General features: G+C 41.1%; 3 protein-coding genes and 1 long non-coding RNA gene across 10 annotated transcripts; 2 read left to right on the forward strand and 2 right to left on the reverse strand.

Moving 5' to 3' along the window:
* Positions 1–14,585: 14,585 nt before the first annotated feature.
* On the forward strand, positions 14,586–65,885 carry UBQLN1 (ubiquilin 1). Of its 2 annotated transcripts, XM_079927642.1 has the most exons (11): positions 14,586–15,050; positions 43,144–43,295; positions 44,391–44,506; positions 48,666–48,928; positions 49,401–49,559; positions 49,732–49,966; positions 55,737–55,879; positions 58,809–58,892; positions 60,095–60,210; positions 60,466–60,634; positions 61,990–65,884. In XM_079927642.1, exons 1-11 carry the CDS (start codon positions 14,862–14,864, stop codon positions 62,140–62,142), a joined length of 1,779 nt encoding a protein of 592 aa, XP_079783768.1. In that variant the 5' UTR covers positions 14,586–14,861; the 3' UTR covers positions 62,143–65,884. The 2 variants fall into 2 exon arrangements, with proteins under 2 accessions (XP_079783768.1, XP_079783769.1); XM_079927643.1 differs by lacking the exon at positions 58,809–58,892 and having other exon boundaries at positions 61,990–65,885.
* A 17,351-nt stretch (positions 65,886–83,236) lies between these two features.
* IDNK (IDNK gluconokinase) lies at positions 83,237–103,605 on the reverse strand. Of its 4 annotated transcripts, none has more exons than XM_079927650.1 (5): positions 103,541–103,605; positions 98,814–98,844; positions 98,302–98,384; positions 86,052–86,095; positions 83,237–84,158 (listed from the first exon to the last, which is right to left on the reverse strand). In XM_079927650.1, exons 3-5 carry the CDS (start codon positions 98,335–98,337, stop codon positions 83,813–83,815), a joined length of 426 nt encoding a protein of 141 aa, XP_079783776.1. In that variant the 5' UTR covers positions 98,338–98,384; positions 98,814–98,844; positions 103,541–103,605; the 3' UTR covers positions 83,237–83,812. The 4 variants fall into 4 exon arrangements, with proteins under 4 accessions (XP_079783776.1, XP_079783773.1, XP_079783775.1 ...); XM_079927647.1 differs by having other exon boundaries at positions 98,302–98,388; positions 103,541–103,603; XM_079927649.1 differs by lacking the exon at positions 98,302–98,384 and having other exon boundaries at positions 103,541–103,576.
* Positions 103,606–160,280: 56,675 nt separating this feature from the next.
* Positions 160,281–473,516, forward strand: FRMD3 (FERM domain containing 3). Of its 2 annotated transcripts, XM_079927578.1 has the most exons (15): positions 160,281–160,680; positions 160,939–161,172; positions 316,402–316,506; positions 342,342–342,384; positions 363,176–363,254; positions 368,365–368,462; positions 380,538–380,661; positions 395,813–395,900; positions 397,444–397,532; positions 400,558–400,621; positions 401,446–401,534; positions 410,507–410,581; positions 410,897–410,965; positions 417,008–417,132; positions 469,357–473,516. In XM_079927578.1, exons 2-15 carry the CDS (start codon positions 161,026–161,028, stop codon positions 469,953–469,955), a joined length of 1,794 nt encoding a protein of 597 aa, XP_079783704.1. In that variant the 5' UTR covers positions 160,281–160,680; positions 160,939–161,025; the 3' UTR covers positions 469,956–473,516. The 2 variants fall into 2 exon arrangements, with proteins under 2 accessions (XP_079783704.1, XP_079783705.1); XM_079927579.1 differs by lacking the exons at positions 160,281–160,680; positions 160,939–161,172; positions 316,402–316,506; ... (9 more) ...; positions 410,897–410,965; positions 417,008–417,132 and adding an exon at positions 440,116–440,368.
* On the reverse strand, positions 447,036–476,913 carry LOC307189480. Of its 2 annotated transcripts, XR_013829195.1 has the most exons (5): positions 476,732–476,913; positions 474,080–474,172; positions 468,602–468,644; positions 468,159–468,275; positions 447,036–448,961 (listed from the first exon to the last, which is right to left on the reverse strand). It is a non-coding gene; the product is annotated as an uncharacterized lncRNA (long non-coding RNA). The 2 variants fall into 2 exon arrangements; XR_013829196.1 differs by lacking the exon at positions 447,036–448,961 and having other exon boundaries at positions 467,883–468,275.
* Between the last annotated feature and the right edge of the window lie 39,077 nt (positions 476,914–515,990).

Consider the following 515,990-nt stretch of genomic DNA (forward strand, 5'->3'; position numbering starts at 1 on the left):
GTCTGTTTTCCAGAACAATAAACATAAATATAAACAAATATATATATATTATATATATATATATAAAATCAGCTCATGCAGTTACAGAGGCTGAGAAGTTCCACAATCCGCCATCTGCAAGCTGGGAACCCAGGAAAGCCATTGGTGTAGTTCTGAGAACTAGAGTGCCAATGGTGTAAGTCCTAGTCGAGAACAGTCTTCCTGACTGTTTGAGCTGGTGTCTCAATTTGAAGTCAGGCAGGGGAGAGAATTCAATCTTCTTCTGCCCTTCCATTCTATTCAGACCCTCAAAGGATTGGATGATGCCCATCCACATTGGGGAAGGCCATCTGCTTTATTTATTTTTAAAAATGTATTTATTTAATTTTTAAAATTTTTGGCTGCGTTGGTCTTCATTGCTGCGCGCGCGGGCTTTCTCTAGTTGCGGTGAGCGGGGGCTACTCTTCATTGCGGTGCATGGGCCTCTCATTGCGGTGGCTTCTCTTGTTGCGGAGCACGGGCTCTACGTGCACGGGCTTCAGTAGTTGCAGCATGTGGGCTCAGTAGTTGTGGCTCGCGGGCTCTAGAGTGCAGGCTCAGCAGCTGTGGCACATGGGCTCAGTTGCTCCACGGCATGTGGGATCTTCCCGGACTAGGGATCGAACCCGTGTCCCCTGCATTGGCAGGCGGATTCTTAACCACTGAGCCATCAGGGAAGTCCCCATCTGAGGACTTGAGTCTACTGATTCAAATGCTAATCTCATCCAGAAACGTCCTCATAGATACACCCAGAAATAATGTTTAATCTGGGCACCATATGTCCCAGTCAAGTTGACACAGAAATTTAACCATCACATCCTACAATTAGCATTTTTGTAAGCCTCGGTACTTAAGTGGTTTTATTTTTCTGCAACTGTAAATTCCCCCAACTTGGGGAATAGGTACTTAGAAAGAAACAGATGAAAAATGTTGCCATCTCCTAATTGAATTCATGTCAATTTATGAGAATCTTATTCTTTTAAGCAGCATGGACCAAATCTGGCCTGCTGCTCATTTTTCTACCTATTTTTCTACAGCCTGAGAGTTAATAACTCTTTACACATTTTTAATGGTTAAAAATCAAAAGGGGAATAATATTTAATGACCCATAAAATTACATAAAGTTAAAATTTCAGTGTCTGTAAATGAAGTTGTAACGATTGATTATTGTCTATGGCTGCTTAGTGCTACAACAGCAGTGTAGCTGCAACAGAGATTCCATGGCATGCAAAGTTTATCATCTTTACTACCTGGCCCTTTATAGAAAAAGTTTTTTGACATCTGTCTGATAGTCTTTTCTCAGATATGTCTCTAAGGATGGAGAGGGCTAGAATAAATATAGTCTCAAGAACTTTCCAACGCTAGAGAGTTTCAGGCAAATATAAATTGTTATGAGACTATGTTGGAAGACAATTCTCCATTGGTCTGTTGCATTTCTGCATGTCTGGTGAGAAGAGGCACTGACCCCTTTTATCTTTTCAATGATGCTTATACAGTGAACAGCAGCCTTGGAAGATTTGATCCTTCTGGATCAAAGGGCAGGTGTACTTACAGCCTTGGACCATAGTGTTCCCCTCCAGGGCAAAGACCAGCCCAGTTTACTGCCTATTACAAAAGATTTGGGTTCTCTAAGCTCAGAGAACCCTGTCATGTAACACAACCCAGAGCAAGTACAGATGACACTGGTCCTCTTTGCCTTGCTGTGTGGGGACTGGGCCCTGGGGAAATGGTGCATGACAATGCTGCTCCTCTGCCTACTGCTGTTGCTGCAAGTAATAAAGTCCTTTGCCTATGACATAGGAGCCTTGTGTCTTCTGTCCACATCCACAAAACTGTGGCAGACTAATCCATTAGCTTGCAAGTAGGGCAAGTAGAGGCTGATACTAGATCAGCCTCAGGTTTACCCCACCGTAACAAATAGTACTAAGTTTTGCCCTCTTTTAGACAACAGTGACGGAGACATGCACTACATTGAACATAAGAGGGAAATTTGCAACTGCTATCGCAGAAACCAGGCAAATTTTTAGAACTCTGGCTGGTTGGCTAGGGAGTGGGCATACAATGCTTGTTAAGAATGGCAACAGTTAAATCGTTCTTCAGCTCATCCCTTCCTTGAAGTCTATCATGCTAATCTTAGATCTATCCAGAGATGACAGTAGAGGTTTTTTTTGTTTTTGTTTTTTTTTTAACAGCACATCCAAACTGCTAAAAGAAGCTTTGGCCCTCTCAGAGAGATTTTCCTCAGGCAGACTAATTCCTGTGGGAAACCATAAATGAGGCATTTAGATTAAGCTCTTACTGCCCCAGATTGGTTTACAATGCTGATGAAGTAACCAAATGAAGATTGAGACACAGACCCAAAGAAATATAGATAACTTCTTACAATCAGCCATGATATCATGGAAAACTCCCCCTAGCACTTACATTTAATTTAAGATACCTTATTTTGATAATGGGGCAACAGATGGCTCAGATTAAGGTGGACTCCTCCAAGAAGGTTGTCAGCTGAAGGACACAAACTCTTGCCATAGCTGGAAACCGTGGCTGCAGCTGCCACAGAGCCTAAGGCTGAAATAATGTGGGCAAATAATGACTTTGGGTGGACTGAAACATTGGAATTTTGTTTGGTTAAGCTGAGGTCAGCCACTGCACTGCTTAAAACAAAGTCAATGCACCTTGTTTTCCACACACGGTCACTCTCTCCTTCCATGCCTCTTACTCCCTCCCTTCTCCTCTACCCCAGTCTCAGCTACTTTAAGGGAAAGATGATTAGGGAAGGGGCCAAGGTTTCTATGTCAACATGGGGCACTGGAGGTCTATGCACCTGGCAAGTATGCTGGGAAACTTCGAGGAGGGGAAGAAGTCAAACTTGTATGGCTCTGCTGGATACAGGCGCCCAAGTCACCATTCTACCAGACCCACAGGGGAACTGGCTCCTGGATTCAGCTTAATGGGGTTCAGGCAGGGTTCACCTGGGGAAGGAGAGCTGACATGACCTTGTGGGTGGGGCCCTCCAAGCCAATTCAACTACCGTTGCTGTTACTTTTACATCTAAATGTACAGTAGGAATCAACGCGTTACATACTTGTGTTTCCTCATACCATAAATGCCAGAGGAGATTCTCCTGATTGGGAAGAGCTGCACGTAGAGAAATGTTAGTACTTTTTTTTTTTTATGGTACGCGGGCCTCTCACTGTTGTGGCCTCTCCCGTTGCGGAGCACAGGCTCCAGACGCGCAGGCTCAGCGGCCATGGCTCATGGTCGCAGCCGCTCCGCGGCATGTGGGATCTTCCCAGACCGGGGCACAAACCTGTGTCCCCTGCATCGGCAGGCGGACTCTCAACCACTGCGCCACCAGGGAAGCCCCAGTACGTTTTTTTTAAAGTAAGAAAACAATTTTATTTACAATAGCGTCAAAAAGCATAAAATACTTAGGAATAAATTTAATCAAGGAGGCGAAAGACATACACTGAAAACTACACAATGTTGTTGAAGGAAATTAAAGAAGACACAAACGGGAAGACATCTTGTGTTCACAAATTGAAGACTCAATGTTGTCAAGATGTCAACACCACCGAAAGCAATCCACAGATTCAACGCAACCCCCACCAAAAGGCCAGGGACACTTTTTGCAGAAATAGAAAAATTTATCCCACAATGTATTATGGAATTTCAAAGAATCCCGAATAGCCAAAACAATCCCGAAAAAGAAAAGCAAAGTTGGAGGTCTCGCACTTCCTGAGAAATGTTAGTACTTTTGAGGCTCCACGATTTCAGCTGCAAGTCTACAGGACTGATGATTTTGCCCACTGGAGCCTCTGACAATGGCAACCTCCATTTGTAGGTGCTCCTTGGGTCAACTTGGACTGAAAGACACCAAGGTGAGAAGGGATCAGTAAGTCTCGCTTGTCAATGGAAATATGTTCAAGAATACCACTGTTCTGGCCCCAGTGGCATCTTGGTTTTATATGAAAAAGTGGTAGCTATCCCCCAGGAGAAAAGTTATCCTTCACCTTCTCCTCCCTCTGGCTTTTCTGCTTGAAGCAAAGCCACCGGCTCAATGGGATCCTCAATTCACAGTTTCCCCTAAATGCCTGGGTCTGATTCACTGATGGTTTGGCTACACCGAGACCTGATAGGAGTTCTTGGACCTGTTGCAGCCATTCAATCTCAGTGTTAACATGTAGAACCTAAAGTGGACAAGGTCACTATACTCAGTGGGCAGAATTCAAGGCCACTCTCTTATCTCTTACCAACAGTCCTCTTGATGAACCTTTTTATATTTGTATTGACTCTTAGGCTGTTGCCAATGGCCTAGCTCTTTGGTCTGTACTTTGAAAACTACAGACTGGCAGATTAAAAACACTCATCTTCTGTGGAGATGTGAACTGTGGAAACAAACCACACCTGCTGACCCAACCACTTGGATCTCTCATATAGATATCTATGGTGGAGCCACTCTGATGAGGCTAACTGGAGTCAAGCTGCTGACAGAGCTTTGCACTGCCTTTATTGCCACTACTGCTGCCTGTGTCCGTCATTGTACTGGACATGATCCACACTGATCAGAGTAGAAGAGTCTGTTTCTGATGCAAAGGCTACCACTGCATGTCAGACCTGGACTGCTGACAAAAGGTGACGCATTTGTCTCACAGAGAATAAGGCCACGTTGCATGAGTGTGGCCCCCACCCACTCCTGGCATTTTGAATACATTGGACGTTAGACCCTTGTCTCAGGGCTACTGGTGGTACCTCACTGCTCTTGACCTTTTTCAGCTTGGATGTTATTGGTCTAGTCCAATCAACTGACTATAACCACACCATTGTGGCCCTTGAAACTAATGTGTCATGTTTTTGGCTTTCTGGACCATTTACAGTCTGATAATCGTATACTTTTTATTGCAAAAGCCACTCAACAATGGGCTACTGGCCAAGGTACTTAGAGGACTTTCCATGCTCTCTATTATCCACAGACATCTGGTATAGTTGAGTGTTGGAACAGTCACCTCAAAAATCGACTCAAAAAGATCTCTTACTCTATATCCCTCATCCCCTCCTAGTTCACATGCTTCAGTACTAGGTATTTTGGTCACTGAATGGGGCTGTCTCCAGATAGGGATCATCTCCTCTTGCCCACTTCCTAGGTAATGATAAGGACAAAAGGGGTGGGGTAGGGGTGTATAAACCTACTTTGAAAATCCAGAATTCTGCCCTGGGCATGACACTTCTTTCTTTCCCCTACTGACAACTGCAGGCTGGCCTGGTTGGTACACCCTCTTGGTAGCAGCCCAGCCAAATGGAGCCTATGGGATTTAAACATAAATCTGTTTCAGCTACTTGAATTTTATTGTGGGATGGATATAGTCCTAGCTTATAAGGATAATGACTACATAGTTGAATACCTTGCTCCTTGAGTCCCCCTAACGTGTTCCATAAGGGCCAAAATGGGAGACATAATGGGTCCCTATATGTTTTATAAAAATGTTTTTATGCCTTTTGCACCTACCCTTCTGGATAAAAGGTCTGGGTGTGAGTAGGGGGTGACTGGGAGAAGGTGAAGTTATAGTTACTGGAATGGGACACACTGAATTTTGATGGGGGAGGTAAACAATCCCAGCACTAGGAGAAGGAACATCTTGGACCTTGGGAGGCACAGGAAAAGGAGAGACATCAGTGATCTTCCGTCTTTCAGAGCTATCCCTGGGTCTTTCCTCATGAAGAAAAACACTTAGGTGAGGCTCTCCTAAACTAGAAAACACTAAATTTAACTCACTGCTGGGTCTGCCATAGCTCACAGGATAGCTCTGACCACAATTGCCATTCTCCTCAACCTTAGTAAGAAGCCAATTGAAAATGACAGGGAATGGCCTGGCCCTTGCACCTCCCATGCAAAACATGTGTCAGTACCTCTGGATATCTTTCCCACTCCCATTCCTGTAGCCTTCACTAGTCACTCTGTGGGGTGGATGAATGCCACCTGGTGGGCAGCAAGAATAAACAGCACAGTTTGGACTGCCTGCCTATAGGCAGTCCCTCCATAAACAAGAACTAGACTCAATTATTCAAACTGAACTAGGAACCCTAAGGCCTACCAACTAGTTGCTGACCACATTTGGGGGTTCCAATAATTATAAGCATTTTCTTTCCAGGGACACCATGTGCACCCCCAGGACTGTACGTCTTATGTGGAAGTTAGGCATTAACTTTCCTCCTCTTAAAAACACAGTGGCTTGTGCTTTAGGGAAGGTCATATGAGACCTTTAAGAAACACCGGCAGTAGATCACAGAGCCCTCAGATTACTGGGAGGACTATCTGAAACGAAGCTGCTCTTGATAACTTGGGGGAGTTTCTCAGAGGGATTACTTACTTACTTGCTATCTATATGCAACCAGTGGGCAGTTATTCCTACAATGAGAACCACTGAATTAGAAGAGGTAGGACAAAATTTGTCCTGACTTCAGCTGAAAATGGATGACATCACATTGGCCCTAGAAGGCATTCAAGCCAGCCTCAGTTCACTGCTCAGAGCTGTTAGGATTGATATAATTGCCCTAGATTTCTTCCTTACAGGCCATGGCAAAATACATGCAATTGCTAAGACATCCTGCTGTAACTAGATTAATGCTTTGGGCCAAGGGGAAAAGTCAATACAGAAACAATACCTAGGAAGAAGCCAAAGTAGATTCTGATGGTTTATGGGATTTGTTCAGCTGATTGGGTCTGAAGCCCTGGGAGCACAGTAATTAATACTGCAGGTTGGCCTCATCCTGCTATTTGGAGTCTATTGGTGGTACCCTTATTAAATGTTATATGAAACAAATTTAATGGATTTGGTCCCAGCCTCTGATGGTCAGATTAATCAGAATGACAAACAGAGTGGCATACTGATGGGAAAGTTTGCCAGAAGCCAAGAAACTGTAGAAACAAGGAGTGGATATTACTGAGAGAAAATTTTTTATGGGTCTCTCATAATTCTGCACATCTTATAAATACAGGCACTGACTGCCTCTAATGGGCAGAATAATGGCTCCCCAAAGATGTCCATATCCTAATCCCCAGAAACTATGAATCTGTCACCTTACATGCCAAAGGGACTCTGCAGATGTTATTAAGGATCCTAAAATGGAGAGATTATCCTGGATTATCTAGGAGGGCCCAACATCATCTCTATGAGGTCTTTATAAGGGAAAGAGGGAGGCAGGAAAGTCAGAGGAAATCGACAATGAAGCAGATGTTCAAGTGATCTGGCCACATGCCAAGGAATGAGGACAGTCTTTAGAAGCTGGAAAAAGGAAGGAATGGATTCTCCCCTAGAGTCTCCAGAAAGAACACAGCCTTTCAATTTTAGCCCTTTAAGATCCATTTTGGATTTCTGACCTCCAGAGTTGTAAGAAAAATATGTGCTGATTTAAGCGACTAAATTTATGGTTGTTATAGCAGCAATAGGAAATTAACACACTGTCTTTGTTCTGGACCATTTTTTCAAGGATATTTGTACAGTGGTTTTTGAAAACCTAATATCTCCCTCCAGAGCAAAGGGCTGGAGGCTTACTGCACATTTAAAAGACATGGGCTCAGGACTTCCCTGGTGGCGCAGTGGTTAAGAATCCACCTGCCAATGCAGGGGACAAGGGTTTGAGCCCTGGTCCGGGAAGATCCCACACACTGCGGAGCAACTAAGCCCATGCACCACAACTACTAAGCCTGCGCACCACAACTACTGAAGCCGGTGCGCCTAAAGCCCGCGCTCTGCAACAAGAGAAGCCACCACAATGAGAAGCCCGCACACCGCAACGAAGAGTAGCCCCCACTCGCCGCAACTGGAGAAAGCCTGTGCGCAGCAAATAAGACCTAACGCAGCCAAAAATAAATAAATGAAATGAATTTATTAAAAATAAATAAGTAAAAGACATGGGCTCCCCACGCTCTTATAATTCAACCCATTGCATGTACAGGTGTCACCTGGCCCCCTCTGCATCATTCTGCAGAAGTCAGGGATTGGGGAACCAGTGCAAGAAGATGCTGATTCACTGCCCACTGCTACCGCTGTAACGAAGTCCTTTGTTTCTAACATAAGAGTCATGTGCCTTCTGCCAGTATTCCATGAAACTGTTAGCTTATAAGTAGGAAAAAAATCTCAAACCCTTCACAATCCTTGTTAGATTATAGAACAACTCAGATAAGCTATGATGTTGTCTTCACCTTTCAACTCATTTGAGAACCAAGATTTTAAGAATTATTTGGATGAAATGAAAGGATTGGATGACTAAATTTTTTTAACACTTTTCATCTTCAAGTTGCCTTTTTTTTTTTTTGACTGCGCTGTGCAGCTTGTGGGATCTTAGTTCCCCAACCAGGGATTGAACCCAGGCCCTCAGCATTGACAGAGTGGAGTCCTAACCACCAGACTGCCAGGGAATTCCCTTTAAGTTGCCTTCTTGAGTGCTACAAAACTCCCCAGCATCTGGAAGCATTCTTTTTTTTCCCAGAAGCATTATTATTCTCTGAAATTCCTAGATGATTTGCTTCATAGAGTTTGTACCCTTTAACTTACTTCTCTCTGCCTTCAGAGAACACCTAAAATTTCTCCATGGCTCATTTGGTTAGTTTATACAACAAGGTGGCAGACTCTTCATATAAGGTAACCTCCTAAGGTCAGGAAACACATTCCAAACACATGTGTTTGAATAAATTTGTCCTCTGAAATCATAAGGCTTGGAGTTTTACGCAGAATAAAACCAAGCTTGAGTCTAATTACAAAAATATTTATCCCTGTATTTGTATGTTTCCAGGAGAACCAGTCTTACCACTTCTGTAAGATATTCAAGGCTTGCCCTAGGAACTGTGTCTCAGGTTATCAGTAGTATCCTATTTATAAGAGAGGTCAAAAGAGAATAGTCTATGAATATTTTGAGGCATTTTCAGAAGGCCTGAATAAATTCAGACTCCTAATAAGGGATCAGTAGGTGAAATGTAATAACACCAAAAGCAAGTTTATAACAGAATCCTGGCAATACTTATCAATATTGGAGAAAATCCAAAGTAAGGTTTATCACAAGTAATATAATCAATAAAGAGACTGTAGTGAAATATGATTTTTTGATATTTGATAACATTTGCTATTCTACTTTGTGACAGAGGACTAGGAAAAAATGTAGATAGTAGGGATGATCCCACCAGCTCTCTGTACAGCTTGGTTCCCAAGGGACATTTGGCAATGTCTAGAAACAGTTTTGATTGTCATAATAGTGGTGGGGTGGTAGTACTACTGGCATCTACTGAGTAAAGGTCAGGGATGCTGCTAAACATCTTACAATGCACAGGACCACACCCCACCACCTGCAAACAAAGAATGATCTGGTCTCAAATTTCAGTAGTGTCAAGGTTGAGAAACCCTGCCGTGTAGGAACAATAAAAAACAGTGAGACCAGTGATGGAATAGTTCTGTATCCTGGCACCTAGTTATGGTTACATGCATCTATACATAGGATAAAATTGCATAGAACCACATACACACATGCAGAAATCAATGAAGATTTAAAAATATGGTGAAAACTGAATATGGTCTGTAGTCTAGTTTACATATCAATTCCCTAGTTTGATATTATGCAGCAAAAATTTAAGATGTCACCATTGGGGGAAGCTGGGTGAAGGGTACAAGAGACTCTTTGTAGTACTATTTTTGCTACTTCCATCTGAGTTTATAATTATTTCAAAATAAAAGTTAAAAAGAAATGGTGAGGGGGCTTCCCTGGTGGTGCAGTGGTTGAGAATCTGCCTGCCAAGGCAGGGGACACGGGTTCGAGCCCTGGTCTGGGAAGATCCCACATGCCATGGAGCAACTGGGCCCGTGAGCCACAACTACTGAGCCTGCGCGTCTGGAGCCTGTACTCTGCAACAAGAGAGGCCACGATAGTGAGAGGCCCATGCACCGCGATGAAGAGTGGCCCCTGCTCGCCGCAACTAGAGAAAGCCCTCGCACAGAAACGAAGACCCAACACAGCCAACAATAAATAAATAAATAAATAAACAAATAAAAAGAAATGGTGAGTGACTTCCCTGGTGGTCCAGTGGGTAAGACTCCATGCTCCCAATGCAGGGGGCCCAGGTTTGATCCCTGGTCAGGGAACTAGATCCTGTATGCTGCAACTAAGAGTCCTCATGCTGCAACTAAGAGTCCGCATGCCACAACTAAGAAGCCCGCATGCTGGGACTATGAGCCTGCATGCCACAACTAAAAAAAAAAGATCCGCATGCTGTAATGAAGATTCCACGTGCTGCAACCAAGACCCAGCACAGCCAAAATAAATAAATTAATTAATAAATTAAAAAACAAAAAAGAAATGGTGAGACTGGAGCAAAATAAGAACCACAGGTGTGTTCTTCAGAGAGGTTTCTCTTCCCTTGTGCCTCTGCTGGCCCCCTCGTTGCTTCTGTGTGTTATGCAGTGGCTGGCACAGCTGTGAGATCCTACTTAGCTTGTATTCAAAGCTTGTGGTGGCTGTAGATGTATTTGTACATTCTACCCAGTGGTCTAAAGTTTTAGTTGACAAATTAATAAACAACCATCCTCACTACCTCTTCCGCAGTCCTAAGGCTCAGAAACTTATTGAACATTTTACCCTACTCCCTTTGATTTGGAAGTAGCCCTAGAGATATTTGTGGACTGTCCCTAGGCTGTGGACCACAGTTTAAGATCAGTGTCCTAGCAAAGTTTCTATTTCTCACCACTGCATCTTTCTCATGAAGTTGCCCCTTTCAACATACTTAACCAAATCATATCCATTCCTCAAGGTCTGGCTCAAATCATTTCCTTTAAAATCCTTCTCTGACTCTCTTTCCTTCCCTGGCACCAAGCAGGGAGTGAATAATGTTTCTTTCATCTGAAACTATTGCAAAGCAAATAAGGCTCAGGTTATGTATGGTATGTATTATCTATCTATCATCTACCTATCACTGCACTATAAACCTTGGAGGAGACAAAGGAGTATAAAATATGATTTACTGATCTAAATGAATTTCTTCTCTAGTGGTAAAAATGACAGTTCAACAATTCATGTTAGCAGTAAATGCTTTCTTGCCAAGAAATTAGCTTAGGCGTTGTGTGGTACTAATGATGATTAAGACTTGATCCCTGTATTCAAGGACCTTGTCTAATAAAAGAAATATGCACATAATTTAAGTATAACACAAGGCGGAATGTGATAAGTGACAGCAGAAAGGTAATAGTCATATGGGAATATATTTAGAGAATATGTCTGATCAAAAAATGTAATCAGGGAAAAATTGTTAGGGAATATCACATTTCAGGTAAGTCTTGAAGGATGGGTAAAACAAGTCAAAATGGGAGGGAAGAATTTCTACTTGCAGTGAAAATGTTGTGTTGAAACCTACAGGCAGGAAAGCACGAGGCAAGCTTGGAATGCTTAGTGGACTCACTTGGTTGAGGGTAAGATATGAATGAGGAGCAAGGTTTTTTGGTCACAGAGGGCCCTGGACGCTATGCCACAAGTTTAGATATTATTCTGAAAGTTTGGTGAGAGTTAATGACAATTTTCTGGGTGTCACAATGGAAGCTTAGTTCTGGAAGGATAACATATGGCACCAATAGAAAATAGTTTTGAGGATGGTGACTTTAGACTGAGGCAAAGGAATCTGTAGGAGGTTATTGTTGCAATCTAGGCCAGAAATAATGAGGGTGTGAACTAGACTGGTAGCAGGAGAAACAGTTTTAGATAATAGAAGGTATGTTACAAGTGATGAATTGTCAGGTGAAGTGTACAAATGATTATGATGGTCAGAGGAAAAAATTATTCTGCTTGGGTGTTTTCTAAGAGAGAAAGCAGCAATAATGGACACAAACTCAGGGGGTGTAGTGACTTGAAGGAATGATCATAGGTGAGAAAACTACAATGTACATGTGCTTCTAGAGATGAGAGTAAATATGTTTGACTGCAGCAGATTGTATCTATAAAGTAATGGGAGTGAAGCTTGAAAGACCAGGAGTTAGTTGTAGAAGGCCTTGCATCCAGTTAAGAAGCTTGGGCTTCAGTTTTGAGACAATGGGAGTTTAGAATGGATCTCGAGTAGGGGAGTAACATGATGAAGGCGTGTTATTTACACCACTTATTTGACATATGTACCATCTTGTGTTATTATGTAAGTTTAATCCTGGACACAGGATTAAAGTTTGCTCAATAAATTCTTGTTGATTGACTGAATCGATTGACTCATTTTGTCAAGGAAGAATTCTTCTACCATGTGAATAATAATCTCATTAATATACTTTAATTTTGAATATTGAGACTTATAAAAAGGGATCTATCCAGTTAGATCTGGCTCATATTGGCTTGTGAAAACTGAATGATAAATTTCAGGAATTTTGTGAGCAAGAACCACAAGTTGGTAGCTTGAGATTGGCCATTTTGCAAGTATTTACATCAAGGAGATTGGGAAATGCTAAAAAATCAAAGCTTGTTTTCTGGAGAGTTGGTTATTAAACATATATCACCACGGCACTGCTTATCTCCACCTCCCTTCATTCTTCTAACCCCCCCTCAAGGTTTTTGAGGGCGGAGACTGAATCTTATTTGTCTCTGTATCCTCAACACAGTATTTGGACATTAACGTGCTCAATTAATGTTTATAGAATGAATGAAATATGCTCTTGTAATTTTTTTCCAGACTATTTAATAAACAAAAATCATTCAAAAGAAATTCAAATAGAAATCTAGACCTTGTGGGCCAAATCAGATCCTATGCCTGTTTTTGTAAGTAGCTTTACTCGGACACGGCCAGGCTTAGTCATGTATGTATTGTCTATGGTTGCTTTGTGCTACAAGGGCAGAGCTGAGTATCTGAGACAGGAAATGTATGGCCCACAAAGCCCAACATATCTACTATCTAGTCCTCTCTGAAAGTTTGCTGATCCCTGATCTAGACCCACACATCCAACAGTTTCTTAAAAGGTAGGATTGTTCCTAAAAAGGGCCATAATGAATTACTATACTGTATATTCTTATAGATAAATTATATTACTTCATAAATTGTGCATAGACATCAGAATTTTGTAGAAATTAATGTAGACACAGATAATTATAGAGCAATTTCATAAGCGTAGGGTTAGATATAAATGGTTTTCCAGTGGTGGAACTTTCTACCTTGAGAAGTAATGATTACCTCACATGTAAACATAAGCAAACAGTCATCCTTTAGCAGAAAGCCTTGTGTAATTTGTTCATGTTATTGAACAATGCTGCCAGAAACATAGCTGATATGAAATGATGTCTATATTGCAATTTAGACTTTAAGAACTTCTCTTAGACCCAGATTCCAAAATGGCTCTGCTAAAAAGTGGTCTTCATGCAAGAGTACTTATAGCCAGAACACAGTTGTATGGTTTAAGAACAGAAATACACAGTGTATCTTTGCATACACGGTGTGGTGTCAAGAGTTTACATTTGCAATACTGGTTAATAAAGTTCAGGTCCAGTGTTGTACATTCCTTGCAAGTCATTTTTAAAGGCAAATGACGAGGTCATTTAAAATTTAGAATTCTCTACGGGAAAATTAACTTCCTGTTTCTTATTTGTACCCACACTACATCGATAATTTTTGAACAACTACCTTTAATGCCACCTAAAGTCTGAAATGGAGCAGTAACTTAATTTGATAGAATATAAAATGAACACCTCAGCTACATTAAACTGCCCCAGTTGGGTGGACACTCCTTGGGTACCCTGTTTCTGCCCCAAACATCCTGGGGAACCGCATTCACAGAGAATTCAGGGGTGGGCTAGCAGGGCTGTCAGCGCGGGAGCGAAGGCCATTGTCAACACAGGTGGCCTGATCACCTGACCAAACCGGGCTGACCCGAGGGTGGGAAGCTCTGGTCGTGGAGCAATGACTCCGCGGAACTGCGCAGGGTAGCTACAGGCGCGTACACCATTTTCCCTTCGTTATGATGAGGATTTTTTTTTCCTCCAGTAACCTTTCACCTCCGGCGCACCGGACTGTAAGAGCAAGCGTTTTAAATTTTTCAAGTATGCAAAACTTAAGCACATTTAAAAATGAACCACATAAAAAAAAAATGAACCACAAAAAACCCTCGCAGGCATGTTTCAGACCCTCCTCCCAGTGGGGGTATGCGAAGCCAGCACAGGCGCGGAGTGGGTGCGCACCGTAACCGCGGGGTGTGAGATGACCGGGTGGAAGAAACTACCTAGCCCGCCAGCGCGCAGGCGTATTTCCGACCTCAGCGCCCAGTGGTCGAGCCCCCTTTCCAGTAATTTCGCTAGCCGTGACGTCATCCCTATGCGCCCTTACGGTGCCTCCCAGAAGCCGCAAATTCATTTTTTGGTAAAGGGGTAAAAAGGAATGAACTGACCTCTTCCGCCCCACTTTGTTTTTAGTCCTTCTCTCTGAACGCGCCTACGCTTTGCAATGGAACGGGAGAGGGAAAAAAAACCGGCCACAGCTCCAAGCGGCAGCAGGCAGGCATGACTCGGCGACGTCGCCAGCCACGTTACCCGGCGTGCCCCGCGCGGCGCCGGCGGAGGGACGTGGGGGGAGGGGCGGGGAGGAGGAAGCGGCGGCGGCTGCGGATGTCGCTGCGACCGAGTGGCGTCTGAGCACACGGCGGCTGCTGAGCGCCCGACCCGGGCCTGCGCCGGAGCCCACGCCAAGCTCCGCGGCTCCTCGCCCGCTACGGCGGCCTTGCGCCCGTTGTCACTGAGGCGACGTGCCCCACATTCTCCGCTGCTCGGGCTGGCCGGCTCTGGCGTCCCCTGGCTCCCCCTCGCTCGCCCGCTCCCTTCTGCGCGCCTGAGTCACCGCCGCCGCCATGGCCGAGAATGGTGAAAGCGGCGGCCCTCCGAGCTCCCAGGACAGCGCCGCCGCTGCCGAAGGTGCCGGCGCCCCCGCCGCCGCCGCTGCTGCTGCCTCCACGGAACCCAAGATCATGAAAGTCACCGTGAAGACCCCGAAGGAGAAGGAGGAGTTCGCAGTGCCCGAGAATAGCTCCGTCCAGCAGGTGAGGGCCGCCCGAGGCTCGGGGCGGGGTGGGGATGGCGGCAGGACCTCCTCCCGCGGCGGGAGAAGCTTTTGCAAGGGCCTGGGAGGAGGGGGTCGTCCCCGGAGCTGCCCTCGGCTTTTCTCCCGGGCCTCCTTCCAAGTTAGATCACACCCAGGTTCGTGGGTTTGCACCTGGGGACGCCGCAGAGGTTTGTGGCGGGGCCGCGCGGCCTGTTTGCGGGACGTGCCGACGCCGCTTTCCACAGCGCCTTCCTCCTGCTCGGGCGGCCGCAGACCCCCAGCCGCCTCCCCCAGCTCCCCGCCCCCAGCCGCCTCCCTCCGGCTCCTCACAAAGGAAAGGGACCCGCCGCCTGGCTCCAGGCGGGGTGGAGGCTGGGCGAGGGTTTGCCTTAGCCTAGTCCGCGGTTTTGTCTCATGAAGGAAAAAAAAGAGGGGGTGCTCATTGTTTTACCTGCTTGCGGGTTAAGGTGGATTTTGGGGGGTGAGGATCACGTGTACCTTTAGTTCTGCTGAAATCTTTCCCACCTTCCAGTCTTTAAAGAAAAAATTAACTATAATGTAGAAATTGCTTTCAGCCGCATCTGAATAGTACAAGGCTTAAGGAGAAAGGTGGATGACTTTCAGTTACGACTTGCTGGATTTCTTTTTAAAGTATATTTGTTATCCCTTAGATGCTAATCGTTGGGGAGGATTTTGTTTCATTTTAGAGGGATAGCTATGTTCTTCAGATACTAGCGCTTGCAATCTGATAAAAGAGAACGAAATTGGAGTTACTGGAGAAAAATAAAAAATAACTCACGGCTTAAAATCTGTTCAGGAATACAAATTTTGTAGTTAATAATCTTGAGGAATTTAACAAATCGTTTTAGTTTGTTGTTGAATATACGTCCCAGGATATTGCCCTAATTATTGAATTGATTTCAGGCAATGTGAACAGTTTATGAAGAAGCAAAAATTCCTGAAATGTACCTACAGATTTCCCTAGGAGTAATAAATGATTGGGGTATTTTTTTATGTAATTCTGAAAGGTGGTGTGTAGTGAGAAACTTTGACTACCTATTGAATCACTTCTTTTGGTCTCTCAATTCTCCTATAAAAATTTTCCTTAACATTTTAATATTTTGCGGCCTACAGGAAAATTGAAATGTGCAGTGAACACCCATGTGTCCCTCACCTAAATTAGAGTTTTGCTTTATTTGCTGTATGGCACAATTAATCATTTATCAGTCAATTTTATTTTTTGGGTGCATTTCAAAGTAAGTTGCAAGTATTAGTACATGTTACCCTTAAAAAGCACTTAAGCAATGTGCATATCATTAACCTGAGTTCAATTTTTAACTTAAAATTTTTTTTTTACGTAAGTTTGACTTGCAGTGAATTGCGCACGGTTGCCATTCCACGAGTTTACACAAATACATACACCTGTTTAATCCGAAGCCTAATGGAGTTGTAGAACTTCGTAATTAACTAGAAAGTTCCCTCTTGCCCTTTTCCAGTCAGTTCAGTCACGCCCCTCTGTCAACCAGTGTTTTGATATTTTTCCTCCATGGACTTGTTTTGCTTATTCTAGAATTTCACATAAGTGGGATTATATGGTATGTACTCTTGGGAAAGGCTTTTTCATTCAGCTTAGTGTTTTTAAGTCTCGTGTATCCTCAGTAGTTCTTTCCTTTTCATTGCTGTGTTGTCTTCCGTTGTATGAATATACCACCACTAACTGGGCTCTTTCCAGTTAGTTGCTATGAGCACTCTTATACAAATCTGTATTGTTGGACAAATGCGTTTATCTCTCCTGTTAGAAGTGCTTAAAAGTGGAATGACTGGGTCATAGCGTAGCTGTAGGTTTAGTTTCATAAGGAACTATGTTTTTTAAAAGTGCTTGTACCATTTTACAGTCACACTGACAGTACATGGGAATTCCCGTTGCTCCACATTCCTACTAACATTTGATAGTATCAGTCTTTTTTTAGTGGGTGTGTAGCCATATTAACTTTTGAAGCCCATAGTTCTATCTAGGATTCCTGGTTCAGGTCTTCACCATCCTGGCTGCTTTCAGTATTTTACTGTAAAAGATTAGAAATAAAGTCAATATTTTGTAAATAGAAGAATTCATTTAGTTCAGTTTATTATGCTTTTTATCTGTGAGGATTTTTTAACTTTTTGTGATGGTGAAACTAGAATTTCAAATTCTGTGGAAGTTTTAGTTTTACTCCTCTGTAACCAAAGTAAAATTTTAATAGATAAAACTAAAGTCTCTCTGTAGCAACTTTTTGTCATGGCAGTTGAATTTTTGTTTTGATGAATACTTTCTGTTGAAGCAGAAAACGTGATAAAAATTGAAGCTCATCACTGCGTCAAGAACCAGAAGACAAATTGAACTACTATGGGCTCTGTTAGGGGAAGTACATACAGAAAAATGTACAAGAATAAGAAAAGTAGTTTTCACATCGTTTGTAAAATTCTACCTGAAGCACACAAAAAAAGCATCTGTCATTTTATAATTTTAAATTTTTCTAAGGGTTTCACAGATTTAAACTATTTGCTACAGATTAAAATTTGTCATTAAAATAAACTTAATGACATTGAGATTTCACTAAAAATGTTTAGTAAAAAATTGGGAAGTATTTGGTTCGGAAAATTCTTATCTAATCTTAGAGGTAAAGAGGGTAAGCAAAAGACCTACAAAAGGATAATATTGAAAGCTTAGGCTTTCTATCAGGCAAATCCCATTTTCTGCAATTTAAAATTTCTTTCACTGTTTCTATATAATGTAAATTCTCAATACATTATGCTGAAGTAGTATTTATATGAACATGTTCTAATAATTGATGAAACTATATTAAATCTCTTAGGTATAAAAAAGTTGTAAGGTGGTTATTAATTTTCTTGTTTTTCCCTCAATTTCTGTTTGTGTATAACAGGCAGAAACAAGATACTTTAATACAGTTTGTATTTAACACTTTTAACTTGTTCAATTGATAATAAAGGTTATACTTTTTTAAAATTAAAGTGAAATTTATTTTTCATTGCGTACTCAGAATCAGTTGAGTAATGTTTAAATTTTTAACTAAAGGTGGTTAGAATATAAACTTCACTATGTTCCAAGATGATTTCATTAATAAGGGTTTTCATAATATAAGTAGATAGATTTTTAAAAATGTGTAATGGCAAAAAGTCCCTGTGTATGAGATTATGTTTTCTATTAATCATTATTTTCTATTGGAAACAGTTTGAGGATTTCTAAGTGTTAAACAAGATGAAGTCCAGAGGAATGTTGTCTGTGTGTGAGTGGTTAAAATTAGTGCAGAGAATGGGAAGGGCAGTTTTGTATACTAGCTCCTAACTAGCTTGTTCTGGGATTTTTGTGGCTCTCTAGATTATAGTGTAAGATTTTGAAATGCAGTCACCTGAAGTATTCAGGCAGTGTATATTGTAGTTTTAGAAAATACCTTTGTCACTTGAATCTTTTAGAAAAATACTAACATACTTAGACATAACGTAAATATTATGTATTGAATAGAAATGAACCTTTCCTTGATAAGAGAAATTATATTGCGTCAGTGTCATCATCACAAACATCATTTAAAATTATACTTTATAGGGTAGATCTAGAACTCTTGTCCACAGTGGTGCCACCAGCCACATCTGACTGTTGAACACTTAAAATGTGGCTAGGGCTTCTCTGGTGGCGCAGTGGTTGGGAGTCCGCCTGCCGACTCGGGACGCGGGTTCACATCCCGCTCTGGGGGGATCCCGCGGGCCGCGGAGCGGCTGGGCCGGTGAGCCATGGCTGCTGGGCCTGCGCGTCCGGAGCCTGTGCTCCGCAACGTGAGAGACCGCAGGGGTGAGAGGCCCACGTACCACCAAAAAAAAAAAAAAAAAAAATGTGGCTAGATGTGATTTGAAATGTGCTGTAGGGGTAAAATACACACCAGATTTTGAAAACTTTTGGCTTGTTTCTTTGCATAATGTTTTCAATATTTATCCATGTTGTAGCATGTATCAGTACTTCGTTTTTATTGCTGAATAATATTCCCATGTATGGATATATATGTTACATTTTATTTTTCAATTAGTTGAGGGACATTTGGGTTGTTTCTACTTCTTGACCATTATGAATAACGCCTATGTGAATACTTATACAAGTTTTTTGTGGCCATATGTTTTCATATTTCTTGAGCATATGCCTGTGAGTTGAATTACTGGGTCATGTGATAGCTCTGTGTTTACCTTTTTGAGGGACTGCCAAACTATTTTCCAAAGTGGCTGTACCAATTTTTATTCCCACCAGAAGTGCATGAGGATTCCAATCACTTTCCATTGTGTATAACACTTGTTATTGGTCTGTCTTTGATCGTAGTCTTCCTAATTGCTGTGAAGTACCTTACTGTGATTGCTTGGCTTCCTGTTGCTCAAGCAGCAGTTCTTAATATGGTCTGGGGGGTCACCAGGGCCCTTCTCGGAGGATCATAAGATCAAAATTAGTTTCATGATAGTTCTGAGAGGTTATTTGTGTTTTTCACTCTAATTTTATCACAAGCAGCGTACTTTTTCAGAATCTTTTAGATGTGAAAATCCAATTGTCTTCTATTATGAGACTAAAGTGATGTGCAAAAATTTAAAACAGTGCTATTCTTCAAACTAGGAAAATAGCTATTTTTCATAAAAAAGGTATTTAATGTAATGAGTTTGTTATCTTGAATGAATTTCTAAAAGATTTCTCAGTTTTAATTTCTAGTATATCAATAGATGTAACCTACATAAACAAAAACTCTGGGGTTTCAAATTTGTAAGAGTTGTGTCCTGAGGCCAAAAATTGCTGCAATGGAGTATTTAATAGATTACGTAGATACTTACAAGATTGAGGATTGGGCTTCCCTAATGGCGCAGTGGTTGTTGGGAGTCCACCTGCCAATGTAGGGGATGCGGGTTCGAGCCCTGGTCTGGGAAGGTCCCACATGCCATGGAGCAACTAAGCCCGTGAGCCACAACTGCTGAGACTGGCGTGCCACAACTACTGAAGCCCGCGCGCCTGGAGCTGTGCTCCATAACAAGAGGAGCCAACTCAATGAGAAGCCCATGCACCGCAACGAAGAGTAGCCCCTGCTCGCTGCAACTAGAGAAAGCCCGCGCGCAGCAGTGAAGACCAAGGCGCCACAAATAAATACATAAATTAATTAAAAAAAAGATTGAGGATTGACTTCAATAAATTACTGTTATTTCTTGCCTAGAAACTGTGGTAGCCTACTGGTCAGTCTCCCCCATTAATTCCTAGAGCAATCTCTGAAAAATAGTAATCAGATCATTTTATTCTCTACATAAAACTAACAGCTCCCCATTGATCTTGGACTTATGTAATGTGGCCATGAGGCCCTGTGAGATAAGATTCTATCCTGTGTCTCCATTCTGACACCATCTTTCCTCCTTGGCTCTTGCTTTATTGACTTCTTAGTTCCTTGACCTGTTAATCACATTTTTTTTCCTGCCTCAGGAGTTTTGTGCAGTTTGTTTTTGCTACCTGGAACGCCTCCTACTCTTTGCCCGTTCTCAGTGCAAAGGTCACTTTCTCAAAGAAGTATCCCTGATTTTCCAGAGTTGGTTGGGATTCCCCATTGTACTTTCTCACAGCACCCTGTTTTTGGTCGTAATTTATTACAATTTAAAGTCTATATGTGATTATTTGATTAATGCTTTTTTTTTTGCTAGAGAGGATCTGTGATTGTTCACTATTGTGTTACCAGAGCTTAGCACATAGTATGTGTTCAGTAAATATTTGTTTACAAATGAATCTGTCATATGCATGATAATGTGTAATTAAATAATTACTACCAGTTGTTCAGTCATTACTGAATGCAGTACAGTTGTCCCTCGCTACCTGCCAGGGATTGGTTCCAGGACCCACTGTGGATACCAAAACCCACAAATGCTCAAGTTCCACAGTCGCCCTCTGCATTTGTGGATTTGGATGGCTGAGTGTGTACATAATCTCATTGGTTTCTAGCCCTCCTCTCACGGCTTCGTTTTAAACTGCTCTCCCCTTAGCTCACCACTCTTGACTGCCGCAGGGTGTTCACTCTCGCTTCTGGTTACTGGAACAATTCTTCTAGAATAGCCTTTCTTTTTTTTTCTTTTTTTCTTTTTTTTTTTTTGCGGTACGCGGGCCTCTCACTGTTGTGGCCTCTCCTGTTGCGGAGCACAGTCTCCGGACGTGCAGGCTCAGCAGCCATGGCTCACGGGCCCAGCCGCTCCGCGGCATGTGGGATCCTCCCGCACCGGGGCACGAACCCATGTCCCCTGCATCGGCAGGCGGACTCTCAACCACTGTGCCACCAGGGAAGCCCTAAAATAGCCTTTCTTAACAGAGGATCTTCATCTGAACCACAGAGCACAGCAGGGATTTGAATGACTGTCACTTTTTCCAGCTAATATACTTTTAAGTGCATAGGAGAGAAGTTAATTCTTTTTTTTTTGCGGTATGCAGGCCTTTCACTGTTGTGGCCTCTCCGGTTGCGGAGCACAGGCTATGGACGTGCAGGCTCAGTGGCCATGGCTCACGGGCCCAGCCTCTCCGCAGCATGTGGGATCTTCCCGGACGGGACACGAACTCGTGTCCCCTGCATCGGCAGGCAGACTCTCATCCACTGCGCCACCAGGGAAGCCCGAGAAGTTAATTCTTTACATAAAGTAGGGTGTGCTGCTAAATGTTTTATCAACTAGTTCTTTGGGAAAAAACAGCACTGATTTACTGTAGTGTTTGCTGATTTCCATTTGTAAATACCTCTCACCATGGAAGATTTTAGGCTACTGATTCTAAACTGGCTTACACAATTCCTGAAAATTCAGCAGTCTAGCTGGTAGGAGCCATTGCTTACAGTGGGTGTCTTAAGGCAGGTGTCAGCAAACTAGAGTGGGCCAAATCCACCATGCCCATGCACGTCTCTATTACCTTTGCTTTCAGGACAGACCATGTGGCCCACAGAGCTGAAAGCATTACTATCTGTCGCTTTACAGAAAGTTTGCTGACCCCTGCCTTTAGGGCATTAGGGCTTACTGGATCTCGATTTTGTCACACTTCCTCAAAACCCTTCTCATTGGAAAATTGGCCATGACTTAAGTTTAACAGTGTGACCAGTAGAGATAATGCAAGCTACATATGTAATTTAAGTTCTCTCAGCCACTTCAAAAATAAAATTAATTTTTATTAGAATATTTAGAACATAAAATTTACAATCTTAACCATTTTTGAGTGTACAGTTCAGTGACATTAAATACATTCATATTCTTGTGCAACCATCACCACCATCCATCTCCAGAACTCTGTTCACCTTGAAAAACTGAAACCCTGTACCTGTTAAACAATAGTTCCCCATTATCTCCTCCTGCCAGCCTCTGGCAACAACCATTCTACTTTTGGTCTCTATGAATTTGACTACTATAGGTTTCTCATAAGAGTGGAATCATAGTATTTGTCCTTTTGTGACTGACTTTCACTTAGCGTAGTGTCCTCAAGTTTCACCCATGTTGTAGCATGTGACAGAATATCCTTCCTCTTTAAGGTTGAATGATGCTCCATTGTATGTGTATACCATTGTATGTATATACCCACTTTGTGTATCCATTCAGCTGTCAGTGTCACTGGGTTGTTTCTATCATTTGGGTATAGTAATGTTAAATGTTTTATTTAACCTAGTATATCTTAAGTATCATTTCAACATGTAATTGATATTTTAAAAATTGAGATATTTTACTTTTTTTTTCATACTAGGCATTCAAGATCTGGTGTGTATTTTACACACACAGCACATCTCAATTTGGACTAGCCACATTTCAAATGCTCAATAACCACATTTGGTTAGAGACTTCCGAATTAGATAGCATAGCTAATAAAGTCTTCATGCTTCATTCCCTACTTACCTCTCCCCCTTTATTCACTGCATTTCAGCCATTTTTAAGTCTTTCCCTCCAACTATCACTAGCTCTTTCCCTTTCTGAGCTTTTGCCAATGCTGCTAATGACAGTAACATAACAGTACTTATTCCAGGCTTATCAAGGCGTACTGCATTATTGTTATTTTTTTTAAGTTTCACTTTATGATGAAAGTACTATTGTTTCCTCTTTTTTAAAGTGAAGAAACCGGAACTCAGATTAGTAATGTGATTAAATTTATACGCCTGTTAAATAGTGCAGCCTAGATTGAAATCCAGTGACTAACTTTGGAGCCCACACCTAACCACTGCTCCAAGCTGCCTTGACTTTCCTCTGGTTGGCTTTTCAGCCTTTGGGTTTATTTAAATGTCAGTTCATTAAAGGTTGATTGGACTCACCAATCTAAATTAGATCAATGACTATAATCTCTTGATACCATTTTGTGATTATATGGACTTTTTCCTCTCCACCCCATACTGTCAGAATTTACAAAGGTAGGGGTGTTTTGCTTACCTCTTAATCCCATTGTACCTACCTAGTATTGCACTTGGCACACATTGAGTAATGCAAATATTTATTGAGTGAATGAACAAATAGTGTTTTAAAGATTTATTTGCAGTATTTTGTACTTAGTTGGGACTATTTTAACAATGTGATTTACTTAGAAAAATGCGACGTTTATTCGTGGTTTAATCAAATGTCTAAAGGCATTATTTTAGTTGTTTTTGTATCTGAGCAGCTTAAAAAGAAAATCCCATTAAAATTAGGATTGGGAATTTATTAAGAGACTAAAGTTGCTATCTTCAAATCTGTTTGATGCAAATATTACTGAGTTAACATACCGAACAAATTCCATTTATTATAAGCATAAATAAAATGTATATATATGCGCCTCTATTTTGCAAATACTTTCATTATAAGAAGATATGAACTCTGGTTTGTTCCAGGTAAGTTCATGCCATTCTGAGTTAGTTTGATGTTCTGTAGATATGACAACACAGACTGCTTGGTTTATTGATTAAGCAGCTTCTATACAGATTTCTAGACTAGTAAAATGTTTTTGATAAATTTTGTATAGCCTTTAAAGCTCTCTCCAGTTTTTATAAAGGATATGGCTTTATTTTTTTTTAAATACAGACTGCAAAGAAAATGAAATACATTATGCATGCTGTTACTTTAGGAAGTTCAAATGATGTAGAAAAGTATGAAATAAGGGGACCCGTTCAAAAAAAGTTACTCTAAATGTGTATCTATCTATCTGATTCGGTCCGGAGAAGTGTTTCTCTATTTACCCATATATAATTTTCTGTTTATTCCTGTTCAGCAGATGGATTATTACCCACACTTTTTCCTTACTCTTTTTATTTGTATCTTTGCAGTCTTTCCATATTGGCATGTGTAGAGCTAACTCATTCCACTATTTATGATTATTTGTGTTTTTATATTAATATTTTGAGAAGTGGGGAAAGGGTGTTGTCATTATTAACATTGAAATGTGGTCTGCATTTTGGAGAGAGCATGAACCTTGGAATTTGAGAGATCTGACTTTGGGCAAGGCGCTTGACACCTCTGAGCCTCACATTGTTTTTTTTTTTCTTAACATCTTTATTGGGATATAATTGCTTTACAATGGTGTGTTAGTTTCTGCTTTATAACAAAGTGAATCAGTTATACATATATTCCCATATCTCTTCCCTCTTGCGTCTCCCTCCCTATCCCACCCCTCCAGGCGGTCACAAAGCACTGAGCTGATATCCCTGTGCTATGTGGCTGCTTCCCACTAGCTATCTACCTTACGTTTCCTAGTGTATATATATCCATGCCTCTCTCTCGCTTTGTCACAGCTCACCCTTCCCCCTCCCCATATCTTCAAGTCCATTCTGCAGTAGGTCTGTGTCTTTATTCCTGTCTTACCCCTAGGTTCTTCATGACATTTTTTTTTCTTAAATTCCATATATATGTGTTAGCATACGGTATTTGTCTTTCTTTCTGACTTACTTCACTCTGTATGACAGACTCTAGGTCTATCCACCTCATTACAAATAGCTCAATTTCGTTTCTTTTTATGGCTGAGTAATATTCCATTGTATATATGTGCCACATCTTCTTTATCCATTCATCCCATGGTGGGCAGTTAGGTTGTCTCCATCTCCGGGCTATCGTAAATAGAGCTGCAATGAACATTTTGGTACATGACTCTTTTTGAATTATGGTTTTCTCAGGGTATATGCCCAGTAGTGGGATTGCTGAGTTATATGGTAGTTCTATTTGTAGTTTTTAAAGAAAACTCCATACTGTTCTCCATAGTGGCTGTACCAATTCACATTCCCACCAGCAGTGCAAGAGTGTTCCCTTTTCTCCACACCTTCTCCAGCATTTATTGTTTCTAGATTTTTTGATGATGGCCATTCTGACCAGTGTGAGATGATATCTCATTGTAGTTTTGATTTGCATTTCTCTAATCATTAGTGATGTTGAGCATTCTTTCATGTGTTTGTTGGCAATCTCTATATCTTCTTTGGAGAAATGACTACTTAGGTCTTCTGCCCATTTTTGGATTGGGTTGTTTGTTTTTTTGTTATTCAGCTGCATGAGCTGCTTGTAAATTTTGCAGATTAATCCTTTGTCAGTTGCTTCATTTGCAAATATTTTCTCCCATTCTGAGTGTTGTCTTTTGGTCTTGTTTATGGTTTCCTTTGCTGTGCAAAAGCTTTTAAGTTTCATTAGGTCCCATTTGTTTATTTTTATTTCCATTTCTCTAGGAGGTGGGTCAAAAAGGATCTTGCTGTGATTTATGTCATAGAGTGTTCTGCCTATGTTTTCCTCTAAGAGTTTGATAGTTTCTGGCCTTACATTTAGGTCTTTAATCCATTTTGAGTTTATTTTTGTGTATGGTGTTAGGGAGTGATCTAATCTCATACTTTTACATGTACCTGTCCAATTTTCCCAGCACCACTTATCGAAGAGGCTGTCCTTTCTCCACTGTACATTCCTGCCTCCTTTATCAAAGATAAGGTGACCATATGTGCGTGGGTTTATCTCTGGGCTTTCTATCCTGTTCCATTGATCTATCTTTCTGTTTTTCTGCCAGTACCATACTACCTTGATTACTGTAGCTTTGTAGTATAGTCTGAAGTCAGGGAGCCTGATTCCTCCGGCTCCGTTTCTCGTTCTCAAGATTGCTTTGGCTATTTGGGGTCTTTTGTGTTTCCATACAAATGGTGAAATTTTTTGTTCTAGTTGTGTGAAAAATGCCAGTGGTAGTTTGATAGGGATTGCATTGAATCTATAGATTGCTTTGGGTAGTAGAGTCATTTTCACAATGTTGATTCTTCCAATCCAAGAACATGGTATATCTCTCCATCTATTTGTATCATCTTTAGTTTCTTTCATCAGTGTCTTATAATTTTCTGCATACAGGTCTTTTGTCTCCTTAGGTAGGTTTATTCCTAGATATTTTATTCTTTTTGTTGCAGTGGTAAATGGGAATGTTTTCTTGATTTCACTTTCAGATTTTTCATCATCAGTGTATAGGAATGCAAGAGACTTCTGTGCATTAATTTTGTATCCTGCTACTTTACCAAATTCATTGATAAGCTTTAGTAGTTTTCTGGTAGCATCTTTAGGATTCTCTATGTATAGTATCATGTCATCTGCAAACAGTGACAGCTTTACTTCTCTTCCGATTTCGATTCCTTTTATTTCCTTTTCTTCTCTGATTGCTGTGGCTAAAACTTCCAAAATTATATTGAATAAGACTGGTGAGAGTGGGCATCCTTGTCTTGTTCCTGATCTTAGTGGAAATGCTTTCAGTTTTTCACCATTGAGGACGATGTTGGCTGTGGGTTTGTCATATATGGCCTTTATTATGTTGAGGAAAGTTCCCTCTATGCCTACTTTCTGCAGGGTTTTTATCATAAATGGTTGTTGAATTTTGTCAAAAGCTTTCTCTGCATCTATTGAGATGATCATATGGTTTTTCTCCTTCAATTTGTTAATATGGTGTATCACGTTGATTGATTTGTGTATACTGAAGAATCCTTGCATTCCTGGAATAAACCCTACTTGATCATGGTGTATGATTCTTTTAATGTGCTCTTGGATTCTGTTTGCTAGTATCTTGTTGAGGATTTTTGCATCTGTGTTCATCAGTGATATTGGCCTGTATTTTTCTTTCTTTGTGACATCCTTGTCTGGTTTTGGTATCAAGGTGATGGTGGCCTCGTAGAGTGAATTTGGGAGTGTTCCTCCCTCTGCTCTATTTTGGAAGAGTTTGAGAAGGATAGGTGTTAGCTCTTCTCTAAATGTTTGATAGAATTTGCCTGTGAAGCCATCTGGTCCTGGGCTTTTGTTTGTTGGAAGATTTTTAATCACAGTTTCAATTTCAGTGCTTGTGATTGGTCTGTTCATATTTTCAATTTCTTCCTGGTTCAGTCTTGGCAGGTTGTGCATTTCTAAGAATTTGTCCATTTCTTCCAGGTTGTCCATTTTGTTGGCATAGAGTTGCTTGTAGTAATCTCTCATGATGTTTTGTATTTCTGCAGTGTCAGTTGTTACTTCTCCTTTTTCATTTCTAATTCTATTGATTTGAGTCTTCTCCCTTTTTTTCTTGATGAGTCTGGCTGATGGTTTATCTATTTTGTTTATCTTCTTAAAGAACCAGCTTTTAGTTTTATTGATCTTTGCCCTTGTTTCCTTCATTTCTTTTCCATTTATTTCTGATCTGATTTTTATGATAACTTTCCTTCTGCTAACTTTGTTCTTCTTTCTCTAATTGCTTTAGGTGCAAGGTTAGGTTGTTTATTTGAGATGTTTCCTGTTTCTTAAGGTGGGCTTGTATTGCTATAAACTACTCTCTTAGAACTGCTTTTGCTGCATCCCATAGGTTTTGGGTCGTCGTGTCTCCATTGTCATTTGTTTCTAGGTATTTTTTGATTTCCTCTTTGATTTCTTCAGTGATCACTTCGTTATTAAGTAGTGTATTGTTTAGCCTCCATGTGTTTGTATTTTTTATAGATCTTTTCCTGTAATTGATATCTAGTCTCATGGCGTTGTGGTTGGAAAAGATACTTGATACAATTTCAATTTTCTTAAATTTACCAAGGCTTGATTTGTGACCCAAGATATGATCTATCCTGGAAAATGTTCCATGAGCACTTGAGACACATGTGTATTCTGTTGTTTTTGGATAGAGTGTCCTATAAATATCAATTATGTCCATCTTGTTTAATGTATCATTTAAAGCTTGTGTTTCCTTATTTATTTTCATTTTGGATGATCTGTCCATTGGTGAAAGTGGGGTGTTAAAGTCCCCTACTATGAATGTGTTACTGTCGATTTCCCCTTTTATGGCTGTTAGAATTTGCCTTATGTATTGAGGTGCTCCTATATTGGGTGCATAAATATTTACAATTGTTATATCTCCTTGGATCGATCCCTTGATCATTATGTAGTGTCTTTCTTTGTCTCTTCTAATAGTCTTTATTTTAAAGTCTATTTTGTCTGATATGAGAATTGCTACTCCAGCTTTCTTTTGGTTTCCATTTGCATGGAATATCTTTTTCCATCCCCTACTTTCAGTCTGTATGTGTCTCTAGGTCTGAAGTGGATCTCTTGTAGACAGCATATATTTGGGTCTTGTTTTTGTATCCATTCAGCCAATCTGTGTCTTTTGGTGGGAGCATTTAGTCCATTTACATTTAAGGTAATTATTGATATGTATGTTCCTATTCCCATTTTCTAAATTGTTTTGGGTTCGTTATTATAGGTCTTTTCCTTCTCTTGTGTTTCCTGCCTGGAGAAGTTCCTTTAGCATTTGTTGTAAAGCTGTATTGGTGGTGCTGAACTCTCTCAGCTTTTGCTTGTCTGTAAAGGTTTTAATTTCTCCATCAAATCTGAATGAGATCCTTGCTAGGTAGAGTAATCTTGGTTGCAGGTTTTTCTCCTTCATCACTTTCAGTATGTCCTGCCACTTCCTTCTGGCTTGCAGAGTTTCTGCTGAAAGATCAGCTGTTAACCTTATGGGGATTCCCTTGTGTGTTATTTGTTGTTTTTCCCTTGCTGCTTTTAATATGCTTTCTTTGTATTTAATTTTTGACAGTTTGATTAATATGTGTCTTGGCGTATTTCTCCTTGGATTTATCCTGTATGGGACTCCCTGTGCTTCCTGGACTTGATTAACTGTTTCCTTTCCCACATTAGGGAAGTTTTCAGCTATAGTCTCTTCAAATATTTTCTTAGTCCCTTTTTCTCTTCTTCTTTTGGAAACCCTATAATTCGAATGTTGGTGCGTTTAATGGTGTCCCAGAGGTCTCTGAGACTGTCCTCAGTTCTTTTCATACTTTTTGCTTCATTCTGCTCTGCAGTAGTTATTTCCACTATTTTATCTTCCAGGTCACTTATCCGTTCTTCTGCCTCAGTTATTCTGCTATTGATCCCATCTAGAGTATTTTTCATTTCATTTATTGTGTTGTTCATCATTGTTTGTTTCATCTTTAGTTCTTCTAGGTCCTTGTTAAATGTTTCTTGTATTTTGTCTATTCTATTTCCAAGATTTTGGATCATCTTTACTATCATTATTCTGAATTCTTTTCCAGGTAGACTGCCTATTTCCTCTTCATTTGTTAGGTCTGGTGCGTTTTTATCTTTCTCCTTCATCTGCTGTGTGTTTTTCTGTCTTCTCATTTTGCTTATCTTACTGTGTTTGGGGTCTCCTTTTTGTAGGCTGCAGGTTCGTAGTTCCCGTTGTTTTTAATGTCTGTCCCCAGTGACTATGGTTGGTTCAGTGGGTTGTGTAGGCTTCCTGGTGGAGGGGACTAGTGCACAGGCCACATTTTTAACATGTGATGTAATATCTGCTTCACTAGATTGTTTGGAGGATTTCGTGAGATAATATGTAAAAGTACCTGGCTCAGAGTTTATATACTTTACTTTTATTGGTTTCTTTCCTCCTGTACGCTTTTGTTTGCCAGTGAATTGAGTCTTAATTTTTTTGTAGTAGAAGGAAGAATGCGAGCTTGTGTAAGTGAAGCATTTAGTTTGTGGATGTTAGATTTAGGTCATAGAAACTCCTAGAAATTACATTTTTATTGATAATTCACTATAACATTTTTGACTGAGTGTTCAGTTTTATATTTATAAGAGGTGCCCTTTTCTCATATAGCTGCTTATGTCTCTAGTTTATCTTATACCCAACATCTTCGTGTAAGGTTTATGCAATGGTTTTTTTTTTTAATATATATTTTTAAAATTTATTTTTGGCTGCGTTGGGTCTTTGTTGCCGTGTGCGGGCCTTTCTTTAGTTGTGGTGAGCTGGGGCTACTCTTCATTGGGGTGCGTGGGCTTCTCATTGCGGTGGCTTCTCTTGTTGCGGAGCATGGGCTCTAGGCTTGTGGGCTTCAGTAGTTGTGGCTCATGGGCTCTAGAGCACAGGCTCAGTAGTTGTGGCACACAGGCTTCGTTGCTCCGTGGCATGTAGGGTCTTCGCTGACCAGGGCTCGAACCCGTGTCCCCTGCATTGGCAGGCAGATTCTTAACCACTGCGCCACCAGGGAAGCCCCTATGCAATGTTTTTTTTTTTTTTTTTTTTTTTTTTTTTGCGTTACGTGGGCCTCTCACTGTTGCGGCCTCCCCCGCTGCGGAGCACAGGCTCCGGACGCGCAGGCCCAGCAGCCATGGCTCACGGGCCCAGCCGCTCCGCGGCATGTGGGATCCTCCCGGACCGGGGCACGAACCCGCGTCCCCCGCATCGGCAGGCGGACTCTCAACCACTGCGCCACCAGGGAAGCCCTATGCAATGTTTTTTAATGAGGGTACTTTAAGGTTACTCAGACTCAGGCATTTGTTGCAATAAGTTTTATGTTTCTGCAGACGAATAGTGTTTGTGGACTGCCTCTGTCTAAAGCTGCTTTGAGAAGTTTTAAGATTGCTAATTGTTTTTTTTCCTAAGTCAATATTACTTAGTTTCTGATTTTTTGTTGTAGTATTCAATAAAAGTGTAGTAGGTAAAACAGACATAGAAGTAAAGTTCAAATGTTAGAGATCAAATTTTGGAAAATTTGAAGCCACTGTAAGCTATTTCCTCTGCCTTTTTTTAGAGTGCAGAATAGAAGTTTAAGGATATATGAAGTATGTGCAGGATTTTTGGCTCTTCTACAAACACATAACATTGTTTAAGTTGATCATATTTGGATTAAAATTTTATAAAATACAGCTTATTTGGAAAAGTATAGCATATCTCTTTGATATGGTACAGTTAAAAACTAAGATTTATTCATTTTTGTTTCTAGTGGAGTGGCAGGCAGCTGAGCGTCATAATCCTTGGGTTTTGTAAGTTTGTTCCAAGCTTTGGATAACTTACTCAGAGTAAATGAATATTACATTAGTCTGTTTGGGAGTAGTTCTAATACCTAAATTGTTTGACATCGGTTGTTTGAAATGTAAAACTTATTTGTATAACAATTAGATTATAATAAGTAGTCAGATTATACAGTTTCCCTTTGTATGGTACTAGAAGTATAGCTGTACCCTATCTGTCATAATGCTCTCCAACTTTCACCATGAAGTGCTATAAACTCATACTTTTGAATTGCCTTAGGTGCCCCTCAGAACCAAGAGTTCCATGAGGCTAGAGGATCCTAGTATCAGTGATGCTAATTTTCAACAATGCTGTGATTCTGTAGGAGGAAATTATTTCTTATGGGTCTTGTTAAGGACTTTGGTTTCTTGAGATTTTGTTGTGAGGATTGAATGAGATGATGTGGGGGTGTGGTTCCAGGCACAGTGTAGCTGCTAAGTTAGCAATGAATGTAAATGCTTTTTGAACTGTGTGCCTTAGGATTTTACTCTTTCGCATCTAGGATACCATAGAGAAGCCCCTAGTCTGTCCAGAAAGCCCACCTATCCTTCCTAACACTGACAACTCATGGCCAGTAGGATTCCAGCCCTTAAATATTACTAAGGGCTCAACTAAACTATTCACAACTGTTCTATAAGCATTTGATGCTAGATAATGATGTTCATGGATGACCGTCTCTTACTCTTGGGTGATCATCCCTGCTGTGATTTACACCTTATAGCCACTCTGGTCTGCTACCTAAAACTAAGGTATCTTTCCCCCCCACCAAGACAAATTTTATTTATTTATTTTTAAATTTTTATTGGAGTATAGTTGATTTCCAATGTTGTGTTTCAGGTGTACAGCAAAGTGAATCAGTTATACATATACGTATATCCACTCTTTTTTTACATTCTTTTCCCATATAGGTCATTACAGAGTATTGAGTAGAGTTACCTGTGCTATACAGTAGGTTCTTATTGGCTATCTATTTCATTTATAGTAGTGTGTATATGTCAATCTCAATGTCTCAATTTATCCCTCCCCCTTTACCCCCTGGAAACCATAAGTTTGTTTTCTACATCTGTGATTCTTAAAACTAGGGTATCTTCATTCCAATTTGCTTCTGATGACCTACCCAAGACAAGGTATATGATAGCTTTCTGGCTAGTTGAGTCACTTGAAATTGGATGCTCAGGAAAGTTGGTCATTTACGTTTCGACTTTCTGCTGTTTCTTATGTGTAGGGCATTCACAATCAACTTTTAAACCTATTTTAAGTATAGTACAGAAGAATGCACACATAAATGTACAGCTTCATTTATTAGCACAAAAGTTAGAAGCAGAATATTATCAACTTCCCAGATGTCACTTGTGATCCCTTACAATCACCACCTCCTCTTAACTACAACTTTTCTCACTTTTGACACTATGGTTTTTGCCCCTTTCCTCTCTTTTAACTTATGTTAATGATAACTTATGTTAATGAAATAACGTAGTTTATTGTCATTTGTGATTGGCTGCTTTTGCTCTACATTGATCCATGGTGACATATGGTTGTAGTTCATGTGTTGTCATCATGTGTAACAGTCTATTGAATATATCACAATTTGTTCTACAGTTGAAGGTTTGGGTTGTTTTAAGTTTTGGGGTAATAAAGTTTGAACTTCCTTGAACTTGTCTTTTGGTGTACCTGTGAACACATAATTCGTTAGATAAAATCCCAGAAGTGGAATCGTTGAGTCATACAATAAGCATAAATTCAGCTTCTACTGTGAAATGTTTTTCTGAAATATGTGAATTTATACTTCTGTTTGCAATATATGTGGATTCCAGTTGCTCCAAATCCTCTGCAACAGTCTGTAACAGTCTTTTTAAATAGTACAACCACTTTATTTATTTATTTAGGCTGCATCAGGTCTTCGTTGCAGCACATGGGATCTTTTGTTGCGGCACCTGGGCTTCTCTAGTTGTGGCCAACGGGCTCCAGAGCGTGTGGGCTCTGTAGTTATGGCATGCGGGCTTAGTTGCCCTGCGGCATGTGGGATCTTAGTTCCCCCACCAGGGATCGAACCCTCATCCCCTGCATTGGAAAGTGGATTTTTAACCACTGGACCACCAGGGAAGTCCCTGTAACAGTCTTTATACTGGACTGTTCGGTGGGTGTGTCACTGGTTTTAAAGTTACCTGATGTTGTTAATTAGGATGAGTCCCCTTTGTTTGTATTATTGGCCATTTAGATTTCATTTTTGTGAAGTTCCTATTTCAGTCTATTGACTAGTTTTCAGTTGGGTTGTGTCTTGCTGATTTTCATGCTTTATGTATAAAATCTGGATTCAAGCTCTCTGTTGGTTTTTGGTATTGTAGATATTTTTTCTCTGTTGCTTATCTTTTTACTCTATTAATGATAGTTTAATTTATTGTGCCTTTTTTATGGCTAAATCTTTTTGTGTCCTGTTTAGGAAATCTTTTCCAATTGAACTAATATTTTATTGATTCATCTTTTTGGTACTGTTTAATTGCAAGGTACTGTTTAATTTGCATGTAGTTAAAGTACATACTCCATATGATTTAAAATTTTTGAAATATGTCGACTTACTTTATGGCCCAGTATATAAGTTTGTAAATGTATTTAAAAAGAACACTTATTCTGTAGTTGTTGGGTACAGTGTTCTATACAGGCCAGTTGGGTCATCAGTTAATTTTGTTGTTCAAAGCTTTTATATCTTTTTTTTTTTTTGCCCTATTTTATTCTATCAGTTACTGAGGTAAATATGCTAAAATATCTTACTGTACTTTTGGATTAGTCTGTTTTTCTCTGTAGTTCAATTTGATTTTTGCTTTATGTATTTTGAAGCTATATTATGTACATATACACTTAAAGTTTTATCTTCTTGTGAGTTGAACACTTTATAATGTTGAAATGTCCTAGTTGCTTTTGTATTAAAGTTTGCTTTTTCCAGGGAACTATATTCAATATCGTGTGATAAACCATAATGGAAAAGAATATGAAAAAGAATGTATATATATGTATAACTGAGTCACTTTGTTGTACAGCAGTAATTAACACAACACTGTAAATAAACTACACTTCAGTGTAAGAAAAAAGTTTGCTTTGTCAATTAGAGTAGCCTCATTAACTTTATTTGGTTAATTTTTACATGGACTATCTTTATTCATTCTTCTTATTTTCAGTATTTCTTTTCCTTAGTAGTTTATGTGTGTATCTTTTTTAAGCAGCATGAAGTTGGGTTTTTAAATCCAGTTCGGCAATTTTATCTTTTTAACACATAGTCTCTTATGTAATCACTGATACATTTGGTTTACGTTTACCATTATACTATTTGATTTCTGTTTTTCCTGTCTCCTATGTTGCTTTTTTCTCTTTGTTTTGTATTGTTCTGTATTATTCCAATTGTTCCCCCCCTTTTTCCCAGTTGCCCCTTTTATTAGGTTGGTAGATGCATGCTGCTTAAACTATTCTTCTAGTAGTTATCCTAGAGATTACTATATGCATCTTAGAAAATGTCTAAATCAGTAAGTACTTGTACTTTCCAGTTAATTCAAGAACCTTAGAACAGTTGAACACTGTTCACCTGCCTGTGGACTACACTTGATCTTCCTTCCTTCCTTCTTTCCTCTCTTCTTTTCTTCCTTCCAACACAAGACATTGTTACTAATGCTTTATAAAGTTGGTTTTTATTTCAATTTATTCTTTCTATTTTTTTTATTCCTTCATCTAGGAGAGGATCGTTTTCTTCTGTCTGAGGAACATTTCCTGTAGTCTGTATATGCTGGGTAACAAATGCTCTGTTTTTGTGCGTCTGAAAATGTCTATTTTGATTTCATTTTGAGGGATTTTGCACTGGGTATAAAATTTTAGTTTGGCAGTTAATCTTCCCTCTTTATAATTTTTTTCTTAATTGTTTTTTCCTTGTGTGTGTGTGGTACTCGGGCCTCTCATTGTTGTGGCCTCTCCCGTTGTGGAGCACAGGCTCTGGACGCGCAGGCTCAGCGGCCATGGCTCACGGGCCCAGCCGCTCCGCGGCATGTGGGATCTTCCCGGACCGGGGCACGAACCCGTGTCCCCTGCATCGGCAGGCGGACTCTCAACCACTGCGCCACCAGGGAAGCCCTTTTCTTAATTTTTAAATCATGGATAATTTCAAATATACAGAAGTAGAGATAATCGTAAGTTAGCTCCATCATGAATCCTTCACCCAGCTTTGACAATTAATTTTGGAGCCAGTCTTGTTTCAGGTGTACTTTCCCTTAAGGCCCCTCTACATACCGCATTATTTTGATGCATCTTTCATGCCTTATATCACTTCATCCTTTAATATTTCAGCATGTATCTCTAAAAGCTAAGGATCTCTTTAAAAAATGCAATATATTATCCTGCTTTACCAATTAATAATGTCTTAATTTCACCAGTCCAGAATTTCCCCATTGTTTCAAAATGATTTTTTAAGTGTAATGTTGGCATGGATTTATTATTATGTAGTTTTAACTTTTAAAAAATACTTTACTTTTTTGAGCAGTTTTAGATTTACAGCCAATTGAGCAGAAAGTACAGAGTTCCCATACTCCCTGCTCCCCCTACTTTAACCTCCCCCACCATCGACATCCTGCTCCAGAGTGGTACATTTGTTACAATTAATGGACCTCTATTGACACATCATTATCACTCAAAGTTCATAGTTTAAGATTCACTCTTGGTGTTTTGACAAATGTATAGTGTATGTGCTCTACCTTTAACCTAACTCCTGGCAACCACTGATCCATTTACTGTCTCTATAGTTTTGTTCTTTCCAGAATGTCGTCTAGTTGGAATTATACAGTACGTAACCTTTTAGATTGGCTTATTTGACTTAGTAGTATGCATTTAAGGTTCCTCTATGGTTCTTTTCATGGTTTGACAGCTCATTTCTTTTTATTGCTGAATAATATCCCATTGTCTGGATGTACCAAGGTTTATTTATCCATTCACCTGTAGAAGAATTTCTTGGTTGCTTCCAAGTTTTAACATTAATGAATAAAGCTGCTATATACATCTGTGTGCAGGTTTTGTCTGGACATAAGTTCTCAATTCCTTTGGGTAAATACCAAGGAGAGGGTGATTGCTGGATCGAATGGTAAGAGTATGTTTAGTTTTGTAAGAAATTGCTAAACTGTCTTCCAGAGTGACTATACCATTTTGTATTCCTATCAGCAGTGAATGAGAGTTCCTGTTGTTCTATATCATTGCAGCATTTGGTAGTGTTACCTGTTTTGGTTTGGCCATCCTAGTAGTTGTATAGCGCAGTCTCCTTATTTTAATTGGCAATTCCCCTAATGGCCTATGATGCAGAGCATCTTTACAGATATGCTTATTTGCCATCTGTATATCTTCTTTGATGAGATGTCTGTTAAAATTTTTTGCCCATTTTTTAATTCAGTTGTTCAGTTTCTTGTTGAGTTTTAAGAGTTCTTTGTATACTTTGGGTAACAGTCTTTTATCAGATGTGTCATTTCCAAATATTTTCTCCCAGTCTGGCTTGTCTTCTCATTCTCTCGCAAAAGACTTTTTTTCAAGTGGGATCCAAATAAAGCTCACACATTGCAAGGGACTGATAAGTTTCCTATTTTTCCTTTTCTGGCAAGTATGCTTTTATTTCTTTTTCCTGCCTTGTTGCATTGGCTGATATTTTTAATATGCTGTTGAATAGAGTGAATAAAAAGCAGACATCCTTGTTTTGTTACTGATCTTAGAGGGAAAGCATTCAGCTGTTCACCATTACTACACCAAATTGTAGATATTTTGTAGATGCGCTTTATCAGATCTGGGTAGTTACCTTTTATTCCTGATTCCCTGGGACTTTTGTCATGAATGAATAGTTTCAAATGCTTTTTTACTATCGATTGATAAGACGGTGTGGATTTTCTTTTGTCAGTGTGGTGAATTATTGATTTTTCAAATGTTGACTTACTTAGCGGCACATTTCTAGGATAAACCTAACTTGGTAATGAAGAATTACTCTTGTTCTATATTGCTGGATTTGTTTGCTAGTATTTTACAGAGGATTTCTTCATCTGTGTTCATGAAGGATATTGGTCCCTAGTTTTCTTTTCTGGTTTTGGTATCAGGGTAATATTGGCCTCACAAAGTAAATTGAGCAGTGTTTCCTCTTCTGTTTTCAGAAGAGAGTGAATGAGTTCTGGCAGCTTGAATCTTTCAAGAAATTGGTCCATTTCATCCAAGTTGTCAAATACTTGCATGTAGTTTTCCTTATTCTGTTAATAAAATCTGTGAGGTCTGTAGTCATTTCCTTCTGTTGTTCCTGATATTGCTAGTCTATGTCTTCTCTGTTTTTTTCTTGGCCATTCTATCTAGAGGTTAATCAATTTTACTAATATTTTAAAAGATTTTTCTCTTATTTTTCTGTTTTTATTTTGATTTCTGCTCTTATTTTTATTTTTTGTTGGGTTTCATTTGCTTTGTGTCCAGTTTCTAAAGGTTGAAACTTAGATTACTGATTTGTGATCGTTCTTAAATTTAAGCCTTTAATACTATAAATTTTCCTAGGCATTGCTTTAGCTGCATCTCAGAAATTTTGACATATTGTAACTTCATTTTTGTTCAGTTGAAAATACTTTCTAATTGCTCCTCAAGACTTTCTTTTTGACCCATGAATTATTTAGAAGTATTTTGTTTAATTTGGGAGTTTTCCAGATATCTTTCTGTTATTGATTTCTAGTGTAATTCCATTATTGTCAAGGAATATACTTACATGGCTCAATTATTTAAAATTTCCAAGGTTTGTTTTTATGGCCCAGTTTATGGTCTTACCTTGGTTGAGTGTCCCTTGTGTACTTAAAAGTATCATTTCATCTATAGGTTCCCCTCTGCTTTTTCCCCATAGCAATTTATTTGTTAAGGACACCTTTTTTGTTGGCTTTAGTAGCTGCATCCTTTTAATGTCTCTTAACGTATTCCTTTGTTGCCTACAAATCTGGGGGAAATTTATTAGACCTAGAGCAGGCAGTGGTTCTTAGTAGTGTCCATCAGAATCACCTGGGAAGCTTGTTAAGCCATAGATTACTGGGCCCTATCCTCAGAGTTTCTGATTTGGTTGGGGCCTGGGAATTTGCATTTCTACCAAGTTAACCTGAGAATGGTGAATGTTGCTCACCTGGGGACAACACTTTGAGAAGTACAGCAGTTTCTCAATCTTGTTATTGATTACATTTTGAGTTGGAAAATTCTTTGTTGTTGGGGCTGTCCTGTGCATTGTAGGATGTTCAGCATCTTCAGTCTCTACCCACCAGTGGTACTTAAGCCCTGTTGTGACAACCAGAAATGTCGTTAGACATTGCCAAATGCTTCCCAGGGCAGATAGAGACCTCCATTCACTTTAGGAACCGCTGCTTTAGGGTGACTAACTGGGGAAAACTCTTAGATCTTTATCTCTAAGTTCTTTTATTTTAGCCTGTTTAGATTCTCCTTGGAGACACTATATATTACAGTCTTTCTGCTTGGATGTTGAAGGTCCAGATGCCAGCATTCTGTTTGATAGGTGTGAGGTGAAGGGGGAAAGGCTCAGTATCTGGTATGTCTCTGTTTACTTAATCTTCTGTTTTTAGTGTTTTATGTCTGTTCTTAATGTGTCTGGTGTGTTCTTTAGTTCAGAGACCCTCGTTCCCCTTCCAGAGAGAAAAAAAAAATCTAGTCTTTTGTTGGGTTTGGGGAGGGACAGTTGCTTACTTAGCGTGCAATGAAGATGTGTCTGCTTCTTAGACTTTCAAATCCCGTTATTTTAGCCCTTAGGCACCTCTCACCTTATACCTTATCCTCAGCCTCTGGTGGTACCATGTCGAGTCTTCCAGGAATTCCGTAGATTGTGGGGATTGAATTAGCTTTTAGCTTGGCTTTCTGTATTGCCAGTTCAGGATTCAGTTCTCTTGGGTCCACTGGGTCCAAAGTCTGGGTTGAAAACTTTGTTCCAGTTAAGACCAAAAGGTCTCAATTTGTTCTGTTGTATGAGTTTCTGCTTTAAAAATTTCTTTGTGCAGATCGTATGTCTGATAAGACTTGTACGTAGAATATATAAGGAATTTTTACAACTCAATAATAGGAAGGCAAATAACCCAATTAAAAAATGACAAAGGATGTTAATAAAGTTCTCCAAAGAAGATATATAAATAAGCACATGAAAAGATGCTCAACATTGTTAGCCATCAGGGGAATGCAAATCAAAACTACTGCACATCTACTAGGATGGCTATTAAAAATACCAGTCAGGTAATAAATATTGGTGAAGGCATGGAGAGATTAGAACCCTTATACATTGCTGGTAGGATTGTACAATGGTATAGCCATTAGCCACTTTGGATAACACTTTGGTGGTTCCTCAAATGATTAAATCAAGAGTTACCATATGACCCAGTAATTTAATTCCACATCTAGGTATATACCCAAGAGAAATGAAAACATATGTCCACAGAAAAACTTGTACATGAATGTTTATAGCAACATTATTCATAGTAGCCCAAAGGTGGAAACAGCCCCCATGCCCATCAGTTGATGAATGAATAAACAAAATGTTGTATATTCATACAACAGAATGTTGTTTGGCCATAAAAAGGGATGAAGTATTGATATATACCATGACATGGACGTACCTTGCAAACATTGCATATTATATGATTTCACTTATTGTGAAATGTCCAGAATAGGCAAATCTATTTGACAGAAAGTAGATCAGTGAGCGGTTTCTTTTTTTGTTAAATTGGTATCTGTGGAGTCACTTTTTTTTTTTTTTTTTTTTTTGGCCGTGCCACGCGGCTTGCAGAATCTTAGTTCCCCAACCAGGGATTGAACCTGGGGCCCTGGCAGTGAAAGTGCCTAGCCCTAACCACTGGACCACCAGGGAACTCCCTGATTAGTGGTTTCTTATGGTTTGGAGTGATGGGAGAATAGGGAGATGATAGCTAAAGGGTACTGGTTTCTTTTTGAGAAGATGAAAATTTCAAAATTGACTGTGGTGATGGTTGCACGTATCTGTGAATATACTAAAAACCATTGTACACCTTAAATGGGTGAATTGTATATGTGAGTTAGTTATATCTCTATAAAGCATGAAGAAATCTTTCATTGTTGTTTCAGTGGGCATTTGAAAGGATGTAAGAGATGTGTGTCATCAATCTGGCATCTTACCTTCAAGTCCCAAAATGTGCTAAAATGCTATATAATTGTATGTTAAACAATTAAATTATATATTTTGGAATGACATGAGGTGTATCAAGGATTCTGAAAAGGATTTCTTAGTTTAAGGTTAAGAAACACAAACTTAGATTAACCTCATTTTACATATGAAAATGTTTTGATGTTCTTGAAGTCAGACCTAGATTTCAAGCTTAACCTAGCAGTTTATTAGCTGTGTCACTGTGAGGGGAGGGGGACATATTGAACCTCTCTGTTTCTATATCTGAAATAGGATTAAAAGTCATCTTCTTCAGGGCTTCCCTGATGGCGCAGTGGTTGAGAGTCCGCCTGCCGATGCAGGGGACGCGGGTTCGTGCCCCGGTCCGGGAGGATCCCACATGCCGTGGAGCGGCTGCGCCCGTGAGCCATGGCCGCTGAGCCTGCGCGTCCGGAGCCTGTGCTCCGCAACGGGAGAGGCCACAACAGTGAGAGGCCTACATACCGCAAAAAAAAAAAAAAAAAAAAAAATCATCTTCTTCAGTTACTGAGGATTAAAAGAGCTGGCATTGTAGTAGCTACTATTTATTGACCACCATGTATGTGACTGATGCTTGAATTTTACCTACATTCTCATTCAATCCTTATAAAAACATGTGTTCTGCTCATTACCTTATGACTATTTCTAATAGCTGCCAAAGGGAGAATGAGATGTTTAATAATAGGAGAATGGTTAAATCATGGTTTGACTTACTTCTTTATATAGAATATTGTGCTAATGGTACTTTAAAAATATTTTTCTTGTTGGAAGTTGCTTACCTTAGGTAAAAGGGTTATATTTATTTCCTTTCTTTTTAAATTAGTTTTTATTGGAGTATGGTTGCTTTATAATGTGTTAGCCTCCACTGCACAACAAATTAATCAGCTATACACATAAAGATATCCCCTCCCTTTTGGACTTCCCTCCCATTTAGGTTACCACAGTGCATTAGGTAGAGTTCCCTGTGCTGTACAGTATGTTCTTATCAATTGTCTATTTTATACATAGTATCAATAATGTATATGTGTCAATCCGTCTCCCAGTTCCTCCCACCCCACCCCTTTCCCCCATACATTTGTTCTCTATGTCTGTGTCTCTATTTCTGCTTTGCAAATAAGATCATCTGTACCATTTTTCTAGATTCCATGTATATGTGTCATTATATTTGCTTTTCTTTTTCTGACTTACTTCACTCTATATGATGCTTTTTAGGTCTGTCCATGTCTCTATAAATGACCCAATTTCATTCCTCTTTATAGTTGAGTAATATTTTGTTGTATATATGTACCAGATCTTCTTTATCCATTCCTCTGTTGATGGACATTTAGGTTGCTTCCATGTCCTGGCTGTTGTAAATAGTGCTGCTGTGAACATTGGGATGCATGTGTTTTTTTTGAATTATGGTTTTCGATCGTATATTTTCAACTGAAGGAAAGTCATATGGAAAAGGTCCAGAATATTTACTGCAGTATAATTTCTCATTATCTGTATGATTTTTTAAAAAACCAGTTGGTTACATTGAATGTTGTAACTTGATTATGGAAAATTTCATTTATACACAAAGGTAGAATGTGATGAACTTTTGTGTACCTCTCATTTTCAACCGTGATTGACATATGGCCTGTCTTGCTTTATATTTGTATTCCTCTTCATCTCCCCTCCTGCCCCTGCAAGAAAATGTTAGATATCATTTACTGTGTCTTTCCACTTACTGTGACAACCAAAAATATCCCCTTTTATTTCCAAAACATTGTCTTGGCGATAATGCTATCATCTATTGAGAGCCACTTCTGTAGGGCATTGGGGTAAGATGTGATTCTTTGAATTTCTTTACCACCCTGAGGTTTCCTGACTTTGACAGTGGAGTAAAAAAAACCTAAGTATACAGGTGATTTTGATGAAGGTTTGAGAAACTGATCTAGTGTAGAATAAGTAAGCCTTTCTTATAGTATGACACTCTTTTCTATTCTCTGTTTTTGCATTTTATTCTTGTCCCTGGGAAGCCTTTCTTCAGGTTTTCCTGGCTACTTTCTAATTAGTTTTCAGTGGAAAACTTTCTCTAACTACCCTTTGTGCTTCCTCTGTACTTTGTGGTTTACTGACTGCTCGCCTTCAGGGAAAGATTTTTGCTTTCTATCTTTGCATCTGCATGATACTGCTTGTTAATAAATGTTCAATGAAAGAGGTGGGGCATAAAGTCAGTATAATTGGCTTTCTTTATATTGAACTAGAAAGGAGCAGGATTTGAGATGGAAATCTGAGGAAAAGATTATTGTAAACTTGGTAAGAGCTATGTGTGGCTTGAACTACGTTTAGCACCATTGATACTAAAAGAATAAGGCTATGACAAAGAAGTGAATTATTGGATCTTAGCAGAAGATTGAATATAGGATATGTACACCTGTAATAAAATGTTTGCATTAGAGATGAGTGAGGTGGTAACACTCATTTCCCACTAAGATCAAGATACGGACACAGAAAGACTATGTCTTTATATTTGAATTGTTGCAGTATCTGTAGTGGGGGCTTCTTTTGAGGTACTTTTCTAGAAACTAGACTAGATGATGTTACGCAAACATCCGTAATACATATTTATTTTATCTTATTTAGTTCAAGGAAGAAATCTCTAAACGTTTTAAATCCCATACCGACCAACTTGTGTTGATATTTGCTGGAAAAATTTTAAAAGATCAAGATACTTTGAGTCAGCATGGAATTCACGATGGACTTACTGTTCACCTTGTCATCAAAACGCAAAACAGGTATGTTTTTAGAAGACAGTCAACTTTAAACCATGAATAAATGTTTACATTTCTCTCTTAAAAATAACCAGTCTTGGCTTTAAATGGCTTTCTGTCATTAATATGTAAATGGATTAAAATTCATTTATTTGCTGCTCACGTAGATAGCAAATGTTTTAATGATTCAGTAATGCTAATGCTTACACATCTGATATTTTAGAAGGTTTATCATTATTGAGTTATTATTTGAATTACAAAACAAGCAAATTAATGTTTTTAGCTATGTTTTTTGTTTAGAGAGATTTTTGGACAGAGATCAGGGGTGACTCATCTTCTTGGCAAACCACAAATTAGTAACCATGTTTCATTAAATCTAAGGCACCATTCAGTTTTTAAGAGATACCTTTATTTGTGTACCACTAAGTAAAAATATCTCCAATCAAATTGGTATATTTTCTTTTCACTTAAAATTATTTTATACTTAGTGAAAGAGCTCCTAGAGCTCCCTTAGACTTATTTAGATATGGTATTTTATCATCATTCAGATGAAATGAGATTCAGAACTCTTAACTGGTGTCACATGGAATGGGTTTCCAATAAACTCTCCTTATTTTTTACTTAAGGATATTAAGTAATAATCAGTTATTACTTGTATTGATTTCTCAGCCTTCTTTTGGTGAAGTCTCTCTTTATTTTTTACTTTTAACTTTTTTAGTTTCTGAGTAAAAGTGCCCCCCCCAACCCTCAAGAACTTAGAAAGGAGTAGATAAAAAGTAGCTTATATAGTCAAGCTTTGTGATTGTGACCAGTCATTGATTCTCTTCTGTGAGGTGACCTGTCTCCCTCTCTTACATAATCAGTATGATTGAAAGTAATAAAATATTTATGACAGTATACTTCAGGAAGGGCAGTTGAAATATAGTTTGGATTTTGTGGGGTTTCACTATGTTTCTTTATATTTGTGTTCCTAGTGCTTAGTTATTTCAGGGTATTTACTCTATGATAATTTGAGTTGTTCTGAAAACTTAAACTTTATTTCTGCATATTGGAGTTCCAGAGGTTCTTTTGAAATAATTAGCTCCGGTGTTTATACCATGATATAATTATTTTTCCTAGGCCTCAGGATCATTCAGCTCAGCAAACAAACACCAGTGGAAGCAATGCTACTGCATCATCAGCTCCTAATAGTAACTCCACATCTGGTTCTGCCACTAGCAACCCTTTTGGTTTAGGTAAGTATCTTTAGTCATTTTTTTTAAAGGATTTTTTAAAAACTTCCTTCCCCCCAGGGTAGTTTTAAATAAAATGATAGAATTAAACATTAAGTCACTTTAACAATGAAAACAAAAACTTGTATAGCTTATTTCTGTAGTTGCAGGTATTAAGGGAGTAGTAGTTGGAAATACAGATGTACTTGTTTAGCTTACATTTACATATAATAAGTGGTCAGTAAGTGACACATTTCTTTTCAATAATGAAAGAAATGTACTGTATGTATACCTGATCCGACCACCACATAATTGACTCTGGAGAGGATTAGCTAGTTGTTGATCATAAGCTAACCCCCTGAATACAATTTTCTTGTTTGTAAAATGAAGGGATCAGATTGCATTAGTGATTTCCTAACTGTTCTAAATGCGCACAAAAAGGCCTGGGCCTGGGAGCAAGCCCAGTGGTTAAGAATCTTCTGCATCAGCTAAAACTATCAATAGTTTTCTTATATCAGTTTTTACACTGAGGTTCTTTGGGAGGTTTTTTTTGGGAAAAGAGTAGTCTGAAGCTAACAAAAGTTGAACTAGGTAGATAAATGGCTTAATGCTCCTTTCAGTTCCGAAGTTGTATGACAAGTATAGTACCTTGAAATGACATTTAAAAAAATATGTACAGTTTTCACATATCGAGGATCAAACCTTCCACCTCTTCCAGAAAAAGTTTTTTAGTAATGGCATGGATTCACATTTGCCTTTTTTTAAATGCTTGATGCTCTTATTTTTTAAAATGATCTTGGGTTAAATGTGTCTCTTTTGGTTGAAGCAGATGAGTTTTAGATGGCAAAATTATTAACATGAACAATCTAGAGAGATTAGGATGAAATTATTTAGTGTTCGGACTCATGAAAGGTGTTTTTGAGGTAAATCTCTCAGTTAATTTGTCTGAGGCCATACATCTCCCTAGTCCCTCCATTTATCATCTCATTCCCACCCCCTCCTATCTTAGTTACTTTTCTCCATCAGTTATTCCATTTACCCTACATATTCAGCTCTTCTTTTGCTGTCTCTTTTCGTTAAGGTCTATTCCACGTTTAAAAGCCACAGAATCCCACTACCACCTTTCCTTTGCTTCCTTTGGAAAAGGAAGCTATCTTTGGAAAAGGCATTTTCTGTTTTCTGTCTATATTTCTCTTTCACTAAGTTTGCTGTGCTCCATTTCTTGTCCCCATCACTTTACTGAAAATTCCCTAGATAAAGTCACCATTGACCTCTTAGCTTGCCAAATTTAGTGGACACTTTTTTAGATTTTTAGATACTTAGATTAAAAGAAAGTGATTTAAAATCTAATTCACTCTCTTCCAATGCATACCAGTCTTTCCTTGAAATTTTTTTTTTCTTTAATTCCTGATATTCTTTTTCCCTGGTTAATTTTCTGACCACTTTTTTTCTCTCTCATTTGTGGGTCTCTTCTTCCTATTCCTTATATTAGTATTGTTCCCCAGAGTTCTGCCTTTTCTTCTCTTCTTTTACTCTATTTTCCCCAAGTGACATTATCCTAACTATAACTTGTTGACTCTCAGATCTTTACCTCAGCCCACATCACTTCTGAACTCCTTGCCTTGTATTCAGCTCTCTTTGATATTGCCTGATGTTCTCTGAGTCTGTTAGCCTGTATGTGCCTCCTTAGAAAGCAAAGAAGAACAAAACAAATAGAAAAATTCATCATCTTGTCTCAAACTACTACCTCTCCCCAACCAAATCTCTTAGTCCATAAAATCTTCTCTATCCCACCCCATGCAATTATTCTATTCTGTTGTTACTTCCTTTATGTAGCTCCTCAACTTTTAAAAATGTTTGCTCTGTGTCATTTCCACACTGTTATTAGAATATCTTAAGTGACTGTCTTGCTTTTAAAATCTTTCAAGACTTTGTGATGTAGTCCCCGTCTACCTCTCCATCCCCATTTCTTACCGTATCTCAACAGTTATACTAGTTAGGATAGGCAATCCTGTGGTAATAGATAACCCCAAACTCAGTGGCTTATTACCACAAGCTTAATTTCTTGCTCTAAAGCTTTTCTTCATTCTTCATTTTTAAAAAAAATTTATTTAATTGAAGTAGAGTTGATTTACAGTGCTGTGCCAATCTCTGCTGTACAGCAAAGTGACTCAGTTATACACAGAGACATTGTTTTTTTATATTCTTTTCCATTATGGTTTATCACAGGATATTCAGTATGGTTCCCTGTGCTATACTGTAGGACCTTGTTGTTTATTCATGCTAAATATAATAGTTTGCTTGTGCTTCATGTTCTTCACTGGTCAGTGAGGCCTCCATCTACATAGTTCTCAGGGACTCAAGCTAATGGAATTCTGCCATCTTACAGCTGCACCATTTGGAATGTGGCAGAATAGACAGCTAAAGTGTCCCAAGCTGGACCTTGTATTCTGTACTTGGGCCAGAAGTGACACACATCATTTCTTGCAATCCTTTGGCCATAACTAGTCACATGGGCCTGTCCAACTGCAAAAGAAATAGAATGCTGCACGTGAGATGTTTGGTGAGCACTGCTGTCTGCCCTTTTGGTCATACTGAATTGTTTGTGGTTTCAAGAATACAGCAATTCTCACATTTATATCTGTGTTTTTGTATATAATGTTTGTTGTGCCTAGTATTAAATCTTCCAGCACTCCCTACTTCTTGCAACTTACTCATTTTCCAAGTTCATTAAATGTCATCTTGTGGGAAAGCAGCCATTTCACTTAGGTACTATATTACCGTGATATCCTGTGAATGTCTCTTTTGAAGTACTTATTCTGCATTTGTTTTCTTTGTCAGTCTTTCCCACCAGATTGAGTTCTGAGGGTATACTTGTGTCTTTCTTGTCACCTTATTCCCAACATGTAGCACAGTGCTCAGTAAGTGAGGAATGAATGCATTTGGCTGGTTATATAATTTTACAAAGTTTTACAATAAGCACTTAATCATCCTCTTGGATCTATTAGGTTTCTCCATGATTTAATTCCTCCAGAGAGACATCTATTTTCATGCATTGGCAGCAGCTCTGTTCCAACCAGTCATAGGTGAATTCTACTTGCTAAACTTAAAGTAGTCTTCTGGAAAGAGATTATTAGAAGTATAATCTACTGTATATTTTTCATTTCTTCCTTTGCGGACATATTCCGGGGTGTCTTTCTGACACCGGCCAGTTCTCCAACGCTGCCTGGGTGGGTATCCAGTAGTTCAATTCGGACACTACCTACTTGGAGTTAGTGTCAGATCCCACAAGTTAAAGGACTTAGTCCCCCATGACTGCTCCTACTTCAGATACCAGTCCAGGTCTCAGGCTACCAGTACTTCTGACTGGCAGGCTGTAAATCAGGTGTTCCCACAACCCCCTTATCAGGTTTGGTAATTTGCTAGAATGGCTCACAGAACTCAGGAAAACACTTTACTTAAATGTACCAGTTTATTATAAAGGATACATCTCAGAAATAGCTAAGTGGAAGAGAAGCATAGGGCAAGGCATGGGGGGTGGGGGAAGAGTGCGGAGCTTCTATGCCCTCTCTGGGCATGTCCTCTTAATAGCACCTAGATGTGTTCACCAACCCAGAAGCTTCTGAACCTCATTGCACAAGAGTTTCACAGAACTCCATCTCTATATCCTCTTCTAGTCCTGGATGGGGCTGAAAGTTCCAACTCTCAAATCACTTGGTCTTTGTGGTGACCACCCCATCCTGAGGCTGTCTAGGGGCTCCACCCTAAGAAACATCATTAGCATAAATGAAGTATGATCCAAAGGGGCTTGTTACAAATAACAAAAGACATTCCCTTCAGTCAGGAAATTCTGAGGGTTTTAGGAGGTCTGTGCCTAGAACCAGGGACAAAGACCAAATATATTTTTGTATTATACTACACATAGGATATATATATTTATTTGGTTTTATTACTTATACTTAAATATCAAAGTGAATGCATTTTTTACAAGTCTGAATTATAGAAATTAAACATGTACTTATGAAAGTAATAGGAATTCTATTTTTGCTTTAAACTGAATGGTTTTCTGTTAATAGGCTGTTGATTCAGTTAATATTTTTGCATCGTCATATTTTAGCCTAGTCGTATTAATGATAAAACTTCTGAATTTCATTTATGTGTGTTTTTCTCTTTGTCTTCTTAGGTGGGCTTGGAGGACTTGCAGGTCTGAGTAGCTTGGGTTTGAATACTACCAACTTCTCTGAACTACAGAGCCAGATGCAGCGGCAACTTATGTCCAATCCTGAAATGATGGTCCAGATCATGGAGAATCCCTTTGTCCAGAGCATGCTTTCAAATCCTGACCTGATGAGGCAGTTAATTATGGCCAATCCACAAATGCAGCAGTTGATACAGAGAAATCCAGAAATTAGTCATATGCTGAATAATCCAGATATTATGAGACAGGTATGTGGAAAGTTTCATTTAGCTAAGAAATTATATACTTCCTTCTTCTATTTAATTTTCTGTATTTAAAGAGCTTGCCATATTTATAAGTAAAAAAAAAAATTCCTAATCCTTGTTCAGGAAAACTCAACAAAGCTGTAATTCGAACTATTTGAACTTTGAATTTTATGCTGTATTTTAAAGATTTTTGTAAATAGTTATTTTGCAGATTTAAGAAATAAAAAGAGTCCAATTCAAGAGATGGACAGTCATGCATAACAAAGTGCTTCTCTTTTGATGTTATTTGAATGTTAGCTTGCTTTTTGAGGTGATTTCCAACAGGAATTATTCAGAATAATTTTCTGATTTAAATATTGAAGATTGCTAATTCATAGAATTGGAAAACTTATGAAATTAACTGTGGCAGTTAATAGCTAAAATAGTTCATGTGTATTTCAGCGCCTTTTCCCCCCCCCGGAAATCTTTTTCTTAGACATTGGAACTTGCTAGGAATCCAGCAATGATGCAGGAAATGATGAGAAACCAGGACCGAGCTTTGAGCAACCTTGAAAGCATCCCGGGGGGATATAATGCTTTACGGCGCATGTACACAGATATTCAGGAACCAATGCTGAGTGCTGCACAAGAACAGGTAATAACACAGGCTCTGAGGCTCAGGCCAAGGCTCCTGTTTTAACATAAATATGTGTGTGGTTGAGTGTTGCCTTTATATGCAGAAATGTAATTTTCATTAACAAAGAGTTCCATATCTGTTATTTAAAACAAAAGCTTATTCTTTATAATTTTTGTGTCTTTTATTACAGTTTGGTGGCAATCCGTTTGCTTCCTTAGTGAGCAATACATCCTCAGGTGAAGGTAGTCAACCTTCCCGTACAGAAAATAGAGATCCATTACCCAATCCATGGGCTCCACAGGCTTCCCAGAGTTCATCAGCTTCCAGTGGCACCACCAGTGCCGTGGGGGGCACTAGTAGTGGTGCTGCCAGTGGCACTGCCGGGCAGAGTTCTACTGTGCCAAATTTGGGGCCTGGAGTAGGAGGTATGCTCATAACAACTGATACTTTTTCCCTTTGTTCTCACTTATTTGGACAATGAAAACATTTCTTATACTGTTATCCTTAGTGCTTTTGTGTGTGTATGAGGAACAACTTTTGTGAACTATCTTTTCATGTTGCAAGGTGCTGTTTTTGTTTTTTAAGGATGCCTTAAATACATAAGAATTAGTATTAATCACTTGTGTGCATTTTAGTGCAAGAGGTTACTTGAAGGTTTCCAGAGGCAGTTTTGTGGTTTTCTCTTCTTATAAGATGGTTTGGGAGAAGTGGGTTGTCTTCTCCTTTCAACAGCATAGGAAATATGAAGTGTAGGGGTAACACAGTTACCTGTGTACTTAATCACTGGGACACATTTTCCTTGGCTTTAGTCCAGTTTTGTGTTCTTTTATAGAAGACAGTGGGTATCCACTCCTGACACCAGGACTAAACTAGCTGCATCAGAGTACCTGCCAGATTTGTTTAAAAATCAGATTTCGAAGTCTTAACCTCAGACCTTAAGGATCAGAATCTGCCACAGTGGAGTTTAAGATCTGTGGTTGTGTAAAGTTACTAGAGATTCTGATGTGTGAGCAGGTTAGGAATTTACTTTTGGTCACTTTTCTGTAGACCAGACTCAGTAAGTGGATATCCTTTTCAACTATTCAGATGTTTAACATGCTAAGAATTAGGTCCAAAATCAGTAGCCAGAATGATGATTTTAGTCCTAAAAGTTAGCATTTAAATGAGAAGAAATGAAAGCACGGAGCCATGTCCCTAAGGTGAGAGTGATTAGGTATGTTTAAAAAGATACCTATGTTGGGCTTCCCTGGTGGCGCAGTGGTTGAGAATCTGCCTGCTAATGCAGGGGACACGGGTTCGATCCCTGGTCTGGGAAGATCCCACATGCCGCGGAGCAACTGGGCCCGTGAGCCACAACTACTGAGCCTGCGCGTCTGGAGCCTGTGCTCCACAACAAGAGAGGCCATGACAGTGAGAGGCCTGCGCACCGCGATGAAGAGTGGCCCCCGCTTGCCACAACTAGAGAAAGCCCTCGCACAGAAACGAAGACCCAACACAGCCAAAAATAAATAAATAAATTAAAGTATCCTTAATTAAAAAAAAAAAAAATTTAAAAAAAAAAAAGATACCTATGTTTTGGCAGAGGAAATAGAAAAATGAGATGCTGGATGAGGAATTTTTAAAAATTCACTACTGAGAGGAAATAATCAGAATGGTCACCGTAGTATATATTCCTTTATAGAATACAGTGGATATCATCAGGTTTTTGGATAAAATACTAAATGTTTTTATAAAAATTTAATACCATTTTTAAAAATTAAGGTATGATTTGACATATAACGTATTAGCTTCAGGTGTCAGGTGTAAAATGTAATGATACAATATTTGTATAGATTACAAAATGATCACTGCGATAAGTCTAAACATCCAGATAATACCATGTTTAAAACAAGGAAAAGAATTATCCTGTTCTGATTTTACTTAATGCTTATTTGATTCTTACTGACAGACTTTTGAGAGAGATGCTTTATTCACATTTTAGAGGTCTAAGAGCAGAGACAGCAAAGGTTTAATTGGGTTTCCCCACTGATAGGCGAATTGTTTTTTTACTGTAGCGTGGTGTCTGTAGTAACAACTTTGTCTTACAAACAAAAAATGGTTTTGCAACTTCTTACTCAGATTTTTTATTTAATGGCTTAATACAGTAAGATTTCATGTTAATATTTCCATCAAAGGAAAATAAGAAACAACAAAAACGAATGTACCCTGATGGCTTAACATTCTTATTATATTTTTTTACTATTATAATGTTTACTCAACTCTTCAGAGTTAGTTAGGTATGCATATATATTCATAAGTACACCTCATATACCTGAAAGGTGAAATTCGTGACTCTTCTTTTGCCCTGTAAGTGCTCACTCTGGAAGGTGAGGAAATCTTAGAGCAGGGGTCAGCAAATTTTTTCTGCAAAGGGATATAATACTTTAGGCTTTGCAGGCCAAGAGGCAAAATCAAGAATATCACATTATGAAGGGAATTCCCCAGTGGTCCAATGGTTAGGACTCCATGTTTTTTTTTGTGTGTGTGTGGTACGCAGGCCTCTCACTGTTGTGGCCTCTCGCGTTGCGGAGCACAGGCTCCGGACGCGCAGGCCCAGCGGCCATGGCTCACGGGCCCAGCCGCTCCGCGGCATGTGGGATCTTCCTGCACCGGGGCACGAACCTGTGTCCCCTGCATTGGAAGGCGGACTCTCAACCACTGCACCACCAGGGAAGCCCAGGACTCCATGTTTTCACTGCCTAGAGCGTGGGTTTGATCCCTGGTCAGGGAACGAGGATCCCACAAGCCATGCGGCGTGGCCAAAAAAAAAAAAAAGTATTACATTACGAGAGAAAACAAAGTTCCACAAGTTCTTTTATTGATGGAATTAAAAATGTAATAATAATTGGGTATAACATTTTCTTACACATATCAACTAATGATAAGAATGGAATTCTTTTTAGGGATAACATTTTGCTTAATTGATGTTCACAGTGTTTCCTTTTGTCAGTTGCAAATCATTTGCAAATGTTCATCTGGTAATACTGATAGGTAATGAGATTTTACTTATTTCATTCAAATGTGTGTTCATTCCCAAAATATATTATTATAGTAGCATATTCATCAGTTGGAAAGCATTTATAGGATTCTGTTAGATTCTTTTTGGCTTTTAGCATGTCATGACAGATTAATCACTTCCAATTGAAGATTAGGTGGTAGTGCCTCAATTATACAATTAAATGAATTTTAAAATGTGGATATTTCTTTGCACTTGCACTGAGGTCCAAAAAATGCTGTTGGAACAATACTGTGAGCTCAGAACTATCTTTACTGCACATTTGTGGGAATGGAGAACTTGCTGCTTGTTTTAACTTGACAGCACGAGAATGTATAAAGCAGCCTGACATTGCCTGTGATTCAAACAATTTCATTTGTTGTCAGAATGACTTAACCACAGTATGAGTTTGGCGTATAAATGCTGTTTTGCCTTGTAATTTTGGGAATTCATTGAGAAACATTACCAAGTCTTTAGCAAAAGGGAATTTCCAAAGTCATTTATTTATTGTTTGATAATGGTGGTCGAGTGGTTCAGAAGAATTTCAGTCTTAGCTCTGAGCTAAAAAAATTGCAGTAAAACTTTACCTCTTTAAACACAAACAAACAAAACCAGAAAACTTGACCTCTGTTAAGCCGTCAAACTGCTGTGTGTTTGGGCAAGTCAGCATATTTCTGACAAAAGTTCATGATACTGACTAGTTCACCGGAGTGAAGTGAAGTTCATCATTGATACTCTTACCAGTTGAATAACGTGAAAGTTCAAAATATGTTCCAGAGTACCTGCTGATGAATAAGACAGTGATTAACTATAGTCTTCAAATACCTTATAAGCATTTAAATACTTATAAGCATTAAAAATACTTTATAAGCATTATATCTTTGTCCAAGTAATTCTTTTAATACTCCACATGTGTTTTTATCATCATCAGATGTAGCACATCTTAGCAGATTCTACCTCAGGTTGTACCAAATGAGTGTTCTCTCAACTCTGAAAATAGTTTTGCCTGTTAGTCCATGCAGACTGTTTATAAAAACTAATTTTTCAGTTACTTCAAACTTGACATTGACTCCTCAAATACAGGAATTGAGCAGTATCAGTAACATTTGTCAAGAAGCAAGGAATACTACTCAAAATAATTTTCATTTTAAAAAAATAACATAGTTTCATATTCTGTATAATTTTTAAAAATATATTTAGTTATTTGGCTGCGCCAGGTCTTAGTTGTGGCACGTGGGATCTTCATTGCCACTTGTGGGATCTTTGTTGCAGCATGCGGGATCTAGTTCCCTGAGCAGGGATCGAACCCAGGCCCCCTGCATTGGGAGCACAGAGTCTTAACCACTGGACCACCAGGGAAGTCCCTGCATTGTTTTTTAATTGATTATTGATGTAGAGCCCAATGTCCTTTAACTCTTGAGAAACTGTTTTCCTTGAAATGCTAATGGTCTTAAGTTTATTTTCTCTGGACACATTTATTTGGCTGCGCAGTCAAGATTTAAATAATCATGCTAATTAATCACCACTAGTGTACTGCTTTCCTTGCTTGGCTAACAAAAGAACCATTTGGGAACCTAACTTTGGTTGCAGCCTTATTTTCATTTCTTATTTTTGTGAAGCAGTTTGGCTATGATGAGATAATTGTATTTTAGATTTTGTATTTTTCTGACTTTACTGTGAGTTGGGAATACTGTGATAAGTGTTGTAGCAGTGTTGAAGTGTATTGTATTCTTTTAGTGTCATTGCATAGTAAATACGGTTTTGCCATCTCATTTGATAAAGTAATCCATATTCTTCTGTGCCTTAAAAGCAGGGCATTCATAATCCAATTCTCCCCTTTTTCTTCTTGTTCTGACATAATTGGTATGCAGTGGTAATGAAAAAAGAAATAACAGCATGCTACAGTGATTCGTATGGCATGAGGTATAACTGACTCACTGATTTGTGGTATGCTGAACAGCAGTATAGAGCAGTATGATAGTGCCACGTGGAGCCTCTGTCGAAATGACTCTGCTTTTGTAGTGCAGAGCTATAGATAATAAATGAGGGAGCATGACTATGTTCCAATAAAATGTTACTTATGGATCTTGAAGTTTGAATTTCATACAGTTTTCAGATTTTATTATTATTTTCAACCATTTAAAAATGTAAAAACCATTTTTAGCTCATGGGCTGTACAAAAACAGGTCATGGGCCATATTTGCCCTGCAGGCTGTGTTTATCAGCTATCTTTGAATATCCTTGGACTCTAGGATGTGGGGGGAAGAAACCTAAATTGAAATAACATGAGAGAATAGGAAAAGCAAAAATTATTACAGAAAAAGAGCAGAATTATAATAAACTAGAAAGGTAAGCTGGAAGAGTCACATGTTTTGAGCCCATTAAACTACACTGGGTGGAATAAGAACAGAAGGGAAATGAAAAAGCTAATCAGTTGTAAGTTTACTTGAGTTTGAGTATATCTAGCCAGCGGGTGAAAATCTGGATATATGTGGAACAAATTAATTAGTTTTCAAAGAATGTTGAATTCACGTAAATTTAGCTATAGCTCTCTACAAAAAAGAATAATAGTAACAAGCATCTACACATTAATTTAATTGTAAAAACCACTCTATCAGGTAGATACTGTTTACCCCATTTTACAGATGGGGAAACTGAAGTAAGAAGAAGCTCCCTTAATTTGGGGTTGAATTCATTGAGTGCCAGGAGTTAGTGAAAATGGGGTGGAGGCCTGGGCGAGAAGGCTTCCTTCTTAAGTGGGAACATATATTGAGTGCTGAATATGATTCTAATTAAGCGATCCTGGAGGAAAAGTTGGCTCAGACTTCTTCACTTAATGAGGTTTTTTCAGTAGTAATTTTTACCATATCAAATTTTTGCCTTAAATTGATTTTTTAGAACCTAGCCTTTCCATAAGATGTGATTTTCCTATAAATGCAACCAGAATGTTTAAAGTCCATAAACCCTCCTTTATTGGTATATGTTGGGCGTGTAGTTTTGGAGATCTTAGTTTTAAAATTCTTTCTTAGTTCAATTGATAAGTAATATGTGTATTTATCTGCAGTTGCTAAAATTATGCACAGTATATGTGTTTTAAAACTTTCTTTTGTGTATCTTTTCCTTGATAAAATGTCTTTTTTTTTTTTTAAACAAACTTTCAGCTAGTATGTTCAACACACCAGGAATGCAGAGCTTGTTGCAACAAATAACTGAAAACCCACAACTTATGCAAAACATGTTGTCTGCCCCCTACATGAGAAGCATGATGCAGTCACTAAGCCAGAACCCTGACCTTGCTGCACAGGTGAGTTTATAATTGTATTATAAAGGACTGAGCACTGTGTATTGAAGTGGCCTAATCAAATAATTGTGATTTTGGCACATTTGTGTGTGCTGCCTTAACACACTAGAAAAGTAGGCAAACTGCATCTCGAATTTTTTGGACAGTTTGTTTCTTTACAGTAAATTAATACTTCACAATATAATTAAAACAGCTTCATTTCTGCTGTTCACTCCCTTCAGAAAGAAGTGCAGGTTTAGTTTGTATCTACATATGTTGATATAGGAGATGAATACAAAAGTTTTGAATTGGTCTCCCTTTTGAAGCCTATTCTTTAGTGTAAGGTAAATCTTGAAGGTGATTTAGAAGTGTTAATACATTTGATACTTTTATTTATTAGATCACACAGATTCTGAATAATAGTCATGTTCAAAATGGCAGTTATAAAATAGCCTGAAATTGTTTACTATTGGTGAAGAGAGATTTGTGGGAACAGTATTCTCATTCTTTCCGTTACAGATCTCCACCCAAAGTTAGTATACTGGTCCTTTATTAAATAATTCATTTTCTAACTTGTTTCTGAACAGACTATAACTAAAAAAATGAGTGGATCTCAACCCTAGCTTGACATTTAGAATGACCTTGGGAACTTTAAAATTAAAATTCTTAGCCCTGTCCTGAGAGATTTTCGTATAACTGTATTGAATTTTTTTTTCCCCCAAGTTCCCTAGGTGATTCTGATATACCCATAGAGTTAAGAACCATTGGGCTTGAAAAACCTTGGAGAATGTGAACTAAACCTTGATCATCTGTGATTTGTATTTGCTATTTATTAAGAATGGCTTCCCTTCTGTGGAATGTTGGGAATTTGAAATAGTTTCCTTTATAGTCGCTTTCCATTTCCAGAATTTTAAAAGCTTTTAAAGTTAATCACTTTCTTCATTATGTCAAATGAAACAGTTTTTATACTTCTAAAATTTGGAACCATGTTGATTCAGGTATATAGCAGATACCTTTGAGTTGCAATCCTCAGCAACAGCTTCTGTCCTCTTAAAATTTGTAAAATAGGAAGTAAAGATTTTTTAGATAAATTTTTTGTATACTTTAAATTTTGTATATTGTAGGTACGTTTTATGAAATACTGTTTTATTCATAAGAAAATTATTAGACTGAGTTATTACTATTAAATGCTTGAACTTACTGTGATAGTACTTTTGTTTAAAATAAATGGAAAATATGTATGCAGAGTGATCCTATTTGTATGATTTTAAATGTATATTTACCTAATTAATAATAAGCATTAAATGTGCATCTTGCTTTAAAATTTTGACTTTAACAAGCACATTCCCGGCCATTTAAACTAACAATTTTACATTTATAAAGTGACTTGAGCACTTTTGTATGCTGCTTTTTTACTCTAAAACAAAATGTTGACAAAAGAAAGCTAGATATGAATCGTCCTTTATTATAGACAGTTGTTAGAAATGCTTACAATGTACTTTGGTTACCAGCAGATTAAAGTTTGTAGTTTCTCTATTCTGATTTTGATTTTTAGATATTCAAAAAAGTCTGATTGTAAAAACTGTTGTTATATACAGTCAGGTACGTTAGGAGAAATATCCTAATCAAATGAGATACAATTTTCTGAGAAGGAATGAATCAGTTTAAGATGACACACTTGTTCAAATAACATGAATCCTGAAAGATAAATGTGATAACTTTATTGATATATGTTCATAATAAAAAATATTTGACTGGAGCCGTTAAAGAAGCAGGTTTGTTGGTCTCAAGTAGGTTTTACTTTATTTACTGTGAACTTATTGGTCACTTTGAAATAAATGCTGTATATCCATAAAACATTGTCTGACTTCTTCCTACTTTATTTTGTTGAAATTAATCTACTTTGCAACAATTGATAAACTAAAGGAGGGAAGGAAGAATTCTCTCTACTTCTAGTAGTTAACACATAATTTCTCTCAAATATAGTTAATTACTTGAGGGCAAGGATCATCCCCCACCCCCCCCAGACTTTGGATGTGGACTGGTAAATAGGCTATCAGTAAATCATTGTTAGTTGACTTTTCACTCCATCTGGGGAAACTGATATAAAAATTTGTCTTTTTTGAAGCTATGAGAATTTACTAGTTTCTGGTTATGCTGATCGTGTATTGTAATCTTATTTTCAGGTATACAACATCATGTTAATATTGACCCTGACTTTTTAACTCTTAACACCCATTTGAAGGTTAGGAGGCATGCCATTTTTCTCATCTGTGGTGGTAGTGAGGTGAAATCCAGAGGCTAATCTTCGTGTTCTCAAATGGATTTACATCTTTTAAGGTCTTTTTAAAGCATTTTAATACTTTATCCCCAGAGATCTATCGGTGCTAGTCCTAGGCTTATATTTACCTAGCAGCTCCATTTCTCTGGCAAGTTGGTTGCTGTTCTGCGGTGTTATTTTTCTGGACCTAATATTATCTGTTTTGCAGTAGGCAGGTAGATACAGCAGTTCCAGATGTGGATTTTCTCTGTGCTTGCCACTTGTGTGTTGAGGTGTCTGTGCAAGCCATGTATAGTTTCATGTATTGATGCTTATGTTTATTCTGTCAGTGTAGCAGAAAATATATCTTCATGAATGCCAGTTACTCCCATTTTTCTTTCAAGGGCAAATACCTTTACTCAAGGAAAAGTCAAAGAAATGGTTGCTTTTATTTTTTAGGATATTGCATGTCATTATCATAATCACCATTCCCATTGAGAGAGAAGATGCCTCGTTTTTGTTTTGTTTTGGCAATCCCTTTTGTGGACAGTATCTTCCCTTTTTTATTCATATTCTACCTTCCTCCCTGTTAAGTGCCAGATTAGGCACTTGGGGGAAGATAGACTATTAAGCAAGGTACATTACTTGTTTCAGATATTTCCAGTTAAAATTGTTTGAACACTTGCCCCATAGATGATGCTGAATAATCCCCTATTTGCTGGAAATCCTCAGCTTCAAGAACAAATGAGACAACAGCTCCCAACTTTCCTCCAACAAGTGAGTAAGAAAAGATGCTAGCTATCTTCGGTAATGATTTGCTTGAAAAAGTTTGGTGATAAACATTTTCCTTGCTTTTCTCTGGCTGATAGCAAAATGTAGAATACAGTCTGCTGTCAATTTGCAGAGAATTCAGCTTGATCTTAATTGAGCCCCATTTCACTGCTGAACTTTTGCTTATATTTTTTAAATATAAATTCTGAGGAAAGGACCATTTGGTTTTTGCTTTTGAGGATTTAGGATTTTGAATGCTTCGTTAATACCATAAACCATTTCCTTTCACTTTACTAACTTTGAAGTGCTTCATTGTCATGTTACACTTTATGGTTTAACTAATCTCTAGTAACAGGAAAGAGCTACCCTATCCTATTTTACATGTTTGATTTCTTTGTAATGTTTCAGGTACTCCAAATTAATAGAATGCCTGTTTTCCAAGGGGTAGATCTCATTCCTCAAACTCGAATTAGCAAGATTAAAATTGTCGGTGTTGTCATATAAAGAAGGTTTTATTATTAGAAAAGTACTTGAGATGGCCATGGTAATTTTATTATTTAAAAAGAAGAGAAGTCAGTCTTGGCATTTTGAAACTGGTAGTTCTAGGGAGGGATTTTAAATATTATGCAAATGATCCTCAGGCCTGTAAACCATAATCCAAGGTTAGTGTCCTTGATCTATTGTAATGATGGAAGCCTATCTTTTTTGGTTAGTCATGTGGTGTATATTTGGAAGTAGGGAAGCTGAACCGGACACATGTATTATCTTCACCTTTGGAACTATTGTTTTAGAGTGTATCTGGTAAAATTGTTACATCAGCAACGGATAACACTTGGTCAGGAGGAATATGTGGCTTTCACCATTATTACCATGTTATATAAACTGTGCTTTTGGAGGTTGTCTCTCAGAAATAATACTTTTATCTGTTGGAAAATGGGGAACAGCTGCGGCTTCCAGAGGAGCTCCTGATTGTCTTTCATTATGAAAAATGGCTTTCATGATGGACTTGGGAGGAGGTCAAGTAACGATTTGCACACTAGATTGCTGTCAAAGAGGAGGTGCTTGTGTTTATTTTGGTAAAGAAATAATGGATTCACAGTGTCTAGGAGTAAGGTATTAGATTTTCTCAAGAAGCGTAGCAAAGAAAACATTTAAATTTTACCTTCACTGACTTTACCTTGTAACCACTGGTTTTCTTTCTTCCTTAGATGCAGAATCCTGATACGTTATCAGCAATGTCAAACCCTAGAGCAATGCAGGCCTTGTTACAGATTCAGCAGGGTTTACAGACCTTAGCGACTGAAGCCCCTGGCCTCATCCCCGGGTAGGTTTGGGGAAGATTATGAAAGTGCACAATGTTTTTTTTTCCTCTGAGAATTTCAGACTTAATGCCATCGTGCCTTTTTTTGGTTGAGATTGTTTTATTTAAGACAGAGTTTTCAAAGTTAAAAATGGTTATTTTAAGAAGATAACTTGGCTAATACTGTGTTGAAATGTAACTGATTTACCATCAGCTGGCCTGGTCTGGCCTCTTGTTTTGCAGGAGTTTAGGTTTACTAACAATTTACGCTTTTTCTAGGTTTACTCCTGGCCTGGGGGCATTAGGAAGCACTGGAGGCTCTTCAGGAACCAGTGGCTCTAATTCTGCATCTGGTGAAAACCCAAGTCCCACAGCAGGAACCACCGAATCTGGACACCAGCAGTTTATCCAACAAATGCTACAGGCTCTTGCTGGAGTGAATCCTCAGGTAATGATTCTTTTCTGCTCTTCTTAATGTTAGAAATTTAGAAATTTCAAGAAAAGAAGGTGGCCATCTTTTTGGTTTAGCCTGTAATGAAAAGTGCATTCTTAATTGATTCTAAAAAACAGGCATTACAAAAATGGTTAACTTTGGTACTATATTGGACACTAAAGGAAACGTTACAGTTGAAGGGAAGAAATGCTTTGCCTTAATTTTTGAAAGTTGCCTTTAAAAATGCATTCTTTTTTGCAGTCCCTGTTTGAAAATTATTTGAAATAGGTTATATTTTATAAGTTTGTCAGGGAGGAATAGAAACTTGGTTATTCTCAGTATCTCCTGAATTCTATCTAATCTTTGTACTTTGATGTAAAAGAATTCCTAACTACCTCACCCCACCCACTACTGCCTCCTGTGGTAACTTTTGCTACATATATACACCTCACAGATATGGCTAAAAAATGTGAATGCCTAATATTCTTGCATCTGGAATCATTTATTTACTAAGAATATGCCATTATGATTCCCAGTTCAAACCTATTACAGTAGATTGTCCTTAAACTTCTTTGTGGTGAAAATACAGCATAGTTTTTTTATTTTAAGCCTTATTAAATACAATAAAAACAGGTCAGAGTTTTATCTTATAAAGAATTTGTATTCCCGATACCTAGCATAACTTCTGGCTCAGTAAATATTCTTGGAATTAATAAGAAAAAACGATTTCATGTATTAGGCCAAATTGTTATCTAAGTTGAACAATCTACAGGCCTCGCCATTATCAGGTTGCCCAGAATTGAGTGATCATTTATGTATTTTTGTCTTATATCATTTCTGAAAAGGAGGTGGAGCTGAACAGTCAGAAGTGTAGTCTGTGCATGTGAAACTGGGACTCTTTTCTCAAGACTTGATTGGCTGATACAGAAATGAATTCTACATTCTAAGCCTCCTTAGAACTTTAGAATTTTATACATGAGGACACTGGCTTTTATAATTACCCAATTGGTCAGTAGCTACAAAATAAATAATCTAATTCTAAACTATTTGCATACATACTTTTTAAAGTTTGCCTATATGTTCATGAGCTTCTTAAGTAATGGTTGAGGTCTATTAAGCTTTTTTTTTTTTTTAAAGCAGAGTTATATGATCTTTGACATCATTGTTTAGGTATAAATTAGATTGTTTAAAATAAAGTGCTAATTGAACTTTTAAATATGTTGAATATGTTTCTAGAGAGGCCAGTTCTTTTATAGCTCAGTAGTCTAGCATATGTTATTTTAAAAAGCAATTAAAATTTTTAAGATTATTTAGGTGTGACATGGACTGATTTTCCTTAGAGTTTTTGTTTGTTTGTTTTTCTTTAACAGCTACAGAATCCAGAAGTCAGATTTCAGCAGCAACTAGAACAGCTCAGTGCAATGGGATTTTTGAACCGTGAAGCAAACTTGCAAGCGCTAATAGCCACAGGAGGTGATATCAATGCGGCTATTGAAAGGTTACTGGGCTCTCAACCATCATAGCAGCATTTCTGTATCTTGAAAAAAATGTAATTTATTTTTGATAACGGCTCTTAAATCTTTAAAAAATACCCGCTTTATTTCATTTTGACTCCTGGAATTCTGTGCTGTTATAAACAAACGCAATATGATGCATTTTAAGGTGGAGTGCAGTAAGATGTGTGGGTTTCTCTGTGTTTTTGTTTGTTTTTTGTTTTTTCCTGGAACAGTGGGAATCAATGCTTTTTCATTTAAGGCTACTGCATGCATCAACCACTTCTGCATTTATTGTAATTTTTAAAAAACATATCACCTTTTATAGTTGGGTGAACAGATTTTTGTCCTGCATCTGTCCAGTTTATTTGCTTTTTAAACATTAGCCTATGGTAGTAATTTATGTAGAATAAAAGCATTAAAAAGAAGCAAATCATTTGCGCTTTGTAATTTGTGGTACAATATTGCTTATTGTGACTTTGGCATGTAGTTTTGCAAAAATGCTGTAAGATTTATACTACTGACAGTTTTTGCTTTATTTGTATACAGAATGTGTATGCACATTTGGGACTGCATTTCTAGAAACATATTGCAATAGATCATCTGAGCAAAAACATCTGTAACCAAAAAAGTGAAGATAAGGAAATACTTTAAAGCTGAGTATTTCCTAATTGTGTAGAATCTTACAGCATCTTTGATACACATCTCAGCAAAAGTACCGGTTAGTCAGGTTTGTTGAAAATATAGTAGAAAAGCTGATTCTGGTTATCTCTTTAAGGACATTTAATTGTACAGACAAGATGATGTAACATTGTCTCAACATTCACAGATTGACTGTAAATTACCTTAATCTTTGTGCATACTGAAGGAGCACTGTAGTATAACCCAAAAGTGCATTTGCCTAGGACTTTTCAGCTTCGCCCATAGGTAGTTTAACAGGCATTACAATTTGTAATTGAAATGTTGCTTTCACTGAAAGTGTCTTGATGTTTCAGTTATTTTTAATTGCCATATAAAAATAGAACTGTCTTCTGGGTTTATCATTTTTCTTATGCACAGGCAATACATGAATTTAAAATGATTTGTGAGCCACTTGTTTCTGAAGTGTTTTGGTAGTTCTATTAAGAAATAGTTAAATATTGTGCTTTTCAGAGCCTGAGAGAGGGGAATTTTGGGGGTGGGGTGGGGATCTATCCTGGATTGGGCCAGCCTGAATAATACTGGCAACCAAGATTCTGTTAGGATTTCTGTGCATATAGTGTAGTAAAGAAGTATCTTTCAGGGGTGAAAACAAAGAGCCGTTTTAACAATGTTGAGTACATTTGGCTGTTCCACAGCTTTTTTCTTCCCTCCCCAAAGAAATTCTGTTTGCCTAACTCTCAAACTATTGGGGTGGTACATTCCTTTAGGACCAATTAAAACATAACTTTGGGGTCAGTAATGTATTTGGCTGACCCTGGTTCAGTATTCTCTTAGGTCATTATATTCTCTCATGTACAGTTAAAGGATGTTAAAGTAACCTAAAGTGAATTCAGACCAGTAAAATCAAGGGGAAATACAAGTTGAATTCCATTACTTCTGTAAGTTTGCTTGCTATTAAAAAAGGTAAAGAGGCAGGTTGCCCACCATTTCATGCACTGTTCTGACACTTTCCCCTGGAAAAAAACATGTACAAAGGTCAAGATGGAGGCATGGCTAAGAGGAAGTTGTTAAGGATGATATTCATGTGTCTGCTCTCTCTGCCTTATGCCTCAGTATGGTTTAAAAACTTTTGTACTGGTGAATATGGTGGTATACAGTGTGGGATAGTGTCATAACCAATTTGACAATTTATTAATCACAAAATAACAATAAATCTCTAGCTTTTACACTTGTTTGTCTTGCCTTTTTTGTAGAAAGAAAAAGGTGTCTTCAGTTTACTTTCTCTAACCATGTCTTTTAAAGACTATTGGAGTTGGTTTACCTGATTTTATTACACTTGAGATTATTTTTCATTAACTTCTTGTTTCCTCAATCAAAATATGTGCATATATACTATGTTGTGTGTTAAAAAGAGAGCCAGCTGGGAAGTCAGGTGGCCTGGGCTTTGCTTGCTCTTTTTGGTACTTGACTAGTTATTTTTGAGTCAGGACATCATGATTTCTTCACTGAAAGTGGTGGTAAGGCCTGTGCGGCACACCCAACTGGGTGATCTCTTAAGTACCTTTTAGTTGTTGCTCTGGTGTGATTTTTGTTGTTGTTTGTTTGTTTCTAATATGTTTATCTTAGTTCAGGAGTTCAAAATACTTAAAATTCTCAAAAGCATTAAAAAAACTCTTGAAATAATACAGACTTAAATTGTTCTTATATTGGGTTATTACAAAGTGAATAAAGAATAGAGTGGTGAAAATAACATTTCAGGATTTTATTTCCCAAGTGGAATATTTGTGATCCTAAACAAAGTGCAGCAAATCAGATAAATGACAGCTGGCCTCTGTGTATTCAGAATTGGAGTTTCAGACTTGGCTTAAATATAGTAATGAAAGGAGTTTTTTGTTTGGGGAGACATTATTACTATGTTAATTTAATAGGCAAGTTACAACAAATTAGGGCAGATAAGAATGTCACTAACATTAGTGATAAAAGTGAAGCTAGGGCGCATGTCTGTGTCCTTGTGCAAAACAAAAAAAGGTTATGTTGTTAAGGCAGGGAAATATTGCATACTCTATTAACATTAAACACGTTAAGTCAATAAGAAGTCCTGCATTAAAGAAACCTGTTTAATACAGCTTTGTCCTATCCTCTGCTGTCCTTTTTACTTAACTATTTTTTAAGGTAATGCTATATCCAGTGAACACACTTGGGGAAAACTATACTTAGTAAATGCACATGGTATTCTCTTCTCTGGAATTTCATCTGTCTTCTTTGGCTTATATAAAGCCTACCGTGCCCTCTGGGATCAGTTTTGTAGTCTTCCTAAACTTTGCTAACCAGTTGATATACTCTGAACTGTCAACTGCTGCATTCTGTCCCTCTCATTCATTTACAGTTTGGGGGATTTTTGTTTGGTTTTCTGCTCTGAAATTTTCTTGGCAGTTACTTAGGTAACAAGTGTTTCTCTTCAACTTCTTTATATCTTTCCTCTCATCAACCATAGGCAACCATTGACTCAAAGTAAATATTGAACATCTGTTGAGTAACAGGTTCTTTTCTAGTTGCTCAAAGTGTATAGCAGTAAATAAAGTCTGTCCATATGGGGTTTAGATAGTAGAATGTAGCGAGACAGTAAACAAAACACATATATGGCCCTGTTAGGTGGTGGCAAGTGCTTTGGTGAAAAATTAAGCAGAGTGTTAGTTCAGGACGAAGGGATTTTATTTGTTGTATAGGGTAGTCAGAGAAGGCCTCATTGAGAAGGTGACATTAAAGTAGAGACTTGAGGAATATGTGGGAGGGTGAACAGCTTTTCAGGAAGAGGGGCAACTAATGAGAATACCCTGTAATGTGAATGTTCTGAGTGTGTTTGTAGCATACAGGGAGTTTGGTGTGACTGGCAAGTGAGCTAGGGAGAAAGTGGTGAAGGGACTGTGGCGAGATGGGGACAGGTAAGTGGTGCAGGTGTTTGATGTGGAGGGCTTAATACTGCAATTTTTGTGTCCCATCCCCAGAGTTTCTGATTTACTAGTCTTAGGGTTGGAGGAGAATTTGCATTTCTAACAAGTTCCCAGGTGAAAACCATTGGACTAGGGGAACCAGGGTGGAAGCTGAGAGACTGTTAAGAGGTAGTATCTCAGAGATAATACCAACTTGGGCTGGATTGGTAGCAATGGAGGTAGTAAGAAGTAGTAGTCAGATTTGGGGTATGTTTTGAAGGCAGAGCCAGTAGGTTTTACTGATGGATAAAAGTGTGAGGTTAAGAACAAGAGAGATGTCAAGCAAGGTGAGTAAGGTACATATGGGGAGGAGTGTAATCTAGTTTTGATGTGTTAAGTGAGATGTACTTGATTAGATATATAACTGGAGATAATGAGAAGGCAGTTGGAGGAGAGGTTCAGGCTATAGACAGGTTATACAGCTGCCAGTGTGTATATAGATAGTATTTAAAGCCAAGGAACTAGATCAGTGGTTCTCAACCAGAAGGGACTTTGCCCCCCAGGGGGGCTTTTGGCAATGTCTGGAGACACCTTTTTGACATCATGATTGAGGCTGCTGTTGGCTCTAGTGAGTAGAGGTCAAGGATGCCACTGAACATTCTCTGGTGCACAGAGCAGCCTTCCACAACAAACATAAATATCTGGTCCAAAAATGTTAATAGTGCGAAGGCTGAGAAATCCTGACTAGATGAATTTCAGAGATTGTTTATAAACATACTTCGGGAAGATTTGAGTCCTGTTTACTCCCAGTTCAGAGAGATGATAGGAAACCAGAAAAAGACATGAACAGGCGGGTAGGCTGAAAGCAAGTGGAGAAACTTTTTCACGAGGAGAAGGATGGTAAATGAAGTGTGTTAAATGCTGTTGCTTCAGGTACTCATCATGCATTGAATATTAACCTATGGATTTAGTAAAGGGAAGGACCTTTATGACTATGACAGGGGTTTTAAGGGTCATTAGCGTAAAATTCTGGTTAGAGTGAACCTAGAAAGTATCAGGAGACACAGAATTTTGAAGTAAAGAGAATCAGAGAAATGGGGGCAGTAGCTGTGGTGAGGCGAGTGGTGGTGGTATAGAGGAAGTTTGCCCTTTGTGTTCTTTTAAGATGGGAAGTACTGCTGCGTGCGCGCGTGTGTGTGCGCGCGTGCGCGCGCTTGTTTTTGGAGGACAGTATGGAATAATGGTTTTCTACCAAAAACTACAAACAGAAAGGAGTTACCACCACCTTTGATCCCCAGAATAGGTTTGATAGATAGATCCAGATAAGCAGGCAGACACATTTGTTACATGGGCTAAAGTGTGAGGGAGAGGGTTTCTTTGTCTTTCAAGCCATCATCTTCCTCAGCTAGGTAGCCAGCTGCCTTTCCTTGTCAGTAGGAGTGGTACCTTCCAGGCCCATCTGAACTTTTTGTGGTCAAGGAAATGGAGGAAAAGCAGCCCTCTCCCAACATCTTTGCTTTGGTGAGACTGAATAGAAATAAGGTTGAGGTTTTTTCCAGAGCTGAGATGGTGATGAAGCACATTCTCAGTTTGTAATTCCAGTTTATACATGTTACCATTTGTGCCTCAGACTCCTTAATTATAATGTAACCTGTCCCAGATTCACAACCCAGTCTCTTGCTTACCACTCTATGCTTAGAACAGAACTAGGCACATATAGGAGCTCCCAGTATAGTTTCCCTCAAAAGACCGAAGCTGAATGTGGGGTCTGATTCTTTAGTGGGATGTATAGTAGTTGCTGTATATTCAAGCTAGATGTTTTTAAAGCTATTCATAGACCCATTCTCCACTCCTTACACTTTCTAGAGAGGGAAGGAAATTTCCACTGTGTTGTGGTTATCTAATGCTTCATAACAAACTACCCCACAGCTTAGGGGCTTAGAACAAAAATCAGTCACTAATTCTATCATGAATGAGCAGTTTGGCAAGGATTGGTGAATACTGCTGGAGCAACTTGACTGGGTCTGGAGAATTTATTTTCAAGAAGGCTTATTCACATAGCTGTTTAATTACTACTTTCATCTGGGAGTACAGTTGGGGTGTCAGTTCCTCTCCACCTGGGCCTTTCTACAAGGGCTGCTTCTGCTTCCTCACAACATGGTGGATAGGTTTCAAGAGCAAGTATTTCAAGAAAAATGAAAGTTGTCAGTTTTTTAAGGTCTGGCCCAATGTCATTTCTCCTGTCTTCTACTGGCCAAGCAGTCTTAACTTGCCCAGGTTTAAGGTTCATAGGCCCAACTGCTTGATGGGTAGAATGTCACAGAATTTGTGATCATCTTAATCTAACATACACTGTGATCCCAGAAGGGGAAGACTGTTGGAGGAACACATTTTTGTTCTTCAGTATTCACTCTTTTCCAAGGGAGAAGTAGTGACTTAACTGCTTATTGAATACTGTAGAAGAAACGAGGTACACTTGACCAAGCCCCTGTTCTTCGGGAAAGTCTGTCCAAAGGAAGCATGCATTCTAGTCGGCTGTCTTAGCACATATGATAATAAGGTTAGTGAGAAAGTTCTTCTTGTGGGGGAAGACCTGTGGTTTTCATTTTTGCTAAAAAATACAACAAAATTGACTATTATAACCATTTAAAAATGTATAGTTCAGTGGTATTTAAATACATTCACAGTGTTGTGTAACTGTCACAATCATCCAGAACTTCTTCATCACCCCAAGAGGAAACCCTATAGCCATTAAGCAGTCACTCACCATTCCCCCCTTACCCCAGCCCCGGGCAACCACTAGTCTGCTTTCTGTTGTCTGTGCGTTTACCTGTTTTGGATGTTTCATATAAATGTAATTATATAATACAGGCATACTTATATAATACTGGAGATAGTGTGGGTTCAGTTCCAGACCACTTTAGTAAAGCTAATATCACGATAAAGCGAGTCACACAGTGTTTGGTTTTCTGGTGCATATAAAAGTCATGCTTACACTATACTGTAGTCTATTAGTGTGCACTAGTATTATGTCTAAAAAACAATGTATATACCTTAATTAAAATATTGCTAAAAATGCTAATCATCATCTGCACCTTCAGTGAGTCGTAATCTTTTTTTATGGTGGAGGGTCTTGTCTCGATGTTTGTGGCTGTTGACTGAATAGGGTGGTGGCTGCTGAAGGTTGTGGGGTGGCTGTGGAAGTTTCTTAAAATAAGACAACAATAAAGTTTGCCCCATTGATTGACTCTTCCTTTCACAAGTGCTTTTTTGGTAGCATGCAGTGCTGTTTGATAGCATTTTACCCACAGTCGAACTTCTTTCAAAATTGGAATCAGTCCTCTCAAACCCTGCCACTGCTTTATGTTAGTTAATATGTGATATTCTAAACCCTTTATTGTCATTTCAACAATCTTCACAGCTTCTTTACCAAGACTATATAGATTTCATCTCAAGAAATCACTTTCTTTGCTTATCCATAAAAAGCAACTACTTATTCGTTAAAGTTTTATTAGGAGTTTGTAGCCATTCAGTCACATCTTCAGACTCCACTTCTAATTCTAGTACTCTTGCTATTTCCACCACATCTGTAGTTATAAGAGTAACATCAAAGACCACTGATCACAGATCACCATACAAATATAGTAATACTGAAAAAATTTGAAATATTTCAAGAATTAACCAAAATGTGACACAGAGATATGAAGTGAACAAATGCTTTTGGAAAAATGGCCCTGGAAGACTTGCTCAACACAGGGTTGCCACCAAGTCTTCATTTTGTAAAAGTATTTTCGAAGTGCAGTAAAGCACGATAAAACGAGGTGTCCCTCTATGTGGCCTTTTGTGTCAGGCTTCTTACCATGTTTTCAGGGTTCATTTAATGTTGTGGCATGTATCAACACTTCGTTCCCTTTCATGGCTGAATAATATTCCATTGTATGGACATACCACATTTTATTCACTTACGTGTTGATAGACACTTAACATCATTTAGATATTATGAATAATGCTATAATATTAGTATTTGAGTCTGTTTTTAATTCATTTGGATATATACCTAGAGTGGAATTGTTGGGTCATATGGTAATTATAAATATTTTTAACTTTTTGATGAACTGCCTGTTTTCCACAACAGCTGAACCATTTTACATTCCCATCAGCAAGGTACGGGTTCCAATTTTTTCTGTCTCCTTGGTAGCACTTCTCATTTTCTGCTTTTCTTGGTTTTAAACTTCAGCCATTCTACTAAGTGTTGGATGGTTATCCAATTGTGGTTTTGATTTGCATTTCCTTAATAACTTGATGATGAGCATCTTTTTTTGTGCCTTATTGGCTGTTTGTATGTCTTCTTTGGAGAAAAGTCTTTTCAAGTCCTTTGCCTTCTGAAAATATTGTTGAGTAGTAGGAGTTCTTTATATATGCTAGATATTAAACCCTTTCAGTTGCAGGTTGTTTTTTCACTTTCTTGATAACGTTCTTTGCACAAAAGTTTTACATTTTGATGAAGTCAAATTTGTCTGTTTTTTTCTTTTGTTGCTTGTGGTTTTGGTGCCATATTTAAGAATTCATTGCCAATACCAAGGTCATAAAGATTTTTCCCCTGTTTTCTTCCAAGAATTTTATGGATTTAGCTCTTATGTACAGGTCATTGATCCATTTGAATTGGTCCTGTGGTTCTGGATTTGCAAAGAGAATATAGGAGTGTTTCTTTAACGCATTTTCATCCCGATCTTTCAAGTAAAAAAGATGAATAATGCCTCAAAGAGAACATGATGGCTAGATGTTAAAATGTAGTCGGCTGTAGACCATACTCTTGGCCAGTCTTGGTTTTCCCAAAACAGTCTTAGAAGTTCTTCATTTCCTCTTCTCATCCCTATTTCCACTATCACCCAGTATGACCTCCATCTTGTAGTCTCTTGATCGAAGTGTGATATGTGTCATATTCAGGCACTAAACTTAGTCTCATGTACAAACTGTGAACACTGATCGCAGTCTTAATGTGGCACTGTTGTAGGTCCCAGCATCAGATGTAAAGCAGGCAGTGGGTGCAAACCAGCCTAGCAATGGCATGTGGGTGAAATCTATACAGAAAGTATGTGTTCATTAAGGATTTCTTTTCAAGTGAGAAAGACGCGAAACATTGATTTAGACGGTGAGGCGTGTGGATGGAGATAGCTTAGTGGACATCCTCAAGAAATTGAGATAGTTGAGGGATGCAGAAGATGTTAATCTGCAAAGAGGAGGTGGTAGTTCTCAACCTTGGCTTCACATCAGAGTCAACTAAAAAGATTAAGAAATAAGCCCACCTCAGACTAAGTGGAATTGTTATATCTGTAAGGCTTAGGAATTTTTAAAAGCTTCTGAAGTGATTGTAAGGCCAGGGTTGGAACCACTGATTTAAAGGAAATAAGAATTTATTAGGTGGGGGGTGGGGGTGTGATGAATTGGGCGATTGGGATTGACATGTATACACTGATGTGTATAGAACTGATGACTAGTAAGAACCTGCTGTATAAAAAAATAAAATTCAAAAAAAAATTTTAAAAACTACCATATGCTCCAGCCAAAAAAGAAAAAAAAAAGGAATTTATTATTTAAAGCAATGCTTCTCACCTTCATTGTGCATAGAGATCACCTGGGATCTTATTACATTGCATATTCTGATTGAAAAACTAACTCTGAATGTATCTAAGACATAAAAGTTAGCTAAAACTGTAAAACTCTTAGAAGCTAGAAGAAAACATAGTGTGAATCTTTGTGACCTTGGTCTAGGCAGTGGTTTCTTAGATATGACACCAAAAGTACAAGCAGCCAATGATAAATAAGTTGGACTTCATCGGACTTAAAAATTTTTGTGCTTAAAAGTTGATCAAGGGCTTCCCTGGTGGCGCAGTGGTTGAGAGTCCGCCTGCCGATGCAGGGGACGCGGGTTCATACCCCGGTCCGGGAAGATCCCACATGCCGCGGAGCGGCTGGGCCCGTGAGCCATGGCCGCTGAGCCTGCGCGTCCGGAGCCTGTGCTCCGCAACGGGAGAGGCCACAACAGTTAGAGGCCCGCGTACCGCAAAAAAAAAAAAAAAGTTGATCGAGTCAGCTCTCTACCCACATGCTGTTATCTATCACGTCCCCATACTTTTCTCACACCCTTCATCTCCTCTGACCCACACAACCAAACCTCAGCCTCCACTCAGACCCTTCTCTGTTCCCACGCCGGTCTCCTGAGGATGCTGAAGGAAGTTTCCCAGCCTTGCTGTGTGGGGCCCCATCCTGCCTGTGGTCCCCAACCTCGCTGGGCCCCCACAGGGCGTTGGTGATCATCCTTCTCAACATGTCCCACTCCTTCCCACACAAACACTCCTTCAAACCTTGCCCATTCCCTTCAGATTCCTTTCTCACCAGCCTCTTCTCCATTCTCAGTAGATCTTCACTGGAAAAATCGAAGGCAGGCAGTAAAGTAAGCCTTCCCCAACTTCCCCCACGCCACAGACAATCTACATTCAGCCTTCAGTCATCCTCCATTGACAGTGGAAAAGACCTTTCCATCCATCCCTCCTGTACCTCCTCTTTCCCCTCTTGAAACAAATCCACGCACCAACTTTCTTGTGCCTTCAGGCTCTCTCCTCCCAGGCTCCCTGGGAGATCACACACTTCTTAAAATCTTCAGTGCTTAACTCCTTCCTTTCACTGTAAGGTTCCCAGAAAGAGCATCTCTATTCCCCACTTTACCTTCCTGACGTGCCAATCAATTCCTGACCACTGCTCCTGTCCCTCAACTGAAACGGCTCTTTCCAAGGTTGCCTGGCTTTACAGCGATGGCAATATTCTCACCTTAATGTCTTAGTATCATTATTTTATTTATAACATTGTTTACAAACTTGGCATGGGATGAGGCAGACTAAGAGCCAGTAGAGAGAAAGGGATAAAGAGTATAGGGGAAAAAGAAAGGTATCTGGGCATGCCTAGGCACACAGTAGGGGATTAATACTTGGCAGCTGTGTAAGTGTGAGGGGCACCTAGAAGCTTTTTATAAGGTGAAACTCAAACACTTCTCATTGGAGTTGCCTAAAATGCACATTTGATCACATCGCTTCCCTAAGGACAATCTTTCACTCACTTCCTCTACAGGATGAAATCCAGACTTCTTGACTTGATATCCAAGTACTTCGTTAATCCCTCCCCAGCTCCCTCACTTCCCAGAAGCCCCCGCATACACGCTGTGTCGCGGGCTCATCAAACTACTTACAGGCCACTTCTTGGACACATTACGACTCTTTGTTTCCACTTGACTCTTTTGTGTCTGGCAAACTCTGACTCATTCTTTAAGAATCAGCTTCAGGGTCAGCGTCTCTGGGCAAGTTCTGTCTCTCGGGTCCCACTGCATGTTCTGTCCCTTGAGTCAGCACCTACATCCTATATAGCAACCCTGTGCCACCTCCCCCAAGAGACTTGAGAGCCAGGGATGAGCACTGTCCACACTTGGAGCTCCATTGCCTGCCACATGGTTGCTGTCCAGTGCAGGCAGACCTCGTTTTATTGTGCTTCACTTTATTGCTTTTCTTTTTTTTTTAAAACAAATTGAAGGTTTGTGGCAACCCTGCATCAAGTCCATCAAGGTTGTTATTCCAACAGCGTTTGCTCCCTTCCTGTCTCTGTGTCACATTTTGCTAATCCTCACAATATCTCAAACTTATTTATTATTATTATATGTGTCCTGGTGATCAGTGATCTGTGATGTTACTACTGCAAAAAGATTACAACTCGCTGAGGGCTCAGATGATGGTTAGCATTTTTAGCAATAAAGTTTTTTTTTTTTTTTGCGGTATGCGGGCCTCTCACTGTTGTGGCCTCTCCCGTTGCAGAGCACAGGCTCCGGACGTGCAGGCTCAGCGGCCATGGCTCACGGGCCCAGCCGCTCCGTGGCATGCGGGATCTTCCCAGACCGAGGCACGAACCCGTGTCCCCTGCATTGGCAGACGGACTCTCAACCACTGTACCACCAGGGAAGCCGTAAAGTTTGTTTTTTAGTTAAGGTTAGAAAAAGTTGATCAAGTGAAAAAGACAACCCATGGAATGGGTGAAAATATTTGCAGATCGTATATTTGATAAGAATCTGGTATCCAGGTTATAGAAAGAACTCTTAAAACTCAACGATAAAAAAGACAATCCAATTAAAAAATGGACAAAGGATTAGAATAGACATTTCTGCAAAGAAGCAAATGGCCAATAAGCACATGAAAAGATTAGTGACATGCAAATCAAAACTTTAATGAGATGCCACTTCATATCCCATTAGGATGGCTATAATCACGAAGACAGAATAACATGTGTTGACTAGGATTGCTGGTGAGAATGTAAAATGGTGCAGCTACTACTTGGAAAAGAGTTCCGCTTCTTAAAAGGTTAAACCATGGAGTTAGCATTTGACCCAAATATCTATGAACTGATGAATGGATAAATAAAATGTGGTATATGCATACAATGAGAATACTATTTAGCAATAGAAAGGAATGAAATATTGATACATGCTAAATCAGGAACAGACATTTTTAGAGGCCCTGAGTGTTCCTTGGACAAATGTGTTTGCTAGGTGGGATGAGAGAACTTCTCAAGGTCTTCCAGCTTTGCATACCCTAACCACTAGAGCCCTAGTTACGGAAGGGGAAGGTATGTGTTCTGGGAGATTAATCCACTAGCTCCCTGTCATTCAACCCTCTGACCTCAGGGTATAACCGACTACCACAATCTTGCCCTTACTGAAGGTGGAAAACCTACCAAATTCTCATTTCCTGAGAAGGGAAATTCAAGTTAAACCCTCTGAGCTCTTTGCTTATTGTAAAGATAAATGTTATAAGTTATATGTCCTCAACTATTTCAGATCATCGCATAAAAAACCTTAATGACAAGGATCTCTGATGATGAAGGAAAAGCAGTGCCTGTCATCCAGGAGCTGGCCTAGTACTAAAAGGTAGGCCTCTCCTGCTAAAAATAGACAATTTCACAGAACACCTACAATACTGCTCCGTGACCGTGGTCAAGACAAAAGACCATTCTGTAATTCTGCCTGAACGAAGAGAAAAACATGAACATTGTCTAAACCACAAAAATGACCAAATATTGGGAATTCCTTGGCGGTCCAGTGGTTAGCACTCCACGCTTTTCACTGCCAAAGGCCTGGTTCATTCCCTGGCCGGGGAACTAAGATCCCACAAGCCGCATGGCATGGCCCAGAAAAAAAAAAGACTAAATATTCTGTCTCCCTGTCCTGGCTAATGTACTTCTTTAAGAATGATAGTTTTAGCCTCACTTCATGCCTCTCACATTACTGAGATAGCCAATCATCCTGCACTTCCTCACAGCATCCATTTAGAGAGAGCCCTGCTTCTTTGAACCCTCCCCCAAATCACCTAACTTGTCCAAATCGTAAGTCCTTTGTAGCGTCCTACAGAGATTTCCCCTCACGATTCTAAAGGTGTGTGTTCTCCCTTATGCAGTGAGCACTGAACCCAACTTGTTTAATGCAGGTGTGTTCCTCATCGTCTGGCAATGAGTAGTGGCTGCCCTTTTTAGATAAAGCATGGATTTTCCATTTTCCATGGTTTTGGCCTCAGCACTTTGCATGTGTTATATCACATGTGTTATATCAGTTCTACAACATTATGAGGCAGGTGGTGACCCCATTTTATAGGAGAGGGAAATGTTTAACCTGAACTTCCTCCAGTGGTGGGGAATGGAGAGAGGCAAAGTGGAGGGAGTGCTGCCAGAGGGGGTGGTAAGTGATATTTGCAGGACTGAGGAACTCTTTGGTTGGCTTCTGTTTTTGAACCACTGCAAACGTTTTCCCGCCTGCCCCTTCTTCCCAGGTCATAGTGGCTGGGCAGGGGTGTGGTCAGGGCTGGGTGAGCAGCATTCCACTGCCCCTGACGCAGGAACTGACCCTCAGTGACAGAGGGATTCTCAGGGGTGGGAGAGCAGTTTGTGCTCGCTATGTCCCCCATGGCCACCAGAGGGCAGTACTGATCCACACCTTGGCCTCCCTGCGGCCATTCTTGGGAAGATTAGAGCCCTGATTCTCAGCCCCACCAGACTCCTTTTCTTGTTTGTTTTTTAAATAAATATTTTCTAATGCTCCCTTTACCATCATGAAGTGAAATTAACTCCGAATAAAACTTGCCTAAGCAAATAATATGATACTTTAACTCTGAAAGGAGGAAAAAAAAGGAAAGTAACGTAATAAACTGATGGGTTTCAATATGTGATGCTTGGACATGGCTACACTAGAAGAGCACAATAGAGTTAGTTTGATGCTTTGCCATCGGATCACTGAGAATGAAAAATTACAAATGCAGGTGGATGTAGGTTGCTGTATTTGACAAGTTCACTGTGATTTTCTGAAATGGTAAACAATTCTTGGTAAAGTTAAAAATAACATAGAATCCAATTGTCCCTTTGTTGCATTCTTGGAAATTCCAGTGTATATTAAAACTGCAAAAAAAACCCCACAAAGCTTTTATTTATGTATAAAATAAGAGTTAGATTCAATGTCCTATAATTATAAACACTCTTTTTCATTTGGTCCTACATGGAAGTCCAGCAGGATATTTGAAAATTAATTCTTGTGAAGAACTGCCTTCACTGAGAACTCTAGCTGGTACCAGAGGATATGAGATGCCCTCTCTTTCCACCCCAATTTAGGCCCCCTGAGAGCCAGAGCTTTGTGTTGCGGGTCCTCAAACCCTCCAGAGTGCCCATCACAGTACCCAGTACTTACTGAGTACACTGAAATGATTGAGTCCTTTCTGTACACCTGGGGGACTCTCGTCCAGCCAGAGTATATTGCCTGGACAACTTAAGGGCCTAGATCCTGAATATGAATGTTGATGTAAACCCAAGCCAGGCAGGAGGTGCCCCAAATAGTCTGGCAGCGACAAAAATCCAGGGCTCCACATTTTTTTTTTAATTGGGTATAGTTGCTTTACAATGCTGTGTTTCTGCTGTACAGTGAACTGAATCAGCTATATGTGTACATATATCCCCTCTTTTTTTGGATTTCCTTCCCATTTAGGTCACCACAGAGCATTAAGTAGAGTTCCCTATGATATACGACAGGTTCTCATTAGTTATCTATTTTATACATATTAGCATATATATGTCAATCCCAATCTCCCAATTCATCCCACCCCCCCCTTCCTCCCATTGGTGTCCATACGTTTGTTCTCTATGCCTGTGTCTCTATTTCTGCCTTGCAAACCGGTTTATCGGTACCGTTTTTCTAGATTTCACATATATGCATTAATATACAATATCTGTTTTTCTCTTTCTGACTTACTTCACTCTGTATGACAGTCTCTAGGTCCATCCACCTCTCTACAAATGACCCAATTTCGTTCCTTTTTATGGCTGAGTAATATTCCATTGTACATATGTACCACATCTTCTTTACCCATTCATCTGTTGATGGACATTTAGGTTGCTTCCATGACCTGGCTATTGTAAATAGTGCTGCAATGAACATTGGGGTGCATGTGTCTTTTTGAATTATAGTTTTCTCAGGTATATGCCCAGTAGTGGGATTACTGGGTCATATGGTAATTACACTTTTAGTTTTTTAAGGAACCTCCATACTGTTCTCAGTAGTGGCTGTATCAGTTTACATTCCCACCAACAGTGCAAGAGGGTTCCCTTTTCTTCACACCCACTCCTGCATTTATTGTTTGTAGATTTTTTGAAGATGGCCATTGTGACCAGTGTGAGGTGATACCTCACTGTAGTTTTGATTTGCATTTCTCTAATAATTAGTGATGTTGAGCAGCTTTTCATGTGTTTGTTGGCCATCTGTATGTCTTCTTTGGAGAAATGTCTATTTAGGTCTTTGGCCCATTTTTTGACTGGGTTGTTTGTTTTTTTGATACTGAGCTCCGTGAGCTGTTTGTATATTTTGGAGATTAATCCCTTGTCCACTGCTTTGTTTGCAAATATTTTCTCCCATCCTGAGGGTTGACTTTTTGTCTTGTTTATGGTTTCCTTTGCTGTGCAAAAGCTTTTAAGTTTCATTAGGTCCCATGTGTTTATTTTTATTTTCATTACTCTAGAAGGTGGGTCAAGATCTTGCTGTGATTTACGTCAGAGTGTTTTTCCTGTGTTTTCCTCTAAGAGTTTTATAGTGTCCAGTCTTACATTTATGTCTTTAATCCATTTTGAGTTTATTTTTGTGTATGGTGTTAGGGAGTGTTCTAATCTCATTCTTTTACATGTAGCTGTCCAGTTTTCCCAGCACCACTTATTGAAGAGGCTGTCTTTTCTCCATTGTATAGTCTTGCCTCCTTTATCAAAGATAAGGTGACCATAGATGTGTGGGTTTAACTCTGGGCCTTCTATCCTGTACCATTGATCTGTATTTCTGTTTTTGTGCCAGTACCATACTGTCTTGATTACTGTAGCTTTGTAGTATAGTGTGAAGTCAGGGAGCCTGACTTCTTCCAGCTCCATTTTTCATTTTCAAGATTGCTTTGGCTATTTGAGGTCTTTTGTGTCTCCGTACAAATTTTAAGATTTTTTTGTTCTAGTTCTGTGAAAAATGCCAATGGTAATTTGATAGGGATTGCATTGAATCTGTAGATTGCTTTAGGTAGTATAGTCATTTTCACAATATTGATTCTTCCAATCCAAGAACATGGTATATCTCTTCATCTTTTTGTGTCATCTTTGATTTCTTTTATCGGTGTCTTGTAGATTTCTGAGTACAGGTCTTTTACCTCCTTAGGTAGGTTTATTCCTAGGTATTTTATTCTTTTTGTTGCAAAGGTGAATGGGATTGTTTCCTTAATTTCTCTTTCAGTTTTTTCATTGTTAGTGTATAGGAATGCAAGAGATTTCTGTGCATTAACTTTGTACCTTGAAACTTTATCAAATTCATTGATTTAGCTCTAGTAGTTTTCTGGTGGCATCCTTAGGATTTTTTATGTATGGTATGATGTCTACAGTGACAGTTTTACTTCTTTTCCAATGTGTATTCTTTTTATTTCTTTTTCTTCTCTGATTGCCGTGGCTAGGACTTCCAAAACTATGTTGAATAATAGTGGTGAGAGTGGACATCCTTGTCTTCTTCCTGATCTTAGAGGAAGTGCTTTCAGTTTTTCAACATTGAGAATGATGTTTGCTGTAGGTTTGTCGTGTATGGCCTTTATTATGTTGAGTTAGGTTCCTCTGTGCCCATTTTCTGGAGAGCTTTTCTCATAAATGGGTGTTGAATTTTCTCAAAAGCTTTTTCTGCATCTATTGAGATGATCATATGGTTTTTTATTCTTTAATTTGTTAACATGGTGTATGACACCGATTGATTTGTGTATATTAAAGAATCCTTGCATCCCTGGGATAAATCCCACTTGATAGTGCTGTATCATCCTTCTAATGCGTTTTTGGATTCTGTTTGCTAGTATTTTGTTGAGGATTTTTGCGTGTATGTTCATCAGTGATATTGGTCTGTAGTTTTGTTTTTTTGTGATATCTTTGTCTGGTTTTGGTATCAGGGTGATGGTGGCCTTGTGGAATGAGCTTGGTAGTGTTCCTTCCTCTGCAATTTTTTGGAAGAGTTTGAGAAGGATGGGTGTTAGCTCTTCTCTAATGTTTGATAGAATTTGCCTGTGAAGCCATCTGGTCCTGGACTTTTGTTTGTTGGAAGATTTTAAATTACAGTTTCAGTTTCATTACATGTGATTGGTAATTATATTTTCTATTTCTTCCTGGTTCAGTCTTGGAAGGTTATACGTTTCTAACAGTTTGTCCATTTCTTCCAGGTTGTCCAATTTATTGGCATATAGTTGCTTGTAGTAGTCTCTTATGATCCTTTGTATTTCTGCAGTGTCCACTGTAACTTCTCCTTTTTCATTTCTAATTTTGTTGATTTGAGTCCTCTCCCTCTTTTTCTTGATGAGTCTGGCTAAAGGTTTATCAATTTTGTTTAGCTTTTAGTTTTATTGATCTTTGCTATTGTTTTCTTTGTTTTTATTTCATTTATTTCTGCTCTGATATTTATGATTTCTTTCCTTCTGCTAACTTTGGGTTTTTGTTCTTCTTTCTCTAGTTCCTTTAGGTGTAAGGTTAGATTGTTTATTTGAGATTTTTCTTGTTTCTTGAGGTAGGCTTGTATAGCTATAAACTTCCCTCTTAGAACTGCTTTTGCTGCATCCCATAGGTTTTGGATTGTTGTGTTTTCATTGTCATTTGTCTCTAGTTATTTTTTGATTTCCTCTTTGATTTCTTCAGTGATCTCTTGGTTACCTAATAGTGTATTGTTTATCCTCCATGTGTTTGTATTTTTTAGTTTTTTCCCCTGTAATTGATTTCTAATCTCATAGCATTGTGGTCGGAAAAGATGCTTGAAATGATTTCAGTTTTCTTAAATTTATTGAGGCTTGATTTGTGACCTAAGATGTGATCTATCCTGGAGAATGTCCCATGTGCCCTTGAGAAGAAAGTGTATTCTGCCACTTTTGGGTGGAATGTCCTATAAGTATCAATTAAATCTATCTGGTCTACTGTGTCATTTCAAGCTGTGTTTCCTTATTAACTTTATGTCTGGATGATCTGTCCATTGGTGTAAATGAGGTGTTAAAGTCCCCCACTATTACTGTGTTACTGTCGATTTCCCCTTTTATGGCTGTTAGCATTTGCCTTATGTATTGAGGTGCTCCTATGTTGGGTGCATATTTATAATTGTTATATCTTCTTTGATTGATCCCTTGATCATTATGTAGTGTCCTTCCTTGTCTCTCTCTTTTTTTTTAAAGACTGGGAGCATTTTATTTTTATTATTTCCTTATTTATGGCTGAGTTGGGTCTTTGTTGCTGTGCATGGGCTTTTCTCTAGTTGCGGCGAGTGGGGGCTACTCTTCGTTGCGGTGTGCGGGCTTCTCATTGCGGTGGCTTCTCTTGTTGCAGAGCACAGGCTCTAGGCCCACAGGCTTCAGTAGTTGTGGCACGTGGGCTCAGTAGTTGTGGCTCGCGGGCTCTAGAGTGCAGGCTCAGTAGTCGTGGCACACGAGCTTAGTTGCTCCGCGGCATATGGAATCCTCCTGGACCAGGGCTTGAACCTGTGTTGCCTGCATTGGAAGGCAGATTCTTAACCAGTGCGCCACCAGGGGAGTCCCCTTCTTTGTCTCTTGTAACATTCTTTATTTTAAAGTCTATTTTATCTGATAGGAGTAGTGCTACTCCAGCTTTCTTTTGATTTCCATTTTCATGGAATATCTTTTTCCATCCCCTCACTTTCAGTCTGTATGTGTCCCTAAGTCTGAAGTGGGTCTCTTGTAGACAGCATATATATGGGTCTTGTTTTTATATCCATTCAGCCAGTCTGTGTCTTTTGGTTGGAGCATTTAAATTTAAGGTAATTATTGATATGTATGTACCTATTACCATTTTCTTAATTGTTTTGGGTTTGTTTTTGTAGGTCCTTTTCTTCTCTTGTGTTTCCCAGTTACAGAGCTTCCTTTAGCGTTTGTTGTACAGCTGGTTTTGTGGTGCTGAATTCTCTTAGCTTTTGCTTGTCTGTAAAGCTTTTGATTTCTCCGTCAAATCTGAATGAGATCCTTGCTGGGTAGAGTAATCTTGGTTGTAGGTTTCTCCCTTTCATCAATTTAAATATATCCTTCCACTGCCTTCTGGCCTGCAGAGTTTCTGTTGAATAATCAGCTCATAACCTTATGGGGATTCCCTTGTATGTTATTTGTTGCTGCTTTTAATATTTTTTCTTTGAATTTAATTTCTGTTAGTATGATTAATATGTGTCTCAGTGTGTTTCTCCTGTATGGGACTCTCTGTGCTTCCTGGACTTAATTGACTATTTCCTGTCCCATGTTAGGGAAGTTTTTGACTATAATCTCTTCAAATATTTTCTCAGACCCTTTCTCTTCTTCTTCTGGGACCCCTATAATTCTAATGTTGGTGCATTTAGTGTTGTCCCAGAGCTCTCTGAGACTGTCCTCAATTCTTTTCATTCTTTTTTCTTAATTCTGCTCTGTGGCAGTTATTTCCACCATTCTGTCTATCTTGCAGCTCACTTATCTGTTCTTCTGCCTCAGTTTTTCTGCTATTGATTCCTTCTAGAGTATTTTTAATTTGTTATTGTGTTGTTCATTACTGTTTGTTCTTTAGTCCTTCTAGGTCCTTGTTAAACGTGTTGTTTTTGTATTTTCTTCATTCTATTTCCAAGATTTTGGGTCATCTTTACTATCATTAGTCTGAATTCTTTTTCAGTTAGATTGCCTATTTCCTCTTCATTTATTTGGTCTTGTGGGTTTTTACCTTGCTCCTTCGTCTGCAACATATTTCTCTGTCTTCTCATTTTGTTTAACTTACTTTTGGGGGGGTCTCCTTTCTGCAGGCTGCAGGGTCATAGTTCCTCTTGCTTCTGGTAAGTCCACTCACAGTGGGTGAGTATGGTCCAGTGGCTTGTGTAGGCTTCCTTGTGGAGGGGACTTGTGCTTGCATTCCGGTGGGTGGAGTTGGATCTTGTCCCTCTGATGGGCAAGCCCTCATCAGTTGGTGTGTTTTGGGGTGTCTGTGAACTTAGTGTGATTTTAGGCAGCCTCTCTGCTAATGGGTGGGGTTGTGTTCCTGTCTTGCTAGTTGTTTAGTGTGAGGCGTTCAGCACTGGAGCTTGCTGGCCGTTCAGTGGAGCTAGGTCTTGGTGTTGAGATGGAGACCTCTGGGAGGGCTCTCCCCAGTGGATATTCCCTGGGGCCGGGAGTTCTCTGGTGGTCCAGTGTCCTGCTCTCGGCTCTTCCCACCTCAGAAGCTCAGGCTCGACCCCTGGCCACAGAACCAAGACCCCTGTTACATGGAGACTTTCTTGCCTTTCTGGAAGTCTGAGGTCTTCTGCCAGTGTTCAGTAGGTGTTCTGTAGGTGTTCTGTAGGAGTTGTTCCACGTGTAGATGTATTTTTGATATATCTGTGAGGAGAAGGTGAGCTCCACGTCTTACTCTTCCATCACCTTCCTCATTCTCTCCACATTTTCTTAGGCAAGATCTGTCCACCCAGAAGGGCCCTTTCTTTCCATTGGCACCCCACGCACATATTGTATTTTTGGTTCCTGAGACAAGGAAATGTATATCATTGTGAAAGAAAACAGGTAATTGGTTCCAAAACTCACTTTTTGGCCAGAACCAACCAGTGGCCCTGCAAAGTGGCTGGGTCTTGTGGCCCTAGTTAGGATAGAGGGATAAGGAAGCTTCTTCCTGGAGCCCCATCACAGGGAAGGGCTCAAAGCCAACCCATGCTGGCCAGATTGCAGCTTTCCCTGCTGGTACCTGGTAAGGTGCATGCCAGCCATGCACCAGTGCCCCTAAGCTCCCCACAGCCTCACCCAACCCTGCTGCCACTGGCATAAAGCTGCCCATTGGAAAGTTTGGTTTCAGTTTTCAGCCATAGCAGCTCCTCTGGTGTTCCTTCCTAGCCTGCCTAGTGTCCATCATTGACAGCTTTTACGGCAGGAAGGTGGGCAGGTTGATAAGAGCCTCGTTCACAGGGGTCTCTAAAATGAGGTGGGGGCAGACTGAATCAGTGAGTCACGCATTTCATTCACTCAAGTTCCACCTTCGCAAATTTTTTTTTTACCTGTGAACTGCGTGTGCTTTTTATTTACCTAGAAATGACTCAGAGAGAGAAATTAGAGGTGTGTGGTGTAACATGACTTGCTGGTGAGTGGTCAATTCTGTCCGCTTTTCTGCTCCTGAGACCGATCTCCAGAGGGTGCCAAGGATAGCCAGGTTTCATTTATTTGTCCAAGTACAGGCATGATCAAAAGTGTTCTAAATAAGTCATGGTTTACAGCATAGATTATAGAATTTCCTCTGATTATTTGATTGGGTCACACGAATTTAAAGTTCAATTGAAACTTCACTTTCAAAGTTTCCTCTCCTTTTCTCTGAATATGCCAGAGCATGATGACAAGAGTATCACAGATTCCTAAAAATCCACCCAAACAAGCATATCTCAATACATTATGGTTTATTCACCTTAAGAAGAATCTAGAATACAGTATCAACAAGGATACTGGAACATGGTTTGGGATGGGAGACAGAGTTATGCCCAGTTGTGTTCTGGACCACTGATATAGATGATTCTCACTTCATTTTAGAGTTTCTATAATTGTAGCAATTATCTCTGAAAGATTTTTGTCCACACTGATTTGAATGAAATTTTCTGGAGCTGATGGGGGCTCCAAAGTATCAAACTGGGACTGCAATAACTCAGGGGACATAAAATGCCCTTTTCTTTTGAGTAAGCGTCCAGAGATGACCTCGAACGACCCAGTCAGATGGACCACAAGGAGCTTCACTTCAGCCACCTTTTCTTCCTTTCCTGACTCATCACACTTCAGAGGTGCACCATCTTTTCCTTGTATTAAGATGTCTCTGTATACTTTCTTCAGAGCTGAACAGGCAAGAATTACATGCTGTCCAGAGGCTACATCTCTGTTAAAAAAATAAAGTGTGTGGGGGGAAGATGAGCGCTAGAGTGAAGACATTTAAAATAATTGGTGTCAAGTTTAGGTTGAGGACTAGAGTCCCACTTCTCTGACAGTGGAAGGTGTTACAAATGGTGGCCAAGTATCAGGCAGTCCTGGCTTTGAGGTAAAGATCTTCCACTAGTGAGGCATCTTGGGTAACATATTTACCTCCCCGAGCATCAGTTCATCATCTGCTAAATGCAACTACTCAGAGTACCTGCCCATAGAACTGTAATGAGTAAGTTTATCAAGGTGCCCAGCACACAGGAAATGCTTGGTAAGTATTGGCTCTGCCCCTTGGATGTAGGATGTGACTGAGCCACCACTTGTAGACATGGGTGGCTGCCGGCAGGTACCTGTGCCCCGCACACAGCACAGCTCAGGCTCTCCTCTCAGGTATTCAGGGATTTGAATTTCACAACTGGCTTCTCTCCATTCCTACTCTACAGTATGCTGGGAGTCTGGGGAAGTTACCAGTGCAGAGCTAGAGAGAGCAGGAGAAAAGGGAGCATCAGCCCCTGTGTGGTCAAGGTGAGAAGGATGTGAGAAGTTTCCAGGGCAGTGCTAAGGAAAAAAAAAAAAAAAACTGAGCCAGAAATAGAGGTAGAGTGACAAGGCACCAATAAGGGAAAACCAGTGTTGTTCAAGACCATACATGAGGGTGAGCCCCCTTTCCACTAAACCTACATGTACCAGCCAGAAGAGGCAGTCATCTTGGGGCCAGGAAGGAACTGTATAAAGAGGTGAAGGGTCAAAGCTGGCTTGGGTACTTAGAAATTTCAGTTCAGAACTGAGAATTCTGAAGGGGCCTGCCTTGATTCATGGCCACTGTAGACTGGAGACCCAGTGGATGGAGTGTGTCATCAGCAACAAACCTATGTACCTGAGCCTTCTGGCTCTTCCCAAGGGCCATGAGTGAGAGCTTGTTTATTCTGAGCCTGGAAGTCTGATCTCTATTCTCCTGAGGATCTTCACTTCTGCTTCCATCACAGGTCAGTATGTTAGATCTCTGACAAGTCTGTTTATCTTAGAGACCCAAGTGGGCAGGAGTTCTCAACTCCAAACCTTAAACCCCTAAGCCCATGCAAAGACAGGGCTGCCAGCCATGTCTGTGCAGTCTAAAAAAAGTAAACTGATTTTTAATCATACGTATACTCTAATTTCATATGGCCCACATGATTTTAGATTTATAAAACATGACTTCATCTGAGACAGCAAGATTTAGAACCTATTCCCTGCCACTTCTTTATCTTCCATGTCCCAACCAGGATTCCCAGGGGTCTGGCCCACAGATGGGTTGGGGAGGACCTCGTTTGCTCAGAGGCATGCTACAGAGCTGAACAATTTGAGACTTCAATCCTGGTGGCCAGTTATCTGTTGACTTATGAATGACCCCAGATCTTCCTGGTTGTCAGAGTTTGAAGTAGGAGGCAATATAAGTGGTGGCTAAGGTATAGCTATACGTCATTATTATTTTTTTAGCACTTACTATATATATTAGGTACTGTTCTAAGTGCTACCCATGCTTCATCTCACTAATTCCTCACAACAGTCTGTGAGTAGGAACTATATTTATCCCCATTTTCAGATGAAGAAATAGGTTTATGGAAGCCAAGTGGCTGACCAAGATTCCCAGCTAGTAATTGTGGAGTTGTTTAGAAGGCTAACTCCAGAACCCAACTAAACTACACATCTGTGGCTGATTAAAATCATTGTTGGTTACTTGATAGAGGTGCATTTCATTTCTGGGATGCCATATCAGCAGTCAGTTGTGATTTCAAGAGTGTATTTTTTCCCCTGTACTTTGTGATGGGTTTTCTTTACTCACTGGCTTACCTGGCGCCTGATTTTCTCTTACCTTTGTAAAATGTCATGCAAGTTGCAGAGCCATGGAATCCTGTCCTGAAATGAAGGCAGACACAAAGTGGCTTTTCCAGGTTTTGTTCGTTTTTACAGAAAGTTAATCATTTTCATCAATGTTAAGGTCCAGAGAGATCTTAGTGGTTTTGAGGAGTAGGCCATGCACAAGGCTGAGGGGTCAAGTCACTAGGCAGTTCAGCACAGAAGCATTTTCCTGGTCCAGGTGTCAGAGGCTCTTTTCATAATAATAAAAATTGCCCTAAAATACCAGTATGTAACTTCCACCATCTTTTTTTTTTTTTCTTTTTTTTTGTGGTACGCAGGCCTCTCACTGTTGTGGCCTCTCCCGTTGCGGAGCACAGGCTCTGGACGTGCAGGCTCAGCGGCCATGGCTCACGGGCCCAGCTGCTCCGCGGCATGTGGGATCTTCCCGGACCGGGGCACGAACCTGCGTCCCCTGCATCAGCAGGTGGACTCTCAACCACTGCGCCACCAGGGAAGCCCAACTTCCACCATCTTAATCTTCCCATTGTAAGTATATTTTCTCTGGTTCTGATATGTATATAAATCTTTATTATACTGCATGATTCTTTAGGTGCCTCTGATCTCAAATGCAGAGCGGTATTCACAGAAACCCTATGTCAGCTGCTCTCTGGTCCTATTCTTCAAATCCTCCAAAAGCAAAGCTCTACTCAGATATAAGCAGTGTGAGAATTTTGTATTTCTCCAGAGAAGGCAGAGGAAGTTTACATAGGGCACCCTACAGTGTTTCACAAAGGAATCCTCCTAGGGTAAATACTGATTGGTCATAATGCATTTAAAGAAAAACATAATTTTTTATTATGGAAATTTTAAACACATTCAATGATTTTCAACTCACAGTCTGATTTTATATATGTCCCAGCCATATCCTTACCTGTGCCCTCATCCTTTATCATTTTGATGCATATTCAAGAAACATGATGTGTCTTTAGAAGTCCTTGCTCTTAAACATTTGATTACTACCATTTTATTTAGGATTTTTGCATTTATATAATTGAGATTGACCTGCATTTGTTTTCTTGTATAGTCCATGTTAAATTTTGGTATCAAGGTTATACTAGCCTCATAAAATAAGTAGGGCAGCTTTCCCTCTTTTTCCGTTCTTTGAAACAGCTTGTATACAATATATTATTGTTATGAACTGAATGTTTTTATTTCCCCAAAATTCATACCCCCTAATGTAATGATATTTGGAGGTAATTAGGTTTAGATGAGATCATGAGGGTGGGGTCCTCATGATGGGATTAGTGTCCTTTTGAGAAGAGACCAGTGAGCTAGTGTGTACTTTTTCTCTCCTTCCACTGCCCTCCCCCTCAATCACCCAGTGAGGATACAGTAAGAAGGCAGCTGTCTAGAAGCCAGGAAGAGAAACTCCAGGCTCAGAATAAACAAGAACCTGACCATGCTGGCATCTTGCTCTTGGACCTTCACCCTCCAGAACTGTGAGAATAAGTGTCTATTGTTTAAGCCACTCCGTCTATGATGTTTTGTTACAGCAGCCTGAGCTAAAACTCATCTTAAAAACTCTGTGCCTGGGGCTTTTTTTGAGGAAAGATCTCTGATTACAGGTTCAATTTCTTGAATGAGCATTGTGTTATATTCAGATTTTTCTATTCTTGATTCAGTTTTGGTAACTGAAATACTTTAGAATCAGCAAGGTCACGTTTTCATTGGCGGGGGTGGGGGGGAGTAGACTGTGTCCCTGAGCACTGTCTCTGCCATCAGATCACTGTTATCCAAGCCTGTTTTCCCACAGTAATTTATATTTTACTATGAAAGTGTCCAATTTTATCTAAGTCTTAAAATTCACTGGTATCAGATTTTTCATGGCCTCTTTTCATTCCTAGTCTTAATTGTGCTTTTTTCCGCCCTTGATCAATCTTGCCAGAGATTTGTCTGTTTTTATCTTTTCAAACAATTAGTTTCACTCATCACCTATATGGCTTCTTTGTTTTATATTCCATTAATTTCAGCACTTATTTCTATATTTTTCTACATTCTTCCTTTTTATTATTTTTTTTCTACTTAAACCCTTAGATCACCATTTTCATTTTTGTTATTTTTCCAAAAGTGCATTCAGAGGCTGTAAATTTCCTTCTAAGTACTCTTTCAGCTATATCCCATAAGTTTTAGTTGATAGCACTTTTGTCATACATTTCCAAATATCTTATAATTTCCACTATGATTTTTAACTTATGAATTTATATGAATGTCAATTTTTATTTTTCAATTTTACTTATTTCTACAGTTTCCAACCATTTTATGATTTGTGAGAATTTTTATTATTGATTTCTAATTCTTGTGCATTATGATAAAAAATGTGATTGATTGGTATGATATTGACTCTTTAGAATTTGTGGCAAATTGTGCCATAGAGCACTAGTACTATGTGGTCTAGTATATGGTCAATATTTATAAATGTTCCATATGTACTTGAAAAGAATGTTTATTTTTTATTCATGCTTTTCAATATATTTGTTGTTTAAATCTTCTATATCTTTACTAATTCTTCTTGTCTGTTTTGTGTATCTTTTGTCTGTTTTGATGTTTTCAAGAGAGTTGTTTTAAATTCTCCCATAGATTAAGAATTGACAGTTTTCCCTTCTGTCTTTGTGTGTCTGAAAATGTCTTCTGCTCTTACTCTTTCTCATTTTAAATAAGATTTCAGTTGGTAAAGAATTCTTGGTTGACAGTTATTTTCCCTCAGCAGTTTAAATACTTACTCCCGTCTTAAGGGCTCTATTGTTGTTGAGAAGTATCTCTTGTTATATTGGGCAATCATTCAGAACATATATTTTCTCTTTGGTAGCTATAGGTAGAAAATAAACCTCTTTGTCCTTGATGTTTTGCAGTTTTACTATTTATCCTGTTCAGGACTCATTTTATATATTCAGTCTAAGGAAACTGTTAATATTATCTCTTTGAAAATTGCCTTTCCCCCACTTATTCTATTCTCCTTGGATTCCTTTTAGTTGTATGTGAAACATTTTATTATACCAGTCTCTTAATTTTTCTCGAATATTTTTCTAGTTATCTAGCTCTCTTATTCACTCTGGGTAATATCCTCTAGTCTGCCTTCTAATTCACTAGTTCTCTCTTCAGCTGTGTCTAGTTTATTGTTTAATCCATCTATTGATAATGAAACATTATCAATAAATTTTCTGTTTCTTTCATTTGATTCTTTTAAAAAAATTAAAGTATAGTTGGTTTGCAATATTATATTATTTCATTTGATTCTATTTCTTGGAGTATGACTTATTCCATTTGTGCTTTTTTGCTGATTCCCTCTCACAGTGGTTCATTTACCTGTATCGTTTGTACTTTTTGACTGCAGGTGCATCTTCAGATTTTTTTTCCCTTATAGGAGTGCTGAGTTTTGGAAACATTTCCATAGGTAGTTTTGCTAATTCCAGACTAGTATTACATTAATTTTTCAACTTGGTCTATGTCACATGAAGTGAATTGGGCGTAGGAAAGTCTCTAGTTTTCCACCTGTGGTCCAGGGGAGACAGCCAGATTCTTTGCTGCTTCTTGAATCTAGTGAGTGGAGATATTCGTAATCCTCACTCAAATAAAGTCTTCCTTTAAATACTTTATGCAAGTCCTCGCACTTAGTTTCAGGTCCAGCTCCATGCATCATATAGGCCTCATCTCCCATCTCTACAGGGGCATCAGAATCTCAGTTCCCAGCCTCCTGGCTTACATGCATTTCCAAAACTTGGGGGAAGAGGTTACTTAGGTTTAATTAAATCTTGCCACTTTGATTCTGGCACCTGAGAATTTCTCATTTTGCTTCTGACCTTGGTTAAGCCCTTGGCTATGCCCCCCCAACCCACAATCTTTTCCACCAGGAGCCTTTCAAGTTCTCCAGCTCTGGGTGAGCTCCTTTAGTTCCTGAATATCTCCTCTGGGCTCAGGCTTTCCCATTTCTTATTCAGAGTAACTAAATACTCAGTAAGTGAAATGTTCATTCCACCAAGGCCTTCACTCTGTACTCAGCAAACTAAAGACCGTTACTAGGACCCACCCTTTTCAGGAAGCAGAAGATTTTACACACACACACACACACACACACACTCTCACACAAAAAACACACACATATATTTAATTTTTTCATGTTAAATAAAATTTTTGAAAAGCATGTGTGCTAATATTGGGTTGAGGTTCCTGGAAGTTTTACTAGTGATAGAATTTTTTAAGACTTTACCTCTACGGGGACTTCCCTGATGGCGCAGTGGTTAAGAACCCACCTGCCAATGCAGGGGACACAGGTTCGATCCCTGGTCCGGGAAGATTCCACATGCCGCAGAGCAACTAAGCCTGCGCGCCACAACTACTGAGCCTGCTCTCTAGAGCCTGTGAGCCACAACTACTGAGCCCACGTGCCACAACTACTGAAGCCTGCGTGCCTGGAGCCCGTGCTCGCAATAAAGAGTAGCCCCCGCTTGCTGCAACTAGAGAAAGCCCGTGCGCAGCAATGAAGACCCAACACAGCCAAAAATAATAATAAAAAAAAAAGACTTAACCTCTATGTACACACTAGTCGACCAGAGACCACTTAGAAGTACAAATGCAACAGTTACAAAATCCACACAAGACACAGATCAAATGACAACTATCACCTAACTTACACAAATAATAAAACAACAGCTATTAATACATAATTCACAGAAATTATTACTCAAGTTACAACAGCTACTACAATGTGCACACATTGTAGCTCAAATGTATTTAATGAATGAAACATTTGTTTATGTTAGCACTTGTCTGACTGTAGTCAGTAGAACCATTGTGGTTATTTCTAAACAAAGTAACAAGATCATGAGGCTTACCAGCTCCAGATTTGCAGACCACAAAGAACTCTGTGCTTTATGAGGAGACCTATGTGCTCTTGGAAAAGAGTGTATATGTTTAAGGTTTATTATTGGCAAGGTTTTCTAAGACATCATACTCAAAAACTAAATGTTCTGGAGAAGTCTATGAGGAGAAAAAAAGTTGTAGGAGCTATACTTATGGAACTTGAAATTGCCACTGTAACACATATTTTCTGGGCTATGGCAGGGGTCCAGGAAGAAGAGTGTCAAGGATTATAGGTAGCGGGGATAATTAGATGGACTTACTGAGCTGTGCAGTATTTTATGATGGAAAATTGCCCATGGGAAAAGCTGCCAATTCAAGCACAGATTTGGGTTTCCCCTTTCCTTCATCCATTTACAAGCGTTTGTTGTGTGCTTAGGGAGATCCAGACACTGCTCTGGGTGCTTTCTTTCAGTACTCTAGACATGATCACCCTAAGTTTAACTTCGAAGATTCCATTTGCACTCAACTTTCTAAATTCCTTTCTTTCCTGTACTCTCACTGTGAATAGCTAAGCTTTTCTATTATATTCATGAACTAACAGGAATGAAAAAGAGAACACTGTTAGTTATACAATGACCTTAAAAAAATTTTTTTTAAACCTCTTTGGCTATATTTTCCAAAACAGCTCCTCTAATAGAAGGCTGTAGCAGAGCAGGGTGACTGGGCCTTAAAGACTCATGAGTCAGCAGGATGAGCAGTTTCCTACCTAGGATCCAGTCCTACAAAGATACAGTGCCTTTCAGGCCTGCAGGAAGGGCAGCACAGGCCACTTACTTGGTAAAGTGGTATACTAATCATTAAGGGGACTAACTTCATTGTGTGTTTTACATGTAAATGGGGGCATCCCATTTCAAGCTGTAGAAATGATGTCAACTTTTAAAAAGTTAAGGAGTCTGCTTATAGCATATGGGGCCCACAGTGAGGTAACTTCCTAAGCACTTGGAAAAGAAGGAAAGAAGCTTGTTCTTTAAAGCTTTAATTTAAAGAGCAACACTTAATAGAAAGGAACGGAGATGTATAAACTCATCTGAAGGAGTAAAAAGGACCCTCAGGCTAGCAGGACATCACTATGATCCAACTACATATTTTTACACACATAAAGGAAGCACGTCTGTCCCAGCAAGGCTTGGTGGGTGTGAAAGCCCAGGGCAGGAGCACTACGGAATTAAACAGCAGAGTACTGACCAGAGGACATGTCTGGCCATTGGACTGAGTTCTGGCCACAGGACTTTGAATATCATATTCTCATTAGCAAACATCTTCCTGTAAGGGGATGGCTGGTCTCACACCACTAGAAACTTCAGCCCTAACTCTCCTACTCTTTTGATTGCATGTTCACTGAGAAACCTGATTGTATGTTGGCTTCTGAAATCAGATCCATGTGAAGTGTTACAGGCCATGTGGCACTTAAATTTCTCCCTGTAAATTAATCAACTGGCATTCTGTTTTGTTTTGTTTTTTGTGGTACGCGGGCTTCTCACTGCTGTGGCCTCTCCCGTTGCGAAGCACGGGCTCCAGATGCGCAGGCTCAGCGGCCATGGCTCACAGGCCTAGCTGCTCCGCGGCATGTGGGATCCTCCCGGACCGGGGCATGAACCCACGTCCCCTGCATCGGCAGGCGGACTCTCAACCACTGTGCCACCGGGGAAGCCCCGGCATTCTGGTTTTATGTAGAAATCTTGTGAACCTGACTAGTGGGGTTCTCATATGAGACATGAATGCATGTTCAATGTGTTGACGGTGTCAGGCATTGAGCTGACAAGACAGAGCCTGACTACCCTTGTCCTATCTGGGTAGGCAGACAGCCTTTTCCACAATACATCCCTTGTCACTGTACAAGTCTCTAGGTGAAACAAAATCCTGAGACTATTGCCGTGGGCTGCTAACCCCCATTCAGCAAGAATGTTTGGTTTAGAAGAGGTAGTTGGAAGGTTCAGAGGGCCAAATGCTAATTCACATATTCAGTATTCACATGCCTACTTAGAGTTCAAGGAGCAATTATAATGATGCATTAGGACTGATTCACAGATGCAAACACAACAAACAAATGAGTTGTTCTTCTGCATGAGTAAAATGTTCCTAGTGGGTTTGGATGAACCAAGGAGAGGGGATAATTTGTTTAATTTCTAGTACTTTAGATATCTCTTCTTTCTTCACATTAGCAGAGGAGCAAACTTGTGTTCTGTTGTTTTACTTAGATTGCACATTTCCTCCAGTCCATCGGCACAAATATCTCTTTGTACAGAGATCAATCTCTATTATTTTATGGCTTAGGAAACAAATATGTTATGGTGTTAAGTTGGGTATTGACTTTATTATTCATTACATTTTCTGCATGCCTGAAACGTTTCACAATAAAGACGGAACAAATTAAAAATAACGGAAAACATGTTTGGGTAATAAGCTTCCTATCCTATGTATAGGAAAATGGAACTTTACTTTGAATCCATACTTTTTTATTGTTTTTAATAGTGCCTCAATATGTGCCTTCGTCAAGAATTAAGCATGTTGCATCACTTAGTCATAATAAAATTCCTCAGAAGCTCAACCATGAAAACTAATATTAATACATGGAAACATTAAACTATTTAAACAAAAATGGATGCTTTCAGACATTTGCCCAATCAGAATGTATGTTGGACCAGTTTATTCACTGCACTGGTAAGGTCTGGGTCCACCAGCCATAAAAACAATGAGAGAAGGTTGGAGATAAAACAGAAGCACTTTCAACTTTATTTTACAGAAGTTTCCAAGTATTGAGTCATAATTACACAATTGGGATCCTTCCTCGGAGGATCACATGGGGCCACAAGCAGAGAGTTTTCCCAAAGCAGCTCCAAAGGCTACCTAGACTCCATGTGGAAACCAGAATTCTCAGACCTGCTGTGTAAAGCCAGTTGTCACCTGCCTCAAATACCCTTCAAGGCCTAGGCCCCTACAATGGATGTGCTCACCGGGGGCTGTGCCTCTCTCCTGCTCTCACCCTCACCCTTGCTTTCACCCTTTCTTGCTCCACTTAATCAACCCTGATTCACTTCTTGTAGATTATTTTTGTGTGTGTGTAGTATCAGGGCCTTTAACACAGTAGAAAAAGTAGAGTCTTAGAGGTTGGAGAGATCCCCCTCACTCTGTGCCTTTGCTCAAGTTACTTCTCTGTGCCTCCCTTTGTTCATCTGCAAAATGGGGGAATCATATATAATACATTGAGCTGCTTTGGGACTTAAACAGGAAAAGGAGTAGACTCCATTTTAAACATTACTTTTTGGCTGATTTAATAGCTGCAATAAACAGCATTCATTTCCGACTCTGAATTTTGAAAAGACCTTTAATAAATAAATTTAGTATGCAGTGGGCTCTAACTCCACAAACAATGAATACTTAATATGTGCAAAGCACCATATCGAGCACTGGGGATGTAAATATGAACAGTGCAGTCCCTGTCCTCGAGGGGGTCACAGCCTGAGGATGGGTATTTATCAATTAAACTACCCACAGGACAGTAATGAGGGCTCCAAGAAATATAAGAAGGGCTATGATAAGACAAGGGGAGAGAGCAATTTTGATCAGGCCCTAGGAAGACTAAATCTTAAAGGGTAAAGAGGATTTTAATGGAAGCAGGGCCTGTCAAGCAGAGGAAAGGGCAAGACTTGGCATATTAAAGATGGTTTACCAAGACTCTTGTCTAAATGGATGAGGCAGGAGCTCAGCACTGGTGAACAGGAGGTGTGGGAGTTGATAGGTGAGGAAGGTCAGCAGAAACTGTCAGGACTAGAGAATCAAGACCCTGAGTGACCTGCTAAGGAGTCTGGACTTTATTGTTAGGGTCTTAGGGAGGACTTGGACACATGAGCTCCAAATTTTGTGTTCATGTTTGTGAAAAAAGGGAATGATTGAGATCTCCTTTTCACAGATGCAGAAACTGGGGCAAAACAGAGGATATATTAAAGCAAATTCACTGAACTCTGTGTGTAAGTAGTTACTACGGACAATATGGTAACTAAGGCAAGTCAAACACAAAAAGTCTTAGGGGAAAGAGAGGAGGAAACAACATAACCCAAATGAACATCCCTGCTTGCTGGATCTGATGTTCTAGGTCCCTTCATTCCTGATAGTCCTTACATGCAGGGATGGGCGGGGGGCAGTGTACCCTGAATCCCCAGCCCAGTGCTTAAGCACTTGGCCTATCTAGAGAAACAGTGTCTTCTGGAAGGGGATGATGGTTAAAGGGCAGGGCAGGAGCTCAGAGGAACAGATGGAAGATGAGTGTGTCCAGCATTGCTGGGGAGGTGGAGAGAGGGCAAGGAAAGTAGGAGGGGAGGACAATGGGCGATGGACTGGTTTTATCTGGTGCAAAAGTGAACTTAAGCCCATAGAGGAAAGAATGCATGTAAAAATAATATATACCCCAAAAAGGATAGGGGGAAAAACTCAAATTCAATTAGTAGGTATTTTTAGAAGATGAAACCAAGGGTGATGAAAATTCTGTGAAAGGATTTTTCGGCACTGGTTGAATTTTCTATACAGGATAATATTATATTTATAATCAGGGAAAAATTTTCAAAAAACCTCTTTTAAATAGACTTTGAGGTTGAAGTCTGCTCAGGTGTCACCATACGCTACCAGGACAGCATGAACCTGGCACATATGGGAGACTCACTGACTGGCAGCTTGGAAATTCTTTATTATCATCATCATCACGCTAATAATGTATTGCATCCTGGGTGGCGTATCTTTCTATACCAGCGCTGTCCAATAGAGCTTTTTGCCCTGAGGGAAATGTCCTCTATCTGTGCCACCTGGATTAGCAGCCACCAGCCACATGTGGCTGTTGAACACTTGAAATGTGGCAATGCAACCCAGGAACTGGAGTTTACATTTAATTTAATTGAAATAGACTTAAGGAGCCCTTGGTATATTCAACTCAGGTTCTTTCTTTTCACATCTCAGCCTTCTGAGCACAATACCCTCCCCAAACCCTCCTGAGACTCTTCCGCAAGGCCAACCGCTATGTCTGCCTCTAACACTCTAACTGATGTTCAGTACAGTATCTTTGGGGTGGGGGGCTGGTTGCCAGAGCAACCAGGAGGTCCTTGGTGCCAGCTCAGCTGTGACCCACACCTTCACTCTTAGACTCGCTGGGCTCTCATCAAAAATGTAAGCCATCTGCCATCTTACCTCTTTCTCTCTGCTTCTCTCTAAGGTCAGGCTAACTTGTACAGCTGCCTCTGAATATATTTAGTAACTTGTGTTTCTTCCAGTAACTGATAACCTTTTCTTCGGTACAATAATTCCTCTTCTGAATTCTCCTCCCCAGCCCCCCATCCATACTGCCCACTTAACAAGCCTCACGTGTGAACAAGAGGAAGGCTGCTTAAATGCCATTTTAAAATCTGTCCATTTGGGTTGCTTTACTGTGTTCCTTATTTTAATTTTCACTTGTACCTGCCAAGGAGAAAAATAAAATAACCCTAGCACAGTCACATTTTACACACTCCACAGAAATGGTTTCTGTTACATGTATGTATATATAGATAAGATATTAGCAACAACAATAAGAAGTGATATTTACTGAATGCTTCAGGCACTTCTCTGTGCACATTTTTCATATTATCTCATTTAATCCTCGCAAGAACTCAATGAAATAGGTCCTGTCACCATCCCTACTTCACAGGAGGAAAATGAGGCACAGAGAGACTAAGCCATCTGCCAAGTCACACAAGCTCAGTGGTGAGGCCAGGTTATCTATATTATGTTTATTATCTCTCATATAATATCATTATTTTGTTTACATTATTACTCTGTATCCCTTTTTTGCTTCTCTCCTCCTGCCTTCTAAAGTCAGATGCTGTAAACTTGATTTTGATGGTTTAACGTTTGAACTATTACAAATGGAGGTGCACTCCCTGGGACAAAGAGAAACCCTCAGAGTGCTCTAGAATTAGACCTAACATGGGTTAATGACTCCAGTCCTTCACGGCAGGACAAAGAGAAGAAAGTGGGGCCCAACTGGGGTGAGCCAAGGTCATGAAAGTGAAAACACCAGTGTTGCTCTTTGGCCAGTTCCATACCATACCTGCCCTTTGGACACCCTTGGCACGTGGGCCCAGCTAGAGCCCCTGCTCTCAGCTGCTCTGTGGACTCAGCCCTACGCCCTGCCCTCAGTCTCTCCTGGGTTACAGCTAATCACGCCAGTGAATCCAGTTTGTGACTCTGGTTTGAGAGAGACCCTCTAGGAAAGGGCCTCATGACAGTGTATAAAGAAATGAGGTGCTAGTCATTCATTCTTACACTCATTCATTCATTCACTCACAAATCTGCCACAAATATTTTCTGACATGTACTGTGTGTCAGGCTCTGGGGATATATAATGGTTAACAGAAATGGCCATAGTGCCTGCCCTTTTGGAGGTAAAATCTAGTTGTAGAGATAAATAGTAATCAAATTCTCACACCACCAAATGCCATGTTGCAACTGGGACAAGGACGATAAGGGATACGGTGCCGTGAGAGTTTATTATAGGAGGTTTTACGTAGAAGTCAGGGAGAGCTTCCCTGAAGAAGGAGCACAGGAGCTGAGATGTGAAGCATGAGCCGGGTAACTGAGAAGAGGGCAGGGAAGTGCATTATTCCTCACAGTGGGAACAACAGAGACAAAGGCCCTGCGGGAGGAGCATGGTGGTAGAGCAACTGAAAGAGGCAAGGGTGGTTCCAGTGGATACAAGGAGGGGACGCGTGGCTCCAGAGGGCCAGATCTGAGTGTGTGAAACCCACCGGAGCAATTTTGTTTTTCTCCTTGGTGATCATAAATAGTGATGAATGAAAAAAAGAGCTGCAGCAGCCCAGGGAGCAGGATTCGTGACGCGACATCAGAGCCCTCCCCACTCCTACACCTGGGTGGGCGGGCGGGGGGGTGGTTTCCTCAGGCTGCTGGTGGGGAAGCAGCCAGGGCTTTGCTAGGCAAAGATGCCAGGGCCTGGCGAGGTGGTAGGCTGATAAGTCCTGGGAAGAAAAGATGAACTTCCCCACATATGAGGCAGAGGGGAGCCTCTGCCCTCTCAGGGATTACATTCTGCAGATTAAAATCCCTCAACAAAGTGTTCCGGCAGATCCCGCCGAGCTGGGGCAGAGGGTGGCATCACTGCTGATGCCAGTTTAGAGTTTAGATGGGAATTCAGGGCCAAACCTAACATATGTGGTGGACCCGCTGTGCACCTGGCTTTTGGAGCACTGTACGTGAGTGCATGACTCAGGAACTCTACTACAACAAGCACTGCAGGAACCTTAACCTGTGTCACCCTGCATCACAGGACATCTGTGCTGGAAGTAAAAACAGACAGCAAACCTTACCTGGTCATTCAGAGGTATACCTTTTCCCATCTTCATCCGATTTTCCTCTGGGTGATAGTCATCTGCATCATAGAATTTCCACCCTAGCTTTAAGAACAAAGTGAAAGAGGGTATGTGGCAGGTAGTGTGGCCCACATTACAGCCACCGTGGGGTTACTAAAACTAACGGGCAGGTACAGAAACAACCCTGCCACCCTCTTCTCCACCAGCAGCCCGAGGAAACCAGCCCCCACCCCCGCCGCCCACCCAGGTGCAGGAGTGGGGAGGGCTCTGATGTCGCGTCATGAATCCCGCTCCCTGGGCCGCTGCAGCTCTTTTTTTCATTCGTCATTATTTATGATCACCAAGGAGAAAAACAAAATTGCTCCGGTGGGTTTCACAAGCTGCATGGAGGTGTCTGTGGTGAGTTTACAAACCACTCAGGCCAGAAGAAAAGGCAGGGAGGGGAAAGGGAGAGAAGCAAAGAGACAACATGATGGGACTAGCAACTGGGAGGCATTAGAACAGGTTACCTGGGATGACAGCAGGGTGCCGACGGTGGATCTGTGGAGAGGACATAGATGTTACATGACTGCCTTTCCCAGCCTGCGCTGTGCCTCTTCCATCCGAGGAGCCCTGGGAAGCAGAGGGCTGCCCTACCGGTATTAATCGCCGACAACTTATGATACTGAAACTGAGATAGATGCTCCTGACCCTGGAGCCTAGAGCATGGCTTTAGTTTTCTCCAGGAATTTAAATGAAATAATTATCCGGTCATCACCAATTTTTCTCCCAAAAGCAATACATAAGATCTCATTAAACTCCTGAAGTTTTTTCCTTAAGTTTTTGGTCCCTGTTTTGTAGATAATTATTTTTTTGAGAAAAAATATTAAATTATTAAAGTGATAAATTCTACTGAGGATATTGGAGGGAGAAGTCTGACAGGGAATTTAACCTCTAAGCACCCACACAAGATTCAAGGAGCTCATAAAAGCATTAAAATATTGGGGCTTAAAAGGGGCACACTCTTCAAATAAAGGACATGGAGAATTACCAGCACTCATTATTAAGTCTGGGAGTTGAATGCTCTCTGTGCAATGCATCTGAGAATGATCTACCTGTTCGGACCCTAACAGGCTGCATGGTCAGTGAAGAGGGCTTGGGTCCTAGAAACTGAGGTGTGGCCACGGTCTCCATTCTGCCACTAAATGACTGTGTCCTCCTGTGTAAGTCACCTTGTCCTCTAAATCTGTTTTCTCACCTGTAAAACAAGGGAACTGAGCTACATTTATCCATTCACCTACTCATTTCACTCAGCCAATATCTACTGAGCACCTACTAGCTCCTAGGACATAATGCTCAGCCCACTGAGACTGGCCATCTTGAGGCTTACAGGCTAGCGCCGTAGGGTAGGGGTGGAGGCCTTCAGGCAATTAATTAGAAACGAAGCCCCTTCATGCTATCAGTTTCTGAAGTGTTACCCAAAATGCCAATCATTGAAGTATGAACTTCAGAAGTTTTTACTGTATCCTCCTACCATTTCACCATGCCCTCTTGCCTAAGTTTTACACACACTTTTACAATTATCTACTTGTTATTTTTGTTTAATTGGTTCACTTTTTTTTGTTGTTTTTTTGCGGTACGCGGGCCTCTCACTGTTGTGGCCTCTCCCGTTGCGGAGCACAGGCTCCCGACGCGCAGGCTCAGCGGCCATGGCTCACGGGCCCAGCCGTTCCGCGGCATGTGGGGTCTTCCCAGACCGAGGAACGAACCCGTGTCCCCTGCATCGGCAGGCAGACTCTCAACCACTACGCCACCAGGGAAGCCCCTAATTGGTTCACTCTTTAAAATTAAACAAATGTGTTAAACAAGGAAACTTTTTCCTTCCCTTATACAGGAAGCCACCCTCACTTGCCTTAAACAGGAGGCAACCAAAAAGATGTATACAGTGAAAACAAAACGTTGTGATGAAATTCTAGCTGGATACTATTCCTTACCAAGGGTCCTCTCTCTTTTGTTAAGAAGGTATCAGGGAAGTTTTAAAAAGACACACTTGTACCAAACTGAGACCTGCTCCCAAAAGTAACCAAAGGATTGAGAGAACTGGAACCTCTCCCATTATGTTCACTCCTTTGGAGGCTGCATAGGGTGACATGTTGTAGCCTACTGGTGACTAAACCGTCCCAGCCGAACTCCAGGGCTGGTGAAATCAGCGCTCTGTACGACGGAAATCACACTTAAGACCAAGTTAGATTAGCCAGGAATGAACATGTCAGCCACCAGTCATAATTTAAAAGAAAAGCTAACTAGATTGGGGTGTAGACGGGCAGGAAGGAGATAGAAGAAAATGGAAAAACCACTCTACCACTCTAACCAAACTTCCTAACCAGAGGACAGCTGGACTGTTTGAATATGGACCAGGGACCCCCAGCAGAAATATGGCAAAGTGCTCGGCTCATAGGAGACTGGTCAGGGCCGAACATTACAAACCAGTTTGGGGCCCAAATGTCTTCTGGTGGGATGGTCTAAATCAGGATCGAGGAGACTTAAAAAGACAGTAGGCAGTAGGCTGGGGCACAGAATAATGAGAAAGGTATTCAAGAGGCCTGAGCTTGTTGCGACAGCAGGAAAAAGAAGGAAACATGGAAAGAAGCTGAGGGTGGCTTCACTAAGATTGTTAAAATATAAAGAAAGCTAACACTGCCACCCACTCAAATGGCTCCATTCATTCATTCATCAAGTCAATACATATTTATTAAGCACCTACTATGTGCCAGGCATTGTTCTAGACACATATGTCAATAAACAAAAAGGAAAAAGATCCCTTACATTCAGGTAGGGGAAGGAAAGGCAATAAACATAATAAACTTATTATTTGACATTACTTTAACAGTGTTTTGAATGGGATCTTTCTGGTTTGAGACTATTGTTTTCTTAAGGTATTACCCCACTGCTCCAAATGTTATGGAGTATATTTAAAAATCCTGCAGGGCCCTAAGAGGGGCTCACAAAAGTCACCAAAGAGCTCACTGTTGCTACATCCAATGATCAATATAATCAATTCTCAGGCATTTTATCACTCAGTCCATCGACAACAGTTGACATTGACCTAAACATTAGAGGGCCCAGGGCTCAGTCCTTGGCCAGCTTATCCACACTCACTCCCTTGGTGTTCTGAATATGTATGTCTTTAAACATATCCACACACCGATGAGTCCTACATTTTCACCTAAAGTCCCTCTCTCCTGAACTCGACTTGGATATCTGATTGCCCACTTGACAGATCCACTTGGATGACCGATAGGCATGTCCAGCTCACCACATCCCACACTGAGCTCCTGAAATTTTCTGAATCAGGAGCTGCCCATGCGGTCCAGTGTATTTTAAAGACTCTTTCTTTCTCCAGGTAGGTAGGTTTAGTTTCCAAAAATTATTGTGGCATTTTTAGCCTCAAAGACAGGGAATCTTGCAGTATATACAGTAATGTCAAATAATAAGTTTATTATTAACTCCAAACCTGCTCTACCTATTGCTTCCCCATCAGTCAACAGAAACTCTTTTCTTCCAGTTACCCAGGCCAAAAATCTTGAAATCATTCATGACTCTTCTCTCCTTCATATCCCACATCCAGTCCATCAACACATCTTTTTGGCTCTACTTTCAAAATATTCCAGCATATGACCACTTCTCTTCACCTGTATTGTTTTTCTGACCTCATCTCCCAATCACTCTGCCACAATGGCCTCCCTGCTAGTCCACAAGAAAGTCAAGCCTCAGGGCCTTTGCACTTGCCATTCCCTCTGCCCATATGCCCTTTCCTGGCTATCCATGGGCTTATTTTCTCTCTTCTTGTAGGTCTTTCTCCAACACCACTTCCTCAGAGGAGCCCTCCCTCATTATCCTGCCTGGCTCTTTGTTCCACTTACCTTCCTTTATTTTCCCCTAGAGCACCTACTGCTGCCTGGTGCACTGCACAAGTATTTATTCCCTTACTGCCTCCCTCCCTTACTAGGATGTAAACTCTTTGAGGGCAGGGATGTATCTGTCTTGCTCACTACATGTCAGTGACGTTGAGGAAGGATTGAGCTCAATAAACATTTACTGAATGCATGAATATCATAACCATATGACATATGGTACAGTCTCCCCTCATCTGATCCAAGGCTTGGGTCGGGGGGCAGCACATGAACTGCCCAAGCTCACAATCAGACAGCAGTAGAACCAAGACCTAGGGCTCTGGACTTTCACTACATCACACCAGAGCAGCAGTTTTTCATTCTCTGAGTTCTTCAGTCATACACAGTGAGGGACTTTCTGGCTCTGTGTTTTATTTTAAATTTCAGTGCAAGATTCCCTGTCTTTGAGGCTAAAAATGCCACAATAATTTTTGGCAGCTAAACCTACCTACCTGGAGAAAGAAAGAGTCTTTAAAATACACTGGACCGCATGGGCAGTTCCTGATTCAGATCATTCTAGAAGGGACTGGATAAGCCTTTGGAGGTTGTGATATTTTAGTTGTCTTTTGCTGCCTCTGGTGGAATGCTGCCGTAGCTGCCTTTTCTGATAATAAAGGGCATTGTCAGACTTTGGTCTAAACAGGAAGCCAAAGGCTTCCTCAGCCCCCAAGTTGGCCAGACTGGGCTGGGCAGAGGTTTTGTGGTATGCAGTGCGCCTCCCTGCTTACAAACCTTCTTAACACCGAATCCTTACAGTTGAAGGGGGAACACAGTAAATAGGAAGGTTAAATTCACGTTCCAAAATCTAATCAGAAAAGTCCAGGGCCCGGCAGGAGGGAGCTGGCGCGGTGTCCAGCTTGACAAAAGTCTGTAGGAGCCTGGGACGAGGCTTGGCCCTGCTCTGTGGGCCTTGCTCCCTTGCACGCTGGGCCCACACGAGGCCCCCAAACATGGGCACCTGTGATGGCCCGGGCCGCTCCAGGTGGCGCGGGGAAGTCGTTACTCTATTCGCGCCTCTGCAGGCGCCTCTTCACAAGGCGCTTTCGCTAAAGCCTCTGCCTAAATTTACAGACGGAGAGCCCGAGTCTGGGGTATGGCCCCGGGCCGGGTGCCCCCGAGGCGAGCAGGTTGGCAAGTGGGGAGAGGGAGCAGGTGCCCTGGGCCTCAGTTCCCTCACCAGCAAAGGGAAAGGACGCTCCCGTCGCCGCGGGCCCGGAACGCCGGCGGATCTGGCCTCCGCCGCCCCGCGCCGCCCCCCCACTGCGCCCCCAGCGCCCCCAGCGCCCCGGCCCTCCCGGACCTACTTCCCCGAGCCGCTCACGCCCATCACCAGCAGCGCATTGGGCGCCGCCATCGCCCGGAGTCCCGTCGCCTTCTGGGGCCGGTCTGCTCCGCCTTCCCAGCCACGGGGGGCGGAGCCGCCCGCGACCCAGCCCAGCCCAGGCGGACCCCACCCCAAAGCCCCCACCAAGACCCCGCCCCAACAGTGCCCCACCCCTCATCCGGTCCCCAGCTACCCGCCACCCACGCCGACACACCTTCCCCTCCCTCTCGCGCCCCTTCCCCGACGAGACCCGTCCCACGCCAAGACTCCGCCCCCATGCGCTCCGCCCCAGCCGCCCCGCCCCCACAGCGCCGGGCGAGACCCGCGCGCCCGGCGAGACGCGCGCACCCGGCGGCCCACCGCTTCCCTTTCCCCCCAATTCCACCCAGTTCTCGCTGCGCCCTCCGCGCCCGTTTCCCTCGTGGGGTAAGTGGAGCCTCCCGCAGGCAGGAGGGAGCCGGTCCCGAGTCCCTGCACCTGCGGTCCTCCTCTCGTAGCCCCTCTCCGCTGCAGGGGAGCCTCGCCCTTGCAGGCCGGACCCTCGGGCTCCTCCTTCACTAATGGAAAGAGCATTTATTTGTTTTTTAAATGTTGTAAAAAGAAAAAGCAGAAAATTAATTCACACTTTGCCGCACCTGCAGGCAACAAGCGTCCGTTCCCAAAATGATCTGCCATCCCGCATAGATAAATGGGTATGAATATTTTATGAAGTTGGGATCATGCTGTACACGGTGTTTTGTAACCTGGCATTTTGTCACAATAATACAATACAAGGCAGATTTCTTTTGGTGTCAAATATAGACAGGTCCATAGTGGCACATGTCATGGCTCTGCTATTTAATCTGATTCCTGTTCTCAGGTAAATTACTTGAGGGGAAGAAGCACCCTTTGAAGGGCCATTTTGCTTTAAAACAATGTTAATTATGTACCATTTAAAATACTTGATTAAAAGTACTTCCAATGACATTCTGCCCAACCTCCTTCGTTATCCAAGATCATATTACTCTGTGTTCTTGAAAACAATAAAGCTGACATAAAAGCATTTATCTAAAGAATATTTCAATTACTCCTGTACCGACTTTTTTTTTCCCGGTACGCGAGCCTCTCACTGTTGTGGCCTCTCCTGTTGCGGAGCACAGGCCCTGGACGCGCAGGCTCAGCGGCCATGGCTCACCGGCCTAGTTGCTCCGCGGCATGTGGGATCTTCCCGGACCGGGGCACGAACCCGTGTCCCCTGCATCAGCAGGTGGACTCTCAACCACTGCGCCACTAGGGAAGCCCAACTGTTTTTCTTATGTAGCTCAAGTGGGTGAAATTTCAGTGTTCCTGGATAGAGGTTATACAGATGAAGGAACAGACCTGGAGAGAGAGGTGACGCATAAGGTCTTACAGTTCAGTTGTGCTTGATGAACATTTCTTGAACATCTACCATCCGCAGGACTTCAAAGGTGAATACTGTTACCCTCCAGGTGCTTGCAGGCAGGTAGGGGGATAGATATATAAGCCTTGCTGTAACCTGTGCTCTGCTTTACCAGTTCGGGTAAAAAAAAATTTTAAAAACCTAGAGTTCACATTTCTTTCAAAATTCAAATGCAGAATGGTTAGCAGAAATTCTGTTTCTTCTCCCCAGATGTCCCTCCCAAGATATGTCCAAGGATGTCATATTTTCTGTACTAGTCATAGTGGTGGCAAGAAACAGAACACTCAAGTTAGGTTATTTGAAAAGGGTTCAGTAAAGGGGCTATTTACAGAGATGCAGGTGGGGTCAGTTAAAGCAACACAGGGTCCTAGTCTTAGTAAGTGAGGGGAGGTGTGAGGGGCAGTGGAAGGGAGCCTTCATTGGGCTAGGGTGGGAGGGGAGAGAGAGCATGTGAGCACTGTTTGGATAGAGATGTCTGATAGGAAATGTGGCCTTAGCAAGAGAGATAGATAAGACACCCCTTATTGACCCAACAGGGAGGGAATCAGGAGCATAAATGACCTCCCCTCCCCTTCTCTTGCCCTTTGATCTCCTGCTAGTGATCAAACCCCACTGGCCAGTCCCAACTGGAAGACAGAGAGCTAGAGAGTCTGTTGAGTCCGCCAGTGCATGCCAATCTCCTGGACACAGAGGAGGGAAGAGAAGGTTGGAGGGTGTATCTGATGGGTCAAAGGAAAGCTATCCAGCACTTTTTTTCTCAAGAGTCAGTGAACAAATCCTCCTGTGCTTGCTTCCAGGACAGCAGAACTCAGAAGTGACCCTAAGAGCTGAGTTTCACATTTTTGACTACTGAGAGTGCCACCTGCTGGCCCTGGTTGTCTCAGGGCTTCTCAGCTGTTGGGCAATCTGATATTAGGTCCTATCTGTCTACTGCAGGAACTGCTGTACTAACTGAGGCACATGGTACCCTGGAAGCCTGAAGAGACCCTCAGCGAGGTACTGCTTTCTGCGTGTGTTACTATAGTGACCTGAGTCCAGATCACCCCCAGACCACGGACATCCTGCACTGTAAGTCTTATCTGGTAATAGTGGCTGTAGAAAGCCTCCTGTATGCAGCTGCTCCTTCTACAGGGGTTACATGAGGTGCAGGGGGGAGCACCTTAATGCACACAAGCACTTCCCTAGGAAGCAAAGCATCTACCAGGATGGCTGGGCAGGGCAGATATTCCCATAACAGTGGTCTCACATCTGACAAGTCTCATTAAGAAGAGGTTACATCAGCACCTCTTCCCTTCCAGATGGGTCCTTGATCTTGGTTTAATTTTGAGAATTCAAATAGATGCATGGAAGAGCTCCACAGACCAAATCCCAGGTCTTAATCAAGCCCCAAAGTAGCCTATTTTACATTCTCCTGGAAGTAATGGTTGTGAACTTGCTTCACATCTTCATAACTAAAAAGGGTCACTCAAAGGGCCCAGAACAAAGTTTGTACAAAGGTAAAATGATTTTTGCTACCTCAGTAGATGCAGAAAAAGCATTTGACAAAATTCAACATCTCTTCATGATAAAATACTCAACAAACTAGGAATACAAAATCCTCAACCTGATAAAGAGCATCTGTGGACCCCACGGCAAATGTTCTACTTAATGGTGAAAGACTGAACGTTTCCCCTATGATCAGGAACAAGCAAGCATGTCTGTTCTCATCACTTCCATTCAGCATTCTACTGGAGATTCTAGCCAGGGCAATTAGACAAGAAAAAGAAATAAAGGCATCCAGATTAGAAAGGAATAAGTAAAACTATACTTCCAGATTATATGATGTTGTATACAGAAAATTCTGAGACATCTATGATGACCCTATTAGAGCTGATAAATGAGTCCAGAAAGGTTTCAGGCTACATGATCAACACACAAAAAGCAATTGTATTTCTATACGCCAGCAGTGAACAATCTGAAAGGGAAATTAAGAAGAAAAATCCCATTTACAGCAGCATCGAAAAGAACAAAATAATTAGGAAAAAATTAATAAAAGAAATACAAAACTTATACTCTGAAGATGTATATATGGGATATTAGGAATAAGAATACTCATTCTTTGCTGGGAGAAATGTAAACTGGTGTCACCTTTCTTGAAAGGCAGTTTGGCATGATAGAATAAAACTGAATAGGCATATACCCTACAGTTCTGCAATTTTATTCCTAGGTTAACACTGGACATATGTACATAAATGTACAGGAAGTTGTGTTCATAATAGCTCCAAACTGGAAACATCCTGAATATCCATCAGCGATGAGATGGCTTAATAAATCATTGCATATTCAAACGATGAAACACGGTATAGCCAATAGTATGAATGAATTACAGCTATTGATACAAAGGCATATCAAAACCATAATGCTGATTAGAAGAATTAAATCTATGTAATTCCCATTTCTTGTTTAAAAACAAGAAAATTAAGCAATATGTTTATAGTCTAAGGATATATACATGTATAATAAAACTATGCAGAAAAGCAAGAGAATGATTAACCAAAAATTCAAGATGATGTGTGTCGGAAGAGGCACAAAACGTCTTCTGGTAAACTGGCAATATTCTATTTTTAACCTATATATTGGACAGTGTGATGGTTAATTTTACGTGTCAACTTGACTGGGCTAAGAGGTGCCCAGGTAGCTTGTAAAACATTATGGGTGTTTCTGTGGGGTGTTTCTAGAAGAGGTTAGCATTTTAATTGATAGACTGAGTAAAACATATGGCCCTCACAAATGCGGGTGGGCATCATCCAGTACACTGAGGGCCTGAATATAACAAAATGGCAGAGGAAGGGTGAATTTGCTGTCTCTGTTGAGCTGGGACATCTGTCTTCTTTTACGCTTGGACATTGGGCTCTTGGTTCTCAGGTCTTTGGGCTTGGACTAGAACTATGCCACTGGCTTTCCTGGGCCTCCAGCTTGCCGAAAGTAGATCATGGTAGCAGACCACAGACTCCTCATAATAAATCTTCTATATATCTATATATTTCCTATTGGTTCTGTTTTTCTGGAGAACCCTGACTAATACAGATGCACAAGTGTTTATTGTATTATTTTACCTTAAACTGTACATATGCATTTTACATACTTCTATATGTATGATATATCATGCACACACACAGTTGGGATCTTTCCTACCTAATTTACAAGTCCCAGCAGCAGTGAGGGACTCAGGAAAGTGAGCTGGTGAAGCAGGAATGAGTAATGCCTGATATGCTAAGAATCTAAATTGACCTTGACTTTCATCTCCTCCAGCTTGGTTTACTTCTTAACTGGTTGCTAGTGTTTCTGCTGACGTTGCACCTGATGGTAACTATCACTGACACCAGTGATGTTGTAGAATACTCCTTTATTGGCGTTAGGTTGTGAATACTCCTTTTAGTTAAATTAAATCCACTTAAAACAGAACAAAAATACACTTTTGCCTACTTTTTATCATGTCTCTATCTCTTCTATCTTCTCTATCAGTGGCCAGTTGATTCAGACAACACTTTGATGACATACATTACCTATTTTCTTTCCCTCCCTCCCTTCCTTCCTTCCATCTTTCCTCCTTCCTTCCTCCCTCCCTCCCTCCCTTTCTTTCTTTCATTTAAACACACTCCAGATACATTTTCTCTTACCTTTTAATCAATACAGTAATGACGATAGTTTTTACAAGTATAAATTCTCCAGGCAACTAAGTTTCTCCTCCAAATTCTCTTTGAATGGTAGATACTATTATGCTGCGTAACTCTGGTAAAGATAGCTTCTTCTTTTCTTTATCGTCTTGAAGAAAAGTTCGTTGAGTTTTCTTGGGTTAATTCAAAGTATGCCAGTCTTTCAAAACTTTTGCTCCTGTGGTATACATTTTCTAAGTTTTCTTTACAGCATTCTTTTAAATGAATGAAAATTGCTGAGTTGCTCGTTATTTGTCTCCTCTCTCTTACTCTTTCTTGGTTCTTCTCTGCAATAAATTCTTAGTTACCCTGAAGGGGCAGGGAAATATGGGTTTCAGCTTAATCAAACTTCCTTGCTGACGGAGGGTCATGATTAGTGTCACCAGGAAATTTGAATATAACTAAGCCTTCAACGGTATCAGGAGACCTTCTGCAATTGCAGCTTCTTATTGACGATTCAGAAAACATGTCAGGATATTTCAGTGCTCTGGGTCATCATTATGAATATCAATGATCATCCCATAGGGTATTATTTTATTGCTGCATTACAAATTACCCCAAAACTTAGCAGCTCTAAAACAAGTATTTATCATCTTACAGTTTCTGAAGACCAGGTTATTTGCAGGATTCAGGTCATCACCTGATGTTGACTGGAGACCACAGTTCTTTGCTGTGTCTGCCTCTCTGAAGGCTGCCTGAGGGTCTTCATAACATGGTAGCTGGTTTCCTTCAGAATGAGTGATGAGAGAGAGGGAGAGACAGCAAGAGACAGAGAGAAATGAAAGCCACAACCTTTTATAACCTAGTTGTGGAAGTGACACACGATCACTTCTGGAACAATGTGGGAGGAGACTACACAGGTGTGAACATCAGGAGGTTGGGATTTTTGGAGGCCTTCTTCGAGGCTGGCTACTACAGACAGAATCTATAATGGAATAATTTTGCTCTTTTTATTAATTTATTTTTTTGTTTTTATTTATTTAGCTGCGTCTCGCAGCTTGTGGGATCTTAGTTCCCTGACCAGAGATTGAACCTGGGCCCACGGCAGTGAAAGCCCCGTGTCTTAACCACTGGACTGCCAGGGAATTCCCTAATTTTGCTCCTTTAAAAAAAAAAAATTCAATCCTGGTAAAACACGTATGTAAAATTTATCATCTTAACCGTTTTGAAGTGTGCAGTTCAGCAGTGTTAAATATATTCACATTGTTGTGCAACAGATCTCCAGAACTTTTTCGTCTTGCAGAAGGGAGTGATTTTTTAGAGCTGTATTTCTTATTGATCGAATGCTAGTGGATGGCATTACACTGTTTTTGGTGCTCTGTTTTGGTTTAGCTACTTATTCTTTCTACCTGTCTGAGGTATATGTTGACTTATTAGCCCTGTTCTTCCCATGCTATACCCACACCCGTTGCCTTTGCCATGTGACTTGGCAACTCCTCCCCCTAGAGCTGAGTGTCATTTTCTGCTTCTTGACTCTGAGCTTGGCCATCTGATTGAGTGGCTGATGGAATGTGGACAGAAGGGACAATGTGCATATTTTGAGCCTAGGCCTTAAGAAGCATCATCGTTTTCTGTTTGTCCTCGTGTGCTTCTGTCATCACCTTGAGCAGAGTTTGACCGCAGTAGCTGTTGTTCTCTGAATCAGAGCTCCAGCCTTGACACACATAGAACTGGCCTGAGCCCAACCCACTCTGAAGAGCCACACCTGGCTGGACCTGCTGCTTAGAGCCAAGCCGCCCAGCTGAGCTTAGTCTGGACCAGCGAAGTGCCGATCAACCTGCAAACGCATGGGAGGGCTTAGCTAAGATCGGCAGGGCCACCTCCAGCCACGTGAGAAATAAATGCTGAATGTTGTATGCTGCTGATGTTTTGTGGTTGTTTGTTACAAAACATTATCGTAACATTAGATAATGAATATTCTGCCCTTTTCCACTCTGGCCTCTGTGCCAGTGAGTTCCCAAATACACTACACGCACACACACTCACATAGATCACATTGATATTCCCTCTGCGCTGTCATGGCCACCTGTCTGCTGTTTGCATTGACTTCCTCAGGGTCCAGAAGTAGTCTATTCCCTGAGAATGGGCAGGAAAAGAATAAGAGTTTCTCCTGATTACAGATGTGGAAAGCACCTCAAGAGGGTTTCTACGCCGCACAGGGTTTCTGGAAAGCAGCTGATTTTGCCATGAATGTTTACCTTCCCTTGGGGGAGTAGAATCACATCTGGGGGGTACTCTGGGGCAGAGGTTTTGGTGTGGCCCTGTTCCGTGCAAGATGGGGTGTACTGATTAACTATGGGGTGGCTTGTGATTGATCATGATGGATTCAATATGGATGGATTTATCATGGATTGTAATAATTTTTGCTTTATGTGTTGATTATTATTTCATTTCTTTCATTTCAAGGGATCATTCATAACCATTTCCATAGCCTTTGTCTATCCTCCTGCACCCCTTCCCCACTCCTCCTCAAGCACTGGTGTCTTGAGAAGGTGTGTCTGTAAACATATTTCACCTTTTATAGGTCTCGTGTTCATAGCACCTAGCACACTGTTGAGTTCAGAGTGGGTGCTCAAATGTCAATGACCTTACACAGTGCTTTTCATGGGAGGTGCTCAATACATATTTGTATAACTAAACGTATTGACTAAATAGAATAAAAAAATGGAATCACTTCTCTTGGCCTCAATTTTTCTCATCTGTTAAATCAAGGGGAGTAGAGTGGTAAAGTAGGTGATTCCTAAGACCCCTCTTGAGGCTCAGCCAGTATTACACTTGTATGACACAGCCAGCTATTGGCCTGACCCCTGAAATCTGACCACCTGAGGAGTGGGAGAGGAAGAGGCTCACAGTGGTCAGATGCAGGGCACAGCACTTTTATACACTGTCTCGTTTACTTTTCATAATGACCTTGTGAGATTGTGATTTCTCAGATGAGAAAATGACACAGCAAGGTTAAAGAACTAGTTAATAAATGGTGAAGCAGGAACTTGAAAAAATGTTTACCTGAGTCCAAAATCCAAAATCCTTTCAGTTGTAACCATAACATCACGTGATCCAACATGATTTATATTAGCACCTTGGTTTGGATAGTGTCCTATTACACATTTGAGATGGAAAATTCTAAGCCAACTTGTTTTTACAGTATATACCTTATTATTTTTCAAGAATATGGTTAAATGAATTCAAAGTGAGAAATATTTATACAAGTGCAAGATTATAATGTTAATAAACATTTTACATTGAACACAGAGAGCCAAAGTTAGAGGTAATGACTGTGCATAGCTCTTCAGGAGAGGTGTGTTTCTGCAGTCTGCCATTCATTACTTACATGGCATTGTATTTCAATAAGTCACGCATACAGAATGGCCTCAGTCCGAATTCTTGCTCATGTTGGTGATTTCTCAGGGGGATCTCAAGAATAACTGGCTGTTAGCCAGGATCTGGGATTTGGTTAAGAAATCAGGACTCCAACAAGCAACAAAATCAAAAATCAACAAGTGAGACTGCCTCAAACTAAAATGCTTCTGCACGGCAAAAGAAACAATCAACAAAATGAAATGACAGCCTATGGAGTGGGAGAAAATATTTGCAAACCATATACTGGATAAGGGGCTAATACCCAAAATATATGAAGAACACATACAACTCAAAAACAAAAAACGAAACGCAACAATCTGATTAAAAAATGGGCAGAAGAGTTTGGCACGTGGCAAGAGCTCCGTAATTGTTGGAGATCATGGTCATTATTACCAACTCCACCTATGACAGCCTGACCCTTGTTTGTAAATGTTGGGGCTCCCCAGCACTCTGTGTTGGGTCATGTTCTTTTCTCTTTCCACCAGTCCTCCAGTGCCATGCTTTTGTATACAGACAGAGACGCAGCTCCCCGGTGTCCTCACCTTGCCTATCTCCACGTCAGCCCTCTGGTCCAAGCTGCCTAGTCTCTCCCCAGTTTGCTGCAATTGTCTCCTATGGCTCATCCAGCTTCCACTCCTGAGGCACCCTGCACCTCCCCACCCTCAAATCCATTGGATACCTGGTAGCCAGAGGGTCTTTCTGAATTAGACCATCCCTTTTGGGATGGTCTTTTGGGAAGGGCTCATGGCCCTTCATTGGGGGAATCATCACACTTAGAATGAAATCCAAGCTCCTTCCGAACTCTCTGGCCTCATCCTGGGCTACGCTCCTTTTTTGTCACCATGTACTGGCCTTAGTTATACCCCTGTATCTGGTCAAGTGCATCCGCCCCTGGGCCTTTGCACTTGCTGCTCCTTCTGACTGGAACATTCCCATTGCACCCCTCCCTCCAACTTCTCTTAACTCCCACGTACTCCTCAGATCCCAGCTCACATGGGCTTCCTTCACTTCCACTTCACAGTGGAAGATTTCTCTGACTGCCTCTGGCTTCATCTCTCTCAATTGTAGAATCCACTCTCTTCCATCATAGCACTCATCACAATTTATGCTTAGACATTTATTTTGTCTTTCTTTTATTGGAGTATAATTGCTTTACAATGTTGTGTTAGTTTCTGCTGTACAATGTAGTGAATCAGCTCTATGTATAACTATATCCCCTCCCTCTTGGACCTCTCTCCCACCCCGCCCCCCATCCCATCCATCTAGGTTGTCACAGAGCACCAAGCTGAGCTTCCTGTGCTTTGTAGATTGTTCTCATTAGCTATCTATTTTATGCATGGTAGTGTACATATGTCTATCCTAATCCCCCAATTTGTCCCACCCTCTCCTTCCCCCACACCATCCACATGTCCATTCTGTACATCTATGTCTCTATTCCTGCCCTGCAAATAGGTTCATCTGTACCATTTTTCTACATTTCACATATATGCATTAATATACGATATTTGTTTTTCTCTTTCTGATTTACTTCACTTTGTATGACAGTCTCTATGTCCAACCGCATCTCTACAAATGATCCAAATTCTAACTTTTTATGGCTGAGTATTATTCCATTGTATATATGTACCACATCTTCTTTATCCACTCATCTGTCTTGGACATTTAGGTTGCTTCTATGTCCTGGCTATTGTAAATAGTGCTGCAATGAACATTGGGGTACATGTGTCCTTTGGAATTATGGTTTTCTCAGGGTATATGCCCAGTAGTGGGATTGCTGGGTCATATGGTAGTTCTAGTTTTAGTTTCTTAAGGAACCTCCATACTGTTCTCCATAGTGGCTGTATCAATTTACATTCCCACCAACAGTGCAAAAGGGTTCCCTTTTCTCCACGCCCTCTCCAGCATTTACTGTTTGTAGATTTTTTGATGATGTCCATTCTGAACAGTGTGAGGTGATAACCTCATGGTAGTTTTGATTTGCATTTCTCTAATAATTAGTGATGTTGAACATCTTTTCATGTGCCCCTTTGCCATCTGTATGTCTTCTTTGGTGAAATGTCTATTTAGGTCTCCTGCCCACTTTTTAATTGGATTGTTTGTTTTTTTGATATTGAGCTCCATGAGTTTTTATATTTTGGAGATTAATCCTTTGTCCATTGCTTTGTTTGCAAATATTTTCTCCCATTCTGAGGGTTGTCCTTTCATCTTATTTATAGTTTCCTTTGTTGTGCAAAAGCTTTTAAGTTTCATTAGGTCCCATTTGTTTATTTTTGTTTTTATTTTCATTACTCTAGGACGTGGGTCAAAAAAGATGTTGTTGTGATTTATGTCAAAGAGTGTTCTGCATATGTTTTCCTCTAAGAGTTTTACAGTGTCTATCTTACATTTAGGTCTTTAATCCATTTTGAGTTTATTTTTATTTTATTTTACTTTATTTGTTTTGTGGTACGCGGGCCTCTCACTGCTGTGTCCTCTCCCGTTGTGGAGCACAGGCTCCGGACGCGCAGGCTCAGCGGCCATGGCTTATGGGCCCAGCCGCTCCGCAGCATGTGGGATCTTCCCAGACTGGGGCACGAACCTGTGTCCCCTGCATCGGCAGGCGGACTCTCAACCACTGCGCCACAAGGGAAGCCCCATTTTGAGTTTATTTTTGTGTATGGTGTTAGTGTTCTAATTTCATTCTTTTACATGTAGCTGTCTAGTTTTCCCAGCACCACTTATTGAAGAGGCTGTCTTTTCTCCATTGTATATTCTTGCTTCCTTTGTCATAAATTAGGTGACCATATGTGCGTAGGTTTATCTCTGGGCTTTCTGTCCTGTACTGTTGATCTATATTTCTTTTTTGGTGCCAGTACCATACTGTCTTGATTACTGTAGCTTTGTAGTATAGTTTGAAGTTGGGGAGCCTCATTCCTCCAGCTCTGTTTTTCTTTCTCAAGATTGCTTTGGCTATTTGAGGTCTTTTGTGTTTCTATACAATTTGTAAAATTTTTTGTTTTAATTCTGTGAAGAATGCCGTTGGTAATTTAATAGATTGCATTGAATCTGTTGATTGCTTTGGGTAATATAGTCATTTTCACAATATTGATTCTTCCAGTCCAAGAACATGGTGTATTTCTCCATCTGTTTATGTCATCTTTGATTTCTTTCATCAGTGTTTTATAGTTTTCTGAATACAGGTCTTTTGCATCCTTAGGTAGGTTTATTCCTAGGTTTTTTGTTCTTTTTGTTGCAGTGGTGAATGGGATTGTTTCCTTAATTTCTCTTTCTGATTTTTCATTGTTAGAGTACAGGAATGCAAGAGATTTCTGTGCATTAATTTTGAATCCCGCAACCTTACCAAATTCATTGATTAGTCCTAGTAGTTTTCTGGAGGCATCTTTAGGATTTTCTATGTATAGTATCATGTCATCTGCAAACAGTGACAGCTTTACTTCTTTTCCAATTTGTATTGCTTTTATTTCTTTTTCTTTTCCAATTATCATGGCAAAGACTTCCAAAACTATGTTTAATAATAGTGGTGAGAGTGGACATCCTTGTCTTGTTCCTGATCTTAGAGGGAATGCTTTCAGTTTTTCACCATTGAGAATGATGTTTGCTGTGGGTTTGTCCTGTATGGCCTTTATTATGTTGAGATAGGTTCCCTCTGTGCCCACTTTCTGGAGAGTTTTTATCACAAATGGGTGTTGAATTTTGTCAAAAGCTTTTTCTGCATCAATTGGGATGATCATATGGTCTTTATTCCTGAATTTATTAATATGGTGTATCACAATGATTGATTTGTGTATATTGAAGAATTCTTGCATTCCTCGGATAAATCCCACTTGATCATGGCATATAATCCTTTTAATGTGTTGTTGGATTCTGTTTGCTAGTATTTTGTTGAGAATTTTTGCGTCTATGTTCATAAGTGATATTTGTCTGTAGTTTTCCTTTTTTGTGATATCCTTGTCTGGTTTTGGTATCAGGGTGAAAGTGGCCTTGTAGAACGAATTTCGGAACGTTCCTCCCTCTGCAATTTTTTGGGAGAGTTCGAGAAGGATAGGTGTGAGCTCTTCTCTAAATGTTTGATATTATTCACCTGTGAAGCCATCTAGTCCTGGACTTCTAATTGTTGGAAGATTTATAATTACAGTTTCAATTTCATTATTTGTGATAGGTCTGTTTATATTTTCTAATTCTTCCTGTTTCAGTCTTGGAAGGTTATACCTTTCCAAGAATTGGTCCATTTCTTTGAGGTTGTCCATTTTTTTGGCATATAGTTGTTTGTAGTAGTCTCTTATAATCTTTTGTATTTCTGCAGTGTCAATTCTGATTTCTCCTTTTTCATTTCTAATTTTATTGATTTGCGTCCTCTCTCTTTTTTTCTTGAGTCTGGCTAAAGGTTTATCAATTTTGTTTATCTTTTCAAGGAACCAACTTTTAGTTTTATTGATCTTTGCTATTGTTTTCTTCGTTTCTATTTCATTTATTTCTGCTCTGATCTTTATGATTTCTTTCCTTCTACTGACTGGGTTTTCTTTCTTCTTCTTTCTCTAGTTGCTTTAGATGTAAGGTTAAATAGTTTATTTGAGATTTTTCTTGTTTCTTGAGGTGAGTTTGAATTGCTATAAACTTCCCTCTTAGAACTGCTTTTGCTGTGTCCCATATGTTTTGGCTCATCGTGTTTTCGTTGTCATTTGTTTCTATGTATTACTAAATTTCCTCTTTGATTTCTTCAGTGATCTCTTGGTTATTTAGTAGTGCACTGTGTAGCCTCCATGTATTTGTGTTTTTTACAGTTTTTTTTCCTGTAATTGATTTTTAATCTCATAGCATTGTGGTCAGAGAAGATACCTGATACAATTTCAGTGTTCTTAAATTTTCCGAGGCTTGATGTGTGACCCAAGATGTTATCTATCCTGGAGAATGTTCCGCGTGCACTTGAGAAGAAAGTGTATTCTGCCACTTTCGGGTAGAATGTCCTATAAACATCAATTAAATCTGTTTGGTCTATTGTGTCATTTAAAGCTTGTATTTCTTTCTTTCTTTTCTGTTTGGATGATCTGTCCATTGGTGTAAGTGGGTGTTAAAGTCCCCCACTATTATTGTGTTACTGTCAGTTTCCCCTTTTACGGCTGTTAGCATTTTCCTTATGTATTGAGGTGCCCTATGTTGAGTGCATAAATGTTTATAATTGTTATATCTTCTTCTTGGATTGATCCCTTGACCATTATGTAGTGTCCTTCCTTGTCTCTTGTAACGGTCTTTATTTTAAAGTCTATTTTATCTGATACGAGTATTGCTACTCCAGCTTTCTTTTGATTTCCATTTTCATGGAATATCTTTTTCCATGCCTTCACTTTCAGTCTGTAGGTGTCCCTAGGTCTGAAGTGGGTCTCTTGCAGACAGCATATATATGGGTGTTGGTTTTGTATCCATTCAGCCAGCCTGTGTCTTTTGGTTGGAGCATTTAATACATTTACATTTAAGGTAGTTATTGATATGTATGTTCCTATTACCATTTTCTTAATTGTTTTGGGTTTGTTTGTGTGGGTCTTTTTCTTCTTTTGTGTTTCCTGACTGGAGAAGTTCCTTTAGCATTTGTTGTAAAGCTGATTTGGTGGTGCTGAATTCTCTTAGATTTTGCTTGTCTGTAAAGCTTTTGATTTCTCCATGGAATCTGAATGAGATCCTTGCTGGGTAGAGTAATCTTGTTTGTAGGTTTTTCTCTTTCAGCCCTTTAAGTATATACTGCCACTCCCTTCTGGCCTGCAGAGTCTCTGCTGAAAAATCAGCTGATAACCTTATGGGGATTCCCTTGTATGTTATTTTTTGCTTTTCCCTTGCTGCTTTTAGTATTTTTTCTTTGAATTTAATTTTCGTTAGTTTGATTAATATGTGTCTGGTGTGTTTCTCCTAGGGTTAATCCTGTATGGGACTCCCTGCACTTCCTGGACTTTGGTGGCTGTTTCCTTTCCCATGTTAGGGGAGTTTGCGACTATAGTCTCTTCGAATATTTTCTCAGACCCTTTCTTTTTCTGTACTTCCAGGACCCCTATAATTCGAATGTTGGTGCACTTGGTGTTGTCCCAGAAGTCTCTGAGATTGTCTTCAATTCTTTTCATTCTTTTTTTTTATTCTGCTCCTTGGCAGTTATTTCCACCATTCTGTCTTCCAGCTCACTTATTCGTTCTTCTGCCTCTGTTATTCTGTTGTTTATTCCTTCTAGTGCATTTTTCATTTCAGTTATTGTGTTGTTCATCTCTGTTTGTTGTTTAGTTCTTCTAGATCCTTGTTAAACATTTCTTGTCTTGTCTTGATCTGTGCCTCCATTCTATTTCCGAGATTATGGATCATCTTTACTATCATTACTCTGAATTCTTTTTCAGGTAGATTGCCTATATCTTCTTCATTTATTTGGTCTTGTAGGTTTTTACCTTGCTCCTTCATCTGTGACATGTTTTTTTGTCATCTCCTTTTTTTTTTTTTTTTTTTTTTTGATGCATGGGATTTTGTTCCTGTCTTACTGGTTGTTTGGCCTGAGGCTTCCAGCACTGGAGTTTGTAGGCTGTTGGGTAGAGCCAGGTCTTGGTGCCGAGATGAGGACCTCTGGGAGACCTCACTCTGATGAATATTCCCTGGAGTGTGAGGTTCTCTTTTAGTCCAGTGGTTTGGACTCAGAGCTCCATCACAGGAGCTCAGGCCTGATCCCTGCTCATGAACCAAGATCCCACAAGCTGAGCGGGGCATCAAGAAAAAAAAAAAGAAAGGAAAAAAAGGAGCAGAACAATAACAGAGCAAAAAGTAAAATAAAATTAGAAAACTAACAGATATGTTAAAAAATATATAGATGAAACAACAACTGGAAGTTAAAACAGAACCACAATAGCGAAAAAGAGGAAAACAAAAAGCAAGAAAAGGGCAGGGCTTAGGCAGGGGTGGGGTTTAGGCAGGGGTGGGGCCTATGCATAGGATCCACAGGTGTGGAAAAGGCCCTGGGCGGTTGGGGGGCAGGGCTTAGGCCCAGAGGCAGCTGGAGGGGCCCAGGAGTGCCTCTGGCCTCAGAGGGTGTAGGACCAATTCTGAGACCCCAGCAGGTCCCTGGGCCCGAGTGGGTGGGGGAAATGCTAGGTGTGGTTCCCCATCCTCCATTCCTGGAGGGCCTCTCCCGGTTGGCCCCTCCTCTTCCTCCGGCCCTCCCTTCTACGCCCCTAGGACCAATGCGGCCAGAGGGGCCCTTGGAGGGCAGAGGACCTAGCCTGATAGCCCAGCCAGCTTCCCGGGGCCCAAGTGAGTGGGGGAAACACCTGCTGCGCTTCCTTTGATCCTCTGGTTCTGGAAGGTACCCCCCCCATGCCCCGTCTGCCTCTCCTCTTCCCCCTTCCTCCTTCCCTCCTACGCCCCTGGGACCAATGCAGCTGGAGGGGGCCTCGGAGGGCAGAGGACCTGGCCCGGGAGCCCAGCAGGCTTCCTGGGGCCCGACTGGGCAGGGGAAATGCTAGCTGCACTCCCTGCTGATTGTCCAAGCCCCCTAGGGTCCCTCCAGTTGTGGGAACTCCTCCCCTCTCCCAGCCACCCCTCAGGGGTGCTATTACCGTCTGGCCTCCACTTCTCCTCCCTCACACCCCGCCATGTCCTACCCGGTCACTTGGGGTCTCCTCCTGTCTCCTTGGGCATTGAGGTCTCCCGCCAGCATTTGGTATGTGCCCTAGTTGTGGAGAGATACAAACTCCGTGTCCTCCCACTCTGCTGTCTTAACTCTGCCTGACATTTATTTTGTCTTTGTTTAACATCTGTCCCCTTCTTGATTGTCAGCTCCATGAAAGTCCTTATCATAACCATTTTCCTTACAATTGTATTCCCATCATTAGCACAGTACCTGGCACATGGTGGGTACTGTGCAAATGCAGTTGGATAAGTGAATGGCTTACCACCACAGTCGATTGACTGCCTGACAGAGGAGGATTGCTTTTTCCCCTCTGGGTTCTAATAAGAAACTACAAGCAGCCTGAAGTTACCTCTGAAAATGAGTCGCTATTCACTTCACCCAGAAAACCCCACAAAATCATGCAAATCAAGAGGTTCACTTTGAGAACACTCATGAAACTGCCCAGGCTATTAAGGGTATGCATATCTGAAAATCCACGAAGTACCTGAAGGGTGTCACTTTACAGAGCAATGTGTGCCATTCCGTTGTTTCAGTGGTGGACTTGGTAGGTGTGCCCGGGCCAAAAGTGGGGCTGGATGCAGGTGGCCCAAAAAGAGGGCTGAATTTGTATTGCACATGCTCAAGAATGCAGAGAGTAATGCTGAACTTAGGGGCTTAGATGTAGACTGTCTGGTCATTGAGCACATCCAGGTGAACAAAGCCCCGAAGATGCAACCCCTACATGAGTTCTTCCTGCCACACTGAGATGATCCTTGCTGAAGAAGAGCAGATTGTTCTTAAACTAGAAGAGGAGGTTGCACAGAAGAAAAAGATATCCCAGGAGAAACTGAAGAAACAAAAACGTATGGCCCAGGAATACATGCCGCAAAAAATAAATGCAAATCGAAGTTAAAAAAAAAAAAAAGAGGGGCTTCCCTGGTGGCGCAGTGGTTAAGAATCCACCTGCCAATGCAGGGGACATGGGTTCAAGCCCTGGTCTGGGAAGATCCCACATGCCGCGGAGCAACTAAGCCCGTGGGCCACAGCTACTGAGCCTGCACTCTAGAACCTGTGAGCCACAACTACTGAAGCCCGCACACCTAGAGCCCGTGCTCCACAGCAAGAGAAGCCACCACAATGAGAAGCCTGCGCACCACAACGAATAGTAGCCCCTGCTTGCCACAACTAGAGAAAGCCCACGCACAGCAACGAAGACCCAATGCAGCCAAAAGTAAATAAATAAAATAAATTAACTAAAACAAAAAAAAATTGCTAAAAAAAAAAAAACTACAGAGAGAGGATTCTGGGAGCATAGAGAGGTCTGAGAGGGCACGCTGAGGAGAAGAAGCCATAGTATAGTCAGGGAGAGTATTCTTTGACTGGGGGGGGTCCAGGTTAAGCTCAAATTAAATTCAGAGTCTGGCTGTGTCTGTTGAAGTGCTGAGTGGCTGGTGAGCCCTTTCTCAAGGCCACCTTTGCCTGAGTTGATATGAATGTGAAGGAAGAGGCTCTCAGGTAATGGACAAAGAAGGTGGAAGGCTCTCGTGGGCCACGTGAGACTGGGCATTGGGGGAGGACACTCAGCCCACTGATGCTTGAATCTCAGTGTGGCTCTGGGACAGTGAGGGCAGCATGAAGGCTGGCACTCTGGGTCATCTGGAAACAGCTCCCAGGCAAGAAAGCCCCTGCTCACACTGGCGCTGGCATCAGAAAGGATGTCCAAGAGGAAGAAGCTAAGAGAAGCCCGAGAGCAGCGTCCCGTTATATTGTTAGCACCCTCCTGGCTTTCCATAGTGACCATCTTAAGCTTCCTCATCTCTTCCCAAATCTTAGATTACCCTCCACCCACAGCCTCCTTCACTCTGTAGATGACTTACTTCAGTTTCTCAGTGGCGGAGATAAAAGAAACCTCAGTTTCCTTCCGCCATTCTTTTAACATGGTGGTTCTGAAAGTTTTGGTCTTAGGATTCTTTTTCACTCTTAAAAATTTTTGAGGACTCCAAAGTGTTTTTGTATGTAGGGATTATGTCTATTTACAGTTACTGTATTAGAAATTATAATTGGGACACTTGAAAATATTTATTGTTTAAAAATAAAAATAATAAACCCATTATATGCTAACATAACTTATTTTATGAAAAGTATGTTTTCTAAAACAAAAAAATTATTAATGAGAAGAGTGGCATTGTTTTACATTTTTGCAAACCTATTTCATGTCTGGCTCGATAGAAGACTGGAGGATTTTTTTGTTTTTGGCCACCAGGCATGTGGGATCCTAGTTCCCCAGCCAGGGATCAAATCCACGCTCCCTGCAGTGGAAGCACGGAGTCTTAACCACTGGACCACCAGGGGAGTCCCAACTGGAGGATTCTTATGCCTGCTTCTGTGTCCAATTAATATGTTGTTTTCGTTTGAAGAAATTCTGGGGACTTCCCTGGTGGCGCAGTGGGTAAGAATCTGTCTGCCAATTCAGGGGACACGGGTTCGATCCCTTGTCCAGGAAGATCCCACATGCCGCGGAGCAACTAAGCCCGTGAGCCACGACTATTGAGCCTGCGCTCTGGAGCCCGCGAGCCACAACTACTGAAGCCCGTGTGCCTAGAGCCCCTGCTCTGCAACAAGAGAAGCAGCTGCAGTGAGAAACCCGTGCAGTGCAAGGGAGAGTAGCCCCCTGCTCGCCACAACTAGAGAAAGCCAGCACGCAGCAACGAAGATCCAATGCAGCCAAAAAATAAAAATAAAATTAAACCTTTAAAAAAAAACAAAAGAGAAATTCTGGCCTCACATGGACATGTGTTGGAAATGGTGGGTGGGGCATTTTAAAAGTCTTTTAAGAAACTTACCCATATTCTTCTTTGATATTATATCAAAACTTGGTAAGTGGTAGTTTCTTAAAGTCTAGTTGCAACGTGGAATCTGAATCCATATGAATGAACTTTTTGTTCTCTTTTACATTAAAATCCCTTGATCAGTCTTGAACTTTGAATGGACCTTTTCCCCATGCAGTGATTTTGTAACATCGTGCACTGGTCACTTGGAAAATAGATTCACAGGGGCAAATCACCCATATGTTGACACACTTCATTATACAATATATTTAAAAAATCATCTTTGTAATATCACCATCGATCTCATCAGAAAAGACTTTAAGTCTTGGGAAACCGTCAAGCTCCCAGGGGATCCCAGGGTTCTGTGGACCTCACTTTAAGAACTACTGTTTTAAGAGTTGTTTGTTAACTGCTGACTGAGGTGACTGAGGCAATTAGCTTCTGTTCTGATTAACTTTTTCTAACCAAGGTGAGTTAAAGCATATAAGGTTTGTAATTTCGTTTCCACATTTACTTTTTTAAAGGTCCGTCTTCACGCTACTCTTGTCTCCATGACTGTGGGAGCCATGTCTGTATCCTTAGCATCTTGTGCTGTGCCTGGTGTATAGCAGGTGCTCAAAATACACCTGCTGAAGGAAGGACTGGGAGGGAAGAAGGGAGGAATGAAGAAAGGAAGGGGGGATGGGAGAGAGGGAAGAAGAAACTTACCTCTGATACTTCATTGGCAGGGACTGGCTTGGATTTCAAGTAAAGCATGACTCCTAGTGGAGCCGGTTTGTTGGATAAGCTGGACTGAGAAAGTCACAAGCAGAAAGCACCATTCTCACCTTGACCTCCCTCAGGTGCATTCTGTCAGCTTGTTTTTCTCTGCCCCTGTATGAAATTCTGAGCATATCCCATAGTATTTCTGTTCCTCATTGGAATCAACATTTCTTGAGTCAGAAGTACATAATATTTTTAAAAATATTTATTTATTTAGCTGCGCCAGGTCTTAGTTGCGGCACTAAGTTGTGGGATCTTTTAGCTGAGGCATATGGGCTCCTTTAGTTGCGGCATGCGGAATCTTTTTCCCTGACCAGGGATGGAGCGTGGGCCCCCTGCATTGGGAGTGCAGAGTCTTAACCACTGGACCACCAGGGAAGTCCCTGAAGTACAGAATATTAATGATCATTTATGGGTGGAAAAAATTAGATGAAAGTTGAAGATTTTCCCAAGGTCACAGAGCAAGTATAATTACCGTCTAAATTTAACTCAGCTCTTATACTTGAGTGTGGGGTGATGTATCAGGTGGAGTGAACAGATTTTCACTCTTTAAATTCACAGAACAATCACTTTATTTTGTACATTCTTACTTGGTTTTGTTTCTTGGTTTATCTCTGGCTTTTATCATATGACATTAAAACCAGATATCTGAACCAAACTTACCATGTTTTAACCTCATACAAAACTTCAACACAGCATGGAACGGGAACCACCCATGAGTGTGGCCTTCAGGTTGGAGTGAAAAAACAGTAAAGCAACCAAGACTGAATAAAAGTGAATGAACCATGAATCATCTGAAAAGACTGCTTGGCCTCAGATGAACTAGAAAAGTGTTGACTCACTAACCTATATTCTTCTCTGCTTCTACCGTTAGCCTGCTTTAGTCACACAGTATGTTAAATAACTTGGATCTTCAATATAAAGCACTTCACTGAAAAATTTTTGCTTCTTTAGTTGTGTGTGGGAGATACATTGTCATAAGCATGTAAGAACAAGGGGGTAGATGTTGAGAGAGAGGCAGAAGGAAAAAAAAAATTCCTGTCTCATAATCACGTGGTTCTGATTATGTATTCAAGGAAAGCAGTTGAAAGTTTTGGCAGTCTTACTCAGGAAAAAGGAAACCTAAGAAAAATGATCATACAAGTGAAAGGCTTCTTTGTTCAGATGCTGAATGTTTACTGACATCCAAGCCAGGTGATTGAATTTCTTCTTACCCTCACTGGTTGGATGGAAATAGCTCCCCTCTCTCCTGAATGGCAGGAATGGAATGTGACAGATTCCAAATGAAACCACCAGCTTCCTTCAGTTTGAGATTGGGAAGCATACTGAGCAAAACTGGGAAAGGATATAAGCTTATCTTTTTTGCCTTTACTTTTAAAAAATGTGGCAAATTGCACATAACATTAAATTTACCATCTTAATCCTTTCTCCGTTAAGTACACACTGTTGTATATACTCACACAACAATGTAAGTGTACCTAATACTCAAGAACTTTTCGTCTTGCAAAACTGAAATTCTGTACCCATTAAAGAACAACTCCCCACTCCCCCGGTAGCCATCATTCTACTTTCTGTCGTACCTCATATAAGTGAAATCATACAGTATTCGACTTTTGTGACAAGTTTATTTCACTTAGCATAATGTCTTCAAGGTTCATCCATGTTGTAGCGTGTGTTAGAACTTACTTTTTAGGACTGCATAACATTCTAATGTATGTATGTACCACATTTTGTTTATCCATTTGTTGATGGACATTTGGGTTGCTTCTACCTCTTGTCTATTGTGAATAGCGCTGCTATGAACATGGGTCTGCAAATATCTCTTCAAAACCCAACTTTCAGTTCTTTTGGATATATACCCCAAAGTGAAATGACTGGATCATATGGTAGTTCTATTTTTAACTTTTTGAGGAACCTCCATAATGTTTTCCATAGCAGTTGCACCATCTTACAATCTCACCAACAGTGTACAAGTGTTCCCTTCTCTCATCCTTGCCAACACTTGTTTTTTCCTCCCTCCTTCTTTCTCCATTCCTTCCTTCCTCCCTCCCTCCCTCCCTCCCTTCCTTCCTTCCTTCCTGCTATCGTAATCAGTCTGAGGCAAAATCTCATTGTGGTTTTCATCTGCATTGCTTGAGTGGTTAGTGATTTTAATCATATTTTTGTATGCCTGTTGACCATTGTCTTTGGAGTAACGTCTATTCAGCCTTTTTTGCAATCTTTCTCCATCTTAGTGGACTTGTCCATCTCCTTTCTTATTTATTTATTCCCCACCTGTATCCTAAAGGAGGAGTTGTGGCAGCTTCCAAAGATATGTTTAAGAACACAAAATGAAATAGTTGAGAAAGTGGAGTAAAAGGAAGCAGAACAAAGAAAAGAAGGTGAAGCTAGGAGTAGCTAAGTGCACAGGTGCATTTCAAAGCCCTCTCTAGTTGCCGTAGCTGCAAGCTCCTTAGCAGCCAGGACAGGGTGGGGAAAATAATCATTCATCATAAGGTAAACCCAAACCAGCTTCTCAAAAAGCACAGCCCTTCCTGTCGCTGTGGCGTGAGAGAGGTTTTCCTTACATAGGGGACACTGAGAGACATTGAGGACAACACACCCTCTATTCCTTCATTACAGACAATTTAATAGCAGTTTTCACACATCTCTTTCTTAAACACCCCTCCACATCAGGCAGTGGCAGGAGAAGACTGATATCTCAGCCCATTCAGTCAGGCAGAGAGAGAGAGAGAGAGAGAGAGAATTCAACCTTCCTTTGCCTTTTTATTCTATTTGGACCCTCAACAGGTTGGACGATGCCCACTCACGTTGGGGAGGGCCGTCTGCTATACTGAGTCCACTGATTCACAACCTAAGCTCTTCTGAAAACACCCCTCACAGACACACCCAGAAATAATGTTTATGCAGGCATCTGGGCATCCTGTGAGCCAGTTAAGTTGACACATAAAATTGACATCACACCTCTGTCAGCCAAGTCCTTCTCCAGTCCAATGCCGGAATTCTCCATCACTGATCCTTCTACTCCCAGGCTCTTCCCAAACAACCTAAGTAACTTCTCGTTACCCACAGCAGAAGTTTCGAGCCTATTCATGTCAAGGTACATAGAGAAAATTAAACATTTTTATTGTACCCAGGTATGAACTGGAGGGGTTTGGGGGTGTATGCATGGTGCTTGGTGAGAAAACGTTACTTTTTCTTTACATAATTATAACAAGAAAAAATGCTAGATATTTGGGAAGATATGAAATAATTTATCTGCATTAAACGCCCAAATAATGCCTCTTCAATTTATTTTATTTATTGAGGTATAACATATATATAGTAAAGTATACACATAAATGTGATAAATTTTTACACATACATACATACATATAATCACCTCCTAGGTAGAGGTATGGAACATTCTAGCACCACAGGTGGCTCCTTTCTGCTCTGCTTCCAGCTCGTAACCTTCCAGGGTTAAATGCCATTCTGACCTGTATTATACATCAGTTTTATCCACTTTTGAACTTCATGTACCCAGAATCCTAGAATATATAGTCTGTAACTGATTTCTTTATTCAACATCACATCTATGTGATTGGTGAATGAACTGTATTGGCCATCCATTTCTTTTCATTGCTGTGCCGTATTTGCTGATTAACATAACACAATTTATCCATTCTGCTATTAATAACCATATAGGCTCTTTCCAGTTTTTTGGCTACTATAAATAAAGCTCTGTGAATATTCTTGCACATGTCTTTTGGTGGATATAAGAGCTCATTTCTTTCTTTTCTTAAAATTATTTTTTAAGTTATTTTTTTAAGATTTTTTTTTCTTGATGTGGACCAGTTTTAAAGTCTTTATTGAATTTGTTACAATACTGCTTCTGTTTTGTGTTTTGGTTTTTTGGCCCTGAGGCGTGTGGAACCACCAGGGAAGTCCCATAAGAGCTCATTTCTTTGAACATACCCAGGAGGGAATTGGATTGTTTAAACCTTCTACATTATTACTACCTTTTTGTTTGTTTGCTTGTTCTATCAGTTACTAAGAGAGATTGTTAAAATAATTTGTGAATTTGTTTACCTCTCCCAGTAGTCTGTTAGTTTTTGCTTTATATAATTTGAAGCTATGGTATTAACTGCATACACATTTAAGATTAAAAATATCTTCCTATTGAAATTATTCTTTTATTATGAAAGTTCCCTCTTTATCTCTTTTGCCATTTGGGATACTCACTATCCCTTTCTTCAGGAACCAGCATCAAATATCTAGTTGCCCTGATTATGTTGTACACTCACAAACTTAAAAAATCTTTTTAGATAACTAATGTGTCAAATTTCTGTACCATTTGGGATTATATTTGTCTGCATGTATCAGAAAAGCCAAAAATAACAGTGGATTAAATAAATTGGAAATTTATTTTTCTCTCATATAAAAGAAATCTGGAAGTGGCAGTTCAAGACTGGATGGCAGTTTCACAAAATCGTAGAGGACTCAGGCTCTTGTCTATCTATGTTAGCACAGGCTTCCAGGCTCAGGGTCACCTCATGGTTCAAGATGGCTGCTCAGAGCTCCAGCCATCATGTCTACATTCCAGGCAGCAGAGAGGAGGAAGAAGAAAGAATAGGGTAAACTCACTTCTGCTTACATCCCATTGTTTTCTGCTTACATCCCATTGTTATCTGCTTACATCCCATTTTGTTGTCCCAAAATTTAGACATATAGCCACACCCAACTTCAAAGGATCCTGGGAACTGTAATCTTTATTTATGGATATAACAGTTTGTTACTGTGCTATCTTTAGTATTTCTTTAAAGAAACCGAGGGTAGTCATCAGTTAGATTCATTAAACTATAGCTTGCTTAATAAATAATGAACTATAATCTGCCTTCACTGACCAAGCTCCCTTTAATGTTTTTACAAAAACTTGCATGTCCTACAAGCATCACGTGGCCTAATCAATAAGGTGTTTACCCAAGTTGTTATTCAGTAACTTGGAGTCAGCTGTGTCCAATTTGAGTTTGAGCTGGTTAAGACTGGTTAAGACTGATTGGGAACGCTGACCCACCAACCAAGCATACACGAGTGTCCTTTTGACGTCGGAGGGCCCAAAACTCCACCCTCCCAAGGTGCTAAGGCATGGTTTTCTGAGTACATGTCCCATGAAGAAGCTTGTAGCTTAGTTGCACCTGTGCAGAATGATAATTATCTCACCTTTTTCTTATTTCCAATCACCTTCCTCCATGCTCCTGACGACCCAGCTTTATCCCGTGAATATCCTGAGCTCCTCGCCTTCGGGGAAGTGGGTTTGAGATTTGTTCTCCTGTCTCCTCGCTTGGCTGCCTTGGAATAAACATTTTCTCTGCTGCAGACCTCCACATCTCATTATCTGGCTTGCTGTAAGTTGGGCGAACACCTGGTTCGGTAACACCCCCTCTCTTGTTGGGTTCTTTTGGCTCTCAGGCCTTCCCTCCTGGGCTCTTATGTTCCTGTATTAAAGGAACCACCTTGCTCCTCCTGGTTGGGAGAGGTCTCCAGTTCGTATAGAATGAGTCTGACTGTTGGCTGCCCTGTGGGTTTCTGACTCACATCCCTTCTTCACCGGCCCGTGACAGTGCTGTCCGTGCTCCAAATGAAAAGTAGGCATTTCCAGGAGTTTTAATGTGGTTCTAGTTTAAGAAACCTCAGACGTAAACACAAGGTGAATCGAAATGCTTTATTCTTGTTCCCAGGAAGCCCTTGTCTTTCAGTGTCTTACTATGAAGTTTTCATTTATTTAATTTAATTCAATAATAGAAGTTTCGGGCTTCCCTGGTGGCACAGTGGTTGGGAGTCCGCCTGCTGATGCAGGGGACACGGGTTCGTGCCCCGGTCCGGGAAGATCCCACATGCCGCAGAGCGGCTGGGCCCGTGAGCCATGGCCGCTGGGCCTGCGCGTCCGGAGCCTGTGCTCCGCAACGGGAGAGGCCACAACAGAGAGAGGCCCGCGTACCGCAAAAAAAAAAAAAAAAAAAAAAAATAGAAGTTTCAATATAATCATAACAGGTAACACTTACTACATGCCAGGGATCTTACTTGTACTACTATTGCCCTGTTTCACAGACCAGACAACTGGAAAGGTTAAGTAATTTCCTGAGGTCACATAGGCAATAAACAGCAGAGTGCTGAGCTTGTGTCCTGGGAGAACCACTGGCCCTCCCTTCTATTGCCTTTTGAGGGAAATTGGAAGAGTTATGGCACAATTTTGAAAGCAAAGTGAAACTCGCTTGAAATCTCCCAAGACACTGGTTTCAAGAAACATAGCTTTCTAGCCTCCTTCCTAGTGTTCACTCTTTCATCCCCATGAGGGTTATGGTTAGGAATAACAGTGCAAGGGGTACTTCAGTCATTATCTCATCTCTCACCTTCCCTCAACTGCCTCCCGTGTGCTCTCAGCTGATCTCATCGCCACTGAGGTGTCAGCTGACGATCTCAGAGGCTGTCATGCACAAGCAGCAGGGATCTGGTGGTAGAACTTCAGGCGTGGATGAGCCCTGTGTAGGTAGGATATGTTTCTTCAGAAAGGCAAGTTCCTTCTTAAATCATCTCCGATCCAGCTTTCCCTCTCCATTTGCCCTTCTCTGTCCATGTTTTTCTCTGGTTAGAAAATATCTGTGTTTTCCATTTTGGTATATAATAATGTGAGAAGCTTCAAAGGCCCTGTGATACAAGTTGTGGAATACACGGGCAAACAGCAGTCTCAATACATCCTTTCTCCCCAGGGTTTCAAGGAGGAAGCTCATTTCCTCCTATGAAGGGTCCCATGCCTCCCACAGCCGGCTCCTCTGTTCAGGTGGCCTCCAGCAATGGATCCCTTAAGGGGAAAGCAGATGCCCTAAGGCAGAGAGTCTGACTTTACTGCATCAGATTCCCCTGGAGGGCTTGTTAAAATGCAGATCTCTGGGCCCCACCCCCAAACTTTCTGATTCAGCTGGTGTGGGGTCTGAGAATTTGCATTCGTAACAACCTTCCAGGTGATGCTGCTGGTCCAGGGGCCAGCTGTCTCTGTTGTCTCCAGCCAGGGAGACCGAGGGATACTCCAAGCATTGCCTGACTGTGGACGTTCTGTGTCAGCTTTATTCCTCCTTCTGTCAGAGGAGAAGGGAGGAAAAGGTCCAGGATGAGAATTTTCAAGTGTGTTTTTCAATGCCTTGCTACTTGCTTAAGTTACTGGGATTGGATGCTTAACCTAGCTGGCCCCAAACTTTCCTTCTTCTTGTTTATTTGTTAATAGTACCATGGTCTGGAGAAATAAAAGTGTTGGATCTCATATTTTATACAACAATGTCAGGTTAGTAATTTACCGGGATCCTGGGACGGTCTTCCAGAAGCTCAGGAAGAATAGCAAATCTTTGCTTTTTTTTTTTTTTTTTTTTTGCTGTACGCGGGCCTCTCACTGCCGTGGCCTCTCCCGTTGCGGAGCACAGGCTCCGGACGCGCAGGCTCAGTGGCCATGGCTCACGGGCTCTGCCGCTCCGCGGCATGTGGGATCTTCCCGGACTGGGGTACAAACTCATGTCCCCCGCATCGGCAGGCGGACTCCCAACCACTGCGCCACCAGGGAAGCCCAAATCTTTGCTATTTTTGAGGTTAAAAAAAAATTACCCAAAGTGGAATATGTTTGTTGTAAAAAAATTTAAGTGCCATGGACTTTTGTAGAGCATAAAATGATAGTCTCTAGAAGTCCCTCTCTTCTCTCCCAAGGCATTTGATGCTAAAGGTCTGTGCTTCCTTTCGGACCTATCTTTAAGCACATATTAAGGGCTGATACCTGGCTGGTTCCCAAATATAGGGCTGTGCCAGTTACTAAAATATTGAAATGCCTCTGTGAGCACTAGTACACAGCCTCTGCCTGAGCCCCCGAGAGCCCTGCCTTCCAGGTTTCACACTGCAGGGAACTTGTTTAAATTGGAGTTGGTTGGTTGTAGTTTGTTTTATTGAAGTATAACTGACTTACAGTGTTTTATTAGTCTCAGATATACAACATAATTATTCAGTATTTTTATATATTACAAAATGGTCACCGTAATCATTCTAGTTACCATCTATCCCTATACAAAGTAATTACAATATTATTGACTATATTCTGTGCTGTACATTACATCCCCAAGACATTTATTTCATAACTGAAAGTTTGTACCTCTTGAACCCCTTCGCCTATTTCCCCCATCCTCCCTCTCTCTGGCAACCACCAGTTTGTTCTCTGTATCTATTGTTTCTGTTATGTTTGTTCATTTGTCTCATTTTTCAGATTCCACATAAAAGTTAAATCATATATCTGTTTTTCTCTGTCTTATTTCACTTAGCACAGAGCCCTCAAAGTCCATTCATGTTGTCCCAAAAGGCTGAATAATATTGCATTGTATATATACTCCACATCTTCTTTATCCATTCATCTATTCATGGACATTTAGGTTGCTTCCATATCTTGGCTATTGTAAAAAATGCTGCAATAAGCATTGGGGTGCATATGTCTTTTTGAATTAATGTCTTCATTTTCTTTGGATAAATACCCAGAAGTGGAATTGCTGGATCATATGGTAGTTGTATTTTTAATTTTTTGAGTAACCTCCATACTATTTTCCATAGTGGTTGCACAAATTTACATTCCCACCAACAGTGAAATTGGAGTTCTTTGTGAACTCAAGTCAAAGGAAATCTGGAAGAGTGGCTGGAAGCCCACAGCATGTTCAGTGGATTTGGTAACACAATTTAAGTTATTCTTTGAGAAAAATGATAAAAATATACTTTCCCTCTGGCCAAAATATAATAGAAATATGTCCAGTACTGTGGGAAAATTGGGGAAAAGAAAAAGAAGATTTTGTATTTTAAAATTGCTGCTAGTATTGGGACTTCTCTGGCGGTCCAGTGGTTAAGACTTCACTTTCCAATGCAGGGGGTTCAGGTTTGATCCCTGGTCAGGGAGCTAAGATCCCACATGCCTCTGGGCCAAAAAACCAAAACATAAAACAGAAGCAATATTTTAACAAGTTTAATAAAGACTTTAAAAATGGTCCACATCAAAAAAAGAATCTTAAATAAATAAATAGGTAAATAAAATTGCTGCTAGTATTGCTAGAAAGAACCTGTACTACTACTCCCTCTGGTGGCAGGGCTGGAACCCAGCTGGTTTTAAACACAAGTTTAAGGGAAACAGGTGTGAGTAGGGTGATGTATGGTTAAGTTCTTAACGTTGAAGTTTTCCAAAGTGAAATTTAGCCTTTTTTTTTTTTGAGAAGAATAATCTGAATAAAGTAAATTTTTACAAGGACAAGTTCATGTGCAGAAAAGGCAGTAAAAATAGATTAGTTTCACTAAAATGAATTCTCAAAAATAGAGGTGATTTGAAAGTCACAGAATTATTTCAGATGAAAAATAATTACTGTTGGTTCTGGAAATAAGTCATGGCCAGTGAGGGATCTAAGTATCACCTGAAAAGGACTTTATGTTTCCTGGAATAATTTCAATTTTCAAAACACATTGCTTTCTTATGAGTGAGATATATTCCACGTTCAAAACTTTTGTGGGCAAAATGTCCATAGGCTTATCTACCTCAATTGCAATTTCTCCTTACTATTAGAGATTGATTTCTGGGTCTCTGAGAAATTTCCTCAGCTCCTTCACTAATTGTACCTGACCTCAACTCTAGGTCACAAAAGCAACTTAAGTTTGAGAACTGACTCACTGATACTATAAGTTAATGTTTGGAACCTTTCCAAACACTACCAGTTCCAGGGAATTAAAATTAAAATGTAGCATCTCACCAATATTTCATTCTTCTGCTTAATTCACATTAAGCTTATAATCAAGTTTATAAGCTGTCACTGTGGAGAGCTTTGTACCTCATCCGAGATTGTAATTAGAGCACACTGTCATATGTGGAAGTTGGTGATTTTGGGGGTGTTCCAGTGTAAGGGGAGGTAGCATATTTTCCTACCCTAAAATTTTAAAATGAAAAGGCCACTCTTTATTAAAATATCCACAAGTGCTAAGTTCCCTAATAAAGCAAGTTTAAGAGAAAATAAACTCTGTGATACCACTTTAACTGAATTTAACATTGGAAGTTTTCTTTTTTAAAAATTTTTTATTGAAGTATAGTTGATTTACAATGTTGTGTTAATTTCAGGTGTACAGCAAAGGGATTCAGCTATATATATATTGAGTTATATATACCTATTCTTTTTCAGATTCTTTTCCATTATAGGTTATTACAAGATATTGAGTATAGTTCCCTGTGCTGTGTAGTAGGTACTTGTTATTTTATATATCGTAGTGTATATATGTTAATCCAAACTCCTAATTCATCCTTCTCCTCTCCTTTCCCCTTTGGTAACCGTAAGTTGGTTTTCTATGTCTGTGAGTCTTTTTCTGTTTTGTAAATAAGTTCATTTGTATCATTTTAGAAGTTTTCTTAAAGATCCATTGGCTATCTTTTCACTGAACCTGGAATGCTTCCAGTCTCAACATTTTCTGATCTGGGTCTTATCTCAATACTTGATTGAAGATGGTTACTAGATTTATTGTGGTGATCATTTCATATTGTATGCAAATATCCAATCACTATGTAGTATACACAAAACTAACATAATATTGTATATCAACTATATTTCAATAAAAAGACTTGATTTAGATAATTCTTTTTATTTTTATAATGGCTTTACTGAGATATGATTCACATACCATACAATTAAAAGTGTACAATTCAGTGGTTTTTAGTATACTTGCAGAGTTGTGTGACCATCATCAAAGTCAAGTTTAGAACATTTTTTATCACCCCCAAATGAAACCCTGGACCCATTAGCAGTTCTCCCTGTTTTTTCTCAAATCCCTGCCCCTTAACCCATTCTGGACATTATGTATAAAATATTCATAAATTATGTGGTATTTTGTCATTGTTTTCACTTAGCATGATATTTTCGAGATTCATGTTACATGTTATAACATGTTTCAGGACTTTGTTAGTTTTGATTGCCAAATAATATTCCATTGTATGACTATACCATATTTTATTTACCCACAAATCAGTTGATGCATGTTTGGGTTGTTCCCACTTTTCAGGAAGCATTTTGAATAATGCTTCTATGAACATTTTTGTGCAAGTTTTTGTGTGGACATTTGTCTTATTTATTTATTTAATTTATTTACTTTTGCCTGCGTTGGGTCTTCGTTGCTGAGCGTGGGCTTCCTCTAGTTGCGGTGAGCAGGGGCCACTCTTTGTTGCGGTGTGTGGGCTCCTCATTGCGGTGGCTTCTCTTGTTGTGGAGCACAGGCTCTAGGCGCGCGGGCTTCAGTAGTTGCGGCTCATGGGCTCAGTAGTTGTGGCTCGCGGGCTCTAGAGTGCAGGCTCAGTAGTTGCGGTGCACGGGCTTAGTTGCTCTGTGGCATGTGGGATCTTCCCGGACCAGGGCTCAAACCCATGTCCCCTGCATTGGCAGGTGGATTCTTAACCACTGTGCCACCAGGGAAGCCCTGGACATTAGTCTTTATTTCTGTTGGAATTGCTGAATCATTTGGTAACTCTATTTTATATATATATATATTAAAAAATTTTTATTTATTTTATTTTTGGCTGTGTTGGGTCTTTGCTGCTGCGTGTGGCCTCTCTCTAGTTGTGGCGAGCAGGGGCTACTCTTCATTGTGGTGTGTGGGCTTCTCATTGCGGTGGCTTCTCTTGTTGCAGAGCATGGGCTCTAGGCGCCCAGACTTCAGTAGTTGTGGCATGTGGACTCAGTAGTTGTGGCTTGCGGGCTCTAAAGCGCAGGGTCAGTTGTGGCACATGGGCTTAGTTACTCCGCGACATGTGGGATCTTCCCGGACCAGGGCTCGGACCTGTGTCCCCTGCATTGGCAGGCAGATTCTTAACCACTGTGCCACCGGGGAAGCCCTATTTTGTATTTTTAATCTTTTGATTAATCTGTGTTTAATTATTTGATAACTCTGTGTTTAATCTGCCGAACTGCTTCCCAAAGTAGCCGTGTCATTTTACATTCCCATCAAGAGTGTATGAGGGTTCCAATTACTTTACATCCTATCAATACTTGGTATTATCTGTCTGTTTGATTATAAGCATCCTAGTGGGTGTGAAATGGTATACAGTTGTGATTTTGATTTACATTTCCCTAGTGATTAGTGATGTTGGGCATTTTTTCATGTGCTTATTGGCCAGTTGTATATCTTTGGAGATCTATGCAGATGTTTGCCCTATTTAAAATTGGGTTATTTGTCTTCTTATTATTGAATTGTAAGAGTCCTTTCTACATTCTGGATACAATTTCCTTATCAGATATATACTTTGCAAATATCTTCTCTCATTCTATGGGTTTTTTCACTTTTATGATATATTGAAGTACATATTTTAAATTTTGATAATATCTAATTTATCTATTTTTTCCATTGCTGCTTGTGCTTTTGGTGTTATACCTAAGAAGTCTTTGCCTAACCCAAGGTCACAAAGATTTTCACCTATGTTTTCTTCTAAAAGTTTTAATAACTTTTGCATTTAGGTCTACGGTCCATTTGGAGTTTTTGTGTGTGGTTGAAGAATGGGTCCAATTTCTTTTGTTTTTTTTCTTATGGAGGTATCCCATTGTCCCAGCACCATCTGTTGAAAAGACTATTCTTTCCCCCATTTAATTGCATTGACATCTGTGTTGAAAATCAATTGACCATAAATGTGAAGATTAATGTATGGATTCTAATTCTATTCCATTGACCTATGTCATCCTTTTGTCACTACCACACTGTCTTCATTACTGTTGCTTTGTTGTAAGTTTTGAAATTAGAAAGTGTGAGCTTCTTTTTTTTAAAAGATGGTTTTGGTTATTCTGGGTCCTTTATATTCTCATACAAATTTTTGAATAAGCTTGTCAATTTCTGCAAAAAAATAGTCATTTAGGATTTTGATGGAGATTGCACTAAATTTGTATATCAGTTTAAGGAATATTGCCATCTTAACAACATTCTTCCTATCCATCAACATGGGATGGGATTCTTTCTATTCATTTAAATTGTTGACTTTTTTGAACAATAATTTGTACTTTTCAGTTGTACTCCTCTAAAAATTTTATTTCTAAGTATTTTATTTTTTTGGTACTATGGTAAATGGAATTATTTTCTTAAAATTTCAGATTGTTCATTGCTAGTGTATAGAAATGCTATTGATTTTTGTATATTGCTCTTGTGTCCTGCACCCTTGCTGAAAGTGTTAATTAGGTCTAATAGCTTTTTTGTGGATTCACCAGGATTTTTTTGTATGTACAATAATGTCAGAATAGAGATAGTTTTATTTTTTCCTTTCCAATCTAGATGTCTTTTATTTTTCTTGCCTAATTGCCTTGGCTATAATCTTCTGCACAATGTTGAGGTGATAAGAATGAACATCCTTGTCTTGTTCTTGATCTTAGGGAGAGAGCGTTCAGTCTTCTAACATTAAGAATGATATTAGCTGTAGGTTTTTTTGGTAGGTACCTTTTTTCAGGTAGAGGAAGATCCCTTTTATTCTTTGTCATTTTATTATGACAAAGTGTTAGGCTTTGTCAAACTTTTCTGCAACGCTATTTTCAAACAAAGCTTTTTCTTTTCTTTTTTTTTTTAAAGAACTTTTGAAGACTTAACAATTTGGCAAGATGGGTACACAACTTGATAAGGTCCATCAAATGCAAGACTGTCTTTTTTTTAAATTAATTAATTTATTGATTGATTTTTGGCTGTGTTGGGTCTTCGTTGCTGTGTGTGGGCTTTCTCTAGTTGTGGTGAGTGGGGGCTACTGGTTGTTGTGGTGTGCGGGCCTCTCATTGTGGTGGCTTCTCTTGTTGCAGAGCACGGGCTCTAGGCGGGTGGGCTTCGGTAGCTGAGTCACGAGGGCACAGTAGTTGTGGTTTGCTGGCTCTAGAGCACAGGCTCAGTATTTGCGGCGCTTGGGCTTAGTTGATCTGTGGCATGTGGGATCTTCCTGGACCAGGGCTCAAACCTGTGTCCCCTGCATTGGCAGGTGGATTCTTAACCACTGCGCCACCAGGGAAGTGCTCAAACAAAACTTCTCCTGCATCTATTGAGATTATCATGTCCCTTATTCTATTGATATGATGCATTGCATTGATTTATTTATGACTGTTAGGTCAATCTTGCATTCCTATGATAAATCCTACTTGGTCATGGTGATTAATTCTTTTTATATATTGCTGGATTTGGATTGCTAGTATTTTGTTCAGGATTTTTAAATCTATATTCATAAGAGATATTGATCTGGAATTTTCTTTTCTTAAAAACCTTTGTCTGGCTTTGGAACCAGGTCACACAGAATGAGATGGAAATTGCTCCTTTCTTTCTCTTCTAGTTTTTGGATGAGTTTGTGAAGAATTTGCACTTTCTTCCTTAAACACTTGGAAGAATTCATGAGTGAAGCCATTTGGGCCCAGGCATTTCTTTGTGGGAGGTTTTAAATTTACTAATTCAGTCTCTTGTTATAGGTTTATTCAGATTTTCTATTTCTTCTTGAGTCAGTTTTGATAGTTTGTGTCTTTCTGGGACTTTATTCAATCTGAGTTATCAAAATTTGTTGGTATACAATTTTATGTGATTGTTGACCAAGTGTATCCCCCCTCTTTTGGGGAATTGTCCACCCCTTTTCTCTGTGGTTACTGTGGCAGTGTTCCCTAGCAACATTTATAAGATATGAGCCAGGCTGCGTAGATACTGTTGACTGGTCCATCTGACCAACGAGGGGTTGAGAAGGAGCTATTTTCCCTTCAGTCACATAGAGCAGTAACATGTAAGGTCAGAAGCTATTGACAGCCACATTTACCATCCCGTTGCCTGAAAAACAGAAAACCATTCTGCAGTGAGAGGCATCAGCACAGCTGACTTGAGTGAATGTGGGAGGCAGAGGTTTGGTTAGGATTAAATCCTGGTTTTAGTTCATGTTATTGAAAGTGGGTTGCACCCCTGCCAGTCATCCCTCACTCTCACAGCCTTTTGTTTATTAAATCCTTTGAGAAGACATCTTTCACATGCAACTAATAGAGTCTTGACTAGTAGAGAACCCAGTCCTGGGGAGTGGGCATTGTAACTGGAGGCAGGTGAGGCTGCATTCTGTGTTCTCAAGGTGGTGTCACAGTCAGTGGTAAGTCTCAGTCTCAGGAGTTGGGCTGAAAGTAGTCAGAGAATGATAGAAAAAGGATGTACATCATCCAGAATAATCCTTCCTGTTAGTAGCTAGTGAACTGAGGCAATTTAAGTTCATAAAATCACTTGTTTGGTTGAAAGATAATAGCTGCATTCTCTGTTATACCCCAATTTAAAAACTAAGATTGAGGTTCTCATTAGGAGGGTGGAGAATCTGGCAGTTAGGAAAGAGAAGTCTTGGAGGACCTACATCCCTGCAAAGCACCTTCCTCTAGGTCTTTCATTGAACCAAAGGATGTGGCTTTCAGGACTAAGGATAGAGCCTGAGTTACAGGGGCAATATTTCAATGTAATTTTAGAGGAAAGCCACCTTGCTGTCATATCCTACATTCCAGTTTTGCATGTGTGGCCCAAGACCGAGGTCCTTAAATGGATACAAAGGTGATGGGCAGAATCCTCAGTGTTTTTGCTAAGGAACAGCAGGTGCATGAACATAGCTCTGTTCCTGGAGTACTACTTAGCAGAGTTAGGGATGTAAAGGTAATAAAAAGATTTGTTCCAAGGAGGACTATTGTCAAATGAAGTTCCTTAAATGGAACTTATTAGTGATCCATGAAATACACCAGTAATTTCATGTACCTTGTTGTGTCTAACAAAAGGGTAAGATATATATTTTGGGGCAGTGACCATCTAGAGATCTGTTTTTTGTAGTTATTTTCCCTGCACCATTGTATATTGGGTAAGGGTTGGTTACATTTATCATTTTCCCACCAGTTGCAAAATCAGGAAGAAGCATATCTGGTCCAGATTGGGATTGTGCTAAAGAAATAATAGATGTTACCTAAAGATCCTGAATGAAGAACAGTGACTCTATGAACTCTCCTCTCAGTACAGTAGCTGGGTGTGACTTTGCCCCTCGGGAGATAATAGTTGTAGTATGTTAGGTAAGGTCATTTTTGGAATTTTATGTGCAGTATAAGAGTATATGAGGTAGGTAGAAAAGGGAAGGATGTAACTGATATCTACTGGGATGATAGCCCTGCTAATTTTGAGAATGGTCTCTCCCTTTCATCCACATGCTTACAGTGGTGGGACTCCATGTAAGCAGCCATGTTTTGAAAATATAACACAACCCTTTGGCCACTTTTGATTTATTCAGAGGTGTCCATCTGGCCCCAGCTTGGCCAGTATCTCTTGAGGAATGAAGGCAAAGCAGAACAGAGATGACAGACAGAGAGACTAGTTGAGTTGAGTTCAGGTCCCAGCTTCCAGCTTGCTCCTGGGGTCCTACTGTCTACTGCCCTTAGGTTCTGTGATCCAGTCCTTAAATCATATCACCCCCTTTTTGCTTTAGTCAATTTAATAGGTTTCTACTACTTACAACTAAGAGAATATTAACTAATGTAGTCTTTTAAAGAGACTAACATCCTATTTGCCACATTTACGGTAATGGTTTTAATATAATGATTTATTATACAAAGAGAAACAACAATATCATTCTTAGCCTATATGCTTCCTAAGTATAAAAATATAATTCCTCCTTCCCCTCTTCCTTTTTTCTTCCGTGCTTCTCCTTTTTTTGTACTCTTGGAGCCCAGCACAGTGCCCGACATCGATAGATGCTCAATTAATGTTTAATGACCTGAATTGAACATAAAATAACAGGAAAGTAAGAAAGAAATTCCCCCCAAATCCTGCCACTAAGTGAATCAAACCATTTTACTTCTCTCTGGACCCAGAGTTGTCCACATTCTTTCATCATTTTTATTTAAGTGTAATTCCAGATCAGACCCAGTTTTGTATTCTACATTTTTTTCCAATAATGATATATTATAAACATGATGTTCACAGCCTTCAAAATTGCTATTATTATTGCTTCAATAATGGGAAAGATAAATTTAGAAAGTATTTATACTGAATATTTCATAAGGCAAAACAGAAATTGAAAGTGCTTTCATCACAGCCAACAAGGCAAATCTGCTTCTCCCCTTCTGTACTGTCTTTCCTTGCAAAATCACATATTGCTCAAATCCAAGTCTTCTCTTATACCACACCGGCTCCTGCACTTCTGAATGTGGCTGGAGAAAATAAAACACAACCACACTGGACAGGTCTCACTGTCAATTTCTGATCACTTAACCCCAGCAGGACCCTTGATGCTGCACAGCAACCATTGCATATTTTTCGAATCTATTCGAAGTCCCATTCTCCTAGATTATTTCATTCTTTCACTTCCAACCTCTAACATCGTCTCCCCCAGCCTCTATGTGAGCTGATGACCTTGCATTCTCTTTCACTGAGCTATGAGAGGCAATCAGCAGAGAACTTACAAGACCTTACTACTGCCTCTCCTAGCTAACTCCATTTGTTCCAATATGCTCTGCTTCTCCTCCTGTTACTATGAATGAACTGAACAGTTTCCTCTTTAAGGCCAGCTCTTTCTTGGCATTGATTCTATCCTCTCTTACCAGCTCAGGGATTTTGCTTCAGCAATTCCCTACCATCGTTAACACCCCTGTCTCTTGCATCACTATTATTTTCTTCTTCACTGAACTCTTCTCATTAGATTACAAGTGTATCATTACTTCTTTCCTTAAAACACACACGCACACACATGCACACACCCAAAAAACTTCTCATGACGCACTTCACTATCTATGTACTGCTCCATTTCTTTTTTTTTTTTTTTTTTTTTTTTTTTTTTTTGCGGCACGCAGGCCTCTCACTTCTGTGGCCTCTCCCGTTGCGGAGAACAGGCTCCGGACGTGCAGGATCAGCGGCCATGGCTCACGGGCCCAGCCGCTCCGCGGCATGCGGGATCCTCCCGGACCGGGGCACGAACCCGTGTCCCCTGCATCGGCAGGCGAACTCCCAACCGCTGCGCCACCAGGGAAGCCCTCCATTTCTTTTTTAAATTGAAGTATAGTTGATTTACAATACTATATTAGTTTCTATTGCTCCATTTCTTACCTTTCTTTCAAGCAGAACTCCTTGAGTCCAGTGGTTCTCAGAGTGCACTTTGAGATGCAGCATAAGCATTGGCACCACCCAGGAGCTTGTTAGAAATGAAAATTCCTGGGACCCCCTTCAGATCTAATGAATAAAAAATTCTGGGGGTTTTTACCCAGCAATCTTCACTTTAATAAGCCCTCCAGATGATTCTGATACAGGCTAAAAGTTGAGAACTACTGTTTAGCATATAGTTGCTGACTCCAATTTCTCTCTTCTCATTGTCTCTTGAATGCATTCCAGACAAGCTTTAGATCCCTGCATTCTACAGAAACTGCTCTGTTGAAGTCAAAAATAACTTCCATTGGTGGGAGCTACATTTCCAATTGTCAGAGAGGAAAGCTATAGAGAAGCAAGATAGGAAAACTAGGATGAGCCCAGTGGTACTGAAGCAGAGTCAGAGACAGCAGTATGAACTCATGCTTAGCTTAATATATGTATATGTATATTATATGTATGGAAATAATTCTAGATAAGTGTGTATATATGCATGAGCATACATGTATGTGTTACCTAGCCCAGTCTGCTGAGGGGACCTAGAAGCAATGACACCCCAGTAGCAATGAGCACATTCAAGGCCTAAATATTGGTTTCTAATACCGTTCTCTAATAAAAGGAACCAGGGCCCCTTGAAGAAATGGCTGACTTTAGGGCTGGGGTGGGGGAAAATATAAGATGAGGTAGAGCATCTTATAAAACCAGAAAGTAGCAAAGCGCTACAAACAAATGTTTCTTAGTTCAGGACACTATAGGTCCTAGCTTTCTTTTTATCTCACTGGCTAATTGTTCTTAGTCTCTTTTGCTGATTCCTTCTCATCTCTCTGACCTCTAAACATTGGTGTGTCCCAGGGCTCAGTCCTTGGACGTTTTCTCTTTCCATCTACAAATTATTCCCTGGTGATCTCATCCAGTTTTGTGACTTTAAATACTATCTGCAGACCCCAAATTTCTATCTTAGCTAGACACCTCCCCTGATCCTAGACTTTTATATACAACTGTCTACTTGAAATCTCAATTCAGATGTCAACAAGCAGATAAAATTCAACTTGACCAAAACTGACCTCTCGATATCTCCCTTACAAACCCGCTCTTCCTACAGTCTTTTCCATTTTCGTGACTGGCGGTTTCATCCTTTTGGTTGCTCAAGTCAAAAACTTTGGGGGTATCTTTGACTTTTCTTCTCTTACCTCACATTTAGTCCATTAGAAAAATTCAGTCCTAATGTCAAAATACATCCAGAATCCAATCCCTGCTCACCACCTCCATTGCTATCATCCAGGTCCAAATCATCATTATTTCTTGTCTAGATTATGGAACCAGATTCCTAATTGGTCTCCCTGCTTCTTCCCTTGAATTTCTCATGTTCTTAACACGTTCGCAGTTAGTTTGTAAGTCAGATCATGTCACTTTTCTGCTCAGAATCCTTTGTTGACTTCTCAGCTCTCTCAGAGTAAGAGTCAAAATCCTTGAAATTACCTAGAAGTCCCTTCATAATCTACTTAGCCCACAATGCCTCCTGACTTGGGATCCTATTATTCTTCTGCTCTCACTCCAGCTCAGCTACACAGACCTTAATCCAGGCACACAAGTGCCTCAGGATCTTTGTACTCACTGCACTTTTGGCCAGGAATGCTGAGTTTGTGGTAATGTGTTTTGCAACAATAGGAAACTGACGTAGATTGAATGACATGAAATTTCCAGTCATCAACCATGTTGACCTCCAAAATAACAATTTCATATAGTTCCCCTAATAAATTGCAGCATCTCGACACCCCTATTTCCTTTCTCTGCTTATTTTCCTTCAAAGTATGTACGACCATCTATCTTACTATTTTCCTATTTATTTCTTATTATTTCTCACTATAAGGTAAGCAGACATCTTACTTGTTCATGTTGTGTTCTCAGTGTCCAGACATCTTGTTCATGTTGTGTTCTCAGTGTCCAGAGGAGTGCATAGCCAATAGTAGCTATTGGGTTGGCCAAAAAGTTCGTTTGGGTTTTTTGTACCAGATGTAAAACCCGAACGAACTTTTTGGCCAACACAATATTTAGTAAATGTTTGTCTAGTGTTGCATGAGTGAAAGGAGGTTGGTGGAGGAGATGGGAATTAGCACAAACCACTTTTCTGGACAAAAACTCAAGATGAAAAATCTGGTGGGAAATTGAATGAAACCCAGGAGCTCTGTACCTACTCTTAAACTTTGGAATTTACAGAAACCAGAAAATTCTAGAGAATTTTAGCTTGTGTGTTGAAATGTTTTCAATTTGACATAAAAGAACCGAAATGAAAAACTTGGATGGAAAATATTTAAGTGATTTAACCTGACATGATCAGGTCAGAAAATCTGGGAGCTAAATTTAGAAAATTGGGAATGGAAACAGCAACAATCAAATAGCCGCTTTCCTTACTCCTTTGATTTGAGGCTACTTGCAGGAGAGGAAGGAAACGCTGCAGAATTCCAAGGACGGGCTGGGCACCGGACAGCACGTCCACATTTCCATGGGCAGCATGCTCTCACCTCAGCCCCCAGGACAGGTGGATGCCTGTGGATGGGCCGAAGCTCTTTAGATTGATTTGGGGGAGAGTCTATTTATCCCAAAAGACCACCTGTAAGAGAGAGATCTCTAGTGTTATTGAAGTTTCCCAGCCCATCTAAGATAAACATGCTTGTTAAAAAGATGGCATGAGTCTTTTAGAAATGGTGTTAAATCTCTACTTGCTTTATTCGGTACAGTCCGTATCTGAACACCGATATCTCCTCGATCTACCTTCCGAGAGTCTCTGGAACCTTCAGGCTAGAATGTTTGTGACCAAATCCTCCCTTTTCTTAGACTATTATCTTTGCAAGAAAAAGAGTTTATGGACAACTTCAAGGAAACAAAACTGGTTCTATAATCCTACCCCTGACTGTATTGGCTGTTTATATTTTCCAATACTGTGTCAAATGTCATTCATATTTATATGTGTTTTAAGCATAGTTATAATTATAGTATAGATACTATTTTGATTTTTTTCATGTAGCATAGTTTAAAATGTACTTGGGCATGTTTCTACATAATCCTCATAATTGTAATGTCAGAAGCTGTACTAGATTTCCCAGAATTAATACATGGCTATTTCCATACTTTTGGATAATTGGACTATTTATTATAAATAGTGCTTTAACATACCACTTCAGAGCCTCTGTTCCTCTCACAGATGGGGTATGCAGAGCTGGCTCTGTGTGTCAGCTGAATAACCGGTGGCTTATTTGATGTGAAATGAGACCAGTCCCCCCCAATTTTTCTGTTAGCCTGCTGTATTACCTAAAATCCCCATCATTAGCGGAAGTCAGGTCAAGGCTCAAACTTCAGTTAAGTGCATGTTAATTTTACTTGGAGGGATGACACGTGTCATTGTCGCCCATCACATCCCTATCATTCACTAATGTACTGGATTGACCTGCCATTCACCAGCCAGATGTGAAAGGAAAGGGACCGGGGACAGCTGGGGTTTGGCCGGGGGCATGGGCAGTATCTGTGCAGGAAGTCATGTGTCTCAGGCTCAGGAGCCCTGAGGCTGGTGAGGAGCCTCCAGGAGGAAAAAGAGGGGTCCTGATCTGGGGGTGGACAGCCCCACGTTGGAATCAGCTTCCTTATACTTCACCTCTGGGTAACATCTTCCTCCAGCTCTCGGTCTTCCTCATGGTTCTGTTGTGAAACTACAGCATGTGCTTTCAGTAATCCAAAGTGACCGCGACATCAGTAGACGATCTCTAACCTCGGGCACTTTCGTATCCGCTCACGATGACCTGGTACAGCGGGGCCCAGTGAATCCTTGAAGGATCGGAAGCGCTGCCACCGTGATGGGCGGTGGTCTGTACCCTTTGCTTCCATTTCAGAAATGGCGTCAGCTGCCTCTGGAATATTTCAGCAGAATAACAGAGAAAGGAAGGCAACTGGAACAATTGTGTGCATGATAAAATCTCCTCCTTTTTCCTGGGAAATGGCCTCTCTGGATGAACGAATTCATGCAGTGTTTACGTGGGGAAAATTAAGTTAAATATCTCTGGCATCAACAACCTGACTGCTAGCCAGCTCCAGCTGGGCAAAAGCCTTAAGTAGAAGGTGTTTCCAACGTCTGCCTCTGCTTTCTGAGGTGATTATTTTCCAACTTTGCTCAGTGCCCCCAAGTTGGCTGGCCTGCTCCACCTTATGGCCTCTTGATGTTAAAAAGCCGATAATCAGCTCTGCTGTTATTCTGGGTTCCCCCTTTGACAAGCTAAGTGGAGTTTCTTTAAGAAATATATGTATTTTTTGCCAGCAATCAGAGATATCGGTGACTGAAGTGATGGCTCTTGAGCACGAAGAAAGCGTGTATTTCTCTCTCTACAAACGGTCCCATATCTGCCAACTCAACACAGACCAGCCCACAGGAAGCTTTGGATAATTGAGGCAGATCAGAGATGTGCTTTCCCTGAACTATCAGTTTTCTGCCGTGCTTTAGTCAGGGAAACCAGCCCTTGTTTTCACCTACAGCTCTCAGCTGGGCTTTCATATTGAGTTGTCAGGTTTTAGACAATCTGATTGTAATGGGAGACCTCATAGTCATGCAAATGTGCAAATAGGAAAGGATGAGACTACTGGCCCTGACCACGGTTACTTTCCCCAGACAGTCTAGAGCTCGGCACTTAATAGGGATTTAGAAAAGTCCTCCTTCCTTCTTTCCCTTTCTTCTTGCTTATATGGTGTAGAAGAGGAGAGGAATATTTAGGCAGTAAGTGGACATAGTTTTATACAGCACTGGGGATGATTTAAAAGAAATTAGATGAATGGCCAATGTTCTCGGTAGGTCAGTCAATGAACCTTGGATCATGGTCTCCACTGTTGATGTGACTGCTGTACTCAGACTGACTCAGACAGAGTCTCAGCCTCGAGTCCCCTGAAGGCGTAGATGGGACTGAGACCTGAGCATTTCTTTCTCACTGGCAACAGCCTTTAAATATCGTGACAGTGAATTTAATACTGTTAAAGACTAAGGAAGGGCCCACGGTGATGAAGTTTCATCAGAGGTGGGCATGCTGAGTTGGCACCGCAAAGTAGGGATACCATCAGGGGACTGATTTTAAATAAACATGTCAGAACGTATATAGCAAACGTTACTGTTTGAATATTCTTTCCAGTGAAAATGCTTGGTAGACCCTCACACACTTTGTGGCAGGATAAGGTTTGAGAGGTTGACCAGTCTCCCCAGCTCCATGCCCCATCATTTGTCGTTTTTCCCTCTTCGGCAGAAAGCAGAGAAAAGAAGGCTTCTTCCTGGCTTTGCGTTTTGAAAGCCCATGCCCTCTGTGACCCACAGAGGACTGGGGCATAGCTAACGTGTTGGGAAGCCGAGGAGAGGCCCCCGCCTAGACTAGCTGGAGAGAGAGCAGACAGTCACTGGAGCCAGAGGGAGGCCGTTTCCCTCGGGGCCCACCGGGAGCGGCACTGTGGCCTTGGTTTGAGCACCCAGGAGCCAGCTGGGGTCCCAGTCAGTGCTCACACTTGAGTGAACATCATTCAGCATCTGAGCCAGGGGCTGGGATAACCCAGCATTTTGTCAGGGATCTGTGAAACCTTCACCTCCGTGACCACCAGCACCTCACTCAGAGGCTGTGCAGCAGGATTGTCACCTTGTAAGGACAGCCTGCCTGACCCTGCACTCTCTCAGGACACCTGTAGGACCCAAGAGAAGTGCGTGGCATCCTAGACACCCAGCAGGTGAGGGTGGGGTGACAGGACAGTTCCCCAAACTCTCCTGGGAAGTGGAAAGGTCGGGGAAGGGGGGAAACAACTCGGCAAGGCCCTGAGCTGGGACAATGGCTAACACAGCCTTGTTACACCATAAAAGGCCCTAGTTGGGTGCTAGAGGACCTGGCTTTTAATCACAGCTCTGCTTGATGTCACCATGTAATCTTGGGTGCAATACTGCATTTCTTTGAGTCTCAGTTTCCACATTGTATGTGTGCATTTCTTCATTCACCCTCTCATTTGAAACTTTTTTTAATTTAACAATTATTTACTTACTGTTCACCTCTCACTTGTTCAACAAACATTTATTGAGCACCATTCTTAGGTGAAACTCTGCTGGGCACTGGGATGACTCTGTCCTCAAGGAACTTACATCCCAGAGCTCCAAAATGAGGGGTATAAGTGGTTGGTCTCTAAGCTTCTGCCAATTTGACATTCTATAATTCTATTATTATTGCAAGTTTTACATTGATATCTTGCCTCCCTCCTTCCCCTCCCCCAAAGGGTAAAATCTTTCTTTCACAGAGCCTGTGGTTCAATGGCAGCAAATTCTTGCCCTGAGGGATTAGTTTCAGTATTTGGAAATGGCTAAAGGTCATGTGGACCCAGGTGCGGTGGCAAAGGCAGCTAAGGCCTAGAAAAGAATCAAGTTCCAGGTGTCCTGGCAGTGGAGTCTTAGGATCCTGTATTTATTTCTGCTTGGAGTCACCTTGAGCACGGCCTTGAATGCCCTGTGGTGGTCTGCCTGGGGATGTGGTTTTTGTTAAGCTTTCAAATCATTTCCCCAGAGAGAAACTTGCTGACACTGGAGTGAGTGCCTCCCAGCTGCTTGTGGGCAGCCTCTGTCAGTGAGGTCACTGTGGTGGCCTGCTTTGTCATCAGCTTCTCGTGTCTCTGCTTTTGCCACAGATAGTGCTATTTCATCCTCCCTCTCCCCCAGCTTCCTTCAAAGATTGACAACACATTCAAGTAGTAAAGGATGACACATCTCAGAACCTACTCATCATAGATGCCAATTATGTGCCCGCTCTCATCTCAGTTTATAGATACTCTTTTATCTTCTGGGCAAAGAAGCCCGTTGAATTGAAGAAGCCTTTGTCATCTCGTCAGTACTTCCTAAATATCTAGTCAGATTGTCCCGTGCATGTTCACTTGCATATCTCACACCTTCTCTAGACCAGGAGCTCTTGATTCCATCCACACCTTTATTCCTTTATTCTCCAAGTAGATAATAGTTACCTGGTACCAGGCATTGTGCTAGGCTGGGATGATGCATAAGACCTGAGTCTTGTCTGATGAAGCTCATAATACTGGAGATGGGATGGACACATACATAATTAATTGTGATACAGCATAGTAAATACAGATAGAGAAGTATAACAGAGACAGTGGAAGCAGAGAGGAAAAGAGGGCAGCCTGAGCTCTCCTTTGTGGTAGGCTGTGTTCTTCTTTGCATAAATATACAGCTATATGTAAAAGAATGAAATTAGAACACTCCCTAACACCATACACAAAAATAGACTTAAAATGGATTAGAGACCTAAATGTAAGACTGGACACTGTAAAACTCTTAGAGGAAAACATAGGAAGAATGCTCTTTGGCATAAATCACAGAAAGATCTTTTTTGATCCACCTCCTAGAGTAAAGGAAATAAAAATAAACAAATGGGACCTAATGAAACTTAAAAGCTTTTGCAAAACAAAGGAAACCATAAACAAGATGAAAAGACAACCCTTAGAATGGGAGAAAATATTTGCAAATGAAGCAACTGACAGAGGATTAATCTCCAAAATATATAAACAGCTCATGCAGCTCAATATTAAAAAAGAAACAACCCAATCAAAAATGGGCAGAAGACCTAAATAGACATTTCTCCAAAGAAGATATACAGATGGCCAAGAAGCAGATGAAAAGCTGCTCAACATCACTAATTATTAGAGTAATGCAAATCAAAACTACAATGAAGTATCACCTCACACCAGTTAGAATGGGCATCATCAGAAAATCTATAAACAACAAATGCTGGAGAGGGTGTGGAGAAAAGAGAACCCTCTTGCACTGTTGGTGGGAATGTAAATTGATACAGCCACTATGGAGAACAGTTTGGAGGTTCCTTAAAAAACTAAAAATAGAATTACCATATGACCCAGCAATCCCACTACTGGGCCTATAGCCAGAGAAAACCATAATTCAAAAAGACACATGCACCCTGGTGTTCATTGCAGCACTATTTACAATAGCCAGGTCATGGAAGCAACCTAAATGCCCATAGACAGATGAATGGATAAAGAAGATGTGGTACATATATACAATGGAATATTACTCAGCCATAAAAATAACAAAATTGTTCATTTGTAGAGACGTGGATGGATCTAGAGACTGTCATACAGAGTGAAGTAAGTCAGAAAGAGAAAAACAAATATCGTATATTTACGCATATATGTGGAACCTAGAAAAATGGTACAGATGAACCAGTTTGCAGGGCAGAAATGGAGTCACAGATGTAGAGAACAAATGTATGGACACCAAAGGGGGAAAGTGGCAGGGGTGGGGTTGTGGTGTGATGAACTGGGAGTTTGGGATTGACATATATACACTAATGTGTATAAACTGGATAACTCATAAAAACCTGCTGCATAAAAAAAATAAAATTCAAAAAAATTTTTAATTGAAAAATTTTTCATAAGTAAACATGTATAAAATATAAATATTTAATTATAAAACACTCAATGAAACTAGAGGCCTTTGTGGCTTCAGAAAATCTTTGGATCAATATTTCTAGGTCATCTTCATTCTTTAGAATGTTTTAAAACAAATTGTGGTAGGGGGGATTCTTGGAAGATGGTGGAGGATGAAGTACCAGGAATCTGTCTACACTCCTAGGCAATAATTGCATTGGCAGAAGCTGTATGATGTAACTGTTTTGGAACTCAGAAAACTATTGAAGGCTTGCAACTTCCAGGGGAAGCTTGGACAGTAAATTGTAAATTGTGGTTAATTTCAGTCAATTACTTCTCTTAGCCTGGTAACAGCTACCTATCCCTATCCTCTAGCCCCGAGGCAGAAGCCCTGAACCCATTCCTGGAGCAGCCTACACACAGCTTGCAGGAGCTAGGATGGGCAATAAGGACCCTGTCTTCCAGATATCACGGATCTGTGCTCTTGATTGCTGATTGATGCTTCTGATCACAGAAATACAGACCAAAGAGGAGGGTGAACATTGTTGTTGTACCTCCCTTCATTCTTTCAAGTCCCCATCCAGCTGAAATGACTTCCAGATTTAAAGGACTGACACCTGTTCTCCCCTCTCTTCATTAAAGCTAGGACATTCAAAAACAATTGCAGTGCACATATACGGAAAACTAGAAAGTGAACGTGCATGTCCAGGGAAAGCCGCAGCCTCAGAAAAGACCTGAGGAGACCTCAGGCTCATCCCTTGAACAGAGACAGCCTACAACAATAAAGCAAACAAACAAAAGAAACAATAAACAAAACAATAACGAAACCCAGCATTCCTGGGCAGAAGGAGAATCTGTTTTCAGAGTTACCACATTATTAGACTTAAATATCCAGTTTTCAACAAAAAAATTACAAGGCATAAAAAGGAACAGGAAAGTATGGTCTATTAAAAGGGAAAACAACAAAACAAAACAGAAATTGTCCCTGAAAAAGACATGATGGCAGATCTACTATGCAAGGGCTTTAAAACAGCTATCTTAAAGATGCCCAAAGAACTAAAGGAAGATGTGGAGAAAGTAAAGAAAACCATGCATAAACAAAAGAGAAATATCAAAAGAGAGGAAACCTTAGGGGAAAAAAAAAACACAAGAAGTAATTCTGGAACTGAAAAGTATAATAACTGAAATGAAAAAGTCACTAGAGGGATTCAAAGGCATATTTGAGCAGGCAGAAGAAAGAATCAGTAAACTTAAAGATAGGACAAGAGAAAATTTTCTAGGCTGAGCACAAGAAAGAAAAAGACTGAAGAAAAGCAAACAGAGCCTAAGGGACTGGTAGGACATCATCAAGCAGACCAACATATACATTTTGGGAGTCCCAGAAGGGGAAGAGAGAGAGTAGGGGGCAGAGAGAATGAAGAAGCAATGGCTGAAAAATTCTCAAATTTTTTTTTTTCTTTGTGGTACGCGGGCCTCTCACCGATGTGGCCTCTCCCATTGCGGAGCACAGGCTCCGGATGCGCAGGCTCAGCAGCCATGGCCCACGGGCCCAGCCGCTCCATGGCATGTGGGATCCTCCTGGACCGGGGCACAAACCCACGTCCCCTGCATCGGCAGGCGGACTCTCAACCACTGCGCCACTAGGGAAGCCCAAATTCTCAAATTTGATGAAAGATATGAATACAAACATCCAAGAAGTGTAAGTAAGATGAACTCAAAGAGATCCATACATTAAAACAAATTAGTCTAAAATCTAGTATCATTGTAACTTTAGTTCGTAACTACAAATTTAGTTTTCTACATAATTTAAGAGACTAATGCATTGAAAAGAATTATTAGTTTATGGTTTGGGGCACACAATGCACTAAGATATACTGTGATGTCAATAATTAAAAGGGGTGGTGATAGAGCTGTGAAGGAGGAGATTTTTGTATACTATTGAAGTTAAACTGGTATAACTTCAAATTAGAGTTTTATAACTTTAGGGTGTTAAATGTAATCCCCATGGTAACAATAAAGGAAATAGCTATAGAATCTACACAAAAGGAAATGAGAGAGGAATTTTTAAAATTCACAAAATTGTGAAAATTAACACAGTCTTAACTAGAGGATCAAAGAAAAAATAAGAGAAATTAGAAAATACTTAGAGTTGAATGAAAATGAAAACACAACATATCAAAATTTATGGGACACAGTGAAGCAGTGGTAAGGGGTAAATTTACAGTTATAAATGCTTATAGTAAAAAATGAGAAAGAGCCCAAATCAACAAACTAGTTTTATGACTTAAAGGACAAGAAAAAGAAGAATAAGCTAAGCCCAAAGCTAGAACAAGGAGGAAAATAATAAAGGTTAGAGCAAAGATAAATGAAATAAAAGATAGAAAAATAATAGAGAAAATCAATGAAACTGAAACTTGATTCTTTGCAAAGATCAACAAAATTGACAAACCTTTAGTGAGATAGACTAAGAAAAAAGAGAAGACTCAAATTACTAAAATCAAAAATGAAAGTTAGGACATTATTACTGATTCTAAAAATAAGGATTATGAGAGAGTACTATGGACAATTGTATGCCAAAAAATTGGATAATCTAGATAAAATGGACAAGTTTCTAGAAATGCAAAATCTACCAAGGCTAGATCACAAAAAATTAGAAAATCTGAATAGACCATAAATAGTAGGGAGATTGAATCAGTTATCAAAATCTCCTGACAAAAAGCCTGGGTCTAATGGCTTCTCTGGTGAATTCTACCAAACATTTAAAGAACTAATACCAGTCTTTCTCAAACTTTTCCAAAAGTTGAAGAGGAGGGAACACTTCCTAACTCATTTTATGAGGGCAGCATTATCCTGATACTCAAACCAAAGTCACTACATGAAAAGAAAACTACAAAGCAATATGCCTTATGAACATTGGCAAAAATCCTCAATAAAATATTAACAAACAGAACTCAGCAGCATATTTAAAGGATTATATACCATGACCAAGTGGGATTTATTCCTGGAATGCAGGGATGATTCCACATATGAAAAGTGATCAAACTAATACACCAAATTAACAAAATAAAAGAAAAAACCCACAGGATTATCTCAATGGATGCAGAAAGAGCATTTGACAAAGTTCAACAAACTTTCATGGTAAAAACACTCAACAAACTAGGAATAGAAGGAAATTACCTCAACATAATAAAAGCCATATATGAAAACACCCAGCAAACATCATACTCAATGGTGAAAGACTAAAAACATTTCCTCTAAGATCAGGGGCAAGGCAAGCACGCCAACTCTTGCCACTTCTATTCAACATTGTACTGGAAGTCCTAGCCAGGGCAGTTAAGCAAGAAAAAGAAGTAAATGCATCCAAATTGGAAAGGAAGAAGTAAATTTACCTCTGTTTGTAGATAATATGATCTTATGAGTAGGAAACCCTAAAGATTCCACAAAATCCTGTTAGAAGTAATAAGTGAGTTCAGTAAAGTAGCAGGATACAAGGTTAACATGCAAAAATTAGTTATATTTCTATACACAATGAACAATATGAAATGGAAATTACAAAAACAATTACATTTACAATAGCATGAAAAAGAATAAAATACTTAGGAATTAACCAAGGAGGCAAAGGAGTTGTACAATGAAAACTGCAGAACATGCTGAAATAAAGAAGACATAAATAAATGGAAACACATCCCATGTTCATGTACTAGAAGATTTACTATTCTTAAGATAGCATAATGTCACCCAAAGTGACCTATAGATTCAATGCAGTTCCTATCTGAATTCTAATGATGGTTTCTGTAGAAATAGAAAAACCCATCCTAAGATCCATACAGACTCTCAAGGGACCCTGAATAGCCAAAGCAAACTTGAAAAAGAAGAACAAAACTGGAGAATCCGCACTTGCTGATTTCAAAACTTACTATAAAGCTACAATAATCAAAACAGTGTATTACTGGCGTAATAGATATAAAGACCAACAGAATAGAATAGAGAGCCTAGAAATAAACTCTTGCATATGTGGTCAAATGATTTTTGACAAGGATGCCAAGACCATAGTGTGGGAAAGGACAGTATTTTCAACACATGATGCTGGGAAAACTGGGTATGCAGAATTAAGTTGGACCCTTACCTAACACCATATACAAAAATTAACTCAGAATGAATGAAGGATCTAAATATAAGAATTAAAGCAATAAAACTAGTAGAAGAAAACATAGGATGAATGTTTTATGACATTGGATTTGGCAATGATTTCTTGGATATGATATCAAAACCACAGGTAACAAAGGAAAAAATAGACAAATTGGACTTCATAAAATTTTTAAAACATTGTGCAACAAAAGACATTTTTAACAGAATAAGAAGGCAATGTACAGAATGGGAGAAAATATTTGCAAATCATGTATCTGATAAGGGATTAATATCCAGAATATATAGAGAAATACTAAACAACACAAAAACAACCCAGTTCAAAAATGGGCACAGGACTTGAATAGACATTTCTCCAAAGAAGATATATACATGTCCAGTAATCACAAGAAAAGATGCTCAACATCACTAATCTTTAGGTGAATGTAAATCAAAACTATGATGCTCACACCCATTAGGATGACTACTATCAAAAAACCCCAGAAAACAACAAGTGTTGGAGAGAATGTGGTGAAATTGGAACCCTTGTGCATTGGGGGTGGGAATGTAAAATGGTACAGCTGCTGTGAGAAACAGTATGGTGATTCCTCAAAAAATTAAAATTAGAGCTAGCATATGATTCAGCAATTCCACTTCTGGATATATACCCAGAAGAATTGAAAACAGGGTCTCAAAGAGGTATTTATATACCTATGTTCATAGCAGTACTATTCACAACGGCTAAAACATGGAAGCAGGTCAAATGTCTATCAATGGATGAATGGACAAGCAAAATGTGGTATACATACAATGGAATGATATTCAGCCTTAAAAAGGAACAAAATTCTGTAATATGCTACAACATGGATGAATCTTGAGGACATTATGCTGAGTGAAATAAGCCAGTCACAAAAGACAAATACTGTATTTTTCCACTTACATGAGTACATTGAGTAGTCAAAATCATAGAGTGGTGGTTGCTGGCGGTTGGGGGGAAAAGGAATAGGGAGTACTGTTTAATTGTATAGAGTTTCAAGATGAAAAATGTTCTGGAGATGGATGGTGGTGATGTTTGCACAACATTATGAAAGTATTTAGTACCACTGAACTGTACCCTTAAGATGGTAAATTTTATGTTATCTGTATTTTACTACAAAAAATTTAATAACATCAAAAATTCAAAGAAATGAAGTATGCAGTAAATAAAATGAAAAATTGACTTTAATTTTCACTTAAATAACAAAAATTCTGAAAAAAGTACTCAAAATATAAATATTAATACCCTCATATAGCATAAAGCATATTGAAAAATCAATCTCCTGAAATTGCAAAGATACATTTAATGAATAGAATTCATTACATTATGTTTCTTCTTATGTTTTTAGAAATACAAAGAAATTCCAGCAATACCTGAATTTGACTAATTGCAAATTTCAAAAGCAAATAAAAAATGAAAAGCAAGAAGCAACAATGGAAAGAATTAATGAAAATCAATCAGTCATTTCATAGCAAATAATACCAACAATGAGAAACCAAATATATTTTTACGTTAACTGAAAAATTGTGAAAATTAATTTAACAAGAACACTAAATATTTTACATTCATCTGAAAGGCAAATCATCTCACTGACTAAAACCAAATTAACCATCAGATGAATTGTGATGGTCTAATAGGCATGTGCTAGGCAATGTTGCTACTGCTTGGTGCTCTCTGGCGGCAAGTCAATAATGCATGGAGTTATATGCCGCCAAATAACATTTACTAAATGCAAGAATTTAATAGAAGGAGCCATATAAATGGTGTTCAAAATATTTTCAATGATCATTTTTTGTTGTTGTTGGCTTAAACAATAGAGATTAATTTTCTCACAGTTCTGGAGGCTCGGAAGTCCAAGATTAGGTGGTGGCCAATTGGGTTCCCGATGAGCGCTCTCTTCCTGGCTTGCAGGTGGCTGCCTTCTCCCCGTGTCCTCACATGGTGGAGATTCATCTTTTTTTCTTTTTTTTTTCTTTTTTTTGCGGTTTGCGGGCCTCTCTCTGTTGTGGCCTCTCCCGTTGTGGAGCACAGGCTCCGGATGCGCAGGCTCAGTGGCCATGGCTCACGGGCCCAGCTGCTCCGCGGCATGTGGGATCTTCCCGGACCGGGGCACGAACCCGTGTCCCCTGCATCGGCAGGAGGACTCTCAACCACTGCGCCACCAGGGAAGCCCTGATCTGTTTTTAACTACACTTAATTTCTTTTTTTTAAGATTGTTTTGGAAGTGGACCATTTTTAAAGTCTTTATTGAATTTGTTATAATATTACTTCTGTTTTTTTAAAAAATGTTTTTGTTTTATTGGCCGCAAGGCATGTGGGATCTTAGCTCCCCGACCAGGGATCGAACCCACACCCCCTGCATTGGAAGGCGAAGTCTTAACCACTGGACTGCCGGTAAAGTCCCTAAATACCCTTAATTTTTTAAGAGCACTTTCACGTTTACAGAAAAATTGTGCAGAAAGTACAAAGAGTTCCTGTATGTCCTACCTCCCCACCTCCCGCCCCTGCTTTCCCCTATTATTATCATCTTGGCCTTTCCCAGAATGTCACATAGTTGGAATCATACAGTATGTAGCCTTTCAGGCTGGCTTCTTTCACTTAGCAATATGTATTTGAGGTTCCTCCATGTCTTTCTGTGGCTTGATAGCTCATTTTTAAAAATTTGTTTTTATTGCTAAATAGTATTCCATTGTATGAATGTACTACAGCTTATCCATTCACCTATTGAAGGACATCTTGGACGTTTCCAATTTTTGGCAATTATCAATAAAGCTTCTATAAACATTTGTGTGCAGGTTTTTTTTGTGGACATAGTTTTTGTCTCATTTGGGTTGATACCTAGGAGCACAATTGCTGGATTGTATGGTAAGCCTATGTTTAGCTTTGCAAGAAACTACCAAATTGTATTCCAAAGTGGCTGTACCATTTTACATTCCCACCAGCAATGAATGGGAGTTCCTGCTGCTCTGTATCCTTGTCAGCATTTGATGTTTTGGATTTTAGCTATCTAATAGGTATGAAGTAGTATCTCAATATAGTTAATGCTGCAATTATCTAATGAAGTATGATGTTGAGAATCTTTTCATATGTCTATTTACCTTCTGTATATCTTCTTTAGTGAAGTGTCTGTTAAGATCTTATGCCTATTTTAAAATTGGATTATTTGTTATTTTGAGCTTTAAGAGTTGTACATTTTGGATACAAGTCCTTGGTCTGATATGTGTTCTGCAAATATTTTCTTTCAGTTTGTAGTTTATCTTATTCTCTTAAGTGTCTTTTGCAGAGCAGAAGTTTTTAATTTTAATCAAGTCCAACTTATCATGCTTTTGGTGTTGTAACTAAAAGTCATCACCGAACTCAAAGTTAGCTGGATTTTCTCCTACATTATCTTCTAGAAGTTTTATAGTTTTACATTTTACATTTAGCTGTATCACCCATTTTGAGTTAATTTTTATGAGTAGTATCTAGATTATTTTTTTGCATATGGATATCAGGTTGTTCCAGCACATGAAAAGGATAGTAAAAAAAAAAAAAAAACAACAAAAACAACTATTATTTTTCCATTGGATTGACTTTGCTTTTTTGGCAGAGATTAGTTTACTCTATTTGTGTATGTCTATTTCTGGGCTCTCTATTCTGTTCTATTAATTTATTTGTCTGTTCTTTTACCAGTACCACACTGTTCTGATCACTGTAGCTTTATACTGTTTTAAAGTCAGGTGGTGTCAGTCTCCATCTTTGTTTATCTTCAGTATTGTGTTGGCTATTTTGGGTTTTGTGCCTTGCCAAATAAACTTTAGCATAAATTTGTCAGTATCTACAAAATAACTTTCTGGGATTTGATTTGAATCGCATTGCATAGATCAGGTTGAGAAGAACTGACATCTTAACAATGTTGAGTCTTTCTACTCACAGACATGGAATATCTCTCCATTTATTTAATTCTTTGATTTCTTTCATCAAAGTTTTTATATAGAATGTGTATATATTTTGTTAGATTTATACCTAAGTATTTCTTTTTCAATCATCAATTTTAATGGCTGTAAAAATGCTTAAAAATCTTTTTTAAGACCCAATGCACAATATTTACAACCATTAAGCTTTTGGGGCCAGGCCACCTGTTTTCCATTTGTGGCTCATCAAAGTGCTATGACCCATGGGTTGGGAATTTTTCGGTAAGGAGCAGCAGCTTCTGCCGCTGAGCATGAGACATCTCTCCCACTGCTACTTCTTTATTAGGAACTGGACCTTGCCAGTTCTTCTCTGCTGTGGCCAATGTTCTCACTCCTCAGGTGGATCCATTTTTCATTTACTCAAATGCCTCTGGTTGTCTGTAGGGACAGGTTCAGATTTGGAAATTTTTGGAGGGGAGTTTTAGTCAGGCTTTTGTTTATCAGACCTAGAAAATTTGTCTGTTCTACAGATCAAATAGGACCTTAGTTGGATGTCTAGTGATCAGCAAATTCCTGTGGGTCACATCACTCTGAAGTCATTTGGGTCCCACTGCTCATGACTGTCTCTGTGCCCTCCTGGGCACCGAAAGTTAAGTACCACTATTTGTCCTCTGCTAATCCAGGCTCCGATCATCTCCATTTAAATCAGGGAGCTCCTTTTAACTGCAGAGATTTTCAAAGCACCCCTGGTCACAGAGAACAAACACTGTGGTACTTTTCAATGATGGCCATGCTTCCTTCAGCAATGATTCTCCCAAAGTTGTGGTGGAGGCCCCCTCAGGACCCATGATTACGAGAGAAGTGAACTGGCTACATATGAGCATCCACTTCAGTATTTCCTTCTCCTTGATTCTTTGGATTTTTTTCCTATACAAATATTGGGGGATTTCTTCCTTCTCATTTTCATTTAGCTCAGTCCAAAAGTCAGTCAATTTATTTAGATGGTACATTGAAACCAGAGTCACTGAAAAGTGCACTCAAATCAACAACTTTAGGTTTATTTACACACATACTTTTCAAGTTAAATTAGCAAAACCTTGTAATTCTTTCTCTTCCTGGGGTTGACTTTGTAACTGGCTTTCCATGGGTGCCTGGATCTGATTCAAGTATTAAGAGTGAGAGTAGTCAGAGGTGGTGGGCAAGAGGTGGCAAGGAGATTGTCTTCCCTTTCCAGGGTAACTGCCTCAGGTGAGGTCGGAATAGGGTCTTCAAACAATGCAGGAACAGCCTTTTTAGATAAGGGAAGAGGCTTTGCTTCTGCTGTCAAGAGGGACTTGGGGGCTTGAGTTACTAGGAATTAACCAAATCCTCCTTTATGGCCCCATTTCTATTCCCAGATTCCCAGTCTTTCCTGATGATAATTATCTCTCACACATGAAATCCGGTGAGGCTGATAATTCAATTGACTTTGTAATTTGGCAACTTGTAGAAAAAATTTTGAGTTTGCTTTTTAGCCTTGTGGTTCAATTAATAAAAAATTCTTTTAGCTCTGTCATAGAAAGAATACAGCTTTTTAAAAAAGTTGTGAGCTGAGAATTTAGGACTCAGTGTGTCATTGCTTTTCTTTAAGTGGCCCAGTTTTAAGCTCACCTCTTGAGTTCATTCTTTGAATTCCTCTTGCTCTTCATTTTATTTCGTGACTATGGCCACTCGGTTTCCCAAAGCCTTGTCTTCAATGGGTACTTCACTCCAGGTGACTGTATGTGGTAATTTCCCCAGCTGTTTTTCATGTATTCCAAGGGCTTCCCAAGCCCACATTATACTTGTTGAATCTCAGCCTTCCAAACCAGACCAGACAGCCAATCTCAGATTCTTCTCATTTCCTCAAAATGCTGTTGCTTGCAATCCCACTTTGGGTGACCTCTGTTCTGTCCTTTTCCCTAGTGTCCTTATTCCACTTCCCTGAAATTTGAGATAACAATTTTGGGGTATTGAGCTTGACTCTCTTGGAGCTGAAAGCTTGCTACAGTAAGAAGAGACAAGTATGTAGCCTTAAAAGAAAAGCTTGGATTGTCTTGCGTGGTGACTTTTCTTTGATCTCTAGGCTATCTTAGATCTGCTCTTTGGGTTGGGAGAGATGATTCAATCCCAGTTGTAGTTTTCATACTGGAGTGAAGTCCCTTAAGGGTCCCCCTTAGGGCAGGATAAGGACCCTCTTGCTCGGGTCTAAGGTCCTGCTACCAGAGATCGAAGTGAAATGTTGGGAGACAAAAAAGAGAAATTGCTTAAGGAAGGTTCTGAATTTCTTAGAGAAGGAGGTTGACTCTCAGTTAATATTAAATAAAATAAAGGCTTACAAAAATCCCCATGAGTACCAGGGATTGTGACTGTTAGCCTTATTGCCGTTGTAGCCGGGCAAGGGCCTCATGTCACTCCCGGGGTTCGCTCTTGGTCCAGTAATCCTCTCCCGCAGGGGAATCCTCCTTGCGGGTGTAGGTCAGGATCGCCTTCCACCCCCCGCCCGCCGCCAGGTCCCTGGGGCCAAGCAGAGCAGGGCGCTGTCGGGCGCCTGGGGGAGCCGGGGCAGGGACGTGCGCGACCAGGAGCCAGAGTGATCGCGGCCGGAGAGGGAGGAGGCTGCCGGGCCCAGCCTGACGCAGAGGCGGCGGCGGCGGCGGAGCAGGCCACTGCCGGGGCGCCCCGGCCACCAGCATTAGCCCTCTCTCCGCCTTCTCCTGCCGCGGCTCCTCGCGAGTGGGAGTGAGTACGTCGCGCGCCAGCCGGGGGTCGCGGGCTCGGGGCATCCTCTGCAAGCGAGCCCGGGCGGAGGGAGGCGCAGGAGCGCGCGCGAGGGGCGGAGGCGGGGAAAGGAGCGGGCGAGGCGGAGGCGAGGGAGCGGAGGGAGGGGAGCGAGGAGAGGGAGGGGCCCGCCTGCCGCGCCCCGGCCGCTCGGCGTGTGTGGCCGCAGGCGCCCGTCGCCGCTGCTGTCCCGGGGCTGAGCCGCGCCCGGGTTTCCAGGACGGTGCGTGAGCGAGTGTGTGTGTCCGCGCGGGCGAGCGCCGCGCCGGCCCGGAGCCTCTCGCTCGCTTACACGGGCCGCGGTGCATGTTCGCCTCCTGCCACTGTGTGCCGAGAGGCAGGAGGACCATGAAAATGATCCACTTTCGGAGCTCCAGCATCAAATCGCTCAGCCAGGAGATGAAATGCACCATTCGGCTGCTGGACGACTCGGAGATCTCCTGCCACATCCAGGTGCTGGGGCGAGGGAGTGGACTACACGCCGGGAGCAGGACTGGGGGGCCTCTGCGGGTGGGCGTGCGCCGGCAGGGGCGAGGAACCCAGTCGGGGGCCTGCTAGAAAGCCACATTCCTCTTCCTCCGCCCCCTGAGACTGGGAGCCCTACCCAGGGATGGGGGCACTGTGCCCCGCAGGCACCAGGCGCGCGCTTTGCGTTCCCGGGGCCCCTTCCTCTGGCTTACACGCTGCGCTCAAGTCTCGTTGCGCCTAGGCTGGGGGCGCAGGGCAGCTGCCTCCTGGGGGACTCTAACCCCTCTGTTCCCTACCCCGTCGGGATATATGAGTTCTGAGAGCCGAGAGGGGTACCTGCATGTCGCCCACTTTTTCCTTCCTCCCTTCCTCCACGTGGAGAAGGCATACACCAGCCTGGGTTCACTCATTTCTTTCTCCGGCGCCCGGGCTCCGAAGGTGCCCTCAGTCCCAGGGACCTGCTCCGTCTCCCTGCCTCCCCTCTACCGGTGGGCTTTACTTCTCAGCGTGGAGCGGCAGCGAAGTTTCCCGGGATTGAAGAGAGGCCAGGCAGCCCCGGGCTCCAGCCTTAAGGGATGGGGCGCGCGCTGCGCGGACTGGAGCTACCTCGAAAGGAATCGTGTGAAATCTGAGTGTTTCAGAGAAAAGAAAAGGGCTGTGAGGCCGGCAGGGAGGGAACCCTGCAGGACCTGGGTTCCGGGAAAAAGCGCCCTTTGGGATATTGGTGGACATTTGCTCTCGTCCAAGTTGGAGAAGGCCACAGTTGTTTGGGCGAAGGCAGCTTTGCTGGCAACCCCGTCCTCGGGTAGTAAGTGCCTTTGGGCTTGCAGCAGATCTAGTGTGAGCTGCAGCGGGGTGTGTGTGTGTGTGTGTTCTTTCAGTGCATGTATACGTAGGCAGGTATGTGTCCTGTCGCAAGACCCACTTGGGACATACAACCTGGAAAGGTCATGTCAGGGTTCAGTACTATTGGCTTCTGACTTTTAAATCTATTTACTTATTTATCTCTCTGATTTCCTCTTCTCACATAGCTGAGTCTTGAAGCTCCAGGACAGAGTGAGCTGTTTTAAAAATACTGGGCACCCTACCCCCGTTCTGGTGAGAGATGAATGGAAGCAACGTCTCCCAGGGGCAAGAATCTGCCTCTGGGCTGTGTTAACCAAGAATGAATGAATGAATGAATGAATGAATGAATGGTCTTCCCCCCCACCGTTTTTTCATTTCTTGTGGGAGTTTGCGACATAGGGACAGTGACAACTAATTTGTGAGCTGACAACTGGATAAGTTTCAAGGGAGGAATGTGGTGCCCTATGACCTCCCAGGAAAGTAGGCTCCCACTGACTTTCCTGGAGGATCTTGAATTTCATTCTGGGCTAAGCATTGCTGCTAAACTTAATAATAAAAGGATTAGCAAGATAGGCAGTTTTTCTGTTGCCACAGGGTTGCACAGAAACATTTGGCATGTAGTGTCTTGTGATTCAGAGAGAGTAGTTTGTGCATTTTACTTTAAGTCCTAAAGTGGGTATACAAGAACTTTAACCCATATTGCATATGTAGATAATGAAGGAACCAGTGGCAGAGAGTGGAGCTGTTGAGTTCTCCTGGGCTCTCTCAGCCCTTTCTCTGCCCTGTCCTTTCCCACTTGGAGTTGACACCACTGTTTTTTTTTCCCTTTGGGGGAGGAAGTCTTCCTTAGAATAGATAAATAGTCCCCAAAGGACATGTATGCATTGCCTGGTGTTCTGGAAAACAATAAATTGTAGCCAGTCTAATAGCAATTTGGAACGTTAGAGTTTGTATGGCCCAACTGATGCCAAAGAGGTTAAAATGCTATGTTCCAAAATGTTGATTTTGGCATTGCTTAAGAAAATCAAGTGTTTTATTTGGAGGCATATCTGCCCCCAAATGGTGATTATCATTTAACCAATTAAAATGAATTAAAAGATTTTATTTTGATAATTTTGGACCTTATACCTTCCTAGAATATTTCAACCTGGGAATTGATGTTACACTTCTGAGCATAAGGTCACAAAAAACTTTCCGTTTGTTTAGGGTGAGGACAAATGCTTTTTTTTTTTTTTAATAAAAGAAGCTTTTGGAGTCACCAGTACATGCCCTGGGGAATCCACCTGTCTTTCCTTTCTTGCTTGCCTTTTTCCTCCATCTTAGGGAATCACAAAGTTCAGAGAGTGTAAATTGTTACACAGATCTTCCCTCTATAACCCACACACAATGTGAGTTATGGATTTTTTTTTTTTTGCAAAACAATAGCTTTTAAATATTCTTTTCCAAACTATATAATTTGGGTGGTTATTGACAAAAAAAAAAAAAACCCTTTCAAACAAACAATGTAATGGCTCAGTGTCAGCAGCCTGATAGCCAGTTCCAGTAGGAGATGCCAAGAGTCACTTGCTGTGGCTCTTCATAGGATCTAGGGTGCTGTCCCATTATGTCATTTGCATGTGAATGTTTAGGTAGAGTGCAAGAGGAATTCCAACCAGATAGGGAGCAAAAGGAGAGTCTAGGGCTTCAGACAGAGGCCTGGGGAGGGGAAGGAGTGGCTAAATGTTCCCTATTGGGCTTTTCCAACTGAGCCAACCCTTGAAGTCTGGAGACTGTGGAAGGACATGGCTTAGCTCTCACCTCTTTCGTTCAGTCTTGCTGCTTCCAGTAGAGCGGAGTCCTAGACATCTTCCCCATTCCATCCACGTTTTCAGATGCTGGCAGGGTATTCACAACTCCTTCTAATGAGCTTGCCATTTTTAATACTGACTCTTATTGAGTAAAATATAGACTTTTTACATTATTTCTTTGTTAGCAAATCCTGGTAAACATGGTTGCTATTATTGGAATTGCCTAGAAATTTGTACTTGTATTTGAATAGAAATCCTGGCACTGTGCCTAGTACACAGTAGGCACTTAATAATTATTTATAGATGTAGATTGAATAATTTCTGTCTGGGCTGTTAAATTCATGAGGTTAGGAACTTCTGTTGTGGTAGTTGTTCAAGGAGTCCTCAGTACCTAGAGCAGAACCTGGCGTATAGTTGTGTTCAGTAAACACTTGTTGAACGAATGAATGCTACCGGCCCAGTATTTAATGTAGCTCATTACCTGTCAGCATGAGGGTAGCATGACAGCATTGGACTGGGAATCAGGAGATACATGATTTAGTTATGTTACCAACCAGTCGTGTGACACTGAGTGAGTCATTTGACATTTGGAATCAATGTTTCTTATTTTGTAAAGTAAGGGAGTTGGGTTAGAATGGATGGCTCCAGTTTAAAAAGTCTGTAGTTTAACTATTACCTAGACCGATTACCTTTGAGTAAAACATTGCTGTTGACAGAGTGGTTGTATACACATCATCTCATGTGATTTTCATTCCTATCCTGTTATCTCCATTTTATTGATATTATTGTGTTCTTGAGTGTTATCTCAATTTTATACGTGTAGAAAATGAGGTTCAGAGAGATTAGGCAACTTGAGTCACCTGGCAAGTAAGTAGATTGGAAGCCATGTCATTTGACTCAGAATCCAGAGCCCTTTCTTCTCTGCAGCTGCCTCCTGAGACTTGAGAATTAGGATGCTTTAGGCTGCAAATAAGACAATAGCCAAGTTAAAGTGGCTTAAATAATAAGGACGCTTATTATCTTACCTAATGAGAAGTCCAGAGGTAGGGTAGCTTCAGAGTTGTTCAGCAGCTGTGCGTGGACCTAGGTACTTTCCATCTTTCCACTCTGCCACCTCAACACGTCACCTTTGTCATTTATAGTCCTGATTATAAGGTGGCTGTAGTAGTTTTGAATGTCAGTCAAGTACTAACACATCCACCGTATAAGAGGTGGTGTTTCTTCCTGCATTTCTTTTTATCATGGGGAACACCATTCCTGGAGGCCCCCATCAGTCTTCCCTTCAGATCCCATTGGCCAGGATTAGATCCTATACCCAGGACTTAGCTGCAAAAGAGTCTAGAAACGTGTACGTTCGGTATCTGCACCCTTCACTCCCTATAACGGGAGGTGGGCTTTGACATCACGGAAGCAATGGAGAGGTGTGTGTACGTGTGCATGTGCCTGTGTGTGTGTAGTAGGGGGCTGGGGAACTGCTGTTGGCTAAGCAAGCAGTAGTGTCTTTCAGAATAGGTCAAACTGAGTTACAATTATTGTTACAATAAAACTGTCAGGAAAGTTTAATAAGATGTTAAGTAAGCCCAGGCTTATTTTAGGCAATCTTTGTATGACCAAATTCCACAACAAGAAAAATTATTGGATAGTCCTTTGTAGTTGGTGTTGTTAAATAAGTTCAGTCCTTACTGAGCTGGTGGGTCTGGGCAGCTACAAGCCATCTTGTATAGAGCAGGCACCTCTGCTTTTGTTGAAGTGGCAGTATGGAGAAGTGGTTGAGAGCTTATGTTCCCGAGTGCTACTTGCCTGGGTTTGAACCCTGGCTCTACCATTAACTAGCCAGGTGATTTGGGCAAGTCACTTTACCTCTTTAGGTCTCAGTTTCCTCATCTGTAAAGTGGGGATAATAATGGCACAACCTCATGGGCTTGTTGTAACGATTAAATGTGGGATATATGCCGAGCGCTTGGTACCTAGTCCATTGTAAGAGCTGAAAAAATAGTGATGGTTGTCTTACTATTATGTGAAGGTATATTGGATTTAATCCTAAGTAGTGGAAAGGCTTTGGCTTGGAATCTAATGTCTTTAAGACCAAACTCCATTACTTTTTGATTGTGCAAAGACCTTAAGCGAGTCACTGGGCCTCCTGTTTTTTAATCTGTGAAATGGGCATAATAATTCCTCAATTGCCAGTCTCCATTGGGTTGTTGAAGTGATGTCTGTAAAAGCATGTTGCAAATGTTAAAACATCACCCAAATGTAGAATACTATTCTAATTAATCAGTTGAAATAAAAGAGAGAGTAGTTTACTGCATCCTGATTTTCTTATCTTCTGGAACAGGAATTGGATGGTCACATGCAAACATACATATGTGCTAAATATCAGGCCCCGTGATGATCCTGCTGGTGAAATTCAAGCTAGGTGCAGCTGACAGCCACACCTTTTCTGCTAGTAAGGACAATCCCACACTTTTCTCTATCAAACTCATTGAGAATGCCATTCAGAGTACAGTGAAGTTCAGACACAAAAGGAATAGGAGAGACAGTTTGTTAAATACCGTGGTCTAGCTCTGACGTGTTTAGGCCTAGATTACATGGGCCAGCTCTTTGTATTAAGTATATTCTGACAAAAAAAGTAATGTTATTTCAATGGTCTGCTAAGATCTTATCTCGTGATGTCCTCAAAGCAAAGGCAAAGTGTATTGACTGTGGGGAGAATGCGGTACTGTTAGCTCCACATCATTTGGACAGTATATCAGCTGGGTGCTTTTAACTAACAAATTCTGATTCAAACTGGCTTTAGCACTAAGGATGTTTACTGGATCACATATCCAGAAGTGCTGATTTAAGTAAGGACCTAATTCAAGGACTATCCTGCCTTTTTGTGAGGCTTTATCCTCAGACTGATAGTGAAATGGTTATAGTAATTCCAGTTCTCACATTTTCATTGGACACCCTCCAGAAGAAGAGAAAAACCACTTCCCACGCAGCATTCCAAGCAAAAGTCCTGCAATCATTCTGATCAGACCTCCTGGGTCACATGCCCACCCTGAACAGTGAGTGTAGTCAATAGAAGGGAATGTGCTGATTAGCTTAAGGTGACCAGAACCTGAACCTGGGAATCAGAGTGGAATCAGCTTCCTTCCTGGTGGTGGTCTGCATGGGGGAGAGGTCAATGCCTAGAAATCAGGGCTCTCCTCCGAAGGAGGAGGGGGTAGGGGGGAGGGCTGCTAGAAGTTAACCATACTAGATTCTTTGTCTGTGTGGGTCAGTGATTCTCAAAGTGTGTTCTGGGGACCCCCGGGAGTCCCTGAGATCCTTGCAGGGGGTCTATGAGGTTCAGACTATTTTCAAAATAATAATAAGATGTTGTTTGCCTCTTCTGGGTAAAAGAGTTTTATCAAGGTATAATTTACATACCATAAAATTCACCCATGTAAAGTGTACATTTTTAAGATCTTCACAGAGTTGTGCAACCATTACCACAAGCAATTTTGGAACATTTTCATCATCCCCAAAAGAAACCCTGTGCCCTTTAGTAGTCACACTCCCCTTTCTCCCTAAACCTCCTAGCCCTAGGCAATCACTAATCTAATTTCTGTCTCCAGAGATTTGTCTCTTGTGGCCATTTGATAAAAATGAAATCATACAATGATCTTTTGTGTCTGGCTTCTTTCAGTTAGCATAATGTTTGCAAGGTTCATCCATGTTGTAGCATGTATCAGTATTTCTTCACTTTTAATTGCTGAATAATATTCTATTGTATGGATAGATCACAGTTTATCAATTTATCTGTTGATGAAAATTTGGGTTGTTTCCACTTCTTGGCTATTATGAAGAATGTTGCAGTGCATATTCCTATAAAATTTGCCATTTCTTTTCGGTATACACCTGGGAGTGAAATTACTATGTCATATGTTTAGTAACTCTGTTTAATAGTTTGAATTGAACAGTTTGCCAAACTGTTCTCCCAAGCAGCTGCACCATTTTACATTTCCACCAGCAATGTATAAGGGTTTCAATTTCTCCACAGTCTTGCCAACACTTGTTATTATCTATTAGATTATAGCTATCTTAGTGGATGTGAAGTGATATCTTATTGTGGTTTTGATTTGCATTTCCTTGATGCTAATGACTTGAGCATCATTTCATGTGCTAATTGGCCATTTGTATATCTTCTTTGGAGAACTGTCTGTTTGGATCCTTTGCCCATTTAAAAGTTGAATTGTCTTTTTATTATTGAGTTCTAATAATTCTTTATATATTCTGGATACAGACCCCTTATTTAATAAATGATTTAAAGATTTTTTTTCCCCATTCTTAGGGCTGTCTTTTTACTCTGATGGTGTCAACATTTTAAAAATTTTGATGAAATCCATTTTATCTATTTTTTCTTTTGTTGTTTCTGATTTTCGTGTCATAGCTAACTAACTGTTGCCTAAACCAAGGTCATGAGATTTATACCTGTGTTTTCTTTGAACAGTTTTATAGTTTTAGCTCTTATATTTAGGTCTTTGATTCATTATTTTATTGATATGTGATCACATACCATAAAATTTCACCATTTTAAAGTGTAAAATTCAGTAGATGTAGTATATTCACAAAGTTGTACAACTAATTCCAGAACATTTTCATCATCCCCCAAATGAAACTGTACCCACTAATTGTCCCCATCTGGGACTTCCCTGGTGGTCCAGTGGCTAAGACTGTGTACTCCCAATGCAGGGGCCCCAGGTTCCTTCCCTGGTCAGGGAACTAGATCCCACATGTGCAACTAAGAGTTCGCATGCCGCAACTAAAAAAAAAAAAGATCCCACATGCTGCAACTAAAGATCCTGCATGCTGCTACTGAAGATGCTGCATTTTGCAATGAAGATCCTGCCTGCTGCAACTAAGACCCAGCGCAGCCAAATAAGTAAATAAATATTAAAAAAAATAGTCCCCATCTGATCCATTTTGAATTAATTTTTGTATATGGTGTGAGGTAGGGGTTGAACCTGGCTCTTTTGCCTGTGGATATCCAGTTGTCCCAGCACCATTTGTTGAAAAAACTATTTTTGTATTTGTCACCCTTGTTGAGATGTTGATTTGCCTTTTCCACTCTCATTCTCTCATAAGTATACAAAAGAGTTTTCCAGAGGCTGCATGATATGTGATATTGCAACACATTGACTATGGAAGCAGATGTGAGAATCCAGCTGTCTTCTGTTGAGCCAGACAGTAAAGATATTTACAAAAATGTAAAAAGCACTACTTTTCTCACTAAATTAGTCTTTATTTTGTAAGATAAAGTTATTTTTCATAAAAGTATGCTATTTATGTTAATGTGCAATGGGTTTATTATTTATTTTAATGAATCAGTGATTGATTTTTTTTTTTTTTTTTTTTGCGGTACGTGGGCCTCTCACTGTTGTGGCCTCTCCTGTTGCGGAGCACAGGTTCCAGACGCGCAGGCTCAGCGGCCATGGCTCACGGGCCCAGCCTTTCCGCGGCATGTGGGATCTCCCGGGACCGGGGCGTGAACCCGGGTCCCCTGCATCAGCAGGCGGACTCTCAACCACTGCACCACCAGGGAAGCCCAATGATTGGATATTTTAAAAAATTGTCAGCAAATATTGAGATATACAACCCAAATAAACAAAAGTTCTATAGATCATCAATAATGTAAGGGAGTTTTCAGGCCAAAAAGCTCAAGAGTTGCTGGTTTTGGTGGCTATCAATTTACTGAACTTCCTGAAAAAAATTTTAAAAACCCTAAGTAAAACAAAATAGAACTCCCATGCATCTTGGGCCTCTAAGATTGCAAGTTACAAGTACTTGAAATGATGTCAATTAAATAAAAAACCCAGTTATACATGGAAAATGTGTATATGTATATTTGGAATTCTTAGTATGAATGATATACCTGTGTGTGCGCATGTGTGTGTGTATGTGTGCATTGCAATATTAAGAGTAGAAGATCAAGGGCAGGCTCTGCTGTCGTAAGCATTTCCCAATTGCACTTGCTCTCCAGCTGAATCTCGATTTTTTTCAACTCTAATAATTAGATAAAGCCTTGTCTTATTTTAAGACCCCTCTTTTGATTATGGAAAATGTACAGCAACAGTGCATTAACATGTAAACTGCTTGAATCAGGCCCATCAGTCACTGAATTCTTAAGTCGTTACTTCTTTTTCTGAGTACGCATTTTGGGAACTGTTAAAAATGTGGGATAGGGAGGGTGGAAGGGAGCCGCAAGAGGGAGGAGATATGGGGATGTATGTTTATGTATAGCTGATTCACTTTGTTATAAAGCAGAAACTAACACACCATTGTAAAGCAATTATACTGCAATGAAGATGTTAAAAAACAAAACATGGCAGGAAGAGAAATATCAGAATTTGTCCCTCGGAGAATCTAGTATGAGATTCACATGCGTGAGTGATAGGCATTTAATAGCTAGCAGGGTTCTCTCTCAGTTCCCAGTTTGTGTGGGGAAGGATTCAAGTTGCCCCTCCTATGAAATAGCGGAGAGCCAAATGTGGAGTCCGGAGATGGGGAAAAATGAGATTATGATCAGGAGCCATTAGGGCAGGCTTTACAACTGAGGTTTGAACTTAATTCAGGCTAAAAAGAGTTGGCGTTCAACTCTCGGGAGGGATGTTTAAATGCTTTTCAGTCTCTGACATTCATGTGGATCTTCTGTTCTGTTGTTAAAATGCACCTTCTGATTCAGGAGGTCCTGAGGAGTGCCCTGAAATTCTGCATTTCTAATAGGCTTCCAAATGATGCTGATGCTGCTGTTCTGTGAACCCTACTTGGAATAGTAAAGCGTTAGTGAAATTTGTTTTATAATAACATTCTTTTTTTTTGCGGTACGCGGGCCTCTCACTCTTGTGGCCTCTTCCGTTGCGGAGCACAGGCTCCGGACGCGCAGGCTCAGCGGCCATGGCTCACGGGCCCAGCCGCTCCGCGGCATGTGGGATCTTCCCGGACCGGGGCACGAACCTGCGTCCCCTGCATCGGCAGGCGGACTCTCAACCACTGCGCCACAAGGGAAGCCCTATAATAACATTCTTAATTTCCTTGAGTGTGGGGCTTTTTGGCCCTTGTCTCCCTTGATAATACCTCACCTGGCACATTTCCGTCAGTAGAGGTTCAGTGAATGAGTGAGTGAATGAATAAAGAAATCCATCCAGGTGTATCTATCACTGATAGACTAAAGTGCTGATTAGATATTGATGCTGCGGATGAAACGATTTCTTTTGACTCCCCACCCCAGCCAAATCAAGAGATTGTTTTTCAAACAGGATTTCCTGTGTTGGCCAATCTGATGAAGCGTTGGACTTCCGTGAGAGCGCATGGGGGCCCAGGATTAATGAGAGAATTCTTGTCCCTCTGGGCCACACTTCCCACTCTTGCTTTCCTGTATCCTGGACTCTGGTGGCATTGTGGAGGAACTCTGGCAACTTCTTGGCACAAACAAATCATTGTGTATAAGCCATCAGTGCCTGGAAATTCCCAGAGGCTTAGGGGACCCAGCTGTTCTCGCTTTCAGAAGTGACCTCGGGGGACAGTGACCCCAGAGGACAGTGAAAAATACATTTGAGGTGTAACATAAGCTCTGGAGCTGTTTGTCTGGTGACTTTCCCTGAAGGTGCATGAGGGAAGTGAGAGGATCACTTTGGAAAAACATGAAGTTAATTTTACAGGGAAAGAACATTTGTATAGATCAAGCAATCGTGTTTTTCAAAAAGTGAATTAGTTAAGTTTTTTGAAATAACATCAATGTTATTCAGTAAACATTTGAAAAATATCTTCTACATGCCAAGCACAGAGCTGGGAACTAGAGATAAAAAGAAAATAAAATCAGACATCAAGAGGCTGATAGTCATTTGGAGGCAGAGAAGCAAGATAATGATTCAAGGACAAAATGACAGATATATGTGGGTGGAGGACCAAGAGGAGGCGTCTGTATGAGACTGAGACATCAATCAGTACCTCTGGTGTAGATGAATCTTGATTAATAATTAAAGGACAAGTGGAAATCAATTCTTTGAAGAAGGGAAAAAGGCGTTCCAAACACGATGAGCCCTTGCTTGGTGTAAAGCCATGGCCATGAAACAGCATGATTGGACATAGAAATGAGGAAGAGAGAATCTGGGATTAGTCCCAGGTGGTTGGTTTCAGTGACAGGGATCATGGTGATACCAATCCAGTACTGGCCACACATTTTGGGGACCCACTGGAAAATGAAAATATGGGACTCCTTGTTAAAAATTATTAAGAATTTCAAGATCACAAGAACAGACCATTAAACCAGGTGTGGGATCCTTCTTAGCATGGATCCCACACCCGTGAAACTGACCCTGAGAAGACAGAATAAAGGAGAAGCAGGTTAGGGGAGAAGATGTTGAGTCTGGGCATGTTGACTTCGTGGTGCCTGTAGGGAATCTGAGTGGAGAATTACTGGTAGCCAGTTGGAAATAAGGAATGAAAGTCAGCAGAGAGGTCTGGCATGGAGACACAGATAAGAGAGTCTTTAGTATTCATGCAAGTGGTGGTAGAAACCATGTGGTATGAATGAAACTATTATAATGGGTCTTCCATTTTTGTCTTTCTGCTTGGGGCATCCTTGTAGATCAAACCAATGGAGTTTGAGCTCTGGAATTCTTTCCAAGAGCACTTGATCATTTTCCGTTAGTCTGGCAATTCCCACCTGAACGAGAGCTTCTCCATTTTCTTCTGCAAGAAAAAAAGGCAGCCAACTCAGAGTCCTCAGTGGAAAAGCACTTTCCTTCTCTTAATTCTCATTTTCTAGCTTGGAAAAACAAATGAAAAAAAGTCCTCTCCCAGTTATAAGGCTCTGAGTTACAAAGCATAGGATTTTCACTCTAGGGAAGTTGCCCTTTGAGACAGTGTCATGAACATTAAATAGATAATACATTTTAAAATCCTATCAACGTGGTGTAAAATGGAAGTCAACATGTCATATGAGGAGCAACTTTGCAAGTTATGCTGCAATAATTTATCTTTTTAAAATATTTATTTATGTCTCAGATATCTCCAATGGCAAATTTTGTTTTCTATTTAGTTTCCAGGAGATTATTGTGAATGTTGATTAAAATAAATTCAAGTTCTGTAAAATCCCTCAAAGAAATAATTTTTGTTTTGTTTTGTTTTGTTTTTGTTTTTGTTTTTGCGGTATGCGGGCCTCTCACTGTTGTGGCCTCTCCCGTTGCGGAGCACAGGCTCCAGACGCGCAGGCTCAGCGGCCATGGCTCACGGGCCTAGCCGCTCTGTGACATGTGGGATCTTCCCGGACTGGGGCACGAACCCATGCCCCCTGCATCGGCAGGCGGACTCTCAACCACCGCGCCACCAGGGAAGCCCGAAATAATTTAATATTAGTAACATAATGACCTGGATCTTAGATGTACAACAGAGCTTTGTCTGAATATATCTATTATTATGCTAAGGTTTGAAATATGATTATTCTGTAGCAGGGGAAGCAATTAGCATATTAACAGATTACAGTTTGGTTTATTACCTCTCACCTCAGAAGCATAATTTGTTGCTTTAAGGCAACATTAAACATCACCAATTGATGGTGAATGTTAGTCTGGAAAGGATTGACTGAATCAGGGTCTTAATATGCAAACTGTGAAAATTCAAGTGCAATATCATTTACTAATGGATTGGTAATAAAATTAAGCAATCTTAAAATAAATCAGTAACTAATTAGCTTTATTAATAGAAGAGAGGGCAAAAGCCTACTCAGTAAGTTGGCTAATAATTCTTCCTTTATGTTACTAACCAATGTTATTTTTTTGGGCTGGTCTGTACACATATGACTGCCCATTGTTCTGAAAATAATGCTAGTCTCTGTGATCTTCATCCATATGTAGGTGTCATCTACAGTTTTATGATGGTGGGAATTTATTGGTTCTTGTTTAGCAGCATCCTTTCTTTCTACTCATATGCCTCTTGATATCTTGAATATCCTTGAATAGTATGCTCATAAATTGTATTAGCTAGTTGATTAAATTGAGATCAGAGGTGTGATTTGCCTGAAGTTGCCTATTTAGCAAAATTAGGGTGGGGTATGGTGTCTTGGGTTATCGATTTGCTCCTACTAAATACTAAATACTACCCTTCTTTTGTTTTTGAATCTCTCTTGGCAGTCTAAATGATGTAATTCTTTTCCACTGACAACTGTTAATAGCACAAGGAAAAAAACTCACACTGACCACATTTCTGGGTAAAGAAAGCATGTTGATGTCTTAGAACTGTCATCTAAGGACCCAGTTTTAGTTCTTCTCTACTTTCTTTAGTCAATATATGGCTCAATGTACTTCCAAATGAAAATTGACATCAATTGATCAGGTAATTATGAATTGGCATCTAACATTGCTAGATAATTGAAAGATATCTTCCCTTTCCCTTTACATGTTTGGCATGGTACCAAGCAATACGTTGCTTGTATTTTGAAATTTCAAAGTAATTTTCAAAAAATTACAAAGGAGAAAAAGAGGAAGGATGATGTCATAGAATTGTCTATCTATCCTCTGTGGTAATTTACCTTGTAGTTTTGAGATTGACTCAGGAAGTCAAATTCTTAGCAATCCCAGGCCATGGTATTTAGAAGACTGCTAGAAAAATATGAAAGTAAAGTTTTTTGGTTAGGCACTAGTTACATCCTGGTCAGGCTCTCTTTGTTTTGAAGGCTTAGGTAGAAGAGTAATAAAATCTCTGAAGTCAGGGGTGGAAAAAACACTTCATACCACCTGGAGCCTTGTCAAGGGTAACTTCACCTCTTGTGTTCCCAAACCTCAAGGGAGATGTATTTCTGCTGAAGGATCATGGCGGTGGGGGGCAGGGCACCTTGAATGACACATTTTGTCTCCACATTTGGAGACATAGTTTCTCCACCAGGTGTAGATGGCATCTTCTTGGTTCAGTGCTGATTAAAAGAAAAAAAGGAGGAAGAGTTGTACAGTAATTCAAGGGCAGCCGTGAAGTCTGAGTTTGCAGCGCCAGCAGCAGTGTGGTAATTTGAGAATAGCAAATTAGAAGAACAAAGCAGATTTTAATCATATGCCACAGAGAGGAAGGTGGTTTAGGTTTATCTCCAAATTGTCCCTCCATTAGAGAAAGGGAGGTTTTTAATGCTATAATCCAGTATTTATTGCTAAAGATTTCTTTGTTTCTTTCCCCCAGACTTTCTTTACTACACTCACTGGGTGGGAAATGCCAGTCTTTTTTTCCATCCATGTACTTAGCAGTTGTTAAGTATGAAACATGTTCTTGATGTTATTGGAAATGGAGAGGGGGCACAGACTTTGAGATTTGAGATCCTTTAGGAGATTTTTTTCTGAAGGCAAAATTGTCCCCTCCCATCCTTTCCGTCCACCCATCCACTGACCGATCCATCCATTCATCTGTCAACCCAGCCACCCGCTCCTCCACTCATCCATCCAACAGACATTTGCTGATCATCTCTCTTAAGGACCAGTCTGGGTACCAGAGATAAAAAGATAAGTAAGAATATGGTCCTTTCCAGTCTGGTAGAAAAGACAGACACATAGACAGATTCAAGGTGATACTATTACGTTTGAAGAACACTAAGGTATTATTGGAGCACATAGAGAAACCGAGGTATCAACTGGGGAAAGGTGTAACCCTCCTTTAATCTCTAATCACTCTCTTCCAAAGCCACTACTCCTCCAAAGGATATGCTTTGAAATGGATCACTGATATTTTCTTCCTCCCATTTAAATGTGAATAAGAGCATCTTTAAGAACTTTGCTCTTTGTCTTGCAAATATCTCAGCAAACATTGTACCTTGCTATAAAATGTGATTTCAAGAGAAGTCACACACCCCATTCCCTGCTTTCTACCAGCTTTTCACCCTCAAAGTGTCTCCTATATAGAAATTCTTGAGCAGTCACTGGGGATCCTAATCCTGCCTGGGAAGGACAGCGAAGAGGTTTTTTTGGAGGAGATGATGTCTTAGAATCCAAGACTTAGATGAGTTTTAAAGAAAAAGTAGGCATTGTTTGGCTACTAAATTGGGGGTCTGTGTTGAAAAGGGGTACAGTTAGGAAAAGAAGGGCCTCTGGCAGAAGGCTGTGCATAGGCAAAGACATGGTGTTTGTGAGGAACTAAGAGAAATGCATTGATTTTATATGTTAACAGAGTGGTCCATAACATGCAGTGGGGAGTTGGCAATTATCTGCTCAGACTATGCAGACAGTGGAGTGGGCAGCTGGAGTCTAGAAAACAGTACTGGCTACTGTTTCCTAGGGAATAATTAGGACAACCCCACTGAGGCAAGGTTTGTGTGGTTCAATGACCATCGCCATTGTTTGGCAGGGCCAGCTTGGCTACACTTCCAGAGTGAAAGGTAAGACGTGTCGCGTGTTTTATCTCAGGCACCGCCCTGAGGAACACTGGAGTTTTCAGGTTCTTAGTTGAGGTTTTAAACTTTTATGTGCTGTTGGGGTGGCGATGGTTCCATGACCTGTGACCTTCAGTGAGCCCAGTGATGAAGCGAATCTTTCTTAATTACAGATCAGGAAATTGACAGACTTTTCCAAAACAACTCATCCCCTTAACCTGTTAGGGTGGTCCTCAGCCCAGCCAGAGAGGGCCTGATGGAAGTAATTTGGGGGTTTCTGGAAATAAGTGTTGAACAGAAGTGAGAGGAATTGAAAAAGGCCTCCTTCTGCACTTTAGATCAGCACTGTCCAGTAGAACCTTTGTGATGATGAAACTGTTCTTTATCTGTGCTGTCCAATTTGGTAGCCACTGGCCTCACATGGTGATTGAGCACATAAAATGTGACTGGTGTCACTGAGGAACTGAATTGTCAGTGTTATTTAATTTAGTTCATTAAAATTTAAATAGTTACATATGCTAGAGGCTGTCATACTGAACAGTGCAGTGTTAGCCTCTTAATGGTGGTTAACTCTTGAAGGAGAGAGGAATTGAGAGTCAGGGTGTGGGGTAGCACCAGAAAACTTTCCTGCTTTCCTCTGCATACTGCTATACCATTTGCACTTTTGGTAAGCATTTGTTACTTTTGCTTTTTTTTTTTTTTGTGGTACGCGGGCCTCTCACTGTTGTGGCCTCTCCCGTTGCGGAGCACAGGCTCCGGACACGCAGGCCCAGCAGCCATGGCTCATGGGCACAGCCGCTCCACGGCATGTGGGATCTTCCCGGACCGGGGCACGAACCCGTGTCCCCTGCATCGGCAGGCGGACTCTCAACCACTGCGCCACCAGGGAATCCCCTACTTCTGCATTTGTAAAAGCTGTGTGGCAATCTGGAAAAGGCAAAACTTTGGTGACAGTAAAAAGATGAGTGGTTGCTTGGGGTAGGAGAAAGAGGGATGAATAGACAGAGAGCATGGAGTATTTTTAGAGCAGTGAAACTATTCTATATGATGCTATAATGGTGGATACATGTTACTGTAAATTTGTCCAAGCCCACGGAATGTATAAAATCAAGAGTGAACCCTAATGTAAACCTGGACTTCGGATTTTAATGATGTATCAATGTAGGTTCATCCATTGTAGGACATGTACCATTCTGGTGGGGGATGCTGATATTGGGGGAGGCTCTGCATATGTGGGGATGGGGGGTATATGGGAAATCTCTGTACCTGCTGTTGAATTTTGCTATGAACCTAAAACTGCTCTAAAAATAAAGTCTATTTAAAAAGAAAAAAAAAAGACATTTTGGAGAAGAAATATGTGCCTTTATTCTCAGAGAGGACTTAGAAAGTTGGAAAAGGTTTTAGATTTTTAGTCTAATGCCTGCATCTTTCTCAGGGAGCATCTAAGTCCAGAGAAGAGAAGGGACTCACTTAACCTGGTGAGTGACAGAGGACTAGGACCCAGGCATCCAGATTTCCACTTTCATAGCTCTTTCAATTTCATGATAAGGCATTGTTTATGTGAGTTTGGTTAATGTTGCTATGGTTTTCCTGTGTACCTAGAAATCAGTGACATGCCATGATTTAAGTTCAAATTCAACTGCTCATTGCTGGTATATAGGAAAGAGATTGATTTTTTAAAAATATTAACCTTGTATCCTACAACCTTGCTTTAATGACTTATTAGTGCAGGAATTTTTTTGTTGATTCTTTCAGATTTTCTACATAGACAATCATGTCATCTGTGAATAAAGACAGTTTTATTACTTCCTTCCCAATCTGTGTACCTTTTATTCTTTTTCTTGCCTTGTTGCATTAGCAAGGACTTCTAGTATGATGGTGAAAAGGAGTGGTGAGAGGGGCATCCTTGCCTTGTAACTGATCTTAGTGGGGAAAGCTTTGAGTTTCTCAACATTGAGGAAGATGTGAACGGAAGGTTTTTTGTAGACTTTTTTTTTAATCAAGTTGAGAAATCTCCCCTCTATTCCTACTTTACTGAGAGTTTTTATGATGAATGGGTCCTGAATTGTCAAATGCTTTTTCTGCATTTATTGATATGATCACGTGATTTTTCTTTTTAAAAAAATATTTATTTATTTATTTTATTTTTTGCTGCATCGTGTCTTAGTTGCAGCGTGCAGGATGTTCGTTGTGGCATGTAGGATCCTCCGCTGTGGCACAACAGCTTCTCTCTAGTTGTGGGGTGCGGGCTCCAGAGCGCATGGGCTCTGTAGCTGCGGCATGCAGGCTCTCTAGTCATGGCCCACATACTCAGTAGCTGCGGCGGGCGGGCTTAGTTGCCGCATGGCATGTGGGATCTTAGTTCTCTGACCAGGGATCGAACCTGCATCCCCTACATTGGAAGGCGGATTCTTAATCACTGGACCACCAGGGAAGTCCCTTGATTTTTCTTTTTTAGTTTGTTGTTTTGATGGATTACATTAATTGACTTTTTTTATTGTTAAATTTTTTTAACATCTTTATTGCAGTATACTTGCTTTACAATGGTGTGTTAGTTTCTGCTTTATAGCAAAGTGAATCAGTTATACATATACATATGTTCCCACATCTCTTCCCTCTTGCGTCTCCCTCCCTCTCACCCTCTCTATCCCACCCCTCTAGGTGGTCACAAAGCACAGAGTTGATCTCCCTGTGCTATGCGGCTGCTTCCCACTAGCTACCTATTTTACGTTTGGTAGTGTATATATGTCCATGCCACTCTCTCACTTTGTCACAGCTTACCCTTCGCCCTCCCCATATCCTCAAGTCCATTCTCTAGTAGGTTTGTGTCTTTATTCCCGTCTTACCCCTAGGTTCTTCATGACCTTTTTTTTTCTTTCTTAGATTCTATATATATGTGTTAGCATATGGTATTTGTTTTTCTCTTTCTGACTTACTTCACTCTGTATGACAGACTCTAGGTCCATCCACCTCACTACAAATAACTCAATTTCGTTTCCTTTTATGGCTGAGTAATATTCCATTGTATATATGTGCCACATCTTCTTTATCCATTCATCTGTCGATGGACACTTAGGTTGCTTTCATGTCCTGGCTATTGTAAATAGAGCTGCAATGAACATTTTGGTACATGATGCTTTATGAATTATGGTTTTCTCAGGGTATATGCCCAGTAATGGGATTGCTGGGTTGTATGGTAGTTCTATTTTTAGTTTTTTAAGGAATCTCCAAACTGTTCTCCACAGTGGCTGTATCAATTTACATTCCACCAACAGTGCAAGAGGGTTCCCTTTTCTCCACACCCTCTCCAGCATTTATTGTTTCTAGATTTGTTGATGATGGCCATTCTGACCGGTGTGAGATGATATCTCATTATAGTTTTGATTTGCATTTCTCTAATGATTAATGATGTTGAGCATTCTTTCATGTGTTTGGTGGCAATCTGTATATCTTCTTTGGAGAAATGTCTATTTAGGTCTTCTGCCCATTTTTGGATTGGGTTGTTTGTTTTTTTGATATTGAGCTACATAAGCTGCTTGTAAATTTTGGAGATTAATCCTTTGTCAGTTGCTTCATTTGCAAATATTTTCTCCCATTCTAAGGGTTGCCTTTTGGTCTTGTTTATGGTTTCCTTTGCTGTGCAAAAGCTTTGAAGTTTCATTAGGTCCCATTTGTTTATTTTTCTTTTATTTCCATTTCTCTAGGAGGTGGGTCAAAAAGGATCTTGCTGTGATTTATGTCATAGAGTGTTCTCCCTATGTTTTCCTCTAAGAGTTTGATAGTGTCTGGCCTTATATTTAGGTCTTTAATCCATTTTGAGTTTATTTTTGTGTATGGTGTTAGGAAGTGTTCTAATTTCATACTTTTACATGTACCTGTCCAGTTTTCCCAGCACCACTTATTGAAGAGGCTGTCTTTTTCCATTGTATCTTCTTGCCTCCTTTATCAAAGATAAGGTGACCAAATGTGCGTGGGTTTATCTCTGGGCTTTCTATCCTATTCCATTGATCTATATTTCTGTTTTTGTGCCAGTACCATACTGTCTTGATTACTGTAGCTTTGTAGTATAGTTTGAAGTCAGGGAGCCTGATTCCTCCAGCTCCGTTTATCTTTCTCAAGATTGCTTTGGCTATTCGGGTCTTTTGTGTTTCCATACAAATTGTGAAATTTTTTGTTCTAGTTCTGTAAAAAATGCCAGTGGTAGTTTGTTAGGGATTGCATTGAATCTGTAGATTGCTTTGGGTAGTATAGTCATTTTCACAATGTTGATTCTTCGAATCCAAGAACATGGTATATCTCTCCATCTATGTGTATCATCTTTAATTTCTTTCATCAGTGTCTTATAATTTTCTGCATACAGGTCTTTTGTCTCCTTAGGTAGGTTTATTCCTAGGTATTTTATTCTTTTTGTTGCAGTGGTAAATGGGAGTGTTCTCTTAATTTCTCTCTCATATTTTTCATCAGTGTATAGGAATGCTAGAGATTTCTGTGCATTAATTTTGTATCCTGCTACTTTACCAAATTCATTGATTAGCTCTAGTAGTTTTCTGGTAGCATCTTTAGGATTCTCTATGTATAGTGTCAGGGCATCTGCTAACAGTGACAGCTTTACTTCTTCTTTTCCGATTTGGATTCCTTTTATTTCCTTTTCTTCTCTGATTGCTGTGGCTAAAACTTCCAAAGTGATGTTGGATAATAGTGGTGAGAGTGGGCAACCTTGTCGTGTTCCTGATGTTAGTGGAAATGGTTTCAGTTTTTCCCCATTGAGGATGATGTTGTCTGTGGGTTTGTCATATATGGCCTTTATTATGTTGAGTTAAGTTCCCTCTATGCCTACTTTCTGCAGGGTTTTTAACATATATCGGTGTTGAATTTTGTCAAAAGATTTCTCTGCATCGATTGAGATGATCATGCGGTTTTTCTCCTTCAGTTTGTTAATATGGTGTATCACATTGATTGATTTGTGTATGTTGAAGAATCCTTGCATTCCTGGGATAAACCCCACTTGATCATGGTGTATGATCCTTTTAATGTGCTGTTGGATTCTGTTTGCTAGTATTTTGTTGAGGATTTTTGTATCTATGTTCATCATTGATGTTGGCCTGTAGTTTTCTTTCTTTGTGACATCTTTGTCTGGTTTTGGTATCAGGGTGATGGTGGCTTCATAGAATGAATTTGGGAGTGTTCCCCCCTCTGCTATATTTTGGAAGAGTTTGAGAAGGATAGGTGTTAGCTCTTCTGTAAATGTTTGGTAGAATTCGCCTGTGAATCATCTGGTCCTGGGCTTTTCTTTGCTGGAAGATTTTTTTTTTTTTTTTTTTTTTGTGGTACGCGGGCCTCTCACTGTTGTGGCCTCTCCCGCTGCGGAGCACAGGCTCCGGACGCGCAGGCTCAGTGGCCATGGCTCACGGGCCCAGCTGCTCTGTGGCATGTGGGATCTTCCCGGACTGGGGCATGAACCCGCGTCCCCTGCATCGGCAGGCGGACTCTCAACCACCGCGCCACCAAGGAAGCCCTGCTGGAAGATTTTTAATCACAGTTTCAATTTCAGTGCTTGTGATTGGTCTGTTCATATTTTCTGTTTCTTCCTGGTTCAGTCTCGGAAGGTTATGCATTTCTAAGAATTTGTCAGTTTCTTCCACGTTGTCCATTTTATCGGCATAGAGTTGCTTGTAGTAATATCTCATAATCCTTTGTATTTCTGCAGTGTCAGTTGTTACTTCTCCTTTTTCATTTCTAATTCTACTGATTTGAGTCTTCTCCCTTTTTTTCTTGATGAGTCTGGCTAATGGTTAATCAATTTTGTTTATCTTCTCAAAGAACCAGCTTTTAGTTTTATTGATCTTTGCTATAGTTTCCTTCATCTCTTTTTCATTTATTTCTGATCTGATCTTTATGATTTCTTTCCTTCTGCTAACTTTGAGGTTTTTTTGTTCTTCTTTCTCTAATTGCTTTAGGTGTAAAGTTAGGTTGTTTACTTGAGATGTTTCTTGTTTCTTAAGGTAGGATTGTATTGCTATAACTTCCCTCTTAGAACTGCTTTTGCTGCATCCCATAGGTTTTGCATTGTCGTGTTTTCATTGTCATTTGTTTCTAGGTATTTTTTAAATTTCTCTTTGATTTCTTTAGTGATCTCTTGGTTATTAAGTAGTGTATTGTTTAGCCTCCATGTGTTTGTTTTTTTTACAGATGTTTTTCCTGTAATTGATACCTAGTCTCATAGCGTTGTGGTCTGAAAAGATCCTTGATACAATTTCAATTTTTTAAAATTTACCAAGGCTTGATTTGTGACCCAAGACATGATCTATCCTGGACAGTGTTTCATGAGCACTTGAGAAGAATGTGTATTCTTTTGTTTTTGGATGGAATGTCCTATAAATATCAATTAAGTCCATTTTCTTTAATGTATCATTTAAAGCTCGTGTTTCCTTATTTATTTTAATTTTGGTTGATCTGTTCATTGGTGAAAGTGGGGTGTTAAAGTCCCCTACTATGATTGTGTTACTGTCGATTTCCCGTTTTATGGCTGTTAGTATTTGCCTTATGTATTGAGGTGCTTCTGTGTTGGGTGCATAGATATTTACAATTGTTATATCTTCTTGGATTGACCCCTTGATCATTATGTAGTGTCCTTCTTTTTCTCTTGTAATAGTCATTATTTTAAAGTCTATTTTGTCTGATATGAGAATTGCTATTCCAGCTTTCTTTTGATTTCCATTTGCATGGAATATCTTTTTTCATCCCCTCATTTTCAGTCTGTATGTGTCCCTAGGTCTGAAGTGGGTCTCTTGTAGACAGCATATGTATGGGTCTTGTTTTTGTATCCATTCAGCCAGTCTATATCTTTCGGTTGGAGCATTTAATCCATTTACATTTAAAGTAATTATCAATATGTATGTTCCTATTACCATTTTCTTAATTGTTTGGGGTTTGTTATTATAGATCTTTTCCTTCTCTTGTGTTTTCTGCCTAGAGAAGTTCCTTTAGCATTTGTTGTAAAGCTGGTTTGGTGGTGCTGAATTTTCTTAGCTTTTGCTTGTCTGTAAAGGTTTTAATTTCTCCATCAAATCTGAGTGGAATTCTTGCTTGGTACAGTAATCTTGGTTGTAGGCTTTTCTCCTTCATCACTTTAAATATGTCCTGCCACTCCCTTTTCGCTTGCAGAGTTTCTGCTGAAAGATCAGTTATTAACCTTATGGGGATTCCTTTGTGTGTTATTTGTTGTTTTTCCCTTGCTGCTTTTAATATGTTTTCTTTGTATTTAATTTTTGATAGTTTGATTAATATGTGTCTTGGCGTGTTTCTCCTTGGATTTATCTTGTATGGGACTCTGTGCTTTCTGGACTTGATTATCTCTTTCCTTTCCCATATTAGGGAAGTTTTCAACTATAATCTCTTCAAATATTTTCTCAGTCCCTTTCTTTTTCTCTTCTTCTTCTGTGACCCCTATAATTCGAATGTTGGTGCGTTTAATGTTGTCCCAGAGGTCTCTGAGACTGTCCTCAGTTCTTTTCATTCTTTTTTCTTTATTCTGCTCTGCTGTAGTTATTTCCACTACTTTATCTTCCAGGTCACTTATCTATTCTTCTGCCTCAGTTATTCTGCTCTTGATCCCTTCTAGAAAATTTTTAATTTCATTTATTGTGTTGTTCATCATTGTTTGATTGCTTTTTAGTTCTTCTAGGTCCTTGTTAAATGTTTCTTGCATTTTGTCTATTCTATTTCCAAGAGTTTGGATCATCTTTACTATCATTATTCTGAATTCTTTTTCAGGGCGATTGCCTAATTCCTCTTCATTTGTTATGTCTGGTGGGTTTTTATCTTGCTCCTTCATCTGCTGTGTGTTTTTCTGTCTTCTCATTTTGCTTAACTTACTGTGTTTGGGGTCTCCTTTTCACAGGCTTTGGGTTCATAGTTCCCGTTGTTTTTGGTGTCTGTCCCCAGTGGCTAAGGTTGGTTCAGTGCGTTGTGTAGGCTTCCTGGTGGAGGGGACTAGTGCCTGTGTTCTGGTGGATGAGGCTGGATCTTGTCTTTGTGGTGGGCAGGTCCACGTCTGGTGGTGTGTTTTGGGGTGTCTGTGGCCTTATTATGATTTTAGGCAGGCTCTCTGCTAATGGATGGGGTTGTGTTCCTGTTTGCTAGTTGTTTGGCATATGGTGTCCAGCACTGTAGCTTGCTGGTCCTTGAGTGAAGCTGGGTCTTGGCGTTGACATGGAGATCTCTGGGAGATTTTCACCGTTTGATACTAGGTGGAGCTGGGATGTCTCTTGTGGACCAGTGTCCTGAACTCTCCCACCTCAGAGGCACAGCCCTGATGCCTGGCTGGAGCACCAAGAGCCTTTCATCTACACAGAAAAAGAGAAAAAGTGGAAAAATATATATATCTTTGCTCCCAAAGTCCACCTCCTCAGTTGGGGATGATTCGTTGTCTTTTCAGGTATTCCACAGATGCAGGGTATATCAAGTTGATTGTGGAGATTTAATCCGCTGCACCTGAGGCTGCTGGGAGAGATTTCCCTTTCTCTTCTTTGTTCTCACAGCTCCCAGGGCTCAGCTTTGGATTTGGCCCCGCCTCTGCGTGTAGGTCGCCGGAGGGCGTCTGTTCTTCGCTCAGACAGGACGGGGTTAAAGGAGCCGCTGATTCGGGGGCTCTGGCTCACTCAGGCCGGGGGGAGGGAGGGGTGCGGATGTGGGGCGAGCCTGTGGCGGCAGAGGCCGGCGTGATGTTGCACCAGCCTGAGGCGCGCCGTGTGTTCTCCCGGGTAAGTTGCCCCTGGATCACGGGACCCTGGCAGTGGCGGGCTGCACAGGCTCCCGGGAGGGGAAGTGGGGTTAGTGACCTGTGCTTGCACGCAGGCTTCTTGGTGGCGGCAGCAGCAGCCTTAGCGTCTCATGCCCGTCTCTGGAGTCCGCACTTTTAGCCGCGGCTCGCGCCCGTCTCTGGAGCTCCTTTAAGCAGCGCTCTTAATCCCCTCTCCTCGCGCACCAGGAAACAAAGAGGCAAGAAACAGTCTCTTGCCTGTTCGGCAGTTCCAGACTTTTTCCCCGACTCCCTCCCGGCTAGCCATGGTGCACTAACCCCCTTCAGGCTGTGTTCACGCTACCAACCCCAGTCCTGTCCCTGCGCTCCTACCGAAGCCCAAGCCTCAGCTCCCAGCCCCGCCCGCCCAGGCGAGTGAGCAGAGAAGCCTCTCGGCCTGGTGAGTGCTGGTCGGCCCTGATCCTCTGTGCGGGAATCTCTCCGCTTTGCCCTCCGCACCCCTGTTGCTGTGCTCTCCTCCGCGGCCCCGAAGCTTCCCCCCTCCGCCACCCGCAGTCTCCGCCCGCGAAGGGGCTTCCTAGTGTATGGAAACTTTTCCTCCTTCACAGCTCCCTCCCACTGGTGCAGGTCCCGTCCCTATTCTTTTGTCTCTGTTTTTTTCTTTTTTCTTTTGCCCTACCCAGGTACATGGGGAGTTTCTTGCCTTTTGGGAGGTTTGAGGTCTTCTGCCGGCGTTCACTAGGTGTTCTGTAGGAGCTGTTCCACACGTAGATGTATTTCTGATGTATTTGTGGGGAGGAAGATGATCTCTGTATCTTACCCTTCCGCCATCTTGAAGCTCCTCCAATTGATTTTTTTTAAAATTAGTTAATTAATTAATTTATTTTTGCTGTGTTGGGTCTTTGTTTCTGTGTGAGGGCTTTCTCCAGTTGTGGCAAGCGGGGGCCACTCTTCATCGGGGTGTGCGGGCCTCTCACTATTGCGGCCTCTCTTGTTGCGGAGCACAGGCTCCAGACGCGCAGGCTCAGTAATTGTGGCTCACGGGCCCAGTTGCTTCGCGGCAAGTGGGGTCCTCCCAGATCAGGGCTCGAACCTGCGTCCGCTGCATTGACATTCTCAACCACTGCGCCACCAGGGAAGCCCCCCTCCAATTGATTTTTGATTGTTGATCCTGTCTTGCATATCTGGGATGAATCCCACTTGATTGGATCATCTAATGATTTAGACAAAGGAAATTAATTCCTAAAACTTGTTCTTTTTGATAAATAAACAGCACCTCTTAAATCAGTTATTTTCCCTCCATCATTTATTTTGGAGATAATATCTTTTCTCTTTATTAACTACTATAGAGCACATAGTAAAAGTTCAAATAATACAAAAAATTTTTAAATGAAAAGTAAATGCTCCTCCAACACCAGACCCTAGATGCACTCCTCAGAGGCCACCACTCTCCACAGATTTTTTTTGGTGCATCCTTCCAGAATTTCCTTCCAGAATTTCCTGCTTCCTTTCAGAAAAAAATAATGACCTCCTTTTATTATGGACTAATAACAACCCTACTGAGGTGTAGTTTTTGTGGGCCAAGTGACCTGGAGCGTTGTTTTATAGGGCTAGTTTGGCTGACACTTCTATAACTAGAGTTCAGGTGCCCTGGGTTTTTGTCTCAGGCTCTGAATGCCTCCAGAAATGTTGGGGTCCACTTGATGTTTCTCTCGGCTCCTTTATTCTCGTTGGTGGGCTTGTCTTTGTGCTGGATGACTGATAGTCACATCCTATTTTTGGGGGAGTGTCCTCACTGCTTCTTTCATTATGTCATTTTATATTCCCCCTGTAGCGTGACTGGAATAAATGAAGAATGCTTCCATGCTCTTCCCCTTCTCTGCTCACCTCTGTGTCTTGCAGACTTAGGATGTCTTCAAAGAGGACCTTTCCTCCCAAAGACCCTGTTTAAAATTCCACTCCCTCAGTGATATGTGAAGAACAGACAGAAATACTGAAAGACGTTTGATGTGTGAGATTTCTTCCAGGGAATAGTGACTTACTTAGATCCCAGAGGACCCCAGTCAGTGAGGGGCAAGAAGAAAGGGGGCCTGACCTCAGGGCAAAGGAGAGCAGAAAGGGAAGCCACGGGCATTTGCTCAGGTAGTGTGTGAGTGTGCCTTGCAGTGAGGGTTTGAGGTGCCTCTATGACCATGGTAGTCCCTGTGCACATTTTTGCAGGAGGGCTTAGAAAGATTTTCCAATCACAGTTGATCAACCAGTAAGCATTTATTAAACCAACAAAATTTTAATGCCATCGCATACACTATCTGAGTCTTCTCGCTAAAGTGACACTCCAAGTCACATTGCTCCTTGTCACTTTTTTCATAGCACTTATGGCTATTTATTAACTTCTTCAGTCCTTTGGGTGCCTGCTTGCTGTCTGTCTTCCCCACTAGGCTGGCAGCTCCGTGAGGGCAGGAATGCTGCTGCATCCCAGTGTCTGGTGCCTGGGACACTGTAAGTGCTTAATACAAATATCGATTAGCTGAAATAATACATAATGAATATACACTTTACCAAATAGTAATGACAGTAGTGAGTGATCACCAACATTTCTGGAGCACTTACTATGTGCCAGCTCCTGTGCTAGCCACCTTTCATCTCATTTAATCCTCAGAAGCAGCTCTATGAAGTGAGAATTAATATCCCTATTTTATAGGTTAGGAAAATGGGCCAAGAAATGTATCCTGTCCCAGGACATACAGCCAGTAAGCAGTGGGCTGAGATGTGAACCTTGGTCTGTCCAAGAGCACAAAGTTCAAGGTATGCGGTATAATCCCTAGGGATGTTAACCGTGAGTAGTGACTGCAGAAACGGGCCCAAAGGAGCAGGTTGCCACCTTCCAGGTGAGTGTCGGGTGGCTGGTGGCAGGCCAGGCATCTGCTCTTCAGGAATTGAAATGGAGACACCCAGGCAGTTGTCAACACCGTGCTGCGGGGTGGGTTTATCCCTGATGTGAGTTCCTGGTAGATATTTTGAGCAGTCATGAATTATTTAGGTACCGAGACAGAAACACTTCCTGGCATTGAATCCTAACTGAAAATTGTGCATGAAATTAAAGTCAAGAGGTTCAGCAGTTATTTATGTTTTCTGTTAATGAATGAGGAAAAAAACACCCTTTCAGCCATCAGCTTTATGTTTCACCTTCTTGTTTCTCTTCCCTGGATCTCCAAGTGGCTCCTCAGTGCTTTGTGAGTCTTTATTTTTATTTTTTTATATATCATATCTTGCAAAATACCTGAGAGCCGTTTTCACCGTTCTGAGTGCCCGGAGAGTGCTCAGTTTGATCCATTCTCCCACAAGGAGAGCTTCAGCAGAGAGAAATGAGGCCTAATGAGCCCCCTCATCATGGCAGACTCCCTCCTTCTCTGGGCCCTCTCCGAGCATCGCTGCTTTCCCTCCGTCTGGGCTGTTGTGCTAATTGGGGATCAACTGAGCTATTATTGTGAATTTATACAACACATTATGTGTTGTAAAATGCCTCATATTCAGTTTATCAGTCATTTCTTAAGTAAGTCACTAACTAGGGAAGGAGGAGAATTCAGAAGGGTCTAGGCCCAACTCGCAGGCTTATCCTAGTGGGTTAACCTGGTGAGGGCAAAACTTGTAAGAGGGACCAGGTGCATGTTCTTAATGAGGGTCGGTGCTGGTCAGTCCCTGAGAGGGATACCCCCATATTTCCATGTCTTTTTCTTTTGGCTGCACTGCATGGCTTCAGGGATCTTAGTTCCCCGACGAGGGAATGGACCTGGGCCCCAGCAGTGAAAGCACCAAGTCCTAACCACTGGACCGCCAGGGACTTAACCCCATGTCTTTTTTTTTTTTTTTTTTTTTTGCGATACGCGGGCCTCTCACTGTTGTGGCCTCTCCCGTTGCGGAGCACAGGCTCCGGATGCGCAGGCTCAGCGGCCATGGCTCACGGGCCCAGCCACTCCACGGCATGTGGGATCTTCCCGGACCGGGGCACGAACCCGTGTCCCCTGCATCGGCAGGCGGACTCTCAACAACTGCGCCACCAGGGAAGCCTCCATGTCTTTTTTTTTTAAGTTTTATTGAGATATAATACACATACCATACAGTTCACCCATTTAAAGTGTATAATTCAGTGGGTTTTAGTATATTCACAGGGTTGTACAACCATCACCACAGTCAACTTTAGAGCATTCCATCACTCCCCAAAGAAACACCAGACTGCTTAGTCATCACTCCACCCAACCCCTGCATTTCCCCCAGCAGCCACTAATCTACTTTCTGTCTGTATAGATTTGCCTATTCTGGACATTTCATATACATGGAATCATAAGATATGTGGTCTTTGTGACTGATGTCTTTCAATTAACATAATGCTTTCTGGGTTCATTCATGTTGTATCAGTACTTCATTCATACTTGTATCAGGATGTATCAGTAACTTTATTTCTTTTCATTGCCAAATACTATTCCATTGTATGGATATACCACAGTTTGTTTATCCGTTCATTTTGTGATGGACATTTGAGTTGTGTCTACTTTTTGGCTATTATGGATAATGCTGCTATGAACATTTATGTACAGGTTTTTGTGCGGACATACATTTTTATTTACCTAGGAGTAGAATTGCTGGTGCATGTGGTAATTCTATGTTTAAGCTTTGAGGAACTGGCAGACTGTTATCCACAGTGGCTCAACTATTTTACCTTCCTGCCAGCAGTATATGAGGGTTCCATTTTCTCCACATTCTCACGAGTAACATTGTTATTATTTGACTTTTTGACTACAGCCCTCTTAGTAGGTATGAAGTAAAGTGGATTTGCACTGTGGCTTGGGTTTGTATTTCCCTGGTGGCTTCCACTGTATCTTGACAATAAAATTTTTTTATACATATCTATTTATTTTTGGTGAGAACCCAAGTTCTACTCTTGGCAAATTTCAATTATATAATACAGTGTAATTGACTATAATCACTATGTTTTACATTACATTCTCAGACCTTATTCATCTTATTTACCAGTCTTATAGCTGAAAGTATGTACCCTTTATCAACATCTCCCTATTTTCCCCAGCCCCTGGCAACTACTTTTTTACTCTCTATTTCTTTGAATTTGACTTTTTTTTCCCCCTGATTCCACATATAAGTGATACCATGCAGTTTTTGTCTTTCCCTGTCTGGCTTATTTCGCTTAGCAAAGTGTTCTCAAATTTTATTCATGTTGTTGCAAATGGCAGGCTTTCATTCTTTCTCATGGCTGAATAATATTCCATTGTTATGTATATAAATGTATCCTTTGATGAACACTTAGGTTGTTTCCATATCTTGGCTATTGTGAATAATGCTGCAGTAAACATGGGAGTGCAGTTATCTCTTCATTATCCTGCTTTCATGTCCTTTGGATATATACCCAGAAGTGGGATTGCTGGGTCATATGGTGGTTGTATTTAAAAACTTTTTTTTATCGAAGTACAGTTGATTTACAATATTGTGTTAGTTTCAGATGTACAGCAAAGTGATTCAGTTACACATAGTTTTTTCAGATTATTTTCCATTATAGGTTATTATGAGATATTGAATATAGTTCCCTGTGCTATACAGTAAATCCTTGTTGCTTATCTATTTTATGTATAGTAATGTGTATCTGTTAACCCATATTCCTAATTTCCCCTCCCCACTTCCTTTTCCCTTTGGTCACCGTAAATTTGTTTTCTATGTCTGTGAGTCTGTTTCCGTTTTGTATATAGATTCATTTGTATTATTTTTTAGATTCCACATAAAAGTGATATCACATAGTATTTGTCTTTCTCTGTCTGACTTACTTCACTTAGTGTGATAATCTCTAGGTCCATCCATGTTGCTGCGAATGGCAATATTTCATTCTTTTTTATGGCTGAGTAATATTCCGCCTTCTTAAACCAATCATCTGTTGATGGGAATTTTGGTTGTTTCCATGTCTTGACAATAAAGTTTTTACTTGGGCGGCTGGATGTTCTGCTGGGGGTTAATATTGGAACAGATGAGGAGAGTGACTGTCTCTGGAACCCTCCTCTCCTCAGGCAACCTCACGTCCATGGGGCATCCCTCACCCTTGAGCCTTTTCTGTCTGTGGGACTGGGGGAGGGGGTAGACCAAGTCTGAACCACTGCCCAGGCCTTCGCTCTGTTAGCCACCTTCAGAGTTGGCCTTCTGGTTTACTGGCCATTCTTAATTATCCCATGACCCACAAAAAACATGAAGATTTAAAACAATTTGCTTTTAAAATTCAGTTACAGATGTTGTCCTGTCATAACTGCAAGCTGAGTTTTGAAAGTTTCTAAGGTCACAGGTGTTTTGATGAAGACACTATATGTCAAGCCCGCAGCACAGAAGAAAGTCTGTGTTTTCCAGCTTTCCTGTGTCCTCAAAAATGAATGGATAAGCAGAGCCCAAATCCTCGGAAATATGTTTATTTTGAAAAATTAAATTCCTTATCTTGAGAGAGTTGTAGATTTATATGCAGTTGTAAGAAGTACTACCAAGAGATCCCATCCTTGGACCGTTTACCTGTGGGAGAAAATAAAGATTTACTGAGGGACTGGAAAATAACTCTGGAAGCATGCCAGGAATTCCAACTATTTCTGCTGCCATCAGCTCCCTGCTTTCCCCAGGATGAGGACCTTATGACCCAACAATCAAATAAGCTGCTCCCCAGGAGTGGTTACTTATTGACAGCAGCTATTCAGCGTTGCGATTGATTTTGGCTTAAGGTGGACAAACCTAATAACAGTACCCCCCTTCTCTTCCTTCTCATTCTTGTTCTTAAGGGTCAGTTGCTAATATTGAATCTTTCCTGCCATGGCTGCTGCTGCTGCCCCCCATCCTTTGAACTTTTAAAAGACATTAAGCCTGCCACGGCTCTCATTTTAACTTAGACCTACCCACAGTGGGAGAAAATCCTCTAAATGAGGCAACGAATGTAAATAAGCTAATGATTATAAAATTGGTCAGTGTAGTACCTGGCATATCATTTGAGTTTGGTTCTTTCACTGATTCCACACATATTTATAGAACTATAACTCTGTGTTAGGCATTGTTTAAGATGCTAGGGGTACAATCAGAGAAAAAAAACACGTAGAAATTTCTGCCCTCATCTAGCTTACATTCTCCTGAGGGGAGAAAAACAGATTACAACAGAAAACAAAATCAAAAAGTAAAATAATGGATAAAAAGTAGGGAGTGAGGGCAAAGTGGGGAGGGGGAGGGAGTGGGGATGGATTCCATTAAAAAAAAACCTTTTAATATTGTGCTGTACATTACGTCCCCAAGACTTATTTATCTTATAACTGGAAGTTTGTACCTTTTGATCCCCCTACACCCATTTCACACCCCAGCCCCTCCCACCTCACTCCTGGCAACCACTGATCTGTTCTCTCTATCTGTGAGTTCAGTTTTTTGCTTTTTTTAGATAACTCATATAAGTGAAGTCATACAGTATTCATCTTTTTCTGTCTGACTTATTTCACTCAATAAAACCCTCCAAGTCCATCCATGTTGTTGCAAATGGCAACATTTCATTCTTTTTTATGGGTGAGTAGTATTCCATTGTGTGTGTGTGTATGTGTGTGTATCACATCTTCTCTATCCATTTATCTGTTGATGGACACTTAAGTTGCTTCCCTATCTTGGCAATTGTAAATAACGCTAAATAATGCTGCTATGAACATCAGGGTGTGTGTATCTTTTCAAATTAGGTTTTTTTTTTTTTTTTGGATATATACCCAGGAGTGGGATTGCTGGGTCATACAGTAGTTCTATTTTTAGTTTTTGGAGAAACCTCCATACTGTTTTCCACTATAGCTGCACCAGTTTACATTCTCACCAACAGTGTACAAGAGTTCCCTTTTTGCTACATCTTTGCCGACGTTTGTTATTTGTATTCTTTTGATGATAGCCATTCTGACAGGTGTGAGGTGATATCTTATTGTGGTTTTGATTTTGCATTTGCTTTATGATTAGTGATGTTGTGCATCTTTTCATGTGCCTGTTGGCCATCTGCATTTCCTCTTTGGAAAAACGTCTATTCAGTTTTTCTGCCAATTTTTTAATCGGGTTGTTTGTTTTTTTGATGTTGAGTTATTTGATGTTGAGCTATTTATATATGTTGGGTATTAACCCCTTATCAGTCATATCATTTGCAAATATTTTCTCCCATTCAGTAGGTTGTCTTTTCCTTTTGTCAATGGTTTCCTTTGCTGTGCAAAAGCAGCCCTATACATTGCGTAAAGGAATGAGCATGACTGTGTCTTATAAAAGTTCATTTACATAAATAGGCAGAAGAGCAGGTTTGGCCATGGACTGCAGTTTGTCAATCCCTGCACTAGAATAAAAAATGTGAGGGAGGTGAGAAATCAGGCCCTGTGGATGGGTATCTTCGGGGAGAGCACTCCGAGCAGAAGCAACAACCAGTGCAGAGGCCCTGAGGCAGGTTTGTGGCCGGCCTGAGAGAAGAACAGTAAAGGCCGAGTGAACAAGTGGAAAACTAGTAGGAGACAAGGTGGGAGAGGTGGAGGGGCCGTTCCTATGGGGGTTTGTAAGCCAAGGTAAACTCAATGCATGTTTACTAAGGATATTCCAAAGAATAATCAATGAACTGCTTTTTTAACCGTTGAAGTGTGGCATGCATATAGAAAGGTATTCAAGCAAGCAGCATGACACTTTTGTAAAGTGAACACTGGGTGACAGCACCCAGATCCAGAAACACAACTGGACGGGCACTTCAGAAGCCCTCCCCATGCCTCCTCTCGGGCACTGCTCCTGGCGGGTGACCCCCAGCCTGGCTTCTAACACCACAGGTTAGTTGTGCCCATTGTTGAACTTCATATAACTTTTCATAAGAGGCACGTGTGGTATGCTCTCTCTTGCCTGCCTGCATCTGACTCCTTGGGCTTAAGGTTCTGTTTCTGAAATTCATCCTTGTTGCTGCTTTTGGTTATAATTTAATTCTCACTAAGGTATGGGAGTCAGTTCTATGAAGATATTATTTAGTTGTTTTTTCCACTGTTGATGGACATTTACATTGTTTCCAGTTTGGGCCGTTACAAGCTGCTTTGTTAGCTTTAACTTAAAAAAAAAAACAAAACTCAAGCACACAGAGTCAGCCACTTAAAAAAAAAAACAAACTCAAGCACACAGAGTCAGCCAAATATTTAGGGGCTTTTGGAAAACAGTTGCAAGTGTTTGAGAACAAGACAGGCCTGGACCATTCACAGACTGTCAGGGATGAGATTGTTTTCCTGCTGCAGCTCAGGAGGTCCAAGGCGGCCAGCACTGCAGCTGCCACAGGCCTAGCTGTGTGGCCCGCGATCATGGAGTTGGTGTGGTTTGCTCAAGTGGCCAAGCCACCTTCCCCTGTGACACTCCTCTAGCAGACATCTGTCTGAGTGTTCCAGAAAGAGGCTCTTGTGGTGGGGCCTCTGGGGCTCCCACGAGCACTTCTGCAACCATGGTCTGTGGGATCACAGAGGACGTGTGTTCCCTAAATCTGTAAACCTGCGATGAAGAAACACGAAACTTTTTGGGCCATGACACTTTCTTCCCACGTCCTTGGAAAGAACGTAAAACTTTAGGCAACTCAAGGTCAAATCTGCCTGGAGAAGGGAAGTCTGTGTCTGTGAGTATTCTTCATGAAGTGCTCAGGCAGCACCATGAGCAGATCATTTTCCCGTGCTTTGGAAACTGACCTTTCTCAGCGCGTGGGTCTTGTGCTGAACACACAGGCCAGATGCGCTTTGCAGTTGCAGTCATGAGGTGGAAATCTGATCACTCTTAGGAGGACCTTGGTGGCTCTCCCATTCCTCCCGGCTCTCTCGGGCCACGTGTCCTGTTGCCCCTCTGCTCAGCCAGCACACCCCCTCCCATCTACATCATCCTCTTAACGATGCAGCATGGCCCCGGCTGCCCATCTGGTGGCCTCAGCCCTTGGCTCATCTTAGAACACTCCCAGGTTACCACGGGGGCTCACACAGCCTCCGTGTCCTTCTTGAGCACTTTCTGATTCGACTGGAGGGGGAAGTTCCTCCTTGTGGACTCATTCTAAATTGAGGAGCCCAAGAAGACACACCAGTAGGTAAACTGAGGAAATAGGTAGGCTGGAAAAAGCAAGAGAGAAGGCAGCCTCCCAAGTTAGCAGTTCTGAGCTTTCTCACCTGTTCATAGATGTAGGCTCTATTTTACAGGATTTCCCAGTAGCATGGCTATTTCTAGACTCTTCCATCGCTTCTACAAGAATCATTGTAAAATACCCCTTTCATGGTGCATTATTGTATGGGAGGGGTGCTCTCTTTCTGTGTAGAAGAAATTCTCATGATAGGAATAGACACCAGGCACAGAGCAGATGTGTGGAAATTGTTTGCTGAAAGAATGAATAAGGAAAGTATGTCTTTGAACTTTCTATAGCAACTCTGACATCCCACTGTATGGGGTCTCCTGAACCCAACATTGTTTGTTGTCTGACTCTAGCTGACCTAATCTGACAACGCAGCATCGCCTAGAAGACTTCCTGTCGCTCATTCATTCATTCATTCACTCATCAGATATTTACTGTGCAAGGTCCTGAGAGAGGATCTGGAGATGTAGCAGTGAACAAGACAGTACAAGTTCGTGGAGCTTCTATTCTAGTGGGAAGAATCTGGCAATAAGCAAACAGTAATACAAATAAAAATTAGGAAAGGTGGTGATGAATTCTATGTAGAAAAGTTCAGTTGGGTCAGGGAGGTGAGAGAGTGAGGTGGAATAGGGATGAGGCAGTGTTCTTTCTAGGGTGGCTGGGAAGGTCTCTCTGATAAGGTGGTGTTTGAGCAGAGGCCTAGAGGAAGTGAAGGGGAACCAAGTGGGTATCTGGGACAAGAACATTCCAGGAAAAGAGAAGAGGTTCAAAGGCCTCAAAGCAGAAGGGAGCAGTATCTGAGAGGGGTTGGAGGAGCGAGGGGAGAGGGCTGGGAGAGAAGCCCAGACAGGTGGAGGCAGATCCATCCGGTGGGTCTTCCAGGTCCCTGGAAGCACTTAGAAGCCACTGGAAGGTTTTACTAGAGGGCAGCATGGTCAGACCTGTGTGTTTTAAGAGGATCACTCAGTTGCTGTGTGAGAATCGGCTCAAGGGGGACAGGAGCAAAAGCAGGGAGACCCATTGGAAGGCTGATACACTCTTCCTGGTGAGAGATGTACCCTTGTGTGGTGAGAATTTTTAGAACGCCCAAGGCTGCCAGACGGTCCAGTGGTCCAGAGCAGGGTGTTCTACTTTTGTGTGAATTTCAAGCTCAGGATATAAACACCTGCCTGGACTTGGAGAGGCAGCTGGTGAGGGCTTCCCTGGGCCCCTGCCCCACACTCCTCTTCCTCTCCAAGGGCCCTCACCACGGAGCGCCGTGGGGCACAGACCCAGTGAAGCCAGGCAGCATCTGGGTGTTAGCAGCACTTGGTGCTCACCCGAAATGACAGCAGGACGCAGACCCCATTGTCACCAGCTTCAGGGCAGCCCCCTCCTCCTCTGAGGAGGAGAGTTTCACCTAGCTTTCATCACACAGGGCCTCCGCAAGCTGTAGTTCCCCTTCCCCTTCTTGCTGGAGTGAATTGGGCCTTTTCCTCCCTCCCTCCCTCCCTCCCTCCCTCCCTCCCTTCCCCCTTCTCTCTCTCTTTCTTTCTTTCCCTCTCTCTTTCCTCCCTCCCCACTCCCACCCTTCCCTCCTTCCTTCCTTCCTTCCTTCCCTCCCTCCGTTCCCTTTTTTCCTTTTAATTGAGATTTAATTTACATATAGCATTGAGTAAGTTTAAAGTGTACAACATGTTGATTTGACACATTTATACATTGTGATTTGATTACCATTCTAGCTTTAGTTAACACCTCTAGCATGTCACATAATTATCATTTCCTTTTTGTGAGAACATTTAAGATCTAGTCTCTTAGCAATTTTGAAATATTATAATATAGTATTGTTGACTGTAATCACTGTGCTGTGCATTAGATCTCTAGAACTTATTCGTCATCTAGTTGCAAGTACTCTAAACAACATCTCCCCGATTCCCCCACACCCCACTCCCTGGTAACTACCACTCTACTCTCTGTTTCTATAATTTCAGCTTTTTTTGATTCCACATATAAGTGCTATCATGCAGTATTTATCTTCCTCTATCTGGCTTATCTCACTTAGTATAATGTCCTTGAGGTCCATCCATGTTGTTGCAGATGGCAGGATTTCCTTCTTTTTCATGGCTGAATACTATTCCATTGTATATTTATACCACACCTTTATCAATTCATTTACTGACAGACACTTAGGTTGTTTCCATATCTTGGCTATTGTGAATAATGCTGCAATGAACATGGGAGTGCAGACATCTTTTCAATATCCTGTTTTCATTTCCTTTGAATATATACTTAGAACTGTGATTACTGGATTATATGGTAGTTCTATTTTTAATTTTCTGAGGAGCCTCCCTACTGCTTTCCATAGTGGCTGCACCAATTTACATTCCCACCACCAGTACACAAGGTTTCCCTTTCTGCCACATGCTTGCAGCACCTCTTATCTCTTGTCTTCTTGATGATTGCCATTCTCACAGGTGTGAGGTGGAGTTGGGCCTTTTCTGTCCATGATTTCAACCATGTCTTCTGGGGTGCGGCTTTCCTTACATGTCTCTGGATCTGGACTCACCCGGTTCACTTAGGTGGTGGAGGTGTGGCCCTTGAGTGTTGGCCATTCCAACCCGTATGTCCGGTTTACACCTCTTTGTCTTCACCATTTGGATTCTGCCTTGGTTATCTACTGCTACATAACAGATGACCACACACCGAGAGCCTTAAGACAACACTCATTTACTAGCTCTGTAGGCCAGGAGTGTGGTGGACTCAGCTGGGCTCTATGCTCAGGGAATCACAAAGCCACCGTCAAGGTTCAGCTGGGTTGGGCTTTTATTTGGAGGCTCAGGGAAAAATCTGTTTCCAAGGTCATTCAGGTTGGTGGTAGAAGCCAGTTCTTTGTGGTTGTACAACTTAAGACCCCACTTTCTTGGCTGTCGGCCAAGAGCTACTCTCAGCTTCTAGAGGTCACCCACATTCCTTGTCATGCGACCCCCTCTGTCTTCAAGCCACAATGGTGCATTGAATCCTTCTCATGCTTTGACTCTCTCTGACTTCCCTTCTGCCACCAGTTGGAGCAAGCGCCCTGTTTTTAGGGATCATGTGATTATATTTGGCCTATCTGGATGATCCAAGGTAATCTCCCTACCTGAAGTCAGCTGTGCCGTGTAGCACAGCGTAAGCATGGGGGCGCTGTCTCATCATAGTGATTGGTTCTGGGGATTAGGGCAGGACATCATTGGGGCCATTTTAGAAATTCTGCCCACCCTGACAGATTCTTTTGCATCCAGTATCAATGGTATTTGCAGACTTGCCTTTGCCCTCATGACTGGTGTCCCTTGGTGGTTACTACAGTGTGCTTTTACTTCCAGGACCCGAGTTCCTTCTTTTTCAGAGAGGCAGTTGGCATTTTGAAGCCACTTCGTGCTCTGGAACCCAGCATAGCGACCAAAAATCGGTGTTTAGTGTTTCTGTCTGATGCTGAATGGCAGGGAACCAAGAAATGGTGGCCTATTATATCATTATATGATCACTAAAGCTTCTCGTTAAAGCTAAAATTATAAGGGCTGAGATGTTCAAGGCCCTGTGTGTTTGAAGTCTCATGGACCATAAAATGGGAAGTAATCTAATGTCCTAGTGCATCTGCTTTTTCCTGTCACAGCCAACTTCCAGGAAACGTACCAGAGGAGTCTTCCCACCTCTGCTGGAACCTCCCATGATCAGGAGCTCATTACCTTATGATGCAGTCTATGCCATTCTTGAACAGGTCTATTTATTAAAAAAACCTTCCTTCTATGGGCCCACACTGGCTTCCTTCTGACTCACCCAGTGTACCCATTTATAGCCTATAGCCACACCAAATGCCTCTTTTCTCTTATGAAATATGCTTATGCAGAGGCTTAGAGGCAGGCATCAAGCCTTGGGGCATCTCTTCTCCAGCTAGACTCCAACTTTTCAGGCAACCTGGCACGTTGCCTTCTCTTCTGGTGCTGGGTACACCTGGGTCAAGGGCAAGGAACTTTTTCTGTTGTGCTCATCACTATATCCCCAGCGCCTAGCACAATGCCTTGTACATAGTAGGTACCAGTAAATATTTATTGATGGGCCGCAATCTCCTTTGGAACTTAGGTGTTTGCATGTTCTCCCTGATTGACATTGCCCAGTCTTGTGAGCCATCCCAGGTCTCTACCTAGAAACAGTTAATGTTCTCTGTCTTAAATCCTTTCCAGAACTAGGCATATAAACAGATAAATAAAACAAGTTAATGATTCAGGTGCTTGAGAGAGTTGCTTCCATAAGTAACAAATTTTGGTGCTTGACTTAAATTGTACCTCAGAGTTGCAGCAGGCAGGAGGAGGTAACTTCATTACAGAGGAAAAAAGGATCATATTAAACTTGGAATTGGTTTGCCTTCTCCTCTCAAGTGCATGGAGTCACTTAATTAGATGCATCTCTCAACGTGAGCACTTGCTGCGGAGATGGGAATGAAGCCCCACTGACAATAAGAAGAAATTCCTTTCCAGAACAAATAGAAGATGTGGTTGCCTTGCTGCTTATTAAATAGTGGTCGCCTTGGTACCTAGAGGCAGCAAATATGGGTATTCATGGTGGGTATTTGCTGCAATATTCTAATATTACTGCTCAGTTTAAAATGCTTAGTTTTGTATAACGTAATTATTGACACATTTGCATCGTTTTTCTACAGGAAAAAGTGTAGGTAATTATATCGGTAAGAAATTGGAAGTTAGAGCCGCTGGCTTGGTAGCTCAGGTCTCTAACCTGAATGCATTACAATGCTCCTGTGAAAGAATTCCACACATAAAAATTTCAGGATGTTGTTCTGCTCTCTGAAAAATTGATGTGGTACCTTATAGGTAAAATAAGGGTCTTGCCTCGTCTTTACAACATTTATCGCTCCTCCTTCCAGCAGGTATTTACTGATTCCTGTGATACATAAAGAAGTGCAGATTTTAAGTAGAACTTTCAAAGGAAAATCTCTAGTTGTATCATTTAAGGTAGCTAGAAAAGCAATTATAGAAAACAGTTGTTTATTGTCTTTTAATACTGTTTGATAAACATCAGAATAAACTAGTTTGTTTTTGACAACTTTGATCTGGACATAGTGTATTTTACACATATTAGGCAAATCAATTAGAAAATGGAGCTCACTATTCTAGGTAGGAAATTTCAGTTGTTTAATTCTTTATTTGTTATCTCTTTCAATGGTGCGTCTAATAATTAACTGACATGATTATAAAGCTTTGAATTGTAAGTTATACAGTACTAGAAAGAAGCTAACCCCTGTTCTCCATTCTTCTCCTCTCTTCCAAACTCAAATTTTGCTGTCTCTAGATTTTTGCATGTTGTTAGAGTCCAAAGAATACATTAATTCTGCAATCTTTTTAGCTGAATTTCATTGACTAGTTAATTGACTCATTCAGCAAACATGCATTGGGCCTGCGTTGGGTTTAGATCACAGCACTAGGGTTAGAGAGTAGAAAAACTCTATAAGAGATAAAGGAGACTTACCTTAAAAGTTTTTTTCTAAGTTAACAACACATCCATCACCTCACATAATTACTTTTTTTGTGTGTGTGGTGAGAGATTCAAGATCTATTCTCTTAGCGGCTTTCAAATATATAATACACTATGGTTAACTATAGTCACCATGCTGTACCTCAGATCCTCGGAACTTATTCATCTTGTAACTGGGAGTGTGTACCCTTTGGCCAACATCATCCCATTTTCCCCACCTCTCAGCCCCTGGCAACCACCACTCTACTCTCTGTTTCTATGAGTTTGGCTTTTTTAGATTCTCAGAAGTGAGATCATATAGTATTTGTCTTTCTCTGACTGCTTAATTCACGTAGCACGTTGCCCTCAAGATTCATCTATGTTGCAAATGACAGGATTTCCTTCTTTTTTACAGATGAATAATATTGCCATTATATATAAAAACCTACCACATCTTTATCCATTCATTTGTCAATGGACACTTAGGTTGTTGCCATGTCTTGGCTATTGTGAATAGTGCTGCTGTGAACATGGGGGTGCAGATATCTCTTCGAGATACTGGTTTCATTTAGAGGAGGCTTACCCCTAATGAGTCTATAGACTAGTAGTTCTCAAAGTGCGGTCACACACCAGTATTGACATTGTGTATGTGTGTGTGCACACACATGCATGTACTGTATACATGCTGATAGCCCTGGAATATGCTACAGTAGGAAATGGACATTCATGATTTAAATAAAATTAATGCACTTTATTTTGTAGAGCAGTATTACGTATACAGAAAAATTGTGCGGAATATACAGAATTCCCATCTACCCCTTTTTCTCCATCTCCCCCACTCTCACTTATTATTAACATTTTGCATTAGTGTAGTACGTTTGTTACAATTGATGAACCAATATTGATACATTACTATTAACTAAAATCCATAGTTAACATCAGGGTCACTCTTTGTGTTGTGTAGTTTGTTGGGTTTTGACAAATGCATAATGTTATATATCCACCATTACAGTATCATTTAGAATAGTTTCACTGCCCTAAAAATGATTGCATTTCCCTGATGATGAGCGATTTCTACCTATTCATCCATCCCTTCCTTTCCCCAAACCTTAGCTACCACTGATCTTTCTACTGTTGTTTCTATAGTTTTGCCTTTTCCAGATTGTACTGTAGTTGGAATAAGACATTTTATAGCCTGTTTAGACTGGCTTCTTTCACTTAGCAATATGCATTTAAGGTTCCTCTATGACTTTTTGTGACTTGATAGCCCATTGAATAATAAATATTCCATTGTCTAGATGTGCTACGCTTTGTTTATCTATTGAAGGACATCTTGGTTGCTCCCAAGTTTGGGCAATTATGAATAAAACTTCCGTAAACATTCATGTGCAGGTTTATATGTGAATATAAGTTTTAAACTTCCTTGAGTAACTACTAAGGAGCACAGTTGCTGGATCATATTGTGAGACTATGTTTAAGTTTGTAGATTCTGCCAAACTTTCTTCCATAGTGACTGTAACATTTTACATTTCCACCAACAATAAAAGAGAATTCCTGTTGCTCCACATCCCCACCAACATTTGGTGCTGTCAGCATTTTGGATTTTAGCTATCTAATAGGTGTGCAGCAGTATCTCACTGTAGAATATTTATTTATTTATTTTAATTGACGTAAAGTTGATGTACAATATTATATGTTATAGGTGTACAATATAGTGAATCATAATTTTTAAAGTTTAGATTCTATTTATAGTTATTATAAAATATTGGCTATATTCCCTTGTACAATATGTCCTTGTAACTTATTTTATACCTAGTAGCTTGTACCTTTTAATTCCCTACTGCTATATTGCCCCTCCCCCTTCCCTTTCTCTGATGATAACCACTCGTTTGCTCTCTATATCTGTGAGTCTGCTTCTTTTTTGTTATATTCACTAATTTGTTGTATTTTTTAGAGTCCACATATGAGTGATCTCATACAGTATTTGTCTTTCCCTGTTTGACTTATTTCACTTAGCATAATACCCTCCCAAGTCCATCCATGTTGTTGGAAATGGCAAAATTTCATTCTTTGTTATGGCTCAGTAGTATTCCATAGTGTGTGTGTGTGTGTGTGTGTGTGTGTGTGTGTGTGTGTGTAATATATACATACATACATACCACATCTTCTTTATCCATTCATCTGTTGATGAACACTTAGCTTGCTTCCATATCTTGGCAATTGTAAATAGTGCTTCTATGAACACTGGGGTCATGTATCTTTTCAAATTAGTGTCTTTGGTTTTTTTTTTTTTTTTTGCCGTACGCGGGCCTCTCACTGTTGTGGCCTCTCCTGTTGCGGAGCACAGGCTCCGGACGCGCAGGCTCAGCGGCCACGGCTCGCGGGCCCAGCCGCTCCGCGGCATGTGGGATCTTCCCGGACCGGGGCACGAACCCACATCCCCTGCATCGGCAGGCGGACTCTCAACAACTGCGCCACCAGGGAAGCCCTCTTTGGTTTTTTTTGAACATGTACCCAAGAGTGGTGTTGCTGGATCATATGGTAGTTCTGTTTTTAGTTTCTTGAGAAACCTCCATACTGTTTTCCACAGTGGCTGCACCAATTTACATTCCCACCAACAGTGTATGAGGATTCCCTTTTCTCCACATACTCGCCAACGTTTGTGTTCTTTTCGATGGTAGCCATTCTGACAGGTGTGAGGTGATATCTCATTTGTAGTTTTGATTTGCATTTCCCTGATGATTAGCGATGTTGAGCATCTTTTCATGTGCCTGTTGGCCATCTGCGTTTAGGATAATTTTCTTTTTAAGAAAGCAGCCTAGGCACCTGGGCCTCATAAATGCACTGCACAGATAGGCAGGAGTGGAAAGCTGTAACATAACTAATGCATTCTGTGTCCTGCATGTTTCAAAAATTATTTTCTTCACCATCATTTGTATTCGTTAATATAGCTAGTTTCAGTCAAGTGTCAGAAATGGTAAGAGCTCTCTGAGGCCCTCTCATCCGCTCCTCTATTATACTGAAGTTTTTTCCCTGCAGCATATCCTTCATAGTTCTTCAGTTTTAAAGAACCGGTCCTGTTGGGCTTTTCATCTTATTGTCAGTGCAGTGAGTTTGCAGTCGGTTTGCCTGCAGGGGAAAAACATCTTGCTGTAGGTATCTTCTGGTATCATTTTGGACAGTACCTCACACAGAGTTTTGGTTTACATAGATGGTCCCCTGGTATTTTCTAGGTTGAATTTGCTTTGGTGCCCGATGGAGGTCAGTGTCAGTAATAGTCCTGATCGTCAGCTTCACCAACTCTGCCTGTTTCAGGATTTTTGCATTTTGGTGGTAAAAGCCAAAGACCCAGAAAATCGACAGGATATTGCCACGTTAGAGGTAACATACACTTTGCACATCATGCCTCATCTCAAAACTCTTTTTGAAAGTTAATATGGCAGATCTTATGGTAAAGCCCTTTTTTAAAAATCTCAGAGCTATTTCTCCGAAGTTTTGCTTTTCTCAATTTTATCCCATTAATAATAATTATAATATTAGTTGGGAGAGGGGGTTGGGAGTCTTGTCTTGGAGCTGTTTTTGCATAGAAAGTATATTTCTTTTGCTCATATATACATATATATGTGTGTTTTGCTCATATAAAAATACATGTGTGTATATACATATTATATATTATACATTATACATTATATACTATTTATATATTTTTGGCTAGGGTATTCTAGGCCAGTGTTGTCCAATAAAACTTCCTTGAAAATGGAAATCTTCTGCAATGTCTACTACAGTAGTCACTAGCCACATGTGTCTTTTGAACATTTGAAATGCAGCTAGTGCAGCTGAGGAACTGTATTTTTCATTTTTAATTAATTTAAAGTAAATTGTATGACCCCATGTGGTTAGTGGATGAGAAATATAGGGGAGCACATAGACTGCTTGTTGAGTGCTAGCTCTTTCCTTTGGCAAATTCACAGATATTTTATGGGAGGTGGAACTAAACTAAATCTAGAAACCTTTTGACCTATTAACTTCAACTATGGAATTTGAGATGTTTACTTAAAAATGTTTCTTGATGTGATTCTCTGTGTCCAGTGTGACCCCAGATAGTTCTAAAGAAGTTTGTAAATAACACACAGGAGGTTTCAGGAACATGAAGGTTCAGTCTTGCCGTTGGCATGCTCTGTGAGCCAGGACAAAGAGCTGAACAGTTCTGAGCTTCAGTTTCCCACGTATAACGAGAACCATGGAAAGTACACTGTCAAGCTATCTAGCTTCAGTGGTAGATGGGACCTGAGCAGAGCCATGGAATGAATTCCCTCTGCTCTGGAGAATTCTGATTTGGAAACCAGAGAAGTCAGGTGACTGGGAAGTGTACTAGTCAGGACTGGCTGGGTTATGTTGTGGCAACAACAGGTCCACCTGGAAATCTCAGGGACTTAACATCACAAAGGCTCAGTTCTAGCTACATTCTAGCTACATCCAAATCTAATGTCATTGGGCAAGCGTTCAGGGTGTTGTCTTCCATGCAGTCACTCCGCGATCTTGGCTGTTGCCATCTTGTTCCTTCATCATTGAAGCCACCAAGTTCCATGCAGGAGGGAAAAAGAAAGAGTGTGAAGGGTTGTACACAAGCTCTTAAATGTTTAGACTCAGAAAGGACACAGTCCCTTTTGCTCACACTCCAGGGGACAGTACTTGACCTTGGCCTTGACCGTGCAAGGGGGCTGGGGAACGTGGAGGAGTCCATAGATATTTGGTAAGTAGTAAATGTCTTTTTCATACCAAATCCTTTGCATTTAAAAAATTTGAACACTTTAGAATGATTTTGGAATTTTCAACTATTTCTGTTAAGTCACTTAGATATAATTTGGAAGGTTGTGCAAAATATTTTAGCTCTAGGCTTTAGTCCCAGTTTGGAATTTAATTGGATACTCTATTTCTCAGTAAATTTGACTTCTATTTCATGTTTAACGTTTGCTGTTACAATGCTAATTCACCTTGAGGTCCTTTGGGCACAGGGGCTCATGGATTAAAAAAAGTTATTGATAATAATTTCATTATCCAATTGAGCAGATTTAGTTCATATCTTTTGGGATGTGGACTAAAATACAAATGGAAAGAGTATCATACATAATTTCCTCAAGCTTGTACTGAACTTGGGCATTACTATATTTTAGAAGCATGCTGTGATTTGTTTTGTTTATTTTTAGTTTTGCAAAACCCAGTGTACTACAGATCCTGGTGAAATTCATTCTTCATTCATAACAGCCAGCTTTAAAGTGGCAAACATGGAGAAATCACTCCATTTTTTCCTAAATCTCCTCTTTCCTCAACTATCATTTTTCTGCCAGCAAATGGAACTTATACAGATGTGCTTTCTGTCATTATACCCGAAATTTTCCCACTCATAGAAATTTCCAGGGCATTTGCCAAAAATGCAGATTCCCTGTTTTCAGTGGATCTGAGATGTGGTCTAAGAATGTGTATTTTAACAAGTGCTTCTTTTAAAAAAATATTTATTTATTGAAGTAAGGTTGATTTACAATGTTGTGTTAGTTTCAGGTGTACAGCATAGTGATTCCATTTTTTTTGCAGATGATATTCCATTATAGGTTTTTACAGGATATTGGGTATAATTCCCTGCGCTATATAGTAAATCCTTGTTGCTTATCTATTTTATGCATAGTCATTTGTACCTGTTAATCCCATATTCCTAATTTGTCCCTCCCCGCTGCCTCTCCCCTTTGGTAACCATAAATTTGTTTTCTATGTCTGTGAGTCTCTTTCTGTTTTGTATATACATTCATTTGTATTATTTTTTAGATTCCGCATGTAAGTGGTAACATGTAGTTTTTTTCTTTGGCATGTTTCACTAAGCATAATATTCTCTAGGTGTTGCTGCAAGTGGCATTATTTTTTTCCTTTTTATGGCTGAGTAATATTCCATTATATATATATGTATAATATCTATAATGGAATATATCTATATAATGGAATATATATATATATATATGATGTGATATATGTATATATCACATCTTCTTAAGCCAATTGTCTTGATGGGCACTTGGGTTACCTCCATGTCTTAGCTATCGTAAATAGCGCTGCTATGAACATTGGGGTGCATGTGTCCTTTCAGATTAGAGTTTTCATTTTTTTTCCAGCTATATACCCAAGAGTGGAATTGCTGGATCATATGGTAGCTCTATTTCTAGTTTTTTAAAAAACTGCTCTTTGCATAGTACAACCATAGTTTTCAAAAAACTACTGTTTTACATTCCCACTAACAGTGCAGGAGGGTTCCTTTCTCCATATTCTCACTAGCATTTGTTATTTGTAGATTTTTTCATGATGGGCATTCTGACCGGTGTGAGGTGATACTTCATTGTAGTTTTGATTTGCATTTCTCTAATAATCAGCGATTAACAAGTACTTCTTGATGATTCTAGTGTTGGGATAGTCTGGGAACTCTGCTTTATCTTATTTTAAGGTAACCAAGTTGGTCTAGGATTGGGAGGTTGGATTCTTGTCAGGCTGAGAATAGGATTCTTGTTACATAAGTAAGGTTAATGACAAAACACTAGCTAGTGTCCTTGACAAAGTACAGTTGATAAATTGGGTTGTATTTCATCAACTTCTCAAACTTCAGTCATTGCTCTGCCATTTTCACAGTTTTTGTGTGGTCTCATAATGTGTACAGTTATTTGTTTAATAGTTTTCTTTCCATTACATAAACCAACTTATTTAAATGGGACACTTTATACTGTGAAATCATGATTTTACCGTTAAAAGTTTTTGTGTACCACTTACAATTATTTCATGTACTCAATGTGAAGCCTGCACCATATTTGGGGAACACAGTGTAAATTAATTCATTGTTCTGTGTAAGAAGGTCTCTGCTTTTCAAGTACCAGTTTATGGATTTGTTGGCTGAATTATGCCCTGTAATCTTGAGATATGCAAACATGCTTGTCAGGATTCAAGCATTTACATTTCATTCATAGCCATCAGTAGCCTTTATCAAAGCAGAACATTTTTGGTTACACTAATAAATACTCAGAGCTCATAATAAATGATCATCACAAATGTCATTTGTGAACGTAACCATTTGTTTGACCCTGCCTTTAGTTAAAGACTATGCTCATCTCTATGTTTATTTATGGTGATCACAAAAAATAATACTGTTTTCAAATAGCCTTTTAAAAAAAGTAAATACTAAGTCCATTCACCATGATTTTTGTTTTAAAAAAAAAGTGCTCACTGTACATATCACTAAGTACCTGTACATATTGTTCAGACATGGAATGTTTTCCATGTTCTGCAGAAGGTTCTGTAAGGTAAATTTAAATGTGTACAGTGTTGATATTTTTGGCAATATCTAACAATTCTATCTTAACTGAGAGCTACATCCTTTCTATTTTCTTGTGTTTACCATCAGTCTAACACCCTCTCTTGACCCCATGTTCTTCTCAGTTCCCACCTTTAAAGGAAATTTCGTTCCCACTCCAGGCAGGCTTTTCTCCTCTTATCATGGGCACCAATGGCTTCTGCTTTATTTAGTTCAGTGGCTGGTTCTCAGATCTCATCTTATTTGACCTATGGGCTGATGTTGACACAGATGGCCGCTCTCTCTTCCTGGAGACTTGTTGTTATTTGGTTCCCAGGACCCCTTCCCTCCACCTTGATTTCCTTGTGCCTCTGGGTCTCTACTCCTCAGTCCCCTAGGCTGAGTCCTCCTCATCTTTCCTTCCCTTTACATTGGACTCAGATAAAGACAGTGAGACAAAGACAAAGATGCATGCAGAGAAATGTTTCGCAGGATAATTTATTTAAGTAAACAATGGGAAACAATAGGAGGATGGTTAAGTAAATCATGAAATGTCCATGTAATGGAATATTGTCCAGTGTTAAAGCATTTTTTTCAAAGAATAATGAATGATATTGGAAATATCAGTGATCTTTTAAATAAAAGTAGGATATTCAACTGTTTATAGAATTACGCAATTTTATAAAAAATGACATACATATACAAGCACACTCATATGTATCACATACATGCAGAGACAAAAGGCAGGTATAAATATATCACAATTTTGACAGATGTTAGGTATTTGAAAAATTCCGAAAAGAACACCTGTTATTATTATAAAGAAAATAATTTTTGAAAAAGAAAGCAAAACTTGTAAAGATTGGAGAAAGATCTGCTTCCATGGAACTGTATGGCAAAGGGGCCAGTGGAGAAACATGCCAGATTTTCCTGAACCATGTCTTTTGATGTTGCCTTTTTATTTTAAACTGGCATGAAGTCCAAGGATATCACGCACAGTTGCGTTCTGATGTTAGAAGAAAAATACATGTGGAAAAACTTGATGTGATTTTCTGAATATCCATTACTTAAAAATATTTTGCTCCTGGAGGAGCCAGGACAGAAGGGAGGACAGCTGTGGAAGGAACCCTTCTATGCTGTACTGCTGGAGTCACCAGCTTTGACCTGAGCTTGAGGTTGAACTGTTTAATTGACTAGGACTGAGTCTTAAATACCCATACACACCTGTTCTAATATCGTTGAGTGACTGGAAAGTTATGGAATGTAGATATCTTTCAGTAGGAAAGCAGAGTTTGATGTAGCACATTTGGGGCCAGTTTTTGGGGAAAATACTAAGGCAAACCCCATGCCATGTGTACAGCCCAATGAGACGAGATTTCTTAATGGATGGGTTTGCATGTGCTTTATTATCATCTCCTCTGTGAAGTGCATCTGTATTAACCAGGACTCATGGTGTGGTTGCCAACTTTTTGTTGCTCTCTCTCAGTGTGTCAGTTTTCGGTTCCACTGGAAAGATGTTTCAATCAAATCATCTTCCATTTAGGACATTAATTCATCGAGGGCTGGATTGTCCTGCAGTGACCTAGGACAATGACAGAAGTCTTGACTTACTTTTAGTATATATGGGACTTCTCCCCTTGGGCCCAGGGTGTGATGCATATATATTTTAAAATTAAAAATTAAATTATGTATTTCACAAATACATACAAGAGTAGATAATAACAGACACCATCAACTGCAATCCAGTTTCAGAAGCAGCACGTTAACAAATATATTTAAAAAGTATTAACAAATACTCGAGCCCCGTTCCATGGACGCCTGTCCCTGTCCCTTTTCTCCCCTCTCTAGCATCCCCTGCCATCCTGAATTTGGTGTTACAGGTGCATGTTTATTTGCTTTGGGGAGGATAACTTTTCCAGGCAACTATATCCAGTTAAGTAGACGAGAGCTCAAAATACCACTTCCCAACTGAGTGTAATGTAATCGCTCTTCTACCAGTGGTCGGGGTCAGCCTCCAAGGTGGTTTTCTTGGCTGACCTTCTCTTTTCCATTGTGTTGGCACCGCTAGGATTTGTGTGGAAGGACAAGGGTTGACTATAGCTTTTGGAGTTGTCAATGCAGCAGAATCTTCCAGACAGGTGACCCCTGACGACTCATCACAGACTGGGAGTGCTGGTTGGTGCCTTCCAGTGTATGGCATCTCTCTCCAAGATGGGTTGGGGGGTGTCACTGGACAAGGCTCCTCAGTATGCGTGTCCCCCCGGGGCCCTGGCAGAGAACATTAAGGGTCCAAAGAGTCAGGAAATCCAGCAAGCACCATCTTTATTGTCTCCAATCACATTTATGATCTTTTCTTGATCAGGGTTCAATTTGTTGTCAAAACCCTCCCCTCTTACCCCTGGTAGAACCGTGGACTAATCACTAAGTTTTCTTTTATCTCAAGTTCCTGTACTCAAATGTTGTAATTGAGGTAGCTAAGAGGATGCAAATTAAGTGCAGTAGTACTTCCTGAAATAGTCTAGGTATTCCACTAAAAAAGGGATTTCATGGGAGATGCAGGTTTAAGTAAATTCCTTAAAAAATGGCCAAGCTTCACAGAAGCTTCAGTATGCTAATGTTTATTGGGATTCTCCAAGAGTGAAATATATAGGTAGTGATTATCAAAGTCATTTGACATGGAATTTTAAAAATGAAGCATCTCATGAAACGGTAGGCTTGGGACAGACTTTGGAACCTGCTGGAATATAATATTTACTTTCCATGCATTTTTTCACTTCGTTATGCTTGCTTTCTAAATGGCTGCCCCTGGCAACAACAGGAACTCTGTGTGTGGGTTGGGGCGGGCGGGGGGAGGGGGGCGAGGAGGTGTGTTAGCAAACTGGATCTTTCCCAAACTGGTTAATTGGTTTATCAGTCTGCAAATTATAGAAAGCTCATTAAAGGCATTTTTTTTGAAGGATTTTGGTTTTCTAGCATCCAAGTCTCCTACATTCTCCAAATCTCTTTTGTGCCAAATAGATGAGAAGTTAATTCCATTATGGAGTGCCGAGCTGCAAAAGGAAGTTCGAAAAATGCCCATTTATTTTTCCATTGCAGCCTTTCCCAGGAGAGTCTGTCTTCGGACCCATTCTGCCGCTAATGGTCTAGTGTTTTTGACAGATTTGCAGTTGTTTTTGCTTCTGGGATGAGCAGATTGCAGGGAAGTTCCTGTAATGACTGTGGGGAAAGACACAATTAGCTGATAAAAAGCCACGTGATAGAAAATAAAAAGGGGTTGAGTGTTAGTGTGTTTTAGAGTGAGGTGATTGAAGGGAAGAAGAGCAGGAAACACAAATCATATTTATTGGGATTGGAACAGAGTTTGGCTGCCCTCTTGTCTGAAATTTCAGTGGCCTGGCCCTGGGGGTGTCTAACCTGGGGAGGCTGAATGTACGTCATGAGCCTCCTTGTTTCTCTTGTGTTGATTGGACCTGATTGTTACATTTACTGAGATTTTGACTAGCAAATTACCCAGAAGCATTAATTTTTATTTATTTATTTTGCGGTACGTGGGCCTCTCACTGTTGTGGACTCTCCCGTTGCGGAGCACAGGCTCCGGACGCGCAGGCTCAGCAGCCATGGCTCACGGGCCCAGCCGCTCCGCGGCATGTGGGATCTTCCCGGACCGGGGCACGAACCCGTGTCCCCTGCATCGGCAGGTGGACTCTCAACCACTGCGCCACCAGGGAAGCCCAGCATTAAGTTTTAAATTTTAATGGCATGATTATTTTATCATGCTGTTATTTTTAATAGTATTACTTAATTTTTTCTACAGCTACTGGAGCTTGAATTGAAAATAATTTTAAAAGTGGTAAGTTCAGTACGGTTGTATGTAAGACCAATTAAAAAATTGTACATTGAATGACTAAACTTGCATTTGAAGGTGGCGAAGTCAGTGGAGCTGTGTGAAATTATGTCTGAGATAAAGGGAAATGGCATCTTTGATTATAGTGGGCACCAGACAGTCCAGGTGGTTCTGCTGAATTTCACGATGAGCTTATATTAATTTATTATTCTAAATGCCCAGCTCTCAAATGGCTCTAAAATATGGTGCCAAGTCCCCATGGTACAGCAGTTGGAACACTTTTCTTTCTTTCCACCTCTGCTTACCTCATATGGGATCCTGCAGACTTCTGCCATGGGTCACAGCAGGACCACTTGAGAGGATTGTTGAGATGGCCGGAGACCTGAGCAGAATATCCTCCTTTCCTCTGTCATTGATGAACCACACACAGATGCGCGCGCGCGCACACACACACACACACACACAAACACACATATGTCTGTGTGACTTATATGGGAGACTTCTGATGGTTTCACAATCTATTCACTCTCTGTCGCCCATTTTCCTGTGGTGTTTTCTTCATGATGCCGCACAGACAATGTCTAAAGTAATTTCCTGTTCCTTTGCTTTAATTAGTCAAACATTTAATGGGGGTGATGCTGATAGTCCAGTATTAGGATTGGTGAGTGGGAAAGAGATTTTTCAATGAGTGAGACATGGTGCCTACCCTTAAAAACCTAACCATCGAGTGGGTGGACCTGTGTTATTAGCCAGAGAGGTCTTCGTGGAGAAAGTGATTTATGAGTGTTACATGAAGTGGGGAGAATGATTCAAATATCAGAAGAGTGGAAGTATTGTGAACAACTTTTTTCACACAGGGGTTCCCTTTTCTAAATTGTAGATATTCTACTATGGCTTCATCGGCCATTTATCTTTTGTAATCCCTTGTGTACCAATCCATAGTTTTAAGCAGTGGGATATTGCTTTTCACTGTTGATCAATTTCTACGTGGGTTGCAGTGGTATCCAGGACTAAATTTGCATTGAAAGGTGGCTAAGTCAATGGAGCTGTGTGAAATTAACGTTAGCTCAGGACTAAATGCAGAATGAGGTGTGTCAGAGGGCTCCAAACAAAATATTTTTATTTCTGTACTTCCTTTTTGTGCATTGGTGTGTTCCTCTGCAGCTGAGTTGAAGGGGAGCATATTACTGAGATGTTTGTGCATCCTTCATGCCAGTTATTTCCTTGTATGTAAGTTATGTAACTGTAATAGAATTCTAGGAAAAAACCTCAGGGGTTAAGTGTGCTTCTTTCAAAAAGAGGTAAGAGCAGTATATATTTTGATATAGTCAGATGTGAGACTACTAATGCTAATAGGAAGACTTGTAAGAGTTAATAGCTTGGGCTCTTTCTATTCTGGCTATAACCAAATATTGGTGAAAATTCAGCCTCTGTTCTTAATGGGAACTTGAATGAAAATTTATTTGGACCTAGCCTTACACTGCTGTGATGGGTGGTTAACCCGTGGTAAGCTTCTGGTGAAGACGTTTTGGTGAAATTTTAAAAGTCATTTCTGGAGGGCTAGATCCTTGAGTTTACCCTTTCCCCCCAAACTTCAACTCTATTCATGTCCCAAAGCCCCTGGTATGTTGTCAGCCCTGGGAAGTCTCTTCACGCTATCCTGACACGTTGAATCATTCCCTCCTTTGTGCTAGCTCACAGTTTCGCTGTTGTTCCTTCTACAGAATAATCTGTGGTTAAATCTCTCTCTCCCCAACTCGACTCATCAAGGGTTCTCCCAGTACATCTGCATTCCCAAGTCTGCAGGCCAGGACTGTCACGTAGGGAGTGCTTAGTAAATATTTGTTGCATTCAATTCATTTGTTGAGAGCCTACCTCTGCTGTGATGTTGGAAGTTCACCAACTCCAGCAGCGTCCTGGAAATCTGTTATTACATCCCACCTATGTCTTCAGAAGCCTTTCAGCAGATTTCTGAGATGAGGAAAAGATGGTTCGTATTAAAATTCAATTTCCTACAAGTAGAGAGAAATACACAGATGGTCTTTATCTCTCTCTTATTCTATTGAGATAGGCTTTGAGATAGGCTTTGGGGTGGAGAGGGGAGGGAGGTGGTGAAGTCTTGGCTTTTAGGAACAAGAGAAAAATTAGAAGTGCTTTTAACAAAACCTGCTTGATTCATTTTGGAAGGTGGCTTTTTAGTGACCTTTCATAATCCACTGCTAATGGGATTTTCCCCACTGGCATAAATTTTGCTTCCTGGTGATGATAACTTGGGTGACACCATTAATATTCTCTTCCTTGCTCTGCTGAAAACAGCAGCATGTCAAATGAGATGAATGGCAGGGGTTATATGGGAAGTAATGCTGTTTGCTGTGCAAGCATTGCTAACCAAATGCTTAGACAAAACATGCTTACAGTGGCTCTTGGGAGAATATTCATAATCAGTCTATGGCATCATGTTGATTCAACATGACATTGTTAATGCAAGAGTTTACTTCAAATTCAGGCATAGTGCTGAATATTCAGTGATTGCTATCAAAGGACTTAGTGGTGTGTGTGTGTGCGCGCGCGTGTGTGTATTGAAACACTAACTAATGTTCCTTTGAACAAAGGCACAGAATAAGCCCCATTATGTTACAGGTTTTAATGACTTAGACATAGATTCATGGGCCAGTGGCAGCAGGTAGGCTCACCTGGAAGAATCTATAAGCTGAGAAGATGAGCTGGGGAAGGGTTTCGCCACTGGAGTGTCAAACACCCTTGAACTGCCATAGTTGAGAAAGTACCTCTCTTTTCTCTGCTGCCTGCTGGCCACCAAATGTGGCTTCCCAGGGACTGTGGAGGCCCTGATGGCCAAGGCCTCAGGCTGTTGTGAAGTGTACAGCCTAGAAGAGTTGCTTGATGGTGGCCAGCCTTGGTGAGCTCTCAGCATTCTGAGTATGCAGATTATGCTTCTGTAGCTCCGTTGGTCTCAGCTTTCACAGTTGTGCCTTTGGGTGGAACTTAGTGAATGTATATTATTCACCGTTGATCAACAGAGATGTGTGCTCGTACAAGCGGGGAGTATGAGCAATCCTTTGCTGTAGGATTATACATTAGTAATGTATATTCACATACACATTATATATTATGTTATATACAATATTATATATTATACACATTATACATTATATGGTATGTACATTAATATATTAGAATCTGGAAAAAGAGTTTTTTTTCCCTGAAAATATTTTGAAGGGGTTTAAGAGTCATTGGCTTGTAAGGGAACTTGTATTCTCTTGGTTAAATCCACCTAATTTTTATAGATAAGCAGTCTTGTGTGTGTGTGTGTGTGTGTGTGTGTGTGTGTGTGTGTGTGACATGATACATTAGTGCCTGAGTAGAGAGCTGGAATTCAGGGCTTATAACACCTGGCCTAACACTCTTTGTACTACTCTGCACTAACTTGTCCTTTCTTTGCTCTTCCCTTGTTGACTTGAGTCATGTCTGGGTAATGGGAATCCCAAAATCACACTCTTAGTGATTCAAGGTAGTATTTCCCATCTGTCCCTGAAATGGGAGATAGTGCAGGTTGCACCACACCCCAAAGGGTTTGACAGGAAAGCCAGCTTTAGTTGTGAGACATGATTCATCTCTCTTTCAGAATTTAATGATCTTAAGAACTTTACTTCTAAATTATTTTTCTCGGTTTTAATGAAATTGCTTAATGTAATTAAGTGCTGTGCAGCAGTAAAGAACGATGCACTGTTTACAGATCTCCCATATCCTAAAGGTCAAAAAGGAACTGGAAAATTAGTCATGTGCCTTTTAAATTATTTATGAATTACCCTGTGGTCTAAAGAGATGGATGTTAGTGTTAAAGGGAAACCAGCTGATTTTCCACATCAGATTACAGAAGAGCATTTTAATATCAGAAATAGAAACTATAAGTACATGTAATTCTACACACCAGGGAGCAAACAGCATAACTCAGGTTTGTTGTTTATGGACAGTCTTTCCTGGCCCCCTGTGTAGAATTCTGATTTAGGTTCATGTGTCTGATGTCAACTCAATGAGGATTTGTTAGTGAATGCCCAGACGGAGCTAGTCGTTGATATTTGTTTCTCTGCCTAAAGCCTAGGGACAGAATTACAGCAGTCCTCCAGTACACAAGGAAGCTAAAGCATTGACGTATGTTTATTTAGTATCCATAGCAGTGGACTTTATTTTATGTTTTTTGGGGGGATTATCAGACTGTGTCTCTAAACATATATATTGTTTCTTTTTACAACTGCTTTGATTTTACTAGGGTGCAAATAATATTTCCCAAGCCCAAGTAATTTCCCTTCCAGTAGATTTGAGACTTTTGCTTGACTAACCATTGATATTTTATACCCCTTTGAAAATTAGCAACATATTTGTAAAATACCCATGTCTACACATAGATTGACTCCCTTTTCCTTTGCCATATGCCTCCATGATCGATTGAGGGAATTTTATGACTTAGAGAAATTCCAATACATGTGTTATCTTCTATATTGGCAAGGAATATTATTTGGAAACATGCTCACTTTCATAAGATCCCTTTCCATGGCTAGTGTGGAAACAGAAGAGCACTTGATCTAAACCCTTTAAAGAGATTTATAAAAGATTGTGGGGGAAGGTTTTGTACTAATTATTATTTATTTGTTTTAAAATTTATTTATTTTTAAAATTAATTTATTTTTGGCTGCACCGGGTCTTCGTTGCTGCGCGCCGGCTTCGTCTAGTTGCGGCGAGCGGGGGCTACTCTTCATTGCGGTGCACGGGCTTCTCATTGCGGTGTCTTCTCTTGTTGTGGAGCACGGGCTCTAGGCACGTGGGCTTCAGTAGTTGTGGCATGCAGGCTCAGTAGTTGTGGCTCATGGGCTCTAGAGCGCAGGCTCAGTAGTTCTGGCGCACGGGCTTAGTTGCTCTGCAGCATGTGGGATGTGGGATCTTCCCAGACCAGGGCTCGAACCTGTGTCCCCTGCATTGGCAGGCGGATTCTCAACCACTGGCACCACCAGGGAAGCCCATGTACTAATTATTAAGAAGGCCTTTAACCATACTTTCTTAAGGAATAAGCACTCATCCTTAAGCTCCAAAATTTCATCAGAAGTGTTCTCTTTCAGCAAGGAGAATAAATTCTCTCTAGTGAGTCTGAAGGCCTACGATGTACCTTTAGAATCAGAGGCTTTTTCTGAAACACATTTCCCATGACCCATAGGGGTGTGTGCAGGCTCAGTACATGCACTTGGAATCCTCGCACCCAACAAAATTTTAAATTCACATCCTGTCGTTTTATACTGTGCCACGGTTTACGTTTCTATCAGACAAGGTTTTAGTTGCAGACGTTAGAATCCACAGTAGCTCACTTAAACACAAAAGGATTTATGAAGTGGTGTAGGTAGCTCACAGACCCACTGGCAGGATGGAAAACAGATTCAAACAGATTCGGGGCTGAGCTCCCAGGAATGATTCCAAAACCACACTGTCGAAGCAGACTGTCAAAGGTGCTGCTGCCTCTGCTATGACCAGGGGGCTGCCTGCCATGCCAGTATGTCCCTGCAACAGTCCCTTGCCCTCCTCTGCCGTCTCCTAAACTTTTACAAACACAGCTCATGGCACTCTCGGGAGGGCATGGGCCCAGTGTTCATGGTTGGAGTTTTTGACTTGAATTGGTTTGCTGGTGGCATCTGTGCTCCTTCCTGCCTGTGGGTTTGCACAAGCCTTTCTGCCTAATTGCGGTACCTCTCTTTCTTCCCTTCTGATTGAATTTCCATCATCCTTCCTTTGGCTTGTAGCCCAAGATGTCTTACTTCCAGGAGTCCGTCCTTAATAGCTGCTGGCTTTAGGAACTTTCCTATTTCATAATGCCCTACAGTATTTTTTAATAAAATAGAAATTGTATATATTTAATGCGTAAAAATGATGTTTTGATATATACGTTGTGAAATGATTACTACAGTTAAGCTAATGAACATATCCATCACCTCACATAGTTATCATTTTTGTTGTTGTTGTGAGAACACTTAAGATCTACTCTGTCAGCAAATTTTAGTATAAAATACCGTATTATCAACTGTAGATACCATGCTGTACGTTAGATCTCTAGAACTTATTCATCCTACATAACTGAAACTTCGTACCCATTGACCAAAATCTCCCCATTTCCCCCGCCTTCCTGTCCCTGGTAACCACCACTGTACTCTCTGTATCTATTATTTTGACTTTTTAAAGATTCTGTATATAAGTGAGATAGTGCAGTATTTTCCTTTCTGTGTCTGGTTTATTTCACTTAGCATAATATTCTCCATGTTCATCTATAGAGGACAGGATTTCCTTCTTTTTTAAGGCTGAATAATATTTTTAAGGCTGAATAATATTCACTGTATATATGTATATGTACCACAAATTCTTTGTCCATCTGTTGATGGACACTTAGGCTCTTTCCATATCTTGGTTATTGTGAACAGTGCTGCAGTGAACATGGGAGTGCAGATATCTCTTCCAGATACTGATTTCATTTCCTTCAGATAGATGCCCAGAAGTGGGATTTCTGGATCATATGGTGGCTCTATTTTTAGTATTTTGAGGAACCTTCATACTGTTTTTCACAGTGGCTGCACCAATTTACGTTCTCATCAACAGTGCACCAGGGTTCCCTTTCCTCCACATCCTTGCACCTGATATCTTTTTGATAATAGCCATCCTAACAGAGTACTTATTGTAGGTACCATTCTCGTTATAATATTAAAAAGTTTACATGTCCTATTTTTCTGAGTAGCTTGTAACCCCACATTTTATACCTGTTTTCATCCCCTACACCTAGTAGAACCTACTGTAAATGACCTATATGTATTTGTTGTTGGTAATAAAGAACTATAATCACTGAAAGCATGGAGTCCGATTTTTCATGAAATGTTCCATCCACCCTCTCTGAGGCTTTCTAAATAGTAAATGCTTAATGGATACTGTTGGCCACCCTATAGACAGATTGTAGTATGCATTGATGTCTTTAAAAAAGAAAACTCTTTTTCCATTGTTATTTTGTGAGTTATACATAGTAACTCACAAAAAGCTTTATAATTTTTGTTGAAATCATCTGGTGGGGAATCCAGCAAATAAATATTCTTTGAAGTTTTCAAACAGGTGGGTGCTACTTCCAAAAATGTACTCGGTAGGAACTCCCTGTAAATGAACCTTCCGCACGCCCAAGTCTTGTCACCAATGGCTGTGCCGTCCTGTAGACAGCGAAGAGCCTCAAAAGAAGAGGGGCTGGCAAAGTGCAAGTGGTGTGCTGTCTTCACTTCTGTTTGCTTTCTTTGTGTGTCTGATTTGTTAGGCTTCCCTCCTTCATCGTCCTCATGAACTTACTTTATAAAAAAACCAACCAAAACACATAATAGCATTTCCCAAGTGTGATCTGGAGGCAGGATGTTGGTTCTCTGCAAAAAGGGTTCTGTGGTCAAATACCATTGGGAACCACTACAGTACCCCTCTTGGTGATCACAGTGTGCATGAGCATGTAAAGCGCTATGGGAAGAAGAAATGGGTTTGATTTTATTGAGCTTTCAGAGTTTCCCCTTCTTATTAGACTGAAGACTCCTCTTTTCTAGATTACTTTGGAAAGTCTCATAGAATTACTCTTAAACTGAATACCCTGGAAATTTGGGGCAAACCAAAGTTTTATACATGGAATTTGGGTTTAAATAAATGATGGTACTTACCTTGTAAAAAAGTTAGTATTGGACTCCTTGCTGATGTGATTAGTCCCCCCTTCCATGTTTCCTTAGTGTAAATTTATATATATTGATTTTCCTTTAATGATGTTATTGTAGTATTTGGTTTGTTTGTATACGGATAGTCTTCTAAACAATGATCATTTTAAAAAGCTGGAAGCAGAATTTCTCTTAGGAAGAGAACTATCCTTTTTTTTTTTATCAATACAGCTAGAAAAGTCATTTTTCCCCTTTGGTTTTTATTTTTCTTTAAAACACCTCTAGATGACATTTTTCCTGACTGTAGCCGGGAGAACATGATCTTGACTGAGGTTTAGTTGTATCTTGGAAGGGAGGGTTAAGGCTGATATTTTTTAAGGTCTGGGATTTCCTTGCCAATAGTTTAAGGCATATGTTTCAATGTGGGATTGAATTGGGGTTATTGGTCAGAGTTCTCAATATAATAGTTACAGACTGGAAGACACAGGGAGGAAGGGAGTGATTCTTGGTGAATAAACAGTTGTTTGATATGCAAAACAAAACAAAACAAAAAAAAACACCTCTAGGACACAGAATTGGATCAGTCATAATCCCTAGTTCATGTTATACTCACACTATTGGAAAATGGAAGGGATCCCTCTTACTTGTTAGTTTGTTTATAATAATGTAATCAGTATCCATAAACCTGGGACCTTAGCAGTAAATAACATCTAACATATGCATCCTCCCCAATCCCATCTGTCTGCTTCCTTCTACTTGGGGTAGAATTAGAAGGAAGAAAGGACAGGAAACAGGAAAGGTTTGTTAAGAATTACATGCTTAAAAATAATTATTTGCTATATCAGGGAAATGTCTCCTAAGGGCTCTTCCAACTTGGAGATTTTGCTACTCCTTTTCCTTGTCAAGGAGAAATATAGAAGCAAATACATACTTTAGTTTGTTCGTTCTTTCGTTCAATGATCATTTACTGATTAGGCCATGTTCTAGGGACTCACAGTATGTAGGCACAGTCTCTGTATTATAGGTATTCATCTTCTAGTGCAAAGAAAATAATTACAATAAAATGTGTATTATACTGAAGAGGTCTTGGAAAATTCAGATGAGGAGGTGCCTTACCCTGCTTAAAGGCAGTTGGGGAGGCTTCGTACAGGTTGTGATATTTGAGCCAATTTTCTTTGTTTTTTTGGGTTTGTTTTGGCCACACCGTGAGGCTTGTGGGATCTTAGTTCCCCGACCAGGGATTGAACCCGGGCCCTCAGCAATGAAAGTGCGGAGTCCTAGCCACTGGGCCACCAGGGAATTCCCTGTTTGAGTCAAGTTTTGAAGGATAATTGACCAAACAGATGAGGCAGAGTGGCAGTGGGGGATTTCTTAAAGCCTGGCAAATAAATGTTCATGACAGCTCATTGAGTGAAGGTGAATGGGTCTGAGGCTCAGCCTCTCCTGTTAAGGTAGAGGCTCATAATTTTGGGGGTTCCCTTTTTTTTTTTTTTTACGCGGGCCTCTCACTGCCGTGGCCTCGCCCATTGCGGAGCACAGGCTCTGGACGCGCAGGCTCAGCGGCCATGGCTCACGGGCCCAGCTGCTCCGCGGCATGTGGGATCTTCCCGGACCGGGGCACGAACCCGCGTCCCCTGCATGAGCAGGCGGACTGTCAACCACTGCGCCACCAGGGAAGCCCCGGGGGTCCTCTTTTATTATGGTAAAATAGAAATTTAACATTTTAACTACTTTTTATTGTAGGAAAATATGTGCAACATACAATTTGTTATTTTTACCGTAATAACCAGAACTTTTTCATCATCCCAAACTGAAACTTCATACCCACTAAACAATAACTCCCCATTCCCCCCTATTCCTAGCCCCTGGGAACCCCTATTCTTTCTAGCTGTATGAATTTGACTACTCTAGGTACCTCATGTAAGTGGAATCATATAATATTTGTCCTTTTGTGTCTAACTTATTTAGCATAGTGTCTTCAGGGTTAATTCATGTTGTAGCAGGTATTAGAATTTCCTTTTTTAAGGCTGAATAATATTCCATTGTATAAATATACTGCATTTTGTTTATTCATTCATCCATTGGTGGATATTTGGGTTGTTACTACCATTAGGCTATTATGAATAATGCTCCTATAAACATGGGTATACAAATATCTGTTTGAGTCTTTGCTTTTAGGTCTTTTGGGTATATACCCAGAAGTGGAATTGCTGGATCGTATAGTAATTCTATGTTTAATTTTTTGAGGAACCACCAAACTGTTTTCCACAGCAGCCACACCATTTACATCCCTTCAACAATGACAAGAGTTCCAATTTCTCCACATTCTCACCAACACTTGCTGTTTCTGTTTCTTTTTTTCCCCCCCAATCAATAGCCATTCCAATGGATGTGAAGTGGTATTTAATTGTGGTTTTGATTTGTGTTTTCCAATGATTAATGATTTTGAGGCTCATTTCATGTTCTCAGGACTCTCTTGAAGATCTGATGAAAATTATAGACTTTCTGCCTAGAAAAGTGAACGTATTTTCACCATACACATTTACGTAACAACCAAGGGGGAAACATCACAGACTCCCTGAAGCCCATATGGAGAGCCACAGGGCCAGATGTAGAACCTCCCAAGGGGACTGATATTATGGTTAGGTAGCTCTCTCTAAGCCATTGCCATAAAGAGAATGGACTGCATAGTTTCACCTTTCGTTAAGTGTGAGAAATCAACAGTTCTAATATAAGTCTTTGGACACAGGAGCTTTCATTTTCCAGAACATAGTTTTGGGGATGAGAAAGAGGAGAAAAGAGGGATGCCAGTCCTGGGAAAATAAGTAGCACTGTTGTTCGGGCAAAGAAAATTGGTCTAAGCCTTAGAGCAGGGCAAATAGTATTTTAGGATGAGCTCATGGGGGGAGGTGAGAGTCTGATGGCTCTTCTCACACCGGCAGCTCAAGTTTCAGTGGGAAGGGACAAGCAATGTGTAGATTCTTTTAAGGAAAGATCCAGACAAGGCTCAAGGCCTGGAATGTCTAAAGTGAGTTGGGGAGGGGTGGACAACTGTAAGTCCAGGTGGGTAGCACCAAGGAAGCCTGAAAGCAGAGGTGGGGATGGTGAGGGGACTGAAGTTTCAGGGTCAGGAAGTAAATAACTGAGTCATGGATGGTATCTGCAAGTACCAGGGTGGGACAGAATACTTTTGCTCTGTGGGCTTAATCAAATGATGCTGGTGGATGAGAAAAAACCCTTTTCTTCATCAGTAATAGATCCTTGACATGGGAAGGTCTTGGTAACTGGCTGGGAGAAGTACAGTCGTTGAGGAGCTGGGCAACAAAGTCTTTGTGTTCTGGGAAGGGGAGCAGGATATGATCAGGTTCTTGAGTGAGCCCAGCAATCAGCTGGCCCAAGGGTTAGTTGGTCATCCGCTGCCCTTAGGGCTCGACGTAACCCATGACTGGAGAGAGGCTTGATCACAGTCTGGGACACTCCTGGTTCAGAGGCTTAAGCTGGAGGAGTTGGAATTATCCAGGGAAGTGTTTCTCAACCTTGGCTGGGCATTAGAGTCACCTGGGAAGCTTTACAAATCCTTGTGACCCAGCATGCTCCAGACTCATTAAATCACAATTTCTAGGAAGGGGAGATGAGATCCAGGTATTCGAATGTTCTAAAACCACCCAGTGACACTAATGTGAAGCCAAAGTGAGAACCTCTGATTTAGGGGCAAGCAGTCAGATAGTCATTACACAACCTAGTTGTCTTTGAAGAAAATTAGTTCTCAAATAATTTTGGTTGAAACCATGTTACTGAGTTCAAAACCATTTCCTTCATCTCCCTCCACTCATTCAGGGGGAGGTTCTCTTGGCCTAGTTATCAAAAGTGCCTACAAAGAGCTTTTCCAATTTTGTGTGCATACAGATTACCTGTGGGTTGTGATACAGTAGGTCTGGGGTGGAGCCCGAAAATTTGCATTTCTCACAAGCACTCAGGGGATGGTGATGCTGTTGGATCACAGTTTGAGTAGCCGGTTTCTAGCTCATAACCAATGAGCTGATTTTACTCATTCTTTTATTCATCACCTTTGTTGGATGGTGCTTACTACCTGCAAGACACTTTGCTAGGTACTGGGAATGTGGTGGTGAACAAGAAAGAGACAGCTCTTGCCCTCAAGGATCATAAAATCTAGGGAAAAGGCAATACATTCATCATTCCACCAAAAATTACTTAAATACAATTATGATTAGGGCAACAAAGGAAAAGTACAGGCTTCTATGAAACCATGTGATAGGGAGCCTTGATCTAGTTAGTGGACAAGATTGTGACTCATGAGACCCAGGAGACCCATGTTGTGTACCGATGCGCTCTCTGATTGTGGGAACCCGAGGACTTCTTCCTGCAGTTTCCAAAAGCGCTGGCTATATTTAGTATATTGACCCTCTTTTCCTGCTGTACATTTTCCCATGGTGGCCTCAGCCAGTCTCTTGACTTTCCTTATTCACACTCTCTCCACTACCGCCTCTCTTCTGAGCTCCAGGTTCAGGTTTCTAACTATGGAGGAACATTTCCAACTAGGAGACACCTTAGCCCCTAAAACCCACATATTCAGGGGACAAACTCCTTATTCTCTTCACCACACCAGCTCTGACTTTGTCACCACCATGTTTTTAGCCAGTCAGGCAAAAAAACAGCATTTTCTTTTAACCAATGTGGACTTCATTATTATTGACTCAAGGAAGCAGCACGTATTTTTCTCATAGGATCTGAAATAGGTGCATGTCATGTTCATTTGATTCATATGGACTTAAGTTGAATAAACTGCCCACTCAGTGAAAACTGTTTAAGTAAATGAGACTTGGGGGAGGAGGGAAGGGAACGGACGTTCGTTCAGTCTATGTATTTTTGCTATGTATTTTATGTACCTTAACTCATTTGATTCTCCTGATACCTTTCTAGGCAGGTATTGTTACCTTTTGTAGATAAGGAAACTGAGGCTCGTAGTATGTCCAGGTAGTAGATGACAGCAGCATGTGAACTTAGTTTTTTCCAACTTCAAAGACCATCATGTTCTTTTACTAGGCATCACGCTTCGTACACTGTAAAATGTTCTCTAAACTTTTATTATTATGAATATATATTTGAAACAAAAGTTCTTTCAAGTATTATGAATGCTTTTTCCTGAAATTTGTAAAATGCAAATCATTGTCTCACGAAATCAGACTTAGTTCTCGAAAATAACTGTGTCTAGCCTATAGCATGTCAATAAATATCTGTCCTCTTTCATGGATTCAAATATTCTCTATTTTGGTTTTCTTTGGATTTTTCTTTTTCCTTTCCGTGCTCCCCTCTGGATATTTTCTACTGAAACATCATCTTCCAGAACGCTAATTCTCTTTTCAGCTGGGTCTATTCTGCTGTAAATCCATCTACAGCATTCTTAATTTCTTCAGTTACATTGTATTTTGCAGTTCTAGAATTTCCATCTGATTTTTAAAATATATGGATTCCAATTCTTTGGTGAGATGTTCATCTTGTCACCTATTTTTTAAACATGTTCCTCAGTTATTTTAAAGTCTGTGTCTAATAACCCCAATATCTGGGTCACCTGTGAGACTATTACTATTGTCTGTTTTTATTTTCCTCTTGGTCCTGTCTGTCGGTATGCCTGGATCTGGGGCATTATAAATGAGAAACCCTGGAGGCTTTTGATGATGTATTCTTCCACAGAGGATTCTTTTCTTTAGTTTCTTAAGGGCAGGCAAAGTTTTAGAGTAGGAGCAGATCATTTTAATTCAATCTTAGAAGATGTAGCCCTTCAGGGGTCCCAACTGAAAACTTGGAGTGTATACCAGGGCTCCTCTGCTTTGATGGGTTCTGAACTCCAATTATATCTCCTTATTAGTGGTGAGAGCTCTGCTTAGTTTACCATCCCTCTAGCAGGTGTTTTCCCCTCTGCTTCTGTCTTCTCTGCCTGTGAAATTTACAAATTGGCAAATCCCTAAGTGATGGTAGTGGGGAAACATTTGGGGCAACTTCAGGCTTCCTTACTCTGGGAACTTGGCCTTTCAGGTTTTGGTTGTCTTGGTAACTCTTAGATGCCTTCAAAGAGATTTTTGTTTTTAAAATTTATGCAGGCTTTCTATTTGCTTGTCTATCAGTTTTTTTAAAAGCTTTGAAAGTTAAGTAAGTCTGGTTTTTGATTCATCAGATTGCCCCAGAAGCAGGTGCCATTGAGATGTGCAGGTGAGAGATCTCTGCTTGAGCTGTGGTCTAGTCTGCTACATGTCTGTCCCACGAGAACCTTTGACTTTTCTCTCGTCATAAATTTTGCTTTGCATTCTGAGGAGGTAACTTGAAAATGAGTGAATTGAATATTATGTACTTTATCAGATGTAGAATGGTAGCTTTATTTAGCAGGGAACAGGCTTAAATAAATGATAGAGAAAAGGGTACCTCGGGAGACAGATTTCTACTTTGATCTCCCAGGCAGTAACAAGGGTCAATAATTCTTCCACAGAGGAAGGGAAAACCATGGTTATTTCTAGTGGTCTGATGCTGATATTTTTAGTGTACTTTGTCTTATTGAAGGTTTGCAATTTTGAATGGTATAGTTTCAAATTTTGAATTGTTTTCAGTGCTATTTCTCTTTGTGTCTGTGTATTGATAATGTGTGTGCATGTATACACACAGGCAGTACACAGCCTTGTTTTTGTATCCCCTGCTCTCACAAAGGCATTGAATGCAAAAGCATAAGTTCTTCTCAATCTCAACATCTAGGAAAGGGAAGAAAATTTAAACCAAGAGGTCGGCAGGAGCGTATGGCTGTAAGATTTCATCGCCTTGCGGTCTTACCTGGTACAGATACATCTGCCCCCGTTTCTTTATTTTTCTGCTTCCTCCTCTGCCAGCAGTGACCCTGGAGCCTGAAGGAGGCCAAGCTGCATTCCTTGTGATGATTTTGAGGGAGGAGCCCCAGCTTTTTGGAGAGAGGAAGTTGGCATGAATGCTTTCCTTCAGAGGGTGACTTTTCCCACTTGAGTTTACGACTGGCCTTTTCCTTTCCTTTCTACCTACTCCTGTTTTTATTATTGTTAGTGGGATTACAAAGAAAGTGGGTGACGTGCTTTCTGCCCTTAAGTAACTTGGAGTTTAGTTGTGTGGAAAGTCAAAGATGTGAAAAATTAAATATCAATAGAAAAAATTAAATAGCAACAGAAGTTAATAAAAGATGAGAGTACAGGTCCTGCTGTGGAAATCTGCTGAGAGGGAGGACTGCACTGGAGTCACATGGAAGATTTTGTGGACTTGAGGATTGGGAGTTCCTGTGGATTTAGAGCTGGCAAGGCATGAGGTGGCTATCTCTATCAGGGAGACTAGAGTGTAGAAAGGCTTGGGGTCAGGAAGGAGCAAGGCGGGCTTAGGGCGCCAGAGAGTGTCCTATAAGAATGTGGGGGGCTTCCCTGGTGGCGCAGTGGTTGAGAGCCCGCCTGCCGATGCAGGGGACACGGGTTCGTGCCCCGGTCCAGGAAGATCCCACATGCCGCAGAGCGGCTGGGCCCGTGAGCCATGGCCGCTGAGCCTGTGCGTCCAGAGCCTGTGCTCCGCAACGGGAGAGGCCACAACAGTGAGAGGCCCGCGTACTGCAAAAAAAATAAAATAAAATAAAGAATGTGGGGAAGACATGGGTGGAAGGCTGATGTCCTGTGGTGGAGAGCCTCAAATGCCAGTTGCTGGGTTGGGTTTGGACATCCCACAAGCAGAGAGGGGACCTCAAAGGTCTCTGAATGGGGGGTACAGTGATGCTTGTTTTAGGAAGGTTGAGTTAACAGGATGCAGAATGAGTCAGGAGGGGCAATACCGTAGGCATGAAGAGTAGGAGCTTTTGCGATGATCCCAGTGAGTGTGAGGGTTGGTGACATGAAAAGAGAAATGAAGAGGCAGATTGGAGAGTGCTTTTAAAAGAACACTGGTGAAGGACTGGCTATGAGTAAAGGCTGTTGGCACTTTATGCAAATGTAAATTATGTGCATTTGAAGTAGTACAACAAAAAATATTAACAAAGATGATTTTATGGGAAAAATTTTGAAATAACTCTAAACCCTTCTTTCTCACCTGTGGCAGTCACCTCTCATGGCCCAGGCTTCCACACTTTACAAAATGGATCCATTCACACAAAAAGCAATTTTTCAGTAAGTAGAATCTGATTTTTCTGATAATTTGCAATATAAATTTAGAGATATGTTCTCATGAAAAAAAAAAGCCCCTAATGGGTACTGTGTTGGGCCTCTAATGAGGAAGAGCACGGATGGGCCCGGCCTCCCAGGGGTGGATGCTGGGAGTGGATGTTGGTGGATGCTGGTCGCCTCATGTGGGCTGGCGTGGTGTTCCTCGGGCTGGTGTTCTTTTTTGGTAGCATTGTCCTCATTCGTGACTCTAGAACGTCTCCTCCGTCGTGATGGTGCCTGGGTAAATGCCAATCAGGAAATGTCATATCCCACAGGGTGGCTGAGCGAGCCACTCTCTCACATGCATTACTGATGTGATTTGCTCTGGATGAGCATTTCCTGAACTGCGGGCCACGAGACACTCTTCTTTGGTCAGAAAAGGAGTTCTTTGCAGAATTAAGTTTGCGAAAGGCTGCCTATTTTAAGTCCCACCTTGAGTCTTCTCTGAAGTTGGCAGTGCACATTAGTATAGCAATGGCTCTGAGAAGTTGGGCAAGCCCAGAAACTAGCTGAACATTGTTTAACCCAGTGTTGGTATACTTATTTGCCCATGGAACAGTACTGGTGCATTACACGTATTAACATCTGGGTGTCGAAATCCAGTTCTTCCAGGTGGCCTCCCTGAGAGCAGCAGAGTCCCCTCAATGAATGAGCACATGAATGTTTGTAAGGCCCCTGCTCTGTGCTGTCACGGTGCACGGGAATTTACCTGTATTCTTGCATTCAAACCTCAGAACACCCCTCCGAAGTGCATCTAAGGAAACTGAAGCTCAGGTGAGTTGGGACACCTGTCTAAAGTGACATGGTTAGGAAGTGACAGGTCCAGATCAACCCAAGTCCCGAGTGGGACACCTTTGCTAGCAATCTGGAGAGTTGTGAGTTCTCTCAATAAAACAGCAGCTATTTCATCACAGAGGTTTCATGCTTCACCACTTAAACAAGTACAAATATCTCTGTTGGTAAATAGACATCCCACGTATTATCAGAGGTGGTCTATTTCGTCGTGGTCAGAAAAGAAGTTTTGAGCCAGGTGAATCTGTAACGGCTCCTTTTCAGCCCTTTCCTGTGGGAGAGGACCTGAGTACAAGTGCCCACTCACTGACTCCCCTCTTCCTTTGCACTGAGCAGTGTGGACTCTTGAGGACCCGTCCATTCAGCCCTCACTGTCCTGCCTCTCATCCTCTGGGAGCTGGTGCCCCACCTATCCTCACTGATCCACCATTGTGTCCTCAGGCCCTTCCCTGTGAGTGATGGTTCAGAACGGTGAGAGGAAGACAGTCACCTCCCGACCGTCATAGCATAAGGCCAGACATTGACGTAAGACAATGGAACAGGGATGTGCAGATTATAACCTGTTTTTCCAGTTGCTTGAGGGGTTGCAGGATTCTCTGATGGGCCTAGGAATTTCTGGCTTGCTCAGAATGTTTCAGTTTCTTTTTCCTGCTTCTTCTTTTCAGTAGTGGTCTCTGCTTGGCTAGGAGGGCAGGCGGCCAGAGCAGCTCCCTGTCGAGTCTGTGCTGTGTGTAACTTACAGAGCGATTGCTTGCTTGTTCACCTTTTCTTCTCAATTTCCTCTCACCTGTCAAGAAGTGGAAGGACGTCACCTTGCTCCCCTAAAACTGGAGCTTTATAGAATAGAGTTAGGTGTGAGCAGTTTTCCTCTAGCAGTTAAGCAGCGCCATTAAATTGCTCTTTAAGCTGTTCACTTCTATGTTCTGTTAGTAACAATTAATTAGTTTTAAAGACTTAACAGCTAAAAAGTTTTAAAGACTTAACAATTAAAAAGATGAGAGGAAATGTTCCAGCTTGTTTAAGACTTGATCTTCAGTCAGTTTTATTGAAAGCGAGGGAAAAGGAGAATCACCCCCAAAATGAAATTCACAGGTTATCTCCAAACCTTCTTTGAGTCATCCAGCCCTCAAATATTCATTTATTCCTCATTGGCAACATGCAGGGCACTCTGTGAGATCTTGGACACCAAAACTCATTGCATCAAATCCTACCAGATCAATCTGTGTGTTCTATGCGTGAATGTGGACCCTCCTGGGATGTCAAAAGTTAGCCCCTTCCTTGGGGCGAGGTGTGCACTGGTGTCAGACTTGGAGAGCTGGATTGTCACAGGCAAAAGGATTTGAGGCCGAGAACCCATTCCCTCAAAGGAATGAACGATTATTAGGCCCCTGCTCTGTGCAGTCACCATGCAATGTGATTTACATATATCTCATACTTAAATCTCAAAACAATCCTCTGTGGCAGATCTGAGGAAATTGAGGCTCAGAAGAGTTAGGGAACTTGTCTGAAGTTATATGGGACATGGTGGTGTCTGAATGGGAGCCCAGATCAACCCTGAGTCCACTGTGGGATCCCATCACTCCTTTTCGGGTGTGGTGGGGTTGGATCCAGAACCTTCCCTGGGCTTTTCTAGATGTGCTCTTGTGGAGGAAGAACTTCTATTTGAGCTTCAGGGCAGCTGGAATCAGGGGCTGTGGGTAGTAACATCCTTTCCTTCATTAAAAAAAATCTTTTAAATTTGCTGCAGCAATTTTTCCTGGAAAACTGGAGGTGGTTATGAGCTCATAGCTCCTCTTAGCCAGATTCAATGGTTTCAACACTCTGGACCAGCTGCATTTTACAAAGTACAGATGCCCAGTGCTATCCCCAGAGGCCCCTGTCCTGGGAATCTCTGCTTTTACAAAGCTCTAGGGGATTCCAACGTGCATCTGAAGTTTGAGAACGGGTAGACCCGAGTGACTCATTCTGGCCCTTCTAACTCATTACTGCTCATCCAGGCTTCCTCCCCACCTCCATCCTAGTTTTCTGAGACATCCCATGGGTGAGGAGGCACTGGCCACATGAGTTTTAATTATGTATGACCACGGAGCCTTCACCTGACAACTGCTGGTTTCTAATTTCCATCTCAGCTTTGAATTCAGTCATCTCTCTGTCCCCCAATTTAATGCTCTTTTTTTAAAAAGGATGTTCTTGCTCTTATATAATTCCATGCATTTAGTGAGGTGTTTTACGCATTTTTATCTTTATCGATGACTTTGAGACGGTGCAATTATCAGGTTTTAAGTTTCTCCTCCACAAGTGATAGGCTCATGAATAAGACATGACTCCTTTCTCTCACCAGGCACTTCTGTACTGCCCTTGTAATCTCTAACCTGCCTTTGCGATTTTGGCCCGTGGAAATTCATATTCCCCATGGCAGGTGTGAAATCCTTAAGCCCCTTGACCTGTAGCTCTACTATCTCGTGATCGTCCAAGGAACATGCCGACTTCCTCAGAGCTGGCGTTACCAGGGCGAAGTTGTGATTGAATCTCTACTGGATTGATGTTGCCAGAGTTGAACTCTTTTAGAGCGACCCGAATAGCACTTAACCCTTGGCAGGGAACTGCTGTTCACCAGCTGTGGAGATGAGATTCCATCCCCGGCTTGCTTTGGGTAAACCGGAGTTTTAATTTTTGTCTGCGTCCCTCTCTGACTTGGGTGGCTTTTATTCACCTGGCGATGGACTGTCTGTAGCCAGTGTAATTCCTCATCCCTGCTGACATCCGGATCTTGTCCCATTTTAGTTGAATCGCCTTTGAGGGCTTTCTACGCAGTTGGATATCTGTGGAACATTTTGGGGTGGCCCGCCTGAGTTAGCTATAGTGAGGGGCTGCAGGTCAAAGCCACAGCTGTCATTCAGCTGCTTGGCTGCTGTCGTGGGCTGGGCCCTAAAGAGGAGCTTCCCTGTCCCTCTCCGCTCACCTCCCAGGCCCTATGTTGCCTGGGTGCCTATTCCTCCCCTGGCCCCAAAGTTGGGGCAAAGGTCAGGAGGTGAGCAATCGCTGTGTTTATCCTTTATTAATGGCCAAAAGGTTTCTGCAAGCAAGTTTACTAATCCTGCTGTCAGACTAGGGTGGGAGCAGTTTACCAAGCCGCAGATTTTCTGAGGAATCAGGGACAGTAGGGATTTGTGGAGTTCCCATGTGCTGGGAACTAGATCCAGCAGGACTTGACTTGTCCGGGCCCCAAGTCTAAATCGTTTCTCATGGTTAATAAAAAGAACAAACAAGCTTTCTCAGACCCGACGCTTCATCTCACTGCACTCTGTGTGGCCTGTGCTTCTAGAGTCATTTGGTTCTGAACTCTGCTACCTGAAATTCCTGGTTGAGTTACTTCTCTCTGTAAAGCAAGGATTCATTGAATGTAATTTGAGAATGTAGCTTCAGGTGGTTGTTACGGTTGTTGGTGGACGATATTCCTGGAAAAGACACATAAATAGAAATGACTTAAGTCAAGTATATTTTCTCATGGAAATAAAGTTTATCAAGAGGCTATCTTGAATCTCTCTTTTAGCTTCTTCTACAAATAATTTCAAATGATTACAAAGTTTATATTTAACTTCCTTATGGAAATGATCACAAAACTACATTTAATCAGATGGCCTTAGCTCTCCGCAATGTCATCTTAACATGATGTCTAACAAGATGTATTACTGACAGTGAGCTCAGAAGTAGATTCTTTTGGGCTGGTGTCTTCTTTGGCCAATTAAAAAAAATTTTTTTTTTCTAACGGTAGCTGGGACTGAGATCCCATGCCCGTCTGATGTTGTATGTTGGAGAAACAGTTCAACTTTGCATCTTAACATCCAGCAGGCAGGCCCTTGGATGATTAAAAGCATCTCATGTTTGTCAATCCTTCAAAAAAATCACAATGTTCATTGTGACAGAAATCAGTAAGTAGGATTTTGGTGGCAGGGAGATCTCTGTGAGTAAACAACGCAGTATTCAAACTGATGAAAGCTTCGGGTGGAGCCCATGCACTCTCTGGAGACAGAAGTCAAGATGGCGGTACTCTGTAGAGTGCTGGCCAATCATGGCATAACCACTCCATCCTGTCTTGGTGAGGCGAAAGGAGGTTTGCTTGTACAGCTTTCAAAAGTATGTGTTGGTCGGGACTTCCCTGGCGGTCCAGTGGTTAAGACTCTGCGCTTCCACTGCAGGGGGTTTGATCCCTGGTCGGGGATCTAAGTATGTGTAGGTCAATTAAGATGTAATCGATTCAGGTGTACCTGTATTTAACATGGTGCATGCTGCCTTGGACTACTATGCAATGTCCTGCGTTATTTTTACTGAGGCAAATGAGAAGGAGGTGTGAGATTCAGGAGGGTCTCTTTTGGTGAGCTTGTGACAGGTACCTTGGAGGAATCGTTTAGTTCTGTTTGCTTAATGGTCTTTTGAGAAATCAAGTCAGAGCTCTCTGTTTGATTATTATTTTTCACTCAGAGCAAATTTCTCCAAATCCCTGTGGTAGTAATAGCTCTGAAGGTGTTTTGTTTCCTGACCAAGCACAGGTAACAGGGACTCAACTACAGGGCTTCCTGTTGAGGTCAGGATTGGGATATAATTCTTTAAAATTGGCCAGGCAACATCTTTCGGTTTGGGTGACACCTGCCCATCTCCTCACAATTTGTGAAAGACATCTTTCTATCATTAATGCTTTATTTTCAGATATCTTTATGGCAAATAGTTTGGTGTTTTCCCAAAGGATTAACAAATTGTAAATTTTTTTTACTTGTTTTAAGAACCTGCTGGATATTAAGATGCAAGTCTTACAGTGTCTCTATTAGACCTAGGTCTCTATTAAACCTAGGTACAGTTACTGATTAGCTGGGAGGGGGAAAAGGTAGGTGGAACCTTGCCTCTCAGCAATGGGAATGTGATTTTTCCAGGCCCTTTTGTTTATTTCAGTAGTGCTAGCATCTTTTGGGGTGGTCCGGATTAGATTCTTCCATTTCGAACATTCTCATGGACACTCACCACCTCTGTCTTATTTACTGAACAGTTGGGCATTTTGTAGTTAACCTCCCATATATGCCTGTACACATGCACACCTGTGTATGTAGCAAGTGTTAGAATTATTCTGAATTGCTCACAGGGAATCCTAGTTGAAGTTCAGTACAACACAGGTCTGTTTTGAAATGACACATCTCTAGACACTGTTTCAAGCTCACCATATTTGCTCGTACCAGCTGGTGCCCATTTCCTTTGCAGTCTTTCTATGAACTGGGTTACCTAGAAAGGTTTGGCTCTCAGAGTGGCCTGGTGGGGTGCAACAGCTGTTTAGGTAAATACTCAGCACAGAGTGTGTAAACCTGCTATTTTCCCTGACGAACAAACTGAGATTCCTTTCTCAGAAACATGTAGCAAACAAATGTGCAGCAGAGGCCCAGTATTTTGGGCCCAGCAGGATTGAAGAACTCAGCTTCATAGCCTTACTGTGTAGGGCAAGAATTTGAAGCAGGAGTTTTACCACCTTGTTACGGGCTGAATTGTGTCCTAAAATTCACGTGTTGAAGCCCCAATCCCCTCAGAATATGACTATATTTGGAGACAGGACCTTGAAAGAGGTGAATAAGGTAAAAAAAGGTCATGTGGTGAGCTCTAATCCAGTAGACTGGTGTCCTTATAAGAAATGGGGATTAAGACACAGATACATACAGAGGAAAGACTATGTGAAAACACAGGGAGAAGGTGGCCGTCTACAAGCCAAGGAGAGAGGCCTCAGAAGAAACCAACCCTGCCAACACCTTGATCTCAGACTTCCAGGCTCCAGAACTATGAGACAGTAAATGTCTGCTGTTTAAGCCACCCAGCCTGTGGCATTTTGTTATGGCGGCCCTGGCAACCCAGTACACACCCTGATAGGCAGTCTTTGTTGCCAGAAGAAGAGCATATTGTCTTTTGGAGATATTTGCCTCAAACCAAAATACAAATTCTTAAAGAAATAAAATGCAGAAAGATCAAACCTACCTCTGCTGGTAGTGATAGCTTCATAGACAGGACCTCTGGTCCTGTTTTTTAATTTTTTTAATGAGTTGAACACTGGTTTAATTGACTAGCTAGTTTCTAGAACTTAGTTTCTAGAACTTTCTTTTCTACCATCTGCTGGACTTTAAAGCTGAGAGGGAGAATTTCAGTTTGGTTGAGGTAGGCAGCTGCCAGGGGGAGATCATAGACAGTTTCCACTGTTAGGTCTTTTTTTTTTTTTTAACATCTTTATTGGAGTATAATTGCTCTACAATGGTGCGTTAGCTTTTGCTGTATAACAAAGTGAATCAGCCATACGTATACACATATCCCCATATCCCCTCCCTCTTGTGTCTCCCTCCGGGTCTTTTCTTATCTTAATGTTACCCTTATTTCTGTGACTTATGTGCAGATTTCCCCTTTCCAAGGAGTTTAGGCACACAGAGAACTGTTTTTATAAACACTGGAAAAATGAAAAACAAAGAAAAAGTCAAGAAAAAAGGCCTGGAATTTTTCTATAATCTGGAGGAGGATTTGTGTGGTGTCTGCATTAGGGAAGGAGGAAGGAAGGAAGGAACAGAGGGAGGAGGGAGGAAGGAAGGAAGGAAGGAATGGAGGAAGGAAGGAAGGGAAGGAAGGGAGGAGGGAGGGAAGGAAGGAAGGGAGGGAGGGAGGGAGGAAAGGAAGGAAGGAAGGAGGGGAGCAAGGCAGGAAGGGAGGAAGGAAGGAAGGAACAGAGGGAGGGAGGGAGGGAGGAAGGAAGGAGGGGAGGAAGGAAGGAAGGAGGGGAGGAAGGAACAGGGGAAGGGAGGGAGGGAGGAAGGAAGGAACAGAGGGAGGGAGGAAGGAAGGAAGGGAGGAAGGAAGGAAGGAAGGAGGGGAGGAAGGAGGGGAGGAAGGATGGAAGGGAGGGAGGAAGGAAGGAAGGAGGGGAGGAAAGAAGGGAGGGAGGAAGGAAGGAAGGAAGGAGGGGAGGAAGGACGGAAGGGAGGGAGGAAGGAAGGAAGGGAGGGAGGGAGGAAGGAAGGAAGGGAGGGCGGGAGGCAGGGTGGGAGGGAGGGGAGACTGGAGTTTGGGGAAGAACCTGGAACAGGACCCAGGATGCTCAATTGTCATGAACTTGCTGTGCGCTCTTGGGCACGTTTATTACCATATCCTCATGTGTCAAGTCTTCATCATCCCCTATCAACATCACAAGGTTGTTGGTGGGTTTGAAAGGAAAGTGTGTGAAAATGAAGAATGAAGTGCCGGTTGAGCTTACTAGAGTCCCCAGGAACCAACGATCCTGTTCTAAAGAACCTCGTCAAGCTTTGATCAATTTTAATGTCCAGGTGGGAGAGGGCTTCTCAGAGGGATGAAAACCCATGACGCGGGAACAGAGTGTCAGTCGGAAAGAGCTGTTCGTCATTAAATTGCCTCTCCGATACAGATCAGTCCCATGAGTTTTAGTCAGGCCTCGGTGTGTCAGGGAAGCTTGAGCCCGCTTTCTGAAGCTTTTTCTCCAGGAAATGCTGACCATGAAGATCCCAGACCTCTTGAGGGAGTGAGTGGATTTGATCTCAGAGTAGGGAGGCGTGACAGTGACCCGTGAGATCGTCTACCCTTTACCATCTAATGTGACAGAGCGCCACACCTAACGGGCCCCACTTGGGAGAAACGGCTGGTTCCTGAACCAGCAGGCAGGGCCGAGGATTTGGGCTTGGATCTGAAGGCCACTGCCTGGTCCTTTGAGAATCCAGAAAATGATGGCTGGATAATACTACAGTCTCTGATCAGAACAGCTGTTCTTTACCAGCCCCGATGAAGAAGCTGTTGAACAATTCATGAGGATTGCCTTCAGCAATAACAGTGGGCATGGCCCAATCTGAAGTTCAAAGGGTGCTGGCTACTCCTGGCAAGTGTCACGATGGGGGAAAATTTGATGGCCTTGGTTGCCGGTGAATAACGATAAGTCGTGCATTGGGTGTGTGCAATTAGAGTCGGACCCTTGGACAGATGTGCTGAGGGTGAGAGGAGCTGCTCAGGATTCCTGAGACGGGAGGGATGCAGGGAGGCTGGGAGGAGTAGCAGCAAGAGACTAAATAGGTCCTCATGGGACCTGGTGGCTAGGCAGAAGTGACTACACATCTGAGGATGTGTCCTCCCCTTGCCCTGCTTGGCAGAGAACAAAAATTCAGATGGGTGCCTTGGCCCAGTTTCTCTGTGAGGTGGGTGACAGGTGGGTGTTCCACCAAATGTGAAGTGTTTTGTAAATAATGTTACCGGGATTCAGAAAGGGTCTTCCCTGGGGTGGGGGTGGGGGCAGAGGATTTTCTTTCTAGACTGGAATGAATTTCATTCATTCATTCATTCCTTCAGGGAGCAACCACCCTATTGTCTATTGTTACCAATAGGGACTCTTGAATATTTCAGTGTTTAAGATTAACACCTTCTGGAACAGAATAGATATTCTGAGCGTGATGCTTGTGGACCAACTTCCGAGTCCCTATTTTGATCTTAAGTGCTTTCATTTCCTTCGCTGTCAGCGAGTACTCAGAACAGTGTGGTGTCATGTTTTCTTTTAATTTTTATTCAGTTATAATTTACATACCATACAATTCACTTGCTTTACTTGCACAATTCAGTGATTTTTTGGTATATTTACAGAGTTGTGTAACTATCACCACAGGCACAGAGGGTTTTTTTGTTTTTTTTTTGGTTGTGCGACATGTGGGATGTTAGTTCTCCGAACAGGGATCGAACCCACACCCCGTGCACTGGAAGCGTGGAGTCTCAACAGCTGGACTGCCGGGGAAGTCCCTGTGGTGTCATTTTTACACACTCTAACAAGTATAGAATATTTATGTGACCCTGCCAGCCACCAAGCAAGTGGGACCATGTGTTTGGACTATATCAGGGGTTCCCCAGTCCCTGGGCCCCGGACTGGTGCCCGTCTGTGGCCTGTTAGGAACCGGGTTGCACAGCAGGAGGTGAGTGGCGGGTGGGCGAGTGAAGCTTCATGTGCCGCCTGAACCATGCCCCGCCCCCCGCCCCCGCTGTCCGTGGAAAAACTGTCTTCCACGAAACCAGTCCGTGGTGCCAAAAATGTTGGGGACTGCCGGACTATATGATACTGAGAGACTATTGTTATTTTGGAGGGAATGCTTGTTAATAAAGACAACTTTATAGTCATGAGTGCTCAAGTAGTTTTTTCCCCTATGGAGTTATATATTAACAAAAATTTATGATCACCTTTTCTAAAACATAGGTGTGCCAGGATAGTTCATTGAGATATTAATTAGTAAACATGTGGTCTCACTCTATAGACTACTCTCTTCTGTGATCTAATTAGAGAGGAAGCTGAAACTACTGGAAGATTGCAGTTTTTCCTTTTTTTGTAAAAGGTAAAGCTCTAGAGAGAGGTATCTGTTCCTGATGGATAGAGATGAGGGAGTGGGTCTTTGAGATTAATAAGGAAGTGAGAATAGGGACATTCCCCAAGCCTGGGAAGCGGTTACTATGGGAACAAGTTTCAAGGGAGGTAGAATACCATGGAGGAGGCGGCATCATGGTGATCCCACTGAGGGTGGACCTGGGGACACGGACTCACAACATTGCCAAAGAAACATTGAAGCAATTGGACCTGAGTTGCTGGCTGGGATGCCTGACCTCATCTGCTTAGTAGTCATAGATAGGCGTATGGTTCACCTAATCTAACTTGCTAAATTCACAAATGAAGACAGTGAAACTCAGAACTGTGTAACTTTTTGAGGTACCTCAACCTCTCGAGGTCTCTTATTCACTGATCTGTAAAATAGAGGGACTTGACTAATGAAAAATGCCTAAGCAAGTGTTTGAAAAATTGCTGGAAAAATATTGGCAATTCAGCTAACAACATCTATAATCCTGTCATTTAAAATGCCTTGAAATTACCTGAATAGACACCACGGGGCCTTTGCATATGCTACTTCCACTCCTTGGAGCTCCCACCCTTAAACCTTGTTCATCCTTTAGGACTCAGCTAAATGTCATCTTCTCTTGGAAGCTTTCCTTGAGACCTCTTATCTCCCAAGATCTGAGTTGGGTATCTCTCCTGACATCCTGGGTTTAACTTATGTGTTAATTTTTTATTGCTGCTGTAACAAGTTACCACAAACGTAGTGACTTGAAGCAAATTTATTATTTTATAGTTCTGGAGCTCAGAAATCTGAAGTGGGTCTCACTAGGCTAAAAATCAAGGTATCAATAGGGCTATGTTTCTTCTGGAGGCTCTAGGGGATAATCCATTTCCGTGCCTTTTCCAGCTTCTAGAGGTCTCCTTCATTCCTTGGCTTGTGGCTCCTTACACCGTCTTCAAAGCCAACATCTTCAAATCTTTCTCTGGCTCTGAATATCTTTGCCTCCTTCCACATCTATGGACCCTGTGATAATGTTGGGTCCACCTGGATAATCCAGGATAATCTCCCCCTCTCAAGGTTAGCTGATTTAACAACCTTACTTCCACCTGCAACTTTAATTCTCCTTTGTCCTTTAACCTAACGTATCCATGAGTTCTGAGGAAAAGGACATAGACATCTTTGGGGAGCCATTACTCTGCCTACCACACCCCATCAGCACTCTTGCCACCCTGTATGGTAATTGCCCCTCACTTTGGCTGTCTCCTTCTCTTGACTCCTAGAGCTCAGAGTCTGTGTTTGTTTCCTGCTGCCTTTCCAGCAATTTGTACAGACATTTCAAGCTGGAAGCTTTGAGATGATGGTGTGATCTGTGCAGTGTTATGAATAGATATAAATTCGTTAGCAACATTTAAAAATTAGGAGACTTTGCATAAAAACTGTGAGTCCGTTTTTAGGAAAAGCATGAAACTTGGCAGCACTGGACACGTGGCACAAGGGGATGTCTTGGTAGCCTCTGTGATCTTGGGGAAGCCATGGGGCAGAAGTGAGGATGTGAGATGCTGTCAGAATAGAAATGAGCTGGAGCCTACATGGAACTAGGCTGAAATGAGGGGTGAGGCTGAGAGCATGTGAGTCAGGGCACCAGATGCATCTGCTTGTAGAAACTTGGAAATGTTCCAGGCTGGGGATCAGGGTTCAGGGGTCCCAGGGTTAGGAGATATAGGGAGTGAACAAGCAGACAGGCTGAACTCACTGATGGGAAGTCAAAGGCCAGGGTCAAGTGGCCAGAGCTCTGAGGAGTGTGTGGGTTAATAGCCAAGCAGACTTTTTTTTTTAAAGATTTTTAGAAATTTCATGTAATGTCTGAAACATTTATATTAACATACTTCCATACAAATAACCCAAAGAAAATTTAGTGTTAGTTGTTTTTTTTGTTTGTTTGTTTTTATACTGCAGGTTCTTATTAGTCATCAATTTTATACACATCAGTGCAAGCAGACTCTTAAAATGATGACTGAATTGAATCTGTAGATTCTCCATGAGACTCAACTTCAATTCCTGTCCCAACCTCTTGGATTACATCACACAGCCTTTACTATTCCTATTTACCTGAGTAAGGTCAACTGCCTGGAGTTTAATTTTTCCCTCTGTTCACACTCCGTTGGGTGGGGGCCAGCTAATGAACAGTCAGCTTACTTGATGGCAGGTGGCAGAAAGGTAGCTGAGTATAACAAAACGTCTATAATGATAAACATTTACTAAATGAAAGAATAATTACTTCATAAGTGGAAACTGGTGCTTGGCCAACTGACCATATTTCTTCCTATTGTAGGTCTAGTTTTGTTTGTTGAGATTTTTTTCCCCCACCAAGTTCCTGGTTTCGTGTAGCTTTTTTTTTTTTTTTTTTTTTTGCCTGTGGAATTTCTGTATTTGATAAAGCTGGCCATTATGACTGCATCATTTTTTTCCAGCTTTATTAAGATATAATTGACGAGTAATACTGTGAAAATTTAAGGTGTACAGCATGATGGTTTGATACACGTATATATTGTGAAATGTTTACCACGATAAGATTAGTTAACGCCTCTATCACCTCACAAAATTACCCTTTTGTTGTTTTTATTATGGAGAGAGCATTAAAGCTCTACTCTCACAGTAACTTTCAAGTGTACAATGTAGTATTGTTAACTGTACTCACCATGCTGTACATCAGATCCCCGGAACTTACTCTTTTTTTTTTTTTTTTTTTTTTTGCGGTACGCGGGCCTCTCACTGTTGTGGCCTCTCCCGTTGCGGAGCACAGGCTCCGGACGCGCAGGCTCAGCGGCCATGGATCACGGGCCCAGCCGCTCCGCGGCATGTGGGATCTTCCCGGACCGGGGCACGAACCCGTGTTCCCTGCATCGGCAGGTGGACTCCCAACCACTGCGGCACCAGGGAGGCCCAGCCCCTTACTCTTCTTATCGCTGAAAGTTTATACCCTTTACCGACATCTCCCCATTGCCCCTCTCCCAGCCCCTGGCAACCCCCATTCTACTTTATGTTTCTGAGTTTGATGCTTTTAGGTTCCACATATAAGTGAGATCATATAGTATTTGTCTTTCTCTGTCTGACTTATTTCACTCAGCATAATGCCCTCAAGGTCATGACTGCATCTTGATTTTGGATATTTTCTGCTAACTTTTCCATGTCGCTGGATTTTAAGTTATTTTGATGTAGTCTTCTTGTTGCTTTAATCCCCTTGCTTTTCATTTCTGTGGACAGCACCCCTTCTGGAAGTCCTCAGGACCCATCATTCCATCACAGGCTTTGTAGCTGATGACTTGGGAGTCCATTTAGTAGAATCTGTCTCTTTGGCTTTACGGCAGGTGTGTGTCCAGATGTGATATAACCAGTACCATTGCAAGGGTCTTGAGCTGAGTGAGTCCCATGTCCCACTGGTTTTAATCCTCATTGAACTTACTGATTCCAGATTTCAGAATGTATTTGCTCATTCCCCTTAGGCATGGTATGTGATAGAACAGGTGCTCCTGTCGGTCAACTCCTTGGACAGGTCCTGGGGTTATAATACCCTTATTTAATGCACATAAAAATCTCTGTCCTTTGGTTTCAGAGGCTACTGACCACCCCCAAGCTATAGCCATGCATCCAGCAAATGCATGTTAAAACGAAGGGGAGTAAAGACCTCTGTACCTATTCCTTCTTAGAAAAACCGCTAGTCATCCCTTGATCAGTAGCATCAGGGGTATCTTTCAACTGGGAGGGACCTCAAGGAAAAATCCACTTCAGTGTTTTTAGTTTAATAGATGAGGAGCTGGAGGCCACAGGGGTCAAGTGACTGGACTGGGTTCACTCAGTGGACCAGTAGCCAAGCCCTGTCTGGTTCAGAACCCAGTGGTCTAACTCCAAGTCTGTTGTTGATCTGAAGGATGGGACATTCATGGGGTCAGTGAGAGTGTATGTGACGTTGGGAAGAACCAATTTCTTTTACCCTCAATTTGTCTTTCATCTATGTTTTTCGCTAGTTAAGTGCAGGAAAGTCAAATAGCATAATGTAGACTCTCATGTATAGTACTGATATTTCTGAGTAGTTGAACTTTAGGCAACTGCTGGGTGGTTCTCTATGAGTTTTTATGAAGCTTGTACCTGTGCCAACATTATGAATTAGTTTATTAGAAGAGATTGGGCAATATTATAATTAGATAGTTGTCTTTATTACTCATGTGAAACTAATATACGCCTTTATAGAGTAGTGCCATACCTTGAGTTTTGCAGCTTGTATTTCCTCTTAACAAATTCAAAGTGGTTCATTTATTAGGCTTGTCATATCCCTTAGCTTGCATTGTTTACTTATTATTCTTGAAACAGAATTTTAAAAATGTTTAAAACATTCATAAATTACTATTTCAATGAGGTACCATTTATCACTTAGCTCAATGAACAGAACACACAATGCACACATATTGGCAAAGCGCAGGGAGAAAAGATGCTTTTTCACCTGTCTGGTGGGAATTAAAGTGTATAACCTCTAAGGAGGACACTTTTGTAACATCCATCAAAATATTGCATACACACACACACACACACACACACACACACACACACATATGTATGTATATAATACCCACTCTTTTGTTCAACAGTTCCACTTCTAGAAATGTGTTTTGGATATTCTTGAACATTCTGAAATTCCACGTGTATGGGAGTATTCAGAGCAGTACTGTTTCTTTCAAAGGATTTGAAACTACCTCTCAATCTATGGGAGAGAGGCTAAATCAAACATGGTGCATCTATACAATGGATGCAGTGATTAAAAATAATGAGGTAGTATATACAAATATCGAATTGTTTGTTGTACACCTGAGAGCAATATAATGTTCTGTGTCAACTTTGCCTCAATTAACAAAAAAAAAGAATGAGGGCAGCTCTATACACACTAATATGAAAATATCTCCAAGATATACCTTTAAATGAAAACAGCAAGTTGTTACCATTTGTGTTAAAAGAGGGGAAGAACATATACACGATTGCTCGTTTATGCATGGAATCTCTGGACATATGCATAAGGAATAATATTGGTTATGCATGGGGACGGTCACTGGGTGGCTGGGGACAAGGGCAGGAAGAGGCTTACTTTTCACAGTAACTCTTTTGTATATTTTGTACCATTCAAAAAATTCTAATTTAAAGTTTATTTTAGGAAGGAAAACAAAACGTATGTAAGTAATTTCCAATCTGCCCGTTCAAAATTTTTTAATGATTATGGAATATACTGAACTCTTTCTACTATTTTTACTGTGAACTGTATGCTGTGTGTATGAACATATATAGTCATATGTAATATTTAAATTTATACCCCTTTATGTGTGACTTGTGTGGTGACTGAAAAGAAAAATTTATTTTTCTACCTGAAAACTTGATAAACTTCTGAAGTTTCTAGTGTGATCAGATAGTTACTTATCTCCAGTTTATGTACATTTTAAAAAACATCTTTTTAAAATACACTTATGTATATACAATTCTAAAACATGTCGAGCCACTTATTGCTTAAGGAGATATGAATGTATAGTAAAAGTATGAAGAGATGTACACACATCATAGACACTAATTGTGTGAGATCAATGGTGAGGGAAAATATGGGATAGAATTTAGGAGGGATGGGTGCATGGTTGTTCATTGCCTTTAAAAAAGTATATTCTTGTATATTTCAAACATTGCATAATAATTTAAAAAGTAATATGTGTTTCTAACTTACTGCTGAGAAATTATAGTCAGACTTCTGTGAAATCATAAGATGCAGAAACGGTGTGGCCTTTATTTTCCTTGCTCTCTGTTGTATCACACCAGTACCTAGAATAGAGCCTGGCAGAGGGTAGGCCCTAAAAATGTTTGTAAAAATGAATAAACAGGCATAAAAGCCCTGTGAGCTGCTGAAGTGGTGGGTGATGGGTTGTGTGATCTTCCAGTGTATGATCTTGTGTCATGGGACCCCGGGAAAAAAGGTGGATGGAACTGACAATGCCTACAACCTTTCAGATGGGCAGGAAGAAAAGAACACTGGGAATTTCTCACTAACTGGAACTAAAGGTGAATATAGAGAGGTGACTGGGTGTATAATAAAATTCAGTTGCCACCTGTACTCCAGAGCACATTGCTTGAAAAAGACCTCTTTATGGTTCTTAGTAAGACTGTACGTTTTCTTTGTGTCACAGTCAATGACCCTCTTTATAAATGTTTGGTTAAGATGGCTAATGTGGGTGTAACTCGTGAGTTCCTCTTAGCAAGTTCATGACTGTCTGTCATGTATCTCTGCCCAGCCCAGGAGCCAGGTCGTATGGGAGTGACTGGAATGACTAGCATTTACTGCTGCCCACTGTCAGTGGTAGAATAACCTTTGCTTCTTTGGGTAGCAGTCAGTCATTTAGTTCATATATTTGTTTAATATTAAGAGATAGGATGAAAAAAGTATGGGAAAATAAACATTACAATAATAAATTATTATTAATAATAATACAGTAATTACAAAAGTGTTAATATATGGAGACAATAAAGGAATAACATGCTACTGTTGCTAGTTACCCCACCATATGTAGTTAGCTAGAGCAGTGATGTCCAATAAAAGGATAACATGAGCCACATATTTAATTTAAAATTTTCTGGTAGCCACATTAAACAAATAAAAAGAAACAGATGAAATTAATTTTAATCCTGTATTTCATATAACCCAATATAAAATATTTTCATTTCAATACATAATCAATGTTAAAAATTATTAATGAGATTTTATATTCTCTTTCTTTGTAGCAGTCTTGGAAATCCTATGTGTATTTTACATCTCCAGTCGGGTGCTAAATTTTCATCAGAAATACCTGATCTGCATTTAGCGTTTACAGAATTTACAGTTGAAAAGGTAGATTCACATACCTAAGTTGTTCCATAAATACTTAAATTTTTTTTCCTGTAACTGCATCAGACATCCATTTTTTAATTAATTAAAATTAAATAAAATGAAATATTTAGTTCCTCAGTCTCACTAGTCACATTTCAAGTGCTCAATACAGTGTAGAGGTAGAGTTTATTCATAATTTTCTACAGTAGATTTTTTTCCCCTGATTCCAAGAATCTGTTTAAAACACATATTTATTTATTTTCAACATCTTTATTGGAGTATAATTGCTTTACAATGGTTAGTTTCTGCTGTATAACAAATTGAATCAGCTATACATATACTTATATCCCCATATCTTCTCCCTCTTGTGTCTCCCTCCCACCCTCCCTATCCCACCCCTCTAGGTGGATGCAAAGCACCGAGCTGATCTCCCTGTGCTATGTGGCTGCTTCCCACTAGCTATCTATTTCACATTTGATAGTGTAATATGTCCATGCCACTCTCTCACTTCGTCCCAGCTTACCCTTCTCCACCCCCCGCTGTGTCCTCAAGTCCATTCTCAATGTCTGCATCTTTATTCCTGTCCTGCCCCTAGGTTCTTCAGAACCCTTTTTTTTTTTTTAGATTCCATATACATGTGTTAGCATATGGTATTTGTTTTTTTTTTTTCTGACTTACTTCACTCTGTATGACAGGCTCTAGGTCCATCCACCTCACTACAAATAACTCAATTCCGTTTCTTTTTATGGCTGAGTAATATTCCATTGTATATATGTGCCACATCTTCTTTATCCATTCATCTGTCGATGGACACTTAGGTGTTTCCATGTCCTGGATATTGTAAATAGAGCTGCAACAAACATTGTGGTCCATGACTCTTTTTGAATTATGGTTTTCTCAGGGTATATGCCCAGTAATGGGATTGCTGGGTCATATGGTAGCTCTATTTTTAGTTTTTTAAGGAACCTCCATATTGTTCTCCATAGTGGCTGTATCAATTTACATTCCCACCAACAGTGCAGGCGGGTTTCCTTTTCTCCACACCCTCTCTAGCATTTATCGTTTGTAGATTTTTTGATGGCCATTCTGACCCGTGTGAGGTGATACCTCATTGTAGTTTTGATTTGCATTTCTCTAATGATTAGTGATGTTGAACATCCTTTCACGTGTTTGTTGGCAGTCTGTATATCTTCTTTGGAGAAATGTCTATTTAGGTCTTCTGCCTATTTTTGGATTGGGTTGTTTGTTTTTTTCATATTGAGCTGCATGAGCTGCTGGTAAATTTTGGAGATTAATCCTTTGTCAGTTTTTACATTTGCAAATATTTTCTCCCATTCTGAGGGTTGTCTTTTCATCTTATGTTTTCCTTTGTTGTGCAAAAGCTTTGAAGTTTCATTAGGTCCCCTTTATTTATTTTTGTTTTTATTTCCATTACTCTAGGAGGTGGGTCCAAAAGGATCTTACTATGATTTATGTCATAGAGCATCCTGCCTATGTTTTCCTCTAAGAGTTTGATAGTGTCTGCCCTTACATTTAGGTCTTTAATCCATTTTGAGTTTATTTTTGTGAATAAAACTAGGGAGTGTTAGTGAGTGTTCTAATTTCATTCCTTTACATGTAGCTCTCCAGTTTTCCCAGCACCACTTACTGAAGAGGCTCTCTTTTCTCCATTGTATATTCCTGCCTCCTTTCAAAGATAAGGTGACCATAGGTGCATGCGTTTATTTCTGGGCTTTCTATCCTGTTCCATTGATCTATATTTCTGTTTTTGTGCCAGTACCAAACTCTCTTGATTACTGTAGCTTTGTAGTATAGTCTGAAGTCAGGGAGCCTGATTCCTCCAGCTCCGTTTTTCTTTCTCAAGATTGCTTTTGCTATTCGGGGTCTTTTGTGTTTCCATACAAATTGTGAAATTTTTTGTTCTAGTTCTGTGAAAAATGCTAGTTGTAGTTTGATAGGGATTGCATTGAATCTGTAGATTGCTTTGGGTAGTATAGTCATTTTCACAATGTTGATTCTTCGAATCCAAGAACATGGTATATCTCTCCATCTGTTTGTATCATCTTTAATTTCTTTCATCAGTGTCTTATAATTTACTGCATACATCTCTTTTGTCTCCTTAGGTAGGTTTATTCCTAGGTATTTTATTCTTTTTGTTGCAGTGGTAAATGGGATTGTCTTCTTAATTTCTCTTTAGATTTTTCATCATTAGTGTATAGGAATGCAAGAGATTTCTGTGCATTAATTTTGTATCCTGCTACTTTACCAAATTCATTGATTAGCTCTGTTAGTTTTCTGGTAGCATCTTTAGGATTTTCTGTGTATAGCATCATGTCATCTGCAAACAGTGACAGCTTTACTTCTTTTTTTCTGATTTGGATCCCTTTTATTTCTTTTTCTTCTCTGATTGCTGTGGCTAAAACGTCCAAAACTATGTTGAATAATAGTGGTGAGAGTGGGCAACCTTGTCTTGTTCCTGATGTTAGTGGAAATGGTATTCACTTTATCACCATTGAGAACGATGCTACCTGTGGGATTGTCATATATGGCCTTTATTATGTTGAGGTAAGTTCCTTCTATGCCTACTTTCTGGTGGGTTTTTAACATAAATGGGTGTTGAATTTTGTCAAAAGTGTTTTCTGCATCTGTTGAGATGATCATATGGTTTTTATCCTTCAGTTTGTTAATATGGTGTATCACATTGATTGATTTGCGTATATTGAAGAATCCTTGCATTCCTGGGATAAACCCCACTCGATCATGGTGTATGATCCTTTTAATGTGCTGTTGGATTCTGTTTGCTAGTATTTTGTTGAGGATTTTTGATCTATGTTCATCAGTGATATTGGCCTGTAGTTTTCTTTCTTTGTGACATCCTTGTCTGGTTTTGGTATCAGGGTGATGGTGGCCTCGTAGAATGATTTTGGGAGTGTTCCTCCCTCTGCTATATTTTGGAACAGTTTGAGAAGGATAGGTGTTAGCTCTTCTCTAAATGTTTGATAGAATTCTCCTGTGAAGCCATCTGGTCCTGGACTTCTGTTTGTTGGGAGATTTTTAATCACAGTTTCAATTTCAGTGCTTGTGATTGGTCTGTTTATATTTTCTTTTTCTTCCTGGTTGAGTCTCAGAAGGTATGCTTTTCTGAAAATTTGTCCATTTCTTCCAGATTGTCCATTTTATTGGCATAGAGTTGCTTGTAGTAATCTCTCATGATCCTTTGTATTTCTGCAGTGTCAGTTGTTTCTTCTCCTTTTTCATTTCTAATCCTATTGATTTGAGTCTTCTCCCTTTTTTTCTTGATGAGTCTGGCTAATGGTTTATCAATTTTGTTTATCTTCTCAAAGAACCAGCTTTTAGTTTTATTGATCTTTGCTATCATTGCCTTCATTTCTTTTTTCATATATTTCTTATCTGATCTTTATGATTTCTTTCCTTCTGCTAACTCGGGGGTTTTTTTGTTCTTCTTTCTCTAATTGCTTTGGGTGTAATGTTAGGTTGTTTATTTGAGATATTTCTTTTTTCTTCAGGTAGGATGTATTGCTATAAACTTATCTCTTATAACTGCTTTTTCTGCATCCCATAAGTTTGGGTCCTCGTGTTTTCATTGTCGTTTGTTTCTAGATATTTTTTGATTTCCTCTTTGATTTCTTCAGTGATCTCTTGTTTTTTTTAGTAGCGTATTGCTTAGCCTCCATGTGTTTGTATTTTTTACAGATTGTTTCCTGTAACTGATATCTAGTCTCATAGTATTCTGTTTGGAAAAGATGCTTGATACAATTTAAATGTTCTTAAATTTTCTGAGACTTGATTTGTGACACAAGATATGGTCTATCCTGAAGAATGTTCTATGAGCACTTGAGAAGAAAGTGTATTCTGTTGTTTTTGGATGGAATGTCCTATAAATATCAATTAAGTCCATCTTGTTTAATGTATCATTTAAAGCTTGTATTTACTTATTTATTTTCATTTTGGATGATCTGTTCATTGGTGAAAGTGGGGTGTTAAAGTCCCCTATTATTATTGTGTTCCTGTCAATTTCCCCTTTTATGGCTGTTAGCATTTGCCTTATGTATTGAGGTGCTCCTAGGTTGGGTGCATAAATATTTACAATTGTTATATCTTCCTCTTGGATCGATCCCTTGATCATTATGTAGTGTCCTTCTTTGTCTCTTGTAATAGTCTTCATTTTAAAGTCAAATTTTTTTTTTTCGGTACGTGGGCCCCTCTCTCGCTGTGGAGCACAGGCTCCGGACACGCAGGCTCAGCGGCCACGGCTCACGGGCCCAGCCGCTCTGCGGCTCGCGGGATCCTCCCAGACCGGGGCACGAACCTGCGTCCCCTGCATTGGCAGGCGGACTCTCAACCACTGCACCACCAGGGAAGCCCTAAAGTCTATTTTGTCTGATATGAGAATTGCTACTCCAGCTTTCTTTTGATTTCCATTTGCATGGAATATCTTTTTCCATCCCCTCACTTTCAGTCTGTATATGTCCCTAGGTGTGAAGTGGGTCTCTTATAGGCAGCATATGTATGGGTCTTGTTTTTGTATCTATTCAGCCAGTCTATGTCCTTTGGTTAGAGCATTTAATCCATTTACATTTAAGGTTATTATCGATATGTATGTTCTTTTTACCATTTTCTTACTTGTTTTGGGTTTGTTGTTGTAGGTCTTTTCCTTCTTTTATGTTTACTGCCTAGAGAAGTTTCTTTAGCATTTGTTGTAAAGCTGGTTTGGTGGTGCTGAATTCTCTTAGCTTTTTCTTGTCTGTAAAGGTTTTAATTTCTCCGTGGAATCTGAATGAGATCCTTTCTGGGTAGAGTAATCTTGTTTGTAGGTGTTTCCCTTTCATCACTTTAAATATGTCCTGCGGCCTTCTTCTGGTTTGCAGAGTTTCTGCTGAAAGAGCAGCTGTTAACCTTATGGGGATTCCCTTGTGTGTTATTTGTTGCTTTTCCCTTGCTGTTTTTAATATGTTTTCTTTGCATTTAATTTTTGATAGTTTGATTAATATGTGTCATGGCGTGTTTCCCTTGCATTTATCCTGTATGGGACTCTCTTCCTTCCTGGACTGGATTGACTATTTCCTTTCCCATATTAGGGAAGTTTTCAGATATAATCTCTTCAAATATTTTCTCAGTCCCTTTTTTTTCTCTTCTTCTTCTGGACCCCTATAATTCTAATGTTGGTACATTTAATGTTGTCCCAGAGGTCTCTGGGACTGTCCTCAATTGTTTTCATTCTTTTTTCTTTATTCTGCTCTATGGTAGTTATTTCTACTCTTTTATCTTCCAGGTCAGTTATCCGTTCTTCTGCCTCAGTTATTCTGCTATTGATCCCTTCTAGAGAATTTTTAATTTCATTTGTTGTGTTGTTCATCACTGTTTGTTTGCTCTTTAGTTCTTCTAGGTCCGTGTTAAACGTTTCTTGTATTTTCTCCATTCTATTTCCAAGATTTTGGATCATCTTTACTATCATTGCTCTGAATTCTTTCAGGTAGACTGCCTACTTCCTCTTCATTTGTGTGGTCTGGTGGGTTTTTACCTTGCTCCTTCGCCTGCTGTGTATTTCTCTGTCTTCTCATTTTGATTAACTTACTGTGTTTGGGGTCTCCTTTCACAGGCTGTGGATTTGTAGTTCCTGCTTTTTCTCGTGTCTGCCCTCAGTGGGTAAGGTTGGTTCAGTGGGTTGTGTAGGCTTCCTGGTGGAGTGGACTGGTACCTGTGTTCTGGTGCATGAGGCTGGATCCCGTCTTGCTAGTGGGCAGGACCACATCTGGTGGTGTGTTTTGGGTTGTCTGTGAACTTATTATGATTTTAGACACCTTCTCTGTTAATGGGTGGGATTGTGTTCCTGTCTTGCTAGTTGTTTGGCATGGGGTGTCCAGCACTGTAGCTTGCCGGTCATTGAGTGGAGCTGGGTCTTAGCGTTGGGATGGAGATTTCTGCGATAGCTTTGGCCATTTGATATTATGTGGGGCCGGGAGGTCTCTGGTGGACCGATTTCCCTAACTCGGCTCTCCCACCTCAGAGACTCAGGACTGACAGCTGGCAGGAGCACCAAGATCTTGTCAGCCACACGGCTTTTGGGAAGTCTGAGGTCTTCTGCCACCGTTCAGTAGGTGTTCTGTAGGAGTTGTTCCACATGTAGATGTATTTTTGATGTATTTGTTGGGACGAAGGTGATCTCCACATCTTACTCCTCCGCCATCTTGAAGGTCCTCCCCATCAGTGTGTTTGTGAGCATATAATAAAGGTTAGACATATTCTTACTCTTGAATGGATCATAAACTAATAAAACAGATGTAATATATCGCTTTGGGTCAAGTTAGTTTTCTGAGTGAGTCTTGCAGCTGTTTTGACGAACCTCATTCTGAGAACTCAGATCTAAGATCTGAGATTTAAGGTGAAAAAAATCCTGGATGATAATTCTTTTACAAATATGCTTAAGCTGAGGTCAAAAGATCCAAGTAGCTCTTACCCCTCTTCCAGTTTTTAGAGAAAAAGATGATACATTTGGGAAAACAGAAAGATCTATCCAAAAATCATGAAACTGAACTTCAAAAAATATGGAAAATATAAATTCATTGTTTAAATGAATCTCAAGAATTAGCTAACAAGAGGATGAGTAATTTAGCTACTAGAAGAATAAACTAGTAGAATTGAAACCGAGCAGGAGTCTGTGGGGCCTTCCGAGGGACAGACCCTCCCTGCAACCCATGTCCCCCGTCTCGTTTGAAAAAAAAGCTTTAGCGTCCTAGGCTTTCCCGAAGTTCCAAAGAGCAGATTTAATCAGAGGAGTGAGAAAATGCAGAAACAAAGAAAAACAGTCAAGCACGACAGAATAATATTAGCTTAGCTATAAAACAAAACAAGGACCTTTAGTTCCTCCTCAAGGGCTATAGATAATATCCTGAGCCATATCCTTGAGTTGTTCTGCAGATATTAAAACCCCCACTGGGTGAACAAGTTAACTGAATGCTGACCACAGGCATGTAGACCCCAGACTGGTTGTAACCTAAAGGTTGATGTTGAGATTCCGGAAACGTCACCCTGTTACCTCCCCACCAGCCAGTCAGAGAACCATGCACGAGCTGATGACAGACCCTGTGACCCTCTCCTGCATACTAAGTTTGGGTCTTTTGAGTATGAGCTGTCTGTTCTCCTTGCTTGGCCCCATCTTGGATGCCTTGAAGTAAACACTGTACTTCACTTCACTACAACCCAGTGTCAGTAAATTGGCTTTGCTGTGCATTGGGTGAATGGACCCAAGTTTGGTTCAGTGACAGAATTTGAAATTGCGCACATCTATTTTGAGTATAGATTTTATTACAGACTTTTGATACCTCCCATATCAGGTAGGAGGATATTGATATAGAGATGGACAGTCTGTCACCATCAAAGATGCAGTTACTAGGAGAGACTGTTGGAGGAAGGTCACAGTTACTTGTTCCCCTGTCAGCAGAGCTGCTGGAAAGTTCTAAGCCCAGAGGAAGGGGGCCTAAGGTCTTTAGTGCTCCTGTCTCCCTGCTGATTTCTTATCTTGAATTAAGTCCTGGCACTTGCACCTTTCATAGAAAATAGAATTAGTTCTTCTTCCTAAACTCACAAACCACCAAGAATTCACTGGGGATCCCTGAAGTAGTTATTAATAATATACAGGCACCCTGACAGGCACTTCTATCTGTCAAAGTGAGGGGCAGGGCAGGGACCAAATCTGATTTGAGTGCTATTGCGTGGGATGGATCCTGTGGACGACTCATTTTCAGGATGGAAATGGCTCTCTCTTCTCACCTCATCCCTGCCACCTCCCACTTCACTCTCATGCCTGGTTAAACCTTCAACCTGGTTTCCCAGCATATCCAGTAAGAAGCTAGCATGGGTGTTTCCTCAAAAAGTCAGCATCCCTGTCAGGCACTGGCTCGGACTAGCTGGCAGCTGTCCACACGGCACTGTGGCTCTGTCTCCCTGCAGCGTGTCAGAGACAGTCACCGCGTAGGTAATCACTGTTCTCCATTAAAATAGACACACAGCAGTGGTGCTCAGTACTCACACGTGTGCGTGTGTATGTGCGCATTGGGGCAGTTGAACATTTCCTTCTATTGCTCTTAAAAGAAGTTTAAAAAGTACCTTTTTGGGCTTCCCTGGTGGCGCAGTGGTTAAGAATCCGCCTGCCAGTGCAGGGGACACGGCTTCAAGCCCTGGTCCAGGAAGATCCCACATGCCGTGGAGCAGCTAAGCCCGTGCACCACAACTATTGAGCCTGCGCTCTAGAGTCCGCAAGCCACAACTACTGAAGCCCGTGCGCCTAGAGCCCGTGCTCCACAACAGGAGAAGCCACCGCAACGAGAAACCCACACACCGCAACGAAGAGTAGCCCCCGCTTGCCGCAACTAGAGAAAGTACGCTCGCAGCAACAAAGACCCAATGCAGCCAAAAATAAAAATAATAAATTTAATTTAAAAAACCCCCAAAACTACCTTTCCTGGTAAATACATGCATATTCTGGAAAGTATGGAAACCCACAAAGAACAATATAACCTCTCCTAATTCCCTACCTCAAGATCATCACTTGAAGTAGCTTTTCTTCCTTCAGTGTTTAAAAACAATCCTTTACAAAAAATTCCACTGACTTTGTTTAAAAGGATAAAGTGCATTTTTTTCATCATAACAACAAGCAGACAAATTGCTTATAGCCTATGGGACCCGTGCTCTCGGGTTGAGGATAATTTTGCAACGGACTGCTTAGGCCTCAGGGCTTCTGTACAGACCATATTTCATATGTGGGCATTCCTTAAAGTCTCATTTCCTACACTTTATCCCTGTGGAAAGATCACCCTCCCCCCTCCTCCAATTTGAAATTGTGTCTTTTTTACACTGCTTCGACTTTGAATCGTCTTGCCGGTGCAAGCATTCATGTGTCCAGGTTGCTGGCTCTGGTGCTTGAGTTCCATTGTGGTATTTTTCTAGAGACACAGTTTCTTAATAATTTTGTTTCTCCTGCTCGGGATGATGGGTAGGCAGTCCCTGCAGCAGCAGCCACAGATCAATATCCAGTCCGGTGGCCACGGAGACCCCGGCTCTGCCATGTCCCTAGAGTCCCAGCCCTCCCCCCCCCCCCTTCCCAGGGAGCTAAGGGTCTTGGTTCCAGACTGCCACATGGGGACCTTGCTATTCCGAAAAGGAGGAGAAGGAATGCTGATGAGATGCGTTTTGCCCATAACTGCCTTTTGGGCAATGGTCTTGGAGGAAAACACAAAAAACAAATGTAAAAACTGAGAGTGACAGTTGGGATCTCATTAGCTTAGTGGCTGTCACAATATATCCAGGAAAGAGGCAGTGGGCATGTGGCTGACTGTGTCTGAGGAACCGAAACAGCATGTCTGTGTGCACGCACGTGCGTGTGTGTGTGTGTATGTGGTGTGTGTGTGTGTGTTTATGTGGTTGTGTGTGTGTACTTGGGCACCTGGAGGTGGCTCAGGCTTTGCCATGTGATTACTTGCTTCAGCTTAAAAAAAGTTGTCAGTTGCATTGCATCAGGCTTGGTTATTTTTCTTTATGGGTGCGTCTGTGCATATCTTTAAATTTCAGCTTAAGCTTTTTAGAGGGGCATTCACTGTGAAAAATTAAACATATTATGGCTTTGCTTTTTTTTTTTTTAACCTGTGACACGAAATGCAGACAGCAAATGCCTCAAGTACAGTATCTTAAGCCAACAGCCTAGATCAAGATGAGGGTATTTCCGAACTCTGGAGGTGCGGGGTCCTCATCTGATCATTTTAAGAATAAATTGTTTCCAGTCTCAGTGGACCACCGCTGTCCTTCCTTACCCCCGCCAGCGCAGTTCCCAATTTCCGAATCTTCCTATAGAGCTGCTGAGATGAAGCCTGTCACTTGATTGTAATTTCCAACCAAGCAAAGTGATTCTAGTGCTGAGATATACCTGCACCTGTTTTCCCCGGACGAGGCTGAGGTTGGTAAACAGCACGCAGGGCCTTGGAGGTCAGACGGACACAAATGGAGGGAATTTGTTGCCTGAAGATTCCTGGAGTGGGAGCCAGAGTCCTGTGTTCTGGCTTCAGCTCTTTCGTAGCTGGCAGGGACCCTCACTGTGTTTGGGCTTGATTTCTGGAGTCCTACTCTACAATTTGATGGCAGTATGATTCCAGTGGAAATATGGCCTTTCATGCAAAAAAAATAAACTCCATAACCCCAGAATTCAGCCAAGAAACTTCTGTGATCCGGGGATGAGACCAGATGTCCCCCTTCTAAAAGACATGTTACAGCTGTTCACTGGTCTCATTCTGTCTTCCCAGAGGCAGTGGCCAGGCCTCTCAGCAGGCTAAATGGAAGTCTATAGAGCCATTCACTAGTTCTGTGCTTGGCTTTTTAGTTTTTAATTTTTAAAATATTTGTGCTAGCTTTTCAAAACTGCAAAATGTGGGCTAATAATATTACTTTCTCCAATGGTCTGTTGGCTGGTGGGACACTCGTTCTGATTTGGTAGTGCTGCCTTGCTGGTCCCTGTTGTTAAATATTTTGAATATGGCCCGTAACCCCTGAGAACATCCGATCAGACCCTGAGCACATCCCTTCAATAAATGCAGTTTTCCCCCTGATTTCCCTGCTGCCAGCGGGAGCTCAGAAAGCTTTCCACTTGTGAACACAGTCATGTTTCATGTGAATAAGACCCCCCAAAGCCTGTTTGGCTACATCACTGCTGTGAGCTGAGCAAGCCCACAGGCCGCAGGAGACTCAGGAGTCTCTCATGAAGGCTGGATCTGCTGTTTGGATGTTTTCTGCCTTTGCTTCTCCCAGCTGTGCCGATAGAGCTACAAGAAATCCCCCAAACAAACTATTGGTCACTGCTCACTCCACTATCGCCAAGATAACCGGGAATTTGTGGAGACTAGGTGCTTTCGAGGTTTGGATAGCATAAGTCATCTTAGCCAAAGCAAAGCAGAAGCTTGAAAATCAGATCCCATTTCAAGCATCAACCCCCACCCCCCGAGGAAAGGATTTTTTTCCCTAGGGAAAGGATTGGAGAGTGGCTCATGCACCTTCATTTACCTGGGTAATTGTTTCTATTCTGAGGTTCAGTGGAGCTTTGGAAAGTGAGCTGATGCTGACTCACTGCTTGCACTAGCCGTCCCCAAAGGTTGTTGAGGCACCTCGTTTTCTCCTGTCCCTTGCCAGGGCTGCCATTTGCCTGGTACCACCTGAGGACCTAGGGCTGCTCTGCTGGGTTTGGCTCTGCTGCCAGGGAACGTAGGGTGGTCTTTGTGGAATCATGGTTGTCTATGACAGGTTTGGGATGGGCTAGATGAGCTGTGGCTCTTCACCTCTTATAGACCTGGACCTGCCTGCTGCTTTCTCTGATGCTTGGCTTAAGGGCAGGGGTCACAAACTCAGATGCCTACAGGGCCCAGCAGGTAGCATAAGTGTGCACATTGGGCCAGGGGCAAGACAATAGGGAGTAGAGGAGACTGTGGCAGAGATGGGCATGTGTCTCGTCAGATAAAGATGTTCATTTTTAGGTAAGTGGTTTAATGTCTTTTATTGAACTGTAGTTAGGCATACCTATTGGAAGATGAGGAAGGTATGAAGGCTGTAGGGGAAGTAACATTGAAACTGGACGGTTACACATATTCAATAACTAACTTTGAGGTATTCAAACTTTAAACATCCTCCCCCCAAAAAAACCCCAACTTACATCTGCAGCTGTTTAACTTGGGCACTAATTTGCTACTTCCAGTGGAATCTTAAAAAGAAACATTTATTCAGCACCTACTGTGCACTAGATAATGCACTGGCATTTTCATAAACATCATCTCATCAGATGCCCCCAGAAATCCTGTGAAGTAGGTCTCTTATATCCAATTTTTAGATGAAGAAACTTGGGCACAGTGAGGACAAGTCATTGGTTTGGGGTTGCTCAGCCAGAACGGGGCAGCGTTAGGATTTGACACCCTGACCTCCATCATCCAGTCCAGAGGCTCTTGCTCTGACCCACAGTGTTGTGGGTTGGTGGCCTCTGTGGCCCTCTGGTCTCCATCGCTGTTGGGTGTCCTTTGCCTTCCCCGAGGGCTGTCTGCCTGCTCTGGGCTGACCCTCTGACTTCCTGAGGTCTGGGCTCTCATCCGCAGCCCATGTCCCTGCTGAAGCTGACAGGAGATCCCCGTCTGCTCCCGTGGCGGACCTCGCCTCAGCCATCGTGGCACCTTGGGCCTGTGGCTCGTGTTCATCCAGCCTGGCTCGGTCCTGTGGTCTCATTGCCAGTTGGGTCTCCTTGGGTCTGGATCCCTCTCTGCTTGGTTTGGGTGTTAGCTATGCCTGGGCATGGACTTCAGCCCATAGACCATGGCCATGACCTCAGGCCCACCAGGCCCACACCGCAGGGCCCCCACAGGAGGGGAGGGAAGCTGTTCCGCTCTCATTTTGTTAGAAACATGATGTGCCGGCTGTGAGGAGGGATTGGGAGTGATTGAGTGTGTGGAGAAGGGGCAATTCGCCATTCAGGTTGTCTTCTCCTTCCCTTTCACATATTCTCAATTATAAATAAATGAGAACATTTGGAATCCAGTAAATTTAACACCTCTTCCTCAAGTGCCCCAGAAATGCTTTCCTGTACATGGGGTAAATGAAGAACAATCAGTGGAAAGTACAAGAAAAGGACTTTCCTACTTGGCGTGTGTTTTCTTGGGTGTGGACGTTGGCTGCGGCAGACGGAGATTTTTATTTTCAAGTGTGGGTTATAGTTTTGTTCAGAGATCTGTACTTCAGGTTACCTAACTGAGAGAGAGGAGCCATCGGGCTCCCGGGGGAGTCACGTGAGAGCAGATCTCACACCCTGGGGTGTCCTGCTCAGGGGTCCCTGCTCTCTGCTCCAATGGCGCCATGTGGCTATGTCCCATGGGTGTCTTCTGGTGGAAGCGACCTATATTCTTATCTCCCCTCTAACGTAAATGAGTTGTGTGCCCTTGGACAAGTTACTAACCTCTCTGAGCCACAGTTCTCATATTTACATAACGGGAATAATGGAAAATTACAGGGTCGTTTTGAAGATTAGATGAGATTAAATCTATAAGGTGTTCCTCGTGAACGCTGACATGCTCTGAAGTACTAGTTACTATAAGCATCAAGCCCTTCAAACTTTTAGGCTTGTGTTTGGACATCTGTACCAAGTCGTGAAGTAGGTAAGTGAGTCTTAGCTCCTTCCCACTCCCTCTGTTATATCAAGAAGCCCTGTAGTCTGTGAGCTTGCCTGTCCCAGAAAAGTAATTCCCCACCATGTAAAATATTCCTGATCCCCAAACATTCCTTAAATCTCATCAAACTCAATTATCCTTCTTCTTCCATTTTCTCTTTTCTTAAATCCACACCTGTGCTGAGCTACGTATGATTAGACGGGATCAGAATAAACTTCTTTTCAAGGATAAATAGTGAGGCATCCTTCCCAAGTATATTTGCCTTATCACCACCCAAGAATAGAAGAAAGTAATTTTGCTAAATGAATGAATTTCAAATGGTGAAGCAATGTAAGTCTGAGACAAGGTTTTGGTGGCAAAAGGAGAGGCCCAGTCTGGTGCCTTGGGGGCCTACCCTCTGGATGGAACCTCTTTGACATGGTTGGTGTGGTGTCATGTTAATTTATATTGAATGTATTTTATGTAGGATTTGAGTTGGCTAAAAAGTGGTACTAGAATAAAAGTACTAAGAAATAGTACAAAGGAAGAATTAGGATAAATGGAATGTCAAGCCCATGGGGAGACGCTGAATGCAAGTTTGTGGGCTGTGTGACTGTGCAGTTGCTGTGAGCAGGGCATGTGTTTGGTTGTGAGCTTCCTGGAAGGCAAGTTGAAAAGGAAATAACAATCCAGCCATGAGAGAAAAAAATTCATCAGTTACTAAGGAAGGCAAAGATTTCTCGGTGCTTAACTCCACCCTAGGGCTGCACGGACAATAGGAGAAGTAGTCAACAGAAGCCTCTACAACATCTCACAGTGAAATCAGAAGTGGGTTTCTAGCCTCTTGTTTCTTGGAATATGACTTCCAGAACCTGGTGTTAATGGTAGCCTGCCACCTTGGATCAATGTGGTCCAAATACACAGCTTTCTGTGGCTGTACTGACTTTGGTTTGGGACAGTGAGAACTGACGTTACTTATGCTGAGCCAAAGGACACATGATTTTTGAAGGAAGCTCCAAAGATAGCCCACAGTGCTTCCTATTGTAGATTTGAAGAAGACAGGCTGTATCTTGCTCCCGGCTTGAATTTTCCCAGGCAGCCCAGGCAGCCCTGACTGGGAGAATCATCAGTCATTGCACGAGTGACATGGAGGCTAAGCCAGATCTAAGCTTGGTTTTATGTGTAAAAATGGTCATTTTGGGAAAGGTTGGGAGAAGGTCATTGGCATGTCAGGAGGAGCTTGGGAGAGCCTGGCTCTCTGACTGAGGTCCAGCCCCTTGCCTCGTGTGAGCAGGTCCGATGGGCATGCTTGTATGTCTCCCCACATCCCTCTGGAGTAAATGCTTGTTCTCAGATCCACTGTGGTTAATTAAGGCAGCCTGTTCACAATGTTGAAGGAACATCAGGCTAATCAGCTCTAAGTGCAGACTAGATTTTTTCCTGTGCATTAATTGCAGCATTTGAACCTTTTTTTAAATAAGCAAAAATGAAGAAATATATTTTTAGTGACTGAAATACCCTTGTTTATTTTGGAAACAATAAATGTTAAAAAAATTAAAAAGAGCTCCTTAATCTCCTTCCATTTCTTTGAAAACAACTTAATTTTTTCCTGCTTCCCCAAGAAATGCATTCTCATTAGACACAAAAAAACTTAAAGATATTTAAAAAAACCCATGATTCCACCACCTACAGATAATCATTGTTAACATTTCCTTCCATTTTTTTCTGTCTTTATATCTGTATATACATATCTAAAGCTATATATATCTTTATGTTGATACCTATATCTTTATAGGTTAATGGGAAGATTACTGGAACATCAAACTATGTTCCAGAAGTCTTTTTAAGACTACTGAAGATTCCAGATTCAGAAGTACTATTCCAGATACACCGTTGGGAAAAAAGGTGGAAAGGTAAAGAGCTGGTGGATAAAATGAGATGGATATCCCACCTCTCTAGGTGGTCACAAAGCACCGAGCTGATCTCCCTGTGCTATGTGGCTGCAAACATAAAATTAAAAAACAACAACAACAACAAAATCCAAAACACTGGCTGAGGTCCACTCTGGGTCGGGGCAGCACTGTGATTTCTATTAACCCCAAGAGGTAGGCTTATGGAGTCCGTGTTCTCAGGATTAAGAGCTCAGGCTTAGGAGGCAAACAGGTCTGAATTTGCATCTTGGCTTTACTTCCTAGTTTGGAGCCTCATTTTTCCTATTTGTGAGATCCATGTAAATCCTTCCTTCATATGGTTACTGTAAGAACTTAAGGGTGTAATGCACATGAAACACTTATGCCCGGCATACAGCAGGCACTTACAAGTGGTAGCTCTTATTGTTAGTATTATTCTAAATATGAATAAACTGAGTCTCAGAGAGGATCTTGTGCCTGAGGTCACCCAGCTAGTAAGTGAGAAAGATGGGATTTGAACTCACGTCTGTCTGGCTTTGGAGCTCACGTTTTTATATTGCACTAGGTCAATGGCTAAGAAGAAAAGATTACATTTATTTAATAATACAACATATTCCATTTCTTCTTCACCAAATGTCTGTAAGGAGTGATTGCCAGCACTTGGGAGTTCATGTTGGCCTTTTCTGGCAACTACAAGGAAAGTGAAGCGTTCTGCTCTCTGTTTAGATGTAAAGTTCCTCTTCTGTAGTGGCAACTACAGCTGATGGCATCTGCAGATGACAAGGGAGGAAGGGTTAATGTGTGTGTTTGTTTTTCCCCAGGAAAATGGCAATGAATTTCATGATTGGGGTCCTGACTACTATTTAGCAATGAAGCTTTTTTCCCACTAGATTAGGAAACAGATGTTTTCTGGTCTATTGAGGAACTTTAAAGGCTGGAAGTACTTGAGACTTATTTTTCAGGGCTATTGACCTCGATTCTTGGATTATGATCATTCTGGCTGGGGCCCAGTGCGTTGGAGCTTTTAATCTGCAGAAACTCTTTTGTGTATTTATCCTACTCTGTTGAATGTAACCTTTTAAATCTGTAATTCATGGAAACATAGTTCATATTTAGGAACTGAGATTATTTATTTTCACTTCTTTTAAGTCGAAATAACTAATGTATGAGGTTCCTTGCCTGGTGAACTGCCTTGAGATCAGTCTTTACTTAGTTCAGTTGGAATCTTTGACTTTCTGACATTCCCACCTCCCTTTTGAAGGCAGCACTTTGAAATAATAAAAGCAGAATCACATTAGCTAGAACTCATTGTGGTTTTTTTTTTTTTTTTTTTTTTTTTTTTTTGTGTGTGGTACGCGGGCCTCTCACTGTTGTGGCCTCTCCCGTTGTGGAGCACAGGCTCCGGACGTGCAGGGTCAGCGGCCAAGGCTCACAGGCCCAGCTGCTCCGCGGCATGTGGGATCCTCCCAGACCAGGGCATGAACCCGTGTCCCCTGCATTGGCAGGCGGACTCTCAACCACTGCGCCACCAGGGAAGCCTGAACTCATTGAATTTTATTCTCTTAGTATGGGATAAGTCATGCTGCAGTAACAAAAACACTCCCAAATGTCAGTGGCTTCATACAAAATTTCTTTTCTGGCTCATGCTATTTACTTCTGTAGGGGATTTCTACTCACCATGGCCACACAGTGACCTAGAAAGACAGAGGCTTCACCTGGGATACTTCCATGACCCACATAGTAGTGGGAAGAGAGTGTGTGAAGGAGTGAATATCTCACTGGCTCTTTAAGCTTCATAGGCCAACACAAGTCACGTGGCCAAGACCCACTTCAAGTGGAGCTGGAAAGTACAGTTCGATCATGTGCCTGGAAGGAGAGCAGAACCAGAATACATGGAACCTCCTGAATGACAACCACACCTCCTGGGTACCAGACTGTGTTAGGTGCCTCACATATGTTATCTGTAATCTTCACTCCAATTCTGCAAGGTACAAGTCCTATTTCCATTTCATAGATGAGAAAACAGACTCAGAGAGGTAAGGTGAGTTGCCCATGGGCACACAGGGTTGGGATTAAAAGCCAGTCTGTCTGATACTAAAATTTATGCACTTATATGTTTCACTCCCTTTGATAGCTTATCCTTGCACCATTTCCCCCAACTGGACACTTCCCACGTGGATAATAATGGTGCTAGTTAATCGTCCTCCTGTGATCAATTTTTGTATGCACTATGATTGTCAAAAATTGCCCTGGGAGGCTGGAAATTGCTAATGGCCCTATGATAGTGGTCCAGCTGGGAGCTGGTCCATTGAATCATGTCTGTAGGGATAAGGAGAGTACAGTGGTCACTAGCACAGAAACAGGGGTCTTTAGGGTCAGTCAGAAGCTGGACAAATACTCTCCTTGGTCATTGGAATCTAGGGACCACTACATGACTATTACACCAGCTGACACACTGATTAAGTTTACCTTTACAAGGGGAGCTTTGTGTTTTATTTATCTAAATGATAATTCGGTCAAAAAATGCCCTTGGGCATGACCTGAATTGCAGAATTAGAGTAACAAGTGAAGTGCTGTCTTTGAAATGATCCAGACCTCTGGTCAGTGGCTAGAAAGGGGTCTCAGTCTGGTCTTTTCTGCTGACAGAGAGAAGAGCATTCTGTTGGGCAGCCAGTCTATGCCAACAAACTTACTGATGCCCAAGATCACTTTCCCTGGTTCTCATAATGACTAATGCCAGGCAAATAGTGCCACTAAGGTGGAAGTGGGTGTGTTTTGGGATCTTGAGATAGATCTTGAAAAACAATTCCTTGCTTGAAAAAATATTCTGAATTATAATTAAATGGATTAGAAATAGTAGATTAGTGTCTCCTCTCTGGTCCCCTACAAGCTCCTCCTTATTTTATACATATTACTGCTTGTGTTACCTTTGTTAACTTACAGATAACTAATTGTTATCACTTGCTGACTGAACAACTTCTGTTGGCTTCTCATTGCCTACAGGGTAAAGGTCAAACACTTTAGCAAGGAATATGTAGCTCTCCATGATCCTCCTCCACCAACTGATCAAATATTCATAATATGTATGTAATGTCACTGTTCAGGAAGTTTCTATATGACAGAGGACCCATTTTCAACTTCCCACCAAACAGAGAGAATTCCTGCTAAGAGGGTGTAAAGAAAAACTCAGTCCTCCTCCCATGTTTTTCCTTTACTCTCACACTACTCACACTCATACTTCTGACACCAAATGTGTGGGAGTTTTTATTTTTGTTTTCTTCCAGTTTTATTGAGACCTAATTGACATATAGCACTGTATAGGTTTCAGGTGTACAGTGTAATGACTTGACTTATGTACATCATGAAATGATTACCATGATAAGTTTAGTAAGCATCCATCATCTCATATTGATATAAAATAAAAGAAAAAGAAAAAACATTTGTTTTCCTTGCCATGAGAACTCTTAGGATTTACTCTCTTAACAACTTTCATATGTAACACACAGCAGGGTCAAATGTGTGGGAGTTTTTCCTCACAACAAGTAATTCTCAGACACCAGACGGGCGTCCTACAATTGAACACAATTCCAACACTGTCTACCTGGAGACAGTATCAGACCCCACAAGTTAAGGGCTCAGTCCCATGACGTTGCTGCCGACTTCAGATGCCAATCACAAGTAGTGGGTCCCTAGGTTGCCCACAACTTCTGTCTGACTTAACTATGAATTGGAGGTTCCCATGACCTCCTCCTCCTTGGATTCAATTATTTGCTAGAATAACTTACAGAACTCAGGGGAGCACAAACTTATAAAAGATGATAAATGATACAGATGTAAAGTCATGTGAACAGACACGTAGCGCAGGGTTTGGGAGGGTCCTAAGTGCAGGAGCTTCTGTTCCAGCGGAGTTGGGGTACGTCACCCTCCTGGTACGTGTTCACCAACCTAGAAGCTCTCTGAACTCTGTATTTTTGGGATTTTTAGGGAGGCTTCATCACGTAGGCATGATTAGTCATTAACTCCATTTCTAGCTCCTCTCTTCTCTCTGGAGAATGAGGGGTGGGGCTGAAAATTCTAATCTTCTAATCAGAGCTTGGTCTTTCTGATGACCAACCCCCATCCAGAAGCCTGCCAAGAGTCACCTCATTGGAACAAAGGGCATCGCTATCACCCAGAATTCCAAGGGATTTAAGAACTCTGTGTCAGGAACCTGGGCCAACGACAAAATATTAGAACAGAAGATGCTCCTAGGCTCTTATCACTTAGGAAGTTACTGTGGTTTTGGGAGCTCTGTGCCAGGCACTGGAGGCAGAGAGCCACGTATATATTTCCGTTACCTTGCAGAGGGGTTCTATCTTTCCTACCCACTCAGCACCATGCTGATCCTGCAGAGAGAAGCTGCAAAAAAGATGGGGGACTTGGAGTGGTCACATTAGAGAGACAGATGCTTCAATGTTTTATAACCAGTGAAGACTGAGGGTCCTCTCTGGTCCATAATAAGCCAGAAGTAGGCTGCTCAGAGCAGTCCAGACCCGAGGAAGAAATATTCCCTGTGTTCGCCAAGAAAAGAGCAGCTAGACCCAGTTATTACAGGGACCTTCCCTTGGTTAATTATGGGTTGCTATCATGTCCTTAAGGAAGAGGAATTGGAAAGTAATATCGTAACTCACTCTGGAGCCTAATGGACACTATCTATTTATGGACATTAAACGTTTATGGCTCTTGTGGCCTAAGTAACATTTTACCGTAGTCATCAAATCTTAAGTCAAACATAAATGATTATATGTAGTTTCTTAGACTGCCTCTGACCCCCATTTACTCGTGAGCATCAAGATTCTGGGGCTCAGAACGGGCAGGTCCGGTGAGCAGTGGTCACTCACGGACGTCTTTCTAAAAGTTCACGTGTGTCTGGAGGTGCAGCTCGCACAAAGGTTAGGATTTGAAGGCGTCTCCTCTTTCTTCATCCAGAAGAGTTTCCTTTCTCTGGACAGTGACCTTTTGCAGCTATTCCTTGTGTAGGAAGGAGGCTAGGCCGAGGCAACGCCCAGAGGCAGGAGCAGCTCCTGATGGCCTGTGAACTGTGGGACACACAGAACGCACAGAACAAGGAGGGCTGTTTCTAAATCTTGCCTCCAGTAAGGTCGTTTGGCTTAATTCAGATGCTGTGCCCTTGGTCAGGCCTGATTGTACAAGCCTGTGTTCGTGTGGAGAAAGCATTCACTCTTTCTGAGACACATAGACTGGGCAGAGGGAAACTACCCGTGACTCCTTCTCAGTGCCCACGTTCAAGACCCATTTAGGACATCTTCTGTTAGTAACCATCATGATTTTCCCCAAATAGCCAGTAAGTATTTATTTCAGCAATTTGAGAAATGGATTTCGTAGGTTTTATCCCTTTGGAGTAATGCTCTATATGCTTAGCCACCCTGTACTTTGTGGCTTGATTTGGAAAATACATTTTCTTTGCTTCTTTTTTTTTTAAAAAATCCAGTAAGGTGTTTCCTTGAGTCAGATCTTTTCTTGGTATGCTTAATAGTAATTGAGCAGAAATTTTTAGCCTTGCGCTAGCACTTCCAGCCTCACTGGGAGTCTGCTTATAGCACCAGAACAGCCAGTGTGTGGGAGGTGAGGCTGAGAGTGGAGGATGATTCTGCAAAAGTAAGTGTGTTTCCCACATGTGCCCTCACATGCTCTCGTTCTCTCTCTTCCCTGGCTTCCTTTTATTCCACTCGCTTTTGTGCTCTTGAGGATAACCCCTGCTTCATTAATTTAGCTTTGCTCTGTCACTTCCCATGACATCCACGTTCTTCTAGAATGCTAGGTCTGATACAAACTTCATGCCCTGGAGCAAAAAGGAGATAGGGTACTGGACTTAAAAAGATACAGGTGTGTCTTGGCTCTCTCTTCTTTGCATTTTGTTCTGCTTCATGGAAGACCCAGGTCTGTGCACCTTGGTTAAATGCTGAGTCTGAGCCTGGTCCAAGGATGGTAGGTCGGTAGAAAAGACTGTTTGGTGTTGGCTGGAGGAGGAGCCACTGAGAACTTGAGCAGTGGTGATGGGCCAGTGACAGCTGTGGAGCTAGATGGAAACTTCCTAGGCTTCATGGCATTTTCGAAATAATTTTCAAGCTCAGACTTCAGTGAGAAAGAACAGAGGAGGCATTTGTTTCCAGGGCAGGAAAATGGGTGGACCAAATGATAGAGTCTCAGTGTATATAGTTTTCGATAAGTTAAAATAAATAGGGTTTTCTGAGACACAACTGAGATATGTAATGTTATATAAAGTGATAAAACCATAATCTTTGGCTTATTTCTTCTGTGGGACAGAAATAATTTGTAGCTTATCAATCACCTACAAGTTAACATCTAACTTTACGGTTTCTGGAGTCTACAGTTTAGTAAATGTTAAGTTAAGCCAACTTATCTTCCATAAAGCATCAGGTGCCCTGTGTAGCTTTGTGAGACAGTGTTCTGTGGGACCTTGAAAGGACACCTAGTCATATTTTTGCCTTATCTCCAAATTTCAGATAATATTTCTTGACAGTACCTATGGAACCATTGAACAGTCTTCTGATTTCTTGTTTGACATCCATTCTAAATGGTTAGCTATGATAGGGGTACCCATGGTTTGAACATTGTCTCAGTTGCTCCATCCTTCTTTCTTTCCAGTGTGGTATGTTGTGACTGTCTTCAGGGCCGATGGCCTCTAGGGAAACCACCTGGATCAATATTCTTTCCTTGTCCAGATCTCTTGTTTTTTTCCCTTGGTCCAGATGGGAAAACTTCCATCATGGGGTAAAAATGGGGAGGGCATGATTTAGAAATAAAACTGTATTTTTATCTAGATTCAGAACAGAGTTTTAAGCAAATCTTGTGAAATAACTAGTTTCAATATAGGTAAAATGGCTATTTTATCTTGAAGTTTATAAGCAAGAGCATTTCTTATTTTTTAATTGAAAACTTTAAAATTGTCTCTTTATTGCCTGAAGCAAGGTTTTCTTTGCTAATGGGTTGATCCCTTGTGCATGTACAGGCACACAACACACAGACATACACACAATAAATCTTATTAATTTAGACTTCACCAAAGAAAAATGCTTGATAAATTCAGACACACTAGATTCTTATTTAAGAAAAAGTTAAATATTGTCCTTTGTAATGCCTGCTGTGCAGACCGTTTTATGTGTCAATTATTTTCTTTAATTATGTTTCGGGAGCTATGATTTGACCCCCAGAGTGACAGAACAACAAATGGTTCTAATGTATTTCCATAGTCATTTATTTCTTTTGGAGCCACTTAACCGCAAGGAAAATGCTGCAGAGTCAGAGTCCAAGATCAGAACCTCCTGAGAGGGATTGAGGGGAATAGGAGCAGGGTGAGCTGGAGTCAGCGTGAAGTTAGGAGCCATGAGACAAAAACAAGACCTAAGTCTATGTCAGCAACAAGATACCCTCTTCAAATATAAAGACAAATATAGGTTAAAATTAAGGGGATGGAGAAAGATATACCACGATAACACGAATCAAAAGAAAGTGTGACTAGCTATTCAATATATTAATTTCAGACAGAGCAGATTTCAGAGCAAGGAAAGTGATCAGGGCTAAGGAGGGGCATTACATAATGATAAAGGGGTCAGTTCTCGAAGAAGATATAATAATCCTTAACATGTATGCACCTAACAATACAACATCAAACTACATGAGGCAAAACTGACAAAACTTCAGGGAGGAATAGGTGATCCGCTATCATAGTTGGAGACATCAATACCCCTCTCTCAGAAATGGAACTGTGGGTGAACAGAGTTGGCGTGGTGCAGGGCTGCCAGGGAGGCCTTGGCGCTCCAAGAATTCCCAGACGTGCATATTTTTTTAATTTTAATATTTAACCCAATATAGCTAAAGTACTGTCATCTCAATATAAAAACGAGTTCAACACTGTCATGATCAATATAAAATTATTAAGAAATTTATATAAGTATATATTTTACACTTAGCACACATCTCAATTCAGACTAACCACATTTTAAAAACTCAGTAGGACGTGGACAGCACAACTATAGGGATTGAGTTAGGTTAAGGTTGGAAATAAAGATTTGATGGTTAAATTCGGGTTAGAGAATATAGAGAGAAGGGAGGTGTCTCCATGTACTTAAAGAATAGTAAAGAAAATCAGAATGAACATGCCCCTTTAGCCTCCTCTTATCTCAGTCTGACGAAGCGTCAGATGTAATGAATAGCATTCTCCATCTGATTGAACCTTTCTCCATTGGGACTGGTTTTCATCTGCCTTCGGTAAAGCATTTCAAACTGTGTGTTAGTTGGCCCTCAGTTCAGACCCAGGTGTCGCTCACCCATTTTGCAGACTCATGTTGGGCCGAATCCCTTGCTTGGACCTGCTTTACAGTGGAGCTGGATCCTCCTACCCACAGATTAGTCTGAGATCCAGCACGCCATCAGGGCGGAAGGAAAGACTTTGTAAAACCCTGAGGATGGAAGGTATGGAAGGAAAGTTGGTGCTGGAGATATGGAGCTGTGGGAATTTGGGGAGTGGAGGAGAGAGGGGAACGGAACGGCAAACCAGAATGACGTGCGTATTTCGGGTTCTCTTTTCCTAATAATTAGTTCGTGGGGATTTTACTTCTGTAGCAAGCCAGGTTCTGAGGTTCTAGGTTATTTATTTTTTTTTTGGCGCAGACCTCTCACTGTTGTGGCCTCGCCCGTTGCGGAGCACAGGCTCCGGACGCGCAGGCTCAGCGGCCATGGCTCACGGGCCCAGCTGCTCCGCGGCATGTGGGATCTTCCTGGACCGGGGCATGAACCCGTGTCCCCTGCATCGGCAGGCGGACACTCAACCACTGCGCCACCAGGGAAGCCCGGTTCTAGGTGTTTTTGAATGGTACAGCCTGGCCAGTTTCTCCATATTGTGGTCTGAAGACCGTATCAGGGTCACAGGGACAGGGGGTTGTTAAAAACGTGTAGATTCATGGTTTCCACCTCAGATTTACCAAATCAGAATCTGGGGTGGGGCGGGGGACCTCCATTTTCAACAAGCCCCCCAGGTGACTCTCAAAAATTTCAGGAAACAAATTGAGGGCGCACTGCATGTTGACTAAGAGGAAACGAAATGGAAGTCTGTGTGTGTAGAACTGCTGTTCCACGTGGGCATCCACAGAGCTGGAGAAACACTGAACAACGAGCACTAAATAAAGGTTTCAGGCGTTAGCATCATATGTTAGAGTTTCTTTTTTGTAGGAAAGGTCATGGTGCAACACTTTCCCCCTTGCTCTACTCTGGAAACCACAAGAATCCCCAAGCAAGCTCTAAGTCTGAGACACTGGGAGAGAATTGTTCATAAACATGGCTTGGGTCTGCATTGGTATGAACTAGTTTGCTTTTAAAAGCTTGTTAAAATGACTTAATGATCCAGAAACCCTAGTGGTCTACTGTGGTTACGTTGTGGTTGAGGGATAGTTGAGTTGAGGTTTACTGGGCTCCTGCCATCTGTTGGGTAGGGTGCCAAGTGCTTCACATGTACCATCTCATTTAATGAGGGACACTTGTCCTAATTCACAGTTGAGGAAACTGAGGCTCAGAGAGCCAAGTGCTGTGTCCTAGGTGACACAGCCAGGGATGGCCAAGGCCAGGATGTGAACTGAAGTCACTTTCTCTCTAACATCATTGCTTGGACAACAGTCTAAATTATTTTTTTCTGACCTGTGGAGACCAGTGGCACAACATCCTAAAAGTGACCTTGAACTCCACCTGGGACTCAGGTGGCCAAAATCCAGTAATCAAGGCAAACAACAAGCCAGGAGTAGCATTCATTTTTTAGTTTGTGGAGAATTTGATATTTGTGAAGGCAAATTGTTCAGTCTGTAGCCTTGAGGAAAGAAGTCTATGAAGAAGCCTTCTGCCTCCCTTCAGTCTCAAACAGTGTACCCTCTGCTGCTCTAAAGAAGAGTTGGTAAAGGGGGAATTTGCAGAGCTGAGCAAGATGGCGCTCTTGACACATCCCTCTAAGGATTGCTGCCTGTGAGGAAGACAGGACAGGGACAAGGCATGGTTCTGGGAGGAGGCCTAATCCTTCTTCCCCTTATCTTACCTTCTATCCTAACCTCTTGTTTCCACCATTATTGCTGAGCATGCAGAATTTTGCGATGTGGTTTACATGTCACTTCCACCCATGTCCTTCGTTAATACAATGCAGGAAGCCTGCTCTGATAGGCTTCCTTACTGTCCCTAGATTTTCTTTTTCATAAAGAAACATTTTAAGAATGAAAATGATTCAAGCGCTTTTATATTGCACTTGAACTTATGTTGTACATCAACTTATATCCCTTTGATATTATACCTGCAAACAGATATTTCTGCAGGTTTTGTGTGAGTGACCTGTAACCTTTGTTTAAAAAGTTTAACCTCCTGGGCTGGACAGCCTTGCAAGTTCCAGAGGGCTTGGGGCTGTGGGTGGCATTTCTATGGTGTGGTGATGGGGTTATGGGGTTAACTGTGATAAGACCTTGGAATGTGAGTGGGCCATCGGCAAGCGTGGGCCTGGCCAGGCTGTGGGAGGACAGCCGCACAAAGGGCACACAGTCACATTCCTCTGGGGTCACCGGGCAAGCATGGTGGCTGCTTGCCATTTGGCAGTGTTCTCTGGTATTTGCCTGGGAGTGGATTCCTGGATTCCTTGGTGCAGGGAAGCGCAGTGCCCCAGGCAGAACACTGCTCTTGGCTCAGCGACGAGCCCAGAGCTGTAGAAGCAGTTTATGGAGGAGGTTGCAGGGCTTATAAAGGATCATCATAATGGGAAGAGACTAGACACCCAGAGGGTAGGAGCATGGGGAAGACCCTTTAATTTCAGTGTTTTGATTCTGGCCCTGCCAGGTATATGGCATGGTCCCCTCCAGCCTCCAGATTTGGGAGTGCATTAGGGGAGGGGAATTGGGTGAAAGCTTCAAGTAATAAATGGGATGTTCAGTGCCTAGTGAGGATTGTCTCTGTCTAGAGCTGCCACGGGTTCCTTCTGAAGAGTCCCAGGGTTTCTCTGGATAAGGCAAAGCTTCACATTTAACTAAGTGTCCCCTCTCTATACAACGGCGTGCTAGCAGCTGGCAAGCAAACATGTTTATGACTCGGTGATCTTTTGATAAGAGCTCATTCCTGAAAGGCAAATGGAAACTTCCAATTAGAATTCATGTCAGGTCATAGGGTGAGAGTATGGAAAAATATGAACAAATGCAGGCACAAAACTGGGAAAGCCAAAATAATAAGGGAACTGCAAGATTGTAGAAATGAAAAAGGGCATTAAAATCAACAGATCAGAGGAAAGGGAAGGCCAAGGCAAGTGACACTTATGACGCCTTTCTATGTTCAGGAAAAGCTGATACTCCTGGGAACTAAAATAGCAGAGATGTCAAATGTTTAACCTCAGCGTTAAAAGAAAAAGAAACAAAAATGGAACCACAAAGGTTTTTAAGATTATAACCTGTGAAATACAAAGTAAAAGGTTAAAATAGAATAGAAAAAAACAATAGAATAAGGAAGAAAAGGATTGAAAACAAACTAAGATAAATTCCAACTTTGGAATTTAATTGTTTGTCCTAGAGTTTTTAAGAAAACAAAGATGATCTTGAAGGGCAGAACATGTCATCCTAACTCATATTCCTGAAACTGTACTAGAATAAATTATTCACAGGGGAATAATAAACATTTGGATGCACACGTGCTAGTTTCATTTTGCAAAACAAGAAATATATTACACCAATGTAATTCATTTATGGCTGGAAGGCTTGTTGGATGAAAGAAGTAGTACATCTAAAGTGGCTGATGTTCTGAAACCATGCTATTGGACAGTCTCAACAAGCTAGAACTGCGCAGTCTGAAACACACGTGCTCCTTAAATGGGTTCAATAGACCCCATCTACAAGGTATGCTAATTAGTGTTGGCTTGAAACCAGTATATACGTATATACTAGACATACTTTGTGTGTCAAAGGGCTCCAATGTCATTTTATATAAATTACAATAAAACCTCATTGTTTAAACTAGGGACCAAAGAATACAATTCCTAATGGGTCAGATATGTGATCTCAATGAACTCATGGGAGGTGAGTGGGTGGCCTGGCCAATGGGTGGCCATTGTTATGCTCCCTGCCATGGGCATGCTGAGCCTGTGTTACTGGATCAGGTGAGTTTTTAAGGGAGGGTAGTTTTTCAGATTTTAGGGGAAATCTTCTAATTTTTAAACATTGGCATTTAGACCTCAAAGATATGGCTGTTCAAGCCCCCAGTGTGCTAACTCTGGCTTTAAACTTCAGAGTAAATGAGATGACAGGTGACTGTTTTCTGGCTCCTTGGCGTGAAATGAAAGAATTAAAAAAAACAAAAAACAAAAAAAAACAAAGCAAGCTTGTGAAAGTAAAACGGGTTTTCTTTTATCAAGGTCATAACTGTGTAATTTTAACAACTTGAAGAACGGATATGTGAAGAGATTGATGGTGTGTCAGCTTACTTATTACTCTTTTCTACTCTGAGCCTTAGTCAGATCTTTGTGATCTGTGTGTACCTAGACACGTATGATATATATTTATATACTTATGCACACGTCCATAGGTAAAAATTCCTTCCGCACGGCTCTTGGTACTGATTACTCACTTTCTTCCAAACTGAGCTGATCCTTGGTTTTTATTTGGCGGACGCAGTGGGCTGCAGAAGGAGGGGTAGTGGCAGAAACAGGGCTGTTCTCTCTGAAGTGCTTTGTAGGATAAGAGGAGGATGAGATGGGGGAGCAGGGAGATTAGTTAGGTAGGAGTCTCTTGAAGTTGTCGCCACTAGAGTTGTTGAGACCAAGAGTTAAGGATAAAGTAGCTTCAGTGTGATGAGGAAGGGCTTGAAAAGAGCATTATGGGTTGTATAAAATAAGACTGGATTTAGTAAGTGGTTAGTGATGGGGAGACAAAGGAGTTCATGATGGTTACCAAGGCTGAAATCAAAGAAACTGGCAAATGATGGTGAGGAGAAGCCGATGGTGAGTACTGGGGATCAGAGTGATCAGCGGTGGTGAGTCTGGCTCGGGACCTGTTGATTCAGGTGAGACTTCAAGTCTGGATATAGAGCTTAAGCGCCGTCTGCTTCTCTGCATAGAGGTAACAGTTGGATCTAGGGTACCGATGAGATCCCTCAGCAAATGACAGACAGAGGTAAGAGACAAAGACCCAGGTCCAGGAAAAAGAATAGGGAGCTAAGGGGAATCCAAGCAAGAAAAGAGTTTGAAGAAGTGGCAGACTGTCGATGTGGCACTTATATACAATGGAATATTACTCAGCCATAAAAAGAAACGAAATCGAGCTATTTGTAGTGAGGTGGATGGACCTAGAGACTGTCATACAGAGTGAAGTAAGTCAGAAAGAGAAAAACAAATACCGTATGCTAACGCATATATATATGGAATCTAAAAAAAAAAAAGAAAAGGTTCTGATGAACCTAGGGGTGGGACAGGAATAAAGATGCAGACGTAGAGAGTGGACTTGAGGACACGGTGAGGGGGAAGGGTAAGCTGGGACAGAGTGAGAGAGTGGCATGGACATATATACACTACCAAATGTAAAATAGATAGCTAGTGGGAAGCAGCTGCATAGCACAGGGAGATCAGCTCAGTGCTTTGTGAGGGGTGGGATAGGGAGGGTGGGAGGGAGACGCAAGAGGGAGGAGTTATGGGGATATATGTATATGTATAGCTGATTCACTTTGTTAAACAGCAGAAACTAACACACCATTGTAAAGCAATTATACTCCAATAAAGATGTTTAAAAAAAAAAATTGGAGGACTAATGAGCTCCCACTTGATACCTGGCATCATATACACACTCTCACTGAAGCCTCTTGAGGGCTTAGGAAGAGCCATGGTTGCCCGATTGTTATAAATAAGCAGACAGTTAAGCCAGGAGAGGCTGGCAAGGAAGTGGGATCGTGGGACAGACTGGGATCCTTCAAGAAGGTGGGTGGTGAAAGGAGTGAGAGGGAGCTTGGTGGGGACAGCACATCTGAGAGAAAGAAAAGGGCATTTCTGAGGATGTCCCGAGGAGCATATTTGTCATCTAAGGGAAAGGATCAAAGGGAGAGGGAGACAGAGAAGATGAAAGCTGGAGATGGAAAACATAATTGATGGGGCTGAGTCAAAAAGCAGGGGGTGAGAGATGGGGTCAAGAGAGATCTTCAGAGTGACAGGAACCTGAAAGGAAGCTGTCTATGGACAGAGTACCTGAGCCCCAAGCAATGGTGAAACGTCACAGCAGGAGAGCCACAGGTTTGAAAGGAGTGACCAGTTCTGGAAGCCGATGGCCAATTTCACATTACCTTGAGGAGCACTATTAGCTGTTTATTTTCTTTTTATCAAAACATTTTCTATGGATCGTTCATGTTAATTTGCATGAATTATAGATTCTTCAACACAAATTAATCCGGCCTAGATGAGGTAGAGATGACTTCAGTTACCTTTCATTTTCTCCCAAGGAGACTATGCTATTGCTAGTTGCTGTCACATGAGTTGGTTCTGTTTTTTGTTTTTAGCTTCAGTGAAGAATAGGGCTTACACATCAAGAGCAATATTAGAGGAATTAATTTGTTATTGTGATTGCATCCTTATCAAGATAACGGGTTTAACACATACTGTTGTGACTGAGATCTTTCTGGAAAAAGCTACCTGTTATATGGTTAGAAGGAACTTGGATTTTGGAGTTATTTGGTACATATATGACTATAGCATTTCCCAGTGGTGTGATCTTAGGCTAAAGGAATTGCTTTATATTCTCCAACTATAAGGTCGTAATTATACCTTACAACATTCTAATGATAATTAAGAATCTACGAAAACACCTAGCACGTGCCTTAATAAATGGTGGAAATAATGATAATAATCACTAAATGAACTGAGGACTAAATTTATAAAAGCTATCAAACATAAAAGCATAATATATACAATATGTGTGTGTAGTTTGTGTGTATACGTTCATATGTGCAGATGAATGGTATTTTCCCATTCTCTTGTTGGCTATTTGAATTGTTTCCAGTTTTATTCTATTACAAAGCATGCTATTGTAAACATTCTTATACATATCTTCTGGTACACATGTGCTATACTTTTTCTAGTCTTTCTCCCTGAGAATGGAAGTACTCTTGTGCTCACCTTCACCTCTGCTAGGTGTTGCCAAATCATTTTCTAAATTGGTTGTGCTCATTTGCATGCCCACCAGCCAAACTTTAAAACGTTTGCCAATCTCATGGGTATGAAATGGTATCTTGTTTTTAATTAGTATTTCCCTGGTTACAGATCAGTTGAGCATCTTTTCATGCTTTCTGGCCTTACAGGTTTTCCCTTCTGTGAAATGCTATTTATGCTTTTTGCCCATCTTTTTTCTAGACTCATTTTTTAAAAAAGTATAAGGCACGGAGTCAGGCATCTATCTATCTATCATCTGTCAAAGTTCAAGAGTCAATTCATACTAACATTAACTGACACTTTATCTGGCAGAAGGATCAAGCTGATTGCCTGTACTTGCTAGATGCCTGTACGCAACAGTGCTGAATGATGAGTATTGGATGAATCAAATATGGGGAGAAAAACAAGCCTGCCATTAAAGATGTTCAGTGAGCACGTCAAGTGTGATACCTTTCCACAGGGTGTGACCATAGGGCCTGGGAATCTGAATTTCGAGCCAATTCCCCAGGTAATTCCTATTTCTAGATATCTTTGAGAAATCCTGCTCAAGTCCCATTCCTGAGACTGACTTACAGTGGGGGAAGGTCGTTTGAGTGCTTTTCTTTTTTTTTCCTTTTTGGCCACACCACGCGGCTTGTGGGATCTTAGCTCCTCAACCAGGGATTGAACCCAGGCCCTTGGCAGTGAAAGCACTGAGTCCTAACCACTGGACTGCCAGGGAGGTCCGAGTGCTTTTCTTATGACTTCTTTGGCACAGATCTACCTGGGAAGCAATATAATTGGGGGAAAACAAGTGGCTCCAGAAAGAAGTTTTGTTGGTTTCACATAACCAGCTAAGCTCCCCTCCCCAAGTGCTTAAGCCTGTGCCAGATGATTCTCGGCTCCTGCCAACCCACTGCTGGCCGTGGGCCACCTGACCTCTTTAGTGTCCCCACTGCCAGGTACAATGATGTGTCTTGTATTGTCTCCATGGCCCCCAAACCTGCTTCTTCCCCACTGCTGCCAGGGCAGTCCTTCTAAATGTCCCCTGCATAAGACATTTCAAGGGATTCGAGGGCTCTTGCAAAAGACCTAGCTGCATCCTGTCCCTTTTCAGAAGCACTTTCGTTTACCACTTCTTGCCTCTCACTTATTCTGTGCTTTGGGCATGTTGATCTCTGCACGTTGGGAATGTGGGACCATCTCTGTCACGCCAGTCATTTTGCTTCTGCTCTTTCCTCTGTCTTAGATCTCCCCTCCCATTTCTCTTCCTCTGGCCAACTCGTCCTTATACTTTAAGACAGTGTTTCTTAGACCTTAACATGCATACAGATAACCTGGGGATCTTGTTAAAATACAGATTCTGATTCAGTTGGTCTGGGGTGGGGCCTGAGATTCAGCTTTCCTAGCAAGCTCCCAGATCCTGCAGGATGCTGCTAAGTCTGGGGACGACACTTGAAGACTCAGCTTGGCATTCCCTGCGCCTCCCTGAGTTGTAAATGCCCCTCCTTTGTGTTCCTAACACCTGGGCCGACCTCTGCTGTGCTTCTCACGCTGTATGATGACAACTGCCTTGTCTGTCAGTAAGTTTCTTGAGGCAGGAATTGTGCCTTGTTTATCTTTATTTATATTTGCAGTGCCTGGCATAGAGGAAACACTCAACAAATATTTGTTGAACAAATAAATGATTCCAACACTCCAGACAGACTTTTGTCTGGCTGCATTTTGCTGTTTGTGGCTGTTTCCCTGTTGAGGCAAATGACTCATTGCTTTTCCAGATGGCGCCCTGTGGCCTGAAGGGTTGGCTCCACTTTCTACAAAGCAGCAGATCTTGCCAGGGTAGGAGCAGAGGAGTGGGCGGTTAGCTTTGGCATTGGAAGAATCCAACTTCTTTGTGCCTAATTTAGGTCAAGTTTAGTGGGTTTAAAATTAGCCCTGAATTCTGTATTTTCTTTGCATGGTTTCCTCATGCTTGTGAACACACAGGCACACATCTCTTCTCGAGTAAGTTTCTGAGGTTGAATAGCCTCTTCCTCTTCTGACCCTGTTCTCCACACACGTGCCGGAATGAGTTTTGCCAAATGGAAATTTGGGTTATGCCACTCTGGGTGGCCCCCTTTCTTTCCGGGGAAAACTCCAGATCTCCCTTCCTGGCTCATGGACAGGGTGCCTGCGATGATGCTCGCTTAGTCCTGTTGTCCCCGAGTACCCCCTTTCCCTCTCAAAGCTGTCCCAATTAGGAGGATGAATACTGTGACTGCCCTATTCCTAAGGCCTCTCCACACACCTCATGCTTTACCTTTTTAGCCAAGTCACTTGGTTGTGAGGACATTTGCACCACTGGTCCCGTCCCAAGCTTCCAGCTCTGGCTACAAATTCTCGTGAAGGGCTACCAGCTCCCTCTTGCATTTGCTCTGGACAGCTGTTCTGTAAACTGGAATATATATCTATTTTAACCTATAATTAACTGTACATTCTCTAAAACCCAGCAAGATCAAATAATGAACACAGTGGTTTATGTTCTCCCTCAGCACTTTTAGCAGAAATCTCTTAATGATGGCATTAATCCTTGAATGGACTAATGGGTGAGACATTCTACTTGTGGGCGAGTTAAATAGTAGCTAGATGGGAGAAGAGGTTGCAGGTATGTAGTAGTTATTTTGCTTAAAGTGTGTAAACTTCCTCCTCTTCATAAACTTGTTTTTCAGTGCTGATTGGACCATGGAAAGCGTATTAGGTGGAAAGCCAGAGAGACCTAGGTGGGGCCCAGGCAGTTTCTCAGGCAGTGAGAGTTAGTATTCACACCTGTAAAAATGAAAATAATAAGACCTACTTTATGTGGATAGTTTTGTTGATTAATTGAGGTAATGTGAAAATGTTGAGTTATATACAACGTAGGTAAGACTTTCTCCTTGTTTTCAAGGACTAAACCAACTGAATGATTTCTGTTTGGAAACAGTGGCAGTGCTACAAATATATTATTTGGTCTTGACTTGTGGCACTATGCTTTTCTGCTGTGATGCCATGTTCTGTTTTTAAGCCAGGAAAGTGTCTTTCTTCCCCTCTGCTCCTCTATGTATTTCACCGATGCAGCCACGTTGAATCCCTTCACGTGCCTGACTGTTCCTCTCTGAGGTACCACTGTGTCTGGGATATAAAAGAACTGCTCTTATCTTCTGAAAACACAGCTGCTTCAATTACATCACGCCAGGCTTTCTGTTAAGGGAATCGCCATTGCAAATAGTGGAAACGCAGCAAAGATAGAGGTTCAGTGCTCTGCACATTCTTTCTGTGAATCTTGGAATTTTTTAGAACCAGAAAATGCCAAGTGGAGAGGTAGGCAAGGGAGAGGGATTTAAGAATTTCTATATTGTCGAATGTTTGTTGTTTTGAAGAACTGCAATGTGAACATAAAAAGCACTCTTTGTGTTAGAGCAGGAGAAACATTTACCATTCAGCCCAAGGGCAGCCTTTAACAGGGTCGCTGTGAACTTGCCCAGCCTCTCAGTGGTCCATGGGCCAGGACCGTGAGCATCACCGGGAGCTTGTTAGAGATGCAGTCACAGGCCCCTCCCCAGACCGCCTCAATCAGAAGCTGCATTTTAACAAGATCTTCAAGTGATTCAAATGCACATAAAAGTTTAAAGAAGCTTTGCTCTTGGCCAGCGCTGTCCAGTGGAACTTTGTGAGGTGATGGTGATGTTCTATATTTGTGCTACCTCGTACGGTAGACACTAGCCATATGTGGCTGAGAACTTGAAACAGGGCTAGTGCGACCAAGGACTAAAGTTTAAATTATATTTAATTTTAACAGTTATAATGTAAATGTAATTAGTCACATGTGGTGTGTGGCTACCAAATTGAGCAGTGCCGCATGAAATTCTACCAGGTTTTGCTTGCGGGATTCTTCGTGAGGGTAATGCTGGCTCCCCATCACTGCCAGGGGGGTAGTCAATTCTCCCTGCATGGCCGAGCAGTATCACTGCATATTCCAAGGTCCTTGTCCATCACTGTGGCCCATGCATCGTCCCTGGAATGAGTCCAGGAGCCTTGGCACTCCTGACACCCTTCCTTTCTCCTCTGGAGGCTCAGAATGGTTAGCTGGTCAGTCTTGGAATCGGATAGGAAAAAAAAAAAAAACTTGACCTGCCCGAAGCCAACACAAGACACTGAAAACTATTCTTTTTTTTTTAATAACTTTATTTATTTATTTTTGGCTGCATTGGGTCTTTGTCGCTGCGCACAGGCTTTCTCTAGTTGCGGCTAGCGGGGGCTACTCTTCGTTGTGGTGCATGGGCTTCTCATTGTGGTGGCTTCTCTTGTGGAGCATGGGCTCTAAGCACATGGGCTTCAGTAGTTGTGGTGCACGGGCTTAGTTGCTCCGTGGCGTGTGGGATCTTCCCGGACCAGGGCTCGAACCCGCGTCCCCTGCATTGGCAGAGAGATTCTTATCCACTGCATCTCCAGGGAAGCCCACTATTCTTTTCTAACTGTGTTATTTCTATTATTTCACAAATCCCTGAAGATCAGAAGACGTATGTCTCTACTTTGCTTCATCTGCAATGTATCTGACTTATAAAATATAAATTGATGCTTTTTATTGTCTGTCTTTCTCCTTTAATATTTCACTTCCTCCATAGGGAACTCTAGTTCAAATTATTTTCTTTATTCCCTGAAGGGGTCTTGAGAAACTTTCCTTTCTACATCTTTTCTCAGCCATTCCTTCTCTGTCCTCTTGGCCTAAGCCACGCCCGAGTCGGGGCAACTACTCTGTAAACATCACCTCTGCTATTGTGCTGACTTCAGCAGACTCTGTAACTTCAAGACATCTCTTGTTTTTCCTACCTTCTCCATGCTGATTATCTCCAATCATTGTTTCAAATGTGAATTTTTTTTATCAAATTTGGCAACACCAAACACTTCCCAGCTGTTCACTGGGTACACATGGCCAAGCAATGATGCAAACATCTGTTCTGGCTGGAATAACCCTCATTATTTCAGCAAATGGCGTTCTGGGACCATCTGTCTCCCCCTCCTTCCACGTGACCCCAGAGTTGTGTTGAGGTGAGGGAAATCAAAGAGCCTTTTGGTGAATGGAAATGAAGTTTAGTGTGATAGCAAATAGCTTTTTATTCTATTTTATCTTATTCAATAGTTTTATTGAAACATGTATTGACAAATGTACATTTGATTACACCTTGGAGATGTTTTATCATCAGGTATAGGGGAACTTGTCATCTCTTTATATTAACGTTTGTCCTTAAATATCACCTGATTAGGAGGCGCCCGCACTTAGACCCTGAGAGTGGGGAGGGGCTGGAGTGATCATCTCATGGTACGGAGGAGTAAATCGTCTTCCACAGAGCTTCCCTGGGCATGGCCAAAGAGCCAGCTTAGAAGCCTGGGTCTGTTGACTTACAGGTCTGTAAGTGGGCTTCAGGGAGTCCATGAACCCCTAAAATTGTAGCGAGGTTTTGTGTGTGTGTGCAGTGCTGGGGTAGAGAATCCAAAGCATTTATTAGAGTCTCAACATTGCATCATGCTATTCTTGTCCTTTTGAATTCTCCTGGTTTGGTGATTAGTTTGACCTCCAATTTCTCAGATATAGGATGAGGCATATTTAGGATATGGGCAGATTTAGGATGAGGCATTTGCTAGAAAATGATGATATGCAGAGAAGTTAGCTATACTGAGGGAGAACTTTGTTACACACCATTCTGCCGTTGGTGACTGCTGGCTTCAAGGAAGAGAGGGCAAGAATATTTAGCCTGTTCAGAGGAAAGTCATCACTGTGATAAGGAAAAATAATGCTCAGCCACTACCTCATTGATCAAGGGAGAGCAGGGCCATCCTCTTATGTGAAATATAGCTTTTTGCATGGTTTGTACAGATGTTGGAGCCAAATGACCTGAGCTTGGAGCCCTGCTCTGCTACTCCCTGGCTGTGTGGTCTTAAGCAAGTGATTTATTTTTGAACCTTGGTTCTCTCATATTAAAAATATAGGGATAATGATACCTGCTTTGCAGGGCTGTGATGAAGAGTCAATGCAGAAATGTACAGAGTCCCGAGCATACAATAGACCCTCCACAAATGATCACCATTTCCATTATTCTCTGGTGACCATTTCAGAGCTGCTGAGGACTTGTGTCTTTCTAGATCAAAAGGCATCTTTTAGATTTACTGTTGCCATAAGCAGAGGAGTGGGCTGCTGAGGAAACCCAATTCCTGGGATAGCCTACCTTTGAGCTGCTCTGAGAATGATTGTGGAATATGTATATTTGTTAATTTGGAGACTGCAGGAGGTATAACTGTTTGCTCATATTGTCCGATTCCTTACAATGTAAGTGCTCAGTGCCTGCATCTGTGAAGCCAACTGGTCCACTTTCTGCTGTTCAGCCTTTTGAGGGAGTTCAGGACGATGTGGTCGATTATTCTTTTCTTTGCTAGCTCTTCCACTCTCTTTCTGTCACCATCCACGAGACGTTCCCATCTATCTGCTGGAATTCCATTTCCTGCAGTGGAGTTTACAGGTTAGCAGAGCACGTGAGCTTACAGGAAGCTAAGTGTTGGCTGGACACATCATTCGGGGAACAGAGCCATTAAGACACTTCTAGCCAATGCGATCTGCTTTATAGGGAGAAATAGGAGAAGGATATGACTTTCTATTCTAAGCCACAAATGAATCTTCATGTGTAGGGAGCATGCAGAGTTTCTAGTCCGTGGTCCACCTTAGGTTGTTTTGTGGCCTGGGTCAACTCATTTCCCTTATCTGTGGAAAAGAAGTGCCTCCAAGAGCTGGTGTAAAGGATGAACATTTGTTTTATAATAATAATAATTGAGGGCTTCCCTGGTGGCGCAGTGGTTGAGAGTCCGCCTGCCGATGCAGGGGACACGGGCTCGTGCCCCGGTCCTGGAAGATCCCACATGCCGCGGAGCAGCTAGGCCCGTGAGCCATGGCCGCTGAGCCTGCGCATCCGGAGCCTGTGCTCCGCAACGGGAGAGGCCACAACAGTGAGAGGCCCGCGTACCGCAAAAAAAAAAAAATTATAATAACAATAATTGGGTATTTGGGATTAGCAGACACAAACCCTTATATGTAGGATGGGTAAACAACAAGATACTATGGTATAGCACAGGGAACTATATTCAATATCCTGTGACAAATCATAATGGAAAAGAATATGAAAGAGAATATATATGTATAACTGAGTCACTTTGCTGTGCAGCAGAAATTAACACTGTAAATCAATTATACTTGAATAAAATTTAAAAACAATAATAAAACAAATTCAGATGAGACAGTTACTTAACTCTCTCAGTTGGCTGATGTAAGTGCTTCTTAGAATAAGGTGAACACAGAATGTGAACCATGCCTCCCAGGTCTTTCGTGTCTTGCTTCCCACAGTTCCCACCATCTCCAACACACAAACACACACACACACACACAGACACACACACACACAGACACACACACACACACACACACACACACACACCCACACACACCCACCCACCCATGATCATGAATCCTGTGATGAATTCTCTTGTAATATGCTTGTGAGGCTGGGGACCCATCATAATGCCTGTTAAAACTACTATGAACACATATTTTCTTTTAAGGCTTCTCTTCCCAAATTAAAAGAAAAGTTACAGCAAAAACAAACTCAGCTGTAGACTTTATTTAAATGCAACATATACTTCACTAGTCAAGTTCTCTAGGAATGGAAAACTGCAATTCAGGATAAAAATTAGCGCTGGCTTATGTGTCTTGCCACCAACAGAAATCTTATTGCACCTCCAAATATATAACTAATGCATGCCATAGAAGGTAGTTGTATTTTTAGGTTTAGGTGTTTTTAGTTAGTATTCAGTGCATTCTCTTGAGAGAGCAGCACTGGTGAAAAGAATGATTCTGACAGGTGCTATTTCATTCTCACCTGGGAAGAGTTTCTTTCTTAATCACCACCCCTGTGGTTGTGCTTCTTCCTCTTTGTGTGAGATCTGGTGACTCACTCTAATGACTGAATGGGTAGCCTTTCTCTGGTCTATGGCCCCATCTCTCTCTATTATCTTGGTTCCCACTGCAGCTCACTCCTCTGTGTTTCTTTGCTTTACCCACTCTTCCTTCCCTGGCCTTCCTGGAGCCTGTGGCCTTGAAGCCAGTATCACACTACCAGTGTTCTCAAAGTGTGGCCCCAGACCAGCAGCCTCAGCATCGTCCAGTGTGGTAGGCAGGATGATGACCTTCCAAAGAGGTCTATATCCTAATCCCTGGAATCTGTAGGTATGTTAAATTACAAGGCAATGGGGAATTAAGGTAGCACATGTCATTAAGGTGGCTTAGCAGTTGACCTCAAGATAGGGAGAATACGCTGGATTACCCAGGTGGGTCCAATTGTAATCATGGAGTCTTTAAATGTGGAGGAGGGAGGCAGTGTCACAGTGACGTGATGCAGCAAAGACTTGCCCAGCCATTGCTGGCTTTGAAGATGAGGGATCGTGGCCATGAGCCAAGGAATGCAGGTCACCTCTAGAAACTGGAAGAAGCAAGAAAATGGATTCTCCCCTAGAGCCTCCAGAAAGAAATTCAGCCCTGCAGACACCTTGATTTTAGGCCAGTGAGACCCATTTTGGACGTGACGTTTTGAATTCCAGAACTATAAAGTAATACTTTTAACTTGTGTTGTTTTAAGACACTAAATTTGTGGAATTTCTTATAGCAGCTACACCTTGAACTTCTTAGAAATGAAAATTCTAGGACGCCCCCCACTCCAGACCTATTGTATCAGAAACTCTGGGGGTAGGGCCAGGAATCTGCATTTTAACAAGCCCTCTGGGGGAATCTGATGCATGTAAAGTTTGAGAATCTCTAGGGCATCTGTTTCCAAGTGCAAGGAGAAAGGAGTCGTGTTTGGTGAACGTGGTTGGGAAGATGCTGTGAGCTAGACGATATGGCGTGGCCAGGTGACTGTGTGTGGGCTCACCATTGAGCTGACTGGCTTTGCATGACATTGTTGTCCCTAGAAAGGGACAGTGTATAATTTGTGATGTGAAACAACATAGCAAACTGCTCCTGCAGCTGGTCAGCCAGCTTTTCAGAGAGATGTTTTGGGGACATCGTTTGAGTCTCTTTAAATTATCACAGGTGGACTTGTTTATTACAAAGGTAGCTGAGTTAGAGTGGGTGGCAGACTTAAGGCCAGGTGCTGCCAAAGGAGAAGTTAAAGAAAGGATGTCACATCCAGTTACTTGTTTATTTAGCATACATTTAGCCTACCAGGTGCCAAGCACTGTGTGAGGCTCTGACGATAGAGATTGAACAAGGCAGAGAAGATCCCTGCTCACAAGGACCTTTGTTCTAGTGGGAGGAGACAGCAGACATATACTTTGATAAATTATACGATTTTTTTTCAAGTTCAGAGAAACCTCCTGCCCAGATCCGCTTGGTTTTGCTTTGTGCCATAATACGGGGAAGTTTAGAATGGGAAGTAACTGAACTATGTTTCAGATCACCTTCAGATCACTGAGGCTGGTGAAACAGAAGTATGCATCCGCGTGCTTCTTGATGGACACTTTGAAAGCCTTTCAAGAAAAGTGATGTAGACAACATCTTGGATCCTGTACTAATGGAAACTGTGGTTGAGAACTGTGGTGAGCGATGAAGAGAGTGGGCTCGTGGGAGCAGGTTGGGCCTGCTGAGAAAGTATGTTGTGATGGAGGGGAGAGGAGAGGAGAGGCTGGAAGGTCCCTTTCAGGCTGTTCAAACGAAGAAGTCCCTGTTGAAGAGGAGATTCACTTTATATCTCTGGGATAATAACCTTCCCCAAGTGCCCAGATGCTGGGCTCTGAAGTGGGTCTAAGGAAGAACAACCCCCTCTGAGAAGGTGTATATTGTTTATTCCTGAGGATGTGTATTTCACTTTTGGACAGGAGTCAGCTCTATGTCTGATCGATAAGAAATAAATTATGCAGGGCATTATCTTGGTTGGGTATATACTAACGAACTGCTATTCCTTTCCCCTCTTTCTTCTTCTCCTTCCATATGAAAAGCTTATGAATCCCCTTTTCGGTGAATCCCCTTTTCGTCTCCCAGGAGCATAGTTTTACTGGTTGTGGCCTTTGTTCATGATTTATTCCTTGCATGTTTAAAATGAGATGCCAGACAGCTTACAATGGAGTGCCAGATCCCTTCCATTTGTCCTTCCAGAGCCACTCTGCCTTCTCTGCCACAGAAGGCTGATCTGATCAATGACATTAGTACAAGAGCTGCCTTGTCCTTTGGCTTCCAGTTGGGTTTGACCAATACGGGCCCCAGCCAGGAGGCTGCCTGGATGAGTGAGGTCTGGGTATTCTAATTGAGTGTGCCACCTGCTTCCTGTTGGGATTTTGGAAGATATCAAAATATATAACAAGGAGATAAACACCATTAAACAAATCAAAAGGCATAGGGATACAGAACTAGGAATTGAGGTAGCCATGACATTTGTGTGCCTTTTCGTGTGTATTGGACAATCAGATATCTATTTTTTGTGAGCTACCTCTTCAAGTCTATTGCCCATCTTAAAATTGGTTGTTAGTCTTTTTGTTTATTTGTAGGAATGTCTTAAAAATATATTCTGGGGCTTCCCTGGTGGCGCAGTGGTTGAGAGTCCGCCTGCCGATGCAGGGGACACGGGTTCGTGTCCCGGTCTGGGAAGATCCCACAAGCCGCGGAGCGGCTGGGCCCTTGAGCCATGGCCGCTGAGCCTGCGCGTCTGGAGCCTGTGCTCCGCAACGGGAGAGGCCACGACAGGGAGAGGCCCGCGTACTGGAAAAAAAAAAAATATATATATATATATATATATATATATATATATATATATATATTCTGGACATCAGTCTTTTGTCAGATATAAGTATTGCAAATATCTCTCCCCAGCCTGTGACTTGCCTATTCACTATCCTAATGATGTCTTTGTCTAACAGATATTCTTTTTTTTTTTAAGTTTTTTTTTTTTTTTTTTTTTTTGCGGTACGTGGGCCTCTCACTGCTGTGGCCTCTCCTGTTGCGGAGCACAGGCTCCGGACACGCAGGCTCAGCGGTCATGGCCCACGGGCCCAGCCGCTCCACGGCATGTGGGATCCTCCCGGACCAGGGCACGAACCCGTGTCCCCTGCATTGGCAGGCAGACTCCCAACCACTGTGCCACCAGGGAAGCCCCTAACAGATATTCTTAATTCTAATGAAGTCCATTTTATCATTGTTTTTATTATATGGTTAGTGCTTTTAGTGTTCTGTTTAAGAAATCTCTGCTTACTCTAAGCTCGTGACAATTATATTTTCTTCCAGAAGCTTTATTGTTTTACCTTTCACATTTATGTCTATGATCCATCTCAGATTGATTTTTTAAAAAACAACTTTATTGAGGTATAATTTATATACCATTAAGTTTACTCGTTATTTAAAAATTTATTTATTTGTTTTTATATATTTATTTTTGGCTGTGTTGGGTCTTCGTTGCTGTGCGTGGACTTTTCTCTAGTTGCAGTGAGCGGGGACTACTCTTCATTGCGGTGCACAGACTTCTCATTGTGGTGGCTTCTCTCATTGTGGAGCACAGGTGCTAGGTGCGCGGGCTTCAGTAGTTGTCTCACTCAGGCTCAGTAGTTGTGGCACATGGGCTTAGTTGCTCCATGGCATGTGGGATCTTCCTGGACCAGGACTCGAAATCCGTGTCCCCTGCGTTGGCAGGTGGATTGTTAACCACTGTGCCACCAGGGAAGTCCCAAGTTTACTCATTTTAAGAGTTCCATTCAATGATTTTTTTAAAAGTTAATTTACAGAGCTGTGCAACTATCTCCACAACCTAGTTTGAGAATAGTTTCATCATTGAGGAAAAAAAACTTGTGCCCATTTGCAGACATTTCCCTTTCCCACCCTCAGCCCCAGGCAACTACTCATCTACTTTCTCTCTCTATAGATTTGCCTTTCAAATTCGTGTGAGTGTGTGTGTGTGTTTATGTGTGTCTGTGTGTATATGTATGATGTGTAGTTATTATGCACAGACCTTAACTCCAAGCTTCTTGGAAGCCAGAGCAAAAAAGGGCATCCCAGTGTTTTTCATGGTCTTCCTGGCTGGTCCCTGCTAGGACTACAATTCCATCATTTCAGGAAGAGTTATTTGTATCAAGTCTTATAACAGGCATTGGGTAATATAATGGGCAATGTCTTTGGCTACATTTTGGCATGAGAGAGAGAAATCCCAAACAGTTATTTCTTCGGTTGGCACTCTCTCAGAGTTCAAGAATTATCTATCACCCAGTTGAGACTAGAGAAGGCAATTCTGTGAGAAGCTACAATAATAAGGATTATGCTCCTGGATTTCTGATGATCTAAATGAATACACTGGGGGAACTTAAGGCAGCTAAGGCACAAGCAGGCAGTATGGTTCTGTTAAATACACGAGTCTGAAGCAGGCTTTTGGTGAGGACAGATCAGTCTTTTTCACAGTTGGGTGAGTGTCTGAAGTGCCCCAAAGCTGTATTGTTTGTTTATTTTTTTCCTAAAATTTTCCCCCAGCTTTACTGAAGTATGATTAACAAATAAAAAGTTACTATTTTGTGTATGTGTGTGGGTGTGTGTGGCGAGAACACTTAAGATCTGTTCTCTGTTCTCATAGCAAATTTCAAGTATACATGCAGCATTAACTATAGTCACCATGCCATACACTAGGCCTCCAGAGCTCATTTATCTTATAATTGGAAGTTTGTACCCTGTGACCTATATCTTCTCTCCCCAGCACACCACGCCCCCGCCACAAGCCCTGGTAATCACCATTCTCTTCTTTGTTTTTCTGAGTGCAATTTTTACTAACGTAGGATCCATGTGCTGTGTCTAACCACCAGACATTCAGGTAGCAGAGTTGACATATTGTGAACATTTAAGGGCCTGGTGTGTCCTTGTATTTCTGCTTATCAGTGGCTGGCACACTTATCCCTTGTGCATGGATGCCAGGGGACCTGTGAGTGGGGCCAGCATTCCCCACTGAAAGGACCTTCCATTCTTCTCTCACACCTGGAAAAATAGATGGCTGGTTCCCTAGCTTTCTGCAACATAAAGTATGAGAGAAAATGGTTTGGAGCCTACATAATTTTAAGAGTTCTTACCACTTCACCACCTCAAAATATATACTTTTGATATACCCAACAGGATTGGTTAATTTTAAAATATAGCCTTACATAGCTGTTTGAATTGACCTGTTGGATAGAGTTACTTGTAGGCCATCAAATATTGAATATCTTCCAAATGCAATGATTTATTTGGACCATATTTTAATGTTGAAATGTTTTCAAGTCGTCATTTAGCCAACACGTTCAGCTGCTCACAAAGGCTACCCTTCTAGCTGGTCATGGCAAAAGCCATATCACTGGCACAGAGAAGGTTGCTTTTCTGTTTGTCTTAACAGTAGTAGGATATGTATCCACTTTACCCAAAAGCTATATTAGTTAAACACGTTAAAAAGGGATACTCTTGCACTGCCAGTGAGAATATAAATTGGTACAACAATTTTAGAAAGCTCTCTGGCAGCATCTACTATAAGTAAACATATACATACTGTATGTCTTAGCAGTTCCACTTCTAAGTATATACCCAATAGAAACGATTTTATATATGTTCACCAAATATATGTACAAGGATGTTTGTAGCAGCTTTATTCGTAATAAGCCCAAACTGGAAACTACCCAAATGCCCATCATTACACAACTGTAGAATGGATTAATGAATTGTGTATTCGTACAATAGAAATACTCTAGAGCAATAAAGTGAATGACTTCACACAACAACATGTATGAATATCACATATTATGTTGAACTAAAGAGCAGGAACAAAGAATAATGTTATAGGATTCCATTCACTTAAAGTTCAGAAATAGGCAAAACTGATGATAGAAATCAGTAGTGGCTGCCTTCAGGGAGGTGATTAACTGAAGGGTATGAAGGGGTTTTTGAAGCATGAGTGGTGTTTTAATGTTTGATCTGGGTGGTGGTTATATAGATTTGTTCACTTTGTAAAAATTCATTGAGCTGTATACTTCTGGTTTGAGTCTTTTACTGTATATATGTTATATCAATAAAAATTACTTAAAAACAAGGAGGGCAGTTAGAACAGTCCTGCCTTATGTGTTGAAGATTATCTGATAAAAGTCCATTTCTGTAGATACACTGATCCCAGAAATGGTGCAGATTTTGAAGAGTCATGAATAACCTGAGATAAAATATGAATGAAGCTTGGCTCAGAGAGAGAGTTTCTGTATTTAGACTCAAAGTTTGACAGGGATTAATGCAGGAAGTGAGAAATTGCATATTTTTTTCCATGTTCACCTCTCTTTGAGGTGAAATAATGTATACTAGTGAGTCTTGGTGAAATAGTTGTGTCTAAGATGGCTGACTTCTCACCTAAGATATTAAACTAAGAAACTCAGATTCGTGCTCTCCACCGCCCGCCCCCCCCCAACCTCTCCACTTACTTAGACTAAATGACAGTCCATCTTTACAAAGGATATCTGGCAGAATAATGGTCTATACTTTTGAGGACTTTTTACCTCCATCCCTCCTTGAGGAACTGGGACAAAATACTTCATGTCTTTGTTAGAGCAAATTGGGAGTTGAGTAGTCTGGTGTGGGTTGGGACCTACTTTCTCCTTGGTCTTACAGGATCTGGCCACCTTCTCTTCTCTACCCTCATCTACTCCTGTCCCCTTTGTTCACCCTGCTCCGGCCTTACTCCAGCCTCCCTGACACTCCTCAGACCCACCCTGACACTCCTGCCTTTGCACCTTTGCCCTATCTGTCCTTGGAGACACCTTGGATGCGTGCCCTCATTCATCTCTACCCCTAAGGCCTTCATGCCCTTTCAAGTCTTTGCTCAAAGGTCATCCACCCAATGAGGTCTAATCTGACCATCCTATGGAATACTGCAGTCTTCCTCCTCGACCCCTTCACTGGACTGTTGAGAAATTTCTGGACACACGTAGGAGACAGCGTGAAGGGATGGAAGAAACACGGGCTTTGGAACAAAACCGAACTGGAGTTTGGAATTTGGGAGTTGCCTAGTATTTCTCTGGGTCTAGTGTCCTCAAACATAAAATGAGGCCACCTCACAGGGTTGTTGCCAGGTAGGATACTGTAGGTGAAGCAGCAAGGCAAGAGCTTGTACGTGGCAGTTCACAATAAATAAAATCTCTCATCCCCTCCTCTCTGGCCATTTCCCCCCTGCCTCAGTAGGGTCTGATTTACACAGTAAGATATTCCAGGAAGTCAGTTCCAGATGAGGATGAACACATTTTCACAGGATGAACAAACTAGCATGGAAAAGTGGAACCTCTAATATATTAACTGAAATTATTATGGTTTGCCTCATCTTACGTACTCAAAACTGACTTCGTTAAAAGCCTGGGAGAGGAAATGGCCTGAAGCCTTCAACACAGATGGGAACTGACTGTTTAAGAAGCCAAGTCTCTGACAGGCGGGTGATGTTACAGCCCTAGAGGAAGGTGAGAAGATAAAGATCTTCACTCCTGCCCCAGACATTCTGAGGCATTCCAGGGAGGAGCTGTGTCATTAACAATCTTGTTCTGAAACACTCTGAGGGTCAAAAAAAGGTACCATTTGCCTTTGGGGCACAGGGATGTGTGTTCTAGTTACTAAGCAACTCGCCCTTCTGAGCTGGCCTGGCCTCATTATTCTGCCTATGGTGGTGGGAAGTAAATCTGTTGTTTTTGGAAAGAGAAGCTAAGGTTTTCTGGTCCTTCCATTTATTAAAGGAAATATCCTGATGAAAAATGAGTAAGACCCAGGGAGGATTCTGTCCCTTATGTGGTGAGAACAAGATTAGGAGGGGTCTTGACCTGGAGGGAAGGCTGTAGAAAATGGAAAGGCAGGTATCTGTCCATAACTTTTACACTTAGTCCAGTGAAAAATCAGGAAAACTGTGTGAAAGGCTGGTTGGTTGAGTAATGGAAGAGCTTACAGAGAAAGAAGTATTCTCAAAGTGTGCACACCAGCATTTGAGAACCTGTGACTTGGTGGGAAATGTCAATGGCTTAGCACAGTGCCAGGCACACTGTACGTGCTAAAAATGTTCGCTTTTATTGAAAAGTTTGAGTGGTTGTAATTGTCTGCAAGAGTGTGTTGTGGCCACTCTGAAGAGTCTCACGTTTTGTTACAGAAGTTCTTGTCCATATTTTTCTGAACCAGCTTGGGAAGAAGCTGATAGAGATTTTCCCTGTGCCGATGGGGTGTTTTTTGTTTTTTTCCTTGGGGAAGGGCAGAAGTTGGATGACAAGGCAGAGTGCCACAGTCAGAGAGCAATTAGGAGCTTAATAAATGAGCGTCCGGTTGGGTGGAGGGAAATGCTAGAAAGGGAGATGTAAGCTACGGGCAGCATGAGTCAGGCAGCCGATCCCATTTGCAAGTCGGTAACTTGCAAAACCAGGAGTGTGCATTCAATTCCATTGGTCTGGCTTCTTGTCCTGGGTTGGATATCATGTACTTTTAAAGCACTCTGTGCCACCATCTTCATGACCTTTCTGCTCAGCATCCCACCTCTATCGGGGCTACTCTCTGGGATCCTGGCAGAGAAGGAGTGAACCTTCATGTCTGCAGACCCACGACTTTTGCACTCCCAAGTGTGCTGCTGATGTGCACAGAACTGATTATTTTGGGGAAGTGGAGTAGAGCATATAATTCATTGAAACATTCTTGGAGCTGCCTAGGGAGAATTTGGGGACAATAGATTGGGTGTTATGTTGGTTTTAGCCGAGTAGCATTCCTCTTCCTTCTCTCCTTTTTCCCAGCATGGGGTGGAGACTCCATCTCCAAATTGAGCTCTGGATTAGTCTCTCCACCATCTTCTCTACACTCGAATGGTTGATTTTTCAATTCATGTGCTGCTGTGTGCCTGTGGTGGCTTAACTCTGCTCTGGTAATTGTAATGAAAGGAGATAACCAGAGGGCTTAGCTTTGAGAGATAGAATCACTCTTTACTGAAGACTCATATTGGAAGGAATAAAATTTAAGGTCTGATACTCTGTGTTATAATATTGTCAGTCCCCATCCCAAGGTGGAAGAGATATCGAAACTCTGTTTTCCATAAGTCAACCTAATTTTGATGCCAATCTGCCACCCTGCTAGTTTGGTTGGAAGTTCCTCATCTGTCTTTGCAGAACTTTTCCCCACTTGGGCATGTTCGTCATTGGCTGTATGTCCATATCAGCTCATCCCTTGAACTTGGTGGATATTCTTGGGACATGGCAACCTAGTGAGGCCAGAAAGCCCAGTGCTTGTGGTTGTGTTTCTCTGGATATACCACATCTTTCCTCCCTAACATCTTTCTGCCAACACAGAGCATAGCAAGGGAGCAAGCCCAGGTCTATAGAGCATGTCCCCTTCCTTCTTTTTAATCTGGAAGAAGTTTTTTTCCCTGTGATAAGTTAAAGATAGGCATAAATTCGTTGCTACTCCTCCCATTGAGAGGGAAAGTCAAATTGATCTTACCTTGAATCTGGGCTGGCCTTAAGGACTCACTTGTAACCAGTAGAATGCAGTGGAATGGACATTGCATGAAAGGTAACTTCTGCTGGAGCCCTTTGGGAATGCTCATCGTGGAGGAAGCAAGCTGCCAGTTAAGAAGTCTGGCTTGAGATTGCCATGCTGTGAGGAAGCTCAAGCTAGCAGCACAGAGTGGCTACATGAAAAGAAAGACAAAAGGGAGAAGGAGAGAGGGGGGAAACTCCATTAGCCCCCATCTGTTCCAACTAGCCCAACTCAGCCAGGCCTGTGAGTAAAGACATCTTCAGATGCTTCCAGCTGTAGCTACCATCTGACTGCAACAAGGGAAGGGACCCCCATCAAGAACCATCCAGGTGATCAATCGGTACACAGGATCATGAGAGAGAATATTGTTTTAAGCCCCTGTGTTTTCAGAAGTTTGTTACACAGCAGTAGATAACCGGAACACTCCTCATACTGTTCTCCTCAGTGGGTTTAGATGTTTGAAAACAAAATCCAGCTATTAATTTTCACTCTGCCACAGGCATCCTTTGAGGTTAGGAATCACAGAGCTTGCTACCTCTTAATGGGGGAAGAAATCTGGGTAAAGGGAGAGAAAATAGGGATTAAAAAATTCCATAAATTAACATCTAAAAAATTTCACCCATGCCCAGTTTAATTTTGACTTCCATTAGGATGTAATTCCATTGTTGCACTCTCTATGGGGTTGGCTATTTTGAGATATTTTTGGCTTTGTGAAATTGATAGGTAAGAAGTATATTTCATTATGGCTTAATTACTACTTTTAATCATTTACTATGTACAAAGTATTTTGTGAATTCCTATGAAGAATTCAAAGAAGACATTTACTTGAGAAAAAAAAGCTTGAGAGAAGTGATAAACCCCGAGTTATGCCATTATGCATGACAGCGATGAGAGGACCAAGGCAGTATTTCATCAATTTCCAAATGAGATCGGAGACAGAGGCGTCACTGAGGGTGTGGGTAGTCTGTGAGGATTCTAGTGTAGGGACAGCTCCTGCAGTGAATTCTGTAGCATGAGCGGGTGAACACATCAATAACAGAATTTTGGTAGGTAGAGCGGGGAAGAGCTTTGTTCATGTGGGGGAATGGCATGAGTGAAACCATTTTGCAGAGTATTTGAGTGATAAAATGAACTGGAGGAAAATAAAAAACAAACAATAATAACAAAAAATAAAACTCAGCTCTACCATATGACCCAGTAATCCCAGTGCTAGGCATATATCCGGAGAAAACCATAATTCAAAAGGATGCATGCACCCTGATGTTCATTGCAGCACTATTTACGATAGCCAGGACATGGAAGCAACCTAAGTGTCCATTGACAGATGAATGGATAAAGAAAATGTGGTACATATATATGATGAAATTTTACTCAGCCATAGAAAGGAATGAAATAGTGCCATTTGCAGAGACGTGGATGGACCTAGAGATTGTCATACAGAGTGAAGTAAGTCAGAAAAAGAAAACCAAATATTGTATAATATTGCTTACATATGGAGTCTAGAAAAATGGTACAGGAGAACTTATTTGCAAAGCAGAAACAGAGTCATAGATGTAAAGAAAAAACTTACAGTTACCAACGTGGGGGGTGGGGTGGGATGAACTGGGATTGACATGTACACACTACTATGCGTAAAATAGATAACTAACGAGTACCTACTGTATAGCACAGGGAACTCTACTCAATGCTCTGTGGTGACCTAAATGGGAAGGAAATCTAAAAAAGAGTGGATATATGTATATGTATAACTGATTCACTTTGCTGCACAGCAGAAACTAACACAACATTGTAAAGCAACTATACTCCAATAAAAATTAATAATGAAATATCAACTCAGCTGCCTGAACCACAGATAATACAGTTTACGTTTCTGAATTTGTCTGTTCTCTTCACTGGTGTGCGTCCTCGCTGACATTGGCTAACAGCTACTGACCACCAAGTGAGGACCCTTTGGCATCCTGTTCATTGTCCAATGCCCAAGGAAGTAACTTTCTGAGGTGCAGCTTATAACTTGGGGGAGCAGCATTCGTGGTTGGAAGGTGTGTTCTGATCTGGGAGGGTTATCCCCTGGACCTTTCCTTGACTCGGCAGGAGAAAAGCCACCTCATCTTCCTTTCTCGAGATCTTTGTAATTAACCAGTGATAGTTAGCTGTAGGGGCTTTCATCCCTCCCAGGGGGCCTGGCTAGAATCTTTGGGGGCTGGTTCTCCTTGTGGGCACAAAGCATGTGTCTGTAGACTCTGCAGTGGAGTACTCGACTCAGAACCATTCTTCCGGACTGGTTCTCCAAGGCACTTCAGGTCATCATAAAGAATTCTTTGGCTCTGGTGGCCTCTTGACTTGTGTCCTCATCTTCCAACTTTTGGCTGTGTAGATGGTGGGGAAAGATTCGGAGGCCTTCATAGAAAGAGACAGGAGCTAGCATGTGTGGGTGGAGGGCAGTAGAGGAAGCAGGGAAACTTAGTGTCCCGTGGCTGGAGGCGGAAGCAGCAGAGAAGGGCTATGCCCTAGGAAGTCTGAAGACGCAGGAGGTTGCTAAGCAGTACTCTTTATCGGATTCCCTAAACCTGGCTGCCTTGCATAAATATCACAACCAACTTTTCAGAGTGTGTGTGTGAGGGGGATGGGGGTGAGTGTGGAGATAGGGAATGGAATTTGATAGAATTGCTGCAAAAGATAAGAAATTGGCTATGTAATATAAAACGTAAGTTACTTTTTTTCTGGCTTATAGTTTACCTATGGATATTAGAGATTAGCCCTGGTATTTTTCTATTTCTTACCCTCTTTCCAGCTTTATTGAGGTATAGTTGACATGTAACATTGGGTAAGGTTAAGGCATACAACGTAATGATTTGATTTATGTATTTGAAATATACAAAATGATTACTACATCTATCACCTCAAGTAGTTGTAATTTTTTTGTGTGTGGTGAGAACGTTAAAAGTCTTCTCTTACCACCTTTTAAATGCACAATACAGTATTAACTGTAATTACCATGCTGTGGATTACATCCCCAGAACTTATTAATCTTATAACTGGAAGTGTGTACCCTTTGACCATTTTCATACATTCCCCCCACCCCATAAGTTACTATTTGATTTAATCTGTGACTGAGTAAAACTGGCAGACTTTCCATCAGGACCGAAAGCAAGAGACAATCATGCAGCCCTGCCCTGTTCCCAACAAACTTTTCAAGCTATAAACCTCTGTCAGCTCTGGTCCCACCCTCACTGCAGGCTTGGAAGAGGGGTGATGGACACGTTCAACATCATCTTTCATTATCCCAGAGCTGTTCCCTCCTTGTCTCATGATGTAAATAAATTTCAGGGACGCCCCCACTAGTTGTGTTTGGATGGAAATGAATCAACGTGAGCACTAGACAAAGTGGGGCAGCCCTCTGCTGAGGAGCCAGTGTGGAAACCCAGAACTGCCAGAGCTCGGGTCTGGGACGGAACCTCACCGTCATCAGGGCCAGCCTGCTGTTGCATACCTGGGCACCTGGAGGCCCCAAAAGGCTGGTTGGTGGCTTGCCCAGGGCCATTGGTTGGCAGAAGCAGGGAACTCTAGGTCTGTACTGGCCTTCAAGTTCAGAAACATCTTCACCACCCGCAGCCTCTTGTCTCTTGCTTCTTTTTCTTCCTGGATGAAAGGGAGGTGGGACTTTCAGATAATATGATGCTAACTGGAACTCTGGTCTGTGAGCCTTAAGGATACTTCAGGCCATTGGTGTGAGGGAGGATAGTCTGTATGCTCCTTTCAGAGAGTAAACCAGTGATTAAACCTTAGTGATTAAAGAGTGATTAGAAAGAAACACATTATACTGACAACCAGCCTAATGCTTGTTATTTGTAGAAAAGCTGGACAATGCAAATAGGCACAAAGAGAAACTAAAAATAACAAGCTCTCATCTCCCACAGGTATCATCAACATGTAGCCTTTTAGCCTTTAAACCTTTATTCTTCGTGTCTAGATGTACATATCAATGCATGCATATAGATATGCACATATATGTAAAAATGGGAATTTTACCAAAAATGTTCATTCCATCTTATAATCTTTTTTTTTTCATTTTATCTTGTGTCTTAAATATCTTCTCATGTATTCTTAAGAGTGAATCCCTGAAGGGGTTCTCACTTTTATTCTTGTTTTTGGGCAAGAGTCTCTGTGCATTCTTATGTGTTTATGCAGTGCCATCAGGCTCTGTGTTGTGCATTGCTAAACGATGGGCCCAAATTCCTTGGTATAAGGAGCTGGTAGACTGCATCGGATATTTTCCTTCCTTCAGGAAGCTCCTGTCTGCTGCAAAGAGTAAAACAAGCAGTGGAGAGTTAAAGAAGAAGGCTGGTTTGTAATAGCTGATAATGGCTGTTAAAATTAACATCAATCATTCTCTATATTTTTAGTTTCATAAGGAAAAAACAAAACAAAACACAGCACCACCCTTGGCTTGGGTTGCTGTGTAGTCAGAAGAGATGTAAATATAGCCAAGATGTTCCTCCTTTGTGACTAATCACTTGAAGAAAGGGGGAGTGTGACAGCCAGGGAACCCAGCCTACGCCTTTCAGTCTTTAAATATTTGTGATAAATCGTTTATGTTCGTGTGTGTGTGTGTGCGCGCGCACGCGTGTGCCCCGGGAATCCCCACAGCACACAGAAGGTTGTTTCAGGGGCTATGTGGACTACAGGCCAGCTAATCACCTGACTAGTGATGTGAGAATCTTCTAGAATGATACTCTTGAAGTGAGGCGTCAGGCCTTCACAGAGTGGAAATTATGGACCATGCTGGCTTAGTCCTTTGCCAGAAGAAAGAGTAGTGTCTGAGAGAAAAAAAAAAAAAATGCAGCTTGGAAGAATTAGGAATGGAGGTGGGAGGCAATCATACATTTCTAGAAGGTCATCCAGCCAAATAAGGCTGGTGCTAGGGTTGTTGGAAGGAGTGAATAATGTAATCTCTGTGCAGCTCTTAGCATGGGCCCTAGTTTGTAGTTAGTACTCAGTAATTTGTAGCTATTATTCCCACTATGGTTATGACCATTGTCATATTACTTATGAGACTGAATTAAATTCCGCGTGGGACAGCCATGTCTAGACTTGTGTATGCTGGGGTAGTGAAATACATTCTGGGACTAACCTATCGTCTAGTGGGATCGCCTCTTTCATTCCCGGCCCATCCCATCCGCAGTCTTAGCAACTTTGGCAGGATGCTTCTTGGGCAGGCTAGACCGGATATGCGGTGATGTGTCCTGGGCCATTGCAGGGTGCCCTTTAAAGCCACATCACCTCTGTAGTTCTAAGCATGTGTGAGCTTTCAAGCCACCCTCTGGCCCAGTTTCTCCCTCCTCCTTTCTCCTGGAGAGGAAAGATGATTTCTTGCTGCAAATAAAGCTACCAACCTACATCTTAATAGGGGAGAGGGAGGGGGTGGGGAGATAAAAGATGAAGCCATTAGTTTGGCAATGGGGAGGGAACTTGGGGGAAAGAGTCTTCACAGCACCTGGAGGGGACGAGACAATTTGGAGAGGCTAAAAGGGGTTAGGGAAATGTTGTGGGTTAGACCTTGGGTTCTCTTAAATGTTCCTTGAAAACAAATACTGGAGAGTTGGATTTCTTTTCAGTACTTTAAATGTGTCTGGGTGGGGTGCAAAGACTGAGCCATGTCGACTCCCATTGATGTAGTAGGGCTACAGGTATACGATCTTCTTGCTAATTTCTGCCTCGGTGGAAGAAAGTTTTTCCACCAACCTGAGCAAAGCCTCACTAACCATGTAAGTGGTTTTGAATTTATCCATAAACCATTCAACAATTCTTGTTCCAGCTGCTTTACGTCATCACCTTGGATGGGCCAAGATCTGCCCTGTCAGATTAGCTTCAGAAAATGGAGGATCCCTCTGCCCAAGGCTCTTGACAGATAGACAGGACTGTGAAGGGGATCCATGCTTAATTGGTCCCCAGTTCTTTTTTAAACTATTGAGCTCAGTGTAGACATCTGTATGCAATTTCAGGAGGAATTCTATCTTCCCTATTAAGCTCCTGGGTGTATTACAAATTCCATAAACAGAAATGACCTCTTTGCTCTCCCTGTATATGAGTGGCAGCTCCTAACTATGTTTTTCTTGGAGGCCTACATTCGCATATAATTGTTAGAATAATATGATCGGCAGGTGATTCCAGCTATTTCATAGACTCCAAACTCACTGAATTCCTTAAGTTGTTACAGAGAGGCCTAAGGTAAAATGTGAAGATTGTGAAATGGGTGGCAATACTGTTGTTCTAGGTGAATATTTAAAAAATACTCTTGTGGAGGGCAAATCTGGCATATTATGCTAATTAAGTTCAGTGTTAGACCAACCTTAGTGTGATAGGTATTAGGATTCTTTTTATTATTATTATTTTGAATTTTATTTTATTTATTTTTTTGTACAGGAGGTTCTTATTTGTTATCTGTTTCATACATATTAGTGTATATATGTCAATCCCAATCCCCCAATTCATCCCACCACCACTGCCTCCACCCAACCCCTCACTTTCCCCGCTTTGTGTCCATACCTTTGTTCTCTACATCTGTGTCTCTCTTTCTGCCTTGCAAACCAGTTCATCTGTACCATTTTTCTAGATTCCACATGTATGCATTAATATACGATATTATTTATTGTTTTTCTCTTTCTGATTTACTTCACTCTGTATGACAGTCTCTAGGTCCATCCACGTCTCTACAAATGACTCAATTTTGTTCCTTTTTATGGCTGAGTGATATTCCATTGTATATGTTTGCCACATTTTTTTTAACATCTTTATTGGAGTATAATTGCTTTACAATGGTATGTTAGTTTCTGCTTTATAACAAAGTGAATCAGTTATACATATATCCCCATATGTCTTCCCTCTTGTGTCTCCCTCCCTCTCACCCTCCCTATCCCACCCCTCTAGGTGGTCACAAACCACCTAGCTGATCTCCCAGTGCTATGCGGCTGCTTCCCACTAGCTATCTATTTTACGTTTGGTAGTGTATATATGTCCATGCCACTCTTTCACTTTGTCCCAGCTTACCCTTCCCCCTCCCCATATCCTCAAGTCCATGCTCTAGTAGGTCTGTGTCTTTATTCCCATCCTACCCCTAGGTGCTTCATGACCTTTTTTTTCTTAGATTCCATATATATGTGTTAGCATATTTGTTTTTCTCTTTCTGACTTACCTCACTCTGTATGACAGACTCTAGGTCCATCCACCTCACTACAAATAACTCAATTTCGTTTCCTTTTATGGCTGAGTAATATTCCATTGTATATATGTGCCACATCTTCTTTATCCATTCATCTGTCAATGGACACTTAGGTTGCTTCCATGTCCTAGCTATTGTAAATAGAGCTGCAATGAACATTTTGGTACATGACTCTTTTTGAATTATGGTTTTCTCTGGGTATATGCCCAGTAGTGGGGATTGCTGGGTCATATGGTAATTCTATGTTTAGTTTCTTAAGGAACCTCCATACTGTTCTCCATAGTGGCTGTATCAATTTACATTCTCACCGACAGTGCAAGATAGTTCCCTTTTCTCCATACCCTCTCCAGCATTTGTTGTTTGTAGATTTTCTGATGATGCCCATTCTAACTGGTGTGAGGTGATACCTCATTGCAGTTTTGAATTGCATTTCTCTAATAATTAGTGATGTTGAGCAGCTTTTCATGTGCCTCTTGGCCATCTGTACGTCTTCTTTGGAGAAATGTCTATTTAGGTCTTCTGCCCATTTGTGGATTGGGTTGTTTGTTTTTTTAATATTGAATCTCATGAGCTGTTTATATATTTTGGAGATTAATCCTTTGTCTGTTGATTCATTTGTAAATATTTTCTCCCATTCTGATGGTTGTATTTTTGTCCTGTTTATAGTTTCCCTTGCTGTGCAAAAGCTTTTAAGTTTCATTAGGTCCCATGTGTTTATTTTTGTTTTTATTTGCATTACTCTAGGAGGTGGGTCAAAAAAGATCTTGCTGTGATTTATGTCACAGGGTGTTCTTCTTATGTTTTCCTCTAAAAGTTTTATAGTGTCCGGTCTTACATTTAGCTCTTTGACTCATTTTGAGTTTATTTTTGTGTATGGTGTCAGGGAGTGCTCTAATTTCATTCTTTTACATGTAGCTGTCTAGTTTTCCCAGAATCACTTATTGAAGAGACTGTCTTTTCTCCATTTTATATGCTTGCCTCCTTTGTCATAGATTAGTTGACCATAGGTGCATGTGTTTATCTCTGGGCTTTCTGTCCTGTTCCACTGATCTGTGTTTCTGTTTTTGTGCCGGTACCATATTGCCTTGATTACTGTAGCTTTGCAGTATAGTCTGAAGTCAGGGAGTCTGATTCCTCCAGCTCCATTTTTTTCCCCTCGAGCTTGCTTTGGCTATTCAGGGTCTCCATACACATTTTAAGATTTTTTATTCTAGTTCTGTAAAAAAATGCCATTGGTAATTTGATAGGGATTGCATTGAATCTGTAGATTGCTTTGGGTAGTATAGTCATTTTCACAATATTGATTCTTCCAATGCAAGAACATGGTATATCTCTCCATCTGTTTGTATTGCCTTTAATTTCTGTCATTAGTGTCTTATAGTTTTCTGAGTACAGGTCTTTTGCCTCCATAGGTAGGTTTATTCCTAGGTATTTTATTCTTTTTGTTGCAGTGGTGAATGGGATTGTCTCCTTAATTTCTCTTTCTGATCTTTCATTGTTAGTGTATAGGAATGCAAGAGATTTCTGTGCATTAATTTTGTATCCTGCTACTTTACCAAATTCATTGATTAGCTCTAGCAGTTTTCTGGTGGCATCTTTAGGATTATCTATGGATAGTATCATGTCATCTGCAAACAGTGACAGTTTTACTTTTTCTTTTCCAATTTTTATTCCTTTAACTTCTTTTTCTTCTCTGATTGCCGTGGCTAGGACTTCCAGAACTATGTTGAATAATAGTGGTGAGAGTGGACATCCTTGTCTTCTTCCTGATCTTAGAGGAAATGCTTTCAGTTTTTCACCATTGAGAATGATGTTTGCTGTGGGTTTTTTGTATGTGGCCTTTATTATGTTCAGGTAGCTTCCCTCTATGCCCACTTTCTGGAGAGTTTTTGTCATAAATCGGTGTTGAATTTTGTCAGAAGCTTTTTCTGCATCAATTGAGATGATCATATGGTTTTTATTCTTCAGTTTGTTAATATGGTGTATCATATTGATTGATTTCTGTATACTGAAGAATCCTTGCATCCCTGAGATAAATGCCACTTGATCATGGTGTATGATCCTTTTAATGTGCTGTTGGATTCTGTTTGCTAGTATTTTGTTGAGGATTTTTGCGTGTATGTTCATCAGTGATATTGGTCTGTAGTTTTGTTTATTTGTGATATCTTTGTCTGGTTTGCTATCAGGGTGATGGTGGCCTTCTGGAATGAGCTTGGGAGTGTTTCTTCCTCTGCAATATTTTGGAAGAGTTTGAGAAAGATGGATGTTAGCTCTTCTCTAAATGTTTGATAGAATTCACCTGTGAAGCCCATCTGGTCCTGGACTTTTGTTTGTTGGAAGATTTTTAATCAAAGTTTCAATCTCATTACTTTGGATTGGTCTGTTCATATTTTCTATTTCTTCCTGGTTCAGTCTTGGAAGGTTATACCTTTCTAAGAATTTGTCCATTTCTTCCAGGTTGTCCATTTTATTGGCATAGATTTGCTTGTAGTAGTCTCTTATGATGCTTTGTATTTCTATGGTGTCTGTTGTAATGTCTCCTTTTTCATTTCTAATTTTATTGATTTGAGTCCTCTCCATTTTTTTCTGGATGAGTCTGTCTGTTGTAATGTCTCCTTTTTCATTTCTAATTTTATTGATTTGAGTCCTCGCCATTTTTTCCTGGATGAGTCTGGCTAAAGGTTTATCAATTTTGTTTATCTTCTCAAAGAACCAGCTTTTATTTTTATTGATCTTTGCTATTGTTTTCTTTGTTTCTATTTCATTTAGTTCTGCTCTGATCTTTATGATTTCTTTCCTTTTACTAACTTTGGGTTTTGTTTTTTCTTCTTTCTCTAGTTGCTTTAGTTGTAAGGTTAGATTGTTTACTAGAGATTTTTCTTGTTTCTTGAAATAGGATTGTATCGCTATAAACTTCCCTCTTAAAACTGCTTTTGCTGCATCCCATAGGTTTTGGATCATCATGTTTTCATTGTCATTTGTCTCTAGGTATTTTTAAATTTCCTCTTTGATCTCTTCAGTGATCTCTTGGTTATTTAGTAACGTATAGTTTAGCCTCCATGTGTTTGTGTGTTTTATGTTTTTTTTTCATCTTCACTCTCATTATTCTGAATTTTTTTTCTGGAAGGTTGCCTATCTCCACTTCATTTAGTTGTTTTTCTGGGGTTTTATCTTGTTCCTTCATCTGGTACATAGTCCTCTGCCTTTTCATTTTGTCTATCTTTCTGTGAATGTGGTTTTTGTTCCACAGGCTGCAGGATTGTAGTTATTCTTGCTTCTGCTGTCTGCCCTCTGGTGGATGAGGCTATCTAAGGGGCTTGTTTGGTATTAGGATTCTTCACAAGCATTCCATTTCTCATCCTTGTGGGCACATGATGGAATTTCATTTCCCTCTCCTCGTAAAGTTAGGCAAGATTTTTAACTTGCTTTGGCTGATGAGGTGAGGTGACTTTTTTTTTATTGAAGTATAGTTGATTTACAATATTGTGTTAGTTTCTGCTGTACAGCAAAGTGAGTCAGCTATACATATATATTTTTTCAGATTCTTTTCCATTATAGTTCATTACAAGATATTGAATATAGTTCCTTGTGCTATACAGTAGGACCTTGTTTATCTATCTTATATATAGTAGTTTGTATCTGCTAGTCCCAAACTCCTAATTTAACTCTTCCTGCCCCTTCCCCTTTGGTAACCATAAATTTGTTTTCTATGTCTGTGAGCCTGTTTCTGTTTTTTAAACAAGATCATTTGTATAACTTTTTAAGAGTCCACTTACAAGTAATATCATATGATATTTGTCTTTCTCTGTCTGACTTACTTGGTATGATAATCTCTAGGTCCACCCATGTTGTTGCAAATGGCATTATTTTATTCTGTTTTATGGCTGAGTAATATTCCATTGTGTGTGTGTGTTTGTGTGTATGTGTGTGTATATATATATATATATACCCCATATGGAAGTGACATGTTGCCAAGCATGTATGGGACTCACCACATTCCCTTCCCACTACTCTGGTGATCATTGAAGCTGTTGTCAAGAAGAATTCATCATTTGGAGTCCTTAAGTTATGATGAGAAAAGTCCTCCCCTACCAATCAACATTGGCTGTGTATTATAGGTGAGAAGTAAACCTTTGTGCTATTAGCCCACTGACATGTTGTAACTGTTTGTTACTGCAGCTTAACCTAGCCTATCCTGACTGATACATCTTGGCTCCAACTCTTGATTTTAAGTCTCAGTTCACCAGTAATTCATGTTATTTCATTTTAACCTCTCTGAGCCTCAGTTCCCCCATTTCTGAAATGAAGTGTTTGGATCAGATTCTCTCTACAGTACCTTCCAACTCCAACATTCTCTAATTCTTCCCCTTTTAAATGAAAGTATTACTCCTTTTAATAATTTTGGTCTTTTTTCTTTTGGACTGAGAGGCTGGAGTTAAAACCTGAATTTTGCCATTTACTTGCTGTGTGTCTTTGGGCAAGTTACTCAGTCACTCTAAGCTTTATCTTCCTTTCCTAGAAAATGGAAAAGCAGCTAGCTCCTGGAACTCATGTGGATTAAACCGGATGACTAGTTGAGGTAATTTATAGAGCATGGCCCAAAGTGCCAGGCACTCAGGGGTTTCTAAGCAAATACCTGCCGATTCCAATCTCAGAAGAGGAGGTGTTGCTAGCATCTCCTCTCCTGATGATGGGGCTCAGGGAGACCAAGAGGCACAGAGGGGTTGGCCTGTCTATTTCACAACACTTGTTAGAGAAACAAATGTTGCAGGTCATAGGATAGACTAAGGGAAAAAACAGGTGTTAAGTGAAGATGCACTTAAATTCTGGAAGTATTGATTAATGAAGACAGCTTGAAAGCCCTTTGCTTAAAATCTTGCCTCAGCTGCTGGAGTGGAGTTTGCTTAAAACGGTACTTTTCCCCTTTGGAACTTTAAATAATGAAAGAGAAGATCTTTATGTTCACTTTGATTTTGAATAATTACAAGATTATTTTGTTGAATTTATTTCCTTGGTCTGTCTCCTGAGTTGCAGTTTTTATGTTCATGTCCCCTGAGGTGCTCTGCTGGTTTCCTTCTTCCCTCCCTTCTCCCTCCCCAACCTTTTTCTTCTTCCTTTTTAAATTAATAGACTTTATGTTTTAGAGTAGTTTTAGGTTTACAGAAAATTTGAGCAGAAAGTAGAGTTTCTATATAATCATCACCCCCACCCCCAGTTTCCCCTGTTACTAACATCTTGCATGAATTAGTGTGGTACATTTGTTAAATTGATGGACCAATAGTGATACATTATCGTTATCAACTAAATTCCATAGTTTATATTAGGGTTCCACTTTGTGTTATACAGTTCTACGGATTTTGACAAATATATTATGTCATATATCCACCGTTAAAGTTTCATACAGAATAGTTTCACTGCCCTAAAATTGTGTGTTTCACCTATTCATTCCCCTTCCCACTGCAGTAGCCACTGATCTTTTTTACTGTCTATATAGTTTTGCCTTTTCCAGAATGTCATTTGTATGCAATATAATAGGTAGCCTTTTCACACTAGCTTCTTTCACTTAACCATTTGCATTTAAGATTCCTTCATTTTTCATGGCGTAAAAGCTAATTTCTTTTTATCACTGAATAATATCCTATTATATGGATGTACCAGTTTGTTTATCCGTTTACCTATTGAAGGATATCTTGGTTGCTTCCAATTTTTGGCAGTTATGAATAAAGCTGCTATAAACACTTGTGTACACGTTTTTGTGTGGACATAAGTGTTTGACTCATTTGGGTAAACACCTAGGAGCAAAATTACTGGATTGCGCTTACATTTAACTTTGTAAGAAATAGCCAAACTGTCTTTAGAAGTGGCTGTACCATTTTAGATTTCCACCAGGAGTGAATGAGAGTTCCTGTTGCTGCACGTTCTTGTCAGCATTCGGTGTTGTCAGTGTTTTGGATTTTAGCCATCTGATAGGTGTGTGGTGGTATCGCATTGTTGTTTTAATTTGCAAGTCCCTAATGACATACGATGTGGAGCATATTTTCATGTGTTATTTGCCATCTGTATATCTTCTTTGGTGAAGTGTCTGTTAAGATCTTTTGCCCACTTTTAAACTGAGTTGTTTGTATCATATTGCTGAATTATAAGAGTGCTTTGTATATTTTTGGATACAAGTCCTTTGTCAGATACGTGTTTTGCAAACACTTTCTCCAAGTCTGTGGCTTATTTTTTCATTCTCTTAACAGTTTCTTTTGCATAGCAGATGTTTTAAATTTTAATGAAGGCCAACTTATCAATTTTTTCTGTCACAGATCATGCTTTTTGGATTGTATCTAAAAAGCCATTACAAACTCAGGTCACCTAGATTTTGTCCAGTGTTTCCTTCTAGAGGTTTTATAGTTTTGTCGTTTACATTTACGTCTATAATCCATTTTGAGTTAATTTTTGTGAAGGATGTAAGGTCTGTGTCCAGATTCTTTTTTTTTTTTTTTTTGCATGTGTATTTCTAGTTGTTCAGCACCGATTGTTGAAAAGACTGTCCTTTCTCAATTGAATTGTCTTTGCTCCTTTGTCAAAGATTAGTTGACTTTATTTGTGTGGGTCTATTTCTGGCCTCTATTGGTGTGGGCTCTCAATTCTGGTTTTTGCTTTATTTGTCAATTCTCCTGCCAGTACCACACTGTCTTGATCACTGAAACTTTGTAGTTAGTCTTGGAGTTGGGTAGTGTCAGTCCTCTGACTTTGTTCTTCACCAATATTGTGCTGGCTATTCTGGATCTTTTCCTCTTTCTGTAATAATATTAGAATCAGATTGTTGATATACACAAAGTAACTGCTGAGATTTTGATTGGGCTTGCTTTGAATTTGTAGATCAAGTTGGGAGGAACTGACATCTTGACAACATTGAGTCTTATCTACATTAACATGGAATATCTCTCCATTTAGTTAGATCTTCTTTTGTTTCTTTCATCTGAATTTTGTAGTTTTCCTCACATAGATTTTGTACACATTTGTACCTAAGTATTTAACGGGTTTGGTGCTAATGTAAGTGGTTTTAATTTCAACTTCCAATTGTTCTTTGCTAATATATAGGAAAACAATTCACTTTTGTATATTTAGCTTTGTATCCTGCAACCTTGCTATAATCACTTATTAGTTCCAGGAAATTTTTTTTTTTGGTCTATTCTTTTGGATTTTCTACATAGATGATCACTTAATCTTCAAATAAAGACAGTTTTATTCCTTCCTTCCCAATCTTTTATTTCCTTCTTATCTTACTGCATTAACTAGAACTTTCAGCATGTTGTCAAATAGAAGTAGTGAGAGGGGACATCCTTGGCTTGTTCTCGATCTTAGTGAAGAAACATCTGGTTTCTCACCATTGAGTACGATGTTAGCTGTAGGTTTAAAGCGTCTAGTTTTTCTCCATTAAGTATGATGTTAGCTATAAGATGTTCTTTATCAAGTTAAGGATCTTATTTCTTTTTAATCATTGGCTATAATAACCAAATCAAGGAGACCTGGGTTTAAATACTGACTCTGCTACTTTCTAGTTGTGTTGACCTTGAATAAGTTAATTAGGCTGTCTGAGCCTTTGAGTCCTCAGCGTGAGATTTTTTTAAAAACACTTTTCGAAATTGTGGAAAGGTTTGGAGTTGGAAAACCCTAAAATTATTCAGAGGTGAGTGCCTTCAAGAATTGGGCTTGGCAATGGCACTACACCCTGGTATAGGAAGAAGAATAAAAGATGTGGAAGGAAGAACCTTTTGAGTACTGAGCAGTGGCAGAGATTGCTAAGAACAGCTGACACGTCAAATATGATTCCCCAAACATTGGGATGGATCTGTGTGCCAGTTAGAACAGAAACGGCCCTCTGATTGAGCACAGACACACAAGCCATCCTTTAGGATGAAAGCTGTGGAACATGGGAGAGGTAACCGAGGTGGAAAACACCCAGAAGAAAAACAAAGAGATGGAAGCATTACTGATTCCAAACCACTCTGCCTGCTCAGCCATATAACACTCCTTCAGAAGACACCCGTCAGGACTTGGGCAGTGGATTGGCCAACCCATTCTGGCTGCTTTACCTTCTGTAGATGCACTGTTTCTTTGTCTTTCTTCCATAGGGCCCCTTTATCTTCCCCAGCCTTGGTACTACTAAGCCTCTAGCTGTGAGGATGGCAGGCTGTTTCTGTCTCCTCAGAGTGTGTACAGGCTGCCATAGAACTGAGATAGGCAGTTGGTTTTGACTTTCTACCAAAGACCCTGGTGGGTCTAGGTGACCACTTGTGTCTTGCCTGTATTTTTTTAGCCAGATACTTTCAGGCAATTATTGGTTTTTTCCCCCCAGTAAATGTCTGGCTTTGGTAGTTGTTTTGCTGTTTTCTAGCTTTTCAGTCACTGCTACAGTCATAACCATGCCTTCCCTTCCCCCACCTTATGAATATGTATGGTCCACAAAAATGCCTTTAATTGATCTAGCCTATGTTTTCCTAATTATCTTAGCCGTAATATACTGATTATTACTATAAAGCAGATGTGTATTCGGAATCAGGTGCTCCAGCTTCTGGAAACCTTGGTTTTACCTTTCCTACATCTGAAAATATTTGAATAACACAAATCAAAACAACTTTTAATTTCTGTGTGAGAACCACAGATGGAACCATGAGAGATCCCGCTCTTCTTTTTTTCCTTTACATTTCTCCCCATTTTAAAAGCTTTAATATTACTTCTTTCCTCACTGTCTGAGGATGATGCAATTTTCTGAATATATGTCACAGCCAGTTATTAAATACCAGTTACTGGCTGCAATGGGAAGGAACAATTAACAAAGTGCAATATCACTTGCTATTTAAATTCCAATTATAAAAGCTAATTTCTTTCTACAGAGTTGCTCTGTTTTGGTTAAAGCTGTGGTGCCCACCATAACAAAAAGTATGAATTTACATAAATATGCTTGAATTTTTAAAGCACAGATATAAACAGAGCATTTTTATGTTATTCAATCAAGCCATAATCTTTCTTAAATTAACAAATGCTTATTCTTCACAAGAGAAGCAGAACTACTTAGTTTGCCAGTTTCTCAGTAGTATTCTTTGTTCATCTGTCAGTGAAGGTGAATGGATTGAGGCCCTTAATTCATGCAAGAAATGCAACCACCTGTCCCTAGAAGACACGCTCCTGGCAGCAAAATGAGTGTTCAGTTGCTGTTTCAGGCCTTATAATTGTCTAGAGGCCCCACTTGGAGTTTCTAGGTATCCAGATGGGAATTAGATTCTTCCTTCCCAGGAAGAAGACTTAGCAGACTGACAAGTCTGCTCTTCCTTAGATGTGCATTCATGGGGGCTGCCCCTTTTCAAGAGCAACTCCTGCAAGCATAGAGTGCCAAACAAAGGGCCCTTTGAACAAGAACCTCACAACTTTTATTACTAGAAAACTAGGTCTGGCAGCCCCACTTCTGTTTGTCAGAGAGGGTTCCTGGGGGCACAGTACCAGCCCCAAAATGAACTGTTTCCAGCATCCTGGTCGATGCCCTCATTCTTCAGACCACTGGCTTGCTCCCCTCATCTCAGTGATCCTCCCTGAAGTCTGGTCCATGTTGGACCCTTCTTCCCTCAAAGGTCCTAGGATTTCAGTGGCTGGATGGCCTCAGAGGGCAACTCAAGGCTGTGTCCACTGAGGACTTTTTCTGGCTGTGAGGGTGCTTCTGAGCAGTTCCAAGGAAAACTCTTTCAAGGAACCCTTTCGAAAGCCTCTAGTTTGCCTCAGGTCAGGGTTGTAGACTCAAATTCCTCTGGGGATCAGGGAAGTAAGGGAAGTGGAAGATGTGGAAGATGATAGAACGGATGCAAGACCCCCAACTCCCCCCACCCCCGCCGCCAGAAGGGGCAGCCATTGCCGAGCTCAGCAGACCTTCATGGCCTAGTTTCCAGACCCTCCACCTTTTCACGAGCAGCCAGCATCCAGATTTCATGTGCAGTCTCCCAATTTAAAGGTACAGAAACACTGTGCTGGCCAAATAGAACCTGTCGGTAGATGGACTTAGCTCTCCGGTTCATTGGTCAATAACCTCTAATTGTGTTTCACACCAGCACTATTGTCCTTTCTGTGCTCTCCTACTTGGCCTGAGGCACTGGTTTACCTTCTCTCCAGAGTCAACACTTTGGGTGCAACAAGCAGAAAAATCAACTTGTACTGGCTGAAAAAACGAGGAATTTTGTTGGCATCCTTGGAAGTTCACACTTAGCGTGAGCTTCATGATTGATCATCTGGAAACACAAGCTCCACTTTCCTTGTAAATATTTTGGCTCCACCCAGGGTTACCTTCATCCCCAAGCTGGTTTCAGAATGGCTGCAGCAGTTCAAGGCCTCACGCCTTTATGTCACATCATCCAGAGAGAACGGAAAGTCTCTTCCATAAGCTCTTTCAGAAGAGTAAACAAGAGCTGTCCCAGAAAACATGGTCAATTGCTCCTCATGTCTCATTGGCCTAAACTAGGTCCTGTGTCCTTTCCTGAGCCAATCAGACAAGAGGGATGAGATTACCCTTCTACCAGCTGAGCTTGAGCCCCGGAGGTAAGGGTGGGTTATAGTTTCCTGAGGCTTGTGGGCTTTGCGTCTACCTGTGTGTGTATGTATGTATTAGGTGTGTGCACACATATGTGCATACCTGCACAAAATCTGGGTTCTATTAAGAAAGGCAAAGGGGTGAATGGATGCCGGGCAATTAACCAATGACGTCTATGATAATGTGGTTTGTATTTTATAAAACTGCGTCTCTCTAGGTCTGGTGTGGTGGTTGATAACCCAGTGCTTCTTGCTGCCAATGTCCAAATTCTAGTAATTGGGGCACTTGATACGGTTCCCAAATCCTCATGTTGTTGTTTTTCTTCTGTCTCCGCATAGAGAATAGGGGTCAGATGGGCAAATTGAGTTCCTACAACTGCTTGGGCACTGTGTTGGACCTGGGTTTGACACACTTACAAACAAACTTAACTTTTCTGAGTCCCTTTAAAAAACCTGTAACACGGGGAGGACATGAATTACCTCAGTGTGTTATCCAGAGATTAAATGCAAGTATGTAACACGGTTCTTGGTGTACAGTGTTTAATATAAAGTAATTATCATTATTATGTTGAAACCTTCATTCCTGAAGTTACCTTTTCAAACTTTAAGTGTTGGTTTATAGCAACACATTAATTATTTTGGGGGTTGGTACTTTTTCCTCATTTAACCAATATCTAAAAGGTATGAAAATGTCTTGAATATATATATATGTATATGTATATATGTATGTATAACTGAATCACTTTGCTGTACACCTGAAATTAACACAACACTATAAATCAACTATATTTCAATACAAGTTTTTAAAATTTTTACATGAAAAAGGAATACTTCCAGCCAAACAAACAAACATCTTGACCTAGTGTTTTAGGAATTAAGGATTAAAATCTGCCATACTTTTTCAATGAAGACAAGCCATGGCTGACTTAGCCAGTTGACTTCGCTTGTTCTTTTTCTTTAAGCACAAATTTATTGTTATTTTAGCTTTGCCATTGAACCAGGGAGTTGAAGTAAATGAATCACCAGCGATTGGCTGCCAGAGGAGTTAAGCAAAAATAATGAGCTCTTTGTCTCTTTGTTCACTTTCTCACCCACACAGGCCAGTTCTGGGAGGTCAACGCTATTCCTCTTAACTTCTTTATATCTTGATCTATGAAACTGGAGACAAAGACTTAAGATGACGATAATTCTTAATAGTATTAATAATGGCATCTTACATTGGTATCGTGCTTTGCAGTTTGCAAAAATGCCTTCACATTTTACAAACCACAGGGTTTTAAGGTCTGTGAGATTATAAATTGTGTTTTGCTCACTCTTTTTTTCTAATTCCTATCCCAATGCCTGCTGTATAATAGAAGCTTAACAAATATGTGAATCAGCCTCAAAATAATCTGGTGGGGTAGATTTGGACGTTATCACTGTTATTCCCCTTTCATACAAGAAGCAGCTAAGCCTCAGAGATTTCATGACTTGCTTAAGGCTTTCTAATACATGCTTTGGGGTGGGGAGGAGAGATGGGATTTTCTGAAAAATAGTCTGGTTTGTGATTACAAAAATTAGGTTCCTTTCCAGTCTGTGGGAGAGAACGCTGAGAGAATGTGGGATTATTGCAAGGAGTTCAGGGATCCACATGCATACCAAGAATTTGTCCACAAAAACTGGACAAAGACGATGGAGAGAGGGCCTAGCCCCCTTCATACTTTGAGGTTTCTGGGGTAAAGAAATCCCAAACCAAACCCTCATACATGGCAGCCCAGTTTATATCAGCACATCAAACTGTCCGTGGTGAGAAACTAGAACTAGATCTTGTTCCCCCAATCTGATTTGGGCTAATACTTGTAGAAAACACAATAAAATAAATTACTCTTAATTTCTCCACTTATGAAAGACTGTTAACAAAGATTTTACATTCCAGCACTGTCCACAGACCACACCTTGGCTAGATTGGTTTAGATTTTTAACACATTAAAAATATTACAACTATATTTACAATATTTTAGTATAGTCTTTATAAAAATGTCAATTCACTGTGCACTATAGGTGGTGAGAGCCAGTATTGGGACACCAGTTTAACTATGTATGGTGAACAAATTATTCTTTCAGCCCTGAGATTGTATAACCTCATTTAGAGATGGCATCAAAAGTCTATATTTCTGGAGTCTAAAAAAAAAAAAAAAGTTTATGAAGAACCTAGGGGCAGGATGGGAATACAGAGGCAGACCTACTAGAGAATGGACTTGAGGACATGGGGAGGTGGAAGGGTAAGCTGGGACAAAGTGAGAGAGTGGCATGGACATATATACACTACCAAATGTAAAATAGATAGCTAGTGGGAAGCAGCCACATAGCACAGGGAGATCAGCTCGGTGCTTTGTGACCACCTAGAGGGGTGGGATAGGGAGGGTGGGAGGGAGGGAGACGCAAAAGGGAAGAGATATGGGAACATATGTGTATGTATAACTGATTCACTTTGTTAAACAGCAGAAACTAACACACCATTGTAAAGCAATTATACTGCAATAAAGATGTTTAAAAGCAGAAGTCTATACTTCAGGCACTTTCTTGAGGCATAACATCCAGCTGGCCCCTGTAGGAGGCCCTGCTCACACATTTGTGCCCTACTGTTTTCCACATGTGTGAAATGCTGTTGTGATTAATAAAACACAACTTGGGTAACAGCTCTAAGGAAGTTATATTAGCTATTTGATTTTTCTTCCCTCTTCAGTTGGTACTGGAAATATAACTAATACCTTGTCGGAGAATCAACAAAGTTTTGACATTATAAAGAAGTCCTTATACTTGAAATCTTTGGTTAGCACTTCTCCGTGTAGACCTTGATGGATTAGGGTGAAGGCTGGCTAATTGTACTAAGTTTGAGGAGTCTCTAACATGAGGACTGTGTTGTCTTACCTGAGGCTCACTGTTAGTTTCCAGAACCCAAGTTTTTCATGAGAGAAAGCAGTGCCCCATTTATTCATTCGATCACACTCAGTGTGCCAGGTACTGGCTTAGGTAGCAGGATAGGGTGTGAACAATGGCCTCTCCCCTCAGAAACACCAGGAGGAAGTGAATGGAGGCTTTGGGTTAGTTCAACAGAGTTCCAGCAGTGGGAGGTAGGGGGAAGAACCACTGCTCACCCCCAAGCTGAAGTGAGATGTGTGAGGCTGGCAGCTGGCTTCTGCACCCTCACATAACATACCTGAACAAACTCTTTCAAGTCTTGGTACTGGGCCTGGGTGGCCTTTTGTTTAGTGCAAGAGCTGGGCTTAATGCACAGAAATGATAATGATAGGTACTTACATGACTTAAGAACATTGTCCAGCTCTCCAGGCAGGAGTGGAACAGAGCAGAACGTGAGGCTGTAAACTGGCTTCCTTGGCACGAAGCAGCGACATAGAGCATCTCGAGAAGATGAGGTTGGCTGGCAGCCTGCAGATTCAGGGGAAGTTTGTGTTCTCTAGACTGGAAAAACCTTTGATTTTTCTGAGTTGAGGAATGGACAGTTCTCACGGGAAAATGGGCATTTTTCCTAATGGGCTCTGGAGACAGGTACAATTTTTACACTTTTCCCATGTTGGGAAAATTCCTCTAGACCAGTGCTTCTCAAACTTGCATGAGCATATGAATAACTGAGGGAAATGCAGGTTAGGTTAGGTTGGTCTGGGACAGTGCCTGAAATTCTGTGTTTCCAACAAGCTCCCTCCCGGGTGATGCTGAATTTGCTACAGTATTGCTGGACTGAGGGTGGTGCTCTGAGGAGCAGAGACCTGGAACCCACCTGGTGGCCTGGACCCATGGGAACTGGCCTCACCTGCTTTTGCGGAAGGCATTGACCCCGGTTTCAGACGCAGTTGTATTATCCAGTCATTACATTGTCTGCTGTGGTATTTCCTTCTCTCAAGGATCTTAGGTAGTCTGAGATATTGCTGTAGAGTATATATTGGTTGCTGTGTTTAATCATTAAAAAAAATAATCTTTGTTGTGCATCGGAGTACTACATCTTCTTCAGGGCACAGTAGCTGTCATACACAATCAAGGTCCCACGTCATTACAAGGCATTGCCTTAACCCCACATGTCTTGTTTGTCTCGCATATGTTGGGGGTAGTCCACCATAGTAAATTTTGCTTTGGAGAACTTGGCAATCCAATCATAAAATGATGAACTCACATGTTATGTTCAGTGATTTGATCCTGCAGCAACCTCTCAGATGGATGGGTTGCAGAATAAATCTGTGAAAGGAACTATATCCATTGATTATATTCTGGGCATTGAATTTCGCTGTCATCAGATATAGCTTGTCGTTTGAGCCTTCTGGGTTAAAAACAATTACAGAAATCTAAAAACAATTTCCATTTTGATGTTTTGTTCCCTGTGAGCTACGTCAAATCGGTTCTTTTATAAAGAAAGTAAAGGTTCGAAGCTCATCCAAAATTATACTCAAAAGTGATTTCAGGAAAATGGAGGCTTCATATCACAGTATCACTGTGATATGAAGCCTTCTTTAATTTGCTCTCCTCCTTACCAGTGTCTCTGGTCATCTTGCTGTCCCCTTTTCCCCTCCTCACAACCCCACCTGGTTCTTGGTTTTGTATTTACTGACTAATACAATGAGGGAGAGACTCACAGAGTGTATTTTTGTAAAGGAGGAGGATGTTGAAGGAATAGATTAATCTTCTGAAACATGGAGAATCTTACAAAAGCCCCAGTCCTTTGTTCAGTGCGGTGCATCCCAGGCCAGCGTCAACTCCCCAAGCTGGTGGTAGTGGTTTCTAAAGAAAAGATAATCAGGTAGCATAGACCAAACTGATCTTCCAAAATTATTTTTAGTGGATTGGAAGAGTGGCTTCACTTAATGTCTCTGATTTCTTCATTTATTTTTGTAGGTCACATTCCATCCCTAAAACATTCCGTGGGTCTGTCAGCAACTTTGATTGAAGCAGAAAGTTATCAAATGTCCTGATGAGGGCTTGGAAGGGTCTTTGCTCTTAAGGAGTTTTGTTGTAATGGTATTTTCCTTAATCAGATTTGGCTAATACTTCTCTTACTCACAGAGTTTTAGAAGGAAAAATAATCTAGCCAACTTAGAAATCTAGTCCAACCAACTCATTTTACCGATGTGGAAACAGCTGGGGAGTTTGCTCAAGGTCACCCAGACCTGTCTCTGAATCCCAGTCCTGGACTCCCCGCTCCAGTCTACCTCAGTGCCTTTCTATGTTGATTTATGGGTGTGATATGGAGGCTGTGAGGCCTGAGGCAGCAAGTTTTCCACCTTTCCTGGTGGGAGTTGGGGTGTTCTGTCTGATACATTCATTGCATTTCCATACCATCCAGACCCTGTGTTCTAGCAGGGTCACAGTACATTAACCAATGTTCCAGAGAGGCAAAGTGGCATGGAGCCTGGATTCTGTAGCGTGGTGACCTGGGTCAGATCCTGCTTTGCTCCATACATGTTGTGTGACTTTGGGTAAGCCACTGAGCCTCTCTTCAGATATAAAATGGGACCTTCCTTGCAGGATTGTTGTGAGGACTGAATGAGCAGTTAAAGCAAGCAGCCAGGTGCATTGTATTTGGAATCGTGTGTGGTTTTACAAACTGTGGATCTCTACTAGGTATTGAGTTGTGAAATCAGTGTTCTGAATCATAAATAGCATTAGAAAAATTAAATGGCATATGCTAGGATAAAATAGAACATAGTAGAGTGTGTTGCACCTAGGCAGGGTATTGTTTGGTATCCTTTTGGTTCCCCTTTTTGGTGTTCCTTTGGTTGTGTGTGTGTGTGTGTGTGTGTGTGTGTGTGTGTGTGTGTAATGGCTTAAAGTATAAAATGAATTTCTCACTGTGGATTGCAGTTAAGAGTTTGGAAGCTCCTGCTCCAGAGAGCAGGGTGAGTGAATTCATCTGTCTTAGCACAGATGTATTAGAGTGAATGAGGCACATTTTAGACATCAATGTACAAGGCAAACTCTGGCTGAAACATAAATGTGCTTCTTTTGCAGAGGGAGACCAAAGGGCAGTTTCTTATTGACCACATCTGCAACTACTACAGCTTGCTGGAGAAGGACTACTTCGGCATTCGTTTTGTGGACCCAGAGAAGCAGCGGGTAAGAGCTGACCACTATCTGGACCCATTCTGGGAGGGTCACTCAGGCTTTGGGGTGCTGAATAGGTTCTTCTCAGAGCAGTTGTGGTACACTTGTTCTCATGGTTATTGACCACATGAAACTTACCAGCCTGGGTATGTGTTTGCGCACGCACGTGTGTGTGTGTGTGTGTGTGTGTGTGTGTAGTTGTGTATAAGAATCTGGCACTGTTCCCACTGGACTGAATGAGATGGGGGAAGGGAAACTTAACATTAGGGCTTTCCAGAAAGCTGCTCCCACCTGGTTGAAGAGAGAATGTTCTTGTGCCCTTTGAACCCAGAGTTTGCCAAAGCTTCTCAAACAGTGGCTACATAAAATCTCATTACAGAAAAAATCCACCCCTCACTATAAAAAATTATTGGTAGAGAGAGGAACAAACGGGTGACTGTTTTAATGGCATGAGGTTTTCTTTTGGGGATGATGAAAATGTTTGAAACGATATAGGTGATAGATATACAACATTGTGAGTGTACTAAATGCCACTGAAGTGTACGCTTTAAAATGGTTAATTTTTTTTTATAAATTTATTTATTTATTTAGGCTGTGTTGGGTCTTCATTTCTGTGTGAGGGCTTTCTCTAGTTGCGGCGAGCAGGGACCACTCTTCATCGCGGTGCGCGGGCCTCTCATTGTCGCGGCCTCTCGTGTTGCGGAGCACAAGCTTCAGCTGCGCAGGCTCAGTAGCTGTGGCTCACGGGCCGAGTTGCTCCACGGCGTGTAGGATCTTCCCAGACCAGGGCTCGAACCCATGTCCCCTGCATTGGCAGGCAGATTCTCAACCACTGCGCCACCAGGGAAGCCCTAAAATGGTTAATTTTATGTTAATTTTACGTCATTTTTTTAAAAAGCTTTGGCAGATGATGGGTTAAGATAGTTTGCAAGCTGCTCCTTGGGCACCACTAAAGTTGACAGCCTCCATTGTATTCCTGCTCCTGGACACACCTATCCTTCCTGGTCTCTGTTGATGCATAAGAGTGAGCAGCGGAGTCTTGGCTTTTGAGCCAGTGTACCAGCCTACGAGTGTTTGGGTACGGCATGTGCTGAACTCACAGTGATGTGTGTCCCTCACATCAAAAGACCCCAGGAATCTCCATCCCAGCTCCTACCACCTAGGGTTTCTCATTCCTCAACCCTACTGTGGGTCCCAGCTATGGGTTAAAAGGCCCTGTACCTGCTCCAGCCTGTGTTTCTTACCCTGCCCTACTGACAAGCAGGGCAAAGTGTGAAGGGGTTAGCTGGGGATGACTGCCTTCTTTAATTTGCTCTCCTCCTTACCAGTGTCTCTGGTCATCTTGCTGTCCCCTTTCCCCCTCCTCACAACCCCACCTGGTTCTTGGTTTTGTATTTACTGACTAATACAATGAGGGAGAGACTCACAGAGTGTATTTTTGTAAAGGAGGAGGATGTTGAAGGAATAGATTAATCTTCTGAAACATGGAGAATCTTATTGACCTCTCAGTAGGACCTAATCCTCTATAAAGGGATATAATGCAGTGGCTCAGAAGAAGGAGATTTGGGTTTCCTGCAGCACTCGAGGAAGCCTTGAATGGGCCAAGCATTTATCTGAATGAGAGGAAGGTAGCAGGACACCATGAGGATGTAGAGCTGACATGAGATCACGGAGGGAATTTGCGTGGTGTTTACTACTGAGTAACAGTGATTCCCAGACCTGGCCCTGCAACTAAGTCAGTTTAGGTATTTGCTAAAAATGCTTAGTGTGGACCTTATTCTAGACCTCCTGAATCAGAATTCCTGGGGCTAGGGTCAGGAAGATGTATTTTAAGACATCTTGATTCTAATTTTGATGCATTCATCCCAGCTTTGTCTCCTGACTGGTTTGGGGGACCATGGCATAAAGATGTTTATAGACATAATTTCTTATGGCCTATGAATATATTACCCTTGTATGGAGGGAGAAACAGGCTCAAAAACATTGTTACTTGCCCAAGGTCCCACAGGTAGTAAGTGATGCAGTGAGTATTTGAATTTAGAATTATGGTTCAGAGTCCCCATGGCCAAACAGGCTCTGTGAACTGTATTAGTCATCTAAGCACGTCTGAAAATAGATTATTTTTGTGCAAAATTCTAAAAAGCCACCTGCAGAAGTAACTCTGGCTACCATTAGTTGAGCATTTATTATATGCCAGAGATTTTATCATATGATCTTTAGTGTTCCCCAAAACACTTCAAGGAAGGGGAAACTGAGGCACAGAGAGGGTCAGTGGCTTGCCTATGGCTAGTAATTATAAGAGGAAGGATGGACTCTGAACCCATACTCTTTCCATTTCATCTCTCAGATGAAAATTTGAAACATAGCCTAGACTAGGGATCTGTAAACCCTTTCCGTAAAGGGCTAGATAGAAAATATTTGCAGCTTTGCAACTCAAAAAACTTCTGTTGTAATTACTCAATTATTAATTTCTAGTGGAAAGTGGCCATAGACAATACCTAAATTAACGGATGTGTCTGTGTTCCAATAAAACTTTTTTCCAGGGCTTCCCTGGTGGCGCAGTGGTTGAGAGTCCGCCTGCCGATGCAGGGGACATGGGTTCGTGCCCCAGTCCGGGAAGATCCCACATGCCGCGGGGCGGCTAGGCCCGTGAGCCATGGCCGCTGAGCCTGTGCGTCCAGAGCCTATGCTCCGCAATGGGAGAGGCCACAACAGTGAGAGGCCCGCGTACCGCAAAACAAACAAACAAAAAACAAAACTTTTTCCAGTGAAAGTATTTCACAACAATAGGCAGTCGGCCATGGTTTGCTGACCCTTAGTCTACACAATAGCTGGACACCATTTAAATGCATAAGCCTTTTTCATTCCTCTTGACCCTCTCGTTAGGGAGATACTGGATAAAATATTAAGCAAAGTCTTTAGAATTAGAATCAGGGGTATCAATATGAACCCATGTTTTTTAATATACATAGATAAATATAGAAATAAATATAAGGGGTGTGTGTGTGTGAGTGTGTGTGTATTAGGGTGGGGGGTTAGTAAGTATACATATATTTCCAAGTCCCACCTGCTGAGATGACTTAGAGGCAATGACACCACTGTAGTAATAAGTACACCTAGCCTTCAGATCTTGGTTTCAAATACCATGCTCTAATAAAAGGAAGAAGGGCTCCTTGCAGAAAAGGCTGATTCTTGGGCTGGAGTAGTGGAATCACAGGGTGAGCTTGGAGCATCTTGTGGCACCAGGAAGTAAAAAATTACTCAAAAAACAAAATGTAGGGCACTAGGAAAGGCACAGAGCCAATGTGAAAGAACTGCCAATGACCAAAACTGGAACAACTGGAGTTCAAAAACAAGTGGCAGGGGGCTTCCCTGGTGGCATAGTGGATAAGAATCCTCCTGCCAATTCAGGGGACATGGGTTCTAGCCCTGGTCCGGGAAATTCCCAAATGCCACGGAGCAACTAAGCCCATGCCCCACAACTACTAAGCCTGCGCTCTAGAGCCTGTGAGCCACAACTACTGAGCCCGTGTGCCACAACTACTGAAGCCTGTGTGCCTAGAGCCTGTGCTCTGCAACAAGAGAAGCCACTGCAACGAGAAGCCCACGCACTGCAACGAAGAGTAGCCTCCACTCGTTGCAAATAGAGAAAGCCCACGCACAGCAATGAAGACCCAATGCAGCCAAAATTAATTAATTAATTAAAAAAATAACAATAGCATTGGATTATAATCCATAGAATGAAATAAATATCAATGAGACTATATTGATATAAATAAATAACTGCATAAATAAATAAAAGGGGGAGAAGAGGCAGCTCTTCCTTACAGAAGAATTCCAATTAATTACTGTAGGGGGAATGAGAGAAATAGAAATCTCTATTTCTAGAGATTAAAGCGCCAAATAATTAGAGCGCCAAAATAATAATTGTTGTGGGCAAGATCGATCAGTGAATGCTAAAATTAATGGGCAACAGTTTGAGGAGAAGCAGGATATTTGCACAGTCTCAGGGAATCCTCTTCCCTCCTGCCCTGAGCCCGGTATTTTTTTTTTTTTAATGTTTTTTGTTTGTTTTATTTTTGGCTGCATTGGGTCTTTGTTGCTGCGTGCGGGCTTTCTCTAGTTGCGGGGAGCAGGGGCTACTCTTTGTTGTGGTGTGCGGGCTTCTCGTTTCAGTGGCTTCTCTTGTTGCAGAGCACAGGCTCTAGGCACATGGGCTTCAGTAGTTGTGGCACACGGGCTTCAGTAGTTGTGGCACACGGGCTTAGTTGCTCCGCAGCATTTGGGATCTTCCCGGACCAGGGCTCGAATCCGTGTCCCCTGCATTGGCAGGTGGATTCTTAACCACTGCACCACGAGGGAAGCCCGAGCCTTGTATTTTTAAATTATTGAAACAAGGGGAAAAAGAATAACTTTATAGTGGAAAGACTTGGCAGACACCACTTTAACCAAGCGATCAGGGTTAATATCAGCAATAAAAAGAAATACCAATGTCATGGACTCCCCCATACCATGCACTGAGAAGGCACTCTGTCTCTGTGGTATCCTTCACAACAATGTATAACCTCATTCAAATCTGGAGGGAACATCAGACAAACTAAAGGGAGAGACATTCTCCAAAACAACTTACCAATACTCTTCAAAGCTGTTCAGGTCATGAAGGACAAGAAAAGATTGGGGAACTCTCACAGATTAGAGAGATGCATCAACTAAGATAATATGGAATCCTGGATTGGATGCTCGAACAGAGAAAAGTGTAGTAGTTGGGAAAACTGGTGAATTCCAGATGAAGTCTGTAGTTTAGTTAATAGTATTGGGTTAATATTAGTTTCTTAATTTTGATAATTGCTCATGGCTATATAAGATGCTAATACTAAGGTAGATGAGTTGTTATGCTATTTTTGCAACTTTTCTGTATGTCTAAAATTATTTTTTTAACTTAAGTCTCTGGGTTGATATGCTTCATTGTTCTTTATATTTTGACTTGGTTTACCTTAATTTTTAGTGTCCAGACTCAGGTAGTAGATTAGTGGAAAAAGTAAGGGCCGCTCCAAAACAAAACCATCTTCTCTGATGTATTCACTAAATTGCATAGAGGGCTGCCTGAATAGTTCTGTTTTCCCCTGCAATATAGCCGTTATAGCCTTTTGATTTTGAAGATACAGTGTGAGTGTAACTTCCACATGGATTGCAAAGTAGTTGCTGTACAAAACTGTACGGACTTTGTACTCAGAAAGAGGCTTAGACTTTGTACTCATAAAGATGCTTGGACTTTGGACTCATAATGATGCTTGGACTTTGTACTCAGAAGGATGCAAATTAAATCCCATCTCTGCTGGTTAGAAAGCTATGTGATCTTGACCAAGTTAGTGAGCTTCTCTGAGTCTTTGTCCTGATTGTTAATATTGATAACAGTACCTACATGTAAGGTTGATATGGGAGTTAGAGATAAGCTATGTAAATGCTTAACAATGGTATACATGGAGTAGATGTCATGTGTTATTTTTATTATTAATTGTTATTATTACTTTTACTATGTATTAGCTAGGTCTAGGTGAGACAGTTGCAGGAGGAAATACAGCCATGACTGGCAAGTCTAAAACCTAGAAATGTTCACAATAACTTCTTTTAAAGGCCATTATTATGATCTTTGGGGAGAGAAGAGGGAGGAGGTGAACCTTGGATAATTATTGGGTTGGCCAAAAAGTTCATTTGGGTTTTCTGTGGAAAACCCAAAAAAAACCTGAACCCGATTTAAAAAAAGGTCTCAAAGACACAACAATATGCTGACATGAGAGTTTTAAGCAGAGATTAATTGACAAGCATTGGTTTGTTTTTTGTTTTTGTTTTGTTTTGTTTTACCAGCTTGTGTACTTTTAATCAATGGAAAATAAAACAATGAATTATTTGGACAGAAAGCTAATCAAGAAAAAAAGTCAAGTTAGTTAGAAAGCCTGAAGTGGAACTTACCTCTGCTGTGGGAGTTGGTGGTTTGCCTACAACTCTTCACAATTTGATTTATGGTACACCATTGTGGAATATTAAATATTTAACACTGTTACATTTGGAATGCCATATGTTTGACAAGATGTCTCATGCCCCATATGCTGTGAGAGTGGTGAGGACTGAGTCAGTAAATGATGACTATCTTTTGCTATTTTAATAGCAAGGGCCCAGAATTTCCATTATTTTAAAAATTTGATGTAGGATGGGACAGATTGAATACTGGTCAATAAAAGTCCTCTTGAATTTCCACCACATTTATCTTCTGAAGAACTCATATAATCTTAGTTGCCTAAGATTAGGGAAAAGGTGGGTAGTATCCTCCTCATTTTATTGGGAGAGAAGCTGGGACTACAAGTTTAGAAGACTTGGAAGAAATAATTCCAGAAGAAAAAGATCTTACTTGGCTTGTCCAGATATTTTTTCTTAAATGTAGCATAATCTTTCTACCACTTCTGCTCAGGTGCTAGGGTAACTTCCCTTTGGAAAGATGAAGTTTTGAAATAATTAGTTGGGTTTCATAATTCTACTTTCTATGGCTACGGTTTGAGATGTCCACTGCCCTGGTTTCCCTTCTTATTCTTCCACATTTCCCTCTTTCCCAAACCAAGCTAGGGAAGTCACCCCCAGTGCCTTAGAACTGAGGAAGTACCCCAACCCTAGCCAGCCAGTGGAGGAATTATACCAGGACTTGGTTTATAGACTTCAGGGAAATTGAACCCAGTGCTTTTGATTTTTAACTTCCCTATCTCTAAGCATCTGTTTAACCCACTTACATGACTGTCATTGACTTTTCTAACTTAAGGGCTATTCTGACTCATACCCAAAGACAACAAATTTAGTTTGGAAATCCACACCCCTGGGGCAATCTCTGTAAGCACCCTTGTTTTAGGGCATTCTGTGTCATGTGACTGCCAGACGTCCTTTCTGATAGGATGACCTGGGAAATCATGGATGCAAGGACATGCTGAACACTAATGCCTCCTCCCTTCAAATACAATTACAGCCCTGAGGTTTTTATGTTGGCAGCCAGAAAGAACAAGTGAGCCTATCAGTGAGTCTTGTTAATAATGGGAAAAGACCTTGCCTATGTTAGAGCAATTTGCTTTTTCTGGAAGTAGCTTTGGGGAGGACATGGAATGGAAAAAAACAGGCCCAGTGATTTGAAGTTTCACTCTGGGGATGGTGCCAGGAAGCTAGACAGCATTATGTCCCACCAGCTGCTCCTGCTTTGAAAGGCTACTTCCTGGGGAAATTGCTTCATAGATGCTTGAAACTAGGAATGAGAGTGGTATCTGAGATCTAGGGCAACCCTGCACTAAAGAGGAGGGCTGTATTGCTGCCTCAAGTCACTGGTCATGAATTTGCTTAATGAGTCCTCTTTTACTTTTGAGTCTCAGGGGTATTAAATATTAAGAGTACTTGGATGTCTGTTTTGGGAGGGGTATGGACAAGTAACTTGGCTTTCCAGGAAAAGACTTTGGGTACTCAAGTTACAAGGAACACAGCACTATCATAACAGCTTGAAAATTGGATATATTGTGTAGTGGTTCAATTGTGGTCCAAGGTATTAACACTGACAGATTTGGGGAAATTGTCATATTCTTTCAGAAGAAAGCAGAACTTGGTGTTTAACTAAAATTATTGCTCATCATTGACTCTATCTACACCTGATGTCCTCTCCTAGGAAGGAATGGGATGCCTGATAAAGACAGATTGCAATCTGGAAGTCACTTAGCCAATTGAGATGTTATAATTTTAGTGGTGGGGAGGAGCAAACTCATGAATTGGTTATCTTGTTCAGGTCAAAAGGCAAACATAAGGGAGAACTTCTGGGAATATGGCAGAGGAGGAAGACCCTGAGCTCACCTTCTTCCATGGGCATACCAAAATTACAACTGTTTACAGGGCAGCTATCTATGAAAACAACCTGAGGACTAGGAGAAAAGATCTTCCACAGCTAAAGATATAAAGAAAGAACCATAACATGACAGGTAGGAGGGGTGGAGACACAGTATGGTCACACACCTGGAAAGTGACCCACAAACAGGAGGATAGTCACAATTTAAGAGGTTTTCTCCATGAAGTGAGGAGCCTGAGGCCCACATCAGGCTGCCCAGCCTGGGGGTCCTGCACCAGGAAGATGGGCCCCCAGAACATCTGTCTTTGAAGACAAGCAGGGCTTGCATATGGGAGAGCCAGAGGGATGTAGGAAACAGATTCTGCTCTTAAAGGGTGCACACAAAATCTCATACACTCCAAGTCCCAGTGAAGAGGCAGTCATTTGAAAGGATCCTTGGTCAGACCCCCTTCGTGATATTGGAGAGCCTCCTGGAGAGGCAGGAGGCAATTGGGACTCCTGCTAGGGACATAGACACTGGCAGCAGCGATTTTGGAGAACTCATTCTATCACAAGGACACTGATAGAATGGTGAGAAATGTAACCAACCTTAGGCAAAATGGAGACAGAGGAATATGTTCCAAATGAAGGGATAAGACAAAACCCCAGAAGAAGAACTAAGCAAAGTAGAGATAAACAATCTACCTGAAAAAGAGTTCAAGTTAATGATCACAAAGATGATCATAAAGATGCTCAACAAACTTGAGAGAAGAAAATATAAACACAGTGAGAAACTTAACAGAGTTAGAAAATATAAAGAACCACAAAAAAATCTAAAGAACACAATAACTAAAAAAATAAACTAGAAGGAATTGACAGTAGATTAGATGATACAGGGGAACAGATCAGTGAGCTGTAAGATAAAGTAGTGGAAATCACCCAAGCTGAACAGAAAAAAAAAAAAGAAGAAGAATTTTAAAAAATGAGGATAGTTTAAGAGATCTCTGGGACAGCATCAAGCATATTAATATTTGTATTTTAGGGGTCCCAGATGGATGAGAGAGAAAGGGTCAGAAAATTTATTTGAAGAAAAAATAGCTGAAAATTTCCCTAATGTGGGAAAGAAAAAAGACATTTCGGTCCAGGAATCACGAAGAGCCCCCCAAAAGAAACCCAAAGAATTCCACACCAATACACATTATCTTTAACTTTTGCCATTTTAATTATAAAAAGGGAATCTTAAAAGCAGCAAGAGAAAAGCAACTAGTTGTGTACAAGGCAACTCCCATAAGACTATGAGCTGACTTTTTGGCAGAAATTTTGCAGGCCAAAAGGGAGTGGCGTGATATATTCAAAGTGCTGAAAGAAAAAACCTACAGCCAAGAATGGTCTACCCAGCAAGGTTCTTATTCTGTTTTACAGACAGGCAAAAACTAAGAGTTCAGCAACACTAAACTGGCATTATGAGAAATGTTAAAGGGACTTTTCTAAGCAGATAAGACCACAACTAGAAATATGAAAGGAGAAATCTCATAAGTAAAGACAAACATGTAGTATAGGTAGTAGATCAATCGCTTTTAAAGCTAGCAGGAAGGTTAAAAGACAAAAGTAGTAAAATCATTTATATCCACAATAAGTAGTTAAGGGATACACAAAACAAAAAGATGTAAAATATGATGTCAAAAACAGTAAACATGGAGGGAGGAGTAAAAATGCAGCGTTGTTAGAATGCATTCAAACTTTGGAGAGTAGCAACTTTAAAAAATTGTGCGTGTGTGTGTGTGTGTATCCTCATGGTAACCACAAACCAAAAATCTTTAACAGATACATATGCAAAAAAGAGAAAGGAATCCAAATATCACACTAAATATAGTCCAGCAGTCCCCAACCTTTTTGATAATAGGGACCAGTTTCATGGAAGACAATTTTTCCACTGACGGGGACGTGGGGATGGTTCATGTGGTAATGCGAGCAATGGGGAGCGGCAGATGAAGCTCTGCTCGTTTGCCCACCACTCACCTCCTGCTGTGTGGCCCGGTTCCTAACGAGCTGTGGACTGGTACCAGTCCATGTCCCGTGGGTTGGGGACCCTGGATACAGTCAACAAATCACAAAAGAGCAAAAGAAGAAAGGAACAAAAGATAACTACAAAGACAGACCCAAAACAATTAACAAAATGGTAATAAGTACATACCTATCAATAATTACTTTAAATGTAAGTGGACTAAATGCTCCAATCGAAGGACACAGTGTGGCTGAATGGATGCAAAAATAAGACCAATATATATGCTATCTACAAGAGACTCACGTTAGATCTAAAGACACACACACAGACTGAAAGTAAGGGTGTGGAAACAAGTATTCCATGAAAATGAAAAGAAAGCTGGAGTAGCAAGACTTATATCAGACAAAATCGACTTTAAAACAAAGACTGTAAGAAGAGACAAAGACAGATGTTACATAATGATCAAGGGATCAATCCAAGAAGAAGATATAAGAATGGTAAATATATATGTACCCAACAGAGGAGCACCTAAATGCATAAAGCAAATATTAACAGACATAAAGGGAGAAATTGACAGTAACAAAATAATAGTAGAGGACTTTAAAACCCCACTTACATCAATGGACAGATCATCCAGACAGAAAATCAATAAGGAAACACTGGCTACACTGAGGTATCACCTCACACTGGTCAGAATGGCCATCATCAAAAAATCTACAAACAATAAATGTTGGAGAGGGTATGGAGAAAAGGGGATCCTCTTGCACTGCTGATGGGAATGTAAATTGATACAGCCACTATGGAAAACAGTATGGAGATTCCTTAAAAAACTAAAACTAGAACTACTGTATAACCCAGCAATCCCACTACTGGGCATATACCCTGAGAAAACCATAATTCAAAAAGACACATGCATCCCAGTGTTCATTGCAGCACTATTTACAATAGCAAGGACATGGAAGCAACTTAAATGTTCATTGACAGACGAACAGATAAAGAAGATGTGGCACATATATACAATGGAATATTAGTGAGCCATAAAAAGGAACAAAATTGGGTCATTTGTAGAGATGTGGATGGACATAGAGTGTCATACAGAGTGAAGTAAGTCAGAAAGAGAAAAACAAATATCATATATTAATGCATATATGTGGAATCTAGAAAAATGGTACAGATGCACCTATTTGCAGGGCAGGAGTAGAGATGCAGATGTAGAGAACAGACGTGTGGACATGGTGGGGAGGGGGGTGGGATGAACTGGGAGATTGGCATTGACATATGTACACTACCATGTGTAAAACAGATAGCTAGTGGGAACCTGCTGTATAGCACAGGGAGCTCAACTTGGTGCTCTGTGGTGACCTAGATAGGGTGGGATGGGGGATTGGGAGGGAGGTCCAAGAGGGAAGGGATATATGTATACATATGGCTGATTCACTTCATTGTACAGCAGAAACTAACACAACATTGTAAAACAGCTATACCCCAAGTTTTAAAAAATAAGGAAACACTGGCCTTAAACAAGACTCGAGACCAATGGACTTAATAGATATATATAGAACATTCCATCCAAAAGCAACTGCATACGCATTTTTTCAAGTGCACATGCAACATTCTCAAGGAAAGATCATATGCTAGGCCACAAAACAAGTCTCAATAAACTTAAGAAGATGGAAATCATATCAGACACCTTTTCTGACCACAGTGCTATAAGACTAGAAATCAACTACAGGAGAAAAACTGAAAACAACCAAAAAACACGAACACATGGAGGCTAAACAATATGCCACTAAACAACCAATGGGGCAGTGAAGAAATTAAAAAGGAAATTTAAAAAATGAGAGAAATGAAAATGGAAAGACAATGATCTAAAATCTGTGGGACGCAGGAAAAGCAGTTCTAAGAGGGAATTTTATAGTGATATTAACCTACCTCAGGAAACAGGAAAAATCTCTAACAATCTAAACTTACATCTAAAGGAACTAGAAAAAGAAAAACAAACAAAACCCAAAGTTAGGAGAAGGAAAGAAATTATAAAGATCAGAGCAAAGGTAAATGAAATAGAGACTAGAAAGACAATGAAAAAGATCAATTATACTAAGAGCTGGTTCTTTGAAAAGATACACATAATTGATAAACCTTTAGCCAGACTCATCAAGAAAAAAAGAGAAAGGGCCTAAATAAATAAAATCAGAAATAAAGGAAGAGAAGTTACAACTGACATCACAGAAATACAAAGGATCATAAGAGATTTCTAAGAACAATTATATGCCAACAAAATGGATAACTTAGAAGAAATGGAAAAATTCCTAGAAATGTACAATTTTCCAAGACTGAATCAGGAAGAAATAGAAAATATGAACAGACCAATTACCAGTAATGAAATTGAATCGGTAATTTAAAAAAAACCTCCCAACAAATAGAAGTCCAGGACCAGATGGCTTCAGAGGTGAATCCTACCAAACATTTAACATCGATCCGTCTCAAACTATTCCAAGAAATTGAGGAGGAAGGAATGCTTCTGAACTTATTCTATGAGGCCAGCATCACCCTGATACCAAAACCAGACAAAGACACCACAAAAAAAGAAAATTACAGGCCAGTATCACTGATGAACATAGATGCAAAAATCCTCAACAAACTACTAGCAAACAGAATCCAACAACACATTAAAAGGATCATACACCATGATCAAGTGGAGTATACCCCAGGAATGCAAGGATTCTTCAATATATGCAAATCAATCAATGTGATACACCATATTAACAAATTGAAGGAGAAAAACCATATGATCATCTCAATAGATGCACAAAAAGCTTTCGACAAAATTCAACACCCATTTATGATAAAAACTCTCCAGAAAATAGGCATAGAGGGAACCTACCTCACATAATAAAGGCTATATATGACACATCCAGAGCCAACATCATTCTCAATGGTGAAAAACTGAAACAGTTTTCTCCCAGATCAGGAACAAGACAAGGTTGCCCATTCTCACCACTATTATTCAACATAGTTTTGGAAGTTTTAGCCACAGCAAAGAGAGAAGAAAAAGAAATAAAAGGAATCCAAATCAGAAAAGAAGTAGTAAAACTGTCACTGTTTGCAGATGACATGATACTGTGCAGATGACATGATACTATACATAGAGAAACCTAAAGATGCTACCAGAAAACTAATAGAGCTAATCAATGAATTTGGTAAAGTAGCAGGATACAAAATTAATGCACAGAAATCTCTTGCATTCCTATACACCAATGATGAAAAATCTGAAAGAGAAATTAAGGAAACACTCGCATTTACCACTGCAACAAAAAGAATAAAATATCTAGGAATAAACCTACCTAAGGAGACAAAAGAGCTGTATGCAGAAAACTATAAGACATTGATGACAGAAATTAAAGATGATACAAACAGATGGAGATAGACCATGTTCTTGGATTGGAAGAATCGACGTTGTGAAAATGACTATACTACCCAAAGCAATTTGCAGATTCAATGCAATCCCAACAAACTACCAATGGCATTTTTCACAGAACTATAAAAATTTTTTTCACAATTTGTATGGAAACACAAAAGACCTCGAATAGCCAAAGCAATCTTGAGGGGAAAAAATGGAGCTGGAGGAATCAGAATCCCTGACTTCAGGCTATACTACAAAGCTACAGTAATCAAGACAGTATGGTACTGGCATAAAAACAGAAATATAGATCAATGGAACAGGATAGAAAGCCCAGAGGTAAACCCACGCACATATGGTCTCCTTGTCTTTGATAAAGGAGACAAGATTCTACAGTGGAGAAAAGGCAGCCTCTTCAATAAGTGGTTCTGGGAAAACTGGACAGCTACATGTAAAGGAATGAAATTAGAACACTTCCTAACACCATACACAAAAATAAGCTCAAAATGGATTAAAGACCTAAATGTAAGGCCAGACACTATAAAACTGTTAGAGGAAAACATAGGCAGAACACTCTTTGACATAAATCACAGCAAGATCCTTTTTGACCCACCTCCTAGAGAAATGAAAATAAAAACAAAAATAAACAAATGGGAGCTAATGAAACTTAAAAGCTTTTGCACAGCAAATGAAACCATAAACAAGACAAAAAGACAACCCTCAGAATGGGAGAAAATATTTGCAAATGAAGCAACTGACAAAGGAATAATCTCCAAAATATACAAGCAGCTCATGTACCTCAATATCAAAAACACAAACAGGGCTTCCCTGGTGGCGCAGTGGTTGGGAGTCCGCCTGTCGATGCAGGGAACGTGGGTTAGTGCCCTGGTCCGGGAAGATCCCACATGCCGCGGAGCGGCTGGGCCCGTGAGCCATGGCCACTGAGCCTGCACGGCCGGAGCCTGTGCTCTGCAACGGAAGAGGCCACAACAGAGAGAGGCCCGCGTACCGCAACAAAAACCCAAACAAACATTTTATTAATTTTTTGTGTTTGTTTTTTGTGTGTTATTTGTGTGAAAAGTATTACAAACCTATTGCAGTACAGTACTATATAGCCAATTGTGCTGGTTGGGAACCTAGGCTAACTTTGTTGGACTTATGAACAAATTGGACTTATGAACATGCTTGGAGTGGAACTCGTTCATATGTAGGGGACTTACTGTACATAGAAAATCCCAAATTCACCACCAAAAAACTATTAGAACTAATAAATGAATTCCATAAAGTTGAAGGATACAAAATTAACATACAGAAATCTGTTGTGTTACTATATACTAACAACAAACTATCAGAAAGAGAAATTAAGAAAACAACCCCATTTACAATTGCATCAAAAAGAATAAAATACCCAGGAATAAATCTAACTAAGGAGGTAAAAAACCTGTACTCAGAAAACTATAAGACATTGATAAAAGAAATTGAAGACAACACAAACAAATGGAAAGTTATACTGTTCTCATGGATTGGAAGAATTAACCTTGTTAAAATGATCATTCTGCCCAAGGCAATCTACAGATTCAATGCAATCCCTATCAAAATACCAATTACATTTTACACAGAACTAGAACAAATAATTCTGAAATTTGTATGGAATCAAAAGACCCTGAATAGCCAAAACAATCTTGAGAAAGAACAATGCTGGAGGTATCATGCTTCCTGATTTCAAACTATATTATAAACCTATAATAATCAAAACAGTATGGTACTGGCATGGAAACAGACACAAAGTTCAATGGAACAGAATAGAGATCCCAGAAATAAACCCACACTTAGATGGTCAATTAATCTATAACAAAGGAGGCAAGGATACACAATGGGGAAAAGACAGCCTCTTCAATAAATGGTGATGAGAAAATTGGACAGCTACACAAAAGAATCAAACTGTCCTACTTTCTCACACCATACACAAAAATAAACTCAAAATGGATTAAAGACTTAAATGTAAGACCTGAAACCATAAAACTCCTAGAAGAAAAAACAGGCAGTATGCACTTTGGCATCAATCTTAGTAATATCTTTTGGATAAGTCTCCTCAGGCAAGGGAAACAAAAACAAAAATGCACAAATGGGATTGTTAAACTAAAAAACTTTTGCACAGTGAAGTATACTCTCAACAAAATGAAAAGGCAGCCTACTGAAATGGAGAAGTTTGCAAAGATATATCAGATAAGGGGATAATATCCAAGATATACAAAGAACTCATACAACTCAACATCAGAAAAACAAACCAGATTAAAACATGGGCAGAGGACCTGAGTAGACATTTTTCCAAGGGAGACATACAGATGGCCAACAGACACATGAAAAGCTGCTCAACATCATTAATCATCAGGGAAATGCAAATTGAAACCAGAATGAAGCATCACCTCACATCTGTCAAAATAACAGTAACCAAAAAGACAACAAATACGAAGTGTCGGTGAGAAAATGGAGAAAAAGGAACGCTTGTGCACTGTTGTGGGAATGTATATTGGTGCAGCCACTATGGAAAACCCTATAGAGGTTCCTCAAAAAGTTAAAAGTGAGACTGCCATATGATTCAGCAATTTCACTTGTGGGTATTTACCCAGAGAAAACAAAAACACTAATTTGAAAAGATATATACATTCCAGTGTTCATTTCAGCACTGTTTACAATAGCCAAGATATGAAATCAACCTAAGTGTCCATCGATAGATGAATGGATAAAGAAGATGTGATTATATGTATAAATATAAAAAAAAATTAAAAAATGAAATCTTGCCATTTGCAACGATATGGATGGGTCTAGAAGGTATTATGCTAAGTGAAATTAGTCAGAGGAAGACAAATAGTACTTGATCTCACTTATTTGTAGAGTCTAAAAAGCAAAACAAAACAAAAACAGACTCACAGATACAGAGAATAAACTAGTGGTCGCCAGAGGGGAGAAGGGTGGGGGAATGAGTGAAATAAGTGAGGGAGATTAAGAAGTACAAACTTCTAATTATAAAATAAATAAATTATGGGGATATAATGTACATCATGGGGAATATAGTCAATAATGTTGTCATAAGTTTGTATGGTGACGGTAACCAGACTTACCATGGTGATATTTTTTTTAATGTATAAAATTATTGAACCACTATGTTGTACACTTGAAACTTTTAAAAAAAATTTTTGGCCACACCCTGTGACATGTGGGACCTTAGTTCCCTGACCAGGGATCAAACCCACACCCACTGCATTGGAAGGCGGAGTCTTAACCACTGGACCTCTGGGGAAGTCCCAAAACTTTTTTAAAAAGGCAGACAAAAGAATAAGTAAGTCTGGGAAATGCCATTTTATCTCTGTTTGAGTTAGAAAAAATGGGAAGATATCCAATGTAGGACAATCTTTCTCCTTTGTGGTGGGAACCTCCTGGGTTTGGTTCAGATGAAGGTAGAAATTAATTAGAGAGGTAAGGTTTAAGTGCCATCATTATAAAGAGAAGCACTCACTGGAGGCTTCCAGCAGGGAAGAACATCAGAGCTGAATGGAGACGAGCAGGTTTGGAAGTTTCAATATAACTTTAAAGACAGTTTTTAAGTCCAGCTGGGAAGAGGCTGGAATGTAAGTATGAGTATAGTGTATCACTTGGAGAAACAAAAACAGTAGAGATTAGGAAATGACAGTATGAAGCAGACCTATTTCTTTTTCATTCATGCTCCAGCAGGTACCTTTCAGAGTTCACTTGTAATTGTGTGTTATGGAGGTAATGATGAGTGTCTTAGGCAGCTTGGGCTGCTACAAGAAAACATCGTAGACTAGGTGCTTAAACAGGACATTTATTTCTCACAGTTCTAGAGGCTGGATGGTCCAAGAGCAAGGTGCTGATGGATTTGGTTCCTGGCAAAAATTGTCTTTTAGGCTTGCAGATGGCTGCCTCCTCCCTGTGTCCTCACGTGGCGGGGTGGTGGGTGGGAGGAGCTCAAGAGAGAGTTCTGGTCTTTCTTTGTCATCTTACGAGGACACTAATCCCATCGTGTGGGTCATACTCTCGTGACTTCTTTTTAAACCTTATTACTTCCCAAAGGCCTTACCTTCAGGGCTATCACATTGGGGTTAGGGCTTCAGCATGTGGATTTGTGGTACAGGGGCACATTCAGTCCGTAACAAGGAGGAAGAGTTATAGTTATCTATTGCTGTGTAACAAGTCTCCCCAAAACTTAGTGGCTTCAAGCAACACAATTTTATTATATTTCAGGATTTTGTGGGTCAGGAATTTGAGCAGGGCTCAGCTGCATGATTCTTCAGCTCTGCATGGGATTGACTGGGCTCACTCAGTGGGTGGCTGGTCTGGTCTGAGGTTGTCCAAGACATCTTTATTCATATGCCTGGTACCTCGATGGGGATGACTGGAAGGTGGGGCTTGGGGCCCCTTCCCTCTGCATGTGTTTTTGGGGCCTCTCCACATGACCTTTCCAGCAGGGTGTCTGGACTTCTTACATGGGTTCCAAGCACAAGTAGAACCATTTACCAGATAAACTGTACAAAGAGAGTGGGTTGATAAGTTTTGGACATGTTGAGTTGGGATGACTGTGAGATGTTGAGGTAGAGAGGTTTAGGGTATAGTTGAAAGTATTGATCTGAAGCTTACTGAAAAAGTTTTAGGGCACGGATGGAGATTTTTGGAGCCCATGGGGTCCTTACTACTTTAAAGCCCTGAGAAATAGATTGCAGTGCTGAGGGAGAGAGTATAAACGGAGAGGAGAATCTGAAAGCTGAAGAACATCTATATTTTAAAGGATGGTCCAGAAGGGGAAACCTGCAGTGGAGACTGACCAGGAACATACAGAGCAGAAAGAACAGAACGAGGAGTGAGAGACATTCTGGAAGCATATGGGTAGTTACAGAATTAATGAAAAGGAATGAGCTGCAGTTTCAAATATCAAGAGGGAAGATCAGAGGACATTACTGCTCAAGTGCTAAGAGCACTGACACCAGGAAGATGGGGTCAAATCCTATCCCTGCCATTTGCTGTTTGTATGGCTTTGACCTTAACCTGTGCCTCAATTTCTTTATCTGTAAAATGGGGATACTAAAAGTATCTACGCCATAGGTGGTTGTTTAAATGCATTACTCCATATTATCAACATATATAACTTATCTTTTTACTATTCCATGCTTTAAACAGTTTGAAAAGATCCATGGGTCTGGCGAGTAGGAAAACTTAGACTTTAGAAAAATTTGGCTGGTAGTGTTGTTAAATTTATATGACATGACAGCAAATGTTATACAGTGGTAAATTCCATTGTAACAAGCATGAAGGAATCCCGTAATTTCCCTTATGATTGCATTTGGTATTTTACTATACTTTAAGATGCACAGCAACAAATACTTTTTACAAACTCTATTGTATTTCAGACCACTACTAGCTTTTTCTTTAAGTGTGCATTATGGATTTCTTGGATGTAGAGCAAAGGTTGGCACACAAGGGTCAGGATGGCCCTCATCTGTTTTTCTAAATAAAGTTTTTTTGGAACACAGCTACTTCTATTCATTTCTGTGTTTGTGGCTGCTTTTATGTTCCAATGGCAGAGCTGAGTAGTCCTGACAGAGACCATATGGATCACAAAGCTTAAAATAATTACAATCTGGTCCTTTATGGAAAAAAAAGGTGCTTATGCTTTCCTGTTCCCTGCAGTGTTTCTTCTCCTCGCAGTTACTTCTATTTTGCTCATCCTTAAGAACCTAGAAAGCAAAAGCAGTTACGGCTGAAGGAGTAAAAAACACCGTAACAAAGCCATGGAGGTTTTCTTACGTAGATTGACTTACAAACGGACAATAACTTTGAGTATACCTGATCTGCAGATATTTTTGTTGCCGTAGATTTTATTGAAACTGGAGTGGAAACCATTGTTCCTGGGAGTGAAATAACTAGGGCCTAGGCTAACTTTATTATCCAGAACACTGTTAAGGCTGCATTCATTTCGATGGAGTTGTTTTCTCCCCAGCAAAGGCTGAAGGGCCTAGAAATGGCATAAATTGGCTAGCTAATGCAGGGACTGAGTTACTTTGGGGCTTTGTCCAGGTGAGATGTGAGAATCAGGCCATCTTTTCAGGGCTATGATGGGAATTGGTCAGATTTTGGATCTGGTTACTATTGAGGGGAAAAACAATCTCCTGTTTGGGAAGGTACATTCATTCTTGTTTAAAGCCCCATTGGCTATTTAACACATTTCTTTAGTCTACCGATTACTTTGGTGTAGGGAACCAAGGGTTTTGAGAAAGATAACAGAGAGGTGTGTAATTTATTCTGTAATCATAGACTGGATCAATTTCAACAGAAGCCCAGCATTGAGGATAACTGTTATATTGTTTACTTTGGGGAGCTTTTTTTTTTTTTTTAATCTCAGCAGCTACCAAATAGAAAATCAATCTACTTAGTCATAAATCACTAACTCACACCCACACTCTTTTTCCCCAGACAAGCCAAAATTAGAAAGTATGAAAGAAGTGCATCATTTCTGTGATGGGGTAGAGAAAAATGATCTCTTAGGGCTAAATGCAGCAGCAAAATTAAAAAGAAAGAAATATTTGTCGGCAATGTTCTCATCCTTCACTTCATAGTATGTGGAATGTGAGAGCTAAAGAAATCTTAGGGGCTTTGGAATCTGCTAACCCCAACCCACAAGATCACAGAGAAGGAAATCAGGGCCTAGAGGATTTAGGCACCTGTCAACTTTTCACCTCTTTTGTGTAGCTATCTTCTACTCTTCCTCTTTTTCTTCAAGCTACTGTCAATCAAAATATATTTGTTCTAAGAAATGACTTGAATTGTAGTCAGGCTAGGTGGTCAATACTGAAAACAGTACTAAATTGGGACCCCTTACAGGGAATGTGCAAGTTACCAGGGCTCAAGCCTAAGGTGAAAGGAATCAATGTTGAATAGAAGAATTTTAAATACCATGGAGGGCAGTTTTTGGTGGAGAGTTAGGGAGACTGTCTTAGGTTCAGTTCCTAGAAAGCAGAACCTGACGTAAAAATTCCAGTTTTATTAGGAAATGCTCCCAAGAGAAGATTTTAGGAGAGTGGGGGATTGGACATGGAAGAGAAGGAGGGTGTGCAAGTGTGCGAAGCTGGGCAGAGTCAAGTAGAAAGTAACTTAGGCCCAGTCCCACAGAGGAGCTCAGGAAGCGTGTAGGTCATGCCTTAGAGATGTCCCAGCTAAGGGAGCAGAGGTATTTATCCTCCCACATCTGTCAGTTATTAGTTAAGAGCTGACCTCCTGTGGGATTGGGGTGGGGGTAGGTGGCAAGGTTCATTCTCTACCTCGAAATGGATTCCAGTAACCTGAGAGCAGCCTTCTAAAAACAAAGTCAGACAAAAGGGAAAGGGGATCTGGGCTGAGCCTTCACACACCCTCCTGCAGACACCTTCCTGATACTTTCAAATCATGCTAAGGATGCGTCCTCTGGTTCATCTTTCTCCCGAAGCTCAGTAAGTAGAATCAATGATTGGGTATTAGCTTCCTTAGTCTTTGCAATTTTTATGCTAAATAAGAGTTGAGGAAAGGAAAGTTTCAGCCTCAAATTCAGATATTTGGTTGGCAGGTTTTCCTTTCTTCCTCTCTCTGGGAATATCAGTTTTCAGCAAGGAAACAGACTTAAAAAGATATCATATATTCCAAGTAGCAATTGAAGGGGAAAATAGCAATGTGATAGATGTTCTAAGCCTTATATCTAATTACCAAGCACACCACACCATGGTTGTTATTTTCTCATGAGCGTGTAATCCATCTGTACAGACACTCTCAGCAGGAGTTGTTGGTGTAGTCCAGACTCAACTTCATTGCCCAGCTCTTAACTCTAAAAGGAAGAATGAAAGAAGGAAGGAGAATTATATGTTCATGTAGAGCAGAAGGCAGGTGGGGTGGGGAGGGAGAGAGGAAGAGAGTGACAAATGTGGGCTCACCACCCTGGCACCAACTTAGGAGTCTCAGTGAACGGGAGGAAGATGGGAGCAGCTGGTGTTTATTGAGCCTTCACTACGATCCAAGCTCTGTTCTAAATGAATTAACCCATTTAAACCTCACGATGATGCTGTGAGGAAACAGAGGAACTTGATGGAGGTCACACCACTCACTAGTAAGTGGCAGAGCTGGCATCTGAGTCCAGGGCTGGCTGGCTCCCGAGTCAGATGGCACTGTCAACCCTGGGTGCGTGGCTGCCTTTGGCATCTGCCTGTTATATATGAAATTCTTCCTCTTGAGTCTAAATTACATGAAATCCGCTTTTATTCTCTGGATAGAGCTTAGGTTTTTCTTTTCAATTGATTTTTAAATATTTATGTAATGCATGAATACATGTGAAAATTTAAGTTAAAATATCACAGATAAAATGGAAGTCATGGTTTTCTTTGACCAACACCACTAAATTCCTGTTCTCTCGCAGTTACCCACCTCACTGGATCAATTTAGTAGCATTTTAGATGTTTGAAAATACATTTAGATGCTTGTTATGTATTCTTTGAAAATATATGGTAGTGTTTTGTACTTTCTACTTTTTAAAAGAAAACACATTAAGGGACTTCCCTGGTGGTCCGGTGGGTAAGTCACTGTGCTGCCAATGCAGAGGGCCCAGGTTCCATCCCTGGTCAGGGAACTAGATCCCGCATGCATGCTGCAACTCAGAGTCTGCATGCCGCAACTATGAAGCCCACATGCCACAACTATGAAGTCCGCATGCTGCAACTAAAGATCCCGCATGCCGCAACTAAGACCCGGCACAGCCAAAATTAATTAACTAATTAATTAATTTTTAAAAAATAAAACAATAAGATGCTATTAAAAAAAAGAGAAGACACATTAATTGTATGATACCATAGTTCAGAGGTTCTCAAACTTTCTTGGTTTATGGCTCTTTCAGTATCTTAGTAATTATTTCATGGTGCCCTAGGTCAAAAGGATATTTAACAGTTCCATCTAAATAAGAGTTAGATCCAAACAACTTAGTATTTATGTCCTAACATAGCCATTATGGCCTTAGTAGACATTTAAAACATTACACACGTGAAAAGAGTATTTTCAGTTTATTCTTAACCATAATTACTTACTCACAGGCAGTATGTGCTTATTGGACACTCCATGGCTCTCAAATCCTGGGATCAGATCAGATGCTACCACACTCATTGCCTGTTCCACACCTATTTTTGCACGGTACTCGTTTTCAATCACAGCAACCACTGGAAACCCAACTTTGCAAAACGAATGACATCAAAAGGATTATAATATGTTCTAATATTGGAACTGTGGACCTCCTTGAGCTCATAGGTTGCACGGTGTCCAGCAGATGTCTAGTATGGCTGCACTTCCCTGGGATGCTTCAGTGCACAATTTGGGAACTAACTCTGGCCACAGTTATTAATTTTGCAGTTCACTTTTTTCATCCCAAACTGTGCCTTAGGGATTCAACCATGTTACATATAAAGATTTACCTCCTATAAAACACTGCTGCAGAATTACCCAGAATTTATTTACCCATTTTGTTTACCCATCTTCCTCATTATGGCCATTAATGTTATTTCTAATATTTTGTAATTTTATATAATACTGCAGTGAAAATTCTGGTTTTTTCCTCTTTGTTCACATGGCCAAATTAGAGAATAAAGGAATTGCTAGGCCATAGGCCAGTCAGGTTTTTAAATTTTAGTACATACTAATAAATTGAGCTCTTTGAAGAAATGATTTTCTGTAATCCCTTGAAACATGATTACTGCTGGCTTATTTTTGTTAGGACTCTATACCCTGTGACTATCCCATTGGGGAAGAATAGCTGTCTTGGAAATGTATATAGTGAGTGATTATATTGTAGGCAAAGGTAATTGAGAGGCAAGGGCAGAATATGAATAGGCTGAGAGGAAGAGGAAGGTTGGAGCCGATCAGAAACTGCAGGGCGTATTTTGTAGGACAATGAGAAGACCAGTTCATTTAAAGTAAATAATTTATGTAGGGCACAGATGGCAAATACCTTGCGGCATGTCTTAAATGTTTCCTCCCCCTCGGTGGGAGACATACTCAATCCATCATGGCACAGCAGACGTAACCAATCCATCACCGCACTCATTGTCCCTAAGCCTTCACACAGTCTTGGAGTTTTCCTCACAGCTCTGGGAGATTACCACCAACTAACTAGTAATTTAGTTTGTGGGCACACAAAATGAAACCTACCTGTCATTCCCGGAGGCAGTGAGAAGGTGGGGAGGTAGGCCGAAGTTAGGCAGAGAAGGGCTAAGGAATTTAAAGAATGCCAAACAAGGAGAATTTGGAAAACTTATTTATATTTCAGACTTTATTAGCAAAATGACTGGTGATCCTCCTTTGTGAAACAGTAGCAATAGTTATTGATCTCAGGCTGCTGTTATTTGTTTTCATGCCTTAGTTCTAAATTATACTATTTATTTATTTCTAGAAAAGTAATTTAATCACCAGAGTCCCGTCTTATTATTCTCTTCCATGTGTCCCATATATTGAAAGACGTGGTCTACCAATTAAACTGTACTTACTAAGTAACAACAACAGCAACAGCAAACAAGCATTCGTTGAGTATTTTTCACGTGCCAGGCGCTGTTTAAGCAACCTTACGTTTATTAACTTTTTATTAACTTTTAAAATCATCACAACAACCTTACAAGGTAGGTACTGTTACTATTCCCACTTTATAGTTGTGAAATTGAGACAGAAATTAAACATTCTGCACAAGGTTATATAGCTAGTAAGTGGTATAATCAATATGCCTTTCTCACTGTTCAATTTTAACTGTGTAAAGTCCAAGCATAATTTCTGATTAGAAGGAGATAACCAAAAGTACAATGGTACCAAGGGCCAAGAGGATGGGGGGAATGGGAGTTATTGTTTAATAGGTATAGAGTTTAAATATTACAAGATGAAAAGAGTTCTGGAGATGGATGGTGGTGATGGTAGCACACCGTTATGAATGCTTTTAATATCACTGAACTATACACTTAAAAATGGTTAGAATGGTGAATTTTATGTATATTTTACCACAGTAAAAAAATCAGGGGAAAAAGGAGATAATCAGGGTTCCCAACATGAGTTGGTATAATTTTGGCCAGGAGCAAAGAAATTTGCTATATTAGTTTGCTTGTGCAACGTGTCAAGGGTAAATGCATGGTTTTCTGGCAGATTCTTCATTTAGAAGAGTTAGATTTATTTTAAATAGCTAAAAGACCCCCATTCTTGTTTAAAGACTTACAAAGATCTGAAACCCAAGATTGGAGACTACTGATTGGAACACTCAATTCTCCAGCTCCTGGGGAGGTAGGGAGTGTTCAGCAAGGAGAATGATACATTTTAGAGTGAACCGATCTGTTGGGAGGCCACGTGCCTGAGGTTAAGGGCCTGTGCTCTGGAATCCCACTGAGCGCTAGCTTCACCCTTTCTTCCCTTTGCCATTTCCTTGGGAAGTTCTTTAACATCCTGAGCCCAAGATTTCTCATCTGTAAACAGGGTGGTAGTGATAGCTCATGGAAACTCTTGGAAAGTCTGGCACTCACTGAGCGCTCAACAGTGCTAGCTCCTGTTAAACTTTATGGCTACGCCTTTACATCAAACAATAGGGATAATACAGAACCTTGAGGCTTACTGGATGCCACAAATGAGATAGAGTGAGGTGTAAGTGCTCAACTGATGGTAAGTTTCCTCCTCTTCTTTCGTCTCCAGTAATCAGCAGGGAGTGGGTGCCCCATAAGTGAGGGGTCCCTGACATCTGGATGGATACCCATTGGCACCCCTCTTATCATCTTTATAAACTTCTGGTGTATAAAGTGATGCTTCCTGACGTTCCTTCAGCAGCTTCAGGGGCATCATGGTTAGTGATATCAGAGGCTGCCCTGATCTCGGCATGTCAAAGCGACCTTTACTCGTGGTGTGGAGAGAGCTAGGCGCTGGGGCCAGCATTGTGTCTGCTTCAGATACCTGTCAGTAACACGATTCTGAGCTATTCAGGACTTTGGGCTTCTTTGTTTTGTGTTGGAGCTGATTTTGCTTCTTGATGACCTCAGGCCTCTGAAATAAGATATTTAAAATAATATGTTCCTCCCTACTGTGAAGGAAGAATTGCCTCTGTGTGTGACAGAGCTAATGCTGGCTTGGCCCACTGTTAACCTGAAAGGATGCTGCTGGACTGTGACTCGTAGAGGTCACGGATGTCAAAGTCTTTAGCCATCTGTGGTTTGCCCAGAGCAGTGGAGCTCAAAGAATCACCTAGGAGCCAACTAGAGCCACTGGAATATCCAATTTAAGTGCATGTTTTCTCCCTTGTCCTTCTTTCCTAGCAACTGTATGACTCAAATACTACTTAGAAAGTATTAATTCTCTGTAATTTATACCCTTGCCTGTGGTATTATTATTGCCTATTGTTCATGTTGATCTTTAGAGGGTGGAACCCTGAGGAATATCTATGGGGAACGGAGGCTGTACTTTGGGAAAAGAATATCTTTATTAAATTCGTTTTAGTTATTAAGTATGCATCATATGGTCCAGCCGTTTGACCCACAATCTCTCTCTTTTTTTCTCCCCAGCACTGGCTTGAACCTAACAAGTCCATCTCCAAGCAAATGAAATGTAAGTGTCAATCTGTGCATTCACTTTTGCTATGAAATGTCCAAAGATAGACTCTACTTCTTTACAAAGTTTCTCCTGCCAGGGAGGAAACGGATGGAGTTGAAGATCTGGGGGTTGGGGGCTTCTGCCTCCCAGGGAGAGCTGTGTAACTTCTCTCTTATTTGATGGCCTCGGTCCTCCCTGCAGTCACTATTCCTATAGCTGCCTGTGTCTCTCACCCACCCCACCATCTTACCCTCATATTTCATATTCGAACAGGGGTATTGGTGCCTGGTTCCCTTTGATTGTTGGGGTTGCTAGTAAATGGTTCAGGGTGGGAGGTCAGTCTTGGGGGGGCAATGAGAGGCAGGTGTATTTTGAAACTATGATCTTGCTGCTAACTTTACTGAAGATTGTAGTATTCTATTCCACCCCTCAACCTCCCCAATATATTTTTCTGGGTAATAGCTTTCAAGCTCTGGTGTTCTGAACTGCCTTCCCTCCCGCCCCACCGATGAGCTCTTGGAAGAGTCAGCTAGGGAAACATCTCTCTAGAATATAGAATATCTGGTCATGCACCTGGGGCATTGTGAGGAGGGTGTTGACTGATGGTCCTGGGTGGCATGACGTTTTGTCCTAGTCACCCTTGCCAGGCTGTAGTCAACCTGTTTTTATTTATGGTTTAGAGGAGAGCTTCTGAAATGCACCTCAGAAATTCACTGCCTGCCCTGAAATCCATTTATCCCTTCATGTCACCGTTCCCAGGGCTCTGAAATATAGGCGATAAATCAGTTTCTCATCAGAGATCAGGTTAGCGCATATTATGTCACTTGTCATCATTCAAGGGATTCTTTTCTTTTTCAAATATGAAGAAATTATTCGGGGCAAGGTTTTTAAGTGGGAGAAGGAAGAAACTGAACACGGATGGCAAACTAGTAACCAACATACCTATTCCTTAACTCTCTTCTTTTTCCCTCCCTCCCTCTCCCTCTTTCTCTCTTTGTCCTCCCTCATACCTCTCTCTGTCTGCCCCTTCCCATTCTTCACCCATCTCTCTCCCATCTCTCAAGAGCAAACTGGCCAGTTCAGGACACACAGCCAGCCAGGTTGTTCAGGCTAACACCCAGGGCTGCTGTGGGCGATGGGTGCTGCAGAGAGAGAGCAGGAAAGATGTGTGAGATGCAAACAGGGGCAGCAGTGCACATGCAAAGTTCAGAGAGGTCAGGCTCTTGGGGTGAAGCTGGAATAGAGTTGGGACAGACACCCCAGAAGAAGTAGCAGAACAGAATTATCAGGAAGCTTTGTATAGAATGATATGCAGGATAGTGAGAATGAACTAACTTGTCTGCGAAAAAAAATAGCTCATGCCTGGCTTTTATCCCTTAACTACAAAGTTTTGATATTTTTGTTAATATATTTTAAAATATTTAGATAATTTTCCAGTACACTTATTTATAGTAAATAGTTCTTTGACTTTTGTTCTTAAATGTCATGAAATATTTTCCTTAGGGCACACATTTTTGAAATATAACTTGTCTCTAAAGTAAGATGTATTTCAACACTTAATAGAAGAGAAAATTTTATATTTGTGAAGAAGTTTCTGCTTAAGAGCTTTGTGTCTACACATACTAAATCTGAACAACCAACTCAAGATATATAATGTTTGGGGAAATGTGGTTTCAAAATTGATGTATGACTATTGGCCAGTTTCAATCTAATGACAAATAGAATCTGAATCTGGAAAAAAGAATTGTGTAAAATTCAATTTCTAAACCAGACACGGTGGCTCACTGATTCTAGGAACCAGCAAGGGTCCTTCCTGTCACCTAGTCCTCTGTTGTATTGTTAAGAACATTAGTGATCAAACAATTATGTAATTTTTCTCAAGATCACAAACCTCGTTTTGTTGTTGTTCTTGATGTCTTTTAGTATCAAGAATTTCTTGTGTTCTTGTGCATATGTCCTGGAAATATTCACTATAATGTAAATTAGAAAAAATTTAAGCTAGGGCTTATAGACTGTTAATGCAGAAAAACTGGGTCCAACCCTTGGGACTCATCCATGAGTTTATCAACAGGATCTGGTTGCAGAACCCCAGGCAGCTTCCTCTTTGGTTGTGGGTATGCTGTTTATATTCTGACTACCTTTGAGTAGGTAGTGAGACCGTAATTCCTTGGAGGAAGAGTTTGCTCCATTCCCATCTCACTCACCAGCGATGACCAACTTTCAGGTCCTTTGCCCTGACCCCATTAAGATCCCTCTGACTATGGACGTTCCCAGGGTTGGCAGAAGGCCAGCTATCCTGGTTAATAAACTTTGTACAAAGCCATTATTATGTCTTACTAACATTTTTGAAAATAGTTTTTTAATAGTATCATGTTTGTGGTTTTTCTAGCAGTTCAGAAAAGTTTAAACTATTTCCTTTCTCCTCCTGCTTATAGCTCCATGCTTACTCCAAAGAGAGAGAACTATTGTTAACAGTATTTTATAGATCCTTCTGGGAATTTTTATGTATGTATAAGCTCCCCCAACATATATAAGGCCTTTCCTAAACAAAAATGAGATCAGTCGCTATATATTATTCTTCACCTTGTTATTTTTCTTAATAATTTTAGAGACTTTTTTCTGAAATCAGTGATTGATGATTAGCCTCATTTTTAAAATGGTTTTCTGGTAGTTAATTGTATGCATCTATGTAATTTACTTATTAATGGCCATCCACATTGTTTATAGTCTCTTCCTAGTACAAATTATGCTGTCATAGACATGCTTATATGTATATTCTTGATCTTGTACATCTGTCCTAGAAATTCCTAGAAGTTGAGTTGTTGGATCAAAAAGTATACACATTTTATATTTCCTTGGAGATAAATACCCATCCAAAGATCTTACAGTAATTTACAGTAATTTACTGTAACATTTACTAATGTTACATGAGAGACCTTGTTTCCCCCAAATCTTGTTGAAGATAGGTATATCAAACTTGTTTTTATGATGACCTCATGTTTATTAAGGAAGAGAAATATGTAATTGAAAAACTAATTAACTGGGCAGTTATTAACTATCCGTTTTAAAACTGAGAAACTTCTTAAACCAGTCTTATTTCTCCTCTGACCTTAGGAGTTACTTTCAATTTTATTTTTTAAATGAACATATGGTAAAATTGCCTTTATTTTGTTCTACAGCGCTATGAATTTTTAGCCCACAGATAGATTTGTGTCCTCCACGGTCAGGATACAGAACACATCACTCTAAACACCTGTCTTGTGCTGACCCTGTGTCGTCACACCCACCTCCCCTAACAACTAACGACCACTGACCTGTTCTCTGTCAATATAGTTTGTATCTTTTGAGAGTGTCATATAAATTGAGCCATACAGCTTGTAATCTTTTGAAACTGGTTTCTTCCACTCAGCATTAATAACTCTGAGATTCATCCAAGTTCTTATGTTTCAATACATGATGCAGAAAATTAATGAGAATAGTTGGTCTTTGAAAAGGCCAAGAAAAGTTGATAAACCTCTAGCAAGACTGATGAAGAAAAAGACAGAAGACACAAACTACCAATATCAGGATCAAAAGAGGATCTGTCACTGCAGACCCCAAAGAACAACTCTAGGTATGAAGTTCGACAGCTTAGATGAAATGGACCAATTCCAAAAAACCACAAATTACCAAAACTCACCCAATAAGAAATACATAACATAAGTAGTTTTACAATTATTTAAGATACTAGGTTTAAAATCTTCCAGAAAGGAAATCTTCCACCTACTTGCTGCCATTGCTGTTGCTGCCAGAACCCCTTTTCTTGCTCTTCAGGCCTTAACTAGGAGCTTCTAAGTCTGTGCTGATGCCCAGGTATCTCTGAGTTCTGTCCAGGGGACACAAAGGGGAAAATGTGGTGAACTCAACACTGGTTCACTGATTCTTTGAATGCTTGTCTTTGTTTCCAATCTGCCTGCTACTGTTTACTTTCCAGAGACCTTAAATGGCTGCTGCACATATTCTGTCCAGGTTTTTTTTTTTTTTTTCCAGTACGCGGGCCTCTCACCGTTGTGGACTCTCCCGTTGCGGAGCACAGGCTCCGGACGCGCAAGCTCAGCGGCCATGGCTCATGGGCCCAGCCGCTCCGCGGCATGTGGGATCTTCCCGGACCGGGGCACGAACCCGTGTCCCCTGCATCGGCAGGCAGACTCTCAACCACTGCGCCACCAGGGAAGCCCTGTCCAGGTTTTATAGGCGCATTCAAGGCGAGAGACAGAGTGGGGTGCACGTAGTCCATCCTGCCCAGAACTGAAACTTTAAAGTCAACTTTTAATAATTCCTTGTCTACTGGGTAAAAATGCAGATAGGCTACATAATTTACTTGGGAAACATTGAGGGAGTATCTTTCTCATTTCCGTGTTCCATCACTGTATATCCCTAAGTACAAATGTGGACAGAGCTGGTGATTTGTTTTTCTTTCAAAAGTACTCAGGTAATAGACTGCCTGCAAACAAAGTGTCAAATGAAATGCATATATTTTTTTAACATCTTTTTTGGAGTATAATTGCTTTACAATGGTGTGTTAGTTTCTGCTTTATAACAAGGTGAATCAGCTATATATATGCTTATATCCCCATATCTCCTCCCTCTTTCATCTCCCTCCCACCCTCCCTACCGCACCCCTCTAGGTGGTCACAAAGCACCGATCTGAGCTGATCTCCCTGTGCTATGCTGCTGCTTCCCACTAGCTATCTATTTTACATTTGGTAGTGTATATATGTCCATGCCACTCTCTCACTTCATCCCAGCTTACCCGTCCCTGTCCCTGTGTCCTCAAGTCCATCCTCTATGTCTGCATCTTTATTCCTGTCCTGCCCCTAGGTTCTTCAGAACCTTTTTTTTTTAGATTCCATATATATGTGTTAGCATATGGTATTTGTTTTTCTCTTTCTGACTTACTTCACTCTGTATGACAGATTCTGGGTCCATCCACCTCACTACAAATAACTCAATTTCGTTTCTTTTTATGGCTGAGTAATATTCCCTTGTATACGTGTGCCACATCTTCTTTATCTGTTCATCTGTTGATGGGCACTTAGGTTGCATCCATGTCCTGGCTATTGTAAATAGAGCTGCAATGATGATGTGCATATTTTGAATGTTTGGTTTTCAGAATCCTAGCTTTCCGTGCAGGAATGCTGCTATGTAATACATACTGACTCTTCTCACTTCAAACCTATAGCTTTTTTTTTTTTTTTTTTTGCTGTACGCGGGCCTCTCACTGTTGTGGCCTCTCCCGTTGCGGAGCACAGGCTCCAGATGCGCAGGCTCAGCAGCCGTGGCTCACGGGCCCAGCCGCTCCGCGGCATGTGGGATCCTCCCGGACCGGGGCACGAACCTGTGTCCCCCGCATCGGCAGGCAGACTCTCAACCACTGCACCACCAGGGAAGCCCCAAACCTATAGCTATTTTAGCCTTGTCCCCATGACCATGGACTGTAGCCCAATGTGTATACATGCAGAGACACACATCAAGAGGACAAAAATTACATGTCCTATAGGATCTATATAACCACACAAATTATACTAGCATGTAAAGGTTTTAAAAAGTTATACACTATGATTCAGAGGTATGGAAATCTAACATTATTTCCCCATGACTGAATTCCACTTGCTGTGAGCCCCTATCTCCTCTGGGGGTGAAAAGTTAATCTTGCCACTTCAGGGTAATTCAGCATCTGCCTGTTTAGTATTTGATGTCTTTCAGCAAATTACTCAGTGAATTCATAATTTAAACATACTCACTTGAAAGTGCATACCCTCTGTTGGAGTATTTCTTTTCCTCCTTCCCCAAAATGGCATCATGAGGCAGGGGAAGCTTACTTACCATCCACCATGGCCACGAGGGTGACATCTCTCTCATGCACAGTCCTGAGTCCTGAAGGACTCGTGTGTCTCATGTGATTTGGCCACTGGTTGCTGGCATCTTTCCCTACTGCGTCCTCTCTGGATGTAACTGGTCCCACTTGGCCTTTGTGCGTTGGCATGTGCTGCTAAGACCTGTGGCTCCTGCCATGGTCTTGACCTTCAAGGCTATAAACTCTGCCCTCTTGTGGTCCCCACTCCATCCATGTCTCTTTCACTGGTTGCATCTCAGCCCTTCTGTATTCACCACTGGGACAGGTAGAAACTGCTTAGCCTCTTCCGTGCCATGCTTCAGCCTCAGGGAAACTCGGTACAGTATCTAGAGGTTCACCCTCTGCTTGAACACACCGTGCTGCCATTTCTTCAGTGTGCTCCAAAGTTCCAAACAGAACACATCCCCTAAACTCTGGGGTTTCCTTGTCTTGCCTCCACACCTCACTCTGTTCGGCCAAGCCTAGTGTGCTGAGGGGTGCTGAATTCCTTCTCATAGCTCCAGAAAGCATCTTAGCCTCCGTTATGTCCTCTCTGGATCTCTCCAAGCTCTCCACCTGCCACCCCTTCCCCACAACTAATATGGCTTTTGCCCTTGGTTATAAGATTAATGTCCTAATGCAATAGCTTTTTTATACACAAGCTACTGCTGTCTCTCAAATGTAATGAAAAAGAAGTGCTATTATTTACAATAGCACTAACAAGTAAAAACATAAATTTCTTATAAATGAATGTGCAAGATCTATATAAATAAAACTATGAAATTTTACAGTGGAGTTACTGTAGAGTAGATAGCTCAATAAATGGAGACTTCTTATGTTTCTGGTTAATATTAATGAAATCAATTTGTCACAAATTAATATAGACATTCAATAATGTTTCAAATCACTATTTCAGTGAGGTTCTCTATGGCATTTAACAAGCCAATTCTAAGGCTCATTTGCAAAATAAAATGCTCAAAAGTAGCCAATAAATATGCAAAAAAGAACAATGAACAATGATGGGGTTTTTGTTCTATTAGCAAATCAAGGCCTATGAGCTATAATAATTACAAAAGCCCTCATGATTAATCTGTTAAAATAGAGAAGGATAATTTTTTAAATTGTGATATTTCAAAAGCTGATCTTGTGCTCAATGGAAGAAGTGTAGAATGGAAGTTATCATTTTGTCTCAATATGCTTAACTTTATGTTTATTCAAAATGAGCTATATACATTATGATAAAAATGCTAGGTTAAAAATACTAAGTAATACTTATAAAATGAAAATTGAATGAGTATAGTCAATTCTGTATTCTTGTTTTTCTTATAAGAGATGATTCAGAGTGCAGTTCAGCCAACATATTCATTCATTCAACAGAAATTTTTTATAACCTTTTGATCTGTTCAGCCATTTCTCCCATCCCCCATCTCTAGCAATCACCAATCAGTTCTCTATCTATTCTGTATGTTTTTGTTTTTGGTTTTTTTTTTAATTCCACATATAAGAGAGATCGTATGTCTTTCTCTGATTTTTTTCACTTAACATAATGGACCTTGAGGTCCTTCCATGTTGTCACAAGTGACAAGATTTCATTCTTTTTTAATGGCCAAATAATATTCCATTGTGTATATATATACACCACACTTTCTTTATCCATGCATCCATTGATGAACACTTAGGTTGTTTCCATATCTTGGCAGTTGTGAATAGTGTTTCAGTGAACATGGGGGTGCATATATCTTTTTGAGTTAGTGTTTTTGTTTTCTTTGGATATATACCCAGAAGTGGAATTGCTGGATCATATGGTAGTTCTATTGTTAATTTTTTGAGGAATCTCCATACTGTTTTCCATAGTGGCTGCATCAGTTAACATTCTCACCAGCAGTGCATAAGGGTTCCCTTTTCTCCACATCCTTGGCAACACTTTCTTGTCTTTTTGATAATAGTCATTCTAACAAGTGTGAGGTGATATCTCATTTTGGTTTTGATTTGCATTTCCCTGATGATTAGTGATGTTGAGCATCCTTTCATGTGCCTGTTGACCATCTATATGTCTTCACTGGAAAAATGTCTGTTCAGATCTTCTGCCCATTTTTAAGTGGATTGTTTGGTTTTGTGCTATTGAGTTGTATGAATTTGTTATATATTTTGGGCATTAACCCCCAAGATATATGATTTTCAAATATTTTCTCTCATTAAGTAGGTTGCCTTTTATTTTGTTGATGGTTTACTTTGCTGTGCAGAATCTTTTTAGTTTGATATAGTCCCATTTGTTTGTTTTTGCTTTTACTTTTGGTGTCAGGTTCAAAAATTATTACCAAGACTTATATCAAAGAGCTTACATCCTATGCTTTCTTCTAGGAGTTTTAAGGTTCTATATTCAAGTCTTTAATCAATTTTGAGTTGATTTTTGTGTGAGGTGTAAAATAGTGGTCCAGTTTCATTGTTTTGCATGTGGCAAGAGAATTCCCAACAACATTTGTTGAAGAGACTAACACCATTTATTGAAGAGACTGTCCTTTCCCCATTGTATATTTTCGGGTCCTTTGTTGTAAATTAATTTACCATATATGGGTGGATTTATTTCTGGGCTGTCTCTTCTGTTCCATTGATCTATGTGTCTGTGTTTATGCCAATACCATATTGTTTTAATTATTATAGCTTTGTAATAGAGTTTTAAATCAGGGAGCATGATGCCTCCAGCTTTGTTCTTCTTTCTCAAGATTTTTTTGGCTATTTGGGGTCTGTTGTGGCATGATACAAATTTTAGGATTAAACATTTTCTGTGAAAAACACCATTGGAATTTTGATAGGGATTTTATTGAATCTGTAGATTGCTTTGGGTAATATGAACATTTTAATAATATTAATTTTTCCAATCCATGAGCATGGAATATCTTTCCATTTATTTGTATCACCTTCAGTTTCTTTCCTTAATGTCATATAGTTTACAGCATACAAGTCTTTCACCTCCTTGGTTAAATTTATTCCTAGGTATTTTACTCTTTTTGATGCAATTGTAAATGGGATTGTTTTCTTAATATCTATTTCTTTTTTTTTTTAAGGGAACGCTACTTATTTATTGATTGATTGATTTTTTGGCTGTGTTGGGTCTTCGTTTCTGTGCAAGAGCTTTCTCTAGTTGTGGCAAGTGAGGGCCACTCTTCATCGCAGTGCGTGGGCCTCTCACTGTCGTGGCCTCTCTCGTTGCGGAGTGCAAGCTCCAGACGTGCAGGCTCAGTAGTTGTGGCTCATGGGCCTAGTTGCTCCACGGCCTGTGGGATCTTCCCAGACCAGGGCTCGAACCCGTGTCCCCTGCATTGGCAGGCAGATTCTCAACCACTGCGCCACCAGGGAAGCCCTTAATATCTATTTCTGATAGTTTGTTATTAGTGTATAGAAACACAGCGGCTTTTCACTGTTGAGTATGTTAGCTGTGGCTTGTCATAAATGGCCTTTATTATGTTGAAGTACGTTCTCTCTATACCCACTTTGTTGAGAGTTTTTATTATAAATGGATGGTGAATTTTGTCAGATCCTTTTTGTGCAACTATTGAGATGATCATATTATTTTTATCTTTTATTTTGTAAATGTGGTGTGTCACATCAGAAGTATTTTTTATAATTATGGAGTCGAACACGGTTTCCTAAAAGCAAAATGCTAACAAATTTGTACAACATTTAAATGTTTGTACTAGAATATCTGGTTTGTTCACTGAGCAGAGTAGATTCTCAGTAAATATTTGTTGGATGAATGAGTATAAAAATGAATTATAAACAAATTAAAATATAAGCAAAATAATGGGAAGAACATTTGTCAAATATATAAAAAGTAGTAATACGCAAAATATATAAAGTATGATGCTACAAACCCAAAGATAAACAACTCAATAGAAAAGTGTAAAAAAAAACGTAGAAGGAATAAAAATAAATGGCCAATAAACTCATAAACAGATGCTCAACATCATTAGTAACAAGAAAAATGCAAATTAAAACAAGATATTTTTGTTTATTATTCTGAGAAAATTCTAAATATTGATAATATCCAGTTGCTGTGGATGAGGGTAACACTTCTGGTGGGAATGTATAAAACTGGTAACACCATTTGGGAGGGAAATTTGGCCGTACCTTTCAAGATTAAAAATGCCTATCTCTTTTGATCCAATGTCACTTCTGTGAATCTATTGAAAGCAAAGTTGATTCTGTAATAGGTATATGTGCAAGGATGTCCACTGCAGTATTGCTTGTAAAACTGAGAATTGGAGCAATAAAAAGCCTAGAAACTTTGGTAAGGCTAAATAAATTATGTGGAATACATGTAGTCATTTAAAGGAATGAAACAGACATATATTATTGACATCAAAATAGTTTTTAGGTATATAGTAGAGTTTAAAAAGCAAGTAAAATTCCACATATAAAATGATCCATTTATATGAAAATAAAAAGGTTATTATATGAATATGTAAGTGCATGGAAGAAGGACTAAAAAGATATATACTGACTGTGGTTACCACTGGGGAAGAGAATGAGGTAGAGAGAAGTGAGGTCCTCATATTTTATTACATATAGTTATATTTTACTCAGATCTCTTACAGTGAGAATATATTCATGTATCACTTGGTAATAAAAAAGAGAAAATAAGAGGAAGCTTTATGCAAAAGTCAAGAAAGGAATAAAGGTAGAGAGGAAGAAAAGGAATCAAAGTGCATTAAGCATGTACAATAGAAGTAGAGACCTAGATGAAAGAAAGCCCATTTAGTCTTCTGAAGAGGCTCTCTGCTTAATCCTGGCTGGTGCCTGATTAGCCCACCAGAGTAGTTAAGATCTTATTCTTGCTCTATTTATCAGGTACTATGCTGCTGCCAAGCTCTGTGAAGGGACAGGGGTTCTTGGAAATGGCTTCTGCATGCAAATCAAGGTGGGGAAGACCCCCATCCTCTGTGTAACACATGGATTTGATTCAGCCCTAAGAGCAATCTTGAGTCAAGTTGCTGGCTGTTGTCTTTTGTGCTCCCTCCCCTAAGTTACAGTGGTCTTTCATGGAAGCCTGAGACGGCATGTAATTTGTGTCTCTGGGAATATTTATGAAAATTCACGTTTATGTAACATTCCTTAGCTTTTCCGTAGTCCTGGGGGCTAACCTAATGAATAGGTCCCTAGCTGCTGAATGATTTTGTCAATAGGGAGCATATATTCCTCTGTAACACAGGCAGAGAATACCAGGAGCATAGACTTTGCTCTGGTGTCAGGAACAGGAGAACAGCCACAGGTCCATACCCATTCATGAGGACAGTTGATGCCTGACTCCCAGTTCTGTCCTTCCAGTTATTCCCTGTGCTGAGTATTATTAGTTCCGAAGGCTGCCGTAACAAACTACCATACACTGGCTGGCTTGAAACAATAGAAATTTATTCTCCCACAGTTCTGGAGGCTTAGAAGTCGAAATCAAGATGTCAACAGGGCCCTGCTCCCTCTGAAGGCTCTTCTAGCTCTTGCTGGTTGCTGGGCAGTCTTGGCATTCCTTCCTCAGCTTGTAGCTGCATCACCCCAGTGTCTGCCTCCACTTTCACATTGCCTTCTCCCTGTGTTTCTCTGTGTCTGTGTCCAAGTTTCCCTCTCCTTTCTCTTCTAAAGGTATCAGTCATTGGATTTAGGGCTCACCCTAATGCAGTATGACCTCATCTTAATTAATTACGTCTTCAAAGACCTTGTTTCCAAACAGTGTCACATTCGGAGATTTCAGGTGGATATGAAATGTGGGGGGACACTACCCAGCTCACTGCACGGAGCACCCCAATTTAGATTTCCCACACCTTTCAGCATTCTTATTTACTCTTTGGGTGACCTTCATGCTTTTGTTTTGTGGCTCATTTTTCCTCCTTTGTGTATGTGTTCTTTTTTTTTTTTTTTTTTTTTTTTTGCGGTACGCGGGCCTCTCACTGTTGTGGCCTCTCCCGTTGCAGAGCACAGGCTCTGGACGCACAGGCTCAGCGGCCATGGCTCACGGGCCCCACTGCTCCACGACATGTGGGATCTTCCCGGACCGGGGCACGAACCTGTGTCCCCTGCATCGGCAGGCGGACTCTCAACCACTGCACCACCAGGGAAGCCCTGGGTATGTGTTCTTCTTTGCTGAACTTGACCATATGCTTCTGACAGTAAAGCTTCATACATTTTACTTCTCCAAACACCCATAGTCTCAGTAACCCCAGCTCTAGACCTATTGGGGCAGCCTGTCCCATTGCCCTCATGTGTATATACATGCTCATCTAATCAGTTCCCCAGTATTTAGTTTGGAAGATTTCTTTACTTGGTCCATGGCTTACTACAAGGCTAGGCATGTGATCAGTTCATAATAATTGCTTGTTGACTAGAAGCAAAATACTTCTCTTAGGGAGCAGGCAGAAGAATTTAAACTGCTATGTTCTTTAAAACAAAGCAAAACACACACATCTGAACAAAACGCATTGCATAATCAAGTACGTGACACTAAGTTCCCAGTCGCTGTGGAATAGTCTTGGCTGGTTTTGCTCTTTCCAGTTTTCTTCTTTCCAGCTTTGGGAGCAGGTTTCTTTTATTCTAGTCACAGCTCAGTACGGTTGGCCAACTTTCTCTTTTTCTCCCGGGTTCAACTATTTCATCCAAAATTTCTATTTTTAATCCTTCTTTCAAAAAGTCTGTGCAGGGCTTCCCTCGTGACGCAGTGGTTGAGAGTCCGCCTGCCGATGCAGGGGACACGGGTTCATGTCCCGGTCCGGGAAGATCCCACATGCCGCGGAGCGGCTGGGCCCGTGAGCCATGGCCGCTGAGCCTGCGCGTCCGGAGCCTGTGCTCCGCAACGGGAGAGGCCACAACAGTGAGAGGCCCGCATACCGCAAAAAAAAAAAAGTCCGTGCAGTTTGGGCCTATAAATAATTTCCACATTGTGCTCTTTATTTTCCAACATGGTTAGAAATAATGATAACAAAAGTAATGACAAAAACTCTTAATTTTATAATGTGCAATTCTAAATGATGTGTACATTTAATAAGCCACAGATTTCTAATTTTTAACCTTATCCTTATGATGTGGTTGGTGATGGCATTGATTTCATTTTTTTTGGGTACAATGGTGGGCTTCGGGGAGGACTCAACAGTCCTTGTGGGGAGGAGGGAATGTGGCAGGAGTGGTGGAAAAAGCAGAGGAAAAGGAACGGCCTCCAGCAGAAGCCCTTATGTCACCGGGGAGATACTTTCAGGGCTTCCTTCTTCCTTCAGGAATGCCCATGTTGTTTCATAACGGACCACGTGATTCAAAACTACAAGTGTGTTGGCAGCATAAAAGTCTGAGTGATAACCATGATGGGCCAAGAGATTCCATGCTTGGTATGTCAGTACTAGAGGTGGTTCAAATGCGGGTCAACCAGGTTAGGAAAGCTCTATTCATATCTGTCTCCCTTTGTTTGGAAATACTTTATAATGCCTCATTTCTAGATGCAGTTTTGTAGTAAAAAATCTCAGTACCAAGTTACATAAGTAATTGCATTTGGCTGTTATAATTATTATTATTATTATTACAAGTTGATTTATGCCAACCAGCATAACTCCTGAGGGACCAGTTAGTTACACAACATCTGTAGCAAGCAGGCACCTGGATCTCTTGCCTTAAGTTATTTCATGTACTTTTGCTAACTTTTTTTTGGCTGAAACTCTCAGGTCACTGCACCCTAGTCCCAGGCAGCAAAGCTCTTCTTTAGAAGCAGGACTGCCAAATATCTCTTCATATGTGCACCTATTTCATGTGTATTCCATCTCCACTCCTTCCTGAAGAATGACAGTCCCCCTCTCACCCTTTGAACCAACATATAGGACTTAGGTCAAGTTGAAGGGCTCTACCTCATCCATGTCGGTTTGTTCTTCAACCTCTAGAGTAGTAATAACTCCTATGGGTTTAGCGTGAAGGTCTCAGGCAGCCTGCTGAGTGTTCAACGTTATTAACTCGTGCCATTCTCATAGTGGTCTCTGTAACAGGGCCCCTGGGTCAGACCCAACCTGCTGTCTGGTTTTGTATGGCCAGAGGCTGGGAATAGGTTCCATATTTTTAAATGGTTGGAAGAAAAAAAGAAAAGATGATATTTTGTGCCATATGAGGAGTACATGAAATTCAGATTTCCGTGTTTTATTGGAACACATCACGCCATTTGTTTACATCTTGTCTGAGGTTGCTTTCACGCTACAACTGAGGGGAGTAGTTGAGATAGCGACCTTGAGGCCTGCAAAGTGAAAAATATTTACTGTCTTACCCCTTATAGAGAAATTTTGCAGATCCCTACTTTAGGTGGCTGGTTGCATTATTATCCCCATCTTACAGATGAAGAAATGTAAGCTGAGAGTTTTAAGTTTGTCTGTAGCCATTTGTCCACATGGTGAACTTGAGATTAAACATGTTGGATATCAAAGCTTCTCTGGAGCAGCTGAGACAGTCAGAGAATTCCAAGAACAAGTATTTGTGAGGGAGCGTCTCAGCACTCCAGTATCCTCTAACAGAGTTCTTAGAGTGTGACTTCCTTCTGTGCACGTGTGTGTGTATGTGGGCATGCCCATGTGTATGATTAAAGCATAAGAGAGAGCTATACCAGGAGGAGGATGAATTAAATAAATTTTTTTAAAAATCCCTGCTTTAGAAGTAGAGGAGATGCGGTACCAGTAACATCTAGGAGGCTGCTGCTTGTCATTTCAGTAGAAGAGGGATGGAGGGATTATCCCTGCTGTTGATGATGATAGTAACAGTTGTTGCTGAATGATAATAATCACTTCCAACTAGAAGAGAGCAGTCGTTAAGAGAGCAGTTCTCTGTGGCTGGCTTATTTGATCATATCCCAAGAGTTATAGTTCGGTAAACGAGTGAGTGAGTAATGCTTTGCCCTTTCGGCGCTGTCGTTTTGCACATGCGCAGAAAGAGTGTGTGCTCCTGGGCTGTTTCATCGCGGAGCGCCGCTCATCAGCATCCCTGTGAGTGCTGCTGCCCAACGGAGAGGTGGGGTGTGGTCCTCAGCTCTCACTCTAAAAGCCCTGGAAGGAGCTGCGAGGGACAGTGGTTGGGAATAAAAAGGTGCCAGTTGTTCTGAACGGGCCAGGAACCCCTGACGCCTACTTGGAGTCCTTTGGAATGTAAGCCTTTTATGTGTGGGGTGTTAGGGGTCCTTTCTGCAACCAAACCCTTTGAAATATTTCTCCAGAGTCTGAAAGAGTCTGACAATTGGTCACATTTTTTTTTTTTTTTTTTTTTGCCCAATAGAGTCCCAGAGGAGGGAGTCGTAAGAGAGACACATTCCAGGTGTGGGTATTGCCCTAACATCTGCCTGCCAGAGCCATGGGCTCTATGCCTTAACTACTGTTTGAAGGAGTTTGTGAAGGTTTTTCATAGCTGTCAACCAGAATGTGTATGAGAAAGATCATGAGTTTATGTGTATATTCCCAAAGTTACGTTTTTTGTTTTTCTATTGTTCTTTATGGTGATTGGAGAAAGACCACTGCATTTTAAGGAAAGCTGCTAAGGGATGTTTCACTAGCAAAAACAAACACACAAAAAAATGAGATTTGTTTTTACAAACGTTTGAGGATGGTTGTCGATTAAAAATAGAAAGTCATTTTTTTTCATTTTCACCAGGGAGCCTGCTCACCTAATCATTTCTTATCCCCATCCCCATTTCTGGGCAAGGTTTCAAAGTGGAGATGAGGAAGTCTGTTTCTGCTTTATAAACGGCTATTCCTCTCCCCGTGTTCTCAATGTTACATGCATGGCTGAGTAATGCTTTTTTAGATGTTGACTTAAGTACAATTCAGTCTTCTCCATCTCTTCCCTCCCATTTCCAACCTCCCGTTTCCTTCTCTTCTTCTAGTAGGAGTGTTTACCTAAATGTGAACTTTTGTTTGTTGGGATATTGTGCCGTGTGCATGTACCAAGAGCCCACTGGATCTGTCCGAACACCTCTGGGGAGGTCGACGAGAACCCCGGTGCTGTACCCTCTTCCAAAGCAGGAAACAGAGAAGTTAAGTGTCTTGCTCAAGGTCACTGTCTGAAGTCCCTTTTGAAGTTTGGGCACTCATACCCTGGGGGATTTGGGGTTCCCACCTCCCCGTGTGCTTCTATCACTGATGCCAAAGCCTTAGTACTACAGGAGAAATGAACTATGGTGTTGCCTCCCCGTGGGGTGACCATGCTGCCCAATCTAGTAAAGCCACATAGTGGCTCTTCATGATGACACCGTCAGGGAAGGGCCCTGAGCAGAGCGTGGGCTTTATTGCCTGCGTGTTACCTCCATGCCAGGTGTTTCCTGCTCTGCAGATAGCTCCTTCATCAGACATTTCCAACTCTGATTCTGCGCCAAATATTTGGCACAGGTGAGAGGCATCCTTTGCTTCCTTCCTCTTTCCCTGTAGCTTAAGAATAAAAAGCATGGGAGCTGGAATGGTAGAGACATTGAGCTGCTAGGAGAAGGGGTAGGCTCATCTCCAAAAGAGGATTTCGACCTCAGACTCATACTGGGGAGCACATGCCGGCTGTCACCTGGAGCCCGGGAAAGCTCCTTTTCCAGAATTTACACAGCTGGTGTTTTGACCCCAAACCACTGCCAACACACATGATGGGGGGGGGGGGGGTGTTTAATGATTAAAATTTTTAAATAGTTGTATTTCTCCCCTTGTTTATTTTTCTAGAAGGTAGTAAAGAGAATTTCACTTACATTTGTGGCTTTGGTTGCGTGGAGATGAGAAAAAGGGAATGGGTGGGGTGGTCTTCCCTCATCCCTTAAATCCTTTATTCTCCTTCATAGCATTTATGACCTTCGACATCCTATATATTTTGCTTATTTATTTTGATTTTATACCTGTTTACCCCACTAGAATGTGTCCTCCCTGAAGACAGAATTGCTTATATTTATATCTAAACCTGGGCCTGATACCTAGTAGGTACTCAAAATTTTTGTTAATTGAATTAATTAATCCTTCCACTAGATGTAGCTATTCGAACCAACTCCAGAGTCCCTGAATTTGTTCCAGATGTTGAAGGGCAGAGGCTGAATTGTAGGACCTGAGATTTTCAAAATATAAATCCTAGAAAGTGCTGTAGTGATTCAGATGGTAGACCTTCTAGACTAGTATTTTGATGGGATGAATGTTATGGCAACGCCCGGCTGTTCGCCTTGACATCTGCCTCAGAGGTTGGACATCATCATTCATTCATTCAGCCAGACAGGCAGAGAGTCGATCTTTTATCAATAATTAGCTCTGGGGATAGAAAGCTGAACAGGATATATAGGCTCATTCCCTCATAAATCTTGTCATCTATAACTAGATCAACATTTTGGGGGGAACTTATTTATCTTTTCAGCCTCTTCCAACCCTGTGAAGAAGCATTCCTTAGTGTCAGTGATGCTGGATCAATATGAGACAACAGTAAGGGTATATATGATGGTGGAAGAAAATGGGTAGAAAATTTCAGACTTGAAAAGTGCTGCCTCCTGATTTTTCTGCTACCTGCTCGCATCCCCTCTCTGATAAGGGGTCTGTTGGTGAGCATATCATTAGTACCTTGTATTGGTTTCTTCCATGATCACATCCTAGCAAATGGCAAGATGCTTAGTGACTTTTTTCTGTATGGCTTAGCAATAGCATATATGAAAAGAATTCCAGCTGTTGGTCTTTTGTAGATTCAGAGTGAGTCCACATTGAGATGAGGCTGTTGAGGGTGAGCAACAGTTATGTCCAAAGCAAGGCCGGGGATGGTCCCCTCACCCGAGCAGCTCTGGCAACCCCTGGCGCCCTGTGCTTGAGGAAACACAGAGGAGGGAAGAATACACCCAGGGTGAGGGCACTCAAAACTGTTTCATGTGAGGAACAGTTAAAAGAACTGGGGATGTTTATTTTAGAGAAGACTCAGAAAAACCGTAAGCTCTGTCTGCAAATGGTGGAAGGGCTCTCCATGTGGGAGAAGCATTGGATCATCCTGGAGCCTCAGGTCTTGGAACAAGGATGGCTGGGTGATAGGACTTCCTACAGTCAGGGTATTCAAAGGTGGCCGCCTGGGGAGCCACCTCTGAGCCTCACTGCTTGATCCCTTAGGAGGAATGCAAGTCCTAATTTGTATCCTATCCGATGAGCCCAGATTCCTATTGAAGCCAGCCTAGGGCATGGCGAGCAGATATGCTGACCAGGTAGAAGAGAAAATGACAGCTCTCATTTGGGTCTGCTTCTGTGATCCTCCTTTCCTCTGTTTGCCTTCGGTCAGATGATTTTATTCCCCCAAATTCAAATATTCGGAGTCTCTATTAAAATATATATATTTAATAATATATGAAATAGTTAACAATACATGGAATAAAAATACATGCATTTAATGATATATATAATATACATTATTATTATATATAATATATATATTATATACATGATAGAATTGCTTGTATTGTCATGTGGGAACAACCTGAATGATGATTAAAAAAGAATAGTTGAGTAAATTCTAATGTATTATATGAACCATTATGCAGTCATTATGGACAATGAGTTAGATCTGTATCTACTGCCCTAGATGAATGGGCAGGCTAGAGAGTTAAATGAGAAAAGCAAGAGAAACATATTCCATACATAGTATGATCTTGTTTTATGAGAATAAATTATATTTTAAATATTACATATGTAATCATGTTGGCATATAGTTTGTGTGAGTATGGCAAAAGTGGGGATGCATAGAGATGAAGTGGTTGTTAACAGTAGTTGGAGAGTTTTGGGTGAGGTGGGGACCTGAGGGACAGAAGGGGCAGGAATAGAGACAAAGTGAAGGAAAGTGAGAGGGGACAGCTCATCCATCTGTCTGTCTATCAATATCCATCTATCTACCTATCATCTATCTGTTATTGTCTATCTAGCTTCATTGGTTGTGCTTAAACAAGTCTTAATTTTGAGGACTTTAATAAAAGAAAGAAGAAAGAAAGAAGAAAGAAAGAAAGAAAGAAAGAAAGGAAGAAAGAAAGGAAGGAAAGAAGGAAGAAAGAAGAAAATGTCTTTCACTTTTATGCTATTTTCCTTTTTTTTACTCTGTTGCTCTTATAAAAACTGTCTCAACGTTTCTATTAAGGACACTCAAGAGGTTTTATAATAAAAAAAAAACTATTAGTTTTCATTCTTTTGAGATGATGATTTAAACAGTTGAAAGAAATCTGGGGAATGTATAAAGATAAAATATTTTGAATCAAAATTGAGTTTCTAGATATCGTGAAAGATGAATGACTTAAGAATCATTTGTATTTTTCTTCATTGTTTCTTTACTGTATAAGAGGTGTCCATTTTCTCCTAGTGCTCCAGAAAAATGTTCCCTTTCTTAAATCTAGGGAACACAGGGTCAGGTTAGGAGCACCCAACTCAGTTAAAAAATTTGCTAGTTTCTGGTGGGGAAGTGAAGCATTGAGTGGAGGGTTCTGACATGTGTGTGTGTGTGTGTGTGTGTGTGTGTGTATGTGTGTGTGTGTGTGTTTTTTTTTTTTTTTTTTGCGGTACGCGGGCCTCCCACTGCTGTGGCCTCTCCCGTTGCGGAGCACAGGCTCCGGACGCGCAGGCTCAGCGGCCATGGCCCACGGGTCCAGCCGCTCTGCAGCATGTGGGATCTTCCCGGACCGGGGCACGAACCCTTGTCCCCTGCATCAGCAGGCGGACTCTCAACCACTGCGCCACCAGGGAAGCCCCTGTATGGGTATTTTTAATCAGTTTTTCCCTGCTGAAATATCCAGTAAGATGCTGCTATGTTTTTCTGGGATTTGGATACTTTCTTTCAAACTATTTTAGATAATTGTTTTCCATATTAAATTATCCTCATTATACATTCATTTTTGATGCCAGTAGTTCTTTCTACATAAAGGATTTGTTTGTATCCAGAATAGCCCCAGATGTTGTAGAATTGGCTGGTGATTTAACCCCTGCTGATTATGAAAGAAGATTTGAGACAGAATAGGGTGCTGTTTCATATTCACATTTGGATGTAGTCTCAGAGCTGATCCCAAGCAGCATACTGATACAGAGACGAATAATGAGTGGGTGTGTCAGATCGATAGAAATAATAATACTAACCATTCGTATTTCTTTGATTTTAAGATGCTCGTTTTATATACTAACTGAAACCTGAATGCATCTTACTGCACTTGTGTGCATTTATTAGGTTAATATTGCAAGTCAACAGTGGTCTTATAATTAAAAGAAATCCTGTAGAATCCCCTTGGCTGGCTATTGAGTTCTGGAAGTTTTCATGCAATTAGAACATTCCAGAATCAATGAACCTCAACCAGAATTTCAGCCTGCATAATGCTATCCTGATTTAGACAAAGCAGGAAGTTATAAAAGTGTTTCTTTTCATGCAAGCAACTGCCTCATTGATAGATAACACTAAAATGATCCTAAAATTATACGAAGTAGGATCGGTGCATGGCGACTCCATTTTTAAAATCCTGATTTTAGGTCAACGGCACCATCACTTTGGGAAAACTAGTCAAGTGCAGTGACATTTTTCCACCTCACAGGCTAAAAAAATATTTCACTAGGCCAAAAACCTGAGTGGTACTTACGAACAGTTTATCTGTCAGAAGAGAGTGGGAAGAATGGAAGAGAAAATGTTATTTGAACCTGTGACCTGGAGAGAAGGAAAGAGCCATGACATGGGAAGCCGTGCTGACTGACTAGATTGCCTGTATCCTGAGTTTGCTTTAGGTGTCTTGTCAAGCATTTCCATTGAGTTTTGTTGTCACTGTTGCTTCGTTTTCTTGGGCGTAATATCTGTTCTTTCAGAAAATCCCCCTGCCCCTCCCCCCAGGCTAGGCTGGAAGGCTTCATGGCTGACTCTCCTGTGTGTGTTTGAGTCCATGGTCTTTTGCTGCTTTTCTCATGCTTTTTCTTTATGACGTTTCAGCTCATCCACCATACACCATGTGCTTTAGAGTGAAATTCTACCCACACGAACCCTTGAAGATTAAAGAAGAGCTCACCAGGTATTTTTTTGTTTGTTTGTATGTTTAACGTGCCCCTTGAAACAGCCAGGGCCTCTTGAGTTTTACTCTTGTCTAGAACGGAGTGTCTCCACCAAGCAGGCGCTCAGCTCAGCATTTGGCTTGGAATGTTTCTCTTACATTTAATTGTCTTGGGACTTTTCAAACCGTTGTCATTGGGAGTGTAATTAACTGCACAAAAAAGCAGTGGGTTTAAGGAGGAGGTGCTCTCTGAAAACACCTGACAGGGGGATGCTAAAAATAAATAGAAGATGACTGCGTTTAGGATATGGGCAAATTCATAGCTAGTGCAGCCCCTGGGACCTGTCTTTTGGATCTAAGCTTTTCTGAAGGGAAAAGATCCCTTGACAGAATGATGAACTGTTTCGTCATCCCACATTCCGCTTGCTAAATGACCGACCGCGGAGCCGGCTTCCCTCTCCTTGTAGACTCTTCTCAGCCCAACTCTCTACATTTTCTGGTTCTCGGGCCAGGGCCACGTGCAAATAGTCCACCTTCTGGGTGTTTGGCTTCCGTGAACAGCCTTGGCCAATGCCACTGAGCAGGGTCCCGAGAGGGCCAACTCAGTGGATGGAGACGAGCCCATGTGTGCTTAGCTCTTAATGAGCCTCTGATCTGGTGACCGAAAAAAGTCATTGTGTCTAGTCATCTCTCAGCATAATCTGCGTGGGTCCGAAGGCAGCAGAGAAGCCAAGGCAGTGGACTCTGATCATCATGTGCAGAGTCACGTGCTGGGTTCTAGGGTACTGTGCTCTCTCGTTATCCACGAGGGTCTGGTAAAGCTCCACCATAGTGACACAAGGTGATGTTGGAAGGGAGCCATTCTCTGTTAGTAATTTGTGCACGGCTGTTGGCGGAGGTTTGTGCTTGGGGGCGGGGCAGGGTATGCGTGGGAAAGGAGATGATGGACATTGTAAGTAGTGGTTGGTGTTTTGCAATCTGGCCTGCTTTTAAATTAAGGTAAAATTCACGTAACATAAATTTTTTTCACCGTTTCAAAGTGTACAGTTCTGGAGCATTAAGTACATTGACAATGTAAGGCAACCATCACCATTATCTAGTTCCAGAACATTTCTTATCACCCCAAAACGAAAGCCTGTACCCATTAGCAGTCACTACCCACTCTCCCATCCCCCAGACCCTGGAAACCACTCATCTACTTTCTATCTCTATGGATTTACCCGTTTTGGACATTTCATATAAATGGAATCAAAGGGTATGTGGCTTCGGCCTGCTTTGGGCTTGAAAAATTTATTCATTTATTTGTTAAGTACTTCCTCAGTTCCTGCTGTCTGCAAGGGCTATATGAACCACCTAAATAAATAAATAAAGATATTTGTCCTACCCTCTGGGTGCTAACACTGTAATTAGGAAGATCAAATCAGATACTAATGCCAGGCATTATTTCATCAGGGGCCAATATAGCTCACTTTTGTCACTTGTTTTCTTTAAGACCTGGACCAGAGGATAAAAATTGAATATGTGTCACAATATAAATTAAGGATGGGTCTTTTGTTGGTGATGTTGAGAAAAGTCCCATTTGAAAGTAAAAGGGTACAAAGTTTTAGTTAAATCCCTCTCAATTAAATTTGCTAGCCCTTCCCTGCATTTGTCTGAATAACTAAGGTATGAATTGTGCGACATTGCAAACATTTTTATGTCTCCAAAGGAAATTAAGGCAATACAGGTAGAAATGGGTTTTTCTGAGTCAACACAGTCCTTAGAATTCAAAAGGGATCTACAAACTGTGGAATGACTCAGGTACTTATGATTTAAACCCTATCTTGAAAGAATTTAGTTTTTATTGTTTGATGTTATTTTATCATAAGATTAATCTGAAATTTAAGAATTTAATAAATGAGAAGCTAAGATCACATTCATGACCAGGCTAAGGGGTAAAGAAACATTGAGAAAAAAGCGGTTTTAAAAGAGCAAAACAACAAAAATACTCACCAAAAAGGATATTTTTTTAATCCTTCTTTTATCTCTCCGTTTACACAGTCACCTTACAATCCTTTAGATTTCTGAGGCATTTGTAAATGCCATATACAATTGAATGTAATAAAAGCATGTTGGTTTTAAATTTTTTAGTAAGAACCGCCTTTCAATTCATGTTAGATAGAGAAGCGTATCACTAATGGGGGCATAATAATGTATGCCCCAGATCCTCCTGTGTTTTTGTTGCTTAATTCTTTCATGCAGGGAGGGGTGAGACTGAAGGAAAATGCATTATTCTTATTATTTTGGTGGCTATTATATTAAAAAATGAGTATCTGAACCTGCAGCCATTTGCAAGGCTCAGTGGATTATGTGGAATCCGTAATAATCCATGATTATCTCTAGAGTTCACTAATGTGAGCAAGGACCCAAACTCAGCTGTTGTGAAAGCGGATTTTCTTTTCTCAGGAAGCTTTTGTCAAGCTCAATTTCTGAGTTATGGCATCAGAACCCAAACATCTCATTCGTCAGTAAATATTTATTTGAAACGATTTTCCACTACTAAACTCACCCAAACGTGGACAGGAGTGCTTTTTGTTCAATGCATACATGCAGCACGTAGAAAAGAAACTTGATGGCATTTAGCCAGGTAGTTTACATTCTTTAAGAAAGGAAAGATTTCATCATCTCAAGTATTTGTGTGACCTTGGTATTGTGAATGATCTAGGGCCATGGTCCTCAAAGTCACATCCCTGGATTAACAGCAACAGCATCACTTGGGAACTTGGCCCCTGCCCCAGACCTGGGATGGGGCCCTGCAATCTGTATTTTCACAAGCCCTCCAGGTAATTTTAAAGCATGTCAAATTTTAAGAACCATTACTCTAAGGCAATTGGATTTTCAAAAGTATTACTCTAAGGCAATTGGATTTTCAAAAGTATTAGTTTCTTTAAGCAGATATTAGAGTGTACAATTCAGTGGGTTTCGTATGTTCTTTCGTATGCCACCATCACCGTGATCTCCTTCCAGAACATTTTCATCACTGCAGTAGGAAACCTAGTACGCAAGCAGTCTCTCCCCATTCCCCACTCCCCCCAGCCCCTGGCAGCTACTAAGCTACGTTTTTGTCTCTGTAGGTTTGTCTATTCTGAAATTTTATACAAATGGAATCATATAATAGGTGGCCTTTTATATCTGACTTTTCACTTAGCTTAATCTTTTCAAGGTTCTTCCATGTTGTAGCAGGCATCAGTAGGTACTTCCTTCCTTTTATGGCTGAATAATATTCCATTGTATGGATAGACCACTTTCTTTTATCCTTTCATCAGTTGATGGGCATTTGTTTTAGCTATTATGAAGAATGCTGCTATGAGCATTCATATACACATTTTTGTGAGGACCTAGATTCTGATTTAATTGGGTCTAGGGTAGGGTCCATGTTGGTATTGTTTAAAAGCTCCCCCAGGTGATTCTAACATGCAGTCCCTCTGAGAACCTCTGGTTTAGAACCTTATTACTCAAGTGTGGTCCATGGGCCTGCAGCTCAGCTTTACTGGGGCGCTTATTAGAAATATGGACTCTTGAGCCCCACCCAGACCTACTGAACCAGAATCCATATTCTAACAGTATCTCTGGGTAATTCACGAGCTCACTAAAGTGTGAGAGACACCAGTTTAGGGAGGTACTCTGGATCCTTGATGGCCAGTGTAATACTGTTCGCTTGACAAAATGTACACTAACTCCAGATAAGAAATTTATTAGGGACTACCTTTATGTCCTGCACACAATTCCATACAAAGTTGGGGACAGAGAGTGTCATTTGAACCTCCATCGTGTGTCCAGTGCCTAGCACTGTCATAGCATAAAGCGGGTGTGAGATAAAGATTCATCAAGTGGAAGCACCAGGGAGCCACTGAACCCTTCAGTGCATCTGTGTGTCCGGGGATGGCGAGCTCCAGCGCTCGGGGAGGCGGGCGGGCGCTGCCGGCACCTGAGTGATCTGAGTACCTCAGTTACGCTCTCTGAGCGGGGTTGTGCATGAGGCTGCTCACAGGCTGAGTAAAGATCAGATTATTTGAGCCCTGGAGGTAGTGACTGGGGCCGATTGGGTGGTACTCCTCACCTGGCCTCAAGAACCTGGAAAGAAGAAAAAAAGGTTGGTCTCTGCGACTTAAACTTCAAAATAAACAGAAAGAATCTTCACACACCTATAAAGTTAGTCAGAAACAATAGACCCCAGGCCTGAGCCTTCAGTGAAAGAATCAGTCAGGCAAAGACATAGGAGGAGATCTGAAGAGGGCGTGATCAGCGTAGAGGAACAGAGGGGACAGTGACAAGATGAGCCTGAGCCAGGGGTGGTAAACTGACACCGCCCCCCCCCACCACCCCCGCCCCGCCATCCCCAGCTGAATCAGGCCCAGGCGTATTTTTCATTTGACACTCCAGTGTTTTCAAAAACAGAGTTTGCTGCAACATTTAAAATTCAAAGGATTTCACTTCTAAACCCGTCGCCAGCAACCCATCAGCACAGCGGCTGACCCCTTCGCGGGAGCCAGCACCCTCTGTTCTGCTTCCCGACCCCCTCACCCCAGCCTGTTTCACTCAGTAACAGGTTTGTCTGGCCCTGAGGCCATCTGTTTGCCATCCCTGGAGAAGCGGAGAGGACACTAAACAGATGACCGTTTGTGCTGTGAATAAGTTGGCTTTCTGGCCTCGTAACCAAGTCTTTTTGAGATTGATTAACATGAGTCTGTCTGTGCCCCGGACTAGTCTCTGTAGACTGAGTCCGATTCCTGAGTCCTCATTCCACAGAGAGCTCGGGCAGCCTGTAGCTGAGGTGCTGGTGGTGGTAACAGTGGCTGTGGTTGTCCTTGTGTGGGACTTTCTGCCAGGGACGGTGGCTGCTGGGCCCTGTGGCTCTCCTCCATCCTTCCTGTATCTCTTTGGAAAGGGCCAGCCACACAGCTCTGGAAGCTGCCGCAGACACTTCAGGTTTTCTGAACTCTGAGGGCTCCTCCCAGTTTTCCTCTGCTTGCCCTCTGAGGGGCTTGGGTAGGGCTCTGGTGACCCAGGTGCATGAAGCATGAGCAATCCTTCCACTTCTTCCAGGCCTCAGCCAAAACTTAGGGCGACTCTTTCTCCTTTTGCATTGCAGGTATCTTTTGTACCTGCAAGTTAAAAGAGATATTTTCCACGGTCGACTGCTCTGCTCCTTTTCAGATGCTGCCTACCTGGGTGCCTGTATCGTCCAAGGTAAGTGTGGCCACGGCTGCCCATCCCCACCATTGTACTGGACAGTAGAGCTTTGGCTGTTCAGAGACTCCCTCCTCCCCAGCCTCTGCCCATCCAGCCCGTGTCATGGTTTGAGGCCAGGCAGGGCTTGGGTACTTAACAATGGACCCCCGCCTCCCCTTCCCTCCCAAGCCTCTGGGGTCCTGGTGGAAGGCTGGGCTGCAGTGGTCACAGGGGCCTCTGCAAGAACGGAGGTCCTCAAGGCCCCGAGGTAGAGCTCAGACTCTCTGTTTCAAAGGGGCTGGAATGCTTGACTTTGTAAGAAGCTTTGAAGGGATATGGGGTGTTCTGTGCTCTGAGCTCCAACCACCAGGTGTGGTGCATGATGGGTATATTGAGTGGGGAATCTATGTCCAGGAAGGTAGGTGTCAAAGGGGTGTCCTTTCAAACCTTTGGAGTGAAATATCAAAGCATTTATACATATGTATTCACACGAGTAGTACGTGTATATACGTGCACTGTAGCTAATGCTTCAGCTTTTCTCGTCACGCAGTGTGAGGAGAGCGTCAGGCTCACAGCCTGTCATTCTACAGTTTGAGCCTGAATTCCCATTTCCTGGTTGTTTCACCATAGATAAATGACTTAAACTCTTTAAGCTTCGGTGTCTTTATATATTGAATGAGGTGGTCCTACTTGTGTGACAATTTCATGAGACTTATTCTCAGGGTTGAACAAGCCCCAGAGGGTGGGGCATTGGGAAGCAGTAAGCATATAGGACCCAGGGTAAGCTTCTGGATGTTTCGACCTGTAAGAAAAAAGTGTTTGAGAGAAGGCTGTCTCCAGAGCCCAAGGCAGAGCATCGTCATGGGGACGGGCCCAGGACCCAAGTGAAGAACGACTCAGAAGTTCTGTTCCCCTGGGTCAGCTGGGAGGCAGCTGGCAGCAGGGCCTGCTTGGAGGGACTCAGGTGTTCCAGCCATTTGTAGCATGGATGCTGATGACACGTTTATGAGAGAAGGGGAGGGTGGAGAGGGGAACTAGGAGAAGAGAGGAGAGATGGAGGGGAGAAGGAAGGAAGCAGGTGAGGACAACGCGAGAGAGAGAGAGAGGCTACCAAGTGAGCATGTCACCCTTATAAAGGATCTGAAATAAGGAAGGAGCTTATGATGGGGTCATAAGCGGATCATGACAATCGTCTGTCTGATCACAATTCCAACCTTCGTTCACAGCTTAAGAGAGACACCCATCATTCTCCTGGGGGTTTCACTGTCACTCACCACTGTCCCCATGGGATGCTCTGTGCTGTGAAATCGTTCCTAGCACCCTGTTTCCAGGTGTGTGTGCTCTCTGAGAATTCTGAAGTCTATCTGTGTTGCTTTTCCCCATCCTCTGGGAGCGACCTAGTGCCACTCAGCAGATTTTAGCAGTGGTGTTAAAAAACCCTTGGAGATACTCAAGTTTAAAGTTAGAATGACAGTGATAGCCTGATGGGAAATAGTCCTTCCATCTGCCCCAAGGTGGAGTGCGTGCTTCTGAAAGCTGCCTCTCTTATATAGAGCTAAGGAATGTTCAAACCCCAAAGTTCTTCTTCCCTGTGAAGACTGCACGTTCCTGGTTAGGGTGCACTGTCTTCCATGAGGGAAAAGCAAATCGATACTAATCCAAGCAACAGACTGGCATATGAGGATTTCAGGACGCATTTAGGCATTAGTGAATCGTGGTCAGTTGTCCAAGGACAAGCTCAATATGGATCTGTAATGGGAAAACTCTCCATCCTGTTTTATGTTTGAAATAAAGCCACAAAGCCTCCATCCAGATGATCAGGGCCCTATTTTATCCCTCGTTGCTATTATCACTGACCATACTCACAGATGCTGTCGAGAGAGTAGAGTTGGAAGTGAACTGACAGACCTCAAGAAAACCTTTCAGCTCTAAAACGCAGCAGTGTCCATGGACCATTTGTAGCAAATCCAGTAAAAGCTGGATTCGTCAAGTTCTCTGATGCTCGGGGTGGTATTACAGCAGCTCTAGGGATCATTACAAATGCAGATAAACATCTGCTTTGTCAGAACTGCTTATGCTTACAGAGAGCGATAGGGAATGTGAAGTAAATGATTAGAAAGCGGAGGACATGTGACTTCTTACTGGCCTCTTGTTTGCTAACACTCTTTGAAGGAGCATGTTTTAAGCTTCAGAATATTCTGAGTGTATAAAACAGGCAGCCACCCAGAGTTTTGCCACCGTACACACTGAATACAATGAGCATATTCAATACACGCTTTGCATTGTCTTCATAATACCAATTGCAAAACAAACACACGAAGCCCTAGGAATCTATTTATGTTCTTTCTTGATACAAATATCTTTCCTGTTCCTTCTACAAAACAGCAATATGGCAGGATTACTGTTCTTATCTCCTCTGCCTGGTGTGTCCAATCCCTGTGGGTCTGTGGCTCCGTCTTGATATTCAGAACTCCGTTCAGATGTCACTTCCTCTGAGAAGTCTTCCTGGACTACTAAAGTAGCCTCTCTCTGCACATCATTCTTTCTCATGCCCCTGTTCCGTTGTCTTTTTTTTTTTTTTTCCTTTTTTTTTGCGGTACACGGGCCTCTCACTGTTGTGGCCTCTCCCGTTGCGGAGCACAGGCTCCGGACGCCCGGGCTCAGCGGCCATGGCTCAGGGCCCAGCCACTCCGCGGCATGTGGGATCTTCCTGGACCGGGGCACGAACCCATGTCCCCTGCATCGGCAGGCAGACTCTCAACCACTGCGCCACCAGGGAAGCCCTGTTCTGTTGTCTTTTAAGCACTTATATTTAAAATTATCTTGTTGAGTTGTTTGGGGGCTTATTATGCATTGCCCCTTATGTAGGATCTAAATTCCATGGAAGTGGAACTCTGGAGGCCTTTTTCACTGTAGTACCCCCATGTCTGGCACACAGTAAGTTCTCCACTAAATATGTTAAGTGAACTAGGGCACTTGCCTAAATCGCACCAATGTATGCTTTATTTCTATACTTGGGAAAGAGTGGTTGTTTCACTACCTCATCCATGTATTTGTCATGTGTTCTCTCAACATTTATTGAAGAGCTCCTAGGTGGCAGGCCACTGCAATGTGAAGTCCCTGTGGGGGGAAGGGGACAGACAAGTAAACAGGAAGCTGTGATGATGTGTTAATGTCTAAACAGAGGGACACACAGGGTCCCTGCTCTGACCCCAGGAGGGCCCCCCACTCAGCAAGGGGAGTCAGGGAAGGTTCCCAAAGGAGTTGACCCTGGGGCTGTCACGTCCTGTATCTCAAGTTCTTTTGGAGTGAGTCCTCTCCAAACCAGGGGAAATGCCATTGTCATACTTGCCCTTTGTACTTACCATCACCTGATCACACTCATCCTTTTGCTTCAACTCTTTGGATTTTGCTGACAATTAAATTCTCTTTAATTTTAATTTAATGTCATCTTAATTTAAATTCTCGCAAGCCATCCCATGTACTGTATGTTATTTGTTGTAACTTTACCCTCATCGTCACATGTGGGAGAGAGAACCACAGGCTCCTTACCCAACTCCTCTATGGAAAACAAAATTTGAAGTTAGAAGTCCTTAATCATTTATAAACGGCCTTTTGCTTCAGGTAAAGTCAGAGTTAAAGACAAGCTTTAAGGAACAAGAAAGCTGGGCGTGTGATGGGGGAAACGTCGACATTTACCTTGTCAGCAACCCTGTGCAGTTTCCATGGCATTTCTTCTCTAGTTCGCTGGCATTTGCCAGGCTACTTATTTGCTATGTTTAGCAGTCCAAGGCCATTGTACTTCACAAGTTTTCCTGGAAAGAGAAATGCCCACCCAAAACGAGACAAGCACAAACAACACCACCCATCAACTGTGCAAGGTGACATTGCATTGGACATGGCCTAGTTTAATATCAGTGGTCCATGCCCTGCGGAAAAGCAGGCACTGGGTTATACTGTCCCCTAAATTTTGGGGTCCATAGCCAGCTCACAGGGGCATGTGTATGTGTGTGTGTTTGCGTGTATGTGTAGGTGTGTTATGTGTGTTTCTTTTGAAACTTAGATTGAGTTAATCATCAGTTCGTGGCTCACTTTTCATCACTGGTCCCATCTATTGATTGATTGATTTCCCTTTTTTCATTATTCTCCATTTCTGTTCCTAAAGGCAGCAACTGGGTTCATGTATATCTTTGACTTGGAATACATCCTTATAAAATGATTAGTATTGTCTTGTGTGTATATACTCTTAAGTTTCATAAATTAAATGGGGCTATAGAAGACATTTAATCCTTCCTTTATATGCTCAGAACACTGAGGAATCTATTCACATTTCTGGGTATACATCTATTTTGTTGCTTTTAATTGCTACAGAGTATCCAGTCGGGTGCATTGCCCATGTGCTAGTTACTGCTCCCAGCAATAATGAACACCCGAGTTGCCCCATATCTTTTTTCACACCTAGAGTTTTTTAGAATATACACCCAGAAATGGATTGCTGGGTAATAATATTAGGCTAAATACTCCCAGCTTGTGCTCTAGAAGAGCTACGTGCACCAAGAATCTTCAGACGTGTACAAGTACTTCTATTTCTTCATGTCCCTGCCAACACATAGAATCATCCGGCTTCCTAAACTTTTTGTTAATCTCATAGGTGTAAAGTGACATCTTCTAGTTTGGGTTTGCACAGCTCTCATTACTGATGAGTTTGGGCAGCTCTCCATACTTGAGGCCTTTGGGTTTCCCCTTCTATGAATTGGCTGTTGATATTCCTTGACCATTTTCCTATTGGAATTCCTGCCCATGTACTTATAGATTTGTAGGGGTTCTTTCTTTATTCTAGATATTAGCCTTTGTCAGATTTAGATTTTGCAAATATGTTATTTCAACTTATCTATTATTTTGACTATGTCCTTTAATGAACAGAAATATTTTTATTTTGATATGATCAAATTAATCAGTTTCCCCTCTATGGCTGATGGCATTTTGGGTCTTATTTGGGTCTTCCTCCTGTGGTATATATTTTAAGTTGTTTTCAGAACTCTGTAATTTGAGCTCTATTAAGAAGCTTTAAAGAGCTTTGCTTTCCTCCCAGTTTTATCCTTTTACAGTCATTACAGATTCAACAACGAAGAGACAGTAGATACAAATTACTGAGTTGGATGTGATTTTGCAGATGTGCTTAAGGCATATTGATTTCTATCTACTTCAAAGTCATGTTGGTGATCAAGTTTCTCAGTACCATTTTCCCACCATCTTTAATCTACTTTCCTGGGCCATTTCTGCCTGAAATACTTGCCCCTTCTGGCTCATTTTCCTTAGCAAGCTTGTGGAATCAGGACAAAGTATTCCCACTGCAAGAGCATCACCTTTGCTGCTTCAGGCTCTGCTCGATGCATATCCTAGGTCCATCTTCTCATAGACCCTCTGGGTGCTCAGAGATGTGCAGGCATTTCTTTTTACCCTTAAAGACCCTCTGGACGTACCCTATATTAGAACCTGGCAACAACTTTAATCTGGGATGCTCAACCGTACTTTGATACACACTCTTTAATTTGAAGAGCAGTCCATTTATTTTAATGTACAATCCTCTTGGGTACCTTTATGTTGTGATATTTCATTGACTGAGCCACACCTGCACAAACCTCAGAGCTAGCAGCTCCAGCCAGGGAATTCCTCGACTCAGAAAATTAACTGTGAAAGGAAACTTGAGGAACACCCAGTGGTTTCCAGCTAGAGGTGGTAACACCTCCTATTGTGGGGAGCATTTGGAAACATTGGGAGGCATTTTTGGTGGTCATAATATCTGGATGTGCCACCAGCATTTAGTACCTGAAGTGTAGGGGTGCTAAATGTCTTACCATGCCTTGGAAGGTCTGAAACAATAAAGAATTGTTTATTTGCCCAAATGCCAATAGTGCCCCTTTGAGAAACAATGATTTAAACCCCTTTATTGTGTAGATGAAGAAAATGAGACCCAGAGAGTTCAGCAAGTGCCCAAGCACACACAGCTAAATTTGAACTAGAATATGACCTTCTAGACACTCAGGCTGTGGTCTTTCCATGGATACAAACACATTTCGTTGGGTGAGCTTGTTCCATGATCTTCCTTTGGGTGGTGGGAGCCATTCCGTGTACACCCTGCTCTTGTTTTTTGTTTTTTTTTTTAACATCTTTATTGGAGTATAATTGCTTTACAATGTTGTGTTAGTTTCTGCTGTATAACAAAGTGAATCAGCTATACGTACACATATATCCCCATATCCCCTCCCTCTTGCATCTCCCTCCCACCCTCCCTATCCCACCCCTCTAGGTGGTCACAAAGCACCGAGCTGTGCTATGCAGCTGCTTCCCACTAGCTATCTATTTTACATTTGGTAGTGTATATATGTCAATGATACTCTCTCACTTTGTCCCAGCTTACCCTTCCCCTCCCCGTGTCCTCAAGTCCATTCTCTACATCTGCGTCTTTATTCTTGTCCTGTCTCTAGACTCTTCAGAACCCTTTTTTTTTTTTAACTTCCATATATATGTGTTAGCATACAGTATTTGTTTTTCTTCTTCTGACTTACATTCTCTATGACAGACTCAAGGTCCATCCACCTCACTAAAAATAACTCAATTTTGTTTCTTTTTATAGCTCAGTAATATTCCATTGTATATATGTGCCACATCTTCTTTATCCATTCATCTGTCGATGGACACTTAGGTTGCTTCCATCTCCTGGCTATTGTAAATAGAGCTTCAATGAACATTTTGGTACATGACTCTTTTTGAATTATGGTTTTCTCAGGGTTTATGCCCAGTAGTGTGATTGCTGGGTCGTACGGTAGTTCTATTTTTAGTTTTTTAAGGAATCTCCATACTGTTCTCCATAGTGTCTGTATCAATTTACATTCCCAAAACAGTGCAAGAGGGTTCCCTTTCTCCACACCCTCTCCAGCATTTACTGTTTGTAGATTTTTTGATGATCGCCATTCTGACCAGTGTGAGGTGACACCTCGTTGTAGTTTTGATTTACATTTCACTAATGATTAGTGATATTGAGCATCCTTTCGTGTGTTTGTTGGCAATCTGTATATCTTCTTTGGAGAAATGTCTAATTAAGTCTTTTGCCCATTTTTGGATTGGTTTGTTTGCTTTTTTGATATTGAGTTTCATGAGCTGCTTGTATATTAGGAGATTAATCCTTTGTCAGTTGCTTTGTTTGCAAATATTTTCTCCCATTCTGAGGGTTGTCTTTTTGTCTTGTTTATGGTTTCCTTTGCTGTGCAAAAACTTTTAAGTTTCATTAGGTCCCATTTGTTTATTTTTGTTTTTATTTCCATTTCTGTAGGAGGTGGGTCAAGAAGGATCTTGCTGTGATTTATGTCGAAGAATCTTCTGCCTATGTTTTCCTCTAAGAGTTTTTTTTTTTAATTTAATTTAATTTTTTTTTTATACAGCAGGTTCTTATTAGTCATCAGTTTTATACACATTAGTGTATACCTCTAAGATTTTATAGTGTCTGGCCTTACATTTAGCTCTTTAATTCATTTTGAGCTTATTTTTGTGTATGCTGTTAGGAAGTGTTCTAATTTCATTCTTTTACATGAAGCTGTCCAGTTTTCCCAGCACCACTTATTGTAGAGGCTGTTTGTTCTCCATTGTATATTCTTGTCTCCTTTGTCAGAGATAAGGTGACCATATGTGCGTGGGTTTATCTCTGGGCTTTCTATCCTGTTCCATTGATCTATATTTCTGTTTTTGTACCAGTACCATACTTTCTTGATTACTGTAACTTTGTAGTATAGCCTGTATTCAGGGAGTCTGATTCCTCAGCTCCAATTTTTCCCCTCAAGATTGCTTTGGCTATTTGGGGTCTTTTGTGTTTCCATACAAATTGTGAAAAATTTTTATCTAGTTCTGTGAAAAATGCCATTGGTAGTTTGATAGGGATTGCACTGAATCTGCAGATTGCTTTGGGTAGTATAGTCATTTTCACAGTGTTGATTCTTCCAATCCAAGAACATGGTCTATCTCTCCATCTGTTTGTATCATCTTTAATTTCTTTCATCACTGTCTTACAGTTTTCTGCATACAGCTCTTTTGTCTCCTTAGGTAGGTTTATTCCTAGATATTTTATTCTTTTTGTTGCAATGGTAAATGGGAGTGTTTCCTTAATTTCTCTTTCATATTTTTCATCATTAATGTATAGGAATGCAAGAGATTTCTGTGCATTAATTTTGTATCCTGCTACTTTACCAAATTCATTGATTAGCTCTAGTAGTTTTCTGGTAGCATCTTTAGGATTCTCTATGTATAGTATCATGTCATCTGCAAACAGTGACGGTTTTATGTCTTCTTTTCTGATTTGGATTCCTTTTATTTGTTTTCTTCTCTGATTGCTGTGACTAAAACTTCCAAAACAATGTTGAATAATAGTGGTGAGAGTGAGCAACCTTGTCTTGTTCCTGATCTTAGTGGAAATGGTTTCAGTTTCACCATTGAGAATGATGTTTGCTGTGGGTTTATCACATATGGCCTTTATTATGTTGAGGTAAGTTCCCTCTGTGCCTACTTTCTGGAGAGTTTTTATCATAAATAGGTGTTGAATTCTGTCAATAGCTTTTCCTGCATGTATTGAGATTATCATATGGTTTTTATCCTTCAACTTCTTAATATGGTGTATCACATTGATTGATTTGTGTATATTGAAGAATCCTTGCATTCATGGGATAAACCCCACTTGATCATGGTGTATGATCCTTTTAATTTGCTGTTGGATTCTGTTTGCTAGTATTTTGTTGAGGATTTTTGCATCTGTGTTCATCAGTGATATTGGCCTGGAGTTTTCTTTCTTTGTGACATCTTTGTCTGGTTTTGGTATCAGGGTGATGGTGGCCTCATAGAATGAGTTTGGGAGTGTTCCTCCCTCTGCTATATTTTGGAAGAGTTAGAGAAGGATAGGTGTTAGCTCTTCTCTAAATATCTGATAGAATTCGCCTGTGAAGATATCTGGTCCTGGGCTTTTGTCTGTTGGAAGATTTTTAATCACAGTTTCAATTTCAGTGCTTGTGATTGGTCTGTTTATATTTTATATTTCTTCCTGGTTCAGTCTCAGAAGGTTGTGCTTTTCAAAGGATTTGTCCATTTCTTACAGGTTGTCCATTTTATTGGCTTGTAGTAATGTCTCATGATCCTTTGTAGTTCTGCAGTATCAGTTGTCACTTCTCCTTTTTCATTTCTAATTCTGTTGATTTGCGTCTTCTCCCTTTTTTTCTTGATGAGTCTGGCTGATGATTTATCAATTTTGTTTATCTTCTCAAAGAACCAGCTTTTAGTTTTATTGATCTTTGCTATTGTTTCCTTCATTTCTTTTTCATTTATTTCTGATCCGATCTTTATGATTTCTTTCCTTCTGCTCACTTTGGGGTTTTTTTTGTTCTTCTTTCTGTAATTGCTTTATGTGTAAGGCTAGGTTGTTTATTTGAGATGTTTCTTGAGGTAGGATTGTATTGGTATAAACTTCCCTCTTAGAACTGCTTTTGCTGCATCACATAGGTTTTGGGCCATCGTGTTTTCATTGTCATTTGTTTCTAGGTATTTTTTCATTTCCTATTTGACTTCTTCAGTGATTTCTTGGTTATTTAGTATTTAGTGCTTACGCTCCATGTGTTTGTATTTTTTACAGTTTTTTTTCCTGTAATTGATATCTAGTCTCATAGTGTTGTGGTTGGAAAAGATACTTGATACGGTTTCAATTTTCTTAAATTTACCAAGGCTTGATTTGTGACCCAAGATATGATCTATCCTGGAGAATATGCCATGAACACTTGAGAAGAAAGTATATTCTGTTGTTTTTGGATGGAATGTCCTATAAATATCAAGTAAGTCCATCTTGTTTAATGTATCATTTAAAGCCTGTGTTTCCTTATTTATTTTCATTTTGGATGATCTGTTCATTGGTGAAAGTGGGGTGTTAAAGTCCCCTACTATGATTGTGTTATTGTCTATTTCCCCTTTTATGGCTGTTAGCATTTGCCTTATGTATTGATGTGCTCCTATGTTGAGTGCATAAATATTTACGATTGTTGTATCTTCTTCTTGGATTGATCCCTTGACCATTATGTAGTGTCCTTCTTTGTCTCTTGTAATAGTCTTTATTTTAAAGTCTATTTTGTCTAATATGAGAATTGCTACTCCAGCTTTCTTTTGATTCCGTTTGCATTGAATATCTATTTCCATCCCCTCACTTTCAGTCTTTATGTGTCCCTAGGTCTGAAGTGGGTCTCTTGTAGACAGCATATATACGGGTCTTGTTTTTGTATCCATTCAGACAGACATAGATCTTTTGGTTGGAACATTTAATCCATTTATATTTAAGGTAATTATCAATATGTATGTTCCTATTACCATTTTCTTAATTGTTTTTGGTTTGTTATTGTAGGTCTTTTCCTTCTCTTGTAGGTTTTTCCTTCTCTTCTTCTAGAGAAGTTCCTTTAGCATTTGTTGTAAAGCTGGTTTGGTGGTGCTGAATTCTCTTAGCTTTTTCTTGTCTTTAAAGGTTTTAATTTCTCCATCAAATCTGAATGAGATCCTTGCTGGGTAGAGTAATCTTGGTTGCAGGTTTTTCTCCTTCATCACTTTAAATATGTCCTGCCAGTCCCTTCTGGCTTGCAGAGTTTCTGCTGAAACATCAGCTGTTAACCTTATGGGGATTCCCTTGTATGTTATTTGTTGTTTTTCCCTTTTAATATTTTTATATTAAAAATATAATTTATATTATATAAATTATATAATATTTAATTTTATAATATAAATAGTATAAAAGCTGATTTTAGTATTTTTTCTTTGTATTCAATTTTTGATAGTTTGATTAATATGTGTCTTGGCATGTTTCTCCTTAGATTTATCCTGTATGGAGCTCTCTGTGTTTCCTGGACTTGATTGACTATTTCCTTTCCCATATTAGGGAAGTTTTCAACTATAATCTCTTCAAATACTTTCTCAGTCCCTTTCTTTTTCTCTTCTTCTTCTGGGACACCTATAATTCGAATTTTTGTGCATTTAATGTTGTCCCAGGGGTCTCTGAGACTGTCCTCAATTCTTTTCATTCTTTATTCTGCTCTGCGGTAGTTATTTCCATTATTTTATTTTCCAGATCACTTATCCATTCTTCTGCGTCAGTTTTTCTGCTATTGATTCCTTCTAGACAATTTTTAATTTCACTTATTGTGCTGTTCGTCATTGTTTATTTGCTCTTTAGTTCTTCTAGATCCTTGTTAAACATTTCTTGTATTTTCTCTATTCTGTTTCCAAGATTTTGGATCATCGTTACTATCATTACTCTGAATTCTTTTTCAGGTAGACTACCTATTACCTCTTCATTTGTTTGGTCTGGTGGGTTTTTACTTTGCTTCTTCATCTGCTGTGTATTTCTCTGTGTTCTCTTGCTTAACTTACTGTGCTTGGGGTCTCCTTTTCACAGACTGCAGGTTCGTAGTTCCCATTGTTTTTGGTGTGTGCCCCCAGTGGGTAAGGTTGGTTCAGTGGGTTGTGTAGGCTTCCTGGTGGAGGGGACTAGTGCCTGTGTTCTGGTGGGTGAGGCTGGATCTTGTCTTTCTGGTGGGCAGGACCATTTCCGGTGGTGTGTTTTGGGGTGTCTGTGAACTTAGTATGATTTTAGGCAGCCTCTCTGCTAATGGGTGGGGTTGTGTTCCTGTCTTGCTAGTTGTCTGGCATGTCCAGCACTGGAGCTTGCTGTTCATGAGTGGAGCTGGGACTTAGTGTTGAGATGGAGGTCTCTAGGAGAGTTCTTGCCGATTGATGTTATGGGTAGCTGGGAGGTCTCTGGTGAACCAATGTCCTGAACTCGGCTCTCCCACCTCAGAGGCTCAGGACTGACACCCAGCCACAGCACGAAGACCCTGTTAGCCACACAGCCAAAGCAACCCAAACGTTTATCTTTCTGGCTTGACAGAAGTTGCCATATTGCTTCTAGTGTTGGAAGGTCTCCGGAAGAGGCAGGGGTGGGCTGTGGTTCAGTGCGGGGACAAGGACACTGCTCTTGTTGTTTTTAACCTTGCTTTTTCTCTTTATTTTTTCTGGTTACAGCTGAGCTCGGTGACTATGATCCTGACGAGCATCCTGAGAATTACATCAGTGAGTTTGAGATTTTCCCCAAGCAGTCACAGAAGCTGGAAAGAAAAATAGTGGAAATTCATAAAAATGAACTCAGGTAATAGGGGTAGACATTTGTAGAAATGACAGAGGTGAGACAGTGTTCTTATTGCAGGGAATGTGCAAATCATGTTGTGAAGAATATTTGTAATGTATGGGTAGACTCTTTCAGGTGGCAGGTCAGTATTTCTGGGCACTGTCAAGGTCCTCCATCAGTGACAATCTCAATAATGTGGGGTCCCCTGTGTGGCTGTTTATGAACCATCAGCAGTTATTAGAGCCATATATTTTCTTCTGGGTTTTAACAACCCTGGGTTTCTGGACATGAAATCTAGGATAAATAAGTAATCCTTTCTATTTTGAATTTTGCATTGCCTCTTCCCTTCCTGTGGCCATTGTTGAAAGCTTTGACTCCAAGTAGAGTAGAATCCATTGACAAGGTTTCCTTTGCTGAGCTGCTTTCAAGATGACAGATTCAGCATCTGCTTCTCTTTTCCTTGTCTGTGATGCTCCAGGACGATTGATAACTACAGAGGAGTACGAGTAACGAAATCACATACAGTATTTATTCACTGTGGACCAGACACTGTTCTCAGTACTTGTGCATACTGACTCATTTAATCTTCGCAACAACTTAGGAGATAGGTGCCATGGTTGTTCCCATTTTACAGATGAGGGAACTGAGGCACAGAGTGATTAAGCATTTTACCCAGGATCACACAGCTAGCAAGTGGCAGAGGCTGGATTTGAATCTAGGCAGCCTGGCTCTAGAGTCTGTGCCCTGGAGCATTGTGATGCTTCTGTTCTGCATAGGCTACCAGGAAGGAAATGAAGCATGAACAGGAATCATCACCAATTTGGAATCCAGGGAACTCAGGTATCCTAATCTGTAGCTAGAATATAGATCCCTGCAAATCACAGAAAATTCATTTTGATAATCATAGCAAGCCTGGGCTGTGCTGTGACAAGTATGGATGAAGAACTGTGCATGCTGAGATGCTTCCGTCTTCTGCGCTTCTGGTAATTATAAAAAAAAAACCAAGAAACCCCCCATAGTGTCACTGGATTATGAATCCTGGAACAAATGACCGTCCCCTTGAGAGGGAGTGCTGAGATCCCTGCTTTATGCCGGCACTCCCCCTGCTGGTAATTCTGAGAAGAGTGTACATGTGGGCATTAAAGGTGGCAGCATAGTTCAGCTTTAAAAAGATGACCTTTGGGGCTTCCCTGGTGGCGCAGTGGCTGAGAGTCCGCCTGCCGATGCAGGGGACACGAGTTCGTACCCCGGTCTGGGAAGATCCCACACGCCGCGGAGCGGCTAGGCCCGTGAGCCATGGCCCCTGAGCCTGCACGTCCGGAGCCTGTGCTCCGCAACGGGAGAGGCCACAACAGTGAGAGGCCTGCGTACCGCAAAAAATTAAAAAAGATGACCCTTGTCCTTAAGAGGTAAAGATGATTAGACATCAAAAATTGTACAGATTTCAGAAAGCAACATACCATCTCTATGGGTAATTTTAGGGTATTGTCTCCCAATGAAAGCTTTGTTGAAAATATGACAGTCTGCCTACTTTTTTTACAATTTGGGAACAAACATGCTAGAGGTAAAAGTAAAGTTCAGTGCTTCAGTTGAGGGCTTGTGGACCAGCAGTGTCTGAGCAGCACAGGGTGAGACCCTCTGGATGAAGCAGTCACATCCACTGTGCAGATTGGTCGGGAAAGGGGATTGAACGGTCTGCTGTGACCAGAATTTGCAGGGTCTCAAATGCTCAGAACATATGACAATAGACATTATATATATATATATATATATATATATAAATTTATTCATTTATTTAATTTTTGGCTGCATTGGGTCTTTGTTTCTGTGCGCCGGCTTTCTCTAGTTGTGGCGAGCGGGGGCTACTCTTTGTTGCGGTACATGGGCTTCTCATTGCGGTGACTTCTCTTGTTGCGGAGCACAGGCTCTAGGTGCGCAGGCTTCAGTAGTTGTGGCACACGGGCTTCAGTAGTTGCAGCTCGTGGGCTCTAGAGCACAGGCTCAGTAGTTGTGGCTCACAGGCTTAGTTGCTCTGCGGCATGTGGGATCTTTCCGGACCAGGGCTTGAACCCGTGTCCCCTGCATTGGCAGGTGGATTCTTAACCACTGCGCCACCAGAGAAGCCCGATAATAAACGTTTATTGAGCTCTTACTGGATGCCAAGCACTGTGCTAAGAGCCTTACATGCATCGCCCCACTCAGTCCTGCCAAACTCTACGAGGTTTGTGCTATTGTTGTTGTTCCCTGTCTGAGGTGAAGAAAGCACAGCCTGGAGTGGCTGAAAGACTTCCACTGTTAGTAGCAGAGTCAGGACTTGAACCTTGCTCTTACCTGACACTCATACCCATGCTCTTATCCCCTGTGCTGAGCAGCCATAAGGCAACCTGGTAGTCACATTGATGTTCCACAGTGATCGTGATGGCGATGGCCCAGAGGGTGGAGACTGTGGCAGGAGGATCAGTTAGAGCTGTCATCCAGGCAAGACATGCTGGGGACCTGAACAAGAAAACTGAAAGAAGAGGATTTTGAGAGACGTTGCAGGAAGACTTGGTGACCCACTGGATTTCATGAGCAAATGAGTGGAGCCAAGAAGATTCCAGATTGTTTTTTTATAATAAGAAAGCTGTAGATTGGACCTTGTGCCAGCATCTGAATCTGTTGACAACCCTGAAAGTAGTCTTCATGCATCTAGAGAATAGACAGGGTCAACAGTCAGCTATGGTTTGTAGACCTTGGAAGTAAACTCCATGGCTTGGCCAAAGCTGCTTTCCTGTTTGCCCAATACATTTGTAACACCCAGAAAGCCCTTGTGAAGAAGTCAAAGTTGTATGTCTGGAGGATGAAACAGCCAGATATCCTGTGATATTGAAAAGAGACATTCAGAGGGTATTTTCCTATGTGTTTTTGCTCCTTTTTCTCCTTAAGTAGTCATGTGTTTCCTTCTGCATCAATGCAGCAGAGAGAGAGTTCAGGTTTGGATGGAACGATAAGAAGAGCAGGCAAGCTGACAGTGCAGAAGAGAAGGGGCTTTCTATCAATAGAATCGGTTGGAAACCTGCTACAGAGACTGAGGTTGCCCTGGGGGATCAGCGAGCCCTTTGCACACAGGTCATGAAAGTATCAATCTTCTTGTGTGGGAATTGGACCTCTGGTTGGATTGCTCTGCAAACCTGACAGTTCCAGGAAGGAGTCATAGGTGGAAGAGACCCATATAGGCTGCACCAAGGTGTTACCATCTTACTCTCCAAGGTTATCACAGCACTCATGACCCTCCCACACAGCAAAGGGACAATGCGTGATCAATGATCTGTTGTTATGGAAACTTCCTGAATGGTTTCCAGTTGGCCTTTGTTGGGGTTTGAGCCTGCTCCCCCCTCCCCCGCCCAAATAACCTCTTGCTCCCTACCCGGTTTCTGACCCAGTCAAGGAAGAAAACAAAAGAGATGCCAATAGAGACACTCAGACATTAGCAGACATGACCATGATTTGCCTGATAAACAGGATTAGCTCTGTGGGTTCACAATCTTCTCCAGCCTTTTTACTTGATTAGGATCCTTTTTCTCCTGTGCTCTCTGTGGAAGGTACTAAAGCTGTGATTCTTGGGAGAAAATGAATCAGGGCGGAAGAACTTCCCTCCTTAGGAGGCTACACAGTGCTTGAAGGTGGACCCAAGATGGATTGATAGACAGGCATTAATAAGGGAGTTCTTTAGGGGGGAGAGAGAGAGAGAGACTCTGGAATTTTGAGGTGCTTGAAAATATAAGGCCAAGGTTTTAGTAAGAGTTTGCATGGACTAAGTGCTTAGACTCCTTTAGATGTTGAAGAGATTTGTGAGTGAAGATTGAAGTTCGTGGCTAGGGCAGCTTTGCTTCTTCAGATGTGCCACGTCATTGACTGACAGTGGGGGAGAAGACATAGTTTTGCAAATATAATATAGTTATTGATCATCTCTGTACCAGTCAAGGTAACTAGATGTTCCTGAGGAAACAACTCCAAAAGCTCACAAGAAAGGTTTGTTTGTTTGTTCACTTATTTATTTACTTCTTGCTCTGCTGTATACTCACCAGAGGTCAGCTGGGGGCTGTGCTAGTCATTATCACTTGAGTCAGTCACAGACTCGAGTTTCCCAGGAAAAAGAGAGCTGTGAAAGGTCCTGCTTCAGCTTGGAAGTGATACATATCGCTTCTGCTTTACCACTGTGGCCAGAACTAGCCACATGGTCCCACCCAACCGCAAGGAAGTGCAGTTCTATCAGGTGTCCAGAAGGTGCAGACTGGAAACAGCTGGCAGACAGCTCTTAATGGCCTTCACAATCTCATTGACTAATAGAGTTTTTGTTTTCATAGACTTTATTTCTTAGAAGAGTTTTAGGTTCACACCAGAATTGAGTGGAAGGTATACAGATTTCCCCTATAGTCTCTGCCCCAACACATGTACAACCTTCCCCAAATCATCATCCATCCCCCACCAGAGTGGAACATTTATTGTAATTGATGAACCTACATCGATACCTTAGGGTTCGCTCTTGATGTTGTATATTCTATGGGTTTAGACAATAGTATAATGATATGTATATCCACCATTATAGTATCATACAGAATACTTTCACTGCCCTAAACACCTTCTGTGCTCTGCCTTATTCATCCCTCCCTCCTCCCTAACCTCTGGCAATTGCTGATCTGTTACCTGTCTCCATAGTTTTGCCTTTTCCAGAATGTCATACAGTTGGGACCATACAGTATGTAGCCTTTTCAAATTAGCTTTTTTCACTAAGCAATATGCATTTAAGATTCTTGCTCGTCTTTTATTGATAGCTCATTTCTTCCTATTGCTGAATAATATATTCCGTTGTATGTACCACAGTTTATTTATCCATTCACCTACCGAAGGACGTATGGTTGCTTTCAAGTCTTGGCAGTTATGAGTAAAATTGGTATAATCATCCATGGACAGGCTTTTGTGTGGACGTAAATTTTCATCTCCTTTGGGTAAATATCAAGGAGCATCATTGCTGGATTGTATGGCAAGAGTATATTCGATTGTGTAAGAAACTGACAAACTGTCTTCCAAAGTGGCTGTACCATTTTGCATTCCCGCCAGCAATGGATGAGAGTTCCTGTTGCTCCACATCTTTACCAGCATGTGGTGTTTTCAGTGTTCTGGATTCCGGCCATTCCAATAGGTATATAGCTAATAGAATTTTATTTAGAAAGATTTTATAAAGGCATCTTTGGGCCTCTTAACACCCTGTGAACTGGAGAATGTAGATATGTATCTATATGATTCACAGTTTTGAATACATGTCTATGCTAAAACTCACTGAGGCTGAGTAATTCTTCTAGATCAGGTGTAGTTAATAAATTTGTTTGGCTTTCTGGGCTGTATGGTCTCTATTGCAGCCACTCAGCTCTGCTTTTGTAGGTGACATAGACAATACATAAATGAGTGGGCTGTGATTCACTAAAACTTTATTGACAAAACAGATGGTGGACTGGATTTGATTCATGGGTTCTAGTTTGCTGACCTTTGTTTTAAACATCTAGTAGAGCAGGTCTAGAATCAATTTCTGCTTCACTATCCTGACTCCACAGATAATTTTAAGACAAAAGATCCATATTTGTTTTTAAAACTATGTATAAGAAATAATCTCATAATTTATAGATTTTATTTGAGTTTGGTATGCAGAGATGAGATCCTAGCAATGGGACTGCTTAGTAATAGGTTATTCCTCCTTCTAGAGCCCTCTGGTGGCTGGAGGAAGCCATTGCAACAACCCCCAGGGGACATGACAGTTGTTATTTTTGACTCTTTGTTTCTGTTTTCCACAGCTTTAATCATGACCATCTGGGTTAAGAGGGAATACCCATACCATTAGTCCTGGGGGGTCCTCAGAGGGGGTTGAAGATCAAGAATAAGATTGATTTCACTATCAGGAACCATGATAGGTTTCTCTGGAGGTTTTCCTGGAGTTTCTACTCAGCTAGTTCATCAGGTTTCTCATTAGAAGCAAAGACCTTTGGATTAGCTTCAGTAACAGGTCATCAGCTTTTAAATATTCAGAAAACTCAATTGGCGGTGAAGCAGTTTGATGAAGTATATTCCTTGCCCTTAAAGAGCAGAAAAATTATCGGATTAGCCACCCCCATAATGATCTAATGCAGTGTGGTTTGTGCTGGAAGTAATAATGACACTGAGTGTATTTTAAAGAGTCAGCATCTCTTTTTATTTCTCAAAGCTCACAATCTCTGTAAATCATGTGCCATGGCTTCCTGGCAAGGATTTATAGTTTCAAAAATGTCTAGCTTTCTAGGACTTCCCTGGTGGTGCAGAGGTTAAGAATCCGCCTGCCAGTGCAGGGGACACAGGTTCGACCCTGGTCCGGAAGATCCCACATGCCGCAGAGCAACTGAGCCCGTGTACCACAGCTACTGAGCCTGTGCTCTAGAGCTCACGAGCCACAACTACTGAGCCCGCGAGCCACAATTACTAAGCCTGCACACCTAGAGCCCGTGCTCCACAACAAGAGAAGCCACCGCAATGAGAGGCCCGCGCACCGCAACAAACAGTAGCCCCTGCTCACCGCAACTAGAGAAAGCCTGCGTGCAGCAGTGAAGACCCAACGCTGCCAAAAATAAATAAATAAAAATTAATTAATTAATTAAAAAAAATAACAGTCCTTGGACTACACTCTCACCCAGATGTAGGTTCTTTGGCCAAATAATAGTTTTGGAAAATGGAATCAGCTCCCATAAAGTTCTAGCTTACTTGCAACTGGGGGATTTGGTAACATGCCTGTCACCTACATGACAGCAGCAGCACTCTTTAAAAGAATCATTTGTTCTCTGAGTCGCCACCATCCCTGCTCAGTTCACCTCAGTCCTCCATTGGATTGTTTGAAACCACCTTCTTTTACCAATAAGGAAACGGAGGCCTGAGAAATTAACTTATTCAAGGCTACACAGTTGTGAAGCAATAGAACTTGACCTGAAACCTAAGTGTTCCTGTAAAGCACTCTGATGTCTTTCTAAGTGGCTGTTCTTCTATGTGTCTTGCCCCTGTCCCAGAGCATCACCATATGTCTCCCCCATATCATGGCAGTCACCCAAATTTGTAGTGTTCTATCTAATGCTCTGCACAGATGCAGTCCCTAATGTTCCCCAAGGAGCTTAGGAGAGATAATGTCCCTAAGTAAAGAATTAGAAGTGACAGACTAGGGACTCTCACTTCCAGTGAGGATGTGGAAAGCACGAGAGAGGGATCTCCCCCTAACACCAAGACACCACCAGCAAGCTAGATAAACTACAAAGTCTTTTTTTTTTTTTTTTTGCGGTACGCAGGCCTCTCACTGTTGTGGCCTCTCCCGTTGCGGAGCACAGGCTCCGGACGTGCAGGCCCAGCGGCCACGGCTCACGGGCCCAGCTGCTCCGCGACACGTGGGACCCTCCCGGACCGGGGCACGAACCCGTGTCCCCTGCATCGGCAGGCGGACCCCCAACCACTGTGCCACCAGGGAAGCCCCAAAGTCATATTTTTTAAACCCATCTGAGAGCTGAGGATACAAAGAAACCTAAAGGTACTGAAATCCAGAATGCCTTTCCTGGGACGGCAGAGACCTGCTGTTGCTTTTACCTCTGGTGGTAGGAGGAGGAGGAATATGCCAGAGGTGGGGGGCAAGGGGAACGAGCCAAACCTTTAACAAGCATTTAGTGACTACGAGTGGGCTGACCTGACTGATTGGGACCCCAAAGACTCCAGCTACAGAGTGAGTTGCACTTTCCCATCACCATTGGACCCCAGGCCTTCACTGAGTGAAGAGGGGCAGTATGCCAATGTCAGACAGGGCAGGAGAGCTGAGTGAAACCCCTCGGAGGCACTGCAGACCTTCAGCCAGGGCGGGACATCCCTTGCCAAGGGCGGAGGACATGACCACAGGAAGGAAAATGGTCATCTGAGGTGCAGAGAGCCGTGGGTGGGACTGGAGAGCAGAGGAGATTTCCTGCAGCTCAGAAAGTTGGCAGCCAAGCCATAAAGCATGGAGAACTCTCCAGAGTCTCGTGGATGCTAAGATCCCAAGCCCTGATGAAAGGCAAGTTCTGAGCGCACTTTCAAGCTTTGGAGCCAGTGGTAAACAAACTCTAAAGTTGCAACCAAGTTGCAGCAAAATCTAACCTAACTCAAATTGAGAATTCTACTTTGCGGCAGCAGACCATTCTATTGGTCTTTTACCCAAGAGTTTAATTCTGGAGCTCACAGACCCAAATGGTTCAGGTGGATCCAAACCCACCCCCTTCCCTGTCCACCTGTGCTCCAAGCAGCCCAAGTCATTGCCGTCAAGACCCACACCTCACTCCACAATTAACGTCCATTAATAATTTGCATTCATCCTTGGGATGCTGTACGATTTTGTACTCTATGTAATGGTATGCTAAAGGAGGATCAATAAGAGAGAGAGTGTTTCTCTTGGCAAAAAAAGTTTTCAAGACAGGCAGAAGGGAGATACATAGTTAAGTACATAATTACTTGACCTCACCTAGTTTATTAGAAAAGTATATCTTTAGAGAATTGTTAGTTCTTGAAAAAGAATTCAACTAAATACTGGTCCTTATCTCTAAATGACTCATTAGAGACACTATTAATCTTAGCAGAACAATTCCTGGTTCCAGATTTAAAGGATAGAAAATCATTATTTTCCATTACCAAACAGAGTTTTGGCCAGAAACAAATGTCCATTGGGAGATATGAAAGGAAAACAAATTTCTATTTAATTGATCTTAATGTCTTCCTGAAAACCTGACTATTCAATGATTTCCTCCTCAGTGAGTCAGGGGGACTCAGGAGTATCTTAGTGCTATCAGGGTCTCTACCTTTTCTCCATTGGTTTTGAACCCTTTTCCTTCTCTGAACATTTGTAGCTTTTCTCTGTGTATGAATTTTTAGATTAAGTCTTTGAAATGCTTAGGCATTGGAGATCTGAGTCAAACCCAACGCAAATGATACCAATTTGAGGACTTTTATTTTGAAGAGAGGACTTCGCTCTACTGTAAATATCTTGGCACGCTTCCTGACACTTCCAATTGAAGTCATATTTCTGATTTCAGTCATGTGCAGGGCTAGGAAGGGAACAAATGCTATTCTGAGGGCGAGGAGAGAGCATGCTCTGTGTCAGGCACTAGTCTAATGGCTTTACATCTGTTAACTGCTTATTCTTTACACCAAATCTTGGAGATAGGTACTATTTTTAATCTCCATTGTATGGAATCAAACAGACACAGCTTCAGTTGTTTTCTAGTCCTGTGTTCAGTTCCTAAATCAGGGTTCAGCAAACTTTTCCTATCCTAGGCCATTTAGTAAATATCTTAGGCTTTGCACAACATATGGTCTCTGTCACAACCTCTCATTTTTTGCCATCGTAGCATGACAGTGTCCACAGATGGTACCCAAACAAATGGGTGTGTCTTTGTTCCAATAAAACTTTATTTATGGAGACTGATATTTGAATGTCATGTAATTTTCACAGGGCATGAAATATTATTCTGTGATTGTTTCAAGCCATTTAAAAATGGAAAAAACATTTCTAGTTCCAGGGCTGTACAAAACCAGGTGGCGATCCGGATTTAGCCCGCAGACTCTAGTCTGGGGATCTCTGACCCAGATTAAAAGAAGATATCACTGCTCTCTATTCAGATCTAAATATCTGTCGTCTGGGATGGAGTGTCTCAATACCGATAACATGAAATGTTTAGAATTTGAAAAATGCTTTCTAGAAAAACCAATAGAAACCATGTCACTTGGAAATGCTCAGCCTGGCATCCAGGAGAGCAGGCAAATGGCCCTGGACCATATCATGTTGGTCGTGATGGTAGCGCAGGTCCCGAGAAGCCCTTTGGAATCAGGCTGCCTTGGGTTTGCATTCACTCCTCCACCTAATACTTGAGTAACCTTGAGCAAGTTACTTTTCCTCTTTGAGTGTCAAAATCCTCATCTATAAAATGGGCATAAGAATTCCTCCTTGATGAATAGTAAGTGAAAAAAATATATATATACTGCTTCACAATATAAACAGTTATATATTGCTCAGAACAGGAGAGTTTGGTAAAAGGTTGCTCTGCGTGGGTATCTCTTATATTCCTGACTAGTCTGTTGAGTTTAATGGTGCTTTTAGATTGCATAATACTTCACCCAATAATTCTTTTACTAAAAAGGCAGGAATTGTTTGTCTTTTGATCATTGAAAATGTATGATATATAAAAGAGTATATTCAATATATGTATCATTTAAAGATTGGTTGAAAAACCACCCATGACCCCCTAACTCTGCTTATGAATTAGAACATCACCAGATGATCTCAAGTCTCCTAACGTGACCCTTCCAGATTACCTCCCTCCCTTCTCTATGCTATTCTGAATTTTAGGTTATTCATTCTCTTATTTTGCTTTTATAAATGTACTCCATACATCAACAAGTAATGTATGCTTAGTTTTTTCCTACTTAGGTTCTTCACATTGATCCATACAGCCATAGGTCTTCATTTTTGCTTCTGTGTAATTAATTTTCTATTATATGAGCATGTCACATTTTATGTATCCATTCTCCTGTTGACACTGGGGTTGTTTCTAGGTTTTTGCTGTTACTATGGCTTCTTGAATACTTCTCATAGGGGTGTATGTAAAAGAGTCCCTAAGTGTAGGTACAAACCTAGGTGTAGAAACCAGGTACAAGCTTGTGCCATAGAGTTTGCACAAGTTCAGCTTTTCTAGGAAATTGTGGCTTGTTTGCTGAAGGGGTTGCTCCATTCACACCAATAATTTATGAGGGTTCCCAGTGCTTCACGGCCTCTTTTCTTTCTTTTCCTTTTTCCTTAAACTCTTAAAAATGGAAGCATAACACAAATTCAGAAAAGCCAACAAAACATAGATGTCAAGCTCAATGAGTTATTACAAAGCGAGTACGTATGTAACCACCACCCAGGTCAAGGTGAGAATCTGTGACACCTCAGAAGCCCCTGTGATGCCCCCTCCCAATATTTATCTTCTCCCTTCCCCCCACCAAAGGTAATCACATCTCTGACTTTAAATACTTTAGTTTTGTTTTGCTCATTTAAAAAAGCCATATAAATGGAATTCATTCAATGTGTATTCATTTCTATCTGGCCTGTTTTGTTCAGTTTTATTTTTGTAATAGTCACCCATCTTGTTGTGTGTGGCTTGAATTCATTTATTTTCACAGCTGTATAGTGTTCCGTTGTATATCCATTCTACTGCTAGTAGGCATTTGTTTCCTATTCTTTTGCTGTTACAAATGGCACTCCTGTGAAAATTCTATGTATTTCTTGATGCGGCAGGCACTCATCCCTGTTGTATGTATAACTATGAATGGAATTGCTGTGTTATAGGGTAAACATGTTTAACTTCTGGAGATAACGTCAGTTTTCCAGATAGTTCTACTAAATTAGTCTTCTACCAACAGTATATGAGAGTTGCTCTTGCTGCACATGCTCATGAGTGCTTGGTATTTTTTTTTAATTTTGGCTGTCAGATGGATGTGTAAGTGACTTCTTAAGAGTTTTTCATTTTCCTGATCTTAGAGAGGTTGAGCACATTGTCATGTGGTTGTTGGCTATTTGGATATCTTATTTTGTGAAGTGTCTATTCAAGTCTTTTGCCATGTTTCCTTCTGAGTTATCTCTAAAAATTATTTTATTGTTGTTTGTTGATTTATTGGAGGTTTTTTAAAAAATATTCTACATAGGAGTTCTTTTTTTTTTTTTTTTTTTTTTTTTTTTTTGCGGTACACGGGCCTCTCACTGCTGTGGCCTCTCCCGCTGTGGAGCACAGGCTCCGGACGCACAGGCTCAGCGGCCATGGCTCACGGGCCCAGCCGCTCCGCAGCACGTGGGATCTTCCCGGACCGGGGCACGAACCCACGTCCCCTGCATCGGCAGGCAGACTCTCAACCACTGCGCCACCAGGGAAGCCCAGGAGTCCTTTTTTGATTGTACATGTTGCCAAAATCTTTTCCCAGACAGGGACTTACCTTTTCACGCCTGGATGATAGCTCCTGATGAGCAGAGGTCTCTGCGTTTAATGGTGTGTCCTCTGGAGCTGTGTAGCACGGCACCCTGCTGCCATCTGGGGTTGAGTGTTTGCAATTAGATGCTCCTCAGATTTACAAAGGACAGGGAAGTGGTCAGAAAGAGACCACCTAGGCAAGCAAAAAGTCCTGACTTTCCAATAGGAACTTCCAAACTATAGCCTTTCAAAATTAACTTGTTCCCAGACTGAATGGCAAAGAAGGGTGTGCTGCAAAACCCAAGTCGAATTTCAAGAATAAACAGCCTGTAGCTGTTTCGACAAAGAGGTTGACGGTTTACCACAAAGGGGAACGGCCAGCTCTCTAGAGGCAGAGTGAGGGCCTTTCATGTGAAGCGGCAGGATTATCCTGGAGCAGAGCTGGTGGCCTGTGGCGTGGGAGGTGCTGGGCTGCTTTAGCTCTAGTCCTGTTTCTCTTTGGCCTCAATCTGGGTCATTAGGCTGAAGTTTTGCCTTGAGGGCCACCAGAGTGGGGTACTGCTTAGCAACATGCTGGACAGCTCAGCTTTGTGCTTTGTCCCCAGCCAGGGGGATGAGGGAGTGTATGAACGAGTGAGTGAGAGAGAAAAGAGAGAGTGTGTATGTGGGGGCAGGAAGCCCCCAGTATTCAGATTCAATAATTATCTTTATCTGCTGGTGAAAGGTAAGCTTTTACTTCAGGAACTTATGAGAGAGCTATGAAGGGAGAAATACCTGTATGTATTGCAAAAACTTGCAGAAAGTCCCCTTTCCCTTCTCCATCAAAATACTTGGTGATTTTCTTGAATCTCTTGTTCCTTTATCAAAAAGAGAAACAATTATAATGACTAGGGCTTCAAAAAAAAAAAAAAGAATCAAAGAAATGGTCAAAGAAAGATAGGATTTGTTAGATTGAAAGGATCGTAAAGTGCTGATCGGGGTGAATAAATAAGGAGGCTCCCTTTATGTATGTCCCAGTGAAACTTCAGAACATCAAAACTAAAGAGGAGATTCGGAAAGCTTTAGAAAGACCTTACTTTCCTAAAGAAGGTGTTTGAGTTAATCCCTCGGTAATACATTGTGTAAAGGATGGATTTAAAAATTACCTCTTCTATTAAAAGAAAAACGTAGCATGTGTGGCTCCCTTCCCTTCCCTCTCCAAGTCCCTGTGGATAATAGAAAATGTATTAGAAAGCAGATGCAAGAAAGAACACCATCTTTGGATCAGAAGTCCTGCGGTATCTCTGGAAGATAGGAAATAGATGGAAGGAATCCAGGTCAAAGACATATAGAATAGGAATGGTTCTGGGTGCTTCAGGCAACAGGTAACAGGGCAGCTATCATGGTGGTTGGGCAACTGCATCTGGAACAGTTGGGCAGCTTTGACCTCTTCCTCTGGTTCCCTTATGCTGAGTCATGGGCAGCAGCAGGCTTGAGCTGGAGGTACCTTATGTGGACAATGTCCAGAAGGAACTACAACCTTCAGCCTGAAATCAAGTTACTAACTCACACTCTTCCCATGTGGCCTGTCTTGTCCTTCCCTACAACCTCTGGAGGCCACTGTATTAAACAAATAACATAAAATACAAAGATGAGCATCCAACCATGATCACCAAACACTTTAGGAAACATCAATTCATTGAATAAGACACTGGTTCAGCAAACCAAAGGGCTGTCACCACGAAAACAGCATTAATGGAGTAACAGGGATTGGACTTTCAAAGAAACAAAGTGGATATCCTCAGAGGAGTAAGAAGAGTTTATTCCATAAAATAAGAGCAGGCATCTGTTTCAAGAGCCAAATAGACATTACATTAGAAATGAAATATTTAATTGATATTTTAAAACAACTCCTCAGTGGGATGGAAAGCAGGATGCACACAGCTGGAGAAGAAATTAATGAGCTGGAGGTTTGAATAAAGAAAGAATTCAGAATGTAATACAAAAAGCCTTAGATTTAAGAGAATGAAACAAAGGTTAAAAAGACATGGAGGACAGACCTAGGAGTTTCAAAATCCATTTGCTTGGGTCTCTCAAAGGAGAGAAGAGAGAGAGTGGTTGAGGTGAGGAAGAGTCCGGGAAGGGAAGAAAAGAATCAAAGAAATGGTCAGAAATGAGTTATTGGATTACAAGGGTCCCCACAGTGCTGATCTTGATGAATAAATAAAGATGCTCCTTAGACATATTAGAGTGAACATTCAGGGTAAAGAGAAGATCTTGAAAGGCTTTACAGAGAAGGAAGATGGGATACTGTTTTCATTAGAGACATGAGGACTCTTCGCTGTCTTGAGGGGGTGGGGAGGGAATCCATCTTTGAGGAGAGGCTTGGGTGGAAATAGAGTTAATATTGCAATACAGTTTTACATTGTGAACATAAAACTGCATTCCTGTTGTTAGCAAACTCTTCTTGGTTGTTTAGGTTACATATTATCCTTGGAGAATGGTTCGGATTCTCTAAGATACCTGTGAGATATTGTTAGTCAAAGCAGAGTCTTTGAAATGCTGCACAACCCTGGTTTGGAAGTTAGCCCTGAAAGGGCTTCATAGCCATCTGTATTTGCAGCCCCCTTTTTCTGCCTGGGGCCAAGACCTTGTTTACCACCCTGGAGGACACAGCTAGGACTAGAAGTGGCTGAGGTTTTCTTTCCAAATCCAGGGCTTTCCAATGGAATGGTTGACAGCTCTTCTTACCCGGATGGCTCTGTTTAGGCTGTTGATGGGGTAACAGGCTTGCCCACTTCCTACCCTGAGCAAAAAGAAATGCCATTTATCCTGGATAATCTTTTAAAGTAAGTAGGAAAGAACAGATGCTGTGTTTTAGTTCATATTAAGATTGAATTTGCGAGGGCCCCTGCTTATTGGTAACTTGATAACCTTGATTAACTGTCCGGGTCACTGGAGTCCTCACAGTACGTGTGGGTTTCTAATGGAACAGTTAGCCCTGGAACATGAGCTCAGATTTCTTAGCAAAGGGCTCCTCGTGGAGAGGAATAATGACCAGTCTTACTATTTATGGGATTTCTCTCTTTATTTAGTTAAGAATAGCACATTTTATTGAATGAAGGAACTCCATGTTTCTATTATCTTTCATATTAACTCCCTAAACTTCTCTTGTGTGATTTTAGAGGCCAGAGCCCACCAGTTGCTGAATTTAACTTACTCCTGAGAGCTCACACTTTGGAAACCTATGGGGTGGATCCCCACCCATGCAAGGTAATGCCCCTCACTGCAGGTCGACATATAATGATTGTTTTGCCCAGAGAAGAGTTAATTGGTATGCAGGTCTGGAGGATCCCTTCTAGGATATTTCCACAGCCTGACCCATCGCCCCTAATCATAAGGGACAACAGTGGGCTGCAGTCACATGTTTGGGTAGTAGATTTTCTCTCTTGGCCTCTTCTAATTGCTTGCTAATTCATTCATCCATCAAGTGGATGGTTTTCCTCCTGAGAAGTTATAGGATCCTAACAGGTTTATTTTCAAAGGCCATTGCCAGTGAGAATGCAGTTTTTAAAAATGGGTAAGTGGAAGGAAAAAAGAAAGATTTAAAATTCACATTAGGAGCACGTATTTGTTTTTCTTTTTTCCTTTTTCTCGAATTAATACTTGACAGCATTTTTCTCAAGTGGGAAACCCAGACCACCTGTGTCAGAATCACCTGGGCCCCACCCCAGGGCCACGGAATCAGAATCACTGGGGGTGCAGCTGGGGAATCTGCCTTTTAAACAAGCTCCCAACGTGAGGCTCAAGCGTATGTTTTCCAGAAATGTTTTATGAAAACAGTGTCCTTTCCATATCCTAAACTATGCATCAGTCAGACTCTAACCTGAATGCTAAACTAAGCGTTTATATCAGCCAGGCTCTTAAAGGTATGTTTTTGAGTCATACTAGGACATTTTTTTACCCAGATGGGACCAGCTAATAGTATTTGGTGAAGTCCTCGTGCTAGAGATGTAGCTCAGGCTGCTTATTAGAAGGACCTGGGAAGCTTCATAAACGCCTGTTGCCCAGTGCCGTCAGGATCTGTGAGGGTGCAGCCCGGGCAGAGCACCAGTGGGGCCTATTTACAGTGGCATGTGCCTCTGCTGGCTCTGCCCACACAGTTATTTTAGAATATTTGCCAGATGTCTCTTCCTGCTAATGGTATAAATCAGATTATTCCATTTAGTGAATTAGATTTTATCGACAAATTTGAGCCTCTCATCTGTTTTATTTATTACTTGGAGACTGACTTGGTTTTTGTTGTTGTTCCTTTGCCTTCCCTTCTCAATGCTTAGTTTTCCTGGTAGAGGCTGGAATCAAAGTAGGCATTTCCAGACATGTCTTTGTATTTACATTGCCAGATATCCTGTGTGGGATTGAGTCAGGTTAGATTAGACACTCAGGGATTTGGTTTCAGGGCTATGAAAACCAAGAACAGTTTTCCCACATTGTAGGGCAGATCTGAGAACTCAGGCAGCACCCGAATGCACTTGGAAGTAGACTAGTGGTTTGGGACTAATCTGTATTTTCCCAGGAGGTTCCTGGTGAGGCAGAAGGTCCATTCCTCAGACGGGAAAGCTATACATTCCTGGCCCTCGCCCAAATGTTAGGTGTACTACGGTTGGAAGTCCCATCTCAGAAGCTTAGTTTATTTCTACAGTCATTGTAATTAACCTGAAATTAACCCAGCGTGAGGATGAATAAGCATATCATTTATCCTTTATTTTATATTCCTTAATCCAAATATGTTTTTATGTCTTTTTTTTTTTTTCAGGATTCAACAGGCACAACAACGTTTTTAGGATTCACTGCTGCAGGCTTTGTGGTATTTCAGGGAAATAAGAGAATCCATTTGATAAAATGGTGAGTAGTGAGTACTTCTTCGGAAAAAAATTGTTTAATCTTGTTTTTTTTTTATTAATCTCGTTTTTCTTTCCCAGCCTTTGACTTTTTGCTTGGAAATGTCAGGTAGAATGCCTAGGATCCAATTCTCTGCCCTGGAACTTCTTATAAAGAGATTATTCATCTAAAAATGGAACCCAGTCTCAGTTGTCTTAGACCTTGGGTGTCCTGGGCTCGGGGGGCTCTGCCTTTGAAGAAAAGGTGTCCAGGATTGCTGGTGAGGAAACACTGGCCAGAGGGGTGACCACGGGCTAGGTCAGGGCAGGATAAATGTGCAAGTTCCCTTGAATGACTCAGGACCCCCCTCTCTTCCACTCACTTCTTTCCATTCTCTTCTGTTGAATCCTCGCTCTAGACTCCCCCTTTGTAATCCAGTGTATCAGTGACGATGCTTTTTGCTTAAAGGAACAGGAATGTCTGCTCACAGTGGCTTACAAATGAGAGGACTGATTATCTCAAACAGCAAAAGTCCCAGGGGTCGGGCAGCCCCATGGTCCTCTCACTGAACTGCCTGACAACACCGTGAAGGACTTGGACCCCTCCATTCTCTTCTCTGCCATCCCAGGGTGGTGGGTTTATCCCCAGGCTTGTGCTCATAAAATGGCCATGTGCGCAACTCTGGCCCTTACATCTTCACACAGCAACACTCCCTGAAGGAGAGCAGCCCCTTCCATGTGTCTCCTATTAAAACAAGGGTAACTTTTTCAGAAGCTCTGTAGGAGACTTCCTGTGTATCTCATTGGGCAGGATAGGATCATATGCGCCCCCTTAAACTAATCCTTCCAAGAAGAAGAATTCCATGATGAGGTTGGTCAAATCAAGGTCCATCCTTTTGGGGCTGGGAAGAGCATCATCTGCATGAACAGTTGATCTAGAGGAAGAATAAAGTCTGGGTTGTGTCTGGAAGGACATGGGAGGATGGACCGGCAGTGCCCACTATGTCCAATCAAGGAACAAAGTAGCTTTAGTAAAGAGTGAAGAGGGCTGAACATTCTATGTGCATTGGAATATTCTAAGGGCTTAGTCTGGTTCATAGCTTCAGCGTGATTTGGTTCCCTCCCTGATGGTCCCTGACAGATTTGTCACCCAGTGTCTCCCTGAGTGGTGGGCTCACTCTTTTGGCCTGAGCCCTTGGGTCTGCAGTTCTTGATGGGCCAGTGGGCATCCATCCTCAGTCCTGGGTTTGAAATGCTCTTTTGCACTTACCTGAACCTCTGTTTCATGGTTCTGTTAGCTTCAGGATTTCTCTCAGCACTCTTTATCAAGTCCCCCCACCACTGCTTCTTGGCACTCTCCTCTTAGCACCTGCCTTCCCTTCAACCCTTCTCTACTAGATTAGCATAGTCAGCTCATGTCCACTTTGCTCCCTACACCTTCTGCTCTTTTCTGTGATCAGCCCTCTCTTTCTAAGAATGCTAATTTATCTAAGTATCTTCTCTTCCCACTCTATCACTGCCTTTATTCATGTCATACTTTCACTTCCCATCTGTGCCCACTTATTCTCTTCCCCCACAATTATCATTCTCGAACTCTCGTGTGCCCCTAATAAATCACTTAACTCTCTGTGTCTCAATGTACTCGTCCATAAAATGGGCATCAGTTATATCCGACTGCTTCATAGGAAAGAAAGGAGATGGGGGAGAAGCAGGTAGAATAGTGTGTGTGAGAGTGATTTGATTTGTGAACAAGGATGTTTTATGAATGTGTAACATGGTGGAGCTACCAGTTTTCTTCCCCGTGTTTTCAGTACCTGTAAAGAAGCTCCAATGTTAACCACACTTCAGTCCATTCCAGAAAAAGTTCCCTGGCGATTTCTGCTGACTTTGGGGAGCATGGGCAATGCGGGCAGGGACTTCCCCGTCCTCTCCTAGGACTACAAAAGGCTTGAGGATGCTGAAGGGTGTTTGATTCTCAGGTACTAGTCAACTTTGGAGTAGCTGGGTTAGAACCTGACATGTCTCACGTGCAGATTAATTGCAAGTCTCTCCCATTTGGGGCTTTAGTTTCTTCTTGGCTACCCTGAAGAGTTGAGATGGACTGTCACCAGACCGTTAGTTTCTGGATTCTACCTCTTGGTGTTCCTGGTGGAGTGCTGATGTCATCCCCATCCCTTCCAGCCACGGCTTAGGCACATATTTGTAGCAGCCATGTACATGTTACTAAAATAAATTTTCTTCCCACGTTAAACCTAGTTTTGTTCTGTTTTGTTTTTGACATCCATTGAGCTTTGTCACTCTTGCAAATCCTCTCCACAGCTTAATATGACCTCACAATTCCTTTTCCCCCAGGAAAAGCACAGGGGCACACCTCACTGTCCTAGGAATTAGATCAAAGGAATAAAAATAGAATTCCCTCCTCTCTTTACACGTGTCTCCTCACCAAGGAGTTGACCTTAGGTCTACATTTCAGTCAGATTTTAACTGAGCAGCTCCTTAAGATGAAGCCTCAAGTCTTTTGACTACAGTTCATCAAGTTGTCCTTAACAGTTTTGAGCATCTCAGTATCTAATACAATTATTCATTTATCAACAGGGAGAGCAGAAATGAAAATTTTGCATTGCGGTGTGTGTTTCTTGGAGATGGATGTGAAAGGTTACAGATACTGTGAATCCATACTGTTTCATTAACCGAATATGAAATAACTACATTCTTCCTATCTTGCAAAATGGACTGACCAATTAACATTGTTCTGGTCATTAATGTTCATGAAACCCCTAGAGCTCCTTGGAGGAAAGGTGCAGCTTCACGGTAAAAACAATGGAATAAATAATTCTGAGCTGCCCACGGAGCCTCTCTTGGGAAGAAAATTGCTGTATCATTCACTTGGGGGCTTTTCGCCGCTCATTAGACCTTCAGCCATGATAACATCTCGTTTCATTGCAGTCTGCTTGGCATTTGTGAGTCAGGCGGATTCCATTGGGATAGCCAGGTACCTTGGTTAGCTGCTACTTTTTTTCTTCTCACCCAAAGAGATTTTCTTTTCTTAGGTCGGATGTCTGCAAATTGAAGTTTGAAGGGAAGACGTTTTATGTGATTGGCACCCAGAAGGAGGTCAGAAACTGTTTTTCTAGCTGTCTGTTGTTGTGTGTGCATGCGTGTGTGTGCAGGTGTGTATGCGCAGGAGAAAGAGTCAAGTGTAAAATGTGCCTTTAGTCATGTAGCCCCCAGAAGACCACGATGTTAATGTCTGTGATGATACTGGAAGTTTGGAGTTAAATAAACACCGACTTTGCACATTTAAGAATAAATTCAGTGAGCAATGCTGTCCATATACCCCTGTGTAAAAATTAGACGGTGATAAACTTGAGAAATAGAAAATTGAACTTCCTCCTACCTCTGTAATTTGCCAGAATGATAAAACAAATGAATAATACTTAAAGATAGCTATCAGCCAGTGCTGGTTAGAGTTTTATAAACAGAGTCTGTAAGTCCAGGGAATCTTAAAATGTTAGTTGGTTTCATCATTTGGGAGGAGGCCATTACCGAAACGTTGAGCCTCAGAGCTAGGTCTGGAAGTTTCTGGATTTTCTTGATCCTAGTTTTTGGTTTAAGCACTAGATAGTCAAGAATGGCAAATAAGTTTTTAAACTCATCCAACTCTGATTGAGAGTCAGGCAATGCTTGGAGTGTTGAGAAGGATTGTGAAGCTGTTCTTTATCAGAAACAGGGCCTGGATGGGTTCGTAATATCTGCAAAGGGTGAGGGAGGGGGGAGTACCATTTCAGGAACACTTCTAAGAACACAGTAATGCATCAGTTACTTCAGATCTGTTTGGTAAGTGGCAGGATGCAAATAGGTAACTTCTTGAAGGAAAAACATGAAAAACATACACTGTGTTTAACATGCCCTTTCTTGTTTTGTTATTGTTTTATTAGAAAAAAGCCATGTTGGCGTTCCATACTTCAACACCAGCTGCCTGCAAACATCTTTGGAAGTGTGGGGTGGAGAACCAGGCCTTTTATAAGTAAGTAGCTTTTATTCATTTAATCATAGGTTTTAAAAGCACCCCTGGAACCCTTTATGTTTTGCAAACAGCTGCATATTCATTTTTTTTAATATAGTCCTTTTCAGTATATTTAAGTGAATTATAAATGGGGTGCATTGTTCAGGGTGACTCCCAGCCACTGTTGGCCTGATCAAGTCCTGAACTTTATTTTACGTTGGGTGTTTCCCATAGAGTTGCTGTGGGATTTTTTTTTTTTTCTTTTGATACTGCTATTTCCATCCAGCCTGTCATGGGGTCTTTTTTCGGTTCGTGTCTCCTCAGAAGCAGACCTTGCGAAGAGTTTTGTGCAAGTAGTTTCTTTGGGATGTGGTTACTGAACATACCAATAGGGGAGTGGAGGAGGGAGAAATAAGCAATTTAGGACACGTTCTTGAGCAGTCACTACTGAGAGCAGCTGGGCTCAGCTCTGCTGGGGAACTCTTGTCAGACTGTAGAACGGGCCTCAAAGTTCTCCCACTGACCAGCAAAGAGGTTGGGCTGTTTATCTACTAATTCCCCATTCATTTTGGCTTAGAGACACTTACGAGGGCAGAGTTAATACTCTCTGAGCATGGGTTGAATGTGCTCTCAACACTAGAAAAGAAACCTTGGGCAGGGAGTCACACATGTTCATAGTAAGAAGGCCTCAGTATATAGAGATGAGAGCCAAAGGTTTGTGGGTGGGATGCCATCAGAGTCTAGGATTGTAGAAAGTCAGTGCTGGACAGGACTTCAGAAACCATCCATAAAGCTCTCAGCTTTCAAAAGAGGTTAAAATTTAGGATTTTTCCATGAGTTCTAGCTTCTCCTCTTTGAGACACTTGCTGACTGGAAGAACAGTGGTGATGGATGCAGTCAGGAACCTAGCCAGCCCCGCCTGGAGTATCAGCGCCGCTCATCCCTGGAGCTCATCCAGGCGGCTTTTGCTCTATTTCCCGACTCCCTCCCCACTGAAATACTGTCTTTCTTATTAGACTTACCTGAAAATGCTGAATCTCTGAACGTCCTGGGCTTTGGCTGACAAGGACCATCAAGAGAATGAAGGCTGGAACAGTGTTTTTCAAACCCCTTTTCAGCCACAGAACTCTTTCCCTTAAACAGAAAGTGTAGGCAAAGCCTAATATGTAAAAAAGATAAAAATAGAGAAGCTGTGTTGTTGGTGGGGACCAGAGCTGGGATTGGGGACTGGAGACCCTTCACTCATTGCTCACTGCTCCCCATGAGGTTGGGTGACCAGTTGTGTGAGTTTGCCTGGGACTTTCCCAGGTTTAGAATGAGAGTCTGGTGTCCCAGGAAACCCCTACATCCTGGGCAGATCCTGTCAGGAGCATGAGATGATTCACAAAATGCTGTGCTTCTTGGAAGGATGATATGTATCAATGAGACCTCAAGGCATCTGTGAGTCCCCTGCAGTGTTTGAGAACTGGTACACAAAGAACACCTGATGGCCTCTGAAAAATCAGCATGTCTAGACCTCTCCATCCACATGAGAGTGGAGAAAAGGAAAGGCAGGCAGTCTGGTGCTCTTAGTCTTTACTTGGAGCCTGCACATTTTTTTTGTTTTTGTTTTTAATCATTTTAAAAATTTAGATAGGGCTTCCCTGGTGGCGCAGTGGTTGACAGTCCGCCTGCCGATGCAGGGGACACGGGTTCGTGCCCCGGTCCGGGAAGATCCCACGTGCCGCGGAGCAGCTGGGCCCTTGAGCCATGGCCACTGAGCCTGTGCGTCCGGAGCCTGTGCTCTGCAACGGGAGAGGCCACAACAGTGAGAGGCCCACGTACAGCCAAAAAATAAAAATAAATAAAAAGTAAAAAAATTTAGATAATACTCATATACCATAAAATTAACCCTTTAAAGTATGCATTCAGTGGTTTTTAGTATAATTCACAAAGTTATGCATCCATCGCCACTATCTAATCACTTAGGACATTGAGTAGTTTTTTTTTTTTTGCACACATATTGTTTTATCACGTGTGAGCAATTCAGTTGGTATATGGAGTCAAATAAAGGTGAAAACAGAATTGAAAAGAGGGGGAAGAAGGGAAAAAAACCCACAATCAAAGGAATCCGTTTTGGACATTTTGGGATACACTCATTATCTGGCAGCTAACAAAGTGGTCTGATAATTCTGTCATTGAATGGGCCAACTAGGCATATCAAAGAAACCACTTCCAATCATCTGTAGATGCTTCAGAACCCAGGGAGTGTAGCTGTGAGCACAGGTGGCACCCTATAGAGTTGGCCGAGTCCTTGCATCAACACCTCTGCTTTGGTTGGGACAGGCTACCCCATCTCTCCCATTAGGACTTCTAATCACTAATATTTGTACTCATCTGAGTTTTGCCCAAACCCTGTGTTCCTCCACTGTCCCATAACCCTCCCTGTTCCTTAGGAAAGAGGAGAGAGATAGCTCATCCTGACCCAGCTGTGTGACCTCGGACCAGTGGCCGACCTCAGCCTTCTCATATGTACAATGGAGGGAACTGGGGCTCAGGCATGGTTTGCTTGCATCTCTGTGGCCTAGTGTTAAGGACCGTGGGCTTTAGAAGCCAAGAGGCTTGGGTTTGAATCTTGACTGTCGCTTACTAGCCGTGTGGCCTGGAACAAAACACTGAACACTTCGAGCCTCATATTTATTTTTCATCTGTAAAATGTGATTGGCAATCCCTGCCCTGCAGTGTTTAGTTCCGCCAGGCACACGGACCATCCATAAGTGGTAGCTGCTGCTATGACTCTGACAACTACCCCCTCCAGTAACAGTGAAAGTCTTCTGAGTGCCAGTTGGTTGCTGAGCCCGGTCACTTCTGAAGGGCTCTGATCCTGTGAAGCTCAGGAGTGGGCTCCTGCTTCCTCTCCTGCTCCGTCCCTTTCCCAGGCAGTGGTTTTGGCCCTGCTTCCAGCTGACCGGCACTGCGCCTTCATGGTTTCGGCTGGCAGAGCAAGGGCCCTGATCTTGTTTCCTGGGTTGGGGGTGGTTTGCTCCCTCCTTTGCACTTCACCTGCCATGACAACAGGGAGGCCCAGTGGCCAAGAATTCCCTAGTGTGCTTTTAACATATGACTATGGTGCTAGTTGTCAGCTGGCCCGGGGCCACTGATCAGGTTTGAAAGCCCTGACTCTGAGATTTGCTGCCTGGGAACAGAGCCCAGAAGCAGAAACTCTGATTCTCCCTCCTGCTCTAACCCCCAGAGGATCCCCAACACAGACTTAGATAGTCACCATCTCAGAGCTTCCTCTGTGCCGTGTGTTTTCAGGTGCTATCACCTAAAATGAGCACTGGAACATGCCATTTCTGGGCGCTGATTCCCTGAAAGCACACTGGATTCCCTGAAGGGTTCAGTGGCTCCCTGGTGCTTCCATTTGATGAATCTTTATCTCACACTAGCTTTATGCCATGTCAGCGCGAGGCACTGAGGACACAGTGGAGCCTCAGATGAAACTCTCTGTTCCCAACTTTGTATGGAATTGTGTGCAGGACATAAAGGCAGTCCCTAATAAATTCCTTATCTGGAGTTAGTGTACATTTTGTCAAAGGAACAGTATTATACTTGGTTGTCAAGGACCCAGAGTATCTCCCTAAACGCACACCTCTCACACTTTAGTGAGCACGTGAATTACCCAGAGATGCTGTTAGAATGTGGATTCTGGTTCAGTAGGTCTGGGTGGGGCCCAAGAGTCCGTATTTCTAATAAGCTCCCCAGTGATGCTGAGCTGCAGGCCCATGGACCACACTTGAGTAATAAGGTTCTAAACCAGAGGTTCTCAGCCTGACTGCATGTTAGAATCAGCTGGGGGAGCTTTTAAACAATACGAACGTGGACCCTACCCCTGACCCAATTAAATTGGAATCTGGGTCCTCACAAAACTGTGTACACAAGTGTTCATAGCAGCATTCTTCATAATAGCTAAACCAAATGCCCATCAACTGATAAAAGGATAAAGGAAAGTGGTCTATCCATACAATGGAATATGATTCAGCCATAAAAGGAAGGAAGTACCTACTGATTCCTGCTACAACATGGAAGAACCTTGAAAACATGATGCTAAGGAGTAGAGGAGATAAGGAGTGGAAGAAGGAAGGGACTGCCAGTGGGTACAGGGGGCTTCCTTTTGGGGTGATGAAAATGTTTTTTTGATGAATTTTTAACTCCGTGCATTATACTGAAAACCACTGAAACATAAAATCTAAAAGGGTGAACTTTATGTTATGTGAATTATATTTCAATAAAGCTGATATTTTAAAAATTCAGAATCTGGGATGAGGGGACTAGATGTTGGTAGTAATACACCTTTCCCAGGAAGTGTGAACCTGCAGCCTAGGGTTCAATGCTCTAATCCAGTGATTCGCCAAGTTAGGGTCCCTGGACCAGCTTCAGCATCCCCTGGGAACTTGTTAGAAAGGCAGATTCTTGGGCTCCAGCCCAGGCTTACTGAATCAGAACCTTGTGTTTTCAAAAGCCTGCCAGGTGATCCTGATGCTTTCTGAAGTCTAAGAACCTGCATGGCTAAAGCACTATTTTAAAATACAGACAAGCCTGGGTTTGCAGCCTGGTTCCTCCAGCTTCTATGATGTGACCATTGTTAAGTGACTTCACCGTTCTCTATCTCAATTTCCTCATGTAAAAATGTGGATTGCTTCCTCCTAGGAGAGAGCTGTGAGGATGAAATGAATTAGTGTATTTAAGATGCTTTGGATGGTGAATGGCCCCTAGTAGGGACTCAATAATAACATATGTTGTTATTGCTCTGATTACTCCAGAAGCTGTAAACCATGGGAAAAAGGGAAGTAGTATTGTTAGTTCTAGAGGCGGCCTTTAGAGCACCACCCAGTGTGCTGACTTCCATCCCCAGCCCCTGTAGTAGCAGGTACCAGAGGAGAGAAGCTAGAGGCAGGGGTGAGTGGAGGCGTGTTCCTGCAGAGCTGTGCTGTGTGTGCATCGGATGATACTGACACTCAGAGAACACTTTGCCTGTTCCAGGCACTGTCCGCATGTGTGCACACCTCACGTATATTACCCCATTTAAAACACACCTTCAACGTCAGGAGTGGGCACAACTCCCTAGTGCCATGGAAGGGTACAGTGGTCTCTGGGTACAGTGGCTCTGCCCTGGCAGTTCTGGGGTGGGGGTGGTGGAGAGCTGTGACAGCAGAAAGGAAAGCAGTGATGAAGCCACCATGTGAATACACAGGTGTTGCCAAGTCATGTGCTGGTCAACTGGGGACTGGATTTCTCTGTGAGGTCAGATGTTTGAGAATAGTCAGTGCTTCTGTGCTGGAAGTTTGATGGGGAGTTGGAGGTGGAAGCGGGGAGAGGGCAGGCCTGGAAGAAGGTCGGAGGAGAGAGAATTGCTGTTTTCACTAGGTTGTGCCTTGATTGCCTTCGTTGGGAGGAAGACTTTTGTTCTGGGCTCGTTGATGGGAGAGCCTGGGAACAGAGAGCTGGAACAGGTCAGCTAGAGCTAGAGTTTAAAGGCTCTTTTATTGGCCTTCAGAGCGTTTGACACGGTTCCCGGGATTGGTCGTGGCTTAGAGGATTGGCTTTGGTAGCTCAATAGTGAGAAGGCAATACAGAGGTCTGGAGAGTGATAATGGGGGTGGGGGAAAGGGAGAGGGAGGGAAAGTATTATATAATGAGCAGGTAGTACTCTAGGTGTTTTCAAATCATTTAATCTCATTTAACCCTCCTTAGAACACTATGAATTAGGTATTATAATACCCTTACCCTTTAAAAAATTTATAGAGAAACTAAGGCTCAGAGAAGCAACATGACTTGACCAAGGTCACAGGATCAAAAGCAGGAAAGAACCTGGCCCCTTGTTTCTTCAGGTAAAATGCCACCTGGGGGTCATTCAAGGAGAATATGGGGACTCAGTTTCTCCAGTGCAAGTAGGCTGCCTTGGAATGACCTTGGAGTGTTTGATAAAAACACAAACTCCCAGACCCCTCTCCAGACCTGCCTTATGAGAATCTGTAGTGATGCAACCTGAGAGCCGGTATTCTTAACCCCTACTCCAGGGACAGCCGATGCACAGCCAGGTTTGGAAGGACGGCTAGGTGCATGTCCTGTGACCCAGCCGCCTTCCTCTTGCCCCCGTGTATTTCCTTCCATCCTACTCTCTGTTTCTCAATTCCCAGGGGGTTTGTGGGGTTCAAGCTCTCAGAATAAATTCCCCTGTTAAAATTCCATTAAATATCTCAGCCCAAACATTATCGGGCATCTCCCTGGACATTTGGGAGGGTGTGGGTTTGGTGGTAATGCTCTCGGTAGAGTGTCTATGAGCAAATGAAATCATGCAAATAATCATCAAGGGCACTCAGCTGCCAGGAAGAAGCCAATGCTTTTATCAGTCCTCTCGTCCTGAGCAGACAGCTATTCACTTTCTCTGCACAGCATGCCTTCTGACCTGTTTTTCTTGAGCCACTCTGGGTTTGTGTGGATGTAGCGGAGTACTGAGGCCACCCGCCAAGGGGCTGTTCTGGGTGTAAGGAGAAGACAGTGGCCTCCACACGGGACTTGGAAGGGCAGGAGCTGAGGCTGAACGGGTGAGAGATAGAGCCGCCCACTGCTCCCCAGAAGAGCCCCCCTGTCACCGGAATTGCTTTGCTGTCCACACCCCTTTGAGCTTCTGGCATCTTCCATAAAATGGGCACAGAGTTGAGTCTGAATTTCAAAAACTGTAATTAAGACTCTTCCGGTGTGATGAATTGGGAGATTGGGATTGACATGTATACACTGATGTGTATAAAATGGATGACTAATAAGAAAAAAAATAAGAAAGACAAAAACAAACAAACAAAAAGACTCTTAGTAATCTTTTTAGCAGACTTCCTTGCCCCGAGGATCCTTAGGAACCTGGAACAATAACAGCAAAACAATAAGAAAAGCAGAAGCTGCTTTAGAATGTTTCTCCACCCTCCATCTCTGAGTACGTGGGAGCAACAGCCCTGCTGAGAAGATGGGGAGAGGCATCCGGTGACGGAACATGTGTCAGGCCCATGGCTGTCTAGGGCTAAGGTTGGAGGTGCGGGGAGCAGACAGGCCCAGAGCAGGCACATCCTCAGAGGACGAGTGGGTCCTCTGCCCCACATTAGCCAGGCTTGCTGGGCCATTTTCTCCTCTTCACTGGGTATGGTCTGTAACCTGGCTTTGGCCAGCAGCCTGTCCTAGGTGTCCAGACCCCCTCCGGGGTGTGGATCTCATGTGCTCTGCTTGTCCTTAGGGCTCCCACATTGTCTTCTCTGGGGCCTGCCTTGACAGGAATCCCCTTCCCTGGGCTTGCGCCCTTCTTCCCCTGCCCATCTTGCTCTCTAGATGTATCCTTTGTAGCCAGGGCCCTTCTCTGTGGGTTCAGGCAGTTGGCAAGAGTGTTTCTGTGGCTTTCCATTGTTCTGACAACAAAGACCAAATCTTTAACAAGGTCAAGTCCTGCTACATTAGGGGGGAAAACGTGTGAGCCACTGTGTGTAAAACAACCGTAATAACAATACCGGGAAATGCATGTCAGATCATCTTAGTTCTCCAGTGCTCAGGCTCAGAGCTTTTGCCTGCTGGGCTTTCTGCCTAGAACACTGCCACCACCCGCCCTGTTAACACCTTCCCTCCCTGGGTCTCGGCTCAAAGGTCCCTTCCTCAGGGCACCTTCTGTGGCCCCCAGACCAGATTGGCACCACGTTCACCCCAACACTTTCGTTGCATCTTTTCCTTCAAACGTGCACCACAGCATGTAATTTACATCTGTTCACTAATTTATGGGGGTTTCTAGATGAATATCTAGGCCCTCTGGGCCTTACATTCCACAAATGCCAAGTCTGTGTCTTCCTGAGCTTAGCACAGGAATTAAGTGCTCTGTGCTCAGCTTCTGGGAAGTCCACGTTCTAGATTTTTTTTCAGAGTGTTTTTGTTTTGTTCTTATTTACGGGAAGGGCTCAGAGGTGCTGAATCAGTGCTTGGCTGGGCCTCTGTTCCTTGTGTTTCTTAGTCATCGACCAACACGGGTTCTTTTTCTTTTTGGCCTTGCGGCACAGCATACGGGATCTAGTTCCCTGATCAGGGATCAAACCCACGCCCCCTGCAGTGGAAGCGCGGAGTCTTAACCACTGGACCACCAGGGAAGTCCCAGCGAGGGTTCTTTTAAAGGGCACTAGGTCGTGGTGACTTAACCCTTTTTTTTTTTTTTTTTTTTTTTTTTGCGGTATGCGGGCCTCTCACTGTTGTGGCCTCTCCCATTGCGGAGCACAGGCTCCGGACGCGCAGGCTCAGCGACCATGGCTCACGGGCCCAGCCGCTCCGCGGCATGTGGGATCTTCCCGGACCAGGGCACGAACCCGTGTCCCCTGCATCGGCAGGTGGACTCTCAACCACTGCGCCACCAGGGAAGCCCCTAACCCTTCTTAATACTCAGAAGCCAGTGACCGTTTCCATGGTGACATGGGCCCCTGGTGCCATCTCCTAGAAAATACACAATAGGTGGGTTCTGTGTGACACGGTGAGTGGCCTGCGTCACCAGGAAGCTGTTTCCTGCTGCAGCGCTGGTACAGGTACAGGCAAGAAGGTCCGTGCAGCAAGGAATTTAACGGTGCCCTGTGACCCAGCCCACCCTCTCCGTATCGCTCAAGCAGAAACTGGCAAAGAATTCCTCTGACCATCAATATTACCTGGTCCTTTTTGCAGGTCGTGACCCAGTAATAGATTACGAGACCAAATGTGTGGGTCATCAGCAGCATATAAAAGAAGGAGAAAAGATCGCATAGAAAAAATCAGATTGCAATACACATGGTGAAAGTAACTTTTCTTTCAGGCGTGTGTGTGTGTGTACGCACGCGTGCTGAGTCATACAGTAAAATGTCTTTCTTTCTTGGTGGTCAAAATATCCGATTACCACGCTCTATGGCATGTTCTGCTTGGACTTTCCAGTGTCACTGCCACCTCTCCTCTGCTTTCTCTTACAGGTATGCAAAATCCAGTCAGATCAAGACTGTGTCAAGCAGCAAGATATTTTTTAAAGGAAGCAGATTTCGATATAGGTGGGTACCCATGCTTCCATTTCGATGATGGGGCTGGGTTGGGACAGCCATTTGCGTTGGAATATGGTACTTATAAATCAGTGCACTTTGGCCCGTACCCGTTTGGGTCCTCCCTTTCCACTCCACTCATTTCTTATGCCCACAGGACCCCTTAAACTCTATAGTAATGTTCCCTCGTGGAGGAGGAGAAGGCACGGATTCCTAGAGCTGGGTCAGACCACTGTGAAGTAAAAAAAAAAAAAAAAAAAGTGTGCGCACCCCTCCCCTTCCACTCTGAGTGTCTGTGCACAGACACTGTGTTTCTGTCTTTTGCAGTGGCAAAGTTGCCAAAGAGGTGGTGGAGGCAAGCTCCAAAATCCAGAGGGAGCCTCCAGAGGTGCACAGGTGAGTGGGGTGGTCCCCAGGGCACCGGGAGATTTCTGGGGTGGACAGAAGGATGTAAAGGCTGGCTTCGCCAAATCCACTCTAACAAGAGGGAGAGTAAGGACACCAGCTGCCTGGCCCTGTGCCGTTATCAGGCCCTGATTCCTGGCATGGCACTCTCACCATCCCCCATATCTCACTCAGACAGATTTGGCTGGGCTCCATTCTGAGTTACTTGCTCTGTGTGGAGTCACTGCCCTGATTCAGCCTGCAGGGTCACGGGAACAAGCGGGAAGTGTGTGAGGCACGGGTGGCTGGGTTATCTCCTCGCTGAGTCCATTGTCATGTCCTCTTAGAACTGCTCTCTCTTCCGGCCTCTGTTCATCAGACGTGGCCAGTTCCCATTGGCCCAACTCCTTCTAGGCTATGTCACACGAGGGGGTGGGGTACTCATCTCTCATTGGACCCTTTAGTCCCAAAAGCCACTTAGAGGAATGACGAACTTAGTCATTAGTGGGTCAAGGGTACGCTTCTACATTAACATGGCAATGTATGTAATTCTTAGGAATGAAATATTCTCTTGATCATGTTGTACTTCTTACCACCACAGTTTACACAAATCCTCATACATCTTAAACTTCAAACATGCTAAATATCTAAAGCAGAACATTCTTATCCTGATGTTCCCCCTTCTGAAGGCAAGATCATCATAAGATATATTCTTTAGGAAGTTCCCACACAGTGGTGGGCACCGGTCCCTCCTTCCCCATCTTTGAACTTGGAGTCTTCCTATGCTCAGATATGCCCAGTCTCCTCTATCTCCAAGGTGACCCAGTGAACAGGGTACCTCTCACCTTGTCCTTGGGGCTATCAGGCAGGAGGAGGCCTTGGTCTCTCAGAAGTGCAGCTAAGCCGGCCAGTGTGGGCATCCAGACAGTGGAGCAGGCCAGCGTGGGCTCCCACACAGGGGAGCAGGACTTCAGTCAGCGTGGAATCTTGTGCAGATGTGTACAGAGAATAATTCATCCCTGGCTTTGGGTGACCCAGTGGAAAGCTGTCACGTACAAGTCTGCAAAGCAGTGTCTCCTGCTTTGAGAAGCAGGAGAAAACTGTGGGCGAGGGAATTTGGAGCGCCTTGGCTGGGACACCTTGGTGCAATACCTGTGGAAGTCTTAGAGCTTACTACCTGTTGATGACAATAGTTATTTTTTAATAGTCTTTTTATAACCCCTCCTCTGCCTCAGATTGTGGTTACTCAGTGCAGCAGAAACAAAAAAGAAGAAATAATTGAACATATCATTTAAATGTTTCCAGAATCTTTGGTCCACAATGACCTCAGGGATGACTCAGTTTAATGATTCTATTTTACAGATAAGGGAAGTTGAGTCTCAGAGAAGTTAAATGATTTATCTGAGGTCATAAATATTTTGGTGGCAGAACTAAGCCTAGAACTGCAGCGTCCTGCTCCTGAGTCCTATATCCTCTTTTCTGTGTTGCATCTGCCACCCTGAAAGCCTCTGCATTCTCCTAGAAGCTGGGGGGCAGACCTACCCCAGGGGCTCAGCTTGGTTTTATTCTTCCTGCTTGAAGCTTGAGTGTTTGATCTTAAAATAAAAAGAAATACTCGATTCTGGGGAGTCCCCTTAATGGCACAAACACAAAGTAGGAAAATGTTTTTAACAATATACTTTCAGGGGGCTTCCCTGGTGGCGCAGTAGTTGAGAGTCCGCCTGTCGATGCAGGGGACACGGGTTCGTGCCCTGGTCCGGGAAGATCCCACATGCCGCGGAGCGGCTGGGCCCGTGAGCCATGGCCACTGGGCCTGTGTGTCTGGAGCCTGTGCTCCGCAACGGGAGAGGCCATGACAGTGAGAGGCCCGTGTACCGCAAAAAAAACCCAATATGCTTTCAGAGAGACATATTCCAAATATGCAGAGCTTTCCAAAAGCCCATAGTCACCATCGATGGATGATGGTTAATGAGATCAGAGAAGAATTTTTTAAAATACTTCTCTTTTAAATTTATGTTTGCACAATTTATGGGAATTAAGGCTTCCTAGGTCAAGGCTTCTCAAACTGTAGCTTGAACAGGGATCACCTGGGGATCCTGTTAAAATCAGATTCTGATTCATGAATCTGGCATTTCTAATGCTCTCCCAGATGATGGCCACGTGGCTAGTTCATGGTTTGCACCTTGAATAGCCAGGCTCTAGATAACTGCTGGGGGAGGGGGTGAAGGGAGCAGATTGGCCCTAGTGAAAAGCTTTTTCCTGGAGTGGACTGAACCACCAGAGTGGATGGGAAATGAAGCATCCATCAATTTATAGTTTTTCTTTTCTGGAATTTTCTAAAATCTCCCAGGATATTACTGCAAACAAGGCTCTATAGGCCCATTCGACACCGGTTCACATGTTCTTTCTTGCTCTTCCTCTACCCGGTTTTACCTGTTTGTGAAAGCCTATTGAGTTCACATCCTCTGGATGCCTCTCTGGTCCTCAGTTCTTTGGCAGTATCTCTCAAATCTCTGACATTACAAGGAAGAATTTGTTTAAAGTAATAATACAGAGTAAGCTCTGGGAGGACGAAGCTTGTGCCTATCTTGGTTATCTCCATCTTACCCATCAATTAACACAGTGCTTGGCTATAGTAGGAGGTCAGTAGATATTTGCTGAATGGATGTATGCACTAGGAGTGTGAGATGACAGCTTCACATCTGTAATTTTCTGAGACTTGAGATCTGTCCGTGGTGCTACCCTGGGGACCTCGCCCTCCCAAGAGGCAGCACTGTGGTCAGAGCCACAGTGACGTGTGCCACTTTCAGTAGCAACTTCTTGTTCCTTCCCAGTAGCTGGTTGCATGGTAGGAAATGTTTCTCTTACACAATTATCGTATTTTCGAATTGTCTTGACTTCTTTAATGTGGCTGTCAAAAGTGAGAGTATAGTAATGAGCTCTCTTTATCTGGCAGTGCTCAGAGAGGCCTGCTAGTCTAGAATGGTGATGGTAAGACTTCAGTTATCTCTCCTCTCACTTGAGATTCTCCTCGTCAAAGGATAGCCAGTTCATGGACTCCTACTCCTGCTGAGATGTGTGTGACACAGAGAAACACACACAGACTAAGAACACTGTCTTGGAGTTTTTCTTTTTTTTTCAAAAAGAGAAGAAGCTCACTCTCGTGTTAGCTCATTGAACTTTGCTGATGACAGGATCCCCAAGTGGAACCCTATCGGCTGGCTACTTGGTGAGAATCACCTGCCCATTCCAAGGCCCAGTGAGGCGGAGGACTGTAGCTCTGAGAGTTCAGGGTCGGCTCTTTAAGCCTCCTGGGCATAGAGCCACCACCAAGGGATACCCAGAAACAGCACTTGTACCTGAAATGAGCACCCATCTAGGAGTCATGAATGGGTCTAATCTTGGCTGTGTTGCTATGTCTTGCATAAGTCACTTAACTTCTCGGACCATCAGTCTGTTCATCTATAAAAGGAGATTCTTATATCTTTCCCCGACTTCTAGGTTTTGTTATGGCCATTAAGATAAAGGGTATTAAAATTATAAAGTACCATAAAAATGTGAGGTGGTGATATTATTATTATTATCTCTCATCCAAAAATGGGAAGCTAGAACCTGACAGACACGTTCACATTGAAGTCTCTTCAGATGGAGTTTTTTACTCACAGGCCAGCAGCACTTCCTTTCATTCCGAGGAGTGGTTGCAGTAACTCCACTAGCCTCGTATTTGTTGGTCGATTTTATGCCACCATTTCTTGAAGCCAGTCTTAGAATTGAAGCCAGTCTTAGAATATACCTGCAGTTGCCGAAGGAAACCTTTCTACTCAGTAGAATCCTTAACGGCAGTTTCGCTCAGAAACTGTCCTATGCCAGGAGTGCACGTGAGTGGGCTGCAAAGCGGGTCAGGCATTTTGGCCGAGTCGGCTGGTGCCTGGACTCCGGGAGCGGGGGAACACAGCACGGACCCTCACCTGACAGGGAGCAAAAGAGCCTCCATAAAGGCTCGCTAGGGGTCCCTCCCTGCTGTGATATACATAGTAATTTCTGGGGGAGGGGAACAATGGAAAATGAGCTTTTCAGAGGTCAAAAAACTACATAGTCCACACAGACACGGCAACATGTGCTTTGCAGAACTAGGCACAGTGATGAAGGCCACAGGGCTAATGGAAATCCCATGAAAAGCTCAGACAAATGAGAACCCTTCACAGTAAAAGAAGTCATTGCTCATGGTGAACTTTAATCCCCCCTTGTTATTCCTTCCTTCCTTTCTTCCCCCTGCAAGGAATCCCCACCTCCACTTCTTTCCCTGTAAACCCACCACCCCTGCCAGGACTTACCGCTGGCATCACCTTCCCTGGGAGGTCTTTCCTGGCTCTCCCCTCACTCACAGCAGGATCACATGCCCCTCTCTGGTGCTCCCCTGGGACCTCGGCCGTCAGTCAGTCTCTTCCATGAGATGTGTGCTTTTCCGGCTGTGGCTGTAGCACATTAATGAGTCACGAAGTGAAAATAGTGGTCAAGACCAGCACTTTAAATGAAATTAAGTAGAATGGAAAGTAAAACATAGCGGCTCACACATAGCAAGAGTTACTATTGTTGCATGAAACATTCTCTTTAGCTGTGTGTGCACTTGCGGGTGTGTGTGTGTGTGTGTGTGTGTGTACAGAGATATGATACCAAATGTAGTTTCTAATGTGAGTCTTGATCAAAAAAGTTTGAAAGTCATGGTTCTAGAGAGTAAGTTATTTAAGGTGAGGACCATGATTTCCCAGAACAATACATACATACCAGCTGCAAAATAAATGGTTGTAGAATGAAATAATGAAGAAAAGAACTCCATGGTTAAGCAAGTCCTTATAAATTTCCTTTCCAGTCAGTGGCAGCTGGTGGGGGGGGGGGCAGCTTTTAACTCTAGATGCTAACAGCTTCTTCCCTGTCCAGCTCCTATGCCCAACAGAAATGCCTGGGCTGTAAGGCGGTCCCATCAACTGGCCTGGAGAACACCTGTGACAGTCTGAAATGGCAACTTAATGCCAAGTTTACTTCAGTTTCAAACTGAACACCCCTTAACAAGATGCCAAGGGAGGTGCTATAAGGCACATGAGAATGGATAGGTCAGTCTCTGCCCTTAAGTTGCTTTATCAAGGTGGGGCTGATTAGTACCCCTATAATTACAGGGCGACAGAGGTGACAAATGTGACAGGTTGTGAAAGAAGGGACAGTAGTGTGAGAAGGAAGGGGGAGAGGGAGTTCGTTGTGAAGGCAATCCAGGAGGGCTTCAAGAAGAAGGAGACATTTGACATCATCTTTGAAGGATGGGTTGGTTTGGGTTTTGACAGGAGACATGGGGATGGGAAGGGTGCTGAAACACCCACCAGAGGTACCCCACGTCCCTGTCTGTCAGGGCAGACAGTGTAAATGGGCTTCCTGGCTATCAGCCAGTAGGCTTGACGAGACACCTTTCCTTGCCATCTACTGCCCATTGAGCTAGTGACATACGTGTGCTCCTTTCAGAAGGAGAAAGTGGAGCTGAGTTCTGTGTTTGGTTCATGAGTGGGGTGTGAATTTGAATGGGAATATTAAGCATCGATATTAAATGTTGGACATCCAACTCATGGCTATGGAAAGCCTGTGGCATCTGCCTGGCAGAGTTTTTTTGTTTTTGTGTTTGTTTGGTGGTTGTTAAATTACTTTGAGCCATGCCCTTCATTCACTTTTCTGCATATGTAGTTCAGTGATACCTGCCTCTTGTGTATCTTTGTTGCCCATGTCTTTTCTCAATGCCTTGTCTTGTCACATAGCATGTCCAAGTCTGATGATATGTGGAGAAATACGTTTTCTTTCACTGTGTTGCATTAGAACACATGGACATTATACCACGTATCAAGACCTTAAGGATAACAAGGACTGTGTGTCTTAAGTGCTGTGTCATCTTTACCTCTGGCCTAATGCACTGTGTGAGTCTATGGGCAGTTCCCAGCTCGGGTAGCCAACTGAGATGGAAGGGCCGGTGTTCCCAGTTGAAACCAGTTCCCTCCGGCTTGTGTCTGTTTTCAGAACCAACATTACTCAGAGCCGCAGTTCCCACTCCTTGAACAAACAACTCATCATTAACATGGAGCCCCTGCAGCCCCTGCGGCCGTCCCCCAGCGAGCAGGAAGAGGAACTTCCACTGGGTGAGGGTAAGTACACTTCCTTCCAGAGCCTGGCATTGCAGGCTTACCCTGGGGGAATGAGGGAGGCACCAACCCTGGGTACCTTGGGTAATGGGTTGGGGTAGGGGTCAGAGTGAGTCATAAGCTGTGTTTTTAGTAATTAAACTCTTCAGAGCTGGAAGACTGCATTATATTGAGAGTTCTATCAGTTTCTCCTGGAGAGAGTTCACTGGTACAAAGCGTTCCAAAAATTACAAGTTAAAGCAGTAGTGGTGTTAGACCCGTACTATCCAATATGGTAGCCATTAGCCATGTGTAGCTATTTAAAATTAATTTTAAGTTAATTAAAATTAAAAATTCAGCTCCTCAGCCACATTAGCTAGATTTCCAATGCTCAACAGTCACATGTGGCTAATGGCTACCATCTTGGACAGCTCAGACCAAGAACATTCCCATCATTACAGAAAATTCTATTAGATGGTGATGTGTTTGACTATAATCACAATTAAATTAGTGGTTGTAACGAATTCTCCACAAACATCTCTACACTGGTCATCCCCTTTCTGCCTCACTATTTCTGTGTCCCTTAATAAGAATTCCCTTTTCCACAGGGCCTTGTCTGACAGTTTTGATACAAGCTAAAATATATACGGTCCATTTCAGCCCCAAAGTTGTTATATTTGTAAAGGCTATAACATGTGTGCTTCTAGGCTTCTTTTTTTGCTGTTCAGGGCTTTCCTTCAGGGAAGAATCTTACCACACTGCTTACCACATATACCTGGTGAGGCAAATACCACTCTCATGAATTTCAAAGTAAATTTTTAAAAATTCACATAAAATACAATTATTGGAACCTTGAACCCAAACATAACATGCTTTCCTTAAATTTATGTGATTTTAATTTCATCCTTTAAAATCTGGGTACTGGGCAGTTTCAAGAAGGCGGGTCACTGTGTCCCCGAGAGATCACCTTTACCTGCAGCTTTAAGTCAAGAATCCCTTCCACAGGGGAAAACTCTTCAGCCCATAATAAGATACGGCTTAGGATGCACATAGCCTTGGGAGAGGTCGCAGCAGCTGATTCACACTGAAGCGTAAGGGGTTTCCTGAAAGGAAACTTGAACGGTTGGAAGGAGGACTGGGCAATGGGATGCCATAAATTTCATGGGTGGAAGGAAAATGTGCAAGATACGAAGGATGGGGTCTCAGGAGACACCTTTATCCCCAGCTCAGCCACGGGACGATGATAACCAGAACGATCTTGTGATAAGCGCCTTTATGCTCTGTCTCAGCAACCAACTCCGTAAGCTCCATGCTAAATTAAATTTCTTAGCCCAGGGGTCCCTGGGTCCATGTTGCTTGTCTACATGTTTCAGCACCTTCTCCGTTTTTGTATGTTCCTCAAAGTGCAATGAAAGCAGCTTTTGTTTCTGATCACTAGTGATTTTCTGGGATTCCTCCCATATGTCTGGAAGTTGGTTTGAGTGGAAATCATTTTTTCTGGAGGTCAGGATTAACCCAAGTTTGAATGAAGGATGATATGGCTAATGGAGAAGAGGAGGGGAAAATACATAACCCAAGCTTAGGATTGTGACTTTGCCTTGTCTGCAGAGATGAAAGCCTAGATGGGAATAAAGCTCGAAAGACCCGTTACCATGGGGAATATGGAAGCCAGGCCACTGATGCCTTGTGAGCACCCTAGATGTGAACGGGAGCCTGGGCAAGCTTTCCCCGGACCCTTCATTCCATTCAATTAATAGAAACTTCTGTTTTGCTCCATTTTCTATCATGAGGTTCCATTTCTAAATACTAGCCTTGTCATTAACATGACAACTGTGTGGACAAGAGACTTATGCATTATAATTAACTGCAATAAAAATTTAAATTTCCATAATATATGATAGGAATCCATGAGCTACATTTTCAATTTTTCCAGTTATTTAAAATATGAATCTTTAATTCTTTCACCAACTGTAAAGTCAAACTGATAGGTTTCTCTGTTTAAATGTCCAAAATAGCTCTATAACTATCTAATAAAATCCTCTTTTCTAGGAGAACTGTCCCCTTATGGAACATCTTTGTGGGTTTTGAAACTCAGGCAAATCATAGCAACTTGCAGGATATAGAATCAATTTAAAAGGAAGAGAAGTAGAAACGACAGTATTGTTAAATGCCCAGTATATAGAAAGAACTTCCCAGTCTAGAAAAGAGAGCAAAATCTTCTTAGGTACCGTGAAATTCAAAGTTATGATTCCCACAGTCAACATAGCTACGTTCTTGATACCCTTATATCTCAGTTACTATTTTAGAGTCAAATTCTGCTTCATGTGTCTTGTCTTCGAGTATCAGGTAATGGGATTTAAACATTCTATAGGGATAAATAGGTTATTTAATAGCTCTATATGTCTCTGATATATGAAGAGAAGAGAGGTAGAGAATACAGCTTTCAACAAAGATGTCTCCACTTTTGTGGATGGGCAGATGCAGTGTGATGAATTTAGTTTCACCCTTGTATTTTGATATTGCAATTTTTTGTGTCTGATCAAGAGCCAAATTGAAGAAATTAGAATTTCACTCCTTCCTTAATACAACAGCTCTGGCAAAGATGTGGTGTACAACTAAGTAGACCATACTTAGCTGTGAAAGTTGCTGTGGCCCTATGAAGATGAAGATACTCTCTTTTCCCTGGAGACTCACAGCCTGTTGGGGAGACAGCAATGGGATCACAGAGGTGAAGTGTAGGTTCTACCTCTGCTGATTGGGTTGCATGCTCACTTTTCTGTGTGCCTCACGAGATACTAGTGCCTCAGGCTGCCTGGAGAGCCTCTTGTTCCCTTTCAGTCTTATCAGAGTACATGGCATAAAGTTGGGGGCACAGGAATGAATGGATGAGACTGACAGGCAGAGGGAGTTGTGGGTGGTCTAGTCAACTTGCATTGGATGCTTGTGTGGCTTCCAGGGAAGAGGGGTCGGGAAGAATGAAAGGTGAGGCAGAAAGTTAGGGAAGGACCAGATTGTGATGGGCCTCACCCAAATTGCTGGAGAGTTTAGACTTTAACCCAAGGGCAGTTGGAAGGCACTGGAGGATTTCAAGCATGGACCTGATTGGAATTGTGTTTTGTATCTCTTGTGTGTGGGCAGAGGACAGATTAGAGATGGGTATGGCTAGAGCAGTTTTTCAAGCTCAGCACTATTGACCGTTGAGCTGGATAATTCTTTGTCAGGGGCTGGCTTGTGCTTTGTAGGACGTTTAGCAGCATCCCTGGCTTCTATCGAGTAGTACCCAACCAGTCTGGACAACCGAAAATGTCTCCAGGTATTGCCAGATGCCCTTGGGAACAAAACAACTGCCTGAGAATTACTGTGTTGGAAGCACAGAGACCCCACAAGAGCCACTGCAATAGCCCAGAGACTAGATTAAACGAGGGTTGAGCTGAGGCAGAAGGTGGGATGGGGAGGAGGCAGTGGGCTCTAGCTAGTAAGCAGCAGAGTTGTTGACACACGTAAGGTGCCTGTGGACTCCTGTCCAGGTGCTGCCCTTGTCTCCAAGAACTTGAGAGGGAAAAGACCTTAACCTCTTTGGAAATGAGACTGTTCTGAGACACAGGAAGGTTCCAGTGACATGTCAACATCAGAGAGGCGATGGCAAAAATGATTTCATTTAGATATTGGAACCTTTGGAAGAGTTAGATACTTCACTGAGCTTCAGACACAGAGTGGAGGAGACTCAGACATCTCTGCTTACCTTTGACGTCGTTATTCCTCGTCTCTATACAGTGGCTCCGATTCTTGTTTGGGGGATTCACATCACACATTTTGAAACTGGATCGATAAACAGGTGAAGGTTGGCAGCCTGAGCCCTGTTAAAAGAGTTGTCTGATTAGGAATTATTAAAAAATCAGATTGGGAGAAGAAAGAAGGACCTTAACCCTGACCCTTGGAGTCACCGTCTCCTGGAGGTCATGGGAAGGTCCTGGTGCCTTGTCTCGCGTGGGTGCCATGGTGGTGACATCTCTGCTGCCGTCATGACTCTCGGGGGTCCCGACCACCCATTTGTCTGACAATCTCTTTCTATTCTTCCTGGAACTTCAAGATTCTCAAAGACAGCTGGAGAGAGCATGATTGCCCAGATGAGCTCAGGGGCATTCTGGGAGAGAACGCGTAACCCCGTTCACCCAAACGACAGCTGGAGGATTATCTCTGAGTTGGCTGTGTCTGTAGAGAAAAAACAAAATCAGTTCCTAGGCACCACTAAGCAGTGAGAAAGTTTTCAACGTTACCCCACAGTTGCTCAGCTACGGGATCCAAGTAGGTTAGTGCTGTGGAAAGCTTCAGATGTGAATAGCAAACCATTTGAAAAGTGCCACTTCGAGTTTATGAAAATTTCCGGAGAAGAAAATATTGAGAGTGGAAATTGTTCCGGGTGAAAATGACATTTTCAGGAGTGATTAATCTGAATATATTCACATGCAAAATGGAGTAGGGTTCCCACAGTGTATACAGCAAAATGCTTGCATGTTTTATTAGTAGAGTGTATTTTTCGTTAAGGAAAGATTATGGTAGAGAAGGGGAATGGAATGTATCACGTGAGACTTGGTAGCTGGCAATTACCAACGCCCCGTGAAGGTCACTCTTGTCCACCAGAGTGATGGTACGAGCTGGCTTCATTAAACAGGCAGGAAACCATGCTTTCTTCTCCTTGGTAGACACAACTAAATAAGAGTTGAAAACGTTTGACACCCTCCTGCTGGCAAAACAAGAGCACAATGGAGACACCAAAATTTCCATAAAGGAATGTCTTGGGGATGGCAGTGTGATTGGTTTGAGGGTGGCTTAAAGCTGCATTTGCATGCGATTGAGAAAATGTCTATGTCGATGAATAGATGGGAATTAAGTAGGGCAGTAAAACTAACTCTCCCGAGCCACACTTTCGCACTGTCCCTGTAAGTGTGTATGTGTGTGTTTGTGTGTGTGCATGTGTATGCGAGTGCATGTGTGTGTCATGGATGTGGCTCTGTGTGGGGTGGGTGGGGAGCAGTGGGGGTGTTTTAAGGGTCATTTACAGTGTCTGGCTCTAACCATAGGTGACTTAAGTTGGTGTCATTGAAATTCTAGAAAGTCTGTATGTGAACCTGTGAAGGCATTTTGAGCATATAAAAAGTGTATAGTTCTCATCCGTCAAGCATGCCACACTTGTGACCCCGCCCTGCTCCACCCTGACACTTAACAGGTGACCCGCAGGGCCAACTGTGGTCTCCATGTGCAGGTTTTTCTGTACCATAGCAGGCAGAGCCTTTCATACCCTACACAGTTGTTCCAATCCCATCACTGTTGGAATCTCTAACAGCCCAAGGCTGCCATGGTTACACTGACTCCAGTGAGTCTGGTCTCCTCCCTGGTTATCTGATATGAAAATTTTTCTCCCTCTTTTCTTCCTTTGTAGAGTTCCATGGCCAGGGCTCAAACAGATTTACCCTCTTCTCAGGGTGTCAGAGTCTCTCTTCCATGCCATTTTCCCCCATGTGCCAAGTAATTTCTTCCTTTTGGCTTAGGGTATGTCAGGATATGCGTTGGGAGTGACGCACTGGTCTTTTTGAAATTTCTTTTATGTTATGTTTCATCAAACAGTAGGATCTGTTTCTAAGTCCTGTGGGGCCACCTTTCCCCTGTGGTTACTGCTACCTGGTGACAGCAGACCGTTAGCACCAGCTCTAATTACTCTTGTCCCTGCCATTGGGTTTGGGGTGGCTATTTGTTTGTATTTTCTCATTATAAAACTAATTTATCATCTTCTAGAAAATCTAGATAGAATAAAAAAGCATAAACAAGGAGAAAAAGACCACCTTCCAGATTGTCCTACCTGCTGGAGCCAGTCGATGTTAATGTGTTAATAATTTTTGTCCCTATGTGCTTTAAGGCCATTTCCGTCATCTTGAGTGTAAAATTTTTTTAATTCCTGCTTTGTTTGCTTAATGTTGAAAACGTGAGTGCATGAAAACATATGATAAATTGAACTATAGGTCAAACCATGAATTGGGAGCATATTTAATGCGAATGTGGACAAATGGGTTTATATCCTGAATTAGAAAGAACTCACACAAAGTGCTGTTTTAAGCATCTTTTTGGCATTGCTCAGGTTTGGGCTCTCCCAAATCTTCCAGTTAATGGCACCCTCGGTCTCCCACTGCTGATAGGCATACAGCAGCCGAACCTGCTTCCACAGGAGCTAGGAGCCTCCGCAGAGCAGAGGCCAGCTTCTGGTTTTATTTATAACTGCAGTATCGGATTAGCAGAGCCAAACTTCAGAATTCTTTATCACATTTATTGAATTTGGGAAGTTTGCGTCGGCAACTCCTCTAGGGTAGGAGATGCCAAGAGCAACTTAGGGAAAGAGATAAAGGCCTCCTGAGTGAGCTCTGCAAATTTGTATTTGGAAGCTCCTCAAAGCTTTCACCTTCCCCTTTGGTGCTTTTCTTTGGAGTTGGTGTCATCTTTGGAACTTTGGTTTCTGGTATTTACTGATGACTTAACGTACTTGAAAGAGAGCTTTGTAATTTGAAGCATTTACCCTGCTGGAAGGAAGCTAAATGCCTTGTTCCTGATGCAGTTTAAGTGTTTGTATCTTACATGGATTTGGTATTTTACATCATACGATGCCAACATGTGCATCATTTCAGTTCTGTAGTTGGCTAAATGTGATAAATTGTTCATTTTAGGAAATATCGTATTCCTCAGCATACACACAGCGGTGCTTTGGGTAGCTGCTCTGTTTCTGCATTAATGCCTCGCACCAATGGGGAAACACAAACTCTGGTCTCAGATCATCCACCTTTGGGAGCACCATATTCCTCGTCTCTGAGACAAGAAGATAGGACTTGAGCACCACTCAAACGCTTTCCAGCTCTAAATTCTTCAGTTCTTTTGCTTCATGTCAAGGTTAGATTCCAGGACTGTGGTTTGAGGTCTTTCACAATAAGTATGCAAACCTGGGGCCAGGAATATTGTTCATAGTTTTTGGGGGTTAGAGGGAATGTTAAGGACGTTCTAGCACAAGGGTTTGCAAACTGGCCGGTGGCCCACTGCCTCTTTTTTTTTCTGGCCCTAGAGCTAATGGTTACATTTTAAATGATTATATCAGTACCTACATAGTATCCTTGATCTTACCTCTTGGCCCACAAAGCCTCAAATGTACTATCTGGGCCTTTAGAGAGAACGTTTGCTGAGCCATGATGTAGCACAGCCCCTCTGGATTCTACAAAAGCTCAGAGAGAGGAGACTGTTGGCCCAAAGTCACGGAGCTGGGTGAGTACTGGGGCTGGGATCTGGTCCTGTTTGTCAAATTCATCTAAAACAGTTCAACTTCTTCTTGCAAAATCAGAACCATTAACTGTGGAACTACATGTAGGTTTCAATGACAACAAATGAATTATCCAAAGAGACATCTTATCCTATATAAACATGGGGAACCTCTGTGATTCAGTGAGAAGAGCTGCTGCATATTCGGGGCAGGGTTTGAGCGTTTGGCCTTCAGTCACAGCCTGCCAGGACCCTGTGACTCCTCAGAGACATCCAGCCCACCAGGAGCATCACCTTCCCTGGGCACCAGTGGTGGTGAGGCTGTGGACGCATGTGCCACACCAAACAGAATTCCTGGGAGACCCGGGTTGCAGGGCAAACAGCCTTCGTGCAGGAAGGCTCTCTCCCCTCTGGGAATCATGTTCTCATTTTAAAGCTGAATTTGTTAAATAAGGAATGGCTCACTCCAGGCCTAGTTCTAATTACTCATAGCCTGTGTTGAGAATCTTTGTCTTCTTAGTGAGAACAGCTCAGTTCTGAGCTTCCCGAATCACTGCTCCGGCTCAGGTTGGCACTTGGCTGCCACACCTGAGTATTAATAATCAATTGCTTTAAAGGATTCAGCTGGGATAAAAAAAATATATGTCAGTCAAGTGCCCCATGAAGTAATCTGGTCACGGTCCTTGAGGGTTAGGATGTGAGCCAGGCGAGAGTGTCAGCATATGAGCAGCTGTGACAGCCGGAGTGTGGTCTGTGACAGGGAAGACATTCTGCTTTGGCCCTCGGACAAGAAAACATTCCCACCACATCCCTAAGAAACCGCAGGAGAGGAAAAGTGAAGATATTGCTAAACCATTGTCATTAGAAAGCAGAGGCTATCATTTTCTGGATTCCACAGTCAGCATGGGGTCCTATTTTCTACTGTTTCTGTTAGTGGGTTGATAGTGTTAAGTAAATGTTCTTTGTGATACCCAGGCTTACATTGAGGCAGGAGCTCACAGAATCTCCCTTCCTCCCACCTCTGTTGTTAAGACCCTGTGCCAATCATGTGAAAGAAAGTGTTGGGCAGTGTAGGCTAGTTCCACTCTTTTAGGGAGGTGTCTCGGGCAGTATCGGCAGGGTTCAGAAAAGAGGCTCTGGTCAGTTGGCACAAGGCTGGATGTTGGGTGTGTCCACTGGGGTGCATGTCCAATGCCATCTGCAGAGCGGTGCAGCTTTTCTCTTGGTTTGGTTGATGGAGAATTGGAGGCCTTAGAGCCATGGCTTCCAGACCCTGCATTTATACAGTGGCCCGCTGGGGTGGAGGAAATAACTATCCAGATTTCTATTGGGATTTTACTTTTATCACCTCCTCAAAAAATTTCTATTGCATAAGTTTTATAATGGATATATATCAAGAGAACTGTACATGTATCCAATTTATAAATAAATACTCATTTTTTCATAAGTATGAACAAACATGTTTCCCCCCAAAAATGGTTTGGATATAGCTGCTCTAGATCTTACCAATGAGTACACCAAGAAGAAGAGGCAGGGCGTGTTTTTGAAACTCTCAAATCCCTGTTCATGCCAAAACTCCAGATTCCTAAAATAGATGTGAGATCTATCTGCTCTAGTTACGGTGGTGACATGCCATTTTACATGCTTATGGTCTTTCATGCTGGTAAACCAGGGTGAGTCATCCAAGCACAGTCTAGACCTTTGCTAAGCTCTTTGGTAGGTGCTGTGTCACTCTCACTGAAGTGTTCTGCGGTGGCCCTGAGTCCCCGATTTACATGAATGCTGGACTCTCTTTTTGTTGTTGTTGTTGTTATTGTTTCAAAAACCCTTCAAATTCTTTTTTTTAATTTATTTTATTGAAGTATAGTTGATTTACAATGTTGTTAATTTCTGCTGTACAGCAAGTTGATTCAGTTATACGCATACATACATTCTTTTTCATATTCCTTTCCATTATGGTTTATCACAGGATATTGAGTATAGTTCCCAATGCTATACAATAGGACCTTGTTGTTTATCCATCCTGTATATAATAGTTTGCATCTGCTAATCCCAAACTCCCAGGCCATCTCTCCCCCACCCCACTCCCCCTTGGCAACCACAAGTCTGTTCTCTATGTCTGTGAGTCTGTTTCTGTTTTGTAGATAAGTTCATTTGTGTCATAGTTTAGATTCCACATATAAGTGATATCATATGGTATTTGTTTTTCTTTGTCTGACTTACTTCACTTAGTATATTAATCTCTAGGTCCATCCATGTTGCTGCAAATGGCCTTATTTCATTCTATTTTTATGGCTGAGTAGTATTCCATTGTATATATATACCACATCTTCTTTATCCATGCATCTGTCGGTGGACATTTAGGTTGTTTCCATGTCTCGGCAATTGTGAATAGTGCTGCTATGAACACAGGGGTGCGTGCATCTTTTCAAATTATAGTTTTGTCCATATATATGCCCAGGAGTGAGATGGACTCTACTTTCTGAGTATACACAGGACACAACCTTAGTGGGGATCCTCTGGTGGTGGGAAGAGCATTGGATAGAGACTGAGAGGGCTGGGGTTCATTCATTCACTTGATAAACAGTTACTTCTTCTCTGGTATGTGCTGGACACTGGCAGTACCTGGATCTTATTTCCTCTTTTATAAAACAAGGTGAGATGGTTTCTAAGTTTCCTCCACACTCTGACTGTCCTTTAGTAATTCTTCCCCATATTCCTGCTGTTCTTAATTACGTGCTTTTGGATCACTCATCATTACCTCCAAAAACAAAAGGTATAAACATCTTCTTTTAAATGTGGTTAATGAAACAGTAAGCCTGTGGCACAATGATCTATAAAAGCAGGGTTACATTTTTCCTTTATTTTTTGTAAGTTGCAAACTTCCAGCATAAAATTGAAAATTAATAGCAGCTAGCTTAAAAGGGAATATAAAATGAACACTTCCTCACTTAAAAGAGCCCTCACCTCCTTTAATGTCGCCTCTTAGAAGACAAGTCCAATTTGGGAGCTTTTTAGTCCCCCCAGTCTCCACTTCAGCATAAAAAAAAATGTGAAAATGGGCAGATGGTCTGGCTGAAAGAGAAATAAATAGGGTTTTCAGGATGACCCACGTGGTAATCTGAACACAGACTGGATTTTGCCATTAAAGGAAGGAGTGTCCATACTAGAAAAAAGAGAGCAGCCCTTGGGATCTATGGCTTGTCAGTCTCTGCCTGAGCCCCTCTGCAGCTGCACCATTTGGCCCCTAAATAGAGGCTTAGCCCCACCCCCGACTCCAGGGCCAATCCTACCTTGCTCTGGGAGGGAATGGATAGGCTGAAGCCCAGCCTCTTGGCTCAGGCTGTGAGTCCTGCTCTCTCTATTGCTCTGCCCTGTCTTCTCCCGGTCTGCATGCCAGCCTTGCTCCCTTCCTGAGTCTCTGCCCTGGTGGTGCCCCTGGTACTCTACTCCTCCAGGACCTTGAGGGCCCCTCTCCCTGGGGCTAGGCCATACTCTGCTGGTGGACAGCCTGCATGGTGCTCCCTTCCTGTCTTGTGTTTCTCAGGGCCCTGTTCTGTTCCTTCTCAGAGCAGACTCTTTCCCAGCACTGGCCCCATCTTGAGTAGAGGGGTCTGATCTTAAATGCCCATCGTCTCCGGTTAAACTTCTCTCACTGCCCAGTGGTGTCATGAAATACAAAACTGTCAAATCCATCAGCAAAATCCTTTTCACTTTAACCTTTCAAATATACCCCAGAATCATTGCCACTGCAACCACTCCAGCTGCAGCCACTCTTGTCTCCCTCAAGAGATAACAGTATCTCTGCTTCTACACTGCCCACCTCCCCCGACCCCTGTTTTCCACACAGCAGCCAGGGTGATCTTTTATAAGTGGAACTTGGATCTAGTTAGGTTCCCTATGAGGCCCTGTGAGCTTGATCCCTACCCACCCTTAGGCCATTTCCTACTGCTTTCCTCTTGAATCTCTGTGTTCCTACCACATTGGTCTTCTGACCTTGTTGCCACCACAGGGCCTTTGCACAGCTGATTTATCTACCTAGAAGGGCCTTTCCTCTGATCTGTGCATGACTGGCTGTTTCTTTTTCTTTTCTTTTTTTTTTTTTTTTAACGTCTTCATTGGAGTGTAATTGCTTTTGGCTGTTTCTTTAAGTCTTAGCTCAAATTTCAGCTCTCTGGAAACCCTGAGTACCCAATTCTGAGTAATTCTCCAAACCTAGTCATTTGTTCTCTCTTGTGCCAGCACCCTGTTTGATTTTTGTCAGTGTTTAGCACTATCCAGCACTTCTAATTTACTTAGTTGTCCTCTCGTTTGTTGACTGTCTCCCTCGACTAAAATGTCAGCTCCACGACAGCAAAAACTTTGCCTGCCCCACCCTGACATTGTCCCTACCACTTAGAGATGTTCTGACACACAGTAGGAGCTAAGTTAATGCTTGTCAAATTAATGAACAAATGAATGAATGAGTTCTAAATGCAGCCAGGACAGCCTTTGTTTATGTAAAAGAAAGCATATAAGGAGAATATTCTCCTGGGATTAGGTTTTGCCAGAAGCCAAACTTGTTCTGTTTTATTTTGTTTTTGTTTTTAATCTGAAATCAAAAGCTATAATATACATAGTCATTGTAGAAAGTTTGGAAAATACAGAAACCACAAATCCAGAATTTTAAAAGCACCTGCAATCCCCTGTGTTCAAACTGTGGTATGAATGTGTATAATCCATTCTATATATTTTTAACAAATATTGGACTACACTAGAGATACTATTTTGTAATCTGCTTTTTCACTTATTAATGTAACATGAACATTTGTCTATGCATTAAATATTCCTCCACTGTTTTAATTTTAACGGACATACATTATTCGATCACATAAATAGACAAAAATATCTTTCACCCCCTCCATCTCCTACCTAAATTATATATATATATGAATGTGTCTTATGTAGCTACACAACTGAGTATAACCGTTTTTTAAAATCTTTGAGAATTTGAAAGGCAAAACTTAGAGTGGTTGGACATTTTTCTTGCATTTCTTGCCATTTGTGTTTCTCTTTTGAGCATACAACTAGAGTGTGAGAGAGAGAGGCCCTTGGCTCGTGTGCTGGGTGAAGGATTGGGTCCTGCTGCCTCTAGTTTCTTGGTTCCCTAGCAGCAACACAAGGAGCCCATAGTTCCAGAAGAGCCTGTTTCTTTCAACAGGGAGACACAGATGCCTGTTTCTTAATACCATCTGCAGAGCTGTTGGGAAATACGGAAACAATTGGAGTTCCATTTACTGATGCAGCCCAATTCAATTTCCTTTACTCGGAGAAAAATGGTTCATTTGTAATGGCGACTTGTGCCTGGAGGGAGTGAAATAATACAGCAGAAGTGATGAGAAAACAAATTCATCCTGAACAGAGACAAAGGAAGGAGATTCTTGGCTGAGAGTTCTCAACAGACGAAAGGAACCTGTTCTAACTGGAGCCAGTAAGGACAGCGTTGTCACCCATTATTCTTACAGGAAAACCTCTGGGCACTGACATCTGACAACACTGCACTGTGAATAGATTACCTTGATATATCTAAGTTATGGAACATCGGGCAAATTTCAAGTCCTAGGTTTGACCAGGATAGAGGAAAAACTCTTTGTTTATGTGGAAGGAATAATCTGAATTATAGGTCATCTTGGTCAGAGAGAGATGGCTTAAATTCTTCTCCAAGGAAATTCCTCATGCATGTTTTTGAAGAATGCAAGATAGTTGTGAAATTCCTGGTCCCTGTCCAACATCTGTGGGAGATTGTCATCTGGTTTCATGTATGGACAGCTGTGGAAGGTTTCCCTTCATGTTACCATCACCCCTATAGAGGAGTATCTATAGGTATTCAGGCCCTATCTTTATTCACAGGGTTTTAAGAGCACCATGCACCAGTGAATAAGAGTGTCTCCTATAGTAGATAAATCAGAGAGGGAATGGACAGTTCTGCATCTGCACAGTCTTTGGGTGCCTTGTTGGGTGGTGACTCCCATAAGGCTCCTTGGTGCTGTCAACGGATGGTACCTGATCCTTGGAGACTGGGGTCTCTTATTTTACACTCTCCTCTACTTGTAACCCCTTCAATTTTCCTTTTACTCAGAATTCTGTTGTGCAGTCTGCAGGTTGAGGAGGTCTTTCTGTCTTGGAGAATGGTTTGTGAGATTAATGGCTAAGTATTTGTGGTCATTGTTTTATTGTTGGGTAGGTTAGGTTTGCTCTCTGGGCTGAGGATGAAGAAAAGGCTTCCAGGACTTTTGTGAGCATAGGTGAATTCGTCAATTAACATTTTAAAACATTGCCTTACCACGGTTGGAAGACAGTAAAGCTTGCTCTTCATTGGTGTTTGGAAATGGAGAGACCACTGAACTTGGAATAAGGAGACAGGATTCTAGGTGTGGTGTTTTCACTGACGAGGGCGACCTTGACCTCCTCTCTGTTTCTCTTGGATTAGCTTCCTTGTATTAGAGCTCAGCCTCACACGCCACCCTATACTCTCAGCTGCTATTGGCCGCCTCCACTTGGACGCCACACAACAGCTCACAGCTCACACATCAAACTTAATGGGTTTACGACTACACTCATGTTCTCATCCTTCCCCAAATCCCAGTCTCCAAACTGCTCCTGCTCTGACTTGGTTAATGACAGTACCATCCATGAAGTTACCCCAACCAGAGAGACCTGGAGGCCATCCTTGCCTTGATACCCCTCCCATGCTCCACATCCACTCAGCCACCACCGTCAAGTCCATCCCAGAAGTAACTCTGACATCTGCCCGGGCTCTTCAGCCTGCCACTACAGCTTCATTTCAGGTCCCCTCTTCTCTTTCTGGGGACACTGCAGTATCTTCCTTATTGATCTCCCTATAACCCATCCTGTAAACTCTTGCTAGAGCAATCACCCTTATTTGAAGTAGTTTCTAGAACCTCCTCATTGACTGTGCAGCAGAGTCCAGCCCCGAAAGGTGTTCATGGCTCCTCACAATCTGGTCCACGCTCACCTCTCCAGCCTTATTTCCCTCCTTTGGTCCTGCTCAACCCTCTCATCATTCTGTGAATGCAGCTCCCCCCGCGCTGCCCCAGTACCACAGGCCCATGTGGACTCCTCTCTGCTGGTTCCGTTACTAGGGCTGCTCTTCCAACTTCCCTGTGCTCCATCTGCTAGATCCATACTGTTAAGTGGCTCCTCCTCTATGAAATGCCCCTGGCTTAAAGACAGAACTAATAGCTTTCTTCGCTTTCATTCTTGCATTGATTCTTCTTTTTAGCTTTATTGAAATATAATTACATATAACATTGTGTAAGTTTAAGGTGTACAATGTGTTGATTTGATACATTTATATGGTGCAAAATGATTATCACCATAGAGTTAGCTAACACTTCCATCCCATCACATAATTATCATTTCTTTCTTATGGTGAGAACATAAGATCTACTCTCTTAGCAACATATAAATATATAATACTGCGTTATTAGCTACAGTCAGCATGCTGTACATGAGACCCCCAGATGTTGTTAATCTAATAACTGGAAGTTTGTACCCTTTGACAAATATCTCCACCACCACCCCGCCCCGCCAGCCCCTGGCAACCTCCACTCTGCTGTCCGTTTCCCTGGAGACACCACTTACATTTGGTTCGTGAAACTCCTCTGTCTAACCATTAGTTTACATGTCTGGTCTAACTGGGTGCCCCTCCCTGCACAGTGCCTGGTATCTGTTCATTAACGGGTGGATGGTTGAATGGAAGGTGAGCCATTCTAGCCAACTTTTCTGTTCCTGACCCTAAGCCCTAAGATTAAATATAAGCCATACTATGGAATAAAACAGAGAAAAATTCAGAGTTCTCACCTGCTTCCACTGAGAACTCGTAAGTACAATGCGTATTTGTAATACATTAGGCTTTTTCTGTCATTTAAAAATAACTAGTGAGGTTTTTTTTTATATTCTTTGCTCTAGCTTTATTTTTTAAGGATTTAAACATTTCCCTATTGGAACAGAGTATGCTCATTTTAAACATTTAGGAAGAAATCTTGTAGTCAGTTTTGGGGGGCAGGAGCTAAATTCATTCTTCGGAAGATAGAGGCAGTGGCCCAGCAATACTTTTATCTTAAGTCACAACCATGTTTTTTAACTTTTGTTTCTTACCCAAAGCTGACTGCTTGGAATGATATGCTCTTTCTTGTTTGGAAATAAGATGGAGTGTCAGGAAAATATGAGGAAGTGTGAGAGGTTCTTAGGCTGTTAGCAGGCCTCTTGATTTTCAGTCTCCGGTGGGTCCTTTCATGGCTTTTTCTGCTTGGCAGAAGAGATTTGGAAATAAAGACTGAGATGCCCATTTCATTGCAGCTAGAGCATCTCATGCTACTTCTAAGGCTTTCGTAGAGTTAGACTTGTCCTGCCCCTCACCCCACTGTGGGTTTCCTTTCTCTTTGATTTGTTTGATAGAATCTGGATTACCAGAAAACGAAAAGAAAAAAAAAACCCTAAAAGACAAAGCATTAAGCAAATTCACTTGAGAAGTTACTTAATACCTTTTCTCCTAAGGCTCTAGAGAAGTTTCCAGCATTATACTCTGGGACCCAATTGGGAAGGTTATTTAAGCAAATGCCATTCTTCATCTTTAGATTTTCCATTAAGTGTATGGAATCTATCTCTATTTGTTAAGATTCTGTGGCCATGAGAAATTATCACTAAGCTTTTGTTCTAAATTTATGAGCTAAAAGTTCCAAGAAAATCCCTACTGGATATGTTTGAAAGAAGCTCTCTGACAGTTTGAAGTGAGTGAAGTGAACAGATGTGTGTTTTTTAAAACTTGCTTTGTATCTAGATACTCTGAGATGAATGTGTCCGAGGGTGAGAGGGCAGATGCATCAGACTCCAGTGAGGTGGCTGAGACTGGGAAGTGGGTGAGGAAGAAGAATTAGGAGGTGGAATTGACAGGTGGGTGTTTGTCTAGATAAAGGGTGAGGGAGAAGGAAGGTTCAGTGATGCTGTGTGTTTGGGGGAAGGTATGATGTTCCTGGAAGGCACTCCTTTATTTTTGTAGGACGTGGCTCCTAACTTTAAGCCTCTGTTTCCTTATCTGTAAAATTTAGAGATAATAACCCTAGTTAATACGGTAGTCATAAGTATTAATTGACCCATAGCAACAGGATATATATATTTTTTTCTTTTTTAACTATGAAAAAGACAAAGGTACTCTCAAAAATAAGATCAGCATTCCTGAGAGAATGTATATGAAGGGCTTAGAGCAAAGCCTGGTGCATATCAAGCCCTCAGTAAGGGTGACCTATCATTACTCTAAAGCAAAAGTAATGAAGACGCTGATTCAGGTGCCAGAAAGAAAGCCCCCAAACAGACTTCCCTATGCCAGATAAGCATGCAGTATATGATAAGGTATCCTTGCATAACTGGGATCCTTCTGTCTCCTCTTAAGATGTAGGGGAAACTGTCACCCTAAGATGGTCTTTCCCCAACGGCTCCATCTGAAGCTTCACCTCCAAAACCACTCCTGCCAAGTTATTGATGACGATAACATCCTTTTATTCCCTTCATAGCACTCATGCTGTCTTGTCTATTGGTTGGTTTACCTGTTGCACAACTATATCGCCCTCCAGGAGGGGGCCGAGACCGTGATCAGGCTCGCACTCGGTGTGCTTAGCACACTGAAGGTGCTCAGGGAGTATCTGTTGGATGAATGAATGACTAGCCAACCAGTCTGTGAACCGGCTCACCTGGATGCAGGCTTGTCTGTCCTTATGGAGCATCTTCTAAAGCAGTCTTTCATGGACACTCTGTCAGAGAAGGAAGGAGGTGAAGAGCAGGCAAACTGAGGCTTGCTCAGATCTTGGTAAATAGCACTCAGAAAGTCAGACCCTGAAGAAAATATTCAGTTTAAAAATTTTTAGCTCAAAACATCACACACGGGCTTCCCTGGTGGCGCAGCGGTTGAGAGTCCGCCTGCCGATGCAGGGGACACAGGTTCGTGCCCCGGTCCGGGAGGATCCCACATGCCGCGGAGCGGCTGGGCCCATAAGCCATGGCAGCTGAGCCTGCGCGTCCGGAGCCTGTGCTCCTCAGCGGGAGAGGCCACAACAGTGAGAGGCCCACATACCGCAAAAAAAAAAAACAAAAAAAAAAACATTACACAGAATGATATATAGCACAACACATTGGTATTTTAGGCTTTGAGGTTAAAATTTCATACTCAATTATGGCTTCTCTAGACCTCACCAACTTGCAAACATTTTAACTACATTTGCAACCCTTTTGAACTTAAAGCTCCTGCAGGTCTGGTAGGAAATAGAGCAAATTTCAGCAGCAGTTTTCTCTGGGCTGTCGCTTTTGAGGGACTGTCGGGATCTCCACCCATTTCCTAACTTCTGGTAGTTCTCCACTTTCCTACACTGTGCAGATAGTGCTTTTTAAAAATAATAATAATAATGATAATGACAACCGCCTAAGGTTTTATTTCGAAGATATTGACACTGAAAGGTTGGGGCGAAAAGTGAGGGACAGGACACAGGGAGGCAGGAAGGGAGGGCAGGGCAGTGTCTGATGGAGCATTCTGTCTGTATTTTCTGCCCGTCTAGAGATCATCACCAGTGGCCCGAGCGGACGGAGAGAGGGCCCTGTGACATTCTGCCCGCCTTCCCACCTCTCTGTCTCTGACTCTCTCTCATTGTCTGTCTGGGCGCGCATAAGCTGCCTGTCTAGAGATACCACAGTTATCAGTGTAGGGGATGGTCAGGGCGACAGATGGATGTCTGTCCTTATGCTAGAATCCTCTACAGCCATGAAGTTCCTGTGAAGAGCATTCTCCTTGCCCACAATGATGTTGAGGAGAGCCCAGCTGTGCTGTTTAATGTCTGTTCTATTCTGTCTGCAACTGTAATTCTCCAGAGGGGTTTCTTGGCCTCTTTCCCACCAGGGCATGGTGATGCCTGGCCCCGCCGAGCAGTGCTCTCATTTTACAGGCAGGAAGCACTCAGTGAATGCTTCATCTAATAAGGGGGATACTAAAAGGAAGAGCATTTGATATGCCAAAGCACCTTATACCTTTTCAGAGTTTTCTTCGCATGAGTTATCATAATTTGAGCCTCATGACCACTTCCTTGACATGGATAGAACAGATAATGTTGCCTTACTTTACGAAGGAGGAAATTGAATTACGCAGATGATTGACTACCTGACCGAACAGCCCTGTCACTTAGTGGTGCTGGGAACTGCTTCCATTCCTCCTTATTATACACCCAAGAATATACCCACTGTATCACAAATATAGTATTACAATGTTTTATATCATTATTATATTTTATTATATGATACATATAATATGTGATAGTGCCCAGGACTCTTAATAATTGGTACTTAATGTCTAAATGTATTACAAAGAACATTTAACGTAGGTAATAACTTTTTATTATCTTTCTCATTGGAGTTAGCAGTTAGCTAAAATTTCAGTGAATCTCCATAACTCTTTTAACTAATGGCCAAAACCACTACACCTGTGAAATCTGTGCGTTTTCAAAACAGCGACTAAGGTACATGATATTTATTGTGCCTGCTAGGTATCAGGCACTCGGTTACCTAAGTGCCAACATCAGTACTATTCTACAGGCAGAAAACTACAGTTCAACAAGCTGATGTAGCTTTCCCAAGGTTACAGGGCTGGTCAGGTAAACTTAACAACCTGCAATGCCGCTTCCCTACTATTTGGGGAGAAGTAACTAGAAATGTTAGAGATAGATGGTTGATGGAAGAAAATCCAGTTGATTTAAAATCCTCACTGTCTTCCCCTTGAATAAAGGAGAGAAAAGAATGAGCATGTGTTAAAAAAAAAATCACTAATTTTTCTTGAGTAACCTGTGCTGGGCACTGATCTGAGCATGCCACGTGGATTACCTATTAATCCTCACAACAGCCCTGGGAGGTAGGTCCTGCCTTTGCTATGCTCATTTTACAGGCATGGAAACTGAGGTCAGAGATAAACGATACAGCCGGTATTAGAACCCAGAGCTTGTGCTTTAAACCTTGCTTTCTGTAACTCCTTAGTAAGTTCTGGTTCATCAACCAGGAACCAGCACTACGCAAGGCAGTTGATAGACGTGATCTCATTTCCTTGTCCTAACATCCACGGGAGAAGTATTGTCTCCATTTTCAAATGCACCAGGGTTCCAAGTCATCCAGTAGCTCCCAGTCACCCACAAAGCAGAGACAAGCTTGTTCCCTTGCCTCAAATCTGTGTCAGGAAGTTTGTCACAAAAGTAGACATGAAATCCAGGCTCGTGAACTGCTCTTACCATTGAACTCTCTTCCTCCGCGGTGGCTTCTGCCCGATTTATCAGTGTTTCTGACATCTCACTGTGGAAAATCGATTCCCCCTCTTCACACATATCCGCTGTTTTCTTTAGCCTCTTGTCATTCCCAGACATGCATTCCTGATTCTTCAAACAAACAGACAAATCTAAACAGGAAAGATATTCAAGGGCACCCAAATGTTGTGCTGTTGATATCAGTCTGTGAGCGCAGTGCCTCAAACGAAAACAAGCCTCCTGTGCAGTTCCTCCCAGAATCTTTTGGGTTGGCTCCGCATCTCTGCCTTCCTTTGCTTCTTCCTCTTGAAATGTAGCCACACCTTTGGGTAGAGTAGGGCAAGGTAGAGAGAAATATGGGACAATATGGGATGCTGGTCCTTCTAGGTTCCCTCTCTCTAAATAAAAGTTGAAGGTCCCCAGAAGAAAGAGGGTGAAAGAATCTACTTAAGATCTCTGAAAAGTAGCACAAAGAGTGGGAACAAGCTAAAATAAAGGGAAAAATTTTACATGCACGAAATGCAAAATATTATGACTAGTAGTTAATGAAAGGAAAGAAGGAGACACTTCAAAACTATAGTGAGATTTGAAGCTTGAGAATTAATGGAGAATAACTCTCCCGGTGGAAAAGAACAGAAATAAAGTATGGTGGTGGTTTTGTTTCAGGTTTTTAATTTGCTTTCTTGGTTTTTTTGTTGTTGTTTTGTTTTGTTTTGTTTTGTTTTTTTGGAAGGGCTGTTTGTTTAGAGTGGGCCCTCAGGTTCACATCATGTTGTCTTTATAATTTATAATGATAAGCACACAGATTCATCTGTATTCCCTCCAAACAGGCAAAGGGAGGTTTTCTCAATGTCTGAGCCCTGGTCTACTGCTATGCAAATGAGCCCACATTAATCTTTGAAATCTTTTATCTGTGTTACTGCACAGCATTGATTCACCTGGGATGGGGATTTTCTGATTTGTTTTCCAGTATCCTAAAGATTTTCAGTAGTTCTTCAAGAACCACTGTTGGTGGCTAGTGAGGCAAGACCTAGCAAGTACTACCCCAGGGCCCCACTCTGTGCAGTCTATTTTATATATGGGGATTCTGCTCAGAATTATATCACAAGGGGAATTGCAAAGGCATGAAGATTTTGTGAATTTTTAGGGGTATTTAACTTTCAAGTGTAGGGTTTCGAAATTGACTAATGGCCGTGAGAGTAGGAACTGCCCTACTATACCTGGAACTGACAACCAGTGAGCAGGGTGAGGGAGCCCCCTGGGAGGTCTCTAGCGGTGACCTCAGCCCACAGTGCACAACTGGCTACCACCCTTCTCCCCTTTCAAGATTTATAATCTGTTCCGTAATGTACATTTTTTACATAGTTGAGGTCATACTGCTTATATAAACTGCTTTTTCCACTTATCAATACATTGCAAGCTCTCCCTCCATCATTAAACTCCTAAACATACATTTTAATGGATGTACAATATTCCATCACATGTATTTACTCATTTTCCCATAAATAAATCTAAAAATAAATTTAGATTTATTTTTTTCTTTTTGCTATGATAAATGATACTCTGATGAAAACCTTTGTCCAAAAATTTTTGTCAACGTTTCTCATTATTTCCTCAGGCTAAATTCCTAAAAGTGGAATTTCTGAGTCAACGAATATCACTCCTATAAAACTCAATGTATTTTTCTAAACTTCTTTCCAGAAATGCTAAATCAATTTATATTCCCACAGTGAAGTACAACAATGCAGAATTTCAGCTGACTGCCCTGCATATAATGGTTTATTTTGTCAGGAGAGGGGAAAGAAAAGAATATTTTTATTAGAAAATTATCTTTTGCCCTCAGTAGCCATTTAAAGTAGAAAAATGCATGTATGAATAATTAAATAATGGGAGGATTTTTTTTTCTTCTAAAAATGAGAGTGGGAAAAATATACCAGCCAAGAAATAGAACTGAAGGATAGTATGTGGGGCACAGTTGTTAATCAGTTGAAATTTTTTCAAATATAGGAATTTTTCAATACTCTGAAAACATTGAAAACATTTTGCTCCTTGAGCACTTACTCTGGGATGCAAGCACATTTCATGCCTCAGAGGTACAAGTGCAGGACTTTCAAAAGTCCTGAGAGAGAGAATGTAACATTTAGATCCTGCATTGAAAACACATGTGGTTAGAAGTGGGGATAGTAACAGCTCTCTTCCTGGGGGACTGTCTTCTTAGTCAACTGATGTTAATTGGATGCTTAGGTTCAAATCATGGCTTTGCCACTTACTAACTCTATAAATTTGGTCAGGGCAGTTACTTTTTCCAGGATGTTGTTTCCTTCTCTATAAAATGAAGAAAATTTTAGCATCCCTGTGAGAACAGAGATAATGCTGTGAGGAGCTCAGCGATTTGTCCAGAGCTGTGCTGTCTAACACGGCAGCCCCTGTGGCTGCTGAGCACTGGCAATGTGGCTGGTCTGAATGGAGACATGCTGTAAGTGTGCAAATGTACACCAACTTCAAAGACTTAGTACGAAAAAAAGTATCTAAACTTTTATTATTTTGATATTGTTATATAGTGAATGATACTATTTTGGATATCTTGGCTTCAAATAAAGAGCATTATTGGGGCTTCCCTGGTAGCACCGCGGTTAAGAATCCGCCTGCCAAGGCAGGGGACACGGGTTCTAGCCCTGGTCCGGGAAGATCCCACATGCTGCCGAGCAGCTAAGCCCGTGCGCCGCAACTACTGAGCCTGCACTCTAGAGCCCGTGAGCCACAAATACTGAAGCCTGCGTGCCACAACTACTGAAGCCCGTGCGCCTAGAGCCCGTGCTCCACAACAAGAGAAGCCACTGCAATGAGAAGCCCGCGCACCGCAACGAAGAGTAGCCCCCGCTCGCCGCAACTAGAGAAAGCCTGCACACAGCAACAAAGACCCAATACAGCCAAAAATAATAAATTAAATAAATAAATTTTTAAAAATTAAAAGAGCATTATTAAAATTAATTTTAATTTATTCTTTTACTTTTCATATGCTTTCTTTAATGTGGCTTGCGTTGTATTTTTACTGGACAGCGCTGCTCTAGAACTTAATAAAGATTCAAATTATTTTTAAAAGAAATCAAGGGGGTGTTCTCCATTGCACAGTTGTCCAGTTGTCGTTTTTATCTTTAGGGGGGACATTCAATTGTTAGGACACTGTAGGGCATTTGGCTGGGGTCCTCTGGCCTGGATGGTTTAGGACAGACTGGGGTAGGGAGATGCATATTATTTCATTGTCTGTTAGGGGAGTGAGTGGAGAGTTTAAAAATAGCAGCCCCCTCCCTCCTCCAGCCCCATGCTGATCCCTCCTGAGTTATTTCTGTTGGCTGCGTTAGGAGCCTGACATTTGATTCATTCAGTGCGCCCTGCCTCGGTCCTTTAAAACAGAATGGACAGTTAGTGAAAGGTCAAAGCCACTATGGCTGGCGGTAGCTGCCCTGGGCCATGACAGGAGGAGGAGACTGAGGGAATTGAAGAACCAGTAATGGCAAAATGCTTGGTCAAGATCCAGACTCGGAGGGGTCTCCGCCTGCAGTTGGTGAACCACTGCAGCAGCAACGTGTTTGTCCGTCTGCTGAGACACAGTTCCAAGATCACAGCCAGAAACACGGGTACGTGCCCTGGCGCTGGGCTCTCCTCTGCGCCTGTGAAGAGTGCGGGCTTTCCAGCTGCCGGCTCACCGCGGGGGCCGGTGGCTGGGAGAGAAGCCTAGGCGAACCCAGTGTCAAAGGTTTGTGATAAGGATGAGAAAGAGAGGGAGGGAGAAAAGCAGAGAGGCAGGCAGGCAGGAAGGAGAGAGTGAGCAAGCGAGCGCTGAGGGAAAATGGGAGGGCTTGAAATGGGGGTCCTGGCCCTCCTATTAAGTGAAATGGTATGAAGTCATCCTAAAGGCTAATAAATTACATGCCAGTTGTAGCCCCGTTAGGAAGGAGGCAGCAGTGGGGTGTCCAATCCAGATGGCCCAGGAATGACTGAAGATCATAGACAGGACAGATTGGATGATCAAAACATACTCCTCCCTCCTTTTATTGTTCAAAGTTTAAGATCTTCAAGTGTGCTTGCCTGGATGAGGCAAAACTCCCCTTTATCTTCAAAGTAGAGCTGTCCTGAAATACAATAGCAGTTAAAGAACTGGGATCAAACTGATGTTCTGCTAATTTCCTTTTCATTGAAAATGTATTTTGTGTGTTATTCTGTGGTCCTTGGGGGAAAATAGGAATTGAAATAGGAATTTTAAAAAATCAGAGCCTACAGCAGGAAAGGAGCTGCTGTTATATATGTATATGTGGTTTTCACCAAATGATTAAAAATTTTAAAATCCTGGGAAATGTCTGGAATTGGCCATACCACATGCACATGTGTGGAACTGACTTCTAAGTGTATTGAAATGAAATTAATTGTATTTGTATAATGACATAGATAATAGATGATGTGTTCTTATTATAAAAGATTTTTAAAGTACAATTTTATAGAATGTTTTTCTTGACCCTAGGACAGACTGGGGTAGGGAGATGCATATTATTAGCCAGTCAATGCACATTGACGTGTAGAATGGATATAGGATTATTTTTTTACATAAATAGGATTGTTCTATATGTATTATTTTACAATTCATTTTTTTCAATTTATCTTATGGCTTGAAGGACTTTCCATATCGACACATATTAATCTGTATCCTTTTAAAAATTGGCTGAATAATATCATGTAGTGTGGAGATGCCATAATTTATTTAATCACCAAATTACTGTTGGAAAACTGATATTTCTTATTTATTAGCTGTAACAGTGCTGCAATGAATGTGCATATACAAGTATTTCTCTATGGCAGATTCTTAAAAGTTGAAGGATATACACATTTTAAATTTTGATGGAAATGGGCAAATAAATTATCCTCTGAAAGACTAACACTCACTAACAAGGTGAGTAGGAAAATGGCTGCTTCCCCACATAAGCACTAACCCTGATGTGACCAATTTCTAAGATTGAAAAAAAAAATGAGATTTTATTGTTTTAATTTGCCTTTTCCTTTTTACTAGTGAGGGTGAGCATCTTTTCAAAGGATAATTGTCCACGTGCATTTCTCCTGGGAATTACTTGTTTACTTTATGAATTTCTGTTTTCTTTTGTCCTTCCCTTATAGATTGTGGGAATTCTTTTATAATCTGCATATTAATCTTTTGCCTTTCACAAGTATTAACTTCTTTCCTCATAATTTGTTCTTGGCTTTTAACTTATTTTAATGTTAACTTTGTAGCACAGGCATTTTTCATATGCACAGACAGCTTCTGCATGTGCAGACTACTTAATTTTTCTATGTTCTAAGTTTTATTATTTTATGTCAGTTTCCCTCATTCCAAGATCATTAACATGTTTTCTGTGTTTTCATCCTCATAATTAATGCATTAGCTTGAACTATGTGAAATTGCTGATACTCAACTGCTTTTGACCTACAAAAATGGTGATTTCATGTGGTTTGATCTAATATTTGTTTTTATTTGACCTGTTAACTTCTTTGGAATTTTTATGTGTGTTTGACATGAAGAAGGGATATACTTTTTCCCTCTCCCAGTTGGTTAGTGATTTTTCTCAAAGTTATTTATCATAACCTTTCATTATTTTCAAAGGTATATTTCTGAATTGCATATTTTAGCATTCCTGCTCCATTATTAACTATAGTATAGTTTTGACATCAGACAGGTCAAGTTCCCCCTCGTGGATCTTTTTTTATCCAGAGTTTCTTGATTAATCATGTGCACTTTCTCCATTTGTCATTTCTGAAAATGTGTTGAGATTTATATTGAAATTGCAGTGAATTTTAGTTTAATTAGAGGAGATCTAGATCTTCAAAATAACTGACTTCTATTCAGGAACACTGGTATATTCCTTCATTTTTTTCAGATTTTCTTTTAGGTTATTCAGCTCTGTCTTAATGTTGTCCTCACACAAGTTTGGCATATTTCTTACGGATATCCTGGATATTACGTGCTATTCTAATTTGTGCGTTTAGCTATTTTGAATGGGATTTTCCATTATCATATTTTTTATGGTCTTTGCTTGTGTGTAGTAAATCACCTGTTTTGAATCTGAACACCTTACTGACTTCTGATTGATTCCCCTAGCTTATTCGAATCTTTGCCTTTCCTTGTAGATGATACTATCACCTGGAAATAGTGACAGTTTTGTGCCTTCCTTTCTAGTATTTACACTTCTTATTTGTTGTCTTTATCATATTGCATTATTGAGGTCCACCAGGATGACGCTGAAGTTCAGTGAGGGTTTTGTGTCGTGTTCCTGACTTTGTGTGATGATTGATTGTGATGACAGAGAGACCCATGAGATGGTGACAGCTGCATCAGTTAGCATGACATTAGCAGCAAGGAACTCTAACAAACACTGGTTTAAATAATAAAGTGATTTATTATCCAAGACAACACCAAGTCCAGAGTCAGGGATGATTCCAGGATTGAGAAGCCAGGTTCATTTTCTCTCTCTGCACTACTCTTCTCAGTTGGCCAGAGCTCCCCCTCAGACCATTTGCCGTCAGCATCATAGGATGGCTGCCAGAATTCCTGGTGTCTCTTTCACATACAATGTCAAGAGAAAGTCTGTATCTGTCCAGTATGTTCTTCTTAGAAGCAAGAAACCTTTGTCAGAATTTCGCCCTCTACCTCTCTCCCCCTGGCGACTCTTCCCTTCGTTTTTCATTTTCAGGGTTGGCTCACATACCCACTTCCAAACCAGAGACCGCCAAGAGAATGGAATTACCATCATTGGCTGAGACGAATCATCTGGGAGAGAAATGAATGAGTCAACCATGGAAACTGTGTGATAAGCATGTACGTAGGAGAGCCTTCCGAGAGGAGGTGAAAGATGAGGTCTTAGAGAACGAGCAGGAGCCATCTGAGTGCAGAAGGACATTCCAGGGAGAGGCAACAGTCTGTGCAAAGGCACAGAGGCATGATACAGCGTAACACATTTGGGCACCTCTGGTTTGTAGAGTTTGTAGCAGCTGGTGACGGATATGGGGTGAGCAGTGAGTGAGAAGTCATGGCCAACCCTTAGATTGCTGGTGTGGATAGAAGGTGATGCCATTTACTATACAGTAACTGGTAGAGGAGGGAAAGTCTGGGGTGGGAGATACAGACTGGATGTAGGATACGAGCCTACATCCAGGTGTGTGGTGAGTCTGCAGCTCATTGGACGGTTTTGAGGTGAGATGGGTCAGAGGTTCAGTAACATGTGTTTCTCAAACTAAACTAAGTCATGTTCAAACTTCTCTGGTCAAATAAATTTGGGAAATATTGAGTTAAATAAAGCAAAACTGGTTTCTTCTCTTTGGGACCTCTCAGACATTTTAATAGGTAAACAGTAATGTTACTGAGTGTTTACTGTGAGCCAACCACTTCCCACACATTAATTCATGTCTCCTCTGTGCACAGTATCCACATGTGGTATGGCCTGAATTTTTCCATTTTATAGATTTCACTGAATAGAGCCATTAAGTAACTTGTCCAAGGTCACATGACAATACAAGGCCAGGATTCAGACACAGAAAGATAATTTAAGAGCTTGTATTCTTTTTAATTTCAGCTTTATTGAGGTATAATGGACAAATAAAATTGAAAGATATTTAAAGTATATATTGTGGCAATTTGATGTACATTGTGAAAAGATTCCCCTACTTAACTGATTAGCACATTCATTACCTCACATATTTATCAGTTGGTTTTTTTTTTTTTTTTTTGGTGAGAACATTTGAGTTCTACTCTCTTGCAAATTTCAATTGTATAAAACAGTGTTATCAACTATCATGACCATGTTTTACATTAGAACATCAAATCTTATTCATCTTACAGCTGAAAGTTTGCACCCTTTCCCTGTTTCTCCCACCCCCTAGCCCATGGCGACCACTTTTCTACTTTCTGTTTCTATGAATTTGACTTTTCTTTGTTGTTGTGTTTTTTTGTTGTTGTTTATTTTAGGTTCCACATATAAGTGGTACCGTGGAGCATTTGTCTTTCTCTGATTTATTTCACCTACATAATGCCCTCAAGGCCCATCCATGTTGTCACAAATGGCAGGATTTTCTTCTTTCTTATGGTTGAATAATATGCCACTGTGTACATATACCACATCTTCTGTCTTCTTTATCCATTCATCCATTGATGGCCATTTAGGTTGTTTCCATATCTTGGCTATTGTGAATAATGCTGCAGTGAACATGGGAGTGCAGATATCTCTTCAAGATCCTATTTTCATTTCCTTTGGATATATACTCAGAAGTGGGGATTGTTAGATCATATGGTAGTTCTATTTTCAATTTGGGGGGGACCCTCCATACTGTTTTCCATAGTAGCTGCACCAACAGTACACAGGAGTTCCCTTTTCCCTACATCCTCACCAGCACATGTAATCACTTGTCTTTTTGATGATAGCCATGACTCTTTTTGAAGTACAGTTTTTGTACAATATTATATAAGTTAGGGGTATACAATATAGTGATTCACCATTTTTAAAGGTTATACTCTATTTATAGTTATTATAAAATATATCTGAAGAAAACCATTTTTTGAAAAGATATGTGCACCCCAGTGTTCATTGCAGCACTATGTACAGTAGCCAAGATATGGAAGCAACCTAAGTGTCCATTGACAGATGAATGGATAAAGAAGATGTGGTATATATACACAATGGAACATTACTCGGCTATAAAAAAGAATGAAATAATGCCATTTGCAGCAACATGGCTGGACCTAGAGATTTATCATACTAAGTAAGCCAGACAGAGAAAGACAAATATGATATCGCTTGTATGTGGAATCTAAAAAAATGATACAAATGAACTTATTTACAAAACAGAAATAGACTCAGATATAGAAATCGAATTTATGGTTACCAGAGGGGAAAGGGGGTGATAAATTAGGAGTTTAGGATTAAAATATACACACCACTATATATAAAATAGATAACCAACAAACACGTACTGTATAGTACAGGAAACTATACTCAATATCTTATAATAACCTATAATGGAAGAGAATTTTAAAAAGAATATATATATATATATATATATATATGAATCACTTTGCTGTACATCTGAAACTAACACAACATTGTAAATCAACTATATTCCAATAAATTTTTTTTAAAAAGAAAAAACAAAATATTGGCTATATTCCTGGTGTTGTACAATATATCCTTGTTGCTTATTTTATACCTAATAGTTTATACCTTTCAATCCCCTACTCCTGTATTTCCCCTTCCTCTTCCCTCACCCAACTGGTAACCAATAGTTTTTTTCTGTGAGCTTGCTTCTTTTTTGTTATATTCGCTAGTTTGTTGTGTTTTTTAGATTCCACATATAAGTGATATTATACAGTATTTGTCATTCTCTATCTGACTTATTTCACTTAGCATAATGCCCTCCAAGTCCATCCATGTTGCTGCAATGGCAAAACTTCCTTCTTTATGGTTAAGTAGTATTCCACTGTATATATACACAATATCTTCTTTATCCATTCATCTGTTGGTAGACACTTAGGTTGCTTCCGTATCTTGGCAATTGTAAATAATGTTGTTGTGAACATTGGGGTGCATATATCTTTTTGAATTAGTGTTTTTGGTTTTTTTCTGATATATACCCAGGAGTGGAATTGCTGGGTCATATGGTAGTTCTATTTTTAGTTTTTTGAGGAATCTCCATATCGTTTTCCACAGTGATAGCCATAATTTTTGATGAGAGCTTGTACTCTTAACCTTAATAGTAATGTCCAAAAGGTGATAGTGTGCACAGTTTCCCAAACTAATTTCAAGAAACACAAGTGACCTGCAGAGCTGTGTTGAGTAATGCTGCAGTAGCATGGTGGAGCCATGAAGATGGTTGAGACTCCTCTAAGGGAGAGGGTACAGAGTGACAAGAGCAGAGAGCTGAAGCTACCACAAATAGAGGTGAAAAGACTGTGGAAAAGACAGAGGTAGCTTAGAATCATGAGATGGAAACCAAGAGAGTGTGAAGTCACAGAGGTAGAGTGGTCAGTAGGAGGACAGAAGAGAACACACATTGTCTTTAGCAACATGGTGATCATTGGGTATCTTGGTGAGAGCCATTTCAGTGGTCTGGAAGGGGCAGTTGACTTCTGCAATATGAGGACAAGGATTGACTGAATTCTCTTGAATTCTAGATATTGAAATCAAAAAAATGGTAAGACAAAGGTTTCAAAATGTTCAGCTACTCTAGAGGCATGACCAGGAGGTTGGTAGATGATGACCACAAGGAGAAGTGAGATTGATGTTCATGGCTAGGAAGAACATTAGGATTTGCTGTGAAGTGTGTGTGTGTGTGTGTGTGTGTGTGTGTGTGTGTGTGTAAGTTTCCATTCGTCTACACTTTCCAGAGTCACTGGGATGACTCTTATGGGTTTTAAATAGAACGAGCAGGCAGCTTCCCAAGGATATTCAGAGGCATCAGGAACATTTCTAGTGTGAGATATTTTGCAGTGTCTATGCCTGAAAGTGAAAACCCTCATCTGAAAAAGTACATATCATTCTCAGGATCTTTTCTTTAAACCCATGAGACATGAGCTTCTCTTGAAGGATTAGACTTTATCCCCAGCAAAGGGAAGATAAAGGAGTCACACAGGAGTTTAATGGCGTACCATCTTACTACAGTTGGAAGTCTGCATGCTGCTAAATGTGGATAGAAAACATTTGGGGCACTGAGAGCACATGCATAATAGAGTCAACTTGTTATACCACAACAGCAAGTGATTTTTTTTTTTTTTTGGCTTCCAGGATACAATCACAGGAGGTATGACATATAAACACGTAATTAGGTGACCATAAAATCTATTAGGCAAACCTTTTGAGAGTGAAAGGGGCACTTTAATAATGCTGCTAGGAAACAGGCATACCGTGGGACTGTACCAGGCAAATAGGGACAAGTGATCACCTTACATATAATGATACTGTGGTTTCAGCAAATGAAATTGGCCAATAACACAAGACTCTTCCTCTTTAGTTAAGAAGTAAGGGTCTTTCTGGGCCTCTCAGATCCCCTTCTCTTCAGGAAAACATGGTGGTTTGGAACAAGCTTTGGAGTCAGGCAGGCTTGGGTACAAACCCCTGCTCTGTTGTGTCCTGGCGTCATGACCTTGTGCAGGTTACTTAACATCTCTGAGCCTCAGTTTCCTCATCTCCTCTTATGAATATCACATGATCATGTGCTTAAAATATCCATCCCTGTAAAACTGTATTAAAAATTTTAGTGCTCTTGTCTTTTCCCCTCTCCCACAATGTTTCTCAACAGATACAGGAGAAATAGCTCTGCTTCTTATATGCAGGTGATTGATGCTTTCAGGGAAAGTATATGTATAGTGTCAAGTGGGACTTTTTTTGAGAGACCTAGACTGGAAGGGATGTGGTCCATTTTTCAGGTAAAAAGTCCAAGACTCATAGAACTGAAGTACCATGTCGGAGGACACAGAGTTCTGTGGAACTGAATCTAGGTCCCCAGAATTCCAGGCCACTGTTCTTTCCATTCCATCATATTTCCTAGAAGTGGAGTGATGACCTCTTCCTTCTCTCCCACTCTTCCTTCACTCTTCTTGTCCCTATCCTCAATTCAAGAGTACAGCACACTTCCCAGTGGCAGGATGGCTACACCGATCAACATAAGTAGATCAATCAGAAGTTAGCCCACCTCAGCAAGGACGGTTCTGGTTAATAGGCAACAAATATGTGAACTCCATAGAGACCTGACAATTTCATGTATTCTTGAGCAGTGGTTGTCAATCCTTTGATTCAGTGTGCCCTTCAGATTCAGTAACAAAGATCTTAATGTTCTCTCTACCATCCTGAAATGACACTCAGAGAAAACACAGTCTACTTACACATAACTTTAAAAGTCAAAATGATGCTCTAAGTGTAATGACAGGAGAACTTGGAAGTAATTCATAATAAAATAGTTAAGTCTTTCCAAAGGTTTTTCTTAAGCATGATTCACCAGGAGGCAGAATGAAGGCATGGGGTGCTGGCTCCTCTGTGAATGTAATGGGGGGACATGGGCACCACTCAACAGATGCAAGAACGTGTGCTACTAGGTAGGCATCTTGGACACCTTAGCCATTTCAGACAGCAGTGATGTGATGTTCTCAACAGGTAAACAGCTCTTGGCAAGATACCTTCAATTTACCCAGTGGTCGTATGCCTGAAAAATTCAAAATATGTTAAAATCATATCTAAATGCTCTAGGTTTAAATGTAAAACACAGGTAGATTCTAGATTCAAATCATTCTAAATAGATTTCTCACCAACATGGATAATATTTAATAGGACATCTAAAAGTTATGTGGGATGCAAAATAATTCTTTATTTTGTGGGACCATCCTATGCATTTTTTGATGTCTGGCATCCTTGACGCCCTCCCACTAAATGATGCTGACCCTGCCAATCATTGTGACCGCCAAAAAAGCCTCTACAATTTTCTAAAATACCCTCCTCCCTGCCAGGTGGTGGTACCGCTTTCTTTGTGTCCCTGCTCTGCAGGTTTAGGGGGCATTCCGTAGTTGGGTACCAGCACAGAGTGACTTGGGGTGCCACAGAGGGAACCTGAATGCTGGTGACCAGTGATGCCATTTGCCAAAGCCTGGAATGAGCAGTGCACAACCTGCTTGACTGTACACAGCAGGCACACAGCCTGTCCATCATCAGTGGCCAGTCTTTTCCTTCAGCATCATTTGATTCTCGCTATTTCACTTCATGAAGTATTTATTCAAGTTGAATAATGATAATAATGGCATAAAAATAGTTATATTTACTAAAATATAAGTTAACATTATTTCCTATGTGTCAGAAACTTTCAGCTATTATATAATTTTAATTGGGCTGCATAATTATAGAAATTTGAAAGCTATTTCCTTTTCCTTAAGCATTGTCATATCACTTCTAAAAAACGTTTTTAGCCATTGAGCTTTGTGAATACATTTAGGAGGCTTCTCATGTACTGATGAAGTAAAATAAATTTAATGAAACAGTGTAGATGGTCTCACTAATTTAACATTTCTGGTCTCTTTGGACATTCTTGTCCAGTTCATCAGAAAAGGCATGTAGGAAACTTTAAGCATCTATCACATAAAGAAAATTAAGAAAATATGGATAACCAACTATAATATAATTTCCCTTGTACTCTGTAGTAGTGGACTTGTTAGAAAACTAATCTGTGTTGATAAAATGATATTGCCTGTCAATAGATTGTATGTACATATTGCTTAGAAACAGGCCAATGTAGCCTAATTTTCTTTGGTAAGATAGTAACATATAATTCCTATAGCTTTTTTTTTTGATACAGACAGCACTTATGCATCCATAATTTTGTTTAACCCTTACCCCAGGCTTATGAGGTAGGTGTTACTCCTGTGTTGTTGTTAAGCAAGCTGAGCTCCAAGAATATTTTTTTAATTTTTATTTTATATCAGGGTATAGTTGATTTACAATGTTGTGTTAGTTTCAGGTGTATAGCAAAGTGATTTGGTTATACATATAGCTATTCTTTTTCGATTCTTTTTCCTTATAGGTTATTATAGAATATTAAGCAGAGTTTCCTTGCTGTACAGTAGGTCCTTATTGTTTATCTATTTTATATATAGTAGTTTGTATCTGCTAATCCCAAACTCCTAATTTATCCCTCCCCCCCTTCCCCCTCTGGTAACCATAAGTTTATTTTTGAAGTCTGTGAGTCTGTTTCTGTTTTGTAAATCAGTTCATCTGTATCATTTTTTTTAGATTCCGCATATAAGCCATATCATATGATATTTGTCTTTCTCTGTCTGCCTTACCTCACTTAGTAAGACAATCTCTAGTTCCATCCATGTTGCTACAAATGGCGTTATGGCTGAGTAATATTCTTTTATATGGCTGAGTAATATTCCATTGTATATATGTACCGCATCTTCTTTATTCATAAATTGGTCGATGGAAGTTATTAAGAACTAAAGTCTCATAAGTGGCAGAACTGGGTTGTCCAGCCTTTGTCTGGTCTACTTTCCACTCTATCCCACTAAAAATCTGAGCCTAGAGATGAGGGGAAAAGTATTATGAACCTCCAGCACATCTAATGCTAGTGGTTAGAAAAACTATGACAGGGAAGAAAGCATTTATTTCCCTGCCTAACTCCTCCTTTCCAGAAACATAAGAGAATACTTCTGTTGTTGAGATCCAAGTACTGGAATACTTGGGCGACTTTGAAACATCAGTAATCTAGCTGATTTTATCACAGCATTTATCTAGTAGCATTTGTAGACTAGCAGCCTATAGGCCTAAAAATACCCACAGGCTCTTTTTGTATGGACTGCACAGATTATTTTTTTAATTTGAATTTTAAAGCTTTCAGATGGAGCTCAATATGGTCAGTTTTCCCTGGTCACCACCACTCCCTACTGTCCCATACCTGGCCTGCACTCATTCACATCAGGCACCTGCCTGGCCTGTAGAGGCACTCGCTTTTGTGACCCTGAATTGATGACCATGATTATGTCTCCCCCAGAAGCCACTATTTCACCTTGCTAGCGCTCTATTTTTCCTTCTTAGATCCTGGATTTCTCAGAAGAAAAATAAATTTGGGAAGGGGGATAGGGAGTACTGGGGAGATGGGCTGAAATTTTACATAATGTAACTGAGAAGGTGATATTTGTTTAACAACCTGCAAAGAGGGACAGAGTGTGAACCTGTCTGAAGGCAGAGTGCTCCAAGCAGAGAGAACAGCAAGAGAGAGCTTAACTGGCATGTTTGAGGGACAGCCAGGCTTCTGTGGCTGGAGTGGCATGAACAAGGGGGAGGGTCCTAGCAGAACAAGGTCAGAGAGGTTAGGAGAGTAGACATCCCTGCAAGGACTTGGTTTATACTCTGAGGAAGATGAAAAACCGCTAGAGGACATTGAGCAGATGAGTGGCATGATCCATGTTATGTTTTTAAAGGATGACTCCAGCTGCTGTGTTGACAACGACCCTTACATAGGCAAGGGCTAGAGCAGGGGGACCAGATGAGATGCTGCTGCAGTAATGTAAGTGAGAAAGACGGAGGCTTAGACCAGGTTGGTAGCGGTGGACATAGTAGGAAGTGGTCCGATTCTGAGTGTGCTTTGAAGGTAGAGACATAGAAGTTGCTGATGGGTCCATAGTGAGAGTGAACAGAGGAAAGTCAAGGTTTTGGTCTGAGCAACTGGAAGAATGGAGTTGCTGTCAACAAAATACTGCAGTCTGTAAACTTGAGGTTTCCCTTTACCTCTTATTATAGGAGAAGGATATGGAAAACAGAAGGCAGAGGGAGAATAGGTTGCGTATTAGGAAAAGGAGACTTAAGGAGGAAAGGCCATTTACATGAGAAAATGCTGTTAGGTAAGAACAAAGAGCATGGAAGATCTTTGTGACCACAGGACGGTGAAAATAGCCAAAGGGGCTGGGAGTGGTCTTTCTAGAGCAGTTATGCCACTCATAGACAATATGTTGCTTTCACTGCTTTCCCAAAGAGGAGAGTAAAATGACCTTTCTTCTTGGGGATATGGAATACAAGATATGTAAAGATGTAGTATTCCAGAAAGTCATAACTCTTGTCATCTTTCCTTACACTGTGAACATTTTCTCCCTTCAGGTTTCATGGAGTATTATATGGTGGTAGAAAAATTACAGCTTGCATTTATTTTTTTAAAATTTTTATTGAAGTGAAGTTCATCACATAAAATCAACCATTTTAACATGAAAAATATAGTACCATTTAGTACATTCACGGCTTTGCAACTAACACCTCTCTCTAGTTCCAAAACATTTTCATCACCCTAAAAGGAAACCTGGTACCCGTTAAGCAGACACTCCCCATTCATTTCCTTCCTCAGCCCCTGGCAACCACCAGTATGCTTCCTGTCTCTATGAACTTACCTGTTCTGGATATTTCATATGGAGATAAATGGAATTATATGTTATGTAAGCTTCTGTGTCTGTCTACTTCCACTCAGCATGTTTTTGACATTCATCCATGTTGTATCATGTCTATAATGATTGAGCAATATTATTATATGGATAAACCACATTTTATCTAGTCATCTGTTTATGGACGTTTGGGTTGTTTCCAACTTTTTACTATTGGATTACTGCTGCTTTGAACATTTTTGTACAAGTATTTGTCTGAGTACTTGTTTTTAATTCTTTGGAGTATATACCTTGGAGTAGAAGTGCTGGATCATATGGTAATTCTGTTTGACTTGAGGAACTGCCAAACTGTTTTCTATAGCAGCTGAACCATTTTAAAATCCTATCAGCAATGTTCAAGGGTTCCAGTTTCTCCTCACCCTTAACCAACACTTGTTATGTTCAGGTTTTAAAAATTATAGCTGTGGTTTATGTCAAAAAGTGTTTTCCGCTAAGAGTTTTATAGTGTCTGGTCTTACATTTAGGTCTTTAATACATTTGGAGTTTATTTTTTGTGTATGGTGTTAGGAAGTGTTCTAATTTCATTCTTTTACATGTAGCTGTCTAGTTTTCCCAGCACCACTTATTGAAGAGGCTGTCTTTTCTCCATTGTACGTTCTTGCCTCCTTATGGAATCTTAAAAGCAAAAACAAAAACAAAAAAACCATGGTCCTGATGAACCTAGTTGCAGGGCAGGAATAAAGAGGTAGACATAGAGAATGGACTTGAGGACATGGGGTGGGAGGGCGAAGCTGGGGCAAAGTGAGAGTGGCATGGACATATATACGCTACCAAATGTAAAATGTTGGCTGGTGGGAAGCAGCAGCATAGCACAGGGAGATCTGCTTGGTGCTTTGCGATGACCTAGAGGGGTGGGATAGGGAGGATGGGAGGGAGGCTTAAGAGGGAGGGATATGGGGACACATGTATGCATATGGCTGATTCGCTTTGTTGTGCAACAGGAACTAACACGGTATTGTGAAGCAATTATACTCCAGTAAAGATCTATTAAAAAAATATAGCCATTCTAATGGGTGTGAAGTGCTATCTTATTGTGGTAACAACTAACGATGTGGAGCTTCTTTTCATGTGCTTATTGGCCCTTTGTATTTTGCTTGCATGTTTTATGGTATCTTTCATTTAGGCTGCTCAGGACTGTCATACCAGAGCTATTAGGAAATATCTGTTGATATTTAAAAGATAAAACCAGTAATTCAGTCCTGCACATCATTTTTCCCCAGTTTTATTGAGATATAATAGACGTACATCACTGTATAAGTTTAAGGTATACAGCATAATGGCTTGACTTACAAATGTTGTGAAATGATTACTGCACTACCTTTAGTTAGCATCCATTATCTCATATAAATGAAACAAAAAGAAAAAAACTTTTCCTTGTGATATGGACTCTTGGCATCTACTCTCTTAACTTTCATATATATCATATAGCAGTATTAACTATAGTTACCATGTTGTACATTATATTCCTTATACCTATTTATAACTGGAAGCTTGTACCTTTTAACTCCCTTCCTCTAATTCTCCCTCTCGCCACTCCCTGTCTTTGGTAACCACAAATCTGATTCCTTTTTCTGTGAGTTTTAAAAAAGAATTAGATTCCACATGTAAGTGAGATCATACAGTGTTTGTCTTTCTCTACCTGACTTATATCATTTAGAATAATGCTTTCCACGTCCATCCATGTTGTCGCAAATGGCGGGATTTTCTCATTTTTTGGTGGCTGAATAATATTCTGGTGTGTGTGTGTTCTTTGTGTATATATATATATACATTCACAGATGAATGGACACTGAGGCTGTTTCCATGTCTTGACTATTGTAAATAATGCTGCTATGAACATGGGGGGTGCAGATATCTTTTCTAGTTAGTGTTTTTGTTTCCTTTCAATATATTCTCAGAAGTGGAACTTCTGGTTCATATGCTAGTGCAAAATTTTTAACATTTACACTTGTAACTTTTTGAGGAACCTCCATACTGTTTTCTATAGTGCCTGTACCAGTTTATAATCCTGCCAACAGTGCACCAGGGTACCCTTTTCTCCACATCCTTACCAGCATTTGTTATCTTTTTTTTTTAACATCTCTATTGGAGTATAATTGCTTTAAAATGGTATGTTAGTTTCTGCTTTATAACAAAGTGAATCAGCTATACATATACATATGTCACCATATCTCTTCCCTCTTGTGTCTCCTTCCCTCCCTATCCCACCCCTCTAGGTGGTCACAAAGCACCGAGCTGACCTCCCTGTGCTATGTGCTGCTTCCCACTAGCTATCTACCTTACGTTTGGTAGTGTATATATGTCCATGCCACTCTCTCACTTCGTCCCAGCTTACCCTTCCCCCTCCCCGTATCCTTAAGTCCATTCTCTAGTAGGTCTGTGTCTTTATTCCCGTCTTGCCCCTAGGTTCTTCATGACCATTTTCTTTTTTTTTTAGATTCCATATATATATGTTAGCATATGGTATTCGTTTTTCTCTTTCTGACTTGCTTCACTCTATATGACAGACTCTAGGTCCATCCACCTCACTACAAATAACTCAATTTTGTTTCTTTTTATGGCTGAGTAATATTCCATTCTATATATGTGCCACATCTTTATCCATTCATCTGTTGATGGACACTTAGGTTGCTTCCATGTCCTGGCTATTGTAAACAGAGCTACAATGAACATTTTGGTACATGACCCTTTTTGAATTATGGTTTTCTCAGGGTATATGCCCAGTAGTGGGATTGCTGGGTCGTATGGTAGTTCTATTTTTAGTGGCTGTATCAATTTACATTTCCACCAACAGTGCAAGAGGGCTCCCTTTTCTCCACACCCTCTCCAGCATTTATTGTTTGTAGATTTTTTGATGATGGCCATTCTGACCGGTGTGAGATGATATCTCATTGTAGTTTTGATTTGCATTTCTCTAATGATTAATGACGTTGAGCATTCTTTCATGTGTTTGTTGGCAATCTGTATATCTTCTTTGGAGAAATGTCTATTTAGGTCTTCTGCCCATTTTTGGATTGGGTTGTTTTTTTGTTATTGAGCTGCATGAGCTGCTTATAAATTTTGGAGATTAATCATTTGTCAGTTGCTTCATTTGCAAATATTTTCTCCCATTCTGAGGGCTGTCTTTTCATCTTGTTTATGGTTTCCTTTGCTGTGCAAAAGCTTTGAAGTTTCATTAGGTCCCATTTGTTTATTTTTATTTCCATTTCTCTAGGAGGTGGGTCAAAAAGGATCTTGCTGTGATTTATGTCATAGAGTGTTCTGCCTATGTTTTCCTCTAAGAGTTTGATAGTGTCTGGGCTTACATTTAGGTCTTTAGTCCATTTTGAGTTTATTTTTGTATATGGTGTTAGGGAGTGTTCTAATTTCATTCTTTTACATGTAGCTATCTTTTTATTTATTTGTTTTGTCTTTTTGATGATGACTATTCTAAAAGGCATGAAATGATATGTCATTGTGGTTTTCATTTGCATTTCTCTAATGACTAGTGATGTTGAGCCTAGTTTTGTGTACCTGTTGGCCTTTCATTTATCCTGTTGAGAAAAATGTCTATTCAGGCCTTTTCCCCATTTTAAAATTGAATTATTTGGAAGTTTTTTTTTTTGCTATTGAGTTGTGTGAGTTCTTTATATATTTTGGATATTAACCCCTACTCAGATATGGCTTGGAAATTTTTTTCCCATTCCATAGGTTTTCACTTTATTGTTTGCTTGCAGGAGCTTTTTAGTTTAATGTAGTCCCACTTGTTTTTGATTTGGTTGCTTGTGCTTTAGGGATCATATCCAGAAAATCATTGCCAAGACCTATGTCAAGGAGCTTTTTTTCCTATGTTTTCTTCTAGGAGTTTCATGGTTTCAGGTTCTACATTTAAGTCTTTAATCCACTGCAAGTTAATTTTTGTGAGTAGTGGAAGTTTGGGGTCTAGTTTCATTCTTTCACATGTGAATATCCTCCTGCTTTGTTCTTCTTTCTCAGAATTGCTTTGGCTATTTAGGGTCTTTTGTGGTTCCATATAAATTTCAGGATTTTTTTTCTACTTCTGTAAAAAATTTCATTGGAATCTTGATAGGGATTGCATTGAATCTATAAATGGCTTTTGGTAGTATTGACATTTTAACAATATTAATTCTTCTAATCATGAACATGGGATACCTTTCCATTCATTTGTGTGTTCTTCAATTTCTTTCACCAGTGTCTTATAATTTTCAGAGTAGAGATCTTTCACCTCCTTGGCTAAGTTTATCCCTAAATATTTTATTGTTTTTGATGCTGTTATAAAAGAGATCTTTTTTTTCAGATAATTTATTGTTACTGTATACAAACACTACTGATTTTTCTATGTTAAATTTGTATCCTGCAACTTCACTGAATTTGGCAGTTAGCTCCAATAGTCTTTTGGTGGAGTCTTTTGGATTTTCCATGTATAAAAACATGTCACCTGCAAATAGAGATAATTTTACTTCTTCCTTTCCAGTTAGGATGCCTTTTATTTATCTTTCTTGCCTGACTGCTCTGGCCAGGACTTCCAGTACTATGTTGAATAGGAGTGGTGAGAGGGAGCACCCTTGTCTTGTTCCTAATCTTAGAGGAAAAGCTTTCAGTCTTTCACCATTGAGTATGATGTGAGCCATGGGCTTACCGTATATGGCCTTTATTGTGTTGAGATACATTCCTTCTATAGCTAACGTGTTGAGTTTTTATCAAATGGATGTAGAATTTTGTCAAAAGCTTTTTCTGCATCTATTAAGATGATCATATGATTTTTTTCTTTCATTCTGTTAATTTCATATATCACATTAATTTTTGTATGTTGAACCATCCTTGCACGCCAGCTCTAAATCCCACTTGATCACAGTAAATGATTCTTTTTTTTTTAACATCTTTATTGGAGTATAATTGCTTTACAATGGTGTGTTAGTTTCTGCTTTACAACAAAATGAATCAGCTGTATATATACATATGTTCCCATATCTCTTCCCTCTTGCATCTCCCTCCCTCCCACATTCCCTATCCCACCCCTCCAGGCGGTCACAAAGCACCGAGCTGATCTCCCTGTGCTATGCGGCTTCTTCCCACTAGCTATCTACAGTACGTTTGGTAGTGTATATATGTCCATGCCTCTCTCTCGCTTTCTCACAACTTACCCTTCCCCCTCCCCATATCCTCTACTCCATTCTCTAGTAGGTCTGTGTCTTTATTGCTGTTTTACCCCTAGGTTCTTCATGACATTTTTTCCTAAATTCCATATATATGTGTTAGCATATGGTATTTGTCTCTCTCTTTCTGACTTACTTCACTCTGTATGACAGACTCTAGGTCTATCCACCTCACTACAAATAACTCAATTTCGTTTCTTTTTATGGCAGAGTAATATTCCATTGTATATATGTGCCACATCTTCTTTATCCATTCATCCGATGATGGACACTTAGGTTGTTTCCATCTCCGGGCTATTGTAAATAGAGCTGCGATGAACATTTTCGTACATGACTCTTTTTGAATTATGATTTTCTCAGGGTATATGTCCAGTAGTGGGATTGCTGGGTCATATGGTAGTTCTATTTGTAGTTCTTTAAGGAACTTCCATACTGTTCTCCACAGTGGCTGCATCAATTTACATTCCCACCAACAGTGCAAGAGGGCTCCCTTTTCTTCACACCCTCTCCAGCATTTATTATTTATAGATTTTTTGATGATGGCCATTCTGACTGGTGTGAGATGATATCTCATTGTACTTTTGATTTGCATTTCTCTAATGATTAATGATGTTGAGCATTCTTTCATGTGTTTGTTGGCTGTCTGTATATCTTCTCTGGAGAAATGTCTATTTAGGTCTTCTGCCCATTTGTGGATTGGGTTGTTTGTTTTTTTGTTATTGAGCTGCATGAGCTGCTTGTAAATTTTGGAGATTAATCATTTGTCAGTTGCTTCATTTGCAAATATTTTCTCCCATTCTGAGGTTTGTCTTTTTGTCTTGTTTATGGTTTCCTTTGCTGTGCAAAAGTTTTGAAGTTTCATTAGGTCCCATTTGTTTATTTTTATTTCCATTTCTCTACAAGGTGGGTCAAGAAGGATCTTGCTGTGATTTATGTCATAGAGTATTCTGCCTATGTTTTCCTCTAAGAGTTTGATAGTTTCTGGCCTTACATTTAGGTCTTTAATCCAGTTTGAGCTTATTTTTGTGTATGGTGTTAGGAAGTGATCTAATCTCATACTTTTACATGTACCTGTCCAGTTTTCCCAGCACCACTTATTGAAGAGGCTGTCCTTTCTGCACTGTACATTCCTGCCACCTTTATCAAAGAAAAGGTGGCCATATGTGCGTGGGTTAATCTCTGGGCTTTCTATCCTGTTCCATTGATCTATCTTTCTGTTTCTGTGCCAGTACCATACTGTCTGGATTACTGTAGCTTTGTAGTATAGTCTGAAGTCAGGGAGCCTGATTCCCAGCTCCGTTTTTCGTTCTCAAGATTGCTTTGGCTATTCGGGGTCTTTTGTGTTTCCATACAAATTGTGAAATTTTTTGTTCTTGTTCTGTGAAAAACGCCAGTGGTAGTTTGATAGGGATTGCATTGAATCTGTAGATTATTTGGGTAGTAGAGTCATTTTCACAAAGTTGATTCTTCCAATCCAAGAACATGGTATATCTCTCCATCTATCTGTATCATCTTTAATTTCTTTCATCAGTGTCTTATAATTTTCTGCATACAGGTCTTTTGTCTCCTAGGTAGGCTTATTCCTAGATATTTTATTCTTTTTGTTGCAGTGGTAAATGGGAGTGTTTTCTTGATCTCACTTTCAGATTTTTCATCCTTAGCGTATAGGAATGCAAGAGATTTCTGTGCATTAATTTTGTATCCTGCTACTTTACCAAATTCATTGATTAGCTCTAGTAGTTTTCTGGTAGCATCTTTAGGATTCTCTATGGATAGTATCATGTCATCTGCAAACCGTGACAGCTTTACTTCTTCTTTTCCGATTTGGATTCCTTTTATTTCCTTTTCTTCTCTGATTGCTGTGGCTAAAACTTGCAAAAGTATGTTGAATAAGAGTGGTGAGAGTGGGCAACCTTGTCTTGTTCCTGATCTTAGTGGAAATGCTTTCAGATTTTCACCATTGAGGACGATGTTGGCTGTGGGTTTGTCATATATGGCATTTATTATGTTGAGGAAAGTTCCCTCTATGCCTACTTTGTGCAGGGTTTTTATCATAAATGGGTGTTGAATTTTGTCAAAAGCTTTCTCTGCATCCATTGAGATGATCATATGGTTTTCCTCCTTCAGTTTGTTAATATGGTGTATCACGTTGATTGATTTGCATATATTGAAGAATCCTTGAATTCCTGGAATAAACCCCACTTGATCATGGTGTATGATCCGTTTAATGTGCTGTTGGATTCTCTTTGCTAGTATTGTGTTGAGAATTTTTGCATCTGTGTTCATCAGTGATATTGGTCTGTAGTTTTCTTTCTTTGTGACATCCTTGTCTGGTTTTGGTATCAGGGTGATGGTGGCCTCGTAGAATGAGTTTGGGAGTGTTCCTCCCTCTGCTCTATTTTGGAAGAGTTTGAGAAGGATAGGTGTTAGCTCTACTCTACATGTTTGATCGAATTCGCCTGTGAAGCCATCTGGTCCTGGGCTTTTGTTTGTTGGAAGATTTTTAATCACAGTTTCAATTTCAGTGCTTGTGATTGGTCTGTTCATATTTTCTATTTCTTCCTGATTCAGTCTTGGCAGGTTGTGCCTTTCTAAGAATTTGTCCATTTCTTCCAGGTTATCCATTTTATTGGCATAGAGTTGCTTGTAGTAATCTCTCATGATGTTTTGTATTTCTGAGGTGTCAGTTGTTACTTCTTTTTCATTTCTAATTCTATTGATTTGAGTCTTCTCCCTTTTTTTCTTGATGAGTCTGGCTAATGGTTTATCAATTTTGTCTATCTTCTCAAAGAACCAGCTTTTAGTTTTATTGATCTTTGCTATCATTTCCTTCCTTTCTTTTTCATTTAATTCTGATCTAATGTTTATGATTTCTTTCCTTCTGCTAACTTTGCGGTTTTTTGTTCTTCTTTCTCTAATTGCCTTAGGTGCAAGGCTAGGTTGTTTATTCGAGATGTTTCCTGTTTCTTAAGGTAGGACTGTATTGCTATAAACTTCCCTCTTAGAACTGCTTTTGCTGCATGCCTTAGATTTTGGGTCGTCGTTTTTCCATTGTCATTTGTTTCTAGGTATTTTTTGATTTCCTCTTTGATTTCTTCAGTGATCACTTCGTTATTAAGTAGTGTATTGTTTAGCCTCCATGTGTTTGTATTTTTTACAGATCTTTTCCTGTAATTGATATCTAGTCTCCTAGCGTTGTGGTCAGAAAAGATACTTGATACAATTTCAATTTTCTTAAATTTACCAAGGCTTGATTTGTGACCCAAGATATGATGTATCCTGGAGAATGTTCCATGAGCACTTGAGAAAAATGTGTATTGTTTTTTTTGGATGGAATGTCTTATAAATATCAATTAAGTCCATCTTGTTTAAGGTCTCTTTTAAAGCTTGTGTTTCCTTATTTATTTTCATTTTGGATGATCTGTCCATTGGTGAAAGTGGGGTGTTAAAGTTCCCTACTATGAATGTGTTACTGTCGATTTCCCCTTTTATGGCTGTTAGTATTTGCCTTATGTATTTGGTGCTCCTAGGTTGGGTGCATAAATATTTACAATTGTTATATCTTCTTCTTGGATCAATCCCTTGATCATTATGTAGTGTCCTTCTTTGTCTGTTCTAATAATCTTTATTTTAAAGTCTATTTTGTCTGATATGAGAATTGCTACTCCAGCTTTCTTTTGGTTTCCATTTGCATGAAATATGTTTTTCCATCCCCTTACTTTCAGTCTGTATGTGTCTCTAGGTCTGAAGTGGATCTCTTGTAGACAGCAAATATATGGGTCTTGTTTTTGTATCCAATCAGCCAATCTGTGTCTTTTGGTGGGAGCATTTAGTCCATTTACATTTAAGGTAATTATTGATATGTATGTTCCCATTCCCATTTGCTTAATTGTTTTGGGTTCATTATTGTAGTTCTTTTCCTTCTCTTGTGTTTCTGGCCTAGAGAAGTTCCTTTAGCAGTTGTTGTAGAGATGGTTTTGTGGGGCTGAACTCTCAGCTTTTGCTTGTCTGTAAAGGTTTTAATTTCTCCATCAATTCTGAATGAGATCCTTGCTGGGTAGAGTAACGGTGGTTGCAGGTTTTTCTCCTTCATCACTTTAAATATGTCCTGTCAGTCCCTTCTGGCTTGCAGAGTTTCTGCCTAAATATCAGCTGTTACCCTTATGGGGATTCCCTTGTGTGTTATTTGTTGTTTTCCTTTGCTGCTTTTAATATGTTTTCTTTGTATTTAATTTTTGACAGTTTGATTAATATGTGTCTTGGAGTATTTCTCCTTGGATTTATCCTGTATGGGACTCTCTGTGCTTCCTGGACTTGATTAACTATTTCCTTTCCCATATTAGGGAAGTTTTCAACTATAATCTCTTCAAATATTTTCTCAGTCCCTTTCATTTTCTCTTCTTCTTCTGGAACCCCTATAATTCGAATGTTGGTGCGTTTAATGTTGTCCCAGAGGTCTCTGAGACTGTCCTCACTTCTTTTCATTCTTTTTTCTTTATTCTGCTCTGCAGTAGTTATTTCCACAATTTATCTTCCAGGTCACTTATCTGTTCTTCTGCCTCAGTTATTCTGCTATTGATCCCATCTAGAGTATTTTTCATTTCATTTATTGTGTTGTTCATCATTTGTTTCATCTTTTGTTCTTCTAGGTCCTTGTTAAATGTTTCTTGCATTTTGTCTGTTCTATTTCCAAGATTTTGAATCATCTTTACTATCATTATTCTGAATTCTTTTTCAGGTACACTGCCTATTTCCTCTTCATTTGTTAGGTCTGCTGGGTTTTTATCTTGCTCCTTCATCTGCTGTGTGTTTTTCTGTCTTCTCATTTTGCTTATCTTTCCTGTGTTTGGGGTCTTCTTTTTGCAGGCTGCAGGTTCATAGTTCCTGTTGTTTTTAGTGTCTGTCCCCAGTGGCTAAGGTTGGTTCAGTGGGTTGTGTAGGCTTCCTGGTGGAGGGGACTAGTGCCTGTGTTCTGGTAGATGAGGCTGGATCTTGTGTTTCTGGTGGGCAGGTCCACGTCTGGTGTGTGTTTTGGGGTGTCTGTGGACTTATTATGATTTTGGGCCGCCTCTCTGCTAATGGGTGGTGTTGTGTTCCTGTCTTGCTAGTTGTTTGGCATAGGATGTCCAGCACTGTAGCTTGCTGGTCATTGAGTGAAGCTGGGTACTGGTGTTGAGATGGAGATCTCTGGGAGATTTTTGCCATTTGATATTATGTGGAGCTGGGAGGTCTCTTGTAGACCAGTGTCCTGAAGTTGGCTCTCCCACCTCAGAGGCACAGCACTGACTCCTGGCTGCAGCACCAAGAGCCTTTCATCCACACAGCTTTTGGGAGGTCTGAGGTCTTCTGCCAGCGTTCAGTAGGTGTTCTGTAGGAGTTGTTCCACGTGTAGATGTATTTCTGGTGTATCCATGGGGAGGAAGGTGATCTCTGCATCTTACTCTTCCGCCATCTTCCCGGAAGTCTAGTAAATGATTCTTTTAATGTGCTGCTGGATTTAGTTTTCTAGTATTAAGAATTTCTGCATCTATTTTCATCAGGCATGTTGGTCTGTAGTTTTCTAATAGAGTCCTTTCTGGCTTTGGTATCAGGGTAATGCTGGCCTCACAAAATAAGACTGGGAGTGTTCCCTGCATTTTCATATTTTTGGAAGAGTTGAGAAGGATTGGTATTAATTCTTTAAAATTCACCAGTGAAGCCATCTGGTCCTTGGCTTTTCTTCACTGGGAGATTTTTGATTACCAATTCAATCTCCTTACTAGTAATTAGTTGATTCAGACTTTCTATTTCTTCTTGTTTCAGTCTAGGTAGTTTGTATGTTTCTGAGAATTTTTCCATTTTCTCTAGGTTGTCCAGTTTGTTGGTGTATATTGGTTCATAGTAGCCTTTCATGATCCTTTGTATTTCTGTGGTATCAGCTGTAATGTTTCCTTTTTCATTTACAATTTTGTTAATTTGGGTCCTCTCTTTTTTCCTTGGTTAGTCTAGCTAAAATTTTGTCAATTCTGTTTATCTTTTCAAAGAACCAACTCTTAGTTTGGTTAATCTTTCCTATTTTCCTGTTCTCTATTTTATTTCTGCTCTAATCTTTAGTTTTTCCTTTCTTCTGCTAACTTTGGGCTCAGTTTGACCACCATTTTCTAGTTCCTTAAGGCATAGAGTTAGGGTTTTTTTAATCTTTCTTGCTTCTTAATGTAGGCATTTATTGCTATGAAGTTCCCTCTTAGAACTGCTTTTGCTGCATCCCGTAAGTTTTGGTATGTTGTATCTCCATTTTTGTTTCTCAAGATACTTTATTTCCTTGTTAATTTCTTCTTTAATCCATTGTTTCAGGAGATTGTTTAATTTCCATTATGCATGAACTTTCCAGTTTTTCTCTTATTGATTTCTAGTTTCACACCATTGTGGTCAGAGAACGTACTCAGTATGATTTCAATCTTCTTAAATTTGCTAAGATTTATTTTATGGCCTAACATATGGTCTTTCCTAGAAAATGTTCCATGTGCACTTGAGAAGAATGTGTATTTTGCTGTTGTCAGAATGTTCTCTATATGTCTGTTAGGTCCATTTGATCACAGTGTTGCTCAAATCTGCTGTTTCCTTATTGATTCTCTGTCTGGATGATCTGTTCATTGTTGTGAGTGGAGTATTAAAGTCCCCACTGTTATTGTATTGCTATTTATGTGTCCTTTTAGCTGGGTTAGATTTTGATTTATGTATTTGGGTGCACCAATGTTGGGCACATAAATATTTACAATTGTATCTTTTTGATGTAGTGACTCCTTTATCATTACCTTCTTTGTATAGTTTTACCATTTTTAGTTTAGTCTTTTTTTTTTTAACATCTTTAGTGGAGTATAGTTGCTTTACAGTGGCGTGTGTTAGTTTCTGCTTTATAACAAAGTCAATCAGTTATACATATACATATGGCCCCATATCTCTTCCCTCTTTCATCTCCCTCCCTCCCACCCTCCCTATCCCACCCCTCTAGGCAGTCACAAAGCACTGAGCTGATCTCCCTGTGCTATGTGGCTGCTTCCCACTAGCTATCTATTTTACGTTTGGTAGTGTATATATGTCCATGCCACTATCTCTTTGTCCCAGCTTACCCTTCCCCCTCCCCGTATCCTCAAGTCCATTCTCTATTTTGTCTGATGTCCATTCTCTATTTTGTCTGATGTAAGTATTGCTACCTCTGCTTTTTTTTTGCCATTTGCTTGAAATATAGTTTTCCATCCCTTCACTCTCAGTCTATGTGTGTCTTTATGTCTAAAGTGAGTTTCTTGTAGGCAGCATATCATTGGATGTTGTTTTTTAATTTATTCAGCCATTCTATGTCTTTTGATTGGAAAATGTAATCCATTTATGTTTAAATTATTAATTTAAAAAAAAGGGCTTACGATTGCCATTTTTTTACTTACTGTCTGGCTGTTTTGTAGATCCATTGTTCCTTGTTTCTTACCGTGCTGTTTCTTATTTTGATGTTTTGTGGTATCAGTATGCTTTGACTTCTTTATCATGTTCCTTTTGTAATTACTACAGGTTTTTCCCTTGTGGTTACCGTGAAGCTTACATAAAAATATCTTAAAATTGTAACACTCCAGTTTAAGCTAATAACAACTTAACTTCAATGCAATCCCTGAGCTTACACTTTTACTTCTCCTCCCCCTCACATTTTAGGTTATTGATATTACAATTTGCTTTTGTTATTGTATAACTAATAACAGATTATTGTAGGTATGGTTATTTTTACATTTGTTTTTTAACTTGTAAACTAGATTTGTAAGTGAACTGAGCACCAGCATTACTGTACAGAATCTAACCTTGACTATGTTACCAGTGAGTTTTACACTGCCTTCTTACTTTTTATGATGTTAATTAGTGTCCTTTCCACTTAACAGACTCCCTTTAGCATTTCTTGTAAGGTAGGTCTAATGGTGATGAATTCCTTCAGTTTTTGTTTGCGAAAGTCTTTATCCCTCCGTGTCTGAAGGACAGCTTCGCCAGGTATAGCATCCTTGGTTGACAGTTTCTTTCTTTCAAAATTTTGAATATGTCATGCCATTAGCTTCTGGCCTGAAAAGTTTCTGTTGAGAAATCTGCCAGTAGTCTTATGGGTGCACCCTTACATTAACTTATCTCTTTTCTCTTGCTGGTTTTAAAATTCTTTTGTCTTTGACTCTTGATAATTTATATTTATGTCTCAGTAGAGCCCTTTTTGAGTTCAACCTATTTGGGATCCTTTGGGCCTCTTGATGTCTATTTATTTCTCTTCCCAGGTTTGGGAAGTTTTCAGCCATTACTGTCTTTCTTTAATATATTTTCTGTCCTTTTTCTCTTCTCTTTTTGGAATTCCTTTAATGCTAATATTGTTTCTTTTCATTGTGTCCTGTTAAGTCCTATGGGCTGAGGCTGGCTTCACTTTTTTTCATTCTTTTTTCTTTTTGCTTCTCTGACTGGATAATTTCAAATATCCTATCTTCCAGGTCACTGATTCTTTCTTTCTTCTTCCTGGTTGAGTCTTCTTTTGAAGATCTCTATTGATTTCTTCATTTCAGTTATTATATTTTTCAGCTCTAGGATTTCTGTTTGGTTTTTAAAAATGGTTTCTGTTTCTTTGTTGAACTTCTCATTTTGCTCATTCATTGCTTTCCTAATTTTGTTTAGTTGTCATGTGTTCTTGTAGTTCACTAAACTTCTTTAAGAGGATTTTTCTGAATTCTTTGACAGTTCATAGATCTCCATTTCTTTAGGGTTATTAGTGCTTTTTTAGTTTCCTTTAGTGTTGTCATATTTACCTGATTTTTCATGGTCCTTGATTCCTTATGCTGGTATTTGTGCATTTGAGTAAATGGTCTCCTCTTCCAGATTTTGCAGATTTGCTTTGGATTCATCAGCCAGCTCAGTTTGGGTTTCTGGTGTCTGCTATTAGCATCCTTGGGCAGGTGAGACCTGCTATGAGAGTCTATTTTGGGGCAAGGCAACTGTTTAAGCTCTGAGATTGTGGATGGGGGTGTGTGCCACTGGCTGAGAACAGCTGGATAGGACTGAGGGCTTCATTCCTTGCCCAACTGAGGCTATAGTTTAGGCTCTTTTGTCTGGATTTTCTGGTCAGGCTTACTAGATGGTCAGGACTAGGAACTATACTCAGCAGTAAATGGGGCTATGAATTAACTTCCCTACCCTGGTAGGGCAACAGGATGGGACCCAGGGCCTGCATGGCTCATTGTTTGTTTGGGGACCCAAGTCAGGCAAGAGTGTTTACTGGATATCCTGGTCAGGTGAGACTACCAGTTTTGCTCTGCAGACAGGGGAAGCCATGGGCTATACTTTTGGTTCAAATGCCACTGTTAGGCGGGCCTGTTGGATGGGCTACACAGCTTTCTGTGTGCTCTGGTAAGGTTCCCTGGTCAGATAAGCTGAAGGCTGTATTCAGCAAGGAGTCGGGCTATGACTTAGTTTCCCTACGTAAGCTAATTTAGGCACAGGGGGAGAAGCAGCTCCTAGGCCACTCTGTTTGTGGTCTTCAATCAATCTGATCCAGGCCCCAAGTTTCATGGCCAAACTGGACCACTTGCTTTGCTCTAAAAGCAATCAGCTCTGCCTGCCCACCTCTCAGCTCCAGTGTGGCTGGATAATGCAGCTTCCAGGTGTTCTTACCAGCCCTTCCTGTCAGATGGAGCTATGACTCAGCCCTCCTGCCTTTGTAGGACTGAGAGAGCCCACTTCAGGTAACTCCCAAATTTTCCCAAACAGGCTTTCCCGGTTGGAAGGGACAGGGATCTAGGATCCACAGTGGGTGGGGTTATGACTCAGTTCTTCTGCCTGGGTGTGAGTAGACCAGGCTCCAGGGCTGTCAAAACTCCTCCTCTGAGGATCTGAATCTGGCAGTCCTTTCCCTGGTTAGATGCACCACCAACTAGATTCTGCATATGAGCACAGCCACTGGTTGGGACTAGTACTTGGCTCTGCAGGTAGGAACTCAGTCTGCCAAGATCTGAGTGCTGACTGTTGGAAGCCCCCCCCCCCCACCTTCTCCATCATGAATTCCCAGTGGTTGAGCCCCACAGATTCCCCTGTGATACTGGGGGGTGAAATACAGAGTAAGGGCTCCCATGAAGTGACCCACAATGCTAGGAGGGGAGCTGGATGTCACCCCTGGCTCTCTTTTCCCACTGAAGGAACTGGAGTCTCTGAGGAGATCTCTCAGTGTGATGTTGTGCCAGCCTAGGGGAGAAGCAGTGTGATCAGCATAGCCATTCCTCTTACCCTCCCAATGCAGTCTGTCTTGGTCTCTGTGGTACAAGAGGGTACTTCAGCCTCACTTCCATGTTTTAGGATTTTCTCAGTGGTGTCTTGTCCGTGAATGGTTGTTAGTTGTTCTTCCTGTGAGGGGAAGAGAAGTCAGGGACAACCGATGTTGGCATCTTGGTGACATCACTTCCTGTACATCTTGAAGAGAGGAAAATACTGAAATGCATTCATTAAAAGCAGGCTTACAGTTACCTGATGTACTTGGCTACCAATTTGGTATTATACTGTACATCCCTCCTGGGGAAAATTTCTTTGATTCTACCTTTCCCACTAAGAACCCAAGGCTCAAAATTAGGAGAACTGGCCTTAGGCCTGATATTTGAAGGGTTTCCCATCTATAAAATGAAGGGTTGAGAAATACCTCTTCCCCAATAAAGGTTAAGAAATAATGTCCATACCTTTTGACCAAGCAATTTTTCTTTCAGACATCTGTCCAATGAGCTGAAACAAGAGGTGATAAAGGCTGTATATGTAAAGATGTCTCACAGCATTCTTTTTTCACAACTGTAAAGCAATCTAAATGTTTGCCAATAGGCAACTATTATTGTATTAACTAAGTAGAAAATTTGGCAACCATTATAAATGCCAGTGGGAATTTATGTCAACAGAGAAAATGTCTACGTTAAAATGTTAAAGGAACAAGATGTAAATTTGTTCATACAGATATGACTGCAGTTATATGAAACGAGAAACCACAAAATTGTGCCTAGAATGAAGACTAGAAAAAATACATAACATGATAAAATATCCCATTAGATAGTAGACTAATTTTACTACAATACTTTGTTGGATGACAGTGTTGACTTCCAAAAGACACTACTCAAAATTATAATAGTGATTTCTTGTCATTTTGTTCTTGTAAACATGACCAAAGTTGGGGGTTTTCAGACCATAATTGCACATGTAAATATTGTAAATACTGCCAACCATTTGAGCTATTTTGGTTATCTTGGGTTTAACATGTTGACCTTAGAACTTATGGTATAGGATCTATACTAAAAATGACTTTGTTAAAAGTCAGGATTCCACAGAACAATTTCATGGATTCCCTAATTTCCATTCATTAGTTAGTTTTGGTTTGTTTCCATTTACAGATTTTTGTGGAAGAAGAAAACTTGAAATTTAAAATTAAGAAAAATATGTCTCTTTACAGGTGTTCCATTGCCCAAAGAAGATGACATTTCTGCCCCCTTGACCTCCAGCTCACCAGTAAAGGAATCCCATGAGTATGAAGAGCCCTCAAGTGAAGAGGAAGATAAAATAAAAGAAGAGCCCTTGACCATCTCTGAACTGGCATACAACCCAAGTGCCAGCCTGCTCCCTACCCCCATTGATGATGATGAGATTGACATGCTCTTTGACTGTCCATCTAGGCTGGAGTTGGAAAAAGAAGACACAGATTCGTTTGAGGAACTAGAAGCAGATGAAAATGCCTTTTTAATGGCCGAAGAAGAAGAGCTGAAGGAGGCTCACCAAGCTTTGTCATGGAGCTATGACATTCTGAGTGGCCATATTCGGGTGAACCCACTGGTCAAGAGTTTTTCCCGGCTCCTTGTGGTGGGCCTGGGCCTGCTGCTCTTTGTATTCCCCCTGCTCCTCCTCCTTTTGGAGTCAGGTATTGATCTCTCCTTCTTATGTGAAATCCGCCAGACGCCCGAGTTTGAGCAGTTTCACTATGAATACTACTGTCCTCTCAAGGAGTGGGTGGCTGGCAAAGTCAACCTCGTTCTTTACATGCTGGGTTGCTCATAAAGCTCATATCTCATATGACTAAGGGCTATATTCAATACTAGTGATTTCTTTTTTTTTCAGCAAAGGCCTTGTTCTGAATGGTCACAGGACCATCAACAGGTGTTCTTTACTCATAACTGATTATTCAGACCTTTAAATTAGCTTTCCATAATTCACTGCAAGTAAATAAGTTTAAATCAAATACAGTTATTTTAGTTACAGGTCAGGAAGACGGCCTCTAAATAACCAAAAATATGTTTATTTTTTATTATAGTACAGACATACTCTTTATCTATTATAATAAATTGAGCTGAATTAGATTTCCTCCTTTTTTAATAGTTAACACCATTATAAGCTATAAGGTTCAGAATCAGAGTTTTAGTAAAAACCCAAGAGAACCTTTTTTGAATATAATCCTTAGTGAAAACAATGTTCTCTAACCAATGCCTATACAACTAAATTTATGCTGGGCTTTTGTTTTTGTTTTTTTAAAAATATTTTTATGTGTTCAAAATATTTTGGTAAATTTTTAGCAAAAAAAAAAAAGAAGCCTCCTGGAGTTATTTAAGTGTACAGATTGTAAGACTAATGCACAAAGGGTATGTCAGGAATTTTTTAATGTTTTGGCACTGGTTTGTTTTTTAAACTATTTTTGGCTGAACATAATTTGTTGTTACCTGCATATGAGATAGAAAATAGGTAGAAAAACACTGTAGAAAGTAAGCTTCTGAAACGGATGATGGAACTGGAGGAAGTAGAAATTGAGAGCGTCAAGTGGACACAGGGTCCATTTTTCAAAGTATTTGGACAAGATGATTTGTTACTTTCATTTGCATCCTGTCCATATATTTTGGCTCTGGAAATAGAAGGTTTTTAAAATAAAGTGAAACTTTAAAGGAAAAAAGTTTAAAGGAGATGCTAGTTAACTGCATATTATTGTACATTAACCCAAGAGTGGAAGCAGATGGGAATTGGACAACTGGTAAGTTGCAAAACAAGAGTTCTGGTGAGGCTGGTAGGCAAGTGATGGTAGACAAATGATCTATTTCATGAAAGTGATGGTGATGCAAGGTATTGGATGATGTAAAGAACAGTATACTCACTGTCCAAGTTGACATGAATATGTTTAAGTGGATCTAAATAAAAGTGGAGAAACTTGAAGGCACGTTTTTTGGTCCCTCATGCCATTCATTGAGATTCTGTGGAAGAAACTTTAAAAGGTGTGTGTGTGTGTGTGTGTGTGTGTGTGTGAGAAAGAGAGAGAAAAAGAGTGAGAAAGAGTGTGAAGAGAATGGATTTTGGCTTTTTGATAAATGCCTATGATCTTTCTTTGTGGCGGTCATTATACTCTTTTCCTTTCCTGGTTTCCTTAAGATTTTAACTCATTCATAATTGGGGCTCTCATTAAGAAAGTGGAAGGGACTCAACTCATTAGATAATATACCATTTCAGCTTGGGTGAAGTAGTGAAATGACTCCCTAACTAGACAGTAGGTGGGACAAATGCTCTAGTACCTTCCTTCATACCATTAAATCCATGACAGAAAGGTTCTGAGGCTTTCCATGCACAGTACTTACCAATACTGTGAAAGAAAAGAGTATGGAGCTTAGGGCATAGAGCATAGGGATTTCTCCATAGATTGTAATTGAAGGCATGGAATATTTTCAAAGGGATTGGGCTGCCTATAATCTCTCCCTAACTCCAAGTCTATCATTAACATAATCTCCAAATTGGCCATTCCAGTACTACTCATTCATGGAGATCTAAGTGCTTTATTAGACATTTAATTTTGTAAATAAGTTTTAAAAGTCAGCTCATGAAGCCTTCAGTTGAGCAAACTATAGTATAATTTGCTATTAAGTTTATAGCATGTTCTTTCTCGTGCATTGAGTGATTGATTTTGCTTTTTAATAAAGAATATTTGATACCTGAAATTTGACACCAAGGTAGAAGTATATTTTCTATAGGTTATTTGGAAAGTTTGCAAATGGCCTCCTTTGAAGCTGAAGATTTTCCCCCCTTGTTTATGACTTAAAGTCATACTTTCTTACATAAGGGTACTCCAGTGTAGTCTGCACAAAATTAGTTCCCTCTTCTAATCATGCTTCAAATCATTTTCTTTGAAGTTCTAACCATAACAAATCATCTAGCCCTTGCCATTTTACACTAATATTAAATAATATTTTTTAAACTAGGGAATTAATATATTAGCCATCATAAAACACTGAAAAATACTGACACACTAAGTATCACACATAGTCCAGCCAAGCAGATTTATAGTAAGGAATATTAAATATATAATTCTAACGTTTCTAGCTAACATCTCTTTCTTTTAGGCAAAAACTTCAGTATTGAATAGAAATGTTTTTAAGTGAAAGAGTTGAGAGGATAGGGTCTGCAGAATTTAAACAATAGCTACCAAAAGTAAAACTTGGATCCCGAAATGCCATTTTGTAGGGATAGAATCAGAGTCTTTTGAAATATCTGCTTAAGTTTTCTTAGAAGACAGTCACCAGTTGCCTGAATCAAATGAGGAAAAGACTGCTTCCAAAGATGGAGAATATATAATACAGTAAGATACAGAACTCAAAGCAAGTGTGTGAGTATATGTATATTCCATATTATTGGTATATGTGTTTATATATGAATCTGTATATATGTGTGTATTTGTATACACACAACTGATATGCCCTTCATACATAGTTGTTTTTCTCCAGTTGAGGAATTTGTGACATGTTATTCCTTTTCCCTCTCAGACATCATAGTGGATAAAAGCCACAGTCTCAAAGGTTTCAGTTTTCCATGAAAACTACCATTTGTGTACATTTGTGGTTTTATACACACACACATATGGCAAATACATATACACACACAATCTTGTCTTTAGTGCTAATGCAAGTTGGATCATGAAAAAAACGTAGGTGAAGTATCGTGTATTTCTGTCCGTGCTTGGAACATATTGTAAAATGTTATGTATCTGGAATATATTTTGTGGTTTGTCTACTATTTATAAAGACAACTCTGGGAAGAAGTCAAAATGAATTGATTTCATTGAAATACTAGAGAGTTGGGGGCCATGTTACCTGTGATTGGAGCCTTTGTATAGTGAAATTTGCATTTCTGTGTCAACATCCAGATTGTTTTATATGTTAATATGGTGGCAGGAATCCCTAATAAAAAATACTCTGGGGAAAAATGTTTCTGCAATCATTTAGTTTTATTCAAAGTGAAGTTGTATAAATAGTCCATTGGAAACTACAGAAAGGTGCCATCTGCTACCATGAAATGAGGTCACCCTTGAATGGTGATAGTATGGGAAAAAAAAAAAAATCACAGGTAATGGATGCGATTAACCCTTCCTTTGCAGAAGTCACCCAGGCTCAAAGGAAAACTATTGAGTGCACTAGAAATGCACCCAAATATAAAAGACAGCTGTAGTTTAATTAGGGGCATCAAGATAGAAAGAAATAGAAAAGCACAGAAAAAAAAACCAGAAAAGGGGTGTTCTGTATGGCAGGCAGGAGGAAGGATTTCAGAGTGCAGCAGTTAGTATGTTCTCACTTCCTGTGCCAAAGAGAGCTACCTCAGACTCAGCTCTGCAACTTTGCCATTCAACTTCTATCTGTTCACGGGCCCTGGAAGAATCTTGCTATTCTACTCCTGTCATCCCCTCCATGCATGGCCTAAAAGGACCTCCACTTTGCTTTGGCCCATAGCTAACAACTCCACACCTAACAGTTAAATCAGAAGGTGTTAGTTACTCTGAATGGAATAAAAGGGACTTTCTTTACTACAGGAACACCATAGGTGTCCAGCTGAATTGTACCCTAGCTGTGGTGGCCTAGTCAAGTTTTTTTTTTTCTTTTCAGTTTTATCGAGATATAATTGACATATACCAGTATATTATTTTTAGATATACAACATAATGATTTGATATACGTATATATTGCAAAATGATTACCATAATAAGTTTAGTCAATGTCCATCACCTCACGTAGTTAAATTTTTTTTTTCTTGTGATGAGAACTTTTAAGATTGCTGACTCTTAGTAACTTGCAGACATACGATACAGAATCGTTAACAGAGTCACCAAGCTGTGTATTACATCCCCAGGACTTATGCATCTTAAAATTAGGAATTTGTACCTTTTGATCGCCTTCATCCATTTCACCCATCCGGGGGTTGGCGGGTGGGCGAAGTCTGTCAAGTTCTTCCTCAGCAGTCCTCAGGGGTCTGAGCTCCAGAGCACAGGAAAGAAAAGGAATTCAGTGGTCAGTGTTCAGGTGTGAGGTATCAGGAGTCAGTCCCGAGCCAGCACCTGTGTTAGTGGCTGCACACTGGGAGGCTCACACAAAATGGCCTTTGACCACTTGTTCACTGAGCAGCCCAGGCTCCTAACCCAGCCTCACCTCGTGGGAGAAACCCTTTTCCTTATTCATATACTCCTTGCTCAGCCGATTAGGGTAAAGCTCTCCTAACTACATTTCAGCTTGGAAGGAAAGGACTGGGGAGAAGCTTCCACCTGGGTGACCTCGGGATGGTTGTGGTTGATGAACTTGAGACTCTTGGGGCCGCCTTTCTCTACTGGGTGGAGATAATGTGCTAAAGGACCCTGCTTACTTGTCCTCCTGCTTCTCTCTCTCTCTCTCTCTCTCTCTCTTTCTCTTGGACCTGCTTTTGGGCTTCCAGTCTCCATGCCGTAAACAGACCCAGCAGGACCTGCCCGTGGTGGGCCCACCCAGGACTCAGCTCTCCACGTTCCAGCCTCGGTCTGTGGCAGGGTGGGTAAGTTTGGTGAGCCCCACCCACTGCCCTCAGCTGTCACCACTTCAGAGAGGATGAAAGAAGCCTCGCTTGGGCCTCAGATCCCAGCTGTGCTCTTCAATTCATCAATAAAGCCGATTTTAATCCTCTTCTGGCCATGTGTCTGTTGTCTATGGGGAAGTGGGGCGTGAGATGGGGAGTGGTGCAGGATTCACACTAAGTACACGCAGGACTGTTTAGATCTGTCACTTCCAGTGTTGCAAGCGAGGAAGGAGTCGGGGAGGCTGCTCACGGCTGAACCTCAGGCATCAGAGGATGTCTGCCACTGACATCGGCCCTGACAGCCCTTGTAGATGGGTGAGGGAACTTGGGACATAACATTAGAAAAGAACAGAGGATTGCTTGGAACCACACATCCTTCTTTACCTGTAGCTGATGCTGACCCCAAATATCTCTTTGGAAAGAGAACCCAAGCCGCTTTCCTGGTTGCAAAGGAAAACCCTTAGTAGGACACAGGATATGCTTTGTGTAGATACCAAGTATTGAAACCTGTCTTGCCAATTACTGTAGTTCCTCCAGCTAACATGGCTCACCTTGATCTCCTCATCCACAAGAATTATGATTTTGATAATTCCAAGGGTTCTGAGCTTTTCAAGGAGACTATACACTTCAAGGGAGGGAACGTACTGACAAACGAACATTGGTTTCCACTCTGGCAGTTATATTCTTCGTAATAAGTTAAAAACACAGCATTCTGGTTTAGGGATCAGTCTCCTGTCATTTCCTCGATGTGAATCGGCTCGCTCCCATGCTCAATCAGCCTCAGTGTCCTGATAACCCTTGTGCTGGTTCTGTAAAGCTGCAAACCAGACCCTGAACAGTGGTGGCCACAGAGAGGTACTACTCCCTGGTTCTAAGGGTTTATGTATAATTTATTGTCCAAACCGGGACTCTTTTTGAGAGTGAAAGGGGGTGTTTTTAGTGACTATGTCACAGCAATGGGTGTTAACTAGGACTTTTCTAGACACTCTATCTGTAGGGCTTTGCCTCATCCGCTAGGTGCCCTCTTTCAACAATTCTTCCAGCTCGTTTCCTCTAAAATATTGACAAGGTGAAATAGGGAAGGATTACTGCCCTATAGTCATAGATCTACTACTTGCCATAAAGAATCAGATTAAAAGGCACCAAAAGTAATTGTATCATGGGTTTTGGTGTGAGACTATAAATTACACAAATTATTTTAAATGAGCCTTCTGGCATTGAATATTTAATGCTACACACTCAATTTGTTTACCATTTGTAATGTTGAATTTCTTGTTTAATGTGAAGCAGGTAGAGAGTTAGAATAATCTCAGTTGCTTTTACCTCCATAGTCATGAGTTTGACATTTCTGATCAGCACATACACAGCGATGATGATCAGCTTAACTATGAGCAACAGGGTCACACTAAGTACACTCAAGACTGATTTATGCCCAAACCAACTTGCTAATTTATAATGAGAAGTGTCAGTCAGCTTTGCACTTACTTGATGCTGGATACTCCATGCATGATCTTGCTAGAACATAAGCTGTAACGTGAACCACACACTATTAACAAGTCCAAGGAATCATAGCTAGAAAGCTGCCTCTCAGGGAAGTCTGCCCCAAAGGACCGTGCCTGTCTCAGAAGGGCTAGGGATGCATTACATACATTTCACTCTAAATCTCCCATTGTTGCAAATTTCTTGTGGCAGAGGCTGGCAGGGGATCTCCAAAACCATTTCTTCTTTATGCTGTGCACAGAATTAGACTACATTTCCCAGCCCTCATGTACGTAGGTATGGTCGTATTCCTGAATTCTGGCCATTGGAATTTGAATGGGAAGTGACCTGTAGCACTTCTAAGCCCTGGACTATGTGTGAGCCTTTATGTGCCACTGGATGTCGATACCTGCCAGCAACTTAGATCCTTCAGTGACTGTGATGCAGAGCACCCTACACCTCACCCTAAACCTGACCCACCTTAGACTCTTACTTGAGCAACAAAGTCTTACCTGGCAATTTCCATGTCCATGTTGTTGTCACCACGCCGTCTCCCATCACTCAAGTTGTCCAGGTCTCTTGAGGAAGGAAAGTACAGCTGACAGCAGCTATAGGAACTGCCCAGGACTGGAGTGTCCCAGAAGGTTCCACTGGACAATCCCTGTGCTTGAGAGTGCAAAAAGAAGGGTTAGGGCCTACTTTTGGTGCTAATATATCTTGTCACTCTTGCTTTCAGGGGCTTAATTGGAATCTCACGTAATTAGAGCCCAAAGTAGCCCACCCTCATAGGCAAAATGACCCCTGATTGAGAACTACTGGATTCAGGAATGGTTTCATGGACACGTGTGTGACCTGTGAACTTGGACAGGGCCCTGCTCTCAAAGGTTTTGTTTAGTGCTCTGCTCTCACATCTTGAAATTCTTAATAATAATATCTTGGAACCTGTGTTACGTAACTGTAGTCCAATGGGACAACAAAATGTGCAGGAGATCAGGCAGGCAACAATGGGCACCACGCATGCTGAGCGTTTAGTCTGAGCACGAGGCATACACACACACACATACACTGGGCAGTCTGAGACCCCAGGGGTCCCTGCGGGGACTCTGCGCACCAGTGGAAGCGGGCCCTGGGAGAAAGGAGGTGTTCCCTAGGGACAGCACTGTAACCTGTGGTGGAGGGCCTGCTTGCCAGTCAGTCCCTGGAGCCCATCTCTGAAGTATCTGCACAGATATTTTTTTTTCTAAAAACTTTACAGTTACTTATTTAATCCTCACAATAATCCTATGAGGTAGGAACTATTATTTTTTTTTAAGATTTTTAAAAAGAATTTTAAAGTCCTGTTGAATTTGTTACAATATTGCTTCTGTTTTATGTTTCGGTTTTTTGGCCACAGGGCATGTGGGATCTTAGCCCCTGACCAAGGCTCGAACCCACACCCCCTGCATTGGAAGGCGAAGTCTTAACCACTGGACCACCAGGGAAGTCCCAGGAACTATTATTATTATCTCCTTTTTTTAATTAAATTTTTTAAACTGAGGTATAATTGACATACAACATTATGTTTGTTTCAGGTGTACAAAATAATAATTTGATATTTGCACATACTGCAAAATGATCACCACAATAATTCTGGTTAACATCTGTCACCATACATAATTTTTTTTCTTGCATCAGTGCAGATATTAACTCTGTGGTCTGAGCGCTGGGACAAGATCTGCCACCACTTAGGCAGTACACTTTGTCATTAACTAATTACAACATGAAGTGGACACATGGATATTTCAATAATTAGGATTCTTCACAGAATTTAGAATCTCTGGTTTTGAAAACCACTGCAACACTGCACAATAAATATCCAAAGGCTTGGAAATAGAAATTAAATTTAAAGATCCTCACATTTCACAGAAAAAGGCACTATTTTAATATAAAAACTTGCATGGACCAATTATTAACAAATAGATGACTGTAACATTATTTTTCCTTGTGATTGAAGATACAGTGTTAGAAATCAACAGGCATTTAAAATTCCATACAAATCATGAAACCACTTTCAGCTTCTTGTACAACCTCCAGAAGTTACAGGAAATGTCAGAGGAAACAGTAAAATGCTATTATATTTATTAACATTTAAACCTAAATTCAGAATTACAGAAAACTGATTTGTAAGAAGAGTTAAAACATTTTAGAAAAAATTTTCTACAAGAAGCATCAGTTCTAAGATATATTTGAATTTATATTTCAAAATAATTGATAACTTTATTCTAATGTTACAGCCTATGAAATACTCTTAAAATTACCAATAACAGTTGCATCAACAGAGATGCTTTTCAAAATTAAAAATTATCAAAAATTATTTGTTTAGAGTGACTGATGTTACTTTCAATTATACCAATTGAAAATGAAGTTGCTAAAAGAAGTTTTAATGGCCTAATAAATGAATTTGCAGAAAAGTGAAACCTAAAAAATTATGTTACGATCAATCAAGATATATCTATATTGATATATAGATATAATAGAGTATCATTATTTATTGTATTATACAAAATCATGGCACCAAACTATTGTTTTTTGCAATTTGTGACATTACTTGCTGTAACATAAATGTTATTACTCATCTATCACTATTACTCTTTCATGTTTTATAATAAAATATTTTCAAAAGACAAACCTTTATATTTTGTACCTTTAACTGCACTTTCCCCCTGTATTTTGAAAAAGGGGCTCCACGTTATAATTTTTACACTGGGCCCTGCAAATTATGTCACTGACCTTGACTGTGTTAAAAGAATGGAGGGAGGGAACACTAGAAGAGAATCCTTTAATGACTAGAACTGAAGATTTAAGTGTGAAAGTCAAATGCATATGGCTAATTTTTCCTTCTTTGAAGAATTTAAAACCATTTAACTGATAAAGAGTCTATCTTACAGAAAAGAATTCTTCTTTCTTTATAAAGATAAGAAGTGGGGAGCTATCTTTTTGTTAATATTTTTATTTTCTCAAACTTCGGTGATTAGACTGGGTTAAATAAAGTGGCTCTAACTGAAAGAGAATGGGTAAAAATTAAAACTCAGCATCTAGGATTTGGTAAAGCCTTTTCTTGTACATTTCTGTGTGAGAAAGTAAATGATTCAAATGACAGTGTGACAAATCCTTCTGCGGGTCAGATCATTACCAATTATTTCCTTTAAATAAAATTGAAATAATAGCTAGTTGAATCAATGAAACCAAAAGCTGATTCTTTGAAAGGAATCAATAAAATTGGTAAGCTTCTAGCCAGGCTAACTAAAAAAAAGAGCAGGAAGAGGGCTTCCCTGGTGGCGCAGTGGTTGAGAGTCCGCCTGCTGATGCAGGGGACGCGGGTTCGTGCCCCGGTCCGGGAGGATCCCACATGATGCGGAGCGGCTGGGCCCATGAGCCATGGCCGCTGAGCCTGTGCGTCCGGAGCCTGTGCTCCGCAACGGAAGAGGCCACAACAGTGAGAGGCCCGCGTACTGCAAAAAAAAAAAAAAAAAAAGAGCAGAAGAGAGAAGACACAAATTACCAATATCAGAAATGGAAAGGGGACATCATCACAGATCTCATGGACATTAAAAAGATAATGAAGGAATACTATGAACAACACTGTGCCCACAAATTAAAGTAGATGAAACAGACAAATTTCTTGAAAGAAATCTGCTAAAAGTCACAAAGGAATATAATAGATAATCTGAGTAGGCCTATGTCTATTAAAGAAATCAAATAAGTAAAATCACCTTTCAAAACAGAAAGCACCTGGCCCAGATAGGTTCACTGGTGAATTCTACCAAAAATGTAATGAAGAAATTGTACCAATTCTCTACAATCTCTCTCAGAGTTTAGAAGCAAAGGGAATATCTCCCAAATCATTTTATGAGGTCAGCAACACCCTGAGACTAAAACCAAAGATATTGTAAGAAAACTACGCACCAATATCTCTCATGAGCACAGATATAAAAATCAACAAAATATTAGCAAACTTAATGCAACAATGGATAAAAACAATTATATACCATGACTAAGGGGGGTTTATCCCCAGTATGCAAAGCTGGCTCAACATCCAAAATCAGTTAATGTAATCTATCACATCAATAGGCCAAAAAAGAAAAATTACATAATCATATTAATAGATTGAGAAAAAATTTTGACAAAATTCAACACTCATTAATGATAGAAATAGAGGGGAACTTCCTCAACTTGATAAAGAATATCTATAAAGAATCTATAACTAACATTATATGTAATGGTGAGAAATTTGAAGCTTTCCCACTAAGAACAGGTACTAGGCAAGATTATCCCCTCTCAGCACTCCTTTTCAACATCAAACTGGCAGTTCTAGCTAATGCTATAAGACATGGAAAGGAAAAAAAATGTATAGAGATTGGGAAGGAAGACATAAAATTGTCTTTGTTCTCAGATGACATGACTGTCTGCATAAAAATCCTAAAGAATGACAAAAACATCTTTTGGAAGTAATAGGAAAATAGAGCAAGAAAACAGGATACAAGGTTTATATACAAGTTGATTTCTTTCCTATATACCAGCAATGGACACGTGGAATTTGAAACTAAAAATATAATACCATTTACATTATCACTCCCCCAAATAAAATACTTAGGTATAAATATAACAAAATATGTACAAGATCTATATGAGGAAAACTACAAATTCTGATGAATGGAATCAAATAACAAATAAATGGAGAGATATTCCATGTTTATGGATAGGAACACTCAATATTGTCAAGGTGTCAATTCTTACCAACTTGATCTATAGATTCAATGCAATAGCAATGAAAATCCCAGCAAGTTATTTTATGATATTGACAAACTGATTCTGAAGTTTATATGGAGAGAAAAAAGACCCAGAATAGGCAATACAATATTGAAGGAAAAGAACAAAGTTGGCTGACTGATACTACCTGAGTTCAAGTCTTACTATAAAGCTATGGTAATCAAGACTGCGTGGTATTGGTGAAAGAATACACAAACAGATTAATGGAACAGAACAGAGAGCCCCAAAATAGACCCAAATAAATTTAGTCAAACTTATCTTTGACAAAGGTCCTAAGACAATACAATAGAGCAAAGATAGTCTTTTCAACAATAGTGCTGAAACAACAGGACATCATCCACTTGTAAACAAAAAAAAGAACTGAGGCAGAGAATTTAAACTCTTTACAAAAATTAACTCAAAATATAAATCAACTATACTTCAATAAAATACATTTTTAAAAATTGGGAATTCCCTGGCGGTCCAAGTGTTAGGACTCCGCACTTTCCCTGCTGAGGGCCAAGGTTCAATCCCTGGTTGAGGAGCTAAGATCCCACAAGCTGCACAGTGCAACCAAATTAATTAATTAATTAATTAACTCAAAATGGACCACAGACCTAAATATAAAGCACCGAACTATAAGACTCCTAGAAGATAACAAAGGAGAAAACCTAAATGAAATTGGGTATGGGGATGACTTTTTAGATACAACACCAAAGGCACAATCCAGGAAAAAATAGAATTGATAAGCTATATGTCATTAAAGTTAAGAACTTCTGCTGAGAAAGACATTGTAAAGAGAATAAAAGGCCACAAACCGGGAGAAAATATTTGAAAAAGACACATCTGATAAGGAACTATTATCCAAAATATACAAAAAACTCTTAAATCTCGGCAATAAGAAAATAAACAACCTGTTTAAAAAAATGGGTCAAAGACCTTAAGAGACACCCAACCAAAGAATATACACAAATTACAAATAATCATAAAAAGATGCTTCACATGATAAATCATAAGTAAAATGCATATTAAAACAATGAAATATATCAATGCACACCTATTTGAATGGCCAAAATCCAGAATACTGACAGAACCAATTGCTGACAAGGATTTGTAGCAACAGGGACTCTCATTCATTGCTGGTGGGAATGCAAAATGGTACAGCCACTTTGGAAGACAGTTTTTCAGTGTCTAACAAAACCAAACATGCTCTTACCATATAATTCAGCAATCTGATTCCTTGGTATTCACCCAAGGTTGTTAAAAACTTATGTCCACACAAAATCCTGCACATATATGTTTACAGCAGATTTATTCATAATTGCCAAACCTTGGTAGCAACCATGATGTCCTTAGGTTAATGGATAACTGTGGTACATCCTGACAATGGAATATTATTATTCAGCACTAAAAAAAATGGTCTAACAAGCCATGAAAATACATGTATAAAACTTAAATGCATACTCCTAAGTGAAAGGAGTCAGTCTAAAAAGGCTATGTACTATATGATTATTATATGATATTCTAAAAAAGGCCAAACTATTGAGACAGTAAAAAAGATCAGTGGTTGCAAGGGTTTGGGCGGGAGTGATGAACAAGTGGAGTAGAGAAAATTTTTAGAGCAGTGAAAATACTCTGTATGATACCACAATAATGGATACATGTCATTATACTATTATCCAAACCCATAGAACGTGCACCACAAAGAGTGAACCATACATAAACTATGGACTTTGGGTGATTATGATGTGTCAGTGTAGGCTCATCAATTGTAAAAAAAAAAGTACTACACTAGTGCAGACTGTTGATAATGGGTGAGGTTATGCAGAAAGTATATGGGAAATCTCTGCACCTTCTTAATTTTGCCGTGAACCTTAAACTACTCTAAAAAAATTAAAACAGTGCTGTGGAATAAACGAGGATGCAAAAAAAGACTACTGCATAAACCAATAATTATAAAACTGGGGTTTTATGGGGCTTATCATATATAAAGATGTATAAAGGAGGCAGAGGTACATTGGAGCAGTTTTTGTATGCTGTTGATATTATGTTAGTATTAACTGAAACTAGACTTTTAAGGATAATATGTTAATTTTAATCCCCAAATCAACTTTAAGAAAATAAATCCAAAAGTATAATAATAAAAATAATAAGAAGTTAAAATTGGTACTCTAGAAAATATCTAATTACAATAACATAAGGCAGTAACTTAAGAAGGGAAACACAAAAGATGAAAGACATACAGAAAACAAAGAGCAGAAAGTGATGCCAGGGGCAGAGACAAGATGGACAAGTAGAAGGACTTGAGCTCACCACCTCCCACTTAAACACCAAAATCACAACTAACTGCTGAACAACCATCGACAAAATCACTGGAACCTACCAAAAAGATATCCTATATCCAAAGGCAAAGAAGAAGCCACAATAAGATGGTAGGAGGGGCACAATCACAATAAAATCAAACCCCATACCCATTGGGTAGGCAATGCAAATATTGGTAAATAATTAGATTGCAGAGAGTCTCCCACAGGAATGAAAGTTCTGAGTCCCAGGTCAGCCTCCCCTGGGAGTCTGGCATCAGGAGAAGGAGCCCCCAGAGCATCTGGCTTAGAAGGACACAGGGTCTGATTGCAGGAATTCCACAGGACAGTGGGAAACAGAAACTGCACTCTTGGAAACTGCACACAGGTTCTTGTGCACACCAGGACCCAGGAGAAAAAGCAGTGACCTCATAGGAGCCTGGGCATGACCTATCTGCTGGTATTGGAGGGTCTCTGTGGAGGCAGGGGGCAGCTGTGGCTCATTGTGGGGACAAAAACACTGGTAGCAGCAGTTCTGGGGAGGACTCATTGGTGTGAGCCATAGTAGAAGCTGCCATTTTCTCACCAAGACCTGGCCCCACCCAACAGACTGTAGGCTCCAGTCTAGACTAGTTTGTAGACTGCTAGGGTGCCTCAGGCCAAACAACCAACAGGGCAGGAACACAGCCACACCCATCAGGAGACAGCCTGCTTAAAGTTTTCCTGCGCAGCTTCCCACTAAACAAACCACTTGACATAGCCCTGCCCACCAGAGGGACAAGACACAGCGCCACCCAACAGTGAGAAGGAACCAGTCCCTCCCACCAGAAAGCCTACACAAGTGTCTTAGACTAGCCTCATCCACCGGGGGGCAGATAGCAGAAGCAAGAAGAACTGCAACTTGCAGAACGGAAACCGCAATCACAGAAAGGTAGACAAAATGAGACGGCAGAAGAATATACCCCAGACAAAGGAACAAGATAAAACACCAAAAGAACAACTGAGTGAAGTGGAGATAATGCCTATCTACCCAAAAAAGAATTCAGAGTAATGATACTAAAGATGATCCAAGATCTCAGAAAAAGAACGGAGACACAGAACAAGAAGATACAAGAAATGTTTAACAATGACCTAGAAAATGTAAAGAACAAAACAAAACAAAAACAAAAGATGAACAATACAATAACTGAAAAGAAAAATACACTAGAAAGAATCAATAGCAGAACAAATGAGGCAAAAGAACAGACAGGTGAGCTGGAAGACAGAATGGTGAAAATCTCTGCCTCAGAACAAAATAAAGAAAAAAGAATGAAAAGAAATGAAGACAGTCCAAGATACCTCTGGGACAACATTAAATGCACCAACACTCATATTATAGGGGTCCCAGAAGGAGGGGAGAGAGAGAAAAGGCCTGAGAAAATATTTGAAGAGATAATAGCTGAAGATTTCCCTAACATGAGAAAGGAAACAGTCACCCAAGTCCAGGAAGCACAGAGAGTTCCATACAGCATGAACCCAAGGAGGAACATGCCAAGAAACACAGTAATCAAACTGGCAAAAATTAAAGACAAAGAGAAAATATGAAAAGCAACAAGTGACAAACAAAAATAACATACAAGGAAATTCCCATAAAGTTATCAGCTGATTTTTCAACAGAAACTCTACAGGCCAGAAGGGAGTGGCAGGATATACTTAAAATGATGAAAGGGAAAAACTTACAACCAAGAATACTCTACCCAGCAAGGCTCTTGTTCAGAATTGATGGAGAATTCAAAAGCTTTACAGACAAGCAAAAGAATTTAGCACCACCAAACCAGCTTTACAACAAATGCTAAATGAACTTCTCTAGGTGAAAAAGAAAGGGCCACAACAAGAAACAAGAAAATTACAAATGGAAAAGCTCACCAGCGAAGGCAAACATACAGGAAATGTAGGAAATCATCTACACACAAATATGATATCAAAACCAGCAATCCTGAGGACAGTACAAATGCAGGATACTGGAAATGCATATGAAATTAAGAGACCAGCAACTTAAAACAATCTTGTTTGTATATAGACGGCTATATCAAAACTTCATGGTAACCACAAACAAAATATCTACAATAGATACACACACACAAAGGAAAAGGAATCCAAACACAACACTAAAGATAGTCATCAAATCACAAGAGAAGAGAACAAAAGAGAAAGGGAAGAAAAAAGACCTACCAAGACAAATCCAAAACATTTTTTTAAATGGCAATAAGGAAACAACTCCTACAGAACACCTACTGAACGCTGGCAGAAAACCTCAGACCTCCCAAAAGGCAAGAAACCCCCCCACGTATCTGGGTAGGGCAAAAGAAAAAAGAATAAACAGAGACAAAAGGATAGGGACGGGACCTGCACCAGTGAGAGGAAGCTGTGAAGGAGGAGAGTTTTCCACACACTAGGAAGCCCCTTCGCGGGTGGAGACTGCGGGTGGCGGCGGGCAAAAGCTTCGGAGCCGCGGAGGAGAGCACAGCAACAGGGGTGCAGGGAGCAAAGCAGAGAGATTCCCGCACAGAGGATCGGTGCCGACCAGCACTCACCAGCCCGAGAGGCTTGTCTGCTCCCCTGCCAGGGTGGGCGGGGCTGGGAGCTGAGGCTTGAGCTTCAGTCAGAGCGCAGGGAGAGGACTGGGGTTGGCGGCGTGAACACAGCCTGAAGGCGGTTAGTGCGCCACGGCTGACCGGGAGGGAGTCCGGGGAAAAGTCTGGACCTGCCGAAGAGGCAAGAGACTTTTCCTGCCCTATTTATTTCCTGGGGCGCAAGGAGAGGGGATTAAGAGCGCTGCTTAAAGGAGCTCCACAGACGGGTGCGAGTGGCGCCTAAAAGCATGGACCCCAGAGACGGGCATGAGATGCTAAGGCTGCTGCTGCTGCCACCAAGAAGTCACTATCCACACCCCCCTTCCGGGGAGCCTGTGCAGCCCGCCACTGCCAGGGTCCTGGGATCCAGGGACAACTCTCCTGGGAGAACACACAGCGCGCCTCAAGCTGGTGCAACGTCACGGTGGCCTCTGCTGCCGCAGGCTCGCCCCGCACTCCGTGCCCCTCCCTCCCCCCAGCCTGAGTGAGCCAGAGCCCCCGAATTAGCGGCTCCTTTAACCCCGTCCTGTCTGAGCGAAGAACAGACGCCCTCCGGCGACCTACACGCAGAGGCGGGACCAAATCCAAAGCTGAGCGCCTGGGAGCTGTGAGAACGAAGAAGAGAAAGGGAAATCTCTCCCAGCAGCCTCGGAAGCAGCGGATTAAAGCTCCACAAACAACTTGATGTACCCTGCATCTGTGGAATACATGAATAGACAACAAAGAAACCCAAATTAAGGACATGGACTTTGAGAGCAAGATTTATGATTTTTTCCCCTTTTCCTCTTTTTGTGAGTGTGTATGTGTATGCTTCTGTGTGAGATTTTGTCTGTATAGCTTTGCTTCCACCATTTGACCAAGGGTTCTATCCGTCCGTTGTTTTTTTTCAATTTTTTAAATTAATAATTACTTTTTTAAAAATAACTTTATTTTATTTTACTTTATCTTCATTCTTTCTTTCCTTCCTTCCCCACTTTAGACAACAAATCATCCCAAATTGAAGAGGTGGACTTTGAGAGCAGGATTTATGATTTTTTCCCCTTTTCCTCTTTTAGTGAGCATGTATGTGTATGCTTCTGTGTGAGATTTTGTCTGTATAACTTTGCTTCCACCATATGTCCAAGGGTTCTATCCGTCTGTTTTTTTCTCTTAATAATTATTTTTTTATTTTAATAACTTTATTATATTTTATCTTATTTAATTTTACTTTATCTTCTTTCTTGCTTGCTTTCCTTCCTTCCTTCCTCCCTCCATCCCTCCTATCTTTCTTTCTTTCTTTCTACTTCTACTAATTCTTTCTTTCTACTTTTTCTCACTTTTATTCTGAGCCGTGTGGAAGAAAGGCTCTTGGTGCTACATGCCAGAGTCAGCGCTCTGCCTCTGAGGTGGGAGAGCCAACTTCAGGACACTGGTCCACAAGAGACCTCCCAGCTCCACATAATATCAAATGGTGAAAATCTCCCAGAGATCTCCATCTCAACACCAGCACCCAGCTTCACTCAACGGCGAGCAAGCTACAGTGCTGGATATCCTATGCCAAACAACTAGCAAGACAGGAACACAACCCCACCCATTAGCAGAGAGGCTGCCTAAAATCATAAGTCCACAGACACCCCAAAACATACCACCAGACGCGGACCTGCCCACCACAAAGACAAGATCCAGCCTCATCCACCAGAAAACAGGCACTAATCCCCTCCACCAGGAAGCCTACACAACCCACTGAACGAACCTTAGACACTGGGGATGGACACCAAAAGCAACGGGAACTACTAACCCGCAGCCTGCAAAAAGGAGATCTCAAACACAGTAAGATAAGCAAAATGAGAAGACAGAAAAACACACAGCAGATGAAGGAGCAAGATAAAAACCCACCAGACCTAACAAATGAAGAGGAAATAGGCAGTGTACCTGAAAAAGAATTCAGAATAATGATAGTAAAGATGATCCAAAATCTTGGAAATAGAATAGACAAAATGCAAGAAACATTTAACAAGGACCTAGAAGAACTAAAGATGAAACACACAACGATGAACAACACAATAAATGAAATTAAAAATACTCTAGATGTGATCAATAGCAGAATAACTGAGGCAGAAGAAGGGATAAGTAACCTGGAAGATAAAATAGTGGAAATAACTACTGCAAAGCAGAATAAAGGAAAAACAATGAAAAGAACTGAGGACAATCTCAGAGACCTCTTGGACAACATTAAACACATCAACATTCGAATTATAGGGGTTCCAGAAAAAGAAGAGAAAAAGAAAGGCACTGAGAAAATATCTGAAAAGATTATAGTTGAAAACCTCCCTTATATGGGAAAAGAAATAGGCAATCAAGTCCAGGAAGCACAGAGAGTCCCATACAAGATAAATCCAAGGAGAAATACGCCAAGACACATATTAATCAAACTGTCAAAAATTAAATACAAAGAAAACATATTAAAAGCAGCAAGGGAAAAACAACAAATAACACACAAGGGAATCCCCATAAGGTTAACAGCTGATCATTCAGCAGAAACTCTGCAAGCCAGAAGGGACTGGCAGGACATATTTAAAGTGATGAAGAAGAAAAACCTGCAACCAAGATTATTCTACCCAGCAAGGATCTCATTCAGATTTGATGGAGAAATTAAAACCTTTACAGACAAGCAAAAGCTGAGAGAGTTCAGCACCACCAAACCGGCTCTACAACAACTGCTAAAGGAACTGCTCTAGGCAAGAAACACAAGAGAAGGAAAAGACGTACAATAACGAACACAAAACAATTAAGAAAATGGGAATAGGAACATACATATCGATAATTACGTTAAAAGTAAATGGACTAAATGCTCCCACCAAAGACACAGATTGGCTGATGGATACAAAAACAACACCTATATATTTGCTGTCTACAAGAGACCCACCTCAGGCCTAGAGACACATACAGAATGAAAGTAAGGGGATGGAAAAAGATATTTCATGCAAATGGAAACCAAAAGACATCTAGAGTAGCAATTCTCATATCAGACAAAATAGACTTTAAAATAAAGACTATTAGAAGAGACAAAGAAGGACACTACATAATGATCAAGGGATTGATCCAAGAAGAAGATATAACAATTGTAAGTATTTATGAACCCAACATAGGAGCAACTCAATACATAATGCAAATACTAGCAGCCATAAAAAGGGAAATCGACAGTAACACATTCATAGTAGGGGACTTTAACACCCCACTTTTACCAATGGACAGATCATCCAAAATGAAAATAAATAAATGAACACAAGCTTTAAATGACACATTAAACAAGATAGATTTAATTGATATCTATAGGTCATTCCATCGAAAAACAACAGAATAAACATTTTTCTCAAGTACTCATAGAACATTCTCCAGGATAGATCATATCTTGGGTCACAAATCAAGCCATGATAAATTTAAGAAAACTGAAATTGTATCAAGTAACTTTTCCAACCACAATGCTATGAGACTAGTTAAAAATTACAGGAAAAGATCTGTAAAAAATACAAACACATGGAGGCTAAACAATACACTACATAATAACGAAGTGATCACTGAAGAAATCAAAGAGGAAATAAAAAAATAACTAAAAACAAATGACAATGGGGACACAATGACCCAAAATCTATGGGATGGAGCAAAAGCAGTTCTAAGAGGGAAGTTTGTAGCAATACAATCCTACCTTAAGAAACAGGAAACATCTCAAATAAACAACCTAACCTTGCAAATAAGCAATGACAGAAAGAAGAACAAAAAAAACTCAAAGTTAGCAGAAGAAAAGAAATCATAAAAATCAGATCAGAAATAAATTAAAAAGAAATGAAGGAACCGATAGCAAAGATCAATAAAACTAAAAGTTGGTTACTTGACAAAATAAACAAAATTGATAAACCATTAGCCAAATTCATCAAGAAAAAAAGGGAGAAGACTCAAATCAATAGAATTAGAAATGAAAAAGGAGAAATAACAACTGACACTGCAGAAATACAAAAGATCATGAGAGACTACTACAAGCAACTCTATCCCAATAAAATGGACAACCTGTAAGAAATGGACAAATTCATACAAATGCACAACCTGCAAGATTGAATCAGGAAGAAATAGAAAATATGAACAGACCAATCACAAGCACTGAAATTGAAACTGTGATTAAAAACCTTCCAAAAAACAAAAGCCCAGGACGAGATAGCTTCAAAGGCGAATTCGATCAAACATTTACAGAAGAGCTAACACCTATCCTTCTCAAACTCTTCCAAAATAGAGCAGAGGGAGGAACACTCCCAAACTCACTCTACGAGGCCACCATCATCCTGATACCAAAACCAGACAAGGATGTCACAAAGAAAGAAAACTACAGGCCAATATCACTGATGAACATAGATGCAAAAATCTTCAACAAAATACTGTCAAACAGAATCCAACAAAACATTAATAGGACCATAAACCATGATCAAGTGGGCTTTATTCCAGGAATGCAAGGATTCTTCAATATACGCAAACCAATCAACGTGTACACCATATTAACAAATTGAAGAAGAAAAACCATACGATCAACTCAATAGATGCAGAGAAAGCTTTCGACAAAATTCAACACACATTTATGATTAAAACCCTCAACAAAGTAGGCACAGAGGGAACTTTCCTCGACGTAATAAAGGCCATATATGACAAACCAACAGCAACATCATCCTCAATGGTGAAAAACTGAAAACTGAAACCATTTCCACTAAGATCAGGAACAAGACAAGGTTGCCCACTCTCACCACTCTTATTCAACATACTTTTGCAAGTTTTAGCCACAGCAATCAGAGAAGAAAAGGAAATAAAAGGAATCCAAATCGGAAAAGAAGAAGTAAAGCTGTCACGCTTGCAGATGCCATGATACTATCCATAGAGAATCCCAAAGATGCTACCAGAAAACTACTAGAGCTAATCAATGAATTTGGTAAAGTAGCAGGATACAAAATTAATGCACAGAAATCTCTTGCATTCCTATATACTAAGGATGAAAAATATGAAAGTGAAATTAAAAAACACACTCCCATTTACCACTGCAACAAAAAGAATAAAATATCTAGGAATAAACCTACCTAAGGAGACAAAAGACCTGTATGCAGAAAATTATAAGACACTGATGAAAGAAATTAAAGATGATACACATAGATGGAGAGATATACCATGTTCTTGGATTGGAGGAATCAACACAGTGAAAATGACTCTACGACCCAAAGCAATCTACAGATTCAATGCAATCCCTATCAAACTACCACTGGCATTTTTCACAGAACTAGAACAAAAAATTTCACAATTTGTATGGAAACACAAAAGACCCCGAAGAGCCAAAGCAATCTTGAGAACGAAAAACGGACCTGGAGGAATCAGGCTCCCTGACTTCAACTATACTACAAAGCTACAGTAAACAAGACACTATGGTACTGGCACAAAAACAGAAATATAGACCAATGGAACAGGATAGAAAGCCCAGAGATACACCCACACACATATGGTCACCTTCTCTTTGATAAAGGAGGCAGGAATGTACAGTGCAGAAAGGACAGCCTCTTCAATAAGTGGTGCTGGGGAAACTGGACAGGTACATGTAAGAGTATGAGATTAGATCACTCCCTAACACCATACACAAAAATAAGCTCAAAATGGACTAAAGACCTAAATGTAAGGCCAGAAACTATCAAACTCTTAGAGGAAAACATAGGCAGGACACTCTATGACATAAATCACAGCAAGATCCTCTTTGACCCACCTCCTAGAGAAATGGAAATAAAAACAAAGATAAACAAATGGGACCTAATGAAACTTCAAACCTTCTGCACAGCAAAGGAAACCATAAACAAGACCAAAAGACAACCCTCAGAATGGGAGAAGATATTTGCAAATGAAGCAACTGACAAAGGATTAATTTCCAAAATTTACAAGCAGCTCATGCAGCTCAATAACAAAAAAACAAACAACCCAATCCAAAAATGGGCAGAAGACCTAAATAGACACTTCTCCAGAAAAGATATACAGACTGCCAACAGACACATGAAAGAATGCTCAACATCATTAATCATTAGGGAAATGCAAATCAAAACTACAATGAGATATCATCTCACACCAGTCACAATGGCCATCATCAAAAAATCTAGAAACAATAAATTCTGGAGAGGCTGTGGAGAAAAGGGAACTCTCCTGCACTGCTGGTGGGAATGTGAATTGGTACAGCCACTATGGAGAACAGTATGGAGGTTCCTTAAAAAACTACATATAGAAATACCATATGACCCAGCGATCCCACTACTGGGCACATACCCTGAAAAAACCATAATTCAAAAAGAGTCATGTACCAACATGTTCATTGCAGCTCTATTTACGACAGCCCGGACATGGAGACAACCTAAGTGCCCATCATCGGATGAATGGATAAAGAAGATGTGGCACATATATACAATGGAATATTGCTCAGCCATAAAAGGAAACGAAATTGAGCTATTTGCAATGAGGTGGATAGACCTAGAGTCTGTCATACAGAGTGAAGTAAGTCACAAAGAGAAAGACAAATACCATATGCTAACACATATATATGGAATTGAAGAAAAAAATATGTCATGAAGAACCTACGGGTAAGACAGGAATAAAGACACAGACCTACTGGAGAACGGACTCGAGGATATGGGGAGGGGGAAGTGTGAGCTGTGACAAAGCGAGAGAGAGGCATGAACATATATACACTACCAAACGTAAGGTAGGTACCTAGTGGGAAGCAGCCGCATACCACAGGGATATCAGCTCGGTGCTTTGTGACCGCCTGGAGGGGTGGGATAGGGAGGCTGGGAGGGAGGGAGACGCAAGAGGGAAGAGGTATGGGAACATATGTATATGTACAACTGATTCACTTTGTTACAAAGCAGAAACTAACACACCATTGTAAAGCAGTTATACCCCAATAAAGATGTTTTAAAACAAAAAAATTTCCATCAATCAAAAGCCCAGGACCAGACGGCTTCACAGGCGAATTCGATCAAACATTTACAGAAGAGCTAGCACCTATCCTTCTCAAACTCTTCCAAAATAGAGCAGAGGGAGGAACACTCCCAAACTCATTCTACGAGGCCACCATCATCCTGATACCAAAACCAGACAAGGATGTCACAAAGAAAGAAAACTACAGGCCAATATCACTGATGAACATAGATGCAAAAATCCTCAACAAAATACTAGCAAACAGAATCCAACAGCGCATTAAAAGGATCATACACCATGATCAAGTGGGCTTTATTCCAGAATGCAAGGATTCTTCAATATACGCAAAGCAATCAACGTGTACACCATATTAACAAATTGCAGGAGAAAAACCATATGATCATCTCAATAGATGCAGAGAAAGCTTTCGACAAAATTCAACACCCATTTATGATAAAAACCCTGCACAAAGTAGGCACAGAGGGAACTTTCCTCAACATAATAAAGGCCATACATGACAAACCCACAGGCAACATCGTCCTCAATGGTGAAAAACTGAAAGCATTTCCACTAAGATCAGGAACAAGACAAGGTTGCCCACTCTCACCACTCTTATTCAACATACTTTTGCAAGTTTTAGCCACAGCAATCAGAGAAGAAAAGGAAATAAAAGGAATCCAAATCGGAAAAGAAGAAGTAAAGCTGTCACGGTTTGCAGATGACATGATACTATCCATAGAGAATCCCAAAGATGCTACCAGAAAACTACTAGAGCTAATCAATGAATTTGGTAAAGTAGCAGGATACAAAATTAATGCACAGAAATCTCTTGCATTGCTATATACTAAGGATGGAAAATATGGAAGTGAAATTAAAAAACACACTCCCATTTACCACTGCAACAAAAAGAATAAAATATCTAGGAATAAACCTACCTAAGGAGACAAAAGACCTGTATGCAGAAAATTATAAGACACTGATGAAAGAAATTAAAGATGATACACATAGATGGAGAGATATACCATGTTCTTGGATTGGAGGAATCAACACTGTGAAAATGACTCTACGACCCAAAGCAATCTACAGATTCAATGCAATCCCTATCAAACTACCACTGGCATTTTTCACACAACTAGAACAAAAAATTTCACAATTTGTATGGAAACACAAAAGACCCCGAAGAGCCAAAGCAATCTTGAGAACGAAAAACGGACCTGGAGGAATCAGGCTCCCTGACTTCAACTATACTACAAAGCTACAGTAAACAAGACACTATGGTACTGGCACAAAAACAGAAATATAGACCAATGGAACAGGATAGAAAGCCCAGAGATACACCCACGCACATATGGTCACCTTCTCTTTGATAAAGGAGGCAGGAATGTACAGTGCAGAAAGGACAGCCTCTTCAATAAGTGGTGCTGGGGAAACTGGACAGGTACATGTAAAAGTATGAGATTAGATCACTCCCTAACACCATACACAAAAATAAGCTCAAAATGGACTAAAGACCTAAATGTAAGGCCAGAAACTATCAAACTCTTAGAGGAAAACATAGGCAGGACACTCTATGACATAAATCACAGCAAGATCCTCTTTGACCCACCTCCTAGAGAAATGGAAATAAAAACAAAAATAAACAAATGGGACCTAATGAAACTTCAAAGCTTCTGCACAGCAAAGGAAACCATAAACAAGACCAAAAGACAACCCTCAGAATGGGAGAAGATATTTGCAAATGAAGCAACTGACAAAGGATTAATTTCCAAAATTTACAAGCAGCTCATGCAGCTCAATAACAAAAAAACAAACAACCCAATCCAAAAATGGGCAGAAGACCTAAATAGACACTTCTCCAGAGAAGATATACAGACTGCCAACAGACACATGAAAGAATGCTCAACATCATTAATCATTAGGGAAATGCAAATCAAAACTACAATGAGATATCATCTCACACCAGTCACAATGGCCATCATCAAAAAATCTAGAAACAATAAATTCTGGAGAGGCTGTGGAGAAAAGGGAACTCTCCTGCACTGCTGGTGGGAATGTGAATTGGTACAGCCACTATGGAGAACAGTATGGAGGTTCCTTAAAAAACTACATATAGAAATACCATATGACCCAGCGATCCCACTACTGGGCACATACCCTGAAAAAACCATAATTCAAAAAGAGTCATGTACCAACATGTTCATTGCAGCTCTATTTACGACAGCCCGGACATGGAGACAACCTAAGTGCCCATCATCGGATGAATGGATAAAGAAGATGTGGCACATATATACAATGGAATATTGCTCAGCCATAAAAGGAAACGAAATTGAGCTATTTGCAATGAGGTGGATAGACCTAGAGTCTGTCATACAGAGTGAAGTAAGTCACAAAGAGAAAGACAAATACCATATGCTAACACATATATATGGAATTGAAGAAAAAAATATGTCATGAAGAACCTACGGGTAAGACAGGAATAAAGACACAGACCTACTGGAGAACGGACTCGAGGATATGGGGAGGGGGAAGTGTGAGCTGTGACAAAGCGAGAGAGAGGCATGAACATATATACACTACCAAACGTAAGGTAGGTACCTAGTGGGAAGCAGCCGCATACCACAGGGATATCAGCTCGGTGCTTTGTGACCGCCTGGAGGGGTGGGATAGGGAGGCTGGGAGGGAGGGAGACGCAAGAGGGAAGAGGTATGGGAACATATGTATATGTACAACTGATTCACTTTGTTACAAAGCAGAAACTAACACACCATTGTAAAGCAGTTATACCCCAATAAAGATGTTTTAAAACAAAAAAATTTCCATCAATCAAAAGCCCAGGACCAGACGGCTTCACAGGCGAATTCGATCAAACATTTACAGAAGAGCTAGCACCTATCCTTCTCAAACTCTTCCAAAATAGAGCAGAGGGAGGAACACTCCCAAACTCATTCTACGAGGCCACCATCATCCTGATACCAAAACCAGACAAGGATGTCACAAAGAAAGAAAACTACAGGCCAATATCACTGATGAACATAGATGCAAAAATCCTCAACAAAATACTAGCAAACAGAATCCAACAGCGCATTAAAAGGATCATACACCATGATCAAGTGGGCTTTATTCCAGAATGCAAGGATTCTTCAATATACGCAAAGCAATCAACGTGTACACCATATTAACAAATTGCAGGAGAAAAACCATATGATCATCTCAATAGATGCAGAGAAAGCTTTCGACAAAATTCAACACCCATTTATGATAAAAACCCTGCACAAAGTAGGCACAGAGGGAACTTTCCTCAACATAATAAAGGCCATACATGACAAACCCACAGGCAACATCGTCCTCAATGGTGAAAAACTGAAAGCATTTCCACTAAGATCAGGAACAAGACAAGGTTGCCCACTCTCACCACTCTTATTCAACATACTTTTGCAAGTTTTAGCCACAGCAATCAGAGAAGAAAAGGAAATAAAAGGAATCCAAATCGGAAAAGAAGAAGTAAAGCTGTCACGGTTTGCAGATGACATGATACTATCCATAGAGAATCCCAAAGATGCTACCAGAAAACTACTAGAGCTAATCAATGAATTTGGTAAAGTAGCAGGATACAAAATTAATGCACAGAAATCTCTTGCATTGCTATATACTAAGGATGGAAAATATGGAAGTGAAATTAAAAAACACACTCCCATTTACCACTGCAACAAAAAGAATAAAATATCTAGGAATAAACCTACCTAAGGAGACAAAAGACCTGTATGCAGAAAATTATAAGACACTGATGAAAGAAATTAAAGATGATACACATAGATGGAGAGATATACCATGTTCTTGGATTGGAGGAATCAACACTGTGAAAATGACTCTACGACCCAAAGCAATCTACAGATTCAATGCAATCCCTATCAAACTACCACTGGCATTTTTCACACAACTAGAACAAAAAATTTCACAATTTGTATGGAAACACAAAAGACCCCGAAGAGCCAAAGCAATCTTGAGAACGAAAAACGGACCTGGAGGAATCAGGCTCCCTGACTTCAACTATACTACAAAGCTACAGTAAACAAGACACTATGGTACTGGCACAAAAACAGAAATATAGACCAATGGAACAGGATAGAAAGCCCAGAGATACACCCACGCACATATGGTCACCTTCTCTTTGATAAAGGAGGCAGGAATGTACAGTGCAGAAAGGACAGCCTCTTCAATAAGTGGTGCTGGGGAAACTGGACAGGTACATGTAAAAGTATGAGATTAGATCACTCCCTAACACCATACACAAAAATAAGCTCAAAATGGACTAAAGACCTAAATGTAAGGCCAGAAACTATCAAACTCTTAGAGGAAAACATAGGCAGGACACTCTATGACATAAATCACAGCAAGATCCTCTTTGACCCACCTCCTAGAGAAATGGAAATAAAAACAAAAATAAACAAATGGGACCTAATGAAACTTCAAAGCTTCTGCACAGCAAAGGAAACCATAAACAAGACCAAAAGACAACCCTCAGAATGGGAGAAGATATTTGCAAATGAAGCAACTGACAAAGGATTAATTTCCAAAATTTACAAGCAGCTCATGCAGCTCAATAACAAAAAAACAAACAACCCAATCCAAAAATGGGCAGAAGACCTAAATAGACACTTCTCCAGAGAAGATATACAGACTGCCAACAGACACATGAAAGAATGCTCAACATCATTAATCATTAGGGAAATGCAAATCAAAACTACAATGAGATATCATCTCACACCAGTCACAATGGCCATCATCAAAAAATCTAGAAACAATAAATTCTGGAGAGGCTGTGGAGAAAAGGGAACTCTCCTGCACTGCTGGTGGGAATGTGAATTGGTACAGCCACTATGGAGAACAGTATGGAGGTTCCTTAAAAAACTACATATAGAAATACCATATGACCCAGCGATCCCACTACTGGGCACATACCCTGAAAAAACCATAATTCAAAAAGAGTCATGTACCAACATGTTCATTGCAGCTCTATTTACGACAGCCCGGACATGGAGACAACCTAAGTGCCCATCATCGGATGAATGGATAAAGAAGATGTGGCACATATATACAATGGAATATTGCTCAGCCATAAAAGGAAACGAAATTGAGCTATTTGCAATGAGGTGGATAGACCTAGAGTCTGTCATACAGAGTGAAGTAAGTCACAAAGAGAAAGACAAATACCATATGCTAACACATATATATGGAATTGAAGAAAAAAATATGTCATGAAGAACCTACGGGTAAGACAGGAATAAAGACACAGACCTACTGGAGAACGGACTCGAGGATATGGGGAGGGGGAAGTGTGAGCTGTGACAAAGCGAGAGAGAGGCATGAACATATATACACTACCAAACGTAAGGTAGGTACCTAGTGGGAAGCAGCCGCATACCACAGGGATATCAGCTCGGTGCTTTGTGACCGCCTGGAGGGGTGGGATAGGGAGGCTGGGAGGGAGGGAGACGCAAGAGGGAAGAGGTATGGGAACATATGTATATGTACAACTGATTCACTTTGTTACAAAGCAGAAACTAACACACCATTGTAAAGCAGTTATACCCCAATAAAGATGTTTTAAAACAAAAAAATTTCCATCAATCAAAAGCCCAGGACCAGACGGCTTCACAGGCGAATTCGATCAAACATTTACAGAAGAGCTAGCACCTATCCTTCTCAAACTCTTCCAAAATAGAGCAGAGGGAGGAACACTCCCAAACTCATTCTACGAGGCCACCATCATCCTGATACCAAAACCAGACAAGGATGTCACAAAGAAAGAAAACTACAGGCCAATATCACTGATGAACATAGATGCAAAAATCCTCAACAAAATACTAGCAAACAGAATCCAACAGCGCATTAAAAGGATCATACACCATGATCAAGTGGGCTTTATTCCAGAATGCAAGGATTCTTCAATATACGCAAAGCAATCAACGTGTACACCATATTAACAAATTGCAGGAGAAAAACCATATGATCATCTCAATAGATGCAGAGAAAGCTTTCGACAAAATTCAACACCCATTTATGATAAAAACCCTGCACAAAGTAGGCACAGAGGGAACTTTCCTCAACATAATAAAGGCCATACATGACAAACCCACAGGCAACATCGTCCTCAATGGTGAAAAACTGAAAGCATTTCCACTAAGATCAGGAACAAGACAAGGTTGCCCACTCTCACCACTCTTATTCAACATACTTTTGCAAGTTTTAGCCACAGCAATCAGAGAAGAAAAGGAAATAAAAGGAATCCAAATCGGAAAAGAAGAAGTAAAGCTGTCACGGTTTGCAGATGACATGATACTATCCATAGAGAATCCCAAAGATGCTACCAGAAAACTACTAGAGCTAATCAATGAATTTGGTAAAGTAGCAGGATACAAAATTAATGCACAGAAATCTCTTGCATTGCTATATACTAAGGATGGAAAATATGGAAGTGAAATTAAAAAACACACTCCCATTTACCACTGCAACAAAAAGAATAAAATATCTAGGAATAAACCTACCTAAGGAGACAAAAGACCTGTATGCAGAAAATTATAAGACACTGATGAAAGAAATTAAAGATGATACACATAGATGGAGAGATATACCATGTTCTTGGATTGGAGGAATCAACACTGTGAAAATGACTCTACGACCCAAAGCAATCTACAGATTCAATGCAATCCCTATCAAACTACCACTGGCATTTTTCACACAACTAGAACAAAAAATTTCACAATTTGTATGGAAACACAAAAGACCCCGAAGAGCCAAAGCAATCTTGAGAACGAAAAACGGACCTGGAGGAATCAGGCTCCCTGACTTCAACTATACTACAAAGCTACAGTAAACAAGACACTATGGTACTGGCACAAAAACAGAAATATAGACCAATGGAACAGGATAGAAAGCCCAGAGATACACCCACGCACATATGGTCACCTTCTCTTTGATAAAGGAGGCAGGAATGTACAGTGCAGAAAGGACAGCCTCTTCAATAAGTGGTGCTGGGGAAACTGGACAGGTACATGTAAAAGTATGAGATTAGATCACTCCCTAACACCATACACAAAAATAAGCTCAAAATGGACTAAAGACCTAAATGTAAGGCCAGAAACTATCAAACTCTTAGAGGAAAACATAGGCAGGACACTCTATGACATAAATCACAGCAAGATCCTCTTTGACCCACCTCCTAGAGAAATGGAAATAAAAACAAAAATAAACAAATGGGACCTAATGAAACTTCAAAGCTTCTGCACAGCAAAGGAAACCATAAACAAGACCAAAAGACAACCCTCAGAATGGGAGAAGATATTTGCAAATGAAGCAACTGACAAAGGATTAATTTCCAAAATTTACAAGCAGCTCATGCAGCTCAATAACAAAAAAACAAACAACCCAATCCAAAAATGGGCAGAAGACCTAAATAGACACTTCTCCAGAGAAGATATACAGACTGCCAACAGACACATGAAAGAATGCTCAACATCATTAATCATTAGGGAAATGCAAATCAAAACTACAATGAGATATCATCTCACACCAGTCACAATGGCCATCATCAAAAAATCTAGAAACAATAAATTCTGGAGAGGCTGTGGAGAAAAGGGAACTCTCCTGCACTGCTGGTGGGAATGTGAATTGGTACAGCCACTATGGAGAACAGTATGGAGGTTCCTTAAAAAACTACATATAGAAATACCATATGACCCAGCGATCCCACTACTGGGCACATACCCTGAAAAAACCATAATTCAAAAAGAGTCATGTACCAACATGTTCATTGCAGCTCTATTTACGACAGCCCGGACATGGAGACAACCTAAGTGCCCATCATCGGATGAATGGATAAAGAAGATGTGGCACATATATACAATGGAATATTGCTCAGCCATAAAAGGAAACGAAATTGAGCTATTTGCAATGAGGTGGATAGACCTAGAGTCTGTCATACAGAGTGAAGTAAGTCACAAAGAGAAAGACAAATACCATATGCTAACACATATATATGGAATTGAAGAAAAAAATATGTCATGAAGAACCTACGGGTAAGACAGGAATAAAGACACAGACCTACTGGAGAACGGACTCGAGGATATGGGGAGGGGGAAGTGTGAGCTGTGACAAAGCGAGAGAGAGGCATGAACATATATACACTACCAAACGTAAGGTAGGTACCTAGTGGGAAGCAGCCGCATACCACAGGGATATCAGCTCGGTGCTTTGTGACCGCCTGGAGGGGTGGGATAGGGAGGCTGGGAGGGAGGGAGACGCAAGAGGGAAGAGGTATGGGAACATATGTATATGTACAACTGATTCACTTTGTTACAAAGCAGAAACTAACACACCATTGTAAAGCAGTTATACCCCAATAAAGATGTTTTAAAACAAAAAAATTTCCATCAATCAAAAGCCCAGGACCAGACGGCTTCACAGGCGAATTCGATCAAACATTTACAGAAGAGCTAGCACCTATCCTTCTCAAACTCTTCCAAAATAGAGCAGAGGGAGGAACACTCCCAAACTCATTCTACGAGGCCACCATCATCCTGATACCAAAACCAGACAAGGATGTCACAAAGAAAGAAAACTACAGGCCAATATCACTGATGAACATAGATGCAAAAATCCTCAACAAAATACTAGCAAACAGAATCCAACAGCGCATTAAAAGGATCATACACCATGATCAAGTGGGCTTTATTCCAGAATGCAAGGATTCTTCAATATACGCAAAGCAATCAACGTGTACACCATATTAACAAATTGCAGGAGAAAAACCATATGATCATCTCAATAGATGCAGAGAAAGCTTTCGACAAAATTCAACACCCATTTATGATAAAAACCCTGCACAAAGTAGGCACAGAGGGAACTTTCCTCAACATAATAAAGGCCATACATGACAAACCCACAGGCAACATCGTCCTCAATGGTGAAAAACTGAAAGCATTTCCACTAAGATCAGGAACAAGACAAGGTTGCCCACTCTCACCACTCTTATTCAACATACTTTTGCAAGTTTTAGCCACAGCAATCAGAGAAGAAAAGGAAATAAAAGGAATCCAAATCGGAAAAGAAGAAGTAAAGCTGTCACGGTTTGCAGATGACATGATACTATCCATAGAGAATCCCAAAGATGCTACCAGAAAACTACTAGAGCTAATCAATGAATTTGGTAAAGTAGCAGGATACAAAATTAATGCACAGAAATCTCTTGCATTGCTATATACTAAGGATGGAAAATATGGAAGTGAAATTAAAAAACACACTCCCATTTACCACTGCAACAAAAAGAATAAAATATCTAGGAATAAACCTACCTAAGGAGACAAAAGACCTGTATGCAGAAAATTATAAGACACTGATGAAAGAAATTAAAGATGATACACATAGATGGAGAGATATACCATGTTCTTGGATTGGAGGAATCAACACTGTGAAAATGACTCTACGACCCAAAGCAATCTACAGATTCAATGCAATCCCTATCAAACTACCACTGGCATTTTTCACACAACTAGAACAAAAAATTTCACAATTTGTATGGAAACACAAAAGACCCCGAAGAGCCAAAGCAATCTTGAGAACGAAAAACGGACCTGGAGGAATCAGGCTCCCTGACTTCAACTATACTACAAAGCTACAGTAAACAAGACACTATGGTACTGGCACAAAAACAGAAATATAGACCAATGGAACAGGATAGAAAGCCCAGAGATACACCCACGCACATATGGTCACCTTCTCTTTGATAAAGGAGGCAGGAATGTACAGTGCAGAAAGGACAGCCTCTTCAATAAGTGGTGCTGGGGAAACTGGACAGGTACATGTAAAAGTATGAGATTAGATCACTCCCTAACACCATACACAAAAATAAGCTCAAAATGGACTAAAGACCTAAATGTAAGGCCAGAAACTATCAAACTCTTAGAGGAAAACATAGGCAGGACACTCTATGACATAAATCACAGCAAGATCCTCTTTGACCCACCTCCTAGAGAAATGGAAATAAAAACAAAAATAAACAAATGGGACCTAATGAAACTTCAAAGCTTCTGCACAGCAAAGGAAACCATAAACAAGACCAAAAGACAACCCTCAGAATGGGAGAAGATATTTGCAAATGAAGCAACTGACAAAGGATTAATTTCCAAAATTTACAAGCAGCTCATGCAGCTCAATAACAAAAAAACAAACAACCCAATCCAAAAATGGGCAGAAGACCTAAATAGACACTTCTCCAGAGAAGATATACAGACTGCCAACAGACACATGAAAGAATGCTCAACATCATTAATCATTAGGGAAATGCAAATCAAAACTACAATGAGATATCATCTCACACCAGTCACAATGGCCATCATCAAAAAATCTAGAAACAATAAATTCTGGAGAGGCTGTGGAGAAAAGGGAACTCTCCTGCACTGCTGGTGGGAATGTGAATTGGTACAGCCACTATGGAGAACAGTATGGAGGTTCCTTAAAAAACTACATATAGAAATACCATATGACCCAGCGATCCCACTACTGGGCACATACCCTGAAAAAACCATAATTCAAAAAGAGTCATGTACCAACATGTTCATTGCAGCTCTATTTACGACAGCCCGGACATGGAGACAACCTAAGTGCCCATCATCGGATGAATGGATAAAGAAGATGTGGCACATATATACAATGGAATATTGCTCAGCCATAAAAGGAAACGAAATTGAGCTATTTGCAATGAGGTGGATAGACCTAGAGTCTGTCATACAGAGTGAAGTAAGTCACAAAGAGAAAGACAAATACCATATGCTAACACATATATATGGAATTGAAGAAAAAAATATGTCATGAAGAACCTACGGGTAAGACAGGAATAAAGACACAGACCTACTGGAGAACGGACTCGAGGATATGGGGAGGGGGAAGTGTGAGCTGTGACAAAGCGAGAGAGAGGCATGAACATATATACACTACCAAACGTAAGGTAGGTACCTAGTGGGAAGCAGCCGCATACCACAGGGATATCAGCTCGGTGCTTTGTGACCGCCTGGAGGGGTGGGATAGGGAGGCTGGGAGGGAGGGAGACGCAAGAGGGAAGAGGTATGGGAACATATGTATATGTACAACTGATTCACTTTGTTACAAAGCAGAAACTAACACACCATTGTAAAGCAGTTATACCCCAATAAAGATGTTTTAAAACAAAAAAATTTCCATCAATCAAAAGCCCAGGACCAGACGGCTTCACAGGCGAATTCGATCAAACATTTACAGAAGAGCTAACACCTATCCTTCTCAAACTCTTCCAAAATAGAGCAGAGGGAGGAACACTCCCAAACTCATTCTACGAGGCCACCATCATCCTGATACCAAAACCAGACAAGGATGTCACAAAGAAAGAAAACTACAGGCCAATATCACTGATGAACATAGATGCAAAAATCCTCAACAAAATACTAGCAAACAGAATCCAACAGCGCATTAAAAGGATCATACACCATGATCAAGTGGGCTTTATTCCAGAATGCAAGGATTCTTCAATATACGCAAAGCAATCAACGTGTACACCATATTAACAAATTGCAGGAGAAAAACCATATGATCATCTCAATAGATGCAGAGAAAGCTTTCGACAAAATTCAACACCCATTTATGATAAAAACCCTGCACAAAGTAGGCACAGAGGGAACTTTCCTCAACATAATAAAGGCCATACATGACAAACCCACAGGCAACATCGTCCTCAATGGTGAAAAACTGAAAGCATTTCCACTAAGATCAGGAACAAGACAAGGTTGCCCACTCTCACCACTCTTATTCAACATACTTTTGCAAGTTTTAGCCACAGCAATCAGAGAAGAAAAGGAAATAAAAGGAATCCAAATCGGAAAAGAAGAAGTAAAGCTGTCACGGTTTGCAGATGACATGATACTATCCATAGAGAATCCCAAAGATGCTACCAGAAAACTACTAGAGCTAATCAATGAATTTGGTAAAGTAGCAGGATACAAAATTAATGCACAGAAATCTCTTGCATTGCTATATACTAAGGATGGAAAATATGGAAGTGAAATTAAAAAACACACTCCCATTTACCACTGCAACAAAAAGAATAAAATATCTAGGAATAAACCTACCTAAGGAGACAAAAGACCTGTATGCAGAAAATTATAAGACACTGATGAAAGAAATTAAAGATGATACACATAGATGGAGAGATATACCATGTTCTTGGATTGGAGGAATCAACACTGTGAAAATGACTCTACGACCCAAAGCAATCTACAGATTCAATGCAATCCCTATCAAACTACCACTGGCATTTTTCACACAACTAGAACAAAAAATTTCACAATTTGTATGGAAACACAAAAGACCCCGAAGAGCCAAAGCAATCTTGAGAACGAAAAACGGACCTGGAGGAATCAGGCTCCCTGACTTCAACTATACTACAAAGCTACAGTAAACAAGACACTATGGTACTGGCACAAAAACAGAAATATAGACCAATGGAACAGGATAGAAAGCCCAGAGATACACCCACGCACATATGGTCACCTTCTCTTTGATAAAGGAGGCAGGAATGTACAGTGCAGAAAGGACAGCCTCTTCAATAAGTGGTGCTGGGGAAACTGGACAGGTACATGTAAAAGTATGAGATTAGATCACTCCCTAACACCATACACAAAAATAAGCTCAAAATGGACTAAAGACCTAAATGTAAGGCCAGAAACTATCAAACTCTTAGAGGAAAACATAGGCAGGACACTCTATGACATAAATCACAGCAAGATCCTCTTTGACCCACCTCCTAGAGAAATGGAAATAAAAACAAAAATAAACAAATGGGACCTAATGAAACTTCAAAGCTTCTGCACAGCAAAGGAAACCATAAACAAGACCAAAAGACAACCCTCAGAATGGGAGAAGATATTTGCAAATGAAGCAACTGACAAAGGATTAATTTCCAAAATTTACAAGCAGCTCATGCAGCTCAATAACAAAAAAACAAACAACCCAATCCAAAAATGGGCAGAAGACCTAAATAGACACTTCTCCAGAGAAGATATACAGACTGCCAACAGACACATGAAAGAATGCTCAACATCATTAATCATTAGGGAAATGCAAATCAAAACTACAATGAGATATCATCTCACACCAGTCACAATGGCCATCATCAAAAAATCTAGAAACAATAAATTCTGGAGAGGCTGTGGAGAAAAGGGAACTCTCCTGCACTGCTGGTGGGAATGTGAATTGGTACAGCCACTATGGAGAACAGTATGGAGGTTCCTTAAAAAACTACATATAGAAATACCATATGACCCAGCGATCCCACTACTGGGCACATACCCTGAAAAAACCATAATTCAAAAAGAGTCATGTACCAACATGTTCATTGCAGCTCTATTTACGACAGCCCGGACATGGAGACAACCTAAGTGCCCATCATCGGATGAATGGATAAAGAAGATGTGGCACATATATACAATGGAATATTGCTCAGCCATAAAAGGAAACGAAATTGAGCTATTTGCAATGAGGTGGATAGACCTAGAGTCTGTCATACAGAGTGAAGTAAGTCACAAAGAGAAAGACAAATACCATATGCTAACACATATATATGGAATTGAAGAAAAAAATATGTCATGAAGAACCTACGGGTAAGACAGGAATAAAGACACAGACCTACTGGAGAACGGACTCGAGGATATGGGGAGGGGGAAGTGTGAGCTGTGACAAAGCGAGAGAGAGGCATGAACATATATACACTACCAAACGTAAGGTAGGTACCTAGTGGGAAGCAGCCGCATACCACAGGGATATCAGCTCGGTGCTTTGTGACCGCCTGGAGGGGTGGGATAGGGAGGCTGGGAGGGAGGGAGACGCAAGAGGGAAGAGGTATGGGAACATATGTATATGTACAACTGATTCACTTTGTTACAAAGCAGAAACTAACACACCATTGTAAAGCAGTTATACCCCAATAAAGATGTTTTAAAACAAAAAAATTTCCATCAATCAAAAGCCCAGGACCAGACGGCTTCACAGGCGAATTCGATCAAACATTTACAGAAGAGCTAACACCTATCCTTCTCAAACTCTTCCAAAATAGAGCAGAGGGAGGAACACTCCCAAACTCATTCTACGAGGCCACCATCATCCTGATACCAAAACCAGACAAGGATGTCACAAAGAAAGAAAACTACAGGCCAATATCACTGATGAACATAGATGCAAAAATCCTCAACAAAATACTAGCAAACAGAATCCAACAGCGCATTAAAAGGATCATACACCATGATCAAGTGGGCTTTATTCCAGAATGCAAGGATTCTTCAATATACGCAAAGCAATCAACGTGTACACCATATTAACAAATTGCAGGAGAAAAACCATATGATCATCTCAATAGATGCAGAGAAAGCTTTCGACAAAATTCAACACCCATTTATGATAAAAACCCTGCACAAAGTAGGCACAGAGGGAACTTTCCTCAACATAATAAAGGCCATACATGACAAACCCACAGGCAACATCGTCCTCAATGGTGAAAAACTGAAAGCATTTCCACTAAGATCAGGAACAAGACAAGGTTGCCCACTCTCACCACTCTTATTCAACATACTTTTGCAAGTTTTAGCCACAGCAATCAGAGAAGAAAAGGAAATAAAAGGAATCCAAATCGGAAAAGAAGAAGTAAAGCTGTCACGGTTTGCAGATGACATGATACTATCCATAGAGAATCCCAAAGATGCTACCAGAAAACTACTAGAGCTAATCAATGAATTTGGTAAAGTAGCAGGATACAAAATTAATGCACAGAAATCTCTTGCATTGCTATATACTAAGGATGGAAAATATGGAAGTGAAATTAAAAAACACACTCCCATTTACCACTGCAACAAAAAGAATAAAATATCTAGGAATAAACCTACCTAAGGAGACAAAAGACCTGTATGCAGAAAATTATAAGACACTGATGAAAGAAATTAAAGATGATACACATAGATGGAGAGATATACCATGTTCTTGGATTGGAGGAATCAACACTGTGAAAATGACTCTACGACCCAAAGCAATCTACAGATTCAATGCAATCCCTATCAAACTACCACTGGCATTTTTCACACAACTAGAACAAAAAATTTCACAATTTGTATGGAAACACAAAAGACCCCGAAGAGCCAAAGCAATCTTGAGAACGAAAAACGGACCTGGAGGAATCAGGCTCCCTGACTTCAACTATACTACAAAGCTACAGTAAACAAGACACTATGGTACTGGCACAAAAACAGAAATATAGACCAATGGAACAGGATAGAAAGCCCAGAGATACACCCACGCACATATGGTCACCTTCTCTTTGATAAAGGAGGCAGGAATGTACAGTGCAGAAAGGACAGCCTCTTCAATAAGTGGTGCTGGGGAAACTGGACAGGTACATGTAAAAGTATGAGATTAGATCACTCCCTAACACCATACACAAAAATAAGCTCAAAATGGACTAAAGACCTAAATGTAAGGCCAGAAACTATCAAACTCTTAGAGGAAAACATAGGCAGGACACTCTATGACATAAATCACAGCAAGATCCTCTTTGACCCACCTCCTAGAGAAATGGAAATAAAAACAAAAATAAACAAATGGGACCTAATGAAACTTCAAAGCTTCTGCACAGCAAAGGAAACCATAAACAAGACCAAAAGACAACCCTCAGAATGGGAGAAGATATTTGCAAATGAAGCAACTGACAAAGGATTAATTTCCAAAATTTACAAGCAGCTCATGCAGCTCAATAACAAAAAAACAAACAACCCAATCCAAAAATGGGCAGAAGACCTAAATAGACACTTCTCCAGAGAAGATATACAGACTGCCAACAGACACATGAAAGAATGCTCAACATCATTAATCATTAGGGAAATGCAAATCAAAACTACAATGAGATATCATCTCACACCAGTCACAATGGCCATCATCAAAAAATCTAGAAACAATAAATTCTGGAGAGGCTGTGGAGAAAAGGGAACTCTCCTGCACTGCTGGTGGGAATGTGAATTGGTACAGCCACTATGGAGAACAGTATGGAGGTTCCTTAAAAAACTACATATAGAAATACCATATGACCCAGCGATCCCACTACTGGGCACATACCCTGAAAAAACCATAATTCAAAAAGAGTCATGTACCAACATGTTCATTGCAGCTCTATTTACGACAGCCCGGACATGGAGACAACCTAAGTGCCCATCATCGGATGAATGGATAAAGAAGATGTGGCACATATATACAATGGAATATTGCTCAGCCATAAAAGGAAACGAAATTGAGCTATTTGAAATGAGGTGGATAGACCTAGAGTCTGTCATACAGAGTGAAGTAAGTCACAAAGAGAAAGACAAATACCATATGCTAACACATATATATGGAATTGAAGAAAAAAATATGTCATGAAGAACCTACGGGTAAGACAGGAATAAAGACACAGACCTACTGGAGAACGGACTCGAGGATATGGGGAGGGGGAAGTGTGAGCTGTGACAAAGCGAGAGAGAGGCATGAACATATATACACTACCAAACGTAAGGTAGGTACCTAGTGGGAAGCAGCCGCATACCACAGGGATATCAGCTCGGTGCTTTGTGACCGCCTGGAGGGGTGGGATAGGGAGGCTGGGAGGGAGGGAGACGCAAGAGGGAAGAGGTATGGGAACATATGTATATGTACAACTGATTCACTTTGTTACAAAGCAGAAACTAACACACCATTGTAAAGCAGTTATACCCCAATAAAGATGTTTTAAAACAAAAAAATTTCCATCAATCAAAAGCCCAGGACCAGACGGCTTCACAGGCGAATTCGATCAAACATTTACAGAAGAGCTAACACCTATCCTTCTCAAACTCTTCCAAAATAGAGCAGAGGGAGGAACACTCCCAAACTCATTCTACGAGGCCACCATCATCCTGATACCAAAACCAGACAAGGATGTCACAAAGAAAGAAAACTACAGGCCAATATCACTGATGAACATAGATGCAAAAATCCTCAACAAAATACTAGCAAACAGAATCCAACAGCGCATTAAAAGGATCATACACCATGATCAAGTGGGCTTTATTCCAGAATGCAAGGATTCTTCAATATACGCAAAGCAATCAACGTGTACACCATATTAACAAATTGCAGGAGAAAAACCATATGATCATCTCAATAGATGCAGAGAAAGCTTTCGACAAAATTCAACACCCATTTATGATAAAAACCCTGCACAAAGTAGGCACAGAGGGAACTTTCCTCAACATAATAAAGGCCATACATGACAAACCCACAGGCAACATCGTCCTCAATGGTGAAAAACTGAAAGCATTTCCACTAAGATCAGGAACAAGACAAGGTTGCCCACTCTCACCACTCTTATTCAACATACTTTTGCAAGTTTTAGCCACAGCAATCAGAGAAGAAAAGGAAATAAAAGGAATCCAAATCGGAAAAGAAGAAGTAAAGCTGTCACGGTTTGCAGATGACATGATACTATCCATAGAGAATCCCAAAGATGCTACCAGAAAACTACTAGAGCTAATCAATGAATTTGGTAAAGTAGCAGGATACAAAATTAATGCACAGAAATCTCTTGCATTGCTATATACTAAGGATGGAAAATATGGAAGTGAAATTAAAAAACACACTCCCATTTACCACTGCAACAAAAAGAATAAAATATCTAGGAATAAACCTACCTAAGGAGACAAAAGACCTGTATGCAGAAAATTATAAGACACTGATGAAAGAAATTAAAGATGATACACATAGATGGAGAGATATACCATGTTCTTGGATTGGAGGAATCAACACTGTGAAAATGACTCTACGACCCAAAGCAATCTACAGATTCAATGCAATCCCTATCAAACTACCACTGGCATTTTTCACACAACTAGAACAAAAAATTTCACAATTTGTATGGAAACACAAAAGACCCCGAAGAGCCAAAGCAATCTTGAGAACGAAAAACGGACCTGGAGGAATCAGGCTCCCTGACTTCAACTATACTACAAAGCTACAGTAAACAAGACACTATGGTACTGGCACAAAAACAGAAATATAGACCAATGGAACAGGATAGAAAGCCCAGAGATACACCCACGCACATATGGTCACCTTCTCTTTGATAAAGGAGGCAGGAATGTACAGTGCAGAAAGGACAGCCTCTTCAATAAGTGGTGCTGGGGAAACTGGACAGGTACATGTAAAAGTATGAGATTAGATCACTCCCTAACACCATACACAAAAATAAGCTCAAAATGGACTAAAGACCTAAATGTAAGGCCAGAAACTATCAAACTCTTAGAGGAAAACATAGGCAGGACACTCTATGACATAAATCACAGCAAGATCCTCTTTGACCCACCTCCTAGAGAAATGGAAATAAAAACAAAAATAAACAAATGGGACCTAATGAAACTTCAAAGCTTCTGCACAGCAAAGGAAACCATAAACAAGACCAAAAGACAACCCTCAGAATGGGAGAAGATATTTGCAAATGAAGCAACTGACAAAGGATTAATTTCCAAAATTTACAAGCAGCTCATGCAGCTCAATAACAAAAAAACAAACAACCCAATCCAAAAATGGGCAGAAGACCTAAATAGACACTTCTCCAGAGAAGATATACAGACTGCCAACAGACACATGAAAGAATGCTCAACATCATTAATCATTAGGGAAATGCAAATCAAAACTACAATGAGATATCATCTCACACCAGTCACAATGGCCATCATCAAAAAATCTAGAAACAATAAATTCTGGAGAGGCTGTGGAGAAAAGGGAACTCTCCTGCACTGCTGGTGGGAATGTGAATTGGTACAGCCACTATGGAGAACAGTATGGAGGTTCCTTAAAAAACTACATATAGAAATACCATATGACCCAGCGATCCCACTACTGGGCACATACCCTGAAAAAACCATAATTCAAAAAGAGTCATGTACCAACATGTTCATTGCAGCTCTATTTACGACAGCCCGGACATGGAGACAACCTAAGTGCCCATCATCGGATGAATGGATAAAGAAGATGTGGCACATATATACAATGGAATATTGCTCAGCCATAAAAGGAAACGAAATTGAGCTATTTGAAATGAGGTGGATAGACCTAGAGTCTGTCATACAGAGTGAAGTAAGTCACAAAGAGAAAGACAAATACCATATGCTAACACATATATATGGAATTGAAGAAAAAAATATGTCATGAAGAACCTACGGGTAAGACAGGAATAAAGACACAGACCTACTGGAGAACGGACTCGAGGATATGGGGAGGGGGAAGTGTGAGCTGTGACAAAGCGAGAGAGAGGCATGAACATATATACACTACCAAACGTAAGGTAGGTACCTAGTGGGAAGCAGCCGCATACCACAGGGATATCAGCTCGGTGCTTTGTGACCGCCTGGAGGGGTGGGATAGGGAGGCTGGGAGGGAGGGAGACGCAAGAGGGAAGAGGTATGGGAACATATGTATATGTACAACTGATTCACTTTGTTACAAAGCAGAAACTAACACACCATTGTAAAGCAGTTATACCCCAATAAAGATGTTTTAAAACAAAAAAATTTCCATCAATCAAAAGCCCAGGACCAGACGGCTTCACAGGCGAATTCGATCAAACATTTACAGAAGAGCTAACACCTATCCTTCTCAAACTCTTCCAAAATAGAGCAGAGGGAGGAACACTCCCAAACTCATTCTACGAGGCCACCATCATCCTGATACCAAAACCAGACAAGGATGTCACAAAGAAAGAAAACTACAGGCCAATATCACTGATGAACATAGATGCAAAAATCCTCAACAAAATACTAGCAAACAGAATCCAACAGCGCATTAAAAGGATCATACACCATGATCAAGTGGGCTTTATTCCAGAATGCAAGGATTCTTCAATATACGCAAAGCAATCAACGTGTACACCATATTAACAAATTGCAGGAGAAAAACCATATGATCATCTCAATAGATGCAGAGAAAGCTTTCGACAAAATTCAACACCCATTTATGATAAAAACCCTGCACAAAGTAGGCACAGAGGGAACTTTCCTCAACATAATAAAGGCCATACATGACAAACCCACAGGCAACATCGTCCTCAATGGTGAAAAACTGAAAGCATTTCCACTAAGATCAGGAACAAGACAAGGTTGCCCACTCTCACCACTCTTATTCAACATACTTTTGCAAGTTTTAGCCACAGCAATCAGAGAAGAAAAGGAAATAAAAGGAATCCAAATCGGAAAAGAAGAAGTAAAGCTGTCACGGTTTGCAGATGACATGATACTATCCATAGAGAATCCCAAAGATGCTACCAGAAAACTACTAGAGCTAATCAATGAATTTGGTAAAGTAGCAGGATACAAAATTAATGCACAGAAATCTCTTGCATTGCTATATACTAAGGATGGAAAATATGGAAGTGAAATTAAAAAACACACTCCCATTTACCACTGCAACAAAAAGAATAAAATATCTAGGAATAAACCTACCTAAGGAGACAAAAGACCTGTATGCAGAAAATTATAAGACACTGATGAAAGAAATTAAAGATGATACACATAGATGGAGAGATATACCATGTTCTTGGATTGGAGGAATCAACACTGTGAAAATGACTCTACGACCCAAAGCAATCTACAGATTCAATGCAATCCCTATCAAACTACCACTGGCATTTTTCACACAACTAGAACAAAAAATTTCACAATTTGTATGGAAACACAAAAGACCCCGAAGAGCCAAAGCAATCTTGAGAACGAAAAACGGACCTGGAGGAATCAGGCTCCCTGACTTCAACTATACTACAAAGCTACAGTAAACAAGACACTATGGTACTGGCACAAAAACAGAAATATAGACCAATGGAACAGGATAGAAAGCCCAGAGATACACCCACGCACATATGGTCACCTTCTCTTTGATAAAGGAGGCAGGAATGTACAGTGCAGAAAGGACAGCCTCTTCAATAAGTGGTGCTGGGGAAACTGGACAGGTACATGTAAAAGTATGAGATTAGATCACTCCCTAACACCATACACAAAAATAAGCTCAAAATGGACTAAAGACCTAAATGTAAGGCCAGAAACTATCAAACTCTTAGAGGAAAACATAGGCAGGACACTCTATGACATAAATCACAGCAAGATCCTCTTTGACCCACCTCCTAGAGAAATGGAAATAAAAACAAAAATAAACAAATGGGACCTAATGAAACTTCAAAGCTTCTGCACAGCAAAGGAAACCATAAACAAGACCAAAAGACAACCCTCAGAATGGGAGAAGATATTTGCAAATGAAGCAACTGACAAAGGATTAATTTCCAAAATTTACAAGCAGCTCATGCAGCTCAATAACAAAAAAACAAACAACCCAATCCAAAAATGGGCAGAAGACCTAAATAGACACTTCTCCAGAGAAGATATACAGACTGCCAACAGACACATGAAAGAATGCTCAACATCATTAATCATTAGGGAAATGCAAATCAAAACTACAATGAGATATCATCTCACACCAGTCACAATGGCCATCATCAAAAAATCTAGAAACAATAAATTCTGGAGAGGCTGTGGAGAAAAGGGAACTCTCCTGCACTGCTGGTGGGAATGTGAATTGGTACAGCCACTATGGAGAACAGTATGGAGGTTCCTTAAAAAACTACATATAGAAATACCATATGACCCAGCGATCCCACTACTGGGCACATACCCTGAAAAAACCATAATTCAAAAAGAGTCATGTACCAACATGTTCATTGCAGCTCTATTTACGACAGCCCGGACATGGAGACAACCTAAGTGCCCATCATCGGATGAATGGATAAAGAAGATGTGGCACATATATACAATGGAATATTGCTCAGCCATAAAAGGAAACGAAATTGAGCTATTTGAAATGAGGTGGATAGACCTAGAGTCTGTCATACAGAGTGAAGTAAGTCACAAAGAGAAAGACAAATACCATATGCTAACACATATATATGGAATTGAAGAAAAAAATATGTCATGAAGAACCTACGGGTAAGACAGGAATAAAGACACAGACCTACTGGAGAACGGACTCGAGGATATGGGGAGGGGGAAGTGTGAGCTGTGACAAAGCGAGAGAGAGGCATGAACATATATACACTACCAAACGTAAGGTAGGTACCTAGTGGGAAGCAGCCGCATACCACAGGGATATCAGCTCGGTGCTTTGTGACCGCCTGGAGGGGTGGGATAGGGAGGCTGGGAGGGAGGGAGACGCAAGAGGGAAGAGGTATGGGAACATATGTATATGTACAACTGATTCACTTTGTTACAAAGCAGAAACTAACACACCATTGTAAAGCAGTTATACCCCAATAAAGATGTTTTAAAACAAAAAAATTTCCATCAATCAAAAGCCCAGGACCAGACGGCTTCACAGGCGAATTCGATCAAACATTTACAGAAGAGCTAACACCTATCCTTCTCAAACTCTTCCAAAATAGAGCAGAGGGAGGAACACTCCCAAACTCATTCTACGAGGCCACCATCATCCTGATACCAAAACCAGACAAGGATGTCACAAAGAAAGAAAACTACAGGCCAATATCACTGATGAACATAGATGCAAAAATCCTCAACAAAATACTAGCAAACAGAATCCAACAGCGCATTAAAAGGATCATACACCATGATCAAGTGGGCTTTATTCCAGAATGCAAGGATTCTTCAATATACGCAAAGCAATCAACGTGTACACCATATTAACAAATTGCAGGAGAAAAACCATATGATCATCTCAATAGATGCAGAGAAAGCTTTCGACAAAATTCAACACCCATTTATGATAAAAACCCTGCACAAAGTAGGCACAGAGGGAACTTTCCTCAACATAATAAAGGCCATACATGACAAACCCACAGGCAACATCGTCCTCAATGGTGAAAAACTGAAAGCATTTCCACTAAGATCAGGAACAAGACAAGGTTGCCCACTCTCACCACTCTTATTCAACATACTTTTGCAAGTTTTAGCCACAGCAATCAGAGAAGAAAAGGAAAT

The sequence above is a fragment of the Stenella coeruleoalba genome (genome assembly GCF_951394435.1).
Source record: "Stenella coeruleoalba genome assembly, chromosome: 7".
Classification (NCBI taxonomy): Eukaryota; Metazoa; Chordata; class Mammalia; order Artiodactyla; family Delphinidae; genus Stenella; species Stenella coeruleoalba.

Coding starts and splice junctions, on each gene's coding strand:
- UBQLN1 (XM_079927642.1), top strand. CDS start 14,862: ATGGCCGAGAATGGTGAAAGCGGCGGCCCTCCGAGCTCCCAGGACAGC. Junction 49,560..49,731: donor TGAGTGCTGCACAAGAACAG/GTAATAACACAG, acceptor CTTTTATTACAG/TTTGGTGGCAATCCGTTTGC. Junction 60,635..61,989: donor TTGCTGGAGTGAATCCTCAG/GTAATGATTCTT, acceptor TTTCTTTAACAG/CTACAGAATCCAGAAGTCAG.
- IDNK (XM_079927647.1), bottom strand. CDS start 103,590: ATGGCGGCGCCCAATGCGCTGCTGGTGATGGGCGTGAGCGGCTCGGGG. Junction 98,389..98,813: donor GCACCCTGCTGTCATCCCAG/GTAACCTGTTCT, acceptor TTGTTCTTAAAG/CTAGGGTGGAAATTCTATGA. Junction 86,096..98,301: donor GTATACCTCTGAATGACCAG/GTAAGGTTTGCT, acceptor CCTTCATTTCAG/GACAGGATTCCATGGCTCTG.
- FRMD3 (XM_079927578.1), top strand. CDS start 161,026: ATGTTCGCCTCCTGCCACTGTGTGCCGAGAGGCAGGAGGACCATGAAA. Junction 161,173..316,401: donor AGATCTCCTGCCACATCCAG/GTGCTGGGGCGA, acceptor CTTCTTTTGCAG/AGGGAGACCAAAGGGCAGTT. Junction 410,582..410,896: donor GGAAGCAGATTTCGATATAG/GTGGGTACCCAT, acceptor TGTCTTTTGCAG/TGGCAAAGTTGCCAAAGAGG.